The following is a 576,716-nucleotide window of genomic DNA, read 5'->3' on the forward strand; positions in this document are numbered from 1 at the left end:
AGAAAATTTAATAGGGACAGAGAGGACTATCAGCTTAAAAAGCAATACAAATGGGTCCACAAGGGCAACAAACGTAGAATTAGACAATATTCCACCCGCAAACAGTCTCCTCAGATCAATAAATACAATGACACAACAACACCATTGGAATCAGCGTCAAGTGATTTTTTATCAACGGATGTCAGCGATGTGGATACAGGCCCAGAAAAAACCAACACACGAAAAAGAGGTCCGAAGCACAGAGAAATATCACCAAGTCACAAGCAAACAAAACGTTACTACCGACGACAATAACACAGGTAACAACTGGAAACACGGAGGACACGTTACAAGTTATAAATTTGTCCGCACATCAACTCACAAGAATGGAAATTGCTGTCTTACAGAAAGGCCTTACCTTCTCTCCCATGCAAAAACTAGACAAATTCATTTTTATAAAAGATCTTTACATGTTTTGTAGACAACTCACCTTTAAAATCTTATACCAACAGCCCACAATGATGGACGGTCTTGCAGAGACGGAAAGAAGGGTATTTATGGATCTACTGGACCTACTGAAAGAGAATGAGGAAGGATCATCTAAACAAGAAGGTAACATCTTTCCCAGCCACTTACCATCACAGTCCACCCCCTCATTGGGCCTGTGTCCGGCTATTAATGTGTTCTTTCACACAGTCCTACAGGACATTAACCAATTACGCACAGACAAGAATCGAAACAAAAATATTTCTAAACAAGAGGAGGAAGCATTGAAAGCACTCAGCCTCAACAAAACATTCATAATTAGAGAGGCGGACAAAGGAGGTAATGTGGTTTTATGGGCAGTAGAGGACTATATTGAAGAAGCAAAAAACCAATTAAATAACCAAAAATTCTATTTCAGACTTCCATCGAATCCGACAACCATCTTCAAAAACAAACTTGATCGACTGATTTCTGAGGCCTTATGTCAAAATGTAATCAGCAAAAAAGAAGCTACATATCTAAAAGTGGATGCACCGGTAACGCCAACTTTCTATCTGGTTCCAAAAATACACAAATCCATGTCAAAACCGCCAGGTAGGCCGATTGTAGCAGGAATAGGAGGGCTTTGTGAACGAGTTTGCATTTATCTTGATTTTTTCTTGCAGCCCATGGTTCTGCAATTGGAATCATACATACGAGATTCTATGCATCTCATAGAAGTACTACAAGAGATCGAAATACATTCAGAAACCCTCCTAGTAACAATGGATGTTGAATCGTTGTATACAAACATTGCTCATGACATAGGACTCAAAGCAGTGGCCTACCACCTGAACAAACAAGTCAACTCCGAACGTAAGCATGATTCCTTTATCCTAGATCTATTGCATTTTGCATTAAACCACAACTATTTTATATTTGATCAAGTCTATTACAGACAAATATCAGGCACGGCGATGGGTGCACGTTGTGCCCCCTCCTACGCTAATCTCTTCTTGGGATGGTGGGAGGAGACACACGTGCACCCCTTGCCCCATTTCCAAGCTAAAGTTCTTAAATGGTATCGCTTTATAGATGATATCATCTTCTTGTGGCAAGGTACAACAGGTGAATGTCTGGACTTCATAGAAGAACTAAACACCAATACCATCAATGTAAAACTGACGCCTTACATTTCCAACACCTCTGTGGAATTTCTGGATTTAAAGGTACTAACAAACAAAGAAAAAATAACTACTTCACTATTTCGTAAAAAAACAGCTACCAATAACATCTTACATTACAACAGCTTTCATCCGCAGCATTTAAAGAAGGGGATACCCTATAGCCAAATGCTAAGACTCAAGAGGAACTGTAGTGACCCCCAAGACTTTAAAACAGAGGCAAGAGAATTGACAAACAGACTGAAGGCAAGAGGTTACCCCAAAAAAGTGATCTCCCAGGCATACACGCGAGTCACCAAAATCAGCAGGGATACGCTACTAACACCCAAACCCAAAATATCAAAGAAAGACAATGAGGTTAGACTCATTACCACCTATAACAACCAATGGCAGGATCTTTACCAAATTCTAGGAAAAAATTGGAACATATTAAAGAGTGAACCTAGACTAAGGAACCTCATAAATACAAGACCCACAATCACGGCCAGAAGAGCAAAAAATCTCAAAGATCACCTCACAAGGAGTCATTTCACCCGACCTATTTCCAACACTACAGGAGGCCACCGAATAAAAGGAACATATGCCTGTGGTGAATGCAATATCTGCCAATACATGGCAAACAGAGATACATTTATCAATCCAATTGACAAAAAGGAATACAAATCAAGAGATTACATAAATTGTAAAACAAGAAATGTAATATATCTCCTAACCTGCACGTGCCCTAAAATCTATGTGGGACAAACATCACAACCACTAAAAAAGAGAATTCAGCAACACTTTTCCTCCATTAATATGGCCAAGAAACATTTTAAACAGGATAAAAACCTAACATCGGTAGCAACACATTTTATGAACTTCCACGGAAGTCAATGCAAAGGAGTCAAGATATTTGGTCTGGAGAAGATAGTCACTAACATCAAAGGGGGAGACACCACCCCCATCCTACTACAAAGGGAATCCAGATGGATATACAATCTCAACTCTATGACACCAACAGGACTAAACGAAGAGCTCTTGTTCTCAGGATTCTACAGAAAAACATAATAATGACATTACAGGATGAAACTATTTCATATTGCGAACAGTTGGAGACATCCAGTGGTGAGTACTACCATCTATCTACTAGTATCAACTATTAGATATAGAAAAAATAGGAGCAATACCTATTCTTGATAATTTAGACTGTGGGTTAGAACAACAACTGGTTTATTAACACCTAGTGCTTGCTATGAAACAATATGGATAACATTAACCTATGCGGATTCACATTGAGGTCTAGAGTACTTCTTCTAGGTATAATTAACATTAGGGGCCAGAGTCACAAATATAGTATCTGCACGAGTGATCACAGTTTTAGCATGCAATTATTAATTTTTTCTTTTTTCTACTTATCACACAGCACTTTCACCAGAATACTATTCAAATAACCAACGATTCCTTGACTTCAGGAACACCTTCCAGCACTGAAAATGGGACTTCTTCAACTATTCTCATCATGGAACCACTAAGAACACTAGCAACCATGAAGAATCTAAAATTTGGACCCAATATTCACGCATCACAGGGAGAAAAATTAAAGAAGAACAATAACACAAAGGACAGAAAGCAAGAAAGAAATGAAAGGTTTTTCACAGTATCACACAGAGACTCACTTTTATTTTATATTATACTATATATTTCTATATTTCATGTCTGTTTGCCCCCACAACATATCCATCCACCAGAGACATTCATTTTTGCTATATATCAACATCATTCATCTGCAAGCACCATTATACAGAACATACAATAGCCCATATAGTTTAAACAACTTTTGCCTGTCTAAAATTACCCAAATCTAAATGCACCATTATCGGGTGGCATTTACTCACCTCTATTACACTCACGTAATGTACTCACTCTATTACACTCACGTAATGTAAGTTTCATCAACAACTGGCGGGCGGGGCGCTGGGGGCGTGCCCACCGGGTGACGCGCGGCTGACACAAGCTGGAGGCGGAGGATTGTGTCGGCCGCGCGGCGCCCGGGTGTGCGCGCGCGCGCGGCGTCCCACGCCGGCAACATACATTTCCTGTATCCAGCCAGTGCGCGGCACATACTCAGACAGGTGAGATTACTTGCCCAATAATGACAATATATATATATACTCCATGGAAACACTCTACCATATACCCCTGAGGAAGCCACACTTGAGGCGGAACGCGTGGGGCGCTGCATCTCCCCCCTATCGAACTTGGTGATATTACTCTATTTTTCTACATTGACTAATTGCTGTATTGTGCTATCTCTGGATTTGTGCATTGTAAATTGAATATTGATCTTGGGATTCTTGTTTAGCACGAGACACATACATGTTTACAGTCAGTCAATGTTTACAGAATATTCATTTATTTTCAGAGACCAAGTAGAGATTTACTCAGATTTGTAAAAAGAGGGGGAGTTAGCTCAGAGCATGTTATCTTCATGCACTGTATACAACACAACACTTGGTTGTGGTGTTTTTAAGTGTTTTTAAATGTTAGTGTTTCTGTACTTTATAATAAAATTTACCTGCACTATCTAAAATAGTTGTGATTTAAACCATTTTGCACATCCCACCTTCTTACTCAAGAGATATATATGAATAGGGATGTGAGGCATCTAGAGTTGCCTATATTCGCCCAGCACAACAAGCCTATACCTGAGGAAGCACTCGTTGTAGTGTGAAACGCGTTGTCCAAAATATCTCTGAATAAAAGGAAACCTTTTACCCCTGAGGACCAACAACTTTCCGACGTCCCATTTTTACACTTAGGGTGGTACAACCAGTGACCTACCCTCCAGCCCATTTGCTATACGCCCTTGTTACCCAACCTTGGGGCGAGGGTGGGGACGCGGCAGCGGTTACTCATCACATATGCCTGACCCAGCGTTGTGCCTGTCTCTAGCACAACCAGCAAAGGTGAGTACCCAATCTAACCCAAGAGCACCTCTTACTCAAGAGCACCCCGGAACTAACCAAGGATAATTTCGCACTAGGTAGCGCTGTTTCTCTCTGTCCCCCTCCCTTTTTCTCTGCATATCGACAGCGACAATACAGCTCTGTTCTGTTTTCCATGCAGAGATCAACAAATACATTTCTCTAAATAAGCTCTAAGTCTCATGTTCGTTTACTATGTGGGTAATTAAACTACATAATAGGGCACATTTACTAAGGGACATGCCCCAGTTTTCCATATGAAATGTGACCTTAGACTTTGAGTCACTTTTTGAAGAATCCTCTATTATAATATTTTTTATATATCAATACGTACATTTAATATAGATTAACACCATATAAACTGTGATGATATGAAGTTATTGCTGTTTTACTTTTACTGCATAGTATCAATACTGTATCAACACATTCTCTTCACCAACATTATACAAGTAGGTTGTTACTGGCAAAGGTCTCATGAGATGGCTGGAAATGAATATCAGCTTCTGCATATCTGTGGTCTCTAGTAACTTTGCTTCCTACTGTATCTTACATAGAAAAAGCACCCCCCTTGTCTGGAACTAGAAACACAATAATGATTACTTATGTTGTTGACTTATCCTTTTGCTCCATTTAGTTTACTTATCTAATTTCCTCAGAACACCATTATATGTTTTTTGATGATTTTTTGACTAAGCTCATAGAGTTACTGGTAATTGAAACTAATGCAATTTGTAAACTATCACATGCATGTATGATACGCTGGTGTAACTCAATATTACTTTACATTAATGTTGTCCTAATATATGTCTGTCTACATTTTTTCCAGGGTACATCAAATAAACTTGCCTATTCATGATTTGTGATATAATACACAAAATAAACATGCTATTTTTGTGAATAATGTATTTCTTTGTATTTGCTGCTACAAAAACACTGGCATTTTGATATAATAATGCCTGTTATTTATGTTTTTAAGTCACAAGCCACTAACATAATTGAAATGCATGCCATGTTTAATATAATCAGATGCAGATCCTTTATTTCTGCAGGAGCAATTACGTATACCACAAAATATAATCTATTCTAATTAAAACGCTTTGTCTTATGTTTTGTAAAATGAATCTCAAAGCTTTGAAAATAATAAAGAAAAACTCCAACCATCTGTAATCATTTCATTGGTCAATAACATAATATAATATTAATATTATTTGCTTCTTCAGGGAAGTTCGTATGGTATAAGGAAATCCACCCATGTAATTACAGCCTTACAATAGCAATCCATGTTTGTTGGATGAGCAATAGGATACATGGTTACAACCCACTTATAAAATTGATCAGTGATAGTCCGAAGAAGCATCAGTCCAGCTGACCTAAAACTGGAAGTTAAAGCAAAATACCGTATATACTCGAGTATAAGCCGACCCGAGTATAAGCCGAGACCCCTAATTTTACCACCAAAAACTGGGAAAAACTACTGACTCGAGTATAAGCTGAGGGTGGGAAATGCATTGGTCAAACCCCCCCAGTAGTATACAGCCTGCCAGCCCCCAGTAGTATACAGCCTGCCAGCCCCCAGTAGTATACAGCAGCCCCCTAGTAGTATACAGCAAGCCCCTAGTAGTATACAGAAAGCCCCTAGTAGTATACAGCACGCCCCTAGTAGCATACAGCAAGCCCCTAGTAGTATACAGCAGCCCCCTAGTAGTATAAAGCAGCCCCCTAGTAGTATACAGCAGCCCCCTAGTAGTATACAGCAGCCCCTAGTAGTATACAGCAAGCCCCTAGTACTATACAGCAAGCCCCCAGTAGTATACAGCCTGCCAGCCCCCAGTAGTATACAGCAGCCCCCTAGTAGTATACAGCAAGCCCCTAGTAGTATACAGAAAGCCCCTAGTAGTATACAGCAGCCCCCTAGTAGTATACAGCAGCCCCCTAGTAGTATACAGCAGCCCCTAGTAGTATACAGCAAGCCCCTAGTAGTATACAGCAAGCCCCTAATAGTATACAGCAAGCCCCTAATAGTATACAGCAATCCCCTAGAAGTATACAGCCAGCCTGCCCCCACGGCCCTTAAAAAAATAAACTTATATACTCACCCTCCAATGTCAGCACGGCTCCCCGATGTCGGCGCAACTTACCGATGTTCCCGATGTCAGCGCGTCCCGTCTTCATTCTTCTCCGCGGCTCCTCTTCATTCTTCCGGCATGGACGCGGCCATCTCTTCTTCTAGCAGGCGCATACTATGACGCTGCCGCTGCTGACGTCATAGTATGCGCGGCCACTAAGAAACCATGGCCGCCTCCATGCTGGAAGAAAGAAGAGAGAAGAGGAGCCGCGGAGAAGAAAGAAGACGGGACGCGCTGACATCGGGGACATCGGTAAGCCGCGCCAACATCGGGGAGCCGCGCTGACATCGGAGGGTGAGTATTTAAGTTTAGTTTAGTGGGTCATTTGTTATAGACTCGTGTATAAGCCGAGGGGCCTTTTTTCAGCACATTTTTTGTGCTGAAAAACTCGGCTTATACACGAGTATATACGGTACATAATAATTAGAGAGACTACTAAAGTCAGGGCAAAGACAAGAACTCAGTTCAGTTATAGCAAGTGTTCCTTGGCACCTGCTGTACTATGGACCCCTTTTTCTTCGTAACCAAAAACTTACCAATGTTTAATGAATAAAAATACAAAACTATGAAGGAATGGCCCTTTGTGTGGTTTTTAGGCTGTAGCCATGTGCCAAGGAAAATAGAGTTTACTTGAAACTACTGTTATTTCAGACAACAGTAAATGAATACAAATAGTGTCCCAAATACAGAAATATAACAACATAAAACATGAATGTAGCCTTAGGTGTCCTCTTTCTAAATCCTTAGGCTGTGTTTAAAAAAAGGTATTTTATCTGCACCTGAATGTATCCATAGTGTTTATGCCACGGCCAGGGGAAAAGTGTTAAATAGTGTGTATTAGAAATGAGCGAGCACTAAAATGCTTGAGTGCTCGTTATTCGAGACAAACTTTTCCCGATGCTCGAGTGCTCGTCTCGAATAATGAGCCCCATTGAAGTCAATGGGAGACTCGAGCATATTTCACTGAAAGAACACATTGAAAGAACACTAAAGAAGAACACATTGCAGATGTTTTCACTAAAAGAACACATTGAAAGAACACAGTGAAGAACACATTGCAGATGTTCTGTACATCTGCTAACTTATCGGAAGACACGAGTGCAGAACGATGTTCTTCGCAATAGTATATGAAGAACAATATGTGTGAAGAACACATTGCAGATGTTTCCATACATCTGCAATCTGTTCTTCGCTGTGTTCTTTCACTGTGTTCTTCACTTACATGATCCTGTGTTCACTGTTTTCTTTGTATTATTCACTGTTCTTCACTGTCTTTTCTTAATTAAATGCTCGATCTCGAGCTGGGGAAATACTCGTCCGAGCAATGAGCCGTTTTGAGTATGCTAATACTCGAACGAGCATCAAGCTCGGACGAGTATACTCGCTCATCTCTAGTGTGTATGTTTCCATTAGGTTTATGTCTAATATATTTTGATCACACCTTGATCACATAAACCAAAATAACTGCATCATAGTGAGTTTTGATACAGTGAACTCCAGAATTCCTAGAGCATTTATTCCTCTGATATTATTTAAGGGTGTAAAAACAGTTCATTACCCATTCCAAAGCTGGTTTATAACACATGTGGATACAATGGGGCACATTTACTTACCCATTCAGTGGAGTTCACAGAAAGTGCATTGTCCGACGATAATGTACTATGCCGCGATTCACTAAGATTGTATGCACGATATCCTGCATGCGTCGCTGCCCCGGTCAGGTCTGACAGAGTTCGCCCTCTTCTTCCTGGTGCATGTAAGTGCTTGGTATTATGACACAATTTGAAAGTTAAATCCTGCGCTCAGTCTGAATCCGTTGGATCGTCCAATGGCACGCCCCCTCGATTTCTGTCGCATGAAAGCCAGCGCAGCTGATCCCCGTAATGGCCGCTCTCCGGCACACGCACTACCGTGTCCTAGGGCGTGCGCCGCCTCTGTAAAATTGAAGGGGCCAGCGCACCTCTAATTGGAGCTGGCCAGCTGCCTGCCCTAATAAATTCCAGCCCCTTCCTATGTTCCCTGCCAGATCTTTGTGCTTCCATGCCTGAGAGAAAGCTATATTCCAAGCCCTCTGTGATTGTCCTGATTTCCCGTTGTGACCTCGATTCCGTTCCTGACTCCGATCCCGTGCTGTCTGTCCTGACCTACCGCTACATCCCCGACTCTGATCCTGTGCTGCCTGTCTAGACCTCCTGCCTGTCCTCAACCATGAGTTTGCCTTATGTTTCTGTACTGCACCTTGGCCGCCACTGCTGACAATGTCACGCCTGTGGAACGACCTGGTTGTACAACGCTGCAACAAGTCTTACCTGCTTTGCGGCGGGCTCTGTTGAAAACCGGGTAACACTTAGACTCCGGTCCCAGGTGTCGGTTTACGTCATTGTCCACGGTGGTAAACGCAATGTTAACACATGCATTAACGTGGCATTTATATTGCTTTGTGTAAACACAAATGTTAACAGTAATGAAATAAGGACATTAACCTATCCTCAGCTGTTGTAATTAGTTTCAAAATGCATAAAAAATGCAATTAAACCGCTATGTGTGACCTTACCCTTAGAATTAACCAATAAAAAAATGCAACAATTTAAGAATTTTGACAAAAAAGGTTACTGTGCAAAATGTTAAACAGTTAAAGCATGTGAAATCATTCCAATATACATGTTAAAATCGGGTCCATGAAAAAAAAGAATTTCCTTTGCACCTGCCCTGGACCAGGTGCAGATTTGCACCTAAAAAGTCGCAAAAAAGGTGAAAATTTGCACGGAACATCTGGAAAGTTAAGATACATGAGGCAAAAGGTGCAGACTGAGGTGCTCTTTAGGAGCACCAACAAAAGTCGCAAAAAAAGTAGCAAAAACAAGAAAAGTTGCAAAAAAAAAAAAAGACATTTTGCCTAGCTGAAACTATGATACATGTGCCCCATGGACAAACAATGGTGCACATTTACTAAGAACAGGGCAAATTGCACTAAATGCAGTTTGCTAGTGTATAGTTCAGGGTGCGCCAGATTCAGGATTTCTGGTGCACCTTCTTCATGAATCTCGCGCTTCCTGGACTAACAGAGTACACCAACTTTTTTGGTGCACCTTTAACATGGGACGTGCAACACACTTTTTCGGACTTTGCAGGATAAATGTAGAGCCTGGTCCGATTGAGCACTGGAAAACCTCCCTAATTTGTGTTGCATGATGCCTAGTGCAGTTGCGCCACAAAATATGTACCGTATATTCCGGCGTATAAGACGACCTGGTGTATAAGACGACCCCCCTACTTTCCTGTTTAAAATATAGAGTTTAAGATATATTCGCCGTATAAGACTAACCCTTTTCCAACGCATACAAAACACCGGTAAAAATTAAAAAAAAACTGATTTGAATTTAACATGGTCCTTTTTTAATGTAAATTCTTATGACATGCAGGTATATAGCAGGAAAACTGTCGCTCATAAACATAAGGCATACAACAACAACATTACCATCGTCCATTTTACTGTAAATGTTACCATACTGTACCTTAAATTTTTATTTTATTAAATATTCCATGCCATGTACTCAGAAGCGGGAAAAAAATTCCAAATGCAATGAAAATGGTGAAAAAACGCATTTGCGCCATTTTCTTGTGGGCTTGGATATTACGTCTTTCACTGAGTGCCCCAAATTACATGTCTACATTATTCTTTGGGTTGGTACGATTACGTGGATACCAAATTTATAAAGGTTTTATAATGTTTTCAAACATTTACAAAAATGAAAACCTCCTGTACAAAAATTATTTTTTTGATTTTGCCAACTTCTGGCGCTAATAACTTTTTTATACTTTGGTGTACAGAGCTGTGGTGGTGTCATTTTTTGCGAAATTTGATAATATTTTCAATGATATCATTTTTAGGACTGTACGACCTTTTGATCACTTTTTATAGATTTTTTTATATTTTTCAAAATGGCAAAAAAGTGCCATTTTCAACTTTGGGCGCTATTTTCCGTTACGGGGTTAAACGCATTGAAAAACTGTTATCATATTTTGATAGATCGGGCATTTTCAGACGCGTCGATACCTAATGTGTTTATGATTTTTACTGTTTATTTATATTTATGTCAGTTCTAGGGAAAGGGGGGTGATTTGAAATTTTAGGTTTTTTTATTATTATTTTTTTTTTTTTAACTTTTTTTTATTTTTATTTATACTATTTTGTGCTATCAGCACATTGCAATGAAGGGGTTAAAACGAAATAGCCTCGGGTCTTTGGAAGACCCGAGGCTACCATGGAGACGGATCGCAGCTTTGCCGGCAGCCCACGCTGTGAAAACACCCGCGATCGGTGCTAGCACTGATCGCGGGTGTTACCGGTAAGCCTTTGCTGCAATATGCAGCAAAGACTTACCGGCTATGGAGAGGGCTCAGCCCGTGAGCCCTCTCCATGCACTGGGACCCGACCGCCGCCGTGAATAGATTTTTCTGTCTTCAAAAGTCATCTTATACGCCGGAATATACGGTAGGAACAATTTGGCTTGCATCTTTCTTAATTCTGTGGCTGGGAGTCCAAAGTGGAACGCAACCGGGTATCTGGTCATGGTAACCCCTAATACCACTACCAGCACTGTGTGAACAGACTACCAGTAAGGCTGTATAGCCACACAATCCAAGAAAATATGTTACATATAGGCCCCAGGGGCGTCACATCTCCAGTAAGTATCAGGGATGAGAAGGTTTAGTTTATGCAAGAGTGGTGTGGTACCAGTTCATTATAATCTTATATAGAATTTCTTTATAAAGAGTAGACAAAAAGCCCTTAGAAGCCTTATCCTATATGGCCAAGTTGGTTCTGAGAGTGCTCGTCCCAACCAGTCCTCCCATTTCGACATATATCTGTGTCTATTTGAATCTGGATATGTCGGGTCATGAACAGAATATATAGGTTGGAGATGAGTCCACTGGAGGCAGAACCCCTAAGGCTAATGTGCTCAAATTCAAAAAAAGTGCTGGAATGCCTTGGGTGCCCAATATCGTTTGGCAGTAAATTGTAAATCTGTGGGTATGAATTAGTGGCAGGGGCAAACTGGACTAATGCCTCACATAAGGAGGCTCGCGGTTGTTGGATGAACAAATTCTTTAATTTGAAATATGTGCATTGTGAATGCCACAAATTCTAATATAATATACCATATGTCCCTGGTGAACATCACCAGGGCTAGAAGGGCAGCTGTGGATATATTTTTCTATTTCTGTCCAACTATTGATGGCAGATAAAGAGGTCCAGACTATATGTCGCTGATGGGCAGTGTAGTAGTAGGTGACCGTATCAGGAAGTCCCAACCCCCCTCTTGACCTGGGTGCTATTAAGATCTTTTTGGAATCCTATGCCTTTTGCAATTCCATATGAAGTCCAAAAACAGTGACTGGATTAGTCGCAGAGCTGTCATCGGGACTGAGACTGAGAGGGTCTTGATGAGGTAGAGAAATCTGGGGAGATCACTGCTATTTTCCCTGGCATTGATAAAGTCAAGAGTCACCAGATGTCCAAATGTTTCCTCACGTCCTGAATTATGTGAGGAAAGTTATCCTTATATAGGGTAGACAGAGATGATGTAAGCTTTATCCCTAAGTATTTTTAAGGAGGTCGAACTGCAGCTAAAGTGAAAGTTGTCTTTTAGGGATTGTAACAGAGGTAGGTGTAATGGCAGAGCTTCAGTTTTAGTATGGGGTATTTTATATTCCGATTTGTTACTGTTTGTCTCAATTGCAGCATGTAGGTTGGGTAGAGATATTGGGGCATATTTATCAGGGCCTCTGCACCCATTGCTAGCACTTGGGACGGCCTGGCCCCGATACATCAAGATCCTTCTGCCTCTTGATGTATCCCACTGCGACTATGCACGAGCACCAGCGTATGATAAATGTCCCCCATTGTGCTGTAGCGTAGGAATGTAAAACAGACAAGGCTCTCAGAAATGGTCCACTGACGTGGCGAAGAGACCCTTGAAAAATACGCCCCAGTGAGTCAGAAGTGGATTGCTTTGTAGGGTATATTAATACTAACAATAATAGTCATTTATCTTTTCCTTACCAGATAGAACCACTACAAATTCCCTTTTGGACGTTCTGTTATATAAGATAAAAGTGCTCACCGGCTCACCTTCATCCTACGGAACACTGTGCTCTGGAGAATGGCCAGAATCCGACATTCAATGTATAATCCAAAGGAGAAAAAAAATTCACTCCAGCACTGGATATCTTCTGTTCTAAATATTTATTTTCGAATAGTCAAAAATGTAGTAGAATAAAATCAGGAAACATATATGGTAACACCGTTTGTATCAGCAGGACCAAGCCTATGCGTTTCAAGTGCTCATTGTACTCTTAGTCATGGCATAAAAAATTGGGTATGGTTAATACTTATATCCGGTACGGGCTTATTGCCAATTAACTCTGAAACCCCTACATTTAGATACATTTATGAGATACAAAATGATTAAAAATGATAATACTGTAGAAGAACACCAGAAAATAAGTATACATTCATGACATATGCTATAATAGAAGAAGCCATATACGTATATCATACATTGTTTAGAAACAACACAGGGTACAAGCATAACACACACACAAGTGTAAACACATTACAACACGTATTTCATTAATATATATATGACAAAGTCTCTTTTCCTTACAATCATTTTGCAAGTATAAGTTTGATGTGTGTGATATAAGAGCGGAGGACTATTTCAAATGTCTTTTTGAAGCTTTGCCGATGGTGATCGACGGGATAACACCGGGGTAATAGGAAGCGGTTAAATAAGAGCAGATCCTGTCAGAGGGGGCACACACCAGTATGTCAGTGTGGTTTACAACCCTTGATCCTGGTGGAAGATGTTTAATCCACCACTGCTCTTGAATTAGGTGATCACATCAAACCCTTTAAGTATCCGGTGACACATGAGAGCAGGTTATCTTTCCCAATAAGAGGATGTGAATGAAAATAACAGAAGCTCATAGGTCAAAGACCGCTTTCATTTATTCAATGGTGCTTGACCTGATTATGTTAAGTGATCATTAGAGAAATAAGCAAATGCTGAATGGCTGCACGGCCCCAGACATATAATTCAATGACCATTGTGTGCATGGTAATTTCAGAATAACTTAGCCGGTCACGGACATTTCAATATCATCCTCTCTGTCACAACTGTACAGAAAGCCTGTGTCTATGCCCTTAACCTTTATAAAGTGAGTCACAGGAAAAAGAAATGAATGGCTGCTTATTTTATAAAGGTTTTTTAATAAACTGTACCCCAGAAAATGATCTCTACAGGAATCATGGCAGAGGATGATAGCATATTGTTCATTATTCCTGACAGGTGGTTTACTACTCTATACTGAACTAGCAAATCACGTTAAAGAAAAGTGCATGTCAGTTCTTTGCATTCATTTATATCAGAGAAAACAGTCAATCAAGGTCTGAAGTGAAAAGAAATAGTAGAATTCTAAAATGATTCAGACATTGGAGGAGATTTATCAATCTGTCTATGCCAGAGAAATTTGGAGTAATTTGAATCTGAAATGTTGTGCGCCACATTCACTGAAGGTTTTACACCAGTTTTAGGCTGCTTTCCAACTCCTCAGTAAAAGCGTTTGTGTCTGTGCCAGAAATAACCAGTGTGCCAGAAAATTCAGTCTATGCCCCAAAAAATTCTTTTTTCAAGTGGTGCAGGAAACTAGATCAACTAAAATGAGGTGCAAAGTAGGACTCTCCAGTCTTATACTGCACCAGAGTCATCATCCAGTATCAGACACAATGATTAATCTAGTGCAGCAGAGAACAGTCTGGTCCTACACTGCACTGGTCTAAAGACCGATACATTAATACATCTCCCTCATAATGTACTTTCATTGTATGTGCTACTTTACCATTATTCACATATAGTACTTTGGTGGAATACTTCACAATTTCGGATAATAAGCATACAATATAAAATTATTGAAAGATGGTGAATGAAAACAGTCTTAACAACATTGCCTTACTCTGATTTACACTGGCCTATTTAATTCCTTAACAACTTGGCCATTTTGCATTTTTGTGACATGGCCCTTTTTTAAAATCTGCCATGCATCACTTTATGTGGTAAAAACCTTAGTACGCTTTAGCACAGTGATGGGCAACCTTTTGAGCAAGGTGTGTCAAAATTCGCCAAAAAAAACGAGCATAACTCGGGTGCTGTGTCACCTTTAGGAAAAACCTAATTTTGTAATAACATGTCCAGCAGCGGCCTCCCCTTATTAATAACATGTCCAGCAGCGGCCTCCCCTTATTAATAACATGTCCAGCAGCGGCCTCCCTTTACTACTAAAATACCCCTAACGGCCTCCCTTTACTACTAAAATACCCCTAACGGCCTCCCTTTACTACAAAAATACCCCTAGCGCCCTCCCTTTACTACTAAAATACCCCTAGCGGCCTCCCTTTACTATTAAAATACCCCTAGCGGCCTCCCTTTACTACTAAAATACCCCTAGCGGCCTCCCTTTACTACAAAAATACCCCTAGCGGCCTCCCTTTACTACTAAAATACCCCTAGCGGCCTCCCTTTACTACTAAAATACCCCTAGCGCCCTCCCTTTACTACTAAAATACCCCTAACGGCCTCCCTTTACTACTAAAATACCCCTAGCGGCCTCCCTTTACTACTAAAATACCCCTAGCGGCCTCCCTTTACTACTAAAATACCCCTAGCGGCCTCCCTTTACTACTAAAATACCTCTAGCGCCCTCCCTTTACTACTAAAATACCCCTAGCGCCCTCCCTTTACTACTAAAATACCCCTAGCGGCCTTCCTTTACTACTAAAATACCCCTAGCGGCCTTCCTTTACTACTAAAATACCCCTAGCGGCCTCCCTTTACTACTAAAATACCCCTAGCGCCCTCCCTTTACTACTAAAATACCCCTAGCACGCTCCCTTTACTACTAAAATACCCCTAGCACGCTCCCTTTACTACTAAAATACCCCTAGCGCCCTCCCTTTACTACTAAATTACCCCTAGCGCCCTCCCTTTACTACTAAAATACCCCTAGCGCCCTCCCTTTACAACTAAATTACCCCTAGCACCCTCCCTTTACTACTAAAATACCCCTAGCGCCCTCCCTTTAAATATAATAATAAACTTACATACTTACCCAGTGATGTCTTCTTCCCTGTAGCTTTACAGCAGGCGGCTCGGCTCCTCCAGGTTGCACCGCGCGCCTCGGGTCACGTGGCTGGCGTGACCTGACGTCAGGTCGCCTCAGTCACGTGACGAGCAGCGCGCATTGCAGCCTGGAGGAGCCGGAGGAGTTGCAGATGGTGGGCGGACCAACACGGCGCAGGACAGGTAAGCAGGGGGCAGAAACACAGGGACGGGGGCGGGACATTAACACAGGGGCAGCACATCACACAGGGACATTAACACAGGGGGAGCACATTACACAGGGACAGAAACACAAGGACAGGGGCGGGACATTAACATAGGGGTAGCACATTACACTGGGGCAGCACATTACACAGGGAGGGGGCGGACAGCGGGCGCTGGCGGCCGCGTGTCAGCAAAAATGACTACGCGTATCAGTGCTGACACGCGTGTCATAGGTTCGCCATCACTGCTTTAGCATATGAAGCTGATTTTGAGATTGTTTTTTTAGTGACACATTGGGAGGATGTATTAACGCACTTACGCCACAATTCTGGTGGTTTTGTGCCAAAAAAACAATGTGAAAAGCCTCAAGGATTTTGAGACCTGTTTTTAGCCATTTTCCGACTTGTCCGACTGAGGGGGCGTGATCGGGGCCGTGGTTTGACCTAAAAGGGCCTGTTTAATGTTCCATGCGTCAAAAATTGTGTTGAAGAGTTTAGACCACTTTAAAGTAGGTCTAAACTGGGAACCAACAGTCTTATCCTGCACCAGAATCATTAACATATTGATAAATCTGGCGCAGAAAATGACTAGGATTTTCCTGCACTAAACAGACGGAACCTGGGACACATTGATAAATCCCCCCATCATGCTTTCTCTTCGTTGTGAAATTTGAATGGTATGTTTTCGTTTATTTATGAAAAAACTTAAATTTGGTGAAAATTTTGCAGAATTCTCCATTTTCCAATTATGAAAATGTATACATTGTAGACACATAGGGGTGCATTTACTAAAACAGTCCAAACTGCACTATGTGCAGTTTGCCTATGTAGTGTGCAGAGGGCGCCAGATTCAGGATGTGTGGCACACGTTCTGCATGAATCTGGGGTCCCCTGCACTGCCCCGACAAAGTACAGGCAGTCCCCGGGTTACATACAAGATAGGTTCTGTAGGTTTGTTCTTAAGTTGAGTTTGTATGTAAGTCAGAACCATATACTTTATTATTGTAACCCCAGTCAAAATTTTTTTTGACAATTGTATTTTAAAAATGCTGGATTGTCGAACCAGGATTAACAATACATCTTAATTACAGGCACCATTGATAACTGTTAAAAATGTTTATTGTAGCCTAGGACTAAAGTACAGTAAATTACCAAAACCCAGAAGTCCGTTTGTAACTAGGGGTCGTATGCAAGTCAGGTGTTCTTAAGTAGGGGACCGCCTGTATACCACTTTTTCTTTTGGTGCACCTTTAAGTCCTTCACGACCAGGCCCTTTTTTGTTTTTTCTTTTCCATTTTTCACTCCCCACCTTCAAAAATCTATAACTTTTTTATTTTTACATGCAAAGAGGGCTTGTTTTCTGAAAATTGCACTTAAATTGACAGTATTTAATATTCCATGCCATGCACTGGTAAACGGGAAAAAATTCCAAATGTACTGAAAATGGTGCAAAAACACATTAGCGCCGTTTTCTTGTGGGCTTGGATTGTACTGCTTTCACTGTGCACCACAAATTACATGTGTACTTTATTTTTTGGGTCAGTACAATCACAGGGATGCCAAATTTGTATGGGTTTTATAATGTTTTCATACATTTACAAAAATTAAAACCTCTTGTACAAATAATTTTTGGGGGATTTTGCCATCTTCTGGCGCTAATAACTTTTTTTTATACTTGTTTACTTTTACTAATTTTCAGACCCCCTACGGTACTTTAACCCTAGGTTGTCTGATTGATCATACCATATACTGCATATACTGCCATACTACAGTATGGTAGTATATGGGGATTTTCCTTCTCATTCATTACAATGTGCAAATCACACATTTTAATGAATAGGTTAAAATGAGACAGCCTTGGATATTCCGATGACGTCACATCGCCAAGATACTAGTATGCTAACACCGATCGCGGGTGTTACGGGTAAGTCTTTGCTGCAATATGCCCGTGAGCCCTCTCCATGCACCCGCACCAGGATCGCACTGTACTATTACAACCAGTGTCGGTAAGGGATTAACATAGGGTGTGGGACACATTTCTGTCAGACTATGCATTTTCAAATTTGGCGCATGGTCTGACTAAGCATCGGAACGCCCCCTTTAGTGCAGAAATTTGTGTTGTATGATGCCTAGTGCAGCCGTGATACAAAATGGTCACGTGCGACACAAATGCGGGACAGGCACTTCTTAACCCCTTATCACCGACACTAGTTTTCAGCTCAATGACCAGACTCGATTTTTCAAATCTGACATGTCTCACGATAATTGGTTATAACTTTGGAACGCTTTAACATATCCGGGTGATTTTGAGAATGTTTTCTCGTGACACATTGTACTTCATGTTAGTTATAAAATTTAAGTGATACGTTTTGCGTTTCATTCTGAAAAAAAGTGAAAATTTGGCAAAAGTTTGTAAAAATTCTTCATTTTCCAAGTTTGAAATGTTCTGGTTTCCAGACAAGATGTAAAACTACCCAAAAAGTTTGATAATTAACATTTACAGAATATCTGCTTTATGTTGGGATGATATTTTATGCTTCCGGTCATTTTTCTAGGATGTTATGAGGTGCAGAACTTTAGGTGCGATTTTTCTTATTTTCATGAAAATTGCCAAAACTCACATTTTGAGGGAAAACTCAGCTTCCAAGTGACTTTGAGAGGCCTTAATAATAGTAAAACCCCATAAATGACCCCACTATAGAAACTTCACCCCTCAACATATGTAAAACAACTTCTATTAAGTCCATTAACCCTTTAAGTGTTTCACATGGGTTAAAAAATATGGACCTGCGATTTAGAAACTATAGAATTTTTTTTGGAAAATACATTCATTTAGGCCAAAACTGACATTTTCAGAATAAATTAAATGATGAAACGCACTGCAACGCTTGATGCCCAATTCCTCCCGAGTTTACTGATACCCCATATGTGGTGGTGACTGCTGTACGGGCACACGGCCGAGTATAGAATGAATGGAGGCGCCATGTACAGCAGATTTGTATTGTCACATTGTGCGACCTATACATTTTTTTCTTTTTGGTAATGCAAACATATGAGGGCTCATTATGTACGGGATGAGATACAATGTATAGATAATTTATTTTGGGAGTCTAAAGCTAATTCATGAGATTTTATTAACTATTTCAAGGGGGACACAAACAAAATCATCAATTTTTATTTTGGATTGTTAGCATTTTTTTCCCCCCGCTCACCGTAACGTAAAAATAATATTTTATCTTTATTTTCTGGTTCACTACGATTGCGGTGATACCTCATTTATATAGTTTTTCTTATTTTTGCTCAATTTTCCTGAGCAAAACCAATATTGGAGAAAATCGCATTGTTTTTACTATTGACAACTTTTCAGGGCCATAACTTCTGTATTTTTCTGTTGTCAGATCTGGTTGAGGGCCTATTTTTTGCGAAAACAGTTGTTCTTTTCAGTCGTATCATATTAGGGAACGTAACTTTTTTTGATCACTTTTTAGAACATTTTTTGTGATGGTGTTTAATGGAAAATTGTATATTATGGGAAGTTTTTTGAGTTTTTTTTTTACGTAGTTCACCGAGTGGGTTCAATTTTGATTTAGATTTATTGTACAGATTAATACGGACGCGGTGATACCAAATATGTACGTGTTTTTGTGTTTTATTTACTTTATTTGCATTTTATGTGATACTGGGGAGATTATGGGACTTTTATTTTATTTATTTATATTATAAAAAGATTTAATTTTTTTTTTACACTTTCTACTTCTTGGCTTGAATAAGCGATCATCCGATCGCTTATTCAAGCCTTTACACTGCAATACACTTGTATTGCAGTGTATACTGTAAGTAACTGAGCATGCTGAGCATGCTCAGTTACACACAGCCGGGTCCTGCCAGGAGGCGGAACCCGGCACAGAGAGGAGCTGACAGCCCCGGGTCACTCGTCGGAACCTGGGGCTGAGGCAGGAGGGATCGGATCCCCCGGTAAGCACACCGGGGGGGTCCGATCCACAGGGGACAAACTTGCACGCCGCGGTCATGCTTGACCGCGGCGTGTAAGGGGTTAAACACCCGGGATCGGAGTTTTTCCGATCCCGGGTGTTAGTGCCGGGTCTGGGCTGTGATATCACAGCCCGACACCGGCACTATAATAACCCGGTGTCCTGAAAACTTCTTCTGACGCGGCGCCGTAGAAAGGCGTCGCGTCAGAAGAAGTACCCTTAATGACCGCCGTAAAAAGCCGATAGGGCGGTCATTAAGGGGTTAAATACCTGTGCAAGAAGTTTTCACCTAAAAGAATGTGCAAAGTCTGACAGAAAACTGGCGCACAGCCCTTAGTAAATGTGCCCCACAGTCTTACCATCCAATTACTAAATAACGCACATTTACTATATGTCTGCTTTAACATGGAATCATTTTTAACATCCTTTCCTTGTTTTAGGATGTCAAGCGTAGTTGCAGATTTTCATGAAAACTCTATTTCTGGGCGAATCGGTTTAGTTAGAAGGGACTTTATAAGGCCTATATTAAAGAAAACTACCCCATTTTAGAAACTGCACCCTCAAAATATTTAAGAAGTTTATTTACAAGAGTGAAAATTAAATGGTAGTGAAATTATGAAAATGTAATTTTTTAAATTATATATTCCACACTTAATGTACACCTACACAAGGGCTCAAAAAGGAAAATGCATCGCCAAAAGTTTGATGTAATTTCTCCTGAGTATGCCAATACCCATTTTGTCTCTGTACACTGTTATAGGGGCACAGGGTGGCACTTGGAAAGAGAGCTGTTCTAAGGCCAAATATTGTTGAAATACTTTACATATGTTAGTATGCATTTGAAGAACCCTTTGGGTACAAAAGCAGAGAAAACCCCAATAAATGACCACATTTTAGAAACTACGCCCCTTACAGAACTTAGCATGGGGTATAGTGAGCATTTTGCCACTAAAGGTGTATCATCAAATTAGTCTGCAAAGGATAAAAAAAAGTAACTTTTGCCCCTAATTTTTCTAATCCCCAAGTGATAAAAGATGAAATAACATTCAAAAATGTATGCTGGAACTTTGCTGGGCAGGTGTCTTACAGCAAAAAAATGTTCAAAAATGTACAAAACTTCTACCAAGTTTAGAATTGCCCCACATGCGAATAAAAAAAATGTTGTTTGTGCACACAGCTGTATACCAACACAGGTGCTGATGACACCCAGCTGTATACCTCAGCACGTAACATCAGCCCGGCCTTAATCCAGAACACTAGTGAATGTCTCTCTGCTGTCTCTAACATCATGTCTTCTCTCTTCCTGAAACTTAATCTTCCTAAGACCGAACTTCTTGTCTTTCCACCATCCACTAACAGAGCCTATCCTAACCTCTCCATTTCAGTCTGTGGGGTCACAATAACCCCAAGGCAGCAGGCCTGCTGTCTTGGGGTTGTGCTGGACTCCGACCTCTCCTTTGAGCCACACATTCAATCTCTTGCTCGCTCTTGCCGGATGCATCTCAGAAACATCTCTAGAATCCGACCGTTTCTCACATTTGAAACCTGTAAAATGCTAACTGTTGCTCTCATTCACTCTCGTCTAGACTATTGTAACTCTCTACTAACTGGTCTTCCACTCACCAAACTCTCTCCTCTCCGATCGATTCTTAATGCAGCAGCCAGGCTCGTCTTTCAGACTAAATGCTACACGGATTCCTCCAGTTCATGCCAGTCACTGCACTGGCTGCCAGTCTCCTTTTGAATACAGTTTTAAATAATAAACCTCATCCACAAAGCTCTGCATAATGCTGCACCCCCCTACCTCTCCTCTCTTATCTCAGTCTATCGCCCAACTCGGGCTCTTAGATCCGCCAGTGATCTTAGATTATCCTCTACCCTAGTGCGGACCTCCCACTCGCGTCTCCAAGACTTCTCTAGAGCTGCACCCATTCTATGGAATGCTCTGCGCCGGACTATCAGACTAATACCTAACCTCCAAAGTTTCAAACGTGCTCTTAAAACCCATTTCTTTAGGCAAGCCTATAACACTCATTAACTGCATGAAGTTTTAACTCTTTTACTAACCCGTCCTGTGTCCTCCTCCCATTTGTTATCCAGCAACCAGCAGGCACCAGACTTCTCTGGAGTCCCATTCACCCTGGACCTTGTATATAAGATGACGGCTGATGACTGGGTCAAGCGACAGCAATTCCATTTAATATATTTTGTTCTATCCGCCATAACAACCTCCTGCGGCAGAGAGTTTCATAGTCTCACTGCTCTTACAACCTCTTAGAACCTTTGTCTACGTTGATGGTAGAATCACCTCTCCTCTAGGCATAGAGGATGCTCCCTTGTCCTGGTCACAGGCCTAGGTATAAAAAGATCTTTGGAGAGATCCTTGTACTACCCTTTAAGGTATTTGTACATTGTAATGAGGTCTCCCCTCAGTCGTCTTTTTTCTAAAATGAATAATCTCAAATTTTGTAATCTGTCATTGTATTCTAGTCCCCACATTCCCTAAATAATCTTGGTTGCTTTCCTCTGCGCCCATTCCAGTTCTACTATGTCCTTTTTATACACCGGTGCCCAAAACTGTACAAAATATTCCATGTGTGGTCTGACCAGGGATTTGTATAAGAACAAAGCTATGTCTTTAGCATGAGAATCTATTCCTCTCTTGATAAATTACATAATATTTTTGCTTTAGCAGCAGCCGTCTGGCTCTGGTCACTAAAATTAAGTTTACCATCTACCAATACCCCCAAGTCCCTTTCAGCTCCAGTTTTACCAAGTAATTTGCTGTTTAGAACATAATTATACTTTTTCTTTCCATGGCTCAAGTGCATAACTTTGCATTTATCTACATTAAACCTCATCAACCATTTCTCTGCCCACTCCTCAAGCTTCCACAAATCCCTCTGTAATGCTAAACTATCAAACTCAGTATTAATTACTTTACACAGCTTAGTATCATCTGCAAATATTGAAACTTGACTGTGTAAACCCACTACAAGGTCATTAATAAAAATATTAAAAAGAAGTGGCCCCAATACTGGCTCCTGTGGCACTCCACTGGTAATGTCACCCCAATCTAAGAATGTGCTATTAATGACGACCCTGTTTTCTATTACTAAGCCAAGTACTTACCCAAATACCCTAGTCCCAGCAGTCTCATTTTATGTACCAACCTTTTATGCGGCACTGTGTCAAATGCCTAGTCCAGATATACACCAAATCCAGTCTGGAACTTACTTCCTCGTAGATGCCAATCAGATTAGTCTGACAGGACCGATCTCTCATAAACCCATGTTGATACTGGGTTATAAGGTTATGTACATGGAAATACTCAAGGATAGCATCTCTAACAATCTCTGAAAATTGCAAGTATTTCAGACGTTTGGTGCCAAATATGTGATGCTCAGAGACCCCACTTTAAAAAATACACCCGTTATTGAATTTATCAATCAGTATAGTTAACATTTTGAACATACAGGTGGTTTTCAAATATAATGTTCAATGTATGTTACAAAATGAAAATTGAAATTATTTCTGGAAATACACAAGTTCATTGCCCATTATGTGATACACAGTTTGTGCCATTGTGAAATGTAAGGTTTCTGATTAGGTATCCACGTTTCCTGACATGAGAAAGACCCTACCTGTAATCCTAAACGCTAGCCAGTAAATACAACAGGGCTCAGGAATGATAAAGCATCATGTGCATTGGAGGCCAAACTTGGGGAATTGCAAAGGTTCAGTTAAGAAATCCAGAGGCTTGGAAGGGAAATAGAAAACCTAATAAAAATAAAACCAACAGCGGACCCTAGTTTGCAAACTACACCCCTCAAGGTAATTATGAAGTGGTATGATGATTATCTACACTACACTACACTACACTAAAACCTTTTCTAGAAATAAATTCAAAACATAGGTTGAATATAAATGTTGTGCCCATGGGTATAAGGTGGTGGAATATATAAGGGCAAATGGGTAGGTAGTGGGGACCAACTAAAATTGTATTACTCCAGCCTTGTGTGGTATAACATGAAACACTTTTTCATGCCAAAGCCAGGTTTGTTAGGGCAAGTTTCACAATGATATATGTTATCTTCCATTTGGAATGGACTCTGTGGGAGTCATTTATCATATGCTGGCGCTATGTCCCGCCGCTGCATAGTCAAGAGACGGAAGCCTCTAGATGAATCGGGACAGGAGGCTGTGCCAGGACAGTAACGCCCCGCGCCAGCCCACTCCCACACCGGTGTGAAGATTGTGGAGAGGGCTAAATAGTCGCAAGTGCTAGCAATAGGCCAGCATTTGCGATTATTTCAGGGACTAGGTCCTGATAAATATGCCCCTGTATCTTTTTTGAGTTCTTCCTTTATTAGCAGTCTGGGAGACTTTGCCAGGAAAATGTTGCACAATCTTGTCCAAATATGAGAGTGCCTTAATCACCACCTCTTGAAATGGAGGAATGATATGGCATGACCTTCACATTGGAACAGCACAGAAGAGTTGTACAGAGCCATCTGTACAATGTACATGGCCAGCATTTTGTACCATACCTTCAGTTTCCGTAGAGCTCTGTACATCTACAGAACCTGATCTGACAGATCAAACCACTCATGTATTTATTGCAAGCCAGGATGTAGTGTGGCTTGGGGGCCACAGTGGTGGTAATTCTTACAGAGATTCTTACCGGAGTCTCCATGAATTGTGTTCAATATAAGGATAACTCTAGTCCTTATACTTGACCAAAATCATGTTCTTATTGCAGAGTTCCTTAATGTCTCCCTTTCTAAGCTGCTGCCTAATAAGGGATCCAGGAAGGCCTCTCTGGTTTTTATGTAAAGTGACGCACACTACAGTTTCTCTGGAATGGAGAAATTAGAATACTGAAATGCTAGAAGAAAAGTTAAGTTATCCACATAGTGGTGATAACTAGAGATGGGCAAATTTGTAAAAAATTTGATTCGTCGAGTTCGCAGAATTTTCCGTCAAAATTCGATTTGACCCGGATTGAATCATGGTGAATCACGTTAAAAAACAGGTATTTCCTGGCTGCAGAGAGCCCCTACAGGGCCATACTCAAAAAGTGAGCATGGTCTTCAAACAATGCTGTGTTTTAGTATGACACGCACATGACAGCTGCCGCGCTTAGAACTACTTCACTCTTCAATTCCATGGGCACATACAGGGACCAACTTGACAAGGTAATGTCTGTGCCAGCTCGAAAGGAATGAGCTGATGGCCAAGATCACACTATAACATCAAAGAGTGCACTCTTTTTACACTGACATCAGATGATTCCATAGATCATGACAGAACCTGTTGTGTTAAACGGGCAGTAATTTTGCATTGACGTCATTGACGTCATTTTGCCCTTATTTTATCCATCAGTGTCCGCTTTCAATCGGTCAATAATCCATCAGTATTGCCAAAGCCAAAAACAAACAGGAGTTGATCCAAAACAGAGATGACCAGTAAATGGGATTTGCATGTCCTCTGTGTTCTGTATCCACTCCTGCTTTGACTATCAATCCTGAACCTTTTCATTCCTTCTGAAAGATGAAATGAAGGGGAAAACCAGATGCTCCTGCTCCTCCTCTCTTGTCACATCAGTGGAAATTTTTACCAGACTCTACCACTAATTTTTACCAGACTCTGCTTGTGCTCCAATGTCCTCCTCCTCCTCCAGTTCAGCCCCCACTGGACTCAATTGGCCATGAGATTGTAGTCATCACTTCTCCAGTGCCCTGACCAGACAGATTTAGCAGCATCTGTTCCAGGACAATGACGTTATTCATCCCGTAGTCCTGGCGACTTACAAATAATGTGGCCTCTTCAAAGGGCCTGAGCACACGGCAGGTGTCACGCATGAGCTGCCAGTGGCTGACATCAAAGTTACACAGGGGATTACTCCTGTCCGCTTGCATCATCAAAAAATCAATAATGGCTTTTCTCTGTTACAGGCGTTCAAACATATGGAACCTGGAATTCCAATGGGTGGAAACATTGCATATCAGACTATGTTCGAGAGGCCGTTCTGCCGCTGCAACTCAAGGAGGGTGTACTTGGCTTTGTAAGAATGCATGAAGTGCATGCACAGTTTCCTGGCCAATTTTAGAATGTCTTGCAGATGGGTGGAAGATTTCAGGAACCTTTTGACAACCAGATTAAACACGTGCGCCATGCAGGGCGCATGGACCATCCCATCTTGGTGCAGCGCGGACACCATGTTCCTCCCATTGTCTGTAACCATGGTTCCAAAAACCAAGATGGTTCCAAGATCCCCAAAACTGACACCCTGGACTTTGAGCAAAAATCACTCCACAAACTATGTGGATTTGAAACAGATTTCTTGAGATCTACTTTAGCAACAAAAAAGAATTGAAATTTGGGGTATACAGATCCCCAAAACGAACACCCTGGACTTTGAGCAAACATCACTCCATCAGTTACTGAGTACAAGCAACTAGATGCTAGAGACAGCACAGGCAGTGTGAAATGACGGGAATGCAAATGGCCGTCTGTTTTTATAGGGCTGTTACATCACATAAGCCTGCCGGTCGCTGATTGGCTTACATGTCTGCACATGTGATCAGGAGTGTTCCTTTCTTCTTCCCAGAGTTCTCTGCCTCATGTATCAAGTTGTGCTCATGGCCATTTTGCTAATAAAGGGGAAAGAAAAATTTATTCTCACGAATCACCGTAAACTTTGGATTCGTGCCGAACCGAAATTTTCCTGGAATTCGAAACGAATTCCACTTCGTTAGAATCGATTTGCCCATCTATAGTGATAACCCTTATCCAGCAGTGGGTGCACCATATCCCACAGAAGTGTACCACTAACTCCTAAGACTGAGGGGAATTTAGGCGGGGTTAATTCTGCTGTCCTTTCCCTCATACACCTTTAGCATGTGTACTCTTGGATAGCTTATAATTTTATATTATTTCCATCTTGTTGGGAAAATATTCGCTGAATATCAAAATATATAAGAGACTCATCTACACAAATATTTTGTAAAGGGGTGTGTGCCTCAACAAACTTGGTGACAAAATGGCCTAATTTTATATAGAGAATCAAATGACATTGATTACATTGAAACAGTGTGGGCTAGAGAGAAATTCTGACTTTGCCTTTAGAACTGTGAAAAAAGTTGGAGTTGCTGGCAGTGTTGAAATGTCCTCTGTAAACTCTGTTGTAATGTGTAGATTCAGTAAATGACATCACTAGCAAAATCACTATAATTCTAATCCTAACATATGCCAACAAATCTAATTCATGTGAACATAAACAGAGACAGATTCTATTGATTTCACATTTCCATCAGATTTCCGTCAGCTTAAAGTAAATGTTGATTGACTATAAAGATTTTATTGAATACATGGAAGGAATGTTGTGTTGTTTGTGGAAACTGGATAAAAGTTATCTACTAGACAGAGTACAGAAAATAAAGTCACAACAAACATATACACAGGAAACACATGCAACCTACTCTACAAAGTCATAAATGCAGAATGTATACTCCTTAATTGTGAATGTAAAAATGTAGAAAGCGGTTTATATTTTCTTTATGGAGCCTGGGATGAACTGTAATTCTTGAATGTGCTCCAAAGATGAAATTGTAATTGTTTACAAAAAAGGTTTTATACTCTTCTCATATGTATGCATGGCAACACTTTCTTCTCTAGGATTATTGATGTCTTTCCATTTTGACGTTGTGTTAACAAACACCTTAATGCTCCAGGTTATCACCGTATATACTTGTGTATAAGCCGAGTTTTTCAGCACAAATAATGTGCTGAAAAACGTCACATCGGCTTATAAACGAGTCTATTAAAAAAAATTCCCACTTAAAAAAAAAAAAACCTTTATACTCACCCTCCGATGTCGGCGCGGCTCTCCGGCGTCCCGTCTTCTTTCTTCTCCGCGGCTCCTCTTCTTTCTTCTTGCTTCTGTCATGGACGCGTCCATGTTTTCTTCCTGGCCGCGCATACTATGACGTCAGCAGCGGCCTGCTGGAAGAAAACATGGCCGCGTCCATGCCGGAAGAAAGAAGAGGAGCCGCGAAGAAGAAAGAAGATGGGACGCGCTGACATCGGGGACATCGGTGAACCGTGCTGACATCGGGGAGCCGTGCCGACAAAGGAGGGTGAGTATAGAAGTTTATTTTTTTAAGGGCTGCTGTATAATACATGGGGGAAGGCAGTATACTACTACTGTATACTACATGGGGGCAGGCTGTATACTACTAGGGGATGCTGTATACTACATGGGGGCAGGCAGTATACTATTAGGGGCTGCTGTATACTATATGGGGGCAGGCTGTATATTACTAGGGGCTGCTGTATACTACATGGGGGCAGGCTGTATACTACTAGGGACTGCTGTATACTACATGGGAGCAGGCTGTATACTACTAGGGGCTGCTGTATACTACATGGGGGCAGGCTGTATACTACTAGGGGATGCTGTATACTACATGGGGGAAGGCAGTATACTACTAGGGGATGCTGTATGCTACATGGGGGCTGGCAGGCTGTATACTAAATGGGGGCAGGCTGGCTGTATACTACTGGGGGCTGGTGGCTGTATACTACTAGGGGCTGTCAGGCTGTATACTACTGGCAGCTGTCTGACTATATACTACTGGGAACTTGCTGGCTATATACTGGGGGGGTTGACCAATGCACTTCCCACCCTCGGCTTATACTCGAGTCAGTAGTTTTTCCCAGTTTTTGGTGGTAAAATTAGGGGTCTCGGCTTATACTCGGGTCGGCTTATACTCGAGTATATACGGTACTTACAATTTTAGTTTCTATTGAAAAATTAGACAATTTTTAGTTTCGTGTTATTGATGACCACCACAAAGCATGGGTAAACGTCCAGCACTTGGGATCCCCACCAAACAACCACCCACAGATCTACTATCGATCACCTTACCTATTGTGTTGTTAATCTGAGGTTCTATTTAAACACTTTTCAGACCTTCTAAGGGAAAGTAGTTTCTTTTAATGTCCTGATATGCAACCAAAAAATTCTAGTCTACGCTGCTTTTTCTTATGACTATTTTTTTCAATGTCTGCATTGATAACAATAACAGCAAGCAAGCTGTGTGATTATAGAATTTTTGGAAGAAAAACCACATCTAAAACGTAAATGTTCTAAGCATTTATCTTTAGTATTTAGAAAGCTTGTTCACTGCAAACTTGCTAAAAAATGTTCAAATCTACCAAGGAATGTACCTAAAAAGGTCACAAAAAGAAGTGCAAATAAACGGAAAAAATGTGATAAATCCACCATGGGTGTTATATTTGCCTCACCCCATTATTAAGATTTTATTATGAAGAAAGAATGTCTTTTTAAAAACCAGAAATATGTCTCCATTAGTAAAAGCTCTGCTCACACTCTTTTTTCTTTTATAAAGCAGTGATTGCAGCTACAGCAGACTCTATCCCAATTAACCCTTATAGATTCAATTGATTTACCATAAGCATTACTGGGTGAAGTTTTGCTATGGAGATATGTGAATAAATTACCCTTCATTGCATTATTCTTTACTTGGATATAATGATTTCAACCATTACCGTATTTTTTGCCCTATAGGGCGCACCAGACTATAAGGCGCATTAGTCCGATGCGCCTTATATATGTAATAATTCCATATATAAGGCGCATCGGACTATAAGGCGCGGGGTCCGGGGGCGTGGAGGAGGTCCGGGGGCGGAGCGGAGACCCGACGGGACGTGACGCCGAGACGCGACGGGGAACGCGGGGAAGGTGAGCGGGGAAGGTGGGGGGAGGTGGAGGAGGGAAGCGGACCATACTTACATAGGTCCCCGCTACCGGAGACAGCAGATCTCCAGCGGGAACTGCAGACCACGCGGCAGAAGTTGTTCTTGTTCGTGAGACCCTGCTCACATGACATGAAGTAGCAAATTATGTAACAGAGTTCTCTCTCAATGTTCCACATAGTAGTATATTCTGTAGCACTGAGACCTGTCAAGGAGGTATGGCAATGCAAGTAAGCTATGAATACGCAGGGCTTTAATGGACTCAATGGAGGGGGATTTATCACTGGGGTTTTCAATTGTACCAAATGCAAAATCACTTTGACATAGAACCTGCTTGCGCCAAATTCATCATTTGCATAGACTAGTTTTCGAATATGATTTTAATTCATGATTTGAGATTTGGTAGAAATTTTCATTTTGGTGCAAGTTTTGGCGCAAATTTACGTCACTCCCCACCCTGGTCTATGTTGCGACTTTTGTTGGTTTCTTTAGCGACTTTTCAATTTGACTGTTGCAAACAACCCACACAGCACAAAAAACTGCCATCAGATTTATCAAGGGCCAAACCTACTTTAATAAATCTGAAAGCAGCCATAGAACTGTCATAAGGAGCCACTCTAATAATAAATAATACGTTTTTTTAATGTTGCAGCCATGAAAAGGAACCATTTAGGATAAGGGCAATGCTTTTTAATCATAGTTTTAATGAAGTATGCATTTTGTGTGGGTTAATTTGCATGGCAGGTTCCTCTTGACCAATTATTGCTTAAATGACTTTCTCAAAGTTTTAATGGCACTTCTTTTCAGGTATAAAGTACATCTACCATTTAAAAAAAAGTAAGATAAAAATCTCCCACTGTGTGAGATTAAAGCAGACAGAGTGAGTAGGGGGGAAGCAGGGGAGTGGGAGATGTGCTCTGAACAGTGTAACAGCCTGCTAAGCTATAGCAGGGGCTCTGGTAACGCCTCTTAATGCACTTCTGAATCATAAGCATAATTTTAAAAGTTGATCTTAGAAGTAAGGAGGCCATGGATATCAAATTACCACAGTGCCTGGTTTATCATGAATGATTTTGACGGTAGATTTCCTTTAAACCTACACCATGTTGTAAAAGAGTTTCAAAGATGCTTATCAGTTTTGGAGGAGCAACTTAAAGTGTAACACACATGGTTTAAAAAACTTGTAGTACAATGGTAGAGGGAACTCCAGCACCACACACGAAAAAAATCAGTTAAAAGTCCATGTTTAATGAAAAAATAGATTAAAAGTTTACAGCATAGGGTCAGAAGGCTGACGCGTTTCGGACGGTAACCGTCCTTAGTCGTAGCATGAGGGAGGTGAGCTGAATCCTTTTTCTTTTTCTATTTTGTGGACTGAGACACATGGTTTAACCTTTAAAATGTTACCCATATGCAGTAGAAGAATAGCAGAACAAAGAAAAAGAATCATGAAACTGGAATACTCATTGGGGGACATGTATCAGATCAGCTCTTTTTACTTGTGATACATGTTCAGTTTTCCCTGTCCTGGCAGGTGGCTTCTTTTTGAGACTTTTTGTTGCAAATGTCTCAAATCCACACCTGAGTGAAGTTGCCCCCCCCCACACACACATTGTTCAAATCAAATAAAATTGGTGTCAAACATTTTTGCTATGTTTGTGCTGGTTTGTGCAGCAGAAATTTTCGTTTATGCCACTATCGTTTTTAAGATATTAATGAAAGTTTCCAGAGCTCATCAGAGGTTAACCAGCCCCCCACATTGCAAAACAAAACTGATGCCGAACAATTCTGCTACGTTTGTGCTGGTTTGTGCTGCTCAAATTTTTGTTTTTGCTGCTCAAATTTTTGTTTCTGCTGCTTTTGTTTTGAATATATGAACAAAAAATTAAAGGCCAAAAGTTCAACCAGCCTCCCCACATTACCTGAATCAAACATAACTGGTGTCAAACATTAGTGCTACGTTTGTGCTGCAAAAATTTTGGTTTGTACCTCTATCATTTTTAATATATTCATACTTTTTTCCAGAGGTCATCAGAGTTCATTTCTTCCAAAGTACAATGGGGCACATTTACTTACCCGGTCCAGTCGCGATCCAGCGGCGCGTTCTCTGCACTGGATTCGGGTCCGGCCGGGATTTAATAAGGTAGTTCCTCCGCCGTCCACCAGGTGGCGCTGCTGCGCTGAAAAGCATTTTAACGTGCCGGAATTCACCAAGGCCGTCTGAGTGAAGGTAAGCGGGTCCCGAGCGACACATTTTCGGTTCTTAAATGCGGCGGTTTTTCCGAATACGTCGGGTTTTCGTTCGGCCGCGCCCCCCGATTTCCGTCGCGCGCATGCCGGCGCCGATGCGCCACAATCCGATCGCGTGCGCCAAAATCCCGGGGCAATTCAGGTACAATCGGCGCAAATCGGAAATATTCGGGTAACACATCGGGAAAACGCGAATCGGGCCCTTAGTAAATGACCCCCAATGTGTTTGTTGGCTCCCCCTGGTGATCAAACCAGGGAAGTGTCACTAGGTTTTTTTTCGACCAGTTCATCCTAAACACTTTAACCTATGTAAATCCCTGAACATACCTTAAAAATGATAGCGGCACAAACAAAATTTTTGCTGCACAAACCAGCACAAACATAGCATTAATAGCAGTTTTGTTTGTTTTGGTTAATGTGGAGGGGCTGGTTGAACTTTTGACCTTTAATTTTTTGTTCATATATTCAAAGCAAAAGCAGCACAAACAAAAATTTGAGCTGCACAAACCAGCAATAATGTAGCAGCATTGTGCAGCACCAGTTTTGTTTGATTTGGGCAATGTGTGTGTGTGTGTGGGGGGGGGCTGGTTGACCTCTGATGACCTATGGAAACTTTCATTAATATCTTAAAAACGATAGTGGCACAAACAAATATTTCTGCTGCATAAACCAGCACAAACATAGCACAAACGCTTGACACCAATTTTGTTTGATTTGAACTAGGTGGAGGGGCCAACTTCACTCAGGTCAAATCCACATGGACACAAGTCATGTGAGGGGGGTGGACACTACTCTTAATTTTGGATTTGAGGCTGTGTCCTGCATTTTTAAGCACTCCAGTCATACCCCAGGGAGATGACGACAGATAAAGCTGCAGTCACGTGTGGTGTTAACTAGAGATGAGCAAGTATACTCGTCTGAGCTTGATGCACGTTCGAGATCGAGCATTTACTTAAGAAACACAGTGAAGAATGCGGAAGAATACAATGAAAACAGTGAACACAGTGAACACAGGATCATTTAATTGAAGAAAGTGAAACATCTGCAATGTGTTCTTCACACATATCGTTCTTCACATACTAATGTGAAGAACACCGTTCGGCACATCTTCGAAACATCTGTGAAACATCTGCAATGTGTTCTTCACACATATTGTTCTTCACATACTATTGTGAAGAACACCATTCGGCACGCGTGTCTTCGGATTAGTTAGCAGATGTAAGGAACATCTGCAATGTGTTCTTCACTGTGTACTTTCAATGTGTTCTTTCAGTGAAAACATCTGCAAACATTTGCAATGTGTTCTTCACACACTATTGTGAAGAACACCATTCGGCACGCGTGTCTTCGGATAAGTTAGCAGCTGTACGGAAACATCTGCAAAGTGTTCTTCACTGTCTTCTTTCAATGTGTTCTTTCAGTGAAAACATCTGCAAACATCTGCAATGTGTTCTTCCCGCATATTGTTCTTCACATAGTATTATGAAGAACACCATTTGGCAGGCGTGTCTTCAGATAAGTTAGCAAATGTGCGGAAACATCTGCAATGTGTTCTTCACTGTGTTCTTTCAATGTGTTCTTTCACTGAAAAATGCTCAAGTCTCCCATTGACTTCAATGGGGTTTGTTATTTGATACGAGCACTTGAGCATCTGGAAAAGTTCATCTCGGATAACGAGCACTCAAGCATTTTAGTGCTCACTCATCTTTAGTGTTAACCCCTTCATGCCGCAGCCCTTGTTTTTGCATTTTTATTTTTCACTCCCCACCTTCAAAAAACGCATTTGCGCCGTTTTCTTGTTGTCTTGGACTTTACAGATTTCACTGTACACCCCAAATGACATATTTACTGTATTCTTTGGGTCGGTATGATTATGTGGATAATAAATTTGTATAGGATTTATAATGTTTTCATTTACAAATAATAAAACCTCCTGTACAAATTTTTTTTTTTTTTAGATTTTGCCATATTCTGGCGCTAATAACTTTTTCATACTTTGGTGAACGGAGCTGTGGTGGTGTAAATTTTTGCGACTTTTGATTACGTTTCCAATGCTACTATTTTTACGACCGTTCGCCCTTTTGATCACTTTTTATAGAATTTTTTATATATTTTTTTTAAAAAGTGCTATTTTTGACTTCAGGCATTATTTTCCCGTTAGAGGGTTAAACTCGTTTTTATATTTTCATAGATTGGGCATTTTTATATGCGCTGATACCTAATGTGTTTCTGATTTTTACTGTTTATTTATATTTTTATCAGTTCTAGGGAAAGGAGAGTGATTTTAATTTTTAGCTTTTTTATTATAATTTTTTTTAATTTTTATTTTTACTATTTTTCAGACTCCCTAGGGTACTTTAACCCTAGCTTGTCTGATCGATCCTATATTATACTGCCATACTGGAGTATGTCAGTATATTGGGATTTTCCTCGTCATTCATTACAATGTGCTGATAGCCCGAGGCTGTCATGGCGATGGATTGCCGCTCCCCATTGATGTCACAGGGTGCGACAATTTGACTAGCAAAAATAAATATACATGCCCCCATTATGTTGCATAAATGCTGAAAATATCCACTGCAGATTTCACCCCTTAAATATACAGCAGATGAAATAAGCATGTAATATGTCACCAGTTTTGTAAGTCTTTAGCGTCATTGCTCCCATTGTGTATTGTAGTGACCCCCACAGTAGATGTAATGCACGTGGAAACTGAAGTGAAATTCCAACATGCACCATGTGTGGACCAAACCTAATCTGATTAAAGAGTTAAGATCTTTACCAACTCCAGGCCATTCTTGCGTCAGGTTATATATCACTCATGCCTCATTGAGAGTGGTTTATAATTTAAGGTGTACTGTCCACAAGCTTCAGCTTTGAACTACAATTGGTTAGGCACTGAGGGTAAAGTGACTAGTCCTTCCATTACCATATCTATACAGTAAACTAGGATCTGTTACCATAGCTATACAGTAACCTCAGTTCTACCATTGTATCTTTACAGTAGCTTGATTCTTTTTCCTCATCTTAACAGTACCATAGCTATCCAAAAGTTTGGGTTCTTTACTATATTTATACAGTAAGGTTGGTTCTGTTACCAAATATATACAGTAAGTTGGTTCTTTTACAACATCTATATGATGTATTGTTCACATATTTTACTGTCTATACAGTAAGCTTAGTTTTGTTTTTGTAACTAATACAATAAGCTTGATAATAGATAGTTTAGCTTATTTGCCTTATAAGTTAAATAGTTAAGAAAGGAATCAGAAAGCAGATGCAGTTGAAATATTTCAGCATGATTGATATATTTGGAGATTGTAAGCCTCTGACAGATTTCTGTGGCCATTGTATAAAAGGCAGATCAAATAAAAGTGATAAAACAGTATAAAATGTTAATGAATAGTAGCCCTTGCTGGCACCTTAACTTAATTTCCTGCTATCTGCCTGATATTTCATTTGTTCTATTTTATATATAAATTTACAATTAGTATATTTCATCTTAATAATTAAAGATTCCTCATCACTACCTGAGGAGCGTTTCCATGGACATGTCTGCCTACCGCTGAGAATACTCACAGCAGGTGAATGTACAATGTACTTTTATACTTCATTGCTTTAGTCTCAATGATCTAAAATATTCTGGTGTTTTTATTTTGACAGAAATGTTGTGCTTTAATGGACAATAAGGGCCTAATGTATTTTATTAAGTAGATTCATTATCTTTGTTAATAGGATAGTTTCTGCCATTTCATATGTAGGAAACAAGAGTTTTACATAAATTGTATCTCTCTTTGTGGCTTATGAGAACTGATGAAGTTGTATTCTTACATAATAAATTAAAAAGGCTTCTTCTATGGGCATGTGGAGACACACAGTCATTGATGCTGCACTGGGGGTTGTGGGAAATTAAATATATGCTATAGGCTTTCACTTTGGAAAATCAGTTGCCAATACTGTGCTTAAAGGACATTTACCAGCAGGCTAAATGATTGTAAACCAAGCACACTGATATACTGGTGTATGCCCCCTCTGGAAGCATCCGCTCTTCTTTTATCTTCTTATGTCCTGGTTTATACAAAAAAAAGTCTTTAAGATTTATGCAAATGAGCTTGACGGGCTCCAAGCTCTATAGATGTTGACATCAAGGGCAAAACAAGGGCATAGGAAGTTTAATGAAGAGCAGATCCTGCCAGAGGGGGCACCCACTAGTATTTGATTGTGCAAGGTTTACAATCCTTCATCCTGGTTGTAGATGTCCTTTAAAAGACACAAACACATTGAAACAGATATTAATCTGTTCCTTATGGAATTCATATACTAGTTTAGCTAAATCATAGATTACTAAGGGTCTGGAGGACCAGAAATGCATCAGTGAGCATGTGTCAAATTTTTGCTCAATTGGTGTGCAATGTTTAAAACACCAGAAAACTGCTTTAATTGTACATGAAAACTATAACTAAATGGTTGCTAACTTTTTAACAAATTTTGCATAAACCAATATTATGAGTGAACGCAAAAAACTTTGTAATGTATTTTATTAGGGGAATACACTTCATTACCTGTTGACTTTGACTCCATCCTCCTTCTTTATGTAAATTTTACTTTGTAATTTCGCTTGAATTCTTACTTGCTAGTAAAAAGACAGTAGCTCACTGAGTTGTTGTCAGATTACATTATAGCTCTATGCCAGGGATGGTGGGGTAGAAGGTTGTTGGTGAGCATTAAGTAAAACCATTTTAGTCTTTTCAGAGCAGCAGTGGTATAATAGAATACTGACTCACAGGGAGAGATTTAGGCCGCATTGACATGACCGTATGGGGGATGTATGCATGGCCGTAAGCTTGCGGCTGTATACATACGACCCCCATAGAAGGCAATAGCCTCATAGAGTGATGCCGCTGTACTGCTCAGTACACGGGGAAAAGATAGGATATGCAACGGATTACCCCTCCTCCTCTCCAACGCGGCTGGCGTATTCCCAGCTGGCTGTAGCCAATATCAATGTAAATGCAGCATTATTAGAAGTGTCTGAGGTAAAGTTCCTCTAATTGTTCATGACAACCAATCAGAGCTCAGCTTTCATTTTATAAACCGCTGTGGGAAAATGAAAGCTGATCTCTGAATGGTTGCTATGAGCAACTAAAACAATTCTGTTGCTCAGACACTTTTGATAAACCTCCCCACAGAATTTAGAGTATAGAGCTGCTGGAAAATTAATATTACTAATCACATAATAACCAGAAACTTTGTTACTCCTCACATATACACATACTGGACTACAATTTGAAAGCTGAGGTACACTGTAAGATGAGTGTCGGGATATACTGCAGATGTTTTGATACTTAACCCCATTAATATGAGGACAGGAAGTATGTTCACATCAGCTAGTGTTTACTTATTAATTTTACTAAAGTTGAAACCTCTGTTTCTGCTGCTGTTTAAAAAAAATATTCAAAATCTGTCAACCGCTATTTGCATCACAATGCAAGTGACTTCATCAAAAATTCTTGTATAACAATCATAAAAGGAATCATTTCTGTTATGTTCTGAGGTGTAAAAAAAGTGAAGGATCTCTGACCTGTGCTAACTTTGCTTTCTCTATGCTTGCATGATATATGGACCATTAAAGGAAATCAACCACTTATATTATCCATTTGTGAGCTTAGCTCACTTACTGTTAGTTGTGTACTTACAGAAATCACTGGTACTTTTTGTTTTTACTGAACACAATGGGGTAGATTTATAAATCTGTCTGAAAGTCAGAATATTTCTAGTTGCCCATGGCAACCAATCACATCTCCCCTCTAAAATACTCATGAGCACTTGTAAAATGAAGGCTGAGCTGTAATTGGTTGCCAAGGGCAACTAGAAATATTCAGACTTTCAGACAGCTTGATAAATCTGCCCCATTCTCTTTTCTGTGGAAAATCTGCTCCTCCCTGAGAGGCAGGGATATAATGATGCTAATGAATTTGCCAGGGAGGGAGTAGCAAATTTTTTTTTCACAAACAAACATCTTCTATAGGAGTTCCAGAAGATAGTTATTTTGTTCTCCCTAGACTTCCCTAGACTCATGGCTGTAGCAGCTCAATACTGTGCAAAGTGTCTAAATAGTTATGAACCAGTGATATTTCAGTTTTTAGCAAAATTATCTATTTTTCTGTCAAGATGGGGTGCTGAGTGTACAGAAACAAGCAAAAAATAACTTTTTAAACCTTTAATTGGCTGTATTGAAACAAAGAGTGAAAAAAGTAAAGGGGTCTGAAAACTTTCTGTACCAACAATCTATTGCAACAATAGATTTCTGCTCAAATAGCTAAAAAAATAAAAGTTCTAACTGTTACTCTAGCCTCTTATGTATATCCAGAAGATTGTTTTCAATTAGATAACATGAAATGAAATACTTTCCCCATTAGCAACATTTATAGGATTAGGATTCCACTCCCATATCAGAATGTAAACTTGTCCTGTGCTCTATTTACTTCTATGGGGTTCTTGGCTCGGTCCATAGGACAAGCCAATGCTTGTATTCAGCAATACAGGCAGCTAAGGGGAACTTGCAGTCTCCCAATATGATTAATGTCACAATACATGGAGATGCTGAACTGCAAACCTATTCTAATCTACTACAGTTAATTCCCATTACTGGATACAACATTAATTATATTGGACCCTAAAATGGACCCTCTAGTCTTCATTAAAAGCATAAACATTATTTTGACAAGACCTGTCAATCATAACTCTACTTTCACAGCCATTTAAAATATTCTTATTAACTGCAAATATTGAACATATTATTCATTAATACATTTTCATTAGGCATCTTAATGTCTTTAATTTTGTTAATTGCAAATTTTGGTGTCATAGCAGACAATCAAAAATGCAGCCCCTCAACGACACACACATATGACATAAAATCAATTCTCAAAGGGGTATTTCCAATTCAACAATTCATAGATATTGTTTGAATAATGAAAAGTTATAAAAATTTCCAATATACTTTCTGAATGAATTCTTTATGGTTTTCTGGATCTTTGCTTGCTGTCATTCTATAGAAAGTTTAATTCTTTATATCCAGTGGACAGAAACCTGACCATGGTCACACAGGTGCACAGCTCATTATAGCACACAGCTCTGATTACTCTGTGTGATACTAACGATCAGTGCACCTGTGTGACCATGGTCAGATTTCTGTCCACTGAAAATAAACATCTTTCTATAAAGGACAGCAAGCAGAGATTTAGACAACCATTAGTAATTGATACAGAAAGTATATTGGAAAATTGTATTAATTTTCATTATACAAACAGTAACATTAATATGACAAAGTGGGAACACCTCTTTCATGATAGCGTCATTGGAAGTCATTTTACAGGCTCCAACCATGCACATAAAGAAACTTGGATTGGTCCTCCTCTATGTATATTTCTGAGTTACCACCATGTTTCATAGAAAACAAAGTTATATAATGATCTTGAGTAGAATCTGTGGGGCAGGTGGAGAAGAGTTTGTGTGGCGGCTTCATTCTGAGCAGCTCAGCATGATCGATAGATCATTAGTAAGAAGAGACCTGTCAATCATTTACTGGACACAAATCTGCTGACAGAATCCCATTATTGTAAACATATCTGAAAGTCATGGGTTAATGGTCATATATTTAATCATGTAGATGGTATCCTCCACATCCATATCCATGCGTAGTCAGATACTTCTGCTTCACTGCTTTCTGTAATGCACAGTTCTTTAATAAAGGAAAGAACACCCTTTACTTCACTGAAAGACCCCAAGCCTCCTTGTGACCTATTTCTTACTCCATTCTTTGCAGTACCTGTAAATGGAATCTCAAATTGGTTATTTAGGAAACTGCATCTACGTTATGCTTTTCTGCTCTGGGTTTAAGGACCTAATATGTGATGTCATCTCAGTTCCTTGTTCTACAACAGTGATGGCGAACCTTCTAGAGACGAGTGCCCAAACTAGAACTAAAATCTACTTGTTTACCATAAAGTGCCAACATGGCTTTTCTGGCAGTAATTTATTGCTACCTGTTCTTCTACATTATTCAATTGTATTGGCTCTCCTAAGGCCACCAATACATTTGAAAGAAGGTGGGCAAATTCAGGCCATCATTGTAGCTTCTCTCCAGGAAGAATGGTGGGTCCAGAAGGAGGATCTCCAAAGAAAATGCAGTTCTGTCAGCAGCTTCTCACTTTTCCCACTGTTCAAACAGGCAATGAAATGATGGTTTAAAATAGCGCTGAGAGCAGCATCTCTTAAGTTGCTTGGGACTGCAGGAAGAGTTAGTGGATTTAGTCCTGTTTGGTGAAATTGGGACAATGGCCGGAGTGCCCACAGAAAGGGCTCTCAGTGCCACCTCTGGCACCCGTGCCATAGGTTCGCCACCACTGTTCTACAACAACTGAACATAGATTTCACTGCATTTTTATAACAAAGACACAAGCTGGATGCTTACCTTCGGCTAAACCCTGTCCTAGTCCTGTTCACAACTTATTCTTCCAAAAAATTCTACAAACTTTTCTATTGTAAATACTAATACATATTTAAAATATAATAAGGCATATTTGCTAAGAACAGTGCAAACTATGTGCAGTTTGCCTGTGTATAGTGCAGTGGGTGCCAGATTTAGGATTTCTGGCGCAAGTTCTGCATGAGTCTGGCGCTCTCGGCACTGCTCCGACAGAGTGCACCCCTTCTTTGGTGCACCTTTAACATTGCAAAACATTTGTGTCGGACTTTGCATGTTAAATCTGGCTCATGGCACGACTGCGCACTGGACCATCCCCTTCAGAGCAGAAATTTGTCGCACGAAGAATAGTGCAGCCGCGCCAAAAAATTTAAGCCATTAAATCCTTTAATGGCTTAAATCTTTTATATATTTTAATACCCTTAATATGCAAATTTACTAAAGAATCTACTGGGCATGAAGTAGCCGGAGTTGAGGCTACATGACACAGCTACTCCATGCCCCAGTAGCCTCTTGCATTCTGCCTACCAATGCATCTTCAGCGCGCAGCTCCTCTTAGCCAGGATCTGAACATGCAGGCTGCGCAGTCTCGGCTCCGGAGCTTCTGTGCATGTGTAAAAACCGCCTTCACAGATGAGTGTGCGCAGCTACGATGAAGATGCATTGGTAGGAGGAACACAAGCAGCATATATTGGGCATTAAAAAGATTTGTGGCCACTAAAGGATTAGCCCTAAATAGGGCTATACTGCTATAGATTAGAGGAACCTGCCAGCGATCTACCTTCCTAAGTAGATCTGTGGTGGTAGGTTTCCTTTAATAATCCAAAGAATAAATAGTTTTAGCTTTTATTTATTGTTACCAAATAAGCATCTTAGTTATTCAAGAACTTAGTCAGAATGTAAAAATATCCTTACAGATGTAGAAACTGACTCTTTTGTTCACACAAATAAGTTAAATTCTAGAATACTTGTAGGTACAATTAAATTATGGCTTCATAACCCGTCACTCATATTATGTAATGCAGAATAATAATAGCTTATCTTGTTAAGAATAATTACATTCAACATATCAAGAAGCAAGTAAACTATTGTTCAGGCATTAGAGATTTCATTTATTTCTTGCAATTACCTAATTAGACTTAAATAATTGAAACAATTTACTTTACAAAGGTAATTGGATTTTTTTGGTTTTCAAGGCGTATTTTTTAATAGTCCATAGAGTAAAGTGTTACAGGTTAAATTATATGACAATACATACTACATAAAAAGCAATTCTGCATTTCCTAGTGCATTTTCCCACTAAAAGCTGTGTTTGATTTTTAGTTATTCCTGGGCTGCTAGGTTGAGACCTAAATACACCTATATGGGCAGATTTATCAAGCTGTCTGAAAGTCAGAATATTTCTAGTTGCCCATGGCAACCAATCACTGCTCCCCTCTAAAATATTCATGAGCACTAGTGAAATGAAAGCTGAGCTGGGATTGGTTGCCATGGGCAACTAGAAATATTCTGACTTTCAGACAGCTTGATAAATCTGCCCCATAGAGTTGCACTGACAGCAGTATAGCAGGAGTCCAAAGACATCCTATGTGTAGGACACCTTTTTTTTAGCTCAGGCATCTAAAAAAAGAATTGCATAAACTGAAACAAAAGAAAAAATGAGAGGAAAAGTCCTATAGCAGAGATACAAAAATAAATCTTTGTTATTTACACAAAAAGTTAATATACATATATTGAGACAAGGAGAGACATACAAGCAATGGAATTACCAGCCAGTGTATCACAGGGAATAGTCACAGAAAAATGTATATATTAATATTTAGTTTTATTACATTGCAATAAAAAAGTAACAGTTGGTGTAAGTGGTACACATAAGTAAGCGCTGACCCTTGATAGAATAATGTAATGCATGGGTCTATTTAAGAGATATTTAAAGAATATGATCAGAGCTGCAGTGTAAGATATAAGTATAATAGCAGATATCAATAAGGGAGAAGCAAAAATGGATGCTTTACAGGAAATAACCAAATAGACTAGGTACCTGATATAAACAGATAATATATACACTGGTAATACAGAGTAATGGTAATGAAGGGTAAACAAATAGAACACACTGCCTGGTGTCCTCCACATCATGTATAAGGACAATCAGCATATACCACACACATACAGTACAGTAACTAGAGATGAGCGAACATGCTCGTCCGAGCTTGATGCTCGGTCGAGCATTAGGGTACTCGAAACTGCTCGTTACTCGGACGAATACTTCGCCCGCTCGAGAAAATGGCAGCTCCCGCCGTTTTGCTTTTTGGCGGCCAGAAACAGAGCCAATCACAAGCCAGGAGACTCTGCACTCCACCCAGCATGACGTGGTACCCTTACACGTCGATAGCAGTGGTTGGCTGGCCAGATCAGGTGACCCTGGGATAGACTAGCCGCTGGCCGCGCTGCTCGGATCATTCTGTCTCTGGATGCCGCTAGGGAGAGAGCTGCTGCTGCTCAGGGAAAGCGTTAGGGTGTTCTATTAGCTTACTGTTAGGCAGGAGTGATTCTCAAAGAACCCAACAGCCCTTCTTAGGGCTACAATAACGTTCTACTTTTTTTATTTTAATTTGCATCTTTTACCATTTTGTGAGGAATTAGCAGGGGGACTTGCTACCGTTGTGTTTAGCTCTTAGTGGCACACATATCCATAGCAAAGACCGAAGTGGGAAAATTCAGTAGGGGTTGGATTTCTATTAGGCAATAACTCAGTGTCATCTCATCTGGCATAGTACTGTGCTTCCTTTGATACTTGGCTAGAAAATAGCCATAGGAGAATACAAACAGCTTCTTGAAGCCTACAGTAGCGTTCTATATATTTGATTTCTGGTTGATCTGCTGGTGACTGTAGTTTCTGCAGTGCATGTACTTGCCAATTCTGAGCAATTTGTAGTGGGACTTGCGACCGCTGTGTTCTGCGCTTAGTGGCGCACATATCCATAGCAAAGGCTGAAGTGGCAAAATTCAGTAGGGGTTGGATTTCTATTAGGCAATAACTCAGTGTCATCTCATCTGGCATAGTACTGTGCTTCCTTTGATACTTGGCTAGAAAATAGCCATAGGAGAATACAAACAGCTTCTTGAAGCCTACAGTAGCGTTCTATATATTTGATTTCTGGTTGATCTGCTGGTGACTGTAGTTTCTGCAGTGCATGTACTTGCCAATTCTGAGCAATTTGTAGTGAGACTTGCGACCGCTGTGTTCTGCGCTTAGTGGCGCACATATCCATAGCAAAGGCTGAAGTGGCAAAATTCAGTAGGGGTTGGATTTCTATTAGGCAATAACTCAGTGTCATCTCATCTGGCATAGTACTGTGCTTCCTTTGATACTTGGCTAGAAAATAGCCATAGGAGAATACAAACAGCTTCTTGAAGCCTACAGTAGCGTTCTATATATTTGATTTCTGGTTGATCTGCTGGTGACTGTAGTTTCTGCAGTGCATGTACTTGCCAATTCTGAGCAATTTGTAGTGGGACTTGCGACCGCTGTGTTCTGCGCTTAGTGGCGCACATATCCATAGCAAAGGCTGAAGTGGCAAAATTCAGTAGGGGTTGGATTTCTATTAGGCAATAACTCAGTGTCATCTCATCTGGCATAGTACTGTGCTTCCTTTGATACTTGGCTAGAAAATAGCCATAGGAGAATACAAACAGCTTCTTGAAGCCTACAGTAGCGTTCTATATATTTGATTTCTGGTTGATCTGCTGGTGACTGTAGTTTCTGCAGTGCATGTACTTGCCAATTCTGAGCAATTTGTAGTGGGACTTGCGACCGCTGTGTTCTGCGCTTAGTGGCGCACATATCCATAGCAAAGGCCGAAGTGGCAAAATTCAGTAGGGGTTGGATTTCTATTAGGCAATAACTCAGTGTCATCTCATCTGGCATAGTACTGTGCTTCCTTTGATACTTGGCTAGAAAATAGCCATAGGAGAATACAAACAGCTTCTTGAAGCCTACAGTAGCGTTCTATATATTTGATTTCTGGTTGATCTGCTGGTGACTGTAGTTTCTGCAGTGCATGTACTTGCCAATTCTGAGCAATTTGTAGTGGGACTTGCGACCGCTGTGTTCTGCGCTTAGTGGCGCACATATCCATAGCAAAGGCTGAAGTGGCAAAATTCAGTAGGGGTTGGATTTCTATTAGGCAATAACTCAGTGTCATCTCATCTGGCATAGTACTGTGCTTCCTTTGATACTTGGCTAGAAAATAGCCATAGGAGAATACAAACAGCTTCTTGAAGCCTACAGTAGCGTTCTATATATTTGATTTCTGGTTGATCTGCTGGTGACTGTAGTTTCTGCAGTGCATGTACTTGCCAATTCTGAGCAATTTGTAGTGGGACTTGCGACCGCTGTGTTCTGCGCTTAGTGGCGCACATATCCATAGCAAAGGCTGAAGTGGCAAAATTCAGTAGGGGTTGGATTTCTATTAGGCAATAACTCCGTGTCATCTCATCTGGCATAGTACTGTGCTTCCTTTGATACTTGGCTAGAAAATAGCCATAGGAGAATACAAACAGCTTCTTGAAGCCTACAGTAGCGTTCTATATATTTGATTTCTGGTTGATCTGCTGGTGACTGTAGTTTCTGCAGTGCATGTACTTGCCAATTCTGAGCAATTTGTAGTGGGACTTGCGACCGCTGTGTTCTGCGCTTAGTGGCGCACATATCCATAGCAAAGGCCGAAGTGGCAAAATTCAGTAGGGGTTGGATTTCTATTAGGCAATAACTCAGTGTCATCTCATCTGGCATAGTACTGTGCTTCCTTTGATACTTGGCTAGAAAATAGCCATAGGAGAATACAAACAGCTTCTTGAAGCCTACAGTAGCGTTCTATATATTTGATTTCTGGTTGATCTGCTGGTGACTGTAGTTTCTGCAGTGCATGTACTTGCCAATTCTGAGCAATTTGTAGTGAGACTTGCGACCGCTGTGTTCTGCGCTTAGTGGCGCACATATCCATAGCAAAGGCTGAAGTGGCAAAATTCAGTAGGGGTTGGATTTCTATTAGGCAATAACTCAGTGTCATCTCATCTGGCATAGTACTGTGCTTCCTTTGATACTTGGCTAGAAAATAGCCATAGGAGAATACAAACAGCTTCTTGAAGCCTACAGTAGCGTTCTATATATTTGATTTCTGGTTGATCTGCTGGTGACTGTAGTTTCTGCAGTGCATGTACTTGCCAATTCTGAGCAATTTGTAGTGGGACTTGCGACCGCTGTGTTCTGCGCTTAGTGGCGCACATATCCATAGCAAAGGCTGAAGTGGCAAAATTCAGTAGGGGTTGGATTTCTATTAGGCAATAACTCAGTGTCATCTCATCTGGCATAGTACTGTGCTTCCTTTGATACTTGGCTAGAAAATAGCCATAGCAATAGGATAGCATTGTTTGGTTTTAAAAACTCAAAAAAAAAAAAAAAACACAAAAAAAAAAAAAAAACACAAAAAAAAACAAAAAAAAGTAAAAAAAAAAATAAAGTTATAACTCTCATTTTAAAAATGTTTAACCCGAGGGCTAGGGGTAGAGGACGAGGGCGGGGACGTGGGCGTCCAACTACTGCAGGGGTCAGAGGCCGTGGTCCTGGGCGGGGTGAGACACCACCTGCTGATGAGGGAGCAGGGGAACGCCGCAGAGCTACACTCCCTAGGTTCATGTCTGAAGTTACTGGGACTCGTGGTAGAGCACTGTTGAGGCCAGAACAGTGCGAACAGGTGATGTCGTGGATTGCTGACAATGCTTCGAGCAATTTGTCCACCACCAGTCAGTCTTCCACGCAGTCCACCCATGTCACCGAAATCGCCACTCCTCCAGCTCCTGCACCTCAGCCTCCTCCCCCCCAGTCTGCCCCCTCCCAGGAAAATTTGGCATTTGAACCGGCATACTCTGAGGAACTGTTTTCTGGACCCTTCCCACAGTCACAAACCACTTGTCCGGTTGCTGCTGAGCAATTTTCCGATGCCCAGGTTTTCCACCAGTCACAGTCTGTGGGTGATGATGACCTTCTTGACGTAGTGGAAGTGTGTAAAGAGGTGTCCGACGATGAGGAGACACGGTTGTCAGACAGTGGGGAAGTTGTTGTCAGGGCAGGAAGTCCGAGGGGGGAGCAGGGGGATCGGAGGATGATGAGGTGACAGACCCAAGCTGGGTTGAGAGGCCGGGTGAACACAGTGCTTCTGAGACGGAGGAGAGTCCTCGACCTGAACAGGTTGGAAGAGGCAGTGGTGGGGCCAGACGGAGAGGCAGGGCCAGAGCTGGTGCATCAGCGCCACTGTCAACTAGTGAAGCTCCCGTGGTGAGGGCTCTTGCGGCGAGGGCTAGATCTTCAGAAGTGTGGAGGTTCTTTAAGGAAACACCGGATGACCGACGGACTGTGGTGTGCAACATTTGCCAAACCAGGCTCAGCAGGGGTTCCACCACTACTAGCTTAACTACCACCAGTATGCGCAGGCATATGAATGCTAAGCACCCCACTCAGTGGCAACAAGCCCGTTCACCTCCGGCCGTGCACACCACTGCTCCTTCCCCTGTGTCAGCTGCTAGTCAGCCCCCTGCCCAGGACCCTGCCACAAAAACCCCATCGTCGCCTCCACGATCCTCCACAGCATCCACCAGCGTTCAGCTCTCCATACCCCAGACGCTGGAGCGGAAACGCAAATATAGTGCAACCCACCCGCACGCCCAAGCCCTTAATGTGCACATCTCCAGATTGCTAAGCCTGGAGATGCTGCCCTATAGGCTAGTAGAGACCGAGGCCTTTCGCAGCCTCATGGCGGCGGCCGCCCCTCGGTATTCGGTCCCCAGCCGCCACTACTATTCCCGATGTGCCGTCCCAGCCCTGCACCAGCACGTGTCAGGCAACATAATCCGTGCCCTGACCAACGCCGTTTCTGACAAGGTCCACCTGACCACGGACACGTGGACGAGTGCTGCCGGGCAGGGCCACTATATATCGCTGACGGCACATTGGGTTAACTTGGTGGAGGCTGGGACCGAGTCTGACCCTGCGGCTGGTCATATACTGCCGGCGCCGAGGATTGTGGGGCCTACCTCGGTCCAGGTGTTTCAGGCCTACTATGCCTCCTCCTCCTCCCACCCCTCCTCCACCTCCTCCTCCGAACTACCATCCGTGGGCACGGCGCCATCAGTCGGTAGCTCTAGGCACAGCAGCAGTGCCGTCGCTAAGCGACAGCAGGCGGTGCTCAAACTGCTGAGCCTAGGCGACAAAAGGCACACCGCCCAAGAGCTATTACAGGGCATCACGGCGCAGACTGATCTGTGGCTGGCACCGCTGAACCTCAAGCCGGGAATGGTTGTGTGTGACAACGGCCGTAACCTGGTGGCGGCTCTGCAACTCGGCAGACTGACACATGTGCCATGCCTGGCCCATGTGTTAAATCTGATAGTGCAGCGTTTCCTCAAGACATACCCCAATCTGTCTGATTTGCTCACGAAGGTGCGCCGCATCTGTGCGCATTTCAGGAAGTCCAGCCCAGATGCTGCCACTCTCAGGGCAGCGCAGCGCCGCCTCCAACTGCCCGCTCACCGACTGTTGTGCGACGTGCCCACGAGGTGGAATTCAACACTGACCATGTTATCCAGAGTTTACCAGCAGCGCAGAGCGATTGTAGACTGCCAGATGTCAACTTCCACCAGAACTGGTAGTCAGGTCAGTCAGCTTCCTCAAGTCTACAATGAGGAGTGGACGTGGATGTCTGATATCTGTCAGGTGCTGAGTAACTTTGAGGAGTCAACACAGATGGTCAGTGGCGATGCCGCCATCATCAGCCTCACCATCCCGCTGCTTGGCCTGTTGAAAAACTCTCTGGTCAGCATGAAGTCGGAAGCTTTGCGCTCGTCACAAGAGACGGGGGAAGAATATTCCCTTGTTGATAGCCAAAGCACCCTGAGGTCTGTTTCTCAGCGCATATCGGAGGAGGTGGAGGTGGAGGAGGATGAGGAGGAAGAGGAGGAGAATGTTGGCGAGACACAAGAGGGGACCATTGTTGAGTCCTTCACTGTTCAGCGTGTATGGGCAGAAGAAGAGGAGTTGGAGGAGTTGGAGGAGGAGGAAATGGACAGTCAGGCCAGTGAGGGGAGTGAATTCTTACGCGTTGGTACTCTGGCGCATATGGCAGATTTCATGCTAGGCTGCCTATCCCGTGACCCTCGCGTTCAAAGAATTTATTCCAGCACCGATTACTGGGTGTTCACTCTCCTGGACCCACGGTACAAGCAAAATCTTCCCACTCTCATCCCTGGAGAGGAAAGGAGTGTGAGAATGCATGAATACCAGCAGGCCCTGGTGCACAAGCTGAAACAGTATTTCCCTTCTGACAGCGCTAGCGGCAGAGTGCGTAGTTCTGCGGGACAAGTAGCGAGGGAGAGTAGGCGAGCAGGCAGCTTGTCCAGCACTGGCAAGGGTACGCTTTACAAGGCTTTTGCCAGCTTTATGTCACCCCAGCAAGACACTGTCACCTGTCCCCAGTCTCGGCAGAGTAGGGCTGATCTTTACAGAAAGATGGTGAGGGAGTACGTAGCTGACCATACCATCGTCCTAAATGATCACACAGCTCCCTACAACTACTGGGTTTCAAAGCTGGACATGTGGCACGAACTGGCGCTGTACGCCTTGGAGGTTCTTGCCTGCCCTGCCGCTAGCGTCTTGTCCGAGCGGGTTTTCAGTGCAGCTGGTGGCATCATCACCGATAAGCGTACACGCCTGTCGACTGACAGCGCTGACAGGCTGACGCTTATTAAAATGAATAAAGGCTGGATTTCTCAGAATTTCCAATCTCCACCAGGTGAAGGAAGCTCAACCTGAATAATTGATCCACTCCTCCTCCTCCTCCTCATTTTCCTCCTTCTCCTCCTCTTTGTACAGTAAAGCAGAGGAAAATGGCTATTTTTTGACAGGGCCCACTGGCTCTTGCTATAGTACTTCATGCATTTAATTTTTCTGGAGGGCCACCTACCCGGTCCTCTGTTTGAAACAATTTTTGTGAGTGCCACATACAGGCACTCAATCTATTCCATTTTTCTGGAGGGCCACCTACCTGCTCCTCTGGTTTGAACAATTTTTGGGACTGCCACATACAGGCACTCAATCTATTCCATTTTACTGCAGGGCCACCTACCTGCTCCTCTGGTTTGAACAATTTTTGGGACTGCCACATACAGGCACTCAATCTATTCCATTTTACTGGAGGGCCACCTACCTGCTCCTCTGGTTTGAAACATTTTTGGGACTGCCACATACAGGCACTCAATCTATCCCATTTTACTGGAGGGCCACCTACCTGCTCCTCTGGTTTGAAAAATGTTTGGGACTGCCACATACAGGCACTATCCAAATTAAATTGTCTCCATTGCAGCCTCCACACGTTGTCTCCATTGCTACCTCCAAAAGTCGTCCATATAGCTGCCTCCATACATCGTCCCTTTATCAAACGAGGTGTGTCAGGCAGAAATTTGGGTTGTTTTCATGGATTCCACATCAAAGTTGTTAACTTTGTCACCACCCTGCTGTGTAATCCCCAAAATATACTGGCAAACTTTTACCATTTAGGGATATTATTTCAGCGCTTCTTGCGCATCTGTTTACATTCCCCTCACCCGGCATATCCTAAACTTATAAGAACGCTACTACACTTGATCTTATACAAAAGGTTCTTAGAAGTGCTGTTTGGGGAGTAGCCTAGAGACAGGGGCTTGGATTGGCGAAAGCTCGCCTGGCAGCGGAACGCCAGCTCCATGCGCATCATGCGCTTCTTGCGCATCTGTTTACATTCCCCTCACCCGCCATATCCCAAACTTATAAGAACGCTACTACACTTAACTTGGTGCAGGCTGGGACCGAGTCTGACCCTGGGGCTGGTCATATACTGCCGACGCAGAGAATTGCGGGGCCTACCTCGGTCCAGGTCTCAAAGGCCTACTATACCTCCTCCCACCCCTCCTCCACCTCCTCCTCCTCCGAATTACCATCCGTGGGCATGGCGCCATCAGTCGGTAGCTCTAGGCACAGCAGCAGTGCCGTCGCTAAGCGACAGCAGGCGGTGCTGAAACTGCTGAGCCTAGGCGATAAAAGGCACACCGCCCAAGAGCTATTACAGGGCATTCCACATCAAAGTTGTTAACTTTGTCGCCACCCTGCTGTGTAATCCCCAAAATATACTTGCAAACTTTTACCATTTAGGGATATTATTTCAGCGCTTCTTGCGCATCTGTTTACATTCCCCTCACCCGGCATATCCTAAACTTATAAGAACGCTACTACACTTGATCTTATACAAAAGGTTCTTAGAAGTGCTGTTTGGGGAGTAGCCTAGAGACAGGGGCTTGGATTGGCGAAAGCTCGCCTGGCAGCGGAGCGCCAGCTCCATGCCAAGATCCAACTAACATAGTTTTAACTGCAGCACCTTTAATCTACTACTAGTTCACTGCCTCCATACATGGTCCCCTTATCAAACGAGCTGTGTCAGGCAGAATTTTGGGTTGTTTTCATGGCTTCCATGTTAACTTTGTCGCCACCCTGCTGTGTAATCCACAAAATATACTGGCAAACTTTTATCATGTACCGATATTATTTGAGCGCTTCTTGCTCACCTCCTTTGGTTCCTCTCTGCCACCCATTGGTTTGAAGCCTGAGTCCATTTAGGGTATGTCGCCATGCCACTCTCTAGCCTGCTGCCGCTGCCTCTGCATGCCGTCCCCTATAGTGTCAGGGTCAATTATTGGATGTTTTAGATGCTATCTAGCTTCATTCTGTCACTCTGTCATGGCCATGCTGTTGCCCATAATTTTGGCATAATGGTGCGATTATGCAGCCTCAGAGGCATCCATGCATGCTGCCCCTGCTGTTTCCTGTCCATTTCCGTGGTGTTTCCATCCTTTTCTGAGGTTCCCAGGTGTTTGGCCAAGCTTCCCTGTGCAGAGCCTTGGTCCCCTTGAAAAATGCTCGAGTCTCCCATTGACTTCAATGGGGTTCGTTATTCGAGACGAGCACTCGAGCATCGGGAAAAGTTCGTCTCGAATAACGAGTACCCGAGCATTTTAGTGTTCGCTCATCTCTAACAGTAACACATAACACCATGTGTACATCCACAAACAGTATATTCACATCATATATACATACATTTATATATCATGTAAAAGCACATATAGTACAAAGACATCATATATTCACATACATACTGTATGTACTGTATACATCATGTACATGCACATACAGTATATAAACTTATATATATATATATATATATATATATATATATATATATACGAATACATACAGTAAATACATGTCACATACACTCACATACACACCAGAGATTTATCATTAGGCAGGATTTTGAGCAGTTGTCTATGTGTTAGACCGGCAGGTTTCCACCAGTCGGAGTTATAGTCAGGTGTATGTGCAGTATTAAATGCCTTCTGATGTGACTATCAGATGTGTGTGTGTTCTGTGTGAATAGACTGCACTGGTCGCACGTATGTTTAACATCTGCTCAATTTCTGCCTTTATGCAATGTTTTTTCATAGGAAATTCTCAGATACCTCAAACATAAAACTGAGCAAAAACTTTAAAATTTAGCAAAAACTTCAAAATTAAACACAATCTTCCCCTGTAGTAGCAATGGATCCACCTATGTGGTGTAGTTTTGTGATTATATTTGCATTCTTTTGAAAATTCTCAGTTGATAAATGTGCTGTTGCACACTCTGTGGTGTATTTTTTCAGCCATTGCGTGACTTTAGATTTGCGTTTTTTTCTCATTAAAAAAACCAAAAATGATGTTTGCGGAAAAATGTTCGACAATTATATGCCAAGAAGCTACATAGGACTAATGAAAAATCTCCCGCCATACTTACAGTATGTATACTGTCCAGCAGTCTTCTCTTCTTCAATTCATCTTCTCATTACAGGGGGCAGAAGGCCACAGATAAGAAAGAAACCCACCCTCTCACCCTCCCCAGTATTTCTTCTCTGAGCTGACAACAGCTTAACTTGTGCTGTGGAAAAGGTGCAGCACCTCCTCACTTCTTTGCAGTTTGTCAGGCCAGGTGGCTGGGGACCTTGACACTACAGACCTTGTAGCAGTTGCTATGGCTGCTACCACAGTAGGACGCCAGTTCAGTCATTAATACAGTTACACTTAATTAATACACTGTGCATATTTATTTTTTATGACTGCTCCCTGTGACACACTGCCTGTTTGCCCCATTATCTGTATGTCTCTCCTTGTCTCATGGGTTGAGACCTAGCTGTTCCTGAAAGGCACCACATCGACTTTGCTGTGATTAGACAGAGGCTCATTCCCTTGGGGGATAATGGGGCAAATTTACTTACCCGGTCCTGTCACGATCCAGCGACACGCTCTCTGTGTAGGATTCCGGTCTTCCAGCGATTCACTAAGGTAGTGCGCCCGATGTCCACCAGGTGTCGCTGCTGCGCTGAAGTCCATCGGAGTTCACTGGAGTTCACGATCCGTTGCTTGGTGCTGGTAAGCGCGTGTCAAGCGGCTCCGATGCGCCACAATCTGATCGCGTGCAACAAAAACCCGGGGCAATTCAGGGAAAATCGGCGCAGAATGGTAATATTCGGGTAACCCGATGAAAAAATGCGATTCGGGCCCTTAGTAAATGACCCCCAATGTGTCCAACCTTGTTTCTAATGGTTGATAAATTTTAATCACAGCTGTCAAATGTTATGGTTATTTACAATGACATGCCTAGACACTGTAAAAACTCCAGTTTTGTTTTAGTTTTAATATGATATTTATGATGCCTGATTCTTAAAGGAGTATGCAAAGAAAAAAAAGAAAATGCCTCTAGCGCTACCTTGAATAAGGCAACTCCATATAGTTCAATGCCTTGGTTTAATAAGTCTAGTGAAATTTATTTGCATATCCCTTATCCAAAATTCTCAGCAGAGCATGAACAGCCTTTAAAGGGCATCTACCACCAGGATGAAGGGTTGTATGCAAATGAGCCAGAGGGGCTCTAGGCTTCATAGGTTTTAATGGTGCCTGGAGCATACAGTCTTTCATCGTGTGGATAAAAATGGAGATGAGGCAGCACTCCTGGAAAAAGCTAGGTGTTTATTCACCCAATGTGAAAGGTGACATTGGGCGAATAAACACCTAGCTTTTTCCAGGAGTGCTGCCTCCTCTCCATTTTTTCTTCATTGTTTGCCTACCTTGAGTCCGGCCAGCAGAGGCTTGCACCCACACTGGGACTCTAGTCCCCTCCTTCACAGTGCTACTCTACCTTTACAGTTGTATTCATCGTGTGGGTAGATGTCCTTTAAGACTCTGTACAACTGTATATCTGTCTTCACTAAGTTATCTCTAACCATCTTATCACTATATCAGTACATGCCAGTCCCTACAAATAATATCTCTGGTGTCATTGATAATTATGTACAATGCAATTATTTGCATGGGTACCAGAAGTGAAATTGATTCTAGGCGCCCACCCTACTTCTGCATATAAATATTACCTATTTTTTGGGATTTGAGGATCAGGGAATTTCTAGGCACTGGCCAGGGGGCAAAAAAATGACATAATCTCTTTCTCCTTCCTACTATTTTAGTGCAGGCTTTTGGTTTGTGTACAAAGACTTTATGTGAGTGATGCTTTAACCCCTTCCCGACATTTGACGTAATAGTACTGCATCGCGGGAGGTGCGTTCCCACAAAATGCAGTACTATTACGTCATGCTTCTGGCACCGACTCCTGAACAGAGCCGGCGCCAGAAGCTACGGGTGTCAGCTATATATTATAGCCGACACCTGCCTCTAATACATCTGTATTACACTGTGTAATGTGAAGAAGAGCTTCAACAAGTGATCAGTGGATCACTTGTTCAAGCTAACCTGTAAAAATGAATAAAAAATGTTAAAAACATTACATAAAATAAATTTTTAATAAAAAGAATTAATTAAATAAAGTTAAAGTCCCCTATACACAAATATTCCCTATACACATGCAATAAAGTGAAAAAAACACAAAATCACCAAAAACCCCCACATATTTGGTATCGCCCCATCCGTAACCATCCGTACAACAACTCAGAGACATTATTGGACCCGCTTGGTGAACGCCGTAAAAACAAAACCCGAAAAACACGCCAAAAATGTACATTTTTCATAAAATCTCTACACAAAAATGTTCTAAAAAGTGATCAAAAAAAGTTTTTTTTATCCAGTAAAATTGTAAAAATAAATGAAAAACTATATAAATGAGGTATCACTCAATCGTAGTGACCTATAGAATAAAGCTAATATAGTATTTTTAGTGAACGATGTAGGACCCCCAAAAAATACGAAAAGAAAGTAAACCAAAATTGACAATTTTCTTTTCACCCATACATTCAAGAGTTAATAAAATCTCATCAATAAGCTAATGACCCACTAAAATGAAGTAATTGTAAAGTGCATCTCATGTCGCAGAAAATAAGCCCAAAAATATGTCCAAATTGCCAAGAAAATAAAGATTGTATAGCCAATAAAAAGTGACAATGCATAATCTGCTCTGGTTGGCGCAGCTTCCCTTCGATGCCCTGGCATGTGCACATACAGCAGGCCACCACCACATATGGGGTATTTTTATATGCGGGAGGGATTGGGTATCAAATTTTGTGGAGCGTTTTGGTATTTTATCCACTGAGAATTTGTACATTTTTTGAAAAACACATTAATTTAGCCAAAACAATTTTACTTTCAAAATTGCATCCGATTTTGTTTTAACCCCTGTAAAACAATTAAAGGGTTAACAAACTTCATAAAAGTTGTTTCACGTACGTTGAGGGTGTAGTTTCTATAATGGGGTAATTTATGGGGTTTTACTTTTATTTAGGCCTCTCAAAGTGACTTGAAACCTGAGCAGGTCCCTCCATAGCAGGATTTTGCGTTTTTTATGAAAATGTGAAAAATTGCACCTAACGTTCAAAGGCCCATAACATCCTACAAAAATAAGAGTATGCATAAAAAACCATGTCCACATAAATTAGACATTTAGTGAATGTTAGTTATAACATTTTGAAGTTCGAAAATCAAGTATTTTTCCAAATTTTCACCAAATATCTGATTTTCTCATAAATAAATGCAAAACATACCACCAAAATTTTTCAACTAACATGAAGTATAAAGTGTCACGAGAAAACAATTTTAAAATCACTTGGATATGTTAAAGTGTTCCGAAGTTATAACCACTTGTAGTGACACAGGGCAGATTTGAAAAAATGGGCCGTGTCAAGAAGGTGAAAAGTGGCTTCAGCGTTAAGGGGTTAAGAATTACCCCAATTTCCAGGCATTTCTGCTGGTGTCTTGGCTTTGGTTAAGGATATGACCAGTGTCATCACTCTGCACCAATTTTATGAATAAGAAAATGCTTTTAACATTAACAATAACTGACTCAAATCCCCATCCTCCTGCCTGGGATCACCACACCACATACAAAAGGCAGAATTGCTTCACTGACACTATGGATAAAACTCTACACATGCTGAGAGCTGTCTCATACTAAAAGGTTATAATAATAATTCCTTTATTTATATAGAGCACACAGATTACACAGCGCTACACAGAGCTTGACAAATTGGTCTCTTTCCCTAATGGGGCTCACAATCGAAAAAACCTACCAGTATGTTTTGGAGTGTGGGAGGAAACCTGCGCAAACACAGAGAGAACGTACAAACTGTTTGCAGATGTTGACCCAGGAACTTGAACCCAGGTCCCCAGCGCTGTAAGGCTGTAACACTAACCACTAAGCCACCTTGCTGCCCATAAGATAATAGAAAGTTAGCATTGACACCTAGTACTGTATCTCACAGAAGACCTGTCTTCCCTTTGGTCCAGAACTGTGCATGATTTTGGTTCCATAAGTGCCATTACTTATGGCTGCAGACCTTTCCACCAGATATCTTCTGTTCCATGCATCATTATATCCTGAGTAGCCTCTGCAGAGCCATTTCTGTGCGCATCCATGGTTCTTGCGAATGTGGTGGCACGACCCACACAGACGCAGAGGCTCCTGCATTCAGACATGGAACAGTTTTAGCCCCAGGAGCTCACAGAGGCTACAATATGCCCTGGGTAGCCTCGACAGCTAATTAGCATAAAATAAAGTATTAAAAGTCATATTCTGCAATCCAGGGCCCAATAAAAGATCTATAGGGGTGAAGCTGACTTAGAAAATCTACCTCTAGATCTAGTAAGGTAAGTAGATTCCAGGTGGTCGATTTCTTTTAAACATATAAACAAAGTTTGGCTTACATTATTGCAAATGTATTTTGTACTTAAGGAGTCTTGGCCCAAAGAATAGTATGAAAGAAAAAATTTAATAATCCTATGATGTAGAGATCGTATGACACAAACAGATGTAACTGTACAGAACATCACAGCACATTGATGCTCCAAAAGCTAATTTTTTTTGTTATGAGCAAAACAGTCTAAAACTAAATTTATACAGAAATGACTCAGAACTGAACAATCATCATTATTGAAATTGCGGGAGAGGTAGGTGTCCAAGAAGGATAAGAAACTTGTATTCTTCCTTCTGTTATTGTCAATTGCAAATATTAGGTAGTAAACTCTTAGTAAGACTGTTATCTGCAGGTTTTGAGTAGGCTCAGAAGTCATTTAGTAGTTTTGGGATATATCAGAGCTGAAAATGCTGAGTGCTTACATTATAGCAGACCACATGCCATCCATTTAGTTCTTATTGGTAACAGCTAGACTGCTATTTTTTGTTGTGCTGTGCAATCTGTATGGACTCTATATGAAACTGCTGTTGCTACATACTAGGTAATTGGACTGAATAGTGATTTTCCGACTCTTGTGTTTTTTCTCCATTCATTTCATTCAACAGTTCAACTGTTCAATTAATAGAGTTATGTTAGACAATTCCTTTTCATGTGGAATAGTTATCCTTCTGTAGTAAGTCAATGTGAGATCTACCTGTGGAGTGTCTTCACAATCAGCAAATTATTTATAAAAACTCAAAATGCCCTAACTTGCTTTTTTTCACACAGTACTGCTGCATTAAAAACATTAAAGGAAATTTTACCACATGGATGCAGTGCTTCTAAACCAAGCACACTTACATGCCGGCTTGTGCCTCCTAAAACAGGACCCATTCTTCTTTTTGCTTCTAAAAGCTCAGTTAAATGAGCCCTACTATGTCACAGAAGCCCCTTCTGACTCCATTGTCTGATATTATTCATGTCTCCATTCAGCTTTTTTGACCACTTTCCCCCCATCCAGAGAAAAGAATGGAGGCGTGAATAAATTGCAGATGACTGAGCCAGGTAAAGCAGACATTTATTAGAGTATGTTTATTAGCTAGTATTTGTTCATAACACTCTGAAGACTAATTTACTTAAAATTAGTCTACAGATTGTTATGAACAAATACTAGATAATAAACATACTATAATAAATGTCTGCTTTAAATAAATCCTTGAATCCTTTAAATAATCCTTCGCATAACCAGTATAAATGCAAGAACTGGTTATATATTTATGTTTCTGAACCAAAAAATGTGCATGTCCACAAGTGACACAATTATGGACATTCATCAATTTTGGAGCAAGAAATTGTGCAGTTACAGACTGGTGACTGTCACGGGTGCCCCCGCAACCCAGAACTCCCCAGGTCACGGCTACTCCTATGCCTCTCTCCCCAGCTCCCATCCCTGCCTTACCTATCCGTGTTCTTGCCCCAGCAGCCCCGCCCTTTAAATATTGGTGATTGGTGCTGGCCATTCCCAGGAAATTGAATAAATACCAGCCTCTCCTAGCATTCCCCACTGGTTCTTTGTGCCTGGTACCTCTGAGAAAGCAATTTAATGTGATTTGTTGTCGCCTTGGTCGCCACCACAGACAAAGTCGCACCTGTGGAAAAACCTGGTGGTGTCATGCCGCAACAAGTCCAATCTGCTTTGTGGTGGGCTCTGTTGAAAACCAGGTACCTCTTAAACTCCGGTCACAGGTGTTGACTTACGACATCGTCTGCGGTGATACAGAGGATCCACCACCAATGTTCCTGACAGTGACTTTTTGGGCACAGAAACATTGGACCCTTTGGAGTTAAGATCACTGCCCCCCCCACCCTACCACCTTTGTGTATAGATCTAGCTATAACTGGAAAGTTCACTGCCACCTCTGACTCTACTGGTGCTGTGGTATTAAGGGTATATTATGGATGAGTATATTATGGATGAAACCATATTGCTTACTGTTAATGAAAGGAAAATGACTATTTATCTTATATTTATTTTACAGGTTTCAATCATGTCTTATGTACATGTAGATGCTGAACAAGCAATCCAATGACAATAAAGAATGAAAATAAATAGTACAAGACATTTTTATGTAGTAGATATAAATCTAGCAGCTTTTATCTATGTAGCAACATTTGAGTAACATTTAGCAACATTTTATGGCTAAAATAACAGATTGATGGCACAGCTCAGTGACATCGATTGTAATTATGGTGTTAGAAATAATGCACGACAAGCCAAGTGGAGTTCCCTGTTTATGACGACTGCTAGCAATTGTCTATATATAGAAAACTGACACGTAAATAACATTCTTTGAAGCTAAAGGAGCCTGTCTTAGGTTATATTGATTGTAAATATCACCCTGCCCATCATAGTAAATGCTGCTATTGTTTTCATGTTAACATCTGAGCTACAGACATATATTGTGTATCACCGTTATAAAGAAAAAAATCATTGTGTTAAAATAAAATTGTTGTTCTAAATATACAGTATCTTCCAGCTAACTAAAAAACCTTGTTGGAATATTAGTGCAAGTGAATGGCAAGTTGACCTTTGGTGGTGTAATCTTCTTATAATTTTGTATCTGTATGGTGTAACATCAGAATCTCTAACTCCAACATTTAGCTTAGTCGAACAGTGGTTAGTCTTCATTTGCACAATCCCAGCTCGACAGGGAGCAATGTCAATGAGAACTAATCGTCAGTCAAAGCCAATCACTGCCACTTGTGGGGAAGACAACCTGCCTTTGCTTTCCCTGTGAGCAGCTAGCTACAGTAAATAAAACTTGAAGATTAGCCTCCAAAAACTGGTGTGGAATCACCTGAACTACCACCAAGAGGATTGCTGAAAACATTGAGAGCTTGTTGGATGCCAGAAAATTATCCAAACTAAACTGCTAGACATGAAAAACAAACAAGCCAGTCTGGTAAGTGCCCCCCTTCACAAATTATGCAATGGAAATTATTATTCTTTGAATGCAAGAGAATCATTTATTCGAGATTGATTCTTATTATAAGCATAATTTATTATTTAGTCCTGTTAAAAATTACCGTACATTCAACTCTAAGCTTGTTTTGATCTGTTGATCGTTTTTTTACCTTTCTTTATATCTATCTACAATATATTTAATATCTACGTGCTGCTTGTATCTATCTATATCTCTGTAACATTTATGTTTCTAAGCAGTATTTTGCTATTTGCAAATACAGAATTATGTGCACAAATCTTAATTATTTAAAAAAAAACTTGTATCTCAAACTAAAAAAGTGAGAAAGAAAAACTTTTTTATTTGAACTAATTGTGCTTCACAAGTCCAAGACGATTTGAGATATTACAATAACAACTTTTGTTAGCACATAGATTCATAAACCATCATTAGGATGTTTTAAAATCTAATCATGATTTGCTCAAATAATTTACTCTACCCAATTCATAATCCAATAAATTGAAAATCATGCAAATAATTAATGCAAATGATATGGTCTAGTTGATGTTTTTTTTTTGTTATTGTCTTTTGACTTATAGAATGGAAAGGAGCATTTGAAACATAAATTTATTATTTGAGCAATGACAGCTTTAATAATTAAAAATATAAAAAGGAATTCCATCTGTAAAAAAAAAACAACAGAGATAAAACAAAGTGTTTATAAACCTAATCTTTAATTGTTTTATTTAGTTAGGTTAATATTTTTATATTGTAATGCATATGTCAATATTTTTTAAAACTGTTTTTAAAATAATGTAATACTGTACGACACTCTCTTTATGATATATTAGCCTTGCCCAGATACCGTACTTTGACACATAAATAAGTTTCAACAGAGATAAGTCTCCTTTAAAGCAAAACTGTCATCAGGAACACAATTTCCAGTGGCAAATACCCAATCTGCTTTTAGAATTTTCCACTCACTTTTAAAAGTTGCTAAAAGTATACCTGACTCCTTGCCAGCAAACTAGATTGAGTCACAGAGTCATCATCATTATCTGCATACTCATCTAACAACTCTACTTTCTGTTCCCTCCTCCCCCTTCCTTCATAGATTTGCTTGCAGAACAGGGTCAGCTCATGTTTGCATGAGGGAGGGAGAGTAGGGAGCAGGAAGTAGAGTTGTGTGCAGATAATGATGATGAGTTTGTGACTCGTTGCAGTTTGCTGGCAGGGAGCCAGATATACTTTTGAAAGTTACTCTCTTTAGTTGAAAATGTGAAATCCTGATGACAGGTTGCTTTTAAGTCTTGTTCAAATGTTAAAAAGATATGCGACAACAACATGCTCTCATGGTGAAGATTCCTGTTTGACGATATTCAGCCTTGAACATTTGGAATTTATAACAATGCAATAAGATTTCATTGCTTAGAGCTCTAGATCACATTATTACTGAAGGTCTCTCTTTATCTACTATTTATCTTTGGGGCATTTGTGCTTAACATATTAGTGTCTTTACATTAAATCTGACAAAAAAGACATATTCTATCTAATAATGGTGCACATGGTACCTGGGGCGCCATAGTGGTACTTGAAATGAAACTTATGGCACATATTTAAATTTTAGGATTTTTTTTTTAAATCATATTCAATCCCTTCAATTTTACAACTGCTAAACTGTGTTGATTTTGTGTTTCTAATCTTAATGCAGTGGAATTATCTGGACATGACATTTATGTTTTTGCCACTTTTTACACTTGACTTAGTGGGAATAGGGCGTGCTTTACTTAAAAGGGACTCAACTTGTTCTCAAATATTGTGCACTCATAATTTTGTGCAATTCATAAGTGGTATAAACCTGGACTAGTGCTCTAAAGATTTCCAGCCACTGGGAAAAATCAGATGCATAAGATTTTCTAGTTTAAATTTGGTAGATTTTAGGATCATCTAGTCTATATTTGTTGAATCACAGACAGGATAAGTATGCCTTCCTCGTTTTTTTGTGCTTATTACCAAATCTTATGGTTTCGTCACCTATTCAGAGCCGTAACTCACAGATTCAAGACTGGGAGGAGGGAGCAAGACTAATTCACAGAAAACTGTTAAGCAGACATTTAAGCAGACATTTAATACTAATGAACTGGAAGGTAGAGATTTCTTTTTAGTTAAGCCTGTTGATCACCTATTCTGTTTGAAGCTGCATTTATTTTTTTATGTATGAAAAACCCATCTGTTTCTACTTAACATACAAATAGCATGTGCTATAGGCAAAGAATTGGATGAAAGAGAATGAAATAGCACATTATGTGTGATCACTACAAGAGCCGTTTTCACTTTCAAATTGCCATCACTTCTCAATGGAGACAAACTCTTTCATGTCATGTGTCACATTTTTGCATGTCGACTTTATATGAATAATTACAGGTCAATTGGTTGCTGCCATCCAAGGTTTGATTCTATAAGCAGTTTTCTCAGGTTTCCCTTTACATTTTTCATTTCATTTCTATCATTGTAAGTTGTCATTGTTTACATGCAATGTGGTAGAGTATGTTATATCTTATTGATTGTGGCAAATAAATATATGTAAATAGCATTGAATTACAAAATTGGAAGAATTAGTTACATTTTTATAGGTACAGGATAACTAACAAATTGTGGGAAAAAATATTTATATCTTCACATCTTATTACCAAGTTAATGCCCCCAGTTAGTACCTTGACACTACTGACTGGGCTGCAAGTTATCAGCAAATCAGTGGCCTCAATCATGGGAGCAGGTCATATGGCATCATTGCTGGCACTGTTGGCTAAGTTGAGAGTCTCAATAAGCTATCCAGGAACTTTAATGTTGAAACTGGAAACTTGTGCAGGGTAAGTAAAAAAAAAATTCCTACCCCAGTTACCAAGGATTTTGTGAAAAAGATAACCCTAATACCCCATCCAAAGGAGAAACCTTGTTGTTATAAACTATTTTAAAATTTACTGTAAAATCTGTAAGGTTATAATCTACTCTTACTTTACTCTCTGTATTATTACTGCATCATCTAGACTATTCAGTTGAACGTAAACTTCGAAACTGGTCTAACTTTACCTAATTTATACCTTAAGAGGTCTGTCCAAAAAAAGTAACACGTATTGGAAAAGAGTATGTGTTTATGAGTGTACTGATAATTTCTTTCCAATAAAATGTTCTCAAAATAGATACATACCATGAATTTTATTAGTAAAATTGTTACAAATTCATCTCACTTTCAAATGGTGCAGGCACTGTGATTGTGGTAATCTTCTTATATTTGTTATCCATTTCCTCATTCCTTCTAAAAGCAATGTTTAACATTATGCTGTTGATTTTAGAAGAAATGGGGCCATGGATAGCAATTATAAGAAGATTACCACAGTTATGATGCCTGGATCTATGAGTAAGTTACCATGCTTCATTTTGATGGTAGATCTCCTTCAAACCTTTACTATGACTGGTAATTTTAGATGTATTTTAGATGAATGTAAACCTTATCTATTGCTGGTTATTTTTGATGTATAAGACTAGTGTTAAAATACATGTCATAGTCAGGAGCCTACTTATTTATAATGTGACAGATTAAATGTTTCAAAATGTTAAATAATGTAGAAGCATCTACTGAGCAGCCGACTGGGGGGCCAAGTGACATTCCTTTTAGTTAGCCCAGTAGAAAGGTATAAAAGGCCATATGAATGTTTTATAATCAGCATTCTAAATCATTTCCTGATATTCAATTAGTATATATATTCTTATGACAATGTTGAAAATAAAACTTCTCTAAATGAATTCTCGATCATTGTACCTTAACCATACAGTAAATTTATAAATATAAACAAAGATTCAACATTTTATAATAATGTTTATTAATACATTTTCTAATACCTTTTAGATTTTGAGGGCTGCTTTAATTTTTTTATTGCCATAAATACAATACTGAAAATTGTTGCATGAAGCTTAAAGACGTTATCACTTTAAACAATCATCCCCAATTTACAGATAGGACATATTTGCCTACAAATTCCATAGAGGTGTGCACATATAGGGTACTTCATGGATCTTGTAGGGGAAAAGATCAGACTTCCATGGGGAAACCCCTCTAACAAGCCTCTGCCATGTTTTAGGACCATTGATTGGAAGCATCTGATGTAGTGTTGATCAGACTATAAGTGTCATTAAACATAATGTAGGAGGCTGCACTATTTCTTTTCTGTGAAATTACAGAATTCCAATAGATCAGATATACGTAAATGGATCTGTTGGGGTTGATTATTCAATGGATCTAGCACTATTGTTTATTTTGTTGTTTTGTTCTATTGACAAAGCATAAGGGAAATGACCAATATAGATGTGCAGAGAGACTTGTATGAGGCCTGCTAGGAAAAGCTACGAATTGACATATTTACCGTAATTGATCTGATAAGATACAGCTATTTTCTGTTTATAAGCAGACTCTATTCACTTCAAAATATATCAGAATTGGAAAAGATTTATTACTTCAATACTTCTACCTTTCAAATGTCATCCACATGAGCATAATAAATATACATTGAAAGAAAGGTGAATGATACATATAAAAATGTTAAGATGGTTTAAATAAGACACTATACCCTAATAGGTAATTACAGATTTCTATACGCCCATTTATAAATATATTTGTACTTTTATTCTGCTGCTACAAATAAGCATAAAATTTATTGTGGGACACATTTATTAAAGGGGTTTGCCCATGAGTCATGCTAACATGATAAAGATAACTTTGGGCGGCTCTAGCTGAGCAGACACTTCCTGATTCCTCTGTGCTATGTTCATGCACATCCTCCCATCCAACTTTCGCTGTGTGTGGACAATGTGCTTAGATTATCATGGTACACATTTAGCTACACTATCATTTAGCTTCTGACGAATCTATTAATATCTGACATGTCCATGAGATGGACATAAGCAATCACACACATAAGGACGTAAGTTTTATCATGATATCATGTTTGATGAAAATATTGAATTAATCTAACTTGATGCTTTGTTCATTGTTAATTCTGAAAACATTGAAGGCTTTATCGCAAACTCAGATGATAGCAACAAGAATAGTTAAAATATTTGAATAGTGGTAATTATAGCTCCCAGTGCACATACATGGAGAGAGAACAAGAGTGACCAGTATTTTTGTATGTTGTGTAACATGGTAGAGAATGATAATACAAGCGTTATCATTATGACAACAACACAAATGTATCCTTTACTTGAGGATCTAACTAAACTTTGGATGGATGTACCTGGTATGTATACTATATTCATAGGCTATGATATAAGGGTCTGATTGTTTGGGTCTTAATGCTCAGTTCTCCAGCAGTGACAAAGACAGAGACCATAGCAACATATATTTGCTCCTTTCACTTGTATGGGACTAGCAGATGCCAGATGGTCCTAGAGGTTGGACACGTGGTGATTTAATACGTTTCTGTGAATGCCAAATGTGTCATTTATGGGAAAATCCATTTAACTACCAGTAATGCCCTTAAATACTGTATGAACATTTGCTAATAGCAATAATCTTTAACTTTCTACAGTGGCTAAAATATTTAACACATTTAACACCTTTTGAGCAGATTATTCTGCCCAAAATCTCCCCAGAATCTACAACAAAAAACTCAACCCTATGTTCCTGGTGCAGTTTATAGTGGCTGATCATCTAGCAGACTGTAACAGTGAGGCTCCCATAGTTGTCATTCAGCACTTTAACAGGTCATGTCTATGGGTCAGTGCACAGGGGACACCATTTGAAGATGGCGGTGCCAACGTACAGCATTGTTAGGTGCCCCCACAACAGATCAACTTCTGTGATTGTTTCCAGCACTGACTCCAGCAGTTACAGCAGGTGTCAGTCTGTGTGCTCTCTCCATAAAGCACTGCACCAGCGGCCAACGTATGAATACATTGGCTGAATATGAAGAGGGTAAAGAGTTAATAAAATTTTTTATCATTATGCTATTATTACTGTAAAAATGAACCCTTTGGAAAATACATCTCTTGACACAAAAAAACAAGCCAGCATATGTCCATGTCAGATACATAATTAAAAATAATGTTTTTTGGAATTAGAGCATGGAAAAACAAAACACTATGCTGTGTCCAGAAGGTTATTTTAGGCAGTTTCCTTAAGAGGTGAAATCAGTGATACTTAGACATGACATACCATTCTGTAATAAAACATGTGTTTTTAATATTGTTTTTTAATGGAGCCAGGTATCTGTTGTTTGGTTCATTAGCTTGAAAATACTATAGCTAAGCCAAAAATAAAAAATAGGCAATTATATTGATGCAAACTATTCCATTTCTCTCTGCAGTAAATCTCTGCACAGAGTTCAAAAAGTCTGACAAATCTTACAGTATTTCTGATTCCATCGTCTTTTCTAGGTTTTCTGAGATGTTATCTTGTTATCCCTTATATTTCAGGGATATTTAAATACAAAAGACATGAATTGTGGTCTGTTCAGTAAATGTATACAGCCGTCACATGTAACAAGCAGCTGATAAATAAGTACCATCTGTACGTTTTGATTCTGGACAAATGACATCATAAAACTATTTATTATAGAAATCTGTGAGTTGCCATAAGTCCATTATTCCCTTTCAACACAAACTAATTGTAGTAGTCTGTATATATGTATCAGTAACAGGAAGGTATGTTTGCTCCTTAAAATTAGAGGAAAGACATTTGGTCATGGTGGATATATAAATTTTACTATAATTCTCCAGAGGACCATGGACACCAGAGGAGACTCTTAAAGCTAACTGTCTGTTTTAAGCCATTCTCATATCAATCTTGTTATAAGGGGCCCAGTATATGTAATGAGATTCCCAATTCTTTTTACCTGTACTCCATTTTTCATTACAGTGCAATTTCCTTTTCTTTGGAACAAAAAATGAAGGATAGTGGAAGGTCATGTAAAACATCACTTTTATTAAATTATGTTTAAAATAGATGGTGACACACTTTCTCATTCAAAGAGTTTTCTGTATTTTCATGACTATAAAAATTTTAGATTCGCACTGAAGGCATCAAAACTATGAATTAATACATGTGGAATTATATACTTAACAAAAAGTAAGAAACAACTGAAAATATGTCCTACATTCTAGGTTCTTCAAAGTAGCCACCTTTCGCTTTGATTAGTGCTTTGCACACTCTTGCCATTCTCTTGATGAGCTTCAAGAGGTAGTCACCAGAAAAGTTTTTCACATCACAGGTGCACCTTGTCAGGTTTAATAAGTTGGATTTATTGCCTCAAAAACGGAGTTGGGCCCATCATTTTCTGGGTATAGGAACTATGTTTTTAGCTAAAAGAAATGCAGTGTAGGCAAATAAGTATAGTGCTATGGTAATTTGTTATTAGGCTTATTAGTAAATCTGGTGACAGGTTCCCTTTAAGACTACACTTGAGCAGTTTAGCGAGCTCACAACCACTGATATAGATCCCTGCTCAAATTACCTCTATAGCCGAAACCGGCTTCCAGTTTCTGGAGTGAATGTGAGTTCCCAAACACGTAGGACTCTGATTGAACAGTCAGGAGTATCAGAATAATAAAGGGGACACACACCTGATTCTGTACCAGAGCTTCCTAATAAGAGGAAATCTGTTTAGTTGATGTACGTACGGTTTTATTAATAATATAATACCTCCAGTGTTTATGCAATACATTATTTTTCTCCCAGTGTCATTACAGTGTCATTATAAACGTCAATTGTTTTTTTTTATATTAGATATTGACCATTTATATAACTTCATATTTCCTGTTTAGCATTCCACAAATGTCAGGAAATCTTATGGCAATACTTTATAATTCTGGATCTTGATAGCTGTGCTAAAGGCTCTAATTTTATTCCTCATCTTCAGTCACAAATAATAAACCTCTAGTTAATCTTCTTTATTCGTTGGCTTTCATTCCTATAATACTTACATATGTTTTCATATAATTTGCGGTATAGCTCTGCTATGATATATACAACACACTGTGGTAATGAGCTGTTGCCTGCTTGCCTGCAGAATAATAGCTGCCTTTCTGGAACTTTTGAAAGCTTTAAATAAAATATCTTCAGCATAAAAAAATAAATCTGATATAGAAAAAAAATTAAAGCCTGAAAAGAAATCCTTGCCAAAGCTTACAAAACACCTTTATATGTTTTTGCAAATAAGGGTTTTTATTTATAAATCAGTAAAATATTTATTACATTTGCTTTCAGTTTTTTTTTTCAACGGTAATAATGGAAATGGACATATTAATAATGAAAAGTAGTTCAACAAGAATAATTGGTTTAAGTCTAACAAGTTTGACACACTATTAAACATTTTCAAAATCTACCCCATTTATGTATCTGATCACATGAAATCACAGCAGCCTATATGGACTTCTACGGCTCCCCATCCTCCTTGGAAGCTGCTGTGATTTCATATTATCAGATGCATACATGGGGTATATTTTGCAAAATTTAGTAGGGAAAGGATGACATTACTCTGGTCACATGACATGAGGTGCTGAATGGTGAGAAGGAGGGTTGAGACATGGGAATGATTAGAAATGAGTTTGAAAGCAAGTGCATGTCCTTGCCTGTATGCCAGGTAAGAAAACAAAGCTGATGATTGGGATGTGAGTAAACAGTTTTTAACTAAAAGAAAGGTGGCATTTAGCTAATAGGGCTCTATGGCAACCTGTCACTAGCTGTATTTGTGAAAAATGTGTTGATAGGTCCCTTTAATACGTGGCAGAAGATCCACGTATTTGTTTTGTTATGCTTTAATCCACCGCAACACCATTATATATGGTATCCTTATCCAAACAGAAGAATAAAGTTGAACTGACAAGTCCATTAAACATATGAAGCTTTATTGTAATATATATTAAAGGTAACTTCACAGGAGAACCATACACAAAAAAAATCCATGTGAAAAACCAATGTGGGACATTCATAGCCGTTAACCTCCATGTTTGGTTTCTGGCTAGCTGTCAGTGATGAGGTACATATTTAATTTTTTGGCACTTAGCCGATAATATTTTCAGACCTGAATGCCAAACATGTGTGCAGCAGTCGGATAATTTGCTGAGCAGGCTGCTGAGGAACCGCTGCAATGTCCACTGTAATAATAGCCAGAGGACAGAGCCAACTTTGTCCACCGGATTATCAGCACCCAAACTTCCACAGATGGAGAGCTGTGACTCAGTCCTATCTCTGACACTTTCCAGGGCCAAACAAATGAAATAGACACATATTAATTTTGTTGGAGTCTCCATACCACAAAAAACACATAGGGGGACATTTACTTAAAGTGCTGTGCAGAGACATTTCTGGCGCCGAGACCATTTTCTGTCCCTGGGACCAAAATCTGTCCCGAGCCCCAGAAATGTGTCCAACAGTCCCTGCTAGACCAGTTTTCTTTTGGTCTGCTTTCCGCCAGTTTACAGCGCCCAAAAAGGGCTGCGACACATATTAATTGTGTCTGAGTTTCCACTCCTCCAAAGCCACGTCCCTTTTCGGAGAAGAGTCGGAGCAGACGGAAAAAGTCATTTTGTCTGTCCCCGACAGCTAATAAATGGGTAGGAGAGCAGAAGATGCGGTGAAAGCGCCACAAAACTGGCGGAAACACCATAGTAAATGTCCCCCATACCGTTTTAAGAGCAGAGTTGGAGGAGGTGAAAAATCTATTTTTTTCTGATGCCAACCACTAAAAAAAGGGTCGGAAAGGAGAACAGACAGTGGGATCACTACAAAAAAGGAGGGAACCCCATAGTAAATGTCTCCCAGTGTGTTACAAACTAAGACTTCCTCATTCATCGAGGCCACGAATAAGAGCATGTTGGCTTTAAATAAATAGGCTTGCCGGAATGCTACAGAAAAAAAATGCTTTTACTTATGATCCAACTCTTTAGGAATCTAGCATGTAATGTATAATTGTTAGGCCCAGCAGAATTTAGATGATTCATAAATTTGTTTCTTCTGAAAAAATAGGAAATCTTTTAATATTAGTTTCATTATACTGACAAATGGAATATTTTGTGCCAACTTGCTTCTTGGAAAATTAAAATACTCCTAGTTTTAAGAAACTAAGATAAAGCTTTTCTTCAGTGTACTGTCGCTATGGAAACTGTGTAGCCACTGACCTATGAACAAGCATTAAGTGTGAAACTACACAAAGGAAGAAGTCTTGCTATAAATGGTGACTGTTAACCATTAAAAAAAGCTGTATAAAACCAATTACAAGCAACGGTTTAGCTCTTTGCTGTCCTAGCAGTTTACTAAAATTGAAAATACCTCAACAGGTAATCCAGTCAATAAAATATCTTCTGTGGTGCATGATACAATAGAAGTCTACTGAGAACCAATGGTTGGCTTCCCAGAGAAAGAGAAGCACATAGGCAAACATAGACACATGGTGATAAAACTACAGGCGATCGCCTTAAGGACACCCGACTTACAGACGACCCCTAGTTACAGATGGACCTCTCTGCCCACTGTGACCTCTGGTGAAGTCCCTGGATGCTTTACTTTACTCCCAGACTGCAGTTATCAGCTGTAAGGTGCCTGTAATGAAGTTTTATTGATAATCCTTGTTCCCATGACAGCGCAAAATTTTGAACGTCCAATTTGGTCACTGTGACCAAAAAAAAATAGCCTGGCGTTAAAATTATAAAATATACCAGTTTCGACTTTGATACAAATTCAACTTAAGAACAAACCTAAAGAAACCTATTTTATGCATAACCCGGGGACTGCCTGTATTAGAATGTCCTCCAATGTCCAACTTCTGAGTGAGTAACAGTTACTCCAGGTTTTCACATGTGCTGTCTATGGGAACCTTTATAGCAACTAGTCTCCAAACAATAGCTCAGGGAACACTGAGGGTTAGAGATAGATCCTGCAGAGGGGGCACTGACAAAATGCAGGATACATGGCATTTCACACACAAAAATTAAGAATTTCCCAATTTGGGATATTTCCATTTAATATCTTAAATGACAGTAAATTGTATGTCCCATATGACACCTTGCGGCAAGGTGTATGTGGGACAGGCAACGGGGGTCATTTATCTTTAGTCAGGGCATTTGTGCAAGTATTTTCTTGTTTTTTTTTCAGACTTTAGAACTAGTTCGATTTATCATAGAGGTTGATATATCAGGCAGCTTTGCCTATAGGATTTTTACGACTTTTTATTCAAAAGTCACACAAAAGTCTCAAACACTTCTTCAACCTCTTCTAAAGTTTTTACTACTCATGGTCAGGACTGTTTATTTCATGGTCAGGAGTTTATTTGCAACTTTTTAACCTTGATTTGTGCCAAAATTGCGACTTTTTCATATGTTTATATCCGGATTTTAATGATTTATAATGATATACTGAAAATTCTTGCACGGCTAGTTCTGCTAGGCAAATGAAAAAGTTGCAAATTTAGGCATAAATATATCAAGTGTGCCCAAAAAAGTTGCAAAAATACAAGAAACGAAAGGAGAAAATTCTTAGATAAATGACCCCCAATGAAACCTATTAAGATATGTTCAAATGGATGTCAGATAAAGGAAGAGATGGTCAGGATTTAGTAGGAGACAAGCAAAATCTACAATTGCATTAGGACACATAGAGAGATTAGTTTCTGGTTAGCTTAAAGGAAACCTGTCCCTTACTTTTACTCCACTTAACTAATGGCACCCACAGGTAAAGTGTAATATTGAATCTATTATGTGAAATCTCACCCATTTACCAATAACAAAATCTCCTTGAAAGTCATATGAAAATGAACAGAAAACTTTTACCAGAGAAGAGTCAAGTTTACAGGCTCAAGGAAATCATCACTTTAGATTCCTAATGTGTATCTTGGGATCTATAGCAGCTAAAACCATGGAGGGAGGAGAGAATTTCTTTCTTAACCATAGGCTTATAAATATGGGAGCTCCAGAACCAGAGGTATGGGCAGGATAATTCAAAGTTGGGAAAATAAGATGATGATAACAATCCAATTCCTACATTTTTCTTTATAAAGGTCATTTGAAATGATTTTTAATATTGTGTGAGTGAATGACAGTTGTGAAAAATTTTGTAAAACACTTCATTCACTAATAATTGGACCCTGTACATCTCTTTTCCAGACATTTGCCAGCACTTGGGGGGCAATTAGATACCCCAATTACAGTGGAAAACTTGTAAGAAAAAAACCCCAAAAATGTCCCTTAGAGGTCTTTTATGACCTTGTGGGGGTTATATAAAGTAAAAAAAAAACACGCTCAAAATATTAAAGGGGTTGTCCAAAAATAACAAAAAATTTACTAGTGGGCTAGGGGGGCTGTAAAAAAACCTATACTTTTTTTTTTTTTTTTTTTTTATTATGAAAAATAATCAAATTACATTGGAATCATGATTAAAAAGACATTATAAACACTGTATACATATATATTCAAATCTTAATACAATCCTCCATATCAATTGAACACCCAAAAAAACCCCTACAACCAACCCTCCACCCCCCTCCCACCCACCCCTTCTGCCGTGAGGAAAAGCTAAAAGATCCATCTGCCATCTAATGACCCAACTACAGACCTTTTTACGAATGCACCTCCCTTTGAAGTTTTATTATCCGTAAATGAACTACTCAATCGTTGGGTAGCAGAGGGAGCATGTATTCCAGGTAAGCACCTCAGGGGCCAGAGAAAAGAACAAGACAATCTAATATCCCTAAAACTGAACGTGCTGTTATTGTTCTTACACATTCTCGGTCCCCGTACACCAGATCTTTTTCCATTTATTCAACTGACCGCTCTTAACCGCCATCCATCTTTCATATTTTTTGCACCTCTCCACTTCTCCTAAGAATTCTTCCGGGGACGGGGCGATCGAGCTCCCCCACTTTCGTGCAATAACCAATCTAGCCAACAGGAGAACCTTGTTGACCACCAACTTTTTCCCCTTTTCCCTATTGCTAAACTGATACAGGCTAAGCAAAGCAACCTGGACGGTGCGGGGTGTCTTTACTTTGAACGTATCTTCCAAGTACCGGAAGACCCTAGCCCAATAATCAACTATTTTATTACACACAAAAGAAACATGAACGAAGTCCGCATTCTCCAGGTTGCAACGTAGACAGTTCGCATTTTCTCTAAGATTCATTCTAAATAGACTATAAGGAGAGTAGTACAATTGATGTAAAAAGTTGAATTGTACCATTCTATGATTCCAAGAGAGGGAGGACAGCCGAACACTCCTGTAACAATTTTCCCACTCCGCCTCCGTGAGGGTGCCCACATATTCCTGCCACTTTCTTTTAGAGGGATGAGTAACGCCTTTTACAAAACCTTGAACCAGGTATCGATAAACATGTGTAACCACCTTATTCCCCATAGAAGAACCCAATAAAAATTCTACCCCTGCATCTGTGCATAAATTAAACCTACTTTTATCCTTTATCGAATTATATGCGTGTTGCAGTTGAAAAAGTCTTAAGTAACATATATCAACTCTACTACTTAATGTGGAAAAATCTAAACAATTACGTGAATAATCTGAATTGAGATATTGTGTAAAAAATTTTACCCCCCTTTTTATCCAATAACTGCCATCCGGAATGGATCTAAACTCTTCAAAGTGATAATTTCCCCATATTGGAGTGAAGCCAAAGATACCACAGATACCTCTAATTTTCTTATACGCAATCCAACTTTTATCCATCAATTTCCCTATATAAGTGCCTCTAAATCTATCGTGCCCAAGTTCCCCGCTATCCATAAGACTAAAAATAGAATCCCTAGTAAATTCACTTATTTGTAATAACCTCCCGAAGGCGCTACAGTCCCTCCTTGTAATCAACAACGCAAGCTGAGCTGCAATAAAATACCCGAAGAGATATGGAACCCCCAACCCCCCTTTTTCTGATGGACAACAAAGAGATGACAACGCAATCCTGGGGCATTTTTTCCCCCAGATTAGATCTCTGATTAGTCCATCCATTAATCTAAACAATTTGTTAGGGAGCCAGACCGGGGAAACCGACAGGGGATACAAGAGCTGCGGGAGTAAAATCATTTTAACTATCCCTACCCTGTCTGCTCTGGAGAGAGGCAACCTAAGCCAGCCATTAATGCTACATCTTATTTTAGAGACAAGCGGGATAATATTCAGCTCAGCAAAACGGCCAAGATCCGCTGAAACATGAATCCCCAAATATTTGAATGATTCATCTCTCCCAAGGACCCTAACCAAGTCCCCTCTCTCCTGAGCAGCGCTATCCAGAGGGAGAAGAGTGGATTTTTCCCAGTTAATACTCATCATCATTGGGCTGTCCTCCCTATCAATCACAAAATTAACTAGGGCATTCAACACCTGAAATGAAAATGGAGGAGGAAGGTATACAAATGCCAAAATGCACTGCACCTGATTTAATACACAATGCAAAAAAATATACCTTCCCTGCCGGTCTATCTTTTGTGATAGAACCTTAACATCAACCTTCTGATGAATAATAACGGAAACCCCCCTGGAAAATGCGGACCCGTATGAATGGAATGACATGGAGGCCCAACGTTTATCTAACCAGCCAATAGTATCCTGCATTAAATGTGTCTCTGTTAAGCAAATGATCCCCGGAAGATGTCGGATCACCACATCATTTACCATACATCTCTTTCGGCGGTCATTCAGCCCCCTTACGTTCCAACAAAAAATCTGTGTGGCCATTCTTTAAAAGAGGAGAACCAGATAGCGACCAAGAAAACAAACAGAGCATTAAAACATTCCCCACGGCAGTCACCCTCCCCCAGAAACCCCCCAACCCCCCCTCCCCCAACCCAAACCCCTTCTTGACCCATCACTTTGAACAGGCCTCTAAACTCCCACATCCCCGTCCCCCCTACCCACCCCACATCCACGTGCGTTAAATTCTGAGTTTCAAAACGGTCTATACTACCCTCAGCTCCCACTGCCACCACCTAGAAGCCCTTAGATTCCAACCACTCAGAGGCCTCTGAAAAATTATCGAAAAAAAGTGTTTGTTCATTATAAATCACTCTCAGTCTAGCTGGATATAGCAATGAGGATTTTAGTCCTGCCTCCTTCAGGCGCAGCTTGACATCTTTAAATTTAGTTCGCTTTTGTTGCGTGGCCTGTGAGTAGTCTGGAAAAATAAAGATTTTAACCCCATTGTACTTCATGTCCTGCCTGGAGCGGGAAAATCTAATAATGGCATCCCGGTCTTGGGAACATAGGACTTTAGCAAGAATGACCCGGGGTAAGGCTCCTGGGATAGGTGGTTTACTGGGGACACGATGGGCTCTTTCTATCATAAACATCGGTGATAAAGACTCTGTGCCGACCAGTTCTCTTAACCAGTCCTGAAGCCAATTTGACAAGGAGTTCTCCCCTACTTCTTCTGGAAGACCTATAATGCGCAGGTTAGAGCGTCTAGATCGGTCTTCCAGATCCGTTAATTTATCCCGGAGGGACATTTGAGCCTTCGTCAGCACACTAACTTCTTTCCTTAAGCTCTTGGTCTCTCCCTCGAGACTTTTTACCTGACCGACCACCATGGAAACCTTTTCCCTAGTTTTCAAAATATCCTCCTTGACCGATGCTATGTCAGAGGAGAGGGCCGCCACCTGTTTATCTAACCCCTCCACTGTTACGCTGGTCTTTTGGACGGTCGCTAGGATCTCTATCCAGATTGGGTTATTAGCGACCTCGGTGGGTTCCGACTCCCCCTCCTGCAGAGGCAGTTCATGTATATCGGGAGGAGCAGTAGGGGGGGGATTACCTGCTTTACCAGTTTGCCGGGTTTTTACAATAGGGGAGCTCCATAATTTCTCCAGCTTCCCAGCTGGGTCATTTTTACTGCTACTGCGCTCTTTCCCCTCCTTAGGGGACCCCCCTCCCCCGCCGGATTTCCGGCCCGAATTTTTTGGTGGCATTCCCACCCCTAAAAACCAAGTCCCACACAGAAATCCAATAACGCTGTATGCTCTATACAATAAACAGATAATTGAAAAACCCACTGAACTAACGGTAAAAACCCAGAACAATAACAATAACAATATATCCGTCTAGTTATATATGAGAAAAGTTAAATTGACACTTATGCCAGTAAGGGACAAAAGGGACCCAAACCTATATTAGTCCAACAAGTCAAAGACCGCAGAAATCCTACAAGGAAAGGAAAGTCACCAATTGTACAATGAAATAAAGCAGTGATGTTAGTTGTATTAGTAGTAGTACGACTGGCAGACGGGGACAAGGCAATAGGTTCAGGGGGTTAGTCCAGAGTCCAGAACATTAGGGCAAAAAAGGTTCAAAGGGTTAATCAGGCAGGTAGAGCGAAGAGTAAGCGTTGCTAGATGAGTTAGATCAACATAGCCAAATTGCACTTCAGTCACTCAGCGCAGAATTGTTAGATGGCTATAATCTGGCGGATTAGAGTAACCCAGCGATTGTAAAGCAACACATTCTTTAAACACTGGTTCTATGATACAAAAAGTACCTTTAGCACCCCCGGCAGGGGGTTGCTATCCGCCTAACAGGCCATGCCGGCAACGTAGATGCTTCATAAAACCTGCTCAAAAACCTATACTTACTTACGTCAGCGCTCCCATTCTCTAGTGTCACTGTCTGTTGATGCCGTGCCCCTATTTGTTTATACAGAGGAGGGTAGAGAGTCCATCTTCAATGTGGTACACAGAACTACCTTAACAACTCAGAAGTAAAACGGTTACTTAGGTGAACCCTGAAGCCTATTTCTTAACAAACTATGCAGAATTTCTTAAAGGAAACCTACCACTATGGATCTCTACCTATTCAGGTAGATCCGGAGGTAGGTGCATTTAAAGTATGTACGGATAGCACTTTTTAGGGCTAAACCTTTACTCCCCTCTATCTTTTTAAAAATTTAATTGGGGTAATATTAAAATTTTCTGAAGAGGCTACTGGGGCGTGGAGTAGCCAGAGCTGAGACTACACGGCCTAGTTACATCACGCCCCAATAGCATCTTTGATCCTCTTACCCAGATATCTTCAGCATCCAGCTACGAGAGGAGCTGCACACACTCGTCCGTGAAGCCTGCATTCTGCCAGTGGCTGCGCGATCGCAGCCTGCAAGCGTTATAATTTATAATTTTGTGCAAATGAATCGCAAACTCACTCCCTTCCTGGTGTATGTGCTGCTGCAATTATTTTACTGTTCTTGTGATTATTTTGTAAATATGTTTTTATAATTCCCAGACACTGCTGACATATTTATCAAAGGGTCAATGCCACTTTAATAAATCTGACGGGCAGCGGAGCTCAAAAGGAAGACATTGGGGCTTATTCACTAAGGGTCTGAGGCCGCACTTTTGTTGGATTTTCCGATGTTTTCGAGATTTGCACGGCTGTGACAGGTATTTAACTGGGGATTGTGACGCTCACGATTGGATTTTGGCGCAGCTGTGCTGCTTTCATGCGACAGAAATTGCGGGGTTAGCCATCGGAAGATTCGGCTGATGCGGACTGTGTGCCAGGATTTAACTTTTAAATTGTGTTGCAAGACAATGCACTTACATGCACCATGAAGAAGAAGGTAAACTCTGGCGGACCTGAGCGGGGAAGCGACACATGCAGGAAATCGGTCACACGATCGTAGTGAATCATGGCACAGTACATTCCGGTTGAACAATGCACTTTCGGGGAACGCGTCAGGATGGGTAAGTAAATGTGCCCCATAGAGCTATCGCAAGGAGCTGGCCTAATAATAAATATCCCCCAGTATGAGTGAAAGCTATTCATACCAGTCATTAGAACTATATATCCAATAATACAAGTGACAGATCCTCATTACAAGCTGAAATGTCCAGAGTATGTGGGAATATTAAAATGAAAATTAATAAATAAATATTGTTGACCTCTCTTAGCATTGATAATTAGCTTACTAAGCAAATTATTAAGCTTGCTAATCAAGCTGGCTTTCATGTAAATTTCCCAGTTTGCTAATGACAGGTTCCATATCAGTGCTCTGTGGAGCTGTGTTTATTTGGGGTCTGCTGGGGGAGTAAGGGACTGCAGTCAAATATGTTATTGTGGGAAATATATTCTTACAGTCTCACGTAACAATATACATATATGACAGACTACAGTATATGCAAAGCACAGTAAACAGATTACTCATATACCAGAATGTAAATGAAAAGTAAAAATTTTGTAATATAATTAATTATGTTTAAATTAACTTTTTAAATTGTTAATTTAACCATTTTATCCCAACACACATTTTGACGTACATGTACATCATTATGCCTATAAGGGTACTCCGAGAGGGCTAACAGGTCAAGGATGCATTTACTAGAGAATAGGGAGTCATATGAGCGGTCACAAGCTTGCGGGCCGTACATACACCCCCCCGATAGAAGGCAACGGCCGTACTGAGCGATACATACCGCTCTGTACCGCTCCGTACATGGGAAAAAGATAGGACATGCATCTCTATGGAGATAAGCTTGGAACATGTTTTACCTTTTCATATATTCCAGATTTGGTCTTACTGGCAGCTATTCTGTTTTGGTACAAGAAGTTTTTATTTTTAAGGTAGTCAAGTGCGCTCGGTTGCAGGATTTGTTGCATTATTTTGGCTAGTAGATGTCAATTCCCCAATCCTTAGGAGCTTCACCTGTTGGATGGAGTTAAATTATTTATATCTATATCTATGTAAATAATTTACATTTACTGTATATCTATACTTTTCGACAGTTTTTTTTTTTAGATTTACTGAGTGACATAAAAAGATAGAAAATGTCTCCTAAAAAACAGCATAAAACTATATCCTTCTCTTATTTATGATCCTTTCTCATAAAAGAAATACTGAAGTGCAATATGTCAGTCTCACCATACGCACTTTGATGGGAAGCATCAGCAGCAAAGGGATAAATAGTTTATGAAACATAGGAAAGACATTCTGGATGTATGAAAACTGAAATCTATCAATGGGATTCTGTTTCCTCTAAAATAACAAGCTGTGTTACATGATGTCAAGTCAATCTCTCATGGCACATTAGTTTGTAAAATGAGTTGCCGTAATTGAATCAGGTATGTCAGCTTTTTAATATCTCAGTTGCCTCATATTGTTGTGCATATATTTAAAGCAGCACACTCTACATTTTTTATGCTGTTCTCCTAGCTAGCTAGAGTCGCTGATTAAGGATTTTTAGGACAAGTCTCTCTTTAGTGTCAGAAGATTCATCTCACTAAATCTGGCACAAACATATTCATATGGCATGGAATAGAATTTTATCCAATAACTGAATTGTATCCATCATGCACTCCCTGTTTCAGCCACAATCCTTCACTTGGAAGTTCAGACAGTGGAATCCAGGATGATTGCTATATCTTTGTATCAGGGAGTCAGAGAACTAAGGAGTAATGAGTACAATTACAATTGTACAATACTCAATTACTTTCTCTTAATTTACCAAGAGACTGTATGTGACATAAAATAGCATGATGTACTAAATAACATGTTACTCATGGTAAAATAGATATATCTGGGAACATAAGCACATTTCGAATTAGATAGTAAGAGACAGTTATAAAAGTACAGATGGGAACATCTAGGCAGTGCAATATATTGGTAGGATTATTGTGCATGCACTTCTGAAGTGTAGCAGCAGCTTTGACCGTACAAAGCTGCAGACAGTGTTAGGTAGCAGTCCTGAAGAGCTGAATATTTAAACCATAATAGGTGTGTTTAGTTGGCAGCAGCAAGCCTGTGAAAATGGATTTATATACCAGGAGTCTAACTAGATTTGGAACATTCCTGTTCTTACATCTCTGCATTCAAACTATTCCCATTATATGCCCAAGTTTGTATACATATTGGTTTTTAACTTTATTTGGGTTGTTTTGTTGCAAAATAGGAAAAGAAAAATTCCCCCCCAAACAACCCCCCTATGCTTAAAGGGAACCTGTCACCAGGAGACCCATTTCTAGCACTCTCCCAGTCCCCACAGTGCATAGTACATACACCGTCAAAGTATTTATGTATAAAAAAAATAGGTTTTACAGAAAAAAAGATATGTTATATTGTACCTGTCATTAGCATCTGCTGTGTGACTAGGCATTCATCCACTGGAAAGGAGCCGCCCCCCCCCCCCTTGGGAAACAGCTCCTCCATGTGTTCTTTTCAAATATATGAATAACTCCCCTCACTCAGGATTGGCTGTAGAGGAGCAGGGGGTGTTGCTAAGAAAGTGATGGGTGTTTGGCAGTGTATGTACTATGCTCTGTGGGGACTGGGGAAGTGCTAAAAATGGGTCTCCTGGTGACAGCTTCCCTTTAAATATCTAACCAGAAGAGATCATACACAGGAGGGACCTCAGTGTCTGGGTACCAATACAATCCTGTGATATAAATCTATCTTTCATGGTTCTGCTGCTACTAACCACACACACAAAGGTATGGCTGCGAAGATCTTTGGGATTGCTACCTAATACAGTAAACTACTTTTAAAAGGCTTGTCTGGTCCGGTTTTTGCCTTTTTTAACCAAAAGTTTATAATGGTATAAAGCAGTGGTGGCGAACCTATGGCACGGGTGCCAGAGGCAGCACTCTGAGCCCTTTCAATGGGCACCCTGGCCATCGCCCCAGCACACCAGACAGGACTCAAAGAATTTTCCTGCAGTTCCTAGCGTCTTGGAAGCAAAGATGCTGCTTCCAGTGATATTTTAAAGTAACTTTCTTGGCTTTTTGGGAATTTAGGAAGAGGGAGAATGTGTAGACAGGGCCTAATTATCTTTGGAGGACCTTTTGCTGGCCCTATGATTCTCTTTGTACAGAAGGACATTGGAAAGAAGCTACAATTATGCAAATGTTCCGTCCTTCTTTCTACAACAGGCAGAACAGGCAGCAATAATTTCCTGCTTTAAGTTTTGGTTGGCACCTCGGAATAAATGAGGGTTTTGGGTTGCAGTTTGGGCACTCGGTCGCTAAAAGGTTCACCATCACTGGTATAAAGTATCATACTAACAAAAACTCAACTTACCAACCCCAGCCACATCTTGTGTTTTCTTGTGCCTTCCGTTTTATTGCCTTTGGTGATAGGATTTTGACACAGACATGTGACCTCATGTCCAGTTCCTGGCTGCACAAACATTACTGAGCAGGTCACCACAAAACATTAGATGGGTACAAAAAGGCTATTAGTAAATACTAATGTATACAGTGCTACTCATAATAAAATACAGTGATCCTTCAAATTGATTATAATATATAAATATATTGGATACAATTTTTTCAAATAAACTTTACCCCCTGAATTGATTTTGATATATGCTGCCCTCATTTGTTTTAGTGTAACCCCCCCCCCCAAAAAAAATATATTAAAATATTGAATTCTTTTTCCCTTTAATACCTTATGACATAGTTTATAGTTCTGATATAGAATTCAAATGAGATGACAGAAGGTTTGTTCAGAGGGGCTGTAGGTCCTGTAGAGATGTCACAAGCATGTGACTCATCACATGCTTTAGGTCGGCCAAAAACAAATAAGCTGTCCTACATCATTTGAAAGTACTTAGTGTGATGCAACGGACCTTCAGTGATGTGTTGTGTCATGGCTGCACCCACGATCCATGTCACGGACCAATGCCCCTCTCCATGCCCATGCGCCTCCGCTGCTCTGTACCTGGGCCTGGGCTTACCTCTCCACGCTCCTGCTCCGGACCGACTAGGCCGTGAGCGCGTCCCCTCTCCCTAGAGTGCACGCTGGCTCTTCAGGATTTAAAGGCCCAGCATACTGGTGATTGGCGCTGGTCAATCCGGATCTGCTATATAATCCGGCATCTCCCATCCTGCCCTGCCGGATCTTCAGCCTTTTCCTGTGAAGTGAAAGCCCCCTGTGTCTCCATTGTTCCCCTTATTCTGTTCCTGTGTCTCCAGTGTTCATGTGATCACGTTCCTGCGTTCCTGTTCCATGTGTCAGCTCAGCTCCTGTGTTCCTGCCGTGAGTTCCAGTGTACCTTCCAGCGCAGTTCTCCTGCTGTCCTCCCAGGTTCGGACTGTCTCTTCATTACTACTTTGGCTGCCACCGCGGGCTAGTCGCACCTGTGGAACGACCTGGTGGCACCCCGCCGTAGCAAGACCATCCTGCTTTGCAGCGGGCTCTGGTGAAGACCAGGTGCCACTTAGACTCCAGTCCCAGGTGTCGGCTAGTACCATCCCCCGCGGTGGTCCAGAGGGTCCACAAACCCAGAAACCCTGACATGATGTGATGTGACTCATCACATGCTTCAGATCGGCCAATTAAAAACATGCTGTCCTCTTCTGACTTCATTGGGGTGAGCTGCAGACAAACATCAGGAATAGCTGAATCTGAATCTAATGTTATATACCAGATATATCTCAGGCAGACATATTGACATCTTAAGGATGCAAATATATATTTTTCCTAGAATGTACCCTTGGAGCACTGAATGCAGCCAGAACAGCATGTGGCAGTGCTTCAGAGGTGCTTTCAAGGATGGATTTTTGGAAAACAATTCCTGATCTATATAAGACTCTTTGCTGTTTTTGTTGCTCTGTTACATTAAGACATAATATTGGTTTATTTAACTTAAAACACGTCTGTTCTTGGCATTATAATGATATTTCTCTCAGGAGAATTTAAAGGTACCATCTGTACTAAAAACATTGTTCCCCTATGCCTACATACATTTAAAAATAGTTTCCCTAAGTTTAGCTTAATTAGCATAGATTGCATCAACCAGTATTTTATGGATATGATATGCTTACATGCTAAAGATTATTTTAAAGGAAATCACATTTAATCACCTATCCGCAGGCCAAAACCCTTCATCTATCAGCTATTTGGCAATGGCATAAATGCCAAGCATAGACTTATCTGGCAGGGTCTGTGTAGCGCTGCGTAATCTGTGTGAGCTATATAAATAAAGGAATTATTATTATTAGAGTTGTAACTAGTGTGCAGAATGTTTAACTACAGTAGTGGCTCACAATGACCTTTAACAGTAATTAAGATTTACTAAATGTTTTTTCTGGGTTTCTGACCAGGAACATTAAATGTTATAACGTTAGAAAACAGTTAATCACTAAAATCATTCAATTTCTTCAGTGTGTGTTGTATGATTTTGTCAGACTTCTGAACTTTGAGCCTCTCCAATAACCAACTGACTCCATTGTTGTAGTGCTTCTTTACTGTATTACTGTATTACTGAATAATGCTTTACTGTATTACTGTAGCATGTTGTATCCAAATGCAAAATTGATGTATTTTCCCTTATTCATTTATCAAGAAAGATGAAACAACACAACTCAAGCAATACTTATGTTTGGTTGCAATTGGCCTGTTGATTAATTTATTCCCCCAGCATCTTAAGATAGTGGGTGAATAAAGGAATCACTACTTCGTTTCACCAAGACCCTGGAATGTTACTGCCTTCTTTCATTGGATTCCTCATTAATTTATGAACAACACCCCCATTTATGTTTGTAAAGCACCAGTAGTCATTTTCATTTATTTATATACTGTTTAAAGCTGGTGCAGCCCAATACTTTTTTTAAGGTTTTTCAAAAACATAGAGATTTCCCAACATTCTGGGAACTTTTGAAAGTTCAGAACATTATCATTAGACATGTGTGGGGCTCTGGGCTATTTGACATTCTAGATACCATGCACATAACTTTTCACTTATAGATAATAGAAGAAATCACATGCAACCAGCTTATATTCTTGTTGGTTCTCAGTTAATGGAGCACATCTTAGATGATGTGTAAACCTAGATCATGAAGAATATTAAGTATGAATTGCAGACCTGGAAGTCAAGGTTACTTTGGGATGGCAGGCCTTTAATTTTTCTTGTGTTTTGCCATGCTTTGGCTGTGGTGGCTTGTATAAGGTGAGTTCTGACTTCCTGATAGAAACAAGAGAGAGTCAGGTTTTGCAAAATGGGTATGTAATTTGTGGGGTGTAAAGACCGAACTACCCTGTATTCAGTAACTAACACCATGTAGCAATGTTGCCACATTAAATAGGTAACTATCGAGAAAGTTCAAACCACCTGTCAGAACTCGCAAATTGTTCTGATGGGATCAGGCTTCAGGCTTCTTGCTTGAAAACCACACTCAGAGATGCCTGTGATTAACAGCTCCATTTCTGATCCTGGCAAAGCTGGGTGTGTCTTTGTACTCGTTTTGCCTGCAGCTGCGGTTTGAGTGATGGACGGCTGAGCCAGTCAGTGCTGGGGGTAGTGTCCATTACTGCCTTATATTCTGCCCAGCCCCATCATTGAGTGCTAGTTATTGCAGTCTATCTGTGTATCTAGTGCTCTTGCCAATGTGTTTCTTGCTATTCTGTGTAATGACTTCTGCTTTGCCTACTGACCATTCTATTTGCTATATGAATCTGTACCTTTGCCGCCATCTTGGTTTTGACCCGGTTTGTTTGACCCGGTTTGAGCCTAGTTGTGGATGTGCGGTTGCTGGACAGGTACTGCCACCACTATTTACATTTTGTTTGTGTTAGTGCACCGAATGGCAACCTTGGTTTGCATCCCATCAATTTATGTACAGCACCAACAGCATCACCTCATTATTACATATATACAGCACCATCACCCCTTTAGTGATTCATACACGGTACATGCACCCCTAGACCTTGGGGTACTTGCTCCACTGGCACCGCTCTTATGATAGCCCTGAAACATTATATTGTTAGGTTCTCTGGGGGCTGAGGTGTGTATTATATGGTTCTGCAGCAGCGGAGTTGTATATTATCAGCAGCACCTTTGTTCTGTATTAGAAGGTTTGGCAACAGCTTTAGTAGATAAGTAAAATTATAAGCATTATGTTATGGGGGGGGGGGTATTTTTCTGAATAGCCAAATTGCTCTAAAACAAAGGCAAACACAGGGCACATAAACCCACTACACTGCAAGTATATGGATGCTGCCTGTATTTTGCCAAATTATACAAGAGTTTTCTCATGTCTTTTGACACTTACTGCATAGAATGTTATCTCTACTCTTTTAAGAAAGGGAACAGCAAAAGCTGAATGGTAAATATTCTCATATACAGTAATAATGGGTTCTCCATGGCAACAATTGGTTCATAAAATGCTTGGACACTTAATTTCTCCCCCACATGAAAATAAATTAGATAATTTGTTGTTTGCAGTTCACAGAACTGTATTCCTAGCTTTGAAGACCTGACTGTGATCTTGCCATTCAGCAAGTTTATAGTCTCTTCTCATTGTCTATTTTAGCTGCTGTTGCTTCTTTATCATCAAACAGCTATTCTTTATTATGTTTATTTTATACTTGTTATTTTATACGTGAATAAAAGAAATGTTATATAAACACTGTTACTATTATGTAAGCAATAGAAAGCACACATTTCACATAGCTAATGAGTTTAGATTAAAATTCTTTAATTTGAATCCTAAACTACAATGCAGGATATTCTCACCTGAATGTGTTGACTTAAATGTGACTTGGCCTGTACAGCAAGGCATGGAGCCTACGCATCCCCATAAAATAAAGCCATTCAGCTTTCTTGTACTTTATTGAAAGGAAAACACTTCTTTACAATCACTTTGTGGTGTAGTATGGTATAAGCACAAAACTAAACTGAACTGGAACAATTGGGGCCAATGTCCTTAGCACTGGCACCTCCTGTTCAGTGGTAGAAGAGGTCCTGTGTAGAGATGAGCGAGCACTAAAATGCTCGGTTACTCGTTATTCGAGACGAACTTTTCCCGATGCTCGAGTGCTCGTCTCGAATAACGAGCCCCATTGAAGTCAATGGGAGACTCAAGCATTTTTCAAGGGGACCAAGGCTCTGCACAGGGAAGCTTGGCCAAACACCTGGGAACCTCAGAAAAGGATGGAAACACCACGGAAATGGACAGGAAACAGCAGGGGCAGCATGCATGGATGCCTCTGAGGCTGCTTAATCGCACCATTATGCCAAAATTATGGGCAACAGCATGGCCATGACAGAGTGACAGAATGAAGCTAGATAGCATCTAAAACATCCAATAATTGACCCTGACACTATAGGGGACGGCATGCAGAGGCAGCGGCAGCAGCGGCAGGCTAGAGAGTGGCATGGCGACATACCCTAAATGGACTCAGGCTTCAAACCAATGGGTGGCAGAGAGGAACCAAAGGAGGTGAGCAAGAAGCGCTCAAATAATATCGGTACATGATAAAAGTTTGCCAGTATATTTTGTGGATTACACAGCAGGGTGGCGACAAAGTTAACATGGAAGCCATGAAAACAACCCAAAATTCTGCCTAACACAGCTCGTTTGATAAGGGGACCATGTATGGAGGCAGTGAACTAGTAGTAGATTAAAGGTGCTGCAGTTAAAACTATGTTAGTTGGATCTTGGCATGGAGCTGGCGCTCCGCTGCCAGGCGAGCTTTCGCCAATCCAAGCCCCTGTCTCTAGGCTACTCCCCAAACAGCACTTCTAAGAACCTTTTGTATAAGATCAAGTGTAGTAGCGTTCTTATAAGTTTGGGATATGGCGGGTGAGGGGAATGTAAACAGATGCGCAAGAAGCGCTGAAATAATATCGGTAAATGATAAAAGTTTGCCAGTATATTTTGTGGATTACACAGCAGGGTGGCGACAAAGTTAACAAGTTTGATGTGGAATGCCCTGTAATAGCTCTTGGGTGGTGTGCCTTTTATCGCCTAGGCTCAGCAGTTTGAGCACCACCTGCTGTCGCTTAGCGACGGCACTGCTGCTGTGCCTAGAGCTAACGACTGATGGCGCCATGGCCACGGATGGTAATTCGGAGGAGGAGGAGGTGGAGGAGGGGTGGGAGGAGAAGGAGGTATACTAGGCCTTTGAGACCTGGACCGAGGTAGGCCCCGCAATCCTCTGCGTCGGCAGTATATGACCAGCCCCAGGGTCAGACTCGGTCCCAGCCTGCACCAAGTTAAGTGTAGTAGCGTTCTTATAAGTTTGGGATATGGCGGGTGAGGGGAATGTAAACAGATGCGCAAGAAGCGCATGATGCGCATGGAGCTGGCGCTCCGCTGCCAGGCGAGCTTTCGCCAATCCAAGCCCCTGTCTCTAGGCTACTCCCCAAACAGCACTTCTAAGAACCTTTTGTATAAGATCAAGTGTAGTAGCGTTCTTATAAGTTTAGGATATGGCGGGTGAGGGGAATGTAAACAGAAGCGCAAGAAGCGCTGAAATAATATTGGTAAATGATAAAAGTTTGCCAGTATATTTTGTGGATAACACAGCTGGGTGGCGACAAAGTTAACAACTTTGATGTGGAATCCATGAAAACAACCCAAATTTCTGCCTGACACACCTCGTTTGATAAAGAGACGATGTATGGAGGCAGCTATATGGACGACTTTTGGAGGTAGCAATGGAGACAACGTGTGGAGGCTGCTATGGAGACAATTTAATTTGGATAGTGCCTGTATGTGGCAGTCCAAAAAAGTTTTCAAACCAGAGGAGCAGGTAGGTGGCCCTCCAGAAAAATGAAATAGATTGAGTGCCTGTATGTGGCAGTCCAAAAAAGTTTTCAAACCAGAGGAGCAGGTAGGTGGCCCTCCAGAAAAATGGAATAGATTGAGTGCCTGTATGTGGCAGTCCAAAAAAGTTTTCAAACCAGAGGAGCAGGTAGGTGGCCCTCCAGAAAAATGGAATAGATTGAGTGCCTGTATGTGGCAGTCCAAAAAAGTTTTCAAACCAGAGGAGCAGGTAGGTGGCCCTCCAGAAAAATGAAATAGATTGAGTGCCTGTATGTGGCAGTCCAAAAAAGTTTTCAAACCAGAGGAGCAGGTAGGTGGCCCTCCAGAAAAATGGAATAGATTGAGTGCCTGTATGTGGCAGTCCAAAAAAGTTTTCAAACCAGAGGAGCAGGTAGGTGGCCCTCCAGAAAAATGAAATAGATTGAGTGCCTGTATGTGGCAGTCCAAAAAAGTTTTCAAACCAGAGGAGCAGGTAGGTGGCCCTCCAGAAAAATTGAATAGATTGAGTGCCTGTATGTGGCACTCCCAAAAATTGTTTAAAACAGAGGACCGGGTCGGTGGCCCTCCAGAAAAATTAAATGCATAAAGTACTATAGCTAGAGCCAGTGGGCCCTGTCAAAAAATAGCCAGTTTCCTCTGCTTTACTGTACAAAGAGGAGGAGAAGGAGGAAAATGAGGAGGAGGAGGAGTGGATAAATTATTCAGGTTGAGCTTCCTTCACCTGGTGGAGATTGGAAATTATGAGAAATCCAGGCTTTATTCATCTTAATAAGCGTCAGCCTGTCAGCGCTGTCAGTCGACAGGCGTGTACGCTTATCGGTGATGATGCCACCAGCTGCACTGAAAACCCGCTCGGACAAGACTCTAGCGGCAGGGCAGGCAAGAACCTCCAAGGCGTACAGCGCCAGTTCGTGCTACATGTCCAGCTTTGAAACCCAGTAGTTGTAGGGAGATGTGTGATCATTTAGGACGATGGTATGGTCAGCTACGTACTCCATCACCATCTTTCTGTAAAGATCAGCCCTACTCTGCCGAGACTGGGGACAGGTGACAGTGTCTTGCTGGGGTGACATAAAGCTGGCAAAAGCCTTGTAAAGCGTACCCTTGCCAGTGCTGGACAAGCTGCCTGCTCGCCTACTCTCCCTCGCTACTTGTCCCGCAGAACTACGCACTCTGCCGCTAGCGCTGTCAGAAGGGAAATACTGTTTCAGCTTGTGCACCAGGGCCTGCTGGTATTCATGCATTCTCACACTCCTTTCCTCTCCAGGGATGAGAGTGGAAAGATTTTGCTTGTACCGTGGGTCCAGGAGAGTGAACACCCAGTAATCGGTGCTGGAATAAATTCTTTGAACGCGAGGGTCACGGGATAGGCAGCCTAGCATGAAATCTGCCATATGCGCCAGAGTACCAACGCGTAAGAATTCACTCCCCTCACTGGCCTGACTGTCCATTTCCTCCTCCTCCAACTCCTCCAACTCCTCTTCTTCTGCCCATACACGCTGAACAGTGAAGGACTCAACAATGGTCCCCTCTTGTGTCTCGCCAACATTCTCCTCCTCTTCCTCCTCATCCTCCTCCACCTCCACCTCCTCCGATATGCGCTGAGAAACAGACCTAAGGGTGCTTTGGCTATCAACAAGGGAATCTTCTTCCCCCGTCTCTTGTGACGAGCGCAAAGCTTCCGACTTCATGCTGATCAGAGAGTTTTTCAACAGGCCAAGCAGCGGGATGGTGAGGCTGATGATGGCGGCATCGCCACTGACCATCTGTGTTGACTCCTCAAAGTTACTCAGCACCTGACAGATATCAGACATCCACGTCCACTCCTCATTGTAGACTTGAGGAAGCTGACTGACCTGACTACCAGTTCTGGTGGAAGTTGACATCTGGCAGTCTACAATCGCTCGGCGCTGCTGGTAAACTCTGGATAACATGGTCAGTGTTGAATTCCACCCCGTGGGCATGTCGCACAACAGTCGGTGAGCGGGCAGTTGGAGGCGGCGCTGCGCTGCCCTGAGAGTGGCAGCATCTGTGCTGGACTTCCTGAAATGCACACAGATGCGGCGCACCTTCGTGAGCAAATCAGACAGATTGGGGTATGTCTTGAGGAAACGCTGAACTATCAGATTTAACACATGGGCCAGGCATGGCACATGTGTCAGTCTGCCGAGTTGCAGAGCCGCCACCAGGTTACGGCCGTTGTCACACACAACCATGCCTGGCTTCAGGTTCAGCGGTGCCAGCCACAGATCAGTCTGCGCCGTGATGCCCTGTAATAGTTCTTGGGCGGTGTGCCTTTTATCGCCTAGGCTCAGCAGTTTGAGCACCGCCTGCTGTCGCTTAGCGACGGCACTGCTGCTGTGCCTAGAGCTACCGACTGATGGCACAATGCCCACGGATGGTAGTTCGGAGGAGGAGGTGGAGGAGGGGTGGGAGGAGGAGGAGGCATAGTAGGCCTGAAACACATGGACCGAGGTAGGCCCCGCAATCCTCGGCGTCGGCAGTATATGACCAGCCGCAGGGTCAGACTCGGTCCCAGCCTCCACCAAGTTAACCCAATGTGCCGTCAGCGATATATAGTGGCCCTGCCCGGCAGCACTCGTCCACGTGTCCGTGGTCAGGTGGACCTTGTCAGAAACGGCGTTGGTCAGGGCACGGATGATGTTGTCTGACACGTGCTGGTGCAGGGCTGGGACGGCACATCGGGAAAAGTAGTGGCGGCTGGGGACCGAATACCGAGGGGCGGCCACCGCCATGAGGTTGCGAAAGGCCTCGGTCTCTACTAGCCTATAGGGCAGCATCTCCAGGCTAAGCAATCTGCAGATGTGGACATTAAGGGCTTGGGCGTGCGGGTGGGTTGCACTATATTTGCGTTTCCGCTCCAGCGTCTGGGGTATGGAGAGCTGAACGCTGGTGGATGCTGTGGAGGATCGTGGAGGCGACGATGGGGTTTTTGTGGCAGGGTCCTGGGCAGGGGGCTGACTATCAGCTGACACAGGGGAAGGAGCAGTGGTGTGCACGGCCGGAGGTGAACGGGCTTGTTGCCACTGAGTGGGGTGTTTAGCATTCATATGCCTGCGCATACTGGTGGTAGTTAAGCTATTAGTGGTGGAACCCCTGCTGATCCTGGTTTGGCAAATGTTGCACACCACAGTCCGTCGGTCATCCGGTGTTTCCTTAAAGAACCTCCAGACTTCTGAAAATCTAGCCCTCGCCGCAGGAGCCCTCACCACGGGAGCTTCACTAGTTGACACATTTGGCGCTGATGCACCTGCTCTGGCCCTGCCTCTCCGTCTGGCCCCACCACTGCCTCTTCCAACCTGTTCTGGTCGAGGACTCTCCTCCGTCTCAGAAGCACTGTGTTCACCCGGCCTATCAACCCAGCTTGGGTCTGTCACCTCATCATCCTCCGATCCCTCAGTCTGCTCCCCCCTCGGACTTCCTGCCCTGACAACAACTTCCCCACCGTCTGACAACCGTGTCTCCTCATCGTCGGACACCTCTTTACACACTTCTTCCACTACGTCAAGAAGGTCATCATCACCCACAGACTGCGACTGGTGGAAAACCTGGGCATCGGAAAATTGCTCAGCAGAAACCGGACAAGTGGTTTGTGACTGTGGGAAGGGTCCAGAAAACAGTTCCTCAGAGTATGCCGGTTCAAATGCCAAATTTTCCTGGGAGGGGGCAGACTGGGGGGGAGGAGGCGGAGGTGCAGGAGCTGGAGGAGTGCCGATTTCGGTGACATGGGTGGACTGCGTGGAAGACTGACTGGTGGACAAATTGCTCGAAGCATTGTCGGCAATCCACGACATCACCTGTTGGCACTGTTCTGGCCTCAACAGTGCTCTACCACGAGTCCCAGTAACTTCAGACATGAACCTAGGGAGTGTAGCTCTGCGGCGTTCCCCTGCTCCCTCATAAGCAGGTGGTGTCTCACCCCGCCCAGGACCACGGCCTCTGACCCCTGCAGTAGTTGGACGCCCACGTCCCCACCCTCGTCCTCTACCCCTAGCCCTCGGGTTAAACATTTTGAAAATGAGAGTTATAACTTTAATTTTTTTTTAACTTTTTTTTGTGTTTTTTGGTTTTTTTTGTGTTTTTTAGTTTTTAAAACCAAACGATGCTATCCTATTGCTATGGCTATTTTCTAGCCAAGTATGAAAGCACACTGCTATGCCAGATGAGATGACGCTGAGTTATTAAAAAAATAAACGTAAAATAAAAAAGGAAATGGCAGACTGTGCCTAATTGAAATCCAACCCCTAATAAATTTTCCCACTTCGGTCTTTGCGATGGATATGTGCGTCACTAAGCGCAAACACAGCGGTCGCAAGTCTCACTACAAATTGCTCACAATTTGCTAGTAGATGCACTGCAGCAAGGACAGCCACCAGCAGATCAACCAGAAATCAAATATATATAACGCTACTGTAGGCGTAAGTAAGCCGTTTGGATTCTCCTATGGCTATTTTCTAGCCAAGTATGAAAGCACACTGCTATGCCAGATGAGATGACACTGAGTTATTAAAAAAATAAACGTAGAATAAAAAGTAAATGGCAGACTGTGCCTAATTGAAATCAAACCCCTAATAAATTTTCCCACTTTGGTGTTTGAGGTGGATATGTGTGTCACTAAGAGCTAAACACAACGGTAGCAAGTCCCCCTTCAAATTCCTCACAATATGGTACTAGCTGCAAATAAAAAAAAAAAAAGTATAACGTTATTGTAGCCCTAAGAAGGGCTGTTGGGTTCTTGTAGAATCACTCCTGCCTAACAGTAAGCCAATAGAACACCCTAACGCTTTCCCTGACCAGCAGCAGCTCTCTCCCTAGCGGCATCCAGACACAGAATGATCCGAGCAGCGCGGGCAGCGGCTAGTCTATCCCAGGGTCACCTGATCTGGCCAGCCAACCACTGCTATCGACGTGTAAGGGTACCACGTCATGCTGGGTGGAGTGCAGAGTCTCCTGGCTTGTGATTGGCTCTGTTTCTGGCCGCCAAAAAGCAAAACGGCGGGAGCTGCCATTTTCTCGAGCGGGCGAAGTATTCGTCCGAGCAACGAGCAGTTTCGGGTACGCTAATGCTCGATCGAGCATCAAGCTCGGACGAGTATGTTCACTCATCTCTAGTCCTGTGTACTGCTAATGTACTCTGTAGATGAGGAAGGCTATTAAATAATGTACATTAACTTAAAGGTTCACACTATAACAAAAAGAGATTGCAAAAATTGCATTTTCTATATTATCTTCTCTTTTTTTGCCTTGTTCAAGTTCTGTAAAAGTTAAAGTACATATCATATAAATATCTCAATGGGACATAAAGAGAGGTATGAGATACATAATTTCCTCCCATGAGAACTTATTGCAGATGGAGCTGTGAGTGCGAGAAATAAGTGAGAATTTCTGAATACACACAACATGCTTATCAGTGCAATTTATGTGTTTTGTAGCATGTGCTGCAGTAAACAATATTCCTGAGATGGTTCTTATTTCCTATTGATTATGGGCAAACAAAGGAACATACATTTTTAAAAAATAAAAAAAATAAAAAACTGTGGGGAAACTGCCAAAACAAAAACTCAGTGGCATACTTTTTTTAAGAGCTCCATATTCAAATCTTGCATGATGCTTGGCAAGTTGCACTGGTTCCTTATTTTTGGTTTGTATAATCATGGAGATAACACATTTATATAATTTTGTTATCCTTTAAAACTTTCTAGAAATCTCTAATCACTGTATTTTGAGACCAATTATTGAACTTGGAGCTGAGTAAGGTAACACTATCATTTTATTAAAAGGTTTAAAAATGGCAAGATGGTGAAAAAACTTTGATTCAGACATTTTGATGTTTTTCCCACAGGTTTCACTATGGGATAATAATTTCTATACTTTATAGATCAGGATTGTGTTTTGATGTGTTTCCTGATGCAATACTTCAGTATTGCAGGGTATTATCATGAACAAGCAATCAGATGATCGCTTGTTCATGTACCATGGAGGAACTAATAAAATAAAAAAAAGATATATACACAAAGGCCATGCTCATTACATACCAGAGGCTGGGCGCATGCTCAGTACTTACCAGAGGCTGAGAGCATGCTTATTATATACCAGAGGTCTAATCCAGAGAAAAATGGTTAGTAAATTCACAGTGTAAATATCACAGATTATACACATTATACCCCATATGTGTGCTGCCGAAGGGACGAAAAGGAATTGTAAATTACTTTTGGGGAAACTGCATTATAATATATACCTAAATAACTATATATATATATATATATATTACAACACCATGGAAGTAATGGCATACCGTATATACTTGAGTATAATCCGACCCAAGTATAAGCCGAGACCCTTAATTTTACCACCACCGGCAGGCGCATAGTATGACGCACGGACATCGGGGGAGCAGTGATGCGCATCGGGGCCACCGGAGGGTGAGTATATAAGTTTATTATTTTTTAAGTGCTGAAAAACTCGGCTTATACACGAGTATATATATATACACGAGTATATATATATATATATATATATATATATATATATATATATATTGTTAGATAATAATAATTGCACTATTGTAAAGTTGCACATACATAGCCAATTAAATGTTTGGCCATTCATTTAATATAGTGAGAAATCTACTATTTGATTTATATATTTCCCCTTTTTGGAATTTGCTTCCACAACATGAAAAAAATAAAAAACAGAATAGAGAACCCTGCTGTTAAAATAATAGGTACAGCGGAAACATAAAATACAGACTGTCCATTGTGCTTTGTGCTATTTGTTACATGCTTTTTAATAGTGTAAACATGGGACAATCACAGCAAACTGTTCCTGTGCAGAGAGATTTGATCAGTTAAGGATCACAGGATGCTTAGATAAGCCACACATCTGTACTGAAACTTGAAGATTGCAGTTAAGTACACAGGCTTCTCAATTGCTTTTCCTTTCTAATTAAAAAGCCGGCTTGTGTAATCTGCCGCAGTTCTTCCACATAGTAACGAGGGATCAGCCAGGCACATAGAGGTGAGCTTGCTGAACCTTACTGCTGTATAAATGGCTTAGTAATGGAGACAGATGAGAAATACAGTGAAATGTGGTACTATCACCATTTATCTGCCTAAAAAGATTCTATAAAATCAAAGCTATGTGCTTTTATCTAGCTGTGCTCTATGGACATGAACCTAAAGAATACTGCACCTTGTTAGATAAATTAGAATTTTATTTGTAAAATCCACCTCTAGTCTATAAAACTACAATATGGATTCAGGCTGATATGTAGCAGCACCCAAATACCCATATACATATAGTCTGTGTTTATTAATCAGGGAAATCTGTCTGCTAACATCAAGCACCAATTTCCTTTCTATTCCGTCAACATGAAATGTGTGAAATTGCTAATCAAATTCAAGCAATTTGTTCATTTGGCTTTTTCCATCTCTCGGCCTTGGCACATTACTTTTTTACTGCAAGCATTGATATATAAAAGTGTTCACAAAGTCTTTGATTGACATGATTGTGTATCCGCTCTTAACCACAGCATTCATAAAAGGCTGACCTGAAAGCATCAAATGTCTACAACACAGCAATTAAAAGTAACAGCACTTTATTACAATCAATATTGACATGAAACAGGTTGTCATTTACAAGGAATAAAGAGTTAAATGACAAGCCTGTGTATGAGCCACATTCCAACAAAGACATATACAACTGGTTATTTCACTGAACATATCTGCCAAAATGAATGGAGAAAAAAACTTTAAAAATCATAGGTAAGGCTTTATGCACACAAACTCTGTGGTTGTCTTAGTGCATCCATTAATTCTAATCAATTTCCGTTGGCTCAAACACACGGCTGTGGTTTCCATCTGTGTGCAAGCCTCCTGTCCAAGCTGCCAAACTCTAAGCAGTTCCTATTCCTGCCCATTTTTTATGCTTGGAAGCAGACTTCACAAACCGGTGGCCCACACGCCGTACAAATCAGACCATGTTGAAGAATGGCTATGAAAGCCTAAAATGCAGAAGATTTCCTCTAAATCAGCATGGCCTTTTAGTTTTAGGTCTGTTTGATGCCATTTTCACAAGGTCAGTATTTGATCACTAACTAGCATGAATATTAGCAAAACTTTGGCAAAAAAAGTAAAGAATACTGTTCTTTACATTGCAAAATAAATGCAGCACATTTTTATTAGAAAAATGTCAAATTTGCGTTCTTTCATAAATACACTCTACTGAAAAGGGTTAAAGTTCACCAATAGAACATATGAATAAAAATTGTGCTATCAAAAAAGACACATTGCCCCGCAATAAAACAAGAGCACATAAAGCTATAGTGTCAGTAAAATAAAAAAAGCTTTACCTCGTAAAAGGCATTGACAAAAAAAATGTTTTTGCTTTTGTTTTCACTTTTTTATGTGAATAGTATGGACACACCTCCACTAGATATCATTCCATCCTGCTGTACTGCAGGAGGCATGTAAGGGTACATTCATGCAGCCGTATGCCCGTCCGGCCACAGCCACTGGGAAAGATCTTTTCACCGTGTACCGCCACCGGGCCGCCATTACCACAAATTTGTGGCTGCACATGCATCCCCCCAGACGGCCATGTGAATGAGGCCTAATAGCGTGTTTACAAGAGAACAATGGAGGATGGGGATGTTGAAGCCTGACTCAGGACAGCTCAGAAACACCCAGCTGAGTCAATTCACATGATTACAATGCAGATTGGGGGACTAATTTTATAATTGACAATGAGTCGCTGACTCATTTCAATATCATCATACAGAGCAACTCACTACAGTGAGGACCCATAGTTTGGGAGGCTAGATGTTCCTTTAAGGTTTGAAGTTGTGGATCTTTTCCTAATGTTGCCCTAATTCCTTGAGGGAGCATCAAAGGTAGTGGTACCATCCTTGCTCATTGCCATACCTGGGGCAGCCTTGAGACAACCTATCCATTCCTTGCTAATCAGCATGGAAAAGGTTGAAGTAAAATTATATAAGGAATTCTTATTTAAACCTTTAAGCAATAGAAACATTTGATGATTAAACATTAAAACAGGTAAAAAAAAAACATTCACTATAGATTTACTTTAAAGCATACCTGTCACCTAGAATGTCATGTTTAACTTATAATAGGTTCCAATAATCTATGCTATTCTGGAATGTCTTTGTAAGCAATCTAAATAATTTCAGTACTTTATAAAACTTTATTTCACATTATCTGGCTCCATGACAGCAGCCTGTGTGGAGTTCCAGGGGAAGGGGGGGCAGATGCTACAGTAGCCTGTGTCTCAGTCTCCTATCCTCCACATTCATCCGGCTTTCTCCCTACTCCCCACTTCCAGTTGTTTGCACTAAGCAGGCAGGAATGGGTGGGGAATGGTGTGGAGTACAGTAAGAATGCATGAGGAAATATACAACATGAGGTCCCAGGTTCGTATGAGGGAGATATGTCTCGGCGCTCGTGGATGAACCACTCCAAGAATGGTTCCTTTTAAAACTGTGTTTATTTTAATGTGCTTTATCACCACATCTTTCTCACGATGGAGAGGCAAGACCATCGTGAGAAAGATGTGGTGATAAAGCACATTAAAATAAACACAGTTTTAAAAGGAACCATTCTTGGAGTGGTTCATCCACGAGCGCCGAGACATATCTCCCTCATACGAACCTGGGACCTCATGTTGCATTGAAACAGCGTCTTCTGAACAATTGGATCTGTCGACCGCGAGGAGGGAGAAGCCGGCAGCCACAAGGATAAATTGAGATAAAAGCGCTATAACTAAGCGCTACAAGGTGAGCGCACCTATTTTACTTTTCAGCAACTTTATCACACAGACCTACTACACTAGGATAGCGCTCTTTTTTGTCTCCCCCTTTTTTCCTCCCCGACACGTGCATCCATCTCGAGGAACAACCACCCCGGGAGGATTCCATAGAGGGACCCCATATCATGAGGAAATATAGGCACACAGACTGCTGAAGCTGCCCACCTGGTACTTGCTGCTGGCAGGGATCCAGGTAATGTGAAATAAACTTTTATAAAGTATTGAAATTATTCATAATGCTGACAAAGGGATTTTTGAAATTAGCATAGGCTATTGGATTAGTATTTTATATATAATTTACAGATGCCGCTTACTCATTTAAAAATTATAATGCACAGCAAAACACTACATAAAATGAGATATGACTTTCAATTTTGGGGGCTAGATGTGCCTGACAGATTACCTGTTTGAAGCTGTGGATCTTGGAGGGAGCAACATACATTCTTAAAGGTTGGACTTGATGGACTTCCGTCTTTTTCCGGCCTTATATAATATGATACTCTGAACATAAGGGTACTGAATTGAAAGTACTACATTTATTCAGAATGCTGCATTTTTAAAAGACAGTTTCACTTTAAAATCTATGGGAGCCTGGTGGGCCTAAAAGTAGGCCCACATGATAAAGATGAGTGTGAAAGAAGAATAAATAAGACTAATACCTAGAACCCCAAATTATTGTTTGAAAGTATTTGGTAGGAATCCAGTGGTGTGTGGAGAAGGTGGTGGTCAAATTCAAGGCAGACATTTTAAGGGATCAGCTTGTTTTTCTTATGAGAACTGCACAAACTACAGCTACATTAATTAAAAGTAGAAAGGGATTTAAGAGTGTTTTAGCCCATAATAGAGCAGGTTCAATGCAATAATACAAAATAATAACACTGGAAGTCTACATAAAATTTCAGAATTTATTAAATACAAATGTGTACATTTTTCTGATCAACTATGTTAGGTAACAGATAATATAAAAATCTTAAAGCTATCAGCAACAGCTTGAAGATTGGGTCTGTACTCAATTTAATCACAAAAAAGGTCAAAATCCCACTCTTCATCATATGTAAACCAGTGATATTTTATAACCATGGAAACAATGAGTAAAACTGGATTTAAAAATAGTTACGCTTAATCACTTTTAGTTGTCAACCACATACAGTATATACAACTCATTAGTAGAATCATTTGTTACCTTGATTAGGATTTGGGAGAATATATACCAAGCTAATTTCCTTTTCATCCATCAGCTAATTCATTTAATTACAGTTACAATCAAGTCGGATTTATTACAGGTGAAGTATTCCTATCAGGTATCTACACAGCTTAGCCAAGGCTAAAAATGATCTACAGTATTTGCACATGTTTATTATGTGAGGTCCCCATACGCAAAATAGAAATGTTGTGCAAACCTTTCCCTGACCAGAGTGCAATTCAACTGTCTGTGTTTCTGTATTCTCAATACAAGGATTGTTTTATAATACATGTACTGTATTACCCTATAGGGGGATTTATCTAGCGCTGGTGCATCGTGTTCCAGTGTGCGATTTATTATATTGTTATATATTTATTATATTTATTGACTCAGTGGCCAGACGATTGTGCTATAACCTGTGTCAGTTATTGCTGCAGGGTTTTAACTAGTGCGTCAGCACAGGCGTCCCGGTCCAGTGCAGACCCACTCGACAGTATGTACCATATGCCAGGAGTTGAGACTTAATCAAAGGTTGTACTCCAGTACAAACCTTAATAAATCCCCCCCCAACAAGTGTATATGTGGCCGAGAGGTTGTGATGTAAATTGCAGCTTTTCAAGAATTTTATTTACATGTAGCAATATTGCAATATCGTACTGAATTAAATAAGGAATTAGAGTCCTACAAAGGTATTTGTAGTGCAACTGCATTATTTATTGTGGCTAAAATGATTTGGGATAAAGATTAATGAATCTATTTGTCGGCTTGTAAATTTGGTATGACAACATTTTTCGGGCACTGAACTGAATCCAAGTATTTTGTGATTCATTTCATTCACATCTCTTAACCTACCACAATCATTAACCCCAAAGTTTCATCAAGGGAAAATACAAAAATTTGTTAAAATTTTTTTTACACGAGATAGGTTACATAGCAATTTCCAGGACAATTGGAACAACATCTGTTTAGATCAAATAGATTCGGACGCCATTCAAATCTTTTGGAAAATTCAGCTTCTAGGGAGCAAATCTTGGCTAATTTTGGACCATTTTGACTGAAAACAATATTCCCTGTAAAAGGCTTTGTCAATTGACTGTAACAATTTAATGTTCACTATTGTATCCAGAACTTTGAATCTTCCATATATTTATATGATTGGTTCATTTATCCACTATAAGGACAATGGGCAGTTAAGACACATACAGGATCCTTTACATTGCTGTATTTGTATGGTATGTGATTTCTCAGTATATGTTTATACCTAGTCTTGGCAAATGCACTGTTTCTAATGACACATTGGCCAATATTTATTTGTGATAGTTCAAAGAATAAAGCAACAGGTATGTCCCTTGATATGTAAAACAGAACCCAGTGAAAGCGTACTGTACAGTAGCCTGATAATCTAGTAAAACTGATGAAAAGCTCCTCCTGAATTATGATTGAGTTTGTTATCTCATTCTGCCTGGGGATTTTTATCCTCACTGGTGACTTTATCACTTTTTAGCATCTTAATGAGTAACTAATACATCCCAGGTCATGCCATCAATCAGACTGGCTGGAAAAAATGGCCTTGTGGAATTGAAAATCTAATATAGCTATACTGGAATTATCTGCATTAGTGATACAGGTGGTTTTACAACAGATTTCACAGATGCACAGTATTGTCATGTCTGCCTGTTTATCTGTCTTACAATGCTTTATCACCAAAAAATAATGTAATGTATTCTAAAGGGCAGCATAGAGTGTATGAAGGAGTTTAGTGAGGTGACTATACATTCTGTTATGTTTTAACACTAGAGATGAGCGAACACTAAAATGCTCGGGTACTCGTTATTCGAGACGAACTTTTCCCGATGCTCGAGTGCTCGTCTCGAATAACGAACCCCATTGAAGTCAATGGGAGACTCGAGCATTTTTCAAGGGGACCAAGGCTCTGCACAGGGAAGCTTGGCCAAACACCTGGGAACCTCAGAAAAGGATGGAAACACCACGGAAATGGACAGGAAACAGCAGGGGCAGCATGCATGGATGCCTCTGAGGCTGCATAATCGCACCATTATGCCAAAATTATGGGCAACAGCATGGCCATGACAGAGTGACAGAATGAAGCTAGATAGCATCTAAAACATCCAATAATTGACCCTGACACTATAGGGGACGGCATGCAGAGGCAGCGGCAGCAGGCTAGAGAGTGTCATGGCGACATACCCTAAATGGACTCAGGCTTCAAACCAATGGGTGGCAGAGAGGAACCAAAGGAGGTGAGCAAGAAGCGCTCAAATAATATCGGTACATGATAAAAGTTTGCCAGTATATTTTGTGGATTACACAGCAGGGTGGCGACAAAGTTAACATGGAAGCCATGAAAACAACCCAAAATTCTGCCTGACACAGCTCGTTTGATAAGGGGACCATGTATGGAGGCAGTGAACTAGTAGTAGATTAAAGGTGCTGCAGTTAAAACTATGTTAGTTGGATCTTGGCATGGAGCTGGCGCTCCGCTGCCAGGCGAGCTTTCGCCAATCCAAGCCCCTGTCTATAGGCTACTCCCCAAACAGCACTTCTAAGAACCTTTTGTATAAGATCAAGTGTAGTAGCGTTCTTATAAGTTTAGGATATGGCGGGTGAGGGGAATGTAAACAGATGCGCAAGAAGCGCTGAAATAATATCCCTAAATGGTAAAAGTTTGCAAGTATATTTTGGGGATTACACAGCAGGGTGGCGACAAAGTTAACAACTTTGATGTGGAATGCCCTGTAATAGCTCTTGGGCGGTGTGCCTTTTATCGCCTAGGCTCAGCAGTTTCAGCACCACCTGCTGTCGCTTAGCGACGGCACTGCTGCTGTGCCTAGAGCTACCGACTGATGGCGCCATGCCCACGGATGGTAATTCGGAGGAGGAGGAGGTGGAGGAGGGGTGGGAGGAGGTATAGTAGGCCTTTGAGACCTGGACCGAGGTAGGCCCCGCAATTCTCTGCGTCGGCAGTATATGACCAGCCCCAGGGTCAGATTCGGTCCCAGCCTGCACCAAGTTAAGTGTAGTAGCGTTCTTATAAGTTTGGGATATGGCGGGTGAGGGGAATGTAAACAGATGCGCAAGAAGCGCATGATGCGCATGGAGCTGGCGTTCCGCTGCCAGGCGAGCTTTCGCCAATCCAAGCCCCTGTCTCTAGGCTACTCCCCAAACAGCACTTCTAAGAACCTTTTGTATAAGATCAAGTGTAGTAGCGTTCTTATAAGTTTAGGATATGCCGGGTGAGGGGAATGTAAACAGATGCGCAAGAAGCGCTGAAATAATATCCCTAAATGGTAAAAGTTTGCCAGTATATTTTGTGGATAACACAGCAGGGTGGCGACAAAGTTAACAACTTTGATGTGGAATCCATGAAAACAACCCAAATTTCTGCCTGACACACCTCGTTTGATAAAGGGACGATGTATGGAGGCAGCTATATGGACGACTTTTGGAGGTAGCAATGGAGACAACGTGTGGAGGCTGCTATGGAGACAATTTAATTTGGATAGTGCCTGTATGTGGCAGTCCCAAACATTTTTCAAACCAGAGGAGCAGGTAGGTGGCCCTCCAGTAAAATGGGATAGATTGAGTGCCTGTATGTGGCAGTCCCAAAAATGTTTCAAACCAGAGGAGCAGGTAGGTGGCCCTCCAGTAAAATGGAATAGATTGAGTGCCTGTATGTGGCAGTCCCAAAAATTGTTCAAACCAGAGGAGCAGGTAGGTGGCCCTGCAGTAAAATGGAATAGATTGAGTGCCTGTATGTGGCAGTCCCAAAAATTGTTCAAACCAGAGGAGCAGGTAGGTGGCCCTGCAGTAAAATGGAATAGATTGAGTGCCTGTATGTGGCAGTCCCAAAAATGTTTCAAACCAGAGGAGCAGGTAGGTGGCCCTCCAGTAAAATGGAATAGATTGAGTGCCTGTATGTGGCAGTCCCAAAAATTGTTCAAACCAGAGGAGCAGGTAGGTGGCCCTGCAGTAAAATGGAATAGATTGAGTGCCTGTATGTGGCAGTCCCAAAAATTTTTTAAAACAGAGGACCGGGTAGGTGGCCCTCCAGAAAAATGGAATAGATTGAGTGCCTGTATGTGGCACTCACAAAAATTGTTTCAAACAGAGGACCGGGTAGGTGGCCCTCCAGAAAAATTAAATGCATGAAGTACTATAGCAAGAGCCAGTGGGCCCTGTCAAAAAATAGCCATTTTCCTCTGCTTTACTGTACAAAGAGGAGGAGAAGGAGGAAAATGAGGAGGAGGAGGAGGAGTGGATCAATTATTCAGGTTGAGCTTCCTTCACCTGGTGGAGATTGGAAATTCTGAGAAATCCAGCCTTTATTCATTTTAATAAGCGTCAGCCTGTCAGCGCTGTCAGTCGACAGGCGTGTACGCTTATCGGTGATGATGCCACCAGCTGCACTGAAAACCCGCTCGGACAAGACGCTAGCGGCAGGGCAGGCAAGAACCTCCAAGGCGTACAGCGCCAGTTCGTGCCACATGTCCAGCTTTGAAACCCAGTAGTTGTAGGGAGCTGTGTGATCATTTAGGACGATGGTATGGTCAGCTACGTACTCCCTCACCATCTTTCTGTAAAGATCAGCCCTACTCTGCCGAGACTGGGGACAGGTGACAGTGTCTTGCTGGGGTGACATAAAGCTGGCAAAAGCCTTGTAAAGCGTACCCTTGCCAGTGCTGGACAAGCTGCCTGCTCGCCTACTCTCCCTCGCTACTTGTCCCGCAGAACTACGCACTCTGCCGCTAGCGCTGTCAGAAGGGAAATACTGTTTCAGCTTGTGCACCAGGGCCTGCTGGTATTCATGCATTCTCACACTCCTTTCCTCTCCAGGGATGAGAGTGGGAAGATTTTGCTTGTACCGTGGGTCCAGGAGAGTGAACACCCAGTAATCGGTGCTGGAATAAATTCTTTGAACGTGAGGGTCACGGGATAGGCAGCCTAGCATGAAATCTGCCATATGCGCCAGAGTACCAACGCGTAAGAATTCACTCCCCTCACTGGCCTGACTGTCCATTTCCTCCTCCTCCAACTCCTCCAACTCCTCTTCTTCTGCCCATACACGCTGAACAGTGAAGGACTCAACAATGGTCCCCTCTTGTGTCTCGCCAACATTCTCCTCCTCTTCCTCCTCATCCTCCTCCACCTCCACCTCCTCCGATATGCGCTGAGAAACAGACCTCAGGGTGCTTTGGCTATCAACAAGGGAATATTCTTCCCCCGTCTCTTGTGACGAGCGCAAAGCTTCCGACTTCATGCTGACCAGAGAGTTTTTCAACAGGCCAAGCAGCGGGATGGTGAGGCTGATGATGGCGGCATCGCCACTGACCATCTGTGTTGACTCCTCAAAGTTACTCAGCACCTGACAGATATCAGACATCCACGTCCACTCCTCATTGTAGACTTGAGGAAGCTGACTGACCTGACTACCAGTTCTGGTGGAAGTTGACATCTGGCAGTCTACAATCGCTCTGCGCTGCTGGTAAACTCTGGATAACATGGTCAGTGTTGAATTCCACCTCGTGGGCACGTCGCACAACAGTCGGTGAGCGGGCAGTTGGAGGCGGCGCTGCGCTGCCCTGAGAGTGGCAGCATCTGGGCTGGACTTCCTGAAATGCGCACAGATGCGGCGCACCTTCGTGAGCAAATCAGACAGATTGGGGTATGTCTTGAGGAAACGCTGCACTATCAGATTTAACACATGGGCCAGGCATGGCACATGTGTCAGTCTGCCGAGTTGCAGAGCCGCCACCAGGTTACGGCCGTTGTCACACACAACCATTCCCGGCTTGAGGTTCAGCGGTGCCAGCCAAAGATCAGTCTGCGCCGTGATGCCCTGTAATAGCTCTTGGGCGGTGTGCCTTTTGTCGCCTAGGCTCAGCAGTTTGAGCACCGCCTGCTGTCGCTTAGCGACGGCACTGCTGCTGTGCCTAGAGCTACCGACTGATGGCGCCGTGCCCACGGATGGTAGTTCGGAGGAGGAGGTGGAGGAGGGGTGGGAGGAGGAGGAGGCATAGTAGGCCTGAAACACCTGGACCGAGGTAGGCCCCGCAATCCTCGGCGTCGGCAGTATATGAGCAGCCCCAGGGTCAGACTCGGTCCCAGCCTCCACCAAGTTAACCCAATGTGCCGTCAGCGATATATAGTGGCCCTGCCCGGCAGCACTCGTCCACGTGTCCGTGGTCAGGTGGACCTTGTCAGAAACGGCGTTGGTCAGGGCACGGATGATGTTGTCTGACACGTGCTGGTGCAGGGCTGGGACGGCACATCGGGAAAAGTAGTGGCGGCTGGGGACCGAATACCGAGGGGCGGCCGCCGCCATGAGGTTGCGAAAGGCCTCGGTCTCTACTAGCCTATAGGGCAGCATCTCCAGGCTAAGCAATCTGGAGATGTGCACATTAAGGGCTTGGGCGTGCGGGTGGGTTGCACTATATTTGCGTTTCCGCTCCAGCGTCTGGGGTATGGAGAGCTGAACGCTGGTGGATGCTGTGGAGGATCGTGGAGGCGACGATGGGGTTTTTGTGCCAGGGTCCTGGGCAGGGGGCTGACTAGCAGCTGACACAGGGGAAGGAGCAGTGGTGTGCACGGCCGGAGGTGAACGGGCTTGTTGCCACTGAGTGGGGTGCTTAGCATTCATATGCCTGCGCATACTGGTGGTAGTTAAGCTAGTAGTGGTGGAACCCCTGCTGAGCCTGGTTTGGCAAATGTTGCACACCACAGTCCGTCGGTCATCCGGTGTTTCCTTAAAGAACCTCCACACTTCTGAAGATCTAGCCCTCGCCGCAAGAGCCCTCACCACGGGAGCTTCACTAGTTGACAGTGGCGCTGATGCACCAGCTCTGGCCCTGCCTCTCCGTCTGGCCCCACCACTGCCTCTTCCAACCTGTTCAGGTCGAGGACTCTCCTCCGTCTCAGAAGCACTGTGTTCACCCGGCCTCTCAACCCAGCTTGGGTCTGTCACCTCATCATCCTCCGATCCCTCAGTCTGCTCCCCCCTCGGACTTCCTGCCCTGACAACAACTTCCCCACTGTCTGACAACCGTGTCTCCTCATCGTCGGACACCTCTTTACACACTTCCACTACGTCAAGAAGGTCATCATCACCCACAGACTGTGACTGGTGGAAAACCTGGGCATCGGAAAATTGCTCAGCAGCAACCGGACAAGTGGTTTGTGACTGTGGGAAGGGTCCAGAAAACAGTTCCTCAGAGTATGCCGGTTCAAATGCCAAATTTTCCTGGGAGGGGGCAGACTGGGGGGGAGGAGGCTGAGGTGCAGGAGCTGGAGGAGTGGGGATTTCGGTGACATGGGTGGACTGCGTGGAAGACTGACTGGTGGTGGACAAATTGCTCGAAGCATTGTCAGCAATCCACGACATCACCTGTTCGCACTGTTCTGGCCTCAACAGTGCTCTACCACGAGTCCCAGTAACTTCAGACATGAACCTAGGGAGTGTAGCTCTGCGGCGTTCCCCTGCTCCCTCATCAGCAGGTGGTGTCTCACCCCGCCCAGGACCACGGCCTCTGACCCCTGCAGTAGTTGGACGCCCACGTCCCCGCCCTCGTCCTCTACCCCTAGCCCTCGGGTTAAACATTTTTAAAATGAGAGTTATAACTTTTTTTTTTTTTTTACTTCTTTTTGTTTTTTTTGGTGTTTTTTTGTGTTTTTTTTTTTTTTTTGTGTTTTTTGTTTTTTTTTGAGTTTTTAAAACCAAACAATCCTATCCTATTGCTATGGCTATTTTCTAGCCAAGTATCAAAGGAAGCACACTACTATGCCAGATGAGATGACACTGAGTTATTGCCTAATAGAAATCCAACCCCTACTGAATTTTGCCACTTCGGCCTTTGCTATGGATATGTGCGCCACTAAGCGCAGAACACAGCGGTCGCAAGTCTCACTACAAATTGCTCAGAATTGGCAAGTACATGCACTGCAGAAACTACAGCCACCAGCAGATCAACCAGAAATCAAATATATAGAACGCTACTGTAGGCTTCAAGAAGCTGTTTGTATTCTCCTATGGCTATTTTCTAGCCAAGTATCAAAGGAAGCACACTACTATGCCAGATGAGATGACACTGAGTTATTGCCTAATAGAAATCCAACCCCTACTGAATTTTGCCACTTCGGCCTTTGCTATGGATATGTGCGCCACTAAGCGCAGAACACAGCGGTCGCAAGTCTCACTACAAATTGCTCAGAATTGGCAAGTACATGCACTGCAGAAACTACAGCCACCAGCAGATCAACCAGAAATCAAATATATAGAACGCTACTGTAGGCTTCAAGAAGCTGTTTGTATTCTCCTATGGCTATTTTCTAGCCAAGTATCAAAGGAAGCACACTACTATGCCAGATGAGATGACACTGAGTTATTGCCTAATAGAAATCCAACCCCTACTGAATTTTGCCACTTCGGCCTTTGCTATGGATATGTGCGCCACTAAGCGCAGAACACAGCGGTCGCAAGTCTCACTACAAATTGCTCAGAATTGGCAAGTACATGCACTGCAGAAACTACAGCCACCAGCAGATCAACCAGAAATCAAATATATAGAACGCTACTGTAGGCTTCAAGAAGCTGTTTGTATTCTCCTATGGCTATTTTCTAGCCAAGTATCAAAGGAAGCACACTACTATGCCAGATGAGATGACACTGAGTTATTGCCTAATAGAAATCCAACCCCTACTGAATTTTCCCACTTCGGTCTTTGCTATGGATATGTGTGCCACTAAGAGCTAAACACAACGGTAGCAAGTCCCCCTGCTAATTCCTCACAAAATGGTAAAAGATGCAAATTAAAATAAAAAAAGTAGAACGTTATTGTAGCCCTAAGAAGGGCTGTTGGGTTCTTTGAGAATCACTCCTGCCTAACAGTAAGCTAATAGAACACCCTAACGCTTTCCCTGACCAGCAGCAGCTCTCTCCCTAGCGGCATCCAGAGACAGAATGATCCGAGCAGCGCGGCCAGCGGCTAGTCTATCCCAGGGTCACCTGATCTGGCCAGCCAACCACTGCTATCGACGTGTAAGGGTACCACGTCATGCTGGGTGGAGTGCAGAGTCTCCTGGCTTGTGATTGGCTCTGTTTCTGGCCGCCAAAAAGCAAAACGGCGGGAGCTGCCATTTTCTCGAGCGGGCGAAGTATTCGTCCGAGTAACGAGCAGTTTCGAGTACCCTAATGCTCGACCGAGCATCAAGCTCGGACGAGCATGTTCGCTCATCTCTATTTAACACATTTTGAGACTATTTTACACCAATTTGCTTGGACATGTAACCTCATTAAGAGGAATCAGTCACTATACCAATGCAATACAGACAGCATGTTGTAGAGCAGAAAGAGAAGTTCCTCCTTCTCTATATCAAGGTGCCTGAAAAGTACACTGCACTCTCATAGTGACCTATAAATTTGTTTTCTCCCCAACACATACAGTATTATTGCTAGTATTCTCAAAATAGTAAACACTAGGTATGAGTAGACCAACTTAAAGGGGTATTCTCGTCTGGGCAGTCACATTCAGTTTCACTAATCTGCCATATATAAACATTTCTTCAATTAGATGTTATTAAAAAAAATGTTCCTGTGTGAAGATAATTTCTCATAAATATAGCCTTATGGTCCCTTAGAAAAAAGACTTTGTCCTTAGTTACTGCCACCTCTGCTGGAGGGATTGCACAAGGAAACAAAAAGTTTCCGACTATTAAATGTCCGAGGAGTTACTGCACATCCCACAGCCGTCCTGTAGTAATGAACACTGAATCTAGGTGGTCAGGCAGGGCTCAATAGCACTGATGCCAAAATGTGAAGTGGTCGTATCCGAGAAACCTATCTCGTTTCTAATGGACAACATGACTACATTTATGTGAACATTTTTTTTAATAACATCCAATTAAAGAAATGTTTAGATATGGCATATGAATTTAATTAAATGTAAATGCCCAGATGGGAATACCCCTTTAAGTTCCGATCAATTTAAATGTTGCCAGTAACTTTAAATAGTTAATATCCACAATCAGTGCCAGTATCGGCAGAGTAGTGAAGCCTGACACAAACCCGGACCTGGACTTCTAAGGTTTCGGTCCAGAGGACCAGAAACTGCAAAGTTCAGAACATACACAAAGTTTGCCATTCGGGTCTTCTCATCTCTAGTAAAAACATAAGAGAGCTTACGTTCACATCCCCAATCCCATGCCAGGGCACTTCGAATACTGACCAAGTGCCTGCTGATATCTATCTATCTTTACAAGGCTTGAAAAAGTTGTTCTTCACTGAAAAATTGCATCACTTGAGGTAAACTTCACCTTGGCTTATATGTGAACCTGTGGAGTGCTGCCTGCTTCTCTACAATTATACTAAAGATGTTTTGTGCCAGAACCTGTTGACTTTGCTCTCAACCTACTGTAACTGGGTAAAAGACAAGACAATTGGGGAATTTATCATAAATGATAATGAATTTATCATGTATGATAAAGGTCCCCCCTTGTGACGGTGCATACAACAAGAGGCACAAGCCTGGGCAAAACTATGCCAGGTCTGATATAGTACAGTTTTGCGTCTTCACAGGTTCTTAGAAAGCACGGAGACATGTGCAGGTATGCCCCATGCAAGCACACTCCCCAAGCAGCTGTGCCCCTCCATGCTCCTTTCACGCTCACATGTTGTGGAGGTGGCATAGCAATAAAAATAATCTTGATTATTTCAGTGTTTCTACAACAGAGACCGGCATAGAGGCACTGATAAATGCCCCCCCCCCCCCCCCCCCCCGATAGTGCTACCTTGGATTTTTTTTATTGCCCATCTATCTTTCTCATATAATAATTCCATTAATTTTTAGCTCATTTTGATATTATATATATATATATATATATATATATATATACTTGTGTATTTTGTGTATTTGTACTACCTATTTCATACTCATCTATATATGCATCTAGCTACTTTCTTTCAATCTACCCCTTATCTACTGTATATATCCATATCCATGTGTTTTGTATATCTAAATCCCTCCCATCTTTCTTGCCATATCCTTTCCCTTGAGCATTTCCATCTGAGATCGCCTGCTCCCTTACATTCATTTTAAGTAATTCTTCATCCCTCACCTCAGGATTGCTCTAGTACACAGATACAGGACCCATGAGAAGTTATGAACAGTGAAAAGAAATAAATGGTATTTCCCCAGCCAGTAAAGTATCAGTCAGGGGGAGCTGTGGGGGCTTCTATGATTCTCTTTCTGCCTCACTAGCTGAGTTGTAGCTTATGCTAGTACTGCCTGTGGTTCTTTCATTCTCCTGCCTTGGCATCAGACAATCTGCTTTGTGTGTGACACATGCCTTCTCCTGTTGTCCCTTCTTGCTAGTGCATGTGTTGCATGTTACTATGTGCATGTCTCCAGCTGTCAGTGTACAGTTGGTGTAAGATACCTGCCTGGTGATGGTGCCTGGTTAGGGATAGACGTCTCTATGGCACTTGCAGGCGACACCCCTTAGCTCCCAGCTCCCTGGAGGGTGGCTACACCTTGGGAGGAGTGTGCAGCAAGTTTGTACCGAGTAGCAGGTACTGAGCAGCTGAGCCCAGCGCAGAAAGCACAGGAAAACTCTGCATTTACACAGTACAGACAATGGTGAACAAGTGGAGGAACCCTGGTGACTTGGAGAAAGGCTGCTCCATAAAAGAAGAGAGGGGAGAAGCAGGCAGGAAGAGGAGTGCCAGCCGTGCCAGCCGTGGAAGGTTCAGTGAGTCCTGGAAGAGAATAAGTTCAAGGCAAGGATCTACCAGGCGATCAGGTCTGCTGTCCCTGCAGCCCCCGGTAAGTCATGCATCCCCTCATTGTGTATTCACAGCCTGACATGCATGACCTGCCCTGTCTGCTGTCCAGGGTGCTGCTCCTGACAGGGGAGGGCATGGGGCGCTGTGTGTGTGCCAGCTTACTCCCTGTGTCAAATGCCTTTAACTGGGTCAGGGAAATCTGTATATAATCTGTCAGCAACAAAGAGAGGAAGAAGAAAACGACATGACAGCACCTTGGGGGTTAACCAAGGGCCATGTGATTTCTAATGGCTTTAATGGGCTGCATTAATTCTTAATGGGTTTGATGTAGAAAAGATTCTGTGCAGTGTTACTCCAGAGTCTTCTTCTGAGAAGTGTTCTTTATGCAACATGTGTTTGGTGTTAACTCTATATTCTCCTGCACATGCTCTCTGCAGCTGTAATATATGCTGCAGTACACACTGAGGACCATGCACATTAAAGATCGTTTTGTTTTCCTATTCCAAAGAGTTCACATGGGAATGTCAATTAACATGGTTATATGCTTAGTTATATCATCCAATTCCCTCTACTGCCTTATCTGGAATACAGTCACCAGGCTATGGACATACTCCACTACATAGCCATAATACACTGTATATAGCCTGTCCATAAACACTGTTGTTTCTTCCAGGCTGTGCGGATGAAAGTTAGTATACAACTTGAATTACATTAAGTTTCTTGTAAATTGAGGTTATTCCAAAGTACTTTGTTATGAAGCATTGGTGTGCTAATGTATGATATTATTAAAAGGATCCGATACATATAATGCACAAAGATTTTAACTGATTATGTGAGCAAGGATATACGTCTTTTGTGAAGCCACATTTTTACATGAGATTTTCACTTAACGTGACATGGTCTGTAAGCTGTACAAGGAATCTGTAACCTGTGGATCTTCAGGAGTTGGGAAAATACAACACACAAATAGTTGGAACTGGTTCACTCGGGTCCTATATACTAATGGCTTTCCTAGCCATGATTCGAAAATGGAAAATGAAAGAATAAAACATATTGGTAAATATTATGACTCCTGACTGATTCGCTATACAAGTGTTGTAAAGCAACAAGTGTTTGCAGTGATGTCAATGCCAGTAAACATCCAGGTATATATCCAGAATGTTACGAGAAGCCCAGGTCACCACTGTATGGCTTGCATTAGTTTTGTGTATGGTGTGCTTACTGGATGAGTTTAAAGAAATAATAATGGGGCAACTTACTAGCAACAATGCAAACTGCACTAAATGTAGTTATAGTGTAGAGGGTGCCAGATTCAGGATTTCTGGCGCAGGTCCTTCTCGAATCAGGTGTCCCCCTTTTTTTTGGTGCACCTATAACATGGGGCGTGCAAACCACAATTTTGACTGACTTTGCATTTTAAATCTGACACATGGTACGACTGAGCGCCGGAACGCCCCCTAATTTGTGTCGCATGATGCCAAGTAATGGTCGCGTTTGAGACACTTCGTTAATATCTGTGCAAGCAGTTTGCACTAAAATGACAGGGGTCATGGTAACACTTGCTATACTACTACTGTGAATGGCCTAGGTATGTCCAGTCAGAAGTATTTATATGCTTTACATACATGAAACACTGTGATACCCATTTGTAGCTCCTGAATGAATGCAATTATATTTCAACTGTTATTCAAGTTTCAAAATGTACTTTATTTTGTTCTGCTCCAAAAATGCCTCTGAATCCTTGGTAAAAAGCTGTGATAAACCCTGGGTTGCTGTAGTGATTAACTCTATTTACAAGCTTTGGTTTCTGCGAGGGCAATCGTGGCAATAATCAATGTCACATGCCAGCGTAACTGCTGCTACAGTCTCCAGTTCAACTCAGTGGGAGTCTTATTCTAAGAGTTTGCCTATTTTAGTGTGGAAACTGCATCAAACCTTGTAAAAAAATATGCTGTGTAAAAATCCTGAGGCCTCAGATGTCAGAATTTTTGTAACAGAGTTAATATATGGAAACCTGTGTTGGTTCTTATTAGAGGTTTTATTCTGAATATTTTTGCTACACAGCAATACTGTAAGGATGTTCTATATTTCTAAAGCTTTTACACTTTGGTAGAAGTTTTTCCATACAAATTAAGAGGATTCATCAACTAATTTATCATCATCCGTTCATTTCACAAGAATTGTTTGCAACAAATTGCAAAGAAACAATACTTATTGAAAATCAATGAAGATGCTAAATTACATTTTCAAGACCTTGAATTAAGTTACTGCACTGTAGATCGGTGGTGCTTGACCATTTCTGTGGTGAGATTTAATACAGCCATTGTTTTCAAGTTCTGTGATCATGGTTGTAAAATCTCACTATTGAACACCTAATGATGACCCATAATGATTTTTTTATGTAACATTGGGGCAGATTTATCAATCTGTATAGGCAGAATTCTGTCTTTGTAAATTACACCACAATCATCAAGAGTTTTTATACACTTTTGCGAGAGGTGTATGTCAACGATTAAATAAGGGTGCCCTAAGTAGCAAGCATAATTGTTTCAGACAGGAATGGCGATGTCATGAGACAGGATGATAATGACATTAGGGAGGATGGCAATGGGAGTGGAGAGATATTCTGTCAATCACAGCAGGTTAACTATTATTGAACCAGAGCAGAGTCTGCATGAGACAGATAGGTATGGTGCAAATCAATCAAGGTTGCCAGGAGAATGAATACACCTGTTTACAGACACCTGTGTAAAAAAATAACATCAGAAAATGCAACCAATATAGTGGAAAGACCGGCTAGCAACACATTCTAATTTTCAGTAAAATTTAGAGATGAGCGAGTGTACTTGTCCGAGCTTGAAGCTCGTTTGAGTATTAGAGTACTCGAAGCGGCTCGTTGCTCGGACAAGTATCTCGCCGGCTCGAGCATTTACTTAACGAAACACAGTGAAGAACAGTGAAGAATACAATTAAAACAGTGAACACAGGATCATTTAAGTGAAGAACACATTGAAAGAACACAGTGAAGAACACATTGCATATGTTCCGAGGATCTGCTAACTTATCTGAAGACACGAGCGCCGTTTCTATACAACTGCAATGTGTTCTTCACATATATTGTTCTTCACATACTATTGTGAAGAACACCGTTCGGCACACGTGTCGTTGGATAAGTTAGCAGATGTACAGAACATCTGCAATGTGTTCTTCACTGTGTTCTTTCAATGTGTTCTTTCAGTGAAAACACGTGCAAACATCTGCAATGTGTTCTTCTTTAGTGTTCTTCCAATGTGTTCTTTCAGTGAAAAATGCTCGAGTCTCCCATTGACTTCAATGGGGTTCGTTATTTGATACGAGCATTTGAGCATCGGGAAAAGTTCGACCCGAGTAACGAGCACTCGAGCATTTTAGTGCTCGCTCATCTCATTTAATTTTTCCTGAGAAATGTATCAAAATAATTTTAGCCAAAATGGTATGGAAAAGAAATAGGATTAGATAGTTCACCATATAGGACCAAATCTTCCTGCAGTCCCAGGCAACTTAAGCAACACTTCATTGGCTGTTTGGAAAAGTGAGAAGGTGTTGACAAAACTGCATTATCTTTGGAGGTCCTCCTGCTGGACCCTCCATTCTTTCTCTACAGAGAGACCTTGGAGAGAAGCTACGAGAGTCTGAATTCACCCTTCTTCTTTCAACTGTATTGCTGGCCTCTGGGGGTCTATACAATTGAAAGATGTGGAAGATCAGGTAGCGATAAGTTACTGCTTAAAATGCCACGTTGGCACTTTATGGTAAATAAGTGGATTTTGGTTGTAGTTTGGCACTCTGTCTCTAAAAGGTTCGCCATCACTGGTATAAAAGATATTGTACAGATTTTAACAGTAGGAATTCAGGCCCTATTGTAATGTAGCAGGCAAGACTGACATGTATATTTACAGTTAGTTTGTCATCTATGGGCATTTATGTATGCAAATAGGTCTATGGAGTAGACACATATATTCAGATTAGAGCTTGTCCAAAGAGATTGCTATATGAGTGAACATGCATGCATAGAGATAGTATGTAGTCCATGCATGTATGTATTTAGTAACAAGCAACAGGTAAGGAAAGAACTCAAAAGCAAAAGCAAGAAAGCCTAGTTATTCGTAAATGTCTGTTCACTAAATGTTTGGCGTTGTCAAAAATATGTAACTTTATGCAAGGCACCATATATAAAATTAGTTCCTCACCTGGGGCTCAATAAAGTATTATCTTATCTTATATAGTTCATGTTCTATGTTCATTATACTAATCAGTAAAAGTTAGAATTGCAGAAAATACAGTACATATTGACATTGGGTAAAGATACAATCTTAAAATGAAGCTGAAACAAATTTAGATAACATGGAGCGCAAGCAGGTGCTCATTTGACCAGTGTTTGACATCTAAATGTACACAGTGGCAAGCAATTGGGGAGCAATAAGAGGCAAAGTAAAATATTTAAACTGACATAAATGAAAAATTAATGAGACACAGCAGCTTTGTCCTTTTGGAGGAAGAAGCAAAATGAGAGTTGAATGAATGGCTAAATGATAACACAAAGGTCAAGTTACTTTAAGAGGATGAAATATAATCATATAAGATGTATAGTTGTATCTTAAACATATATAATACACACATATTTGGCATACCCAAAATGAAGATTTGTTATCCTCACTTAGCTATTATTAAAGGGGTTGTCCGAGTTTAAAAAAAAATATATATATATGTGGCCGGGAGCGGGCTGCCTAAAACAATAAAGCTGTACTTACCTTCCAGTGCCCTCCGGTATCCAGCGCTGCTGTTGCTCCAGTCCGGGCGCCATGTAAACAAACATGGCCGCCGGAGCAGCGCTGCATTCAGCTTCCGGCTGGCCGTGGCCGGGTACGCCTATCCGTCCCTATACACAGCATTGTGTATGGGGGCCGGAAGGTTGTCATGTAAGGCCAGAAGCTGAATGCAGCTGGATACCGGAGGGCACCGGAAGGTAAGTACAGCTTTATTGTTTTAGGCACCCCGCTCCCGGCCACATATATTTTTTTTTCAAAACTCGGACAACCCCTTTAACAAAAAAGATTTCGATATCTCATGTCTTCATTGGTAAAGTAACTGACTGGCAGTGCAATGCCAACAAGATAGGAGAAAGCTGCTACCAGACTCTATCCTGACATCTGCCATCAGAGTAGATTTGGGAATCCTCTATGTACATTCAATGATAAGCCAGTCTGACCAAAGTTGGTTGGTTCGTTTGTCCAATCTTATGTGTACATTCAGCTTATATTAGTCTTACTGCTTTGTATAATAACACAATCACCAACATAATGTGAAGCTTAATCAAACAATATAAAATATACAAAATACAATTTCTGCAGTTTACTCTACAACACAGTGATGCCTACTGCCAGTGTCTGACTTGTTGCTCAACTCAGATCCGACAGTGCCTGTCATACAATTGCTTCCTTTTCCCTACCAGTTTCTTTGTCCCTATAGCCACAGCTACTGTATGATCTATAGCTTTTCTCGCTATATCTGACAGCCACAGGGTGATTGTTTAAATCTTCTGATCTATATCACTCTGAGAACTATCTATATAAAACGATTTTCTTTCCAACTACCTATCCCTAGTTTCTATCCATGGTCTTATTCTGACAGGCAAGCTGAAGCTACTATTAGGCAGAGGTTAAATGAGCAACAGACTCAGACTAGTTTTTTCTCTCGTTTGAACGTAACATTAAATGTATCTGTTCCCTGTGTTTTATCTTTATTACTGTGAGTCATTACTTACAACACAGCTGAAACCCCTCTAAATCGACTCAGAGATGCCTGCAAAATGGAAATTAGATTTAACCCTGTATGGTGAAAAATATTTTTTAAATTAACCGTGACCATATGTAGGTAGGGGCTTTGCCTGGCTTGTAAATGATCAGGGGGAAAAGCCCCAATACATATGTAACAAATTTTCAGCAGTGCCACTCCTGTACATGACCCCCTCATATGTGCTGGTGCCAAAAGCAATTGTACTTATTATTTAAAGAGAACCTGTCATCAAGAACAGGCACAATAACCCTTACTCACCCCCCCACTGTGCCTTTGTTGAAAAGTGCAGTACAGGCGTTCCAGTTTAAATCTACCTCCACCCCTAGTAAAATCATTCCCCAAACCTTTTCAGCATTTGTCTATGTTGCCATTTGACTCCTCCAATGGCAGGGTGCTGACATAGTGACAAGACCTGCAGTTTCCCACACAGTGCTCCTGCTAAATTCACCATGCTGTGAGAGGGACAGCATTCTGGTAAGGACAGGAAGGGGAAAGAGTAATGTCCCCACAGTTCTCAGTCAGAAACCCCCAAGGTGCATAGGCAGGCCAAAATGTGCATGCGTCCCAACATAACAGGCTTATCAGGGGAAATATATGACAGACACATGATCTATGAAACAATAACAACATAACCACAAATCCCATAAGTGATCTATATGCTAAAAGGGTTCTCTTACCCAAACACCACTGCTACTCAAATAGTCATGATGTCAATATGTATTTAGTACAAATGCCAAGAAATAAACCAGAGTATCTTAACATCTGAGAAATGCCTCACCACTGTTCCTATATTTGTAGATATAAATAAACATGGTTTATTAAGTAAGACTAAGTAATGTCCTCTACAAACCCCATTAAGTAAGTTCACCCCCCCCCCCCGCCCTCAGTAAACAATGTCTCCTGCTGATGTACCCTCAGGCAAGTAATGTTCCCAACAGACCCAGTAAGTAATGCCCTTCACAGACCCCAGTAAGTGATGTCCTCCACAGCCCTCAGTAAGTGATGTCCCCCACAGCTCCCATCAAGTAATGTCCTCCACAACCCCCTAATTAGTGTCTCCCACACTAATGTCCCCTCAATGTGCTTCCCTCTCACAATGTATAATCAACTCTAAAATATAACATTAAATTTCTCTTCCTTCCAGATTTTTCTCTCCGTCTTGGTCGGTGGGACGAGATGGGGTGACGTCACTGCCTCCTGCTCATTGCTACTATACTGAGTAGCTGGTAGCAGGAAATGTTTTGTGATGACCTCAACACATCCCGTGCTCTTCTTGGGAGAGAATAGGGGACTTGTGCCCTTGTGTGATCTTTTGCCCTAGTTAAAACCCTGTATGCAGGCAACAGGTAATTTAATATATACTTCAGGAAGTCACTAGAATAGGTACAGGATCCACTACAAATAAATTAAAATAAAACATGTATATACTATGTATTTAATTCTTTAGGGTCTAATATATGTGTGTATTATATAAGTGTACTGTATATTCAGTCCACAAATGTGTTGTAAAAAATACCCAGTGGATTACAAAAATATCCAATGTTTTCACAAAAGTTATTCATTCATATGTTATTGCATCTGGTGTTAACATTGTAACCTTGAGATAAACATATTCTTTCATTGAGGTGTCATTGATCTATGGATCCGGCATCTAAGAACTATGAAAAGGCCTGATACATGTAGACTTTACTTATATTCTCCAGAGAGAAAGTGGTGACACTGGCTTAGATGATACAGAGAAATGTTCTAGAAGGTCCATGATGCCCTTTACATTTTTCTACTTGCAGTTAGATACTTTATAAGAGTAATGAGTTCATCTGAGCTGTGTAAGGATTTTTTGGATATCTCTATCTCTTCCTTAATGTATTCCTTTATAACTATGGTGCTTTATAAGTAATATTAAACTGTTCCATAATGAATACTTCTGGGGCTACCAGGTGGGTTACACATATGATATGAAAACTAATGGGGAAACTTATGGGGGCTGTGATTCCCTTTAACATCCTTGTATAAACATAAAATGCAAAATCAAGACAGGGGACTTGCAGTATATTGATAGAACTGACCTGTCCACTAGAAGAATAGTGAAAGTCTAAATACAGGGTGGGCCATTTACATAGATACACATAAATGAAAAGTGAATGGTTTGTGATATCAGCTTCTTGTTTGTTGGCTCATTAGTTAATGGGAGCGGGGAGACTTTTCACGATGGATGTTGACTACAGCGGCCATTTTGAAGTCGGACACTTTGGATTCAATTGTTTTTTTCAATGGGAAGAGGTTGATTTAACACTTCAAGAAAACAATGATATGATTGGTGATATGGTTTTAACGTAACTTTATTTTTCGGGAGGTATCTACAAGTTTATGACCACTTATAAAATGTGTTTAAAGTGCTGCCCATTGTGTTGGATTGTCAATACAGCCCTCTTCTCTCACTATTGACACACTAATGGAAACATGGCAGAAGAAATGCTAGCACAGGCTTCCAGTATTTGTTGTTTCAGATGCTGCACATTTCATATGTTCACTGCATAGACCATTGCCTTTAGATGACCCAAAGGTCCGAACATTCCTACATGAACCGTTCCCTGGAAAGTGGATTGCTCTTCATGGACCAGTTGATTGGCCACCAAGATCTCCCAATCTGACCTCCTTAGACTTATATTTTGAGTCATGTGAAGAATACAGGAAAAACTTTCACACAGAGACTACCATAAAAACACTATAAACAAAAATTATCCTTGTTCACAGGATAGGATATACATTTTTGCAGTCCATCCAATCGGCCTCTCCTTAGGCACCTGGGTGAATTAGGCATATGTGTACCTACATGACCACTGCTCCATTCACTTTTATCGAACTGATACAGTCATGTAGTGGTTTGCCTTTAGTCCAAAAAAAGTGAAAGAAACAGTGGTATTATAGGCGAACTACTGCTTAAATCATACAGAGCAATCACCGGAGGTTTGATAGTAGCTTTTCTGTGATTATGATGCATTTACCGGAAGCATAAATTGGGATATCTTGTTTATGAATCTGTTCCCTTGTGATGGGAAGTTCACCTGCTGCTAAAATCAAAAGTGAAAGGATTCTGGCTCCCGTTGATCTGCAGAAATATTGTAAATTACTATACTCAAATTAATATAATCAATAGTATCAATATAGAAATTGAATGCTTTTGTCCCAAGTGACGTTTATCTAGTTTTCATCCTTCTACATCTTCATTCTATATTGCTTTAGAGAATATGAGGTCTATTGCAACTGTCAGTGGAAGAAATCTTTTTGCTGAATACTGCTTATTCTTCTGGAATAAGGATGTTGACCTTGCTATTGTATGAGATACTGATTCATTTCACATTAACAGTTTATAAGATAAAATGCTTGATGTTCTCATTTTAAGACCATAGAAAAACAACTAATTTTATAAATCCAATTTAACCCATACATTCTATCAATTTCTCCCTCTATCTGGCTCACAGTCATCTGTCATTTATTCACCTACCTATCCATCCATTCATCCATCCTTCAGAATGAATATCTATTCATCTATTTATCCATCTATCTATCTATTCATCAATTTATCTGGCTTCCTACTATATATCTTCTAAGTGCAAATTGAACATGAAGATATTAGCATCAAGTATCTGTTTTTGATAAAAATTCTTGTGAAGTTAGCAATTGTAGCAAAGTTGAGTAACTAAGAGCTGTTGTATGGCTATATTAGTGGCTGCTTCTTTCATCAGTTATTTTGTTGACTAGTTGTCTGCTAGACTGAGATTTTATTTTTCTGGCGCCCAAGAAAACTAGTGGACTCAGACCATTTTGCTTTTGGTCTTGCCATCGCCAGTTTGGAGTGCCTGAAAAATAGCAGAGACCTTTAGTATTTGTGGAGCTGCTTCTGAAATGCTGAAAGCCATGCCCTCTTTTGGACCAAAGTTGTAGGAGGCGAAAAAGCTTTATTAAATAGAAAGGAGTGCCACAAAAATGGTAGAAATGCCATATAAAAATTTCCCTCAATATATAAGTCATGGCAAACCGATACAAGTCAGAGTGAGGTCAGGTCCAGATAATCAGCAAGAATTAGTATCTAGAATTTGCTGTGATTGGTTAGAGAGACCTAAGGAACGGGTGCACTGGCTCTTTAATTCCTAGCGAGTGTGGTAGAGGGAGAAAGCTGATGGCCATGCATAAGGAAAGACCACACCAGTGTTCATGAACTGATTGCACTAAATGCTTAAGAATCAATGTGCGATTTTATGTAATAATGTTTTCAGAGAAATTAGTTAAATCTTCCAGAAGGGTAAACTATTGTGGTGTGAAAAACTAGTTGACCTCTTCCTGATTTCCTAATCTTATGGATGTTTGAAAAACGTAACTGTTTCAGAACATCAAACAAGTTCAAATGTTAGACAAACATAACACATGTAAAATATGCAGTACGGTATATAAATAAAGGTCTTTATTATTAAGGGAAAAGGTAATCAAAACATACAGGGTGCTGTGTAAAAAAGTAATAACCTAATAACCTAATAAATGGTTGGGACACAATTAGCCTCTGTAGGTTTTGATAATATTTCTCTTGATAGTAAAGACCTTCATTTAAAAACTGAATTTTGTATTTAGTTTGTTATATTTGTCTGTTGTTTAGATTTGTTTGGTGATCTGAAACATTTAAAGAGCAGCTGACAGAATGATTAGGGACCTTAAACCAACTACAGATTCTTATGGCCCTGTGGTTTAGGGTTCCCAAATTAACCTGTATGATGGTTGTGGGTGGGCACACATAAAAAAAAAATGTTTTTACTCACTTAGATGCGAGTCTGATAAGGCACATTGGACACACATCTGTAGATCCCATGCTGGTGCCTCCCATCAAGATTTGACAGGTGAAGCTGTAATAACAACCTGGCTTCATTGCGCATGCGCCATATGCATGACACACATGTGCAGTGAAACCGGGATTTGCTATACCAGCTTTATTTGCCATCATGCACATACGCAGAGCGGAATGAGGGGCGAGGTGAGAATAACTGCTTTTTTATGTGCCCACATAAAAATTCCTAAAAGGCGATTTGGGCCACTAAACCACCAACCATCAGTTCCCATTTAGTGTATCAAACATTCAATAGCTTAAGAAAACAGAAGGGGGGACATAAAAACTCCTAAAAGGCGATTTGGGACAGTAAACCACCAACCACCGGGTTCCCATTCAGTGTATCAAACATTCAAAAGATTAAGAAAAAAGAAGGGGGCAAATACTTTTTTAACACAATTATATGTTGCATACACATTTGTATGGAGCTAGGAATATTCTGGTAGATGCTGTATCACAATTGTCAAAGACATAGAGGAGCGTATTACAAATTTTTAATTAGATTTACAATTCTGTTATTGCAAAGGTAAAATTTCTGCTTAGTAGGGCAGTTGTGTCCATACTCCATGGGAAAGCTCTTATGAATACTCAGATCCATGTTTCTTCAGACAACAGGTATCGGTATATTTAATTCCCTTAGTTACGCTTAATCTAAAATTATTATGATTTTACTAAGCTGGACCCTTTCTATTCTTGAATTATAATGACCCAGCATGCCGTAATCTTCTAAAATTGGGAAATCATACAGAGAGGTTAAATTATACAGGCTGCATTTAGACACTTGTTGAAAAAATACATTTATAACGATCATTCAATCTACTCATTTTCATCTTTCCTTGCTATAAAGTGGAAACCCAAACAATCTGAAATTATACAGAGTAGCAATGAAAATTATACGGAGTAGCAATGAATATATTACTATGTTAGACTGCTCAGCGCTAAAATATTCTGAAGTGTTAGAATTATCGTTTCACTATAAAGCATGTGGCGAATAACAGCTATAATTTACTGCCTGCTCATGATCATTGGCATGTACATACACGTTTATATTGTTCTCTTCCTCCGTTTAGAAACGTTTATAATTGTAACTAAAATGTACTTAAAATAACACTTAGGATGAAATGGTAAACTTTATTGCCCATATATCCCAAATCATATTGTGTACAATACAGGGAACCTGTCAGCAGAAAGTAACCCGTTAAACCACTACCAGTACCTTATCAAGTGGATTAACACCTTCCTGATTACAATGCTGAAAAGACCTATGTCTTGTCATCATGCAGGAAATAAACTTTAAAGTCTTATGCAAATTAGTTATGTAAACCCTTCATACACCATGACACACTATAAAGTTGTGGTGCTGTGGGGGTTGTATGGAGAGAGATCATGCCCTGAGCTCTCTCCATACACAGCGGGTGTCATCTGTGTAAAACAGCTAACACCTGCCTCTAACTACTGCTGCACCTAACAGTGCTGAGAATAACCCCCTCTTTGCACGTCCTGCAAAAAATTATACCATACACAGGTCTATACACCAAAGAACTGTTAAAATTAGGCAAAATGTTGTTGTTTTTTTATTTACTAAAACATGATAAAACCTATATAAATTTGGTATCCCTGGGATCGTACCTACTCAAAGAATAAGTACACAGTGAAAAACACAGTGAAAAACATTTGGAGTACTCAGTAAAAAACATAAAAACAGAGCCCATAAGAAAATTCTGCACATGTGTTTTTATGTCAATTTCACCACACTTGGATTTTTTTTCAAGCCTTCAAGTACATTGCATGGAATTTTCAATGGCACCACTAAAAAGTACAATTCATCCTGTTAAAAACAAGCCACATACAACTTGGTAAATGGTAACATAAAAATTTTAAGGCTTTTGGAATGAGAGGCTTAAGACATGCAAAAATGAAAAATGTTCTGAAGGAGTTAAAGTTACAGAGGCGAAGAGATTATCACTGAAGTCAAGCTCTCTTTGCCTTCTCTGCTTGGATTGATATCCCTGCCTCAATAGACATTGTAAGCCAGCTCTCTTGAAGGACACATAGGGGCAGATTAATCAAGCTGTCTGAAAGTCAGAATATTTCTAGTTTCCCATGGCAACCAATCACAGCTCCCCTTTAAAAATTTCATGAGCTCTAGTAAAATGAAAGCTGAGCTGTGAGTGGTTGCCATGGGCAACTAGAAATATTCTGACTTTCAGACAGCTTGATAAATCTGCCCCATAGACATCAATCGCTTTCTAAAGAATGGAGAGTTGGACTTGAGCACTGGGCCATGACTTTCTACAACACACTTATATATATCTTCAAAGTTGTCTTTTGGATTTCTGGTTTTAATTACATATTGATCAAACAGGTATTCCCAAATTAAATATTGAGACATATCCACAGACAACAAAATAAATCTCAAGAAAAGCATTCTACACCTGATTTTTTGGACTATTGTACAATAGAAAGTCGCCATTTCATTAATTCTCCACTTGGACGGGGCATATATCAGACATTTATCCCAGATTCTTCCAGAAATATCCTTCCTAATTATTAGATCCATTATGCATTCAAGATATTCTTTTGCTGAAACCCCAAACAAGAGTAGTACTGCAAGTCTAGTTAATCCCATACTGACCAGTTGTCAGTATCAGCCACACTTTCAGAAGGTTTTGTAGGTTGCAAGGAAAAACTACAACTTTGGTAAACTTCCAGCTTCAGTGCTATCCATTGAAGTTAGTCTCCTCCTACTACTCCTTTAGGACGGTGAAGTAGACCCGCATAGATTTCTATTGGTATATACACCACAAAATTGTATCAGTATCTTTATCTGTAAGAAGAAAGTATTATAGCAGTAGTGTTATCTGCCTTACAAGAAAAGGTTGAAAAAAAGCTGTTGACTAGAAAAGCCTTTTATCAACATACCCTTTTATCAACAACCAACATACTGCTCTGTAGACATCTAGCAACTAACACCATTGGAGAACAGCAAATGTGTAACTGTAGGTCTACCATTCTTCCTAATTTAATGTATATTAAATTATCATACTTGTATGTCCTTCGAGTAGCAGATCAAACATTCATAAACAATTAGGCAAACATAAAATGTAGCATGGTATTGAAAACCAATATGGTATTGTGTTGATAGTATTGTATGGGGCTTTTCTGTGGTCATGGTGTAATTTGTCCTACATAACTTACTATATAGGTACAGTGAATATTGAATGCCAATGGTTACTATTACGGTATACTTTCCCACAGAGGTGATTACAAGTAACTTGTGGCAACTGCATACATATTTTGCTGCAGCATCTACTATTTTGTCACTAATGAATTTCTGGATTATTATTTTTACTATTTAAATGATTAGAATAATTTATAGGCTATGCCGGGAACATTGGTAATTTCAAGTTTTATTCCGTTTATATAATTGTAACACTCAAATTGTGAGGAAACAAACCTTGTCAAAGGAAATTTGCTTCATCCTCTAATTAAGCCCTTAACCTCTGGATCCTTGACAGTACATGTGGAGGAATAGTCTTCATTCTTAGTGAACCATATGAAATTGCAGTGCTGATAAAGGGCAGATTAGAACTAAATGCTGACATATAGTTTTGAGACGGCTTTTTAGCCTGTAGTAAAGCAAGTTAATTGGTTCATATGGATTTGAGTGGGACTTTTCCTTAGCTGAAAACATGTTAAAACTGTTATTTTTGCTTAATACTAGAGAAAAAGCTATTATTTACTAGAGAGAATCTTATTTTGGTTAGAAGAATACTTTATAGGTAGTATAATATTATATTATAACTTTTTATGTAATTAGGAGAGCGAACACTGTGTAGGTTGGTGTGCATCTAGCAAACCTGTCACCATGGGAGAGCACTGTAATCTAAAGGCGCAATGTTATCATTTTTTGTTTCCCTTGAGCTAATTGTGGTTGCCAGAGATATATTAAATCATATTTAATTAAGAAAGAATTGAACATAATAATTATTTTTAATAATAATTATTTATTTAAATAGCGCCCACAGATTACACAGCACTGCACAGAGCTTGCCAAATCGGTTGCTGTCCCCAATGGGGATCACAATCTAATCAACCTACTAGTATGTTTTGGAGTGTGGGAGGAAACCGGAGGACCCGAAGGAAACCCATGCAAACAAGGAGATAACATACATACTCTTTGCAGATGTTGAACATCAAGAAAAACCCAGATCCTGTACCTTTTGGACATTTTGTATTGAACATATTCAAAGAAAAACTCGTAAAGATTTGTTAGCAATGATGAACATTACCTTGTTGTTAAAAGTGTAATAGACAGTCCTTCAGCCGCATTTTCGTTGGTTTTCCCGATTTTTCGGGGATTGCGTCAGGGATTGTGTCGCACACGATCCGTTTGTGTCGCAATCAGACCAGCTTTCACACGACACAAATTGGGGGGGGGGGCTTGAACGATCTGATGGATTCGGACTACGCACAGGATTTAACATTTAAATTTGTTTCGCAAGCCATGCACTTACATGCACCAAGGAGAAGAAGGTGAACTCCGATGGACCCGAGCAGGGAAGCGACACATGCAGTAAATTGGGCACACGATCTACATGAATCGCGGCAGAGTTCATCCTTGTCTGACAGTCTGGAGACCACTGTCTTATATCTGTGAGGTTGAATCACATTGATAATGCCATCTTCGTACAAAGCAAACCATCTTGAATATCACATGCTAGAAATGGAAAAGAACATTTGAGTATGACATGTTCTTTAAAAATGATCTTATTACTGGAATGATTATTTATGATTATCTATCTACAATGCTCTTAAGGCAGTTCGTACAGTGCATTAATGTACTATATGGCATGTGCTGACCTAATGTGCTATTCTTGTGTGCTTTCACGCTTAGCAGTGTGTCCCTTGCCCTTGTTTTCTGTGATAAATACATAGTTTACACTATACTGTAGTTTAATTATCTTTGAATTTAGTACTATCTTACTTGTATTCATTAATTAATCTTTAGTATCCTGTACTAGTTAGGAGGCCAAACTGCATGCAAATATTTATACACTTGCAAACCCAAAGCAAGTTAGTGTGATATATTTTACAATGTGTACTGTAGATCATAACTGGTAGGAAAGGAAGATACTGCATGTGTCATCAGGACTTCTGCAGACCTTCTCACAAACTACTGTTAGTGGTCCAATGATCAATTTATAATGATCAATTATAAAGGTGAACTTAATTTTCGCATACTATTTATCACCTTGGTTATAAACACTGGCAAAGAGGCCTAAGCCTCTTGATGCATCTGTCTGTGCCAGTGCAACGGCGGCGGGGTACAAGTGCCAATGTATGATAAATAACCCCCTTATCTTTATTCTATGGATCAGAACAATAACGGGGATACTGTTTTTAGACATTTTTTCTTCCATTTTACTAAACTGGCAAAATAAAACCTAATGTGGAGAGAATTCTATTGTTTTTGTATCGCTGTCTTCAAAGCGGCATAAGACTTTAATTTTTTTGACTACGGAGTTGATTGATGACTTGTTTATTTTACAGGACAAGTTGTACTTTGCAGCGGTATAATTCTGGAGTGGATATGTTTTTGATCACTTTTTATGGCAATTTTTGTGGGATGAAATAGGCAAAAATCCTAACTTTTGGTGGGTTTTTAATTGTTTTTTCGCGGCGTTCATCGCGCAAGTTCAATAATGATTTATTTTTATTGTATGAGTTGTTATGGACACGGTCATACTATATGTGTGGGGCTTGTGTTATGATTTTGACTTGTTTCACATTATATGTAATTTTTATATGTGAATGGGGCTTATGAGCATTTTCATTAATTAATTTTTTATTAAAAAAAAAATTTTTTCTTACATTTTATTAGTTCCACCAGGGGACATGAAAACCCAATCTTCTGATTGCTTGTTTATTATAGTACTCTGCAATAATGACGTTTACAGGTTATTAGCTCAGTCAGTCTATACATAAGGAAATTTAAATGCTGTGATTGTGCTGACCGTGGCATTTAACAGGTTAAACACCCGCGTTCTGAGCTCACGCCAATCACAGTTGTTACACTGGGGTGTCGGCTGTTATGTAATGCTGACACACAGGGGCAAATTTACTTACCCGGTCCATTCGCGTTCCAGCGGCGGCTTCTCCGCTCTGGATTCGGGTCCGGCCGGGATTTAATAAGGTAGTTCTTCCGCCGTCCACCAGGTGGCGCTGCTGCGCTGAAAGTAAACTCATCGCGCCGGAATGCACCGAGCTGGACCAGGTGAAGGTAAGCGGTCCTTATGCGACACATTTTCGGTTTTTAAATGCGGCGGTTTTTCCGAATACGTCGGGTTTTCGTTCGGCCACGCCCCCCGATTTCCGTCGCGCGCATGCCAGCGCCGATGCGCCACAATCCGATCGCGTGCGCCAAAATCCCGGGGCAATTTAAGTACAAGCGGCGCAAAACGGAAATATTCGGGTAACACGTCGGGAAAACGCGAATCGGGCCCTTAATAAATGACCCCCACAGTGTATACTGATACCTGTCCATCTCCCATGATGAGCTTAACCGGCATCAGCTCAGCAACCGATAAATCAGTTGCCAAGCATCAAGAGGTTTCTAAAGTATATTAGAAGAATGATCACAACAATTCTCCCCACACAATATCTATCTAATGTTTTAAGACCCAGCTCCCATATTTTAAAGACCAGATAAAACCATAGAATTCAAAGATAGTTTGCTTTCTTTTTCTGTAAGTATGCTGGTAATATTTTTTTATTCCACAATATACAGTGGGTTTGGAAAGTATCCAGACCCCTTTCAATTTCTCACTCTTTGTTCATTGCAGCCAATTGATAAGAACAAGAACTTTTTTTGAACTTACCAATTGAATGCAATGAAACAAAGATTGTGCTGAATACAGTACAATGTACCAATACAGGAAAAAGTCTACATGTACATAACCAATTATTACTGCAGATATTTTTTTTGGCACAAATGAATATTGTGGTGTAATACATGCAACACCCTTAAGTTTCTTTTAATGTTAAATGTGGGTGAAAAGGAACTTTAATAGATTTTTTTATTACCAACATTTACAGTAGTTTGTGATTCATGTATTTTATTGTGTGTAATATGCAATTCTCAGTGGCTTACTGTTAAACCACATAAGTCTTTGAATCCAGTAATGGCTGTAAAATGAGATATCATGTTACTGTTTTCTAAATTCAGGGAAGAAAATAATTGTTCAAAGAATATTTGTTTTGAAGCAGAAAATTCCTGTAACAGGATTAAAGGATAGTTTACAGTGTAATATATAGGTTACCCCCGTAATGAATAACATCCTTATAGTTAAAAGGGCAATATATATTTCTCTTACAGGGCCTACAGGGCCTGCAGTGTCAGGGGGCCAGGAAACCAACCTGCCACATTAAATAATGGGGATAGAGAGTGGCAAGGAAGAATAGGGAGAGAGCGCTAATAGGGTGACACCTTTTTAGGAATAGTCTCGGTGTATAGAAAGAGATGTGCTCACCGTGTATGGTTGTGCTGAGGGTAGGCACAACGCTACGTTCAGGTTTCAAGAATAATTTTTTATATATACACAGGTGCTGCCTTCAGATAGAAATCTCCTGTCTATCGTGTGCCAGACAATACAGGGGATATACAGAGTATTTAGAGAGGGTGGTCTAATCGATTGGCGCACTCTGGGGTATTGATAAAAAGATTTTTATTGATGGTCTTTAAGTCACAATGCGTTTCGGGGCGCAAGGACCCCTTTATCAAGTGAAAAAGACTAAATACATTGGTAGTAAACCAAAAAGGGGTAGATAAAGCATAAATGATAGTTCAAGAATTGTAGACATAAATTGAAGAAAGGTAATTGTAAAATTAGATAATAAAATATTTTTTAAAAATATATTTTTTAAAAAACGATATCTTGAAAAAGTATTTAAGAGAATGGGTGATTAACACAGTGCATTAATTTCATAGGTCACATATTGATACAAAATATAAAATAATGAATGACTGTATGACTATTCCATGCTTAGAACACAGATGGTGAAGTGTAAAAAACAACTTAAAACACATTACATACAGTACATATGGTGAAGATATTTATAAGGTACATGATCATTGGTGTTTAACATCATTGGTGTTTATAACTACGTACAATGATAATCATCCCCGCCTGCGAAGGATCCTCGAGAAGCATTGGTCAATTCTTCTAGATGACCCATATTTGAAACCGAAACTACCCAAAAAACCTATTATTACTTACAGACGATCGCAAACTTAAAAAATATGTTGGCTCCGAGCAAACTTCGTTCTCAGAAATACACAACCCAGGCTTGTAATTTCCTCCCGAAAACCATCGGCAGCTGCCTGAACATACGTCATAGAACTAAACAATTTATGAGTAACACAACTAAAGAACTCTTCGACATCAAATCCTTCATAAACTGCACATCCTCGTATGGGATCTATCTATTGGAATGCCCCTGTGGGCTCCAATACATTGGTCGTACCATCCAACAGCTTAACACCAGACTAAACAAACACCGTAGCAATGTCACAAATGGTTTCATGAAACATAGTGTGTCTAGACATAGCCATATTTACCATCATAATGACTTCTCCGGATTCTCCATCATTCCTATCGAACAAATCCCGGCAGGCAATGGTAGATACACCAAACTTTGCCAAAGGGAAATGTACTGGATATACAGACTGAACTGTCTGGTCCCCAACGGCCTAGACGAAACTCTAGAAAACAACTTCTAAAAAAAAAACCCTCCCCGGTCCCCTTTATTTCACTCAAAGTACTTGATATTTGACATCTATTTCAAGAAATAATTTTCAGTTGTCGTATATTCACCACCATCTACTACTGTACATTTATTACAGTAAAATTCTCTATTACACATCCCTCCAATATCCACTCACCTCACACAATTTAGATGGTATACTTATATCTAACCCATCTTTTCACATATTCACCACAGTGATCCTGATTAGCCGTTTCCTTAATCATTAACACCGAAATTGAGTCTTTATCTCCTGATTCCGCTGGTACTCACCCACTATGACGATCCGATGTGAGTCTAAAAACTCCTTACATTGTCCCTCACACGGCACTCCGTCTATCTAATGCGCACGCGCACTTGGCATTCCTTTTACCCACTGCACACGCGCAACTCCCGACACTTTTCTGTCGCCCACTGTGGATCCGACATCTTTTAGGTGTGAAGGATTCTACTGCCCATGCGCAACATGAGTTTTCAGGCGCGAGCCTCTCCCCATTACATGAAGATAAATTCGGGCGCAGGCACACACACTCTAATGCCTGCAGAGATCCTCCATTACCTGTGGTATCAGGCAATAACCCTAGTAATATTACCCATTTCTTTTTGGGACACATTTACCAGCCATGTAAACACTGATTGAGCAATCTATGTGCAACATCCCCCACCGGGGCCTAGCCTTTTCTCGGGGCCTGGAGTCAGCCGGGGCCCGCAGTACTAATGCATCGGCGAGGGTGTTGCATATGTATTTAAGTTTAGCCATCTAGGTATTTATTTATTTATTGATTAATTTACCGTTGCTCTTAATGAATTTTTTGTATGATGTTGCTTTTAAACACCAATGATCATGTACCTTATAAATATCTTCATCATATGTACTGTATGTAATGTGTTTTAAGTTGTTTTTTACACTTCACCATCTGTGTTCTAAGCATGGAATAGTCATACAGTCATTCATTATTTTATATTTTGTATCAATATGTGACCTATGAAATTAATGCACTGTGTTAATCACCCATTCTCTTAAATACTTTTTAGAGATATCGTTTTTTAAAAAATATATTTTTAGAAAATATTTTATTATCTAATTTTACAATTACCTTTCTTCAATTTATGTCTACAATTCTTGAACTATCATTTATGCTTTATCTACCCCCTTTTTCATTTACTACCAATGTATTTAGTCTTTTTCACTTGATAAAGGGGTCCTTGCGCCCCGAAACGCGTTGTGACTTGAAGACCATCAATAAAAATCTTTTTATCAATACCCCAGAGTGCGCCAATCGATTAGACCACCCTCTCTAAATACATTAAATAATGGAGCATGTGTACCATTATATACATATAATGCTGCACATTGTACTGCATAATATGTATATAACAGTGCACATCATCTACAGAACATCACTGAGGTGGGAGCTCAGATCAGAAATGTTGTGAGAGGGGGAAGGGACAGCAGGACTAGGAAGCTCTTAGCTCTATTTCCTGCCATCTACTTCCCCAATGTGGTCATCAATCGCAGTGACTCTGACATCCCCTAGGGTAAGAAGACTGACTGAGTGAGTATATTCATGTGTGTATATTTGTATAAATGTATGTGTGTATATGCTGTGTATGTGTGTTTATGGTGTGTATATGCTGCCCATCTGCTGTACGTTTGCGTGAGTGAATGGTGTGTGTGTAAACATGTTCTGTATGTGTGCGAGTATCTGCTATGTGTATGTTATCACAGTAAATGGGCAGTTCCCTCTAATTCCCTTACATTACAGACTTAGCACGGCTGGTTAATGTGTTTAGCTAGTTATGTTCTGTGGCATAACTAGGAGAGGCAGGGTCCCATAGCAGACTTTACACTTCCCTTAAAAATATACATATTACACCAATATATAAGTACACATTTATATACCTATTCATAAACACCGAATTACATATTCATAAACATACAGTTCTTCACTCATACACACACATTTATACACTCTTACACACATACACATACATAAGAGCATATAAAATTATCCAGCCATTCAAAATTAAACTTGAATAGTCTTACCCACTTTAGATCAACTTCAATCAACCAGAGGGACCAGCTGTAACAAAAAGCTACAGTATACCACCAAAGACCTTGTCGAGTACGGAGACCAAAACCTCTTCCCTTCGCTGGTCTCATAGAAGCTTCTGCTCCAGTTGATAGTGCACCCTTTCCTCATGATGCCCACTAATACCAGTTGGGTCAGGTGGCTCCAACACGTCTCGGCTCCACCAGGGCAGGGTTCTCCATTTGTCACAGTCCACTGCATCACTGCAGCACAAAAGAAGGAAATCTGGCTCTGGAGCTAGCTACCCGAGTGTCACTACCTGCCATATGCTCCTCCATGCCACTGTCTGACCACAACCCTGGATTCAGTATTTAGGTCTCCTGTGCCAACAGCACATGGTGTGGAGGAAGCTTCTGCATGGTGTGCATGTATTAAATCATGCCCTTACGCCATGTACCATTTTATATTTTATTTTATCATCCGTATGATTTCAAATCACACCAAAAAAAATCTTCTTCACTGTTGGCTTACTTGTAAATAGAACAAATTGTCCAACTATCAGGTAGTTCACAAAATGTTGAGAAAATTGTTGACGTACCGTGTTAGCCAGGAAAAATCAAAAATCTGATGTAATTACTTTTGTGTAAAAACTACAAAACTGCTTAAGGAATGATACCTTTATTGGCTAACCAGAAAAATTATATTTGGTGCAAGCTTTCAGGGCACACAGGCCCCTTCTTCCGGGATTTTATACTCCTGTTGTGTGTTAGGGATGTGGACTGTGCTTGATGATAGAACATGGGCACAAGTCTTGCATCTTTTGTTATGGCAGGGAAAAGTGCCCGCCTGTGTTGGTGGTGAGAGGGCACTTCTTACCAGGAGATTCCTCATGTTTGGTGGCTGTTTGTAAACAAGGAGGGGTAGTTCTGGGAATATGTCCTTTAGCCTGTTGTCCTTATGAAGAATGGCTTGGAGATCTGCTGCAATTTTCTTAAAAATCTTCATTTGTGGGTTGTACATGACCACCAGGGGCACTTGTCCTCTTTATGTTGGTATTCCAGCAGGCTGCTCCTTGGAATCCTTCTAGCTCTGTGGGTCTGTCTATCTATAACTAGGGGGTGATACCCCTATTGTAAGAATGTTCTTCTTAGTGATAGAAGGTGTTGTTCTCTATCCTCACTCTCTGAGCAGATCCTGATGTATCTCAGAGCTTGGCTGTAGACAATAGATTTCTTAATATGTTTTGGATGAAAACTGTTCCACTTTAGGTACGCTGGACGACCTGTAGGTTTTTGATAAATTGTAGTTTGTATGCTGTTGTCCTTAATGTATATGGTTGTATCCAGGAAATGTACCTTAGATTTTGAGTAGTCCAGGGAGAGTTTTATGGTAGGATGAAATTTGTTATAACTTCTGTGGGAAGACAACAGTTCATCCTCAGATCCTGACCAGATAATAAGCAGGTCATCAATATAGCGGAAGTATGCTAGAGGTTGAGTTGCGCAGGTTGCAAGAAACTCCTCCTCTAGTTTTGCCATGAACAGGTTGGCATACTGTGGTGACATTCTGCTTCCCATGGCACTTCCCATACACTGCAAGTAAATGTCCTCACCAAAGGAGAAATAATTGTGATGCAGTACAAACCTGATGAGCTGTAGGACAGGTTCTGTGGCCATGTTGTTCTTCTGCAGAAAGTATTTACAAGCAGCTATACCATCTTCATGTGGGATGTTGGAATAGAGGGATGCAACATCCATAGTTGCCAATATTGTGCCATCTGGTAGTGGACCCAAGTTGGAAAGTTTACGGAGGATGTCGGTGGTGTCTTGGACATAGCTAGGCGTTTCCTTCACTAAAGGTTTTAAAATGTTCTCCACCCAGCCAGTGATACCTTCAGTTAGGGTTCCAACACCAGAAATGATTGGTCTCCCTGGATTGCCATCTTTATGTATTTTTGGGAGCATGTAGAATGTACCTATTCTGGGAGTGTTTAGTATTAAGTCCAGTAGAGAGTCAGATATTGGGTCAAAGCCATTAATGATCTCAGTAAGTTCTCTTATATATTGTACAGTGGGATCTTCCCTCAATGGTGTGTAGTATCTTTCATCAGAAAGTTGTCTGTTTGCTTCCTGACTCTAATCTGAAGTGTTAATAATTACCACAGCTCCACCTTTATCTGCTGGTTTGATGACAATATATTTGTTGGATTTTAATGACAGTATGGCTTTCCTTTCTTGTATGCTTAGATTGTCCGTGATGTTGTGAATTCTGTCTAACAATTCCGATTTCACTATTTTTCTGAAACAGTCTATGTAGTAATCCAAAGTTTGATTAAATCCTGGTTGAGGGGTCCAATTAGACTTTTTCCTCTTTCTTGATGTTTCGTGTCCCGGGTCAGTCTGTAATGTGGTCTCACTTTTGTCATAAAAGAATTCTTTCAGTCATAATCTGCGAAAAAATTATTCTACATCACTGCAGAATTGTACCTTGTCAAGTGGTTTTGTGGGACAAAATGTCAGTCCTTTAGATAAAATGTTTATAAAACAGCCACCAAACATGAGGAATCTCCTGGTAAGAAGTGCCCTCTCACCACCAACACAGGCGGGCACTTTTCCCTGCCATAACAAAAGATGCAAGACTTGTGCCCATGTTCTAACATCAAGCACTGTGCACATCCCTAACACACAACAGGAGTATAAAATCCCAGGCACATTCTCCTGTAGATTCTCCAATGTTGTGTACATGATACTGTGCATGAGGTGTCACACAAATAATATATACATTGGGGAGACTCAACAAAAACTTCAGGGCAGGATGAATTCTCACAGACACACCATAAGTGAGGGGATGGACACACCGGTGGGAAAACACTTTTCTGGACCAGGCCACAGCGAGGAGGATTTAAAGGTCCTAATACTGAAAGGTGACTTTAAGGACAACAGAGAAAGGAAAACCTGGGAGTTCAAACTGATGATGACCTTCCAGTCACTGACACAAGGCCTCAATATTGCACCTGGGTTTATGGCCCATTACATGGACTCGCTTCAATCCCCACAAGAGACTAACTCCAGACCCCTGCCATCCTAGCCCCCCCCCCTCTGTGTAACATAACCTCTAGTTGTATTGCCCCAGCTTATCTTAATTGAGTCTCACCATATGTCCTAATTGTCTTTTGTCCCTCAAATATTGTGTTTTTCTCTCAGTGCTTCATTTGTATCCATGCCTGATGAAGGGGCCTGTGTGCCCTGAAAGCTTGCACCAAATATAATTTTTCTGGTTAGCCAATAAAGGTATCATTCCTTAAGCACTTTTGTATTTTTTACACAAAAGTATTTACAGCATATTTTTGGTAGTTCACAAAAGTGATCCAAAAGTGATCACTTTATTTTTTTTGATATACGTTGTATAGTGAGTTATTATCTTCCTTTATCACTGGCATAAAATAAAGCTAAGAGGCCATTAAATTTATTAAACTTTTCAGACTTTCAGAATTGTATCATCAAGTTATTCTAATCTATTATGTTAGGTCTTTTAATCTTCAATAAAAATTTTTCACAAAGTGCTACAATATTACATTAAATATGTACATCAAAGAATCATGAATGAAAATTAATATGAAGCTAAGTTAAAATTTACATAGTAATTACATGCATATATTCATTAATGAGTTCTTATATAATCCATGCATAATCATTTATTGATTCAGGGCACGGATATGGTTACTGTTACCATATTTCTAAGTGAACAAAAAAAATAGCGAACATTATTTTTGTTATGTTATGAATTGTATTATGTCCATATTACTACTTTGCCATGGATACAGTAGCGATGGATGGTTGGGAATTTACCACGGACAGTTATCAGGATAAGGCAAAACATATGGAGTGGCACTAAGGGTATTGCTATGCATCACTTGCAAGAGCTTGGGAGTGTTTGGAGGTTTTATATGTTTACCTTCATATTCACAAGGCCGTGTGCTCATCCAGACCAGATTGTGTATATGGCACATGGCCGGTTTAAAGCTGAGCAGCTGTCTCAGCTGCTGTGAGAAACTGGGGCACATTTACTTACCCATCCACTGGGGTTCACCGAAAGACTGTCAAAAATGCACTAAGATCGTGCACACGATATCATGAATTTGTCGCTTCCCCCGCTCAGGTCCGACAGAGTTCGCCATCTTATAAGTGGTGTATGTAAGTGCATTAGCTTGAGACACAGTTTGAAAGTTAAATCCAGCACTCTGTCCGAATCATTTGGATCGTCCGACGGCACGTCCCCTGCGCCAAAAACCGATCGTGTGTGCCAAAATCCCAGCGCAGACACCAGTTAAATACCTGTGCAAGCCCTGAAATCCCCGAAAACTGTCAGACAAAAGCAGCGTTAGCCTTAGTAAATGGGGGCCATCAGAATGCAGCCCCCATTTCTGATAGTGTTCTAAAAAAAGAAATATGCACTATAATTGATTTCCATAAGCAACAAAGACAGTTTTCACTTATTTAGTATCATAAATATGCCCCAATGTGTTCTTGTACTGTACTGTATTGATGCCTTGTTTGTTATTTTTTTACTACTATACCTAGAGGACACATAGCTTCAGACATCTACCTATTAAGGTAGATTTGATGGTAGGTACCTATTAATATCCTATACCCTAAACAATGCTTCCCTAACCCTTTAACAATATCTAACCTAATCTACAGTTTATCTATCTAATATTCAAATTTTCCAAAGAGGCTGCTAAGGCCCATACAGGGAGTGGGAGCAAAGGCTACTCCTCGCCCCAGTAGCCTCTGTGATCCCTTCCTACCTGCGGCCAAGTTGAATCTGACACGCCGCTGGCTGCCATAGCTCTGCGCAGTAGCTCAGACTTCAGTCAAACACGTGCACATCATTACCCTGCAGCCACCCTACCATCTAATAGGTAGGTGCCTGATAGTAGGTTTCCTTTAACACTCTGTCTTCAATGTGCAGGGCATAGCACTGCAGCTATTCTACATTATGAATGAAGGAACCAATGAAAAGAAATGTTAAAAAAAGAAGTAGTGGTAAGTGAAGGAGACGAGTGGTCTTTCTAGTCCCGTGGCTCCTGCACTATTGAATGTGGAAGTCCAGCTGTTTTAGGGCTAGTGTGCTAGCTGGAAGCAGAAACTGACTAGCCACAATGAGACCAAATAGTATGCAAAGACTTAGGCTACATGCACACTGCCGTGTGCCCGCCGCGCCGTAGCACGGTGGGCACACGGCAGCGCGGGGAGAGGAGGAGGAGGTGAGCGCCACTCACCCCCGCCCCTCTCCATAGGAACATATGGGCCGTGGTGCCGTAATACGGGAAAAGATAGGACATGTCCTATTTTTTCCGGGGCTACAGAGCGGTACGGTGCTGCACATGTCTATACGTCGACCGTATATATGTCCCCCATATATGTGTGTCAATGCAGCCTTAAAGCCTGCCCAGCATTGTGAGATCTACTTTCTGGAGAGCAGTAACAAATGCAAGACCAATGCCTGGTGGACAGACCCTTAGGGACCTTAAAGAGGACCTGTCACTGATAAAAAGAAACTAGGAGCTACTTACTAAAGTAAGCAGCTCCTAGTGCTACAACAGATGGTGCTCCCACAGCCCTGAGAGGCTATACCATGTCTCAGTAGCCTCTATCCAAAATTTGCATATGAGTTATAAAAATTGTAGTTCACGATACAAAATATTATAGAATTAGTAGTTTAACATGTTAGTAGAAACCTACCATCAGATCTACCTTAATAGGTAGGTTTCCTTGTGTCCAAAATGAAAAGGGTTTTACTGGATTTATTTTCTTGATGTATTTGAGGACAATTCTAGTAAATATCTACTGCATTGTATGAACTTCTTGGTGAGCCTGTTAAATACATATACAGTCAGGAGTGGATTAAAGGACATCTACCAACAGGATGAAGGATTGTAAACCAAGCACACTGACATAGTGATGTCCCCCCCCCCCCCCCCACCTTGGCAGGATTTGATCTTCTTTAAGCTTCCTATTCTCTTATCTTTAAGACAAAAATTATGCAAATGAGCCTGAGGAGATCAAGGCTAATACCTAAAGGTCCTGGAGCCCCACCGGATAATTGTATAATTTTTAAAGCCTTTTTTTTCTTAAAGATAAGGGAGGAGGAAGCTTATAGAAGTTCAAATCTTGCCAGAGGCGGCACACATCAGTATGTCAGTGTGCTTGGTTTACAATCCTTCATCCTGGTGGTAGATATCCTTTAAGCCTGCCATGGGCCCTGGGCTGTATGAATATTATAGCCTCTACAATTCTGGAATTCACTTCCTACATATGGTACTTAAAACAATTTGTTGGGGAATGGAGGATGTGTCCCTTTTTCCTACTTTCAATCCGTGGTTTCAGGTCCTAAAATGGCTCTTGTATAAATGTGTATTGAGAGCAGGAACAGATGAGAATTCCATTGGTGATGTTCCTTCTCAGTATAAAACTTTATTAGCGGTTTGAGTGGCCATGGGCCCCACAACAGGCTTGGGCACCAGGTAGCCCAGACCATCTATAACAGTGATGGCGAACCTTTTAGAGACGGAGTGCCCAAACTACAACTAAAATCCACTTATTTACCGTGAAGTGCCAACATGGAATTTTAAGCAGTAACTTATTGCTGCCTGTTCTTCCACATATTTAAATAGTAACAGCCCGAAAGGTCACCAATACAGTTGAAAGAAGGAGGGAAAATTCAGACTATCATTGTAGCTTCTCTCCAGAGGACGAATGGGCCCAGCAGGATGACCTTCAAAGACAATGCAGCCCCTTCCACACCTTCTTACTTTTCCCACATTTCCAAACAGCCACATTTAAAATAGTGCTGAGAGCAGCATCTCTTAAGTTTCCTGGGACTACAGGAAGATTTGGTGGATTTGTTCTTGTCTGGTGAACTCTGTCCTGGGGTGAGAACCTGAGTGCCCACAGAAATGGCTCTGAGTGCCACCTCTGGCACCCGTGCCATAGGTTTGCCACCACTGATCTATAATATGATCCACTACTGTATACAGTACATACAAATGTAAAGGCATTTATATTTCAGTGATTATTTGTTGCAGGTGCAGAAAGCACATTATCTGTTTGTAACCTGTTTTGTGATTTCAGCTCATTTTCACTTTGTACATGTGAGACAGTCTGGTTAGAACCCATCTGTGAATACTGTACATTTAATTTACTGCTGATGGTAGAAAATTTGACCGCCATGATCCCTTTATATATTGCTTTTCAGGCAATCATTGTGGGCTTCATCCTTTGAGTAGAGAATCTGGGTGAAAGGCCCTAAGGTAAAAGAATGCTTCCTCACAAAATAATTAGGTTTTTCTGTCTCATAAGAGGCTCTTGCTTAACTTGAGATTTAATACTCGGTAGGTTTTTAAATGCTACAAAAACTGTAAGAGGATTTCTTGCTTATTATCAGGTGTAAAAATGAAACTTTATCCTGCAGTTTAAAATCTGTCATTGAAACTGCCTACAATCTAATTTTATCTAGTAATAATCAATTTTATGGTATTTAGCATACAATACCATTGTCATACAATTTTTCTTGACTTATACCTGTCAAATCCAATAAATATAGTCATAGATGACCTGAATGCATTGTATTCGTTCCTAAAGAGTGATTCCTAGCAGAATGTATATGAGATAAATTGGAATGGAACTAAATGCTGGAGTTGGACACTTTTTAATTGACATTAGATACTTGTGTTCTGACTGAAAATAGTTAAACATAACTTTACAGCAATATGCACACTACTTTGTTTTCACTCTAATATGGAATAAAGAAATTAATGTTTTTAAAAATTACGGACTAACTAATTTGGCTGGTAAAACTGTCTAAAAACGAGATAATTTAGAATTTGAAAAACTGGGAATTTTTCAAGAAATGCACCTTTTTAAATTTTTTAAAATAAATAAATGCAAAACTTAGCCCAACATTACTAACGTGAAGTACAACATGTGACGAATAAACTCAAAAGCACTTTGGTATTTTCAAGTGTTAAAAAGTTATAACTACATAAAGCAACTCATGTCAGATTACAAAAAAAGAGTCCAAAGTAAAAAAAAATGGCTATGTTGTTAAGGGGTTAAGCCAGTACTTTCAAAGCCCCATGGAAGGCAACTTAATAACTTTTCATATCTAAATGTAGTGCGTCTTTCAACATCCCAGCTGTGGCTGAATTTTGCTATAATATGGTTAAGTGTTAATTCCACAGCAACATCTACTGGTCAACATAACAGTGGTAGTGTGGATTAGTAAGGTGCATTTTTTTGAAAGAGCCAAAAAGAATAAAATGCAGCTCTGACGATACAATACAGGCAGTCCCCGGGTTATATACAAGATAGGGTCTGGAGGTTTGTTCTTAAGTTGAATTTGTATGTAAGTCGAAACTGTATATTTTATAATGGAAGTTCTAGACAATTTTTTTTCTTTTGCCCCAGTGACAATTGGAGTTTCAAAATTTTTGGTGTAATTGGACCAAGAATTATCAATAAAGCTTCATTACAGACATCTTACAGCTGATCATTGCTGTCTGGGACTATAGTAAAGCATCCAGAGAGCTTCACCAGAGGTCACAGTGGGCAGAGGGGTCCGTCTGTAACTATGGGTTGTCTGTAAGTCGGGTGTCCTTAAGTAGGGGACCGCCTGTAATAAACTTTCCTGATTAAAATTGTCAGAAAAGTCTCCATGTTTAGTTATATCCACAATTCATTATATATTATGATCAGTGAAGATTTATTGTTACATGTATTTATCATTCTATGTGTTGGAGAATTTTTCATTCAATTAACGAGTACATGGTCTTTAAATATTCATTACTTATAGTCAGAACAGTTGATCCTAGGATCTTTGCTTGGTGGGGATTCAACCTCAGAGACCCTTCAGATTAAGCAATATAAAGAGGTCATGTCATTTCCTTACCAAAATCCTTTGATAAATAGAACGAGACACGGGCGGCGCCCCTAGTGCAATAGGCAGGGGCGTTGCTAGGGTGGTAAAAGATCCGGGGCACGGGCCCCAATGCATGTGTATTGCACTTTCAGTAATGCCCCCTCCTGTACATAACCCCCTCACATGTGGTTGTGCCAATAACAAGGTTACTTCTGGTATATACAGCTACAGAAACCACTGGAGAAATCCCCATCACCACATCTTATGTTCCTCATTGTCCCTACATCTTTGTTCCCGGGCAGTGTTATCCTGCTGCTGCCCCTAACTATCTCCCCAAATACTGAAAGGCTGCGCTCACACTTTGTCTTACATTTAAACACCAGGTGCTCGTTACCCATCACTTGTGTATTACTGTAAAATATATGTGATCAAACCGAGGCCTGTCCTAGTGCCATGTGTGAACACACTCCAAGAAATGTCCCCCACACAAACCCCCCCAGTAAGTAATGTGCCTCACAAAGCCCCCCAGTACATAATGTGCCTCACACAGCCCCCCAGTAAGTAATGTGCCTCACACACAGCCCCCCAGTAAGTAATGTGCCCCACACAGCCCCCCAGTAAGTAATGTGCCCCACACAGCCCCCCATAAGTAATGTGCCTCACACACAGCTCCCCAGTAAGTAATGTGCCTCACACAGCCCCCCAGTAAGTAATGTGCCTCACACAGTTCCCCCAGGAAATAATGTGCCTCACACAGCCCCCCAGTAAGTAATGTGACCACACAGCCCCCCAGTAAGTAATGTGACCACACAGCCCCCCAGTAAGTAATGTGCCTCACACACAGCTCTCCAGTAAGTAATGTGCCTCACACAGCCCCCCAGGAAATAATGTGCCTCACACAGCCCCCCAGTAAGTAATGTGCCTCACACAGCCCCCCAGTAAGTAATGTGCCTCACACAGCCCCCCAGTAAGTAATGTGCCTCACACAGTCCCCCCACTAAGTAATGTGCCTCACACAGCCCCCCACTAAGTAATGTGCCTCACACAGCCCCCCAGTAAATAATGTGCCTCACACAGTCCCCCAGTAAGTAATGTGCCTCACACAGCCCCCCAGTAAATAATGTGCCTCACACAGCCCCCCAGTAAATAATGTGCCTCACACACAGCCCCCCAGTAAGTAATGTGACCACACAGCCCCCCAGTAAGTAATGTGCCTCACACACAGCTCTCCAGTAAGTAATGTGCCTCACACAGCCCCCCAGTAAGTAATGTGCCTCACACAGCCCCCCAGTAAGTAATGTGCCTCACACAGCCCCCCAGGAAATAATGTGCCTCACACAGCCCCCCAGTAAGTAATGTGCCTCACACAGCCCCCCAGTAAGTAATGTGCCTCACACAGCCCCCCAGTAAGTAATGTGCCTCACACAGCCCCCCAGGAAATAATGTGCCTCACACAGTCCCCCAGTAAGTAATGTGCCTCACACAGCCCCCCAGTAAGTAATGTGCCTCACACAGCCCCCCAGTAAGTAATGTGCCCACACAGCCCCCCAGTAAGTAATGTGCCTCACACAGCCCCCCAGTAAGTAATGTGCCTCACACAGCCCCCCAGTAAGTAATGTGCCTCACACAGTCCCCCCACTAAGTAATGTGCCTCACACAGCCCCCCCAGTAAATAATGTGCCTCACACAGCCCCCCAGTAAGTAATGTGCCTCACACAGCCCCCCAGTAAATAATGTGCCTCACACAGCCCCCCAGTAAATAATGTGCCTCACACAGCCCCCCAGTAAGTAATGTGCCTCACACAGCCCCCCAGTAAATAATGTGCCTCACACAGCCCCCCCAGTAAATAATGTGCCTCACACAGCCCCCCAGTAAGTAATGTGCCTCACACAGTCCCCCAGTAAATAATGTGCCTCACACAGCCCCCCAGTAAATAATGTGCCTCACACACAGCCCCCCAGTAAATAATGTGCCTCACACAGCCCCCAGTAAGTAATGTGCCTCACACAGCTCCCCCCCCAGTAAGTAATGTGCCTCACACAGCCCCCCAGTAAGTAATGTGCCTCACACAGCCCCCCAGTAAGTAATGTGCCTCACACAGTCCCCCCAGTAAATAATGTGCCTCACACAGCCCCCCAGTAAATAATGTGCCTCACACAGCCCCCCAGTAAATAATGTGCCCCACAATGTTCTCCCCCTTCCCTAGTCCCTGTCATGTTTCTCACCTCACAGATGCAGCTCTCTCTCTCTTTCTGTGCGCTGCTTTCCCCTGCAGGTCATGTGATCATGACATCATCACAGGTCCTTGAGCCTCTGGAACTCCCGGAGGCTAGGTCCTTGCAGGGGAAAGCAGCGCCTGCACTCGTTCTCATCACGATCTGAGGACACAGATCGTGATGAGAACGAGAGGGAAGGAATCTCCAGGGGCAGATGATCTGCTGACCCGAGGAGATTCGGGGCACTGGCCAAAAGATCCGGGGCACGAGCCCCGGATCTTTTGAACTAGCGACGCCCCTGGCAATAGGTCACTTATAAGTGACATGAGGTATTAGAGAGTATCTGCTCACCTGAAGACACCTTGTGTCTTATGCGTCTAGAGTAGATACTTTTTGTTCTCCGGTAGCTGTGGCTAGGGTGTGCTGCGTCTTCCCGGGGTCCGGTACAGTGGTAGTGCCGGATAGGGAATCACAGGGATGTAAAGGTTTGAAAAAACCGGGTTGGTATAAGACGCGCTGCCCCAATTGAGTTGTATCCGACACGGTAGTGGAGTATAAGATATTATTTATTTAGAGGATAAAAAGGACTACGCGTTTCGGGGGTGGTCTACCCCCTTCCTCAGGTCCGTGATAATTGCTAGGCAAAACAACATGATAAAAACTAGTTTAGAGTATATATACATATAAAAGATGATGTTTGTTTTTTTGAAAAGATTATATAAAGAATAAAAACGTGTCTATAAAGTACAGGTCATTTCGTCGTTTCTTGGTGGAATAAATTCATATCATACAAGTACTGACAAAAATAATTCATAATTGATAGTATCAAAGGAAATACATAAACAGGAAATTCATAGTAATGCGTAAAAGAAAATTCATAAAAAGAAAATACATGTGGTTCATGTAGGGACGTCTGAATATAAATAATATAAAATATGGTAATAGGGTAAACTGTATAGAATATATAAAATATAATATATAAAAAAAAAAAAAAAAAAAAAACTATTACAACTTACAACTATTTTTTTTTTTTAACTTTATCCATACACCCCTTACACCTATTATCTCCGCACACATAAAAGGCTCCTGCTCCCATTGGGCGCACACTTCGCGCCGAAACCAGCCACACAGCCTTCAACACCGGGAACAGTAAGTCACCTTCCCCTCCACACCCCCGTTATTCCACAGATGCTCACATCTAAGGAACTTAATCCCACTCTCCAACAGCCGTCCTGTGTTTACCCTGAACCCCGGCGATCCTGTGTTCACCCTGAACACCGGGAATAGTAAGTTATCTCCCCCCTCATACCCCCGCTATCATACAGATGCTCTCATTCAAGGCACTTAATCCCCCTCTCACTCTTCAACAGCCGTCCTGTGTTTACCCTGAACCCTGGTGCTCAAGGTAACTACATAATTGATTTGTACACCACATTATATCATTAACCCATCTCCCTATTACCCAATTCATCTGCATCACAAACCCATCTGTTCCACGCATCCACTATAGTATGGAATCCCGCCTGCTCTACACTATCTTTTTCTCCACCACCCCATACCTGCATGATATTTTATATATTACATTTTTATATATTATATTTTATATATTCTATACAGTTTACCCTATTACCATATTTTATATTATTTATATTCAGACGTCCCTACATGAACCACATGTATTTTCTTTTTATGAATTTTCTTTTACGCATTACTATGAATTTCCTGTTTATGTATTTCCTTTGATACTATCAATTATGAATTATTTTTGTCAGTACTTGTATGATATGAATTTATTCCACCAAGAAACGACGAAATGACCTGTACTTTATAGACACGTTTTTATTCTTTATATAATCTTTTCAAAAAAACAAACATCATCTTTTATATGTATATATACTCTAAACTAGTTTTTATCATGTTGTTTTGCCTAGCAATTATCACGGACCTGAGGAAGGGGGTAGACCACCCCCGAAACGCGTAGTCCTTTTTATCCTCTAAATAAATAATATCTTATACTCCACTACCGTGTCGGATACAACTCAATTGGGGCAGCGCGTCTTATACCAACCCGGTTTTTTCAAACCTTTACATCCCTGTGAAAATCCTTTGATGACATTGTTACATATTATGGAATGGGGCTCAGCTGCAATACCAGACACAACCTTCTGCGTGGAGTTTCATGCTAATAAGACCATCACAAATGAAACAGTGAAGGCCAATCCTGAGAAAAACTGTAGGATAACATTTGCTACGTGTATAAAGGAACATGTTTCCTTATAGCCTGCATAGAATAGGCTTCAAATTAACATCTTGAAAACTCCCAGGGACATTCCTCCTCATCACTTTTGTAACATGTGAAGTTGTTTGTCTACTATTTCTGTAAAAATTGGGAAAAAAACATTTATAAAAAAAAATGCCTGTACAGGAAAAGTAAAAGTTCTGCATGAGTCTAAAGTTAAACTATCAAGTAGTAAAGTTATAGCTGAAAGGAAGCTACAAATGTAATTGACAGCATCTCCTCACCTTCACATCATGGGAAAAGAACAAAACTGTAAAAGGTCAAAAAGAAGAAAAAGATTGCTGAAATGTGTGATTAGGATGTAGAAGCTGTGCTACTCTCACCATTGTTTGAAAAAGGTATTTGCCTGGGGCTTAAAAGATGTTCTTACTTCCAATGAGACAATTGTGTTTGACAACATATTTCGATGGATATGATTTATAAACGTGGACCCAGCATTTAGGCCTCAATAATCATGATTACTGTTTAGTATAGTTGGTGCCAATAAGCTGAGCACATTAGCAAAATAAAAAAGAAATAAAAAATAACTATTTATATACTTTTAGGGTCATGCATCAATTGTGACGCAGGATCCTTCTTTGGCAAACAAATTGTGCGGCAATTTACACTGGGATGTTAGATTGTGGAACAAGGGAATAATTAATTGGTTGGTGCACGACTGAAAATGAAGTCACTTTTGGTCATATCCACCACGTATGTAGAAGGCCTCCCTTAACTCTACAACCTTGCCAACATTAGGAGGCGGAGATTACTTCTCTATTGGCAAATTTTTTGGGGGGTAAGATATCATCTTAAGTTAGTTTTTTACATTTCTCTAGATGATTTATACATGGTGAGCACCCAGCAGTCCATCTATGCTTAATATGTCTCCACGTTCAAATATGTTTCCCATCTTAGCATATAACCTAATGTCTCTGTTTTTTGGAGCATTGAAACCCATATGTGCCAGGTTCTTTTCTCCCTTTAATTGAATATTAATTATTTGGATATATTGGTAAGAAACCTTGTTAGGAAGATCAAATTGAGTTTCAAGAGGTTCAAAAGAGTGATATCCTTCAAAAAGATCCTCCAGCCTTAATAACCCCCTTTTCAATCCTTGAATCTAGCTTTGTTTGGAATCAAAAATTTCACAGCCTGAATTGATATCTGTTTTCTGTTGAGCTCTATGCTCCTAGCCACATTTCTCCATACCCCTAAGACATATAGTAATGTGGGTATGCTTTGCAAAGATAGGACGTCCCCCAAGCAAATTTCCTCCATAATTGATCTAATCGAGTTTCCTGGGATAAAATTCTATTCTATCCTAACTGTTCTACTGTCGGATTCCAACATTCTCTCAATGAGTCTAAGGTGGCGGCTTCATAATAAGCTTCAATGTTTGGCATTGCCATATCTCCTTACTTAGGTGAGTAGTACAAGCCTTAGCCACCCGGGAATGTTTATTCCTCCACACAAAATTCTTTGTTGTATTCTTATTAAATAATTTTGTGTGGAGGTCCTATCTTCAAAAAATAATATGAGTCCCAGTAAAGAGTAACTGTAAAGGTTTTTTTTTCAACAAATAAATAGCTCTTGGGATGTAAAACACTTTGCCTATTATTTTTGTTACCTATTTGCAGTAGTTTATTTACTATACCCCCCAGATTACCTCAGTGCTGCAATAGCTGCTTCCTCTCCATGTGCTAAAAAGCCCTGTGAGTCCGTATTTTGTTTATAGTTGGTTTCTCAGTCAGTTTCATGGGAGGAGAGGAGCTGCTGTTCCCTACTGACAAAGGAGGAGATCATGTAACAGTGTATGTAGCAAAGCTGGATGTGTCCAAGACAGTGGATACAGATGTCAGCTGTACAGAATAGTGATGTAAAAGATCTCCCCTGTTCCCTATCAGTCCCTTCATCCAAGTCTGTGATTCTACAGAACTTTCTCTGTCTCTCCTCTCCTCATTCTGCTCTCTTCCCCCACCTTGTCATCGGCAGTATCAGCTCTGTGCAGATAAGCTATTAACCTTAGTGCTCACACAGCACAGGCTATAGACATCAGGTAATGGATGTACTTAGATTTCTATCACATATTACATGTTCCCTGCTCCTCCATGTGATGGAAGCTGCCAGGCTAGTCACCATATACATCCTGTATGTGCACTGTGCAGTGTTAACTTGATTTACTTGTGGGAAACTAAATGGATTTCATTCATTTATTCAGTAATAAATTACTTTGAGAGAGAATGCAAGGCATCATGGGATCTCTGGGCAAGCTAACTGGCCTCAGCTTGAGGGCATAGACAGACAGACAGACATTAGTCTCCGCCCACTTCACCTCTAGCGAGAAAGATTTTTGTCCAACACTTTCAGAACAGAAAATGCCATAACAAAGTAGGCTTCGTTCTATTAGTTTTCAAAGGGAGAATCACATATAATAATTTGGTAAAATCACTAGAACTTTACAGGTACACCTGGTCACCTGAAATTAAGTGCTGAATGATGTAACAGAGCTCTCTCTCAAGGTTTCTCCAAGGCACTGTGTAAAACATTTCATACAGTATTTATTACAGAAATGTATATGTCTGTAGTCAAATATTGGCAGTATGCTAATAAGTGAGACCTGCCCATCAGGATTAGGTAGGCAGGGCAGTGCAGTAAACACTGCATATGCAGGACCCCATTAATATGATTAATATCATTGGACTCGTATAAGTTGCAAATAAGTTTACAAACTTATTTTTAACATTGCAGCCATGGAAAGGAATCGTTTAGGGCAATGCTTTTGATTCTTAGTTTTTTTAATCATTCCTTATTCAAGCCTAATGACATAGGATCCTTTTTAAACAGATCTTCTGCTACTAACTACACATCTAAAGTTATACAGATCTCTAGTGACAATGCAGGCAGTCCCTGAGTTATGTATAAAATAGGTTCCGTAGGTTTGTTCTTAAGTTAAATTTGTATGTAAGTCGGAACTGTATAGTTTAAAATTGTTTCCCCAGCCAGAATTTTTTTTGGTCTCTGTGACAATTGGATTTCAAAAATGTTGAGTTGTCATTTCCAGAATTATCAATAAAGCTTATTATGCAGACACCTTTTATAACTCCTACAGCTGATTATCATCCAGAGGTCCTTTTGTAACTAGGGAATTTGTTACCATGAAAATGAGAATACTGATAGGCCCACCTTCTGACTTAACTACTGTGTACCAGAAACAGAAGATATATAAAGAATTGAATGACACACTTTACTAAAAAGGATCTGAAATTGCTAAATAGCACTTCTACAACAAGAAAATGGAATCGGCATTATATTAATTAGCCGAAAACGATGCCAGCATCATCTCTAAAATTCAAGTAATTCAAATTAAAATATCAGGGAGTTATTCTGTTCACCAGTATCATGTGTACAATTTTGCAGCTCAACTTATTGGGGCAATTATTTCTGATTCTTTTGTGTTCTAGATGGGCTTGAGGTGGGCTTCAATGAGATGAGACAAAATGTCACATGCATGTAATGGATGAATAAAATATCACATTAGTCTTTTCAGTCCTTTTTCTTTGCCGCTTCCATGTTTGTGGTAGCTTTGTATAATTTTATAACGTTTAATAAAACCCAACATGCAACATAGTCATAATATTTTCCAGAATATGGGAATGTCACTATTGGTTAGGAGTATTTATAAACACTTGAGGTCTAAGACACTCTGTTAAACCATAAAAGTGATTAAAGAAAGGAAAAAGATGGTGAAAGCAGGAAATTTTCTATTGATAAATTCACTGAGGGAGATTTATCAGAAGTGCCTAAGGTAAAACTGTTCTAGTTACTAATGGAAACCAATAAGAGCTCAGCTTTAATTTTACAAACATCAGCTGGGATAGAAACCTACTGCAGCAAAGAACGGATTAGCACTTCTGCACATGGCCATGTTACTTGTATGCTTAAGGCTACATTCACACGATGTATACATACATTGGCGGCAGGGAGAGGAGGAGGGGATGAGCGCCGCTTACCCCTGCCCCTCTCCATAGTAATATATGGCGCACAGTGCCGTATTCGGGCGAAAGGTAGGACATGTCCTATATTTCTCCCTACTATGGAATGGTACGGTGCCGCAAGTGTGCAGCACCGTAGCGATCATTTAGGGCACCGTGCTCCCATTGCCATGTATGGCGGACGTATATGCGCCATATACACCTCCCGTATATAAATCCCCTCATCTGTTCCTGTGAATGTAGCCTAACAGAACAGTGATTTGACATAGCCAATAAAAATCCCTGTCTCATCTTATGGAAGTGCTCAAAGTAAATACTAACCAGCCTCTGAAATCAATAGCGTGTGTAGGGGTTTTGCTATATAAAGCCTAGTCAATGAACTAGGCAACAATTAGACCTAAGTCCCTACAGTATGTTTCATCTTCAAGACTACAATTGCTTGGATGCTATGGTACTATCTGAGTCAGAGTTTAATTCCCTGATGTGGAAAATGTAATTCCTTAGTGATAGATCATTTTTACCTGTGTTTCCTCTGTCTCAGATATATTTAACACATTGGCTCAGTAGCTACTCTCTCTGAGAATTGTTCCGAGCCTGTCACTTGTCTCTACAGCATGCGGTAGAGGCACGCCTGCGCCTGCTTTTTTACTAAGTGGATGATGTATTCCTAAAACAAGGCTACCACTTTCTATAGGATGGCTACATATGATTTCAGAGAGTGGAAGTTTGGAGTGTGACCATGTGGAAATCCTCATCTCAAGGGCTGCTTAGACAGTTCTCAAGTAGTAGGATAAACAGTTTTGCACAATGCTAATTCACTCCAGGACACCTTCATGCTGATATCAGTAGAAAGTGTGCATCCCCTACGCCTAATATTCTCTACTTCTTCTCCAAAAGACCTCAGTCAGGTAAGAACTTCTTTAAGCCTGCTCACTTGCAGTTGTAATATTTAAATAATCAAAGAGAAAATATCAATGTTGTTAATTTAAATATTTGGTAGGAAAGTGTTTACTGTTTGTCCAATTTTTTGTGAAGCAATCATATCTCACAATCACATAATAGATCCACTTGCCTAACGTGTATAATGCCATAGTAACTAAGTAACTAACTTTACTGTGTATCTATAAAGAGAAAAGAAGGAGGGATCTTCTGTTGATTTAATAACAAACCTTTAATGGCACTAGTATTAGGCATTGTATAAAGTGGCATATTTGAGTATATTGCTATAGCTTAAACTATGCAATAAATGTGGTTCTGTGTTTGTACTTAACATGGTTGAATAGACAAAATAATAATTTTGTATTATTGTGGCAACTTGCAATTCTTTTCAGTTAATTCTCTCTTGGTTCTAACCAACAAGTTGAATTATTTTATCTTTTGATTTCTCATTCAGATATTATTGTTCATTTAATCTCTGATCCTAATTTTTAGAAGAAATTATATACCATATTGAGTGAAACGTATTTGCACAGAGAAATTGTCTTTTAAAGGGGAGATCGGCTTATACGGGGTAGCTTCCATAGAGTATAAGTTGAAAAAATTCAGGCACTGGGGTTGTTTCAAAGGGGTGGTCTTCCCAAAAGCATTCAATGTATTCTGAAAATAAAAGAACATTATGAAACTTATTTAGCATTGCTTAAAGAAACTAAGTAGGAATACAAGTGTAATTAAATACTGTTATACAGTTAATATTAATTGGCACATGACTCAAAAGCAGGGATAGGGATGTACTGGTGATGCACTGTGTAGTCATCGCTGGGTTTCCAATATTTTGTGAAGATGGACCGATACCTGGTTAGCACACAAAAAGCAATATATAATGTGTAGCAGTTATGAATTGTCAGCCTGTTACCAAAAGGCTCAAATTGTGAATAAAAGCAAAGGCTCCTTCTCTCTCACGGAAAAATTACAAAACTATTAGCAAGGTGAAAAAGGACTCTCCCATATAATTCACCTTTTGTATAAACAATTACAAAAGCCCAATTGGTGAACTAAAACATACATTTTACTCAAAACATCTTAAAAATGATATCTAAAAATCCAAAAACACAATTACTAATGCTGTTAATAAAGAAAGAACAGAGGAAACCCTAGTTCATGTCCACTCTTAAATGCCCAAATACTATAGTGTGAATCAATAAAGTACAATAACACACACTTACCCCTATGAAGTTAATGGGTATTGAAGCCCATGTGTTCCTCTAAAGAATAAACCAAACAAGGAATTCCAGGTAACCACCTTCACATCTTTTTAGTTGGTGAATATAAGTATTAGTGATAAAAAGAAACAGATACAAGGGTGTTCAAATAGGGAAAAATATACAGGGAAAGTGAAACAAGGAGTGAGATACCGAGTAAAAAGAACCCTGAGACAAGGGTTTCTGTCCCTGTTATACCCTGTGTACGGCACTATATGACCCTATAAACCTTGGGGCCGCAGTCCCATCTGACTACCACCGTGACTGGAATCTCTGGACTTATATGCATAGATAGTTGTTTCTGTATGTAATAAGTTAGATATGCTCATTCAAAATGTTATTACCGACATGACATGTTTCGCCACTAAAAGGGCTCACCAGGGGGAAATTCATGGCAACTGCCAGGGCATAAGTGGGGGAATGACCTGTACTAATACAGAGGGCACAAAGTGCTCACTCAATCCATAAAGGGGTTTGCCCAAGAAGCAAGTTTGTGGGGTTTCCCCACAAACTAGCAGATCGGTGGGGATTTCAGTGATGGGACCCTTATGGATCACAAGAATGGTGGTTCCATATACCACTATACTCTGCAATCTCTGTTAGCTCCATAGAGATGAACAGGGCAGCCTGCTGCTCCGGTCATCTTGGGGAGTTGACAGAGGTTTGACCGGTGTACATCGGACCCCCTTCTCTTGATTTGTGGAGGTCCCATCACTAAGACCATTAAGCACATGGCTGCATGTGGTAACACATGGAGAAATGACTCACATGGAGAAAAGTACTGGAAACAGGTAGTGAGAATATTAGTTCTGAATCTGCCATCTACCAGACCTTTATGGCATAAAATTTTAATATACCAGATCATTAATATTTTTGGATATGTAGCTTGTAGGGGGGTTAAGGAGAGTCACAACAAACTGATCCATATAATGATACCACTCGTTAAGTCCAGAAGGCATCTTTATTCATCATGTCTACCAGCATTATGGGCATCAGTTATGCCACATGTTACCAGGGTGATTAGCAATAAAACAATTAACCCCTTAATGACCGCTGTATCGGCTTTTTACGGCGGTCATTAAGGGTACTTCTTCTGACGCGTATGCCTTTCTACGGCAGCGCGTCAGAAGAAGATTTCGGGACATCGGGTCCTGCAAGTGCTGGTGTTGGGCTGTGATATCACAGCCCAGACCCGGCACTAACACGTGGGATTGGAAAAACTCCAAGCATGACCACGGCGTGCAAGTGTGTCCCCCGTGGATCGGACCCCCCCCGGTGTGTTTACCGGAGGATCCAATCCCTCTTGCCTCAGCCCCGGGTTCCGACGAGTGACCTGAGGCTGTCGGCTTCTCTTTGTGCCGGGCCGGACCCGGCTGTTTGTAACTGAGCATGCTCAGCATGCTCAGTTACTTACACTATACACTGCAATACAAGGTTATTGCAGTGTAAAGGCTTGAACAAGCGATCGGATGATCGCTTGATCAAGCCAAGAAGTAGAAAATGTAAAAAAGTAAAAAAAAAAAGATTTAGTCAATTTAGAATATAATTAAATAAAATAAGAGTCCCATAATCTCCGCAGTTACACATAAAATGCAAATAAAGTATATAAATCACAAAAACACGTACATATTTGGTATCACCGCGTCCGTATTAATCTGTACAATAAATCTAAATCAATATTGAACCGGCTCGGTGAACGACGTAAAAAAAAACTCGAAAAACTTCCCGTAATATACAATTTTTCATCAAACACTAAACACTAAAAATGTTCTAAAAAGTGATCAAAAAAAGTTTAGTTCCCTAATATCATACGACTGAAAAGAACAACTCTTTTCGCAAAAAATAAGCCCTCAACCAGATATGACAACAGAAAGTACAGAAGTTATGGCCCTAAAAATTTGTCAATAATAAAAACAATGCGATTTTCTCCAATATTGGTTTTGCTCAGGAAAATTGAGCAAAGATGAGAAAAACTACATAAATGAGGTATCACCGCAATCGTAGTGAACCAGAGAATAAAGATAAAATATTATTTTTACATTACGGTGAGCGGGGGGAAAAAATGCTAAAAATCCAAAATAAAAATTGATGATTTTGTTTGTTGTCCCCCTTGAAATAGTTAATAAAACTCATGAATAAGCTTTAGACTCCCAAAATGTATTATATATACATTGTATCTCATCCCGTAAAAAATAAGCCCTCATATGTTCGCATTACCAAAAAAAATTAATATTTATACGTTGTACAATGTGACAATACAAATCTGCTTTGAATGGCGCCTCCATTCATTCTATGCCCAGCCGTGCGCCCATACAGCAGTTACCACCACATATGGAGTATCGCTACACTCGGGAGGAATTGGGCATCAAATGTTGCAGTGCGTTTCATCATTTAATTTATTCTGAAACTGTCAGTTTTGGCCTAAATGAATGTATTTTCCCAAAAAATTTGAAAGTTTCTAAATCGCAGATCCATATTGTTTTAACTAGTGATGAGCGAGTATACTCGTCCGAGCTTGATGCTCGGTCGAGTATTAGCATACTCGGACCGGCTCGTTGCTCGGACGAGTATTTGCCCTGCTCGATAACGAGCATTTAATTAAAAAAAAAAGTGAAGAACAGTAAAAAGATACAATTAAAACATTTAATTTAATTGTTTAATTGAAGAAAACAGTGAAAGAACACAGTGCAGAATAGATTGCAGATGTTCGGGAACATCTGCGATCTGTTCCGGAGACACGCGTGCAGAACGGTGTTCTCTGCAATAGTATTTGAAGAACAATATGTGTGAAGAACAACTTGCAGATGTTTGGCAACATCTGCAAGTTGTTCTCTACACATATTGTTCTTCAAATACTATTGCGGAGAACACCGTTCTGCACGCGTGTCTCCGGAACAGATTGCAGATGTTCCCGAACATCTGCAATCTGTTCTGCACTGTGTTCTTTCACTGTGCTCGTTCAGTTTGTAATTTTACTGAAAAATGCTCGGGTCTCCCATTGATTTCAATGGGGCTCGTTACTCGAAACGAGCACTCGAGCATCGGGAAATGTTCGGCTCGAGTAACGAGCACCCGAGCATTTTAGTGCTCGCTCATCTCTAGTTTTAACCCATGTGAAACACTTTTTGTTTTACATACGTTGAGGGGTCACGTTTCTATAGTGGGGTAATTTATGGGGTTTTACTATTATTTAGGCCTTTCAAAGTCACTTGGAAGCCGAGTTGTCCCTTAAAATGTGAGTTTTGGCAATTTTCATGAAAATGAGAAAAATGGCATCTAAAGTTCTGCGCCTCATAACATCCTAGAAAAATGAGAGGATGCATAAAATATCATCTCAACATAAAGATGACATTCCATAAATGTTAATCTTGTTAAGCTTATCAAGCTTTTTGGGTAGTTTTACTTCCTGTCTGGAAAGCAGAACATTTCAAACTTGCAAAATGAAGAATTTTTACAAACTTTTGCCAAATTTTCACTTTTTTTCAGAACTAAACGCAAAACTTATCACTTAAATGTTGTAACTAACATGAAGTACAATGTGTCACAAGAAAACAGTCTCAAAATCACCTGGATATGTTAAAGCGTTCCAAAGTTATAACCAATTATCGTGAGACATGTCAGATTTGAAAAATCAAGTCTGGTCATTAAGCTGAAAACTAGTGTCGGTGATAAGGGGTTAAAAAAGGTTTTCATGACCAATAATTCATGTGTAGCATGTGATCATATTAGATAGGCGATCATATTTTTTTTATTTTTAGAAATTTGTGTTTCTCCATTACTTAAAAGTTAGTTTATTCTAAAGCACTCATGGTTAAATGATCAAAAGTCATTGACCCATTATAATCACAATTTGTTCTATTGATCTCTCAGCATACTCACATAGATAGACAATCTATATAATTTTATTATGTTTAACCCTGTAAGGACGTTGTAATTTTTGTTTGTTGCAATAACATTTTTCATTCCTTGTCTTTAAAAATCTCTAAAGGGGTATTCCCACAAAGACAAGATTATTAAATGTACTCAGGATAACAAAATAACGCATTCTCTAATTCACAATTTTACAATTTTGGTTGCCCCGGGATATGACAGTAAATATCTGACACTACGGATTCTTCTCATAAATAGCTTTTATTGTCTGCACACTGCAGTGCTCAATACCTCCTGCCCCTCCATCCTGCATTACAAGACTAGCTCAGATGATGGTAATTCCTGCCAGCAAGCAGCATTCAGAGACTTGGTCTACAAGCTATAGACAGATAAGGTCTTTATAGCAGAGTTGACTGTGTGTTTTATTAATTAGGTGAGGGAGCAGAGATAATCTGTGTACCCTGTCAGCCCACAGCATCTTATAGTGCAGAGGAATCATGAAGTCTCTGCTTTAAGTCCTCGCCCACACTCTGGAATCTCACACTGACCTGTCTAGGGATTGTTAGGACCAAAAACAGCAATAAAACTGACTAAATTTGAAAAGTAATGGGTTAAAAATGATCTTAATTGTGTAAACATTACTAGAATATTAAAATTTAAGAACTTTCTTTCATAGAAAAACCCCTTTAGCTTTTTATTTTTCCATTTATAGAGCTGTATGAAGGCCTTCTTTTTGGATAACAAATTTTACATCCTAGTGAACCACATTTGCACCAATTTCGCATGGACGCAGTTTTTTTGGCCATCACTGTACGCTCTAAATGACACCTCTATTTTACTCCTTTTGTACAACAGCTATTTTAAAAATAAATTTCTTAGTTTATCCAAATTTTGTTGCCAATAACTTTTTCATACTTTTTTTGTATGGACTTGTGTAAGGGGTAATTTTTTTTTCGCTCACCTTCCTGGCGTGGCCCTATTTCTTAAAGTGTTCCAAAGTTATAAATACATCTCAGATTCAACATAGCTAGGTGATTTTTAATGAAAAACAAAAGTTTTATGAAACAAAATGGAAATTTGTGAAAATTTTGAAACATTGGGCTTATTTACTAAGGATCGCGGATCGCACTTTCATCAGACTGCAGTTTTCGGGATTTGCGCAGCTAAGACAGGTATTTAACAGGGGTTTGCGCTAGGACTGTGCCGCAAGCGATCGAATTGTGGCGCAGCTCCACTGGCTTTCATGCAACAGAAATTTGGGGCGGGCCATCGGACAAACCAACTAATTTGGACTGAACACAGGATTTAAGATTCAAGACAATGTACTGACATGCACCAGGGAGAAAACGGTGAACTCCGGCGGAACTGAGTGGGGAGGCGACACATGGATGATATCGGGCACACAATCTTAGTGAATCGCGCCAAAGTGCATGATCGTCGGACCCTCAGTACTTTGTGAACTCCAGCGGATGGGTAAGTAAATGTGCCCCAATGTTTATAATTGTTATGCTTTTCTGATATATAGTCATACCATGGAAAAAAAAAAACTTGATAATGAACATTCCCAAAATTTCTGCTTGATGTTGGCATGGTTTTTAAGCATCCTCTCATTTTTGTAGGATGTTAAATTACCCCATTATAGGAACTGCAATTCTCAACATTTGTAAAACAACTTTTAGGAAGTTTGTTCACCCATAACGTGTTTCACAGGGTTAGTATGAATGTTAGTAAGTATTTTCCAACAAAATTATGTCTTCACAATGGATAAAATGCCAAGATGCACTGCAAAGCTTCATACCCAATGACTTGCATTTATTAAAGTATTTGCAGAAGTTTTTGGTCTGACTTTGCACGAGAAAGAAGGTCTTTGGAGCTTGTACATGTATTTATAAAGTGTCTACGCCTTTTTGTATCGAAGCTGTGTCCGATAAGACACAAAAAATGTGCACCAAAAGGGACGTGTTACTGCTTAGTCGGACCGTGTGCCAAAGTTATTGATGACATGTGCCACAATAGTCACAGCACCACAATTCTGTAGTATGAACAAAAAAATGGTGCACACATCCAGATTTCTAAATCTGGCGCACCCTGCAGACCTCACAGGCAAACTGTCCTGTTTTTGATAAATGTAAGTTGTACCCTGAATATGCCAATACCCCATATGTAGTTGTAAACTGCTATATGGGCACACAACAAAGCAGAGCCATTTCAGAGCAGTTATACTTTGTCACATTGTACAGGCTATATTATGGTTATTTCTTGTTAATATGGACATGTGAGGGATTCTTTTTGCAGGATTGGATGTGCAGGCTGGTACTATGATGTTATATTTCTATGCAGATGTACTGTCATTTAATTATTTTGTACAATTTTTAAAAAAAAATTGAGATTATACTGTCATGTAATGTAACACTGCTGATAACTGGTTCACTCTAAACCCTAAAATACATGTTTCAAGATGTTATGAACACCACAGATGAAGGTATTAAAGAAAATTGTGCTACATTCTGTGAAATGTTTTTATAATGTTGGCAGTGATACCACAAGAGCCAAACTACTGTACAATGAATACCTACTATTCTAGGTGTATATGGGCACACTGTGTACTTCTGTGCAGGATCCATGCATAATATATTAATAATAATCTTTATTAAGCGCCATCATGTTCCACAGTGCTTTACATATCAAGCATCAGGTTCTTCTACCTGCTTGGAACCTAACTGTGAGTAGTTTAGGTTAGGTTTAGGTTAGATATAACAGTTCAAGGTCTAATCCAGCCTTGTTCAATTTACATTTTACGTATCTCCTAACCACTATATTGATGCTGAATACTTAATTCATGTATCCTCAATGCTGAAGAAATCCACTACTTCATTTTATACAGCCAGGAATTTGTACAGTAGAAGTTGGGCTAGTCTAGTGATCTAGTGTTCCTTATTATACCAGATACATTTTGACAATGTGTGGAAGCAGCATAGACTCATACACCCCAAAGACACACCCAGAGCCTTTATCCTTCAACACAGAGATCATCAGATTTTTCTGTCCAATGTGGCTACACAAAATACTGAACAGGGCTGTGACTTTTATCATTTCACCCTTGTGCCTTATGTTTTTTTTTTTTTATCATAAATATGGCTCTGCTATTCCTTGCCCTTCATGTTTTTGCACAAATCAAAGGCCAGCAGTATAATTTAGTGGACAGAATTTTCCTTTTTATTAAAAAGATACTCTTTTGGTCAAACTTTTGCCCAACATAGCATGTGATTATAATAATCATTCAAGAAAAGAACTTTATCCCATTAGTCAATAAGTGGTAGCACAACTAAATCCTGACCGTATCCAGCTCAGCTACAAAAGGTCATGTACTATATGAGATAATTGTAAAACTGTTCTACATCTGCTGAAGCCAGCACTTTAGAACCTTTTAATATGAAAAAGCTACTTCATAAGTTTTAAATGATTTGTGAATCATGCAAGCAACTGCCCTTAGATGTAACCTCTGTTATTTTATACTTTTGTTACAACAATACAGAGATTGTTACATCAGCTATCCATCTGTACAAGTATGACAACAAGGGAAAACGTTATATATAGAGAGATATTTTACACTTTTTAATAAAGAAATTAAGTGATACTACCAAGGGGATATGGCTGTGATGTAACTAGGAAGTGATATTTTGAAGTGTGTTCACTTTTTTTAAAAATTTGATAGCAAACATTTTTTTTTTAAATACCTATGGTCTGTACTACACATACACTTGTCTGCATCCCCTGAAGTCACATTTTTACATTGTAGATTTTGATATTTTGTATAAAGTAACATCTTCTTGCTTCAGGCTTTTCTAATTAAAGACTTGTGGCAGTTCTGCAGAGAAATGCTGAACAAACATTTGTGTACTAGGAAGAGCTAATATCCATGATGACAAATAAGGAGCATACAGGTGTCGCATTGTGAATACGTTTTACTAACCTTTTACCAAAATGCATTATTTGTGCCAACACCTACTTGAAGATATATATGTTTATAGCATGTATATATGTTTATAGCAGACATTTGTACCCCTATTGACTAGATAACAGCTGGGAGACTGTAAGACATCCTTACACCTTGTTATTAAGAAGGTTCAAATCATAGATATGTTGGGTATGCCCTTGTCCAAAAAGGACCAATGTATTGTAATATAAAATTATTAGAGATAGATATATGTGCCATAAAGGCAAAAAAGCTAATTGTCTGAATTGCTGCATTTTGAGCCATTTTACCAGCCAAAAATCTTGGAATAGAAAGGTATCAAAAGGTATATTTTCCAAAATTGTAAAAATGAAAACATCAGCTCTTCCTGCAAAAATATGACCCCTTACACAGACCTGTATGAGGGCCAGCATGATGGGTAGGCAATTGCTTTGGGCGTACGTTAACAGTAGGAACGTTGACTACACAGTGACATCTTGGGTGCCAGATTTGTCATAGTGAGGATGCAAGCAACATACTGCCTGCATCCTGAGTGAGTAGCAGGGGGTCAACAACACAACTAAAAACAGCTGTAGTGCCAGGAGTTGAGCATTCATTTTTTTTCACTCTGATCCCTAAAAACATCTGCTTGGAAAAGGAAGGGTATGCTGCAAGGAGGCTCTGCTAAAGTGAGGGGGGTTGTGCTACAGAAAGGAGAGAAAATTGGCTGTGAGCTGCAAAAAAGGTGGGCTGTGCTACAGAAAGGGAGTGCTCTGCTATATAATGGGGGGGGGGTCACCAGGAAAAATCTCCATGACGTTCTGTACTTGATGGAAAAGGAGTGACAGTTGTGAGGATTCCACCAGAAAAAAAAAACCAGGGCAGAAAAGGCCAGCACAGAAGGAGAAGGAAACAGCTGCAACCAAATGTGAACAATGATGTCTGTGCTCATTTGTTGGCAGCCCTAGAGAACAATACTATTTTGTTCATATATATCCATGTCTGTTTATTCACTGCTGATATATATAAGCAGTATATCCATTTTTTTTTCATGTGCAGGATGTATTTATATGTGTTGCACATTTATTGCTGGTAAATATGTATATGTGGAGCATTTTCACTGCAGGTATATTTATGTGTTGCGTGTACCCATTTATTTGTTTGGTATATACATTTCAGGAATACATTTATATGTATCAATTTAGTTATAGAGGCGGTCCACTACTTAAAGACACCCGACTTACAGACACCCCTAGTGGAAGACAGGCCCCTCTACCCACAGTGACCTCTGGTGAAGCTCTCTGGATGCTTTACTATAGTCGCAGACTGCAATGATCAGCTGTAAAGTGTAAATGAAGCTTTATTGATAATCCTTGGTCACATTACAGAAAAAAAAAATGTAAATTTCAATTGTCAGTGGGGCAAAACATTTTTTGTCTGCATCTACAATGATAAAATATATAGTTTCGACTTACATACAAATTCAACTTAAGAACAAACCTATGGAACCTATCTTGTACGTAACCCTGGGACTGCCTGTCTATTTATATTTGCAGTATGATGTGTATAGTACAGAACAAAGAGCAAATACATGGATGAGGACTATATACTTTATGATCTATGTACATTGCCTGTATGGCATTAAAGACAGGAGAAGCAACAGAGAGTCCAGCTCACCTCAAACAGTGGAAAAATCCAACAAGGCGTGGACTGCCCTACTGCACGGGCTGCATTAGGTTAACAAACGTGGAAAAAAGATTCCGTGTCCAGCTTCGTTCAAGATACTCCAAACTTTATTTAAGGCATAATATTTAAAATCCCAGAGTGTTTAAAAGCCAACGCGTTTCAAATGGTGGACCCGTTCTTAATCATGGCTACCATGATTAAGCCATGATTAAGAACGGGTCCACCGTTTGAAACGCGTTAGCCTTTAAACACTCTGGGATTTTAAATACCCTGTTTCCCCTTATATAAGACAGTGTTTTATATTAATTTTTGCTCCTAAAAAGGCACTAGGTCTTATTTTCAGAGGATGTGTTATATTTCCATGAAAAATAATTCACATTTATTGTTGAACAAAAATTAAACTTCTCTAACATCCTTATAACTCTCCAAACTTATTTAATGCCGAATTTCTTGTGACTCCATTTCTATTGGAATCATTGGCCCCAATCTCTCATGTTTAGCAATAGCACTTTCCTTAAATGATCCCCTTCTTGTCAGCACTTCAGTCTGGGTAGCTGCTGGTATCACATTTGCAGCCCAATAGATTTTATCCCACAAATTCTTCCACCATGTCACAACCTCTTGCAGCATCTAAATGAGCTACTAATATTAATGTACGATATGGGGGGGAGCTGCTACAATGATTGCCGCTAGGTCTTATTTTCAGGGGAGGCCTTATATTTCTAAGCTTGAACAAAATTGTACTAGGTCTTATTTTCAGGGGATGTCCTATTTTAGGGGAAACAGGGTATTATGCCTTAAATAAAGTTTGGAGTATCTTGGTAGAAGCTGGACACAGAATCTTTTTTCCATGTTTGTTAACCTATGGCATTAAAGACAGCCTGAAATAGAAGTGTAAATATCAGGAGACTGTAAATTCATGTATGGTATATGTCATGGAACACTAGTACATGCTGTATATTACATAATTGTGGTTTCATACAGTATGGTATACAGGTTTTATTCTGACATGAACCACGTAATTTGTATGGAAGAAAAATCTGCAATGAGTTTTCAAGAACGTTATTTAGGTAGGTCATCAGTATATAATTTGGTATGATTAAAACATTAATCTTTTTTTTCACTTGTCTTTGGTGGTTTTTTTTGCACAATTTCTTGGTGCAGTTAGTAGATTCGTCTCAATTTTGTGACTTTTTTGGGTGTAAGCGAAGGTCCAGCACTTAGTGGTTTTGAGTGTCTGCGCCTTTTCTGACATGGTGAATGGCTGTTCTACAGATGTTTGCACTGCATTAATCATTATTTTGCACCTTAAAATTTGCAAAAAAAAGCAAAAACTCACCAGCTCCGAGCAGGGTGTTTAAAAAAGAACACCCTTTACATTAATGGAAACAAAGGTCTTTTCTTCCCAAATGAAAATTTAACTGAATGCAACATGAAAAAATATTTCAACCCAGTTGAAATATTTCATCTTTCCATTAAAATGGCCTCAAGTAACTACATCATCATTTTCTGTAGAATATCATCTTTTTGAGTGAGATTATTGTCAATCTTAATGTGCATATCTAAAAATGTTATCAGACTTCACTTCCTATACATAATACTTCTTATAGAAAAGGCAGATTAAGCAAAAAAAAATCTTTGACTTCTAGTCTATGCACTTGTATGACAAAATGTAGTCTGGACATTGTACATGCATTCACTTTTTTGTTCTGTATTGGTCCCAGATGAGATCTACTTTGTAGGTGAATAATTTGCGACAATTTAGGCGCACAATAAGATGCAAATGAATTGGCTGTGCGACAATTCAAAACACATTTAATAAGGCAAAACAAAAACTAACATAAATTGGAAGGAACAAACCAGGCGCAAAAATAGACAAACCTGAGACACACTATGATTAATATCTCCCCTGGTCTATGAACATAGGCTAGTCTTACTTAACCATTTTATACACATACAGAATAAATTGCTCGTGTTTACATGTTTTTGAAATGTGTGGTTTATTTTCTTCAATAATAAATATAACTGCAGAATCTTAGCACTACTTCATTCTCGACTTTATGGAAATGTGTTAGGACAACTGCTTGTAGTTCAAATGTAATATGAGGATAGTGACCACTTGTGTGTAAGATAGAAAACCATAGACCTTAAAAGGATTGCTCAAAAATAACTATCCTCAGGATAAACTATCAATGAATGGTCTTTGAGCTGATGAACCATACCCTCCCCCCACTTCGGTGTGGTACCTTCTCAAAGATGAACTGACTATCAATTGTTATTTATTGCCAGGTCTACCCTTAGTACTCGTTCTCCGGCACTGACCCGAGCATCCTCTTCTCCCTGCAGTACCTCTTCAAGTTCTTGACCAGGTCGACCCACGTCTATGCGATCTGCCAACCCCAAAACTATGACGCAGCAGTGTCGCCGCCTATTGATGTCATAGTTTCTGAGCTGGTAGATCACGTAGATCTGCATCTCCCAGCCAGGAACCTGAAGAGGTGCTGTGGGGAGAAGAGGGTGCCGGGAGTCAACACTGGAGGGTGAGTACTAACTTTATTTCTTTAATGCTGCACATTTTATTATTGGGGGCACTCTGCTGGACATTATATTATTGGGGGCACTCTGCTGGACGTTTTATTATTGGGGGCACTCTGCTGGACGTTTTATCATCGGTGGCACCCTGCTGCACATTTTGGGGCATTTAGTTTGGACTACTAGACATTTTATTACAGAATAGAAGCTGCATTTCCCACCCCCGGCTTATACTCAAGTCAATAGGTATTCCCAGTTTTTTACTGTAAAATTAGGGGCATTGGCTTATACGTGGGTTGGCTTATGCTCAAGTATATATGGCATGTTTTTACAAAATCCAAAATGTGTGAACCCAGTCCAAAGTTTTGAATACTTTGCATAATCACAATGGGGTAGCTCTAAATGAGCCTTTGGCTAATTTGTGGTCATTAATATTTTCTTGTCAACTCAATGCAAATTCCCTTTAAATAGGGGACATTGCACTTTTTCTATAAAATCTGCAACGTTTGTTAGAGAAGAATGAAAGCCAGATTCTGGGAGTAATATATTATCCCGGAAGTTGTTTATTAAACAATCCTAATGTCTTCCCTTCGGCTACTTTGGCTAACCAGTGGCACTCAGACACCGTTAATAAATCTTCTCTTCAAACCTTCCTTTTGCCATACCTTTCCATTTACACCTTCAACCTTCCCTCTCCCTTCCCTTCTTCTTCTTTCCTCTTCTTAATGGTTTGTCAATAACGATATACAAAGGACACATGCAAGCTGATAATTTATAAATCATATTGTTTATTCAACATTCTTTATGTATTTGAAACAATTATTCAAAGGCAATAAAAACAATGGTTAAAAAATAAAGCTGCTCTTCCAGCAAGGATCATTAATGTGCTATTCAAGGGAGGGAAGGCTTACAGCTCACCCTGCAGAGAAGAATACTTTCTTGCATCAGGAGGTGGTAAAGATTAGCAAAACCCATTGAATACTGTTTATGTCTGTATTAAATTATGCAACTGTTCACTTCTAATTCCCTGGGCCACCAATGTATGCTTGGCTGAATGGCTCAAGGCAGTTGCCCATAACCAGCACACAAAAGAATTTTAATATGCTTGTGTCCCAGATTCACCTTATACTTAATGATCTTGGAAGCCTGAAATTAGGAAACTGAGATATGGCTGCTCCACGGGGCAGAGTTAGGTTCGGCTATTCTGAAATCTTTATCTAGGTTTTATTTATGAACATACATAAATAGGGTTATGCTGTGCTTAGATGTGAACATCTCTGTGTTTTTGTTTAATTTATGCAATGTTATGGGCTTTCTCTTTCAATACGGTGTTGTAAATGGCAGCATAAATAACTAAATTGGAACAATAAATTACAAAACGTTAACCCCTTGCTAGACCATGACACTCATGGACTGAGCCCTCTTTATACACAGTAGGTGCTGGCTGCATAATGCTAACACCCACTAATAACCTGCTGACGCCAATCACGGATGTTAACCATTTAAATACCAGGTTGGGTTGTCGCACTGCAATTTTCTGGCACACTGATGTTATTGATGGCCTCCTTCCTTCTAAAATAAATGTTTAAAATTATGCTAATGAGACTGAGGGATCTGGGAAGTGTTTCCAGAGTGCCTCAGTGATGTCTTTTTACTTGTTGTTACAATGAGCAGAGCAGCTCTCCCCCTGCACAGGCAGAGGTAGAAGGGAGAGAGCAGGGGGAAAGTGAGACATATTCTGCTCATAATAACAGCCTGTGATGCTGCAGAACTGAGGGGCTCTGGAAACACCCACCAGGGCCCTCAGACTCATTAGCATAATTTTAAAGGTTTTTTTTTAAAGAAATGAAGCCATGGATAACAAATATAAGAAGATTACCAAAGTCACGGTGCTTGGATCTATAAATAAATGTCCCTGGTTTATTCATGCTTGATTTTGATGGTAGATTTCCTAGTGTAAAAAAAAACATAAAAATAAGATTATAATCTGCATCATTTTAATCATAGCTGCAGATTCAATTGCATATTGAACTACAATCTTACAATATCATGTAATAACATAAAAAACCTACTTAAAGAAAGGAAACCAGATTTGCACAGCAACTTATTACCAAAAAGATTTATTAAGTATGTACTAAAAATTCATACAGAAATTAATTTGTACAAAACAGACATTAACACACTGGGAGATGACTGGAAAGGAGGTAAAAACATCAAGGAGGCATGGGAGATAACGGGATATTGAGGTAAGTAGAATCAATCTAAAGTGCCAGCATAAACATTGTAATATAAAGGTAGTAGTAATTGGTGAAATCATCTATAGCGGTTACCTGGGCACTAGGAATTTACAGCCTCCAAGGTGGATGAACACCCCTATATCATGTAATAACATACAATATTTTTTACTGGCCGCACTGTATATTTAAGCTTAAAGTAATCTTGTCGTAAAAAAGCAGTTTATTTCCAAGAAGAAGGGTCTGTGCCAACAATTTTTATGTGAGCTGTCAACTTGAAAGATACTTCATTGAAAGTTGAGGTCTTGGCACAAGATGACCCTCTGTAATTTTCTGTATAAAATGATGACATATTGTCTGTACTCTAGTACCCTTACCTTCAGTAATGATCAAAGACTGACACTTCTCTAGGAAAGTGAAATATTACACCAAAAATCTACTGATTTTATGTGTCTTTTATGACTATATTATGCAATAGACATTCACAGAAAAATTCTGAATGGATTTCCCTTAAGAAAATGTCACTATGACAGTTCTTACATCAAATCAAAATTTCAGACTGTAACTCTAGTTGATTCCAAGCTAATGGATAGAATAACTATAACTCTAACAACTCTAGATTAAGGAGAAAATTACCGAAAAAGACTAAGAGATTTATGAGACCTTGCATTTCACATGCCATTCTTTAAAGGAAACCTGTCATCAGCAGCCCTTTTCTGGCTCCCCCATGTCCACATAGAAAATAATGCACATATTGCTAAAGAGTTATTGTAGTAAAACTGTCTTTGTCTGAAAAAAATCAAAATTAGATCAAAGTCTACCCTTCTGTATGCAGAGCTGTGTCCCTAGCCCCATGGGAGTGGCCAGTGAGGAGGCAGACATGTATGGCATGCGGGACGGAGATATATTGGGGACATGGAAGGTTTTTTTAAATTTGAAATCGATGCATGATGGAGGAGTTTCCCCAGGGTGAGGGGGAAACCACTCATCACTGGTCACTCCCATGGGACTAAGGACACAGCACTGCATACAGAAAGGTAAACTGTGATATAACTTTTCTTTTTTTCAGAAAAAGACAGTTTTGCTCTAATAACTCTTTGGCAATGTGTACACTATTCTCTATGGGGACATGGGAGCGCCTGAAAAGTGGTTTCTGATGACAGGTTCCCTATAAATGAAGGTTGTTGGGATAATATGCACCGTAATTATTAAGAGTTTATTTGGAGCATCTTGGGCTTGAACTGAACTGAAATCCATGGCTGCTATAAGTAGATGAAGCTGTTTATCACCTTTTGCCTTTAAAAATGTAGAAAACGTTACGGCCCATTACCTCTTTCACCTTTCTTATTGGAGGAAAATGTTTCTTTTTGTGTACTTTTTCTCCCTTATATAAAGCTAAAAGTTTAAATACTATTTTTTAATCCTTTTTTAAAATTTAGTTTTAGTTTCATCTGTGCACATTTTTTAAATTAGCAATATGCAGTACAATCACAAAGTAAAACTTGATTCCATCTGAATAATTGCATCCACACATATAATAACCAGTAGAGCTATGAGACAGCATCTATGTTATGCAGACACACATTTTAGCACTGGAACATGTTTATTTGGGAGAGCTAAATAATAAATTATACATTTGTGTGTGGAACCTGAGTGAATTAGCCACTGACCTAAAAACAAAATTTCTCCTCCTTACACTGCACTGCTCAAAACTAAGTTTATACAGTAAGTTGGTGATGTCCGTACTTCTATGATGAGGAAGCAAGCAAAATTATTTGTTCTAAATGATGATTTTTTAAAGCTTTTTATTCAAAACATGTTTATTAGGAAATACTAGTGCAAAAATATGATAGTACATATGTAAACTTGAAGCATATAACCAAAGACAAATAAAAAGACAAAAAGGAAAAGGCTACACAAACATCTGGATAAGAAACACACAACACATATTAATAAGGCTACATTCGACCGCTGGATAACGTATATATGGCCCCAAACTTGCGGCCATATATAAGTCCCCCATAGGGAGGCAATGGGCACACAGAGCAGTATGGAGTGGTACAGTGCAGCACATGTGCGGCACCGTACTGTTCTGTACCCGGGGAAAAGATAGCACATGTCATATCTTTTACAATATTACGGCACCGTACTACATGTATCTGCGCTCACCCCCTCCTCCTCTCCCGTCCGTTAGTGTGAATGTAGCCTAATACTGTATTATTATGTCCAAATAAATGGAATATGAGAGCATCTGTGACAACTAGGTAGTGGTACTGTTAAATTATACATCTTGTTATTGTTCAAAGGAGGATGCAGAGTTACATCTCCCCAAGAAACAAAATAACTTTATCATATAAAGATGGCATTAATGCAGATGATTTAGTTATGGCTGCTATTAGATTCAGATTTGCCTTTGCCTAAATAATGTGCAAGTATATCAGATACTGGACTGAAATCAAAGGGTGTGATGACAGCTTAGTTTGTGCTGGAGGTACTCGAGCTTGAAGTGCATGCCTGAGCTGTAGAAACGTAAAAAAAAAAGAAAACTTTGGCATTGTAATAGGAGTCTGTAATGGATCTCCTCAAAGGACAAGTAGATCAGCACATAAGTCACCTAAGGTCTACATACCACAAGTAGAATAAAAAGATCCTGAAATATTTGCATGGGATCTAGTCCATAGTTGCTCCACAATGGAGTCCCCGAGGGAATATCCATATATGCAGTGGCCCTCTCACCCAACTGGGCAGTCCTATAAATTGGTGATAGTTTGCTATGAACTTCCCTAGAGACTCTGAAGGAAGCCAAAAACTAGGTAAATTGACATAATCCACAAAATATATTTCTAGAGATGGAAGATGTGAGAACCCACCAGGAACCAAGCCCAGGTACTAGTCTAATAATACATAAAAAGGTCAGGAAGAACCATCCCCATTGTCAATTTAACTCTTTAATTTCTTAACCCCTTGCAACCAATGCCACTTTTCCTGCTTTTACATCTCCCACGCAATGTAATGAGAAGCTGGAAAAAATTCCAAATGTGGCAAAATTTACAAAAAAAAGGTATTTGAGGCCTTTTCGTTTTGACAGCATTCACTATGTGCTCCAAATGACAACTCCTTTTTATTCTATGAGTAAGTACAATGATGGAAATCAGATATTATATATATCATTTTTTTAATACCTTTAAATAAATTCTATTCCAAAATGTATTGTACAAAAATGTCTTTGATTCACAGGTGTGACATATCAAGATGCTTGTTAGACAACATGATAATTGCACAGTTATCCTTACGCTGGCCACAATTAAAGGCTAGTGTTACTGTAGTGGTAAGGGGTAAGAAACCGCCTAGGCCAATATAGGCCTCGTACAGTGCAACACATGTTTGCATAGAATTGATCATGTTGTTGATTGTGGCCTGTGGAATGTTGGTCTTCTAATTTTCAATGTTTGCTCCTAGTTGCTGGATATTGGTAGGTACTGGAACACATTTTCTAATATGGTGATCCAAAGCATCCCAAACATGTTAAATGGGTGACAAGTCCATTGACTGATTATAAAAGCCATGTATGAATTAGGATGTTTTCAGCTTTGAGGAACTGTGTACAGATCCTTGCTACGTGGCCTGTGCATAGACATGCTGCACCATGGGTAGTGGTTGTGAAAGAATGCCACATGAATGCACTTACGGATCTCATCACTTCTCAGCATATGCCTGTCCATTCCATAATTCCACTCTCACCATGGCCAATTGGATTCACAATGTTAACATCAGCAAATCATTCACCCGCACAACGCCATACACGCAGTCTTTACAGCGAGAACCTTGATTCAGCTTTGAAAAGAACAACTCTTCAACGTGCCAGATGTCATGGAATGAGACCATTTATCCTATCTTGTCAGCTCTGTGGACAAACTGCAGTCAGGTGAAATCTCTGATTAGGACAACTCTTAAACAATATACCGCAATACAATTGACAGGCAACAGAGTTTCTACAGGCTCTCAGCTGTCATTGCAACCAATCACAGGAGTGTCAATCTCTGCCAATATGGTTGCTCCCATGCATTGGTGCTGTATAGGTATTGCAGTCAGATTCGTCCTGAGCAGTTTAATAGACTAACTGCCACAACTGGTGATTGTGGCAATTAGCAGTGTCTGCTGTACAATACATATTTGTTTACAAATATAATTTTACATTGCCAATTTTACATTCATGGATAGAGATCCACATAATGAAGTTTGAATTAAGGCCACAACTTCTTAAAACCTCAAACAGAAAAGGCCACTCAAAAGAGTCCGAGGCTTTGGTCACATCCAGCAGTGTCAAGGACGAAAACTCACCTTTTGCCACCACAATCTGAGATACCACCAAGCAGCAACTACGTGGCAGACTTGGGTGTGGCATTTGTGCTCTTTAACGTTAACCACTACAATAAGCTATAGTCTTTCCCAGTTACAAAATTAGGTCTTTTTGATCAAAAAAGTCAGCAATTGGTAGTGTGTGTGCTATAGCAAAGAAGTAAATATAATTCAAGTGTGTTTGTATTGATCACATGTGGGACAATGATATCTGCTGGTCATCCACATGGACCTATGTATTTACTGAAGAAAATGCCAGTCAGTGTGGGAATATGAGGCTATGGAGGAATAGAGTCCAGGCGGTTGAAGGAAGTCAATGGCTACAAGCTGTTGACCTGACTTAATACTATTAAAGACTTGAGTGTGCAGGTTCTATATGAACAGGTTGGATGGTGAGAAAAAACTAAATACAGACATTTTATGACCAGAATTAGGAAACCAAAAGTACAAAGGCCCAGATAGAAGAATAATCAATGACAAAAGGTCAAGCTGAAATCAGGAAGAGAATTAGTAGCAATTTAAGATCCATTAGCCAGACATGGATTATCTTGATCAGCAGGCAAGAAATTCAGAGTAGCTCTTCATTTAAATAGGCCACCATAAGCCTGATGTCATCAGTGGCCAGCGGTTTCCATGGTAATCTGACACAGTCAGAAGATAGCAGCAAGATTCTGCAGAAGCTGAGACTGCTGGAACAGGAAAAGCAGGGGAGGGGGCCTCTAGTTACCTAGCAACTGGACGCAGACAGCTAGTGAAAAGCAGCTGCTTGTTGGGAATCATTTGTGGAACTGGGCAAGATTAAAAAGATAGATATGAGGGTTGTGGTTTATATTTTCTGATTATTAGAAATCATTTTTGGTTTCTCTAAGTTTGCAATTGGACAGAAAATGGGAGGTTTTTCAAAGGGCAATTTCCACTGTGGTGAACCAGTTGGTACAAGACAATTCTACCTGAAATAATGCAAAGGAAGAAAAAGGGTTCTTATGCCAGAAGTAGGTCAATACCCTGTAAATAAATGCCCATCCCTAGAAACATGACTCTGGATTAGTTGTTTGATTCATGATTCAATGGGAGAAAAAGTTTATCTTCACCCCACTCAACCCATACCGGGATTCCATCAAATTCATGTGCCAATATTAGATGACCTGGTTAGGGTGTCAAGCATTAACTAGCCTGTTAGCGACATGTAACGTATCTGTACATCACACATCAGCTCCCCCTGTATGGAGAGGGCTAACTGGTTGAGCACGATCCATACAAGGTGGGTGCTAGCTGCATATTGCATTAAACACTAACCAGGTGTCCATGTATCTCTCAAAATTTTCTAGGTATTGTATCATAAAGACTGGTGTAAACCCTGTATATAATGAAAGCCGGGGTGAGCTGTGGTAGAAGACTGTCTCCATCTGATTCATATCAGGTACAGAGTTCAAGCAGCTGTTACCCATTTTTGTTATATCCTTGACCAATAGGTTGTTCAAGTGTGTTCGATGTGTTTTTCTGCTTTCCAATAAAGTGTACACTAAATGTGGGCATCACCAATAAGCATTATGCCACAACTAGAGACCATTAACTTTAATGTTTATTTACAACTAAAGGTGATAGTAAATAAAATGTATATCTGAATGGTAACTTCCACCTGGAGATGGGAGGGGGGGGGAGGCTTTGTACACTATTCTGTATTTCATACACTATATGAGCCTGCAGACAGACAATATACAATATACACAGCTTTTCCTGCTCTCTAGCATGCTTGCAGCAATAAGGACAGTTTGTACAATCTGCTCAACTCATTCTGCTTTATAACATTGTGTCTGCAGAATGAACACTTAGCTACATAGACTCTATAACTTGCAGCATTAAGATCACACTACATTTTTATGGTTACATTTTAGCTTAATACTTAAAGTCCAATTTGTCATATGTGATTTATCCTTTGAAAACCAATAGAATTCTGCCCATATTGTGTTGCTCACTTTTATCTTTCCAGAGTTATGGCATTTTTCTGTTCAAAAGCTACTTGTAAGAAATCTTCCTTAGCAGCAGTGAAGTAGATGGTCAAACCTCCTCTTGTATCTGCCTTGAGCTGAGTCAATTGCATCCCATAGTTCCTTTGTGTTTTATTATGAAGGAGCTTAACAGTAAACACAATGAGATTCCAAAAAGTAAAATCCACTGAGCACTGCAGTTTGTACATACAGGATCTAAGGCTACTTGTCAGGAATCTTCCTCAGCAACAGTGAAGTAGATGGTCAAACCTCCCCCTGTATCTGCCCTGAGCTGAGTCAATTACATCCCATAATTCCTTTGTGTTTTATCATGAAGGAGCTTAACAGCAAAACCGATGAGATTCCAAAAAGTAAAATCCACTGAGCATTGCATAGTTTGTACATACAGGATCTATATAGTGACTGATCTATGAGATTTCTTCACATGGAGGATAACAGAGCACTAAATAATCATCAGTAAAATAGTTAAATGAACTGTATAGTCTGTAACCTCCCTACAATAAAGATACTGGGGGCAAGATTCTGCAGAGGATTGAGTAGTCTGTGACAGCTTAAAGTGCAGAGAGAGAGATACAAAAAGTTCTGCAGAATCACTGACTGGGATTTAGGAATTTAATGTGAACAGAGGAGCCTTTCAATTTTTTATAACAATTTTGTATGACTATGCATTTTGTGGAAGAATTATCCCCTTCATCAGGTCCAGTATATTGCACTAAAAGAACAAAGTTTAAGAAAGGCCATGAACAAATAGGTACATAGAAGAATGATGGTCAGACATATTAAAAATATCAATATATATATATGTATATATATAAATGAAAGTGTATATACAAGAACAATAAAATCACCATTGTTAAAGGTAGTATAAAACAAATATAACAAATATGTAGATTAGTAGACTAACCCGATCATCATCACAAGCTCTTGAATAGAATGAGTCATCCAGTAAATCCCTAGGTGGATGGTGAGCTTAGGGTGTGCTGAAAGAACGGAACTTACATTTAATATAAAGCACTGGTCTAAGAAAATAGAAGGTATGGGAGAGGGGGACTTACCATTCATACAAAAGACCCAAGGCTGACATGGTAACAGATCACCGCTCCCCAATGATGTCACAGGGAGTGACGATCTAAGACAATATGGCGACACCCATGCCCCACCAGTTTTTTACAAAACCAGCTACGTCAGGTCCGACCTGGTGTAGTTTTGCTTGCCAGCCTCACGACCTGCCAGATACATCAAGAGGCCTTAGAGTTTGACATAATATGGATGACTGATATGATGGTGGCCACTCCCCTCTTAGGCCTATTGATGTATCTAGTGAGATGGGGGATCGGTTGGTGGCTGCTATCATATCTTATGATAAATCTCCCCCAATGTATGTATGCTGAGTCCGAGGAAAGATATTGTAACAATAGACAAAGTAGATACAGTATTTGTCATTTATCTATATATGGACTTAAAGGAAAGGATACATAGAAAAGATACATGAATTATAGCACCTATGTAATGACCTTTGGGTAGTTTTCAAGTAATATACAAGTCTCTCAAGATATAATGCAGTTTTTTAATGAATAATCCTGCTGCTCACTGACCTCCGAGTCCTAACAACACATTACCGCTGCTGGGAAGAGCTATAAAGACTCCGACATCAGCCTGATGATTACTCAACTTGTTGTTGGCATTTGACTCGCTTTGAAAATAACATATATTAAAATTGATGAGGTTTGGCTCCCAGCTTAAAACTCCTCCTGTGCAATGTCAGTTTCCACCTGTGTAGTTTATTAATCAGCCTCTAGTTATTATGCCTTTCCTTTATGAATCATACATAGCATTTTCATTGACGTTTTTGATTGTAGACCCAGTCAAAGAATAAACTTTTTTTCTTTTGTTAAGGTTACAGAAATAATTGAAATCTCTAAAGTTGAAAGTATTATGGAATTACTTTAACCACATGTAGGGATACATAGTGCATAAGACAAGTTCTCTCATGTCAGTTAAACAAACCCACTCTAACTAAACATAACTTTGAAGAGAAAGCACGCCTCAGTCAGGAAGCTGGAGGTCCGGCTGAGTGGGAAAAACATGAATATGCAAAGATTGTGAGTCAACATTACCAATGGACTGTGGAAGTTTACAGACATAGGGAGGAACAATATAGGGGTAAATGTAATACTGTATAATGGCAGTTCAAAGATATGTTTATTTACTGTGGATAAGTTTAAATAACTGGTTCATTTATGTCATTTATGACATGTACCACTTTTTTAAGCATTTTTTTATTTTCTGATTTTCAATTGTTTTCTGTTTATTTTCTTTCAATGATTATGCAGGGAGCAAAAATTTATCGCTTTAGCGCTTCTAAATCAAAAGCTGGCAAAGAAGTATTGATAAATTCCCCCTATGTTACCACCCAGCTTTGAATCTTATTTTTCTGTACCTTCAAACATCGTCCATTGGGCAATTTTAGGGAAAATTGTAAATACCGGCGGTCCCCTACTTAACAACACTCGACTTACATACGACCCCTAGTCACAAACGGACCTCTGGATATTGGTAATTTAGTGTGCCTTAGTCCTAGGCTACAATGATCAGCTGTAACAGTTATCACATGTGTCTGTAATGAAGCTTTAGTGTTTTACATTTTTAAAATACAATTGTCACAGAGACCAAAAAAGTTCTGGCTGGGATTACAATGATAAAATATACAGTTCCAACTTACATACAAATTCAACTTAAGAACAAACCTACAGATGCTATTTTACATGTAACCCGGGGACTTCCTGTACTGTGTGGTTGGCATACTGAATATTACTTTGAAGCTGATTATGGAGTGTTATGCTGGGCAGTTGAATCCTACCTGCACTTGATACTCTTTGTGAAGCTTTTTTATCTATAAATCTTGAAAATGTCCCTACTATATTTTCATTTTGTCTACTATATTTTAATTTTGTCTAATGTCCTTTCGTAATTAAGTTTGCAGATCTTCTTTCTATAGAAAATGGGTGAAGACTTGGAAGCTGAGCTATCAAAGTTTTCAGGAACTGTGTTGAAAGGAAAGGCAGAGGGGGTAGGATAGGGGAAGTTGGAGGAGAGTAAGAGAGGGGAGGTCCAAAAAAAGAATGTTGTATATTTGGAAAATAAAAAGGTCAATTAAAATAAAAGTGCATTGCAAGCAATCCAAATATGGCTGAGGAAACACCTTATTTTTTATTTGTAAATATACTATATGTTCATTACTAAATCCATTTTATGTCACTACTTTGGAATAATGATGCCTAGAAATGTAAGAATAATCATTGTTATATAGATTAAAGAGAACCTGTCATCAGCAATTGACCAAAAAAAAAACACTACCAGTTTATTGTTAAGCAGCAAAACACATAGCAACTTATTAGTCAATTTCTTCTGACAGGTTCCCTTTAAGTCATGTATTGGCCAAGGCATGGGTGTGTGATTATGGAGGCAGGCTCTCTAAAAGCAGTCCACAGAAAAGAATTGCCTTTGAGAACCACCAATATCTTACTTTACTCATCAGGCAAAATATGGCTTTTCTCTGCTCACTTTCACATGCCTTGGTAGAAGTTTTTTTTATATGTGTGAGATTTCACATAAAAGAGGAAAATCTACAAAGGGCAGTAAATACTCTACATTTGGGGGATGGTAGTTTAACAGGGTAAACTTTGGTGACAGAGTCCCTTTAAAAGTAACCTTAGATGGCAAACTAAGATCAGACCCCGGGAAAAAATGCTCTGTATACAATGTATAACATATATACCATTGGATTTTAAAAACCCAAAGCAAAATGTTTAATTAAGAGCAAGATGGTGTTTGATTTTGTTGTAGTAGTTAGTTATTGCTGTGTTTTGTGTGTAAATGTGCCCTCTGATTTGTAAAACATTGCAGAATATGTTAGCGCTATAGAAATTATTATGTTATTATTAGTGGACCTAAGATGTTGGACCACAGACTGAAGCAAGAGGCAAGAGGGTTAGACAATGACCACTCACTCACATTTATAAAGACAAGCATTTCCTTTTTATACTAAGACCTCGGTCTTCATCCAAAATAAAAATTAATATCTTACTCCCTGTGATAAATAATAACGTACATTTACATATCAAAGTGCCTATGATCAGTATGCCTGCACAGCCTCCTCTGCTACCCAGTTAATTTATTAAAATCATTCTTTGAATGTCCCTTTGGCTCTTTGTATGTTTATTAATTTTATTTTTTATTCTCCAGTATTAGATTCCATCTAGTGTTTATCGATTTATGGAAAAACCCACTTCGTTCAGCCTTTCAGCTTAATAAATACACTGCTCTGAAGACAAATTAACAATATCCTGCATGTAAATGCTATTCTCAATTTGTTCTCTACTATATACACTGGCGTTCAAAATTAAAGAACATAGGGGCACATTTACTAAGAATGTGGGAAACTGCACTAAAAGTGTTGTGCCTGCAGGGGTGTAACTACAGGGGTAGCAGCCATAGCAGCTGCTACGGGGCCCGCAGTGTCAAAGGACCCCGGTATTTGGTGTATTGGGTGTGTATATACTGTATTATATGTATGTGTGTATTTGCTGTATGTGTGTCTATATGTGATGAGGATATGCTGTATGTCTTTAAATAAGATACATGGGTGTAAATGGTACTGTATGTATTTATGTATATGCTATATGTGTGTATGTATACATGGAGTGTATATACTGTGTGTGATTGTAACTCACATGTGTCGGTACACAAATATGTATACTTTTTTAAAGGGGGCCCCATTCAAAGTCTGCTATGGCGCCCTGCCTCCTCTTGTTACGCCCCTGTCTGCCTGTGTATAATGTCAGTATGTCTGACTGTTCTCTGATGATCTTGGCAGTAATACTCTGCTGCAGAAAACATTCCCCATAACAATTCTTTCTCCACCCTTCACTGGCTTCTGTATACACTTTGGGTTCAGACTTTCCCCAGTTTGCCTATAATCATAATGTTTGCTGTCAGGCTCAGAGGTAGTGGATCCTCTCAACCACCGTGGATGATGACACAAGCTGACACCTGGGACTGGAGTCTTAGTGAATTTCACCAGAGCCCACCGCAAAGCGGGTTGGACTTGCGGCGGCATGGTACCAGCAAGTCGTTGCACAGACGTGATTGTCCACGGTGGAAGCCAAGGTCAAGGTACAGGAACAGGCAATCTCGTAGTCGTTGACAGGCAGGAGGTCAGGACCAGCAGCACAGGATCAGATTCTGGGATGTTGCAATAGGTCAAGGGCAGGCAGCAGAGGAGCGTAGTCAGGAACGGAACCGAGGTCACAACGGGAAATCTCAATAACAGCGCAATGCATCAAACTCATATTTTTCTAAGACACGAGGCACGCAGATCTGGCAGGGTGTGATGGAAGAGGCAGGTTTAAATAGCCTTCTGGGAAAATGGCCAGCGCCACTTAACGGTGTGCTGGCCCTTTATATTTCCTGAAGCCGGCGCGCGCCCTAGGAGATGGGGACGCATGCGCAGGGACCGCGGACGGGAATCCGGAACGGGGACAGGTGAGTGACACTGGCACCGGGCCAGCGGGCACCGAGGGGCACGGGTGAGCCCGTAACCCGCGCTATGGCTCCCGGGAGCACTCGTGACATTTGCCATAATATCCAAATAAATTAAACTTGCTTTCATCTACCAAAATGAACTGTTGCCTTTTTATTCTTTCTGCTAATGAGAGGTTTAGTCACTGCAGAGTGGGATTTCGGTACAAATGCTCCTAAATGTTGAGCCACTGTATGACGAGACAGATCCTTACCCTGTTCAGTGCTGAACTGCCAAGCAGTTCCAGCTGTAGTGTTGGAAAGATAACCAATGGAATTTACCTCAGCTTTCTGTCCTCTCTTGCATTAGTCTTTTGAGGGCGGCCAGCCTTCTTTGGGGATTTGAATGATTTTGTGTTGTTGTAAAGATACAATAATCTAGGTATCACACTGAGTACACTGACATAATGGTGTGTGCCCCCTCTGGCAGTATCTGCTCTTCTTGTAGCTTCTTATGCCCTTGTTTTAAGTAAAAAGGCCTTAAGCATTATGTAAATGAGCAAGAGAGGCAGCAGGCTCCATTGACATTGATTGTGCCTAGAGCCTCTCAGGATCATTTGCATAATTTTAGAAGACTTAAAAAGGGGGCATAAAAAGCAAATAGAAGAGTGGATCCTGCCAGAGTGGTGAACACACCATTATGTCAGTGTGCTTGGTTTACAATGCTTCATCCTAGTGGTAGATGTCCTTCAAATAGGTTTTATCACACAATTAAGGAAATAAGTACCGGCTACCAGATTAACAACAGTAACTTGGAGATACCTGTTGTCTAAATTTAATCAGTGGGTTTTTTTTACAATTATCTCATTTACATGTTATTATGTGCTTTAGAATATACAGTAAGTCCCCTATTTAAGAACACCCGACTTACAGATGACCCCTAGTTACAAACGAACCTCTGTATGTTGGTGAATTACTGTACTTTATATAATAAACAGCTATAACATCTATAAAAGGTGTCAGCAATTAAGCATTTTTGTTTATCCTGGTTCTTATGACATCCAACATTTAAAATCTAATTGTCACAGAGAAAAAATAAAACTCGGTTGGGGTTACAATGATAAAATATAAAGTTCAGACTTACATACAAATTCAACTTAACAAAAAACCTACAGAATCTATCTTGTACGTAACCCGGGAACTGCCTGTATACAATTTATCAAATTAGCTTAAAATAATGCTGTTTTACTAATGTTAGGATATATTCACACAGGACTACGCGATAACCTTGCCATTTTGTAAATTTTGATCATTTAATGTATAATAATATATTTTATAAATCTATACCTACAGGGTAACCTGCATACTGCAGATGGGCAGCATACTTGGGCCACATGCACACTGACGTATCGCCACTCGGCTAAGGCTGGGCGGGCATACGTCCGCCGCGATGGAGAGGAGGAGGGATGACCCCCCCTCCATAGAAATTGCTCCTTACCTCCATTGCCGTCTACGGGTGACGCATGTACTTCCACAAGCTTGCGGCTATACATATACGTTCGTGTGAATGCGTCCATAATGTCCTGATACAACCCATGAACAGCAGAAGTAAGCAGTCATGTTTTTTTTACCCGGTCTAACTCTTCTGAACTCTCCTGAATCCTTCTGAAACATAGGTTCCTCATTTTTTTGGATTTAGAATAGCCATCACTTTAATTTTATGTGTACATAATAGAATTGCTCTCAAATCACATCGTGTAACACTAGAACTGTGGCAGAGATGTAAATAATTCAACCTTTTCCTAGATACACCATACAGTGCTGGCATATAGAAGATATTATTTCTTCCCCATTTCCTCGCTGTCACACAATGACAACAACTATTTGACTTAAACATGACACATCATGAAGGTCGATACCAAAGAAAAGAAAACAGTTGAAGGATTTAAAAATAATAGACTCCTGGTGTCAGGTGCCTTTTCTTGAAAATGGCAAAAGCTTTATGCAACACTGGAGTAGAATAATGATGTGAGACTGGGCAATCAATCGCTTCCACCCACAGTCTTGTCAATCTCACCATGCCGGTCATCTGATCGAATGCCAGATAGAAAAGAGTAATCCTTTGAGCTTTTCTTTCTATTCTAGTGTTGTTAAGTTACAAGTTTAGCCTTTCTGACAAATTCTATAACCAGACATTAGCTGACAAAATGGCGGATAAGACTTTTTTCTGTTATGAAGTCCAACATATGGGATAATTATGAAAATATTTTAATAGATAGGGCATTGGGACACTGGGATAAGTAACATGTTTATGATTTCAGGGGCGCAACTCATGCTTCTGTCATGTGGAGATACATTAACACAAGGGAACACATTTATGTGTAGCCTCATAACTGCTACATCTGCCCCCATGTTTCCCCATCGCACAGCCCCCCCATGTTCCCCTGTCATCACACAGCCCATCATGTTCCCAACTCCACACACATACCCCCATGTCCCCACTCTCTACACACAAACTCCACTATCCTCACCAGCCTTTGGATGTTTCCTCCTCTCCTCTCAAAGACCCCATACTCATTCACTGAGCCCTTCACATTTCCCCTTTTATTCATTGAGCCCCCCATGTTCTCCTCATTATTAAGTAGGTCTTACTGTTTATTCACTTAGCGCCCCTCATGCTCTCTTCCCCCCTTCTTGCTCCCCCATGAGAACCCCCTTGATTTAGTGAGCTCCATGCACACAAATGGATATCCTTCCCCATAGAAGCCTATGGCGCTCGGTCAGGGTGTGGTGAGCACATGTCTCACTGCACTCTGACAGTTACAGCACATTTCCTATATGTTTCCTTTGTACATAGCGGGCTTCTCTGGAGAGCACTGATCACTATTCCTCTCTTCAGTGTGCAGGCCTCAGTAGGCTGTAGCTCGGGGGGAAATCCGTTTGTGTGCAAGGGGACAGAGGTAAAACCATATTGAAGCATCATGTTATGTGTATCTTTTTATACACTATTTATTTACAAATGTAAATCCTTTATATAAAGTAGCATAGACCAGCATTCAATTTTTTCATATTCCAAAGTAATTAAAGTGACTCTGACACCAGATTTTACCTCAACAAATTACCAGCACCCTCAGGTTGGGTATGAAATGTCTTTCTTTTATATGAAATCTTGCCGTTTACCAATAAAAAGTCATGTTTGAAGTCTTTTGAAAAAAAGCAGAGAATACTATTGCCTGAGATGGATCCCCATTTGGAGGATAAATGTGGATTGCCACTATAGACACACATATCTTAAGTTCTATAGTACCTAAAACAATGAATTTAGTGTTATGTTAAAGAATTTCACCTTTTAGATTGCATTAGGCTTGTGGTTTTGTAATCTAAAGAACCAGATAGCGATATGGGCAGTTTAAGAAAAAGACAGGAACTAGATCTTTAGGACTATAGAGTTAGGGTTAGTAGATTTGGGTCAGTGCTGGTAAGGGTTAGTGTATTTAAGTGAGGGTTTGTGATTAAGGGTTAGGGATATTGGATCAGAGTTAGCGGCTTAAGATAAGTGGGTTAGGGTTAGCGAATTTAAGGTTAGTGGTTTCAAATTATAGGAAAAGGGTTACTGGGTTAGGGTCAATGAGTTGGGTTAGAAGATTAGGATTAGGGTAAGGGTTAGTTGAATAAGGTTAGAGGTTTACGGTTGGTGAGTTAATGAGCTAGCAATAGCAAATTATGGTTAGTGGTTTAGGGTTAGTAAGTCAGGATTAATGGTTTAGGGCAGTGGTGGCGAACCTATGGCACGGGTGCCAGAGGTGGCACTCAGAGCCATTTCTGTGGGCACTCAGACCATTGCCCAGGACAGAGTTCACCAAATAGGACCAAATCCACCAAAACTTTCTGCAGTCCCAGGAAGAGATGCTGCTCTCAGCACTATTTTAAAGGGACATTCCATTGTCTGTTTGGAACTACAGGAAAAGTACTGAGAGACCCTGCAGAGAAGCTACAATGATAGTCTGAATTTGCCCTCCTTCTTTCAACTGTATTGATGGGCTCAGGGGGCCGATACGATTGAAAGATGTGGAAGAACAGGTAGCAATAAGTTACTGCTTCAAATGCCATGTTGGCACTTCACAGTAAATAAGTGGATTTTGTTTGTAGTTTGGGCACTCTGTCTCCAGAAGGTTCGCCATCACTGGTTTAGGGTCAGTGAGTAAATGTTAGTGATTAGTAAAATTGGGTAAGTGATTTTTCAAATCCTGTTTTGATGCACCTTGTCAGGATCAGAGGTAGTGAATCCTCTGTATCACCGCCGACGATGACGTAAGCCGACACCTGGGACCGGAGTCTAAGTGGTACCTAGTTTTCACCAGAGCCCACCGCAAAGCTGGTTGGACTTGTTGCGACGTGGTACCATGTGTTGCGGTGGTGGCCAAGGCAAAGTACAGAGTCGTAAGGTAAATTCGTAGTCGGGAGCAGGCAGAAGGTCAAGACAGGTAGCACAGGATCAGAGTTGGGTACAGAGCGGAAGGTCATAACAGGCAGCACGGGATCAGAGCCAATAACGGAACCGGGTCACAACGCTATTCGCATGGAATAGCTTTAGAGGCACTAGGCACAAAGATCTGGCGGGGAATGCTGGGGGAGGCCGGCTTTTATTCACATCCTGGAAGTGGCCAGCACCAATCAGCAGCCTGCCCACGTGCCCTAGGAGGCAAGGAGGCGCGTGTCGGGCAGACAGGACCAGAGCAGGAACGCCGAGAGGTGAGTAATCCTGGTGGGAGCTAGGCGTACTCGAGATCTGCTGTTTCCTGGTGGAATAGCCTTCAATTCATTTGAGTTGGTTACATTACTACATACTATATATGTATACATGGTATACATATGTATATACAGTAAGCTTGGTTATATTACAATATCAATACAGTTAGCTTGGTTCTGTCACAATATCTTTACAGATACACCATAAAAAAGTAAAACTAGCCTTACAGAAAGCAAGTCCTCAACCAGCAACATACATAGAAAAATATAAAGTTCTAAGTTTTCAGAAGAAAAGAAAACAATGTGAAAAGTCGGAGGGTCTTAACGGCCAAATCTACCTGCATCCTCTAGGTTTAAAAACTTTCTGGGACAAACCTGGTGATAATTTTGCTTTAAAATATCATAAGTAATTATATTCATAAATTATATGAAAGCTGCAATCTTGATAAAATCCTTTATCTTTGTAAAAATGCGTGTGTGTTCATGTTAAATAATATTACAAAATTACAATTGTCTTTGTAAATATCGCCCAAAAAATGTTCAATACTGAATATGCCCATTAATGCTAAAATTAATAATATTACAGGAAAAAATGGGGTTTTTTTCCCCCCTCAAATATAAAATGAGACTTTCCTGTCTGTCAAAATGGAAAATAAAATTGTTAGATGTAATGACTGTATGAGATTTGGTCCTGTGTGTCAGAACCAGTGAATAGAAACATTGCTTCCAGAAAGACATTACAACACATAGACCAGTTTTTCATTTATGTTTAATAGAATCCTGTATGGTGGCGCTGAGCGTAGGAAGCCATTATTAGAAATCTTCTATTATAGTGACATTTGTAAGCCTGATGCACACACAAGGATATGAAGGTGAAACAACTGTCAGAAGCCTATGTATATAACTACAGTACGTGACCTTCTATTCCACAGTTACACTGCTTCAGTGTGGGGGGCAGGAAAGTACGTAATTTATCAAAATCTATCATTAAATGTTCTGCGCTGTTTTCTTGCAAAATGAACTGTACAGTACACTGCCAGATGTCTTCACCTGTGTGCAGCACTTCACAAAATTGTGTCCCAAAAATACCACAATCACTTACAGGATGTAACCTGGGTTAAAACTATGTCCTTATTTATCTATGGAACCCACACATTTTTATGACATCCCATAATTAGATTAATTTCATACCACCACCATCTCAGTAATTTATGTACAACACCAGCAATAATATTAATCCCTTAACGACCTGTGACGGCTTGAGCCATCTCCATACATGGTGAGTGTCAACCTTGCTATTACCGCCAGGAAAAGGTTAAAAAATAAATAAATACATTAAAAACCCTAAAAAATTCTAATCCCCCCTCTTTCTGTGTAGCTAATTGGTAAGATCAAAAAATTTCATTTTTTTTGCTCATTAACATACACTCTGCACCACATCTCAACAGAAAAAACAGAAATGTAGATATTTTTGTCAATTTATCAAACAGGAACCATTGAAATATCACATGGTTATAAGTATATTTACCTCACATGCTGTCCACTACCTTCTGATCCTCCATTAGATGATTCTACTCCTTCATTGGAATCCAGCTGTGTTTAATTAAACTGTTTGGATTTGATTAGGACCTGTCTATATAAGACCTCACAGCTCATAGTGCATGTCAGATCACATGAGCACCATAAGGTCTAAGGAACTGCAAAGCACAGATCTGGCCATGGTTACAAAAGAATTTCTGCAACATTCAAGGTTCCCGAGAGATCAGTGACCTCTACAAACATTAAATGGCAGAAGTTTGTGAAAAAGCCCTGACTGGTGATCTGCCGTGATCTGCCGGCGGCAGCGAAACAGTAACACACCGCGCCGACCCACTCCCGGCCGCCGCGCCCTCTGCTCGGCCGGCCGCGTTCCCCCTCATGCCCCTTCATGCAATAGGCTTGCATTTGTGATTATTTCAGGGCCGCAGATGTGGCGCAGAGATCCTGATAAATCTGCCCCTATGTCTGTCTTTGGAGTTCCGCTGCAGCCAGATTTATTAAAGTGGCTTTGGCCCTTGATAAATCTGCTGGCAGTGTTTTTTGCTGTGTGGGTTGTTTACAACAGTTTCATGAAAAGTCACAAAAAAAAAACAACAAAAGTCACAACATAGACCAGGGTGGGGACTGGTGTAAATTTGCACGAAAACTTGTGCCTAAAGTGAAATTTGCACCAAATTGCAAATCACGAATTCAGTTGTATTGTGAAAACTAGTCTATGCAAATAATGAATTTGCCACAAGTAGGGTCTGTGTCAAAGTGACATTGCACTGCCCTATGTTTATGAGGGGCAATGGAACATCGCAGAACAGCATTTCTACAACTGCACCAAAACAATGCCAAATGTAGACAGAAACCCCAGTGATAAATCCCCCCATTAAGATGATTTGCTGGAATAATCATAGGCATATTATATAATGGATGAATGAAGGAAGTTGAAATGTATTGGAGCCTAGTGTGGTCATATCGGCAAAGGGCCCATGTGAGCCTGACGGCCGCTCTGAAGGGAAAGCTATGGAGCATAAATGACTTAAGCGTCAAATTGTTCTATAGCTTTTCATCTTGAAATATTCCCTAATTGTTTCATCTCTTTATTTAGCAGAGAGACTGTGTCATACTTGAATATCTGGAAAATGTAATCAAAGTTAACTTAAATTAGCAGAAGTTAATTCTACTGAGTCACCAGAGATTTTTATGTATATAAGGGTTCATTCCTGAGATGGCATAGCTACTGAATCATTATCAGAGCAGAGTAACAGACACAGTGCCTTCCAGAGTCTGTTCATTTCAAGGCGACAAGACCTCCTTTACAAATATAGGATTTTTCCTCACTATGAAAAATGCACAGTATCTGTAAAATATTCACTTTTTTCGTACTGGCAAAGCTTTGATATGTGACAGACTCACAATTGTGAATGGGGTTTTGGACTTGCATATGCAGTATTCACATACGACTACTGTGGAGCGATAGATAAGGAATCTTAGCAGTCAAAGTCGGTCAGTCAGAAGTGTTTTTTTATACTGTACTTTGGACATGAGTGTTATGTGAGGGACAACTCATTAAAGGGGATTTGCTTTAATTTTTCAACAAAATATTTCTAAACCAATTCAAATATACTTGCATATGGATTATGCCCCACTCCAGGTCCTTCCTTTACCGTCAATTTTACCTGATGTCCTTCACGCAAATCTTTGCTGATTTGCCATCTATGGAGACACGGCATTGTGTGTTGGCACTTTAGAGGGTTCATGGTTGCTTTATAGTTTTACATATATATAAAGATATTTGTAAATCATGGGAAACTACTTTTAAGCAATTTTAGAATATTTATCATACACTGCCTACTTTTAAGGAATATCTTAGTGTTTGTCTTCTGCATTTGTTTTAGATCTCTTATAACTTGCAAGTAAAGAAGGCCACATTGATAACTTTCTAATATCTGGCTTACATTTACTTACTTTACAAACCACTGACAGCACAAGTGGTCTAATCTATGCAGCTAGTGGCCCCTAGTGGCCTTAAATAGAAAGTACTGGAAGAAATCCATTAATAAAAGCATGTTATAAAATGATTTCATCTACTTCTTCTTTCACAATCCAATGTTTTGATACAATGAACTTTTGTTTTTTAATGGCACTATGCATTAAGGGAATTACAAACATACCACATTCACCTCTGCTTACTGCATGCTGTGTAATCAACCTCAAAATCGATGTTTATAGAGTAGAAGGGAAAACGAAATTTGTCAGCTTTCATATGTCACTCAGGTATACACACAATGGGATAAAGTTGCATTTTCAACGCCTGTTGCGATGTTGAAGCATGGGCATTGGAAAGTCCATCCCTCATATATCTGATAATTCTCATGTCTCAGAATTGGAGATGAGCAGACCTGATGGTTGGGGTTTATTCAGCATCCTAAAAAGGACATATTGCCACATTGCCAAACTGATTCAGGCGTCCGAACCGGAACACTGATCCTGAACCTTACCATCGCCTCCATTCATCTCTACTCACTACATATGTTAATCATTGGGATATTTAAACTTAGTTGCATTATGAGATTTGTTACTTCCGAAAATTAGATTTTATTGAGAAATTATTGAGATTTAAGATTTGTATAGTAAATGTACCATTGTTATACTGTAAAAATGTGCTTATGATGTAAAGATATGTAGTAAGATATGTTTCGTGTTATGTGAGACATTGGGGCACATTTACTAAGAACGGTGCAGTCTGCACTATGTACAGTTTGCCTGTCTATAGTATAGAGGGAGCCAGATTCAGGATTTCTGGTGCACATTCTGTTCAAATCCGGTGCCCCTCCACTGCCCTGACAGAGAGCACCACTTTTTTTGGTGACCCTTTAATATAGGATGTGCAATACATTTCTGTCAGACTTTGCATGATAAATTTCGTGTACGTTTGGTGTGAGCACTGGAACACTCCCTTCAGTGCAGAAGTTTGTGTTGAGTGAAGCATAGTGCAGCCGCGCCACAAAACGGTTTGTTGCAGCACAAATGTACCATATACCTGTGCAAGCAGTTTGCACCTTTTGCAGTTTTCTGCTAAATCTAACAGAAAACTGGTGCAAAGTCTTAAATGTGCCCCATTGTAAAGTATCTCAGATGCACATTCTTGAGAAATGTGAGGTGTTCTGAAATATAACACTAGGCGTGTAAAACACCTGAACAACTCCTTCTGCAATATCCGTACCAAAGTGGTTCCCCCTCTAAGGAGGTGCGATAAAATCTATGGACTGTTTAGACTTTATGCTCATGTAAGTGAGTGTTGGGCAGTATATTTATGCTGTAATACACATTGAAAATGGCAAAACATTGAAAACACAGATAAATCTACACAAAGAACAGATATCATATTAACAACAGGAGAAAAAAGTTGTATTCTACAGTTGTATTGTAGTATATTGTATGGGTAATCAGATTCCCTAGGTTTAAAGGGATTGTCCTAGACCGTAAAAAAAAATTGGTGGTCGGGAGGGGGCTGCTTAAAAAAATAAACATTTACCCACTGACTTGGTCCCTCACGGCTTCCCGCGCTGCTGTCTCTCCGGTCAAAGCTTTCAGCTTTCACCAGTCCTGTATTATACAGCGCTGCAAATAGGGACAGGTAGCGAGGACGTTTTTTTTTACTGTCTTGGACAACCCCTTTCAAGTACCCCAGGGGGCCTGAAAAACTAGTAAAAAAATTTTAAAAAAAAATATTAAAAATTTTTAATTCAAATCATCTCCCTCGCCCTAGAACACATATAAAATAAATAAGAAAGTAAAATCAAAATATGAAAACAATTAACGAGGGTGCAGCTGATTTATTAAATGAGCTATGGAATTCTGTAATTTAAACTGAATGGGAAAGCAGTAAGAAGACTTCTATGGGGAAATGTCGTTAGATTTCATGTTGAAAGGTTCCCTTTAAATGACAGCTAAGCTGCTGGCTCGGTTCTGCCACTATACACAGCATAGAGCTGTCTGCTTTCTGTCCCATTCTTTGTGTATAAACTGCTATGAAGCCGATCCATCAAGGTGCTGATATTGAGGGCCTATCAAGTTATCAATGTTTTAATCCCAATAAACCCTTATGTAGATTCATGGCAATATAAATAATATGGAGGTATGGAAAGGTTCATATATTTCCTTGCTCTTTATTACGCAGAATGAACCTATTTCTCTGTATAATGCGGGCATTCATCTCAGCAGTTATAGATAGCTGTGCTGAATCACCTTGGTGCCCGCTTACTTGTCAGGGAATAGAAATATCACCAAGGATGTTTTATTTGTCCAGGAGTCATAATCCTGATGTGAAGTGGTTTGAACGAGGCCTTGTAGCTTATACATGTTTCTGTGTTAATATATTCAGAAGCAATATAAATGTCAGCTCCTGTGTATCAGGAGACCAAAATACAAAGGCAATAAAAAGTGTATGGAAATAATAACACTGACACAAATAGACCCCATTGATGCTCAGCAGAAGCTACACTGAGCAGGAAAAGGTGTAGCAGGAAGAACAGGTGCAGGGCAGCGATACAGAGTAGGCCGGATCTCCTCGTATTTTATTCACCAGCAGATGTCCCTGGAGACACCAATAAGAGACTGAACAGAGAACAATAATTAAACATTAATTAAACGCCAGAAATACACTGTGCAGAGAGTTAGTTCGCTTTATTACTTTCATCCATTTTTGGCACCTTTTTCCTGAAATGAAAGTGTCATGTTAGATAGTGAGGCATCAGGTGCCTTTATTCAGATTGCAATAATGAGGTGTATGTATATTTTGTATTATTTATTCAATGGCTGTAAAATTATTTATCATATCCTATATACAAGGGATATATGTGTTTTCCAATACATGTTTAACCCTTGTTTTTAATTTTATAACAATTCCTTGTAATAAGATTGCACCAAAATCCGATTGCGTGCGCCAAAAACCCCACTTAAATGCGGCGCAAATCGGAAATAGTCCGGAAACCGCCGTCTAAAATGCGCCGTGTGGACCCTTAGTAAATTTTGTCTAATAGAGACCCAATTTGTCTCTATTCTATGGGGTCAGTCCAATCACACATTACAATTACAGTAATAACGAACCTTTTAAAGACAGAGTGCCCAAACTACAACCAAAATCCACTTATTTACCGTGAAGTAATGGCATTTTAAGCAGTAACTTATTGCTACCTGTTCTTCCACATCTTTCAATTGCATTGCCTGCCTGAGGCCACCAATACAGTTGAAGGAAGGAGGGCAAATTCAGACTTTCATTGTAGCTTCTCTCGAGGGTCTTTCTGTAGAGGAGGAATGGTGGATCCAACAGGATGACTTCCAAAGATAATGCACTTCTGTTAACCCCTTCACACTTTTCTTGCAGTTGCAAACAGTCAATAAAATGTTGCTTTAAAATAGTGCTGAGAACAGCATCGCTTAAGTTGCCTGGGACTGCGGGAAGATTTGGTGGATCTGGTCCTGTTTCTTTTGCGATGGCCAGAGTTTCCACAGAAAAGGCTCTGAGTGCCACCTCTGGCACCCGTGCCATAGGTTCTCCACCAATGACATAGATACTACATTCATACATTAATTTATTTATGAACTTTTTATTGTGAAAAGTGCATTGCCAAATAAATAACACTGTATTTGATAGTATAATCTATAATCTACTAGATGCTTTAACACTGTAGAGTAACCAAGTCTTACAACACTGGAACAATTCATTATCTATTACTAATACCCAGAAGATGGTAAATAGCAGAAACTAGGTGGGTAATAAGCAAAATCACAGCTGCAGAGCTGGAGGCACAGAAACATGTTGATTTGGATTTCGTTATTAATGTGGAAAGTAATTATACAATTGGTGCTATATAAGGACTTGTAATAATTGACTCTTAACCAGTCACTAACAAATCGTAGTTAGTTATACTAGCAATATACTATAGTAGTGATTATGATAACATTGATAATATGCAAGGAGAGAATGATGCACAGAGATAATAAATAAGAGATATGTATTGTGTAGTTTTCTGCATATACAACTGATAACAATTGTTTGCCCTACTTGAAATGGTACAGAACAAGCCACAGGCGATGTAAGCACAGAGTTTCCAATCAGCACTAACAAGTTGTGCTCTCAGTGCCTCTCACATATGCATGCTTTATCAGAAAAGCTTAACATCTCATTTTGATTTGCAGAATTCATTTGGTGACCTTAATTTCTATATTATGGAATTAAATAATCAGCAATTCCAAAAATTGGAGCTATTAGGGTGTATTCACACATGCTTCCCCGCCACCTTATTACATTGCCTGGGGGGGATTCACCATGGATTGTAATACATACATTGCGCAAAGGTTCTGACCATGGCAGAATACAACAGTTTAAAGCAGCAATTTTACTGCTCAGATTTTTATAATTCCCATCAATCCTGAAGCGAATATACATGGCTGCGGATCAGCCACAGGCATTTCGACTAAGGTTAACCCACAGTGAATGAGCCCAGTATGGCATTGAGCAATGCACAGTGACCCATTTGGTACAAATGTATATTGACTGTGCTAAAGCACATGGACCATGCATAGACCAGATTTCATAGAGTGCACATAAAACAGAGGGTAGGACTCTAAACGTCATAGTGATAAAGGATTTGTGTCATCAAATAACCTTTTATGACATCACAATACCCCATTGTGATGTCAAAATGCCTCTTTATAACATCAAATGACCTTTTATGACATTACATTGAGACATCACCATGCACAATATGACATTAGTGTCCTGCTATGTAATCATAATAATGTATGTGATATCAAAATGCCCTATTATGACACTACTTTACCATAAAATGGCACCCCAGCACCTGGTCATCGGATCACACTGGGGCACATTTACTTACCCAATTCCGCAGAGTTCACGAAAGTGCATTGTCTGATGATAATGCATTGTCCAGCGATTCACTAAGATCATGCGCCCGATATCTTGCATGTGTCGCTTTCCCGCTCAGGTCCGACAGAGTTCACCTTCTTCTTCCTGGTGTATGTAAGAGCATTGTCTTGCGACACAATTGTAAAGTTAAATCCCACACTCAGTCCGAATCAGACGGCAGGCCATCCCCGATTTCTGCCGCATGAAAACCAGCACAGCTGTGCCAAAATCCAATTGCATACGACACAATCCCAGTGCAAACCCCTGTTAAATACCTGTCAAAGCTGCGCAAATCCCAAAAACCCTGAACAGTGCGATCCGCGACATTGGTAAATAAACTCCAATGTCTGTTATGACATCACCATGCTCATTTATGACATTGCAATGCCTATAATAGCACAATGTGACATCAAAATACCTCGACCATGATATCACAATGCCCTTGTTTGACATTGCAGTATAACTTTAGAACATGACATTGCCATGACATTGTGACATAGCATAACATACATTGCTCCAATATGACTCCTAAATGGCCAAATGTGATGCCACAAAACACCATTAAAAAAAATCACAACGCCCTTTTCAGGCATCAAATGATCATTTATGACATCCCAATACCTCATTGTGACATCACTATGTTACTTTGTGACATAATTTTGCCATAATAACATCACAATTTCCCTTTTTAAAATGCCCACTATGAAATCATAGCACCGGTTTATGAAATTGCAGTACCATATTATATCATCAAAATGCCCCATTGTAACATCACTGTGGCCCATGTTGACATCACAATGACCTATTTTGACAATCCCTCTTTAAAACAACAGTTTTTTTCTTCTTTTTATACCCTTAAACTGCAGCTTTCTTGTGAAGTGAAAAGCTCAGCCCCATCTTGCTCAGCCCTATGTTGCTTAGGGCTTTTTTTTATTGAGAGATAATGTTTTGAAATGCCAATTTTGGAATAGTATTTATGCACTTCACAGTGCAGGAATAACAACAATATCCTCTTAGCCAAGGTAGTTTTGAAAGCGGCAGCCCATTTTGATGGATTTATTTGAATATTTAATTTTTTATATTATATGTAATTATGGGAAAAAGGGCAATTTTTAGGGGTTATTTTTTATGATTCTGGATATTTTCATTGTTCTTTAAAAGTTTCTTTAACTTTTTTAATGTTTCACTTCTGTACAGCAATGTATTATATCTGCCAGTACAGTATTTCACTTCCAATTAGACCCAGTCTCGGCTGGGCCTAATAGGCTTCCGTATATGACAAACACAGAGATCTTGTTCAGACCTCATGCCGCCATGGCAATCCTCAAGCATCTGTTGTTGCAATCCCTCTTTTTCTCTCCTTAGCTGCCACAATCATGCTTGAGGTTAAGGTGTCAAACTGCCCAGCACGGAAAAAAATCAGGACCAGCCTGACTTTTAATTAGGACCATATTCGTTCTTGGTTGTTTACCTGTTAAAATGCCCATTAGGACGTCATATTGCCCATTCGGACATTACAAGGCATAATTGTTACATCACAATGCACATTATGACGACACAAATAACTATTATGACATAACAATTATCCAGAGTAATAACACATTGCCCAATTTTGACAACAATTTTGTGACACCATAACAACCTTCTCTGATGTCACAATTCCCAATTAAGTCATCAGAATGCCTCATTGCAACATCACATTGCTACACTGTGACATAACAGTAACCCATATGACATCACACTGACCTTTTATGACATCACAATGATCCATTATGATAACATTATTATTATGGCCTCACAAAAATTATACATCTACTATAATTTATACAGCCATCATAAATGAACCATGTACAATTACAGGAAATCACAATCATGTTGTTCTGGTAGATGAAGAATGTGTATATCCAGATGCTGAGGCTTTAATACATTCCCTGTAATATGATATTTTGTCAAGCATAACATACTATATATTACCCCACACACAATAACAGGATTGACACACAGAGGATAGATGTACATATAGGATATATGTTAAACTTAGGTTTCTAGACTTTTGACCAAAAGGTGAATTTTACTCTGGGCAGATTAAAGGTTCACACTGCTAGTACTAAAGGGTTCAATTTCAGCTGTATTAGAGCATCATATTTTTTTTAATTTGTATGGGTAGTAAAAATCTAAATAAAATTGGTTACAGAAGGTAAAAGATTTGCTCCAATATTCTGGATTGTAATGAAAAATTACGCAGGATGTAATATTCTGCAATAATCTGATTCCCAAAGACAGATGTGAAGAGACACATGTCAACATGTGAAAATGAAACGGTTCACTTTGTCACTCCAATATCTGCTGCTGACATCATTTTAGCACATTGTGATCTGAAAATACATTTAAATTGGAACCACTGCACTCTATTCTCCAAGTGTCTAATTCATGCATGATGAACTTGTCTTTCCTTAGGGCATTTTGGTCAATTATGATATTTAAGGCAAGTATAATCATGTGCGCCGCTTTTATGTCAAATTTCCTTTTCACATTATTTTAGTCATCTTATCTTGTAACAAAATATTGATGCATGCTTCCTACATTTCATTAAAGGGACAGTATTATCTACCTAGTGACAGATAAAACATACAGCCTTGTAAGTGACGTGACTGCATGTCTTTCTTGAGTTAATCTGAGGCTTTGAGGTCCGATATAGTCTTTGTTGCACAGTTCCACTGCCCATCCTCCCTATTCATCTACCTCCAGAAAAACTGGGCTACAGAGGGCACACTACACCTCTTGGCCACACTTATCGTCCACCAAAATGCAAATTTAAATATAAAGGGGTACCTTTTCCCTTAAACATGAGGGACTCTATTGTGTCTAAATCAAGTATAAATGGGTTCTCCTGTCACAAATTGTTATTGAGGTTTTCCCACAAAACAAGTTAAATTAGGGCCTAACTTGCTGATTGGTGGAGGTCTCAGTGATGCGCGGCGCTCAAAAATCTCTGTCAGCTCCATAGAGATGAATGGAGGAGAACGGACATGTGTGGCTGTCTCCTCCACTTCTCTCGGGGAGCAACTAGAGGTCCAATGATGGTACCTTGCATCCCATTGATCCCCCATTCTCGTGATCTGTGGAGGTCTTATCACTGTGGATAGGGCCTAACTTGTTTTGTGGGAAAACCCCTTTAATAGATCACCTTTAAAATAGGTTAATATGAAATGGATGGATGCAACACTTGACCACTTCCAATCAGCTCAGAACAACAGAAGCTGTTGCCAGAAGCTTTTCTATGTACAGGACGGAGGCAGATAGCTCTGTCCATGGTATTGTGTTGGTTCAGGTTTACTGCAGGCTTCATTCCCACTGCCAGAAGGTATAGTACCTACTCTATAATTTGTGGAGTGGCTGCTTGGCACGTTCACCGTGTGGTGAGATATGGTATATGCACCGCTCCTCACACACAATAGAAGGCTATGGTGGCTGTAAGCGATAGTTTGTATGGCTAGCTCGGTTGTGCGCATGAGACTAGCTTCGGTTGTGCGCATGAGGCTAGCTCGTTTGTGCCATGAGGCTAGCTCGGCTATGCGCATGTGGCTAGCTCGGTTGTGCGCTTGAGGACCATATCCAGTTAAAGAACACTGCATACTTATAAAAGGGTAATAGACTCACCCTCGAATAATCCCTCTTGGTGGCAGTTTTTGGGCCTAAATCCTCATGACAGATTTCTCTAAAACATACGCCGCATATGCCGCAGCTGGGCAGGCATACCGCTCTGCGCAGGAGAGGAGGACGAGGTGACCCCTCCATAGAGAAAAGAAACGCATGGCCGCACAAACGGGAACCGCCATTGCCATTTATGGAGATGTATATGCATATATGTCCCCATAGACGGCCGTCTGAATGTACCCTTAATCTAATTTGTTTTTGGTGAACTTTCCCAAATTTTTCCACAATAAAGTCGCAGAGTTTGTTGTCCTGCTTATTCCTGCCAAGGTCGCCACTTGAGACAAGGCGAGCTTTGGCAGACAGTATAGTGACTATTTCAAAAGTTGCAGATGTCAAATACAAACTTTAGTCTAAACAGCTGGATCCCTTAGATACATAAGGTGAATCCATCGAAAAAGCTGTGCACCACCATGAGTTGTGGTGCAAATATGGAAAAGTCTCAGACAAATGTGCAAAAAGCAACCTGCTCAACAATGTGCAGCTATTTTTGCACTAATATTTGAAAGAAATTTAAAGATAGATCTCATCCATTGGTTGCTGATGATTAAAAAAAAACTTAGAGTTATCATTGATGTTCTGCTGATGATCCAAGATCACCTACAGACTATCTCTTCTGTTTATTCTTCCACCAACAGACTCTTTTGCTCATATTTGATTATGGCCTTTTCAAATTTTATTAATGCACCTAACTGCGCTTTTCAATAGAGTTGCCAATGTTGTAATGAAAGGGATGCAAAGGGGTGTTGTCACACTGGAACCTTAAGAGGCCCATAAGGTGTTTTTTTCCCCACACATAGAGACTAGTACTATAGATCACACATTACAGGAGGCTTTGTATAGAGTTTGCATTATTCACTTGCATTGTGACACATCAAATTTAAAGAGGACCTGTCACCCTTAAAAACGGCACTAAAGTAAGCAGCTCATAGTGCTAGAACAGTCCCAGCATAAGGCTGGCCGCCCTGCCCACTCTATAGGTGACTGCCGTATGCAATGTGGCAGTCACCGCCCCTAACCCCGCCCTCACTTTGAGAGTGGCCTGGTGTTTCTAGTGTACATTGCAGCAGCGTCTGCTAGCTCTATCAGAGGTTTCCGATAACGCTAGCAGTGTAACACTGCTGTGTTGTAGCACTATGAGCAGCTCCTAGTGCCGTTTTTAAGGGTGACAGATCCTCTTTAAGTTGCAGTTGAGGTGGATCTTAAAGTACACAGGCCAAATGGAACAATTTTAGCAGGTTATTAGATATTAATGTTGATATATTACTGGGCAAATTGAATACACTGATAATACACCTCTATTGTAATATGAATTTATAAGCCACACTTGAAAAAAAAAACAAAAATAATTAATAATTGTATGTAATGCCTAATATATTCGAGATGACCTTTTCCGTATGGAGAAATTATTTTTTTTTGGAAATCCAAGGTCATCTACTGTCTGATTTTGGAACAACTTGATAAATGAGCAGTATCTAAGAGATGATGAGGCAGAGATAAAAGAAAGCATCTGAATACTTTAACTTTAATGAGACTAATTAAGTGGCTGGTTGGCACATGGAAATGAATGCACAGGGACCAGTTAGTCATAATGATATTGCTTCAAGAATTAGGACCAAATTGATCACTAATATTGTATTGTAGTGTATGTAAATTGTGAAGTGTTGCTGAAGGACTCATGGCTATGTTCTTTGCATTATGCATTAGTAGACTCTATGGCACTGCACACACATACAGCATTTATAACCTATAAACCTTTTTATAGTACCAAATAATACATTAATATAGTCTACAAATAAATATACAGCAATTTGCCACAGTCCAATCAATAAACCAGGACATGAAGCGGGATCCAATACAGTTGTATTTCTATATCTTCAGGCACCAAGATTCAAGGTGCAAAACTCTAATGTCATTGACAACATGAGGCACAGGCGCCCCCATTAGCATTGTCAAGAGATTGCACAGTTTACATACTCAAAAGACTGGTCCTGTTTACACCCTTCTGGTTATAACTTGGCATTACCCATGTTATATAAAAGGAAATTCTAGATTTGGGTTGTTAGCTAAATAAAATGAGTCTCAGTTTAATTATACATGGACCAATCTGTCAGTAAGCATATTTTACACTGGAGTTGTTTTCATGTCCGAGGTTCAGTGATTTTCACAGGTGCATTACTGAGCCATTGTTTTATATGGGTGTTTTCACATTTCAGTTCTTTTACACTGATCTGTTGTCCATGAAAATAATACGTACACCAAGTTTTTCATGGATGTGGATCATGGAAGGCTATAGAAATCTATGGGTCTGTACAAAAAAAGCTTCGCACAGGTCCATTTTCTTCACTGATGAGGCTGGGAAAACTTCAGTTTTTTTTAAACGCAGGCAAAAAATGGAAGCAAAGCAGAAACACAATGGAGACAACATGCATCAGATGCACAATAGACATGACACGCAGCAAGCAAGACAATTTGGGTGGATACACACTGATTCACGCATCTATTACAGTATCTATGGACACTGCCCTGCAACCCATTTTTAATAAAGTTGTCATGTCAATTTATAGAAAATCAATGGCATCTAACCAATACATTTGAAAAGTCATTTGTATGCAAATAAAATATTTTGTATGTTTTTTATAAGTGATTAGGCCAAGGTATAAAAGAAAAAAACAAACTCTTAATTTTATCATAAATGAGACTAATTAAGTTCATTGTTCAATGATCACAATGAATAAACAGAAACAACATAATTACATCCTGAAAACTGTGCCATTCATTAAAGTGATTACATTCAGCAGCGTAGTATTGGGGGTGCCATCACATCGGGCCCTGGTATCCAATAGACTGGAAAGCCCCTGTGCCATATACAGTACAAGGACAGTGTAAATATCATAAATATCCTAAATCATGAGAATTCTTGTACTACGTGTTACTTTGGGTGTTGACTGCATGACTTTTACTTACTTATAGTAGAATACTGTATTTGACGCAATTAGAGAATACTTAGGATTTCTTTTATAATTACTTTGCCGGGCAAAAGTACAATGATGCCATAATCATGGGAATGCTACTACAACTCCATTGAATTTTATTCCCTGCCTTAAAGGGGCCTAATTTCATTTTATTATGGTGTAAATGTATCTAATCAAGTTACATTTATACAGCATTACCATTACAGACCATTTGAGGGCAGCCACAAAGCTGAACATATTATTAAATAACAATAACTTATTACACCATGCTACTCAGTATGTGATCTATCCAGCAGCCAGAGTGTCCCCTCCCAGCAGCCATAGCGCTACAACCACAACAGCCACAGTGCTCCCTCGGTAGCGGCTGCTCCTCCCTGGTGCAGCCACTGTGCCCTCAGCCCAACAGCTACAGTGCCCCCTCCCAACAGCCACAATGCCCTCCCCCTCAGCAGCCACATTGCCCTTACCCTTAGCAGCGACAGCGCCCCTGTTCCACCCCGATGTATGTTTGTGTGGAAAAAACAAACATTTACTCACCTTTTGTATTTGGCCATAGTCTAGGCAAGTCGTATCGTCAGTCTTATATGAGACGAGTGGTGTCAGCTAAAATTATTTTGGGGGTCCAGTGTAACCCAGCAGACTCCCTCCCTAAACCTAAGTCAGTGATGCTTGACAAGAGAACTTAAAAACAGAGCTTCAGTGCATCTGATTTTACTACAGGAACTTAGTAGCATTTGTGCTTATTAATTTTTCTAACACAAATCTTTTACATATCCTTTCAAGGGGCATTCACCAGACTTAAAGCCCTGCTTAAAGAATCTGTGAATAGCATAAATTTGGTGGGTTTTTCATTTGGTCACCCTATAAGAGCTGCCCGGAGAGCTATTAGAAACTTACACATACACATTATGAAGATAGTACATTTGGAAGATACATAAATGGATTAATATCTTTACTGAAATTACTTTCTCTTTATTTCTGTACACTGGGAAAACCGTAATGAGTACAGTTATCTTATCTGCTTATAATTAGTTCATCTATTTAAGCTCAATGCAGAGAGAAGGATATAGACAGAACATTGTTTCATCCCAATACAATATGCATTCAGATGGATTTTATTTTAGCCCACAGCATAATCCTTTAAAATATGGATTTTGGATTTTCCTGAATGAAAAACAATCAATATATTAAATTAAGCTTTAGCTGTAAATCTGTGATCTACCTGACATAATCTTGTATCGTCATCCTCTTACCATGCTTCATATTGTCTCTCGCAGTCTATTGATAATAAAGAAATTATCCCCTAGTTTAGGAGAACCACGTGATAAATAATAGATTATTTTCTTTTTCCTCACATCTCTCCACATGGTAGTAACCTGGGGACACTTTTCAATGAAAATGAATTTTCTGGCTATTGCTGTGAAAGGAAGGAAGGAAGAGTATGTGCATAAAATAAAGGTCATACACAAAAGAACAAAATATATTGGAGTTATATAGCTCATTGTGTAAATCGTGGGAATAGTTGAATGCATTGGGTAATTCCACAGAAAGGTCAAAGAACCATTAATTTCTGAAAGGGTATTTCCTACTTTATTAAAATGAAGTTTAATGTTTATATAATGAAACATTTCGAAACTTTCACATGCAAGGCACTTATTTCTAGATGTTTTCAATGCCTCTACATGCTGCCAATGAATGAGAACATTTAGTACTGTATGTCAGCAGACACTGCACAAAACCCTTGCACACTAAGTAGTAGTAGTAGTAGACTAGATTTTAAATACCCCCTATACACTCATGTATAAGCCGAGTTTTTCAGCTTATACATGAGTTAATAAAAAAAAATAAACTTAAATACTCACCCACCGATGCCCCGATGCTCGGCGGGGCACCCCTTCTGTCTTCCTTCAGCTGTATTACTTGGCAGAGACGCTTCCATGCTGGCACACACTATGATGCCGCTGATGACGTCATAGTGTGCGCTGGCTAGCAGATCACGTGGATGCGTTTCTGCCGGCTAATACACCAGAAGTAAGACTGAAAATGAGCCGCCAGGAGCTGCAACGGGCATGTGAGGGTCTGGGGCTGGCTGTATACTACTGGGGGCTGGCTGGCTGTATACTACTGGGGGCTGGCTGTATACTACTTGGGGCTGGCTGGCTGTATACTACTTGGGGCTGACTGGCTGTATACTACTTGGGGCTGACTGGCCGGCTGTATACTACTGAGGTCTGACTGGCTGTATACTACTGGGGGCTCACTGTATAGTACTTGGGGTTGGCTGGCTGTATACTACTTGGGGCTGACTGGCTGGCTGTATACTACTTGGGGCTGGCTGGCTTTATACTACTTGGGGCTGGCTGGTTGTATACCACTGGGGGCTGGCTGGCTGTCTACTACTTGGGGCTGGCTGAATACTACTGCGGGCTGGCTGTATACTACATAGGGCTGGCTGTATACTACTGAGGGCTGGATGTATACTACATAGGGCTGTCTGGCTGTATACTACTGGGGGCTGGCTGACTGTATAGTACTAAGGGCTGGCTGTATACTACTGGGGACTGGCTGGCTGTATACTACTGGGGGCTGGCTGTATACTACAGGGGCTGACTGGCTGTATACTACAGGGGCTGGCTGGCTGTATACTACAGGGGGCTGACTGGCTGTATTCCACAGGGGGTGGCTGGCTGTATACTACTTGGGGCAGGCTGACTGAATACTACTGGGGGCTGGCTAGCTGTATACTACTGGGATACTGTGACCAATGCATTTCCCACCCTCGGCTTAAACTCTAGTCAATAGGTTTTCCCAGTTTTTGGTGGTAAAATAAGGGGTCACGGCTTATACTCAGGTGGGTTACACTCGAGTATATAGGGTAAGTGAGTAAAAACAGTAAAAAAAAAGTCACACAGGCCTTGTTCTAGATTTATTATGTGCTTTACACATCAGTACTTTAGTAGAAGGATTTCATAGTGGCACATTTAATATTCCATTTAAAGTACCTGGAAGTTGGATTAAAAAAGCCAAGTGTGATGAAATTTTAAAAAAAACCATCTTTTTACAAGGTTCAGTGTGCAGATGACAAGTTCATTTTTAGTCTTTGTATCAGTACAATCATGGAGATAGCTATTTTTCGTTTAGTTTTTCTCATGTTTTAATACATTTTAAAAAAATAAAAAACATTAAAAAATTTGTTTCCATGACACCATTTACTAACACCCATGTACTTTTAAATGTGGTGAACTTAACCACAAAATTTCTTTGGTTTATTCATATACTGTATAATCTTCTGCCAATCAAATTCAGTGCTAAGTAATCAACATTTAAATAATAGTAGTAACTGAAAAGACTTTGCCATCTCCATGCCAAATTTGCTATAGATTGTGCCAAGATAATTGTGGAAGGCTTTAGCAGAGATCAGAGGATGTCAATACTGACACACAATTGGTAAAAGACATCTAGGTAAATAAAACATGCTTTTTATCTTTTATTTTGGACTTTTAATTTGCCCCAGAGAAAGAACAAAATGGTGAAGTATTTCAAGTTGACTTTTTCAGTGCAACAAATTACTGTATGGTCTGTAAATAAAAACATACACAAGTGAAAGAACCTCAGTCAATACATAAAAAAGAAGAGTCCGGATTGCACAATGTGAAGAATGACTTCTTTTGCAGAACAGACAGCATGTGTGATTAAGGGCACTATAGTATCACACAGCCATTTAACAAGTAAAGGGTACTTGTATAATAAATGTCCTACATGTGGCCTCAGTAATCAATCAATATGGAGGACAGAGTGTTGTGTCCAGTGCCTGTCTCTGCAAGGTAAGCATTATCAAAGTATTATTTTCTGTGATAGATACAAGATATGTAAGAAAAGTTCCCTGCTTTCAGTCCATGCCATATCTTAATTTACTATGGATGTTTATAATGCAGATAAAGAGATACAGTACACACCAATATTATAATCATCAGGTCATGGTAGTGTCAAAGCAGTGTTAATAATAATAATTCCTTTATTTATATTCAGGGAAAACATTGGCAAAGAGTTTGTATGTTCTCTCTGAGTTTGGGTGGGTTTCCTCCAGGTCCTCTGGTTTCCTCCCACACTCTAAAACATACTGGTAGGTTGATTAGATTGTGAGCCCCTTTGGGACAGGGTCCGACTTGGCAACCAGCGCTGCGTAATCCGTGTGCACTATATAAATAAAGGAATTGCTATTATTTATATAGCGCACACAGATTACGCAGCGCTGCACAGAGCTTGCCAAATCAGTCCCTGTCCCCATGGGGCTCACAATCTAATCACCCTACCAGTATGTTTTGGAGTGTGGGAGGAAACCGGGGACCCGGAGGAAACCCACACAAACACAGAAAGACCATACAAACTCTTTGCAAATGTTGACCTGGGTGGTACTTGAACCCAGGACCCCAGTGCTGCAAGGCTGTAGTGCTAACCAATGAGTCACATTGAGTCACGGTGTTAAACTATGTTTCCTTAACCCACCAAGAGATATTATTTATTCTCTCTATACAAAACCTGGTTATCTATAATTTTAAAGGGGTATCCAAGTGTTAAAAGAATTGATCACCAATAATTAGGAAAGGTGATCAATATCAGATTAGAGGGCACCTGAAATCTGGCATCCCTGCCAATAAGCTACTTAAACTAACTATGTTTCTTCACAGATCTGTGATGTCAAATTAATATAATTAATATGTACCATGCCTTGCATATAACTCATTCACACTCAAGTCAATGGGACTGAGCCGTAATACCAAGCACAGCAGCTGTACTATGTACAGATTACACAACTTTTGATAGATTTGGGCCAGTGGGCAGATTAATTAGTACTGGCATGAAGATTAGGAAAGTATGAGGAGACAGCTCAAGTAACAGTGAAGTTTTAATGTAAAGCAAGCAACAAGGTAGAAGGATGGAAGATCACATCACTATGGGATCACACAGCGGTATCAAATGTGCTGTTATGTGGAAGCCATGACACTAATATTTAAACCTATATTGTATGGAATTTGTATGCACCTCTGTATGAACCCTATGTAATTTTTTTTCTTTTCCAAGATACAATAAGTGAGGAGAATGGATTTGTGGGATTTAAATCTGGCTATTCCAACAATACAGCAATTTTCTTACCATGCAATACTTAGCCCTATTTTCAGCCCTTCTCTTTTAGGCAACTATTTACTTAATGGCTACAGCAGTGTTGTACTGAGGGAACTGAGGTAGTCTTAAATTACCAATTTGTATGATTACAGGCTCAGACTACTACTCTGTCTCTCCCCGTGACTTTTTATTGCAGATCAATAGCATGTCTCAACAAGCTGGAGATTAGTCTTTTTGAAGACAAAAAAAAATTTATTTGCACAGTTATTATGCAATGTATTACCTCTATCTAAGGCTGGGAAAATATCAGTAAATACTTAGAATACTTAGACTTTCAATCATTTGCCATATTACCAAGGTGTCAGACTCAGCATTGGAATTTAGAATTGCCTCCAAGGAATACTGACTGTGTGGCATATGCATGTTATCATTCTTCTATTCCTTCACTATAGGCACAGTTAGCAAAACTCAAATCTATTGAATCATGTCAAAATTGATAAAATATTCAGATTGTCACTTATCTGAACACCTACTCAGTTTGGTTATTTGCACTAAAACCTAATGCCATCATGTTGATTTTTTCTTTAATTTTACAAATAGCCAGTCATTGGCCTCAGTGGTTCACATAACTGAGCGATAGATGCCCATAGTACAGTATACGCAGGTGTATATTCAGCTAGCGTATGGACTATGCTTTATAGTACAGTAGAGGATGTTAATGCTGCCAAGCCAAAGCCCAAAGCCAAACTGGGTGGCAATCAGATCAAGTGACTTTTCAGAACGTCATTTTTCTGGTTAAAACTAAACAACCAAAACATAGAGAACTTTAAAAGGGATATTTGGCAATTTTTGTGTAACTTGGCTAAAAATAGGTCAGGTCACTCTCTCCCTATTAGTGTACTCTTAAAGCGGTTTGCTGGACTCTAATCTTGACCTATCCATACTCATTTCACTTTCTCCCTGCATTAAGTAGTGAGTAAAAACATTCAGCATTTTACACCTGCTGTCTTGGTTGCTTCCAAATGTTTACAGAAATACAAAAATGCTGAAGCTGGTGTAGTAAGTAAGAGCATTTTCCCACTATCCTGTTACATTATAACTTATATTAACCAAAAATAATAAGTCATACATTAATTAGTACTCTAGGTAATCTGACAGTAATATATACCAGAAAAGCCAAAAACCTCTTAAAGAAATCTCAAGAAATGCCAAAAAAAAGAAGAAAAGAGGAAAAAAACAAGGCTACACAATAATAAATGAAAAATAGTAATCTTTATTACACATAGAAAGCATAAAAAATATAAATATAAAATATGAGAGCAAGATTCACAATGCACGCCAGGTAATAGGTCCTAAATAAGTAAAGTATAAGGGGAGTAATACAGATAGTAGATAATACAAAATGACAGGGACAGTTATAATATGGCAAAAGGTAGCAAAACATAAGAGCTACTACATAATAACTTAGTGTGACAACAATCCTTTGTGAATAATGTTCTCTCATAGTATTGTATATCTGTGTGCCCATGTTAGAAAGTTTTACACTATCTATCTGCCTTGTGTTAACTGGTACTATTATTATGAGGTTAGATTTTATTACAGCTTGTTTATATGTTATATCTCCCCTATGGAGCTCTGAATCCTATAGCCACATCATGTATGCTTCATTACCTTGTTATACCTTATGAGTGGGTGTTTGCCTGGTACACCCCGAGCCATAAATGACTAATCTGGGAAGAAAAGGAGTAAATAAAGGATTGTAATTAGAAAGTATGTCTCTTTATACTGTTTAGTTCAATTAGGTTTTACTATTCATAAAAATGTATGCAGAACTTAACAACTGCAATCTAGTCTGCAAGCACATGAATGGTATGGACATTCTAGTACATAACATCTACAGCATCATTTGAGATTATTGCTGTGTATATTGTGTTTAAGCTTGTGGCATAGATACTGTCACCCAGAAATTTCCCATTATAATAAAATAATAGCTTAGAAATGTTTTTATCTTTATAGCCATGATGCATAGCTTTCACCGGGCTTGCCAATCTCTTCTTGAGAAAGAGCTTTGATCATATTGTCCTGTAGCAGATTAGACAGCCAGAAATGCAGAATTACCCTACTTTTACATTATGTGGGATAATGCTGAGCCTGGCAATGAAAACTGTCTGCTGTGTGACTACTTCTGTACGTTTAGAGGAGTTCAATTCAGAACTTGAAAATCAGTTCAGTCCATCGTAATGAAACATGTGCACTAAAAATTCTACGATTTTCTATTTTCTTTTCTCTTATTTTTGTGACTTTTTGGCCACATTTGATATATTTGCGACTACATTTGTTACTTTTCCGCTTGTCTAGCAAAGTTAGCCCCGCAAGAATATTTCAGCGTTGTACTTGATTTATCTTTAAAATCCAGATTTGAACGTTTGAAAAGTCACAATTTTGGCACAAATTGTGGTTAAAAAGTCTCACTAAACTCCAGTCGTTTGAGGAGTAAGAATAAAATTTTGACGAAGTTGCAGAAGAGTTTGATAGTTTTGTGCGAATTTTAAAAAAAAAGGTAATGAAAACCCCACAGACCAGCTGTCTAATATATCAACTTTGAAAATAAATCTAACAAGTCCAAAACAAAGAAAAAACAAGAAAAGACACGCACAAATGTCCTGATTTAAAGGAAACCTACCATTTAGAATGGTCGGTGTAAGCTGTAAGTACCGAGCACCAGCTCAGGGTGAGCTGGTGCCGGTACTTACTTTCGTTAGTGTTATAAACCGCGGTATCATGGTTTTAACACTTTTAAAACTTTAGAGCAGAAGTAAGTACCGGCACCAGCTCACCCTGAGCTGGTGCTCAGTACTTACAGCTTACACCTACCATTCTAAATGGTAGGTTTCCTTTAAGATAAATGACCCCTACTAAGTCGAACTCTCACCATTGAGAGAGGAGTGCCAGGATTTATTGTCTCTTTACCTATACAAATCAGTATTCTTTGGTTAAAATTTAGAAGATTTAGAAGAAGTCATGACCTTTAAAAAAAATAAATGCTTAATTACTGTTACAGAATGTCAGGCTTTACTATTGCTGAACCCCTTTGTCTAAATAGCTTAGTTATGCCATCCAAATACATTAGTACGTGTCTAATTGCAATTCATGCCCATCTGCCAGGATCTGTTTGCTGAATAGCAGTGCACAGGTGTCATACATAAGCACCTGCTCTGCCTGAAGAGACAGGTGTAGCCCAGTGTAAGGCATTTATCACATTAAATCACTATACGGTAAATCTGAGAATTTTTAGTGTCTGGGAAGCAGCGGAAACTACCATTTCTATATCTATTGCCATTATACCAATCAGCACTGAAATTGTGATGATGATATTTACTTCTGTATGTTGAATCAAGTGCAGGTAAGGAAAGATGTGATGTTATGGTGCCATGGTTCTGTTCCAAAGTACCATCAAACTGGCTATACACTCTGGATAGCTCCAGCCATATCTCACCCAAATCATGGCAAATGTGTATTCATTTAAAGCTATGCTGAGTAGTATATGTGACCTTGGAAAGGGGAAAAGGCCTTTAAAAGTCAGTCCCTCTGCCGAGTTACTTGCTTTGTTTGACCCTGGCTGAATTCCCTGACTCTGGCTTGTATCTTGGATCTTTGGCTAGCCATTTGTACTTAGCTGGATTACCACCTTCCCTGAAATCCAGACTTTCTGTGACTATGCAGTGCTTGCTACCAGTTATTTAGTCCAGTTCATTGTCCCCCAACCACCCTGGGATGGCTGCTAGCCACACTGGGACAATCACAAGATGTAGCAGCCTTGTGATCCCTCCACATTGAAGTCGAATCCCTATATTGGGTCGAAAGGGTGAAAACAGGAGGGTTTCAGGGTATAATGTCCTCATGGGTGTCCCAAAGTCAAGCCATAGCATGGAAGAAAACTAAATAGTAATTACCGATATACCTGTCCTGTTTAAAAGTGATCTTTATTTTAAAATTCGGGGTGAAGAAGGGGCATGGCACACCTGGCGGTGTTCCTGTTTACTTCTTTCTACATCGTGCTTATTGAGAGATTTCCATCATATATATATATATATATATATATATATATATATATATATATATATATATATATATAAAGAGCAGCATAAAAAGCAGCATAAAAAGAAGAAAGTGACGCACAAATAAATATGGCTTCTCCTTTGCTGCTCCAGGATGCTTATTTGATTAAAGCATAGAAGTCACAATAAAATGACACAGTACATTGCCCTATGTCTTGAATATCACTATCAATGGCAATTAAATGTACAGCTAATTAATAAGCAGTGTCAAGAATATAATTCATACCCAATGTCTAGCCACAGGATGTGATAATTGGTTAACCTCCTGTCATTTGTAGTATGAGAGACACCTGCAAGAAACCGTAATTAAGATTAGTATATCCCATAGAGAGGCATGGAGTAGCAACATGTATTAATTAGTGCTTCAATGCTTTGGTCACTGTGTACTTGTACATTTTAAAGATTGTGCGCCGGTGTATGATGAAGATCCCTCCTCTCTTGCACCAACGGACAATTCCATGGGAGGTCCTGCCTGGCATAGTATTCCAATATTTCCGGTGAGCTTTCAGGTCTGAATGTTTGCAGGCCATTGCTAATGCCCAAGCACCATGCCCCCTTCACGCTGCATGGGTACTTACTGAGAACCATCTACAGCTTATCTACAGTAGATAAAAGGTCGATGAACATTCCTATATTGTCATGAGAAGTGAACCATAAATGCGGCTGCCCTGCTTTTATTCCATTGGTAGGTGTCAGGGAAAGAAAGTATTGAGCTTTTGGATTTCACAGGCCACGAGCTTCTATATGAGGTGTCAAAGTTTTCCAAGCTGAGTGGGCATAATTATGGGGTCTTTAGGATGAATAAGTGTTGATTAAATGAATGATATTTAAAGGGATTAACCACTTTAAGCACATTCTAGGAATTAACTGTTTGTGTAATGTAGAGTTTCCAATGCACATTCTATATCAATTCTTCACGGTTTCCAAGATTTTTGCTTGCTGTCATGCAATAGGAAGCTTCATCGTTTAATACCAGTAGATAAACACTGGTCCATTGTCAGGAGATCTCACACAGAAGCAGGTCTACAGAAATTTGGTTTCACCACTACAAAGGGAATGGAGCTGTTTCCTGTTACATTCTCTGCTTATCATCTTCTGAGATTATAGGGGTTGTCCACTTTCAGCAAATAATTGATATGGTTTTTGTAAGGAAAAGTCATACAATTTTCCAATATACTTTCTGTATCAATTCCTCACAGTTTTCTAGATCTCTGCTTGCTTTCCTGCAATACATAGCTTCTATGTTTATTTCCAGTTGATGGAAATCTGTCCATGGTCACAAAGGTGCACGGCTCATTATGTCACACAGCTCTGATAACACTCTGTGATACTGAAGATTAATGCACCTGTGTGACCATGGATAGATTTCTATTGACTGGAACTAGACATAGAAGCTTTTTATAGGACGACAGCAAGCAGAGATCCTTTTCCTTACACAAACCATATCAATTATTTGCTGAAAATGGACAACCCCTTTAAAGTCTTATGCTGTGGATGTGTTCTCAATATGTTTAGCTAGGAACAACTCTTAAATCTTGCATTTTAATATTTATAAATTTATTGGTGTGTCGGTATGTGCAGGTTGCATTCAAAGATATCCTATAAGTAACAACTTAATGCATTTTGCTTGATTCTTTCTCCCTATTATACAATGGCTTGTAGATGTGGTTTCATCAAGAGAAGATTTAATGTACCCACTGACTAGCAATACATTTTGTGTCTGTAACGCTCATAATTTATAAGCTTTATAGCTTAATGTATTCATATTCCCACAGTGGAGTGACATTTACTGTGTCATATACAGGGGGAAATTTAGTGTAACCTAGATTGAGGTTGTAAGTGTGGGATGGATTAATCACATACTAATGTTGTGAAATGATGTATTCCGTATAATTGAAGAAATCCACTCTACTTTGCAATTGCATTGACTTCATTAACTTAATATACTGCCATTTCAAAGAGTTAAGGTAATTACACAACTGTAATCAACACAGACAATAGGGGAGACCTATCACTGCTTCTATGCCAGTTTTCTGATTCTTACAGTGACTATGCCACCTCCACGCCAAATAGACGTGGAGAGGGTGTAGAGGGCCAGTGGAGTGGGCATGGGGCATTCCAGCACTATGCCTGTGTAAATTTGAAAAATCTAAGATGTACCCTCATTAAATGGGGACCTTAGGCAGTAACAAGTCTTATACAGGTTGCGTACATGCATGAATTACCTGATAGAAAGGCCCCCCAGAATGCCCATCATCCGCCTTTATGCCGACTAGTTAACCTGCTGAAAGGTACATTAGTTCTCACAGTCTATTGCTCTTCTTTCCATCTTTTCACAATGCAGGCTGTATATTTGTGGCACAGGTGAGGCTCACAGGTAGATGGTTCATGGGTAAAGCGTCTTCTATAGAGAGCTGGTGTCACCTAACATAAGCCAATTGCTCCCAGATATAGTTTGCTCCATGTTCCACAGGTGGCTGTATAGAGGAGAAGCCGAAGGGTCATGTGATGATGACATAATCAATACATGGTTCCTGCCGTGTATTGCTGATTACTGCCCCCGGGCTGTCACTGGGGACAAGGAACGTTAGTCATGACAGTAAGGAGACTCTCTGATGCTACAAGGCCTTACATCATGTGATCCTTATTACACTCCCCAGACCCTGCCATGTGATTGACATCATGCACCAGATTTCAGATGATCTGCCTAGTATTGTTTCTGGATGCTGGACTATCAATTACAGTGAAGGGGGCGTCTAGGCAGGGAGAGATTGATTTGAATTCTTCTCCTTCAAACAAATAATTTACATCCCACTTCAAAGCTGATTTTCTGGATGATGCCACCATACAGGACCATGAAAGAAACATTATATGGAAGGTGTTTAGCTGCATGCCCACATTCTGGTAGTGGTATATTAGGTCAATTTATGTTGACAGCTTCCCTTTCAGTATGCTTTAAATCATACACCTGCTCCACTATGGAGTGACTGAGCGATCTTTTGGTGCAAAAAAATAAAAAAATGCAATAGTAAATCCACAGTTGCCCGACGTTGAGGACCCACAATCAATGATACATTTGTTGCCCTGGGAACATTTGCAAGAATGATGTTAAAACACCTTTGCGATTAAATGAGGTAAAACATTTTGTGCAAAAACTAAACAACAAAAAATAGAATTGAAATGATAAATTATTAAAAGGTGCCAATGGGAAGTGCAATTTATCCAGCAGAAAACAAGCACTTATGAGACTATGTGAGCAGACAATTAAAAAAAGATGGCACCACATATATTCACCATAGATAAAAAGATCACTATTTTCAAAAATCAAACAAAAACACTAAATGCATATAGCCACATTCATCTTTCAACACAAACATTACAAAATTGCACCAAATGGCATACAATGATTGTGTACATTACATTTTCTATATTAACAGTGTAACGCAACCCATTCTACAAAGCTGTCAGAAATTAGCATACCTCTCAACTAAAAATATAATTCCCTTGCCACCTCGTTAGAGATTTTTCTGGGACAGCCATTCATGAGATGTGTATATTGATTACACTATCTCACTCTTTGAGATACTAACATTCACCTTGTTTTCCCATCCCACAAGAAGAACCTTTTGTGAAATGGAATTTTCATGACAATATATTTTTGGAAAATCTTGTTTCTCCTTAAGAGTTAATTGGTCTGTACATATTTCAATTAAACTTAGAATATATTTTTAAAGCAACTTTACAAACATATATTTTATTATTTAACTTTTCCTTTACTACTCCCATGTTTAGGCAGGCACAGTCTAGAAATTAAAAAAAAGGTTTATACTAGGAAGTCTTACATTAGTAAGGAATATACTTTGGAATATACTATTGAATATACAGGAAGCAAGTACATAAAATAGACTTCTCATTGTAGACAAGATAGATGTATCGTTCTGTTTTTCTTTTAGAAAGCTAAACAAACAAGATCTGGCTTTCAATCCCTAAGACTGGGCAGCCAAATTATTGCAATATGTTTAAGAAGATGACAGTACAAAATAACAACCTGATACTTAGGCCAAGGGAGCCATTTAGCGCTCATGTGTGATATACGATTTGGCTCTTTGCCCAATATTGGCTGCAGTAACAACATATGCTGGAAAAATTATGCCAAAAGAGACAACTAAATAGTTAATAGTCATCAGTATAAAGAGAAGAAAAGGAGCGCTAGTTTCCGTCTTATCTTTGAAGAGTATATAGTTTATATAGCCACCGGTGCCCCTCTGTGTGCCCTAGTGCCCCACAGCTCCTACTCACCTGTCCTCGCTCCTGCTTCTGGTCCGGGCCGGCTGTAAGCGTGTCCATGCCTCCTAGGGCGTGCACGCCGGCTTCAGAAGGTTTAAATGGCCAGTGCACCGTTAATTGGCACTGGCCATACCCCGAATCCTTTATAACCCAGCCTCTCCTTGCACACCCTGCCGGATCTTTGTGCCGTATAGCCATTGAGAAAGCCTGTCTTATGCCATGTACTAGTATTCTGAATTCCCTTTGTGACCCCGGTTCCGTTATTGACTTTGCTCCTGTTCTGATGATGAATACCAATGAAGATACCCTCTACAATCCTGTATAATCCATATACCTATCAAGAGTAAATACCAAAAGAACCGTATATGGAATCAATTTAACTCAGCATAAACAACAAGTCCATATCTTAATAATATAAATTCATCTTTTTATTAATGTACAACAAACTAGACAATCCAAAAACACATTAAAAACATAATAAAACCACAAAAACAATAAGACATGAGGTGGTGGTCAGAGTCAACAACAATGCATTCCACAGTGGGATATTGCACCTAGGCCCATGAAAGTAATCATATAACAAAGTAATACCAGGTATCAGCAGTGCCCAAAACAGGGCATAGTATGACCTACAAGTGCCTACCAATTAGATATAAATTACCGGGCCACCACCACAGCACCCCGACGCACGTTTCGCCGTCGCTTCCTCAAGGGGGTGTCTAGTTTGTTGTACATTAATAAAAAGATGAATTTATATTATTAAGATATGGACTTGTTGTTTATGCTGAGTTAAATTGATTCCATATACGGTTCTTTTGGTATTTGCTCCTGTTCTGCCTGCATTGACCTGTTGCTATGTCCCCGACTCTGAACCCAAGCTGCCCGTCCTGACCTCCTGCCTGTCCCCCGACTACAATCCTGCTCAACGTCTTTGTACCTTGCCTTGGCTGCCATTATGGACAAAGATTCACCTGTGGAATGACCTGGTGGTACCACGCCGTAGCAAGTCCAACCCGCTTTGCTTCGGGCTCTGGTGAAAACCAGGTACCACTTACATTCCGGTCCCAGGTGTCAGCTTACTTCATAGTCCGCGGTGGTCCAGTGAGTCCACTACCCCTGGAGCCTGACAGCATAGAGTAAATCGAGTCTAGTGCAAATCTATTGTGTTAAAATATGAAATAAAGGAAGAAGACTTAAAAAAATAGGAATCAGTGAGTGGCAGCTATTTCTTTCTTCTATCTGGTAATTTTATAATCGGTGAGTGTAACTTACCAGGAGTTAAAATGTGAAAAACGACAGGGACACTTGGACAGTGTCATTTGGATTAGCCCAAAGCCCAAAACCTCAATTGAGTGGCACAATGGGTAAAAACACATTTTCATTGTAACTTACATTTCAAGGACTTCAACAGGCAGTTAAAATGGGCCATAACTGCAGTTATGACAAGTGGTATATTTAATCATTTTGGACCGAGAAGGCAAACATAAAATGTATTTAAATAGAAAAAGAAAAAACAAAGGTACAGCTCACCTATGAAAGTCTGGATAGAAGTTTCGGCCAGGTACGTGGAATACCCAAGAATACTGGTCCGGAGTCCAGGATAGGATAATACTTGTATCACAGTAAAAAAAAAAGAAAAAACAGGGGTTCCAGCATCTAAAATGCTTCCAAAAATCTTTTAAAAGATATAAAAAAATATAATAGTTCTTTATTAAAAACATATTATGGGTGCTGACAAGAAGACATGACACACTGGACAAAACCGCATTTTGGACTATTTCTTCCTAGTCCTTATACCTAGCATACTAAACCACACACAAGGATTAAATTGTAATAGTAGCCAGTAGCTCCCCCCCCCCCTCCTCCCCCGTGAGCAGATACTGAACATTGTATTTACAAAAAGAATCATTTTATAACTTCAGTAGAAATACAATAAATCCTGTTTATAAATCCTATACATTAACCCTTTAGGGAATCGGGTATCCAAACTTAAGATCCAAAATGACTCTCTAGAAAAGAGGGCTATTTCCCAGTCTCCTCCTCTGTTGGGTTGAGATACGTGTTCTATGGTAATTACATTCATACTGCTTATGGACCCTGCTTGAACTTCTTTATAGTGCACATCCCAGATAGATTACGGGTACTAGCTATAATGTTTGGATTAGCTGAACTGTGGTCAGAGGAAAGTGGTTCTTCCGGCACTGGATTTTAGTGAATACTTAGTCCATGTTAAAATCCAAATGCTTCATTTTAACCATTTAAAAATTCTAAAAAAAATCCTAAATAATCCTGACAAAAAACATGTACATGTACTGCACAGTCACAGTTAATGTAAGATTTGATATTATATGACAAGTTTGTACAGACCGAAGTAAATGAGGTTCTTTTTAGCATAAATTTACATAAATTACACCGACCATGCCCCCCCCCCTAACATTCCTTGAAGCCAAGAGCTTTTCTGCTGTTTGTCAGTAAACATATTGGGAGATAATAAATTGCCTGGCAGCTTGGCTCTTGTGGAAACACCATTCCTAAATCCCTTAACAACCAGGCCCTCGTTTTTGTGTTTCTATTTTTCACTTCTCACCTTCAAAAATCTAAAAGTTTTTTATTTTTCTATGTAAATGTTTCCATGAGCTGTATGATGGCTTGTTTTCTGCATAGCAAATTGCACTTCATATTGACGGTATTTAATATTTCTGGAAGCAGGAAAAAAATTCAGAACGCAGTGAAATAAGTAAAAAAAATGTATTTGCCCCATTTTCTTGTTGGCTTGGATTTTACGGCTTTCACTGGGCGCCCCAAATGACATGTCTACTTCATTCTTTGGGTCAGTGCAATCATGGGGATACTAAATTCATGTAAATTTTAAAATGTTTTCATACATTTACAAAAATGAAAATCTCCTGTGCAAAAAAAATGCACATTTTCTGGCGCTAATAACCTTTTCATACTTCAATGTATGGAGCTGTGTGTAGTGTCAAGTTTTGATGATGTTTTCAATCCTACCATTTTAAGGACTGTAGAGCCTTTTTATCCCTTTTAATTAATCTTTTGTATTGTTAAAAATGTCGAAAAAGTGGAATTTTTGATTTTGCGTTACGGGGTTAAAGGCCAGGAATAACCGTTCTTATATTTTGATAGATTGTACATTTTGGGACACGGTAAAACCTAACATGTTTATGATTTTTGCTGTTTACTTATATTTAGATCAGTTCTAGGGAAAGGGGGTGATTTGAATTTTTTTTTTACTTTTTTTTTAACTACTATTTTTCAGACCCCCTAGGGTACTTTAACCATAGATTGATTCTACCATATACTGCCATACTACAGTATGGCAGTGTGTGAGGATTTTACACAGCATCTATGACAATGTGTGAATCAAATTTGCCACATTGTACTTTATTATATATGTCCTGTATACCTCCTACGTGATCAATCTTTTTGTAATCAAATCTGGTAAATCATCCAGCATCTCTTGCACTTGCAAGCTTTATCATTTTGTATCCCTATGGTATGTCTCTGCTCTTATTAAAGTACTCAAGTATTGGCTTAAGAGGTATTTTAGACATGGCAAACTCTTTTCCAGGTGACAGTCAAAAGCATCCAGAATATTACTATTTAGCACCTTGGCAATGTGAAGGAAGCAAAGGAAAACGTGCTCAGAAATAAAATGCAGTTAACAAGTATTTGTACCACAATTAAATTAGAATTGATCTATGGAGGTAATATTCAGGATACATCAGCAAATATTTGCTAAACCTCCCAGAGGACACATACACCCCATCCCTAAAAACGGAGGAATTGCCTTCAGAATGTTATAGCCATTGGCCACCACTGGTGAAAGGTGAGACAACCAGATTTAGTGGATATGTATCATTTCATGAACACTAAATGTTAAACTGGTTTTTCATATCCGTTTAGAAAGGTCTTAAGATCCAACTCTTATATCTTGCAGACATGATGCATTGATCTCAGTTTTTTGCTTCTCTTGTAAAGCTGTCAGTAAAGGGATCTGCACAAATACCGATGAATATACACAGCTTCTCCATAGAGAAATCTGTTTGTCCTAGGGCAGTGGTGGCGAACCTATGGCACGGGTGCCAGAGGTGGCACTCGGAGCCCTTTCTGTGGGCACTCAGGCCATCACCAGAGATGACTCCAGGTATCTTCCTGCAGTCCCAGACAGCCCAGGACTTGCTGTGCACAGAGATATTTTAAAGTGACAGCTGTACCTGGGACTATTTTCTGCTTTATTGGTGTCCTCAGGGGCTGATATCAATGAAAACTGACAGGGAAGGAGTATAAATCACAAATTACATTTCTGTGTTGGCACTTTGCGATAAATAAGCGGGTCTTTGTTGTAGTTTGGGCACTCGGCCTCTAAAAGGTTTGCCATCACTGTCCTAGGGCATAAAAAGCAATGTATGCAGCATATTTTATGCTTGTACCAGGAAACGCCTTTCTTTATAAAGGGTCTTGGATATGCTTCATTTTAAAATAAGAAGCATTTTGGAGGTCTTTAGGATTCTGGGATGATTCAGAGAAGTCCCCTGTGCCTATTATATAATGCTATTTGCCAGCAGCTTTCTCTTTGAACATTTGTAAATGTGTAGCTGATTTAGAGAATTCTTGGATGTGGATTTACAGTCAAACAATCATTTAACTTTCCACACGAGGCTTTTTATTTTGACAGTCATCCTTTGTGTTTCACATACATGCATAATAAAATATACCGCCTTCACAAAGCAAATGATAAGGAACTGCAAGAAGACATAGGGGCAGATTTATCAAGCTGTTTGAAAGTCAGAATATTCTTAGTTGCACATGGCAACCAATTACAGCTCAGCTTTCTTTTTACCAGTGTTCATGAATATTTTAACCCCTTAAGGACGCAGGGTATTTTCGCTAATTTCTCGCTCTCCATCTTCAAAAATCCATAACTTTTTCATTTTTCCATGTATAGAGCTGTGTGAGGGCTTATTTTGTTCGTAACAAATTTTAATTTCCCATGATGTTATTTATTATTCCATGTCATGTAGTGGGAAGCCGCAAAAAAATTCCAAATGTGGAAAAATTGAAAAAAACTGCATGTGCGTCATGTTCTTGTGGGCTCAGTTTTTACGACTTTCACTCTGCGCTCCAAATAACACCTCTACTTTATTCTTTGGTTCGCGGTGATACCAAATTTATACAGGTTTTATTGCGTTTTAATACATTTTCAAAAATTAAACAAATGTGTACAAAAAAGAAAAATTTTTTTTTGCCATATTCTGACGTGAATAACTTTTTCATACTTTGGCGCATGGAGCTGTTTGAGGTGTCATTTTTTGCGAAATGAGCCGACGTTCTCATTGATACCATTTTGAGGACTGTGCGACATTTTGATCATTTTTTATGTCATCTAAAAAGGTGTAAAAGTCGCGTTTTGGACATTTGGGCGCCATTTGCCGTTCCGGAGGTCACCGCCGTCAATAACCGTTTTTATATTTTGATAGATCGGGCATTTTGGGACGTGGCGATACCTAATGTGTCTGTGATTTTTACTATATATTATATTTTATATCAGTTCTAGGGAAAGGGGGGTGATTTGAACTTTTAATATTTTATTATTTTTTTACATTTTTGAAACTTTTTTTTTCTTTTTTTTCCACTATTTCTTAGAACCTCTAGGGTACATTAACCCTAGATGGTCTGATCGCTCCTACCATATACTGCAATACTACTGTATCGCAGTATATGGCATTTCTGCTCACTATACATTACAATGAGCCACAGGTAGAGATGAGCGAGCACTAAAATGCTCGGGTACTCGTTATTCGAGACGAACTTTTCCCGATGCTCGAGTGCTCATTTCGAGTAACGAGCCCCATTGAAGTCAATGGGAGACTCGAGCATTTTTCAAGGGGACCAAGGCTCTGCACAGGGAAGCTTGGCCAAACACCTGGGAACCTCAGAAAAGCATGGAAACACCACGGAAATGGACAGGAAACAGCAGGGGCAGCATGCATGGATGCCTCTGAGGCTGCTTAAATGCACCATTATGCCAAAATTATGGGCAACAGCATGGCCATGACAGAGTGACAGAATGAAGTTAGATAGCATCTAAAACATCCAATAATTGACCCTGACACTATAGGGGACGGCATGCAGAGGCAGCAGCAGCAGCGGCAGGCTAGAGAGTGGCATGGCGACATACCCTAAATGGACTCAGGCTTCAAACCAATGGGTGGCAGAGAGGAACCAAAGGAGGTGAGCTAGAAGCGCTCAAATAATATCGGTACATGATAAAAGTTTGCCAGTATATTTTGTGGATTACACAGCAGGGTGGCGACAAAGTTAACAAGTTTGATGTGGAAGCCATGAAAACAACCCAAAATTCTGCCAGACACAGCTCGTTTGATAAGGGGACCATGTATGGAGGCAGTGAACTAGTAGTAGATTAAAGGTGCTGCAGTTAAAACTATGTTAGTTGGATCTTGGCATGGAGCTGGCGCTCCGCTGCCAGGCGAGCTTTCGCCAATCCAAGCCCCTGTCTCTAGGCTACTCCCCAAACAGCACTTCTAAGAACCTTTTGTATAAGATCAAGTGTTCGCGACGTTCTCATTGATACCGTTTTGAGGACTGTGCGACATTTTGATAATTTTTTATGTCATCTAAAAAGGTGTAAAAGTCGCGTTTTGGACATTTGGGAGCCATTTGCCGTTCCGGAGGTCACCGCCGTCAATAACCGTTTTTATATTTTGATAGATCGGGCATTTTGGGACGCGGCGATACCTAATGTGTCTGTGATTTTTACTATATATTATATTTTATATCAGTTCTAGGGAAAGGGGGGTGATTTGAACTTTTAATATTTTATTATTTTTTTACATTTTTGAAACTTTTTTTTTCTTTTTTTTCCACTATTTCTTAGAACCTCTAGGGTACATTAACCCTAGATGGTCTGATCGCTCCTACCATATACTGCAATACTACTGTATCGCAGTATATGGCATTTCTGCTCACTATACATTACAATGAGCCACAGGTAGAGATGAGCGAGCACTAAAATGCTCGGGTACTCGTTATTCGAGACGAACTTTTCCCGATGCTCGAGTGCTCATTTCGAGTAACGAGCCCCATTGAAGTCAATGGGAGACTCGAGCATTTTTCAAGGGGACCAAGGCTCTGCACAGGGAAGCTTGGCCAAACACCTGGGAACCTCAGAAAAGCATGGAAACACCACGGAAATGGACAGGAAACAGCAGGGGCAGCATGCATGGATGCCTCTGAGGCTGCTTAAATGCACCATTATGCCAAAATTATGGGCAACAGCATGGCCATGACAGAGTGACAGAATGAAGTTAGATAGCATCTAAAACATCCAATAATTGACCCTGACACTATAGGGGACGGCATGCAGAGGCAGCAGCAGCAGCGGCAGGCTAGAGAGTGGCATGGCGACATACCCTAAATGGACTCAGGCTTCAAACCAATGGGTGGCAGAGAGGAACCAAAGGAGGTGAGCTAGAAGCGCTCAAATAATATCGGTACATGATAAAAGTTTGCCAGTATATTTTGTGGATTACACAGCAGGGTGGCGACAAAGTTAACAAGTTTGATGTGGAAGCCATGAAAACAACCCAAAATTCTGCCAGACACAGCTCGTTTGATAAGGGGACCATGTATGGAGGCAGTGAACTAGTAGTAGATTAAAGGTGCTGCAGTTAAAACTATGTTAGTTGGATCTTGGCATGGAGCTGGCGCTCCGCTGCCAGGCGAGCTTTCGCCAATCCAAGCCCCTGTCTCTAGGCTACTCCCCAAACAGCACTTCTAAGAACCTTTTGTATAAGATCAAGTGTTCGCGACGTTCTCATTGATACCGTTTTGAGGACTGTGCGACATTTTGATAATTTTTTATGTCATCTAAAAAGGTGTAAAAGTCGCGTTTTGGACATTTGGGAGCCATTTGCCGTTCCGGAGGTCACCGCCGTCAATAACCGTTTTTATATTTTGATAGATCGGGCATTTTGGGACGCGGCGATACCTAATGTGTCTGTGATTTTTACTATATATTATATTTTATATCAGTTCTAGGGAAAGGGGGGTGATTTGAACTTTTAATATTTTATTATTTTTTTACATTTTTGAAACTTTTTTTTTCTTTTTTTTCCACTATTTCTTAGAACCTCTAGGGTACATTAACCCTAGATGGTCTGATCGCTCCTACCATATACTGCAATACTACTGTATCGCAGTATATGGCATTTCTGCTCACTATACATTACAATGAGCCACAGGTAGAGATGAGCGAGCACTAAAATGCTCGGGTACTCGTTATTCGAGACGAACTTTTCCCGATGCTCGAGTGCTCATTTCGAGTAACGAGCCCCATTGAAGTCAATGGGAGACTCGAGCATTTTTCAAGGGGACCAAGGCTCTGCACAGGGAAGCTTGGCCAAACACCTGGGAACCTCAGAAAAGCATGGAAACACCACGGAAATGGACAGGAAACAGCAGGGGCAGCATGCATGGATGCCTCTGAGGCTGCTTAAATGCACCATTATGCCAAAATTATGGGCAACAGCATGGCCATGACAGAGTGACAGAATGAAGTTAGATAGCATCTAAAACATCCAATAATTGACCCTGACACTATAGGGGACGGCATGCAGAGGCAGCAGCAGCAGCGGCAGGCTAGAGAGTGGCATGGCGACATACCCTAAATGGACTCAGGCTTCAAACCAATGGGTGGCAGAGAGGAACCAAAGGAGGTGAGCTAGAAGCGCTCAAATAATATCGGTACATGATAAAAGTTTGCCAGTATATTTTGTGGATTACACAGCAGGGTGGCGACAAAGTTAACAAGTTTGATGTGGAAGCCATGAAAACAACCCAAAATTCTGCCAGACACAGCTCGTTTGATAAGGGGACCATGTATGGAGGCAGTGAACTAGTAGTAGATTAAAGGTGCTGCAGTTAAAACTATGTTAGTTGGATCTTGGCATGGAGCTGGCGCTCCGCTGCCAGGCGAGCTTTCGCCAATCCAAGCCCCTGTCTCTAGGCTACTCCCCAAACAGCACTTCTAAGAACCTTTTGTATAAGATCAAGTGTAGTAGCGTTCTTATAAGTTTGGGATATGGCGGGTGAGGGGAATGTAAACATCTGCGCAAGAAGCGCTGAAATAATATCCATAAATGGTAAAAGTTTGCCAGTATATTTTGAGGATTACACAGCAGGGTGGCGACAAAGTTAACAAGTTTGTTGTGGAAGCCATGAAAACAACCCAAAATTCTGCCTGACACAGCACGTTTGATAAGGCGGCCATGTATGGAGGCAGTGAACTAGTAGTAGATTAAAGGTGCTGCAGTTAAAACTATGTTAGTTGGTTCTGCCAGGCGAGCTTTCGCCAATCCAAGCCCCTGTCTCTAGGCTACTCCCCAAACAGCACTTCTAAGAACCTTTTGTATAAGATCAAGTGTAGTAGCGTTCTTAAAAGTTTAGGATATGGCGGGTGAGGGGAATGTAAACAGATGCGCAAGAAGCGCTGAAATAATATCCGTAAATGTTAAAAGTTTGCCAGTGTATTTTGTGGATAACACAGCAGGGTGGCGACAAAGTTAACAACTTTGATGTGGAATCCATGAAAACAACCCAAATTTCGGCCTGACACACCTCTTTTGATAAAGGGACGATGTATGGAGGCAGCTATATGGACGAGGTAGCAATGGAGACAACGTGTGGAGGCTGCTATGGAGACAATTCAATTTGGATAGTGCCTGTATGTGGCAGTCCAAAAAAGTTTTCAAACCAGAGGAGCAGGTAGGTGGCCCTCCAGAAAAATGGAATAGATTGAGTGCCTGTATGTGGCAGTCCAAAAAAGTTTTCAAACCAGAGGAGCAGGTAGGTGGCCCTCCAGAAAAATGGAATAGATTGAGTGCCTGTATGTGGCAGTCCAAAAAAGTTTTCAAACCAGAGGAGCAGGTAGGTGGCCCTCCAGAAAAATGGAATACATTGAGTGCCTGTATGTGGCAGTCCAAAAAAGTTTTCAAACCAGAGGAGCAGGTAGGTGGCCCTCCAGAAAAATGGAATACATTGAGTGCCTGTATGTGGCAGTCCAAAAAAGTTTTCAAACCAGAGAAGCAGGTAGGTGGCCCTCCAGAAAAATGGAATAGATTGAGTGCCTGTATGTGGCAGTCCAAAAAAGTTTTCAAACCAGAGGAGCAGGTAGGTGGCCCTCCAGAAAAATTGAATAGATTGAGTGCCTGTATGTGGCACTCCTAAAAATTGTTCAAAACAGAGGACCGGGTCGGTGGCCCTCCAGAAAAATTAAATGCATAAAGTACTATAGCTAGAGCCAGTGGGCCCTGTCAAAAAATAGCCAGTTTCCTCTGCTTTAGTGTACAAAGAGGAGGAGAAGGAGGAAAATGAGGAGGAGGAGGAGTGGATAAATTATTCAGGTTGAGCTTCCTTCACCTGGTGGAGATTGGAAATTATGAGAAATCCAGGCTTTATTCATCTTAATAAGCGTCAGCCTGTCAGCGCTGTCAGTCGACAGGCGTGTACGCTTATCGGTGATGATGCCACCAGCTGCACTGAAAACCCGCTCGGACAAGACGCTAGCGGCAGGGCAGGCAAGAACCTCCAAGGCGTACAGCGCCAGTTCGTGCCACATGTCCAGCTTTGAAACCCAGTAGTTGTAGGGAGCTGTGTGATCATTTAGGACGATGGTATGGTCAGCTACGTACTCCCTCACCATCTTTCTGTAAAGATCAGCCCTACTCTGCCGAGACTGGGGACAGGTGACAGTGTCTTGCTGGGGTGACATAAAGCTGGCAAAAGCCTTGTAAAGCGTACCCTTGCCAGTGCTGGACAAGCTGCCTGCTCGCCTACTCTCCCTCGCTACTTGTCCCGCAGAACTACGCACTCTGCCGCTAGCGCTGTCAGAAGGGAAATACTGTTTCAGCTTGTGCACCAGGGCCTGCTGGTATTCATGCATTCTCACACTCCTTTCCTCTCCAGGGATGAGAGTGGGAAGATTTTGCTTGTACCGTGGGTCCAGGAGAGTGAACACCCAGTAATCGGTGCTGGAATAAATTCTTTGAACGCGAGGGTCACGGGATAGGCAGCCTAGCATGAAATCTGCCATATGCGCCAGAGTACCAACGCGTAAGAATTCACTCCCCTCAATGACCTGACTGTCCATTTCCTCCTCCTCCAACTCCTCCAACTCCTCTTCTTCTGCCCATACACGCTCAACAGTGAAGGACTCAACAATGGTCCCCTCTTGTGTCTCGCCAACATTCTCCTCCTCTTCCTCCTCATCCTCCTCCACCTCCTCCGATATGCGCTGAGAAACAGACCTAAGGGTGCTTTGGCTATCAACAAGGGAATCTTCTTCCCCCGTCTCTTGTGAGGAGCGCAAAGCTTCCGACTTCATGCTGACCAGAGAGTTTTTCAACAGGCCAAGCAGCGGGATGGTGAGGCTGATGATGGCGGCATCGCCACTGACCATCTGTGATGACTCCTCAAAGTTACTCAGCACCTGACAGATATCAGACATCCACGTCCACTCCTCATTGTAGACTTGAGGAAGCTGACTGACCTGACTACCAGTTCTGGTGGAAGTTAACATCTGGCAGTCTACAATCGCTCGGCGCTGCTGGTAAACTCTGGATAACATGGTCAGTGTTGAATTCCACCTCGTGGGCACGTCGCACAACAGTCGGTGAGCGGGCAGTTGGAGGCGGCGCTGCGCTGCCCTGAGAGTGGCAGCATCTGTGCTGGACTTCCTGAAATGCGCACAGATGCGGCGCACCTTCGTGAGCAAATCAGACAGATTGGGGTATGTCTTGAGGAAACGCTGAACTATCAGATTTAACACATGGGCCAGGCATGGCACATGTGTCAGTCTGCCGAGTTGCAGAGCCGCCACCAGGTTACGCCCGTTGTCACACACAACCATGCCTGGCTTCAGGTTCAGCGGTGCCAGCCACAGATCAGTCTGCGCCGTGATGCCCTGTAATAGTTCTTGGGCGGAGTGCCTTTTATCGCCTAGGCTCAGCAGTTTGAGCACCGCCTGCTGTCGCTTAGCGACGGCACTGCTGCTGTGCCTAGAGCTACCGACTGATGGCGCCATGCCCACGGATGGTCGTTCGGAGGAGGAGGTGGAGGAGGGGTGGGAGGAGGAGGAGGCATAGTAGGCCTGAAACACCTGGACCGAGGTAGGCCCCACAATCCTCGGCGCCGGCAGTATATGACCAGCCGCAGGGTCAGACTCGGTCCCAGCCTCCACCAAGTTAACCCAATGTGCCGTCAGCGATATATAGTGGCCCTGCCCGGCAGCACTCGTCCACGTGTCCGTGGTCAGGTGGACCTTGTCAGAAACGGCGTTGGTCAGGGCACGGATTATGTTGCCTGACACGTGCTGGTGCAGGGCTGGGACGGCACATCGGGAATAGTAGTGGCGGCTGGGGACCGAATACCGAGGGGCGGCCGCCGCCATGAGGCTGCGAAAGGCCTCGGTCTCTACTAGCCTATAGGGCAGCATCTCCAGGCTTAGCAATCTGGAGATGTGCACATTAAGGGCTTGGGCGTGCGGGTGGGTTGCACTATATTTGCGTTTCCGCTCCAGCGTCTGGGGTATGGAGAGCTGAACGCTGGTGGATGCTGTGGAGGATCGTGGAGGCGACGATGGGGTTTTTGTGGCAGGGTCCTGGGCAGGGGGCTGACTATCAGCTGACACAGGGGAAGGAGCAGTGGTGTGCACAGCCGGAGGTGAACGCGCTTGTTGCCACTGAGTGGGGTGTTTAGCATTCATATGCCTGCGCATACTGGTGGTAGTTAAGCTAGTAGTGGTGGAACTCCTGCTGATCCTGGTTTGGCAAATGTGGCACACCACAGTCCGTCGGTCATCCGGTGTTTCCTTAAAGAACCTCCAGACCTCTGAAAATCTAGCCCTCGCCGCAGGAGCCCTCGCCACGGGAGCTTCACTAGTTGACACATTTGGCGCTGATGCACCAGGTCTGGCCCTGCCTCTCCGTCTGGCCCCACCACTGCCTCTTCCAACCTGTTCTGGTCGAGGACTCTCCTCCATCTCAGAAGCACTGTGTTCACCCGGCCTCTCAACCCATCTTGGGTCTGTCACCTCATCATCCTCCGATCCCTCAGTCTGCTCCCCCCTCGGACTTCCTGCCCTGACAACAACTTCCCCACTGTCTGACAACCGTGTCTCCTCATCGTCGGACACCTCTTTACACACTTCTTCCAGTACGTCAACAAGGTCATCATCACCCACAGACTGCGACTGGTGGAAAACCTGGGCATCGGAAAATTGCTCATCAGCAACCGGACAAGTGGTTTGTGACTGTAGGAAGGGTCCAGAAAACAGTTCCTCAGAGTATGCCGGTTCAAATGGCAAATTTTGCTGGGAGGGGGCAGACTGGGGGGGAGGAGGCCGAGGTGCAGGAGCTGGAGGAGTGCCGATTTCAGTGACATGGGTGGACTGCGTGGAAGACTGACTGGTGGACAAATTGCTCGAAGCATTGTCGGCAATCCACGACATCACCTGTTCGCACTGTTCTGGCCTCAACAGTGCTCTACCACGAGTCCCAGTAACTTCAGACATGAACCTAGGGAGTGTAGCTCTGCGGCGTTCCCCTGCTCCCTCATAAGCAGGTGGTGTCTCACCCCACCCAGGACCACGGCCTCTGACCCCTGCAGTAGTTGGACGCCCACGTCCCCGCCCTCGTCCTCTACCCCTAGCCCTCGGGTTAAACATTTTGAAAATGAGAGTTATAACTTTAATTTTTTTTTTAACTTTTTTTTGTGTTTTTTTTTTGTGTTTTTTAGTTTTTAAAACCAAACGATGCTATCCTATTGCTATGGCTATTTTCTAGCCAAGTATGAAAGCACACTGCTATGCCAGATGAGATGACACTGAGTTATGAAAAAAATAAACGTAAAATAAAAAAGGAAATGGCAGACTGTGGCTAATTGAAATCCAACCCCGGGCCCTAATAAATTTTCCCACTTCGGTCTTTGCGATGGATATGTGCGTCACTAAGCGCAAAACACAGCGGTCGCAAGTCTCACTCCAAATTGCTCCCAATTTGCTAGTAGATGCACTGCAGCAACTACAGCCACCAGCAGATCAACCAGAAATCAAATATATATAACGCTACTGTAGGCGTAAGTAAGCCGTTTGGATTCTCCTATGGCTATTTTCTAGCCAAGTATTAAAGCACACTACTATGCCAGATGAGATGACGCTGAGTTATGAAAAAAATAAACGTAAAATAAAAAAGGAAATGGCAGACTGTGCCTAATTGAAATCCAACCCCGGGCCCTAATAAATTTTCCCACTTCGGTCTTTGCGATGGATATGTGCGTCACTAAGCGCAAAACACAGCGGTCGCAAGTCTCACTCCAAATTGCTCCCAATTTGCTAGTAGATGCACTGCAGCAACTACAGCCACCAGCAGATCAACCAGAAATCAAATATATATAACGCTACTGTAGGCGTAAGTAAGCCGTTTGGATTCTCCTATGGCTATTTTCTAGCCAAGTATGAAAGCACACTACTATGCAAGATGAGATGACACTGAGTTATTAAAAAAATAAACGTAAAATAAAAAGAAACTGGCAGACTGTGCCTAATTGAAATCAAACCCCTAATAAATTTTCCCACTTTGGTGTTTGAGGTGGATATGTGTGTCACTAAGAGCTAAACACAACGGTAGCAAGTCCCCCTGCTAATTCCTCACAATATGGTACTAGCTGCACTACTAGTGCCAGCAAGCCCAGCCACAAGCAAATAAAAAAAAAAAGTATAACGTTATTGTAGCCCTAAGAAGGGCTGTTGGGTTCTTGTAGAATCACTCCTGCCTAACAGTAAGCTAATAGAACACCCTAACGCTTTCCCTGACCAGCAGCAGCTCTCTCCCTAGCGGCATCCAGACAGAGAATGATCCGAGCAGCGCGGGCAGCGGCTAGTCTATCCCAGGGTCACCTGATCTGGCCAGCCAACCACTGCTATCTACGTTTAAGGGTACCACGTCATGCTGGGTGGAGTATAGAGTCTCCTGGCTTGTGATTGGCTCTGTTTCTGGCCGCCAAGAGGCAAAACGGCGGGAGCTGCCATTTTCTCGAGCGGGCGAAATACTCGTCCGAGCAACGAGCAGTTACGAGTACGCTAATGCTCGATCGAGCATCAAGCTCGGACGAGTATGTTCGCTCATCTCTAGCCACAGGCTCATTTTAATGCATGTGCAGAAGCCATGTATCCTCGGGTCAAATGAAGACCTGAGGCTACCATGGCAACCGATCGCCAACCCCCAATGACGTTCGGTGGAGCGGTGATCGGAGGTAAGATGGCAGCGCCCATGCGCCGCCAAATTTAAAGTGCCGCCGGCGACTTTGCCGGCGGCAAAGAAAAGGTTAACACCCGCGATCGGTGCAAGCACCGACCGCGGGTGATAGCGATGGGTCTTTGCTGCAATATGCTGAGCGGACTGAGCCTTCTTCATACAACCTTCACAGCTCCATGGCGGATATATCCGACACTGAGCGTGAAGGGGTTAAAGGGGAGCTGTGATTGGTTAACTTGGGGAACTAAGAATATTCTGACTTTTAGACAGCTTGATAAATCTTCCCCAGTGAGCTCCTTTTAATTTCACAGAAAGAGTCTTTTCCCTGGTAGCATCCATATCCCCTCATTATTTTTTATATTAGAGATCGGGTCAGTGCAGATTCACTTATGGTTTTCTTTGAGGGTATGTATTTTTGGGTCCTTCTATGGTAGTCGAAATGTAATGTTTATCTTTTCCTTTTAGTTTGGGTGTCCGTCACCCCTTACCTTCTTTAGGCTATACAGGCGATCCCCTACTTAAGGACACCTGACTTACAGATGACCCCTAGTTAAAGACGGGCCCCTGGGACCTCTGGTGAAGCTCTCTGGATGTTACTATAGTCCAATACTGCAATGATCAGCTGTAAAGTGTCTGTAATGAAGCTATATTGATAATCCTTGGTCCCATTACAGTAAAAAAAATTGAAACTCCAATCGTAACTGGGGAAAAAAACATTTTTGTCTGGATCTACAATTATAAAATATACAGTTTTGACTTACATACAAATTCAACTTAAGAACAAACCTATGGAACCTATCTTGTACGTAACCCAGGGACTGTCTGTAATGGGATTTGTGTAGCATTATGGGAGATCACCTGATTTATTACCTCTCATTAAGGGGATATATATATTTTTTTTTTGTTGTTCCTTTTATTGTATTTTTCAAAAAATAAACTCTACCGCAAAATTAAGCCTTAGCATGATTTTTAATAATAATAAGAATAGCTCGCCAACAACTATAACTTCTAAACCATGGAACCTAGAAATATAACTCTGTAATTTTTAAATAAAGAATCTCATAAGGTCCCCTTAGGGATGTGATAGGTTGCGTTTCTCAGTGCTACATACATGGAGACATCCACTGTTAAAATTACAGTTGGGAGTATAATTTTCATTTACAGCTCCAACTTCTAACTGTAACTTTAACTGTATATATTGTGGTGTCTATAGTACTTTAAAACACAATCCTGATGCAAGGTGAGATTCTTTGTTACTAGGTACTGCGGTTTTGAGGCTATTGAAGTTTGAAGCCCATCCCCTCCAGCCTTTGATCTGAAGTCAGCAAGGAGAAGGATGAGGAGAAAGCTGCAGGGAAGAGGGAACTGACAAAAGCAATGTGCTACAAGCAGCTACATGGACATAAAGCTCCCATTCAAGGAAGGTGCCATTGCAAGACATGAGAAATTTGGGCATTTGATTCTAAAGGCAATAGAGTTAGAAGACATTCACAATGGAATTCAGGGTTTAGAGAGTTATGGTGATGTTCCAGAAGATGAAGACATGATTGCATTTGAATACACGTAGGCTATTTTTTTTCAAGCGTAAATGGATTTAAATTCATAGAAAAATAAGACATCCACTGAAAATAAGCTCTGACCCATTTTTCTAAGCCAAAAAATACCATGGCATGTTTGCGACTCCGTATTCTTTTTTTGGAAATCAATTAAAGCTTACATTATTCAACCTGCAAAAGACAGTTTTCAAATGGACCAGAGTAATGACGGTGGCTGATGTTTGATTAAATAATACAGTTAATAAATAGACACAATTTTTTGGCACATGCAAGTACCAGAATTCTGAAAGAACTTTATAGTGTATTATGATAATATACCGAACAAAAAGACAAATAATCCAGCATTCACCAGGTTTGTGGTTTAAAATCTTGTGTCCAACTTTATTGATTGTTCAGTAACAACCAAATTCATAAGACTAAAATACACCAGAAGTAAAAAACGGACTTAAACAGCATTCTTAGTACCTCTGTGATTGTGTGGCTGGTTGGAAATGACAAAATTCATGTGTGTAGGGGTAACTTAGCAAAACACATTAGTTGGCAAATTTGCCACATTGTACTTTATTATATATGTCCTGTATACCTCCTACGTGATGTATCTTTGCTGACAAGAGATGCTTCTACAAGAAGTCATCTCCCACACTTGACAAGGCTTAGTTCAAAGCATTTCACGCTGTCATGATTCTGGAATAGTCCTCTGAGTGCTCTGAATATTATAAAAGTACAACCCTCTGTACTAAATAAAGTAGTAAGGGGAAAACGATCTTCTCTTGCTCCATTTTTAAAGCACTATATGTGAGAAATAGTGAAACAGCAGTCTTGAATTTAACCTGAAAATGTAGGTTGTCATGGATACAATCATGCCGAAGACGAGATCATAAAAGTGTGATGAACTTGACAGCATTTGGAGGATTCCCCTGGGGATGAGATAAACTCAGTCATCACATTCTACTCCTCCTAATACTTAAGATAGGAATACATTCAGTGTAAATATTACTGATCTGGAATCTGCAGAGTATTTCCTAAATTGTATAACAAGTGCATTGCTGACTGTGCATAAACAGGGTTGGATGCCCTGTTATCCTGTGTAACAGCTTTTTATTAGCCAATAACCCTAGAAGGCTATCGTAAATTATTTTATGCTAGAAATCAAGTCTCATAAATCTTGGGGCTATGAATGAGTTGTCATTAGTTTCATCATATTCTCTGTATTCCTGTATTTTCTGTCAGAAATATTTCTATACATAGAGATGTAACAGTCTGGAAAAAACTAGCTCCTAGCTGTCTATAGCACAGCTTAACTGATAAGTGACCACTATATTGGGGTGATAAAAGCAGCTGGAATGGTGTGAAGTGTGTCTAGATTTTGGCTGTATTACAGATCCATGCTGTACAAATCAATAGCACCGCAACAATAGGCAATTCTGGTATTGTGCATAACGTACGGTATTATAAGGGCAAACATAAAGCCCTTGAAGCCTGTTCATTTGTAATGAGGGTCCATATTGGAAACCAGATGGGGAGGACTTTGGCTACAGGAGGCTATAAAATAAATATGCCCCTCGATAGGTCTATCTGTGATGACAAACACCGTAAAGTCAAATTTTGTTATTAGTAATGCTTTTCCTGCACAAGATGGCCAGGAATGTTACCATTTAATTCTAATAACCTATTCATAGGAAAGGCTATAAGTATAAGGTTGAAAGGGCTTGAGAATGGTGCCACCAGAACAGCTCCATTCCCTATCGTAGTGGAGATGTGAGGGGCAATTATCTGTCAAAGACACTTCCTATAGAATAGAGCTCTTCCAGTTCTATTCGCTATTGATTCGGGTGCTGTACGCGGCACTGGAGTGTCCTATTCTTAAACATCAATAGCTCTTTATCAATATCGATACTCTTTTAACTCATTCACTGCCCTAGGTCACCAAGGCTGTTACTCTGAACAAACATAAATCAGAGGACTATTAAATAACCCTATTACTATTAATCCGTTTATTGCCCTATAATAGCAAGGTATGTCATAACTGTCCAATCTTATTATTCTTGTTAAAATGAGAACCTATATTTTTCAGTTCCACACATTTATGTATGGAGAGGCTGTGTCTGCTCTATACACTATTATTTGTCATCATGCCGCAAACTAAAGAAAATCTACCATAAAAAAAGCATAATAAACCAGGGACATTTATGCCTCTCACTCCCCCTAGAGCACATCAAACTCATTTGAAAGTTGATTTTAGAATTAAGAGAGATGAGCTAGTGCTCAGCATCCATCTTGTTCCCCTGTCAGCCATTTTGTGTATCTTCTGCAGTTTACCCAGAAGTAGCTGTTTGCTGAAAGTCAGCACAAGATGAGCATTACATGGTCCCAGATAAAGTATAAGCAAGAACATCCTCTGCGTACTACTGAAATAAGAATGTATAGCCCCGTCCTGCAGATGCTAAGGCCCCTTCCACACTAGCGTTGCATTTCACGTCAGGGTGCAATGCGTGAAAAACTGACGTTTTTGGCTGCGTTTTTGTTCCATTTTTCCTTGGAGTCATTAGCGTTTTTGCGTTTTTCACACGCGTGTGGTTCGCGTTTTTTTGAGTTTTTGGTGCGTTTTTCACGCACGTTTTTTAAGCCAATGGGACTTTTTCAAAGGGACCATGGTTCGGGAATAAAATGTTTTATTTAATTGAAAAAGAATGTCTTCAGAAAAGTTAGCAGATGTATGCAAACATCTACAATCTTTTCTTCACTGTTCCGCGCACGTATATTATCTCCCGACAAGTTAGCAGATGTGAAGAACAGTGAAGAACAGAATAAAACCAGTGAACACAGTGACCACAGGATCATTTAAGTGAAAAACACAGTGCAGAACACAGTGCAGAATAGATTACAGATGTTCGGCACATCTGCTTACTTGTCGGGAGATACGCGCAGAACGGTGCGAACGAAATAGCATGTGAAGAACAATATATATGTGTGAAGAAGACATTGCAAATGTATGGAAACATCTGCAATGTGTTCTTTACACACATATATATTGTTCTTCACATGCTATTTAGTTCGCACCGTTCTGCGCGTATCTCCCGACAAGTAAGCAGATGTGCCGAACATCTATAATCTATTCTTCACTGTGTTCTTTACTGTGTTTTTCACTTAAATGATCCTGTGTTCACTGTGTTCACTGTTTTTATTCTATTCTTCACTGTTCTGCACTGTGTTTTTTAATTAAATGCTCGATCTCAAGCAGGGGAATTATTCATGTCACCTAGCAACCCATCCATTTAAAACGCATTGCACTCGCATTGCACTTGCAATGCTTGCGAGTGCAATGCATTTTTGATGCGTCTCCATAGACTTGAATGGGGCGGGAAAAACGCGCGTGAAATGCAAAATTAGAGCATGCTGCGAATTTGACGCGCGTCAAAGCAAACGCAAGCACGCGTGTGAAAAACAACGCAAATGAGGAAAGACCCATTGGAAACAATGGGACAGAGTGCAATGCAAGTTCTGCGCGTCAAAAGCACGCGCAGAACTCGCGCGTGAAAAACGCTAGTGTGGAAGGGGCCTTAGGCAAGACCACCTATAAGTGATATAGCTCTCATCCCAGTACTGGATTAACTGATTGATCACCAATTTGGAATTCACTCGAAAACTCTTGCAGAGGGGTTTGAAGACCCTCTTAAATATCTCCAACAGATGTGAGAAGGCCATGCATAAGAAACATAGGAATATTACCACAGTCATGGTGCAAGCATCTTTAGGGCCCCTGGTTTATCATACTTGATTTTGGTGGTAGATTTCCTTTAATAACTCACGTATAGTATTGCTAGAAAAAACTGCCCACTTATAGTCAAGTAGTATATAATGGGAAAATCCGCTCTGAAACATCTGTAACTCGCCCTCAGGTTACAAGAAGATACTTGATTTTAAGAAAGCTCTTTATTCAGCAAGGTTCTGCCTTCTCTTCCAGCTATTGGATCTCACCAATTCATTTTAACAATCACTTTCCTATTTATGAAAAACATGGCAGGATAGTATAGTCTGATCTGATGCCAGCTTTAAAAGGCAATGATGTGATTTTTCTTCATGCTGCCAGCTCTTCCCACTGCTTCACTACTCATGAAAGGAAGCCTCCTTAATCTGCCCACAAGTGTGCACCCATCTAGCTAAGCAGTCTTGTGTCTTGTGTCTTTTGATCACTTATCCTATCTTATAATGCAGTTTTGCATTTTATACAGTCACAGATTTGTTGTGCTTCGCAGAATTTTAATGCTTTAATAATAATAATTCCTTTATTTATATAGCACACACAGATTGGGCAGCGCTACACAGAGTTTACCAAAAACCAGTCCCTGTCCCCAATGGGGAGGAAACCCACGGAGAGAACATACAAACTCTTTGCAGATGTTGACCTGGATGGGACCTGAACCCAGGACCCCAGCGCTGCAAGGCTGTAGTGCTAACCACTGAGCCACCGTGCTTTGTTAGTATGTTCAAGTTATTTTCATAAAAGACTCAATTAAAATAAAAGACTTAATTAAAATAAAATATGTTTTACCTAATAACACACCATGTTATACCTTTATGGGATGGCAAACCTTTTTTAAAGCCACCATGAGCCGGCTCCTGCTGCAAGGGGTGCCTTCAGGTCCTAGTGACGGAGGACCACCACTTACCAACCCTTGAATTTCTTTATTACACAGCAGTAAGAACCTTATGCGCTCTAAGAATACGCTAAAGCGGTTTTCCAAGTAAGGCAAAGATATACTTATTACAGGCTGTCAGCCACAGTGGGGGGATCATAGGACTTGCTATGGCTAATCAACCGCCAATAGTGAGTCCTGCGAACCCTATCACTCTTCTTTGAATACAGAATTGAGATCTTAATTGAGCAGTTAAAGAGACGGGTGCATGCAAACTGGTGAAATATGCAAGTTTCCTTCAAAATTACAAAGATTCTTATATGAACTAATGCTTGTATTATTAATGTATTACAAAACAAAACAATTTCTGTTTTACCCTTGCCTCTCATGATGCCCCCACACAAATCTACCATGAAAACCCATCATGGATTAGCAGAACATGTCTCATCTACCCCCTGCTTATGTGATAATGACCCCTCCCTCTGCCAGTGTAATCTAGCAACAGCAGAAAGGGCAGAGAGAGAGGAGACCTGCTATGCTCATTGTAACAGCCTTTGAATCTGCAGCACTCTGATAATGCGCTCAGAGCACTTCAGGCTTCAACTTCATTTGCAAAATTTTAAAAGTTGATTTTAGAAGGAAGGAGGTTATGGATAACGAATATAATAAAATTGCCACAGTACGTGGATCTATGAGTAAGTGCCTGGCTTATTATGATGGATTGTGATGGTAGATTTTCTTTAAGTTTCTCTTTTCTGTGAATACCGTGGATATTCTCTTGGAGAACTACCTGAAACCCCAAGAGCTGTACACTCATCACTGTGACATTTCATGTGAGGCTTTAGTTAAAACAAGAGTAAAATTCTCCTTGACAAAAGATTTTCTCATGGGCTTTTCTGACACATAATCCTTCAACAGAAATGTCTTCATTTTTCACAGGTCATACGCGTCTTCATTATTTTTACATTTGTGAACGGCTGAATATATAAGATTTCTTTAATATCCATTGGTTATTGATTTGAAGTCTGAATTTGATGTATGTCCACTCCGGTTATAATAGAATCTTATCTATAGAAATATTATATTTCACTTTCTACAGTCTTCATGCAGGGTTAGAGAGTACTGACAAACTTTGAGCTGTCACTGCCTATAAGCATACTCTTTTTTAGATGTCCCCTAATTCCCTAAGCTTATGTTCATTGGCAATAATTAGGGTTAGGCAGTTAACAGATATTAGTTGCGCTGGCATAGATGTGTTCTATAATGTACCATAGTTTGTGATAACCTCTAAGGTTTCAGGTGGGCAAGACAGAACACCTTGCCCACTGCCTCCATCTGGTGGATCCTGGTTAGACAAACCATCTCGGGTCTCCCTTGTACTTTCTGCCACGGACTGTTATCAGTTGGGATTGCCCTAGGCGGATCCTTTGAGCCCTGTTGCCCCACAATGTACAATGCCCTTGTCGGCTGTGTATTAACATCAGCCTGGATAGGGCCAAGGAGACCACACTAATAGGCTTTAGGCTTTGGTGGGAGCCTTTCATATACATTACATGATGAGGCAACCTTTGCCTAGCTCTACCTACTTTTTTTTAATAAAAATATTCTTGGTGCAAAATGTCCTTTGTGAGGTTCTTACACCATAGGTGTGAGGTTTGTGAGGTTCTTACACCACAAAACTGTCTTCCAGGCCTTGATAAAACACAGAATCTAAGTTCTTTTCATCTATAAACCGAAGATCAAAAAAAAAAAATTTGTAAAGTTGCTTCATTTTCCTTTATGGTTTGCTGGTGACTATTTAATAGTTTGGAGGGTATATAAAGTATTTGGTAGAGTGATAAATGTTTCCGACCAGAAGTTTGAGTAACTTCTTACTAGATTTTCAGATATGAGTGTCTTTGAACAGTGAAACTCTTAGAGATGACCCCTTACAATACCTCTTAAGAGTGAAACTGTGTCTCAATGAAGATGGCCAGTATGCATAAAACATGTAAGAACTGAAAATCTATCACAATAAATCTAATCTTCAAAGGAAAAAGGTCTTGTGGAAGAAGTGCTCTTTCAGATAGTTTCCACTCTACAGCAACTTATACTGAAAATCAGTCCTTGTGATATGAAAAATAATTCACCTTTTTTGTTGGAGGAAATGTTTTAGATGTTACTGCAGTATGCACTGTAGATGCATGCAGTTGCATACAGTAATACCTGCAAACTCCCCACAACTACCCCAAACCCCTATCCGCCACAAGCAGCAAGACATTAGGCGTCACAGGAAGTCCCACCAGCTTTACATAAACTTTACAAGGTAAGTACTACATGGCTGACTTTATTGCAGTCTTATAGTAGTTAAAATAGTGGGGGTTTGTTTCTTTTTTTATACTCTTCAATTATTTTTAGGGAACATGTTTCAGTGGGAAAGGGGAAACCCTACAATCAGCCTTCAGCTATGTCCTTGGTAAACACTGTTAATGTAGGTAAATTATTTCACGGACAGTGTGACATAAAGCTATTACTTCATTGTTTTGTTATCTATGTTCTGTTTATGTTATTATATCTTTACTGATTTACGACGGTTCATCGGTGCACCACACTGCATCGTGTCCTCACATCATTTTGATGAATTACTTTAGTGCCTTTTAGTACTTCAGCACACTGCAGTCCTACAGAACATTGTCCTCTAAGCAGTGCACATTACAGTTTATTTTGTGGTATACATTGTCATTACAAGTGGCGGTACTGCCTCTCAAATTAGGGACAAGTCACTGGTGTAACTAAAGATCCGCTAGCTCTAGGACAAATTCTCTTAAGCAATCCAACATGCCATGTAATTGGCTAAAAATCTGCACAAGACAAGATATTTGGGATTCCTTCAAGTGTAATTTCCAGTAGTAGCAGGGAAGCTATTGTGAATCCTCTATTTATATAATGAAAAGCCTTATTTAGGAGACATGTTCACAAGTTCTCCTTAATTGGAAGCTGTGCTTAGTAGTTCATGCAGTGAAAGAAACTGGGTGTTTTAGTTTATTACTAGAGATGAGCGAACACTAAAATGCTCGGGTACTCGTTATTCGAGACGAACTTTTCCCGATGCTCGAGTGCTCGTCTCGAATAACGAACCCCATTGAAGTCAATGGGAGACTCGAGCATTTTTCAAGGGGACCAAGGCTCTGCACAGGGAAGCTTGGCCAAACACCTGGGAACCTCAGAAAAGGATGGAAACACCACGGAAATGGACAGGAAACAGCAGGGGCAGCATGCATGGATGCCTCTGAGGCTGCATAATCGCACCATTATGCCAAAATTATGGGCAACAGCATGGCCATGACAGAGTGACAGAATGAAGCTAGATAGCATCTAAAACATCCAATAATTGACCCTGACACTATAGGGGACGGCATGCAGAGGCAGCGGCAGCAGGCTAGAGAGTGTCATGGCGACATACCCTAAATGGACTCAGGCTTCAAACCAATGGGTGGCAGAGAGGAACCAAAGGAGGTGAGCAAGAAGCGCTCAAATAATATCGGTACATGATAAAAGTTTGCCAGTATATTTTGTGGATTACACAGCAGGGTGGCGAAAAAGTTAACAAGTTTGATGTGGAAGCCATGAAAACAACCCAAAATTCTGCCTGACACAGCTCGTTTGATAAGGGGACCATGTAGGAGGCAGTGAACTAGTAGTAGATTAAAGGTGCTGCAGTTAAAACTATGTTAGTTGGACCTTGGCATGGAGCTGGCGCTCCGCTGCCAGGCGAGCTTTCGCCAATCCAAGCCCCTGTCTCTAGGCTACTCCCCAAACAGCACTTCTAAGAACCTTTTGTATAAGATCAAGTGTAGTAGCGTTCTTATAAGTTTAGGATATGGCGGGTGAGGGGAATGTAAACAGATGCGCAAGAAGCGCTGAAATAATATCCCTAAATGGTAAAAGTTTGCAAGTATATTTTGGGGATTACACAGCAGGGTGGCGACAAAGTTAACAACTTTGATGTGGAATGCCCTGTAATAGCTCTTGGGCGGTGTGCCTTTTATCGCCTAGGCTCAGCAGTTTCAGCACCGCCTGCTGTCGCTTAGCGACGGCACTGCTGCTGTGCCTAGAGCTACCGACTGATGGCGCCATGCCCACGGATGGTAATTCGGAGGAGGAGGAGGTGGAGGAGGGGTGGGAGGAGGTATAGTAGGCCTTTGAGACCTGGACCGAGGTAGGCCCCGCAATTCTCTGCGTCGGCAGTATATGACCAGCCCCAGGGTCAGACTCGGTCCCAGCCTGCACCAAGTTAAGTGTAGTAGCGTTCTTATAAGTTTGGGATATGGCGGGTGAGGGGAATGTAAACAGATGCGCAAGAAGCGCATGATGCGCATGGAGCTGGCGTTCCGCTGCCAGGCGAGCTTTCGCCAATCCAAGCCCCTGTCTCTAGGCTACTCCCCAAACAGCACTTCTAAGAACCTTTTGTATAAGATCAAGTGTAGTAGCGTTCTTATAAGTTTAGGATATGCCGGGTGAGGGGAATGTAAACAGATGCGCAAGAAGCGCTGAAATAATATCCCTAAATGGTAAAAGTTTGCCAGTATATTTTGGGGATTACACAGCAGGGTGGCGACAAAGTTAACAACTTTGATGTGGAATCCATGAAAACAACCCAAATTTCTGCCTGACACACCTCGTTTGATAAAGGGACGATGTATGGAGGCAGCTATATGGACGACTTTTGGAGGTAGCAATGGAGACAACGTGTGGAGGCTGCTATGGAGACAATTTAATTTGGATAGTGCCTGTATGTGGCAGTCCCAAACATTTTTCAAACCAGAGGAGCAGGTAGGTGGCCCTCCAGTAAAATGGGATAGATTGAGTGCCTGTATGTGGCAGTCCCAAAAATGTTTCAAACCAGAGGAGCAGGTAGGTGGCCCTCCAGTAAAATGGAATAGATTGAGTGCCTGTATGTGGCAGTCCCAAAAATTGTTCAAACCAGAGGAGCAGGTAGGTGGCCCTGCAGTAAAATGGAATAGATTGAGTGCCTGTATGTGGCAGTCCCAAAAATTGTTCAAACCAGAGGAGCAGGTAGGTGGCCCTGCAGTAAAATGGAATAGATTGAGTGCCTGTATGTGGCAGTCCCAAAAATGTTTCAAACCAGAGGAGCAGGTAGGTGGCCCTGCAGTAAAATGGAATAGATTGAGTGCCTGTATGTGGCAGTCCCAAAAATGTTTCAAACCAGAGGAGCAGGTAGGTGGCCCTGCAGTAAAATGGAATAGATTGAGTGCCTGTATGTGGCAGTCCCAAAAATTGTTCAAACCAGAGGAGCAGGTAGGTGGCCCTGCAGTAAAATGGAATAGATTGAGTGCCTGTATGTGGCAGTCCCAAAAATTGTTCAAACCAGAGGAGCAGGTAGGTGGCCCTGCAGTAAAATGGAATAGATTGAGTGCCTGTATGTGGCAGTCCCAAAAATGTTTCAAACCAGAGGAGCAGGTAGGTGGCCCTCCAGTAAAATGGAATAGATTGAGTGCCTGTATGTGGCAGTCCCAAAAATTGTTCAAACCAGAGGAGCAGGTAGGTGGCCCTGCAGTAAAATGGAATAGATTGAGTGCCTGTATGTGGCAGTCCCAAAAATTGTTCAAACCAGAGGAGCAGGTAGGTGGCCCTGCAGTAAAATGGAATAGATTGAGTGCCTGTATGTGGCAGTCCCAAAAATTGTTCAAACCAGAGGAGCAGGTAGGTGGCCCTGCAGTAAAATGGAATAGATTGAGTGCCTGTATGTGGCAGTCCCAAAAATGTTTCAAACCAGAGGAGCAGGTAGGTGGCCCTCCAGTAAAATGGAATAGATTGAGTGCCTGTATGTGGCAGTCCCAAAAATTGTTCAAACCAGAGGAGCAGGTAGGTGGCCCTGCAGTAAAATGGAATAGATTGAGTGCCTGTATGTGGCAGTCCCAAAAATGTTTCAAACCAGAGGAGCAGGTAGGTGGCCCTCCAGTAAAATGGAATAGATTGAGTGCCTGTATGTGGCAGTCCCAAAAATTGTTCAAACCAGAGGAGCAGGTAGGTGGCCCTGCAGTAAAATGGAATAGATTGAGTGCCTGTATGTGGCAGTCCCAAAAATTTTTTAAAACAGAGGACCGGGTAGGTGGCCCTCCAGAAAAATGGAATAGATTGAGTGCCTGTATGTGGCACTCACAAAAATTGTTTCAAACAGAGGACCGGGTAGGTGGCCCTCCAGAAAAATTAAATGCATAAAGTACTATAGGTAGAGCCAGTGGGCCCTGTCAAAAAATAGCCAGTTTCCTCTGCTTTACTGTACAAAGAGCAGGAGAAGGAGGAAAATGAGGAGGAGGAGGAGGAGTGGATAAATTATTCAGGTTGAGCTTCCTTCACCTGCTGGAGATTGGAAATTAGGAGAAATCCATGCTTTATTCATCTTGATAAGCGTCAGCCTGTCAGCGCTGTCAGTCGACAGGCGTGTACGCTTATCGGTGATGATGCCACCAGCTGCACTGAAAACCCGCTCGGACAAGACGCTAGCGGCAGGGCAGGCAAGAACCTCCAAGGCGTAGAGCGCCAGTTCGTGCCACATGTCCAGCTTTGAAACCCAGTAGTTGTAGGGAGCTGTGTGATCATTTAGGACGATGGTATGGTCAGCTACGTACTCCCTCACCATCTTTCTGTAAAGATCAGCCCTACTCTGCCGAGACTGGGGACAGGTGACAGTGTCTTGCTGGGGTGACATAAAGCTGGCAAAAGCCTTGTAAAGCGTACCCTTGCCAGTGCTGGACAAGCTGCCTGCTCGCCTACTCTCCCTCGCTACTTGTCCCGCAGAACTACGCACTCTGCCGCTAGCGCTGTCAGAAGGGAAATACTGTTTCAGCTTGTGCACCAGGGCCTGCTGGTATTCATGCATTCTCACACTCCTTTCCTCTCCAGGGATGAGAGTGGGAAGATTTTGCTTGTACCGTGGGTCCAGGAGAGTGAACACCCAGTAATCGGTGCTGGAATAAATTCTTTGAACGCGAGGGTCACGGGATAGGCAGCCTAGCATGAAATCTGCCATATGCGCCAGAGTACCAACGCGTAAGAATTCACTCCCCTCACTGGCCTGACTGTCCATTTCCTCCTCCTCCAACTCCTCCAACTCCTCTTCTTCTGCCCATACACGCTGAACAGTGAAGGACTCAACAATGGTCCCCTCTTGTGTCTCGCCAACATTCTCCTCCTCTTCCTCCTCATCCTCCTCCACCTCCACCTCCTCCGATATGCGCTGAGAAACAGACCTCAGGGTGCTTTGGCTATCAACAAGGGAATATTCTTCCCCCGTCTCTTGTGACGAGCGCAAAGCTTCCGACTTCATGCTGACCAGAGAGTTTTTCAACAGGCCAAGCAGCGGGATGGTGAGGCTGATGATGGCGGCATCGCCACTGACCATCTGTGTTGACTCCTCAAAGTTACTCAGCACCTGACAGATATCAGACATCCACGTCCACTCCTCATTGTAGACTTGAGGAAGCTGACTGACCTGACTACCAGTTCTGGTGGAAGTTGACATCTGGCAGTCTACAATCGCTCTGCGCTGCTGGTAAACTCTGGATAACATGGTCAGTGTTGAATTCCACCTCGTGGGCACGTCGCACAACAGTCGGTGAGCGGGCAGTTGGAGGCGGCGCTGCGCTGCCCTGAGAGTGGCAGCATCTGGGCTGGACTTCCTGAAATGCGCACAGATGCGGCGCACCTTCGTGAGCAAATCAGACAGATTGGGGTATGTCTTGAGGAAACGCTGCACTATCAGATTTAACACATGGGCCAGGCATGGCACATGTGTCAGTCTGCCGAGTTGCAGAGCCGCCACCAGGTTACGGCCGTTGTCACACACAACCATTCCCGGCTTGAGGTTCAGCGGTGCCAGCCACAGATCAGTCTGCGCCGTGATGCCCTGTAATAGCTCTTGGGCGGTGTGCCTTTTGTCGCCGAGGCTCAGCAGTTTGAGCACCGCCTGCTGTCGCTTAGCGACGGCACTGCTGCTGTGCCTAGAGCTACCGACTGATGGCGCCGTGCCCACGGATGGTAGTTCGGAGGAGGAGGTGGAGGAGGGGTGGGAGGAGGAGGAGGCATAGTAGGCCTGAAACACCTGGACCGAGGTAGGCCCCACAATCCTCGGCGTCGGCAGTATATGAGCAGCCCCAGGGTCAGACTCGGTCCCAGCCTCCACCAAGTTAACCCAATGTGCCGTCAGCGATATATAGTGGCCCTGCCCGGCAGCACTCGTCCACGTGTCCGTGGTCAGGTGGACCTTGTCAGAAACGGCGTTGGTCAGGGCACGGATGATGTTGTCTGACACGTGCTGGTGCAGGGCTGGGACGGCACATCGGGAAAAGTAGTGGCGGCTGGGGACCGAATACCGAGGGGCGGCCGCCGCCATGAGGTTGCGAAAGGCCTCGGTCTCTACTAGCCTATAGGGCAGCATCTCCAGGCTAAGCAATCTGGAGATGTGCACATTAAGGGCTTGGGCGTGCGGGTGGGTTGCACTATATTTGCGTTTCCGCTCCAGCGTCTGGGGTATGGAGAGCTGAACGCTGGTGGATGCTGTGGAGGATCGTGGAGGCGACGATGGGGTTTTTGTGCCAGGGTCCTGGGCAGGGGGCTGACTAGCAGCTGACACAGGGGAAGGAGCAGTGGTGTGCACGGCCGGAGGTGAACGGGCTTGTTGCCACTGAGTGGGGTGCTTAGCATTCATATGCCTGCGCATACTGGTGGTAGTTAAGCTAGTAGTGGTGGAACCCCTGCTGAGCCTGGTTTGGCAAATGTTGCACACCACAGTCCGTCGGTCATCCGGTGTTTCCTTAAAGAACCTCCACACTTCTGAAGATCTAGCCCTCGCCGCAAGAGCCCTCACCACGGGAGCTTCACTAGTTGACAGTGGCGCTGATGCACCAGCTCTGGCCCTGCCTCTCCGTCTGGCCCCACCACTGCCTCTTCCAACCTGTTCAGGTCGAGGACTCTCCTCCGTCTCAGAAGCACTGTGTTCACCCGGCCTCTCAACCCAGCTTGGGTCTGTCACCTCATCATCCTCCGATCCCTCAGTCTGCTCCCCCCTCGGACTTCCTGCCCTGACAACAACTTCCCCACTGTCTGACAACCGTGTCTCCTCATCGTCGGACACCTCTTTACACACTTCCACTACGTCAAGAAGGTCATCATCACCCACAGACTGTGACTGGTGGAAAACCTGGGCATCGGAAAATTGCTCAGCAGCAACCGGACAAGTGGTTTGTGACTGTGGGAAGGGTCCAGAAAACAGTTCCTCAGAGTATGCCGGTTCAAATGCCAAATTTTCCTGGGAGGGGGCAGACTGGGGGGGAGGAGGCTGAGGTGCAGGAGCTGGAGGAGTGGCGATTTCGGTGACATGGGTGGACTGCGTGGAAGACTGACTGGTGGTGGACAAATTGCTCGAAGCATTGTCAGCAATCCACGACATCACCTGTTCGCACTGTTCTGGCCTCAACAGTGCTCTACCACGAGTCCCAGTAACTTCAGACATGAACCTAGGGAGTGTAGCTCTGCGGCGTTCCCCTGCTCCCTCATCAGCAGGTGGTGTCTCACCCCGCCCAGGACCACGGCCTCTGACCCCTGCAGTAGTTGGACGCCCACGTCCCCGCCCTCGTCCTCTACCCCTAGCCCTCGGGTTAAACATTTTTAAAATGAGAGTTATAACTTTATTTTTTTTTTTACTTTTTTTTGTTTTTTTTGTGTTTTTTTTTTTTTTTTTGTGTTTTTTGTTTTTTTTTGAGTTTTTAAAACCAAACAATGCTATCCTATTGCTATGGCTATTTTCTAGCCAAGTATCAAAGGAAGCACAGTACTATGCCAGATGAGATGACACTGAGTTATTGCCTAATAGAAATCCAACCCCTACTGAATTTTGCCACTTCGGCCTTTGCTATGGATATGTGCGCCACTAAGCGCAGAACACAGCGGTCGCAAGTCTCACTACAAATTGCTCAGAATTGGCAAGTACATGCACTGCAGAAACTACAGCCACCAGCAGATCAACCAGAAATCAAATATATAGAACGCTACTGTAGGCTTCAAGAAGCTGTTTGTATTCTCCTATGGCTATTTTCTAGCCAAGTATCAAAGGAAGCACAGTACTATGCCAGATGAGATGACACTGAGTTATTGCCTAATAGAAATCCAACCCCTACTGAATTTTGCCACTTCGGCCTTTGCTATGGATATGTGCGCCACTAAGCGCAGAACACAGCGGTCGCAAGTCTCACTACAAATTGCTCAGAATTGGCAAGTACATGCACTGCAGAAACTACAGCCACCAGCAGATCAACCAGAAATCAAATATATAGAACGCTACTGTAGGCTTCAAGAAGCTGTTTGTATTCTCCTATGGCTATTTTCTAGCCAAGTATCAAAGGAAGCACAGTACTATGCCAGATGAGATGACACTGAGTTATTGCCTAATAGAAATCCAACCCCTACTGAATTTTCCCACTTCGGCCTTTGCTATGGATATGTGCGCCACTAAGCGCAGAACACAGCGGTCGCAAGTCTCACTACAAATTGCTCAGAATTGGCAAGTACATGCACTGCAGAAACTACAGCCACCAGCAGATCAACCAGAAATCAAATATATAGAACGCTACTGTAGGCTTCAAGAAGCTGTTTGTATTCTCCTATGGCTATTTTCTAGCCAAGTATCAAAGGAAGCACAGTACTATGCCAGATGAGATGACACTGAGTTATTGCCTAATAGAAATCCAACCCCTACTGAATTTTGCCACTTCGGCCTTTGCTATGGATATGTGCGCCACTAAGCGCAGAACACAGCGGTCGCAAGTCTCACTACAAATTGCTCAGAATTGGCAAGTACATGCACTGCAGAAACTACAGCCACCAGCAGATCAACCAGAAATCAAATATATAGAACGCTACTGTAGGCTTCAAGAAGCTGTTTGTATTCTCCTATGGCTATTTTCTAGCCAAGTATCAAAGGAAGCACAGTACTATGCCAGATGAGATGACACTGAGTTATTGCCTAATAGAAATCCAACCCCTACTGAATTTTGCCACTTCGGCCTTTGCTATGGATATGTGCGCCACTAAGCGCAGAACACAGCGGTCGCAAGTCTCACTACAAATTGCTCAGAATTGGCAAGTACATGCACTGCAGAAACTACAGCCACCAGCAGATCAACCAGAAATCAAATATATAGAACGCTACTGTAGGCTTCAAGAAGCTGTTTGTATTCTCCTATGGCTATTTTCTAGCCAAGTATCAAAGGAAGCACAGTACTATGCCAGATGAGATGACACTGAGTTATTGCCTAATAGAAATCCAACCCCTACTGATTTTTGCCACTTCGGCCTTTGCTATGGATATGTGCGCCACTAAGCGCAGAACACAGCGGTCGCAAGTCTCACTACAAATTGCTCAGAATTGGCAAGTACATGCACTGCAGAAACTACAGCCACCAGCAGATCAACCAGAAATCAAATATATAGAACGCTACTGTAGGCTTCAAGAAGCTGCTTGTATTCTCCTATGGCTATTTTCTAGCCAAGTATCAAAGGAAGCACAGTACTATGCCAGATGAGATGACACTGAGTTATTGCCTAATAGAAATCCAACCCCTACTGAATTTTGCCACTTCGGCCTTTGCTATGGATATGTGCGCCACTAAGCGCAGAACACAGCGGTCGCAAGTCTCACTACAAATTGCTCAGAATTGGCAAGTACATGCACTGCAGAAACTACAGCCACCAGCAGATCAACCAGAAATCAAATATATAGAACGCTACTGTAGGCTTCAAGAAGCTGTTTGTATTCTCCTATGGCTATTTTCTAGCCAAGTATCAAAGGAAGCACAGTACTATGCCAGATGAGATGACACTGAGTTATTGCCTAATAGAAATCCAACCCCTACTGAATTTTCCCACTTCGGCCTTTGCTATGGATATGTGCGCCACTAAGCGCAGAACACAGCGGTCGCAAGTCTCACTACAAATTGCTCAGAATTGGCAAGTACATGCACTGCAGAAACTACAGCCACCAGCAGATCAACCAGAAATCAAATATATAGAACGCTACTGTAGGCTTCAAGAAGCTGTTTGTATTCTCCTATGGCTATTTTCTAGCCAAGTATCAAAGGAAGCACAGTACTATGCCAGATGAGATGACACTGAGTTATTGCCTAATAGAAATCCAACCCCTACTGAATTTTCCCACTTCGGTCTTTGCTATGGATATGTGTGCCACTAAGAGCTAAACACAACGGTAGCAAGTCCCCCTGCTAATTCCTCACAAAATGGTAAAAGATGCAAATTAAAATAAAAAAAGTAGAACGTTATTGTAGCCCTAAGAAGGGCTGTTGGGTTCTTTGAGAATCACTCCTGCCTAACAGTAAGCTAATAGAACACCCTAACGCTTTCCCTGAGCAGCAGCAGCTCTCTCCCTAGCGGCATCCAGAGACAGAATGATCCGAGCAGCGCGGCCAGCGGCTAGTCTATCCCAGGGTCACCTGATCTGGCCAGCCAACCACTGCTATCGACGTGTAAGGGTACCACGTCATGCTGGGTGGAGTGCAGAGTCTCCTGGCTTGTGATTGGCTCTGTTTCTGGCCGCCAAAAAGCAAAACGGCGGGAGCTGCCATTTTCTCGAGCGGGCGAAGTATTCGTCCGAGTAACGAGCAGTTTCGAGTACCCTAATGCTCGACCGAGCATCAAGCTCGGACGAGCATGTTCGCTCATCTCTATTTATTACCTAAATGGAAATAGCTAATAATGATACATGCTGACCTTAGTGATTTAGAATAGCTCATTGTAGTTCTCCCTAAACTATGCTTGTGTACAGTGCATGCAATGGGGAGGTGCATTATGCCTTGGGCACATAAATCTCCCCCTGTCTGCCTGGCTTCTCCGACTCACATGCCACTTTGGGCATGTTGTGGCGTGGAGCGGGGTGGGGGAGGGTTGGCATGGGCGTCAACACAAAGCTGAGATTACTGCAAAAGACATGGTTTATATAAGTCCAACCTGGCGGAGACTCCTCAGGTATTTTCCAATAAGGAGTGCTGGTAGAGGGAAATTTTAAGACTGGAATTTAAAACGCCAGTCTTAATGAATTCTCGACCAATATATCTGCTGCTCAGACTGGTAATCCTGATCCCTTATATGGTCTGGAACAAGGTTTAGTTAGGTTTAGGTAACAAATTAACAAAAATAATTAAATTTATGGCATAGATATGGAATAACTATATATTTATTTTAAAAAAAAAGCCAAACAAGAAACAAATCATATGAGATAAATAGATCTCTGCTGCACAAAATCTATCAAAATATTTGCACCTTTTTGATAACACAAGGTAAATACCAGAGCCCAGAAAGCAGTGAAACAAGAAAGTCTGCAAGAGAAAAGTATGGAATTTATAAATGTCTCCCAATATGTCACCCACAGAGGGAATGATGTAGAATTCCTGTTTAACTGACTGAAAGGTACAAGTCACAAAGAAAAAAGAAGAGAAAAAGCATCATATAGTAGAAACATTTAACATGCTCCTCTCAGCTTGAGAAAGGCTGAATAACTGGTATTGAATCCCATAGATGTGACTTATCTTCTTTATTCTTGATAAAGACGAAACAATAAGATATATATTATTTTTTTGTGATTATTTTACCTTAAATTTTATTTTTGCGCCTATTTAGTGCCTGAACTCCTTATGGTCCACCACTATTCCACTATTTGAACTTCCCTATCATTTTTACATTCAGCTGTTTTACTGCATCTAAGACTGTTACATAAACTGCAACTTAGTTTGGGCTGTCATTTGTGGCACAAAACTATTAAACAAAATCAGGCGCATACGTTAACAACACAAAAAAGATACCCCTCCCCCATTCTATAAAAACTGTAAACAGATGGTTAGATAGATGGATAGAAAAAATTCAAACATACAGAAACTTCTGTGTTGAGAGAAGTAAAAAATATTGACCAATACAATGAACCATGATTTTTAAGCCTTTTTTATATTTAAAAACTAGCACCAAGCAGTTGATACATAACCTGCTACAGGTCTATGTATCCTCCTACAAAATGTGCATTTATTCTAAACTGAATGTACATGTTCAGGCTGGATGGCCATAAAAATCTATGCTGGTGAAGTATACTAACACATATTGTAATACCTGTGTTGATACTCATGTTATATTTCTTTTAGCTATGTCTTGCTTTAATTGATGAATTCTGTTTCATTTATATATATTATACACTCACCGGGCACTTTATTAGGTACACCTGTCCAACTGCTCGTTAACACTTAATTTCTAATCAGCCAATCACATGGCGGCAACGCAGTGCATTTAGGCATGTAGACATGGTCAAGACAATCTCCTGCAGTTCAAACCGAGCATCAGTATGGGGAAGAAAGGTGATTTGAGTGCCTTTGAACGTGGCATGGTTGTTGGCACCAGAAGTGCTGGTCTGCGTATTTCAGAAACTGCTGATCTACTGGGATTTTCACGCACAACCATCTCTAGGGTTTACAGAGAATGGTCCGAAAAAGAAAAACATCCAGTGAGCGGCAGTTCTGTGGGCGGAAATGCCTTGTTGATGCCAGAGGTCAGAGGAGAATGGGCAGACTAGTTCGAGCTGATAGAAAGGCAACAGTGACTCAAATCGCCACCCGTTACAACCGAGGTAGGCAGAAGAACATCTCTGAATGCACAGTACGTCGAACTTTGAGGCAGATGGGCTACAGCAGCAGAACACCACATCGGGTGCCACTCCTTTCAGCTAAGAATAGGAAACTGAGGCTACAATTTGCACAAGCTCATCGAAATTGGACAGTAGAAGATTGGAAAAACGTTGCCTGGTCTAATGAGTCTCGATTTCTGCTGCGACATTCGGATGGTTTGGTCAGAATTTGGCGTCAACAACATGAAAGTATGGATCCATCCTGCCTCATATCAACGGTTCAGGCTGGTGGTGGTGGTGTCATGGTGTGGGGAATATTTTCTTGGCACTCTTTGGGCCCCTTGGTACCAATTGAGCATTGTTGCAACGCCACAGCCTACCTGAGTATTGTTGCTGACCATGTCCATCCCTTTATGACCACAATGTACCCAACATCTGATGGCTACTTTCAGCAGGATAATGCGCCATGTCATAAAGCTGAAATCATCTCAGACTGGTTTCTTGAACATGACAATGAGTTCACTGTACTCAAATGGCCTCCACAGTCACCAGATCTCAATCCAATAGAGCATCTTTGGGATGTGGTGGAACGGGAGATTCGCATCATGGATTTTCAGCGGACAAATCTGCGGCAACTGTGTGATGCCATCATATCAATATGGACCAAAATCTCTGTGGAATGCTTCCAGCACCTTGTTGAATCTATGCCACGAAGAATTGAGGCAGTTCTGAAGGCAAAAGGGGGTCCAACCAGTTACTAGCATGGTGTACCTAATAAAGTGGCCGGTGAGTGTATATAGCTATTATTATATTGATCGTTATTTAGTTGTTAAAATATTGAAGGTTTGGCATCTGCCAATGCAATTCTCTAATGTTGTGGGGTTTGCACACCCTTATGTCATCTGTCAACGTGAGTTCAATTGCAGGATTTGCTGGTTCAAAGTTTGCATTGGTCCACTGAACTCAGCAGGCACATTTACTTACCCGGCCGCTGGAGTTCACAGAAAGTGCATTGTCCGTGTATAATGCACTCTGCCGCAATTCACTAAGATTGTGCGTCCGATATCCTGCATGTGTCGCTTCCCCGCTCAGGTCTGACAGTGTTCACTTTCTTTTTCATGGTTCAGGTAAGTGCCTCGGCTTGCGACGTAATTTGAAATTTAAATACTGAGTTTGGTCTGAATCAGTCAGATCGTCCGACGGCACGTCCCCGATGTTGTATGGAAACCAGCGCAGCTGCTCCACAAAAAGGGTTGCGTGCACCACAATCCCAGAGGATACACCAGTTAAATACCTGTCCAAACCGCGCAAATCCCAAAAAATACGGAAAGTCCGACGAAAGTGTGATCCACGACCCTTAGTAAATGAGCCCCAGCATGTCAGTTCATTCTCCTGAAAGTGCATGGAGTGATTTTCATCTGATCAAACTTGCTCATACTCGCACAGGCCTTAAAAATTCTTAATTGTTATTACTTGATGCTATTTATACCTTAACTACTGTACCTTTTATCGCTTTAAAAAATGCATCTAAATAGCTACATAGATAAATAACAAATTGAAGGTTAAATGGCTAGTGCAGTCACAGGATAGATAGAGCTGAATGAATGAATGAATGAATGAATAGATAGAGAATGTTTGGATATACAGTGTAGCTAAAAAAAAGAAACAAACAGGTAAAAAGAGGAGAGAGAGATAATGGAGAATGGGGTAGTCATTTATATTAATAGTTTACAGTTCATAAGGCAGACAAATAAATAGATAAAATACATTTAAGGTGAGAGAAGGATGTGCATATAGATAACTGATGGATGAATTCTCATCAAATTCTATAGAAAGGTAAATAAAAAGATAGAGTAGTATGACGAGTAGGTTAAATATTGATGACCGATTGACAGATATTGGTACATAGACAAAAAATATACAAGTAAGATAAAGATAGATACTGGATATGGGCCATTCTCTTCCATACATGTACTTTAGTTCTTAGACTCCTAATTTGCGTACATCAATATTTCCCTGGGATTACATATTGGTAATGAGATGCAGTACATAACCCAGTTTTACACTAAATAGATCTTATCCACTTCACACTGTGAAACAAGTAGAGATATGAAAACAAATACAGAGTGAGCCAGAGAGTAGGAGATAGTGAGAATAAATGGCATGTGTGTGAAGTAAATGAAACAGTATGTGGAAACAGTAAAGGCAAGGAGGAGGAGGGGGTGAAGGAGAGACACACTAGGCTGACAGAGGTAGATTCCTTCTTCATGCAGGCTACCCCTCTCCTGGAAAACAGTGCAGCCCTCCCCTGAGCAGCAGGCTGATTGCTTCCATTCAGCCACATTTGCTATGCATGAGCACTGCTGCTTCAAGACCGGAGACTGATTTTTTTTTTTTTTAAGGAGGATCAGGAGCTAAAAGAAAATCCACTTTTCCAGCCTTCCAAGTTCCTGGGAGCATCAGCTGCACGGAATTGCTACAAAGCTGGTGTGGACATGTTGATGAACAAGGAATGTCAGATGTGCAAGGGCTCTTTTGTTCTTTAGATATCTCTCAAGGTTTGATGTTCAATTTCCCAGTGGAATATTACAAAGGGTCATGAGTCAAATTGATGCTCCTCGGCCTTTAAACTGGACCATTCGGAAGCTTTGCCATGCTGCCTTTCTCCCTTCAGTCAGACTTCTAAAGGTATGAATGCTAGAGGGTGGCATGTCACTGGGGACAATTGATGTGTTTGCACTCTGCATAGTGTTAACTTTGTTCATTTACATTTACGGGGAGCTGTAAGCGGGCTTGTTTTCTGTTATTCCAGTCTGGGCATTTCCAAGTAGGGTTAAAACTGGCGTAAAAAGCATGAACAATGATTTTGTGCTGCATTCTGATAGATTCTCACCCTGTGCTACATCACATTTAGAATTTCAAAGCTGTAGCTAAATGTCTGGTAAAGCATAAGTATTTTCTGTATTGCCTGGGGACGATTGTCACAGAAGGATACTTCCAGGATGCATTTGCAGTGAACAAAAGACTGTCACAGTTGATATAATGCCTATTTCACAGGTCACTCTGTTGCCCAAAGAACTATCCAGCCAAAGATGTTAATTCTAGCATTTGTGAGTCATGTACGGAACAAATCGCATTTTACTACTCAGAAATTAGATCATAAAAGTCAACTTGAAGACATTTTAGTTTATCTCTGCTATTCACTAATAATCCAGTGATGTAATGCATCATATTGTCAAGACATTTCCATCTCAGATAAATAGTCTTCTCCCCACCACAAACTTGCCTGTCATTAAATATTTAACTGTTCCAGAAAATGGAAATCTTGCATCAAATGTGTTCTACTTTGGTCACGAAGATTAGGCAAATGAATGAAAAATGTAAAAGTTCAGAATATTAATAATAATGTATCTTTTGTTTTGTATCTGGTCTTCAAAAGCAGCATATGATAATAGCACAGGCGGTGTATGGGATTTACAGTGATCAGTTTCTATTATGTAATCATAGAATCTTCCTAACATCTGACAATGATGTCAGTTATAGATGCTACCTGAGTGATCCACATAATACTGGAAATAGTTTATTCACTACATTCATGGCCATGCTAGCTGTATAGGAATGTGTATTACTTGAATCTAGGGCCAGTCTGCTAAGGAAATGTTTTCTCTTAAGCCACAGAGCTACAGAGCAGCAGCCAGACAAAGTAGTGTATTCCAGGTCTCTGACAGATGTCAGCACGGTAATGACAAGAGGCTATTCCAGGGGACGCGTGATCACGCAGAGGAATTAGGAGTGGGGGAAACAATGACATGCTGGCTTATGAACAGTAGTAATGAATGCATACTATCCCTGAAAAAAATATCTGCTTTCTAATGTACACAAAACATGTGATAAAACATGTAATGCAGATGTCATTGTTTATTGTGAAAGCATGATTTAGGAGTATTATTGTGTATTAGGTTGTTCACTCATCATACTTCGTCTTCACCTTTCCTGAAAATGTGTTCGAGGAGGACAATCACATGATAATGCTTAGTACTCCCACCACCAAAATTGGCTTCTGTCTATAGAAAACCCATTTGGTCCTGCATAGTCATTACCAGGCTATTAATACAGTGCACCAATGCATGTAACTAGAAGCAAAAGTGAATGCAATAGGGTCAGGGAATGTATAGGGCCTGGAGATGGTGTTCACCATCATTGGTTGGATAAAGTGTATGGATGTTCACTCGGCGCACACCCTCTTTGTATAAATTGCCTCATGCTCTGGAGGCTGGATGGAGAAACACATACACTGTAAATCAGAAATGTCATGAAACTTGTAGAATGAGGGGGCTCATGTCAGTGATCCTACTCATGTGTAAAACTATATTCTATAATATTGTCTGAGGGAAACTCTTCTGTACTGATGATTAAAAGGGATTTCCACCTACATAAAATGATCCTGAATGATCCTGGTGTTTTGTAGGGTAAGCTAACTAAATAGTAGTACTTACTGCTCCCCACTCCTCCGTGCTCCAGTAACACAGCTCTTGGACTCTACCACACCCTGATTCCAGTGTCAGCTCCCAAAAACGCAAGGGTACCACGGGAGACTTCTAACACAATCAGTAATTGAAGTGGTTACCCACCTCAGTGATGGGCTGAGCACTTTAATGTTATTTCTGGTGTTGGGAGACACAAGAAGTGGAGTGCGGGGCATACTGGGCCTGATGCTTCTGACAAGAGTGTAAGTACACGTGTATTATATTACCAGCACCCACAAGACGGGGCCTGTTAAAATTTTATATAAAGTAGAAAATCTTTTAATGTTAACCTTCTACAGTAAACCTGCAGAACAGCCTGTGGTTTGTATGCTACAGGGCGTTAGAAGCTTAGCAGATGTATGTGCTGGATAGTTTTGTGGAAATGAGTCAGTATTATATGACTTTTTGTTTTAATTGCTGCCCATTCTAGGCTTAGTACAGGCGGTCCCCTACTTAAGAACACCCGACTTACAGACGACCCCTAGTTATAAATGGACCTCTGGATGTTGCTGTACTTTAGCCCTAGGCTACAATAAACAGATATAACAGTTATCACATGTGTCTGCAATGAAGCTTTATTGTTAATCCTGTTTCTTATGACAATCCAACATTTTTAAAATCTAATTGTGAAAGAGACCAAAAAGAATTTGGCTGAGGTTACTATTATAATATATACGGTTCCGACTTACAAACAAATTTGACTGAAGAACAAACCTACAGAACTGATCCAGTAAGTAACCCGGGGACTGTCTGTAGTCCCGTGGGTTGTCCTACACAATAATTGGGAGCCTCCCCTGTATGAAAAGTTATACAAGGAAGGCTTTCAATAGGATCGTCATCTAAGACAAAAAAGTATCAACATTTTTAAAATGTCATTACATTGAAATGATAATATTATACTGCATATTACTCCTCTCCGCTCCTTCAGTTCTATAACATGCTGCCTGCATATAAGTCAAGTGAAAAATCTGCTCAGCTACCTCTGCTCTATAACATGCTTCCTGAAGAAAGGACAGACATAAATCTGCTCAGCTTTTTAATGGTCCCTTTAAGCAGCGATGCTATAAAATGCATGAGAAAATACATAAAGAGTGCTAGCACATAGTTTACAGATGACTTGCCTTGGCTTTAGATCCCAGTGCACCAACCTACACGTTCTGATGACTTCCTTCTTCTATATTTGCTTGGCTGCTCAATAATGTTTCTTTAGCAGTCGGGGATGAATTCTCAAAAACACCAATGAAATTGTCATTTTCTCTTCCTCCATGGCATGACAACCATAATCCATAATTTGCTTAAGTAGTAACCAATAAACCAACACAAGCAACTACAGTACATGTATGTGTTAACTTTTATGGCTTTATAGCGCAATCTCTATGACTGTAGTGTGTAGGGTGGTGTGTAAAATTTCACAAAAGCTGAAAACCACTGACCCGCAGAAAAAGAAACACATTTTCTTGACAGTTTAAAGCTGCTTTTGAATAATGTATTGTGTGCAGTGACTTAGTGTGGTTGTAAATACCATGTGTAAAATCCAAGTCACTCTCAGTAAGATTGTGTTCTGGTCCATTTTAGACATGTCTAAGGCCAGAATTCCCAGTAGGACTATTAAAAAGAGATCTCAAACATTATAGGTACCCTAGTAAACAAAGCTGGAACAGTATACAGCCAATCTAGATCTGCTACTTGTTGCAACACTAAGAGGCTATAGAATAAGGCAATGTGTAGAGTTAATGAAAGTACTATGAAAGTGTTCTTCCAATGTTGTGATGGAGAAGATAAAGATGATATTGCAACACTCCCTTTTTAACATTTTCTCAGCAGCAGAGAAATGGGTGGAGTCTAATCTCAACAGTTGCGTCTATTAGATCCTACCCACACTTCACATGGTACCTAATATTCTGAAGGAACTCCCAGCAAATCAAATTAATTCACTTAACTCTGCAGATTGTGTATAATGTACAAACACTATATATAGCGAGTAGTCTGTAATAATAATAATAATTCTTTATTTATATAGCGCACAGAGATTTTGTAGCGCTGCACAGAGCTTGCCAAATCATTCCCTGTCCCCAATGGGGCTCACAATCTAATCAACCTACCAGTATGTTTTGGAGTGTGGGAGGAAACCAGAGGACCGAGAACCCACGGAACCCACACAAACACGAATAAAACATACAAACTCTTTGCAGGTGTTGACCTGGGACTTGAACCCAGGTCCCCAGTGATGCAACGCTGTAATGTTAACCACTGAAACACCATCAGTAGCTGTAATGTGGAATGTACAAGAGCAGCCTAACTGCGTTGAATAAGGAGCAAAAAACAGCAAAGAAATAGTGTGCAGTCTGTGATACGTAAGCAGTAAGGGTTAACGGCTTCCCTACTGTGTATATAAAGTGTCTGGAAAGCAGGGACTGGGGGTATGGGGCTGCAGATGAGTGTATAGTCTATGGTACAGCATGAGTTTCAGAGCCAGACACCGAAAGTTGCGCAGGATCAAAGAATGGGATGGTTGGACTTGGAACATGGGGATGGATATGGAACAGGGGAGACCCTCTGCTACCTTTATTCTTTGAAGGAGAATTCTGCATTTACAGAGATAACATAGAAACTAGGGTCCACAGCTACCTACAGAGAAAGCAGATGTGTAGCAGTTGGGAATTATGTCCAATTTTATTTTACATACTCGCGGGTATATATAGAGATAATTGTCACAGAGGGAGGAAATAAGAAACACACAGACTGCATCTCTGATGAGAAAAAAATGCCACTGGTCTGTTACTTTAATGAATAATAACTTAGATTTAAGCTATTCAAACACTATTCAAACACTTCCGGTGGGTCTCATTTAAAAAGGAATAATGAAATCCAACTGGACCAATGTCACCTGACCCAACTAACCTACTTTCAATGTCACATGTTGGAAAAGAAACTTAAATGTCAGTTCTAGTGTACCATATGATAATGCACAAAGCACCTATTGGCTATTGGTTATTGTGTTTAAATGTAGTCATGCTGGAATTTTGAGTTAGTATATGTTTTTGCTTTCCTTGCGGGTCATTGACTGTCTAATTAGAGCACATCACAACTATTATAATTGGCCGTGTTTTATTGCAGGGGACCACTTGGTAAAACTACTTATGAATATGGAGCCATCTACAGTATATTCAACGGGTGATTATATTATAAAGCAGTGAGTGTTAACCCTGTGGTGTTTCATGGCCTGACTGTTACTGTTAACAGTTGAATGACTTTCTGTTTAAAGATGCATTCACAAAGCATTGAACCAACAAATCAATTAGTGTATCCCCCATCTATCATTACGCTGCTACAATGACTAATCCATCTGGAGCAGTGAACTGGTCTACACATAAATAGGCAGTAAAGAAGTCTTACATTTCCCACTACGACTTAAGATGTAAATGTGTTTACCCAATTGTCATCGGAGCCTTACATTTTATAGCCAGCAGAAATAAAAAAAAATCTGAAAATGAATTTGTCAGAATGAATTGGTTGTGGGAATGAATGACTTAGAAATCATCTAGCCAGCACACACAATCCAGTGGAGTATTTATATACCGTAGTTTTCGGTGCTATATATATACCGTAGTTATAGGCCGGTGCACCTTATATATGAACTTATACAGAAATGTACTACAGACAAGATGTACTGTACATTTACCAGTGTTTAATAGCTCCAACCCCAGAAGTTTCCTGCACCTTCCCACACAGTTTACAGGGTCCCTAGCTCCTGAAGTGCCCTGGCACCACAACTAACATTGTGCCCATCCTGCCCTCCCCTAGCACGGAGAGACCGGAGCTGCCATAGTGCCGACCACGAGGCAATATTCATCATCAGTAAACAATCCCCCATACCTGACAGCCCTGTAACAGGGGAAAGAGAAGGAGCCACTGGGAACCCCACAGAAATAACACACTGGCTGAGGAGGGAAGGAGAAGGGGCAGAGGGAGACCGCTTAACCCCTGCTGCATCACCCTGCATTAACCCCCAGCAGCCATACCTCTGAGATCGGAGCTCTCTGACATGCTGAAGACAAGTTTCCCGGGAAGTGTAGCTGGCTTGAACTGTGCACAGGTCTGCCACCTGCCGGTCATTTTTAGGTACTGCTTTTGATCCTGCGCCTTATACTCCAGTGCGCCTTATAAATGAACCTAGATGTCTTAGCAGGCATTTATTAGAGGTGCGCCTTATACTCCGGTGCGCCTTATAGGCCAAAAAATATCAAACAGCATTTATGCAGTGAATGCTCTGAAGAGTATAAATGCCCATACATACTGAAAGCAACCACTAAGGCTGAAATATAGAGTTTAAAGGAAATCTACCATGGAAAAACTACTTTTTAAGTAGTTCCCAATGCCTATTACTGCAGTAGCTGCAAAACTTGGATGCAGCTGCTGCCTAAATAAACTTTAATACCTTAATATGCTCATTTAGTTCAGAGGCCACTGTGGGCATGAAGTAGCATGAGATAGCTCTGGGGGGGCGGGGCTACTCCACGCCCCCAGTAGCCGTGTCATACACGCATCCCCTCACTGTCCCCCGCCTCTCCAATCTTCTTTCTAAACTAATTGTGCGTCTCCAGCACTAACAGAGCAATGCACAACGAGAGGCATGAGCCGCGCTCTACACCCTGAGCTCTGCACTTGCGAAGTAGCTCAAGGTCTTTGGCTGGTGGCGCACAGGAATCAGAAAAGCTATGCGCATGTGCATTAGCTCCTCTTCTTCCTACAGTGACTTGTCGTCATTACAGAGCTCTGTGCTTATGCAGAGATGCCACTTCACTAGCAGCTTAGAGAGGTGCATCTCCGGCACAGGAGAATTAGCTGAGAATGTTTAGAAAATGGTTCTATGCATAAAAGCCAGTATCTATACCAGAAAAATAAAGCTATTCCATTGCTTTCCAAGCGTGACAGCACACTTTCTTTACAACCACTAATCTCCCAGATTTCGGTGCTTCAGAAGACAAAACTCCAGTTCAAGGAATTACTGAAGAGGCATTACACTGAATTATGATACAACCGTATGTTGTAGATGCACAACAGGCTGAATGTGGAGATAAATGAGCAAAGACACAATTTTTTTGTCCTTAGTAATATTGGCTTCAAGAAATTTTATGCATGCAGCAATAGATACATTGTTGATGATTTGGGGTTGAGTGTTTATTATCCCGAAAAAGGGCAACACGGAGCGTGTCATTTGTAACGGATGGGAGACTTTAAAATGAATGTGCTTCAAAAAAGTCACACTTTTTTAACTCCTTTTTTTTCTTTGTATATTTGTTTCCTTTTATTTTGTTCTGCCTGATCTGTTAACAACATTAGAGATATGTTTTATAGCAGCCACATGAGCAATAGGCAGGAGCGACCTAGAGACATCTTTGGATAGGCTTGATCTGTGACCTGCTAAGAGGTCATTTTACAAGCTGAGAAGTAAATAAGCAGCCTGTAGCCATCAGCTTTTGTAAACTAAATGTTTTTGTAGCGATTAACATGGAAAATAGGCATAGCCAAAAAAGTCTTATACAAATAATGTGTAACAAAAATTCCAATTCCAACATTAGATCATTTCTGATTATATGTTGCCTTTCAGTTTGTATGTTCTTGGATTGATTTCCACTCCTTTGTTAGTATTAGCTTTTACTCAGAAGACCGCTATAAATTACATCACTAAACATGCATACATTTCCATTACTCTCTAAGCAGACAGTTCATATTTCCTCTAGTGCTGTGAGATAAAGTGTGGTTATATTAGCAGGGTACATGGTTTATATACCCTATAATTCACCTTCTGAACACCGTTCTAGTATCTGACACATAGAAAGAGAGATGAGATGGATCAGAGGTGAGAGATGATGAGATCCATGACATGCATATTACACACAATTAGACAGCTCTGCTACATTTCTGCTCTATTACACTATCAGATCTGATGTGCTCCCTCCCACTCCCCGGATGAAGAACCTATCTGCCTGTAGTTTGTAGATCTCCTCATGCTGTGATGTGTTGTGTGTGATGTGTGTGATGTGTTTGCCGGCAGGAAGTTAGTGTGTGTCTGTGTGAGCTTGTCTTAGAATGTTAGGCTGGGGTCTAGAGACAGAAAGCAGCTCAGCTCAGTGCAGAGTCAGACAGAAGAACAAGATGTCTGCCGACCCTAAACTCAGAAGATGCAGAGCCGGGTTTAGGGCCAACCAAAATTGTGTACACCAGGACTGATAGAGATCGGTTGAAATTATATCTGTGAAATGCTGTATTTTTGGTAATAACAGTGAATTAGAGAATGAGGTATTTTGTTATCCTGAGCATACAGGCAGTCACCAGGATACATAAGGTTCTGGAGGTTTGTTCTTAAGTTGAATTTGTATGTACGTCGGAACTGTATATTTTATAATTGTAACTCCAGACAAATTTTTTTTGGTCTCTGTGACAATTGGATTTTAAAAATGTTGGGTTGTCATAAGAACAAGGATTAACAATAAATCTTAATTGCAGACACCACTGATAACTGTTATAGCTGTTTATTGTAGCCTAGGGCTAAAGTACAGTGAATGACCAATTACCAGAGGTCAGTTTGTAAATCAGGTATTCTTAAGTAGGGAACCGTCTGTATTTTAAAAACTTGTCTTCATGGGAATATGCCTTACTTCCTCTTATAGCTCTTACTTCCTTTCAACTTATTAAGGCAGACTAAAGACCAATTACAGAGACCAATTACAGTGCATCTTTTATTTCTTATACTGCTCTTGAAGGAATGCTGCACTGTCTATTATTTTAGGGATTTCTAAGTATTTGTCAATAAGAGGGTTATTTGTGAAAAATAAATAAAAAGTGTTATAAAAGATTATTTGTTAAAAAGACAAACTCTTGCTGTCAGAAACGATGTTGGGTCTAAGGTACCAATATATCACCCTACCATGTGAAACCCTGTCCAGTAACATGAACGATATGTCCACTTTATATTCAATGTAGATAGCACCAGGGTTGATCTATATAGAAGATTTTTTTTGCTTTCTTTATAGTTAAAAAACATGACTTAAATTATTCAGAAGTTACTGCTCTCTTGTGCAGCAATCCACATTTACTGTACATCCCACGGGCAAAAAAAACCCTGTGTTTGAGCTTCCATACAAAAATAAAGACAAAACTATTATACCAACTGTGCATGTAACCATATGTTTCCTATGGAGAGAAAATGTAGGATTACAGTTACAACAGGGGTCATCAATCTGTGAGGATGGAAACACCTTCATACATATATAGTGCCGAGGAAGAGACAGCATTGCATGGTAGGGGGGAGGAAGACAGATATATTTACCATAAAGATAACCACTTGGGTCATGATCTTCTTTTATCATCTTTATATTTATATGTATGGGCTTATAGTATGATTAAACACTTACTGCACCCTTCACATACATAACATTATATACCATAACACGGGACAGGAATCAAATTTTAATAAAGATTTTTTGACTAAGTAGCTTGACAATTCATTAAATAACCATATTGCTATTATTTTTTGCCTGACAAATAGCATTACTTTTAATGGTTTCTTTTTAATTCCATTAACTCTTTGATCACTCTTTACATCTTACAGGTATTTAATTGCCTAAACCTCAGATAATATGACATTTACTATTATTATTAAAGGGAACCTGTCACCAGGAGACCCATATTTAGCACTTCCCCTAGGCCCCACAGAGTACATACTCTGCCAAAGTGTTTTTTTGTATAAAAAATTGGTTTTACAGAAAAAAAGATATGTTATATTGTACCTTTCATTAGCATCTGCTGGGTGACTAGGCACTCGTCCACTGGGAGGGGCTGGAAAGGAGCAGTTCCCCCCGCATCCTTGGATAACAGCTTCTCCATGTGTCCTTTTCAAATATATGAAAACACCCATCACTTGGCTTAGCAACACCCCCTGCCTCTCTACACCCAATGCCGTGTCAGGGGAGTTATTCATATATTTGAAAAGGATACATGGAGAAGCTATGTTTTTATTTCAAATTGAAATAGCGCAGGTGATACTGTAATTGTAATTAAGGAAAACAAATAGTGTGTGTCTTATTTCTGCTCCTTCTTTATCCTGCAGTGAGCTGATTTCTGGATGTCTGGAAGACTTCTATAGTCTGTACAGCTCAGAAAATTAGGACACCAGGCTGAGGATTAACTTTTTCTATATGTAGAGAATATTGGAGCTCTGTAAGGAGATAAGGCTATACAGTTACTGTAATGAGTTATGAGAAACTTTATTAGCCTTTTATTTCTCAGTGGTGTACAGGACAGAAAGCTGATTTAAAGAATCTGATAAAAACAGGCAGAAAGGACGGGATAAAAAACATTTTTCTATAATGAGATATATTATACAGTTGACTATTATCATTAGCACTATACATTAATATAAATTGTGTTACAATTTAATTCCATTCTAAAAGAAAATCGAAGCAGAGTGGCAATGAAACATTTTTTATGTATTGCTACATAAAAAGGCAGCACTCCAAGGTTGTAGTCTGAGTGCTGCCTATTTTTTGGACTTATTTACAAAAGACCGTTTGCCACGGAACTTACGGCTTTGCACCACCTTACCAATTAAACCAGTAGTGCTGCTCTGGATTTTTCTTTTTTTTCTACATAAAAAGGCAGATTTGTTATATAAAATAGGGGCTTTGAAGTAAAAACTTTCATAGGTATAGTGGTCACCATATTAGTTGTCATTCCACCAAAACATTTTCCCACAACAGCATCCACTAGTACTTGCAACGTTTCTAGTTTTTCTATTTGGATCTAGCACAGTTATGAAATGGAAAAAGTTAAAATATACAGTATTAAAATTATGCTGTAAGAACATTTGTATATTTCATTGTTATCTTTAATTAACTCTGAGGTTCATTGAGACACGGGGGGGGTGAATTTATTTTCGTCAAGACATTTGTATTTTTGTGATTTTTCGGGGTTTATTTTGGATTTGTTTCATTTATCTTAGAGGGTGATATATAAGGAATATGTGTCTGCTGTTTATTTGCAACTTTTCTTTTAAGTCACACAATTGTCTCATATTCTTCTGCATCTGCATCTAAACTTTTTCCTACACCTACTCTGGACTGAAGTTTATTTGCGTCAAAGTTGCAACTTTTTACCACAATTTGTACCAAAGGGGAAACATTTTCACACAGCCTGGATTTTAAAGATATATAAGAGCAACACTGAAAAATTCTCGCAGTGTTAATTTTGCTAGAGGAGTAGAAAAGTCACAAATTTTGCAGCAAATAAAAAACTCTAAGAAAAAAAAAAGAAATGTTCAAGATAAATGACCCCCATGGTGTGATTAGAGATGCTACACGCTGAGACCATATAAGGGATCAACATCCTTAACATAATTACATAAATTATTTGTCAAATAATACTTGTCTCTTTTGTATCACTTGGGTTAATAGAGGAGAGTAATCCAAGGAGGTGATAAGAGCTTCAATGTCCAGGAGGAAATCTCAAGCTCAGTGACTTAGAAATACCAGTGACATATTTGTACAAGACTTAGCCCCTGTACTTCGTCACATGTCTCATTTGACCTCAACATCTAATTTATTATGTCAATAACATGTTTGCCACTGATGACATAAAGTTGTGCTTGAATCTGCAAAAGGCACCATGTATTTTTAGAGTTCTTTAAAAAGAGTATAATACTAAAAGTGGGAGACACCTTTTGGCCAAGGTTATTCAACTCCTTAAAGTGTATTTTAGTAAAAATGGTTTTCCAAAAGTAAAGCTGACCATAAAATTATGCCTGACATACCCTCAAAAATTAGACCAAATGAGTACTGACAAGTCCTCCCTTTACATTTCCTGTTGATTGGACATGTGTGTCACAAAAAAGGCATCTTTTGTGAAATACTGAAAGTGATTTGATAACATAACATATAGGAATGTTTTCTAATCCATATGTGCCTATGTGTATAATTTCTTGGTTTTAGTGTTAGAACTTACTGTACAGTAGTTCTGTAACATCCATGCCAAAGTCTTCCTCTGTCCGCAGAATGCGGTTTAGGTGGTGTTAATTTGAACACATACTTAGCTTTCTGGCTGATTTGGAGTAAATTGACAACTGCCTGGGAAATCTGGATGCTGTCCTCAGTGCTCAGTTGTGCTTTCACCTGAAACTGAGGGAACCTAGTATGAAGCAGCAATTGTTCATAAACCCAAGAGTATGTTTAGGTTTTTAGTTGATGTGTAAACATACAGTACAGACATTTTTCAGTTTCAGAGAAGATCAATATAATTCTGTGTTAGTGTTATTTGATCATGATATTTGTCAAGGTATATTAGAACAAGTGTATAAAAAATGGTCGGTACATAAGCCAGTTATATTGCTATACAACATATCCAATAATGGAGGTGTTGGCCAAAGGCAAATGACAAAATCTAGAGGGAACTCAGCACAAGTTCTGAATTATTTGGATCAAATATAGCACACTTGGAAACCAAGGCATGGTGTAAATATCCTGAATCTTTATACAAAATCTGAAATATTACCTAACATACCATTGCAGTAGTATAATAATTGCAACTACTCAACAGTACCTACTTTATGTCCCTGCAAGAAAGGTTAATGGGGGACATGTATCATAGTTTTGTCTTTCTGTGGTGAATTTTTGAGACATTTAGCAGCTCTTTTTTGGGCATTATGTATGATCATGTCTTTTTACTTGTGATAGATGTTCAGTTTTGGCTGTACTAGCAGGCGCAAATTTTGGCTTCTTTTTTAGACTTTTTGTTGCAAATGTCTCAAATCCACATGGACACAAGCCACGTGAGGGGGTTTTGTGCAGGAGTGGACACTACTGTTAATTTTGGATTTGAGGCGGTGTCCTGCATTTTTAAGCACTCTAGCCACACCCCAGAGATGATGACATATGAGGCTGCGGTCACATGTGGTGTTTAGGGTGAAGTCACACATCGCTGAAGAGAGATTTGCCTAATTAAACTAGCTGTTAACACTTGCGTTTACAAAATGCAACCATTAACGCATTGTTAAGGCATGCTTTAACATTTGCATTTTGTAAATGAAAGTGTCAACAGCTGTTTAATTAGGGAAATATCTCTTCCGCTGTTTTATTTAAGATAATTGGTAGAATCAGTCAAAAATGGATGCGTTTTCAAAAAACGCATGCTTTTTGAAAAAACGCATGCGTTTTTTAACGGACTGATTAAAAACGGCCCAAAAATGAATTTAAAATGCCACGTGTGCTGCCGGCCTAAGACCTTATGGTCAGAGGCCGTTAAAGTAGCCTTTTATCCTTAAAATGATTACATAGAGCACTATAATGCATAATTATTCCTAAATGCTTCTAAGTTGTATAATGTGGGAAATGTTATTTTAAGCCTAAATATTATTGAAATTATGCAATATTTTACTGTTTGGTAGTAAAACACTTAATAAGAACAACCTTCATGATGTAAATGTTTTTATTGTCACAAATTAGCAGTTAAGTTTATTTAGGGGGAGCAACTTAATTAGAATGCAAATGTAATAAACCTTCCTTCCATCTGATTTCCAAATAGACTAATTTCTGCAACATACATCACTTTAATTAACAGCCGAAGGTGTAGCTCAATCAATCACTTTGGTAATTGAGACTGACCATGGAAATAATTGCAATAAATAAACAGCGATTCAATAAAGTTTGATTGAATTTACGGTCAGAATATTTGTGTGCAAATGGATGTGAGAAAGATGACAGCTCGTTGATAAAATTTGATCGGTGACAGATTGCTTGTACTTTTTGACAAGAACATTCAATGTCATAAGATAGACCCTAATAGTTATATATTATAAGAAATTTAAATAAGATTTCAAAAAAAGTTATTGATAAAATAACAACCAGGAAAAAATGGACTGGATTTACAAATTCTTTCCAATGTATAGACAGGGGGAACTTAAAAACTATGCCTGAATTTGGTCTTTTAGTGCCTTTTTTCTTCCTTCCATGAAAGCATCTTACTGGTTTTGCTGCCGTAGTTTTGCGCCTATTTTTGCAGCAATTCTGCCAAAAATTAAACAAGCGCATCTGCCCTACTAAGATAAATAGTGCAAACCTAACACAGAAAACAACTTCTCTAATTTTATGCAACCATTGGAATAGGCACAAAAAGACAAAAAAGTTTTGACAAGATCAATTTCAAAAGTTTTAATATTTCCTTCCTAGTGTATCACAAATTTTCAACACTCTAATTTTAGCCATAGAAGTGGGGCATTGGTTTTGCCCTGGTTGAAACTTTAGAATACTTCTACATATTACTTAGTATGACCTTATTTTAATCAAATCAATTAATTTGCAGTAAATGCAATCCATGTTCAAAAGTACACTGTAAGGCTATATTCACGCACACTGGCCAGCTACGGGCAGGTGATCATATGACAGTATGCTGGAGAGGACCCATCCCCTCTCCATAGGAAACACCACCGCACACAGCCGTAAACGCGAGGAAAGATAGGATATTCTCTATCTTTTCCTTGTGTACAGTATGATCTGGTGCCACACAGCATGTCTGAAAGGGTCCTAATACTGAGAGTTTAAACAGAACATCTATAGTGTATCACAAATGCATTTATAAGTCATGTTAATTTTGATGTATATGGCACAGCCGAGGGTCAGGGCTTATATTGTGCAGGGGAATATCTGTACATGAGCTTTATAGTTTTATAGTTTTATACATGAAGGGGAATATTTGTATATGAGCTTATAGTTTTATATTTTTATACTTTTATACTTTATATAGCTGGCAAATAGTAAGTTTTTCCTCCTCAGCAATATGCTCAGATATGTAACTTAAGATGGCGCCGGCATCCACTGATACTACCCAGCCAACACCCTATTCCTGGAAGTAGATCAACATTCTCAATTCCAAGAAGGCTTCATCACTCATATCGAAACTTAAGGTTTTGACAACGCCCAGGACATTATCTGCCCAGATACTGGAACTGACCAATCGGTGCACACCAGATGTTAGACTGAATTTGCTTAACCCTTGCCCACTATGATGCTATATGATGTATAACCACACCTTTCTCTCTTTTGTATAAAATCTACTAACACGGAAATAAAGTTAGTCTTGTTGTCATGAGAGCAGTAGTACGGAGTTTGTTTTTAAGATTGAGACTGGACAACCTTGAAACAGTTCCTTCTTAAGAAACGTGCACGCTTACTCTATCTGATTTGAGGTGACTGACTGGACCGGTTAGTTGTCGATTACGACCCCGACAATATCATATGTAGGCGCACAAAGTGGCAGAATATGATAAATGTCCCACATTGGGGCAGATTTACTTACTGGTCCATTCGCTATCCAGCGGCGCGTTCTCTGCGGTGGATTCGGGTCCGGCCGGGATTCACTAAGGTAGTTCCTCCGCCGTCCACCAGGTGGCGCTGCTGCGCTGAAGTTCCCCGGAGGCGCGCTGGAATGCCCTGAAATTCACCGGCCTATACCTGGTGAAGGTAAGTGTAATTTTCGCTACACATTTTTTTTCTTAAATGCGGCGGTTTTTCAGAATCCGTCAGGTTTTCGTTCGGCCACGCCCCCCGATTTCCGTTGCGTGCATGCCAGCGCCGATGCGCCACAATCCGATCACGTGCGCCAAAATCCCGGGGCAATTCAGGTACAATCGGCGCAAATCGGAAATATTCGGGTAACACGTCGGGAAACCGCGAATCGGGCCCTTAGTAAATGACCCCCATTGTGTTGAATCCAAACGAAACGAAATTGTCAAATGGGCTATTTTTATTTTTGACATATCCAAATGGTTTAAGTATCATACTAAGAATAAAAAAAAACCAAGCAACCACAATAAACATGAATTGAAAGCGTTTCACTTAGAATAGAATTAAAGGCCTATGCTTAGTATAGATGGGTGTGGTTCCAATACCTGAGCCTACCAGAAGAGTGTTATATTTCCAAAAACTCTATTTAGTGTGTTGTGGCCGACTATGTGATTGCTGGTCACAGCATAGCATATCCAAGTGTATGGAGATGTCTGAGTCCAGCTAATATCTAATGATTGATATGGAGTGGTAGATTCCCACCCTACTCGAATTACTCACCTTAGTTTAGTGGTTGATTATAAATGTTAGAAAACCACTTTAACCACTTGATGATAGTCCTGGGTAAATTAAAAGGCTGGTCATCATTACGGGAGTATGGAGAGGGTCACAGGCCAAGTAATCTCCTTACATGGCTAGTGTCAGCTGTATAATACAATTCAGGGGCATAACTACAGGGGTAGCAGCCATAGCAGCGTCAGGGGGCCCGGCCACCCAACCTGAAACACTAAAAAATGGAGGAGGTATACTGTTATATACATATTATGATGTACATGTATATAACAGTGCACATTTTTCACAACACACAGCTGAACCAACAACTGAGATAAGAAATGCCAGTAGAGGGGGGGGGGGGGCAGCAGATGTCAGGACTAAGAATCTCTCATCTCTGTTGGCGACCAGGTCTCTTTTTGAATACAAATAACATAAAAAGGAAATATAAAAAATAATAGGAAAACCATGTCTCTTCTGTGAAGGGCAGCTCTGAGTAAATCAATGTTTGACTTTCGAAAAGCCAAAAACCATACCAATAAGTTTTTCCAAAGAGAAACCTCCTAACTCTTGATAGAATTGTTTTAACATTATTATATCTCATCACTACAGTATAGGGAACTGATTTGGCTAGGCGGGAAGCTATGGAAATAGGTTAGGGAGAAATTCATTCTCCTTAGGCCAGATGCACACAAATGTGTGCTGTTTTCTGAGCTGAGAACACCAGGCCTGTGGTGTCTTGTATGTGATTTATTACATGCCGATGAAAATAGAAAAAGACCACCTGAAACCAGTCAAATCAGTAAGTCCAAAAGTGCTTTGTCCCATGTCATTTCACTAAGCTTATTGATGGTCAGACATTAATTAGAGGCAGCAGCCTTATTTACGCTGGCACTAAAGACATACAGAAAAGTTATTTGCATATTCTTTTCCCATAATCCCCAATGGAACATACATGGCTTAAAGACTCTTCATAAGAAGTATGAATTCTTCCCTTTATAGGTAAAAGTTACATCTGTTTGCGTGGGTTTCCTCAGGGTACTCCGGTTTCCTCCCACACTCCAAAACATACTATTAGGTTGTTTAGATTGTGAGCCTCATGGGGACAGGGACCAATTTGACATGCTTTGTGCAGCGCTTCGTAATCTGTGTGCGCTATATAAATAAAGAATTATTATTATATGTAAAGCATTTTGCCCTATTTAAGGCAGGTAGCTCTGCTACAGATGCAGAAAGGAATGTAGTTTCTAAAGATAAGGACTAACTAAAGCCTCTCTACCAATATTTGTCATCCCTGTTTTTGATTAATAACACTCCTGTATGTGTCTGCATTAAAGAAGCTGCTTGCCTTTAGACCTGCTCACCGTATCAATCTGGGCAGTAGTTGCTGCTGTATGACTGCTATGTACAAGTTGGAGGTTGTAATGTTCTGTAATTCATATGGCATCGTAATGGCCATTATGTTACTATTTGGAACAAAAAGTAATTTACAGCTTATATGTAAAAGACCCAAAGTGCAGCTATATTCTAATAGAACTTTTCCATGAAAGCAGATTTTACATTTAATGTCATAATCACTGCACCTTATTCTTGAAGTAGAATATTAACATTGAGAATGTTATTTTAAAAAAGTGCTTTGAATAGCGATAAATCACTACGTGTGAACCATTTAGTTACAAGATAGGATGAGCACTTAAGAAAACTGCCATCTTAACATGTGACACAATTTTGGAATGTAGATTAACCGCTGTAGCAGAAGTGAAGAAAATAAGAAAGGGGCTTATATAACAAAGCTTTCCTCTGACTCAAAGGCAAGGCTTTTCTGTACCAATTTTCAGCGGCTGAAAAGAACTCATTTACGGCTGCCTTCATAACTGTTTCTCTAACAGAGTCTTACTAGTCATTCAAACTTAAATAATGTTCTGGGTTATATAACGGCTAATTTAGTAAGTAAATATGGCAAGCCATCCAGACACAGGCAAACAGAAAGATAATAAAGCAGATGTCCGAAATCCATTTGATTTGCTTTTATTCTTTTTGTGCAGAAAGAACAGTTGTGCCCTGTAAAGGATCAAAAGAGATATTTTGGGTTGCAATTATAGGCGGCATATTTTCCATTGTTTTGCCGTTGCTGAATTTATTACGGATGTGGAAACAAAGCTTCAAATAACTTATAGTTTTAGACCAAACCCCATAGATTTGTCTTTGAACAACTAAGAATGTTGTGGAATATAGAATTTCAGCTCCAGATTTGTTTGTGTTAAAGGGAAGTAGGTTTTGGATGCTAAATGACCGCATTCAACCACGTCCATGGTTAATATGTGAATAAAATAAAAAATGCAGCCATAAATATATCAGGAAAATACTTTTGGCCTAAATGCCCTTTTTGCTGTGAAATAAAGTATCTGGTCTACATAAAGCCCTAACTGCAATTGCACTGCATTGGGTTGAGTTTTATCCCCAGTACAATTCTTAAAAGTTGTTTTAATGTGCTTCATATTAATTCAGTTTACTAATATAGTTGTGCATATAATGTATACTTGTATACTTTTTATGAGCCAGATGGCTTGATTCCATTACAGGCCCAGTGGCCCTGGTAATTTGACTTCCACATTTGTTCAACACAGACTGATAGCCTCTTTACCCTCTCTGTGTTTTAAGAAAAGGATAAAGAGGGCTGACTGTAAGGCTCAGCTTATTAGATTACACACATCACTGACACAGAGACAGGAATGAAGACCTCAGAATGTATAAGGAAATGGCCACTATGCCAGTAGTGAAGTCATCCCCTTCAATCAGGTCACTGAAAAGGGAATGAAACTCCATTTTGCTATTGGGATAAATACAGAAGTAGAGATTTCATATCTTGGGACTTACACTAAAATCAACCATTTAGTGTAACCATGTAAAATCAACCATTTAGTGTATGCATCATTAGTAACCTACACTCACCGGTACACCTGTCCAACTGTCCAACTGCTCGTTAACACTTAATTTCTAATCAGCCAATCACATGGCGTCAACTCAGTGCATTTAGGCATGTAGACATGGTCAAGACAATCTCCTGCAGTTCAAACCGAGCATCAGTATGGGGAAGAAGTTGAGTGCCATTAGAACGTGGCATGGTTGTTGGTGCCAGAAGGGCTGGTCTGAGTATTTCAGAAACTGCTGATCTACTGGGATTTTCACACACAACCATCTCTAGGGTTTACAGAGAATGGTCCGAAAAAGGAAAAACATCCAGTGAGTGGCAGTTCTGTGGGCGGAAATGCCTTGTTGATGCCAGAGGTCAGAGGAGAATGGGCAGACTGGTTCGAGCTGATAGAAAGGCAACAGTGACTCAAATCACCACCCGTTACAACCAAGGTAGGCAGAAGAGCATCGGTGAACGCACAGTGCGTTGAACTTTGAGGCAGATGGGCTGCAGCAACAGAAGACCACACCGGGTGCCACTCCTTTCAGCTAAGAACAGGAAACTGAGGCTACAATTTGCACAAGCTCATCGAAATTGGACAGTAGAAGATTGGAAAAACGTTGCCTGGTCTGATGAGTCTCGATTTCTGCTGCGACATTCGGATGGTAGGGTCAGAATTTGGCGTCAACAACATGAAAGCATGGATCCATCCTGCCTTGTATGAACGTTCAGGCTGGTGGTGGTGGTGTCATGGTGTGGGGAATATTTTCTTGGCACTCTTTGGGCCCCTTGATACCAATTGAGCATCGTTGCAGCCTACCTGAGTATTGTTGCTGACCATGTCCATCCCTTTATGACCACAATACGCCCAACATCTGATGGCTACTTTCAGCAGGATAATGCGCCATGTCATAAAGCTGGAATCATCTCAGACTGGTTTCTTGAACATGACAATGAGTTCACTGTACTCAAATGGCCTCCACAGTCACTAGATCTCAATCCAATAGAGCATCTTTGGGATGTGGTGGAACGGGAGATTCGCATCATGGATGTGCAGCGGCAACTGTGTGATGCCATCATGTCAATATAGACCAAAATCTCTGAAGAATGCTTCCAGCACCTTTTTGAATCTATGCCACGAAGAATTGAGGCAGTTCTGAAGGCAAAAGTGGGTCCAACCCATTACTAGCATGGTGTACCTAATAAAGTGGCCGGTGAGTGTATACATGGATATATACCGATTTTCAGCACAATTAAGGCTACATGGGTTCTGATCGAATTGATTCGGACAAGAACTGAATATTTGGCGAAGCAATTTGTATCGTATTGACATATTGGGCATGTAATGCATATGAGCTATGAAAATACTCTGGTGACTCGGGAATATACTGTATTTTAACTCACTTGAAACACTCAACATTCATTTCTTGGTATTTAATATAATTAGCGATAACTCCATCTATGGTTAATCTAGTGAGAGTCCTTCCGAATGTTTACACGCTCTTTTGCTGTATTTCCTACGATGTTGTATAATTGATAGTTGAATTCCCCACATAAAAAGTGCTGACCTGTTTTCAAGAGTTCTGTAACTAATGTGAAGCCGTGCCAGATTCATAGAGATGTCTGTGCAGGCAAGTATGAAAAATGTTTCGGTAATCTCTCTTAATCTGATTTGACTCTTGCATCCCTCTAAGCACAGTCTATCTGAAGAGTATGTGAATCTTGCAGCATCACTCTGCTGTCCCTTACTGGACTGGAACATTCTTATAACACAATTGGCGAATGCCTGTTTTTTTCACATCAGATGTTTTTTTAAATAATATTTGGCAGAATTTAATATAGCATATTTTGTTATATCTTGCAATAGGGCTAAAGGAACAGTTACGTCACCTACGGGGTAAGGTCACAAATGTAGCTCTGCCATAACATTATATTCACAATAACTGATTTCTGCTCTTTATAACATCCCCCATATTTGCTTACTGCTGGACAGGGTTAGATAATATACACTGTTGGCAATATGGTGCGTAATCATTAGCCTGGGTAATCCGCGCTTGGTCCAGCTGCTTGATAAAGGAAGACATTGCAGGGCCAGAGACTTGGCAGCTGTGATTACATCAGGAAGCTTTGCTCTAGAATTGAGCTTTAGCTCACTCTGATAAACACTGAATTTCATGTTACTTCCTAGAAAATGAGTTTTTCCCCTCCTCAAATTGAGGCATTTTCATTTGTAAGCTTCAGCTGGGAATACTATATTTCATTTCTCATTTTTATCGAATATATTGCTACAATGCTTGTTTGCGGGTCCCTGCTATATTGCAGCCCATCACTTTTTAATCAATTAACCAAACTGCACAACCTTATGCAGCTTAGGTTTCTCTCTATTGACTGCAAGATTAAAACTGCTGGTGGCAGGCTATAACTCATCACGATTTTATGCCTTACTTTTGCAGGGGAGAATAATGAATAAAATATGTGCTCCAAATGAGTTTTTACATTGATTTTTTCAATTTTTTTTATTAAGTTATGTTTGAAAGCAAGTTATGCATTCTTTGATAAAAAAAAAAAAAATAAATTACATATCCAGACAGAAATTATTTTTGCAAAACCGGCATGTAGTTATGTCTCATGCAAACAATTACAGGCGTGATTTGTTCTGATCCCAACTCTAGTGATTTTTCCAACTCTAACTGTCTATACTGTCGTTTTGTGTTACCACAGTCTGTCCTAACAGAACAACTTGTCTCTCACTGCTTGGCATGTGTATCCTTATCTAGACAAAGGTACTAATAAAAAACTATAGGAGCGAGTGAAAAAAAAAGTTAAAAAATATTTAAAACTCCCAGGGCAAAATTGTAAAAGAACAGGGACAGCAGGGGCAAGCTGAACCTGTCTGTAGCTTTAAGCTAAATTCAGCCTGCATAAACACACAATACAAGCTAAATATAGGTTCTCCTTGGTAACCTTTAGTTACATTGTTGACAGGTATAGACTTAACAATTAACAAACTAAGCAGTCTTTATGAAAATATATATTTATGAGAAAAACTGTTCAAAAATAAAAAAAATATGCCTAAAATGACAGTAAGGCTAGGTTCACACTAACGCTGGGTGTGCAATAACAGAAACCAACAGTGGCAAGAAAACCCCTTGGAATATTATGGGGTCTTTTGGGCTTCCATTAAAGTGTTTGTTATTTTACCGGACAAAAAAGCCTAGGGTACAGGACTTTTTCGCCTGGGCTTTTTTGAGGAATTTGTGCCTAAAACAGAGAGCGGAACATAGGCTTAAGGTAGAAAGGAATAGCTTCTGTATAAAAACAATAAAATACATACATTTACCAGCTGTGGTATGCAGCAGAGTGTATGATCATCACACAATGCACTTTCTGTGAGCTCCACGGACCAGGTAAGTAAATGTGCCCCTATGTGTCAAACTTAAGTTGTATATCTATTTATTGGATAATGGAACAAAAACTGAAAATGTAGAAGATTTGTAGATACCTGTAATAGCTTGTAAAAGTTTTCAATCAACCAGGATTGAGGAAAATACATGGCTAAGATAGCAAAGCACGGAAAATGTGGGGCCCACAATTTAAAAGGTAAGTTAAAAGGCGCAAAGACACAGTGAGGTGAATTTAGAACATTTTTTTTAAATACTGCGTCGACCGTATCTACTGAAAGGCTATCGCCAATTCGGGGCCAAGACCAGGTCAGAACTGGCAAAGATTTTTGCAATAGTCTCTGCTGGTTTTTCCAGACTATAGTTAATGTGGCGGACCAGGGAGTTCATGGCCCTGCGGCCCCCTGCCCTGACACGCACAAAGTGACATGCAGGTCAGTGAAACAGGCAAACTGTGGGGGATGGGGAGGTTTATGTGCCTTCTACACATAATAAACCTGTTTATGTGCCTTCTATAATAAACCTCCCGAAGTATTTTAAAAAGCTAACCCTGTAAAACATGTATTAGGACATATCCAGCAAAAAGAAAAGGTAAGGAAAGACACATCTGTCCTTATGTAAAGTGTCCTACTTTTCTGATTTCCTGTGAATTTAAATTCACCAGTATAAATGACCCCTTTGTAGTACTGTATATCCTCGCAAGAGAAGCAATAAATCTTGACTTTGGGGCTAGATACTGCAACAGGATCATTACATTTTATGTCATTTTTGATTTTTAATGTAATCCTTGTTTTGAGGTGGGGGAGGATAGAGTTACATTCACAGCCTTCTTCTCCTTGAGCATCATGTGTATTCAAATCCCAAAGCTGTCTCTCATCATATGTACATCTCTAAGCCAAATCTTCCAATGTAATATAAGTATGTGTTGACGAAGATGGAATTAAAACATTTTGGCTCCTTTATGCAGACTTTTAGCCATTAGGTTACATTTTAAAGGGTCAATGATCTTCATCACTGCAGACAAATAATCCCCAAACTGCTAATATTCTCATTTACACATATGTCTGACGGCTTCTAGTGTTATAGATATTTGACATATTTGGAGACATTTTTCTAGCTGCTGCTAAATGGGGAGGCGTGTGCTACTGTTCAATCCTGAGAAATTTCATCAATAGCTTTCCTTTAGACCCTAATAGTTCTCCGTAGAAGTGGCTAGGATGGATGTTATCTAGCATGTGCCCAAGATCTTGGCCATACTCAATAGAAGGTTAGGAGTCAGAACTGGGCAAGCACCATCTTTTAGAAAAAGCTACAAGAAAGAAGGGTTTGAGAGGCATAGATAGCAGGAAAATGGGGGGTGGGGGGATTTCATTATTGACTTCATCAAATGTGATTTTCCTTGGAGATAAGAGAAACTGGCAAATGTAATCTTTTACAGATTGACTACTGCAGGCAATATTAGTAAATATGGATGTCAATTTGATAACCAGGTTTTTGGCAAGCATAATTTATTCTGCTTTTTTATGTTTCACTGTTCACGCCCGCACACATTTGAGAGAATACTATAATTTAAGCTGACATAATGCAGGGAGGATGAGGGTGTTATATTCATGTACACTCAACCTGCTGACTGAAATAACATGTTTATTTGCGGCACATTGCTAAATATAACTTGTTTAATGAGTCATCTGGTTGAGTCCTCTGACATAAGGCGATGATGAGGGCTGGCTTGTAATATATCATGGTAAAATGAGTAACGGAGGAAGTGTTTATAACCACTATAGGCTCTAATTATTGCTTTGTAGTGACGTGTATTAATGTAGCAATCAAAGTTTGTAGCTGTTTTGATAAGACTCTTAAACTTTTCTGTAGCATATTTATTAGAACAAATAGACAGAAACATGTTTTCTCCAGTGTCCTATGAGGGAAGGGAAGCAATATGCCAGCTGTTGTGAGATTCCCAGAATCTTTTGAGGATTCCGAAAGGGATATTGACTGCTGGCTGTTTGCAATCCTGAATATTAGAAGAAAAATAAATCTATGTAAAAACATCAATGCCCAAGCTGCATGTTTTCATGCAAAACATTGGTAGAAAGATATATGACTATTTTCATGCACTTTTTAAATCATATATATATATATATATATATATATATATATATATATATATATTCCAGGCATATTTATTTCATTTACTGTTCAATTTAAAGCCACAAATTGTAGTAAGCAGTAAACTTATTATTAAAGTCATTATTCACTTTTTAGCTCAGACCTCATTGGGTAAATGGGTACATGATGTGAATGTGATGTTGTTCAAGAAAAAAATGTCTAATTTACCCACTAAACCCTCTGACCTAAATTGGCATTTAGATGATACATCATCAAAGACAAAGCTGGCTGGATATGGAACGCAACACCTTTCAGTAAGCAAATTAGATTTAAAGAAATGAAAAGAACTGGACCAACTATCTATTTCAAGGTTTTGATAATGCCATCTTATGCCTCAGATATCTCAAAGATTTAATTCTAAAGTCCTTTATCTTCTGATGCACACAAACATTTTTTTTATGTGTGCTAGCCATTGTTTTTGCGGCTAGCTCATATACCCAGGTCTCTCAATGGCCTCATAGTCACAGATGTGACATCCTCTGCCCCATGTATAAGCCTAGCTCCTCTGAGAGCAGGACCTTTTCTTGGCAGTGTATGTGGCTCTGCCCTCCCGTAGAAGTCTAAGAAGCTGTGAAAAAATACTGATGTCACACAGGTGTCATTGTGTGCCATCTGTATCAGTTGCTATGTAACACAATCATGTGATACTCCAAGGTGTTGGGACAAGCTACTTACATCCTGTTAAAAGAGAAAGAAAATTTGTAGTAACGGCTCACCCCCTGACGACTGCAGTTGTTCACGACGGTGCTTCTGGCCAGGTGCACGGAGTGTTCCCAATCACTGGTCCGGGAATCCACAGTGATATGTAGTAATTGTGAAAAACAAGCAGAGGAAGAAAGCGGGGAATCCAGCATCCATACAAGTGAATCCAAGGGTAAACGACTGTTTAAAAAATCTCCAAAAGTTTAATTCTTCAATATTAAAAATTGCTTGACATAATGCAAGAATATGGACACGCAAGGCAAGCAGTGTAAAACACAAAAATTGGCAGAGGTAAGGCGTTTCGGACTTTTTTGCGTATTAGTCCTTAGTCATACCTAGCTAGCTCTAACCCGTGGCAGAATTAAATAGCATTGTTTGTGGTGTGCGTGTACGGGTTTCCGGCATGGGAATCCCACACCCCCTGGAAGGGAGGGGGTGTTTGTGTCCTCGGCTGACTTGTGAGTCTAACGACAGATGACTTGCTATTAGCAAATAATATATTAATAGAAATACAATAGGTCCTGTCTATAGTTAAGCCCTTTTGGATAACGGGTGTCAAGACTTAGAATCCAATATGCTTCTCTCGATAGAAGCAATTGCTTCCAATCCCCTCCTCTCGTGGGGCGTGCTACTTGCTCTACTGCTGTCACGGACATGCCGTTCATGTTTCCTAAATGGATTTCCTTGAAATGTCTGGAAATGCCTGACAAATTTCGGGTGCTAGAAATAGTTTTATGGTTAGCTTCCGTGACATGTTCGCTAATGCGGTCTTTGAGTTTCCTCAATGTACAACCTATGTATTGTAAGGAACATTTAGTGCAATGTATAAGATAAACCAGATGTGAAGATTCACAGTTCATGTATGTTTTAATACTGTAAGTAATATTAGTGTTCACCGAGGAAAAACATGTAGTTTTACTCATGTACTTACATACATTACATCGTGATCCACCGCAGCAATAACTACCTGTAGTTTGTAGCCATGATTTTTTGTGCGTGGTGTTCGTGAATGTGTTGGGAGACAAAATATCTCCCAGAGTTTTCGCTCTGGTGGAAACAAATGAGACACCATTTTCTAGAATTTTTTTCAAAGTTGGTTCATGTTTAAGAAGAGGTAAGTGTCTTTTTATGATATCTGTGATCTCATAAAATTGAGAGCTAAATTCTGAGCTGAATGTAAGTTTAGATCTGTCCTGTGTGGCTTTGGTTCTAGTTTGAAGATAGTCAGCCCGGGTTTTCTTACTAACAATACTCATAGCCCATTTACAGGAGTTTTTAGTGTAACCCCTGGATTTGAGCCGTTCTGTAATGATGTGGCATTCTTCTCTGTATTTAGCCTCTGTAGTGCATGCTCTTTTAGCACTGACGTATTCTCCAATAGGGAGATTTTTAACAGTATGGGGGGCATGGCAACCTGAAGAATGCAATAGTGTATAACCTGATGTTTTCTTTAGGAAAAGTGATGTTTGGACCTTGCCAGTTGTATTATCCCCCAGTAAAGTAATATCTAAAAATGGAATTATATTCTTTTCGTATGCATGAGTAAACTTTAAGTTATATGGGTTTTTGTTGATGTATTCCATGAAGTGAATGACTGTATCCTGGTCCGAATCCCAGACCAGGAGACAGTCATCTTTATACCTGCCATACCATGTGATCTGGTGTGAAAAGGGGTTGAGGGGAGTAAATAGGTAGTGTTCTTCCCATAGGGCCATAAATAGATTTGCCAGAGAGGGGGAAAAAACTTACATCCTGTGCCTGACTTCATTTTTCTTTGTGGATTAGCGAAAACAGATGACATATGGGTGACACGTGGACATTTGTGAACATACAGCACAGAGACTTGAAAAACACAAAAATACTAAATACACATTGGCCACAACTGGGTGACATATAGGCGACAGACATACTTGTGTGGACATTTGGCTTAGCAACTTTCAAAATACTAAAGACACACTGACTGATAAAATGGACAAGAGATTCATGGTTTGCAGACAGTTTTTCCATGGAAGAAAGTTCTCAAACCATGATCTCCTGGTGATGTTTACACAATAATGATCATTTTTAACCTGTCACCTGTCACTCCCTAGACAGGTCAATGTAAGATTCCTGAGTGTGAGCAGGGACTTTCTAAGCAGACACATCATGTGCAATGAGATGCTGTGTGCTGACAATATTCTTAGATTGTCATAGTGCAGGGTTTATTTACACTTTTATTTAGCTTCTGAACATTCTACAAGCATCTGCCACATAGAAAAAGAGAGATGAGAGATCCATGAGATGGATATAAAACACAATGACACTTGTATCAACACAAAACACAATGAGCTCTGCTATAAAGAGTTTATCTGTCTGTAGCTTGTAGAGATACTCTCTGCACGCTGCTGCTTGCCGGCAGAAAGTGCCTGTGACTGAGCTGGCCTTCTAATGCAGGGGGGAGGGGCAGGGAGCAGAGAGTGCTGCAGTGTGCAGAGAGAAGAAGCTATTCATGATAAGAATCCAACCATAATCAGAAGATTTACAGTTGTATCCAGGAACAACCAAAATTTAAACACCAGGACTGATAGAGACAGGTTGGAATTATATCTGTGAAATGCTGAATTTTTGTTAATAACAGTAAATTAGAGAATGTGTTTTTTTTTGTTATCCTGAGTATATTTAAAGTGTAACTGTAAAGTTATAATTATTTTACCAAATTATTGTGATTCCCCCTGTAAAAACAAACAGAATGATCCCACTTTGTGCTGCTAACCCTTCTCTTTCTAAAGTTATGGCATTTTCTGTTCTGAAAGTGTTTGACAAAAATCTTTCTTACCGGAGTAAGACAGACAAGTAAATCCACTGCACAGTGCACATACGGGATATGGTGACTAGCCTGACAGCTTCTATAACATGGAGGAGCAGGTAACATGTAGCAAGTGAAAGCAATAATAAGTAAACAAGTTATATGAAGTCTATAGCCTGTGCTGTGAGAGCACTAAGGGTTAATAGCCAATGAGAAGGTAGGAGAGGGCAGCAGCATGAGGTGCAGAGAGAGAGAGAGAGACAGAGAAAGTTCTGTAGAATCACAGACTGGGGTGAACAGGGGAGATCTTGTGCCTCAATATTCTGTGCAGGAGACATCTGTATACACAGTCTTGGAACACATCCAGCTCTGCTACATACACAGAAATAGCTCCTCCTCTGTGAGCAGTGAACAGCAGCCCCTCTTCTCTCAGGAGTCTATAGAGTTTGTAGATTTGTTAATACTACGGATTCCAAAGCAGGGAGAGGAAGCAAAGAAACTGCTGGATTTAGGTAACAAAGATAATAGGCAAAGTTGTTGTTTTACCTCCCAAGAGCTTTTGATTTGTGGAAAAAAAACCTTTACAGTTACTCTTTAAGAATTTAGTCTTCGATGGAATACCCCTTTAAGTAAAAAGAGGTTATTTGAATAGAACTATAATGTTTGCTAAATTTTCATGTTCAGCAAGCTTCAGCAAATATTGCAAAAAAAAAAACAGAAAATGATTAGCAACAACGGTCATTAGAGGATATGTAACGACCTGGAATTGGGGTTAAAAAGTTCATTATACACAAGCTTGGAGCCAAATGTGAATTTTCCTGCACACTACACTAGGTTCAGATACTTTTGTGGCAAAATAAATTTAAATAATGGCTCAGCTGCATTGTTAATGTTATGTATAGCAGTGTAGCTGTGCTGTGGCAAGAGTCCGTATCATTCAGTATGATGTCAATATTTCCAGATTAACCACATCTATCGTGTCCTCAGCTCTTCTGTTATCTTTGCTCTGCAGCACCTTGAATTGTTGTATTATTTTGTATGGTCTTTATAGAAAACAAAAATAGCAGCTTTTTATTCTTGCCTAAGACTTCCTAGTGTTTAGGTTTGGTAAAACAGGAAAAATTAATTCTTCCATTAGTATCGGTCCTTTTTACCAAGTAACATTTTAGCTATATATTATATTTGTTTTCCATTAGAAGGTATTTCCTAAAAGCAATGTTAGTGCTTTTATGCTTCCATTCTATCCCAGGCTTTGTGCCCATACAGCAGTTTACCACCACATATGGGATATCAGTACACTGTGAAGAAATTGGCATCAAAATTTGCTTATAAACATGGACAATGTGCAATACTGAATAATGAAAAATTTGCATTCCATGCATGTGAAGATGTCAATGTTTTGTATACGAAATATAAAGATCCAAGTATCAACACTACAAACTCGTTTGTCTATAAATGAAATGCAATCAAAATCTGCAGAGTATTTCATCATTTAATTAATTGTGAAAGTGTCATTCATGGCCTAAATAAATGTATTTTCCAAAAACAAATTATATAGCTTTTAAATTGCATTTACATTTTGTTTTAATCTCTGTGAAAAACTTAAAGGGTGTTAATAGACTTAATTAAAGTTGTTTTACTTACATAGAGGTGTATAGTTTCTATAGGGGTTTTACTATTATTTGGGACTTTCAAAGTCACTTGAAAGCAGGGTTGTCTCTCAAAAAGTGAGTTTTGGCGCTTTACATAAAAATGAGATAGATCACACCTAAACTGCTAAGCCTAATAACATTCTAGAAAATTGATAAATAAAACCATGTCATCATTAAGAACACATTCCGGTAATGTTAGTCATCAAGCTTTTTGGGTTGTCTATCTATCTGCCTGGAAAGCAGAACATTTCTAACTTTTGCCAAATGTTCATTTACTTGTAAGGCAGTTCCTCCGACGTCCACCAGGTGTCGCTGCTGCGCTGAATGCACTGGAGTTCACCAAGCCGGGCCGAGTGAAGGTAAGCGCGTGTCCAGCGACACTTTTCTTTTAAAAAATGCCGCGGTTTCTCTGAATCCGTCGGGTTTTTGTTCGCCCATGCCCCCGATTTCCGTCGCTTGCATGCCGACGACGATGCGACACATTCCGATCGTGTGCGCCAAAAACCCGGGGTAATTCAGGAAAAAACAGCGCAAATCGGAAATATTCGGGTAACACGTCGGGAAAACGCGAATCGAGCCCTTAGTAAATGACCCCCAATGTGTCACAAGAAACTGTCTCAAAATCACATGGAAATATTAAAGCGTTCAAAGTTATAACCAATTATCGTGACACATGTCAGATTCTAAAAATAGAGTCTGATTATTTAGCTGAAAACAAGCGTCAGTGATAAGGGGTTAACTGAAGGCTTCTCAGTAACCTGACAAAAATAGTATAAGACCGTTACTATTGATTTCTTCATAATCACTGGGTGCTGATAGACATATGCTACTATATAATTGCACCTTTCTTTGCAGGTGCATATAGAGTACCAGATTCTATTGACCCATAAATAGGTTTGCTAAACGATAAAAAAGAACACTACTGTATAACCTACTATTTTGTAACAAGTCTCACTGTGTAGTTGTATTTGCCTCAATGTATTGAACTCTAAGTGTCTGCTTCAATATTCATGAGTTAAATGAATTAATGTTGTAAGAACAAAACCATGTCAGGTCGTATCATCTTTACAATCTTATAAAACTCAACATTTTATGTCAATATACTTTCGCACAATGAATATAAGTGCCGAATGTTACGTGGCATTACTGAAACTAAGATTGATGGCTTTGGAAATGAAAGTAGACATCTCTGATATCTGGACACTGGTTCTTTTCTTATTTTCCACACAACGGGGCCTTTAAGATATTTAGGCCTCACAAAAGAATCTTCTTTGTAAACAATAACATGCTGTAATGATTTTCACTAGTCTTACTAGAATTACAATTTTTTTGGTGCAACACTATTATATTTTTATAATCAAATGAGGAATAAAACTTCAAGCTTTGCTAAGAAGTTTTTCTATCTACAAACTTAACTGTGTAGCTACTATATAAAGAAATAGCAGCTGTGCCTTACTGTGACCTCTACTTTGCAATTTGCTTCTTTATAATCTAAAGTGTCATTTGTCCGTTCGTCTTGTTAGCAAAACTGAATTCAGCAAAAATTTAAAGGGAAGAACTTCTTTTGAAATTTTTACACAAAGTTTTTCTTTGTGCATACACTAGTACTATTGATTAGTGCAAAGTTTGTTGAAAGTCAGTAAATTTTGAAAGCATTTTTCTAACCATAGACCAAGCTGAAATATGTTATAAAGTATGAAATTACTTAAATACCTAAGTTTAGCAAAACATAAAGGTAATCCAGTGTGGTACATGAAGAGCAGCAATGTTTCCTGTGATAAGGTAACTTACATTATGCAATGTTTATCTGTAATTTGTAGTAAGATAAAAAAATAGGTAAGTCAAAAAATAAATTTGATAGAAAAACTGGTTTGGAGGAAGATGGTAAAAGCTACAGTAAGCAGAAAACAATTTAATGGGATATATTTGAAAGTTTATTCTTTGTAAATTGAGAAGTTGAAAAGTTAGGGACTCTAAGTACTGCATAGAATAAACCACAAGCTTTGCATATTATTATGTAATGATGTCTTCGAAAAGTCAGAGCTTTCATGTGATACAAATCTATTACAGTACATATAATAGAGGCACAAATGTGTGACAAAGAGTTGGAAGTAATTACTTCACAAAATCATCACCAAGCAATTTACTTTCACAAATCACTGAATACACACTGGATCATAAGCTGAGATGTCAATGTGATATTAATATATAATGGAAATGCTGCTTGCATGTGCTTGGATGTTATTACTGGGCACCATTTCATATTTTCACTATAATCCTTACAAAATGTTTTAATTAATAATTTTAACTAACAAATAAATTAGAGCTTTTCAGGAGGCCTTTCATCGGGTGAATTTTGTGCTCCTCCCCCCATACCAGCATATACTTAAAGATGTACTCTCAGCATATACCATATACAAATGGGTCCTTAAAATATAAGCTAATATGCAATTAGTTGTTATTTAATCCCTTTCCACCAAGGCCCTTTTTCTTTTTTGCATTTACATTTTTCGCTCCCCACCTTCAACTTTTTAATTTTTCTATGTAAAGATCTGTGTGATGGCTGGTTTCCTGTATAACAAATTTCACTTCATAGTGATGGTATTGAATATTTCATGCCGTGTAATGGAAAGCGGGCCACTATTTGCCGTTATGGGGTTAAACTCCGGGCATAACGGTTATTATATTTTGATACATCAGACATTTTGGAACACGGTGATACCTAACATGGTTATGATTTTTACTGTTTATTTATATAAATATCAGTTCTAGAGAAAGGGGGGTGATTTGAATTTTTAGGTTTTTTTAATATAATTTATTTTTAACCTTTCATTTTATATAATTTACATTAACCCTAGATGGTCTGATTGTTCCTGCCACATACTGCACTACTACTGTACTACTACTACTATTGCTGTACTACGGTACCAGCAACGACCGTGAGTGTTAATGATGGGTATTTACTGCAATATGCAGCAAATGCCCACCTTGTTTGGAGCCCGTGAGCTCTCTTCATACACCCGCAGCCACCATGTGATGTAATACTACTGTTGACATACACTGTAATGAAGAATTAAAATGCTACTGGCCCTTTAATCAGATTTTCTCTGTGTGCAGCAGACACAGGACAGAAGATGGCCTCTGGTCACATGTCTACATTACATGTCCTGCATCTGCCTGGGCAGGTCATATGATCATTACTATGTTTGGCTGTAGTTGATTACAGAACATCCAGTATGGCCAGTGTTGTGGTGAGACATCATTTCAGTGAGACAATGTGCAGTGATGGCAGTTACACACCACTACTATGATAACAGAGCAGGGCAGTCTGTTAGATGATCGCTGGAAGGAGAGCATAAGATGTAGGAGGAGTTAATGAGAACTAAAGGTTCATGGGACTTGTATTTTCCAGTGGCGACCATCTTGGTGATAAGATTTTGTGAATCATAAAATCAAACTATTTAAGCTCCATTTTGTGACTAATGACATTGAATTTTGTTATATTCATTTATTTAAAGTGTTATGGGTTTTTGTATCAGACGTTCATATTCCCAGAATACCCATTTACGTCTCTCATCATACAACATATCACATACATAAGTTTTAGCTACTACGGGAACTACTGTTTTAGCTACACTACTTTACAATGGTTGACTTTTACCCACAGAAAGAAGAAACAAATTCACCAATAGGTCACACTCTGAGGGAACAACTTATAAGCTGGTTTTCTTTGTCCCCCATGACACCCACATGCTAATTGGCATGCTAATTGGGGATTGGATCAGGCCAGGGGCACCTCTTGCAGTTGTGGGGGAAGTATCACGCCTGTTGCGAAATGTCTGCAGTCTGATAATTGACCCTACCATTGCTTGTAGTGATTTTGTAGCCGGTAGTCACAATTTGCTTGGGTGCTTGGCCTTTTTTGTGGCAGACTTTGCACATTCTTTTCAGTGCAAACTGTTGCACATGTATTTAACAAGTGCCTGCGCCACATTAGTGTCACACAAGACCCTTTTGTTGTGCGGCTGCACTATTCTTCATGCAACACAAGGGGGCGCTGAAGGAGGCACTCCAATGCTCAATCAGACTGTGCCCCACATTTATCATGCAAAGTCCGATAGAAGTGTGGTGCCCTGTGTTAAAGGTGCACCAAAAAAAGTGCACTCTGTCGGAGCAGTGCAGGGAGCACCAGATTCATGAAGAACGTGCACCACAATTAATGAATATGGCGACCCTTGCACACTACACAGGCAAACTGCACCTAGTACATTGCACAGTTTTTTAGTAACTGTGGGCCAAATAGTGGGAGTTCTCAAAATAAATACCCTACTCTAGGATTTTCCTGAAAACATTTACTCATTAATTTCAACTTATTGTACCTCTCCCACATTCTTGTTGCTCAAAAAGAACATTGTAGTTATTTAATGAATATACAGACTAAAAATAACATCAATGGGTATTGATACATAGAAAAGCCTATCTCCTTGCTGCTTAACTCTTGCTGCTCTTCAAGAAACTACTCTCAATGCATTAATTACAATGTCGGAATTTATTATCACAGTCAGCTCCAAATTTGGAGCATCGTACCTTAAGTCATTTCACATGCCCTGGTATTATTTTACCAATGACTTTGAAAAAACCGCCACCAATCTTAGTGACCACAGTGATTTTGTTCAGAATTTAAAGCGAATGTAATGTTTATATAACATTTTTACACATGCTTTGTGACCTCCACAAAGGTCATCTTGAAAAGACGTGGTGGGCAGTGACAAAGCCATAGTAAATGGTGGATCATATCGCTGTTGCTTTTCAGTGATAATGAGATGGCTTCATGGAATAGTATACAATGTAAAGAACAAGAAGGGTTAGATGATTATAAGGCTTAGTGCTTTATGTGAAAACTGCAGGATTTTGTGTGTGTGTTTTTATTATATAGATTATGAATAGGATAATTAAAAATATATGTTTAACATAAAATCTTGATACCAACAATCCAAACAATGTAATTACATTTTTTCTTATCTTTAACATTAGTATCCCTTAAAGTCTTGAGACAATTCTTCTATACATTTGACCTTGCTGTCTTCTGACTGTCACTGATGTTATTGCCTATCCCTTAGTATATTGATTTCTGCCTGCCACAGATCAATATCGTACAGGGATACCTGATAGGCTGTTACACCAGTGTCCTACTTGCTGTGGTGCTTGTTTGTTTTGTTTCCGTGTTCAAGATAAGGTTATTTTCTTAATTTCTACACCCATTCTTTAAGTGTGATGGAAGATAAGTTACATTGGATAGTGGGATTTCAAACCTTAATAATATTCCTCAACTTTAATCTCCCAAGAAGAGTGTAGTATATTAGTATATTTTTCTCCTCTTTACGACCTACCTGATTTCACCAAAGCTACATCTACTGTGCCATCAGTTTATCAAACACCTAGAAATGGCATATCCCGCACATTTGGGATACATTAACCCCCTGAAATTTGTTCCTGGTTATTTTACATTTCTACTGAAAAAGATTAATAGTCCCAAACTTTGCCACATGTTTAATCTATATGTTCACATGCATACATTAAAAGCGTTCTCTTTTACTCAATCTCTTTCATTCCATCTTGCTTTCTCTTTTCCTTTATTATTCCCTTTTCATCTCTCTCTTTACAGTGACACCTAGCCTCCATTTAATCACTGGTTCTATTCTGGAGGTTAGGGCAACTGCCCTCTCCTACATTCGTGTCATTCAACTCTACAGAAGTCATCCCTCACATTGAGAACTCCAAATACTTACCTTTTCTCAACCTAGCTGGGGTATTTCTATATTGGGTAGAGAGGTTGTACTCTATAATGAATATTGCACAGGGGCTTAAGAACTTGGAATTATAGCTCTCTATATACTGATTTTTACTATCTCTTGCACACAAATCTAGATAACTCTTAAATTATTATAAACTATACATGTTCATGCTGCATTGTTTGTTCTGGTGTATTCTCATTGCCTATTGAAATTTTTAAACATTATATTCTTCTTCATTATCCTTTCCACACCTCCTCTTTGTATCACAGTATATGTTGATTTTTATGACATGGAGCTTGGCTTGCATTTTACTCAGCATTTGTGTGGGATTTACTTGCTGTCTTTTTTTAGTTATATTTTGTCAGATTCCAATGTAGGCGGCCTTATTAATTCATTGTTCAGCTGGAAGTGTGGAATATATTGGATACACTATTCTCACTGGTCCTTTTATGGCCACAGCACAAATGCTAGGTTGCTATGATCACACAGTGGTTGATTGTTTAGGGTAGTTTCTAAGCTTTAATAGATATGTCTAAAAGGTTTACATTGAGGATGAACTCCCTACTGAATATACTGTCACATAGTAGATAACTAATCTATAATATAATATACTTCATACTGTATGCCTCTTATCTTCACCTTCCTCTTCTTGTTTCAAGATGGATTTGTATCACAAGTTAGCCCTACATATTGTCCCAATGACAAGATGAACATCCAGGGCACAAAATTAAAAACAATGAGGCAGATTTATCAAGTGTCTGAAAGTCTGAATATTTCCAGTTGCCCATAGAAACCAATCACAGCTCCCCTTCAAAATATTCATGAGCACTGGTAAAATGAAAGCTGAGCTGTGAATGGTTGCCATGGGCAACTGGAAATATTCTGACTTTCAGATACTTGATAAATCTGCCCCAGTGGCTACTGGAGTTAAAACCCTCAAGTTTAGCATGTGAAGTTTAAAGAGAACTTGCAACTGAAATTAACCCATCCAAAATACCAAAAACAAATACTCCATTGAAAACTATGGTAAAAAAGCATGGATCCTTTCCATGGGTGAAATTTTAAAAAATCTGTTTGTAAACTTATAATGTGATGTGAGGCTAATGACACTAAGGGAGTCCAATGGAGTCTTGCATATTCAGTGGATACTCCATTGCCCTGCCTCCTTGTCCTGATCGACAGGTCTAACTGCTATGATATGATGCTGTGGAGCATTGAGAGAGATCGCTGTTCCATCATTGGGCACTTCAAGTCATGTGATGTAATCTAGGTCCTGTTACATCTGCAACGTCTACCCCATGTATGTATCTGATCACATAAAATCACTGCATGCCTCCATGGAAGATGGGAAGTGTAGACGTCCATGGAGGCATGGGAAGGAGTAGAAATCCATGGAGACATGCTGTGATTTCATTTCATCAGATACATACATGGGGTAGACATTTCAGATGTAATAGGACCTTAGATGATATCACTCTGGTCATATGATAAGTGGTCATAAGTGCTGAATACTTAGCGGAGGCATTTGTCATGGGATGAGTAGATGGGAGGGGCTAGCTGAGCAGGACACACCTCCTCTGATGTCATGAAATATAATTGATTTCTGGGGATGTAAGGAAAAAACAATTTTTAGTGTAAAGAAGGGTTTTCAGTTAGTTAATAGGGCTCTATGGGAACCTGTCACTAGTTGTATTTATGAAGATGCGGTGACAGGTTCCCTTTAAAACCTAGAGTTGACCATTGGGGTTTCTATCCACTATCTGTAAGTACTTTACTGTTACTATGTGCCCCTGTTGTGCACATGTATTACAATGTAGTACAATATGATAATGGTTACAAGTGTGCATGGTTATTTTCCAGTTGGATTGCAACATGTAGCTTTAAGTGCTCTGCCCTCATAGTCTGTAACCACAATGTTATGTAGATATAAAATTGTCTGTAACCTTTATACTTGCCACCTCCATTTGAGGAAAAACTGTTGCTCGGTTTATCTGCTCTTTCTGCCTGATTAGTTACCATCTTTTTTGGGCTCACAATACATTACTATTGGATAGGGTCTCACCTCCAATACAGGTATGTTTATTAAATGAGTGCATTAAAGGGTTATTAATTATATTTTCTACTTCCTTACTATTTTCTCCACACGTAGATTATGCATCCTTATTGATGACCCTTTTGTCCCTTTGCCATCTTTCATTAGTTGTTTGGGCTTGAACAATGCTATAAAATATTCCCCAGAAACCTGGTGAAGAAATCTGTATTCATGACTGATCATATGGCCTTGTAATTGTTGTTTGAAGCTCATGTACAGCAACATACAAACCATTTCTTCTTGTCAAAAGCAAACAATAAAACCACTATGCATATCACCTCGAGCTTACCTAAGGATCAATGGGTGATGTATAGTGAGAAGAAAATCAATTATTCCGTTGGAGCTGTACAGTGATGTTTCGCTGCTGTCAGAAATGCATTTGCTGTTGGCTCTTTCTCTCTCAAAAGTGGATTAATAGCAGCTGATATTGTATACAGAAGCTTCTTATTGTGTTTAATTCTTATCTAAAGGATGTAAAACATATTTCCTTTTCGTCCTGTTCTGCTTATTTTCATACAAATTGCTGCAAAAGTTAATATAATTGAAATTACTTCTGAGGATTTACAGTAAATAATCGCTAACCAGGAGCATATACTGTATGTGTGTATAGATGCTGCAGGTCTTTATATGAGTGTAATATGTATATTTTTATGCAGGATGGGGGCCCCATTCAGAAGTCTGCTATTTGGCCCTGCCTCTCCTAGTTACGTTACTGTCACTAATACATCAGAGACTGAAATATTCTTTATGTAAAGTAAGACATTCTATGGTCTGAATTTGGCATTTACTCATTTAATTCCTTTGTGCTTACCCCATTAACTGGCAAACTGATATCATGATTAATTTAAAAAAAAATAAGGCTTAATTTAACAAACTGGGCGCTGCAACACTTGTTTTTTAGATCACAGTTCTGATTTATATATGTTATTTTTATGCATTTCTCTTCCTATTTTAATATTTTCCTCCTTGGGACATAGTATATGGTTTTCTGTATACATAGGGTATCAAAGCCTTTAGTAATGTACTGTAGTTGGTTGAAATGGATGCCTGGTTGTAAACCCACTGTGCACCAATCCCATTTTAGTCAGTTTGAAAGAGTCTAGAGAAAAGTATGGGAAGCCCAGTAAAAATTTAATATACAGGCAATCCCCGGGTTACATACAGGATAGGGTCCATCGGTGTCTTCGTAAGTTGAATTTGTATGTAAGTCGAAATTGTATATTTTGTAATTGTAGCTCCAGACAAAAATGTTTTTTGTCCCTGTGACAATTGGATTTTAAAAACTTTCGCTGTAATTGGACCAAGGATTATCAATAAAACTTAATTACAGACACCTTACAGCTGATCATTGCAGTCTAGGACTAAAAGTAAAGCATCCAGAGAGCTTCACCAGAAGTCACAGCGGGCAGAGAGGTCCGTCTTTAACTAGGGGTCATTTGTAAGTCAGGTGCCCTTAACTAGGGGACCGTCTGTTATTGTATACACTGTGCAGCATTACAGAATGAGATCCAGCAAAGGAATTATGGAACAAGCAATCAGCCAGCAGGAGTCCAGAAATAATATAGCAAGTTAGAAAACTAAGGACCTTAAAGATTAGTCCTCCTCTCATTGGGTAGTTTCCTTCCATCACAAGAGCCTCGGAAAGTTTGGTGGAGGAGCTTACTCTGGCCTTTTATAAGTCAGTAGATGGGCCAGCAGGTATCTTATGGGCCGGGAGATGGATTGTGCCCACTGATGGTACTTATGCATACCTTCTGTAAGATTCATCTTTTCTGATATCCACATGTGAAAGCATAACTATGCATATTTTGCCAACCTTTTTCTTAACTCCTGTAAATGCAAAATAAAGCGATAGACTTATCAAAAGTATATTTTACGCACATAGAGGGCTTACAGAAATTTGGGGGTTTTGCCAGTTTTGGAAATAAGCAGCAGAAGAACTTTGCATAGAGTAATTGTAAAGGTTTGATGCTAAGGATCATCAAGAACAGAGAAACTTTACTCAATATGTATAGCCCTGATTTTGATATTGGTATATGGACTTTTTGACACTCAAGTATCAATTTAAAAAAAAAAAAACCTTAAACTTTTGAGAAAAAAGAATTATTTTAGTTTAAATACCAATTTATATTTGCCTTTAATTCTTTTTTTGATATTGTTATTTCTAAGCACAAATTTTCTGGATATCTGTATGCTGCACAATGTATGGAAGTATTTCCTTTTACCCAAAATCCTCCTGCTTGATTTCACATTGTTATTTTAACACATACATAAAGGGGCATATTTATCAGGCCCTGGAATAATCGGAAATGCTAGCCTATTGCTAGCACTTGCGACTATTTAGCCCTCTCTGCCACCTTCACATCAGTGGGGCGTGAAGGGGCGTGAGGTGGGGGCGCGGCCGGGAACTTTTAAGTCGTTAATTTCTACGCGAGCGCCAGTGTATGATAAATGTCCCCCGAAATATGTATGATCATATTAAAGGCAAATGAGTCATCTTCTGACTTAGCTTTCCCAAATGATTACATTTTAAAATAAAAGTTGTGTAAAAGTAAATTATCAAAATATTTAGATCATTTCTATACATTACACATAGATTGATACAATAACAATTAATTAAAGAGTAAAAAGTAAAAATAATGTCATATGTGGTTTTCAGCATGAAACGCCATATGTTGCTGTGAAATGTGGTATGTATCCTACAGTTTATGTGGATGGTTGTTAAAGACATGTTGATATATTGCAAAGAATTATACTTATTTTTTTCTGTCTGTATTTCAGATATATCACATAGAACTCCCATAGAACTTACAGTACCAAACGAGCCTGTGAATTAGGTATTATAATTTGTTCATATCTGTAGTGAGACTTTTGCTGTTCTGCTTGTTATAAAAGCAGAGCAATAACAATGATGAAATCCCCAAATCTTTACAATGATGGCCACAAATGGAGTTTTAATTGACCTGGCTTATATTGCATGCAGGACTTTCTCACATGTTATTTTTTATAAGCTTTGCAATGAGATGCAAGTGTAAATTTAGCTTGTAGCTTGACTTACAACTTACAATCTATAAGGATGACGGGCTGTAGTCACAACTCTGGACTCCTGGTGCTGGGCAAAAGAGCACAGTCAGTCTAATGATACTATGGTGTTGTAGTAAGGCTTAGGCTAAGTTCACACTACCTCCATTAACCCCTTCCCTTACCATGGCATAACTGTACATCATAGGATGCGCTTGGTTCCCAGACCTTGACGTGGAGTTACATCAGGGTGATTGCTTGGGCTTAGAAGCTGAGCCTTTGCAATCACTGCGGGATCCCGGCAGTAACAGCTGGGATCCGGCAGTGACGCTATCCGGGCTTTTTTAACCCTATAGACACCGCGGTCATTGTGACGTCGTCTATAGTGCATTGCCACTGCCTTCAGTAGCAGCCTGTTAGGATTGTGCCGAATGCATGATCCTAACAGTGCTAATATCAGCCTAAGCAGAATGCCTATGTAACTTTAGTAATAACATTAATATGTCTTTGTAACATTAGTATTGCAGTATATAACAGTGAACAAGTGTTCATGTCCCACCCTGGGACAAAATAAAACAGTAAAGAAAAAGTTTTTAAAAAGTGCAATGAAAAATTTTTAAAAAAAGAAGAAAAGTTCCCTGAAGTCCCATCCCATACAACAATCAAATAAAACAAAAAAATTGAAAATCACCTAAAAGAACACAACATATTGGGTATTACAACATCTGTAACAACCCGTATAATAAAATAAAATTGTCACTGAACCTGTACGGTGAACACTGTAAAAAAAGATTATGGAATTGTTCACATCTGAACATTATTTTTATGGGACAGTGAAATTCCAGGAAAAATGCATAAAGAAGAGTTAATAATTTTTTTAACCACCACCAAGAAAGAGTTAATAAAATCTGATTATTAGCTATTGAACCCCCCATAAATGATGATCCTGATAAGTGAATCTTATCCACAGTAAAAAATAAGACCCTCTATGTCCAAATTACAAAAAAATAAACAATTTATAGACTGTACAATGAGACAATGCAGATCTGCTCTCAATGGCGCTCCTTCCGTTCTATACTGTGTGCCCACACAGCAGTTCACAACCACATATGGGGCATCATCATACTCGGAAGAAATTGGGTATCAAACTTTGTGGAGTTTTTCAGAATTTAATACTTTGTGATGGTGTAATTCTGCCCAAAATTAATGTATTGTCTAAAAAAATAACAGCTTGTAAATTACACCTCCATTTTGTTTTTCACACATTGAAAGGTGTAGTTTCTAAAATGGCATAATTGACAGGGTTTTACTGATATTTAGACCTCTCAGAGTTACTTAAACCTGAGCAGGTGCCTCTAAATAAGGGTTTCGGCGATTTTTATAAAAATGAGAAAATTTGCACCCAAAATTTGAAACCTCCTAACAACCTGAAAAAGAGGGAGAATGCATAAAAACCAATGCCAATATAAAGCAGACATTTTGGAAATTTTAGTTATAAAGTTACATGGGTTCTATGACTATCTGCCTGAAACGCAAAAAACTTAGAACTTTGAAAATTAACAGTTTTTAGAAATGTTTGAAAAATTTCCATTTCTTTCATAACTGAACACGAAAGATATCATCAAAATGTTTCTATTACTTCGAAGTACAATAGGAAACATTTACTTACCTGTCCCCAATGTGCATTGTTCGACGGGTATGCACTGTGCCACGATTCACTAACATTGTGCGCCCGATATCCTTTATGTGTCGCTTCGCCGATCAGGTCAGACAGAGTTCACCTTCTACTTCTCGGTGTATGTAAGTGCTTGTTCTTGAGACACAATTTTAATGTTAAATCCCGAGTCCGATTCGGTCAGATCGTCCGACGGCACGCCCCCCGATTTCTGTCCCATGAAAGCCGGCTCCACTGCACCAAAATCCAATCACGTGCGACACAATCCCCTTGTAAATGCCTTTCACAGCAGCGCAAATCCTGAAAACGTTGGGAAGTCCGACTGAAATGCGATCTGCGGACTCTTAGTAAATACACCCCAATGTGTGAGAAGAAGCGTTACAAAGGTATAACCTACTATAATGACACAGGGCAAATGTAAAAAATGAGCTCTGGTCCTAAAGCCCTAAAATGGCTTAGACCAGAAGGGGTTAAAATAGTAAAGAATGGAGGTTTAACAGAGCTTTAACGTATCAATTAAAAATCCCATTGACATCAATGTAAATGTTATGTCATCGGTTATGTTCTGTTTAGGCAGGTATTCATTATCCATGCGTTTTGGATGGAAAAAATGGTGGAGGCTGCAGTACTTTTCAGTACATTTGAAAAAAACGGATGGATAACAGATGCTTCCCCACCTGACCATAATGGATGACATAAAATTTACATTAATGTCAATGGGATTTTTAAACCTCTGTTAAACCTCTGTTCTTTATTTTTTAATGGAGGTAAGGAATGTTGAATGAAATGAGCCTTACTCATTTTAATGTTACATGATTTGTTAAATTGGCATATTTATTATAAATGTTGTGTAAATTGTCTAGTTCATTGTTATCGTTATTCATATTAATTGAAAAAAAAAGTTTGTATAGAGATCAGAATTTCAATAAATGCCATGGTTTTCTCTAAGCAGTAACCAATTATAAGCTTCTGAAATGGGCTTACAATTAGGGACACACAATGGAGTCTTTTCTTAATCCAATTATAGCCTTATTATAAAATGACCCTTTAAAACGTAACTACTGACATTAACTTTTATATTACTCTGTGAAAATGACAACTTTCATGTGCCACACCAGGGAAATAAAATGTCATTGCTGCTGGAAGCTTTGAATGATACAGAAAGATATAGCTCTGAATATATAATCCCAATAAGTAGATTGCTAAAACATCTAAACTCCATATGATCTGCTCATTTCTTTTCTTTTAGCCTGAACTGCAAACTGCATAATATACAATACAGTAAAAATGTACAGACCAATGCATTTTATGTTTGCAAGTCAAAGGCTACAATACTGAGTGAAGCCCCTAGCACATGACTGTATAGGGCGGCCGTATGCGAGCATATGGCCGTCATAGGAGTGCATTGTGCTAGGGGCTTCACTCAGTAATGTAGCCTTTGACTTGCAAGCATAAAATGCATTGGTATGTACACAGTGGGTGCACAGTCCGCTGAATATACACGTGTGTCACCATACCCGCCGTCACCAGAAAAAAGAAAATTATTTTTCGCTGTACATATGGCCTGGCAGCATGCCTCCCTATAGAGAGGGGAATGGTAAGCAGCGCTTATCCCTCTACCCAAACATATGCCATGCCATGGTCCCCGCCAGGGCACAGCATCCGTTCATGTTTAACCCCTTAAGGACGGAGGGTTTTTCGGCTAATTTCTCGCTCTCCAACTTCAAAAATCCATAACTTTTTCATTTTTACGTGTACAGACCTGTGTGAGGGCTTATTTTGTGCGTAACAAATTTTACTTTCCCGTAATGTTATTTATTTTAACATGCCGTGTACTGCGAAGCTGAAAAAAAATTCCAAATGTGGAAAAATTGAAAAAAAAACGCACGTGCGTCACGTTCTTGTGGGCTCAATTTTTACGACTTTCACTCTTCGCTCCAAATAACACGCCTACTTTATTCTTTGGTTCGGTGCGATCGCGGTGATACCAAATTTATATAGGTTTTATTGTGTTTTAATACATTTTCAAAAATTAAACGAATGTGTACAAAAAAGAAAAAAAAAATTTTGCCATCTTCTGACGCTAATAACTTTCATACTTTGGCGCACGGAAATGTGTGAGGGGTCATTTTTTGCGAAATGAGGCGATGTTTTCATTGCTACCATTTTGAGGTCTGTGCGACATTTTGATCATTTTTTATTTCATTTTTTATGTTATGTAAAAAGGTGTAAAAGTCGCATTTCGGACATTTGGGCACCATTTCCCGCCTCGGAGGTCACCGCCGGCCGTAACCGTTTTTATATTTTGATAGATCGGGCATTTTGGGACGCGGCGATACCTAATATGTCTACCATGGCTACCATGGTAACCGATCGCCGCCCCCCGATGACGTTCGGGGGCGTGGCGATCGAAAAAAAGATGGCGGCGCCCGCGCGCCGCCGTCTTTTAAACGCCGCCCGCGACTTTGCGGGCGGCGTTTAGAGGGTTAATAGCCGCGATCGGTGCAAGCACCGACCGCGGTTATTAGCGGTGGGGGTTTTGTGCAAAATGCAAAAACCCCCACCTCTGTATGAAGAGGACTCAGCCCGTGAGCCCTCTTCATACATCCCTTATACCTCTGCGCCGTAGAGCTACGGCGCAGAGCGTTAAGGGGTTAAGGAGCCTGAGAACTACATTTTGATCTTGACAATTCAACCTCAGCTATCTGTTTTGTTATCTGTAGTCCGTAGTATTTGTCTATTTCCTATCTATATATCTGTCTAACCATTTATCTATCTAGATTTTTGTCTATCTATTTATCTATATATCTTCTATCTACCTATATATCTCCTATCTATTGTCAATTTAAAAAAAAATCGATCTTCTATCTCTCTTCTATTGTATCTATTTATCTCTCATATCTATCTATTTTTCTTTTATTATCTATCTAGCTATCAATATATAATTCACTTTGTATTTATGCAAAATCCATCTCTAAATTTATATAATCATTAATATTTATGTTCTATCTTCTGTCCATCTCCTATAAAATTCTCCTACAGCCCCATATTACATGTTGCCCTACCATACTACAAAGTGTTATTATTGTGCAGGACTAAAGGAGCCTCTTACTGAATGTGACGGTTCATAAAATAGTTTTATTTAGTTTTGTCCAGGGCCCGACTTTGTCGAAAACCAGCTATACAAAGCCATAACACTATTGGAAGAAGAGTTATATTTGCATATTTGTTATGAATGACCATTTGTTGTATAGTTTACAATTCATGTTAACTGAAAAATGTATGTTTAGTTACCAGAATCCATATAGCTTCCATGGTCTGCTCTCACTGTACTTTGGTTCTGTTGAATAAAACTTGACAGACCTGTACTATTGCAAGAGTAGTAACTTTAACAGGTTCACATACATGCGCTGTACTCAAAAATGCAAAAGATTGAGATTCCACCACAGTAGTCATAATTGTGAAGTGCTGATGCTGTGCTATTTTTCCCATCAACAACACTGGAATCATTTCATATATGTCAATACAGCCAAATATACAGAGAGGCAGATTTGCTAGAGAATTCTGGAAAAAAGTTCCATTATGGGTAAAAGATCAGGATAGGTAAAAAAGCCAAAATTATATGTTTTCCAAAAGACGTGTCAACTAGAGATGGGCGAATTTGTCAAAATTCGGTTCGACCTGATTTACGAATATTCGAAAAAATTTGAATCGAATTATGATGAATCACGTTAAAAAACAGGTATTTCCTGGCTGCAGAGAGCCTGTAGGGTGTTGTAGAACGCTGTGCCATGCTTAAATATGCATAGGGAGCGTGGTTTGGTCTTCAAACAATGCTGTGGTTTAGTATGACACGCACATGACAGCTGCGGCTCTTAGAATCGCTTCACTCTTGAATTCCATGGGCTCTTAAAGAGGCCAACCTCACCAAATAAGCGAATTTTTATATAATTTTCTTGGAGACAATTGTATTATGCCCTGCTGACGGGCTGAATGTCAGGCTCTGTGATTTTTTAATAAATTAGCAAAAATATCTACATTTCAGTTTTTTTTCTGTCAAGATGGGTTGCAGAGTGTACATTAATAAGATAAACAAGGAACTGTTTTTATCTTAACAATTGGGTGTAGGGAAACAGAGTTAAAAATTTAAAGGCGTTTGAATACCTTCCGTTCCCAATGTACATATACTAAAAGCAATGCATTACTGAGGCAAAATAGGAAGGAAGGCAAAAGCAGTGATTCAGAAGTCCATAAATGGTTATTTTCAGACCATAGCAACAACTAAATACCAACAACGGCAGTCAATTGTCTAACATGTAAACCATAAGTACCCTTGCAATCTGGCACTATATAAACAATTTCGTATGTTCTTTCTAGACCTGTTTCAACTCTTAGTGTAATTTTCTTACCATGTACTCCTAGTAATGGCACTGCATTGCTGATCATTGACCTCATAGAATGATTTGACTTTGATGATAATGAAATTTTAGTTGAAGACATCAGCAGCTTTATATAATTGTCCTCTGATGACTTCTTTGATAGAGCTATCTACTTGATAATACCTTACATTAACATTAACTAATTTACCTTGAAGCTATAAACTGCTTAGTGAGTTGTTTGAAGGATAAAGAAACCTATGTTTATTGATGATGTGTTATAAAATGAGAGCAGATTAACAGGTGATTTGGTATTAGCGCTCCATTTTCGATCTTGAAGCACCTAGATGTTTTTGGTTTATGGCAAACATTAAATTATGGATGGATACATTTCTTTCTGTAAGTATGGTCTATTTGAATAATATTTGTACAATATCACGTGGTTGTCTATATGCAGGCAGTCCTTGACTTACCCGTCTTACAGACTCCTAGTTACAGAAAGACCTCTCTTTTCACTGTGACCTCCCATGAAGCTCTCCAGATGCTGCTAATTTGGTAATTTTAGCCAGGCTGCAAAGATCAGCTGTAGGATGAATCTGTATTGTTCATCCGTGTTCCCTTATCAACCATAAACTTTTTAAAATCCATTTAGCACCAAGACAAAAAATAATGTTTGTAGAATTACACTTACAAAATATACCTGTTCTGATTTACATATAAATTCACTTACGAACAAACCTACACAACCTATACTCTATGTAGCCCAGTGATTGTCTGCATAGGTAAATATCATTAACTGCATAACATCTTAATTGCAAGGGACCGTTTATTACTACTGTATTTATGGTATTGTTCTCATGGTTGCTGGTGGTTTGAGTGTTTTGAATCCAATAATCCCAAACATATTTTCTATCCATTGTTAAGGGAATAAGTGCTGTTAGTGGGAAAATCCAGTATCAGACAGACGGATTTTAGCATTCTAGGATGAAATCTGGACACCCATGTCTATATTTTTACAGCAAATTTGGGCCAGTGCTGGTACTATTTTCCAGGTATACTGCATATTGGTATACTATGTGTGCCGGCAGCATATGACTAGAGATGAAGGAATTTATTCGAACGAAGTAGAATTTTTTTTTTCAGAGAAAATTCGATTTGTCACAAATCCGAAGTTTACGGTGATTGGTGGGAATGAAGTTTCCCCCCCCACCTCCTTTTTTAGCTAAATGGGTGGGAGCACAACGTGTTACATGGGGCAGAGAAACTCTGGGAAGAATAAAGGAACACCCTCGATGACATGTGCAGACCTGCAGGCCAATCAGCAACCGGCAGGCTTGTGTGATGTCACACAGCCCTAAAAAAACAGGCAGCCATTTGCAATCTTGGCATTTCACACTGCATGTGCTGTCTGTAGCGTCTAGCTGCTTGTACTGTACTCTGCTGTACCTATTTATACTCCAATCCCAGTGTGTCCGTTTTGGGGGATCTGTATACCCCAAATAGCAGTTCATTTTTTGTTTCTGAAGTGAATAGGAAGAAATCTGTGTAAAATCCACATAGTTTCTGTAATGATTTCTGCTCCTATCCCAGGGTGTCAGTATTGGGCGATCTGCATACCCCAAATAGCAGTTCTGTTTTGTTGCTGAAGTGAATAGGAAGAAATCTGTGTAAAATCCACACAGTTTCTGTAGTGATTTCTGCCCCAACCCCAGGGTGTCTGTTTTAGTGGATTTCTATAGCCCAAATAGCAGTTTTTTTTGTTGCTGAAGTGATTAGGAAGAAATCTGTGTAAAATCCACATAGTTTCATAGTGATTTCTGCTGCAATCCCATGGTGTTTGTTTTGGGGTACCTGTATACCGCAAATTTCAATATTTTTTTTGTTGCTAAAGTTGATAGCAAGATGTCAAATCCACATAGTTTCTGGAGTTATTTTTGCTCCAATTACAGGGTGTCCTTTTTGGGGAGCTGTATACCCCAAATTTCAGGGTTTTTTTGGCAAAGACATAATAATTTACATAATATTAAAAATTTCAAACTTCAAATTCATTTCAAACTACTTTCAAACTTCAAATTCATTTCAAACTTTGAATTCATTTCAGACTTCGAATACATTTAAAGCTGCGATTTCATTTCAAACTTCAAATTCATTTTAAACTTCAAATTCATTTCAAACTTCAAACTCTGTCATTGTGCCACACTGTAGCCCACCATGTTGCTGCCACCTCCAGAATTTGTCATTGTGCCACTCTCTAACCTCCTGCTGCTGCTGCCGCCCGCCTCCTCACTCTATCATTGTGCCACACTGTGGCCTACTATGTTGCTGCCACCTCCAGAATTTGTCATTGTGCCACTCTCTGACCTCCTGCTGATGCTTGCATCTCCACGCTCTATCATTACTACCACCTCCACACTCTGTGATTGTGCCACTCTGTGGCCTACCATGTTGCTCCCACCTAAAGAATTTGTCATAGTACCACTCTCTGACCGCATACTGCTACCATCTCCACACTTTGTCATTGTGCCACTCTGTGGCCTACCACCTAAAGAATTTGTTATTGTGCCACTCTCTGACCTTATGCTGCTGCTGCCACCTCCACACTTTTTAATTGTGCCACTCTGTGGCCTACCATGTGGCTGCCACTTCCAGAATTTGTCATTGTGCCAGTCTCTGACCTCCTGCTGTTGCTGCCGCCCACCTCTACACTCTGTCATTTTGACACTCTGTGGGCTCCTGCTGCTGCTACCACCACCTCCACACTCTATCATTGTGCCACTCTGTGGCTTACCATGTTGCTGCCACCTTAACACATTGTCATTGTCCCACACTGTGGGCTCCTGCTGCTGGTGCAGCTGACACCACCTCCACACTCTGTCATTGTGCCACTCTGTGGCCTACCAGGTTGTTGCCACCTCCACACTCTATCATTGTGCCACTCTGCGGCCTACTCATGCTGCTGACCGCTTTCTCCCTGGAACACCCTGTGATATCCATAATTCTGTTTTCACCCTCCACCACTCTATGACATTGCCACTATGTTTGGTTTTCCCCTTCATTTCATGTGTCATAAGGAATGAAAAGCTTCAGGATTGATAACCAGAAGCAGGAGTGGATACAGAACACAGAGGACATGCAAATATCCCATTTACTGGTCATCTCTGTTCTGGATCAATTCCTGTTTGTTTTTGGCTTTAGCAATACTGATGGATTATTGACCGATTATTGACACTAACAGATTAAATGAAGGGCCAAAAGATTAGTGATGTCAATGAAAAATTACTGCCAACACCCTCTCCACTTTTTTGGGTGCTTTCTACACGTATCAGGGTTTAATAGAACAGGTTCTGGTGTAATCTAGGGAATCATCTGATGTCAGTGTAAAAAGAGTGCTCTCTGTGATGTTATAGTGGGATCTTGGCCCTCAGCTCAGTCCTTTCATAATGTTGCAAACCCAGTTTTTAACATGTTAATAAAATATTATGCCTTGCGTCATAGACATGAATGTGTATTGGTAGATTATTTCTTTACATACATTTTAGAGGATTTATAAGATAACAGAATATTGCAAGAGGAACAATAACACAAGTGAAGACACAATATTTTAGGCATCTGGTAAATGACAAGCAAGTTTATGTGACATTTACTAAAATGAAACTACAAAATCACTTGTATATCACTACCCAAAATCTCCACATTGTCGTCATCAAATTGTCGTCACAAATTGTCGTCACAAATTCTTTGTGGTTGTCTTTAAAGTTATCCCATCCATTTTTACTACTGTGAAATACTAGCATTTACTCAACTATCATATATAGTAAATATACAGTACAGTACAGTACAGTCTTCTGATGTAGGCACATGCATATCTTATAGTATCTGATTTTGGAATAAGAAGTTGCATGAGAAGAAAATTATTGGATTCCTGTTATAACCTTATGTTAAATTAGTGAACAGCATGTAGAACAATCCATTAATATACTGTTATAAAATAACTCATTCCTCTTGTCAGCAGGGGACTGATAAGAGTGCATGGCTATAGGCCACTATTAATCACAGTGTATGGTTCCCAAATGGGTTACAGACCATATAATATAAAATAAGAAGTCTATAGTTTGCAGTCAGGAAAGACTCCAGGCTACGTGTTTGTTAAAGTTCCAGCAACAAAGACAGTAATTTCTATATAGGCCATCTGAATTATATATAACACATACATCTATAAGTAGGTTTTGTTCTCTCTTCGGCTTTTCTAAGTAAAAAGAAAGAAACCAATCAAAACAAAAAAATAGAAATAAAAAAAAGAACTAAAAAGAGCAAATTGTAGACTGTAGTAATAGATGCCAGCACATTGGTCAGGAGATGTAACCTGTGACCCATGACATATCTAATCAACTTGGTCTATGTACTTATGTACTGTTTAAATACTTTAATCGCCTGTTATTAAGACCTTATCTACTCCTATGCGTTCTCAATCTTTGCCCACAGGGGCACTTACATTAGCTAACAGAGGGAACTCCAAATAAAACATATATAATTCCCTCATGGAAACAAGCTCTTCAAAATCAAGTAGTTCATCCTTAATTTATTTTAAACTCCAATAATAATAATAACATAATATATGTAGAAAACATTAAATTTACTACTGCATATTCATATCTTATTTTAAGAGATATTTTTTACTAGACTAGAGATAGTTTTTACTTTGGCTTTGAACAATAATTATTGGAGTCTCTGAAGATTAATAGGATCCTGTTTTATGAAAAAAGCTGTACCTTGACATGAAAATCTTTCTTCACCTTTGATATTTATCACATATCTTTAAAAAAAGATCTCCAGAATACCAATATTCACTCATTGAACATGTACACTCACCGGCCACTTTATTAGGTACACCATGCTAGTAACGGGTTGGACCCCCTTTTGCCTTCAGAACTGCCTCAATTCTTCTTGGCACAGATTCAACAATTCCTCAGAGATTTTGGTCCATATTGACATGATGGCATCACACAGTTGCCGCAGATTTGTCGGCTGCACATCCATGATGCGAATCTCCCGTTCCACCACATCCCAAAGATGCTCTATTGGATTGAGATCTGGTGACTGTGGAGGCCATTTGAGTACAGTGAACTCATTGTCATGTTCAAGAAACCAGTCTGAGATGATTCCAGCTTTATGACATGGCGCATTATCCTGCTGAAAGTAGCCATCAGATGTTGGGTACATTGTGGTCATAAAGGGATGGACATGGTCAGCAACAATACTCAGGTAGGCTGTGGCATTGCAACAATGCTCAATTGGTACCAAGGGGCCCAAAGAGTGCCAAGAAAATATTCCCCACACCATGACACCACCACCACCAGCCTGAACCGTTGATACAAGGCAGGATGGATCCATGCTTTCATGTTGTTGACACCAAATTCTGACCCTACCATCCGAATGTCGCAGCAGAAATCGAGACTCATCAGACCAGGCAACATTTTTCCAATCTTCTACTGTCCAATTTCGATGAGCTTGTGCAAATTGTAGCCTTAGTTTCCTGTTCTTAGCTGAAAGGAGTGGCACCCGGTGTGGTCTTCTGCTGCTGTAGCCCATCTTCCTCAAAGTTCGACATACTGTGCGTTCAGAGATGCTCTTCTGCCTACCTTGATTGTAACGGGTGGCGATTTGAGTCACTGTTGCCTTTCTATCAGCTCGAACCAGTCTGCCCATTCTCCTCTGATCTCTGCCATCAACAAGGCATTTCCGCCCAAAGAACTGCTGCTCACTGGATGTTTTTTCTTTTTCGGAGCATTCTCTGTAAACCCTAGAGATGGTTGTGCGTGAAAATCCCAGTAGATCAGCAGTTTCTGAAATACTCAGACCAGCCCATGCCATGTTCAAAGGCACTCAAATCACCTTTCTTCCCCATACTGATGCTCGGTTTGAACTGCAGGAGATTGTCTTGACCATGTCTACATGCCTAAATGCACACAGTTGCCGCCATGTGATTGGCTGATTAGAAATTAAGTGTTAACGAGCAGTTGGACAGGTGTACCTAATAATGTGGCCGGTGAGTGTATAAAATTGTAATCAGAAGCTTAAAGCAACCAATGACATTTATTTATTTCCTAATTAACTGTAATACGTTTGATTGTGTTATCTTGCCACGGCAACTATCTCTTTTAGGTTCTGAGTGTAAAATTTATTTCTAGTAGACTACAGGCAGTCCCTGGGTTATGTAGAGGATAGGTTCTGTAGGTTTGTTCTTAAGTTGAATTTGTATGTAAGTCGAAACTGTATACTTTATAATTGTAACCCCAGCCAAAAATTATTTTCGCCTCTGTGACAATTGGATTTTATAACTTTTGAGTTGTCATAAGACCCAGGATTAACGATCATTGTAGCCTAGGACTAAAGTATAGTAAATTACCAAAATCCAGAGGTCCGTTTGTAACTAGGGTTTGTCTGTAAATCGGATGTTCTTAAGTCGGGGACCACCTGTAAGGGATACTTTGAACCATTGTCTTTGTGACCAACGACTGACATGACACAATCAGAGTAACAAAAGTAACACAAAAAAAGAAATAAATGGTGCAGGACAAAAGTCATATCTATATAGATAATTATCAATTCTGTTCCCTAAGTAGAAAATTTAACGAGGATGAAAATTTTAGTAGGAGTTGGATGAGTCTCATTATGTGGGTAAAATCATTATGAATAATAATTGGTTTGATCATAAACTTTGCAGTATGATTCAGTTTGATCAAAGGATATTTGGCTGCAGTAACATATTGGACATGACAACCCCAAAAACCTTTAGGCTTGTTTTATTCTTTATAAGGCAATGGCAAATCTGATCTGGTAGCAGGAACAAAATAGAAATATAACCTTGGGTTACCACATATCCAGGTAAGCAACTGACACTTTGGTAGTCCACATGTATAATGGGCAACTATACCCCATAAGACTATAAAGCAGGGGTAGGGAACCTATGGCTCGGGAGCCAGATCTGGCTCTCTTGTTGGCTGCATCTGGCTCTCAGACAGATCTTTAATAAATAGTGATGGCTGCTGTGCCTCTTAGTCTGATCACTGGACACAGGCAGCGATGTTACCGCTGCCTACCTCCTTTGTACGACCAAGGTGCCATCATCTAAGCCTGGGTGAAGAGCATGGGAGTGATGAGGAGCTGGCTGCAGGGAGCACTGGTCAGTGCTTTTTTTTTTTTTTTCATACTGGAGGGCGTGTGCTGTGGCTACCTATATACTGGAGGGCGTGTGCTGTGGCTACCTATATACTGGAGGGCGTGAGCTGTGGCTACCTATATACTGGAGGGAGTGTGCTGTGGCTACCTATATACTGAGGGGCGTGTGCTGTGGCTACCTATATACTGGGGGCGTGTGCTGTGGCTACTTATATACTGGGGGGCGTGTGCTGTGGCTACCTATATACTGGGGGCGTGTGCTGTGGCTACCTATATACTGGGGGCGTGTGCTGTGGCTACCTATATACTGGAGGGCGTGTGCTGTGGCTACCTATATACTGGGGGCGTGTGCTGTGGCTACCTATATAGTGGGGGGCATGTGCTGTGGCTACCTATATACTGGAGGGCGTGTGCTGGGTGTCAGGATTTGGAGTGGTGAACTCCCTGGACCACCGCGGTCAATGAGGTAAGCAGACGCCTGGGACCGGAGTCTAAGGGTGGTGCCACACGTTTGCAAACACAGACAAAGCCGCACCCACCAGGGCAGGCTGCGGTCCGATCGCATCAGCGTTTCTATGGAAACACCTGCGATTGGGAACGAGCCGCCGGTGTTTCGCTTTAATTTAATGCAAAACACAGACTCCTCCTTCCCGATCGCAGTTGTTACCTTAGAAACTCTGATGCGATTGGGCAGCGGCTCGCCCTGGTGGGTGTGGCTTAGTCTGCGCTTGCGTTTGCAAACGCTGACAAAGCGGCAAGTGTGGCACCAGCCTTAGTGGTACTCAGTCTTCAGCAGAGCCCGCTGCAAAGCAGGATGGTCTTGCTGCAGCATGGTACCATCGGGTCTTTCCACAGGCGCGACTTGTCCACGGACCAAGAGGTCAGGGCTGACATCGAAGGAGCAGGAACAGGTCCGGGGTCACACCAGGAGGTCAACACTTGGTAAGGAAACAGTGCTTCATGCCCATGAGGAAGCTTTCCACACTAAGGTCTGGCAGTGCTGGGCCTTTAAATCTGGGGGTGCCAGCACGTGTGTGCTGGCTAGCCGGGATGGGAGTGGGAGCGTGGAGAGGTGAGTGAGCTCAGAAAGAGGAGCACCCGTGACACTGGGACTACCTATATACTGGGGGGCATGTGCATATTGTACGGCTCTTACTGAATAACATTTTAAAATATGTGTAGTTCGTGGCTCAGCCAAAATGGTTCCTGACACCTTCATAAAAGTATAAAGGATAGGGCAGTTTACATACCATAAATGTTTTTTTGGTATCTCTTTTTTATTCTAATTTCATTATTTGATTAAAACATTACAATGATACATTTTTAGTTCAAGAATATAAAATTAACATTTAATTGAAAACACATAAAAGTTGAGAAATTGATAGTTTTTTTAAACATCCCCCTCATTAATAGTTATAGTAATAAGATTGATCAACAAAATATATATGCCCTTAAATGGGTTGTCCACTTTTAGCAAATAATCAATGAATGGCAACATTCAACACGAAACTTCATGTTTATTTCCTGTGGATATAAACTTATCCATGGTCATGTGATGTCCAACAGGTGCATGGCTCATTATATCCCAGAAAGTAATCAGAGCTGTGTGTTATAACAAGCCGTGCATCTGTTTGACATCACATGACCATTGATCGGTCTTTATCCACAATGAAACAATGAAGCTTCCTGTTCATTGTCAGCGAACAAAGATTGTTCCAATTCAAAATTATTCAGATTCCAACCCAAATACACCAAAAATCTTTTCTTTTGACCAACACTGTCTTTATCCCTTATCACAATACATTTTCTATCCAAGGTACAATCAAGGCTGTGCAGTGGGCACAAGGTTTGCACAGACATACACCAACCTACATTTCCCAATAACATCTTATCATTCTGACACACATGGATGATTTGTCTGGAAATTATCTGGAATTTCATAGTGTCCACCATACCCCCTGCTACAGACAGTTTCAACACATCAGGAAAAATTGCTCATATACTACCACCTTCCAAAAACAATACATAACACTCAAACAAAGATTCAAAGAGAAACATTATCCCAACTCCCTCATACAGAATGCATACAAACCTTAGCACTAACCCAAGAGTAATGTCTTACTTTCAAAACAAAAAAAAACTTCATACTCATAAACTGTAAGCTCTGGCGGCAGGGCCCTTACTTCTTTTGTTCCATATGACTGTTTGTACTCTGTAATGTCTTATCTTATTTGTATATGTCCCCTATGATTTGTAAAGTGCAACAGAATATGATGGAGCTATATAAATAAAGATTATTATTATTATTATTATTATTATTAATTCCATGACAGGAGAATCTTTGACTCAGATTATACTATCAATATGCTTGAATGCCCTTGCAACCTGCTGTACATTGGCTGCACAATCCAACTACTACACATAAGAATGAATGGCCACCGGTCTAAGGTCACTAACTGTTTTTTTACTTTAACCCCATCTGAATAACGCCAATTGAAGAAATCCCAGCATCCACCACCAACCACTATTTTTTCTATGATTTATAGCAGCTATTATTTTTAAAACCTAAAGTAGGTCATCAAAGAATTCACATATCAAATGGTAACACCTATTTGCCAATTCTAACAATATTACCAGGAAAGATAACAGAGAAATTGCATAACCTAGAGCTATAAGAAAAAGTTTTTCAAAGTTGTTCCATAAGGAATACAATCCTGTAATAAAACATACTTTTTAGAAGAGGTGAAATGTCTAAAAGTAGCTCTGTTCTATGTTGGTGTATATTAACCCCTTACCAACGGGCTGAGCCCTCTCAATAGCCAGTAAGTCTTTGCTGCACATTGCAGCAAAGACTAACTGGTAACACCCACGATCGATGCTAGCACCGATAGCAGGTGTTATGTCATCGATCGCCGCCGGCACGAGGATCGTCGCTCCCCGCAACGTCATCAGGGAGCGAGGTCCAGAGGCTGTCTTGTTTTAACCCTTTAATTACAATGTAAGGAAAATCCACATATACTGACATACTGTAGTATGGCAGCATATGATAGAATCGACCAGGCCAAAATTGTAAAATTGTAACATCGACCAAAATTGTAAAACAAAAAAAAAAGTTTAAATAAAAAAACAAAAAATTCAAATCATCCCCCTTTCCCTAAAACTGATCTAAATATAAATAAACAGTAAAAATCATAAACACATTAGGTATCGCCGCTTCCTAAAATGCCTGATCTATCAAAATATAATAACGTTTTTTCACTGCGTTTAACCCCATAATGAAATTATCGCCCAAAGTAAAAAATTTACTTTTTTGCCATTTTAAAAATATAAAATAATTCCATAAAAAGTTATCAAAAGGTCATACAGTCCTAAAAATGGTAGAATTGAAAACATCATCAAACAAAAGTTGCAAAAATTTTAAATGTATGAAAATATTATAAAACCTATACAAATTTCGTATCCTCGTGATCATAGTGAACAAAAGAATAAAGTAGATGAACCAAAGAATAAAGTAGACATGTCATTTGGGGCGCACAGTGAAAACCGTAAAATACAAGCCCACAAGAAATCAGCGCAAATGCGTTTTTTCATTATTTTCACTGCATTTGGAATTTTGCCTGGTCGTTAAGAGGTTAAAGGAAACCTACCATCAGTAATCTGTTGAGGTAGATCCGATAGTAGGTTCCTTTTCCTGTCCTTAGCCCAAAACTATCTTTCTGTAATCGTTTGATACTTTTGAACCAGATCTAAATTTATTTTACAAATATTCAAATTATCAGCATTGGCTAATGGGGAGGGCAGCAGGCTCTGAGGGTCAGGGCTGGTTTTAGACAAAGTGGGGCCCTAAGCAAAACTGAAAGTGAGGCCCAAAAATTCAACTATTTTAAGAACCATCACATTCAGGAAGAGGTTCCCTTTATCTCTGCACAATAATACAGCATCCCCTTACCCTCAGTTTCTATATACAGGCCCCCCACCACCCTCAGTATCTATATACAGCCTCTCCTTATCCCCAGTGTCTATACACAGGCCCCCACCACCCTCAGTGTCCATATACTGTTCCGTTGCAGGAAAAAGTTAATACATTTAAATCATCATGCTATTTTTAGCATAAAAATGAACCCATTGGAAAATACAAATCTTACCACAAAAAAACAAGCCCCTATATGCCTATGACAGATAAAAAAATAATGTTATGTCTAAAGTTATGTCTTTAACTGTGTTCTGAGGGCCTTGTCCTTAAGGTGTTAAACAGGTCTCGTCACAAAATACAAAATAATGGGGCAGATTTACTTACCTGGTCCAGTTGCGATCCAGCGGTGCGTTCTCCGATGCTGATTCGGGTTCTGCCGGGATTCACTAAGGTCGTGCACCTGATGACAATTTGGGTTTTGCTGGGATTCACTAAGGCCGTGCGCCCGATGTCCACTAGGTGTCGCTGCTGCTCTGAAGTCCTCCGGAATTCACCTCCTACGTCTTGGTGTATGTGAGTGCTATTTTTGCGACACAAATTTTTTTTTAAATTCCGCGTTTTTTCCGAATCCGTCGGGTTTTCTGACTGCCACGCCCCCCCCCCCCCCGGTCTCTGTCGCATGAAAGCCGGCGCCGATGTGCCACAATCCGATCGCGTGTGCCAAAATCCCGGGGCAATCCGTCGGAAAAGCACGATTCCGAACCTTAGTAAATGAGTCCCTATATGTTTGATCATGTCTGATCAATTTAGTGTTTGTTTTTTTTAATTCATCAAATTGTTCAAGAGTGTAGTATGCTTACTGTACTGTACATTACTTGATTAAGGGGTTCTGAATCATGGAGAAACACTGCAGAGTAGTAAGTAATATATAGCAAAAACATGATGAAATGTGTGTGGATTGAGCAAACTGAATTATCCTTCAGGATCTGTGATGACATACTACTGGGTCTTACTTCCTAGGAAGAAATAGGAAATGTACATCCATGGGGTACAGACTACACTGAATGCTGAGAAGGTTATCACCAGATACCAGATACTGGGTTCATAAATATGGCTATTGACCCTTTGCCTTCCAGAAAACACCAGTGATGTTCACGTTGGAAGGAACCTTTCGGCAGATTCTCACTTATATGCATTTAAGGGAACGATGGACAAGATTGTCTTTCTATTTGTGTATCCTGAGAGACCTACAGTAACATATACATTATCCTGGACCACCAGGTTAAAACCTGGAGCATTTATATAATGCTCAACGCTTCTATTACTTTGTATATATAGCAGTTGTACTTCACCATAAATTGACCTAATAGTGACATGAAAAGGTTAATGATCTCTATAAAGAGGGTTAGAATACATCTAGCAGCTTGTTTAATAAATCATGTTGCATAAAGTATGGTTGAAGGATTTAGGTGGATGTTGAAGTACCTAAAATCCAAGGAGATCAAATTTATGTACAATGGTTTGTGGGTCTTTTCTGGCTTAAGGGCAGGCCCGTTTCTTTGAGCGCACGGGTCAGGCAACGGCCACAGGTGTATGGTGTACTGGATTCCTGTAAATTAGAAGGCTCTGTACATATGTAAAATCATTTGGGATACTGTATAGGAATTGGTCCTGGTGCTGTGTTTCTGTATCAAGCTCGGTTCTAGTACTCTACTTAGGTATTGGACTCCATGCTGGTGCTGTATTTATGTACTAAGCTTCGTTCTGGAATAGTACATATGTAAATCACTATTATAGTAATTCATGAAAGGCACAATATTACAAAAGACACTGTACATTTTAATTAAATGGGGGACAATGGATATGTTAAAATTAATTCTGGGGGAGCAATGTCTAAGGTAACTTAGTGGGATAGTGCTGCATATACTATTAAACCCATATGTAAATGCATGGCTCTAATATTTTTAATTTGTGGGGGACTATTTATGCCAAAAATCGGGGCGTATTGTATATATTTAAAAAAAAAAAAGAGCCCCATGAACTCACCATGAATGTGACTTATTTTATTCAAGCCATGCAGGGAGCAAAAATCATGCCAGGCACAGATGAATGATGGACTGTTTCACGCTATTTGCGCTTCCTCAGATATTTTAATGACCCTGTGGGAAAAGCGCTATTTTGAGATTCACTCTGTACAACAAAAAATTGCCCTGATTATGGGCCAACTGCAACTCTATTGTCTATTTAAGCCTGTTTAAGCAGTTTTACATGTAGTGTAAAATTGATCATTATTAGTGGAAATAAACACCGGTGCATCATATTATGATAATGGATATTTGTCTACCTACTGAATAGGTGTATTATCTCCATCTAACTTTACCAGGTTTATGAATAGCAGCTTATAGACACCACTGAGATATGCAAATGTCAAGACTTTGTTAAACATTTTATTTCAATCCAGATAGGTTTTCTGTCAGCATTTACAAGAACGCCATTTAAAATCTTGCCATAAGATCTGTTTTAATGCAGTGAAACATGTTGCTTATTAGGGGCATTGTACAATGAGTATGCCAGGAGAACTAAGCCAGGAAGTAGGGGTATTCTCATAGTCACCATCTCATCATATTTATTATTCATGCTGAAGTTGCTAAAAGCAAATTCTCAGGAATTCTGTTTTCTTATTGTATTTTACTTGCCTTCTTGCGTCCAGCCAGGGTCATGTGCTGGCAAACAGAAGTAGAAATAATGGAATTCTGCACTATAATATATTTTTTTAACTAAAAAGATTTAAAATGTAACAAAATTGATATACATGTTGAAGGCAAATGAAAGAACATTGAATAAACATTAAAAATCACTACCTATGTGAAGACAATACAGATTACTTATAAGCCTTTCATAACGATGATCCACTTAAATTAAATATCAGACTTCTGTCTAGGTCATAAGGAAGGTTGCATTGCTTTCCTTTATTGCAGCAGGCAAATGCGCTTTATGACCTTCTGCATCTATAAAATATATACATGATTTCATAGAGAATATTGCAATACAACCAATGTTACAATCAGTGGTGTAACAATCATGGTCGCGGGCGGTGCGACCGGGCCCTTAGGAAGAGCAGGGCTCACAGCTCTCATAAGAGCATGTGCCCTGTGCCTCTACAGGCAGAAGAGAATGCACAAGGCACATGCTTTTTATATTGAACTCTGAGTGCCAGGGCCGCTGTCTGTCTGCTGCTTGTTGAAGCACTGAAGTTACATGGATGAGGGACATTTGCTCACCTTTGAGCTCAAGCCGAGTGTTGCAGGACAGAGAAGAGAGACCTGATTCAGCTGTGCCTCTCCCTCTGAAGTCGAGGCAGTGAGGAAGGGGGAGGGGCTCTCAGCGATCATGTCTCCCGGGATCCCTCAACAGTATTTGTAGAAACTTGTGCTTCCTGTGCCAGCTCCTCCAACTGTGTGTCTCCTCCAAACTGAAACATATGGACTGTGTGTGTGCAGTATTTCTGTGTCACATGTATTGTGTGTGTGCGGATTATAAGCATACCATATGTTTAGTGTGCGTGCAGTATAAGCGTGTGATATGTATTGTGTGTGTCATATCTATTGCATGTAGGTATGTATGTGTGTGCATATGTATTGTATGTTTGTGTGTCCAATAATGGTGTCATATGCATTGCATGTATTTATGTGCATGTGCATTATTAGGCCACATTAACATGTACCAGTTCTTCGTACCAGATATATTTTTATTCCAAATCCTGCTAGATTTACAATTGCACTATAACCTGTGCCAGATGCTGGAACAGGCTATAGCATGTAGGTGGTGTAGGCTGGAAAAAGTGGTACATGATTAACAGCAGTGCCGGCTCTCTAACAGTTAATACAGTGGCAGGGCCTGTTCTCACGGGTGTATGCAGATGGCAGGCATGTTTCATGACCACATTTTTTGTCATAAATTAGGCACTCAGTGGGGGGGCAGTAGGGAACTGGAGTCAATTGATAGTTTTTATTCCAGAAAACTTTCTAGAATATTCACAATGCTGATGGAACATGATATGGCTCCATATGAAATTTGTCCCGGGGCCCAGTGGACTCTAGTTACACCACTGGTTCCAATCTCATCTAAATAAATGAGGCTGAACACGTGTACCAATTTAAGGCTTGCTAATCCTTTAGATTTTTGCAAGTTCAACCAACCACCTAATGGGTATGGAGGCCTTTTACAATATACTTTCTCAATCCATTCCAAGATCTCTGCTTGTTATCATTCTTTAGGAATTAGCTTCATTGTACCGTTTTTAGGAAACATAGTCATGCGATGTCACACAGGTGTGCAGCTTGTTAGAATCATGGAAAATAAACTCAGCAAGCAGAGATCTAGAAAATCATGAGAAATTGATACAGAAAGTATGTGTGAGAATTGTACAACTTTATCATTCAAACAAGATTTCATTTATTTGCTGATACTGGAAAACCCCTCTAAGTTTTAAAGCACATCCAAAATGCATGTTTCTTTTTACGTGGGTGTTGATTCAACTGTTAGTGGTAGTTTTGGAACCAAGAAATATGGCAATCCTGTACATTTGATAAGAGAAATGTATCTGATTTCTTTCCACCAAAGAACATTGCTTTAATTCCCAGTTTAACTTGGCAGGTAAAGTGACTTTATCAAATACATGGGGTTACTATGCAGTTTTAGATAAATGTAATTTTATAGCAGGCAGGTGGAAGATTAATGAGATATTATCTATGTAATATCACGAACTGCATACTATTAAATCCTGTAGCAGCCAATGGATAATACATTAATCACTTCATTTGAAAGTCTGTTTAGAAGATAAAATGTAATCTGATTATGCAAATCTTCCAGTTCTATGTAGTCTAAAATTGAACCTTCAAGATCTAGTCATTTTTTTTAATCTAATTTGCTAAATTGCTGACCCGAGCAAAAAAAAAAAAGAAAATAAGGTGAAAGAGACCTAAGACACGACTATGTAAAAAATCACTATATCACAGTCACAGATATTAACATTATCTGTATAATTGTAAAGTGTGCATCCAAGGTAATTGATTATTGGATAAGAAGCTGTACCTTTTTTTCTATTAAAAAAACATTATATTATATGAATTTTACATGTTCTCAAGTACCAAAAATATGCATAAATTACAGGATAAGAAAAAAGGGGAAAAAAACTGAACCTCCTCCTCCTCCTAGAACTCCACTCCCACCCTTCCCGTGAAAAATACTCAGCTCACTTTATTCATATCAAGAGGAATGATTTTGCTTTCCAGGATAACTATTCCAGCACTGCCCTCTCAGGTTATCTTGAGTTTGCTAAGTCTACCTGCTATGTGATTTTGAAGATACCACACCACAGAAGTAAAGGGGGAAACTATTTCTTTGATAATGATGGCTGAAAAAAAATCTGAAATAAACCCCCCATCTTATCAAAAAACATTTCTGTCATGGTATCCTTAATGTACTCCACTTGGATACTTTCTAGATTAATTTATCTCCTGATAAGCTGCAAAACATCTTCCTTCTGCAGTGTTGTAACAATTTTGCTAAAATGCAACGTATAGCTGCCAACCAAAAAACGTGTACGTCCATAGGCAAGGTAAAATCTTAGATATCACAGTGAAAAAGCAGCAACCTAGGGTCACTTGATGAACGAATCTTAAGTTTGTCTGCCACCTGATCGATGACTTTCTGCCAGAATCGTTGGACATCTGTACAGGACCATATCACATGGTAAAGGTCTGTCAGAGGCTGTTTGCATTTTGGGCATGGCATCAGGGCCAGATTAAGCTTGGTGGGGTCTCCTGGGCGCAAAATCTGGTGGGGTTCCATTGAATGTAGTCCAGACAGGGAACAGCAATCGCTATATACTGCTCCCCAGCAATAACTATCTACAGCCTCCCCAGCAACCACTATATAAATCCCCCCAGCAACCACTATATTCAGCTCCCCAAGTAATGCCCAGCAATAACTATATACAGCATCCCCAGACATCACTATATACAGCTCCCACAGCAACCACTATATTCAGCTCCCCCAGCTACCGCTATAGACAGCTCCCCAGTAATCACTATATACAGCTCCCCCAGCAACCACTATATACAGCTCCCCCAGTAATCACTATATATAGTTTCCCCAGCAATCACTGTATACGGCTCCCCCAGCAACCACTGTATACAGTTCTCCCAGCAACCACTGTATACAGCTCCCACAGTAACCACTATAATCAGCTACCCCAACAATCACTATATACAGCTCCCCCAGCAATCACTGTATACAGCTTCCCCAGCAATCACTGTACACAGCTCCCACAGCAATCACTGTACACAGCTCCCCCAGCAATCACTGTACACAGCTCCCCCAGCAATCACTGTACACAGCTCCCCCAGCAATCACTGTATACAGCTCCCCCAGCAATTACTGTATACAGCTCCCCCAGCAATTACTGTATACAGCTCCCCCAGAAATCACTGTATACAGCTCCCCCAGCAACCACTATATGCAGCCTCCGAGTAATCACTAGGCATAGCCCCCCAACATTACCTATATACAGTTCCACAGCATAAACTATATACAGCCCCCTATAACTATATACAACCCCCTATAATAACTATATACAGTCCCCCTATAACAACTATATAGCCCCCCCATAATAAATATATACAGTCATAAGATAATAATAACATTGTTCTCACCTTCCAGCATTCCCCCGATGCCCGCCATCCCTCGTGGTGTCAGCGGTGTCACACGTTGCAAAGCCAGCGTGCAAACTCATTGTTCCCTCGCTCTGCATAGACAGATTCAGGGCACATCGCGGGATTTGGCCCAGGGAGCCCGGAGCCAAATAAATTGTTGGCAATTCAGGCGGTGAAGGCCCCCTTTAAGGGCAAAGTGGTGGGGGCCCGGGGCTCGTGCCCCATGTGCACCTCTATAATCCAGCCCTGCATGCCATTAACATCTGGGGTGCAATGGGATGTGGTGGTATATTGAAACTGTAAAAGCCTAAAGTGGCTGTCCCTCCATCTCTCACATATCACAACTTTTCAAAGATTTCTCATCCTTTTAATATCATTGATGTCAAGTCACTCACACCTATACCCCTTTCCCAGGCTTTGAACAGAGAGTTAGACCTCCTATCAACATTTCCCATGCAGAGTTGGGGATAGATATAAGAAATAAAAAAAAATAACCGGGGTAGTTTGCAGGGCCATATCTACAACGGTACATTTTATTTCTATAGACCAATCTAAAAGTCCCCCTCAGGAAGCTCTTAGTAATATGCTAAGCAATGCCCCAGACCCATGAGGTGAGCAGTAGCAAGTTCTGCTGTAAGAAGGGTTGGAACTATAGAATGTAGAAGATCAGAAGCTTTGGAGCTTTAAAGACATACATAGAACTGTTGCCATGACATGACATGAACCTCTTCATTACGATGTGCACATTGTAATGAATGAAGAGGAAAATCCCCATATACTGCTATACTGTATTATGGCAGGATATGGTAGGATCGATCAAACAACCTAGGGTTAAAGTAAAAAATTATAATAAAAAAACATAAAAATTCAAATCAACCCCCTTTCCCTAGAACTCATATAAATATAAATAAAAGGTAAAAATCATAAACACATTAGGTTTTGCAGCATCCTAAAATGCCCAATCTATCAAAATATAATAATGGTTTTCACTGCAATTAACCCTATATAATTCTATAAAAAGTGATCAAAAGGCCGTACAGTCCTAAAAATAATAACATTGAAATCATCATCAATATTAGCCCGGGGAGGTTTTAATTTTTGTAAATGTATGAAAACATTATAAAACCTATACAAAATTATAGATTTTTGAAGGATGGGAGTGAAAAATGAAAACGAAAAAGAGTTGACCAAAAATGCAAGGTACAATAACAGCTCCTTGCCTTTGATCCTGTGGATCTTTTACTTTGTGACTTATAAACGTATTTTGTAAGTGACTTTCTTATTAAATAGAAATGGTATCCAGTACATTCAGGAACTGCAATGCTGATTTTTTTTTTTTTAACACAATCAGTGTGAATGCCAGGAAAGCTCTGAGTGTATACACTGAAAATGTCCATAGACATATACTGGCAGGTGAAGGTCTCCTTTTGGTCTCCATCTGCTCAGTATATATTGAATACAGCATAGAACTGTATGGCATCCATCCCCAGCCTCTGCTGTATATTCACTGTAGGTGCTCTCTCAGTGATGTAACTGTTCAGATATGGAGACACGCTGAACATCGGCAGTAACAAATCAATGCCTGCTGTCAATGCTCTTCCTTCCTTTTTCAGATGGGTTTTTTTTCTGAATGGGAGGATATATCCCTCTGTATACATATAGGCTAGGAATCATCCCTATGTATCCTTACAATCGAGGGCAGAAACTCCATGTGAACATAGTCTTATCATGACCTGACTTGTATGGTATATACACAGTTCTAGACAAAAAGAAAGCAACATAAAATGTATACTACAAGGCCGCATGAATAAATAATTCCCTACTACATTGGCCTTCATTGCTGTCCCATAAGTGTGAGCTTGAATGCAGGTAATTTATTACCAAAAGAGGTCAGAGTTACAGGCACCTGAGATTGATGATAATGTAAAACCAGAGTAGCAAGAAGATTTACTTTCTCCTTCCATCATTGGCAAAATAAGTTTTCCTTTTTCCTTTACATCACAACAAGGTAACAATGGCCAGAGCAAATATTTTAGTCCTACATAACAATAAAAGCTATGACAAATTACTCAGCTAGGGGGCATCACGTTTGTTGAACTTGTGCGAACGTCTTACAATTTCTTACAGCTTACAGAATCAGTTGAATAATAAACATACAGACCAGAAAGATGTGCAGTTAAAAAATTTTTATTAGATTACATTTATGGGGAATATTCCAAATTATGAACGTAGAGAATGATGAATATTACTTGCACCAGGCTATTGAATAAAATTATAACTTGTATGCATGATTGTATTATAGGGTAATCTTACGTGATGGCAGATGTCTATAGAACACTGCTGTATCTGTTATACATGGAGGACTACAGAGGATTGTTCATCGGAGTTTATAAAGGAAAAAACAGCATCATTCTTCTATTTAAAAGCCTGCTACAGCAGAACATGAAGTGCCCAGGGCTCCATAATACTGAGCCACAGGGACTCTGTGTCTGCCATATGCACTCGATGCCTGCGCCTTGCTGTGTGTATGTCCCCATATTCTTCATCTTTAGTTACCATTCTTATGTATGATGTGGGTTTTTAAAATGTGTCTTTTTAAGACAAGTAATAATATATACAAATAATATTCTATTTGTAAATATATACATATGAGCCGGAAAAGTACCGTATATTCCGGCGAATAAGACGACTTTTGAAGACAGAAAAATCTTCTGTCTAGTCTGGGGTCGTCTTACAAGCCGGTAATCGCGACCGCCCGCCGTGTATTCACGGCGGCAGTCGGGTCGCGCTGCATGGAGAGGGCTCACGGCCTGAGCCCTCTCCATAGCCGGTAAGTCTTTGCTGCATATCGGTGCTGGGGCGATCGCCCCCGCCCCTCTCCATAGCGATATATGGCCGCGGCGCCGTAATACGGGAAAAGATAGGACATGTCCTATCTTTTCCCGGGGTACGGAGCGGTACGGTGCCGCACGTGTGCCGCACTGTACCGCTCCGGTAGGGCGCCGTGAGCCCATAGAAGTGTATGGGGGACGTATATCGGCCGCATATACGTCGGCCGTATATACTTCCCCCATACTGTAGTGTGAATGTAGCCTAACTTTGTCACATCAATAGATTTCTTTGACTTGACATAAGTGAGTCAGCTTTATTCACTTATTCTCTGTTAATGTTCTCATGTAGCAATATACAGGCATATCATAAACTAAAGTAGTAGTTTAGTAGTTTATGAACCATTTAAAGTAGAATTTTAACACAAAAAGCCAACAGTGTTACAAAAGCATTTACAGAAAGAAATGATGGCTAAGCATTAAAAGTAACTTTAAAAAGGAGCCTACCCCTCCCCCCCTCCCCCAAGAGTTGTAATCTATTCAAAATACCCTTATTATTTATAGTTATGCCATTATTCCCATTTTAATCTATATGCTAATGAGGCAGTTAGTTCCCCCAGGTCATGTTCTCAATGCCTATAGGCACTGCAATTGCTGCCTGGACCCCTACCACTTTCCTTCAGAAGATGATTTGTCCTGTGACACTGTGAGTCTGTGATACCGGTGCCACACTGGAAGAAGAGGATTTGGTTTAGGTGAGTCTTCCTTATTTGTATACACATGAAGGCCTCATGCAGACAATCGTTTTAATATATTATATCACTTTAATGGGTAATACAGCCACCCATTTGAATGGCCCACTGTACCATCAATGGAAAAAAATAAAGCATGCTCTACCTTTCCCCAAACTTATGGGCCAACTGCATGGCTCCAAATGGAGAGGTTAGGGGTGAGGAGCACTCTCCCCTCCTGTTCTCCAGGTGGCGGTATGAAACACTCGGGTTGCGGTCTTGCCATAGCATCTGTTTGTCTACATGATTCGTAAAATAGGAATATGATTTAAAATAATAAAGGTGTGTTGGAAATCACAGTGCATTTCTCTATGGGGCTAACAGATTGCACCTAGAGAGTAGTTGACGTCCTTTAATGTCCCACATTAAAACAATTGTCAAAGATATTACATATTACCAAAATGTGTTGTACCATTATTTTATATGTTTATACATGTTTATTTTAGATGCAATACTACTTTTACATTCTTGGTAGTCAGCCGTATCTTTTCTTTTGGCGCACAAAACAGGCAGAATATAATATGACAATGGTAATAAATCTAAGTGATTTGCATTCTTAATTGCATTCAGTACAACGAGATATTTCCAGGAAATAAAAATTGTGCATCCTGTGCTCTCTTGCGTTCCCTTTTAATCTGTATAAAACAAAATTGTTACAATATATCTGTCTTCGAAGATTACAAATGGTAAGAATAAAGGACTACATCTAGAAGAATCATGTGCCTACAGCACTGGCTGATAATAAACATTGTCATTTTTCTATGAAATCATTGTGAATTTTGTCTGTGAAATCATTTTCATTTGTTTTTGGAAGTTTCCATTGCTTGATTCTGCAGAGGGAGGTACACTTCTGCATTGGAGCAGCCATGTATAGCACATGTGGTTTTGTTTAGTTACCCATAATGTTGTATTAAAGGTACCTTTACATTTAAACTGTTTGTGTATAATGCATCAGCTAACATTAAATATGTCTCTTATTAGTTGCCTCTTCTGATAAGTCAATTTTATACAATACAATTAGAGAACAAATGTTCATAAAGCTATCCATTTTGCCATTACAAACATACCGGGGGGGGGAGAGGGGGGGATTTATTAATCTACCTAGGCCAGACTGAGAGATTTATCTTGGTGGTGGTTTGCGCAGACACCTATGTGTTAGACTGATGGGTTTCTGAAAGTCTGATTTATAGTCCAGTGTATGTGGGTTGTTAAATGCCTTTCAACGTGAGTGATCAGCTGCGTGTCCTCTGTGTGAATAGACTGCACCAGTCGCACATATGTTTAACATCTGCGCAATTTCATCATTTGTGAGATGTTTTTACACAGGAAATTCACTGATACAAGTAAAAGCAAAAACCCCTACAAGGTAGGATAAAAGTAATTGAAAAAAGAAATGTTAAACCCTGAGGTAAAAATCCAACACAGATGAGACTATGATTTGTACACTTGCAACTTGCAGGCTGCTGACAGAGTGCAATGGGCAGCATTAATACTTAAATTATGCAGGAGAGAAAGTCAGTCCCAAATGTTCGGGGTACAGCTGTGTAAGCACCAACCCTACAATCCCCCTCCATGCCTGCAACAATTCTAGAAAGCTGCAGCCGTGCTGTCTTCAACCCAACCTACTACAAGCTGCAGCCTCCCACAACCCTACCATTCATGGCCATGCCTATAACAAGTTGGCAACCGCCGGCCATTATTCCAGAATGCCTTAGTACAAATAACAGCAACCATAATCCTGTGTCTATGATGGCTGCCTCTGAGCAACAACCACAGAGCACTTCACAGCCCAATCAATCCAATGGCGAGCCAATACCAGACGTTAATGTGCCAACCCGGTGTCCAAAGAAAAATTTCAATGGACAGTATCAACATTCATCACCACCATGCACCAGATGTAGCAGCAATGGACCCACATACACCACCTCCAATATGGTGTAGTTTTATGATTTCATTTGCGTTCTTTTGAAAGTTCTCAGTCCGTGTACAGAATGCTGTATTGCACAGCATTGCAAACCCATGTAAATTGTTATATGATGCGGTGACCTATTTCTCACATTGTCACATTGCAAGACTTTACAATTGTGTTTTTTTCTCACTAAAAAACCCCTAAAAAAACTGTGTCTGTGCAAAAATGTGTGAAAATTATTCACCAAGAAATTATTCACCAGTGTCATTTATGTTAACAATTGTCTAAAACCTCTAGCGCAACATTTATCAACGTTTTTAGACCTTTTTAACACTTTTGTGACTAGTCCAAATATAACCTCTGAAAGGGGATGTGGTGTCAGGAAAAGTGGCCATGAGTTCTTCATGTTGTGGTGACTTCCAACCATAAAACTATTTTTGTTGTAATCTTGCTATTGTTATGAATTGTAATCATAGTCACAGTGATACCCCTTGTAGCCAGTAGTAACAGCACCTGCTCCAGTAGTCATAGGGTCTGTAGTAACAGTGATGGCTCCAGTAGTCACGTGAATGCCCATAGTAGCCAGCAGACATACTTTTGTACCTAGTAGCCAGCACTCAAAGTGATGCCCTTTGTAGCTGGCCGTCACAGGAATGCCTCATTAGCCTGCAGACACAGTGATGTCCCACAGTAGCCCTCGGAATGCCTCCAGTAGCTAGCAGTCACAGTAATTCCCCACAGTAGCCAGTAGTCACAGCAATGCCCCCACTAGCTAGCAGTAACAGTACAGTAGCCAGCAGTCCAAAGTACTTACTTGCCCAATGTCCCATAGCCTCTCCGGTCTTATGCCACTCTCCTAGCAGTGTGGCATGTCATTGAGCTGCCAGCACCCGGTGCACACTGGTGTAACTGTGCATTGCTGGTTTCCTGATCAAAGGTAAATGCATCTTATTGACGCTTGTACATTTGGTTACACAATTACAGGGGTTATAGTCATGAAGTGGGCCAAAACGGATAGGTGAGTGGTGTCTCAGTCCCCAAGACCGTCGGAAGTCATATTTCTGATTGTGATTTCTTCTGTGAAATGGCCGTTCAAGCCCCAAAGGGGTTGAGAACCTCTGCTGTAGACCAACTAAAAGAAGGTCTGCAGTGGGATCTGTTGTGTACTGTGCCATAATTTATAATCACAGTGATAAATCTGGTGCAGCAAAAGAATACTGTTGGCTAACTGAACCTTTTGACACATTGATAAATCCCCCTCCCTCTGAATTTTATGACTGGGCTTTACCAATTTTGTGCTGGTTGAAAAGTGTCAGATTGTATGCCACAACAACTTAATGCCATCATTTGAGTATTCCCAAATGGAATTACAAGAGTGACAGATGTAAAAAATATATAAATTCTGGAAAAAGCAGGTATTTTAATAAAATAGACATGTCAGTAGAGTTGACAGGTCCTGTGTAATATGATAGGAATATTCACATAAGGCTTGGAATAAAACTTTTTTTTCCATTGAAGTCTGGTCCATGATGTAGTTAACGCTGTCATGAAAGGGCGATATCGGTAATTGATTAGATATTCTCCGAATGAATTCAAATGAAAGGCGACCTTCCTGTCAGATTTCCCATATTTTATTTAAAGCAGAGTTTTACATTGCCTCATTTCAATACATTCACATAATTTAATAAATGTAAAATGTTATGGCTGAGATACCTACCTGACACTACAGCACCTCAGAATTCTAATGCGGGTATAGATGATTCACATTAATACTAATGTGCATATCCCTAGTTTCTAGTCCATAGAAAATGCTATTCCTAGAAAACCATTCTACATTAAAATTCAGTACACATTGAATGGAATACCCAAATGCTCAGATGCTTTTACATGCCATAAAAATTCTGAATTGCTTTCAGCTTAACCCTTGGGATCTCAGCACATCTGCCAGAGAATCGTATACATAATGAAAATTGCATTGACTGAGTCGATTGATTAAGTCTACTGCTTTAAACATGTATCATAGCATGCTGAACATTTCACTAAATATTTATTATGGATAACATGGGAGAAATAGGTATATTGAGAGATTCCTAGAATTTATTCGACCAAGGTTTTTCTATGGCTAATTCTTAGATAAATCTCCATGAGCATAATGGTTATTGACCGACCTTTGTTTCTGTTAAGGTAGATGACCAGGGATACATATCAATCTCCAATCCTCAGGATAAGCCATCAATAGTTGATGGGTGGTTGACCTGTTCACTTTCTGCAGGAACCACAGTTGTGGTTGCAGCAGTGAGTTGCTACTAAAACATAGAACCAATTGTCTCTACCTTTGTGTCCCTGTGTCCTGGATGTCAGCCCCCAATCAATCCTAAGGATAGGCCATCAATAGTAAATGGGAATTATGCAACATGTTTTTCACACCAGGATTTGGGAATCCTCTGTCATTCTTCCTTGCAGATCCTCTCCAGTTCCCTGAAGTTGGATGTTGTACATTGGTGGACAGCCATTTCAAGTCTCTCGAGCAATGCTCAATTGGGTTTAGGTCAGGGGTCTGGTGCAGCCAGTCAAGAATGGTCACAGAGTTGTTCTGAAGCCACAGCTTTGTTATTTTAACTGTGTGCTTAGGGTCATTGTCTTGTTGGAAGTTTAGCTTTCGGTCCATTCTGAGGTCCACAGCACTCTGGATGAGGTTATCATCCAGGATATCTCTATACTTGCAACCAGTTGACCTGTCCCTGCAACTGAACAACACCCCCATTGCATGATGCTGCCACCACCATGTTTCACTGTTGGGATTGTATTTGGCAGGGGATGTGCAGTGCCTGGTTTTCTCCACACATACTGCTTAGAATTAACACCAAAAAGTTTAATCTTCACCTCATCAGACCAGAGAATCTTATTTCTCATAGTCTTTGAGTATATCATGTGTATTTTTGCAAACTGTATGCAGTGAGGAGAGGCGTCCCTAAAACCATGCCTGATAGAGGGCTCCAGTGACAGTTGAGTATGAGGAACTTTTTCCCATCTCCCTAATGCATCTCTGGAGCTCAGTCACAGTGATCTTGGGGTTATTCTTTACCTCTCTCACCAAGGTCTTTCTCCCACAATTGCTTAGTTTGGCTGGACAGCCAGTTAGAGGAAGAGTTGTGGTCTTTTCATACTTCTTCCATCTAAGCATTATCAATCTTTATCAAGTCCAATCAGTTAATTAGTTAAGCACAGCTGGACTCCAATGGAGAAGTAGAACCATCTGAAGGAGGATCAGAAGGAAATGGATTGCATGTGAGTTAAATAGGAGAGTCACAAGTGTCTGAATACTTATGATCATGTGATATTTAAAGAGGACCTGTCACCGTGGAAAACCCACAGACCAAATGTGCCCCCCATAATCCTCCCCCCAGCCCCTTTCTCCCTAGCCGTTTTTTTTTTAAATTTATGTGCAGTAAATTGATTTATAACAATCCGACCTCTTACCAAATAAGAGGTCGGATCGCGTATCTGGCGCGCTGGCAGTCGGTGTTATTCATTCACACCCCCAGCACGTACAATGTGTCCGCTGGCGGGGGCATGCTGGGGGTGTGTTGGCAAGCCCCTTAATGAATAATGCCTACTGCCAGCGCACCAGATACACGATCCGACCTCTTATTTGGCAAGAGGTCGGATCGTTTTAAATCAATTTACTGCACAGAAATTAAAAAAAAAAAATTACTAGGAAGAAAGGGGCTGGGGGGAGGATTATGGGGGCCACATTTGGTCTGTGGGTTTCCCGCGGTGACAGGTCCTCTTTCAGTTTTCCTTGTTTAATAAATTAGCAAAAATATCACATTACTGTTTTTTTCTGAGAAGATGGGGTTCGAAATGTACATTAATGAGCAAAAAAAGAACCAATTGGCTGCAATAAAACAAAGAGACAAAAATTCAAAGGGGTCTAAATACATTCTATATCCACTACAGATCTATATTTATGAACTTATATGTACAATAAGGTTTCTGTTATTAGCATTACAATCTCTCCCTGAGCCATAGATAAGATAGGGTCCCCCATGAGCAAAACTTATATAAAATATTCATTTGACTGATGGAACTGCACTTTCTGGTGTTCTATCATGTGTGTGCTGATCGTGTGGATATCCCTTCCTCTGCTGATAAATCCTCCTGCAAATACTGATGGAGAGTTACTACTGCGGCTTCCTCTGACCTTGCTGCCGAATGTTCACAGTTTTATGCTATATGGATTTTTATCATGAATTAATATTTTTCAGAAACCTGCAGGGACAGTTGTAGGGTCTGATGGTACCAATTTGAGCTACATTTATCTGTAATTAACTTTTATAAACTCTTTCTGGGTGAGAAAGAAAACTATTATTAAATTTTCTTTGTTCACATTTAAATAGTATGCAGTTTACCTTGCAGTTTAAATAAAATATTTAATGTACTCTCTGTTTATATATGATTACAGCAACACCATGTTTAAATATATTCTTTATTTCTCAGCCCTTTTTTTGCATTGAATTGCAGAACAACCATATATACTCGAGTATAAGCCTAGTTTTTCAGCAAAAAAAATGTGCTGACAAACCCTAACTCGGCTTATACTCGAGTCAAGGAAAAAAACCCAAAAAAGTGAACTCACCTTCTTACGCTCCCCGGCATCCATTGCGGCTCCGACATCGGGTCCTGGTCCGTCACAGTCTTCGTGACGTCAGCCGCATCAGCACACGCTATGATGTCGGCTTGCGGCTGACGTCATGGTGCCTGCGACGGACTGGGAGGGGCTGGCATGCTATATACTCGAGGGGGCAGGCAGGCAGGCTATATACTCGAGGGGGCAGGCAGGCTATATACTTGAGGGGGCAAGCTATATACTCCAGGGGGCTGGCAGGCTATAAACTTGAGGGGAAAGGCAGGCTATATGCTACAGGGGCTGGCTATATACTACAGGGGACTGGCAGGCTATATACTCCAGGGGGCTGGCAGGCTATATACTGGGGGGGCCGTGACCAATGCATTTCCCACCCTCGGCTTATACTCGAGTCAATAGGTTTTTCCAGTTTTTTGTGTCAAAATTAGGGGTCTCGGCTTATACTCGGGTCGGCTTATACTCAAGTATATACGGTAACTTTTTTGCTTTTGTTCCAATGGTGTCAGGATGAAAGGTTGTATGCAAATGAGCCTAAAGGGCTCTCTTTAAGTCTTTTTATTTACAGAAAAACTTCATGATTGCTTTTTATAAAACTTTTTTCTTCGACTCATGTAGATACTTGTTGTTTACTGCATGGAATGACTAATGTGATATATATAGCCTTGGTTGTATTATGGACACAGTAATAACCAATATGTTTGTTTTTTTTGGAACACTGTCTATCCGTTGGGGATTTTTTATTTAATTTACTATCAATTTATTATCTTTATTATACTGACAGAAAATGTTACCAAGGGAGCCTTTCAATCCTTAATGTTATGTAAATGCAACACAATCAGATCAAGCTCCTCCCCACAGCCTTTAAATTGTATCTCACATTGCAAATTAAACTCTGCATGTGAACTCTGCCTTACTGTGGCAGAGGAAACTCTCTCTACAGTGTTCACCCTACCAACAGTAAAGATTTTAACAATGTGTTGAACTGTTTTGAAATCGATGTGACTGCCTGTTACAGCAATCTAGCCCATAGAGACCACACTGTCTACAGGTATGCAATGTCTACATGTGTGCCCTCCTATAGTAAGACACCCAAACATATATTATCTATGGGAAGTTCAGAATAGGGCACATGCATAGCACTTTTTCTCCATGGGGGTTTTATATGTTGCATGTGTTGCACTGTTCTCTTATTCTGAATATTTTTTAAAGAATAGCTGTGGGTAATTCTGCTAAGCACTACATTCCAGCATTCTTTTACACCTATCACAACTGTGCATGGCACAACTGCAAAGATTCCATTATTCAAAGTTATGTATATCATTGACACATCATTTTAACTCTTAACTTTTTAATTTCTTAACACCATGCTAAAATCTTGTATGAAGAATGAATGAAAAAATAAAAAAATAACTAGCACTGGAACTCAGCCAAGGGCACCAAATCTGGAATAAAGCCTGGAGTGCATAATCCATTTGCACTTCCTGAAACAGCATATTAACAGCAAGGCAGCAACTTTGTGGTTTAATTGACCCACAGATGGCTGATCTACAAAGCATTGCCATCTGTTCCCAATTCTGATTTTTCCCTTTTCTGCTGCCACCTATTTCAGTTTTCTTGACTGTGGTTTGTCTTCTTTCGGTAAGATGTTCTGTAAAGTGTAAGCAATCAGTTCTTAAAGTGATTTAACATCATAACAGAGTACAGTACTGTACAAAGTACTGATTTCTAATGCTCAATTTTAGCATTGTTTGGCATTGAGATTTTACATTGTGGGACAAGGTTTTAATTTGTTTGGCGTATCGCAATGCAAAAAAAGGCATCCGGAATGATACTACACATTCAGGAAGAGGTTTGGAAGTTAATAGACTTGGGTTTTTTTTGTATAAATGTGCAACAAACTTGAAATGTCAGTGCAGGTGCAAAATTAAAAAAAACATGGGACTGTCTGACAACAAACAGGTGCAAACGCATTTATACATTGTGCACTTATACCTCTTCTCTTTGCTGGGCATAATCATTATCAGAATTTAGTGATATTGTATCACAACTTCCTAAATGACCCCTTTCTTTTTGGGATTACCCAACTGTTGTGTAGTGAATTGCAAGTTGGCAAGCATTTATTAGCATCTTATAATATTGTATGAAAGCATAACTTTGTAGTTACCTGGCAAAACTCACCAGAATAGATCCACTTCCGGGTTGTGACATCATCTAAGGGAACTGAAGCCAGAGTAGCTTTCCTTTAGTTCCCATAATGCTGAGCACTTTCACATGCACTAGCACAGGCAGCATAGCCAATTAGGACGAACAAGCTCAAGCTGCTATAACAGGCAATGGGGGTTATTTATCATTGGTTTTCCTGGGCTTTTTGGCATAAAAAAGTCTCAAGGTAGTCAAATTGAGGGGTTTTGAGACTTTTCACTGGTAAAAAGTCTCACAGGACTATATACACCTCTTCATCAATCTGGCCTAAACATACAACTACTGCTAGTGCAACACCGTGCAAAGCCAGATTCATGACTTTAGACTTTTGCAAAAAGTCTCATAAAAAGTCTCAAACTTACTCCAGTCCCCTGCTAGTCTATGTGCTGAGACTTTTTTATGCATTTTGGGACTTTTTTGGAAGAAAATATACCATAACAAAATTTTTTAAAGGGCCAAAGTCACTTTAATGAATCTGATGGGCAGTGGCGCTCCAAAAATAGATGGTCTAATGATAAATAACCCCCATTGAGCGCATACCCTTCTGAAGATATAGTAGTTTACAGATGTGACGCTAATCATGACAGATAGGTTCAATGTCAGTTTTAAATATATAAATACTAATATACATTACAGTTGCAGTGAACTATACACACATATAATTGCACACCTATACACCTATGCACTTTTATGCAGAAAGAGATTTATTCAGATACAGACAGGACTACTGTGCATATTACCTTGACCAAGTACCATGACTACTGTACACACTACTTGCTATGATGGAGGTGTAGGCCAGGCTCTTAAGTAGATACCATTAGTCTCACCTCTTACTGGGACACTGGGGGGGGGGTTACAGAGAGACATAAATTGGGGGTACAAGGTATCACACTATGGATTCTTCTTGACAACCAGAATGTAGACTGAAAGGAGAGGGGCTTGGAGAGGTAGAAAGGAGAGGAGTAAAGGCCAGCGACTGCAATAAGGTGATTAATGTATATTTTCAGCTATTTCAGCCATAAAAAAAGTTACACTTTAAATTAATTTGAGTAACGACGGACATATCTGTAGGTTAAGAATGCCATTACAGTATGTGATTCACCTATACTTTTTCCCTACTAGTTTATCCTCTACAATTGTGTGGTGCCTGAGTAATCTCTGCCTTTGTAAGATTACTTTTGTAATAAAATTAATTTAGGTTCCACATGAGGGAGCCGGAGACCTTTCCTGCACAATTCTTTATTGAAAGTGCAGAAATAAAACTGCAATTTATAAGCTGTTGTCTTATTTCTTATCTAAATTATATAGAAAAACAAAAAAGCTTTGTTGAGTATAAAGGAAAAAATATCTAAAAAATGCATAAAACTTATTTCTACTTGATTTACTAATATCTTCAAATGAGAATAAGCAAATTATCAAATTCTCTCATAAAGAATTATTGCTTTCCATTTAATAATTTATCTTATTATTCAATGGATTTATAGGTTTACTTAGAATTTATAATTGATTGTGCATTAAAAAGGATTTTGTCCTCATTTTTCTGTAAATAACCGCATGAAACATGCAAATGACCAATTTAGTAGAGATTGAGTCAGACCATAGCTCACCAAGGTTGATAATTCTATAGGCCCATTCTCCATCTAAACAGGATCAGTATTTTTTAGACAAAGTTTAATATTTTGTATGATTTTTTGATTTTTAAATATATTTCCATGTCACTACCTATTTTCTATTACACAATTAACCTTTTACTCTTCAATTTTCAATGTTTAATGATAGACTGACACTTGCTACTTCTGTGGGGGGTTTCTTTACAGCAGTCCCCTCATTCACAGACAGTATTGCAATAGAATATAGTTCCTCTATAGCAGTGATGGCAAACCTTTTAGAGACCGAGTGCCCAAACTACAACAAAGACCCGCTTATTTATCGCAAAGTGCCAACACAGAAATGTAATTTGTAATTTATACTCCCTTCTCTGTCACAGTTTTCGTTGATACCAGCACCTGAGGACACCAATAAAGCAGAGAATAGTCCCAGGTAGAGCTGTCACTTTAAAATAGCTCTGTGCACAGCAAGTCCTGGGCTGTTTGGGACTGTAGGAAGATACCTGGAGTTCTCTCTGGTGAAGGCCTGAGTGCCCACAGAAAGGGCTCTGAGTGCCACCTCTGGCACCAGTGCCATAGGTTAGCCATGTTTACTGCTCTATAGTAAACATTATGATTGGCTCAACTAAAATAGATGATATAACAGCATGTTTACATTTCCTACATGGCAAAGCATGTCTAGTATACTCTTCATAGTCTACAGAGCTGACCCAAGTCTATCACTGCCTTTGGAATTCCATATCACATATCACTATGTGTTGTTAACAGATGGCAGTTTCCATAATTAAGGACAGAAAATGGCAGGAAAAATATTCCAACCAGAAAATAAGGGCGGACTAGACATGTTAATGCTTACAAAACAAAAGTGCTGTAACATTTCATCATTTAAGAAAATCCGATAACACCTACAAGACGATCTACTTAAGGTTTTCCTGTATAAGGGGATAGGTCATGAGAAAAAAATTGAAGAAAAATAAAGCAACATTTTAAGCCTATTAATGATATTAAGGGTAAATAACCAATTATTAGTTTCTGATAAATATTAAGTTGGCTATGAGAACTTTTATGACCTTCCTACTCTAAAAGGAGACATGTGCTCCTAATTACAGAACAATCGTGATTGTTTACCCAAGCTCTCTAAATAGTACAATGTTATTAATGCCTCTATCTTCTTCCACATGTAACCATTATCTTTACCTTTAAATGCACCTTAGTTAATTGCAGTTAAATGAGTTAATTGAGATATACAGGATTCTGCATTTTGCATGATGTTGCTCCTTCAATCTCACAAACTTAATTACACGATAATAATTGCATGTGTTTTCTAGCACAAGGTATATAATAAAATCCATGAGCCATAGACTTCCGAACACCAAAAACAAGAGCAAATCAATGATTACATAACCATCTAAGAGATGCAAATTGTTTTGTTTGTGCCTGTGTTATCCCCAATCCATAAAGTTTGGAGGAGGATGTGCTCATAGGGGGAAATTTTTCATTGGTTTTGCTAGGCTTTTTGGCGTTTAAATGTCACAAAAAAGTTTTTTTGCGGCTTTTCATTGTCAAGCTATTTCTGCTTCTTCACTATACTGGTGAAAGAACTACTAGAACTACTGCTAGTGCAACATCGTGCAAAGTCAGATTCACTACTTGACAGCTTTTTTAAAAAGTCACAAAATAGTCGCAAAGTCACTCCAGCCCCCTGCTGGTGTATGTGAAAGAAAAATCCCAAGTGTCATGGATGCTCCTGCGATCCATGTTTCGGGTCGCAGGTGCACTGTTTGTCTCTATGTGCCCCAACTTGTCAGGAGCCCTACTTATTCTGCCACCACAGCGTCCTTATGACTGTCCTATAGAGCTGCTGCCGGGCACGTCAGCATTGTCTGTACCTGAGACCATGGCTATGTCAGCCTATATCAAAGAGAATCTGCAGAAGGGTTCACCGCAAGTCTTCATCTCCTAACGCTGCTAGATTCTTTTTTTGTGGCCTAGAAAGATGGCTCCCTAAGTCCCTGCAAAGACTATCATGAGCAAACTGGGTGAAAACCGGATGCCACTTAGACTCTGGTCCTAGGTGTCAGCTTACATCATCATCCGCGGTGGTACAGAGAATCCCCTACCACTGATCCTGACAAAAGGTAGAGCATAAGAACATTTATTAAAGTCCAAAGCCACTTCAATGAATGTTATGGGCAGCAAAGCTTCAAAGACAGATATAGAACTGTCCCAAGGAGTTGGTCTAATGATAAATAACCCCTGTAGTGTCATAGTTTCATTCTGTCTCTGCTTACAATAGTATTTGGCTTGCTCTGTTATTCTTTCATTCTGCATTCTGGTAACCTAGACCAGACAAAGGCCATGTATTCTATCGTTGCCTTGTTATGTTGTACTGCATTGTCCTCTTGGTTTTGACCCATATTTGTCCCTTTATGTTTATAATGTTTTGTCTTTTTCAAGGTGTTTCCAATATAGCACAGGTAGATAAAATCGACCAGTGTTTAGGGTAGGTCAGACAAGTAGACAGGAACAGCTGCACCGATTGTCTCTGTCTTTGTCTCCAGTTTATTAACAAAAAAAAAATTGCAAAAGCTATTGACAGAGCTAAATAATTTTATATTTTTGTGATAAAATGGCTAATTTAAGTGGTGTATAAATTACAATTATATATTGTTACTTGTCTTATACAGGCCCAGTTACTTAGGGACAATATTAGGGTTTTCACTCTGATGGTAAGTTTTATTGTCATAAGACTATTGTCATTGCTATATACTAAAGTATCCATCTGCATACAGAAAACCACATACTGCAGACCTGATAGCCATACAGTATGTAACTCTTGAGTCACTGGTTGGATGACATATAAATGGCTTAATGTATTGTATTCATTTAACTGGTTTTTCTAAATCAATTTGTAAGCTAGCTGCTGACAAGATGACAACCACTAATGTTTATGCCAAGTTTTAGATGTTTCTGTTGTGGATTATGCAAAATGAGCTCAACTGCGAACATCAATCATTTTCACACTCAGCAGTCATCTCATGTAATTAGTCCAAACAAGCATCTTTCATATTATCCTAATATTACTTCTAGTTACTGAAAACAGCTACCAGTATGTATTGTATAAAAACACCATGTAGAATACATGGGCATACTTCTTAAAGGGCTTGTTTTTTTCCAATATGTTTGTGAAACCTGTGTATCCGGTTAATGGCCAAGACTGGCCAGAAAGTAAGAACTGTTCTTTTTATTTTGATATACAATTCTGATATTTTTTTACACAAAATATATACATATCAGCCAGAAAACCCATTTAAGCGTGTTGATCCTGTAAAGGGTAGATAACCTTTATATTTGCAGTTGAAGCAAAGGATTTTATTTAAGAAGGTCAAACCAGGGTTGGGACCACTCTTCCACTGGATGTAATGTCACACCAAGTTCGATTAAACCAAAGTCTTTGAGAGGCTATTAACACAGCTTTAAACACCACTAGTGGAGTTTTAGAAATCTCTTTGGAAGGTTATGGCAACAGCAGCAGCACATACAGTGTCCTCCTCACTGTCACCATATAAAAGCAGGTAGTAGTTATTGCTTCTCTATAGTGAAATTTCCCCAAGAGACTTTTTCTTTTGGGAAGACCGCTTTACCTGTACTCTGACTCTAACAGTTTTCCTTTACATCTTGTATAGATTGTGCAAGATCATTCCCATTGATTAGTTGGTACAAATTAAATAAAGCAATATTCAGTGTTTGTGTCAGGACTTTAACAGGACGCAGCTCTCCCAACTGGACTATGCAGCTCTCTGGATAGCTCCTGTGAACTTAGCATAGTTCCCAATGCTCCAGTTCTCAGTTCCTGTTTCTATATTGCTCCACCCTTTCCTTGATTGAACACCCTATTTAAACCCAGCCTTGCACTTCCTTCCTTGTCTCCTGTAATTGACTTCTACTGTGCAACGATCTCCAATTCCTTCCTGACTACGATACCACCCTAATTCCGTACCACCCTAAAACTGATGCTGTTCATTCAGCTATGAAAAGCATTGATGTTTCAGCTATGAAAATGTTGATTATTTATCATTGGTTTTCCTGAGCTTTTTTCCCATAAAAGTTTTATAATTAATGCAGACATAGAACTGTCCCAAGAAGGCAGTCTAATGATAAATAACCCTCCAAGAACAACTCCTTCCACCGCATCACATACACAGTCATGTATCTGAATAGTGGCTGCTGCAGAGAAAAGTCTGGCTGGGTATGAAGTTCTATAAAAAGACATTGTCACACCCTCTAATAGTTGTATGCCAAATATTTTTTGGGCTATTTTTAAGGCTATGCCACATACGACATCAAACTGATATCACAAATTATAACATTTATCTTTTAGTAAGGGTCCTGCTCGCAAGAGCTTACAGTCTATGAGGGTGAAGAGGGAAAAATAAGACGTATAAGGGCGTGAAAGAAGGTTTTCTTCTCACAGAGTTTTTTCACAGAACAGTATATAATACTTTTTGCATGTGACAGACACTTAGGCAGTTTTTTCTTTTAATGTTTTTTTGCATAAAATACAAAAACATGGTAATTTTTTAAACATTAAGCCCTTAATGTGAATGGGTCTAAAAAATTTATGGTGGTTCCTTGCCATGATATACACGGCTACAACTGGCACAGTGTAAGCTTAGTACTAGTGTTGCGTGAGATTTATGCCAACAAGTCTATGGCACAATTCTTGTGTTTTTATACTTCTACACTCAAGGTTGTAAGCCTGCAACCATACAAACATGAGGTAATTTTCTCACAAGTCAAATCTTAAAGCAATGTCACACATCTGTTGATTTCCAGTTTTCGATACCCGGATTAAAGGGGGGAAAAAATGCACAATTCTGATATTTTAGTACCGTATATACTCGAATATAAGCCGACCCAAGTATAAGCCGAGGCCCCTAATTTTACCACAAAAACCTGATAGAACCTATATTTTTTTTACTCGAGTATAATCCTAGTTTGGGTTTTCAGCACATTTTTTTGAGCTGAAAAACTAGGCTTATACGAGTATATATGGTAATTTCGTAATTTCTGAAATCTATACTAATTATGTATGTAATATTCATATTAAGGTGGTAAGAAATTCTTTAATATTTAATATTATTATTGGCAGAACATGCTATTTGAAATCTGTGAAAGTAATGCTTTGCAAGCTGTACCCAAGAGCTTGTATAAAGCTCCTCTGCTACTGATATTTTATGCAGGCTGTGGGGAGATCAAACGTAAACTTAATGGGTCAGCAGCTAAGAACAGCTGGTGGGGAGGTCCCTGGCAGAAGGAACCTCATCAATAACGCATGGGGAATATTTTCAACTTTAGGGCGTTGCAGCTCCTTTATTTTGCTGCAAGAGTAGTTTGCTAAATTTTCTCTGCTTAAATTACTACACACAGATCCAAAGAGAAGCTACCTGGGGTAAAATACAAAAACAACCCAGTCATAAAGCAATGATTTGATTAGATTTTAGCTGGCAATAACTAAGTGAGTCTGGCTTGCATAGCAGAAACAGACCCTGAGCAGCCAGGAGCTGTAAAACAATAATTGAATAACCATTGTCGCTTACCATTTGATTATGCATTTTTTACAAGTTGGTCAATTTAGACTATGCCACTTAAAATGTCAAAATGTTTAGTTACTGCAAGCTCATGTTTAGCTTCTCTGCTTCCTATGACTTAGCAACATGTTTGTTTTATCCATCTGGTCTTCCAGAATGTTGATTCTATCCCAGCGTATTGCCAGCTCTTCAGTCTGAAAGTGCCCATTAACTTTAATGCGTCCTAAATATTCTAACAGTTTTAGGAAGTTAAAAATAATCTATGTTGGTACTCTACAGTCGTGAACTGGAATAAAGCGGAGATAAATTTGTATATGTAATAATATATTAAGTAAGCTGAAACAATTATACTTTCTGGATCAGCACCTGTCTGTGACACATAAAATTCAATCTATGCTAGTGAACTGAGACAGCAGGATAATAATTTCCCACTGGAGTCCATTGCAGTTCTTTTTGGAGTGAAGTAGACTGAAATAAAATGCGAATATCTAAGCATTTCATAATTATATTGTTTTCTCAGTGGACAAGCTCCTTAGAAATTATACATCAAAGGCACGCATTTGAGGTTAATATAGAAATATGCAATTAATATGCCTCTCCGTTGGCACTGTGTCGGCTTGCTCAAGCCCGTGCCAAAGGTAATTACACAATGGTTCAAATGGCAGACTATAGGGCTTTGAAGCTATCTGTGGGAAATGGGCTGTGGAGCTGTTCCTTACTGATGTAATGTATTAGAAGTGACATGGCTAAACAAGCTCATCTTTCTGGTCCAGTAGACCAATTTAGACACTCACATTTGTCATCCAATGCTTGCATAAGTGCTTGATTTACTGTATTCCTTTATCCATAGTAAATTCAAGTTTGCTGCATTAAAGGGAACTAACTTTTCAAATCATAATACAACTGACTCAAATGTTCAGAAAGGACTTGTACTGGGTCATATTTTAGACAACAACGCATGTGTGTAGGTGTATATATATGTTTGTGCAGTATTTAGATAAATACTGTAGTTGGGCATGTTTAAGACAGATAGGTAAGACTATGAGAAAACCATAGTTGAAGGATATAGTTTCAAAGCCTCCATCTCTATATACAATATACACGTCTGCTTACAACTGACTAGCCTGGTACTAGCAGTTGACTCTCCAGGGCTTAATATACTAATGTGTTATAAACTTTCCATATTCAATTGAACTTGTCAGAGATTTTGGGGCAGATTTACTTACCCGGTCCGTTCGCGATCCAGCGGCGCATTCTCTGCGCTGGATTCGGGTCCGGCCGGGATTCATCAAGGCAGTTCCTCCGCCGTCCACCAGGTGGACTCGAAATACACCGGCCTATCCAGGATAAAGGTGAGTGAAATTTTCGCGACACAATTTTTTTTTTAAATGCGGCGGTTTTTCCGAATACGTCGGGTTTTCGTTCGGCCACGCCCCCCGATTTCTGTCGCGCGCATGCCGGCGCCGATGCGCCACAATTCGATCGCGTGCGCCAAAAACCCGGGGCAATTAAGGTACAATCGGCGCAAATCGGAAATATTCGGGTAACACGTCGGGAAAACGCGAATCGGGCCCTTAGTAAATGACCCCCATTGAGTTGAATTCCAGGGTTAAGCTTGATCCTTGAAGGTTTTGATCTACTGATTTTGCAAAGGCATTTGACACTGTCCCTCATAGACGCCTGATGGGTAAAATAAGGTTTTATTGGTTTGGCAGGAATCATTTGCAATTGGATTGAAAACTGGCTGAAGGATCGTATCCAGGGAGTTGTGGTCATTGATTTCTACTCAGAATGGCCATTAGTTATAAGTGCTGTACCCCGGGGTTCTGTGCTTGGCCCACTTTTATTTAATATATTTATTAATGATATAGAGGTAGTAATTAATAACACTGGGGCACATTTACTTACCTGTTCCCTGCGCTATCCCCGATCCGGACTGTCCGATGAGGATGAACTCTGCCACTATTCATGAAGATCGTGCGCCTGATATCCTGCATGTGTTGATATCAGGTCCGCAGGAGCTCACCTTCTTCTTCCCGGTGCATATAAGTGCTTGGCTTGAAACACAATTTTGAAGTCAAATCATCCAACAGCCCACCCCCGATTTGTGTTGCATGAAAGCCAGCACGCCAAAATCGATCACGTGTGCCAAAAACTCCTTTTAAATCCCTGTTCCAGTGGCGCAAAAGGGAAATCGTCGGGATGTCCGAAGAAAGTGCGGTCCGCAGGGCCCTTAGTAAATAAGCCCCACTGTCTCTATTTATGCTGATAACACGAAGCTGTGTAGTGAAATACAGTCTATGGAGGATGTTCATAGGCTGCAGGGTGACTTGGACAAACTAAGTGTTTGGTCAACCATTTGGCAAATGAGGTTCAATGTGGATAAAAGTAAGGTTATGCACCAGGGGGCTAATAATCCACAGGCAACATATGTCCTTGGGGGAGTAAATCTTGGAGAGTCCCTTGTTGAGAAGGACGTGGGCATACTAGTAGATCATAAATTAAATAACAGCATGTAATGTCAATCGGCTGCCTCTAAAGCCAGCAAGATCTTGTCATGTATAAAAAGTGGTATGGACTCTCGGGATAAGGATGTAATATTACCAGTGTACAAAACATTGGTTCGGCCTCACCTGGAATATGCTGCCCAGTTCTGGGCACCGGTCCATAAAAAGGATGCCCTAGAGCTGGAGAGGGTTCAACAAAGAGCCACAAAAAGAGGTATGAAGGGTCTTAGTTATGAGGAAAGAGTAAAACAACTAGATTTATTTAGTCTGGAAAAGAGATGACTACGAGGGGACATGATTAATATATATAACTATATGAATGGTCCATACAAAAAATATGGCGGTAAATTGTACCAGATTAAATCAAATCGAATGACAAGGGGGCACTGTCTCCGTCTGGAGAAAACAAGGTTAATCACCAAAGGCGACAGGACTTTTTTACTATGAGAACTGTCAATCTGCATAATAGCCTGGCTCAGGCGCTGGTCACAGCAGGGACAGCAGAGAGCTTCAAGAAGAGTCTAGATGCCTTTTTACACCTAAATAACATTGATGGTTATGTTATAGAATTGTTTCCCCTAAATCCCTTCCTCATCTAATCCCTACCCTTCCTTAGTTGAACTTGATGGACATGTGTCTTTTTTCAACCATATAAACTATGATACTATGATCTCCCATAGAGAAATATTATATCATTCAGAATGTCAACTATGCGAAAAAGGTTTTCTAGTACAATATTAGCAAAAGAGAGCCAAATGGAAAACTGGCATTGCCCTGGGGCATTTGCATCATATCTCCTTTTATCCTGGAAAAATACATGGAAAAAGTACATATTCCATTTAAAAAGTCCAGAGCTGCACTTGGCAATCCTATAACCAGTTTACATAAAAATACAATCTAGTTGGCCTTTAGTCTGTTGGGAAAAATAATTTGTCTTTAAATGTTTGAGTATTTGTTATTTTCAAATATGTCTGTACATTGTGTCAATAACATTTGGCTCAAGCTAGCTCACCTGTTAACAAACTGTGCATAAATCATTGGTAAAGTGAGAAATACCACTATTCACTGTTTTTGGTCATTATGCAATCTTGAAAAATTCTTGCAACAGATTGCAATCTCTGTGTAGTTTTTATCTAATATGTGTTGTTTCTTTAGAACTGAATCACTATCACCTTGTTTGTTGTTGTTCATATTTTCTATTAAATGCAGTAGTCTTGTACAAACTGGAGAGGGACAAGACTGTTACATAAGAGGCCACAAGGGCAAATGTTACTGTTGAATGGATGGTGATGACCGTTAGCTGAGGAATGAGAGGGAAGGTATTGGTATGGTCTTGGTTATATGAATTGAATCATAGCTAAGTTTGAAGGAGACACAGGAAAAGAATTGAGCTATCCCCATAAATAATATAACAGTTGGGGTAGCTGCAAGAAATGTCTGGAACTTTAATTCTTTCTCACTCTGGAGTTTTAGAAAGTGTTAGAACTCAAACTCAATAGATATACATACCTTAATTTCTAGGCAAATATTTATTTGCTTTTGTTGGCAAGTGCAACCATCGCAGCCCAGCTTATATTTGATTCCAAGAGAAGTATTTAAGTTTTTCTTTTATACCATTTAATGAATCTCTCTATGGCATTCTTATCAATCTTATCTATTTCTAAAAGCTATTGAACTTGAGTTTGCTCTGGATATGGTAAGGTGGGATAAGGCACACATCTTTTAGCTACATTGCCCCTTGACATCAAGCATGACCTACTAATTGGCAATCTCCTTAAGGAGAACTCTTTCTTCCCAACCCTAGTCACAAATTAGGTCAAAACAGCGCTGTCTACAGTTGGGAGTCTGTCATAAGGCCTCTTGTAGGTCATGCTTGATGTCAAGGGAGCTGCCCCATCCCATCCTGGAAAAGTTGCATATTTTCCCAGAATCCCCCTAGTGAAGCATCCATGGCTATAATACTCCACACACCTACACGGTTGGCTTAATCTGTGTCACATGGTGAAAAGCAGACAATAATACCATATATATTGTAGAATCTTTGTAATGTACTTTCTAATTAATGAAAATAATAGGTCATATATATCCCACTCAGAAAAATGTGTCCTCTTTACTAGACACTGCAGTATATCGGAACAGATCTGCTAGACACCAACTAAGTTTGCCACTTTGAACTTGGCAAACTCAGGAGAACTTGTCATTGTAAACGCACCAAGAAGTTAACCCTACCAATCCAAAAGGCTGTAATTATTTTCATCTGTATCTATCAATCTATGTCAGTGAGCGTAGAGCAAATTAGGGAAACAATGCAGATGCTGTTATAAGCTGAATAAACGTTTTATACTCAATAGCAAAACTAAATTTCACAATGTTTCTGGTTGTCTGAAAGGTTGTTGCTAAAGGCTAATGACTAATGCAATTTTAATGCATGGCACCATTTGTACCAATGCTGAATGTAGGTTATATGGAGCTAGAGACCTGTGAGTCACTGAATGTACTTTAACCAAGCCCTAGGGTCTGCTTTGAGCAGATTGGCAATGACATCACAGGTAAATTGCTGTGCAGTAAATCTTAGTTCTTTATTCAATGCAATGTAAAAATAACATGAAAAACCTTCCTTTTATCCATTGCCAATAAGCGGGATAACCCCATTGCTGACAAATGTATCTTGATACGTTAATGGCTTTACCAGAAAGTGTTCATGATAACTGATAAAATAAACATTAATCATTATTATCGGGTTTATGTAACTAAAATATGCTACTATATGTAAAATATTCCTTAAACATACAAAGATATGTTCACTTCATTTAGAAGAATAACTTTAATACCCTTAAAACCTTGAAAATCTAAGAAATTACCAGCTCTGTTCAAACATGCCACCCACCCCGGTATTTCAAACTTTAATTCTTGCTTTAATTCTTCTTTCAACAATAGCCTCCACAACTTACTCATATAAAAGAATAGAATAAAGTCTTTATTATCCCCATAGGGAAAAATATTGCTGTCACTATAAAACCTCTATGTCTCAACATACATTAAAACACAATCATAAGTGCATACAAAACATACAAATAACATACATATACAAGTATATAAATACACACATACATATTTGTCACCATTAAAATCTGTCAGCATCTCCTAACTTGTTGAATAGGCCAGTCACAGACGGGATAAAAGAGGATTTAAATCTGTTGGTCCTACATTTCAGTTGTAGGAGCCTGTCACTAAAAGTGCTATGCTGCCCCTTCAAGATAGTATGCAGGGGGTTGGATTTGTTGTTTAAAACAGAGTCCAATTTGGTCAGCATTCTTGAACACAAAACAGTCTCCCAATTTTCCATCGTGCACCCACAACTGAGCTTGGTTTCCTCACTATCTTTTTGAATCTATTAGAGTCTGCAACGCTCATATTGTTGCCCCAACACACCACTGCATAATAGAGTACACTCGCCACTACAGACTTATAAAATTCAATCAGTATTTGCAATTGCACATCAAATGACCTTAATGATCTGAGGAAGAAGAGTCTACCAGAGACTTTCCTGTATACTTATCAGAATTAATGTGCCAGGACAGTTTCTCATCAAGATACACTCCCAGGTATTTATATCAACATCCCTGATCAGAAGGGATTCATGCTCCTCCTTTGCAGTTTTTGTAAAATCAATCACCGTTTCTTTCATTTTTGTTAGATTTAATTCCAGACCATTTACACTGCACCAGGTCACAATGAATCTACAGTCGACTTATACTCCTTCAGATCTCCCTATTTTATACACCCAACAAATGCAGTGCCATGTGAATATTTTTGCATAAAGCACTCGCTGCCGTTCTTCTGAAAATCTGCGGTGTATATGGTAAACAAAAAGGGAGCTAATACTATCCCCTGTCAGGCTCCAACATTTCTTACAGCCACCATTCTAATAGTACCCATTTGCACCCTTTGCAGTCTCACTGTAAGGTAATTAACCACTTAAGGACGCAGGGTATTTTCGCTAATTTCTTGCTCTCCTTCTTCAAAAATCCATAACTTTTTCATTTTTCCGTGTACAGAGCTGTGTGAGGGCTTATTTTGTGCGTAAGAAATTTTACTTTCCCGTGATGTTATTAATAATTCCATGCCATGAAGCCGTAAAAAAAAATTCCAAATGTGGAAAAATGTAATGTTCTTGTGGGCTCAGTTTTTACGACTTTCACTCTGTGCTCCAAATAACACCTCTACTTTATTCTTTGGTTCGGTACGATCGCAGTGATACCAAATTTATACAGGTTTTATTGCGTTTTAATACATTTTCAAAAATTAAACGAATGTGTACTAAAAAAAAAAAAATTTTGCCATCTTCTAACTTTTTCATACTTTGGTGTACAGAGCTATGTAATTTTTTGCAAAATGAGCCAGCGTTTTCATTGCTATCATTTTGAGGACTGTGCGACATTTTGATATTTTTTTATTACATTTTTTCATGTCATGTAAAAAGGTGTAAAAGTCACGCTTCGGACATTTGGGCGCAATTTGCCGTTCCGGAGGTCACCGCCGTCAATAACCGTTTTTATATTTTTTGATAGATTGGGAATTTTGGGATGCGGCGATACCTAATGTGTCTGGGATTTTTACTATTTATTATATTTTATATCAGTTCTAGGGAAAGGGGGGTGATTTGAACTTTTAATATTTTATTATTTTTTTATTTTTTAAATTTTTTTTTCTTTTTTTTTTCACTATTTCTTAGACCATCTAGGGTACATTAACTCTAGATGGTCTGATCGTTCCTACCATATACTGCAATACTACTGTATTGCAGTATAAGGCATTTCTGCTCACCATACATTACAATGAGCCGCAGGCTCATTGTAATGGATTTGCAGAAACCATGTAGCCTCGGGTCAAACGAAGACCTGAGGCTACCATGGCAACCGATCTCTGCCCCCCGATGATGTTCGGGGGAGCAACAATCGAAGGAAAGATGGCAAAGAAAAGATTAACACCCGCAATCGGTGCAAGCACCGAACGCGGGTGTTAGCGATGGGTCTTTGCTGCGATATGCAGCAAAGCCCATCTCTGTATGAAGAGAGCTCATTCCGTGAGCCCTCTTCATACAACCTTCACAGCGTGAAGGGGTTAAAGATCCACTACCCTGTCCTTTCTAACCCCTGTATCCCCTGTATGGGTGGGCCTGCTACAATATTCGTTACTGTCTCCCTTTTGACTCTCAACTCCAGTAGTGAACCTAATAAAAAAATCTACATGTATGCTTTGACTTTTTAGGAGATCACAGATTATAGACATCTGTTAGAAACAGGGGCACAGCTATAAGTGTACAGAAGAAGCACTAGCACTACAGTTACCAGCAATATAAATGGCAAATGGTTCATAGAGAGATTATAATATTGCAGATATCGCAATAGGGCTCATGAGCTTTAATTTACACTCAGCTTTACAATGGCAAGCAAATAAAACCATCATATTATCATCAATGGCAGTGATAGATTATGGCTTCCATTGGCCTTGGGCCAAGGCCTGATTTTGTCTAGGGCCCTGAGTAAAGTCATCTATAGCGCCTGCCCCAAAAAAACATAAAGCATAATGCAACTCCAGAGCAAGAGGTCTATTTCTCTCTGTTTTTCCATAGGTCAAAACAATATTGTTATACTGAGAATATCGGTCTGGGTCCCACTTGTCACTGGACCCCATGTAATTGCTTGTGTTGCTAACTGAGTAAATACCCCCTGCATGTGGTAACGCTGCTCCACCATGTACAAAATCTCAATGACAATTGGCCCCAGCCTTGCCTCTGCTGCCCAGATGCCTACTAGCATCTTTACACTGCACCACTGAAAATAGAACAGCCATTGGTACGTCAGCCAGCATCAGCTGGATAACAACGATGACTCCACACTGTGGTCCTAAATTAAATATCCTTCAATAACCCTACAATACAACTGCCAATATGTATAAGATACAGTGTGAGTTCTTAATATATGTTAATTTACTACACACTATATAAGTTATTATGTTGTACCCTCATAGTATATACTTTGTCAACTAAATTAAAATATGACATATAGTCTGCATAAATTAAAATACATACAACACCCTCCCAATTTAATTATTTTATGTGCACCATAAGCCTGAATTACGTTATATACAGAGCATCCTAATTAATGCATTTACATATAACATCCAGGATTAATTTATGTACAGCACCCACCCAATTCACTTATAAACAGCCCCCCTAATTAATTATATACACTCCCCATTAACTGTACCTACTTAATTCATTAGTATTCAGCTCCTGGATTCATTTATATACAGGCCCGGTACCCCTAATTAATTTATATACAGCCCCGACTCATCTATATACAGTGCCCCATTGACTGTAGGCAATGATAAAAGAATGAAACTAAAAATAAATCCATCTGCTGTGTCCTTTCTCAGACTCTTCTGCCCACGTTTTGGCAAAAATAAGTAGCTAGCACAATTACATCATTTCTTTTCCTGTATCATAGATGGGGAAAGACAGAGCAATCTCTGTTGGGCTGCTGTCATAATCATTTGTATTTGCATCATAAAGATGCATTTATAATAGATTTTTTTGGCAGTATAGATCTGTGAATGGTGGGTGGTTTGGAGCCCACAGTCCCCTCGGCAACTGCCAAGATTGCACATGTTGTGATCATCCATTGATCATGGATATCGGTAAAGTTGAATGTCAGATTACCATGTGCGTGTAGTCTCTCCACTCTTTTAATACAAGTACAACTATTACTCTATCATTTACAATGTACTAAAGTTGAGCTAATATATCATGTACATTTTGTTCCAATACCTTGTATAGCTTAAAGTCCAGAAAGGGAAAGCCTATATGAATTCACTTCATTGAACAACAGCTAATGAAGCTTTGAGTCTTCAATTATCCACAGTTTATTAAAAAGCCTAATCTGTATTAAATGAAATCCTTCAATAAATCACATGGAAACAATGTGTAAGTAGTAATCAGCAAGCCTTGTTACAAGAGCCTGCTGTGGCAACAGTAATGGAATGTCCTGTGTAATCAGATTCCAAAAGATTTAAGAAACACCGCCTGCTATCCCGTCCAACAAGTGCTGCACTGCACAATCTGTACGCCAGCGTGATTGTCGCTTCTGACTCTTTAACAAGGTCATTTTTAGAACGCTGGAAGGTCAAGAGTGATCATGCTGCTACAGTGACAGGACTGCATTCTCTTAACTGAAGATATTTAATTGAAAATCTTTACCTGGCTCTATAGTGTATTATACCGTACTGCATAGTACTATATGATATGATATGACATATAGGTATATAATACCATCCATCTGAATATTGTGCTATTGTTTGTATTAACTTTATACATTTTTAACATGATTTTTTATATTATGGGTCCAAAAACACTCACAGAGAATCCAATTTATCTGCATGTATCAATCATCTTATAATAAAGTTGTAGGTTGGCAAAGTACAACTCACAGGTTAATATTATTCACAGTGTATTTCATGGTAGACTCCATGCATAATGCAGATATTATGGATTCTCATTATTCTCCTCTTCTACAATGTCTATTTTAGTAAATAATTGTGTTGTTCATAACATAACATTTCTAGAGCATCTTGTCCTAAACTATTAGGTTGTGCTGTACCTGTCATTTTTCCTTTAGTGAATAGAAGTCATGAGCAGGGCGACAAATAAAACCTCAAACTTTTTATATTTATAACATTAATATTTAACATCCTTTTGACACAAAATGTCATCTTATAGGTTGATGATGGATGGCTGAAGAAGTCAGCTGCTGGGGGTGGGGTCCTTTACCTCTTTTATATCCTAGCCAGTTTCACTGCTGGTTCATTCTCAGTTTTCTGACACTTGTTTATTTGCTATTGTTACTGCTACTTGCTTTTCTGTGTATCTCACTTCTGCTTGTTCACTTGACTATTCTCTTGCCTCTCGTTTCTGTGCTCCACTACCATCTTGGTTTTGACTCGGTTTTGCATGCCATTGTGTGTTCTGTCTTCCATGTTGTTTTGTCCCTCTGTATTTGTGATTTTTCCAGTCTTTATGTCTTTCCTGTCTCACTGGTGCTGGATGCTATTGCAGGTATTAATCCTTTGACTGCCACTGGCTAAGCCTCCATATAGGCTTTCATTGTAGCTCCTCGTGTTGTCTCCAGGACCTGTCATTGCTGAAGATCTGCAATAGTCTCTCAGTGACATACTTTTACAGTTCTATAGCAAATTCTCCATATACTGCAATATAGTAGTATTGCAGTATATGGTAGGTTTAATTAGACTCCCTAGGGTTAAAGTTTAAGTCACCCTTCTTTACCTAGAACTGATATACAATAATAAACATGTTAGGTATCATCGCGTCCAAAAACGTATCTATGAAAGTATCATTTGAACCTTAATGGAAAATAGGGCCCAAACATCCAGAACACCACTTTTTGCCATTTTATCAACACATAAAAATGTTATTAAAAAATTATCAAAAAGTCAGATAGTCCTTACATGCTCCATCAGCTCACAAACAAAAACAAAACATTAACAAAAATGACACCTTACACAGCTTTGTACAATAAAGTATGAAAACATTATTATTGTCAGAAGATGTCAAATTGCTGAATTTTTTTTTGTGCAAAAGATTTTTGTTTTTTAAAATGCATACAATACAACCTGCATAAATGTAGTATATCTGTCATCGAACAGACCCAAAAAGTAGTGATAACATGTCAATGTGAATGATGGGAAATAGATCTACAAATCTGATAAACTTACGGTAAATCATGTCTATTTAAAGAATAACAATGCCAGGGCAAAGTAACGGACAAAGGTGACAGGAATGAGTATATAGTTGTAATGTAGGTATCAATTAATGTGAAAAATTGAGGTGAGATTGGGGGAGCAGGGAGTTCAAAATTTATTTTCTAATGAGTCACCTTTATGGGCCGGGTAATTGATCTTAAAAATCCAGAACAATTCTCTTTACCAAAACTTGCTGAAATGGTCATTGCACCATGGCATTTGTTCTAATGGAGTTAAGGAGAAGACCATGAAGTGATTTTGATGGTGGGTATGGCCATGTTGTGAGACGCTGTATTTGATGTACCTATATGTAGTGTAGTGCAACAGTGATTATTCATACGATTTTAGAGTTGTTGGGTTGTGCAGCCCACACATTGAAAGCCAAAGGTACATTACAAAAGATATATAACATAGACAGAGGAACAGTTCATAAACGTCTTGATTTGGAATGTTTCATTGGTAGTATGACTTTTAAATTTTTTAATTTATAGGAAATGTTTAAACAGCATTTGCAATTGGATTGGCCACATATATAACTTCTAGTTAGATTTGGAAAAACAGAATTTTTAAGGCTTTTTTGAGAGATTTTATTTCAGAGTTTGCTGTGGGCCACACAATTTGTAAGTTCTTCTATAGATGATACTGGGGGTTTTTAGGTATGTTTACAAAGTTGAGGATGATTTTAAAGGCCAGTGTTTGTCTAAGATCTTTCTAATCACACCATGTTGGCAATTATAAGTTGTGATAAAATTGGTATATAATTTCTTCTGTGGGGAATTCTCATCTTTTGTTTTATAAGAGGTTTCTTAGAGGGAAGAAGACAATTGGATTGTGTTAATTTTTTTGCAAGTGCTGAGTTAACCATTTTATTTGGGAAAACCTTTTTGATAAAGCTTAGCCTTGTTCAAAAAAATGAATTTGGCAAACTGACTGAACAATATAGGGTCAATATATATATTTATTGTATTACCACATTATTTGTTAATAATGTATACACTAAATATACTACTTCATTTACATCTATCTTTTATCAGCTTGTGCGCCGTATCTATTGCTTTATTAATTTTGTATTCTCAATTATTTCATTTTTACTCTCTTTCACTTGAAAAAGTGGTCTTGTGCGACTTCGAAAAGCGTTTGTTTTACTGTGGTATTAATAAAATGTTTCCTATCACGAAAATCATGACTTCTTGATTACCTATGTGTGCCAAAACGACAACCCCATTGTATCCATACTGGAAAATTACTAATAGAAATGCCCTATGTGTCCTGGGTAGATGTAATATAGGCAATTTCCTCTGTCTGGAGAACCTGACTTGCTTGTACATGTCATTGCTTTTCCATTTTTGCTGCCTTATTTTAAAAATTAAAAATTTTAAAGACTTTTTATTTTTCATTCTACAGAGCTTCATGAGGGGTTATTTTCTGCATAACAAATTTTACTTCCTGGTAACAGTATTTACTATTTCATGCCATGTACTGAGAAGCAGCTCTAACTGACACCTTCCCTTTAATTCTTTAGGGCAGTTTGATCGCAGGGATACCAAATTTACATAGGTTATATCAGGTTTTAATACATTTTTAAAAATGAAAACCTTTTGTACAAAAAGAAAGTTTTGCCATATTCTGAAGCTAATAACTATATGCACATAGGACATTTTCATGTAAACACTTATCTATTACAAGGTTGTGTTTCCAGTATCAACAAAGATGAATTACTAATTTAATATTTTGGCTTCCTTTTTTTACTTGGAAATAATCAGGCCCAAAATAGAATGTTTGCGTTTTGGCAAAACACAGGAATTTCTTTTTATAGTTTTTCATTTGTACAAGATGTTTGTGGACCACTATTGTACTGAAAGGATCTGTTGTGTGATAATTTGTTCACCCATGTTATAGAAAAGATGGCTGGACCATTGTCCCCTTCCAAAAATATCACCTTACCACACGTGTGGGAGAAAGCAGAGTACATCTCCCCCTAGCAGTTCAGAAGCTGCCAAAAGATATTTTACAGAAATGTTCTTGTTACTGTTTAGTACTTGAATTAGTACTATGTATACATTAATAATGCTTATATTAATTTTGTAGACTTCAAACAAAGAAAACTCTTAGCCTCCAACCTGTAAGATTGCACTCCGTCAATATTGATGTTTGCAGTACAGAGCCACGGCATAGAGTTTCCCATGTGTTTGCCTGTAAACACACTGGATTCATTCTTCACAGATTAACAATATCTCTTGTGTGTGCGGATTCCTCTGTGCTATAGCACACTGTGCCTTTTGAAGAATTAGCTTTTTAGAGCTGAGCTTTCAGAGGCCAGTACACCTTATCACACTTTCACATTCTGTACGAAAGGGTAAAAAAAGGGGGGAAAAAACCTGCCAGGGCTTGTGCCAGTTAAATCCAAGCTCTCAGGGGATTTGTTTTTCTTTTGGCGTCAGATTAGATGGAGAAATCATGCAGTGTATTTGGGGGCTGCCATGAATGTCTCTGGAACTTTTAATGAGGCTAATCCCACAGCAGTACATTCCACGTAGCTAATGGGCTCAGGGTCAGTGCCTGTTCTACCTTCAGCTGGGTAAGAAAAGAGTGGCTTGTGCAGTGGGCGGTCAAGATTCATGAATATGCTATTAGAATAATGGGTCAGCAGCAAAGCACCAAAGACAACACACGCTTAGATGACTGACTGACTGCCTTTGGTGAAGAACTTGCTTGGAACTCAGGTATAGAATTTACTTTTTTTATTTGTATCTATCTATAGATAAATCTAAGAACGATCCATAGAAATCATATCAACCTTTATTCATGTAGCATCAACATATTCTGCAGAACATAAACAGAAAAGATAAGACAACAGGAATGACTTCATATAGAGAAAGGGGTGATACAAGAGGTTAATGGGCTTGTACCCAAGTCTAGCCTATAGCTATATAGGTATAAGACAAGTTTGGAGCTAAGATAGAATGATAATGATAGCATTATTAATTAAATATAAGTATATAGGAAATACATAATGGATAGATAAAGACAGATTATAGATTGATAGATAGAAAATAGAGGGATATATAGATAGATATATGTTTGATTAAAATAAATTAATAATATTAATTAAGTCTAGTTTTGAATTATATGTTTAGTTATTTGGTAATATGTCTTAATTTCCAGCCTTGTACTAATATAAAAGTATTATTACCAGAGTTAAGGCCACAACCATCAATTATTTCCAGAATTAAGAATGATATTACTCCTATATATTATTATATAGAGCATTTCAATCTAAATATAATACTGTCCTACGTTAGGATAGTAAATGGCATCCTTCTTTGTGAAATTATTTATGAAAACAATATTTTTACAACAGTATTGAATATAATTTGTAAATGCTAAATTAACTCCTTAAAAATATAATATAAGTTTAATACAAGGACTTAGACTGGGTATTATTCAAGGAAGTTACAACACAGATGGGTAAATAGGTTTTTGCTGCCCCAATCACTTCAATGATCCTTAATGTAATGTGTTAAGTAAGAATATAATGACAATTAGACAGCAGGAAGCGAATGTTAAGTACAATATAATTCATATTTCCCTAGGCAGTTACATGCTGTCATTTATGTAACCAATGTCCTAATGTGAACTACTTTCCCACATGAATGTTTGTTTACTCTTTATATAAGAGAAAATGAATGGTATCTCATAAATAATAACATAATTGTAGAGCCTTCTATGACCAGGAAATGCAGTTGTTCTTCATGCATATGTAGAACAGGCAGGAAATTTTACTGTGGCTGTTTTGAGATGTTTTGCTAAGGGTCTCATACAGTTTTTTGGAGAAATGGTTGTAGGTAGGGGGTTACAGTACACAATAAAAAACAATAAAAGGTCATTCATTTAAGAAAATGTAAAAATCACCTTTTGAAGAATGAATACAATGGTAAATACATTTCTAAATTCAGTTCTTAGTTTTTTTATGCACCTGTAAAGTAAAAATAGGGCAAAAGTGCAAGCTGAGAAGTGGTGACACTGCAACTAATCAAGGTCAAATCAGGGCTATCACCTTCCAAAATGTGACCTACTTTTAGCACTAAATCTTATTAAACCGTAAAGAACTAAATTCAACCACAATTTTCTAGAATAAGCCAACAAGTGCAATTTTCAGTGTTTTATTTTAGAAATTCCTGAAGCATTCTTTTTAATGTATTAATTTATCTTATGGAATAGAGTTATCTAATATCCAATGTTCCAACAGTATGTGCTCTTTTAAACAAAATACATTAAACTACCAAACATCTCATCTAATGAATTCATAACATCTAATGAATATCAGTCTTTATGTTAATGCAAAATAATTGTAGCCCAGTTTTCTTGAAAACCTTTTTATTTATCTTGTTATTTATCTTGTTATTACAGAAAAAAATACTAATTACTAGATGCAAATATATAAATATAAAAAATATATACCTCTAACATATGTATTTATTTTTATGTGAAGTCATAGGAGGATATTCATATTCTGAAAAACCCCAAACTATGGGCTTTTATAAAACCATCTATTTTGAGCATACCTAGTTTAGGCTTAAGTGAAAGTATTATGTCACAAAAATGATTGGGTTATAGTCTCTAAAGCTTTTTTCAACACAATTCTAACTTTGGATGCTCTAGGTGGTCTTTTTCATTTCCTTTTTGAACTTGATGGACATGTGTCTTTTTTCAACAGTATAAACTATGATGATACTATGATACTAGTGCAGTCATGCAAGTTGTTCATTTTGCTGACATCTAATATTCCCAAATCTTCCTTTTATATATGTTGAGAGAAATGTTTATATATTGGAGAGAAATCCACATCCAGACCAATAAAGCAATTAGCAAAAATAAACTAAAGAATTGGATGTTAAACTACTCAAATATCGTTTGGCGAGACAGAATCAGGAGGCCCCCATAAAAGACAGCCAGCCAGTCCCATCATGCAAATTGGTGGATTTGATTGACTTTTATGCATATTATGGACTTGAAACTGAGCTCAAAAAATCTTTCCAAAAATCTCTTTCTTTTTGTATTGCATTATCCAAGCTATCATCAAGTTGGGTTAAATAACAATGTTGTTGTAGTCTCCCTGCCAATGGCCCTTGGAGCCATCCCTGTGTCCAGAGTGTTGTATGGCTCTTTATGGTTGTGGGCCCAGTGCTTCAATCCAAGGTTTGTAGCTTGTTTAGTCTTGCTACATCAAATGTTTGTTTCTTATGATTATACATGTTTATCCTTTGATTTGTAACCTAGCATCCTTTGTGTACAACGAAGGCTTGTACCTGGCCTACGATTCTGTGTTTCCAGCCTTTATCCTTTGATTATCTCTGAACTTTACTAGTATGTGGGCTGCCCTGACCTCAACAATACTTGACCATTTCTTTAGTCGGTTCCTTTGGTGGCTTGAATTGGTGTCTCTGTACCCGCTGCTAGACCCAAAGACAAGAGGTAGTAGCCTGAAATCTCTTTTTAGCGAAGACCAGATCCCTGTGTAGGGGGGAAAATGTTGAAACTACTGAGGTCCAGGGATAACACACTTTGTTGTGGTCCATACTGGTTGATCAGTATGTAGGTTCACATCTGTAGGTTGCTACAAATGATGAGCCCTTTCTTTTGTTTGATAAGTATTACTTATGGTTCTGCTGAAAATCTGTTTGCCTGTTGACACTATTCATACTAACCTTCCATAAAAAAAAAGGCAGATTTGCTGAATCCTTGCCTTGAAGGAGAAAAAGAGATAATAACAAATGAACTAGAGATAAATCTCTTATGAGAATAACTTTTCCTTCTTTCAGGTCTACAATGCTTAGGGCAAAACAAAGCTATAGTTGCAGAAAATGACACTTGTAAATGTTTATTGTTAACTTCATTCTGTTTTTAGGGAGAGCCAAAAGATATATTTTTCACACAACAAGCTGATGCCCCAAGAGTACTTGACCTATTCTTGACTTGTGTATGCAAATGTTAAAACTCAATTTGAACTTATTATTCAATACCACAGTAATTTTATGGTAATTTAAATCATCTTAACAGCTTATATCTATTCTTTGCTTTCATTCACAATTCCAAAACAAACTGGAGAAGAATAGCTTAGGTTATATTTACACAGAATTAAGGTACAAATGTTCAGCCAAAAAGCTTCAGGGGCAAAACATGAACAAATCCTTAGGCTTCCATTGCCCTTATATAGAACACAAGAGGTTTTTTGGCCAAATGAATATATTTGATAAACAAGCAAACACTGAAGGTCAAAGGTATTCAGCAAGTAAGTCAAACTAAATGAACATACACTTCAAGTCTCATTGTTAAGAGTACACCTCCTAGCAGGCCTCAAAGCTAGCTCTATCATAAGGAGGGTTTCCTGACAGTAGAGACAAGGTTGGCCCCACTGTGTTGCCAGTATGTTTTGTTTAGTCATCCAATACGCAATGCCATACACTAACATTTTAAATGTATATGAATATACATATTTTATTTAATTGTTACCAAAGAATGGCAAAACAAATGCTGGAAATATATGAAATACTGTATAAAATCTGCTTTCCTTCTAGAAAATTTAAGTGCTGTACTTGTTAAAGTTAACTATTTGGTAATAGAATGACTGTAAATACAATAGTTTTTTGGAGGCTCAAATTCTATTCTTCCATAGGGTTTAACCACTTAAAAGGAACCTGTCACCAGGAGACCCATTTTTAGCACTCCCCCAGTCCCCACAGAGCATAGTACATACACTGCCAAAGTGTTTTTGTATAAAAAAATCGGTTTTACAGAAAAAAAGAGATGTTATATTGTACCTTTCATTAGTATCTGCTGTGTGACTACACAGTTGCCTTTTGGGAGGGGCTGGAAAGGAGCAGTTTCCTTCCCACACCCTTGGGAAACATGTGACCTTTTCAAATATATGAATAACTCCCCTTACTCAGGATTGGCTGTAGAGGAGCAGGGGGCGTCGCTAAGCCCAGTGATGGGTGTTTTCATATATTTGAAAAGGTCAGTGTTTAGTCCCCACCCCCCCACCAGTAACACTTAGTGGAGCAATGATCCTTGGTAAAATGACAGCACATTCCTATTTAGGAGTACAGGCGGTCCCCTACTTAAGAACACCTGACTTACATATGACCCCTAGTTACAAACGGACCTTTGGATGTTGGCAATTTACTGTACTTTAGCCTTAGGCTACAATAAACACCTATAACAGTTATCACTGGTGTCTACAATGAAGCTTTATTGTTAATCCGGGTTCTAATGACAATCCAACATTTTTAAAATCCAATTGTCACCGAGACCAAAAAAAATTTGGCTGGGGGTTACAATGATAAAGTATACAGTTCCGACTTACATACAAATTCAACTTAAGAACAAACCTACAGACCCTATCTTGTATGTAACCCGGGGACTGCCTGTATAACAGTTTTCTAGAGATTCCAGTGTTGCATACTTAATTATCGGCTAGATTATTTTCTCAGGCAGAAAAAAATCTGTCCATGTATCATGAGAATCTGAGCACATTCCTGTGTTGATCAATAGCTGTGTATATTCAAGATGATTGCTACATTTGTTCTCTTGTCTTAGAAAGGCATTTCCTATTGATTTTTTTTGTTAACATTTTTTTGTTCTATCTTCATTTAGGCCCAGAAATCATGGATCGAACGAGCCTTTCACAAAAGAGAGTGTGTGCACATCATACCCAGCACCAAAGACCCCCATAGGTAAGGTTTTCATAACGACAGTTGTTTTCTTCGTTATACTAATGATAATTTATTTAAGCCTTTAAACTATTAATTTTTTTAAAGAAACTTATTATAAGGGGCCCTAAACCTTCATTTTGTTTGATTATAGATAATGAAAAAGGCTAAATGTTAGTAAATGGCTTGTTTTTTCATACAGCATATCTGCAACTAACCCTTTTCTGTAAATACAAGAACTGCACAATGGGGCAGATTTACTTACCCGGTCCATTCGCGATCCAGCGGCGCGTTCTCTGCGGTGGATTCGAGTCCGGCCGGGATTCATTAAGGTAGTTCCTCCGCCGTCCACCAGGTGGCGCTGCTGCGCTGATGATCATCGGAACGCACTGAAGTACACTGAGCCGGCTGAGTGAAGGTAAGTGCAAGCTCTGCGACACATTTTTTTTAAATGCGGCGGTTTTTCCGAATCTGTCGGGTTTTCGCTAGGCCACGCCCCCGATTTCCGTTGCGTGCATGCCAGCGCCGATGCGCCACAATCCGATCGCGTGCGCCGAAATCCCGGGGGAAATCGGCGCTAATCGGAAATATTCGGGTAACACGTCGGGAAACCGCGAATCGGGCCCTTAGTAAATGACCCCCATTATGTTATGTCTTACCTGGTCTATCTGAAGGACATAATCTATTGTGTCAAAACTTCAAAATGCACCTTCTCCCCTTTTAACAAATATTTTGTATTTACTCCATCTTTTTCACACATTTCACACATATTTTTCAACGCAGAGTTGGATGACCACCCTACAATGTATACATTGGGGCACATTTACTAATTGTGCAGTTTGCCTGTGTAATGTGCAGAGGGCCCCAGATTCATGAATTGTGGTGCACACTCTGCATGAATCTGGCACTCCCTGCACTGCCCTGACAGAATGCACCAACTTTTTTGGTGCACCTTTAAGATGCGGCATGCAACACACGTCTGTCAAACTTTTTATGATACATGTGGCCCAAGCTCTGAATGTGCACCAGAAAGACTATTTCATTGATGAAATTTATGTTGGGTAAAGACTAGTGCAGCCGCGACACAAAAGGGTTGCGAGTCGCACATATGTGGCGCAGACACATCTGAAATTCATGTGCAAGCAGTTTGCACATAAAATAATGTGCAAAGTCCAACAGAGTACTGACATTGGCAGTAGCTATGCAGAAGTCTACTCTGATTAAAGGTATTGATTAATAAAGGTAGGATTAATATATTTAAAATTATTTCTCTCTCCAAATTTTTCCATCTATTCCATGTATGTCCAATTAGTCTCCCAAAAAGTATGTTACAGTTATTGGATAGCAGGTCACTTTTACTGGCAGGGTTGGATGCTTCGATTTAGTCTTGCCTTGCTTCAGTCTCCAAAGGTGCGGGGGATATGACCACTCCTAATCTAAACTTTTACTACTTAGTCTCTCGGATAGTGTACGCTAACTGATGGGTGGACTTTGATTTGAGTAATGCAGCTATGGCACTGGCAGGTGCTCTCATGGGTTCCTTTGAAAGTCTTACAGGTGTGCTGTATAGGTATCAGCCCTCCTGTAATGCGCCTGTTTCTATTTGTATGGTGACCAAGGTTTGGAAACTTGCACATGTGATTCTGACTCAGGGATTTTGCTAATATGTGGGCAAGAGCTGGGGTTAAGTTCTTGGGTCACTTATGCGTAGCAGAGTCTGGTACGTTGTCCCTGTCTGATCATGGTGAGTGGTTTGGGGTCCCTAGGAGTGTGCAGCTTTCCTATTTACAGTTGTGTCATGCTATACATGTGTAATTTAACTCCTTGTCTCCTCCACTGGAATTCTCCAAGCTGGAGGGGCTCCTTGTGGCTCTTGACCTTTCCAAGACCTTTACGCAGGCCTGTGCATTGCTCCAGACTAGACCCTACCAAGGCAGAAACCCCCTTGAAGGTAGGGAGCCTCTGCCACAGGAACCTCCTATCTACCCTGCAAGGCCCTGGGAGGTGAGAGGAACCCAAATAGGTCTGTCGGCTGCTGTGAGGAGGTACGGACATAAAAACTCCAGTGTGGGTGTTCGGACATATTCAGACAGAGGGAAAAAACAGAACGAACAATGAAGAAACAAACAGGATTCAAGACAGCATAAGAAACTAAAGCAGACACAAGAAAAGAGAACTAAAGATGAACAAACACAAAACATAGAAGAGTGAGCAGAACCGCCGGGTTACACAAGAGGGTACGTTAAGGACAAAACCGCTAGTCAAGGAATAGAAAACTAACTGGCGAAATAGAGTACCGGGAAAGAGAAAACAATGCTAAGGAAGAACAGGAGACCAGGCTGTGAGTTCCAGAAGGACAAACACTGGCACAGTTGGAAAGTCCAGATCAAATTTATGCATCCTGAGATCCCCCCCAGAATCCCATAGGAGCAGGAACCCAGGCTGATTCAGAAGACAGAAAGCATTAACTTCCCTAAAGCGCATGCATCCTGGATGCCCGCTGCCCCGAGCGTGCAGCAGGGGTAACTTGCTGTGGACAGGGGACGGAGTTAGTGTGGAGACGTGCAAAAACTCGGGGAAGACCACTAGCATTGTCAGCAAGAAGGCTGGAAGGACCAGCAGACACAGTTCCCCCTCTCCAGTGGATCTGACACAGAGACTTTCTTATTCAATCGCAGTTTCTGCATCGTATATATTTTACACCTGCTAGATTGTGCAGAATGGGGTAACTCTCATCAGATCTATGTTTCTGTTATGGGCTGCAGTGGAAACATTTCTCCATTGTGTGTGGGATAGTCCAAGGGTGTCTGGTTTTAGGTCTGAGGTTTTCTTATTTTCCATTCTCACTTTGAGATTCCTAGACTTCGCACCAATCAGGTATGTTTGTTGTCATTGGGGAGGTGATTCAGGGCCACTATGACAAAATGGTTTTTAGATTTTACTCTATTTGCCTGTAAGGTTATAGTAATGTCTTGGAAGGACCCTGAAAAACCAACGCTGCGACGATGGCTGACTCTAGACAATAGCTATGTCCCCCTTTTTTAAGTCCTTTCTGAAAGTCGGAAATGTCCTGATAAGTTGAATGTTTTTTTCGGATGAATGTGTATGAATGTGTGTTTTTTCTGTCTTGTTTATATTTTTATTGGTGAAATAAGATATCTCTCCCCACTGAGGTCATTGCTTTAGGCTGTCATTAGTATGCTAATTTTCTCTCCTTGAACTTGTATGCTATATTGTGATATGCACAATTAATCAACACCGCCTGTTTGTTTGGTTGCATAGTTCTGTATTTTAAAAATGCATAAACCTTTGAAAAAAAGATAAATATACTTAAATATACTCAGGATAACAAAATAACATGTTGATGCCATTACCAAAAATACAGCATTTAACAGATATAATTCCAAACTGTATCAGTCATGATGTTTATATATCAGTTGTCTCCAGATATGACCATAAACGCCTGACTATGGTCAGGCAGATTCCCATGGCATGAATAGATTCCTTTGTACTGCAGCGGAGGGGCAGAATGCAGAGAGAACTTCACACAGAGGCACTAACTGTCCAGCATCAGTTGCAGAGGTTTAACAAATTCTACAGACAAGATAAGCTCTTGATCTGAGGGGGGGAGCATAGGTGAGGTAGCAGAGCTGAGGGTGACATTGTGTCTTATATTCATCTTTTCTATGTGTCAGATATTAATAGAATCTCCAGAAGCTAAATGAAAGTGTATTTAATTCCTGTACTATGATAATCTAAGCACATTGTCAGCCCACAGCATCTCATAGCAAGGAGGAATCATGAAGTGACTGCTTAGAAAGTCCCTGCCCACACTTACCATCATTCAGTGATAGGACCAAAAACAGCAATAAAACTGACTAAAATTGCAAAGTAAGGGGTTAAAAATTATCTTTATTGTGCAAACATCACTAGAGGATTAAAATGTAAAAACTTTCTTTCATGGGAAAACCCCTTTAATTGTGCCCCTTTCCTTAATGGCACCTTCACTTACCATTTGCCATTTTATCGAGTCACAAATATTCTTTTATACATGAAAGTTATGCATTTTAAAAAAACCCTATATTTTTGCTTATCATTTAATCAGCACAGGCCCTCATTACATTTGGCTTGTGGAGATTTTATGGTTTTATTAATGTAGTATTGTTTGTAAATCTCCATAAACCAGATCGAAACAAGGTAAACCAATTTTTATCAAACATTATGGGGTAATTTAAATTATTTTATTATATTCCCCCCACCACAGCACACTGGATATTCTAACAGGCTCAGGCCTCTTAGTACGTGTGCTGGAAGGCAATTTACACCAGGTCAGACCTGGTAAAGGTTTCAGCTATGGTCTCCACAAAACTGACTAAAATGTTGGAATTGTGGCTTTTTACATGCTTTGGGGTGCCATGCCTTGACGCTTGTATTTCTTTTATCTCATTGGAAGAATTAGTGAAAAAAAATAAGAAACTTACAACATGAGAAGTACAAGCATTCTGACAGAGTGAAAAGGTTATGCAGAGTTTAGTCCAAGTTATCAGAGAGGAAAATGAAATGTAATAGCTGGTGCAGTGTTTGAGTCCATCATACTGCAGAAAGCTGAACACAATATAAATGCCATCCTGGAAGCCCAGATTGTCTTGTATAGTTCTACATTGCAACATGTTGTAATGCTCAAATAATCACTGCATTGTTTCTTTTTATGCTGTAGGTGTTGTTGTGGGCGCCTCATAGGCCAACATGTTGGGTTGACTCCAAGTATATCCATCATTCAAAATGAGAAGAATGAAGGCAGGCTGAATCGTAATGATGTGCAATCAGAAAAGTGGTCAATCGGGAAACATACTCAGCTCAGCCCTACTGATGCCTTTGGGACAATCGAATTCCAAGGAGGGGGGCACTCCAATAAGGCCATGGTACATCTCTCTTATTCAACATCCTGAAAAGCATTTTAGAGTTTTTTTTATTATATTTGTATGTATGTATGTACAGTGGTCTACAGGGTCTACAGTAATAATAATAATTTGTGTTTACTACTACTGTATACTACAAAGATCAATCTTAAAAGTGGTTTGTGGGATAAAAATTTACTAAAGTGACCTTGGAAAACAATTATTATTCTTTTCTGCTTATAAATTTACAATAGCAAAACCATACTCATAAAACACACTTTCCACAAGTGGAGGCATCTCACTTCCCAAAAGTGTTTTGCTAGAATGAGCACTATATGTATGCCACCATCCTTATTACAGTTGGTATGTATGTAAGTAAGACAAATAAATGAGTGAACTCATAAAGATTTCCATTTTCCAGTATTTGTATTCTGAAAACTCCACCTTTGCGTACGACATATAATAAAATTGCAATTAGTCTTCTGCTGGTGTTTTTGTTGGACTCACAAGATACATGGTAACAGTAAATGGAATTGTGCCTTTTAGTTACATATTCAGGAAACACAACACTGCCCCTAATTTTCCAAATAAAGTAGCACTGGGGTCACCTTCACACGAACAGCTAGTGTAAACAACCCACATGTTGGTCTGAACCCCAGAACTGAACACATTGCACAGGACAGGAGTATGAAAAGGACTCCGTGTCTGCCTGATGAACTGCAGCAACATCAGGGTAACAATTCTTTAAAAGGACATGTCAGTTCGATTAAGGACCCTAAACCCACAACAGGTCCTCATGAACCTATGGTTTAAAGTCTAAAATTGACCTGTTTGATGGCTGTACATAGAGAAAAAAAATATATACTTACTTAGATGTGAGTCCTTTAAGGCACATCAGACTCACATCAAAAGATCCCGCGCAGGTGACTTCTCTCATGATTAGGCAAGTGAAGCCGGGATAATGCCCCAGCTTCATTGCTCAATTACTTAAAAAAACTACAGGGGGATTGGGGACACTAAACCACTGGTCCATAAGGACCTGTGGGGGATTTAGTGTCCAAAATCACCATGACAGGTTTGCTTTAGGTTTGGCCTGCAGATATGGAGTCCTTGTTTCATATTTCTGTATGATGCATGGACTTCCATCCTGTGCAAAGGCATAAAAATAGAGGATCTCGTTAAGACATTACACGAAACACAGCATAATTCCTCATTTGAATAACATAATGCGCCTATATCTTCTTTTTCTTTCTGTTTGCAGTATGTACGTGTTTCCTTTGACACCAAGCCTGACTTACTGCTGCACCTTATGACAAAGGAGTGGCAGCTAGAACTGCCAAAGCTTCTCATATCAGTCCATGGAGGCCTCCAAAATTTTGAACTCCAGCCAAAACTGAAACAGGTTTTCGGGAAAGGCCTAATCAAAGCTGCCATGACGACAGGAGCTTGGATATTTACTGGAGGAGTCAATACTGGTAAAATGCATCTTGTGTTAGATAGCTACATTACAATGTCCAAGTCTGTCAAATGGTCCTAATTGGTTAATATAACTGATTCTGAAACCATCCAACCAATTTCATATTGTGAAAGGAATTAGTAATGCCTCATTGTCAATTATTCATTTTATTGTAACTGGTTAAGATGTTGTAAAACATTTGGAAAAAAAATTGTGCCTTATATGCCATGCCACAAGTATGGCATATATTGTGCCTTATATGCCATGAAAATTGTGACTTTTTAAAAATTTGCATCCTGCTAAGTGGATTGAGCAACACAGGGAACATGGCAGGGACACTTCAGTCTGTCAGATTTACTACAACCTGCACCAAACAACTTAAAGCAGAATTCTAGATTTCAATTGTGGTGCAGGGCATGTGCCAAAATTATTAACAGGTTGGACTCTCTTAATAATTCAGACCTGTCTGGCACCAGATAACTAAGACCATTGCTTAGTCTTAATATACCAGCTCCATATTTTCTTTTCTCTAATGGTGCATTTTCTAAGAAAATAAACTATTTGGTGACCCAAATATTTTTTTCACAGTGATATTTGAGCTGCACAGTATACTGTCAAAGGTCAAGATATTACCAAAAAAAAACTAGGCCATATAGATGACTTTACTGCATTCCTGGACCTCAGAGTTCAGTGATTGCAAGTGAGATATTTTAGAATTTTTTTTCCAGAAAGTCAACCTGCAGTGACAGATTTATAAAGTCAGATATTCTCAGATGAGATCTTTGTGAGCTCTTACTAATCTGGAAACGTAGGTATAAAACATTAAAGTAGACATTATCTAGGGAGTAGATGTCTGTACACTTATTCCTAATAGCAAAATAAACTATTTGGCTCTGGGAAGTTTTCCAAGCTGATGGAAATAATAAATCTCTGGAATATGGTTTATTCAGAATTTAAAGGAATATTTCAGAAATATACTGTATATAATCAGGGAATATATATTCTTTCATGTACATGCAAATAGATATTTAAGACCACATTCAAGTATACATATTTAGGTTTACATACAGACAAATACCAAACCACTTTCAGGTATTAAGAAGTCCCTCAATTGCAAAGATCATGTAATGCTGTAATGCTTTATCTTCTCTGTCGTGGCAGTTATTATATTTATTATATATTTGTTGCAGGTTTCCCCAATGTAATATATTTCCATCCCAGTGCTAAGCCATTTTAGAGAAAGTGGGTGAGATTTAGATAGGCTTGTAATACACCACTTTTCTGGCATACAACCCTTGAAAAACCTACAACCCTTACGCTTGGGTAGGAATTGTGAATATTTTCCCCTTGTGCCACTAGGTGTGAAGGGGCATCAAGTAAGCCGTGGAGACTTCTGATATATCCAGCGTATGAGAGGGCACACAATGATAAATCACCCTGTAATTAAATTTATTAAAGAGGTATTCTCATTTTAGCAAATTACTGTTATTGTTTGCATGCTGAAAAATGATACATTTTTACAATATACTTTCTGTATCAATTCCTCACAATTTTTTAGATTGATTATTCATTCTATAGAAAGGTTCAAGTTTACTTCCAGTGGATAGAAATCTGACCATGGTCACACAGGTGCACAGCTCGTTATATCACAGCTGAGTAATCACAGCTGTGTGATGTAACGAGCCGTGCACCTGTGTGACCAGGGGCGTAACTACAGCGGTAGCAGCCATAGCAGCTGCTATGGGGCCCATAGAGTCAGGGGGCCCCGTCATCTGACCTGACACAATAAAGAATGGAGGATGTGCACCAATATATCTATATTGTACTGCACATGTTCAGCATAATATGTATATAACATATACTGTGATGTATATATGCAGTATCTGTGATGTGTATATGGTGTCCGTATACACTGTATGTGAGCATATTGCATATGTACGTGTATTTATATGCTGTGTGTGCACATGACTGTATTTATATGTGTTTGTAACTTGCATGTGCGAGTATACTAATATGTATATTTTTTAAGTGGGAAGGGGAGCCCCATGCAGTAGCCTGCTAAGGGGCCTTGTCTCTCCTAGTTGCGCCACTGTGTGTGACCATGGGCAGATTTCTGTCTAGTGGAAATAAACAAAGCTTTCTATAAAATGACAACAAGCAGAGATCTAGAAAACCATGAGGAATTAATACAGGGAGTATATTTGAAAATGTAATAACTTTTAATTATACAAAGTATAACATTTATTTGCTGAAATGGGAATACCCCTTTAACTAATTTTTGCAAATTGCTAAATTTTGCAAATTGACAGCTGGCACTGCCCTATCGCTGGTGCACCGAGAAGTTCTTTTGCATAGAAATAAAAAGAGAATTATCTTTAAAGTGAATGGTGTTTTGTAAACTAGAAAAATAAGTCTGGAAATCTTATCAAATTTAAAAGATTCTGCTTTTACTAGTATAACCGTATTTATTTTTTCATAAATTCATTAAATGACTATGTTTTGTATATTCTGTGAATTTTAGGTGTCATTCGGCATGTTGGTGATGCTTTGAAAGATCATGCATCCAAGTCCAGAGGCAAGATTTGCACAATTGGTATTGCCCCCTGGGGGATAGTAGAAAACCAAGAGGATCTCATTGGCAAAGATGTGAGTAACTTCAACTATTGTTGTTAATCATGGTTGTTAAACATTTAGCAATATTCACAGTTAGCCAAATTGCAGGTATTAATGCATGCTGAGTCCCTTCCATGACTCCTAAATAAATAAATGGCATCTACAGCAACAGTTTTGCAAAGCAAGACTCATGTCTGTTTTGTAGCTCAACACCTTGGTTGAACAAAAGGAAATGTCATTGCCTTGAATTACACATACTATAGTAGAATTAGAGAAGCTTGCAGGTAAGAATTTATTGAACGTAGTCACTTTTTGGTGCACACCATTTCTACATTAAAGACTGCAGATTTAAACTTTTTCTTGCAGTAGCTGGCAGAAAGGATGAGAGGTGATGTCTAGAGGGGACTTATAGGGCTATTTCCTTTGAAGATAAGATTCTTAAATATACTCAGGATAAAAAAAACACATTCTTTAATTCAATCTTATTTAAAAAAAATAAAACATTTCACAGATATAAGTCTAACCTTTCTATATCAGTCCTGGTGTATACAATTTGACTCTTCTGACTATGGTCAGACAATGAATATTTTTCTTATGAATAGCTTCTATTGTCTGCAAACTGCAGTGAACTCTGCATCCTCAGTCTCCACGTTGCTCACACACAGAGCTTGCAGCATGCAAAGTCTACAAGCTACAGATGAGGCTTTTATCCAGGGCAGGGAGGCACTCTGTGTGTGGTATAGCCGAGATGTAGCACAACGGGCAGTGTGTTGATGTGTGTTATATCCATCTCATGGACCTCTTATCTCTGATCTGTCTCATCTCTTTCATCAGTGTTAGATACTCGTAGAAAGTTCAGAAGTGAAATAAAAGTGTAGATAAACCCTGGACCCTGATAATATAAGTACAATAAGTACAAGCACTAGAGGGATAATGAAGTTTCTGCTTAGAGATTCCCCGTCCACACTTTGGAATTTTACACTGATCATCACTGAGTGATATGAGCTAAAACAGCAATACAACTTAGTAAAAATTGTAAGTAAGGAGGTTAAAAATGATCTTTATTGTGTAAACTGCACTGGGGGATTAAAATTTGCGAAATTTGTTTCATGGGTAAACCACTTCAAGTGGTCAGAGACTTCAACAAACTATGCAAACATTTATAGTAGAAAGGAAGACAATTCCCTAATACATTAAATGTTTCCTTGTGACCTTACTTTCTTTTACATTCTTCTTTCTTCCTCCCTAATCTGGTTTTCACTCTGGTCTTCAATTCTAGTGAATTCCATCTTGCAAGGAACAAAACAGAAGCTCAGTGATTTAGTAATATTTAAAACAAACACTGAAAGCTACAATAAAACACTGTCATATTTTTTGTATTTAACCCTATAGGTGGTTCGGCCATATCAGACCATGTCTAATCCCATGAGTAAATTAACGGTATTAAACAGTATGCACTCACATTTTATTCTGGCTGACAATGGGACAACCGGCAAGTATGGGGCAGAGGTGAAATTACGAAGGCAACTGGAAAAGCACATCTCCCTCCAGAAAATTAATACAAGTAAGTTATTTAGTTATCTTACCTTCTAACCCATGATAATGTATGTTATAGCAAATATGTCTTGAGAACTAAAAAAAATAGTAAAACATGTAAAAACTCAGAACAACATTTGACTTGATACCAGGTACAATCAGAAAAATAAAAAGTTGGCTTTTGACAGAGCTAAAATGGAGTTAAAACAACCCTCCGGTTTACAATAAAGATTATGCAAAGTACATTGTTAAATACCCATTGTCTTCCTATTTTTCTTTTAATGCAGTTTCCAATTTCAAGATGTTGGTAAAATGGTGGGTAGAAAATTAGTGTGGGCTGAAAATTAGGTATGACAAGTCAGAAAAGTTTTGGAGGAGGATATTTGAATGAATATTATTTATTATAATAACTATCCATTACGCATTTATTGTGAAATAGTTTATGTAAAATATAGGGAGAGGCAGGGCCCGTTGTGGAATTTTGAATATCCAAACATATACACACACATACAGTGTCTTATATTCACCTACAGTATATATACATCATATACACATACAACTTACACACATCACAGATACAAACACACATATACATCATATATACATCACATAAATGTTATATGCATATTATGCTGTACAATGTGCAGCATAATATGTATAAAATGTTGTGCATCCTCCATTGAGGGGGCTCCCTGACACTGTGGGCCCCATAGCGACTTCTACCACTGTAGTTATGCCCCTGCTTGAGTAACAAGACCAATCTTAAAAGGGAATAAGTCATCAGTTTCGACCATAATAAGCTGAATCCATGTTTGTAACTCCTGCAAGTGCTCTGGGAAGATCTTTCAGCTTTCTGCTCTTTGCAATTAACAGGTCCGTTCTGCTCTAAGGAACTGCTACAGGTATCCAACCAAAATCCTGACACAGCTCCCACTCAACAAAGAGGATGGGTTGTGGAGCCTCACTTGGCAGAGAGCAGAAATCTCTTCAGATTGACAGATCCACCTAGAGTCCTTGCAAAAGCTGTAGATCTGGATGATAACTTCACTTTCACAGTTCTGTCACTACTAATAACATACCTTATACTAGGTGCAGCCATGGAGTACTGTGAAATACACGGTGACAGCTTTGTATGATCAAAATTGTTGAAAGATTTCCTTTAAACAGATAGGTCGGGGGCACTATAATACCTATCCCAGGTTCTTCACAGAGTGGGGTGACACATAACATAGTTTATCTATGATGGCACTCAATCCAGACAGAAGAACAGTTTATACTAGTGAAGTGGCTGAAGAATTAGGTGGCACATACCTTCAACTGCTGGCTTCTTCTATGTATTTTTGTGCTTTAAATAGAGATTGAATAAAAGAGACAATTGATTATTCTACTTTACTGTTTATAAACATGCCATTGGCTGGAAATAAATTACATGTCTTCTACAACAGGTATCCAGTGCGCAATGTGCAAAAGATTTGAAGCTACTATCTGTGTTAAAAGCAAACCTTAAACAGTTGCAAAGCCTAATTATTTACAATGTATATTAGAAATATGTTTACCACATCCCCCTGCACACAATATAAAAAAATTACCTATGTTTTCAACATACTGTAGCAACTAAAAGAAAAAGACATTTTGTGAAGCTGGTGGTGCTGCCTGAGGTGAGAGGCACAAGACTCCTCATGGCTGGAAGCACTTTACACCTCCAAAGACCTATATTAGACACACTAGGCGCTATAGTGAACAGTTTTTATTATACATTACATATCTATCCCATAAGAAAAACTGTTCTGTGTAGAGCACAGTGTACCAAACATAAGTCATGGAGGTAGCTAGATAACTCTACCTTTATAGATGTAACATTCACTTTCAAAACTTTCGCAAAGTTTTGACAAATTAGGACAATACAGCAGATATAAAACGCTAAAGTTGAATCCATTTTCTGAAAGATTCCCCATGGTAGATTCCACATGCCTGCAGCAGCTGCATCCCATTTATTCACTAAATCTTTGATGCAGCTCTGCAGAAATAAAGTTTAATCCTTAGACATACAAATTATTTTCAGAGGCTACTGTGGGTGTAAAGGCTACTCCATTCCTCCAGTAACCACTACAGACCCCCCTCTACACGCAATGGCCCGTTCTTCTGCTGCATTTCCTGCAGCTCACGAGATCTGCACAAGCGCACTCTGGTGCTGGAGAGTTCTGTGCTTGCGCAGTAGCTCACATTCGTCTGCTGGCGATGTGCCAGAAGAACGGCCCATATTACGTAGAGGCTGGTCTGTTGTGTCTAACGGGTGCATGAAGTAGCCTTCGCCCCTGTAGCTGTTTCTGAAATTAATTGCATATTTAAGGATTAAACTTTATTTCTGCAGCAGCTGCATCTATAAATTAGAAGAAGAATGAGATGCAGCTGCAGCAGGAACGGGGAATCTACCATGGGGAATGTTTCCAAAAGTAGATTCCACATGGTAGATTTCCTTTAAGTGTTAAAAGCTTCAAAATGATAAGTTGTCAAAAACATATAGCTCTGCACACAAAACAAAGAGGTCTCAGCTCACAAAAATAGTCTATCAATGTGGCCTCATTGATTAGTAACAGAGTTACACATTTGAAACAGTGTCCCAAAAGCTCATTTAGAGGGCATCTTATACCTGTGGTTGCAGAAGTATTAAAATACTCTCTTTTACTGTTTCCCTTATTCCTTTCTGTATCTAGACATTAAAACAACTCACTGTTAGGCTTCATCCACATAAAACTCAAGGGCACATTTCTTTATATGTCCTTATGCCCCTAGCCAGTAAATACACTGTGCTATAGAGCAGGCCCACTGCCCTCCCTGCAAAGAGTAGAGCATGTCCTATTACTGCCCATCTTTGTGCCCTGGCAGTCATTTTCTATTGACATCAGCGCTGTGAGTGCCATCCTTTAATCAAATGGGAATGAGAACCGGTCTTGTTTAATTTTTTTTTTTTCCAGGAAATCTCTTTTAAACCATTAGAAATCTCCAGATACAGGGAAAAGCCATTTAGAGGCTTGTAGGACAAAGTTACAATCCCTTGAAGCAGAGACTGGTGAATGCCAGATAAGAAAGCTTATTTATCAAATTAGCTTCTCCGTATAATGGATATATTTCACACTATGTCAAAACTGAAATACAACAATTAATTCTCATTCCCTTGCCAGGCAGGATACAATGAATGATAATCGCATTTATGATGACTATTTCCTTTTGCTGTCCAAATCTTGAATTCATTTGCTGATGACAATTAAGTAGTAATAATGTGAGAAATGAAAGCTCCTTTCTGAGGTAGAATAATTAGGCATAATATTCTTAAGCAAGATTCACTAGTTGTCACAATGATTATCTTCAGATTATGTTGAAATGGAATCCTATACATTTGAGTCTATCCAATCTAGGGAAGCCTCTTTGGATATGACCATCCAAAATTCCACTGAAAAGTGGTCCGCCGGGGGTGTATTCTTCGCAAAGAAGACATCCAGCATGTATGCTATATTTGGTTGATTGAAAATCTATTCTGGAGAGGAGGTCTATAGATGTGGTCTTTTAAATGGGTGATCTGTAAAAGGAGGAATTTTAGAAAGAATTATTCAGCTAATGGTAAGGAAACATTTGTTTGCTACTCCTGCATATACCTATGGAACATAGCATAACCATTAGTGATATAAACACAGTACCTAATTGCTGAAACTGTCTCCATACCAACATGCAGGGGAGCCATACGCATCTGTGGTCACGTCCAGTCTCATTAATAACGACGGTCAGAAATAATTTCTGATTATCCGAGCCATGCTAAAGGTGATCTGTAGAGTTATATAAATTTCCCTGGACATACATCAATCACAGTCAAAATTACAACAAACATTTAAAGCCAATAAGTTTTCATGTTACAAGAGCAGCACAGGAAATGAAAGTTTAATTCTTTTTGGTCATTATGGGAAATTGTGAAAAGGCACACAATTAGGTATCCGCAACATACCACTCCACAGCCCATGGTTTCCTACATGTGGTTCCAAATGACAGCTATTTGACAGACCAATAGATAATAGGCAGATATGTAGATTAAGGTTGTATTCACACATACGTTCACAGCGATGAAGAGGAGGAGGAGTGACCTCTCCCTAGAGATCACTTGCGTACTGCACCGAAAAATGGAATGATTTTTCTTATTTTTAAAAGAGAATTTGGCTCTTGTTATGTCCCCACAAACCACTTTTTCAATAAAGCACTGCTGAGTGTATTTATCTTGACAACAAACTTATTATCCATGCTATTACGTGTCAATACAAATATCACAGAAGTACTTGTAGTGAACTTTTATTTTACATGAAACAGTAAAACATACATTAATGTAAATAAGAAGAGCAGTTACCAACCAAAGTCAAGGTCTAGAACCTTCAATTAAGAAACACCGAACTGTCTTGATAAGGCATTGTCACATTTAGTCCTTGTTAAGTGTGTCTGATTATATGTTGTTTTGTATGACAGCTAATGCAAATACATTGACAATGCTTTTAATATCATTTTACAGCAATATGGCCAATGTCCAAAACACTAGGAGCAACTATGCATTACATTTACGCAGAGGCTTCTTTAGGTTATAGCTTTTACAAATGGATGAGGATGTCTTCAACAAGTGTCTATATGAATGCTACAACAGATGCATATGCCAGCTAATATATGTCATCCAAACTGGCATTAACTTAAAAGCTTAAATGAATAAAATGTTGTTCTGCTATCTCAAAAAAAGAAACACAGCAGGAGCTTCTAGCTGGATAAATTTATAAGAAATCTTGTTAAAAGGACTGCTTTGTGGCATTTTCATTTGTAGCAATACATTCAAGGTCATGTACGACATGTGGTCCTGCAAGGCCCTGAGAAGAGTACGATCATTCTAAAATGTCTTGTCTTAAAAAGCAGGACAACACAAAATAAAGTCTACACAATACTTCCTTCATTTTATTTAAAGGGGTTGTCCAGGTTCAAAAAACTTTTGATAGATCAATCATGATAAACCAGGGACACTTACTCATAGATCCAGGTGATTTGACTGTGGCAATTGTTATATTTGTCACCCATGCCCACCTTCCTTCTAAAAATCTACTTTTATAAATATATAAATAAATAATTCTAATGAGCCTGATGGGCTTCTGGTGGTGTTACCAGAGCCCCCCATATTGTAGAATCACAATCTGTTACAGTGTGCAGGACCTCTTCTCCCCGTCCCCCCTGCTTTGTGCCGAAACTTACTTTGCTGCAGTGAGATTACACCAGGCAGGGGGTTGCTGATGGAGCAGGGGGGGGGGGGTTGAGAGAGTGAAACAACTTGTGAAGCTACAGCAGGGAAAAGCTATGGTAACACTCCCAGTAGCCCTTTAGACTCATTACCCTAATTTTAAAAGTTGATTTTAGAATGGAAAAGACCATGGATAACAAATATAAGAAGATCACCAAAGTCCCGATGCCTGGATCTATGAGTAAGGGTCCTAGGTTTATCATGCCTTAAAAAATATGAAGTAAAGGTGCAGCTTGGCAACAAGTGGTGCATTTACCACCACCAAGGTCATTGTGTAGAGGTATATCTATATGCAACATGATATAGGAGGGCACCTACAACTTTGTCTTTTTGATACCTCAGATGTATATTTTGTATCCTTCACTCACCACTAGAGTTTGTCAACTAATATTTAATGCCAGGCCCTCTTGACACCTTGGGCCTCATAGCACTTACATTGTTGCTGCAGTGGTAGTTACACCCATCTGCTTCTCTATTAATTTCTATGAGACTTAAGTACATAATAATCTTCTGTGGTCTCATAGTCATAAATGTAATGGCAATGCAGTGCAAGAGACTAATTTACAACTTATCACTCTATACTGCAAAGAGGGATTATATATGATTACATTATTGCTGGGAAAACTCTTTCATATGAAAATCTAGTTATAAGAATATGGCCCTATTAACTCAACAGGTAAAGTCCAGAATTTTGAAGATTTACTTAAGATTTAGTAAGTCCCTTTGTGGTGCCATACATGATGGATTGAGTCAGCTATGAGCTGTATGCCACTACTTATGTTGATAAAATATAACATTTAGCTGATTTATTAGAGAGAATATTTCATGTTTTATTCCACTGAACACTCTGTACAGTACAACTTGATCTAGAAGTTCACAATATGCAATAAAACTCAATTACAGTAATACATTTCTTTAGCAATAATGAAACAAGAATATGTTTAGATTAAAACAAGAATGAACTAGGTTCAGATAACTAGAGAATATGAGATGGAATTCAGAAGCAAAACAGAAAAGTATAAAAAAAGTTTAAAGTTCATAAAAAAAGAAAAGGTTTATGAGAGCTCCTTATTGTCTATGCAATTCCCTAACATATGCATGTAAGTTCACCAAAGCTGAACCTACCTTGCTTGTGGGAGTTGTAAGGGAGCTAAGCAGCTAGAAATTCAAAGTTCCTATATTTCCTGCTTTACCCTCCATGGTAACATACAAGCATAGTACAGAGCACCGAAGCAATGCCATGAGGCATTGGCAGCAATAACAACAGTCCCTGCGCTGTTTCCACCAAATTTATTGTGGCATTGCTGAATTTAATTGCTTAAAATGTCACCAACGTGGAAAAGATTTGCATGGACTATAAACTACTACAGATTATAGAATTACTTTCCAGGACACAAATATGAGTTGCTCTGCAGCCACTGGGGCTGACCACTACACAAAGAATGTTGTCAAAAGAAGTTTATTGTTGAGGGTTCCAAATGTCGGACCCCACCAATCTAATATTGATTGCCTGTTTAATGAATAGTTAATCAAAATCACTACCCTGAACCCCCTTTAATACATATTTTGCAATGAGCTGCATGCAGTATATACAAGTTAAAGGTATTATTCAGTGTTTTCACACACAAAAAACATCACAGCAATTTTTGTTGCTATTTTTGTAGACCAAAGACAAGGAAAAGGATGGGCCATTGCTCTGTGCTTTGCTTTTAACTCAACAAATACAATTTTGTATCAAAAGTTTTTCCAAAAAGAAAGATATTGTGCATAAGAAAAAGCAACTTTACACACTGCATGACTGAATATATTGCAATTTACAAGGTTTCTTGTTGCAACATTATTAACAGTCACTAAGCTAAATGGTACATATTTCATTCTTGCTTAACTTGACCCAGAATCAAATCTATGGTAGTTTACAACTTTCACACACATTTTAAGTATTTATACATTTTGTTCACCTCTTTTAAAAAATTAAGTGGGCCTATTGGGGAGAGAAGGTGGGATTTAGAAGTATGCAACATACACAAGTATTTTGTTATAGAATTGTGGGGTATAAATTTATCAGTAGTTGCCAATCTAAAGTTGCACCAACGTTATGACCCAGAAGCAGCTGAATATTTGGCTCATGTTTATCCCAGTTGTTAAATGTGTAGTCCCATTCCAGCAAATAATATTATTGTTTGCATAGTAGAAAGTTATACAATTTTGCAATATACTTTCTGTATAGAAGATACAGAAGATGAGACTGATATCACATTAAAAATTGGGTCACCTGGGAAAAAACTTAGATGTAAGAAAAAGTGCAAATTTAAAGTGTATGTGCACCTTTTCTTATGACTTGCCATTACAGTCATCCCTGCCTCATCGATATTACTGTAGCTCAAGTGTGAGTAACATCAACATTTTCTATTTTTTAGATATGGCCATTTATAATAAACAGAAACTATTCTTTATTTTTATTAACTATACTTTATATCCCTTATTATAGAGTATTGGTGGCATTATGTATAAATAAGATGGAGGTTAAACATAAAACTTCCATTTTTATAATTGCACAATGGACACAATTGAAGCCATAATCTGTAAAGCGCTACGGAATTTGAAGGCGCTATATAAATAAAGATTATTATAATTTAACAGGAGATGACACTGGTAACAATGCTTTCATTTTACTTCTCAGTCACTATAAATATGCATATGTCATTTAACAGATTGTCATTTATTAACAGAAGTCATGTGACCCGTGGGCTTCCCTTTGTCATCCTATGCCTGAGAATATATGAAGGGGGCTGGGAAGGTAAAGGGACGTTCAACTGTCATTACTGACATCTATTCCAGCCATCCCTTCATCCTTATTACCATTTAATAGATAATGCATGCTGACAGCAAATATTTAGAACCTGAGTTAACTGGAGGTTATGTAAAGCTGTGGAGGTGATCATTCCAGCTTCATTCATTATGTCATTACTTTGCATTTTCTAGCTACGTCTCTTGGAAATAAAACATAAAGTATACAGAAAACTAATATCTAATGCCTTATTACTTAGAGGGTATGTTTACTTTTGAACAGGTGAGTTGGCCCTGCTCAACTGAACATCTACAAGAAATGGCCAAGTTTAATTAGACACCGGAGTGAACTAGTCACTAGTAAGGACGGACCACAAGTGTAGGATTTACTACTCCTAGCCAATAGTTAAGTAACATGCACAAGAACATGTGCACTTCCGTGATCCCTTCTTTTCAACCTGTTTGACATCAACATATCAATAGAAAATTACTAAAGGATCTGCTGTATAATTTGTGGCAAGGGTTATCAGCTAATTGAAAGTATTGGTGCCTTGTGTTAGCTGCAAAAAATGGCCAGCACATGGCCCCATTACACAGTTCTACACAGGAGGCCATAGACAGTACAATCCAAGACTAGAAAGGTTTAAATTGTTCCAAATTTATTAAAGCAGCTGATACCATAAAGTCTAAATCTTTACTACCTGTTAGCATAGTGTCTGCCAAAAAACATGCACCAACCATTATGAAAGATTCCAACCCAAAACAAAACTCTCATATAGTGTCTAAAACATTTCACAAATGTGGTATAGGGTACTTCCAAAATTGCTTTGGAATATTCAAGTTTGAAGTCTAAAAAGCCATATGAATAGTTTGGATTTGCCACTGGTTCTGTATAAATATCAAGGTTATGAATTTCTCATGATTTACAAATTTGTACATATTTCAGCAGCCAGGTGACACCTACTGTGTTGGGAAAATCAATGGTAAATGGTGAATTACTGTATGCACTTATGTATATAAAAAATAACTGTGTTGCTATTTGTGGAACAAGTTTTTGCACTTATCTTGTTTCAGTACCTAAAATTTACTCTGGTATTTTTATGAAATTGGGGATGTGGTTATTGTTTTGCCTCTACAGGAATTGGGCAAGGAGTTCCAGTGGTGGCACTCATTGTGGAGGGTGGACCAAATGTCATATCAATTGTCTTGGAATATCTACGAGACAGCCCCCCTGTTCCCGTTGTGGTGTGTGATGGAAGTGGACGTGCATCCGATATTCTTGCCTTTGGTCATAAATACTCAGAAGAAGGAGGGTAGGCAGATTCTGGACATGTTCATTTGTGAAGTTTCATTATAGTCTATCATCATTGTTATATGTTCATTAAAGTCTTTCTCCACAAAGTAAAATGTCTAATTATTTCTGTGGTGATTTCCTTTGTGTGATACCTGTATGACTTCCTGCCAGCCTTATCACTAATTAGTTGCATATATCTATATGTCTACTGTATACAACAAATATCCATATGTTATATCAATATAGTACTTGCCTCCATCGCATTTATACCTTCACCCACCCTGTATCATTTCCTGTGATATCCCCAATAAATAAATTACTAGTGGTGTCCATTAGGTTTTATTGGGTATTATTAGGCTAATAATAGTGAAAAGTATTATGTTATATCTAATATATATATACACACATTTAAAGTAGGGATGGAAAAGAGTACACACCTTTCCAATATTTAGAACTATAGAACTTTTGAAGCAAGATTTAGCTAATAATGCAACAATTAATCACTAAAGCAATGGAACAAACCCATGTTTATATTGAAGCTTCAGACACTGAACTACTTTGTATCACCATTTTTAAAGTACTATATAACAACAACAACAGTCTGGCACCACACACACCCACAACCCTGAAACCAGCCCATGTAGTATATACCTAAGACCAATAACATGGACGTGGGAGATGAGCAACCTAGAACAACCTAGGTTAAATTATATACAGTATTCAATTAGACAAACACAATTATATATATATATATATATATATATATATATATATATATATATATATATATATATATATATATATACCATCGCAAAATGGTAGAAACCAAGTTCATGATTAAATAAAGTTAGCCCACTGAGAGAGGAGTGGACTTGCCAACTAATATGATCCCTCTGTTCTTGCAATGTTCAGAATAAGCTCTCTCCAAGAAGACACCAATCAAAGGGCTTCAGGTGTGCATGCTGCCCCTAGAGCCCCACACAGTGGGGTCCAGTGGATGTTACCACAGAAGCCTTGATGAGAAAAAACTTAATAGAAAATCACAGGGCAATGGCACTGGTGCCATCGGTTCTGGTTGGCCCTCCAGTTCATTTGGAGACCAAATATGATCCATTGAGAGTTCTGCTTAGCTCCTCATCTGAGGGCTCCTGAACATACTGAGACCCAGGTGGCCATTCATCACTTTACCCACATCTACATCCTCTATATGCCCCTACATAGCATAGAATACCAATAGACATATTATTTTTCTACTTCATAGAACCAGTAGGGAGTGAAATAATATGTGAGTCAATATGTCATAAAACGTCCTCTGAATAGTGATGAGTGGACCAGAACCCTGCAATGTTTGGATCTGTCTGGACCTGTTCAATCAGGGTTCAGCTGGCACCGAATGTGGGTGTTAACTCTTTAAATGCTTGTGTCGCTCCTCAATGGTGTCACTGGGAGTGAGAAACCCGGCAGCGTGCAGGCCCCACTGGCCATTTAAATGGTCCTGTCAGCATTTAAAGAGTTAACACCCACGATTGGTGCTAGCAGTAATCAGTCTGGTTATGGGTTCGGTCCCTGATCAAAATTTAAAATGCTGAGAAATTGACAAAAAAACAACACATTTTCACCATTTTCTTTTGAGCCTCATTTTAATAGCTTTCACATAACATTTGCCCTTTAATCTTTGGATTGGTATGATCATGAAGATACCAAATTATATTTTAGACATTTGTACAAAACATAATTCTTCATTTTGCCACAGTCTGAGGCCAATAACTTTTTCATATTTCAGTGTATGGAGAAGTGTAACATGTATTTATGTGGAATGAGATGACAATTTTATTGCTACCATTTTGGGGACTGAACAACCTTTTGATCACTTTTTATTAAGATCTTTATGCAATTTAGACATTTAGGTACAGTTTTCCATTACGGGTTCACCACCGGGAATAACCATTTTTATATTTTGATAGAGCCGGCATTTATGACTTTATTTGTATAATTTTACATGAGCTCTGATGATTTGAGCTTTAAGGTTTTTAATAATTTTATTTTTACTTTTCTTTTTTTTTTGCTGTATTTTTAGATCCCCTATGGGTACTTGAATCCTAGGGGGTCTGATTGATCCTAAATTATACTGCAATACTAGTAATTTTGCAGTGTATGGGGATTTTCCTACTGATCTAGAAAACCACATAGGGGGGATTTGTCACAACCTTGTCTGGTTTATTGTACTATCTTTTGAGACTTACCGGTAATTTGTCTGGACTTTTGTGGCTGGACAACGGTTACAGTTCCAACCATAGTCTAGAAGACTCAAGAAAGCCAGTCCTTCAGAAGAAGTCCCTTTCCTGAAAAGGACCCTTTAAATAGGCAAAGAAGGCATGATTGACTTATATTGAGCAATCATTTAGTAAGGCTAGAATGGTAATCGTTTTAAAGCATTTAGCTTACAAAAGTTAGTATATACCTCATATTTTTGCAAATTTTTTTAAGACTTTTTCAAGGGACAATACTCAAGACATGACACTTTAATACAATGTAAAGTAGTCAGTGTACAGTTTATATAACAGTGAAAATTTAGTGCACCCTCAAAATAACACACAGCCATTAAAGTCTACGCTGCTGGCAACAAAAGTGAGTACAACCCGAAGTGAATGCGGGCAAATTTTTCCCAAAGTGTCAATATTTAGTGTGACCACAATTATTTTCCAGCACTGCTTTAACTGTCCACACCTCTATGATGACATCACAGAGCTGGTGAATGTTAGATAGGTGTGGAGACCTTTACACTAAATTATTTTTGGCAAGGCAGTGGTCGTTTTGGAGATGTGTTTGGGGTTCATAAAATATTGGAACTCTGGCTCTTTAACACAGTTTCTAGAGTGAGAGAAAACTTTGATATCACAGTACATTTTGGTATTCATCGTTCATTCAATGAATTGTAGCTTCTAACAGCTGTCAGCACTCATGCAGCCCCCCAAACAATGACTCTCACACCACCATGCTTGACTGTAGGCAAGACACAAAAGCCTTTGTACTCTTCATCTAGTTGCCCCTAGACACTTGCAACCTGCTGAACCAAATACGTTTATCTTGGTTTACTAGAGGTCATGATTCCAGTAATTCAGCAAATTGCCAATGGGCCTTCTTGTGCATAATCTTTAAAAGTTTCCTTCAGGGAGAGCAGCCATGAGAACCAATTTGATTCAGTGTGTGGCACATGGTCTGAGCACTGAAAGACAGACTCCCAACCACTTACAACCACGTACAATGCTGGAATCACTCATATGTTTATTTTTTAAAAGAAAACCTCTGAGCCTGCAGGGTCAACTTCTTTGGTCAAGCATGCCTGTTCTAAGTATAAACTCTTTTTATATGGTCTTGCCAAGATACTGTAGTTCTGCTTCACAGTATTGACAATATTCTCATAGCCCAAGCCATCTTTATCCAGAAGAACGTTTTTCAGGTCCTCAGAGAATTCTTTGCCATGAGGTGCCATGTTGAACTACCAGTGACTAGTATGAGAAAAAGTGAGGCTGACAACATCAGATTTATTACTGCTGCCCCTCATTCACACCTGAGACATAACACTGAGTCAGATGGCACTGAGGAGGGATAATGGCTAATTGTGCATAAAATTGGGCATTTTCACTTAGGGGTGCATTAACTTTTGTTGCCTGCAATTTAGACATTAATGGCTGGGTTGAGTTATTTTGAGGGCACATCAGTGTTACACTGTTATTCAAGTTGTACATAAACTACTTCACACTGTATCAGTGTTATATTTACAGTGTGGTCCATTAAAAATACCAAATTAAATTTACAAAAATGGGGGGGGGGGTTCACTTTTGTGAGATACTGTAGATGTTTACAGAGCCTGTACGGAGTCCATGAAGCCTGGCCCTAGAGATACATTGTCTTATAAAACAATTATAGAATATCTATCAGACAGACAGCTATATATAGTAACTGGTCAGGAGAAGTAGAAAAACATGACTTATGTATAAAGCCTGTATTTTTTGCTAAGAATTTTGGCATGTGAAATATGGGACACATTGAAGCCATGAAAAATGCAAGAGCAAGACTATTTCTTTAGCAAATGCAGTTGTGAAATGCACCCTCAATTATTTATTAAATGGTATAGCTGAATATTAATGAAGAGTACAATAAGCCTAACAATGAGCAATGTAGTTAACCAATGAAATACACCCACATGTATGCCCTTAAAACTAGAGCTTTTAATTCATTCACCAGTTAATATAAACATCTTTGTAAAGCTATATTCACACAAGACATGCAGTTCAGTGGGAAGCAAAAACAGTCCTCTGGACCATTGTTTGCATTACCTGTGTCATTGTCAGGTAAGCGCTGCTCAAGCTCCAATTGCAATTGAAATACACAAACAGGAGCTGAAAAAGTACCAGGCATCTCAGGCAGTCAGCTTTGATCTGTGGTATCCATAAGCCATATACCACATATAGTGGAGTTGAAGCCAAGTCCATACTCACCTTCGAAAAGCACCCCCCTGCAGGTCCTCTTCTTACATCTGGCAGCTACAGCTCCATATAATGTTGCGGAACACAGGCTATGATGTCAGCCACTGCTGCCATCATATTGTGCGTGTATTACATCACAGCCTATGCGCCGCAATGTAGCATGGACCTGCCACTGCTGGGGGGGAATCAGAAAGGTGAGTCTTTTTTTATGAGCTGGGCATACTGGGGCTGGCCATATAGTGGGGGCAGGATGGCTATACACTGGGGGCAGACTGAATGGCTATATATGGAGGGAAGCTGGATGGCTATAAACGTGGGCTGGCTTGCCATATACTGGGGGCTGGTTATATACTGGGGGATGGCTGGCTATATACTGGATACTGCATGAATGACTATATAAAGGGGGCAGGCTGGCTGGCTATATACTGAGGGCAGGTTGGCTAGCTATATACCGGGGGGCTGACTAGCTATATACTGGGGACTGGCTATATACTGGAACTGGCTGGCTATATACTGGGCTTGTTGTTTATATATTGGGGACTGGCTATATGCCAAGGGCTGTTTATATACTCTGGCTGGCTAACTATATACCGAGGGCTGGCTGGCTATATACTGGGGAAGGCTGACTATATACTGAGGGCTGGCTGGCTATATACTGGGGGCTGTATATATACTGGGGCAGGATGGCTATATTCTGAGGGCTTGCTATATACTTGGGGCTGGCTGGCTATATACTGGGGGATAGCTGGCTATAAACTGGATATATATATCTATATATACTGGGGGCAGGGTGCTGTCTGGCTATATACCTGTGCACAGGGGGTTGAATAGCTGTACACTGGGGGGAGGCTGTGACCAATGCAATTCCCCCTAGTATTATACTCGAGTCAATAGGTTTTCCCAGTTATTTGTTCTAAAATATAGAATATTCTGACTATATACTGATATATATATATATATATATATATACATATATATATATATATATATATATATATATATATATATATATATATAATGAAATATATACTGGTCTGTAAGCTGTATAATAAACACAACATATGTGCTTTGTCATATGTAAACTATCATTCCCCTAGATCAGTGCTGGCTAACCTATGGCACTGGTGCCAGAGGTGGCACTCAAAGCCTCAGAGCCCTTTCTGTGGGCACTCAGGCCATTAACAGAGGTGACTCCAGGTATCTTCTTGCTGTTGCTGTGCACAGAGATATTTTAAAGTGACAGCTCTACCTGGGACTACCGGAGGAGTGGGAAGGTGTGGACAGATCTGGATTATCATTGTAGCTCCTGCTCCGGCCCTGACAATTCTTCCTGTTTATGGGACCCTAGAGCGAATCTACCTTAATCATCCTCATTTCTTCCATTTTCTGCTTTACTGGTTTCCTCAGGGTGCTGATATGAATGAAAGCTGTGACAGAGAAGAGAGTATAAATCTAAAATTAAATTTCTGTGTTGGCACTTTGCGATAAATAAGTGGGTCTTGGTTGTAGTTTGGGCACGCGGTCTCTAAAAGGTTCGCCATCACTGCCCTAGATCATATTAAAAAGGATAAAATAAAGTTTTAATCTGCACTCTGACCATAAATTACAGACTTGTGACCCACAAGGACAGTAAATTAAATATTTTACATAGCTTTGTGTCTCTTTACAGCCTTATTAATGAATCCCTCCGGGACCAACTACTAGTTACTATCCAGAAGACCTTCACCTATACTCGAACCCAAGCACAGCACCTTTTTATGATCCTTATGGAATGTATGAAGAAAAAGGAGCTGGTAAGTATTTACTTAATACATCCCCTCTTGATGTGGCAGTAAAAAAATCTGTTAATATTTATTATTAGAGATGAGCGTACCTGAACTTTCCGTTTGGGTTTGGATGCATCCTACGCACACCCTAAAACATTGTTGCCATATTGCTGTTCGGCCTCCAATACAGCAAATTGACGTCCATGGCCAACTAACCATTTCTATGATTGTCCAGGGAGGCACCATTTAACCAATTATAGTGAAGGTAGTTGGCCAGAGAGGTCAATTTGCTGCTAATCGTGCAATATATCCAGGTCGCGGGGAACCCACCCATACCCCGAACCACAACAGAAAGTTTGGGTCTGCTCATCTCTATTTATTATCGGACCAAAAGAGGGGGCAGTTGTCAATTACTATACATAGACATGTTTTAAAAAACCTTCTATAAAATGTAATACTATTTTACCCTTACTGCTGGGAACATGATGAGTTTTTAATATTTATTGTCTACAAGCTTTGCTGCCAGCTGCCAATTGACAGATTTCTCTCTATGCGCAATATAGTCAGTCAGTCAGTCATGGGGGGTCTGTACAAGGACACTGCTACTGCTATTGCAAATCTAAAAAAAACAGCAATTTTCTAAAGTGTAGTGAGAAAAAAAATCTTATACTGGAGCCCCATAAAGAAGCCTTTAGGAAAATTACTGAAAAAATCCATATTTATAGCAAACTGAGATTAGTGTCTGTAGAAAGAAGCTATGTGTAATACAAGCCTTCCTTAAATGTTATTTAAATTCATTAATGTTATTTAAAACATAAGGCAATTTTATGGGTAAATTTAACATTTTGGACATTCCAAATACAACAGCTGTTGGAAGTCAGAGGGGAAACAGTTGGCATTGTTTGTCTGGATCTTTGTTCTGCAATTGATTATGTGTAAACCACACACATATAGCCGCCTACTGGCATTGTTTATGATTGCTGGGCATTTTCTGGCCATGTCTGGTATCACTTTCCAAACCTTCACAAATGTTCTATTCAACGTCTTCTGCTTCAGTGAGAATTGAAAAGGTCTCAATGCAATGCCGTGCAAGGTCTCCAGGCTTTATTGATTAATGACTCGGCCTCAGAATTCAATAACAGGATTCATTCTTGCATTGAGCCATGACCTTGTAACAAGGTAGTCCTCATGACAAAAATGACAAAATCTTACTGTTATTCACCTAGACATCTAGCTTCATAGGTTGAAATGTGTATTGTGTTAAATTGGTCTGTATATTACTAGTAGATAGATACATGATGAAAAGCACTAAATCAGCATTGCAGGAAACTAGTCAAAAATAGGCATCACTCCAAAAATAGGAATTATTCAATCATTCAGTAGCAACATTTGATTTGTTCCATACAGATTGAGAAACAGCTGAAACTTGGCGAATTGCCTATATTTGATTTCAATAGATAGATTGATAGATTTATAACATTTTGGGCCACATGTATCACTTTTGTGCTCCTAAGTGAAGTTGTTGCGACTAAATTCTGGCGCACTGTTGCGTCAGAATTATCACAAGCTACAACCATCTGTGATAAGTTAATTTTCTGCCTCTTATTAATCACTTTACTTTAACACAGTTTAGGCGCAATTTTGGTGCAGTTTCGGCACAATGTTAGATTCAGGCTCTTACATGTGATCCTGCTACAAGCTCCTCTCTGCTACTTCCACATCCCAGAATGAAGGTAACACTCACAGCAGCACCCATGTGTGCGATACCCTGCACCCAGTGATCTCCTTGGCAGGGGCTTCTCCTGGAGGGGGTCCCCCAGTGCTGATCTCCTGCTGCCCCCCCCCCCCGTAATTCTGCAAAGTATCACCCTCAGACCCCTGTGTGGTTATCTTGCTACACAGGGGACACTTGTCTGTACCATCTGCAAACTTCTCTCTGAGCTGAGGCTTCTGCAGAATGTTTTGTAAATAGGAGGTGATGAACTGTAAATAGAGTCTGCAGCTCCTATCTGCAGTGTCTTTAAAGGGAACCTGTCACCAGGTGACCCATTTTTAGCACTCCCCCAGTCCCCACAGAGCATAGTACATACACTGCCAAAGTGTTTTTATATTAAAAATTGGTTTTACAGAAAAAAAGATATGTTATATTGTACCTTTCATTAGTATTTGCTGTGTGACTAGGCAGTTGCCAATTGGGAGGGGCTGGAAAGGAGCAGTCCCCCCCCACCCTTGGGAAACATGTGACCTTTTCAAATATATGAAAACACCCATCACTGGGCTTAGCGACGCCCCCTGCTCCTCTACAGCCAATCCCGAGTGTGGGGAGTTATTCATATATTTGAAAAGGTCACATGTTTCCCAAGGGTGGGGGGGAACTGCTCCTTTCCAGCCCCTCCCAATTGGCAACTGCCTAGTCACACAGCAGATGCTAATGCATACAATATAACATATCTTCTTTTTTTTTTAAAACCTATTATTAATACAAAACACTTTGGCATTGTATGTCATATCTCTGTGGGGACTGGGGGAGTGCTAAAAATGGCTCTCCTGGTGACAGATTCCCTTTAATGCCTGTATTATCTGTACTAGTGTCTGGCTGAGCTCTGCTGCTGGGGATGAGCTGCTCTGCAAAGGGGCTCAGTGTTACTTCTCAGTTATCGCCACCTTTGTGCTGGAGTGTTTTTGCGCCCCTTTTTTGCGCCTAAATGAAAAGTCGCAAGTGATGAATATGATTAGGTGCAACAAAACATCTGGATGGGTAAGATAGATGAGGGAAACATGGTTATTTTTGCCGCGCGGCTAGTTTTGCGTTTAATCACAAAAATGGCGGAAAAATGTTGCGCCAGTATGAAAATGCGCAAAAACAACAGAAAAAATGAGTGATACATGTGGCCCTTTGTTACATTTTTACACAGTTTCTTAAAGATAGATAAAGATAGATAGATAGATACATGGAAATTATATGTCAGTGTGATAATTGTGCAGTCAATTTTAGCACCTCCAGAATTATTTCTTCGCCTTATGAATAAATATTAATGGAAATATTCTGCTGTCGTATAACCAATGTATATAACTAATTGCCTTATTGAAATTTTATGTTTATTTATTAGTGGAATGTATGCATTACATGCCATAAATACCCTATTGCGGGTTTGAAAGACGTTCAGACTTGCCACTATTTTAGTTCTTAGAACTGTATTCTGCATATTAAAGATGTTGTAAATGTGTATTCATATTTCCATCATATATCGATTCTGTCACATTAATGAGCATTTTTTGCACATTTTTAGCTTGACTGTTATGTTCTAATAAAAAAAAGAAAGAGTTTTCTCTAACCAGAGTACACTTGGCGGTACAAAAAATTTCTCCCTTTATTTCAAATCTATGAAAACACTATCCACAAGTAGAACCTCAGCAAAATTACAAGACTGACAAATTTCAACAATTATCTAAAAAGATCTTTTTATACCTAGGCCTGTGACCAGGACAAGGGGGCATTCTCTACGTCCAGATTAGAGGTGGTTCTACCGTCGCCATAGACAGGGATTCTTTACTGTAAGAACAGTGAGACTATGGAACTCTCTACTGCAGGAGGTTGTTATGGTGGACTCAAAGTACATGTTCAAAAGAGGCCTAAAAAAATTACATTTAAAAATTATTTAATTCTTAAAAGGTTGGACTTGATAGACTTGCAACTTTATCCAGCCTCATATACTACTGTCTAACTGTCCAAAGCTTTTGATGTGTTCACATATGCTCACATAGGTGTATGATATTTATGAGATGAATGGAACATAATTTCAGTTGCGAGAAGTTGTGAAGCAATGCAATGCAGCCTCTATCACAGTTTAAGCTTGTGCTGACTTCATATTTATATAACACTGCCAGGTAGCCATACACAATAGACACATTTTGGTTGAACTTCTACATTTTGGCTCACTGTCTAAGGTGTTTGGGTAGCCCTGATTATTCAATGACAACATGGGCTGATAGAAGGATCTGTGAATTAGAAGACATGACTCTGGCTGTGGCTTATATACCACCTCCTTATTAAGAATACACACATGAACATCATGCCACCCATGCTTGTGAATAATGGAGGGGGAAGGAATAGCAGTCATGGAGAAAAGGTAAAATGAGCCTTAATCATCACACGAATCAATAAACTGTAACAGTCTGCAATCTAGTTTTATACATTAAGACATGATTACATGAATCCTTCTTGTCACTGATCATACCGTAGGGTCAATCATACAAACCTTTATTTCTTTATCTTCCAGATTACAGTGTTCCGAATGGGATCAGAAGGTCATCAGGATATTGATTTAGCAATCCTGACAGCTCTGCTCAAAGGTGATTACAAGATATCAATATAAATATGAACAGTATTTTTCAACAATGTCTTCATCATAAGGACATTTTATATGTATTAATGCAGTTATTGGGGGGTCATAATATTATTTGCGGCAGCCGTCTTGCCATCTGATTTCATAAAATTCAAAATTACGATTATGCCATAGTTTAAAACGGCAACTTGAGAATCACAGGTTGTGCGCTAATGTCATTCAGCAAATAGCAGAACAGATAATGAGATAATAATATAAAGATACTGAGATACAGAGTGTATAGGGGGGATTTATCAGTTTCTGGCGTAGAAGCACTAAAACCTTAAAATGTGGACATGTATGGGTGTGGATTTGGGAAAAGTGGGCTGGGGGCATGGCCCTTTTCCTACTATGTATCCATATACAGTGTGCAGGCTAAGATAGCTGTCAATGACATAGTGGGACATCTGGTACCTCTAACATCAAACTACATTTTCATGGCTAGTGTCTGTCTCCACTTTCAAGATAGGTTCCCTTTTTTAATAATCATTTAACAAGCAGCAAGAACCAACAATTCAGTTGTGATGTTGGATAAGTATTTTTGTGCAATGCCCCTAAACAAGTAGGAAATATCTTTTCATCACTGTAATTTGTGATGGGAAATAGTTTTTAATATCTCCATTTACCCTTCAAAACGTGACAATTCTGGCTGCACTGAAGTGAAAGTCTATGTTAACAGATGAATTTGAGCTCCCAGCCATGACAGCTTGACTGTAATAACGCAAGAAAACGGAGCAATCAGTGTAAGATCTGCACTTGAAACAGATATCGTAATCACGGTAACCCAGGAACTCCCCTGGCAATAATACGCCAGAGTATACAGAACCACTAATCTTATAAGCAACTGAGCTGTTTCTAAACCAATGTCTACATTTCCATCACAAATAATACATGGGAAAACATGCTGGCGTTTATATGTTACAGGAAAAGAATGATGTATAAGCATTCTCTTGAACAATGTTCTCAACCTTATCCATCCAAGCATCCAGTATTCACAGAACCCCAAAGAAGCAATCACTTCTAAATTTTTATGAATAAACTCTTCATTGGAAACCTCTGTTCAGAGCATGGATCACTATACTCTATAAATATCCTTTTACACCATGATGTAACTCTAACAAACACTGATACAACGCAATGAGGTCTGTCAAGTGACAAAACCATCTTCAGTTCAAAATAGATGCAATTATACATCTCTTATACCGCTTGTGTCACCCCCTCACCCTAATAGACTGTAAGCTCTTGTGTCATCCCCTCATCCTCATAGACTGTAAGCTGTTGTGTCATCCCCTCATCCTCATAGACTGTAAGCTGTGTCACCCCCTCATCCTCATATACTGTAAGCTCTTGTGTCACCTCCTCACCCTCATAAACTGTAAGCTCTTGTGTCACCCCCTCATCCTCATAGACTGTAAGCTCTTGTGTCACCCCATCATCCTCATGGACTGTAAGCTCTTGTGTCACCTCCTCACCCTCATAGACTGTAAGCTCTTGTGTCACCCCATCATCCTCATGGACTGTAAGCTCTTGTGTCACCCCTCATCCTCATAGACTGTAAGCTCTTGTGTCATCCCCTCATCCTCATAGACTGTAAGCTCTTGTGTTACCCCTCATCCTCATAGACTGTAAGCTCTTGTGTCACCCCCTCATCCTCATAGACTGTAAGATCTTCTGTCATCCCCTCATCCTCATAGACTATAAGCTCTTGTGTCACCCCCTCATCCTCATAGACTGTAAGCTCTTGTGTCACCCCCTCATCCTCATAGACTGTAAGATCTTCTGTCACCCCCTCATCCTCATAGTCTGTAAGCTCTTGCAAGCAGGTCCCTCACTCCTATTGTTCCATATGACTGTTTGTACACTATAAAGTACCATTTTATTTGTATTTCCCCCTTGTAAAGCTCTACAGAATATGATGGTGCTATATAAATAAAGATAATTGTTATCATAGAGGCCCAAAATGCAACATAAGTAGCACCCCAAGCAAAACTTAATCCCCATATTGGCTAGCACACATTTTTTTAGGGGGCACCTGTAGCTGACATGCATTAAAGGGTCAATATGGGGGCAGCAGTTGCTGCCAAATATTGCAACATTCTGACCAGGTGCTTATTCTTTTACCTGCACATTGCTGCCACTCAGCTAGAACACCTTGGTGTATTAATGCTGCCCTTAACCCTACTGCTCACTGTACTGCCAGTCCCTGGTTCATGGTTCATGGTCACGTTCATGGTGAGATGAGAGCATAAGGCATACACCCCACTGTGAACATGTCTAATAGAAGGCTATGGGGCTGTGAGCCTACTGCAGTTTGTGCGATTAGGTCACAGCCTCTTCTCACAGTCTCTGCACACAGTCATGAACATGCTGAGCCAAAAGTTAAAGGGGTATTCTCATTTTGGCAAATTAATGTTATTGTTTGCATGATGAAAATGTATAAATATTTTCAATATACTTTGTGTATCAATTCCTCAGAGTTTTCTAGCTCAGCCTGCTGTCATTGTGTAGGAAGCGTTATTATTTCCAGTGGACAGAAATCTGACCATGGTCACACATGTGCACGGCTTGTTAGTATCAGGGAGTAATCAGAGCCGTGTGATATAACGAGCTGTAAGACAGAATAGGGCCACTCGGCCGCTTAAACCCTTTTTTTTTTGCTCGTTAAAATTTAACTTTTAATTCTCATGCATTTAAAAATATAAAGACAAAAAATGTGTGAATGAACGATGTTTCTGACCCGATTTGGTTGTCTAAAATTATCAGAGATCTGGAGGTTAACCTGTTTTGGCTTGTTGATCTATCACATTCCTTTCAGGATGCTTTGATTAGTATTAGAGTCTTTCATTCTGGTCAGCTTTCAAACAGAGGGTATTAGTAGGGTAGGGGAAAATTTAGGATTGGGGTAGGGTAGTTCACACCATGCATACATCCCACTGCATCCATCTGCGGTATCCTATAGCTGCTGATTTTCCCCTCCTCTCTCTGAGCTACCTCTATTAGGTGTTTGTCTTTCGTATTAGAGCCTGACCTGACTCTCTATTCCATTAGGTTCCTCTCTGTCTCTGTGCTAAAACCTAATGTCGCCCCCTCCCCCCCCCCGACATGTTTCACCACCTAACGTGGCGTCCTCAGGGGTTTTGGGCAAGCTTTTGCCCCAAAAGCTCTAATACGGTCAGGCTCTAATACGGAAGACAAACACCTAAGAGAGGTAGCTCAGAGAGAGGAGGGGAAAAACAGCAGGTATAGGATACCGCAGATGGATGCAGTGGGATGTATGCATGGTGTGAACTATCCTACCCCAATCCTAAATTTTCCCCTACCCTACTAATACCCTCTGTTTGAAAGCTGACCAGAATGAAAGACTCTAATACTAATCAAAGCATCCTGAAAGGTATGTGATAGATCAACAAGCCAAAACAGGTTAACCTCCAGATCTCTGATAATTTTAGACAACCAAATCGGGTCAGAAACATTGTTCATTCACACATTTTTTGTCTTTTCACTCTATATTTCTAAATGTATGAGAATTAAAAGTTACATTTTAAAGAGCAAAAAAAAAGGGTTTAAGCGGCCGAGTGGCCCTATTCTGTCTTATATTTAAAAGTAACTAAACCCAGCTCACCAATGGTTCAATGAAAACAAAGATATAACGAGCTGTGCACCAGTGTGACCATGGTCTGATTTCTGTCCACTGGAAATAAACAGAAGCTTTGTATAGAATGACAGCAAGCAGAGGTCTAGAAAACCATGAGGAATTGATACAGAAAGTATATTGGAAAACTGTATAACTTTTTGTTCCAATTCCTGCCCATGTTCATTCATACTCCTAATACTTATTTATTTTACATCAAGAACACTTCATATAGATGACATCTAGCCCTAACCAAAATATCATGCTCTTTATAAATCTGAAAGACACGTTCAAAAGGATTTCTGAAACAAAATATTATACATAAAACAAAACTAGATAAGAATAATTATACACTAGTTTAAAGCAATGAAGGGCTCTTCTCATGGACATAATATATGGATATTGAAAAATATCTATACGTCATAAATACATGATAGATTTGGGTCTCACTTCTGGGACACACATAAATCATGAAAATGAAGGCGATGAACCATGTGCCATAGCTGTGCAGCTGTAGAGAGTTGGCAATGTTATGTGAGTGCCCATGCATGTGCGGCCATTCAGCTTGGTCCAATACAGGGGTCAGCAGCCAGAAGTGGATCCTGCATCTGTCATGTATTTAATATCTTGTGAACCACATACAAAACTCTAAGCTTTAAAAACAGAAAATGAGATTAGTGACCACTTGGCTGTATTTGTTCCTGTGTCAATGCCAGGTTTTCTTTTACATGGAAGCCAGGATGGGCTGCTGTGAACAGATATGACTTTAAGCTATGAATAAAGATTTTTCTTGTATTTTTGATATTTGTGTTTGTTAATAGGAAATATCCAATGCACAGTGGCCCACATTTACTAGTAGACTAGAGCACGTTCTTCATGAATCTGTCACACGCTGCTGAGGCACAAAGTGCATGAACTGAGTGCACCGGTTTTTCCAGTTTGCGCAGGTAGTTATGTATAATCTAGGCCAGAATTCTGACGTAGATTGCTTCATAAATGTGGGCCACTATGTGTTCTGACAACATAGACGTGGTATGAAAGCTGTATACATTACTGTATTTTATCCGTATTTCGTGACTTACAATTGCTATTTTCCATTTGCTTATCAGGTGCCAATGCTTCTGCTCCTGACCAGTTGAGCCTTGCACTAGCCTGGAACAGAGTTGATATCGCTCGGAGCCAGATCTTTATTTATGGACAGCAGTGGCCGGTATATTTGTAGATGCTTATGATGTGCTACTGTAGTGTTGCAAAATGGATTTCATTTTTATAGATACCATTATTTATCTCTAAATTAGTTGGTGGCCCCTGGGTCTTTAGTGAACACAAGAGCCTACAAGATGCAGTGAGAGACTGACACAGAAGTCAATTTCCCATGTCTCAACTATAGTGCCATCCACAGCACCAATGCTTGTGGGTCAGAAAGTGTTGAAAGAGTATATGCAGCAAGCCAATTCTTTCCATCTCCCACATGTTTCATTCTTCACTTCACAGCTGTGATCCAATCCCTGGGTGGGGGGGGGGGGAATCTAGGTTTCCCAGTACTAAGTATAAAGCCAGGTTGGAGGGTAATATGTGGGATTGCACTCCCAGCATTCTGAAAATGGCCACCAATTTGAGATTAAGAAGGATCATTATAGTTGGTGTGATGTTGCTCCCCCCTTAAAAACAACACAGCATTGTAGATAGGATGTTCATCTTAACTATCCAACAACAGGCAAACCATATTAATGCGCCTTACTGCCATCTTTTATAGTCAGATTGACGGTTAAATTCAACTAATTTTTTATGTGGGGGATTGAGCAGGAGGATGATAAGGTGATGGCTACACACATATGGGGGAATTATAAATAAGAAGAGTTAAGTTGGAGTGCCTCAGAAAGTGGGCATAAGTCTGGAATCTACAAAAAGGGGAGGCTACAGAAAAGGGGGCATTATTAGTAGATCAGTACAGAAAAGGTGGCTTTAAAAGTGGGAGTATAAGAAAAGGGGGCTACAGACAGGGAGCATTATAAATAGGTGCTAAAGGGAGGGGGAATTTTACAACAGGCAGCACAGGAAAGGAGCATTATCAAGTGTAGGGGTCATAGGAATGGAGCATTATACTTTGTGGGGGTCACTTAGTTGAGCATTATACAATGTAGGGGTGTACTCTATTTGTTTTCCATGAATTAAGAAAATTACATTACAAGTATTGATGATTATCATTTTATGTAACAAAATGAAATCAGATTTTTTTTTTCCATTAATAATTTTGGTTCTATTAGGTTGGGTCTCTGGAACAAGCAATGCTAGATGCGCTGGTGCTGGACAGAGTGGACTTTGTGAAATTACTAATAGAAAATGGAGTTAGCATGCACCGTTTCCTCACAATTTCCAGGCTAGAAGAACTGTACAACACAGTAAGGAATTTGATATACATTTCATTATCTAACATCATCTTAACCCTTCTAGCGTCACTTTTTTCCTTGACACTCCAAAAAATTTCCACAGTGGTATTTGACTGCACCAGTGACCTTGTCTGTCTACCCATGTGATCCCTGTAGCCAATAGCAGGCCTCAGCAGTGTACTTCACAAGACCATGGGTATGAGGGCTTGCCATTTTTAATCAAGCCAAGGACCACCAAGGGGGTCACACCGGAGTGGTGGGCAATTTAACAGGAGTTAAAAGTTCTGTTGTTATTTTATGGTATTACCTATTCCTGTCAATATCCTCTGAAGTATACTTCTATAAATTATTCACTTTTCTTCAGAATAATACATCCTTATTATATGTGACAAACACCAGAGATTGTCTCAGTTTCCTATTCAGATGCATCTATTTACTAGGTACCATTTGCGACCTCTGCCTTCTCTAGTAAGTCACAACGCCGGATTCTCCTGGGCTTCTTTGTTACAAATGATCAGTTTGTATGCCTGATATGTATCCCCAGGTGAAGAGCATTACAATATCTGGGATTCATACATATTGAACAATTCTAATATATTTTTTCAAATACGGTTGGGTAGGCATGCTTTCTATTGCTGGGGCTACAAATTATACATGAAACATCTCTAAGGCATCAGCTTTGAAAAGTTTTTATTTTCTTTGATGGCGACTTTGTGATTTAAAAGTAAAAAAAACTAGAGAATTTATTATTTTGTCTGTGCTATTGAGAGTTTTTCAAAGACATTATGACATTGCGCTGAGTTAAGATACATAGATTGCAGTGCTATAAATAAAACACAGATGACATGTCCCAAAAGTAGGAAGTGATCCTATGATGCATTTAAGGCATTTCCTTAAAGAAGACATTCTGCTGCCATTATGGCAAGTTGCTAGGCCATGGCAGAAAGCACTCCGGAAGTCGTATGCAGCTTCCGCAACCTCCTGGTCTCACCATGGACCATCGGCCAATTTCTCCTATTAAGTCTGGACAATTCCAGTTCTATGAAGCCCTTCTTGAGCTCTGACTTGGTCTTGTGTGACTGGGTCCTTCCAGAATACAGAAAGGGCATTGACTAGCAGATGCTCCTTAAGAACAGCTTGGGTTCTCTACCACCAGGAGGACACCATCCCTCTTGGTGCAGGAAAGAAAGATTGGCAGTGGTGCTGCCTACTCACTCTTAGAAATGGCAGAGACCTCACGTACCTACAGCTGATTTAACTGCTAGCTGCAATGTCACTGGTTACTAGCAGGTTAATTCCAAAGTTTTCTAAGCTGCAGTCAGTGGAACGAGTGATAAGCTCATGTATGGTGGTAGGAAAAACCCATGACACTCCTAGTTTGTATATAGGCTCCCGACCAACAGAGTGAATCAGAGTGCCTTTGATGTAAAAGAAATAAAGATTAGATCAGGATCAGCCTCCCCTTAAAATAAGACCTAGTGGCAGTCATTGCCACAGCTCCCCCTACGCCATACATTAATATTAGTAGATCATTTAGATACTGCAAAAGGTTGTGACAAGGGTGAAGAATTCACGGAATAAAATCACTGACTGTTGCATTGCAAATGTACTACAAGCAGCTACCTGGACAAGAAGGGCTCATTTAAGGAAAGTGTTAAACACAAGAGGCTGGTCCAACGGAAATGGAGTCACAAGAAAGTCAGAATGAAATTAAGAGTTTGGATAGTTATAAATGTGTTAAAGAAGTTGTTGATTTGTTGTTTAACAATAAATCTAAATACTTGTTCATGGAAAAATAAGACACCCCAGAAAATAAGACCAGGTGTCTCTTTATAGCTTTTGACTATGCTATATTATTGCTTGTAACCTTTTTACTTTTTTTTACATTTTAGAGACATGGACCATCAAATACCTTATACCATTTGGTCAGGGATGTCAAAAAGGTAAGAATTAGGTACAACAAAAAGAAGAGGTAACTTTGGTCCCCACTTATGCCCCTGATCTTAGCACCTCTCAATGTTGCATGAGCTTTTCTTCAAAGTGTGTCTATTATTTACCATATCTATCACCTCACTTTACCATTACTCATCGCTATGTTAAATTATTACATTTATCAAGACAATTATTAGAAATATCCATGGGAAAGTATTAGTTACTAGTATAGCTGCGCTCACGTGTAGAGTATCAAAAGCTTCAAGTACATCTAAGCTATTTTATGCATAACTAGGTCCACTACAGTATAAGTCTCTGAGGCTTCCATCAGGAGGATTTCCCAGCAAGCCTTGTATATTGAGTGAGATCTATCACATATATATTAAAATTATGTATACTTTCTACATCATAAACTAAGAGGAGCACTTTATCTACAAATATTTACATATTAATATTACATCGAGAGGTAATGTAATAAAAATATATGATACACAAGGATGAAAAGACCACTTTAAGGTCTCGTGTGCAACCCGTGGCACTGGGCCATCCAGTTCTGAGTAGGCCGTCCAGTTCTGGGCACCAGTCCATAAAAAGGATGACTTGGAGCTAGAGAGGGTACATTGAAGAGCCACAAAAATGATAAGGAGTCTGGAGGGTCTCAGTCATGAGGAAAGATTAAAACAACCAGATTTATTTAGTCTGGAAAAGAGACAACTAAAGACATGATTACTTTAGGTAAATATATGAATGGTCCATACAAAAAATATGGAAGAAAGTTGTTCCAGGTTAAATCAAATCAAAAGACAAGGTGGCACTTTCTCCGCCTGGAAAAAACAAGGTTTAATCACCAGAGGCGACACGGCTTTTTTTTCATATGAGAACTGTCAATCTGTGGAATAGCCTGCCTCAGGCGCTGGTCACAGTAGGGACAGCAGAGAGCTTCAAGAAGGGTCTAGATGCCTTTTTTACACCTAAATAACATTGATGGTTATGTTATATAGAATTGTTTCCCCTAAATCCCTTCCTCATCCAATCCCTTCCCTTCCTTAGTTGAACTCGATGGACATGTGTCTTTTTTCAACCATATTAACTATGATGCTATGATGATATGTTGGATCGATTCCACAGACTTCAGACCTTGCACAGAAGGGGAGTCCTTGCATCATGGCATAAATATGACAAAGACTTCCCATGTGCTAGCAGTTAAGTCTGGCTGGCAGATGGGAAGTTATTTCATTATATTTTGGTATAATACAAGAACTTCTGTCCTGTGCAGGGTGTGTAGTCTGTGGCAACGGTCCAACATAAAGACCGTTTCCACAGGTTGCATACAATCTTGTGCAGGAGGCTTGGAATTGGATAAAATTGGGTTAAACACATTTCTTAATATTCTTGATACGTACTTTTCATGTATTGCACAAATTTATCATTAAAGTATACTCTTATAAAATCATAATAACCGCCAACCACCCTGATTTGGGAAGAAATCATTGCACATTTTGTGCAAACAAAATGACATAAACCAGAATGAATGATCACAACAATCTGTACACTTTTTAATGTCTCATATATGTTCTGTAAAGGAACTGTGATATTCACAAATGTTAGATAAATAACCATAGCTGTATCATTACTGCTTGTGCTCTTTAGATGTAAATAGTGTCTATCTATCTATTAATCTTTATATATATAATTACATTAAACATAAATGATGTTTGAAAAATGCAAAGGCAGCAATTTCCTTAAAGGGGTTTTCCCATGAAAGAAAATTCTCAAATCGCATTACCCTAATGATGTTTACACAATAAAGATAATTTTTAACTCTTTAGTTTACAATTTTACTCAGTTTTATTGCTGTATTAGCTCCTATCACTGCCAAATTGGTCAGTGCCAAATTCCAGAGTGTGGGCGGGGACTCTCTAAGCAGACACTTCATAATTCATCTAGTTCTGTGAGCAGAGAATGTGGTTAGATTATCAGTGTAAATGTTTATGTATACTTACATTTACCTTCTTAACATTGCACTAGTATCTGACACATGATGAGACGGATGAGAGATGATGAGATCCATGACATGCTTATTACACACTGTCAGCTCACACATATCTGTTCTCAAACTATGAGATCTCCTTTACCTGTCTCTCCCTCCCCCAATAAATAACTTTTCTGCCTGTAGTTTACAGCTTCTGTGAGCTCTGTCCGGTAATGCAGGGGGGAGGAGCTAGAGGCAGAGCTAGAGGCAGAGAGCAGCTCTGCACCGTCATGTACCGTCAGACAGAAAAACAAGATGGCTTCCCCGACCATAAGTCAGAAATTACAGGGTAGTGTTTAAGGGCAACTGAAATTGTGTACAGCTACTGATAGAGACAGGTATTACATCTGTTAAATATTAAACAGTGAATTATAGAAAGTGTTATTTTGTTATCCTGAGTATATTTAAGAAACTTAAATGCCATGATTCTGTTGCCAAGTGCACCAAATATACTTGCACCACATTTAATACTTATACTTACACTTATACTGCTTTCACAATGGGACCAACGTGCACCAAAATTGCATTTCATCCATCAGATACTGTCTAGTCAAAATTTAAATAGTGATATATCCAATGGGGCAGACATCTGAAGGCAACTAGAAATGGTAGCTTAACTTCATAGTTTTCACTGACTTTGCAAACATGGTGTCCTGTTTTTTCTAAGTCACTGAAGCCCTCCTCGACAGGTTGTCTAGTTGAAGGCAAACTGGTAACCCTATCAGCCATAGCAAGAGAAGTTGGTCTTTCTAAGTCTTTGATTTAATTCACCATGAGTAATTGCTGATGGAATTGCTCACCAGTTCAGCACTGAACATGGTAAGGATCTGTCATACAGTGTTGTAATGTTTATAGCATTTGGACCTCTCATTAGCAGATAGATTCAAAAGACTAGGCGAGTAGCATATTGTGTTGACAGAGGAGAAATAGTTTACAGTTCATTTTAGCGATTGAAGCAAGCTTTGGAACTGATGGGCCCACGTTTATTAAGAATAGTGCCCCGTGCACTGCCCCAAAAGAGTGCACCATTTTTTTTTGGTGCACCTTTAACATTGCGTGTGCGACACTTCTGTGGGACTTCTGTGGTTAATATGTTGCACAGTCCAACTGTGCACAGGAATGTCCCTTTTGGTGCAAAATAGTGCAGCTGTGACACAAATGTGACACTTCTTAAATACATGAGCAAGCAGTCTGCACTGAAAAATATGTGCAAAGTCAGACAGAAAACTGGCGCAGGGGCTTTAATAAATCTGGGACATTATATTTGTTGACAAACTGGGGAAAGACTGAATCTAAAGTGTGTAAATAAGTCAGTGAAAGGTGGTGTAGGAAGTGTCATGGTTTAAGGGATGTTTTCAGTAGCAGCAGTTAAACCTCTTATACAGCTACATTGCAGAGTGAATGCAAGTGTATTGGTCTTCACTCAATCAGCCAGCAATTTTCATGTGGGACACAGAAAATACTGAAACAATAAAAAAGGCCAGTCCAGAGTATTGATCTAAACCCAAATATAAAACCTCTGGAAAATCTTTGGTGACAAAATTATGGCCAAGAAATCTGCAAGAAACACAAGAACCCCACAGAACTGTAAGAAGAGTAGAGTGCATTGTGAGAGATTGGTAATGTCATGTGGCCACAGATGTCCTGAAGTCATTCAAAGCAAAGGCCTGTACACTTCCTACAGGTGACTGTTGAAATCTTCAGACAATTTAATTTTAATGTTTCTCTGTGCTACAGTTATTGCTGTTCCCTAATTATGATCATCACATTTTTTTTCAAAATAAAGGTTTTAAGTTGATATACTTTGGGAATTTTGTAAAACACTGTTCTAGTGGCATGGTCTACCCCACAAATACATCAAATGTTAATCAATGGAGATATATATATATTCCACTTTTGGAGATCTCAAGTTACTATTGATTTCAAATGCTCTCATTTCCTAAGTGTCCACAATAAATGAGGCAGGGATGTCCATGATCCAGACGGGAGAACTGTTTGTTTCTGCTCTGTTGATCCATAATGTTACATGAGTCACAGCCATGATTCAAAGATTACTGCATGCCTGGGTGCAGCTCTCACAGAATAAGTCTTTGGATATAAATATTTCAAAGTGACCTATTATTCTTTATATTCACATGATAGGATTAACCATAAATTCAGTTGGTAATGAGTTGCTTAGAATTTCTTTCACACATGGAGGTTTTATTAACGTATTTGATGTTGTATGAAGTCAAAACCAGACATCTGCCCTTCATACTTTTTGTCCTTGTTTGCTCTGATTCTACTTCAAAACTGCATAAAAAATTGTAGCAGTATCTGTGTAGAGGCTTCCCTATGGCTACAGCCAGGAAGTGTGGCAACTGCATGCAACTGAAGTATCGTGTACTGCTATAGATAACAAAATAACACATTGTCAAATTCACTTTTATATAAAAAATACAGTATTTCAAAGTTATAATTCAAACCTGTCTCTATCCGTCCTGCTGTTTACAATTTTGGTTGTCCCTGGAAATTAGATGTCTTCTGTCTATGGTCAGATTTTCCTCATGAATAGCTTCTCTTGTCTACACACTGCAGTGGTCTATACCTACTGCCCTCCCCCCTGCATTACAAGAGCAGCGTGCAGAGACTTACTCTACAAGCTACAGGCAAGATAAGGTCTTTGTGCAGGGGGAGAAGACATATAGTATAGCTGGCTGTATGTGATCTTTTATCATCTCTCACCTGTATCATCTCTTCTTCTATGTGTCAGATGCTAGTAGAATGTTCAGAAGCAAACTAAAAGTATAGATAAACCTGTACCCTGATAATCTAAGAACATTGTCTGCACACAGCATTTCATAGCACAGAGGATTCATTAATTGTCTGCTTAGAGAGTCCCTGTCCACATTGTTTTAGGAGCTAAAAGCAATAAAACCAAGTAAAAAAAAGTTAAAAATAAAATCTTTATTGTGTACACATCACTAGGGAATTAAAATTGGAACTTTGTTTCATGGGCAAACCCCAAAGCGGATTTTTTTCTTCACAGTCCTAAGCTTCTCTGCTTAGACAATTCCATTTTGATGTTGCACATCTTTGAATAAATAGATGTCACTGAGCATCTGTGTACTGTGTATGCTGCATATTGCTGATACTGGACTCCTATTACATTGAAACATCTTTTAACCTTATACAACTATTGTGGAGATTCTAAACTTCATGTAAGGGAGTGCAGCCTTGGTCATGACAAAGGACATGCATCCATATATATAGTTCTTACAGAAAGACAGGGAAGTGTGAGCCCTGCATTTCCCACAACTTCTGAACCTGCCTACTTGCCAGCTATGTGCTAAACCACCGGCAACCATTAGGTGGCAGTCCTTAGATGATGTCTACTGATATCAGTACAGATTTCAGAAACTCTGCTCCCTACAAAACGAGAGGGAAAAATCCTTTTTTTCTAAAATATATAACAGAGTATACTATTATTCCTTGCACTATTGATTTTAAAAAGATAATTGCTTCAAATCTAAAGTTACACTTTACCCATTACCTAATACATACATAGATCAGGAACTTCTTAATAAATTTGTAGTTATGGCTAATATTAACATATTAATATTGCTTTCAGTTTTTAACATCTGCTCAGAAATGGATAATTTGGCTACCTTATTAAACATTTTATTAGTTGCTACTACAGTCTTTGTTCCACAAAATTATTGACACAGTTGTGTGCGGTTTACAACTATATTTACTCTTTATAGTATGATCTATCATGGTCTAAAGAAACACCCACTGTCTTTATTGCTATGGCTCTTCATGTCAGGATCAGCTTTAACCACCCAGGAAAGCCAAACTAGAACAGGGATCAAGACCAAAGCCGGGGATGGAAAGAGATAGGCCAGAGCAGTGGGTGATGAAGAGATTTGACCCAACCATGATTACATCAGTAGACTGTACACTACAGCAGCACTATCTTTTTATATATAACAACTGTTTAAATAATATTTACTCTATCATGTACCTGGAGAGCACATTCACACATTTGCGATTGCGAGAGTTTATTGTTGTGGTAATATGCATGTAGAAAAGTGAGGCCTGATTTTATAGAAAAGCTCAATGCAGAGAGTTTCTAAGGCAATAATTATATTTTTACTATTGTTTGTGTTTGTACCCTTTAAAGGGCTGTTGGAGAACAAATGGAGTATTGCACACTTCCAAACCTATGTACCCATTATAATAGTGTGCTCCCAAAAATCAATTCTTTATGATTGTGCATTGCTTGAAGAATTGATTGGTGCATCTGGAAGTGTATGTTCAGATACATAATGTAATACATAATGTAACAATGTTGTATCATTGCAATGCATTTTGTAAGGGTAAACATTTGGAATCATGTATTTTACTTTTTGGGTTATTACTGATGGGAAAGCTGCCCAAGATGTAAATTTTAATCACGTGTGGATTAAATTTACTGATAAAGATGTATACAGATTGGTTAGTGGTTTCCCATCTAGTGATGACTCAATCACAGAGCATTGGTACAGCCAGAGCACATTATGCTTATCCCAGTGGTGCTATTGTGTTCTTTCTGCTAGGAACTGAAACATTCTATGTTTTGTGAACCCATTTTACTCTTAATGAGCAAAAACTGTTTATGGACTTATTCCTCTTGGTTTTCGTGCTTTTCATTCTGAAATGTGTGCTCCCTGTTCACAATTCTTTGTGTCATTAATGTTATATGGCAACATCATTGTCTTATAAAAGATTGATACAATGTTTGCAGTGATCATTTTTCACTTTGAGAAAAATAAAGTAAAAAGATAATAATTAGTACATAACATTAGAATTCTTACAGCTATTAATATGAAAGTTGTTTTTCCTCCACTTTCTTTTTATTCAATCTATAAGGTAAAGGCCCTAGGTATGACCAGCAGTCAGGAATGTGTCACCAATTTTCCCTGTATGGATGGAGCAGAGGTGCTACTGCTCCATTCACTTCTATGTTACTTCTCAGAGGTCAATAACCAGCAGTGCCATAGAAGTGAACTGAGCAGTAGTCAACCAATGCGCCCCACCACTCCATCAATGCAAGACAATTGCAGGTCCACATTCTAGTAATCTCAGACATACACTCACCGGCCACTTTATTAGGTACACCTGTCCAACTGCTCGTTAACACTTAATTTCTAATCAGCCAATCACATGACGGCAACTCAGTACATTTAGGCATGTAGACATGGTCAAGACAATCTCCTGCAGTTCAAACCGAGCATCAGTATGGGGAAGAAAGGTGATTTGAGTGCCTTTGAACGTGGCATGGTTGTTGGTGCCAGAAGGGCTGGTCTGAGTATTTCAGAAACTGATGATCTACTGGGATTTTCACGCACAACCATCTCTAGGGTTTACAGAGAATGGTCCGAAAAAGAAAACACATCCAGTGAGCGGCAGTTCTGTGGGCGGAAATGCCTTGTTGATGCCAGACGTCAGAGGAGAATGGGCAGATTGGTTCAAGCTGATAGAAAGGCAACAGTGACTCAAATCGCCACCCGTTACAACCAAGGTAGGCAGAAGAGCATCTTTGAACGCACAGTACGTCAAACTTTGAGTACGTTGCCTGGTCTGATGAGTCTCGATTTCTGCTGCGACATTCGGATAGTAGGGTCAGAATTTGGCGCCAACAACATGAAAGCATGGATCCATCCTGCCTTGTATCAACGGTTCAGGCTGGTGGTGGTGGTGTCATGCTGTGGGGAATATTTTCTTGGCACTCTTTGGGCCCCTTGGTACCAATTGAGCATCGTTGCAACTCCACAGCCTACCTGAGTATTGTTGCTGACCATGTCCATCCCTTTATGACCACAATGTACCCAACATCTGATGGCTACTTTCAGCAGGATAATGCGCCATGTCATAAAGCTGGAATCATCTCAGACTGGTTTCTTGAACATGACAATGAGTTCACTGTACTCAAATGGCCTCCACAGTCACCAGATCTCAATCCAATAGAGCAGCTTTGGGATGGGGTGGAACGTGAGATTCGCATCATGGATGTGCAGCCGACAAATCTGCGGCAACTGTGTGATGCCATCATGTCAATATGGACCAAAATCTCTGAGGAGCTTCCAGCACCTTGTTGAATCTATGCCACAAAGAATTGAGGCAGTTCTGAAGGCAAAAGGGGGTCCAACCCGTTACTAACATGGTGTGCCTAATAAAGTGGCCGGTGAGTGTATATCGCCCATCAAAATTTGACACAATGAGGGTCATTTGTTATATCTTTTTCTTTTCCGGCATTTTTTTTTTTTTGGTGCTTATTTATCATAAGGGGTTTTTTTCTATGTTAAATGTGTTTGGTTTAATTTTAAGCTGGCACAATTTGCGCCTTTTTTATGTAAAGGGAAAAAGTCCTCTAAGAAAAAAGTTCCAAAGCTATAACCACTTATAGTGACACTGGGCAGATTTGAAAAATAGGACCGCACCCAAGAGGCCTGAACAGGCCTGGATACATTTCATACATTTAATACAGTTCACAGGCAAAATATTAATTTTTTATTTGATTAATTATAGTTAAAAATATATTTTTTTACAATAATAACGTGTATCCCCTATGCGCAGAATAGGAGATAAATGTCTGTGTATGGGTTCTCTGCCGAGACCCCTGGCAGAGTTGAAACCCTAAATTAATGGAAACCGATAGAGCGATCAACTTTCCTTGTGCTTCATAACTTCTTATAACAGCAAAAGCCGATGCAGAAGTCAAAAGCAATATAGGGCAGCGAAAAGGGACTGACATCTGATAGAAAAATCTATGAAGGAACAAGCAGCATCATTTACCAGTAAATGAACACATAAAACATATAACACATACATTTTTGTCATTTGACAATTATAAAGTTATAATATGATGTAAAATATTATGTTAGTTGTAGTTAGTTCGTTATTAGTTAGTTATGAATCAGAAAAAAAGTTCAGCATAGGTATTGCAGAACTGAATAGACCGAATTAAAAATTAGTAGTGAATGTATTGAAGGCAATGAACCGGATTCAACACATTCAGATTAGTAGGGTCTCACCACATACATTTTTTTTTAAACCAAACTGTCTTTGTTTCCCATAAAAACCACTCACAGAACAACTTTTATTTTTTGTGATGCTGCTAAAAATTGAAACCTGTCCTGTGATTGGTTACCACAGACAACAAAAACTGTTTTGCCCCATGCCTCCATCTCACTTCCATTTGGCAGCCACACTAACAAGCTCTTACTGTATACCACAAATCAATGTCGTTTTCCTATAAGCTTTGTGATCTGATGGATTGGTAGGTAACCAGCAGATTTATGCACAAAACCACATCGCCAATAATATTTTTTTACATAAATGCTTGTTATCATAGTTTTCTCTACTGCCGTGGCTGCCATATGGGATTTCTCCCTAAAGGGTACATTAACATGCAGGTATTTGACACCAGAAAATCAGTTACCATGAAAAATTCTTTCTTTAGGCAGGGCAGACTTTATCAGATGCATAATTTAGGCAGAATAGGGCATGGGTGACCTCCCTTGCAATGCGTTAAGGATTTTGGCCAAAATTTTCTTTTATGTGAACATACCCTAAAAGTTGACAAAATCTTATTGTTCCCCTTTATTTCTATTTGTAATTATGCATTGGCAGAATTGTGAAACAGATGCAGTAAGCACTTAAAGAGCGAGCAAAGATCATGTTGTAGTTTACAAAAGCTTTTTGCTCTTACTGTATTTCATTGTTTGCCTGGAGATCAGATGCAGAGACAGCTGCAAATGTTTAGTAAGAGAGCAATGAGCGCCATCTTGTGGGAGCAATAGAAACAGGCACTGAAAGTACTATTAATTCCTAAAAGTAAGGGATCCTTGACATGTTCAGGGTAGGCATTCATAGAGTGGCAGACAACACACTGGCCCAGGCAGTATTTGAAGGCCCCCAAAATCCCTTTAGCTGGAGTAAACACATGGAATCTGATCCTTTCACTTCATTTATTATCACAGTTTGGAAAAAATAATCATTTTATTTTTGACATATGTATAGTACTGCCGTGCGCCAAATAAATTATGTCTGTGAGCCACATTAGTAGAAGCCAAAAGCTAGTCATAACTTACAACACAGGTTATATATCCCCCTCTGTGTTAGACAAAAGAGATATTTTCCAATAAATGTAGTCATATGGTTCTTTAGAAATGAGGGACAGCTGTGCTTTGATGCGACCACTGCTAGTGGAGGGTTTGTACGAAGAAATTGTTTTTGCCTATAAAATCACCAGGAATTACTACATGTCCCATAGCCATTATTGGTAATAAAAGCTTAATGCAAGGAAGTTGTAGGTGTAGATTGTGACCAAAAATTGGAGTAGTGTCAGCAGTGTCCCTAGATTTCTGGGGTCTCCACTTATCTTAATCCCCCATGTATACTTATGCAACACCAGAGGCTTACAGTATATGGGGGCAGCTTGATACCAAGATCTGAGTAGTTGGCTTGGTTATGGCCTAGCTGCAGATGTCACGGCAACAAAAGTCCACTGTAGGCCTTATCCACACCCATCAGGGACAGAAAGCAAAAAAGTATTGTCTCTCTCTTTCTCTATAGTAGCCATAAAATAAGAAGACCCAATTCCCCAGAGCTGAGCCTATATTTAAAGACTTTTGATCTTAGCCTCTGGAAGATTCAAAGGAGCTAGCCAATGAACAGCCTAAATACATTATTATAAACAAACACATTAACTGTTTGGTAGTAACACAGAATACATATATGAATATTGCACCCAATATATACCTACTTCTAGCACTGGGTGGTGCTGTTGTTATATAATACTATGCAATATAGCCTGGATAGGAAAGTTTGAACGGGTTCTGAACCTGGGAAAGCTGTGTTGCTCTCCTTAGACAGCTAGAGTTATAGAGGCTATTAGGGTGATCAATCCTACTGGCTCCACTCAAGTAAGAATACCAGACTTAAGTTTTGTAATAAACTAACTCTGGGACATTACACTTTAAGGGGTTGGCTACTTTTCAATAAATCTGTTCCATTAGATATGTCTCTGCATGTAAAGGTAAAAAAAACTTAGTGAAAGCACAGTCACCACTTCATATGAAATATGAGATATCATTTATTCACATATAATATATTGATAGTAGTAAAGTCACATAGGTCCATCATTTGACCAAAGACACATCTGGACAATTCATACAAAAAACTAATAGCATTAAGAATAAAAATGTCATAAAACATCCTATAAAACTCACACCAGGCCGGGATTCTGTTTCTATCCTGTTAAGTGTAAAAAAAAAACAGCTTTTCCACATTAAAATATACCACTTTTGTGTTTGTCAATATTTCCACTCTTTCTTTTCCATATTATAAGGTTTTCTATCTGATCAATATTAGTTATATTCAGAGCACACTCTGCACCATATACATTTTTAATGTTTCATGGAGGTACCATTTATCTATTGTATGTCATAATACTGTTAAGTATATTTATATTCACCGCTCTTACAACCCAAGGTATTCAAATGGAATGCATAGAGGAGCACCCAAACTTAACTTTTATATAGTCCGATAGATAAGATATGTGATCTATAATCTTATCCCTACATTCTTCACTGCGAGTAGACCCGCCCCAGTATCATCTAATGGGTATGATGTTCACTGCCTTCTTTCCCGGGTCCACTCTAGTCGTCCGTAGCGTGTGCCAGTATCCACTGCGCATGTGTGCAGCACGGCTGTCAGTTGAGAAGACTGTGGAGCTGCGATCAAGCAGGGCACTTGTTCGTTTAGAGATGGTAAAAGTCTCTGCAATGTCTTTATCCTTATTAAGAGTATTCTTACTTGGAGTGGAGACACTTTACTGCATGGGTTCGATATAGCTAGACACGTTTCGGAACATCTTGCCCTTTCTCAATAGCATATTACACACATCCCATAATGCCTGGATTGTATATTTTTCTTATTCAGACTTGGATTGCTTAGACACAACAGAACAATACTACATATTACAAGTTATTTTTATTGTTAATGACTTTTTTATTGTTAATACTATTACCAATCTACCACTTGGAAAAAGGCATTATTAGAAAAACATACCTTTAGACAGGTGTTGTGAAGCTGATGCAGGTTTTGTATAAGTCTTGTATAGGTCAGGAAGTGAGCAGTTTCGGTATAAAAATGTTTTTCAGATTATGCTAATGAGTCTTCAGCACGCCTGTGTTTGGAAAATAGGGCGCTCAGCAACTCATTGTTACAATAATTATGCACACCCACAGACTGCATCAGACAGTCTTTCCCGCCCTCCCTTTCTCCCTCCCAAGAGCTGTGACGTTACAATCACTGGTTGCTATGCTCACCAAACCACCAATGAAGGAGTCGTTGTTTTATTATAACATCCATCATTCCTTCAAATAGCTCCCAGCAAGCCACACCCCCTAACTTCCTGTCACATGTTCTCATTTCTTAAAGAGACATGTATGCTCGCTGTATGTTACAATGTACAAGCAGTTTACACCTAAAAGTCTGATGGAAAATTGCACAGATCCCTTAATAAATGTGCCCCATTGGCGGATATTTATCAGGCGTGTCTAAGGAAAAATTGTTCTAGTTGCCCGTGGAAACTAATCAGTGCTCAGCTTTAATTTTATAAACCGCTGATGAAAGCTTTCTAGTTTTGTCCACAGAAGCAGCAAGGTGACCTACTCTAGTTTGTCTACGTTTTATCCTTCCAGTACAATTCAATAGTTTTCTACTACTTGTACATCATGTATTGTGCCTTCTTTCCTGAGATCTGAACAACATATGACAGATATGTTGAAAAACCATATCTGATGACAATGTTATTCCCAGCCCAACCCTATACTTGAAATGCAGTGCAAACTGCAAATTCAACTCATACACCTGAATAATGTTTCAGTTTCTATCTATAGTGTAAGTGGTCCAGTACTGTGGACATTCCCTCTGAAACACCTGTGGTTGTGATATTGATATTGTGTTGTTCTGTATCAGTGACACCAACCACAGAAGTATTTTAAGTAATTTTGCTATAGATTCTTTATGGTCAGGATATGCTTACTATGGCCTGACTGAAGATTCATAGTGGCAAGGTAAGCCGGAACCAAACTCTTTATGTTGACTGAATGGGTAGAATTGGTGAGATGCCATACAAATGTGGGAGGGCTTGAGCCATAGTAGTCACGTCACATTATTATTACTATTATAGTTTGCTACTAAATACATTGTGGGTGAAAATAATTTATCCACTGTTATGTCAGCCTGGATTTATGTAAGGACCCCATAATTAAAGTCACACAAGACTGCAATGTTTATGATATAAAATCTCCTACTTGGAGATGTGCAGACGTGTCCTTTTTTTTTGCACTGTGGCCAGTGGCTGACAATTGCTGCTTTATACAATGGCATATATCATGAAAGGTATAAATTAGTCTGTACTCATGCATCACTCAGGACACTGGTCTGCTCTATAACATGCTGCCTGCATCCTGCACAGCTATATTGAAGCAAATTTTCAGAGCCTATTGGAACTGAATCTGGATCTTTTAGGATTATGATGTTTAAAAAGGGTGCTGTCCAGAAAATTCCTAATGTAATGTGTGCTAATATTTAGTCACTGAAAAACATCTCAGTAACCATGTCTTCTAAGCGAAGCAGAATTATCATCGGTATGGACTATTGTACTACATATGAGTACATGCTCATAAGGGCCTGGAGTTCAGGTCCTCCAATAATAGAAACAATATATATGCAGCACTCCAAACAGGCTAAGATAGTGATGGAATAAAGTGTTCCTTTTATTCCAGTTATAGATAGACATTGTTTTATTTTGCTGCATGGAGGCACCAAAACCAAACATAAGGCCGTCCTGCAAGTGTAATCTCAACTACCACATAAGAGGGTTTACCGTTAACACACACTACATTAGGAATGTGAAATACAGTATTTGTAACTGAGTTTGATTTGGCCACCATTAAAAGGGTTGTTCTGGCTTTTAAATTTTTTTATGTAAGGCTGGGGAATGCTATAAAAAAAATCTTATACTCACCTCCTCCAATGCTCCTGTTCACCCACAGCATTGCCAGTCACTGTTGCTGTAGTAGGTGCATGGCACAAACAGAACAGGAGTGACTGAGAGGTGAGTATAAGATTCTTATAATCCCCCCCCCCTCCCCCAAGCTTTATATAAAGTTTTAAAAGCTCGGCCAACCCTTTTAACTGTAAATATGTAATGTGTAAAGAAGGAGTCTTTATGTTTAATATGTAGACTACTATTCAAAAGGAACTGAATATCTGAAATACTGGATGGAAACATACCAAAATATGCTTTAATATTTTAATATATGTTAGACATTTTACCTATAGAAAAAACAAAATTTACCATCTATGGACAGCTACTAAGCCTTTTGAGTGTAGGTGCGTTCTAGTAAACCGGGATAATAAGCTGTAAACATCTGCAATGTTCATCGACTGCTGCATCTTCTTATTTCATTTATGTCTTCTTTCCAAGCGAGAATATCCAGGTTTCGGTTGGATCTATTTTAAGGTGAATTACATAGCCTAATATATTTAATTTCTTTCCATACATTTTAGTACATATACTTACCTGGTCCTTGTCTCTTTATAAACTCTATTGTTACCTCCTGTTTTTGTGTGTGTTCCTCCATTTTTGTGTGTGCCCTTTTTTCACAGGGAAATCTACCTCCAGACTACAGAATAAGTTTGATCGATATTGGACTTGTTATCGAATATCTAATGGGAGGAGCATACCGTTGCAACTACACCAGGAAAAGATTCCGAACTCTGTATCATAATTTATTTGGACCAAAAAGAGTAAGTTAAAAGTGAAGTTATGTTTATAAATTTGAAACTCAAGCACTTGACTTCCACATAAATTATCCTGATTCTTCTTAGGAATAACCACTGAGCAGGTCCATCTTCTTCTCTAGTGAACTGTTAATAAGTGCAGATAAGGAATATATCAACATACAGTTGAAAAAAATCTCAAAAAGTATACCATCGATTTGAATAAAAATATTTTATGTGTGTTTTTTAACATGAGAAAATAAGTTAGACAGTTTGTCACTTCTTAAAGGACATCTACCATGAGATTTGCTGATGTTGATTCAAAGCTAAACAGGCTGGTCATATAGTGGTTAAAGCCAGAGGGAGTAATGATAGTGATGCCAGTGATGATACTGTTTTTATTTTCCAGAAAACTTTTGAAACTCAGTTATAGTGATAAGTAATAGCCTCAACAGAACCTTTAGCCATCCTTGTGTATTTGAATGGGTGTTCCCACTTCAGCAAATAAATATTATTGTTTGTTTGATGAAAAGTCATACAATTTCTCAATATACTTTCTGCATCAATTACTCGTGATCAATTCCTCATCTGTCCATGAACAAGGATCATGAATAGTTTCACATAGAATAATGAGAGCTGTATGTTATAACGGGCTGTGCACCTGTGTGACATCACATGACCATGGACAGATTTCTATCTACTGGGAGTAGACATAAAAGCTTTCTATAGAATGACAGCAACCAGAGATCTAGAATTGTGAGGAATTTATACAGAAAGTATATTCGAAACTTGTATAACTTTTTATCAAACAAACAATTAAATGTATTTGCCAAAACGAGAATACCCCTTTAAGCAACCCAGCTGCCATTCATACAGTAGGTCTTCAATGCTTTAGAAGCAGTTAAAGTGTGAAGAGGAGTTATATGTAAAAGACAACAAAATATATTGTGAGAGCAACATTCATCGTATCATAAATTTCAAATTGTAAAAAAAAATTTCCATTGAGCCATAGGGCAGTTAGGAAAAAAGAAGGCAACATAAATGTTTCTGTCTCCCTTTCCAACAATAAATCAAACTGTCTAACTCCCAGTTTATATGTGCACCTTTATATTACCTAGTTTTATAAGGACATTAGATATTTTATGTCACTTAAAATGCCACTTTGCTTCGCTCATTTATGAGCTGGGCTACATGTGCCAGTAACATTTTACCATATTTTACATATTATGTGCTCTAAATAATTATGGAATCCATAAGTACAATGTAATTCCTAAATTGATATACTGTATTTATATTGTATCTTCTTTAATCTACATTATTTTCATACACTTTAAATGTTATTCCCTATCAAACAGCCGAAAGCCCTAAAGCTACTAGGAATGGAGGTAAGATTCTTCTCTTTTTCTTCCATTTTTGCTATGCTATGCTACAAATCAGTTAACATTTTCTTTTATTTTCTGACATGCCTTTTTTGGTAAATAGATCTTAATGTCAATTGAATGTTACTTTTGCTCTTGTCAAAAAGGATATCTCTAAACTGATACAGTCCACACTGATTGGATAGTACCAGAGTGTTTAGGAACACACTACATACTGCTAAGACCCTGTTGTCAATTCATTCATAAATCCTTTGGAGGAATCACAAAGATAATGCACAATGTACGCTCAGGATTGCCACTAAAATTTCTGGGGGCTCCTGACTGCAACCTGCCCACATCTTATAACACCACATTGCAAACATATGCTTAAGACTATCAATGGCCCTGAGCTGTAGAGATTGTGGACCTCCCCAACAGTCTCATTTTAGATGATCTGACATTTGGTGCATAAAAATAGTAAAATAACAAAACTTGCTAAAAAGAAAATAAAACATTACTAAACCTAATACAAAGAGAAAGTACCAAATCCATTCTTACTACATAGTTACATCAACACAACCAAGCTTATACATATAAATGGTACAAGAACCATGGTGACCACATAGATACGTTACCATAACCAAGCTTATACATAGAAACTAAGATTACTAAATAGATTCAAGACCAGAACTCAGGTTACCAAAACTGAATGTTATCAGAAGCAAGCCTACTACATGGATATAGGATCAGAAGCCAAGATTACTACATAAATACCTTGCTAGAGCCAAGCTTACTACAGTACATAGATACAGGGCCAGTATATAAGTACAATAAATACATGATTTACTAGAACCAACATTACTACATAGATACAGGGCCAGAAACAAAGAAGAGTCAGACACCTTATACTGCTCCAGTCTAATCAGTATCTGATGCTGGTTGATAAATATGACATAGTATAGGACTGTTCCCTTGTAGGTCGTCCTCATTGGAGAAGATAACAAACAAAGAAGCATAGTTGAGCTGTGGGAGGAAGACTCCACATGAAATCAGGAGGAGATAAGGAGATACATGGCTGCTTGATTCTTCAGTAAGAGCAGTGATAGCTTACTGGAATAACTAGAGGCCTTTGGGCACCGAGGAAAATTTCCATACGGGGCCCCTCTCCCTATATTATGACGACCAGGTGGGGTCAAAATACAACACCTAAACTTGTGCTAGCTGTAAAAAAAAAAAAACTACCACCTCTGCGAAATCAATATTTGTGTGTAGGGGGTCTTTGCTTCTGCTCCCTTTAGATTTACTACCCCTTCCTTGTCGCTTTTTCCCCAATCTCTCCCCATGAGTGGTGGCTGTCTTTTGCATAACTTTATTGCCAACACATTAAAAGTTTCAAACCGATGTACTGTTCTTAATAGCACAAATTTTATTGTATTGCCAATAAGGTTACAGTGTCTGCAGTTTTTGTCTGCAGTTTTGCTGGTCCATTAAACTTTTTTCATTGGATCGCTGTACCTTTGCAGCAAGAGGGACTTGTGCCTCACTGGACCTGGGTCTAGTGGTGAGCTGGAGTTTATCTCAGTCTTCTTAGGAGCACACAGGTTACTCAAAGAGCTCAGCTTCCTCTACCAGTGCAGACTCTCCTGCTGTGCTCTGTCCCCTCCCCTCTTCTCAGTGACGCGACTTACAGAGTTAAAAGAGAAAAGAGAACAAGCACAAACTTGGCTGTAAATGGCCCTGTAAAGGGCCAGAGGTAGACAGCTTGTCTAGCTCCTGACCTTCACATCAGGGGGCCTGTCTGCAGGAAGAGGGTTGTCTGCTGGCAGAAGAGAAAAATTAATGGTTACAGCCGCCGCGCCCCACCCCCCCCTCCCTGTGACCAACATTTTTACATCACTGATAGCACCCCTGCTCTTACCCTCCAGATGCCGACTTTAGAGGACAACAGAGACACAGGCTCTAGTCCTTGTAGTAAGCCGCTCAGCAGGAGGAAACAGGATGGAAAGACACAGCTTGCTGCATGTTTTCATCCAGTATTTTGCACAGTATGCAACGTTCACACCCCTACATTGGCCCAGTTTATTTTATAGTACATTTTATTATTTTACAGTATGTACTCACTTAAATCGTTGTCCTAGTAAAGAAGTTTATATGTGTACAATATACCGTAGTTTTAGGGATATTTTATTGTTAGATGGAATGGACCATTAAATCTAGTACTGTACCCACGATATCTATGTCCCTTGGTGCTAATACCATTTTAGCACTAGCTTCACATTGTACAGTACTTTTCATTACATTAAATTTAATAGACCTGTCCAAAGACCTGAGTTACTTTCTTATCCCACTTGGGAAGATAAATTTCCCAAGATAAGTTTTCACACTTTCATATTTATCGATAGTTGGGAAGAAAAATGGCGCTATATCCCCAATAGCTAATATGTGCACATATATCTAGATTTAATTAACTGAATAGATTTCATTTATTTGAATAAAATGTACAATAGATGGTGTGACTGAAAAAATATTTGCTTAAGTACATGCTTGCACCATCATAGGCATTTTTTAAGTATTGCCTTTAGGAAAGATTATAGAGATATGGAGGCACAATACCACATCACAGTGAGTGCCTAAACCAGGCACAGGCTCCATTTGCATGGATCTTAAAATCTAGTAATCTATTTTTTCTATCTCTGGTACCTATTTCCCCCAATATATATACTTCAGTCAATATTAAGCTTAGCTACCAAGCTCCTGCATGATGAAACTGTATGGACTATATCACATAGGCTTTCCACTGGGAGGAAGGCAAACTCCTATCTGAGCCAACACTGATGATAAGAGTCCTCTCGTATTGTTATAATAATGGAAATGACCGCATAGCATCCATGAGCATCCATTTTCACAAGTGAAGAGTCACAGGCTGCGCTTATTTCTACGCCAAGTAGTACCTGGTGTAGAAATAAAATGCTGCGTAGCCACCTGAAGAAGCGATCACAGGCGCCAGCATATCATAATTAACCACCACGGTCTCTAAGTCTCCTTCTATCTCTTAAAAACAGAAGGATAATTACACTGTCCTCCCAGCAGACAAATAACTATTTCTAGTTGTCTATGTAATGCTGTACAAAAGCATCATGGAACTGACCGCAAACCACAGAGAAAAAGTGATATGAACAGGCAGGAGACTGTATACAGACAATTTTTTTCCATAGGAGTGCTTCTTTAAGGCCAGGACCTGTACATCACAGGAAACTTTGCAGTGTCCCCTTTCTACCGTTCTACAGCTACTACTGTAGATCTTTTATTTTATATAAATGTAAAAAAACATAACAATACATAACACAAACCAAACATAATATACAATATATACGAAATATATACAATAGCTTAACTGCTGGTCCAGCCCCATTCACACCTAGAAAAAACATTAACTTAAAATACACCGAAATGAATAAACACTAATTACCACATCTCCCACCCAACTGATTATCACATCCTAAGCTACTACTGTATATCCCTTCTGTGTAATAATTGTTTTGTGGCCCTATTCTAATGGAGCTTTCATTCAGGTGGCATGTACAATAAAAATAACAATAGAATACCCTCCATGAATATCATTATGACCATTCAACCCATGTAACTGGTTATCATATCTGTAACAGGATGACATACCAATGAGAAGAGGGAGGAAGACTACCAAGAAGAGAGAAGAGGAGGTGGACATTGACTTAGATGATCCAGAAATAAATCATTTCCCTTTTCCCTTCCATGAGCTGATGGTATGGGCAGTTCTGATGAAGAGGCAGAAGATGGCTTTGTTCTTCTGGCAGCATGGAGAAGAGGCAATGGCAAAAGCTCTAGTAGCTTGCAAGCTCTGCAAAGCCATGGCACACGAAGCATCGGAAAATGATATGGTCGATGATATATCACAAGAACTAAATCACAACTCCAGGTTAACAATTGTTGTAAGATTGTGAGAAATCACTGTGACTGATTGTGTTTGAATCTAATGTTTTTTTGTGATTTTAATGGTTAAACTTATAGGTTTTGTTTCCTTAAAGGAAATCAACCATTTTTGAACTGAACTAATTTACTGATCACTTATTTTATATTTACTAGAAACTGAAAAATGAGCTATAAAAATATTTAAATGAGGTTCTGGGGCTCCAGCGTGTAACTACTAAGGTGCTTGGGGCTCCCACTTTACATAATTATGCACACTACCCTCCTGCCCTCCCCTTTCTTAGCCGAGCCAGTGACGTCACCCAAATATCTCGCGCATGTGTGCTCGTGATTCTCAATCTTCTGCCGTGATTCGCATTTCAGCAGGAAACTGGAGCTCTTCGTAAAGCTGGTGCCGAGCATCTTAGTAGTTACACCCTGGAGCGCTATAGCCTCATTTAAAGAAGACCTGTCAGATCCATTTGGCACCCTAAACCAACTACAGGCTGAGGAAATGAGTAGGCAAGCTAAGTATAATGTTTTTTTTTGCCAAATGCTTTAAAATTATACAGGACAATTTCGGACACTAAACCACCAGTCCATAAGGACTTGTGTGTGGTTTAGTATCCCAAATCGCCCCTGAAAGGTTCCTTTTGATCTGTTTAGAACTCATTTTTCTCTACATTTGAGCTGTAAATAGAAAAAAGTGCCTTTATGAGCAAGAAAAAAAAACCTACTAGTAATGTTGGCTTAAAAGTACATTTTCCAAGTGGTTGATTTCCTTTAATAATAACACATAAGGGATAATTAGGGATAAATGAATGATCACATGGGGTCTCACAATCAGCTGAACAGGGGATCACCAATTGCCCTGTTCTGCTCTGCACTTCCAGGTTTTAGTCATCATGTTAGCCAATTCATAAGTCCCATGGAAGTCGATGGAGCACAGGACAGAGCTCTGCCCCATGCTCAATTGACTTCTATAGGACCTCTGCTGAGACCCTCTACAATCATACATTTATCCCCTACCCTATAAATAAGGGATGAATCAATTACACAACCCCGATAAAGAGTACCTAACTTTTTCATAGCACAGTATATCTCATCTATGAAATGTCTGTGAGTAATTTTGCTGTTGTCTCTAAGCAGCTGGGAGATTTCAGTGAAATTATAGAGTGGAAGGCAGGAGGGGCATAATATGAAGCCGGAGTAAGTGAAGCCTGACGAAGCACTTCACTCTCATAAGATATATTATATATTAGTTTTATCCTGGCCAAGAGCCAAGTGTACATTTTTAATCCTGTGCTTATCTTCACCTGGTCGCATGATCTGTGCATCTACCAAATTTTTCCTGGCAGTTGTCAGACCTTTGTATGCACCATATAGTTCTAAAAGTCCTATGAGCTACACACTGTCATATCTAAATGTACATAGAGTTTAGTATTTTTATTGTAGCTTTCCAGTGACAAGAAGAAACATATAAATCAGGAACAGAAGTCAGGGAACATAGTCTAGGATATCATATCATAGGAATACACAGCAGCATTGGACCGTTGATTGGTCCATTGATTGATGGTAATTGTCCAAAGATTGGCAACATTATCAGAAATGTAAGGGTCCATGAAAAAATGGATACTCTATAAAAATATTTTGGGTTGTAAAAAATACCAGAATGAATTGGAAAATCCATGTGAATACAGCCTAGTATATATTGCTTCCATATCATACATTTTTCTTAGACACTGATCAAGGCCTTCTAATTTATGATCAATTTTAATTGCCTCTTGTACATCTAGCTCTGTAACAATGAGTTTACAAGAATGCTTTCTATGAGGGAATATAATAAATAACCAAAGGCATTATGTTTCAGGGAGTTTGCGCAGCTGGCAGTGGAGTTATTGGACCAGTCATACAAGCAGGATGAACAGATGGCAATGAAATTATTGACCTATGAGCTAAAGAATTGGAGCAATGCCACATGCCTGCAGCTTGCAGTGGCAGCAAAGCATCGGGACTTCATTGCTCACACATGCAGCCAAATGCTCCTGACAGATATGTGGATGGGCAGACTCCGGATGCGTAAGAATTCTGGTCTAAAGGTTAGAAACCGTATAAAGCAAAGTGTATGTAAGGTTTTAAAACATTGATTTCATTTTTTAAAACAGTCTAATGGTTTTCTCATATGGAAATTACAAAGGACATATCAAGAAGTCTGTTTTAGAAAATAATTATATATTCCCTTAAAATGACAATTTTAAAGACTCTTTTCTTAAAACTGAGCATTGTGTTTCAATATTTTTTTTACAAAAATAACTATTCAAAGGAAATCTACCATCAAAATCAACCATGAAAAACCAGGGACACTCAGAGATCCAGGCACTGTGACTGTGGTAGTCTTCTTATATTTGTTATCCATGGCTTCCTTCCATTTAAAATATTTTTTTTAATTATGCTAATGATCCTGAAGGGTTCTTGGGGGTTGATGGCAGATCTCCTCCATTTTCTGGCTTTACAGGCTGTTTCACCGTCTCTCCCTCCCCCTCTGCTCCATCTTCACTAACCCTCCTTCCTCTGCCTGATGTAATCTACCATAAGCACAGGAAGTTTCAGCACACAGTGAGAGGGAGGTGAGAGCAGGGGGTTGGGTCAGACATGTTTTGCTCATTGTAACAACCTCTGAATTTTTCAGCGCTGAGGGGCTCTTGTAACAACCCCAGTAGCCCTTCAGACTCATTAACATAATTTTAAAAGTTGATATTAGAAGGAAGGAGCCCTTGGATAACAGATATGTCCCCATGATTTGTAAATTGCTGCAGAATATGATGGTGCTATATGAAGATTATTATTATTGTGATTAAATATTAAACTAAAATAATCCCACATTGGTCAGCTACAGGGGCAATTAGCCTCTCTGGATCTGTTATCTCGGTTTATGACAGAATGGTGGGATATTGCTCAATAACCCCTGACCTCAAGCCTGTCTATGCAAACTTCAAAGGGACCACATGGACACCACCCCCCACCTACCCTTTCTCCAGGGACTAAGACAAAGAAAATGTTTAAATATTCCTGACTATTCCCCTTAATTAACCCTTTGGCCAATCATGAAAGCCACTATGGACTATTAACCCCTTCCCGCCGGAGTCCTTTTTCGTTTTTGCGTTTTCATTTTTCACTACACACCTTCAAAAAGCTATCTTTTTGAAGCCACCGGCAGCTTCGGCGGCGGCGATCAGCTGGAAAACACCCGCAATCAGTGCTGGCAGGGATCGCGGGTGTTACCGGTAAGCCTTTGCTGCAATATGCAGCAAAGACTTACCGGCTATGGAGAGGGCCCAGCGCTCTCCATGCACCCGCACCCGGCATGTGACGTAATAATAATCACATGTCGGTAAGGGGTGAATCTGAAACCTAAACCAAATAGAGGAAATATAATATAATGTGATATAGAGGAATACGCTGTTCACATGCTGGAGGCAGCCAAGATGAAAATGTTCCATGTTTCTGAGTGAGATTGAGTGAGCTAAAAAAATTAACCCTGTGCCAAGGCAGAGTGACTAGGTCATAATTATTAAGTAACAAGATTATCACAGTGCTTGAATCTATGAGTAAGTTTCAATGGTTTATCATGATTGATTTTGATGGTATATTTCCTTTAATATATATATATATATATACTTTTGACCTTACCATTACCATCTTTCTTGCTTTAGGTGATTTTAGGAATTCTTCTCCCTCCTTCAATTCTTAGCCTAGAGTTCAAAAACAAAGATGAGATGCCATACATGTCACAGGCCAATGAAATAGACCTGCAGGAGAAGGAAGTGGAGGAGCCAGACAAGACTGTCAAAGAAAAGGAAGATGATGACATGGAGCTGACGGTAGGAATGAACCATCGAAAGCAGACCTTTGTTTAGAATACATCTTCCCTAGACATTTAATAAAGTGTTAATTAAAATAAACTTTGCAACATGTTCCATATCCAGTCACCTTACCTAGATGTTCCATCTCATCCACACTTAACCATCCTGCTCAGTCCCTCACTTCTCTCCTTGAACACCTTGAAGTCTACTAATACCCTCTTCAAAGCAGATTGTCTTGTACGCTTCTAATAATGAATCCTTTACTGTCTGTGTCTTGAATTCACCCCCCTTCATGCATTAAAATTGCGTTTCGTAACATTTTTAACTACAGATGATTAATTTTCGGATATTTTTTCCAGCAAAATAAATAAGTAGGTAAATTCCTTTGTGACTCTCAGTTTCATAATATTTCTGAAACAACCAGCTGCACACATACCCTATGCTTACTTTATGAATGATTTAGAATTTAGCTTTGAATTGCTCCTTTTGTAAAACTTCCACCCCAGAGATAATTACGTTTTTATATAAATCAAGGTATTTACGTTATTTCAAGATCTACATGAAGGTGACGTATATCTAAAAGGGATGGGCAGTTTAAAACACAACTTTTTTATGCAGGGAGTGGTGAGGGTGTGGAGTCGCCCACCTGAGGAATCATTTCAAGAAAGAATGGTGGACTTCAAGACAAAATTAGATGCTGTAAGTACTTGGAAACTCAAGGTCATTCATTACTAGAGGGTGAGCAGGATGGATAACTGCCTTATTTCCTTGTGTCATTCCTTCACTCCCAACCCCATCATTCTTGTAATATTAATCAATTCATTACACATCCTAATCTTTTCCCCATCCTTCACCATATGAGAATTGTTTTGATCATTATTTGCAACTCGATCAGACATCTACAGCTTGAATACTTGAAGAGGACAAGTCTTCTCTCCTGATATGTCTGTTTTAGTTAAAAAAACTTTTGAAATGTATAATACTGTCTTACATAGTAATGAGATCCTATTCACACCCTCATGGTAATTCCCAAGAGCAGACCCCAAAACCTTGACAAATCAATAGTGAAAATAAAATGTGACCTAGTTTTTCAGCATAAAAATAAAAAGCTTCAAAGGGAGATAGTATATATTTCACCTCATGGGTCTATTCAGCATACCATTCAGTATATTAGCACTCAAAATGATTGTCTTGTGGAGATCTGATTCCAGTTTGATTTAAAGTCCAGATCACACATTTAATTTGTAGGTGATTAAAACATGTCTACTGCCAACCAATAAATATAAATAAATATGCACACAATGTAATAAAATTAAAGTGCTTATCGTACAATTACTCAAACAACAAGGTTTGCTACAACCATAGTATATATTGTGCACACAGTTCACCTCACCCAAACAAACATATCCAATAAGGTATGGTCCGCCCCTCCACTAGGGTAAATGCAACTTTGTAGCAAAACAATTTACGGTCCAGCCATAAATGAATAGTCATGACTAAGGACACGTACACCGTCTGAAACGGGTTGGCCTTGATGCACGTCATTGTGGTAATGTACATTGATTTTATTACAATAAAATGAAGACCCGCATCTGCAATTTGGCTGGACCAAAATTTGTTTTCCTACAAAATACTACCACCATAGCCCGACCCTGGGTCTCACTTCTCGCTGGCTTCTTCCCAGGCACGATAAGCATTTTATTGTTAAAAACAAAATAAATGTTTAAAGTTATCACAAAAATTACATTAAAACACAAATTAAGAATCTACAACCTTAAAAAAATGTTTCCACATTGTATAAATTCACATGTGTAATCATTTTAATTTATATTAGTTACTATTTTATATATATATTAATTCCACCCTAGGGCTTAAACGCATAACAGAGGTCAGTCCGTGAATCACACACTGAGCCGTGTCTTGTTTCACGGACCAACCACACTGCCAAGGAGGGGATTCCTTACATAATAGCGATATCTGATCTAAGGAGTCCCTGCTTCCCCACTAAGCAGCAGCACCATGATATAAGTCCTGAGTGCTGAGTATTGCAGTAATGTGCATGCTTGCAGTGCTCATGAATGGTAACCTATTATTTATCCCCTAGCTAGGTAATCTGGAAAAACTTAAAATTGCATAGATATACCTTTAAGGTCTTTTTTTTAATTATTCCACATTTTACAAACTAACACTAAACTTGAATATATAAAAAATCTGCAAATAAGGTGGAAATGAGGACAATGCTCGGAAAGTAGTTCCAGACTGATTTACAATTTAAATCTTGTTATACTGGGATGTGGCAAGCAGTAATTAACATTAATGAAATGCATGGACCCCTTTCAGCTCCACACAAAGCTCATTTTTACAGAATAATACATGTCAGAATTTTCATTCAATGCAAAACGGGAAAAATAACAATGGAATCAATGTCAACTCTGAAATTGTTCAATTACAAGGTAATGATTAGTATTATCTCTCACTGATCACAAGCAGCACAACAGACCAAAACAGACCTGAAATGTTGTCAAAAATTCTGCAACATGTGGCAGATATAATCCTAGGGTTACTGAGGAAATCAAACTAAACAGAGCAGCCTGATTCAGGATTAAATAATTTGTTAGAAGATAGATATTTGTATATTTTGCATATACTCTCATAGGAATAATCATACAGTACACAGTGCTTACAAGGGGTGTGGAATGCTATTATCACATACATATCAGCATCAGCCCCCAATCATGTAACTGGTTTTGATTCTTATGGCATATATACAACATAGTGCGATATATTAGATAAACCGTTGCAAAAGAGGCGCCCAAAAATGATGCTGTATGAATACAAGCACATTCAGAATGCAGAATGCAGTAGTGCCTGTCTCTACTACTTCCAGCCTTGTTGCTTGCAGGCTTGGAGTTATGCTGTGACGGTCATCTCTTGTAGTCAAATAGAAACAAATCCAGCAATTATTCCCTTACTCTGATGGCGAGAGAATATATTCCCAATCTAATGTTTGGTGGGGGATTCTCACCAACTCCAATCCTCTGCAACTAAAACTTGTGAGACATTCCATATAAAGGAAATCTGTCATAAGTTTTGATCACATAAAACTGCAGGCAGTATTAGGTAGGGGAAAAAATGAAATTTCACATGGCCATAAGTATTTAGACCCTTTGCTGTGACACTCATATTCAACTCACATTTCCTTCTGATCCTCTCCGAGATGGTTCTACTCTTTTGGAATCCAGCTGTGTTTAATTAAACGGATTGGACTTGATTAAGAAAGGCACACACCTGTGTATATAACAGCTCACAGTGCAAGTCAGAGCACATGAGAATCAGGAGACAGGATTGTGGCAAGTCACAAGTTACATAAGAAATTCAGCAGCACTCAAGGTCCCTAAGAGCTCAGTGACCTCCATAATCCTTAAATGGAAGAAGTTTGGGACTACCACAACTCTTCCTCTACAAGGCCATCCAGCCAAATAAGCATTTGTGGGAGAAGAGTCTTGGTGAGAAAGGTAAAGAAGAACCCCAAGAGCAGTGTGGCTGAGCTGCAGAGATGCAGTAGGGAGATGGGAGATAGTTCCACAAAGTCAACTATCACTGCAGCCCTCCAACAGTCGGGGCTTTATGGCACATCGTGCCAACGGAACCCTCTCCTCAGTGCAAGACATATGAAAGCCTGCATAGAGTTTACAAAAAACACATGAATGACACTCAGACTATGAGAAATAAGATTCTCTGGTCTCATGAGTCAAAGATTGAACTTTTTGGCGTTAAATATAAGCAGTATGTGTGGAGAGGTTCATCTTCCAACAAGACAATGACCCTATGGACACAGCTAAAATAACAAAGCCGTGGCTTCAGAACAACTCTGTGACCATTCTTGACTGGCCCAGCCAGAGCCCTGACCTAAACCCAATTGAGCATCTCTGGAGAGACATGAAAATGTCTCTCCACCAACATTCAACATCCAACCTGAGGGAACTGGAGAGGATCTGCAAGGAAGAGGTAGAGGATCCCCAAATCCAGGAGTGAAAAACTTGCTGCAGCATTCCCAAGAAGCCTCATGGCTGCACCAGCTCAGAAGATGCTTCTACTCAATACTGAGCAAAAGGGCTGATTACTTCTCACCATGTGATATTTCAGTTGTTTTTGTTCAATAAATTAGCAAAATATCTACATTTCTGCTTTTTATGTCAAGACGGGCTGCAGAGTATACATTAATGAGCAAAAACTAACTTTCCAAAAAACTAACTTACCAATTGGCTGCAATAAAACAAAGAGTGAAAAATATAAAGGGGTCAGAATACTTTCTGTGTTCACTGTATATGGAACATATAGACTTCACATATACACACACATACGGCATATACAAATCACATATACACATCCATACATGTATACATTCATATACATACATGTGTATGCTCACTGTCAGAATGTCTTCCCATCTCAGATCAGTCAGAGGCCACAGATCTGACTTCATACAGCCCAGTAGCTGCTGACTACATGGGGCTGCCTACATATGCAAAGCAGAAAACATAGAATTTGCAGAATAGTCATAATAGTTTTGTAAAAAAAATGTCATACTCATGAGTAGTATGGTATATTCTGTGCATGGCTACACTATATATGCACAGTTTTTCTTTTTCCAGTTATGGCATTGAAACGTTTTGTTCAGTTTCTTATATTTATATTGTTTTAATTGTGTGTTAAGAAATTAAAATTTCCATTATATAGTTATGGTTTTAGCAATGAAAATACTATGAAGGTAAAATAAAATGTATTCCACTATATAATATACTGCTAGATAACAGTGCTCCACCATTTATAGGCAATGCTGGCCAGAGGCAATGGTGATACAGCCAGAAAGAAGGAAGAAGAAGAACATCCACGACATCGGCTCATACCACTGGGAAGAAAGATCTATGAATTCTACAATGCACCAATTGTTAAATTCTGGTTCTATACAGTAAGTGGATTGTTTGGTGTTAAAAGGGTTTTATTACTATGAATATTTTCCCCGTACGCATGGAACAGAAGTTAATTGTGTTTTCACTTGATGTCTGAACACTGGATCCCCCAGAAATCACAAGAATAGCCCATGTGAATAGCAGTATCAAAGCTCAGCTTATTATAAATTAATTTCTATAGGACTGCTTACAGAGCCTGTACATGCACACCACTGCTCTAGTCACAGGGGTCAGTTGTGCACCCTCAGAATCACTTGGGGTCCCAGTAGAACATACCAGCAGAACATACCAGAAGTAAATGAAATTAAAAGTATTGCATTTGTATACATTTTAGTAACCCTCTCATGCCTCCAACCTGTACATCTATCTAATTAAGTACAGGGTAGAGGGGACCTGCCCTGCACAGTATAGCAGCCTGTGAGGGCTCTGAAAACATCTAGCAGTGCCGTTTAGGATCACTAGCATAATTATTAAAGTTGATTTTAGAAGGAAGAATACCATAGGTACTGAGTATATCCAAGACCACACTGTCATGTGCAATTTCCACTTTTAAAACAAAAATAATAAATGTCCGCGTTTTGCGGTTCTGTAGCAGTGAAGTATTTGCTATGAGTCAATTACAAGCTACCCATAGTTACCATGATACATTAGAGGAGATTAATCAAAAGTTTCTGAAAGCAAAACTGTTCTGGTTGCTAATGGCAATGGATCAGAGCTCAGGTTTCATTTTACCATAGCAGTTTATAAAATGAAAGCTGAGCTCTGATTGGTTGCTCTCAGATAGTATAGATAAAGGAGGCCCTTTGTGTTTAAAGGGGTATTCAAGGAATATGAACGTGTGATACAGAATGATACTAAAAATAAATGAATATAGCAAAACTCAATTAAATTAATCACAAAATTGAGCTTAAATTGTTTGATTTGATGATTCACAAAATTGTATGGCCTTTCTAAAGTATGCGGAGTTATTACCAAGATGGCCGCCACTGAAAACTACATGTCACATGATCCTTTAGTTCTCAGTACCTCTTATGCTCTGCTCCCAGTGATGATCTAATAGACTGTCCTGCTCTGTTACCATAGTAATGATGTGTGTAACTGCCATCACTGCACATTACCTCACTGAGATGACATCTCACCACAACATTGGCCATATTGGATGCACTACAACCAACCGACTACAGCAAAACATAGTAATAATCACATGACCTGCCCAGGCAGGTGCAGGACATGTGATGTGGACATGTGACCAGTAGCCATCTTCTGTCCGGTGTCTGTTGCGCACAGAGAAAATAAATGGATTGATTAAAGACCGAGTAGCATTTTAATTCCAGTCTGGCAGCTTCCTTCACATGGAGGAGCATAAATAAAGCAGTAGAAATCAGCTGTGAAATAGATACATAAAGTGTTGTCTGTGCTGTGTGAGCACTGAGGGTTAACAGCTTCCCTGCTGTGAAGATAGTGTCCGGAGAACAGAAGGTGGGGGAAGGAGTGAAGAATCTGTGCCACAGATTGAGGTGCAGAGACAGCAGAACGTTATGCAGAGTCATGGCCTGAGATGAATAGAGTAAGCAGGAAGCAGAAGCCCTACCTCCTCTCCAGCAGTTAGTACATAGTAGTTATGGGAATTCTGTCTCTTTATACTGACCTGGATAATGTATAACAGCTCACTAAAACAAACCAGCCCTTCCGGCTCCTTTATAGCTTGATATTTAATTTTATTGTGAGACATTTTCAGGTGGCAACCCAGTTTGGTTGAGTCAAAAGGGATGTGGCTTGGCTTTGCTAGAGCTAGCTTTTTTGTGTAAAAAAAGTATGGTCACATATACATAAGCAGCATAGTCAGAGGAGACAGCTACAGTAGGAATTGTCTAAACTTTGGAGGATAGCAAAGAAATTACCGGACTTAGGTAATGAAAGTAATGGGCAAAGTTCTCCTATATCACAAGGGCTATTGATTTCTGAAAAACAAATATTATCACTCTTGACACCAGTAAGAAAAAAGTGCCAAAATGTAAGTTCATTTGCATAATTTATGGTCACACCTTATTTCACAGGAGCCACTACCTCAAAGCATGTTAAAACTGGAACTGCAATTTACATTAGCAGCAAAATGATGGCAATTTAGCAAATCCCATCTACCTCATGTTATAAAAAACCAAAAGCAAGTTCTGCTGCAGGCTTAAAATCAGGGTTTGAATTCAGGGTTCAAATATAACATTCAGCTATTGCATTATCCCTGACAAGCATTGCTTCCACCATAGAAGCAACATCATGGTTTCAAACCACAGCAGAGACCATCTGTTTTTCATTAATCCAAGAATATTTGACCTGCTGTCCCCAACCTGAAATACTTTATAAATGTGGAACCATTTATTATGCCCAAAATTATGACAGATTCTTGTTGTATCTATTGCTAGATCCCCTGGTATTCATAGTCACCTATAGTGATTCAGAGCGGCTCATGGCAATGTAGCTGAAGGTGCATTTTGAATAAATGCATTTTATGGTATGGTGTCCAACATATTTATGAAGCCCTTGCATTAGTTTAAGTGTGTCAAATAAAATACAGATTTCTGGCCAAAAACTTTGGGGCATCTGTGCTGCATGTGGCTGTGTACTTCCCTTATTGTTTTCAAGAAGCAGATGGTACAGGGCAGTGTATTAATCGAGTATGTGTGAATGACAATTACATCTAATATTGTTATATTTCTGTTTTTACAGATGGCTTACATGGGCTACCTTATGCTCTTCAACTACATTGTTCTGGTAAAAATGGATCGGTGGCCTTCATCACAAGAATGGATCGTCATCTCATATATATTCACTCTTGGAATCGAAAAGATGAGAGAGGTAATGCCAAATATCCTGAATCTAAAGCTATTAATAGACTGGTGAACCTTTTACAAACTTTTAACAGAGTGTTTTAGAAGTCATGATGCCTATTAAAATACACATGATACCTATTGTGTATAAAATATTCTGTATATATGAACTACATTTTGTTCACTTAGAGACATTGGGGGACATGTGTCATAGTTTTTTTATTTGGAAAGTGTTTTTAGCACCTTATATATGATCCTGTCTTTTTTCTTGGTAGGTTCAACTTTGGGCTTCTTTTTGAGACTTTTTGTTGCAAACGTCTCAAATCCACATGGACATAAGTCATGTGAGGGGGTTAAATGCAGGAGTGGACACTACTGTTAATTTAGGATTTGAGGCCGTGGCCTGCATTTTTAAGCGCACTAGTCACACCCTAGGGGGGCGACATATGAGGCTGTGGTCACATATGGGGGCACATTTACTTAGAAATTTGGAAAATGCACTAAAAGTGCTCTGCTCATGTGTAATGCTGTGTGTGACAATTCACTAAGATTGTACACCAGAAATCATGAATCTGCCGCTTCCCCGCACTGGCCCGACATAGTTCCCCATCTTTTTTGTGGTGTACCTTTAACATAGAGCGTGCAAGTTAAATACAGCGCTGGGTCCGAATCAGTCGGACTGACCAATAGCACGCCCCTAATTTGCGTGGCATGGAGGCCAGCACAACTGTGCCACAAAAGGCTTGCATGCGACACAATAGCAACTCATACATTTCTTAAATACCTGTGCAAGCTATATTAGCATAGAAGAAGGTGCACAATCCAACCAAGTGTGGGGCAAAGCCCTTAATAATTGTTCCTCATGGTGTTAACACATGTGTTTTCAAACGCATCACAACAGCTGAGAAAAGGAGATTTGCCTAATCCACATAAACTTAGTGTCAACAAATGTGTTTGTTAACAATGTGTTACCATTTGTGTTAACATTGTGTTAGCACATGCGGTTTGTAAACTCCATGTTAACAGCAATGTTATTAGGCAAATCTGTTCTTCTCAAGTGTTTTGATGCATTTTAACACCACGTGTGACCTCATCCTTAGAAGTAACCAATACATTTATTTTAAAAAGTAAGACTTGAAACACAACAGCAAAAGTTGCAGTGAAAAGTCGCAAAGACGACAAAAGTCGCAAAAAAGGAGACAATTTAACTGGCAGAAATAAAGATACATATCCAGCATAGAGACCCTGGTAGATTTTCTTTATGATGGGAAGAAAATACAAGCATTTTATGTAAAATGTGATGGAAAGAGCTCTGCTTTTAGTGTTTGCAACAATAGTCTAAAATGGAAATCCTATAGTTCATTGCCTGTTGTAGCATCAGTCTTCTACAGAGGGCCTAACCAAGAAGCATATATGATCCCCTTTACTTCAGTGGCAAATCACACAACTAATGTATGCGCTGTAAACATGCCACACAAAATGCAATCCACACAAATGACTTACACACATGCATCATGTAGCACAATGGATTTAATTCCCTAGGATGCAAAGGATGATATCTTCACAAAACGTATGTAGCTTTTTTCACAGATTTTACAGTAGATTTCTGAGCAGCGTAATATTTATGTGACATGGATTCCAGACTAAGACTTGAATTATAGTTTTCTTAATGAAACCCCTCCAGCACTAGCCTTTGTGCAGCAGAGGCACTCTAAAAGGAGATCACATTGGGAAAAGACTGCAGGAATAAACCTATATTTTACCCACCTTATTATGGGTCCTCCCTGAAGAGATAAAACATGTGTACAACAGTCCTACAGTCATAACCTAAAAGTCTCTTACTACCTTACAATTCTGTACAGAAAGAACCTCTGGAAAGTATATAATTTTGTATATTCTGAATAGTAGTTTGCTTTTGCATTATGATTATATTATGACGATATAAACACACAAATATATATAACATTTTTTTTACTAAATATTTACTCCAATACCTCCTATTAAAAGGGTATTCTCATATGGATATTCACATTTAGTTTATTTCATCTGCCCCATACAAACATATCTTCAATTTAATTAAACAAAAATGTACCTTTGTGAAGATAATTTCCCATAAATGTAACCATGTTGATGGTAGATGAGATAGGTTACCTTGGATACGATCACCCCACATACGGGCAGAGGTGGCTATGCATGTACTATTAAGGCCTCTGGCAACCTGGATTCAAGGTTCATTACCACAGGACAGCTGTGGGGCATGCAGTAATTCCGTGACATTCCTAAGAAAAAACGATTTGTTTTTTTGTGTGATTACTCCAGCAGAGGTGGTCGTATCCAAGGGCAGCTATCTCATTTCTAAGGGACAACAAGGCTACATTTATAGAAAATCATCTTGACAAGTTATTTTTTTTTAATAACATGCAATTGTAGAATATAGCGGATGTATTCAATGAAATATGAATACCCAAGTGAAAACACCCCTTTAACTAGTTGGAGCCAACTAGTAATACCTCAAAATAATCTCTTCTGTAAGTAATAGCAATTATTGCAGTACTATTGAAATAGAAGCATGGAGTCATAAAATGTAGACTATACCGTTTACATTTTTTTTTAACATAGTAGCTTATAGGTGACACATGACACTGTATATCTATAACTAAGTAGTATATGAAATGAGAACTGACAGATATTACAAAGCATAGTGTGTAAAAAGTCCATCTGGGATCCACATATTAAGATTCTCACTGGAGAGAATATAGATCAAGAGGGCGTGTGGTTGGTGGCAGAGTGGGAAGCACATCCTGCGTCTGAGCACTTGCTACACCGGCATAGCAGGGTCTGCCATAGAATTGTACACTGCACAGTCCCCCAACCAAATTCATTAAGAGGGCAGAGCCACCTGACTGCAAATGCAGTATGGAGTATGGCACAATATACAAGTGAATCTTTCACTGTATTGTTGAGCACTTTAATACTTAATTCTTTTTGGTTCAATGGTGCACATTTATCAAACTAGTGCAGTCTATTCTATGTGCCGTTTGCCTGTGGATTGTGTAGAGTGCACCAGATTCATCAAAACGTTGTTCTGGAAGTAAGCACTTTTTTTTTTGTGGTGCACTTTGTTCATGCTGCAGAATTGTGGCGCAGACGGAATTGTGGCGCATGTCAGTAATAAACGTGGTGCAAATTTCAGACTAAACACTAACAGCCCATTTATGTGCACGTTTTTTCTGTCTTCTTGGACACAGTGCAGCCGTGACAAAATTGGCACAGGCACTCACATAAATACATGTGCAAGCAGTTTGCACATTCTTTTTAGTGCAAAATCAGACAGAAAATTGGCACCAACATTTTAATATAGGTGGGCCAATGTTTCATATTACTTACCTTTGTAGCATAACTGTTTTAATGATATATTTATATGTGGAAAGTGATTACAAACACTGGTGCAGTTTTCATATTGACCACAAGAGGACTCCACAATATCAAGAATTATTGTGTAGACACCTCCATGTTAAAGAATCTTCAACCAACTTGCCATAATCAGACAACAAACACTAAAGGCATATGGGTTTGTGGAATATCTCTTTTTCAAATAGTAGATTGTAAATTACACTACAATAGAAGTTTTCAACTCTCTTGGAAAATTTACTGCAAAATATGGCAATGAAGATTTGTGCTTATACACATCTGAAAGCTCCTTAGGGCTTGATACCACAACTGAAGTTCCAGTTAATCTAAAAGGTGTTCTTTATTATTGACATAATGGGGCAGATTTACTTACCCGGTCCTGTCGCAATCCCGCAGTGCGTTGTCCGACGAGGTTTGTCCGAATCCGTTGGGTTGTCCGATGGCACGCCCCCCGATTTCTGCCGCATGCAAGCCGATGCGCCACAATCCGATCATGTGTGCAAAAAATCCAGGGCAATTCGGCGCAAAAAGGAAATATTCGGGAAACCCGACAGAATCGCGGTCCACTGACCCTTAGTAAATGTGCCCCAATGTTTCCTTGCAGTAAAATGAAGATCCGCTATTTTATTCATGGGACATTAATGTGAACGTCACTTTATGAACAATGAAACAAAGATTCTAGATAAACAAGAAAGGGTGTTTCCTAATCTGTTACACTCTTCCAGGCACATATTTAATTATAAAGGCCCCACTTACACCATGAAATAAAGGCGAGAAAAATGACCAGGGGTATTATAGGACTGTTCGCTGAATAACACCACCCTATGGACCTTCTTCGACTCAATACCAATCAATACCACATCTGACTTTCCCCAACACAAACCACAACAGACAAGAAGAAAAATAACCTTTCCCCTCCAAACCCTGATCCTTGACTCCCCTGTGATATCACATAAGCCCTTCTTACCCTTCTCTAAACTGCTATCACCGCAGACCTGCATTATGGCTCTGCCTGACACACCTGTTCCTGACAACCAACTTAAAAGATTTGGCAGGAGTATTCCATCATAAACAATTACATTTAGCCTTTAGGACGTGTTCACATGTGTTTAAATTACAATTTATGTGCAGCAGCTTGTCCCAATCACAGTTGCATTTACTGGCATCTAATAAAAAGAGATTTGACAAGAAAAAAGATTCCTGGAATTTACAGTCGTGATTCCAAACGCAATTCAAATGCAGTGGTGCACATTTACTAAGAGCAGTGCAGTCTGTACTATGTGCACTGTGCCTGTGTAGTGTGGCCATATTAATGATTTGTGGCGCTCGCTCTGTATGAATATTGCGCCCCTTGCACAGCCCCTAAAGAGAGCTTAGAAGAACTCCCCTGCTCAAAGACCTTCTCAGACTGACTGAACCTCTGGGTTTAGACTCCCACCCACAAGGGGTTTTATCACCTCCCCTTGTGAGGTAGCGAGCACTTGTCCAACCAGCTTACATCTCCCTCACAGAAAGTACAGAGCATACAATTGGATAGTACATTTAACTCATGACCTCCCTGGCAGAATCCTACAGCTGCAATTGCCAAGTTTCTCATGCTAAAAATCTCCTAATAAGGTGATCAGTCTCACCAGGTAGCTACTAACATGGAGAGGGACGCATTTGCAACCAGTACCTGTCCCATGCATTGGCAGGGATGTTGCACAGCACCAACACTAAAGGGTAGTGTGCGACACATGTGGCAAAGGCACATCTTAAATACTTCTTCATACTACAAAAAAATGAGTGATGAAGCAGTTCAAGTCAGTTGAAACTGATTCTAACCAGAAGGTCTTCTGATGAGTCTCAGCTTTTAATGTTAAACTCTTGTAACTGCCTGCTATGTCTAGTCTCCATTAGGATGACATCACCCCTGTAAAGTCATCACCCATCTTATGATGTCATTATATACACAGTATTACATGCACCAACATCACAATTGTTGCTCAGTAATAAAGAGTTTTTTTTACCAAAATACAGACAAGTATGCAGGGGTATAGGTTAATAAACAGATTAATATCCAATATCCCTAGTAATGCAGTTTAGTACAGAGATTAATACCAACATCCTGGGTGGCCAAAGGCAGGTAAAGGGGTTGACATATTTTGGGACTGAGTTTGCACAGAAATATTCTGGTGGATTATCTGCCACTGACAGAAAGCTAAATTTTGAATTCAATCTTTATTCTTTATTCAAATGAGCGTCTTGGTGCCGCACCATTTAACTGGATCAATCTCTGCAGATGCTGTTCTCTCAATTTTACATATTAGGACAAATAATTCTCAGAAAGTATGAGATTGTACTAAATGTCCTAAAATAGTTATTCTAAATATTTCAGGTAAGAATCACTGCTCTTAGAGTTATACAATTAACATTAAGGATTTTACTTTAGAGACATGCAGGCATTTCTCTCTATTCTATTGGATACAAGTAATTGAGACAACCAACCAAACACCTTTGGCTGTTTTTTAACCCTTACAGGACTTGGACCTTTTTCATTTTTGTGTTTCTGTTTTTTACTCCCGTCATTCCGAAAGAAATAACTTTTTATATTTTTCCGTTAACAGAGATGTGTACGGGCTTGTTATCTGCGGGACAAATTGTAGTTTTAAGTGATGCCCTTTTTTTTTTACCTGTACATTTTTATTAAAAAATTTTCAAACACAATATAATACATCAGGTAGTCCATGCAATATTTGTTGATTCATATAACAAACTATGCTTACGGTTCACATAATGCTGTACAACATCTAGCTCGACATTCAAGGTAAGGTATCCGACTCAAAGGACATCAGTGGCACCATTTTTAAAATTCCATGCATTGTACTGGAAAGCTGAAAAATAATTCCAAGTGCAGTGAAATTGACAAAAAATACATTTGCAGTTTTTTCTTGTGGGTTCTATTTTTACGGTTTTCAGTCTGCGCTCCAAATCACACTTTCCCTTCATTTTTTAGTGGTTAAGATCACTGGGATAACCAAATTTGTATAGGTTTTATTAGGTTTTAGTAGCTTTAAAAAAAAAAAAAAAAATCTTTTGTACAAAAAAATATTTTCCATTTTGTCAAATTCTGAGGCTGATAACTTTTACACACTTTGGTATACGGGCCCATATCAGTATGGGACCTATATGACTGCATGATAATTTTTTATTTTTATTATTATTAACAGAACGAAAAATGGTGAAAAATTTGGGACGATATTTGGGACGATAATGATATGGGGATATAATATGGAACATGTTTATGATTTTTACTGTTTATTTTTATATGTGCTCTGGGTAAAGGGGGTGATTTAAAGTTTTACTTTTTAAAATGTTTTTATTTTTTTTTTGTTTTTTTTTACTATTATTTCAGACCTTCTAGGGTACTTTAAGCCTGCAGGGTCTGATTGCTCATACTATATACTGCAATACTACCATAGTAAGTTTACTGGTGATGTCTAATAGCCAGCCATCCGGAGGATATTGGAGATCAGTATCTATGCAAGCCTACGAGTCTCTGAGACATTAGGCTGCCATAGCAATTGATTGAGGCCATCCGATGACGACATTAAGGGGGCATCGATTGGCCACCCAAGATGGCGGCGCCGGCAGCTCTGATAAGTTCTGCGGTCGGCGGATGATTAGTCTGGTGCAGTATAAGACTGGAAAGTCCTACTTTGCACCTCCCAATATTACATTTTCTGGCATACTGACTGAAATTTATGGAGCAGGGGCTATTTTTTATCCAACTACACCCCCAAATTACTGAGTACATGCCCTTTTGTAGACAAGTTGAAAAACTGCCTAAAAATGGTGTAAAACCATCAATAAATATGGTGAATTTCTGGCGTACACAGATTAAAATATATCCACCAATGGCTTTGGAATGTCTTTACAGCTACTCCCTGGGGATATAGGGACTTCTAACAGTTCTATCCATGGAACATGGCCACAGTATGATCTATACTTCACTGGCCTCATATAGCCATGTTCTTTATTCTTTAATAGCCACTTAGTTGTGGAGCAGATGAAGTGAATATAAGAGCTAAGCAAGAAGTTTAGACCACACCTTTTTTAATAGACTAGTATGAGTGTGGCCTCTGGGGAAAAAAGGGGCATGGCTTCATTCTTAAAATTCTGTGCAATCAAAAAATATGCGAATGCACTAAAAACTTTGCCTCCGTATTCTGGAGTAGACTGGATCAACTATTAGATCTTTTTTTTCTTGCCTATGTGCTTTCTTTAAGGCCAGAGTGTCACGGCCACACCCGTGAACCTTGGTACGGCATCCATCTGGCGCGGCATCCCTCCGGCCTGTATTCACCTCTCCAACGCTCCGGCTTCCCGACTAGGCCGCGCACCTGCTGCCCGACTAGGCCACGCTCTCCTGCTCACTAGGGCGCACGCCGGATCTCCTAGCCTTAAAGGGCAAGCGTCCACCTGATTGGCGCTGGCTAATCCAGCCTCACCCTTATATTCCTCCACCTCCCTTCCTGCCTCTCAGAATCTTCTCCTAGGATCTTCCAAGGTTTCCAGACCTAGCTTCCTAAAACTGCTCCTAAGGAAGAGAAAGCCCATTAGCGTTCCCAGACGCTTTCCTGTTCCCAGCATTTCCAGATGCCCCGGTGTTTCCTATGTGTTTACAGCATTTCCAGACGCCTCCATGTTTCCTGTGTGTCTCCAGTGTTTCCAGACGCTCCGGTCTCCAGCGTTCCCAGGCGCTCTCCTGTCTCCAGTGTTCCCAGACGCTCCTGGTGGCTCCCATGTTCCCAGTGTTTCCGGACGTCTCCAAGCCACCAGCTCTCCTCCAAGGACTTGTCCATTCCTGTCTGCCTGGGTTGTGTGCCAGCTGCTGCCTGTGTGCCTGCCGTGAGTTCCAGCTTATCCTTCCAAGCCGCACTCCTGCTGTTACTCCTGGCTCGGACTGTGTCCTGCACCCCTGTTTCCCTGGCTGCCACCGCGGGCCTAGTCGGACCTGTGGAACGACCTGGTGGCACCCCGCCGCAGCAAGACCTTCCCGCTTTGCGGCAGGCTCTGATGAAGATCAGGTGCCACTTGGACTCCGGTCCTGGGTGTCGGCTAGTACCATCTACACCTCCCGCGGTGGTCCATAGGGTTCACTGGTCCACAGACTCCTCCTTCCCACAAACTCTAGTTCCGTGTCTGTGTACCATTACACAGAGCTGTGATTGGTGCCTACTAGACTCCAAGGTAGTCTTAGACACAAACGGTCACATCATTGATTCAGGCTGCCAATCACTTAATCAGCTGTAGATTGACTACTCTGCTTAACACAGGCTTATCAGAAATCAGAATGGTTATAAATTACAAATTATAAAACTTCAAGAAGAGTAAAATATTATCATAAATAACTGACACACACTAATTCAAATTAAGCTTAGTAAGGAAGAGCCAGAAGAGTGTTGCTGAACACTGAAGCTGGTCCATTTATGTTCCAATTAAGTATATAAATAGGCTCACAGTTCTAATAAAACTCACCTAGCCATTAAAGGGGTTTTCCCACTAAAGAAAATTCTCAAATTCCAATCCTCTTGTGATGTTTACGCAATAAAGATCATTTTAACCCCTTACTTTACAATTTTACTCAGTTTTTTTTTTTGCTGTTAAATTGAATCTCTAAGCAGACACATTATGATCCATCTAGTTCTGTGAGCTAACAATGTGGTTAGATTATCAGAGTACAGGTGTATACACAATTTCATTTAGCTTATGAACATTGTACTAGTATTTGACACAAAGAAAGAGAGATTAGAGATGAGACAGATCAGAGATGACGAGATGCATGAGATGCCTATTACACAGAGGCATGACAGACAAAGGCTTACAGACTTTTACACTGTCAACTCTGCTACATATTTGTTCCCACAGTTATGTGCCTGCTCCCCCCCTCCATTTCTCCGGATAACTTATCTGCCTGGAGTTTGCATCTTATCTTTCCAATGTTATGCTTGCTGGCAGGAAGTGAGTGGCTGTAAGCTCCAGAATGCAGGGGGACGGGGCTACAGGCCCAGAGCAGAGAGACAGAAATCAGCAGGAGTGATAGAGACAGGTTGAACTTATATTTGTGAAATGCTGTATTTTTGTTAATAACAGTGACTTTCAGAATGTGTTATTTTGTTATCCTGTGTACATATAAGAAACTTGTCTTTGTGGGAATACCCCTTTAATATATTAGGTCTGGAAAACCCCATAGACACACAGGGTAACTTAGGTGCAGAAAGGAATGAGTGTGTCTGAGACCGACAGTCACTGGAATGAGAGTGCCTGAGATAGACAGTCACTGCAATGAGAGTGTCAGACAGACAGTTACAGGAATGAGAGTGCCCCAGGCAGACAGTCACTGTAATAAGAGTGCCCCAGGCAGACAGTTATTCGAATGAGAGTGCCCAAGACAGACAGTCAATGGAATGAGAGTGTCAGACCGACAGTCACAGGAATGAGAGTGCCCGAGACAGACAGTCACTGGAATTAGAGTGCCCCAGGCAGACAGTCACTGTAATAAGAGTGCCCCAGACAGACAGTTATTCGAATGAGAGTGCCCAAGACAGACAGTCACTGGAATGAGAGTGCCAGAGACAGACAGTCACTGAAAGAGACTGCCAAAGACAGAAAGTGTCAGTGACAGAGAAGGTCAGTGCCAGAGACAGTCTGAAACAGTCTACAGATACATATAAAATATTTTTTTGTTAACCCATACTATTTGTTTAAACTAATAGCAGTTATTTAATATTCCAGGCAACGCCAGGAGCTACAGTTAGTATTAAATATAGTGTAACCTGTTCATCAGTGATCTGCTTTCCTCCTGCAGAGCACAGTCTTTCCTCCGACTATGAAGTAATTGGAGTTAGTGGGGGAGGGCCGAGGGTTAATTCTAATGCCGTATTTACATGTAGCATTGGAATTGTATTTTGAAATTGTGTCTCATATGTGTTTACAATGAAATGTATGTGATCAGTAATAAGCACTATGGGCCACCTTCAAAATTCTAATGAAACTTGCTGCCACTTTTTAATTACAACAGTTTTGGTAAGTGCTGAAAAAATGTAAATGTGACAAAGATTTAGATTATCTCTTTAGTACCAATTCTCTATATCATCTACAGATCTTGATGTCAGAACCAGGAAAGCTGTTGCAGAAGTTTAAAGTTTGGTTGCAAGAATATTGGAATGTTACAGATCTCATCTCCATCCTACTCTTCTCCATTGGGATGATGCTTCGCTTACAAGAACAGCCCTTCAGCAGCTATGGAAGAGTGATATATTGTGTTAACATTATCTACTGGTATATTCGTCTGCTAGACATCTTCGGTGTGAACAAATACCTTGGACCTTATGTTATGATGATTGGCAAAATGGTGAGCAGGATCTTTTGCATTTACTTTCCTGGAAAACATTAAATAACACTGGTTTAGAGCTTTAGGTGGCCCTACAGTTTAAGGTTATTTGGGAAAAAATATGGAGAATGTTTAAAGGATCGTCACTTCTTCTCTTTTTGCATCAATATTCAATATACTTTATAATGCAGAAGCTTAGCGAAAACTTCTTCACTTTTGTTTCTATCCAATACTAATACATGAAACCTGGACCCCTTCTGGACAGTGAAGTATTCTGTTTGTAGCAGTCATTTTTCAGTGGTTCTGTTAGGACTGTATATAACAGAACAACTCTGACACTGACTTAAACCCATACATTTATCAGGGTGTTAGCCAGTTAGCTTGGAAATGGTTATAAGAGGTCTAGAGTGTGGGAAACTAAGGATGGAAAACAAACTTAAGCTTAGGTTTATGACTTGAATGCTTCCTTTTGGTGCCAACTTTTATTTCGGAGCAGGGTTCAGGAATAAAGTTGTCACCATGAAAGGAAAAGCCTATGGCTACGGTACTTTCTCCTCTCTGTACACATTTAGCAGAGCAGCTAAAAAATAAATGAGATTAAGGTGGAGATTTCTTCCAACTGAAATAGTGACCTATCTATCAGTCAAGCAGCCATTGGCATCATAGGGTCATTAATCACAAGAAAAAACATTTTATATAAATGCACCTAAACTGGTATTAGCATGATAAAGCAGGGACACTTTGACTGTGGTAATTTTCTTCTATTTGTTATCCATGGGATCCTTCCTTCTAAAATCAGCTTTTGAAATTATGTTAATAAGCCAGTATTGCTCTGAGGGGCGTTATCAGAGCACCTCTGTGCTGTAGCTTCACAGGCTGTTACACTGTGAAGGAGCACTCCTCCGTCCCACTGTGTAAGATTATAGCAGGCAGAGAGAAGGGGAAGTGCTGAACAAGAAGGGACAGGGTGAGTCGTGCTCCATGTGTGCTCCAGTAGGACAGCGTGTAAAGCTACAGAAGGGAGCCGTTCTGGTAACAATCCCAATTTGGCTCAATAGCATAATTTTAAAAATTGATTTTAGAAGGAAGGAGGCCATGGAAAACACTTATAAGAAGATTGCCACAGTCACTGTACATGAGTCTATAAGTAAATGTCCCAGGCTTATCATGCTTCATTTTGTTAGTTGATTACCTTTAAGGCTACCTGTACATTTGTCATGGACCATGTGCATTAGTCTGGATCCATTTTTCATGGATTCTCTTAAACGGCAGTCTGTTCAAATAATAAACTAGGCCCTTAAAATAGCAGCAATGGCCACTATTCCAGTAAAAAGTATTGCAGTTAGTGTAGCCACGTGCCTTCCGTTCTAAAAATGGACAGAAGACTAGGTACATCTGCCCTATAAGAATTGTCAAACCACATCTTTCTTTTTCCAAGTTAGAGCTGATTTGCACATTTTCTTCCACTGAAAAGATGCACCCAATAAAAATTATTTTTTTCTTTGTAAGTTTGAAACTTTGCTTTCTCAGCTTCTAGTTTCTGAACGACTTGACTCATGGAATCACCAGAGTAGGATTTCTGTACGTGACATCAAGTTATCTTCCTACATAAACTGTATCATTGTGAGATCCCACACTTCTCAAACAAAGCCATGAAAGCCCACACATTACACTGTGCAAGGTCTGCCAGTCTCTTGCACGCAGTGCTAAAATCACACCATTTAACAAGCACGACGGTGTCAATAAGAAAAACAGAGAAAGTAGCTATACAAAAGTGAAGATACAGTGTGCAGAATAATGCCTCCTGTATGTCAGGATCTTTTCTTCATAGATATCATCTAACCTTGTAGATTCCTTCTTAAGACATAGTGGCTTTATAATATGATGTGTCCATCAATGATGATTGTCAACTAATATGTACATTTAACATTAGAAGTTAAATGCAAGGAAATCCGCTTTACCTTTTATATTGTTGTTTCCTATTCTTGTTTTTAAGTTTGTTGATCTTTATTTTAATTCCCTACAGATGATAGATATGATGTACTTTGTGATCATCATGCTGGTGGTGCTGATGAGTTTCGGTGTGGCAAGGCAAGCCATTCTGTTTCCGAGTGAGGAACCATCATGGAAGCTGGCTAAGAATATTTTTTACATGCCTTATTGGATGATCTATGGTGAAGTCTTTGCTGACCAGATAGACCGTAAGCAAGTCCTTTATGATATTTTAGTTACTATTCCAACTAATAACACAGTCTTACAAGTCTAGTCCAGTTTACCCCTTAAATAACTCAGGATAGAAGAGAGATTCCATTACAGTGAGCAAGCACTAGATAAACAGGTATTTTTCTCAAGTATTTACAGTACAGCAAATATAATTACATTTAATTCACTATTAGAATAAGTAACCACCACTTTATACATCATATTTTTGAGGAATCAGTTATAGGTGGAGTGTTTGGCCCCAGAGACTGGATCTACTGGAGAATCCTGTTTTAAGTGTTATCCATCCCAATTTACCAGCAGCTTGGACTATACAAAGCTTCAGACTTGTGTTGTTCGTAGCAGCAGGACTGTGAAACTGCATCACATTCCATAGTTGCAGCCGGAACACTGAGGAATCTCTTCAAACTGATGTGTACTTTGATCTCTGCATTCAAGAACTGCCATAGCTCTTCCTCTCTGCTGTATTATCTAACCAGAAGTCTGTTATTGCTCTTATTCAGAGGGGTGTATATAAACCTTAAAGATCTGTCACCCTTAAAAAACCCAGTAGGAGCTTCTTACTAAAGTAAGCAGCTCCTAGCGCTACCCCATTTTTAGCAGTGATAAACTGCTAGCTATATCACTACCCTCTGATAAAGCTAGCAGACACTGCAGTGCCATAGCCTCAGAACTCCGGACCAAACTTGCATCGGTCTGACGTATTCATGAGGGGGTGGTCCAAGGAGGCAGTGACTGCCGCATGAAGCCCGGTAGTCACTGCCAGCCTATGGCTGTGAGCTCTATCCGGCGTTTCAAGTTTATGGTGCTGCAGTGTCTGCTAGTTTTATCGGAGGGTTCAGATAAAGCCAACAGTTTAACACTGCTAAAAATGGGGTAGCGCTAAGAGCAGCTCCAACTGCATTTTTTTAGGGTGATAGGTCCTCTTTAAAATGATGCCTAAATGCAGGAGTATGACTGACTGGGTTCCATTTAATCATGTTTAACACAGAGCAAAATAAACATAACAATAGTAATGTATCCTTTGTTCCAAACCTGTAGCAATTTTTCACCCTAGTGAAGCATAAAAGAAAACAACCACCATTGTTTGCTGGTATTCATGCCTATTTATAGCTAGAAGGATCCGCTTCATTTGTTTTCTCCCTATGTGGTTTCTGCTATGTCTGTTACTTGTGTTTTTTCATTAGCCACTCCTTCACATTGGCTTTATTTTTCACATCCATGGTTCAATGATTTCCACTGATGCTTTACGAAGCCATTGATTTCTAATGGTGTTTTTACATTGGCTTGTATTTTCACTGATCTGTTGTCCGTTTATGAAATTATGAACGTGTCCTATTTTTTTCACTGATGCAATTCATGGAAGGCAATAGAAGTGGGATATTTATTATAGCGCCAGCGTGTGATAGCCCCGCCACTGCATTTTTGCAGCACGATAAATCAAGAAGCTCTAACCTCTTGATGTATCGGGCAGAGTCCTGCGAAACATTTATTTCTACACCAGGCCCTGTCTGGCGTAGAAATAAACGCAGTAGGCGGCTTATCACATGTGAAAAGTGCGCAGGCTTGGGGACAAAATGGAAGAAAAACTGAGACACAACACTGAGACAAAACACAACGGATACGTAAATAAAACTGAGCACCAGCGCCAATGTGAAAAAAAACAAATTGAGTTTGAGCCTGTACCTTGAAATGCCTGTAGCGGTGGACTTCAGTATACATATTGAAATATGTGGGGCTGAGCATTGCATACTGCATGTGCAGTACTTCAGTAAATGCAGTGGAATTTACAAAAAAAAATCATATTCTGATAACTGTTTTGTAACTTTTTTATTCTTTGGAGTGAGATTTGATGGGTTTTTTTGTGGCATTCACATATGGGATAATTTTTGCACAATTTTAATATCAATATTGTTATATCTTAATACGTCAGGCATTTTGGGATTTGAGAATATCTTACAAGTTTAACTTTTTTCGTTTATTTACATTTGAATTCTAGGGTAAGGGGAGTGAGAAGAATTTTTCCTTTTCCTATTTTTTTTTATATTTCTTATACCTTCTTTACTTTTCATTTGTGCTTTGTATGCTTAGTTGCAGTATATTGTGAATACAGTGCTCATACAAGCCATGAGAGCTGCTGTTAGGTTGCTGCAGTCAAGTTTGATTAAGACACTTAAGAGGTAAATAGCTTTGATCCGTGTCATCGCAAATTGGTGCAGCTAACAGCAAGTGTCTGCTTTATAATACAACAGACACTTGATCTGTATGTAGTGGGCTCAACCCTCTCCATACAGTCTTAGGCTACATTCACACAACAATTGTTGGGATGTATATCCAAGTTTGCAACCGGAAATACGCCTCCGAAGATGCTTATGGGCACAGCACAGGGAGCCATTTCCACAATAAAGATAGAGCAGACTTTATCTTCAGCCGTAAGAACGGCCATTGGGCACTTCTTCTTCCTCCTCACCACGCTACATGTGTATTGTGAAAGCAGTCATAGGGCACATTCACATTGGCGGATGTGTTGCATGTCCGTTTTGCATCCTTTGCTTGTTTTTTTTCTGCATCCGACAAAACACCAGTGAAAACAAGGGTCTATGGGTAAACAATTTATGCGGACCCATAGACTTCTATTGCTTTCCTTAATAAGGTCAGGTTTGAAAATATTTTCCGCGGACAATGGATCATTGAAAAATAAAAAGTGTGAAAACACTTATAGAAAACAAGGATTCTGTGAAAATCACTAAACCACAGACGTGAAAAACAAATCTAGTGTGAAAAAGGGGTTAATCCTTTATTACATGGTATTAATCTAATTACAGGCAGTCCCCGGGTTACATACAAGATAGGGTCTGGAGGTTTGTTCTTAAGTTGAATTTGTATGTAAGTCGAAACTGTATATTTTATAATGGAAGTTCTAGACAATCTTTTTTCTTTTGTCCCAGTGACAATTGGAGTTTCAAAATTTTTGGTGTAATTGGACCAAGAATTATCAATAAAGCTTCATTACAGACATCTTACAGCTGATCATTGCAGTCTGGGACTATAGTAAAGCATCCAGAGAGCTTTACCAGAGGTCACATGGGGCAGAGGGGTCCGTCTGTAACTTTGGGTTGTCTGTAAGTCGGGTGTCCTTAAGTAGGGGACCGCCTGTACTTAATTAGTGATCAGCATTTACTCTGAGGTTGCGTTCACATGTTGCAGTTAAAACTGCATCGCAATCAGCTTTGAGGCGGTTTTAGGGGCAGTTTTGTCAATTTCACAGGTGAAAGACATGAACTGAATGGGTGAATTTGATTTTGAAGGAGAAACCTGCTCCACAAATGTCATTCACCTGTTGATTTGATGTCTTTCACTTGTTAAAATAAGTAATGCCACCTAAAACCAACCCAAAAACTAATTGCGATGCAGTTTTAACTGCAACGTGTGAACGCACCCTTATAACCCATTCATGCAAGTAAAGCCCACTGGATGCCAAACTACTTACCTCACCATGGCACGTAGCCAAATTAAAGGTAAAGTCTGCCACACTTTATTTCAGTTGTCTGGCTCCATAACTGAATAGAAATGTCTCAAGCAGAACTGATGAGACGGCTGTGACAGTGCAACCATCTCCAGCAGTGCTTCGTATAACATGAAAGAGTTTCCATTAACAGTGAACAGTCCTATTTTGTATTAAGAACCCAGCAGCTCACATTTTTCTAACACTGTCACTTTTAGAAGTTGCTAATGTTTGATTGAGACTCAAGGCATAAGAGATGTGTTTACAATATGACACAAAAAGAACAGCACTTCTTAAAATAACCCTTTTATGAAGTAAACATGTTTGTTACAGAATCATGATAGGTGTTATCATACTGCATCAAAAGTCACATTATCCTTGCGAAAGAATACATGCCTTATAGGGAGAGATAGCGTATCATACAAAACACCTGCACAGACTGTGTGCAGTCAGCACACCATGGGTCATTTTCCAAGAGAAACAGCGGAGTGCAATGAATACAGTGTGTACGTTGTAGTCCAGGTCTTACTTAGGACAAGATCTCCTGGCAAGAACTTGTAAAATGTCAACATATAATAACTATGACACTAATCTAGGTCATCATAGCAGGTTGTGCAGACCTTTGGAAGAAAAGAGGGCACAATGTACCTGGTACTGACAACAGGGAATAAAGGGAGGAAGCCAATATGCTGAGAGGTGGAAACAGAAGCTTTTTGTGTGTTATTAAGGTACAGATGGCCATTTTTGGCTTCTCTATGTAAAATAAATATAGACAAGATGAAACAAAACTATATTTCACATTTTAAGACAATGCATAAGCCTGATGCAACATAGTGCTATTCTGTTATTTGCCAGTGACAAGCAGCAGGGACGTATTCTTTACCTAATACTTTGTCACAAGACCATTTTTCTAGTTTTAGTCTGAAGCCATCTCTTTGTAATTGGATGATCATTTTATAATGTATTTATGTTCCCTCTATCTCACCTTCAAGCAATTCAGGTCAATTGTCGTTAATTTACCCCTCTCACTACCTTTAGTGATAGCCTGTTGGCATGGTATTGAGAGTACAAGACTGGAAGTTAATATAATATAATATAATATAATATATTTATACATATATACATTACAAATACATGAAAGTATTTTTCTATTTCTAGAAGCATTTACTTGCTCACTCACTTACAGTATACCTGAGGGTCATTTGGATGATTTTGGTTTTCACGATTGTCTCCTACAAACAGCCATTGCCCTTATTGAGCAGCAAACACTGATCCAAAAGCCTTTGTAATAATAATTCCTTTATTTATATAGCGCACAATGATTCTACAGCGCTGCACAGAGCTTGACAAATTAGTCCCTGTCCTCAGTGGGGCTCCCAATCTAATCAACCTAACAGTATGTTTTTGGAGTGTGGGAGGAAACCGGAGGAAGCCCACGCAAACACAGAGAGAACATACAAACTCTTAGCAGATGTTGACCATGGGACTTGAATCCAGGTCCCCAGCGCTGCGAGGCTGTAATGCAAACGACAAAGCCACCGTGGCGACCATTATTGTGTCATTCAATTTGTAAGGCACTTTTATTATTGACTTCCATTAAATATTGTTAGTGACACTTGATGCATTGGTTTAGTTTTATGGAAAAGTCGCCAAAAGGTTAGCTGAAAGTAAAAACCTCTGTGAAGTTGATGCCATTTTGCACATATAAAGCTACATTCATATTTGCTAAACGTATCTATAGGCATATAGTGCCAGACAGTGGCATCCATTTTACTTCCTTCTAACCAGTCTTCATCGTATCCTGCTTCCTTTAACCTATAGCAAAGGCCATAATAGCCTATGGAGGATGGTTTCCATCCCCATCCTCTGCTGAGGGTATGCCCTGGGAGGAACCCATTGCTGTAACTGTCCAATCACTGGCTTAAGTTGATGTTTACTCCTCTATTAGTCATCAGTGGGGAGGGGAGCAACAGGACAACGTCACCCACTGTATGTGCATACAGAAGGGTACGCCTTGTCCATTGTTGTAAGGACATGTCTGAAATATCACTGAAACTGGTAACAGTTTCCTGCTATTTTCCTACAATTTTTTTGTAGACTATAACACCCAGGGTAAGGATTAGCTTAAGCTAAATAAAGGAATGGGCACATAAGTAAATAGTTGATGAACAATAAACTAACAATGTTTCAGTAGTGGCTAATAAACACTCAGCAAATATGCAAACTGGTGCATAGTGTGTAGCTTTATAACTAGTCAGATGGCCACTATGTACCAGTGTGCATGTGGCTTCATGGGGATTTATCACAATCCTTGAAACAAATAAAAATACAATTTTGTATTATAAATGTAGGCCATTGTGTAGTTATTTTAATAATTTATACTGTTCGCAGTAATAGTGTATAATGTGGCCCTGCTGTATACCCAAAATACATTAGTGGAGCAAAGGAAGAAGTAGGAAATAAGCCACTATGAAAGAAAGTCCAAAAAAGTAAAAAAAAATCTTGAGTTTGAAAATTATTTTACACATTATTTTTATGGAATTCCAAGTTAAGGTAGGTGAATGCCATAGATGGGGTGTTTTTCATGTATGATTTGTTATAAATAATGTATTTACTTGTAAGTGTTTTTTTATGCATGGGCACATGAACTGTAATGTAATCTAAATATAATTATAAAATGTTTCTAATAGGGAGATTCATTAATTTAAGGCTATGAAAGGATATCAATAACTTAGCACAACATACTATAAATACATGGAAAACATGAAATGTGCTTTAATATTTGAGTAAATCTGTTTTTCTAATGTGGTTACATTTGTTACAGATAAAAACCTTGTGTATTTGAGAAATGTACAGTTCAGATATGGTATGCAAACAGTTGCTTTATTCTTGTTTTATCCTATAGAGAACATAACTTAGCATGCACTCATGCTGACCTGCTATGACTTTTGGATACATTTACTGTATACCCCTGACAGCTTGAATTCCCTACTAAGTCTGCTTTTTCCATTCCTACACAGCATTGGAATAAAATTTTATGTATACAGTTTTAACTCAGTTCATCAGTTCATTACATAATTTATGTGATTTTACCAAACCAAATGTTAAATCTGGCAGTAAAACGCATAACTAAATCCATTGTGAACCATTACATCATTACTTACATGGGGAACTAATTTCCAACCTCTAAAATAAAGTGGATTCCATATGTTGTCATTGTGAGTAGTAAAATAATGAAAGCCAGTATGATATATTATCCAGTCACTACAGTGACAAAAGTATTATTATAGCCCACTTGTAGGTTATCTTTACTATATCCCTGTCTGACTGCAGTGTTTTATTTCAAATTTTCTATTAAGAAAGAAAAAAAAAAGTTACAAAAATTAATAAATTAAAAAATAAAAAGAAACTTTTTTCATTAAAATATTAGTTCAGGTTAAGGTTTTCTGTATTTTCATGACTATAAAAATTGTAGATTCACACTGATGGCATCAAAACTATGAATTAACAAATGTGGAATTATATACTGTTTATATTGTGCAATTTCTTCCAAGTAAAAGGACGCCCCATACGTCTGGGCACGTGGCTGGGCTCAAAAGGGAAGGAGCACCGTTGAACTTTTGTAGGGCAAATTTTGATAGAATTGTTGTCAGGTGTCATGACGTGTTTGCAGAGCCCCTGAGGCCGTTTTCACAAGAGCAGGGGCGTAACTACAGTGGTAGCAGCCATAGCAGCTGCTATGGGACCCACAGTGTAAGGGTGCCCCGGTATCTGACCTGACACATTAAAAAATGGAGGATGTGAACCATTATATACATATTATGCACCACATTGAGCAGCATATTTTTCAGTGCATAAATGTGTGTATGTATGTAAGAGTGTATAAATGTGTGAGCATACAAATATGTATATTTTCTGAGGGTTTAGGAGGCCCCATTCAGACATCTGCTATGGGGCCCTGCCTCTCCAAGTTACACAAGAGGCATTTTGGTTGCGTTTTGAAACGCAATCCAAAGGTTCCACCTGCAATTCCATGTTGCAGTAAGATTGCTTTCCTTCCCGTTACCAAAACGTGTGATCACTAGTGGAGCCTTTGAATTGGGTTTTCAAACGTGAACGTGGCCTCAGGTACCACAAACTCTTATCCCAGAGAATTTGTAAACTTTTTATCATGTGGTATAGGGCATTCTAACCCCTTGCCACTGATGGACTTTTTCCAATTTACTTTCTGTTTATCACTCCCCACTTTCAAAGATCAATAACTTTTTTATTTTCCATGTAGACAGCTGTATGAGGGCTTGTTTTCTGCACAACAAATTTCACTTTCTAGTGACGGTAATTTATATTACATGCCGTTTACTCGGAAATGGAAATAAAATTTAAAATGCGGTAAAATTGACAAGAAACCGCATTTGCGCCATTTTCTTGTGAACTTTCACAGTACATTCTAAATGGCATCTCTAATATATTCTTTGGTTTGGTACAATCACAGGGACATTACATTTATATAGGTTTTTATTAGTTGTTAATAGATTTAAAAACAATTACAGTAAAACCTTCTTACCAAAAAAAAATATATATTAATTTTAGCATACTCCAAACTTTTTCATACTTAAGAGTACAGAGTTGGCTAAGGTGTCATTTTTTCCAGGACAATCTGACATTTTCATTGCTACCATTTTGGGACAGTGCAACCTTTAGACCACTTTTTATTACATTTTTTTAATTGCGATCGGCATAAAGTGGGGGTTCAGACATTTCGGCGCATTTTTCCATTACAGGGTTCACTGCCGGGCATAACTGTTTTTATATTATAATAGATTGGGAATTTCGGATCGCAGTGATACCTAACATAATTGGGCTCATTTACTAAGGGTCCGAACACTGCACTTTCGTCGGGTTTCCCGAATATTTTCGTTTTCCGCTGAATTGCCCCAGGATTTTGGTACACGCAATCGGAATTTTGCGCATCAGCACCGGCTTGCACGCGTCAGAAATCGGGGAGCGGGCCGTCAAACAACCCGACGGATTCGTACAAACCGTGGAATTAAAAAAAGGATTTCTGTCGCAAGATCAAGCACTCACGTGCACCAGGAAGAAGCAGGTGAACTCCGGCAGACCTCGGCTCAGCAGCGACACAAGAAAGAACTTGGACGCACGATGTTAGTGAATCGCCCCGTACTCGAATCCACGTCAGACAACGCACCACGGGATCGCGACAGGACCGTAAATTAAATCTGCCCCATTGTGTTTTTCCACTTTTTTCCACACTATTTATTGTTTTATATGTGTTAGGGGCTTTTGGGACATTTTAATGAATTTTATTTTTAATTTTTATTTATACTAGCTTATGAACTAGTGATCATGTGATAACCGTTTATTGCAGTGCATTAGGAATGTCAGCCTATGCACTTGCATAAGCTGACACGCACACTGCTGGACCGAGCAGGCTCTGCTTTGGACAGACTCGGGGACCTTCATTAGGTCCTCAGGGTTAAGAATACTAAACTGAGCATTGTATACATATTATATATCAACTCATAAAAAGAACTAATTCACTATTTTATATCCTAACTAGATACTATTTTCCCTCCAAAACAAGAAAAGTTAATTTCCCTCCTTAGGGGACCTATGCATTTGAAATACCATTAAAGGGAATCTGTCATCACAATTTTACAAATACAGTTAGTGGAAAGTTCCCATACAGCCCTATTGACTAACTGAAACACTTCTTTTAGCTGTTGTTTGTTTGTAAATTGTTTATTCCAAATCCCCTTGTTCTCCTTGAGAACCTGCCACTAGCAGTATATGTGAAAATGTGGTGAAAGTTTCCCTTTACAGATGAGATTCATTAACCTTCCTTGGTTGGAAATTCAATGCTGAGCTATTATCAAGACTATGATGTTGCTTGATGGCGAGGGCAAATCTTGGCTTTTGGCCACTTGCCCATGTGCCTGTGCATTCCAAGAAAAATGCTATAAACAATGGAGGGATTTTCCAAACTGAACCTCATATCACTGGGCGAACTCAACATTTAATTTCAGTCCAGTGATACGAGTTTCAGTCCTTAATATCACTCCAGTACATGGAGCAATTGTCTCGAACTGCACTAATAGGCAAGTGGCCTAAGGCTTTGCTAGCATCATTTTAGAGCTTTCCAAGAGATTTCTACTTCAGGAATATACCTTGGCATATACTTCTAGCATAAGGCTCAAATTTATGGCACTGTATAGGAATAGAGTGGTTTACATGGTCCATAAACTCCAGTGCAAAAAATTTGTACTGCCCGTTTTTCAAAATAAAGGCCATCTTATACCACCCAAAAGGACTCTTTTTGGTAAACGCAGCTCCAATGGATATGTGCAGAGTCTGACCAGTTAATAATGAACCAGGTCCTGGTGACCTGCAGTAAAAATATTTTGGTGGGAATGGCTGCTGCAAAATGTTTTGCTTTCTGATATATACGGATACCTGTAACAAAACAATTAGATATGAAATAGTAAAACACTGTATAAACTGGAGCAGTGGACAGTAAACTTTTAGTGACCAGGCAAATAAAGGACACCATAAGGCAAATAAAACCATGAGATTTATCAAGAGTATAGACTGATTGAGAAGGAGGCAGGAGACATGGGACTACAGGCCTACATGAAATCCCTAAACTCTGTTGTTTATATGAAGGATCCCTGCCCTTGGCTTCTGTCAGCTACTTGTGGACCAGTGGTTGGTGCACAGACAGCTCTGGAGCCTAAGGAGGAAGGTAACTTTTCGATCCAAGCCTATAACTATAACATGGGAACATCTTCTTTCAGCCAAAAGTTCACCAGGTTCACCATTGTCACAGGGAATCTTTTCTGTAAGCGCAGTAAGACTAGAACTCGACGCCACAGGATGTTGTGATGGATGGTTAAGACACCTGATACGTTCAAGAGGGGCCTGGGTGCCTTTCTTATAAAGCATAAAATATTGTGTTATGGGAACATTGTGGGAGTTTAATTGACGTTTAGTCTGACTGCTATTTTGGAGTCAGGAATGAATCCTCCCCCCCTACTATTGAATAATTGGCATCATTGGGGTTTTTTTCCTTCTTCTGGATAAATGCTATATTATTATAGGTTGGACTTGATGAACGTGAGTTTTTATTCAACCGAATCTACTATAAAACTAAGATACAATGTAATGTGCAATAAATCACTCAACAAAATTGTTTCCGTTTTTTAATGCAAAATAACAAATGCTAGATTGATAGCAGGAGATGTTTCCTTGCAAGCAGGTGGATGTGTTGACAACAAATGAATGACTCGGGAAACATATACGTCCAATAATTTCCTTTCTGGTTGCCCCTTGTAAAAAGACATTTTAGTCATTTAGTATACAGTATATGTTTGTAGCCAGTGCTTTATAAGGCTGGAGAAGAAATGCAAATTTATTTTGTCTGTATTTGTTGTAAAGCATTATGCTATTACTATAATTCTATGTAAAACACTTCTGTGTAGTCACTGTTTAGACTACCAAAATATTTGTATGTCTTGAGTTAAAGAAAACTTTAAAAACACCATTTTCCAAATTTTACATGCTGGTAAAGGGAATCCTGCTTCTGTTTCATTGCAAATCAGTAATGTGGACCCAAAAATGTTCTAGAATGGTTTGGAAGTAGTGAAAATATAAATATGCAGAGCTTGTGATGTAAATCAGAAGCCAAAATCCCTAAAAAAAAACTATTTATTAACTATTGTTAAATGTTCTTGTAAAATAAATGGTCCTAAAGACAGCAACTTCACTGACAAGAATAAACTGAAATATATTAGGCAACGCTATAATGATTTGACTTCTACTTTCATGTACATTTTCACAAACCCTTGCCTTAAAAATAATATATAACCTTTTGTATCAGATATAGTATGCCATACACTACTGTGAAGTTTACACTTTCATTTTTTTTGGTTTCCTAGATGAATCGTAAACAGGTAATCTTCATGGTTATGCACAGATTGACCTTGCACTGCACAACAAGTCAGATTAATAATCTGGTACTGAGGTGTCAGACAACCCTATGGTTATTACTTGGTACCTGGCAAGTCTCCCAAACAAGTAAAATGGAACTTCTTTTTGTGGGTTCAAGGTTCTGTAAACCTGTATAAATCCAACTAGCAAAATATGAAAGAGTAATTTGTAAATTGGATTTATAAACGCACTTGCGCCACAATTCTGGTGGTTTTGCACCAAAACACTGTCTAAAATGCCCTGCACCACAGTTATCAAGGCTTTTAGACCTTTTTTGGCACTTTCCCAACTAGTCCAATTAAGGAAGCATGGCTTTTGGAAGATGGGCATGGCCTAGAAGGAAAGGGGCATGACTTGCGGGAAATCGTCAATGCGCCCAAAAATCTGCCATAGCCAAAGACTTTTTGACAAAGACAAAGGGGTCTCAGGTTACACCAGTTTCTAGGTGGAAAACACTAGTTTTTTGCTGCGCCAGATTTATCACTGTGATGATGAATTCTGGTGCAGGATAAGACTGTCGGTTCCTACTTTAGACCTACTTTTAGTTGGTCTAAGCTATGTGCCACACCCACTTAATCGGAGAAGTCTGGAAACTGCCAAAACAAGGTCTTAAAACCTTTATAACTGTGGTGCAAGGCATTTTAGACAATGTTTTTGGAACAAAAGCACCAGAATTGTGGTGCACTTGCATTTATAAATCCACCCCAAAGTGTTTTCTAGCTAGAAACTGGCAGTACCTGAGACATATTGTTAAATCCCCCCTCCCCCCACACCAATTTATTGAAACTGCATTTGGGAGAAGTACAATTTTGAGCAGTGTATGCAGATGCATGAAAATGTTTTGCGCTTTTTCCTATAAAATTCATAGTTCCTGAGAAAATCATTGAAGGTTCTGTCAAAATAAGGTGAATGCCTACGAAATCTGTATTATCTCAGTTTCCTAACTTAAAGAGGTTAATCGCTTATATTCAGGATAGGTCATCAATATTTTATCTGTGGAGGGCTAACACCCTGTCCACGAACTGATCATCTGTTTTGCCAATAGTAAAAAAAGGAAATGGAGCCAAAAGCATTTTATGCACCTATGTTGGCCTGAAGCCATCACTGCTACCATTAATCCCATTATGAAAGGGATCACTACAGTAACATATATCCAACTGCTGTTACTGTAGGCCATGAATGTAATAGACTGTAAAATAAGATATCCTGTCCAGCCTCTTTAAGGTCACTAACAGAGTCACCACTAGTGCAAGCTGGGGAAATCTAAAAAAATTTTAAAATTATAATTCCTCTAGCTGAGGTGTATAGAGGCCTTTAAGTTGCATATACAACTCAGGTATTAAATTGATCCAAAATTATCTGTTTTATTTGTATAGCTCTTCATTATGAGTAAACTGCAACAACATTTCGTCCATAGTTACTGCCTCATCCAATTCCACTTAGTCTTCGCTAAAAATTTTAGGTAATAAAGTGGAGTTTCACCTATCTGCATGATGTTTTGAAGGGGCATAGGTATTCAGTGGCGTAATTAGAAGGTGATGGGCCCCAGTGAAAAGTCTGTGCCAGGCCCCCGACTATAATGTATGGTTTATAGAAATAGTCTTCTCATATGGGAAAGTGACACCTTATGGGCCCCCAAAGCCTCTTGGGCCCGGTTGCGACCGCACCCTCTGCACCCCCTCAAGTTACGCCCGTGCAGGTATTGGTTTTGCTGTTAAGGTATGAACACTGAGTGCCAGGGTAAGCCAATCTTAAACTTTGGACCCAGCAGAAAAAGACACCACGCTAGCGCTACATCATGTCACTACATTATGGATGACACATCACAAAGGCCTAGGCACAATCCACCTGATGATGAATTGGAAAAAAGAATCCAGTGAGCATTTTGGAAAACATTTTTAATTTCCATTTTTAAATTGTTGATTTACGGATGTTTTTAAATTTTAAATTAATAAAACTTATTTCTGTCATGAAACCAATGACCTGATTTCAGGTCAGTCTAGGAATCTCTGCTTTCTGGTTTTATTCCAGTACAGAGAGCTACCCCCTCTTTCCTGTTTCGGTGAAATGCTTAAAGGGGCTCAGTCCATTAGCTAGGCCAGTTCCCTTCTCTGTTTCTGAATGAGACATAATAAGAAGGGGTTTATTGGCAATGTACTGAGCCAACAATCCCACTTCATTACACTGGCCCAGAGAGCAGCGTTCTCTGACTTTGTGCAATTCATTTAAATTAAGAAAAACATCTCTATAACTTTTTTTTTAGTAAGAAAACCATAATAAACTTATGTAATTTGAGAAACAGATAGCGACAGATAGATATATCCAAAGACATTTTGCAGCATTAAATAGAGAGCACTAGACAGCTTGCTTACCTCCAGAAATGTATCCAGCTTTAAATATCCTACACTCCTAGTGAAATGACAGATTGTACATATTTGTGGCATTTGAGAAACATTGCAATGTACTCTTTCATGCTAGATCAGGTGTATGTAAGCAGGGATATTTATTGTGGTGGAAGTGGAAACATATTGCTGTCTGCTGGCAAAATCCCATTTATTTTAGATTGTCCCATGAGATGTTTGTCATGGTGAATACAGATTTTGTTCATATAAGTCACTGCCTCTCATGCATTCCATTCAGGAGGTGGCCATCTACAGTGTCATACAGGAGTCTGAGCTGTAAATAAATGTGACTAGTGCATGAATACAGCATGTAAGCCTTGCTATCAGTTTGGGACTTCATTCCTAGAAAATTTTCTTACGCCTGATTGGACAAGACACTATAAATCTAAGACTGACTCTCTTATAATTTCTTTTAGCTCCCTGCGGATATAATGAGACTGGAGAAGATGGGAAAATAATTCAGCTTCCTCCATGCAAGACGGGAGCATGGATTGTTCCTGCTATCATGGCTTGTTACCTATTAGTGGCAAATATTCTTCTAGTAAACCTTCTCATAGCAGTATTCAAGTAAGTCCGGATTAAAGTTCGTATTATACTGTACCTTAAAGGAGAACTTTACTTTAGAAAAATAAATTCGTTAATACATTACTTTAGAAAAATATAAACAGCATTCTTCCAGTAAAAATGACATAAATTGATAGAACATTGTGAATATTTAGTTTAAAAGGGTTTGCCACTTTAATACAAAACAGAGCTACATAAACTGTTTGCTATATAAATAAAGGAATTAATATTATTAAAACTTTAAGTAGAAGACCCCAATAGTGTCACCCATTTTATACTTACCTTCTTAAAGTTTCCTGTTAGTTGTTGGGTGCTGGGGGTCACGTGGTCAGCCAGCAGCAGGACTCATGACTTCCTGTTGGCTTCTAGGGGATAGAGGTCATTATAGTGCAGACGTACATGATATGGGAATGGTCACTGCTGAGGTAGACATTCATACAGTAATGATTACATGGCCCACTCCATCCACTAGAAGCCGGAAGGACACAGGACATCACAGAAGGTCCCTACTGCTGCTGCACAAGGACCCTGTGACCTGCGGCTTACAGAGGCAAAAGCGAAACTTTAAGTATGATATCGATGACCATTTTAGGGTCATATACCTACCCTGTTAGGTTTTGTTTCATTGAGTAACCCTTTTCAACTAGTACTGTTTGTCCATTATATGTGGGTTTGTAAATGACTAATTTCTTTCTGCTGGCTCCCTATTGCCAGACTGAAATGCATCATGGGAGCTAATATGACAACTGCACTGTGAGAACTAAGCTCCCAAGTCACATGTATTGAGAGTACATAGAACATTGAAAGCAGAATGGAGCAAAAAAAAACTGGAAATAAGGGTTGCAGTAATTTTTAATGTATGCAAAATGGAATTACACATATTATTGATTTGCAGCAGCTATAAAAGTCACATTAAGACACATTTACCAACAACATTGCAAACTGCACTAAATGCAGTTTGCCTGTAAAGCGTAGAGGGCGCCAGATTCAGGATTTCTGACTCACAATCTTCATGAGTCTGGGGTCCCCTGCACTGCCCTGACAGAGTGGACCACTTTTATTTTGGTGCACGTTTAACATGTGGCATGCAACGCAATTCTGCATGTTAAATCTGGCGCACAGTCCGACTGAGCATTGGGATGCCCCCTAATTTCTGTCGCATGATTCCTAGTGCAGCTAGGAGAATGTGCAAAGTCTGACAGAAAACTGGCGCACGGCCAGTAAATGCGCCCCATTATTCCTAATTTTAGAAGTGTTTACATCTTGGATTATGATTTTATAAACATACAGCGGTCTGGCGTATCCATGAGGGGGCAGTCCAAGGCGCTGCTTCTCTCCCCTCCTACTTCATATGCCGGCGGTGATTGCCAGGTTTAATTCGGCAGTCACCACCTCCTAGTCCCGCCACCTCATGAATAAGCTGGACCGCTGTGAGCTTGGTTCAGCATTCCTATTGTACAGCGTGGCAGTGTCTGCTAGCTTTATCGGCGGACTCCCATAACACTAGCAGTGTAACACTGCTACATCTGTTGTAGCACTAGGAGCTGTTTAGGTTAGTAAGCGCCTCCTAGTGCCTTTTTTATGGGTGACAGGTCCTCTTTAAGGTGAATTTTCGGTAACATAATGATTATTGCTTATCAGCCTTACTTTGACAACAAGTGAATATAAAAGTGTATTTCCTTACCACTCCCCTTAACTAAAGATGTCCAGATATGTATGTGGAGAGCAGCTTTTCTGGTCAATATTGTTTCTCAATATTGTGCTACAAAGGGATTTTCCTATATGTGTCTAAATACCCAGTGGTTGTGGTTTAACAGAAAAATACCACTGGATTCTAACTTTATAAACCTTTCACACTGCTGGGTAGTTCCCAGCAGCATGGATATGGGCATATATTACTTGATTTGCATCAGTATGGCATCCATTTATATCCTCATGAACTATTTTATGAATCATCTGTGAAAAATGGATCTAACTAGTACAGGCGGTCCCCTACTTAAGGACACCCGACTTACAGACAACCCATAGTTACAGACGGACCCCTCTGCCCACTGTGACCTCTGGTGAAGCTCTCTGGATGCTTTACTATAGTCCCAGACTGCAATGATCAGCTGTAAGGAGTCTGTAATGAAGCTTTATTGATAATCCTTGGTCCAATTACAGCAAAAATTTTGAAACTCCAATTGTCAATGGGGCAAAAAAAAAAAATTGTCTAGAACTTCAATTATAAAATATACAGTTTCGACTTACATACAAATTCAACTTAAGAACAAACCCCCAGTCCCTATCTTGTACGTAACCTGGGGACTGCCTGTACAGTGGTTCTCAATCTTTATAATGCTGTGACCCCGCAATACAGTTCCTCATGTTGTGGTGACCCCAAACCATGTACAAGAATATTGTATTTGTGCCAAAAAATGCAATAAAATTGTGGCTCCGATGGCTTTAGGCGACCCCTGTGTTTTGGTCGTTCGACCCCCGCCAGAGTCGCGACTCACAGGTTGAGAACCACTGAACTAGTAGATACTATTTGACGGCACGAATGCATGGTCCGTGAAATAACAGACTTGCACTTCCATTAAAAAGAATTGCATTTGGTCACCTGCTTTTAGTCCAGAACTTAAAAATCCAGTTTGGGCCTTGGTTCTGGTACTAAACCAAGACCACAAGTGATGCTGTCAGTTCAGGACATTAGACCTGATGTCAAAACTGAATTTGCAACTATACTAATGGGATTTCAGCTTGATTTGCTTAACATGAATGGGTTGTGGCAGTATGACCCCAGCCCTATGTCATTGTTATTCAGCTTGATACACACCAGTGCAGCCTATTGTAAAGGTCCTAATGTTGATTCTTACAGATGCATTGTTGTATTGGCCTACCAATATATTCTGGATTTAGATGGGATTTACATACAATACATATGTTTAGATTAAGTAATAGGATGATTTTTCCTGTGGTTATTATGAATTTCTGAATAAAACTTTTGTTTTGTTTTAGTAACACATTCTTTGAAGTCAAGTCCATCTCAAACCAGGTTTGGAAATTCCAACGATACCAGCTGATTATGACATTCCATGAAAGGCCCGTCTTGCCACCTCCTTTAATTATTTTTAGCCATTTCACTATGATTTGTAAACACCTGTGTTGTCGCTGGAGAAAACATGAAAGTGACCAAGATGAAAGAGACTATGGATTAAGTAAGACTTGTACTATATCCCACATTTTAACACTTACTGTTCACATTATAGTGTGTTGTAAGTGGTAGACGGGAGAATGTTTGTTATCAGTGGAGGAAGGGGAGAATGTGTTGTGAGTGGGGGAGGGGGGAGTGTCTTGTGAATGGGGGATGGGGGAGTGTGTTGTCAGTGGGGGTGGACGGAGTATGTTATCATTGGGGAAAGGGGAAGTCTATGTGTGTTGTCAGTAGGGGAGTGTGTGTGTTGTCAGTAGGGGAGCCCTACTGGGGGCCCTGTTGGAAGTTCAAGTGTAACAACTGCTCCATTCACTTCTATGGGACTGGCAGACACAGGCACAGCCGACTAAGCTCTCCTCCATTCCTACAGAAATCATCAAATACAGTATTAAAAAAAATCATTATAAGAGCAGACATGTACAATAGCACTCTCTTAGCTGTGATGCAAAATAATTCAGTAAAATCTCCATGGGATATAAATCAATGTATCTAATATTAAAGAGAAAATTCTATTTAAAGCGTAATTGTAGAGTTACTGACAAAAAATAGTTTTATATGTTGAATGGACTAATGGCTGTATCAAGATAAAAGGGGACACAGCCCAAACGACTTACGTGTAGTTTATACGTTCAGATGGAGTTATCATACAGTATGGTGCTCATGTGTATTGGTATATTTGCATGTAGTATTATCTTTTTCAATGAAGAACAGCATGCAGTGGACCATAACCACGGTGGGAGACATCCATATGTTTTCCCCCGTTGTTAGAATGGATAGGATTTGTGCAGAAGCAGAAGTAATCCACATCAGCCAAGCATCTTCATAATTCTCATGTCTTTATTTATGGTATTGCAATGAGAAAATAGCAAACAACACATTTTGGCACTGAACCAGTGCCTTCCTCAGGTTATAAGATATAAAAACACTTCCTGATGTGGGTGGGCACTTCCAGGTTGTGACATCACCTTAGGGCAATGAATCCAGAACAGGACAGCCTGATTGTAATTGGCCCATCTGAAGCATGTGAGTCATCGCATGCTTGTGTTATCACTGAATGTCTTTTGCCAAAACACTAAGGACTTTCAAATGATGCTTGTAATTGGATGACCTGAAGCATGTGATGAGACATGCTTGTGACATCAATACAGGTCATACAGCCCCTCTCAACAAGCCTCCTGTTGTTTCTATCGGTCCTGTACTCTTTCCCATGGCAACCAAATAGCATGGCAAATATAGATTAGCCTGGGGGGTTGGGTAAAACCTCTGCTAGCTGCCAATCAGCTGCAGATAGCTAATTTTAGCAAATTAGAGAATTGCTTATTTTTGCTTAGTGCACAGTCACAGTCACACTATGGCTTAACTGCAATGGTAACAGCCATAGCAGCCGCTATGTGGCCCATAGTGTCATGGGGCCCCTGGCATCTGACACCACACTAGATTATGTGCACCATTATATGCATATTATGTTGCATATTATACAGCATAATATGTATATAACATATATGTGATGTATATATGCTGTATGTGTACATGGTGTATAGCGTGTGTATATACAGTATGTGTGTATATATGCTGTATGTCTGTATATGGCACTGTATGTGTGTGTATATGTGATGTGTATATGCACTATATGTGTGGGTGTGTGTGCGAGGGTATAAATGTGACTGAAGAACTGTTTAGGTATATAGGTATATAAATGTATGTGTAATATGTATATTTTTATATGTGAAGGAGGCCCTATTAAGAATTCTGCTATGGGGCCCTGCCTCTCCCAGTTACATCCCTGTGCAGATTTTTGCACCTTCTGTCGAACATTAGTTTATCGTCAGAAAGACACATATATCTTCTATTCCAGATGTGCTAAATTGGGCAAATGACATTTATCTTTTCTAGACAAAACCAAACTTAAGGAAAACTTAGAAAATGGAAAGAAGTGATTTGATATAAAAAAACATTTAACACAAAGAAAAAGTTAGATTGATAAATTACCAAAGTAGCAGATGAAAAAAAAAGGCAAAAGCAAACAGAGATAAGATAAATGACCCCCACTGATATGCTGTGGATTTAAAAACTTGCAGTGTAGGTCTATGTTGTTTTCAAGTTTGTGTTTCGGCATGTAAATAAGATGTAAGGTCTCATTTCTTGGGTTGGAGCTATGTATTATTGTACATTCTTTTTGCCCATAACTAGTTGCAACTACACTTTGTGTGTATATACTCTTGGGGTCCAATTATTTTACTGTTCTTATAGAAGCCCATTCTGTGTTGGTATAGAAACTGTCTTTCTTTTAGACCTAGTGTATCCAGCCTAGCGGTAGTTACAGCCCTGGGTATAAATAGATCACTAAATAAATATCTAAATTTGACATATGTTATTTAGAAGATTTTACTGATGCTTATAAGGTAGAATATGATCATCAAATGTACAGTATAGGCTTATAGCCATACAACACTGATCTGTTATGTGCACGGGGGCACAGAACATTTCCTTTTGTCCACGTTTATATAGCCAGCACCTTGTGAAGGCTTTGATTCCTGTTTGCCGCAGGTAGAACAGTGTGTACCAGTGAATGCTCCAGAGCACACCAATGTTATTACTGATTGTATAACAAAACAGAAGCCTAATAAAAGAAGAGTTTTGAAGAGCAGATAAAGTAGCTTTAATCATTTGTCATCAGACATCAGTAAATTGAATAATATCCAGGCACAAAGTATCCTTTTTATGTCATTTGTATCGACTCTGAATGCCAGGTGTCACACATGGCACGGTAAAAGCACTAGCGCTCAGTTAATTGTCATTCTGACCTTGTCTCTACTTTTTGTGAAAAAATAGAGAGAGGTGTTTATAGTCTGTTTTCAATGGATATTTGTGACAGCATGTACAGCAGTGAATGGGATAATAAAGAAGCTACATACATAGCACACATACTGTATATACCCAAGCTCTTATGGAAAACCATGGATATATTACAGTCTTCATAAATACTGTATATTATTCTCATTCAAGAAAAGTCCAGATTTTTCTTTATTTTCCCATAAATAGACTTCAGCTTTGAGGGTCTTTTCATTTTACCTCCATCCCTAGGATAGGCAATACAAATATGATCTGTGCAGGGTAGACACTTAAAGGGGTATTCCCGCTCGGGCAAATTCATGTTCTTGTTTGTATGATGCAAAATGATTCAATTTTCCCATATACTTTCTGTATAAATTCCTTAGAGTTTTCCCAGATCTCTGCTTGCTGTCACTCTATGGAAAGTTTTATTGTTTGCTTCCAGTGGACAGAAACCTGACCATGGTCACACAGGTGCACAGCTTGTTAGTATCATAGAGAGTAATGTTGTGGGTTATAACGAGCTGTGCACCTGTGTGACCATGGTCAGATTTCTGTCCACTGGAAATAAACAATGAAGCTTCCTATAGAATGACAGCAAGCAGAGATCTAGAAAACGTGGGGAATTGATACAGAAAGTATATTGGAAATTTGTATAACTTTTCATTATTCTAACAATATCAATTACTCTCTGAAATGGGAATACCCCTTTAATGGCCCTGCCTACACTGGCACATCCACGCCAAGTGAGCATTAACTATAGGACCTGTATAGGCAAATTGGAAAAATATGATAGATTAATAATATAACGTACCATTTTACATTGTTTTTTACAAGCATCTACTATATAGTGTCCTTTAAACAACAGGAATTCTTTTCTTTTTCTTGTAGATTGAAACAAGTGAAGCAGCTTCTCTATCTAATACTATTGGCATAGTGGGGGAGATTTATCATAAGTGTCTGAGAGCAGAAATGTCCCAGACGACCATAGGAACCAATCAGAGCTCAGCTTTCATTTTCCCACAGCTGTTTATAAAATTACAGCTGTGCTCTGATTGCTTTCCATTGGCAACAGGAACAGTTTTATCTCAGACACTTCTGATAAATTTCCCCCAATTGTGTTTATGTAATTCAACTAACAAATCCGATAAAACCTGTCAATAAATCAGTCACCTTTATGGTCCAGGATTTTTTTTTACCATTTTTTTCATCCTCCAAATGGTAGAGAAGAGTTCTTCTACAAATGCTTGATCTTACCCTGGCACACGCTTTTCAGTTGCACAGGGTTCACACAAGACAGACGGACGACTTTGGCAACAGTCAGATGTAAAATAAGTATCCACCCTCAAAGTCTCCATAAGTCTCTCACAGGTTACAGTATAAAGTCAGGCATTTTCTTGTTATCTTCATTGCTGCCCTAGACCAACAGGGATACTATTGTTAACCCTCCTACTGCACTAGAACAGTAATGGGTTCATATATCTTTAGTCAGGACGTTTGTGTGTCTCTTTTTTTATTTTTTGGGGTTTTGGACTTGTTTCATTCATCTTAGGCCCCTTCCACACTTGCGTTGCAGATCACATCCGAGTTTGATCAGGGCGCGATCAGGGTTTGGTCTGTGAAAAACTGACATTTTGCATCAGAGTTCAATCAGTTTTCAGTCAGAGTTTGTTCAGTGTCTCAGTTTTTCACGTGCATTTTTAATGCAATTTCAATGCAATTTCAATGTGTTTTTCACGTGCAGGTAATGCGCGTGAAAGGACTCAGGGTTGAGGTCTATCTTTTCTATGGCAATTGATGCGTGAAAAACGCATTGCACTTGCATGTGTCTCAGAGTGCAATGCGTTTTTGATGCATCTCCATAAACTTGTATGGTGCATTTTTCACGCAAAAAAAAAAAATGTGTGCATGTGCGTGAAAAAAAATGCAAGTCTGAAAAAGCCCATTGATTACAAAAGCATGTGCAGAATACGCGCGTGAAAAACGCAAGTGTGGAAGGGGCCTTAGATGATGATGTAACAGGTATGTGTGTCTTTTGGTTTTTTGCACAAAAATGTTGCAAAATTCTTCTGCAATCCCTTTCTAAACTTTTGCCTTGGAGTTTACTTGTGCCACAATAGCACCATTTTACTGCGATCTGCACCATAACTGTGACTTTTTTTATACACCCAAATCTGTATTTTAAAGGTATATAATGTGCTGCACTGAAAAATTCAGTAGGTCAGTAAAAAAAAAGTTGAGAATTTTGGAGCAAATATGCAAATGCTCCAAAAAAGTTGCACATACAAGAAAAAAAATGTATGTATCTCTAAACCCCCTAGGTACCATAAATCTCAGGAAGGTAACCCCAGACCACAAGGGGTATTGCTAATAGCAAAAATAGTAACAAAAATTTGAACGCACCGCTCACTCACTCACAGATGTGGATAGCATTCATCTGTAAAGTCCGGTGCATGGATCTCAAGGTGTCCTGTCGCAGATTATGGCAGAAAAAAAAGTTGTATCTGGCACTCAAGCTGACTAGAAAATGGGGGTCATTTACTAAGGGCCGAATTGCGTTTTTCCATCGGTTTACCCGAATCTTTCCGATTTGCGTCGATTTTCCCTGAATTGCCCCGGGATTTTGGCGCACGCGATCGGATTGTGGCGCATTGGCGCCGGCATGCACGCGACGGAAATCGGGGGGGGCGTGGCTGCAAGAAAAAACAGCATAGGACGGTGAACTTCAGTGAACTCCGACGGAATTCAGCGCAGCAGCGACACCTGGTGGACATCGGGCGCACTACCTTAGTGAATCGCCGGAAGACCCGAATCCTCCGCGGAGAATGCGCTGCTGGATCGCGACAGGACTGGGTAAGTAAATCTGCCCCAAGTGCTTTTATTTAAATATCCATTAGAAAGATGAAGAATTGCATAGTTCTGTGGACTTAAGAATTCTGTTCTTAGTCATGGTCTGAACTGTACATATAAACACCCATTTAAAAAGATACATAGACAGGTGTATGGAGTAATCAATCTAAGATGTATCATGCGTATCATGCATATTGACATTTTTGTTTAACAGAGGTAACATAAGACTCTGCATTTCAAAACAGGAAATTCTAATGGACAAACCATAAAGCTATGTATACAAAAATCTTACAGACATATAAATTAATATAGATACATAGGGGCATATTTATCAGGGCCTCTCCGACACTTATTGCTAGCACTTGCGATTATTTTGCCATCTCAACCACCTTCACAACAGTGGGGCATGAAGGGACATGATGTATGCTGCGAAAATGCAGTGGCAAGGCTATCATATGCCCCATTGTATCAGTTTTGTTATTTAGACCAGTATTCTACTTTCCAAATTTACAATCCATAGCATCTCCCAATTACAGAGCTTGTGTGTTAAGGGTGCAGTAACCCTTTCTATCCCGATAACTGACAGGGTAGACAGATCGCCTTTGTGTAAGTGTATTGGAAGTTACCTCATTACTAGAATACCAAGTTATAACTACAATCCATTTCATTTGCAAATAAAATGATTCAGTTTAATTATGAGAGAATTTATTTTGCAGGTATCCTGACAGTATGGATATGCACAGTAGCCGAGAGATGGCTGTGTTTGCCCTGACCCTTATCATATATGTGTAACCAATTTAAGCTTGGGGTTGACTGGGATTAGAAAACAACTGGTATGTGATTGGGGTGGCATATTAAAACAATAAACCTCTTAACTTTTTTCTAATCCCTCTTTAAGCAGACACACAAGAATCAGCTGATCACCATTTAGATTCAGGATAATAAGATCCATCAATAATCTTTGCTTTATCTTTTCCAGAAATAGGAACTAATCACATTTCACACAAACGCAAACAGTGTAAGGGCATCTTACATATGTAATTTTAAAACTTGACTGTACAAACAGCTATTGATAAATATTTGTTCAACTCAAATAGATGTTTGTGCTCTTAAATAATAAAGTATTTACATAAATGTTAAGACAAAACACTCTCAGTATTGTCGGTAATGTCCCCTCAACAGAACTGTTTATAACGGAGGATGAGCTTAAGAAAGTGCATGACTTTGAAGAACAGTGCATAGAGGAGTATTTCAGAGAAAAAGATGATCGATTTAACTCTTCCAATGATGAAAGAATTCGAGTTACTGCAGAAAGGTGAGACATTTAGTTTAACATTTATTTGGTTAAGTTCTGAAGTATTTGTCTTATACTAGCTGGTTATATTGTCTTATATATTATATTGTATTATATTGTATAATATTATAATATATATTATATTGTCTTATACTAGCTGGTTATACTAGAAGGTTTCACAACTTTGTATTAGAGCAGTTTTAAGTTATTAAGCATATTTTTAAAGATATTATTACTTAGGCTGGGTACACACCTGGTTTTTGGACATGTCAAGCGGATTCCCGACGTATCCGTAAAACATACGGCACATATGTATCCCTCTCAATGCTTATACAGTGGGATACATCGCCCGTTGACACCTCCTCCCCCCTGAATGCATGGGGGGGACTGAACAACGGCAGCCGATGTACTGGTTGTTTCCCCTTATATGGACAGTGACATCAACAGTCTCCTCCCTCCTGCTCAGCAACATATCTGCTTAGTTAGGCTGAAGGAGGGATGAAATACCATATTTTTCGGACTATAAGACGCTTCTTACTATAGGACGCACCCAAGATTTAGGCTTCCAAAAAGAGGAAAAATATATTTTACACCAATTAAAATATCCATGTTGGTCGCACTAAAACACAGCACACACAGACATACATGTACACAGACAGCTCTGCATCATCCATAGTTACACACTCAGCTCTGCATCATCCATCCACATACACACTCAGCTCTCCATCATCCATCCATCCACATACACACTCTGCTCTGCATCATCCATCCACATACACACTCAGCTCTCCATCATCTATCCATCCACATACACACTCAGCTCTGCATAATCCATCCACATACACACTCAGCTCTGCATCATCCATCCACATACACACTCAGCTCTGCATCATCCATCCACATACACACTCATCACTGCATCATCCATCCATATACACAATCAGCACTGCATCATCCATCCACATACACACACATCTCAGCTACACACACACAGAACCACACACACACATACTTCCCCCATTCCCCTTCTTCTTACCTTGTCCCAGCAGCATGGCAGTATGAGACATGTGGTTATGTAAGAAGCATGTGATCAGTCACATGATTCTGACATCACCGCAGGTCCTGTACCTGCAGGACATCAGGGAGAGGAGAGAGTAGTACGGAGGCTCCTCTCTGGGAGATCGGGTGCAGCTCTATATCAGGGCATCACCCAATCTCCCTTACAGCGGTCAGGAGGGTCTGGCAGTGCTGGATCCTCCTGACCTCCGGTCTATAAGACGCAGAAAAAATCTTGCTAAAAAGTGCGTCTTATAGTCAAGAAAATACAGTAAGCTGCATCCGCTCCCCATAGGTTTTTATTGCCTCCGCTGAGCGCATTCGTCACTCAGTAGTTTGGGGGTGGCGAATGGAAAGACATAGCAAGTTATGTCTTTTCATCCGGTCTTTTTTACAGTATACGTTGTATACTGGTAAGACTGAGTCAAAAACTATGCCTCCATCTGCCAGTATATGTCAATGGGTACGTGTATACCAAAACAAGATGTGAAACCTTGCCATGTCCTATTTTTCTATTTTTAAATAATTTTTTCTATAAAACAAAGACTCAGTAATGGGGTGACTCAGTCCAGCTTGGTTCTGTGGTTGGTTTATAGACTGCACAAACATTTCTAAAAAAAAACTACTAGTAATGACCAATCTAAGCTAAGAAATTTGTACATTGATGCTATAGGACCACTTTGGATCACTTCTTCACACCTTGCAAATATAAAAGGGGTTTTGTACTGTATGCATGCATAGTTTTGGTTTCATTAAAAGGAACCTGTCAGCAGAGGGTTTTTTTGCATATTTTTCTTTACATTTGTTTTTATTTCAGTACCTCTGAGCACTAGGGTTTGTTTTGAACACTAGGGTTTTGATCACTCATACAACTTACCCTAATGTACCCTAATACATATTATATAGTGAAAGTACAGTGGAGGCCAAAAGTATTGGCACCCCTGCAATTCTGTCAGATGATACTGGTTTTCTTTCAGAAAATGATTGCAATCACAAATTCTTTGGTATGAATATCTTCATTTATTTTGCTTTCAATGAAAAAACACAAAAGAGAATAAAAAAGTCAAATCATTGATCATTTTACACAACTCCAAAAATGGGCCGGGCAAAAGTATTGGCACCCTCAGCTTAATACTTGGTAGCACAACCTTTAGACAAAATAACTGCGAACAACGACTATCGGTTACCATCAATGATTTTCTTACAATGTTCTGCTGGAATTTTAGACCATTCTTCTTTGGCAAACTGCTCCAGGTCTCTGACATTTGAAGGCACCTTTTCCAAACTGACATTTTGAGATCTCTCCACCGGTGTTCTAGGGGATTCAGGTCTGGATTCATTGCTGGCCACTTTAGAAGTATCCAGTGCTTTCTCTGAGAACCATTTTCTAGTGCTTTTTGAAGTGTGTTTTGGGTCATTGTCCTGATGGAAAACGCATGACCTCTGAGGGAGACCCAGCTTTCGCACAATGGGCCCTACATTATGCTGCAAAATTTGCTGGTAGTTTCAGACTTCATAATGCCATGCACACGGTCAAGCAGTCCAGTGCCAGAGGCAGCAAAGCAACCCCAAAACATCAGGAAACCTCTGTCATGTGACTGTAGGGACCATGTTCTTTTCTTTGAATGCCTCTTTTTTTCCTCTTATCTCAATGTTGATGCCTTTTCCCAAAAAGATCTTCTTTTGTCTCATCTGACCAGAGAACCTTCTCCCAAAATGTTTTAGGCTTTCTCAGGTAAGTTTTGGCAAACTTCAGCCTGACTTTTTTATGTTTCTGTGTAAGAAGGGGAGTCTTCCTGGGTATCCTACCATACAGTCCCTTTTCATTCAGATGCCAACAGATAGTACGGGATGACACTGTTGTACCCTCGGACTGTAGAGCAGCTTGAACTTGTTTGGATGTTAGTCAAGGTTCTTTATCAACCATCTGCAAAATCTTACATTGAAATCTCTCAATTTTTCCGTCCACATCTAGGTAGGTTAGACACAGTGCCATGGGCTTTAAACTTCTTGATTACACTGCGCACGGTAGACACAGGAACATTCAGGTATTTGGAGATGGACTTGTACCCTTGAGATTGCTCATGCACCCTCACAATTTTGATTCTGAAGTCCTCAGACAGTTCTTTGGTCTTCTTTCTTTTCTCCTTTCTTTAATCCATTTCCACTGGCTTCAAGTGTGATTTAGTTATTGCCACCACCTGTTAGGTGCCACAGGTAAGTTACAAGTGCTGTTAATCACACAAATTAGAGAAGCATCACATGATTCTTCAAACAGTGCCAATACTTCTGTTCTGTACTTTTTATGTTTGGTGTGGAATTATATCCAATTTGGCTTTTTGACAATTCTTTTTGGGGTTTTCCATTGAAGACAAATTAAATGAAGATAATAATAGCAAAGGAATTTCTGACAGAATTGCAGGGGTGCCAATACTTAATTAAGATTATTTTTTTTAGTTTGGATATCTTTAAATTTATTTTTTACATTTGTTTTTATATTAGTACCCCTATGGTGTTTGAACACTAGGGTTTTGATCACTCATACAATTTACCTTAATACTGTTAATTGTACATTGTATGCACTTCTCCATAAGATTGACAGAAAGGATTTAGGCAATGAGAGGGTGCCATATTGAATATTTGCACCAAGTAATGGAAAAGTTCACTCATCATGTGCAGCACCTAAAAATGAACATCATCCTATTTTATTTTTTTGTTACTAAGAAAAACATTCTTTTTAATGCTTCTGCTTGTCTTGGTTTTTATGCTTGTCTAGCATCTATGCCGTTCAATGAGAAAACTCTAGTAAACACCAATAGCTACAATTAGAGAGGTGAATTTAATTTCAACCACAATGTAATACTTGTATAGCAATGCAATTACTATACTACAGGACAATACTAAGGACAGATGTAATCTATTTAATAAAAGTGGAATTCTTGTTTTTCTATATTTTGATTCTGCATGAATGAGTGCATTATCTGCTGACGAGAAGAAAACCGCAAGAAAGTCTGACCTCTGTGAATCACTCTTTCAGTAAAATAATTTAGATACTAATATTATATATGTTGTTGATATTATATTTCATGTTTTGTAAAGTGATTCAGTACCTAACTTTACTTTGTTTCTCAGAGTGGAAAACATGGCAATGCGTCTTGAGGAAGTCAATGAACGGGAGCATTTTATGAAGGCATCTCTACAAACAGTGGATATAAGACTTGCTCAGCTTGAAGAGATGCTGGGAAGAATGGCTACAGCTATGGAAAAGCTAGCTGGGGTTGAAAGAGTAGAGACAACAAAAGCAAGGTCTAGAACTTCCTCAGATTGCACAGATGCTGCCTATATTATAAGACAGAGTAGTTTTAATAGTCAAGAAGGGAACACTTACAAATTGCATGATATCATAGACCCAGTTGGAGAAGAGCCATTGTCTCCTACATCTCCAACCCTCATGCCTCGAATGAGAAGTCAGTCATTTTATGCAACAAACTTAAAGGACAAAAGTGGGCTGGAAAAATTTGAAGGTTTTTTTAAAGAGAGGACATTAAGTCTGCACAGAGCTATAAGTTCACATTCTATATCAAAAGATATAAAACCTCCTCCTTCCCCACTTAATTCTTTGTCAGTAGGTCCAGACTCTAGAAGGCCCTCCTCCTGTATAGATATTTATGTCTCAGCTATGGATGAGGCACAATTTGGTATGGACTGTGGAGAAAACTCAATGAATGTTGGATGTGGTGATCATTCTGCTGATGCAACTGGAGCAAGTCGAGGCTGTAGTTCTTTTTCCCATTGTGGAAGTAGTTGTAGTCGCAATCCCAGTTATGAGGAAGGAACAACACTGGACACAATTTCATATCTTCCAGAACACCAGAATTTGCTAAGTGGGCAAAATCCCTGGGATTTGGACCCTCCTATGTATCATACATTAGAGCGTTCAAAAAGCAGTCGTTTACTTGCCACAGCCCCTTTTGTTTTAGAAGAGACACCTATAGTAAAATCACAAAGCTTTATGTTTTCTCCATGTAGAAGCTATTATAGTAATCTTTGTGTACCTGTAAAGTCTGCAGAATACACAAGTATCACAGACTGTATTGACACCAGGTGTGTAAACAATACTCCCCAGGCCACAGCAGAGAGGTCAACATCTCCAGGATGCGTTAGAGAAAAAGTAGAGGATGTTAGCGGTTGTCATCCAGAAAGAGAAGCTGAGCTAAGTCATCCAAGCTCTGATAATGAAGATCCAGATACAGAAGGCAAAAGTAAATGTTTACCGTCTCATGAAAGTTCAACTTCAAAAACATTTATGAATAACTTATCATTTCCAAAAATAGAAAGGGCAAATAGCTATTCTGCAGAGGAGCCCAATGTGTTGTACCAACATGCAAAGAAGAGTTATTCAATAAGTGATAAACTTGATAGGCAACGTAACACTACAAGCCTTAGAAATCCATTCCAAAGGAGTAAATCATCGAGGCCTGAAAGTCGAGGTGACACCGTATCCATGAGAAGACTTTCAAGAACATCAGCCTTCCGTAGTTTTGAAAGCAAGCATAGTTAGATCGAAAGTTGTCCTATTTGGACAAATGTTTAATAATTGCCCAACCACAGCATTTTTTCACAATACTGTGACCTCACAATGTGGACCATGGACAGAAAGCACCACTAGCCACTTGCCAAGCAATCACTTTGTTTAACCTTCAAGCAAAATTGCTTCTGTTTTTCAAGAATGCATTCATACGTAAGGATCGGGACAAGTTAATATGATTCATTTGCATTTTATGTCATTCAGCTTATGTAGTAAGCTTCTTTCAAGGGTTTCTCGTATATTAAATTGAAATGAGTTAGTGAAATGAGCTCTCCCTAATTTTATGGGAAGCGTTAAGTAATTTGCACGTCACAGAGGGACCTTTTTTATTGGAGCACACACTGTATAAAATGTACTTGATATCTCTTGTGTTTACTCTTTGTTAAAAAGCCTCTCTTGTCCTGTTCAATGTATTCCACAACAGGAGCTCTCAGGTCTGAATCTTGCTCTGCCAACAACACTGTTGATCATGACAGAAGAACAACTATGACAACATAATTGTGGCATGATTACTGGCCTGTCTGTTCTGTATTAGCTTCCAGTGCCACATGACAGTGCGTCTAATTTTTTTATTTTTTTTCAAAAAAAAAAATAAAGGAATATATGCCTTTTGTGTCATAACAAGAAAAGAAAGTTACTCTAGAAAATATATATTCAAATAAACTTTTTTGTGTTTCATGGGCATTCTAGCACAGTCAAGCAAGCTCAGGATGAATGTAATTTCATGGTGTAATGTAATATATATTTTTTTACAAAGTGTTGTCAATGCAGTTGCCTCAGTAAACGCATGCTTTAAAAGCAGTGATAATACAATGATATGTTTGTGTGAGGAATGGTATGCTAACTTTCATTGTTTTGTTTCAGTGGTTTTCGTTTTTCTATGGTCAGTCGTGAAATTTGCAATCACTGCCAGTTGTCAAGGTGCAGACACCCTGAGATTCAAAAAATAGACAACTTAAAGAAAACTTGTGGTTATTTTTCATTTTGAATATGAACGTTATCTTTATTTTTTATAACAATACACTGTAGTTGACAACTGTAAATACTTTTTTTCTTGGTACCGTAACTTATCCAGAGAAAAGTCACAGAGCAGAAGGATGGCTCCTTCAGCATATAAAGCATAACTGAGAAAGTTTTTGTTTTCTTTTCAATGAACTGTCATAAAGTAATATAAAAGGTTCATGATAGATATACACTGTATATCTACACATCCCAGTAAAATATTTAAAAACCTAATACTGTGAAGTAAATATTTCATTCACCTCTTTTGAACTTTCAAAGAACCAGATCTTAGCTTATCTCCCATAGAGATGTCTGGGGTTTGACATCTCACTCAATGTCTAGAATACATCATAGAATATAGAACCTTCAATAATAGTTCCAAAGCTCTAATCCTGATCATTAGGAGTCTTAATGCATATTTTTTGTATAGGTGATAGATTAAAAACCTGGTACAAACCAAGTATTTTGATATTTCTATATTCTATAATATAATTAAACAAAATGAACACATAAATACCATGCAGACATTTTGTATTTTAACTCGATTCAATGGCTTATTGGACAATTGAAGCATAAAAATGAAAGAATAACTAAACCTTTAAATATTTTTTTCTATTTCATGAAAAATATTGCAGTCAATAATATTACCCTGTTATACAATTTAATTAAGAAAGATTCTTCTTTGGGCTGTTATTTTCTCCATTCTTTCTTTAATTATCTCTAAATAAATTTTCAAATGTTCACCAAGGTAACATAAAAAATGGGTTTCCCACTTTGTAATAGTTGTTCCAATATATTATATGTATAGACTGGTGCAAAGAATGCAGCTATGGTGATTGTGTGCATTAGGTGGGCAGGGGAATTTTAAAAATGTGTTTTTCCTTTAGTTAGATATTATTTAAAATATGTTTTTTTTACATATATATACTGTATGGTTCCTTACATAATATGCCCCATATGCCCCTACCATCATGAAAGACCCCTTGGGTGAAATTCCTATGTTAGATTTTTATTTATTTCAAATTTTCACAGCTTTTGACTGTAACTGGAGCATCTTTAAGAGCCACAATTACATGGAGAAACATACCCCTATGAGGGCAGGAGTACAGGGTCTATCACACCACACTAGTCACAGGACAATTTTCCTGCCTCTATTCCCTACAAAGTACATGTTCAGTGCTAAACAGTGAGTACAGAAGAAAAAAACCAGAAACCACTTCTGCCTTTTCCCATGAACAGAAACTACTTCTGTGATTTGCACAGGAGCATGATAAACTGCAGCAACATCAGAGATACACACCATCCACCATCTAAAGATGGTGTGCATTATTGACTTCGTACATTACAAAGTTTACTTTTATCACCTGCAATACTCATTTCTTAAATGAAAATAAATTTCTTCACATGTTTAGTTATGCTTTAAAATTGAGGCAAAGTATCTATTGGGAAGCAATAAACTTGATCATAATTTGCATTTTATCAAAATCCAAGGGTTTTTGGCTATTTCATTTCATTCCAACCGGGGGTACTTTAAATCAAGTAGTCCATTGCAGAAAAAGATGATGAATAATAATATGAAGTGTAGTAAGGTCTTGATTTGTAGGGAATAGAAATAATACCATTTGTATAGGCAATGTAATGTTAGAAATCATGAGTGGTTGAAAATGTCTCATGGGTCATGGGATGTTGGGAGACAAGAAAACCATATTCTGGTTGTCATTACCTTGGATCATCAGGATTTAAACTGTTTGTGGCTGCATGGTCTTTCCAGAAGACCCTGGTTTTTTTTAACAATCCTATACACAATGGGCCAAATATATTAAACTGGCTGAGCCAATCTAGTGCACCCTGTATATTCATGAGGCAAACTACACTGGTCCAGATATATCAATAGTCAGGCAAACTGTACTGTCTTGTCGGACACAGTGCAGCCGCAACTGGTGCAAACACTTCTTAAATACATGTGCAAGTTTCAAAGACGTTCTTTCTAGTGCAAAGTTAGACAGAAAACTGGTGCAGTTTAATAGATGTGGCCCGCTTAGTTCAGTTTGCTTCACTATTAATAAAACTGGGCCAATACGTTCTGTCATTAAGTAATAAATGAGCACATTAATTAAGATATTCTTACCAGATTAATTTAAGATCACACATTACACTGTAGGAAATTAAAAATCCATATCTACAAGTAACTTTTATAATATGTGTACAAAGATTAGATTGTACAAAGAAGATCTAGAAATAGCATGGGGACATTCCAATCCATAATATCGTATTGTAATTGGCCCAGAATAATAGCATTTTCCAACCATAGATAGAGAAACATTACATTTACTGTTACAGTCAGAAAAATATTAATTATTTTATATAATATAATTTAATAACAATATAATTTAAATAATATATTATAGTTATTTCTACAATCGTATGAAACTATTTCAACCATACATGATTCAGTTCTGCAACTTTATGTGTGTGGAATTAGATAAACTCGGTGGATTTTTCTTTACTGATGTATACTGTCAGAGATCCTGTGCAGATAACATGAAGTTCAGTGAGTTATACAGTTTAAAGCATAAAGGCAAAATATTTCAAATGAGGTTTATTTCATTTACCTGGGTTTCAAATAAAAAAAGGCTAGCTCAGATAACCAATGGACACTGTACAAGATGGGTGGATATGCTTTAGTTTTGTAAAATTCAAACAGAAATAAGGGTAAACAGGGAATAACAGAATGAACCTATCAAGACAGTAATGCTAAGAGCAGAGGTTAGAGATATGAGACGTTGCTATTGTGAAATTAACCTCTATATAAAAGGGAGTACATACATAAGCTTGGTTGCTGCTTAGAGTAGAAAATAAGAAGAAAGATAGAGTGCTTAAGCATAAATATACTACTATAGACCCATACTTTGGTAAATATTGTGTAGTAATTTATGAAAGCAGTGGGAAATCACAGGTGCTATTGCCGCTGTCTTTTGTTCACATATTACTATTATGTAATTTCACAACAGTATAAATTCAATTTTTATTTCCACTATTTGATAAGAAAACTTTTGCCTTCAAATCATTTCAGTAAATCCAGGACTCATGGGGTCAGTGGAGACACCAAACACTGCTGTGGTCATATATTCATTCAAGGGAGAAATGAAGTCTCAGTTTCAATGCACCGCCATACCTCTATATAACAGCTTGCCATGCTGTTTATATCAGTGGGTAATATCTAGCTGCCATTTTTGCAGAGGCTTAATAAAAGTGCAATTTTGGTGCAATATAAAGAGAATCTGCCAACTAGCATAAGGTATTGACAGTAGGCATTTCGCTAAGTGGGGACTCAAGTTGCCTTAGGTTCCAGGAGCCTCAAGTTAAGCCTCTTTGTAGTTAAATGAAACCTATTTATAGAGGATCTATCTTCTATTTTATTTTGAAAAGGAATTAAAAAAATATATGTTGGATTTTTTTTTTCAAATCCTCTGCTCCAGCCCTGGATGCTATATGAAGATGATCCATCTCACCAAAATAGTTGGGTGCAAACCGTCTATTTTTTTCCTACCTTGTGGAATCATGAGCCTCAGGGTCTATGTGAGGTCACTTGCTGAAGGGAAGCACGGCTGGAAAAGACCTGGCCTATCCATCTATTTTTAGTCAGTCATCTGAATGTTTACCATGTAATATCATTATCAGACATGGCTTCCAGGAGCCATACCCACAGTGATCAGATGATTTACAGGATTGATGTCCATAAAATATATACCATAAAAAGAGTTGCTCTATCTCGTTTCCTAACCTACTAATCGGCTCACTTCCTGCTGTTGATTCACTTTTATGTCATGGTGGGTGCTTCTTTCTCATTTTGTGATAGCCTCATTCCGTCCCTCCTGGCAAGCTGTGCATGTTCCTGATACTGCTCTGTTACCCATTCATAGCAGCATCTGGAAGCAGAGAAAGAGCCCTGCAGTGCCCAATACAAGAAAAAATACAAGCTGAAAGAGGGGTGCACGCACCCTTGTCCAAACATGCACTGTCCTGACCACTAGGTATACAGGGATTGACATAGGTAGTCCATTTATTCCTTATATAGATGGACCGCTGCTGACAAGTAACTGCATTTGTAGGACCCCTCTTCCATGATGGTGGTCTATCTCCAATGTATCTGTAACAATGTCCATCTCAACAAATTCCTATGACATATTTAATTACTTGATTTATTAGGATATGTCTTAAAGTTACTGAATGTTAAAAAAGAAAATAATTTTTTTTTTTTTAATAAGAACTGGAGTGAGTTTTTAAGTGCTTCTAAGTGTTGAATAGGTGAAAATAGTATGGTAGTTTAGAAACTTTTAAAATTGATTATTACCATGGTCAAGTGCCACAAGCAGCTTAGAGCCTTAAACGAAGGGTAGAAGCCTCAGTAATAAAATCTGGAAAATAGTTGTGATTACAGGAATTGAAGGGAATACACTTTGCTCTGATAAATATATTGCAAAGTGTCTCATAATTAATTGTACTGATTTATTTATGCAAAGTTTGATGAAACACTAGAGACCATTTAAAGATAAGACTAAATGTTAACTAACTCTAAGTCTATGATGTTTTTCACATTGGAGTATTATTTCATATCTACCTACATAAAAAGCTAAAAAGTATACAGGCGGTCCCCTACTTAAGAACACTCGAGTTACAGACGACCCCTTGTTACAAACAGACCTCTGGATATTAATAATTTACTGTACTTTAGCCCTAGGCTACAATAAACAGCTATACCAGTTATTAAAGGTGTCTGTAATGAATCTTTATTGTTAATACTTGTTCTTATGACAACCCAACATTTTTAAAATCCAATTATCACAGAGACCAAATAAATTCTGTCTGGGGCTACAATTATAAAATATACAGTTCCGACTTACATACAAATTCAACTTAAGAACAAACCTAAAGAACCTATCTTGTACGTAACCCGGGGACTGCCTGTGTATATGGAAAATTATAACCCATAATTGTGTAAAAATATAAACAATACTAACTATATGTGCCAGCTCTAAACAATGCAGACATTACAGTGCAATCCACATTTCTAAATTTAAATAACAACCTGAAATTCATTTTGCTTACTTTCAAGGAAAGATATTGTTCTAAAGTACTAAACATAATCTGCGGCCTCTAGGTGAGTACATTATCTTTCTGAGAAGCATTTTGACAATGTAAATTAAGCATGCAATAGTTGTAGGCCACAGTTAATCCTAAAAGCAACTTACTTTGTGTATTAGCTTTAGTTCTTGTCATTTTTAGCTTGACACATTTAGAATTTTCATTTCATTTCATAAAATGGAGATCTATGTCCTAATGCTGTAAAATAGGGTTATCAAGCTTGAAATTGTTTATTTGTGTTTAAAATAGAAGATATGCCATTTCCTGTAACGACAAAATGTTCTTAAATTAGTGGAACCAGGGGTAGCAATTTTACTTCTGGTTTGTATTCGACACGGAAATTTCATTCCTGTTTGGCATGAGACCAGTGTTGCCTGTGAAAGAGCTTACTAGGACATTTTAGTTAGCTAGGTCCTAGTCCTCCGCTATGTAGGGATTGACTGTTGAAATGAGCCAGCAAACCCCCATTCACACACAGACCTGCTCACTTATCAACACAGGAAACTAAATCCGGTGTTGAAAAAATCCTGTACGGTAAGTTCTTTGGACACCCCTTGGTTAATTCAAGAACATTAGCACCCACTAGGTGAAATTTTAGTGAAATGATATTGGTAGGTGTTATATCTTCTATTTTAAATACATAAAAAGAGAATTATTTTAGAACCTACAATTACACTGTATATCCTCCATGTGTACAGATACAGATAAGTTTCATTTTGCTTTGCATCCAAAAAATGTTATATAAGTTTTGATCAGCACCAGTGAAAATATGTGAATGTTCATCTTTATCTTCTTGTCCATTCATGCCAATTTGAGAAAGATTTTAGTTATAAATAAACATACAATAAATAACCTTTACAGCAAAAAGTGGTGTAGCTTATGTAACATGCTCAATTAAAGGGTACATGTGCCTATTTTATTCAAATAAGTAATAGCATGACCAAAAGACGTTACCAAACTGATTCCTCTAAGCAGTCAACCAAACTTATTTATCTAAAAGTCCTTCAAAAATAATTAGAAAAAGATTTTCGGTATAGAAAAATGGAGATATATATGTATATATGTGTGTGTGTGTGTGTCTATGTATGTCTTTATTACAATTCAAGGGGTTTGTCCTGCTAAAAAAATGTTGAACTTGAGTGATTATAAGTTGCAATAGCAATACACAGCCCATGGACAAGGGAGGCAATGTTTCTAACAAATAAACTAATCTCATACATCATTATAAAAGACAATACACATTTTGGAAAGATTACCGTATTTTTCGGCCTATAAGGCGCACCAAAAATCCTTTAATTTTCTCAGAAATCAAAGGTGCGCCTTATAGGCCAGTGCGCCTTATATATGAACTTATACAGACAAGATGTACTGTACATTTACCAGTGTTTAATAGCTCCATCCCCAGAAATTTCCTGCACCTTCCCACAAAGTACACAGGGTCCCTGGCTCCTGAAGTGCCCTGCACCACAACTAACATTGTGCCCATCCTGCCCTCCCCTAGCACGGAGAGACAGGAGCTGCCATAGTGCCGACCACCAGGCAATCATCATCATCAGTTCCCCCATACAATCCCCCATACCTGACAGCCCTGTAACAGGGGAAAGAGAAGGAGCCACCGGGAACCCCACAGGAATAACACCCTGGCTGAGGAGGGAAGGAGAAGGGGCAGAGGGAGACCGCTTAACCCCTGCTGCATCACCCTGCATTAACCCCCAGCAGCCATACCTCTGAGATCGGAGCTCTCTGACACGCTGAAGACAAGTTTCCTGGGAAGTGTAGCAGGCTTGAACTGTGCACAGGTCTGCCACCTGCTGGTCATTTTTAGGTACTGCATTTGATCCTGCGCCTTATACTCCAGTGCGCCTTATATATGAACCTAGATGTCTTAGCAGGCATTTATTAGAGGTGCGCCTTATAGTCCGGTGCGCCTTATAGGCCGAAAAATACGGTATATTAAATTACTCCAGAAATCATCTTTTGAAATAATCCCCCTAGGTTCCATATTCCACATATATTATTATAGTATTGTTATGTTGTGCTAATAGCCTTATGCCATGAAATATCTGCAATGGATTCTTTGAACTGGTGTATGTGGGTGATAGATGTGACAGTATGAGCTATTGACAATGCAGCGTGTGCTCAATCACGTGTAGAGTCGTTGACTATGAAGTAATGCTTCAAGGTGTGAGTGTCCTGTTCTCCAGGCCATAGACGAGGAGAACCTTTGCTGCTACTGCTGTCTGGAACAGTGTTTGCAATACTATTTCATAGACCTTACCTAGGATTTTATTTATACATATTATGATGATCAATAGCTTTTAAGCAAAAGGGAATGGCGGATGTACTAAAGGCATCCCCTGACAATATTTCTAGCTGTTTGTTGTGCTGAATAGCTACATGTAATGTACATATGCAGTTATTCCACAGAGCAGTCCGTGCCATGTGTATTATATTGCTCTAAATATGCTATAAGAAAAGACTGTGGCAAGCTGTAAACTGCTTCATCCAATGATTGTGTAAATATAGAACTATTTTACAGAGAGATGACTTTTCAATGGTTTACTGGATTCACAATGCACTTTTAGGTCGTGTGTTTAGAGATGACTTATATCGCTGTAGACATTTTGGGACTTTATGTAACAAATGTTTTGCAATAAAACAATGTGTTTAAGATGTTGTCCCGGTCTGTGTCTTATTAATTTATTACATGGTTATAAACAAATAATCTTGGGACACATGATTCATTAGAATGAGTAGGGGGGTGACTGAAAGGTACAGGGGCGTAACTGGGAGAGGCAGGGCCCCATAGCAGGCTTCTGAGTGGGCCCCCCTTCCAAAAATGTACATATTTGTATATTCACACATACACACATTTATACACTCATATATGCACTAATTTATATACTTATTTACATGCACATACAGTTCTTCATTTATACACACATTTAAAAACTATTACACACATTTATACACTCATGCACAAACATATAGAGCATATACAAATAGATATAACATATTTACATCACATATATGTTATATAACAGTACAATATGTATACAATGGTGTACATCCTCGATTCTTTACTGTGTCAGCTCGAATTATTGGGCCCCCTCACACTGCAGGCCCGTAGCAGCTGCTATGGCTGCTACCACTGTAGTTACGCCCATGGAAAGGCAAATTCTTCTACTGTTAATTTTATATTGCCTTCAGTGCTATAACCTCTGGAAAACCCAGTAATCAGCACAATGATAACTTATGATAACATTGTATTGCCATGCCATGACTAAGAACCTTCAACCTTGAAACACCTAGGCATTCTTCTCTTCACCAATGTAATGTGTTTATGAAGTTCTAATAAATATACTGGGGCACATTTACTTACCTGTCCGACAGAGTTCACAGAAAGTGCATTGTCTGCCGTGTTTCACTAAGATCGTGCGCCCGATATTGTGCATGTGTCACTTCCCTGCTCAGGTCCAACGGAGTTAACCTTCTTCTTAGTGGTGCATGTAAGTGCATTGTCTTGAGAGACAATTTGAAAGTTTAATCCTGTACTCCCCCCAATTTCGCATGCAACACAATCCCAGCGCAGACACCGCGTAATCCCCGAAAACGGCAAACAGCCCGACGAAAGTGCGATCCGCAACCCTTAAACCCTTAGTAAATGAGCCCTATCGTGCTTTTATTTTAGTTCTGTGAACAAATCTATTTTTAAAACTAAAAAAATGTAAAAGAAACAATAATAAAATATTTAAAAAACTACAAAATGGCTATAACCGCATTTGTAACAATCCAGGGAAAAATAATATGCTATTATTTTGCCTATACATTAAATAGTATAAAAAAAAATTAAAAAAAATGCCTCCCAAAATATTAGAATAAAGTGATAAAAAAATCAGGAGGTGTCTAAAAACATAATCGCATCCTGCAAAAAGCAAGCCATAATAAAAAAAATAGAAAAATTTATACACCCGGAGAGAAAATTGTTAGCATGTTAATTATATGATATGATGAACAGAACAAAAAAAATTTATTAAAAAAATTCCCCAACCAATAAACAGTTAATAAATATTGTTTTGTAAGATTAATTTACAGCTCGTTCTGAAAAACACAAGTCCTCGATGTGTTGCTTAAAAAAGTGAGGATAGAAGAACAAAAATAATGGTTCCCTAAGTCCCAAACAAGTCCGGTCCTTACTGGGTTACGGTAAATAGGACATGTTATGCCTGTCTATTTTGTAAATACTCGGATTCCGTATAAATTTAGCATGATTCGTTTCTTTACACCCAGCATAGTGATGTTGCTTCTAGGTGTTTTTATTCCGTCTGCAAAGAAAGAGTGTGCTTACTCTGCCCTGGTTAGAAAGTGTTGGATATTGGACTTTGGCATGGAGCTTTTTGTTGCTTTTTTCATACATTAACAAGAATTGGAACAGAGGGCTATGCCGACTTCAAAGAAAATATAAACTTGTATTTCCGGAATTGTTATTTTGTGGAAAATCAGGGTATTTTGTCAAACTAAAATGCAAGGAGATTAAGATCTAAGGAGGTTCTTTAATATATTAATTGTCTATTAAAATGTGTCAATTTCAGTTATTTCTCTTGTGTAATGTTTTTAAAGAGATTTGTTCTAGGTTCAAGCAGATTATGTTTCTATACTTTTTTCAAATACTGCAGGTATGTGATACATATCATCTTATATCTGAAATACTTTTCAAAATGACCAACTTACTTGAGGTTTCTAGGTTTCTTGAGGTACTGTAGGACACGCTAGAATATCAATATCAATATTATTATATATTAGTAGTGTACAACCAAGTCCATGGTCAAGTTCCCCTATTGTCCTTTGTTACATAGAACCCATTGACATAAATCACCTTACTATAGCTTGAGTTTATTGTTATTGTATGCCTTGACCATAATAGGTCCTCTGGTGATGTCATTCTTAAAGAGTTTTTTGAGGGATTGGCCTCTTATTACTTAAACAAGATGTTTCACTTCAAGATGAGATTGTAAAACTCTGGAGAGTCACTGCTATATTGGTCATATATATGTTAAAGCATGAAAGACAAAATATTAAATTCCCCAACAACTGTTTGCCTTTTATGTCTCTGTAAATCACCCTCTACATAAACACTGGTGTAGAATCTGCTGAATATTTCATGCAAAAAAAACAGAAACTCCATGTATACTGAAAGATGATATATACCAAGACCAAGGTTGTAGTGAATTTAAGAGCTAGATCTAATATTTCAATATCTAAGCATTCAAAATATCTACTTTCTATATAGGATTTAAGGAAACTGGCTGCCCTTTCTAGATTTAAACATAGATTAAAATTACATTTTGTTAAATGCATATTGTGCCATAGTTAACATGTGTTAACAGTTATTTTACATTGACCAAATGAGCTAGAATGTCTATCATCATATCTAATGTCAATAATAATTAGTTATATTTAAGCCTTTTGATGTTTAAAATCACAGAAGTTGTGGAAAACTCTCATTATTCTTACTGGTAGGCTTCTATAAGCCCCATGGAATTCAGTAGAGGAGTCCACACATGCAAGGGCAAGGCCGCCACCTGGGAAGTGCTGGTGACAGTACTTCAGTGGCCTGTCTTGGCTATTATTATTGAACTACAATTTTATCAGTGTCTTTAAAGGAAATAACATTATTAACCATTTACATTGCTTTGTATATCCCAGCAGTGTTATTAAAGCTATAAGTTTATTGGGAGCAGTAAAAATAAAATTAACTTTATTTTTATGTAAATGAAGCACAATAGCTGCAGGGGGCCAGAGCCCCTCTGTGGTTCTCAGGCTATTACATGCTAAAAAACCTCTCCACTGCCAACCTGCTCCTCTCTCTGGAGCAATGAGTAACAGCCAAGGGAGGCATGTCACAAGTGCTTCAGATCAGAAGGCCTGTACAAGCCAGAGACCCCGGAGTGGCTTTGGTGAACCCCCCTGCCTACCCCTCCCCCCAAGCATATGTATTTTCAACAGAGATTAAGGTAATTTCAGAGCATAGTTGCTAATATACATATAGCTCTCATCACGCTTCTGAGATATACCCAACAGAAGTAATGGTTAATAAAGAGGAAATCTACTGATGGACTTCATTTCAGAATTTGATCCAATGTATTGTGAGAGTGAAGTCACTGATCCTCCCCTTTGCCCATGCCACTCTACCTGATATACTGATATATGTGGCACTACGACATCATGCACCAGAGTCTAAAAGCAGGAAGGTAACATATATGGGAATGCCATGAGGTAAGTGCATTTTTAATTATAAAATGCGCTTATATTTGCTGCATCCATTTGCTGCATACTGCATACATTTTAGTATAAAATACGAGGGGCTAAATAAATCAAGAAAATCAAGCAATCAACCTAGTTGCTGGAGTGATTTTTGGAGTGATGGAGTGGCATCAGAGCGGGTGTTCAGAGCAGCGGGGGGCCATTTTTACCCCAAAGAAAACCGCTTGTCCACCCATGATGTGGGGAGACTGACCTTTGTCAAGATGAATCAGGCGTGGATCGGCCAGGATTTCAACACACCAATGCCTTATGCATCAGATTAGATCAGCCATGACACCTCCCCCAAATGTTGAGAAATGAGTCAGGGTTCTAACTACCTGCCTCAGCTACTATTCTGATGCTGCCACCTGCCTGATGCCACACTTCTGCTGCCAGTTGCTCCATCTGCCTACCACCATCTTTACCAGGGACTGGAATTGCCACCCACCTCCACACTCATGTCATTGTGCCACTTTCTGACCTCCTGCTGCTGCTGCCGCCACCTCCATACTCTGTGATTGTGTAAATCTCTGACCTCCTGCTGCTGCCGCCACCTCCACACTTTGTCATTGTGCCACTCTGTGGCCTACCATGATGCTGCAACCTCCCAGAATTTGGCATTGTGCCACTCTCCGACCACCTACTGCTGCCGCCACCTCCACCCTCTGTCATTGTGCCACTCTGTGGCCTTTCATGTTGCTGCAACCTCCCAGAATTTGTCATTGTGCCACTCTCCAACCACCTACTGTTGCCGCCACCTCCACCCTCTGTCATTGTGCCTCACTGTGGCCCATCATGTTGCTGCCACCTCCAGAATTTATAATTGTGCCACTCTCTGACCTCATGCTGCTGCGGCCACCTCCACACTCTGTCATTGTGCCACACTGTGGCCTACCATGTTGCTGCCACCACCAGAATTTGTTACCATGTTGCTGCCACCACCAGAATTTGTCATTGTGCCACTCTCTGGCCTCCTGCTGCCACTGCTACCGCCCACCTACACACACTGTGATTGTGGCACTCTCTGAACTCCTGCTACTGCCACCACCTCCATCCTTTGTCATTGTGCCACTCTGTGGCCTACCATGTTGCTGCAACATCCAGAATTCTTCATTGTGCCACTCTCTGACCTCCAGCTGCTGCTGCCACCACCTCCACACTGTGGCTAAAATGTTGCTGCCACCACCAGAATTTTTCATTGTGCCACTCTCTGCTGCTGCCACTGCTGCTGCCCACCTACACACACTGTGATTGTGCAACTCTCTGACCACCTGCTGCTGCTGCCGCTGCCGCCTCCACACTCATTGTGCCACACTGTGGCCTACCATGTTGCTGCCACCACCAGAATTTGTCATTGTGCCTCCCTCTGACCTCATGCTGCTGTCGCCACCTCCACTCTCTATCATTGTGCCATACTTTGGCCTACCATGTTGCTGCCAGCTCCAAAATTTGTGCCACTCTGCGGCATACTCATGCTGCTGCCAACTGACCGCTGTCTCCCTGGAACACCCTGTGATTTCCATAATGCTGTTTTCACCCTCCACCACTCTATGACATTGCCACTATGTTTGGCTTTCCCCTTAATTTCATCTGTCAGAAGGAATGAAAAGCCTCAGGATTGATAGCCAAAAGCAGGAGTGGGTACAGAACACATAGGACATGCAAATATCCCATTTACTGGGCATCTCTGTTTTGGATCAACTCCTGTTTGTTTTTGGCTTTAGCAATACTGATGGATTATTGACTGATTGAAAGCAGACACTGATGGATGAAAAGAAGGGCAAAATTATCAGTGCCGTCAATGCAAAATTACTGCCGACACCCTCTACACTCTTTTGGGGGGTTTCTACATGTATCCGCGTTTAACAGAACAGGTTCTGTCGTATTCTATGGATTCATCTGATGTCAGTGTAACAAGAGTGCACTCTTTGATGTTATAGTGGGATCTTGGCCCTCAGCTCGGTCCTTTCGAGCTGGCACAGACGTTAGCTTGTAAAGCTGCGTTGCCGCTTCACTTATTTGGTGAAATGGACCCCTGTAAGTGTCAATGGAATTGAAGAGTGAAGTGATTCTAAGAGTGGCGGCTGTCATGTGTGTGTCATACTAAAACACAGCATTGTTTGAAGACCAAACTACAGATGACTTGGGTCAATGTAGATATATGTATCAAACATGTCTAAAATGGTTATTTGGTCATCTGTAAAATATTGAAATACAAATATAAAAATCTAAAACAGTTATATACCAGCCAGGTTATCTGGGTAAATAGTCTATGCAAGTGTAACCTTTCCTTTGGAATTTTTTGAGCTACTAACTCCAAAAGTGCAGCCATCTTTCAAAGACCTAAGCACATGGCCAAAAACTTTAAAATATAACCATCATTTTGGACATTGAGTAGGGGGAGTGTTGTGAACATTTTTCTAATATACTTTATAAAGAAATTATGGTTAGTTTGTAAAGAAACAGGCAGCAATGCTTCTTCATGTACAGATCTGAGCTTACATCTAATCTATCTGTGTTTGTTTATACAGCTCTGGGCAGTGAAGATTAACCCTTTCAGTTTAAATGGACCCTATCATCAAAGTCAATTTTAAATAATAAGTTTAGAATACGCTGTTGTTTGTTCATTATAAAAATTCCTTTCTCAAAATCCAGATTCATTTTGGTGCTTTATAATATTTTATCTAGACTACTTGCCGGAAGCTTGTGGTGAGTTCTGAGTGGAAGAAAGTTCATGAAGTTTATGATCCATTGTTTTTCAATTCCTCAATCCTGGCCCTCCCCTGCTTATATCAGCTTACTACAAAGATTGCAAACCACTCACTGCCTAGCAACCAACCCAGCCACATTAGGCAATGAGAATGAGAAGTGATCGCTCCAACCTCACGGCCCATTGTGTGTGACAGACAACTTGAACCCACTGTGCAAGCACGAGAATGGTGTTGAGATGATGCCAGCAGGATGAGGGAGCAAGGTAGAGGGGGGCAGGATTGAGGAAGAACGAGGAGGAGGAATAGACAAAAAAATAGATCATAAAGTTGGATCTGCACCCCCCACCAGGTCTCACCACAAGCTGCTAGCAGGAAACTAGGTAATGTAAAATAAAAGTTTATGAAATTATCTTTCTTGATGACAGATTTCCTTGAGTGTTTGAAAATAATGCTTAAAGCATAGTACAACCAGGGAGAGAACAGAAAAAGTTAATACTCCCTGAGTTGTGTAAACAAACAGAGAAGAGATCTATCTTCTGGTAACTTTGACTCTCTATTCACCTACCTACCCTACTCCTCCTCTTATGTAGTCTTCAGCACTTGATACCATTATACAGGTTATTTTGCAGCTCTATGAACCATGAACTTTGTTACATAAAGATGTCAACTAGAGATGGCTCTTTCAGCAATATGTATTTATTTAATTTATTTCCATGTTTAAACATATTTATTCTTATCCCATTTAAAGAAAGGCTGGACTATTGTACAAGCTCTTATACCTCCTGTGTCTCCCATTCTTCCTCAAAGACTGTAAGCAGGGCCCTCACTCTCATTGTTTGATCTGACAATCGTTTTGCTCTGTTATGTCTTATTTTGTTTTGTATATTTACTTCATGATCTCTAAAGTTGTGCAGAATATTTTGGTGCTATATAAAGATATAAGTACAAGAAGAAGAAGAAACACAAGAAAGAAAAGCCAAAAAAGGAAGCAAGTGTCATGGAATTAGGAGAACAGGAGAGTCTAGTGACCAACATTTCAGGACACTAACTAAAGGAGGGCCATCTTGCAGTTCTACAAAAGGGCCTGCATATATTTTTGACATCATTTTGAAATCAACATATTTAAGGGTATAAGAAAAATGGTGTTGAAAAATCACTTCTCACAAAAATCAAGTCAGGATAAAATTGAACCAAAGGAGGTTGAAGTTACAGCTACAGTTGGCCCTCTGGTGTTCAACTAGCTAAAGTTGAACAGGAATGTTTACTGTTTATGGCAGATGAATTAGAAGAGGCGGCAGTACAATCCCCTAATACACCATTTAAGGAAGGTATCAACCCCTTTGGGGTTCAACCCACACACACGTCAGGGTGGTCCTATAGACATCTTCAGGACACAATTAATAAAATATGTGAAGGCCCTGGTTTATATGCAGGATAAACATAACTTGAAATAGGAAAAACTAGCAACCTTGAAATCTCTAAAACAAGACAAAATAGCGGTGAGAATCGAACAGGCGGACAAAGGAGGGGGACAGTTTTGATGACGAGGGAATATTATTGGGGGATAGGAACACATAGGAGATATTGGAAAAAGGTCACACAGAAAAATATGTACTGGTTCTGCCCAAAATTCACAAGAATATTAAAAAAAAACCCTGGGTTTGCCAGGTTTCCTTGACATTGTTAGAAATATGAATTGGCAAACAGCTGATAAGCTAACGTTTATACACCAGAATTCCAAATAAATTCCATATAAGGTATCGCAACAATACATACATTACTCACGCATAGTAAAAGTCAAGAATACATAGATTTATGAAGCACTGCAGTATGTTTTGACGCATAATACTTTCAGGTATAATAACACATGGAACGGCCAGAGAGATTGGACGGCTATGGGGACACCTGTCACCTGCACATACACAAACCTCTTTCCGTCCGTATTTGAAGTTAAGTATATCTTCTCTGAATAAGAATCTGTACACTTGCAATATCCAGGTGTACAAGAGTTATGTGGACAATGTCTTTATTGCGTGGAGAGGGTCAGATCATTTATTTGAAGAAATGGCCCATTATCTTAAAGGGAACCTGTCACCAGGGACCTCATTTTCACTAAATACAGATTGTAAAAGCCCATGACACCTGCAGTGCAAAAATGCCTTTTCTAAGCATTTGCATTACAATATAATCGTATGTTATAACTTACTCTTGCATCCTGACAAAATCCTTCGGTAGTCACAGAAGCTGGGCTTTGGTTTGGATGCCCTTAAAAAAACAACATGTGACTTGTCTGAGCTCCAGGCTGTCTCAATCTTTGTGCTCCTGTACAGCATGTCCCTCCCACACTAATGTCAGGCTGGCCAGGCTGTGACCTCTGAGAAGGAGAAAATATTAAAATAACCAATAAAGAGTATCATAACAGAACTAGAAAAAAGCAGGTGCACCCAAGAAGGAAGATAGATTTGTCTTCTCTTTCAACCTTACTTTGTCACACGTTGGCTGTGGGTGTGTGGTGAGGGTTCACGGGCTGAGCCCTCTCCATACAAGGTGGGCGTTTGCCGTCATTTTGGATTCAAATCCACCCCCCCCTTCTCTGCAAAGACATGGGGGTGGCGGTGATTGGTTACCAGGCTGTCTGGTTTTAACCCTTTTATTACAATGTGTGATTTGCAGTGTAGTAGTATGGCAGTGTATGGTAGGATCAATAAGACAACCTATGGTTAAAGTATCTTACGGTGTCTGAAAGATAGTAAAGAGAAATTTAATTAAAGAAACCTAAAAATTCAAATCACCTGTCTTTCCCTAGAACTGATATAAATATACAGTAAAAATCATAAACGTGTTAGGTATCGCCGCATCCCAAAATGTCCCATCTATCAAAATATAAAAATAAAGCGCCCAAGTCAAAAATGCCACTTATTTGACATTTTGAAAAACATACAAAATTCCATAAAAAGTGATTAGCCGTACAGTCCTTAAAATGGTATAAATGAAAACGTCATTAAAATGTGCAGAAAATGACATCACACACATCTTTGTACACCTAAGTATGAAAAAGTTATTAGCGCCAGAAGATGCCAAATTAAGATTTTTTTTATTGTACAGGAGTTTTAATTTTTGTTAATGTCTGAAAACATTATAAAACCAATACAAAATTGGTATCCTCATGATTGCACCGACCCAAAGAATAAAGTAGACTTGTCATGTCTAGGCGCACAGTGAAATACGTAAAATCCAAGCCCACAAGAAAACAGCCCAAATGCATTGTTTTCACTGCATTTGGAATTTTTTTCCCGCTTCCCAGTACATTGCATGAAATATTAGTGAAGAGAAACGATATAAACTAGCAGTCCGGCAAAATTCTCCATTTTGCCATCTTCTGGTGCTAATAACTTTTACAAAATAGAGTCGTGGTTCCCAACACTGAATATCTTTATTTGGGTTACATCATTATCAATAATCAATAGAAGTAAAAAATGTCAACGCGTTTCGAGCGGAACGCCCGCCCTTAATCATTACAAACATATAATGATAGCTTGAGGAACAAACATTTTAAAATGCACGTGATTGACCAAGAATCCCCCCCAAGTCCATGCGTCATGTCCGGTATACCGTTGAATATTCATAAGGAGGTGTGATCTTTGTCGTCTCAGGTAAGTATCAGTCTTCGTTCACATTACATGTGGTTAAACTAGGATGACATTAACCAATTTCAGCATAGGTAGTCCGTGAAGTGTTGTCACAAGGAAGACAACCTCGCGACAAGGACCCAGGGCCTTCAGGGCTGAGCATAAACGCTGACATAGCAAGAAGAAATAGTTGAAGACGTAATATGAGTTCTTGAGCCTAAACGGTACATTGCCGTGAGGCAGTGTCCGGTCACGACAACCTGCATTAAAAACCACAAAAGACAAAATTAATTAAAAGAAAAACGTACAATAATATATATGTACACTCACCGGTCACTTTATTAGGTACACCATGCTAGTAACGGGTTGGACCCCCTTTTGCTTTCAGAACTGCCTCAATTCTTCGTGGCATAGATCCAACAAGGTGCTGGAAACATTCCTCAGAGAATTTGGTCCATATTGACATGATGGTATCACACAGTTGCCGCAGATTTGTCGGTTGCACATCCATGATGCGAATCTCCCGTTCCACCACATCCCAAAGATGCTCTATTGGATTGAGATCTGGTGACTGTGGAGGCCATTTGAGTACAGTGAACTCATTGTCATGTTCAAGAAACCAGTCTGAGATGATTCCAGCTTTATGACATGGCACATTATCCTGCTGAAAGTAGCCATCAAATGTTTGGTACATTGTGATCATAAAGGGAGGGACATGGTCAGTAACAATACTCAGGTAGGCTGTGGCGTTGCAACGATGCTCAATTGCTACCAAGGGGCCCAAAGAGTGCCAAGAAAATATTCCCCACACCATGACACCACCACCACCAGCCTGAACTATTGATACAAGGCAGGATGGATCCATGCTTTCATGTGTTTGACGCCAAATTCTGACCCTACCATCCGAATGTTGCAGCAGAAATCGAGACTCATCAGACCAGGCAACGTTTTTCCAATCTTCTACTGTTCAATTTCGATGAGCTTGTGCAAATTGTAGCCTCAGTTTCCTGTTCTTAGCTGAAAGGAGTGGCACCCGGTGTGGTCTTCTGCTGCTGTAGCCCATCTGCCTCAAAGTTCGACGTACTGTGCGTTCAGAGATGCTCTTCTGCCTACCTTGGTTGTAACAGGTGGCGATTTGAGTCACTGTTGCCTTTCTATCAGCTCGAACCAGTCTGCCTATTCTCCTCTGACGTCTGGCATCAACAAGGCATTTCCGCCCACAGAACTGCCGCTCACTGGATGTTTTTTCTTTTTCGGACCATTCTCTGTACACCCTAGAGATGGTTGTGCGTGAAAATCCCAGTAGATCAGCAGTTTCCGAAATACTCAGACCAGCCCTTCTGGCACCAACAACCATGCCACGTTCAAAGGCACTCAAATCACCTTTCTTCCCCATACTGATGCTCGGTTTGAACTGCAGGAGATTGTCTTGACCATGTCTACATGCCTAAATGCACTGAGTTGCCGCCATGTGATTGGCTGATTATAAATTAAATGTTAACGAGCAGTTGGACAGGTGTACCTAATAAAGTGGCCGGTGAGTGTATATAAACAGAGATTATTATAAACAGAGATATAAACAGATCATTAGAATCATGAAAATATGGTGATTGTGATAAGAAAAAATGCATAATAACATCATCCTCTTAGGGTTACTGTAACTGGGTCAGGGACCATGATCTCTTTCCTCATGTTCAGACCATGCTGGAAGCGCGTTCTAGATTAAATATCCAGAAAGCTTACCAGTTACTTAGTATGTCTCCTATATTAGCATCCCTTGTAGGTTTAGATATTTGCTCAATGAAAAATGTACTCAGAGACTCGGTATTACCCCTATGTTCCTTCGAAAAATATTTGGACACTGCCGACAGATTACGACCCTCTGGGTGTGCCATATCATAGAGGTGCTGATAACGTTTCCTTACTTCTTCTTGGTCTGAAGAAATCTTTGGAGGAGACTTCCGTCCAGAATATTATCTTCAGGTTCCCAGGATCTCTCCTCAGGCCTAAACACATTCCAGTCTACAAGGAAGAACCGCTTAACTTTCATGGTCTCATGTCCAGTACCTCTTTACCCTTGTAGATATCCGTGGAATTAGCCTCAGGAGCAGGAGGAGGAGGTTTCTGAGAGAAGCGTTTCAAGATGACAGGCTTCAAGAGGGAGACATGGAAGGAGTTTGGGATGCGCATAGAGACAGGAAGGCGGAGTTTGTAGGCCACTGGATTCATGCACTTGATTACCTCAAAAGGACCAAGGAAGCGGGGAGATCCTGTTCCAGCTCCTCTATCGCAGGGACATCTGAGGGAGTGGACATAGGAAAAGGAGGATGTGGGATTCGTCCGTAGATAACAAAGAAAGGAGCCGCCCCAGCAGACCGAGAGTCCAGGGAGTTATAGAAGAACTCAGTGCCTGCCATCTTACTTGGTGTTTCAGCAGAAAAAAGAAGAAGTGGGCCTTAGGAACTATCAATAGCAAACACAAATAGTCAGTCCTTGAGATGAATTCCACCGACACTATTCACAACAAGCTTTTTATGTGATTGACTGACTAAATTATTTTATTACCTAAATCTGATTGAATTTACTCTTTTTATAATGCAAATTGCTGAAATATCTTTTGTGTTATTTTCATGCTGTTCCTTACGCAAGTCAATATGACTCCAGAATAGCAAGGAAAACAACACCAGGGATACATGTTAAACAGGTTTTTTTTCTAAACTCTAAGAATTGTCACTGAACCACTGGGTGAGGTGAACTTTCCCTAAAAAAAATAGAAATCCCTCAAGTGGTACAGAAATATACTGCACATAATTCATGAAAAAGTAGTTCAACTGATATTTTTGGGTTTATCGTTTGCTGGGTTTATCTTATTTTTTTTATTTTGAAGATTCCATATGATTTCAAAATGATTTGATTTCTATATCATTTTTAAAACCCCAAACAAGAAAGTCTGTAATAATGTGTTACTGTTACCTTATAATCTATTACAGATTGTGATTACCCAAGGACTAAGGTAATAATAAGGTGACATTTATTATTATGACTTCTCCTACAGCATTTACCATGAATTAACTGGAATCACTTCCTGCATATGGGTGTTTCATATTCATATCTCATTTCTTCTTTATAACCTCATAAACTCAGTTTATAGGTTAAACATTTAGCATATAATTTATATTCTTCTATGGAGGAACAAGTCAGATATATTGGCCAGTAGGGATAGTATTAATTATATGGAAAGTCTGAGAAGAGGTAGCTATTAATATTGCATAATCAATTAAGTTCATTTGCTTATAGAAGAAATAGAATATTCAGGTGTGAATATGTAACTTGACTCTTGACAATCCTACCAGTAGTAGCAGCTCCAAGGGGGCCATTGCAAACCAAAACCATTCACCAAGTTTGATACTTCCCTATAGAGATAAAAAAGAAAGAGGCCTTCCGCCCTGTAGCCCTCATACATATGTGTTGCTACCAACACATATGTATGCAAAAGCCTATCCAGGACCTGGGTTCTCCAAAAGTCATAACTGAATAGAAAGCCACCAGAAGGGATGCCCCTTCATAAGACACCTTTAAGACGTATTGTCTAAGAAGTGAGTATTACAATAAATATAATATTATATTTATATTTGGTGCCCCCACCAATAAAACATCCATCAGAATGCCCCCTTTAATAAAATATCCAGCAGAGAGCCCCCTTAAAAAAATAAAATTAGTACTCAGCTCTGGTGCTGACCCCAGCATTCTCTTCTCCCCACAGCACGTCTTCAGGTTCCCAGCTGGCCGGAAGATGCGCTTCTATGCGATCTGGCAACACTGCCTCATCAAAGTTTCTGTGCCAGCAAATTGCATAGATGTGCATCTGCCAGCCCACCCGTGAACACAAAGATGTGGGGAGAAGAGGACACTGGTGATCAGCAGCGGAGCGTATGTACTAACTTTTTTTTTATATACCCGAGTATAGGTAAAATTATGATGAAAATCTTGGCTTAAACTTGAGTATTTACGGAACTAATTCCTTTGATCAGGAATTTAAAATTCCCCTCAACATCAGAGAAAACAATGAAAAAATTCCTACACCCGGGTGGGGGGCGACATGAAATATTTACAGTGTGTGCATCCTGTGCCTTCCTCTCTGACCCGAATCAGTCTGCTCCAGGCGAGCCAAGCATCATATCTCCACCTCCTCTGTCCTTCATCCCTCATGTTGCTGCCCCTGGTTGGCGGTCATGTCATCAAATTGGCTAATCTGCCTCTTCTGACTTTTCATATAACAGTCTACAGCACTGTACAACCCTTACAGGAAATCAACCAATGAAAAAAAAAAAAAAGGCTGCAAATACTCCGCTCCTCTTTTACTCGATTCCGCCACTGTCCGTTGCTAATCTAGACACACAGACTCATAATAGCAGCGTGGGGACAAAATGTATGGTGCTCCACACTGCTAATTATGCGCGTCCTCCCTTTCCCAGGGGTGACGTCACGCGAGAGGCATGAATTCAGGTCTCTCACGTGACATCACTTCCCTCTTCCATGCACCTAGCATGGGAGGGCGAGGTGCAGTGGCATGCATAATTAGCAGCCCGGAGCATCGAACATTTTGTCCCCACGTTTTGTGCTGCTAATTATAAGATTGTTTTTTAGGTGATTCCGGAGTGTCAAGACAAGTGAAGGAAAGTTCCGGGATCAAGATGAGCAGGAGCGGAGGGGAGTATTTCTAGATTTTTTTGTAATTTTCAGTGGTTAATTTCCTTTAATTAAAGCCACTCACAGCGTGTTTCTTTTATACAATGGTTTATATTCAGTATACACAAAAGGGTAAAACAGTTATTCAGTTTTAAGACAAATTCGATAAATTATCGAATCTAAAAGATTTCAAGAGCCAGGTGATACGTCCAATTCAATATGTTGACAGTTTCCCAAAGCCATCTGAGGTCAGCATCTTGATGATATCAATTTGGAATTAATTTCTTAGGGCCATATCGATATTTTTAAAGTTTTCTTTATTATTGTGAAAGCACATGGTTATAAATAAAAATAACTTAAGAATGGTGCAGGTAAGTACATGGACATGGGGTGCTAGTGGCTGTCAACAGTCTATGGTCCTTCAAAATATTTTCCAGCATTCTTTATTAACACATTTATTATTTGTTAAGCAATTCGGAATAGTAAAATATGGAAGAATGTTGTGCTAGGAATCTAAAGATTTTGTAACATAACATATGTATGTTTTTATAAAGATGACTTCAGGTCAGGCTAATGATTTAAGTATTTTCTTTGCTTTTGGCCTGAGAAATTTCACATTACATGATCAACATCAACTGGAAAACAACTGCAATCTGCCTCTCCTGTCCTCAGTAACATTACCTCAGAAAACTCAGCAGACATAATACAGTCCTCACATTACCCCTGTCACATTAGGTACAGTATAAGGACATTGTTCAATGCTGACTCACATCTTGTAGGGCATTTAGTGACACAAACACTTGAGATCCCCTAAGTAATGTTTGGTAACAGAAGAATTTGAGATGATTACTGGTCAGCGTCTCTGTTTATGTCTGTGTTTTAACCTATTATTAGCTGGTTTTACAATACCAGTGTCTCCCTTTGAGTATACACTGCAGTATACAAACTATGGCCTTAGACTACAAGCAACTTCCACCAGGGTGTAGGTCTGGCATTGATTTAGACCATGTGCATGCAGAAGTGAGCCTGGATGTAACCCAAGCCAACCATACATGAATATGCTTCAAAACGTTTTTACTTTCAACCTTACACATATAGACAGTAGTATACACGTAAGTTCAAAATGCCACTACAAGGTAAATGGCAAGCAGTCCACGTGTATCCACGTGTGTGTTGGCTCAGTTAGACGCGAACGCTGACTACTATGTTTCGAAGCCTCTTCCTTCGGCCTGAGAAAGGAGGACCCTCCGAAACGTAGCAGTCAGTGTTCAGGTCTCAGTGAGTCAATAACAGACATGTGCTGCTGCATGAATTAAGATAAAGATTAAGTGCAAAGTTGTTAGAAGATTGATGTGGATCTTAATTTATACCAATTAATCAGTGTATCCATTTTGCATTAAAAGCACCCATCCTTATTTTATTTATTTTTATTTTGGTGCACTCACAGATTCAGAGTTGGACACATTGCACATGTGCTGGCGTCCCCTGTTAAGTAGTGTACATATGCGTCCTCTCATTGCCTGGTTGCTGACAGTCACTTCAATGCGCATGGGGGAATGAATATCTTTTTCATGCACGGTGGTGATCCTGCTGTCTCCAGGTAGTGGGCAGCCTCATTAGTTGATGACATTCAACAGGATGTGGTCAGGGGCATAACTAGAAAATACAGGGCCCCAAAGCAGACTTCTAAATGGGGCCCCCTTCCTACATTAAAATATGCATATTACATTCAAACATTCACATACAGGTGGTCCCCTACTTAAGAACACTCGACTTACATACGACCCTTGGTTACAAACGGACCTCTGGATATTGGTAATTTATTGTACTTTAGTCCTAGGCTACAATGATCAGCTATAACAGTAATCAGAGGTGTCTGTAATGAAGCTTTAGTGTTAATCCTGATTCTTATGACATTCCAACATTTTTAAAATCCAATTGTCACAGAGACCAAAAAAGTTCTGTCTGGGGTTACAATGATAAAATATACAGTTCCGACTTACATACAAATTCAACTTAAGAACAAACCTACAGACCCTATCTTGTATGTAACCTGGGGACTGCCTGTATATATAAATGTATACACACACACACATTTATATTCATAAACATACAGTTCTTCACTTATACACACACATTTATATACTTTTACACACAACATATAGAGAATATACACATATAGTGTCATATACAGACATACAGAATATATACACACCATACACACTGCATATATACATCACATATATGTTATATATATATTATGCTGTGCAATGTCCAGCAAAATATGTATATAATGGTGCACATCCTCCTTTCTTTAGGGTTAGCTTGGATGACAGGGCCCCCTGATACTGTGGGTTCTATAGCGGCTGCTATGGCTGCTACCACTGTAGTGGTGGTTCAAGTAAACCCTTGTCATGTCTATTGGCGTGTACATCTTATAGCGCAGTGGTGGCCAACCTATGGCACGAGTGCCAGAGGTGGCACTCGGAGCCCTGTCTGTGGGCACCCAGGCCATCACCAAAGAGGACACAAGGGATCTTCATGGATGGCCCAGGACTTTCTGCGTTCAGTGCTATCTTAATGCGACAGTGCTGCCGGAGACTACAGGAGGAATGGGATGGTGTGGGCAGGCCCAAAAATTCTTCCTATTTAGGGGAACCTGAATTTGTCACCCTTTCTTTCGACTGTATTGGTGTTCTTAGCATACTGATCAAATTGAAAGCTATAACAGCAAGACGTTACTGCTTAAATTGTTCTTAAATGTTGACACTTTGGGATAAATAAGTGGGTTTTGGTTGTAGTCTGGGCACTCCGTGTCTAAAAGGTTCGCCATCACTGTTATAGCGGGTCATAGTAGAAATATATCATCATTTCCACCTGGATATGACACCTCTAAGGCATACATACCAACTTCTGGGCAAAAGAAAGAGGGGTAGAAAAAGTGTCATGCATATCGAGATGCAAAAAAAATTGTTTTGCACAATAAACCATGCCCCTTGTCCTGCACCAAGATTAATGGCACTACTGTATATTCTCACCCTTTATCCTGTACAATGTCACATTCTCCTTCCCCTCTTATCGTGGTCCTTTTCTGCTCCCTCTCTTATTGTGAACCCCATCTTTGCTCCCTCTCACTGCTCCCTCAGCTTATCTGCTCCCTCTCTTATTGTGCCCCCCCCCCCTCTGCTCTACTTCTTATTATGGCCACCACTTCTGCTTCCCCATCTTATTGTGCCCCCTTCTACTCTCATTGTACATCTTTATTTGTGCCCCCCCTTTAATGCGCCCCCTTCTCTGCCTCCCTTCTTATTGTAAATCTTTATCTGTGACCCCCCTTTACTGTGCCCTCTTCTCTGCCCCATCTTATAGCTCCTCTTTTGTTGCATAAAAACTGTACTCACCTTTACTCATTCCAATGCTGCAGTCATGCCTCCTCCTTCACTGCATCTGTACTACAGCAGCGCCCAGCAGGCGCATTGTGATGATGTCATTGCACCCGCCAGACTCTGCTGTGTAAAGACATGGTAGAGACCCAACTCACTCTATCAGCATCCAGAGGACAAAAATAGAGTAGATTTCCCAGGCCATACCTCCTGCCGGAGAGGACAGCGGGACACGGCCCAAAATTGATTGTCCCACTTGATGGGATTGTCCCACTGGATCCAGGCTGGTTGGGAAGTATGCTCTAAGGTATACAGTACTATTGGTTGTTCATTTTTTACAGGGCTGATATCTTGGGCTTTTATAGAGCATTCTGGGATTTAACTCTCAGTACCGCTTGAGGAAGCAACAGCGATGAGTACGTTGGGTTGCTGTGGTGTTATGGTCAATATCTTGTTCCTTTGTTTCGTGTCATGCAGCCTGTTTGGTAACAATTATGCTGTGAATTTTTGTGCACATGTATATATATATATATATATATATATATATATATATATATATATATATATTTGTGCGGTTATTTAATTGCAGTCTGCTTTGGCATATATGGTGTATTTATATATGGATATTGCACTGTGTCATTTTCATATTTACATGTGTTATGTTGTACTTGGATACATATGGACCAGGTTATATAATATCTGTGACCACCACCATCAATGGTTTTTATGATTGTTTTTAAGTCCTAATGACTAGATTGGTTTTATGTGCACTAAAATTGATATGTGCTATGTAACAATAGTGTTTACTATTCTTTGCCATTCAGACCATGTCCTACTTGTAGGTATTGCTGAATATATTTAGCCATGTAATTTAATACAGGCCACAGCCTCAAAAAGCCACTCCCATTGTTGCCTAGACCTGCTGCGAGTATCATCTGTTAAGGGTTCTTCCAGGCCAACATCTTAAACTGTCCCTGTGCCTAATAGAGCATCTAACCCTGCCTAAGCTTTATGTAATGCTATATAATCTATGCCTGGGGCACAGGTGCACCCCAGATTTGTCAAGTGTGATTTCATATATTGCTAGAGAACTATGTAGCAACATGTGTATTTGCTATCTGTGGCAAACACTTCCTGTAAAAACTGTATTTTTCCACTCTGTTGTTTCAAAACCAATGTTCTTTCCTGGTAACTAATTGTATAAAAATATGGAAGGTTATTTTCCAGCCGAGTCATGTGCTGAAAGCAGTCGCTGCAGACGTAAACCCATTAATCTCTCTTTTCTGTATGTTTGCATTCTGTTCCCTATAACACGCAGAGGCAGAGCTGGGTAACTATAGTTCAGTGTGAAGTACTTGCGCAGACCGAGGGCAGCTGAACCCTGTGTTTAAGTCTTGCTCTTGCTTATAGCGTGTGTGCTGTACCTCTGTGGTTCCTGTGACACACTGAGGTTGCAGAAGTTCACTTTCAGTTCAGGGAAGAGAACATTCTGTTCTTGATCACAACAGGCAGGGCTAAAGCTTCTATCGCTGCTGTAAAACAAGATCAACAACACCAGCCCAAAGACAGCACCACAACAAGGGCATCTGATATACCTTTATTTAAAGGGAACCTCTACTTTATTTTAGAAAAGCCCAGTTTACACTGTAAACTTATTTCAGAGCTGCTGAGTCATAGATATGACATCCTCTTAGTGGACAGAGCTGGTACTGCAATGATCACTTTCAAGCATATGAATGTTTAGGATGAGATCATTTTGTCATTTTTTACATTTGTTATTGTGAGAAGTGGACAAACACACAGGACAGGTGCACATCTTTCCATTTTACCGTATTTGTGTGGAGTCTCCTGGTTTTGAATCACAACTGATAAACAATGAACTAAAATAAGTTGATGATTGGTGGGGGTTTGACGAATCACAAAAAACTGCGGTCGTCTGTTCCTATACAGATGAATAGAACAGCAAAACACCAATGATATGACTCCTACCTACCACCCCTATCACATTGGGGATATGAGAACTCCTTTCTCATGGACAGAGGGAATCATCTTTGGAAAGCTCCTAAACTTTGTTTCCTACATGGGGGAAGTATGCATAGTTACTAGAGATGAGCGAGCACTAAAATGCTCGAGTGCTCGTTATTCGAGACGAACTTTTGCCGATGCTCGAGTGCTCGTTTCGAATAACGAGCCCCATTGAAGTCACTGAAGAACACATTGCAGATGTTTCCGCACATTTGCTAACTTATCAGAAGACACGAGTACAGAACGGTGTTCTTCACAATAGTATGTGAGTCTAAGCATCAAGCTCGGTCATCTCTAATAGTTACCTATTAGGACATAACACAAGTAGGCCCGATAAGCTGTATACAGAAGGGTTTTTTTTCTAACCATTTTACAGCCCTTATGCTGTTTTGATTTTTTGACTGTGGCATATATTTCCGGTCTCAGACAGAATCTGCAGTACTTTATATTGCAACTCTACTCCCTTAGCTGATCTCACAGGTGCAACAGTAGTGCCAACTCAATATTATTGCACTCATGTTCATCATGGGATGCAAAGAGTTAAAGATCTCTTCAGGAAATTTTATGTTAAGAGAACCTGAAAGACTATCCGGTACATGATCTTGAGCCAATTTGGAGATGTCCATCATCCTTTGCTATCCATGTAACCAATCTATTTTACTTATGTAAAACATCCATGGTCACTATGCAATGACTTATAACCTACCTTCTAAGAAATCCCCTACTTCTTTCCTGTACACATCAGAGCTGTTACCAGAATTAGCACACACTGATTGTAGCCTCACAAGTTGTGCAACTTGTTTTCTATTTCACTTGCGTGTACTGTATGATATAGACAGACTGCTTAGTAATATGGTTTTTTACTTTTATGGCTGGGAAAGAAAACAACCATAAAAAGCTGACTAGTTTCTTGTAATTATTCTCTCATTATTCTAGAAAATCAGTTTACTTTAACCACTTCAGGCTCACAGTGTTTTGCATCTTCATCTCCCAAACATAAATGTGTTCTTTTAATGGCTCTAACATTTTTATTTGGACAAGATTTGTGATTATTACGAGGGGGTGGAGGATTCTTTTTTTTTTTACTTTATTTTTGTCTGTGTTTAATTCTATAGAATTATCGTAAAAGCTAGTGTCGCCTTTTTGATTGACTCAGTGGTATATATGGCTTATCTGAAGGGAACCCTTGTGTCGTTGTAATATTTGTAATGATTCTCCAAAAGAAGCACCCCTCTTCCAATAAGATATAGCAGGGGGTCCAGGATATGATACGAATATACACTCAATATACATTCTGAGTATTTCAGAAACTGCTGATCTACTGGGATTTTCACGCACAACCATCTCTAGGGTTTACAGAGAATGGTCCGAAAAAGCATGGTGTACCTAATAAAGTGGCCTGTGAGTGTATAATATAATGCCCTGGGAGGGTGTACACTCACCGGCCACTTTATTACCCTGTTTCCCCTAAAATAGGACATCCCCGAAAATAAGACCTAGTACAATTTTGTTCAATCTTAGTACTATAAGGCCTCCCCTGAAAATAAGACCTAGCAGCAGTCATTGCTACATCTCACCCCAAGCTGTACATTAGTATTAGTAGATTTTTTCGATACTGCAATAGGTTGTGACATAGGTGAAGAATTTGCGGAATAAAATCACTGACTGTTGCAGGACAAATTGCTAAACATGAGAGATTGGGGCCAAATAGTTGATTTTTTGTTCACCAATAAATGTTAATTCTTGTTAATGGAAAAATAAGACATCCCCTGAAAATAAGACCTAGAGCCTCTTTAGCAGCAAAAATTAATATAAGACGCTGTCTTATTTTCGGGGAAACAGGGTAGGTACACCATGCTAGTAACGGGTTGGACCCCCTTTTGCCTTCAGAACTGCCTCAATTCTTCGTGGCATAGATTCAACAAGGTGCTGGAAGCATTCCTCAGAGATTTTGGTCCATATTGACATGATGGCATCACACAGTTGCCGCAGATTTGTCGGATGCACATCCATGATGCGAATCTCCCGTTCCACCACATCCCCATGTATATGCTTAGCATATACATTGACAAATAGTGGGAGAAACCTATTGTGTCCACACAAGGGGAACATACCAAAGATCATGTGAAAACATCTTTATTAGTTAAACATACAAAACAATATCAATAAACAAAGCATAAAAATGTGCAACCACCAGGTATTGGTACGCGGACAAGAGAGCATTACAGAGACCAAACACTTAGTATTGTTAGTGGTGGCTTAGACCACACTTGCAGTGTGAAATGTATCAACTGAAGCAACCCCTGCTTCATTATATGAAGTGCAACAGTGTGGACAGCCTAAAACAAGCAAAGGATGCTTTCTTACCCATATTGTAGGCTGGATTGGTGTCTGTGCCCTGGGCGACCCCCAGACGAAGGCTCATTTGAGCCGAAACGCGCGTCGGGGCCGGAGTCAGCTACATCTTTTCATCGTGCAGCCTCCGGCTCAGCAATGTATGCACTTAGCGGAGGCAATGGACTGGATGCAGTGTAAGGTATCCCTCCTCACAGCACTGCCAAGCACATACGTCACTTGGCAGGAGGGGAAACCCGGTGATGTCACTGTCCATATTAGGACAGTGACATCACTTGGGGAATGCCCCATCTGTTGGAAGCAGCCAATCGTCAGCTGCTGCCCATGTACCCTTCTCCCCCCACATTCATGGAGGAGGGGGGTCCCCGGGCAACGTATTCCACTGTATAGGCATAATGTGAGATACGTCTGTGCCATACGTTGTAAGGACATGGCAGGAGGATTCTGACGTTTCCTATATGAACCCACCAAAATTGCGCACAGGACAACTCAACTTTTTGTTACTGTAAACTATTTTACCAAGTTATATTTACAGTCACATTTGCCACTACCTGGGTATAATTGAACAGAAATCTGAACCTTTTTGCATGGTAAGGCCAGTTTCATGCAGTAGTATTCTGCTCAGCACTTTTCAGCAGGATTCATACGCAAAAATCATAAATGGATCCAAAACACAGAAGATGAACACATCTTTCCATTACACATTCTCTCTGTAGGATCTACTTTTGGTTTTGGCTTACAAATTCTAATGCAAGATCCTGCCAAAAATACTAGTGTGAAACAAGCTTTTAAAAAACTGGATGTGTTTAGCTTGTTAAAGGGAACCTGTCCCCAAAAAGGGACAGGCTCCCACAGAAACAGTTCAGAATTATTCCATAAAGGTTTTTAAAATAGCTGTAGCAAATCCCATGTGTTTATGGGGATAACAGCAGTTCTACAACAACAGTTCTAAAGCCCATGCACCGGAGGTCATGGGACGGAGTCCCACAATATATATACGATTCACCCAGGTTCACAGTTTTAAAAAAAAAACTACAAATAAGATCACAAAAATTTCACAGTATATAGTTTAAGAAGATAATAAAGAAATATATTATAATAAAAATGTAATTAAATACCATGACGCTATTAAATGGTCACTTATGTTTGAAGTCCCCACCGGGGAATGTATAGGCTAGTTGCCATGTAACTCAAAATACGGACCAGTTGAAAAAATAAGACCGCTCTCAGTATTACAACTATGTGGCTATGTCATCAGGTTAACTACGGATCGTCCCGAGGGACAATTCAAGAGAGCGATTCATAACCCAATCTGGATAAGCATACTGCGATATATTTGGAATCCAATAGATTATTACAAGAAGATTATTGAGTCAGCTTGGGTATAGGGTATTGAGTCAATAGATCCAGAATGATTCTATTTTGTTTAAGGTCCCACCTCTATTTGTTCTATAGAATTGAAATCTCCTTTATGTATTAAATGAATATGTTTTGAGAGGCTTTGTTTTAAAAAGCCTATTTTAGTCTTCATCTATGACCATTCATGCATGTTCTAAGGGTCTGGATAATTCGACCCACATATTGCATACCACAAATGCAGTCCACAAAATATATTATAAAATCAGAGGAGCAATTTAGATGTTGCTTAATTTTAAATATCTCCCCAGTGCTCGATGACGTGAATTTGCTGGTTTTATTCTTTATGATTCTACATCACATGCATTTGCTCTGTTCACATTTATTTACGTCCAGCTTCTAACATTTCAGTTTTTGTATTTTGTGACTGACGTCTATTTGGGGCAAACATGTTTTTAATAGTTATTGCTTTCCACACAAGAATCTGTAGTTTGATGAGTTACCTAGCAACCAGCCGATACGCAACCCAGAGGGGACTTGGAACAGACGTGGCCATTCAATAGCATTGTGGTATTTAATACAATTTTTATTCCGATATATTCCTTTATTATCTTTTTAAAGTAAACACTGAGAAATTTTGGGATCTTATTTGTAAGTACATTTTTATTTAAACTGTTAACATGGATAAACTGGATATATGAAACGGAACTCCATCCCATGACCTCCGTCACCTGGGCTTTAGAGCTATTGTTGTAATACTTTGTATCATGATCATTTAGTACAAAGCCGAAACGCGTTGCCATTGTTTTAAGCAAGACTTTTTAAAAAAATAAACTATCAGTCTCAATTAGCTGGAGGACTGAAGATTTTGATTGCGAGCCACCGTTATCACTTGGGATTTGCTACTGTAATTTGCTACTGTAATTTCATTCTACCTCCGGACCCTGAAACAGAGATAGAGAGGTAGAGAGATTGGCTGCTCCAAGGATTGTGGATAAGGTGCGAGTCTAACGAGTAAATTGTTGATACAAAAATTTTACCTACTATACTACGTCTGCGCCCTTGTCTCCTTTATTTTTCTGCGGCCCGAGCGAACCCCTGAACTAGTGGTGTTCTGCAGGTCCGTAGATCCAGGAAAGTGAATATCCATTTAAAATAGCTGTTCACTATATGGTTAGTTGAATAAACTATATGAAACTTTACCTGTCTCCCTGCCAGAATATTCAGCTGAGTCCTGTGGGGAAGGGGGTAGCATTTAAAATCTGAACTTTTTTCTGTTGCTTTGCGTCCTTCCTTCCATCATCCTTGTTTGTTGCTCTTCCAGCCCCTCTCAGATCCTCTCTCTCCTTTCTCCTTCATATTACTGTTGGCCTATTGCAGGGGTGTCAAACTCATTTTCCCCAGGAACAACACCAGCCTTGTGGTTACCTTAAAGGGGCTGAATGCAATTTTATAACTGCATATTGTAATTTATACAGAATGACCATTACAATCAGCCCTATGAGAGCAACCACAAATCTGAACATATTGTTAAATAATAATAACCTGGTGTGTAGAATCACAGGCCCAGATTTATTAAAGCCCTTGCTCCAGTTTTCTGTTGGACTGTGCATGTTCTTTTCAGTGCAAACTGCTTGCACATGTATTTAAGAAGTTGTCCGAGACACATTTGTGGCGAACGGGACACATTTGTGATTCAGCTGCACTATACTGCACTGAAATGGGTGTTTCTCAGTCGGACAGTGCGACACATTTATCATGCAAAGTCTGACAAAATTGTGTTGCACGCTCTATGTTAAAAAAAAGCACCAGTGGTGCTCTCTTTTGGAGCAGCCACAGTGCCCCATTCCCCCAGAAGTAGCCACCGTGTCCCATCAACCCCCCCAGCGCCCCACATCCCCCGAACAGCAGCCACAGAGCCCCACACCTCCCCCCCAGCAGCAGTCACAATGCCCCACACCTCCCGTGCCCCAGATGCCGCCATGGAAAAAAAAAATCACCTTTCCACACTCCCTCGAAGCAGAAGCCATCCTCTTCATCGACTCCGCAGTCGGCACATGTGATGTCAAATCAGAGCCAGAGCATACTATGGGCGCACACAGGAGCGAAGACAAAGAGGACGGCTGCTGCTTCAGGGGTCCGGGGAAAGATAAGTTACTCTGCCACTATGTTGCTCTCCCAACTAGCGGAGCATAGGGGCATAGAGCCAGAGCTGGGCCTGATAATAGAAGACATTGGCATAGCCATTATGTGTCCCCACAGCAACCAATAGATAGAGTACTAGATACAGCAGCCAGAAGGCTCCACCAAGCAGCCACAGTGCCCCGTCCCCCCCCAGAAGTAGCCACAGTGCCCCTACACTCCCCCCAGCACCCCACATCCACCCCAACAGCAGCCACAGTGCCCCACACCTCTCCCACACCAGCAGCATCCACAGTACCCCACTCGAGCACCCAAGCAGCCATTGCGTCCCACATCTCTCCCACCCAAGCATCAGCCACAGTACCTCACACCTACCATTCTCTTTTTCTCGCTGACTGTGTTAGGCATTTGTCGTGCCTGCACGGTCAGCATCTTCTTGCAGACATTTGCAGATGAACCGGAACAGGACGCCCGGTCTCCACATTGATCTGTGCATGCACTGCACTACGCTAGGGGATGCTAGACAATGAGGGAGATATGCAAACTCTGTAGAAAGTTTCATACCCGCCTCACTGTCTAGAACCTCCTAGCATAGTGCAGTACATGCGCAGATTGATGCAGAGACCCAGAACTCAATTCTAGTGTTAAAAAAAAAATTAACTCATGGCACATAATATTTAATTTCTCATTGTATTATCTCATTATATGAAATGTGTCATACAGAGCCTGGTTATAATGATATCTAGTCTAAATAATAGAAAAAAGTAGAAAAATGTAATATTTAATTTATATTCATAGTCATCAGAGCATGTGTTTCTATTGCACACTAATAATTAAGAAGTTGTGGGAAGAAATTCTCCTTTATCTGTAAGAAACATTTGCTGGCAGTATAGGGAGACACAACTGCTACAATTAACGTCACAGCTTGTTCCCTGTGTATAGCACTTATGTCAAGTACTCACCACGCCCCCTAAGAAGCCTGCCTGTTGTCAAGTAGAAGGCGTCTCCTTACATTGCACTAAACTACTACAAGCTATAAATGTACTCAATTATGTATTGCTGCATGCCAATGACCCAAATGAACACCTAAAACTGCATTTTGATAAATTTGTTTTCCAAAAATGTATCCTTATCTACAGTAATCATGATGTTTTTTCTACTTTACTCCATCAACAATGCCCTAGCTAAACACTTAAAGGTAGATGGAGGGGGGGGGGTGCATAAATTAAAACACCAGGCGCTGGGGTGACGTAGATTGAGCGCCCCGGGGTAATTAGCATAACTTCTATAACTCTACATTTCCTCAGTCACTGCATATAGAGCTATAAGGAGCTTCTTATTAGGACACATCTACCATAAGTAAACTGATGGTAGATGTCCTTTAAACATTTACGTAACTGACACAATAACAAGTACTAGACTTATTACTTTGTCTATTCTCTAGGTGTATTTTGGCAAAGGCATGATTTTTGTACTCATATGACCTCCCTGTCCTTTTACATCACTTGTTTTGAAATGTTTTTGATAAAGCATTACTGAATCCATTAAGTCAAACAAATGCTGGAGTACTCACAGGCAAATGTAAATCCATAGAACAGAATCAATAGAAGTTATGATGTATCAGAGATTTAAGAAGAGTCTCAGAAGATGAAAAGAAGAAGAGTAGCACTGGCTACAGAGTGCTAAGTATGTAAGTTCCTTATTGCAACCACTGGCAAAACAATCTCATTACTGTTGGTTTTCTGTATATAATAAAGTAAAAACACATAAGTACTCCATTCACATAAAGAACTTTGCCTTCATATAAGAATGTTTACCAGGATAAATACAATAACATAATAGGGTCATGCATATTGTTCTTACCCTGGTAAACTTTCACTGCTATTGCTCATAATATGAGTCCAATAGCAGTTGCTTTTAAGAATTTCATGTTTCAAGGGGGACTACACTCATTACTGTATGTACCCCACCTCCCTAAACACCACACCCATATCTCTGGTTGGAGGGGCATGAGAATGCACTTCACTGCCCCTCACCTGCTGGAAGGCCACAGTACAAAGGAAGTCCTAAAAGCTGTTGTAGGTGGGTCATGTGTCACTCTTGGCTCCTATGGGTACAAAGGGAAAGTTTACCAGGGTAAGTGCAATATAGATGACACTAATGGTATTGTACTTAACCTAGTATAATTTTTTATATGTAGCCCAACCAATGGTTACTAGAAAACCAAGTTTGTATGTTAATTCTGTAAGTGCTTTCTTACCCTCAGTCATCACATTTCCATCACAAAAAGCTACAGGATAGAGAACATGGGGGTTACACCAATGTATGATAGCCCCACTGCTGCTCTGGCACAGCCACATACATCTGCAACATCCCCCACCAGGGCCTAGCCTCTTCTTAGGGCCTGGAGGAAGCAGAGGCCCAGAATGGCTGGCGATTGCGGCCTAGGGCACGCTGATGTCATGGTGTTTGTTATGGGGACCGGAGGACTGTCCCACAGCCTGGAAGGTCTCCAGCAGGTGGTGTGTGCAAGAAATATGGAGGGAGAGGCTGATGTTCTGGTTGTCCCTAGGGAAACCCCTAAGTGTCTGTAAGATATGTCCCTGGGTAATGAATGGGGAAACCGTGGTGGTAGACAGCCATATCCATGGATCAGACGGAGGCAACGTTGTGCAAATCAACTCACGGTTCTTTATTGAACAACAGGTAGCAGGCAACGGGTCTAAATGGTCAACAGCACATTCTGGTACTGGAGTGGTCATGGAGAGTGGTTCTCAGGAATAAAGCACCAGCCTGGTAGTAGATGCAGGCTGGGATAATTGAGATGGAGCTGTGTCCAAACTGTGGAAGCTGCAGCTCTGGATTAGAGTCTCCTGACTCAGTTCCTGGGATTGGATTCTGTGGTAGCACTGAAGGTGTACTCCACACTGACTCTCTCTTCACTCTGTCCTTGTGCTAAGAGAGCATGAGGTCTGGACTGGACCATGAGGTCAGGACAGACCAGCTAAGACTGGACTATCAGGTCTGGACCATGTGCTCCCACTGCACAGGGGTTTTATACTCCCCCATGGTCAGGTGGTAGCACCTCTCCAATCACACTCCAGTTTACAATACAGTTACATAACTAGATAACATCTTATACCCATTTAACTATTGCCTGTCCAGGCAGAGGCTACAGCTGCAGATTACCTGAGATCTCCCTGCATTATCCCTTGGGTGAGTTGCACAGGCTCACCAAATGGATCCTGACAGGTAAAGGGCCTTATTCGCAACTACCCCGTTGCCTGTACGCTGGCAGGGGTGTTGCACATCAAGAGGCTCCACCCTCCCGATGTATCCGGGAGGGGCCTGTGCAGCATTTATTTCTATGCCACACTAACTGCAGCGAGAGCACATGTGCGGGGACAGGAATGCCACACCGGCCCTCTCCTCACCGCCCGCGCAAGGTGGCGGTAAGGGGGAAATAATTGCAAGTGCTAGCAATAAGCTAGCATTTGCGATTATTTAACAAATGTTTCTATGCTAAAAAAGTGCATTTTCACTAATAAGTGCAATTACAGGACAGACAATGTTAGGTCAGTTTGATGCGTCGTATATTGTGTATTAAACTAATATCCAAAACAATGGGTAAGCGTACCTTTAAAAACTACATCTCTTGCATTATTTAAGTGTTTGCAATGAGTTACCTAATGGGAACAACCCAGAGTAAATATCAAATGTAGGACTGGATGTGCAAGCCAAATATTTTCCTAAGATTTTTTTTTATATATTTACATTTTTCCTGCCAAGTCTAAATGCTAGGAAAAGTTTGAGTTTCACAACTGTTCCTGAAAATCTATTTGCAACAGTTTTAAGTGTGAATACAAAGACCAGATGATCATCATAAACATTTTTGTATTATAATAGGAACAGGAGCAACACTGTTGAAATCCTTCATTGTGTAAGTCAAGTATCAATTATTAACTCTGGGTAGTTACAACTACAAACAACCAAAATTGTATTAATATATATCCTAAGACCAGGTTATTTCTGGTATCAGGTACCGAAGTTGTGTTCAGCAAGTTCATGCTTCTGCATAACAGTCAGCCTTTAATCTTAGTCAGCCTAAAAAGAAAAAATTCTGGTCTGTTTGGAAAGAGGTTATCCTCCTTTTGCAGGTACATGTCATTATAAAAACATTCTGTATTCACATCCAAAGGGGCTTTATTTTTTATTATCCAATGGTTGTGCTTATATGCAAATTTACTCATATACAGCAATACATATCCTAAAGTCAAGGACCCATCCTTTAACAAAAGAATATTTTACTGCGTCTTCCTCATTGGAAAAAGAAACACTATGGGGCTTATTTACCAAGGGTCGCGGATCACACTTTCGTCAGACTGATCACAGTTTTCAGGATTTTTGCAGCTTTGACAGCTATTTAACAGGGGTTTGCGCTGGGATTGAGTCACACGCGATCGAATTGAGGCGCAGCTGCGCTGGCTTTCATGCCACAGAAAATGGAGGGTGGACTGTCGGACGATCCAACTGATTCAGACTGAGTGCGGGATTGAAGATTCAAATTGTGTCGCAAGACAATGCACTTACATGCACCAGGAAGAAAAATGTGAACTCCGGCGTACCTGAGCGGGGAAGCGACACGTGCAGGATATGTGGTGCACAAGCTTGGTGAATCGCGGAAGAGTGCATGATTGTCGAACAATGCACTTTCGTGAACTCTGCGGGACCAGGTAGGTAAATTTGCGCCTATGTCTCGAGGCACCATGTTGGATTGATCCAGACAGAAAAAGACTTTTGCATGCCTGCATAAATAGTATCCAGGTAACAAACAGGGGCTTTGGGCCACACATTAACGGAATTATCCCTGAACCGCTCCAGTTGTCACCTTTTCACCCCTATAATGGGATCTGGACCTTGCTATGGAATTTTCGCAAGACCACTCCCTGTTGTGGTTGTCCTGGTGTGAATAGCAGCAGGCCCAGGCAGATCAGGGAACAGGTTAGGCCAGGGTCAGATTAAGGATCCCAGCGTTATAGAGCCCCTCATTTAGGATGGGTCCACCCCGGCTAGGCAGCTGATGTGGCTCTCCCTCCCACAATATAAGTAAAAGATACCACATACTTATACTGTTCCATATATCAACCCAAGTGCTATAGACATTGGTATCTTTAGCTTTAGATTGGTTCATAAATTCCTACCTTTACTAAACCAATTCCAATTTGGTCCATCAGGCTAATTTTGAAAATATGGGGACCCCACAATTTTCTTTTAATTTCTGGCAGAAAAAAAAAAAATGATGTGGAGTCCTCCTTATTTTTAAAATCAGCCCGATACAAAACAGCAGCAGCAGCCTGCATTTACTGAGCTGGAATAGCACACTTATGTTAGGGGGCTATTCCAGCGGAATAATAACAGTCTACAGCCGCCCCAGTACCTGACCTTGAACTTCCTACTGACCACTAGATTAAAAAAAGAGCTGGTACTTACCTCTACTCCCACATCTTCTGTCCCGCTACTGGACAGGGAATGGTGCACATGGCCACATGATGATAACGCAACCATGCATCCTGGGTCATAGTTTGATGTGCACCAAGGTTGGTCTTCTGGCCATAACACACTCCAGTAACAGTACACGAGTGGGTGAATCCAGCATAATACATTCAAGTGCAGGAGCTTTGTGTTCAGACAAAGGCCCCTGTTTTTCTTCCAGGAGTGGGGCCCATTGGTGGGCCAAATCCAGCCCTGATCAGCTCTTGATCAGCTCTTGATATTGATTTTGACACGCCGGGATCACCTATAAAAGAAAGTTATAATTAGCAGCACGGAGTGCGGGGACAAGATGTCCAGCACTTCGGGCTGCTAATTATGCGCACCCTTGCTGGGAGAATGAGAGTGGGACGCAAGGGGCATGAATTCATCTTGTCCCTCAGCTCCGTGCTGCTAATTCTTACTTTCTTTTCTAAGTGATCCCAGCGTGTCAAGACTAGCAATGGACAGCACCAGGATCAAGATAAAGAGGAGGGGAGGTGAGTATTTCTGGTATTTTTTTGTTTTTTTAACTGGTTGATTTCCAGGTATTGTGTTAAACACACTAAACTTAATTAATACCAAATAAATTAATCAGACAGAGGAACTTGTTGGGTGGAGAAAGGTCAGAGCTTTTACTTATAAACTCGTGGCATAACATTTGTAAATTTCTCATGTTTTCAGTTTTCTGTCAGACTTTGCACATTCTTTCTAGTGTAAACTGCTTGCACAGGGATTTAAGAAGGGTCCACGCCACATATGTGTTTTGCACGCAACCCTTTTGTGCCGCGGCTGCACTTGTCTTCAATTGATACAAACTTCTGCACTGAAGGGGGCGTTCCGGTGCTCAGTCAAACTGTTCGCCAGATTTAAAATGCAAAGCCCGAAAGAATTGTTTTGCATGACGCATGTTAAAGGTGCCCTAAAAAAATTATGCACAAATTATGTTGGAGCTGTGCAAATCATGAAGAACTTGCGCAAGAAATCCGGAATTTGGCTGCTGGTTTGAGCTGGGACCATTTTCTCTGTTGGTTCAACAGCCACCAGGATCGTATGCCCAGCCAAACGCCTGGGGAACCTCATCAAATTTTGAAAATCCGCCTGCTGTGACTTACTAGATATAAACCTATTTTTTTAAAAACATAACAATTCACAAGACATCACAAAACATCAAAAAAGGGGAGGGAGGGAACCTTAAGGTAGAATAATAAAGAGGGAAGGCAGACCCCTCACCACCACTTATAAAAGGTATGGTGGATGAGGAATAAGAAGGCGTAAGCAATAGTGCAACATGAGTAATAAGCCCACCCCCATTAACATAACTTACACCTCCCTTAAAGTGGGGCAACGTATATATGAGATGATTATGGCACCCTTGCTCAGTACGGTGAGCACAACGAGTGCTCACCACTCCGAGCCATGGCTGCAAAAAAGATAGAGCATGCTCTATCTTCAGCTGTGCAGCTCTATTTTCTATGGAGAGGGTAGGGGTGAGAAGCTTGTCCCCAGTGGGCCTTCCGTATGCCCGCCCAGCTACAGCCTGCCCAGGAAGGAATACATTTGTTTGAAAGAAGCCTAAGGGTAGTTTCACATTGGCATTGATACTGCACTTCAGTTGCGTTTTTACTTTGTTGTGTCTCCATTCTGCTTTCGTGTTGTCTCCGCTTTCGTATAAAATAACTAAAGGTTTAACATTGAAAACATAGCATCTGGTTTCTCAGCCTCAATAGTAAAAAAAAAATTTTTTTTTTGCAAACATATAGACTTCTATTGCTTTCCGTGGAACACATGTGTGAAAAAATAGGAAATGTTTCGTAATTTTTTCCATGGACAACGGGTCAATAAAAATACAAGGTATTGTGAAAATACCCATTGAAATCAATGACTTTGTGAGGCATATGTGAAAATCACTGAACCACAGGCGTGCAAAACAACGCCAATGTGAAAGAGCCGTAACCCCTTGGCTGTTATTGACTATATTTGGGTGTGTTTTGTATTTATTTAAATGCACAGAACACCTTCCATTTGCATACTGGTGAACAATAAGAAGCTGTCTCAAAACCGATGCAGTGAAAAAAGTGGTTTATAAGATTGTAGCAACGGATCAAAAAGCATTTTTTTAAGAAAAATTAATTTCCCTATATTTTCATTCCATTATATATGATATCTCTTTCACGCTGTTTTCCAGATCCCAGCCTGTATAAGAAGATCTCTACATGACAATGGCAGATATCACTTTGTAATTTGTGCATTAGCAATCACAGTCCGAGCAATCAAGAACATACATTAAGGTAATAAGTCAGACCATTATTTCCTGAGTCTTTAAACATGTGAGCTGTAAATGATCGACACAGATATCTCAGGATTCCATGGGGAAACATAAACACCACAATTGTGTTTCATTATCTGAGGTAGCGCGATCATAACACAAGCACATGTGATGACAAAGCAGAGCAGTTATCCTCCCCGTGCACACAAGGTAATGTTCCAGACTGAGCTGAAACCAATCTGTGGGTCAAATGAGGTGAATACGTGCATAGAAAACTTTCCTATAAGATGCCTTACTTCCCTCTGTTTCTGGTTTGAGTTATTGCATCTGAGCCTGGAAAAGCCAAGCTGAAATATTACTGGATTTTATTAGATGGGAAACGTATTCATGAAAAAGCCACTTGCCAACTAAAACTGAGCAGTTTAGGTAGGAGTTTTAAGAGCGGAGCATGTGAATGGTTTTGTTTTTGATCTACAACACTCATACAAGATGCTTTACTAACAAACAAGGGACAATGTAAATAAAAACATAGTAGATTTAACACTCCATTATCCAGTCACATGGCAAGGAAAACCTGGTTATAACCCCTGGGAGAGTTGTAATAGGAACTACTATGGCTAACATCCAGCTTTTCAAGAAACTTAAAAAACCTAAGAAACAGCTGTGTAGAATATTAGGAACTTGACCAAAGTGAACGTAAGAGTTTACATTATTGCTGTAACTCTTAGTTTTAGACTTATATTTATCTTTATATTTATCATCTCCGGCAATCATAGTAAATGGTAACACATTGTATTAAACGTGGCATGTCTACAGTATAGGCCCATGTTTACTAAATACAGTGCCAACTGCACATAGTGTAGTTTGCCTGTGTAGTGTGCAGAGGGCGCCAGATTCAGGATTTGTGGCGCACTTTCTCCATGAATCTGGTGCACAAGGTGATGACGTGATGACGTTTACCATTTTCGGGAATGTACGACCTATTGATTACTTATAAATTAAAATTTTTATGTGTTGCAAAATGGTGAAAAAGTGCTGTTTTGGACATTTGGCCTCTATTTTCTGTTACTGTTTTACTACATTATCTCTTGAGGGTTTGATCACTACTACCATATACTCCAATATCACAGTGTATGGAGAATTTCCTATGGATCTATAACAATGTTATAGATTCTGCCAAATGAATGGTCCTTTTGTCTCATACAGACTCTAGGCTGCCATGGGAACAGATTGTGGCTCCCCGACAATGTAACGGGGAGAAACAATCCCCACACTGCTGGCAGCATGTAGATGGTTAACACCTGTGATCAGTGAAAACATATCAGTCCTGGGTATAAGCAGTTGGTGTTTGTTGCATAATGCAGCCAACATCCACCATATATGAAGAGGGCTTAGCCCATTTTTAGAAAGCAAATCAACACCACAAACCCATAGCAGCATCTCAGTGTCCTTCAAAGAATGTACAAAAACCTACATTTACATATATGATATGACATTTTCAATTAAAAAGGATTTGATTACAAATATTGTCTGAGAAGCTTCAGTGCCACATCCTGTACCAGCACTGTAGGACTACATTAGATTATTTTGGAAAATACAGATTTTAGAGACCCATTTAAATCAAGGGGGTTAAGAATTAATTTAACACTGGCTATAAGAGTGAGATCATCATCATAATTCCTCAAAAAGTGGGGAAGTGAATCATGAGTCATCACATAGATTTATGAACATCCTATTGGAGGAGGAACATAAAATCCTCGAGACGACCACAAAGACACTGGATGAATAAATGCATAGAAAATACAAAAAAAAAATTCATGTAATCCAGACTTTTAACTTAAAGAACTAACTTTACAATTGCCATGAGTGAAAACCTTTTTCAGGATACCCAGGATTTCATGGAGAAAAAAACCCTTGATTTCATGGGGAAAAAAATCAAGGCACACACGCAATGGACATATGCTTTTCTGTACCTCAAAACTCTGTCAAAGTACAATTCAGGCAGCATAATCAAAGAGAAGAACAGGGAGAGGATGAGAGCAGTGAGAAAAGGTATTATTTAGTCAGAGGACACTCAATTGACGATTATCTCCTACAAGACCACAGGGCTGTGTAAATGGCGACATAGACAAGATGCAGATCATAAACTTGTCAACGGTGAACAATTAATACCAATACAGGGAATGTATTTTGCTTTTTTCACAAAGTATCACCAAGACTCTTTGTTTACTTGGGATAAAAATATCCATTTATTTTGCCATAAAATTGTTGTCAAAGAATTTTTTTAAATCAGTGAATGTTGGCAAATGCCTAGAGTTAGGGATTAATGAAGAAGATTTAGATGTGCATTTGTTTGGTTCACTTTGGGAAAAGTGGTAATGGTGCAGGACCATTCACCAAATTTAGACTACAATCCCGAATTTTTTTTTCTAAATGAGACCACCACATTTGATACATTCAAATGATTATGGAGACTTTGGGTGACTTAAAGACACATCATGCAAATAAATACAGTCTTAGACTGGAGAAAAAAGAAGCTCTCAAACATCTTGAGGACGACAGCTCAACTGTAATAAATCCCTCTGACAAGGGTGGAAATAATGTGATCCTCTAAAGGAAACCATTACTATATATGATCGAATCTTGAAGGCAAGGATGGCTATGAAGAATTACAGTTGGATCTGACACCAGAATACCTCTCAGTGAATTATGCCAAATACCAACCGATGCAAAAAAAAGAAAAAAATAATTGATGAAAAATTAGCTCAAAGTGCACAAGGGTCTGAATCCTCTCACGGGCTAACCAATAAAATTAAGGCTTTCAGAGCCTGGCTCAAAACATTGTATGCAAATATCATTCAATTCCCTTTGTAACATCATTACCCTCATATATTTAAGAAACGATAGACATTCTTAGACAAACTGAGGATGTCACCTTGCCAAAAACAACTAGATGTGTGCGCTCTGTAAAGCTCCATTCCACGCTCCTTTGGCTGTGAGGCAGTAACACTTCCCACACACTATAGGCTAACACTTAATATCTTTGTTCTGCCACTCCTACTCTGCAAAGGTCTTCCATCAGCTCAAGGGAGAGGCGATGCACAGTTGCTGTTCCCCGATATATTGCAACCTCTACTTGGGCTGATGTGCAAAGTAGAGGGTGTTAACCGAAGAAATAAAGAATTGGTCTTTGTCTATCGTGTGTTTTATAGACAAAGTGCTTATCCTATGGGATGACACTGCTGATCGTTTTTCAGTTTGTCAAACTGCTTAATACCAATGAGTCAATACTTATCGCAAAGACACATCTGTTGGAGACATGTATTTGCAGGTCACTCTGAGAACCTGGATGTTTTAAGAAGTGAAATCTCCACAAAGAGTTTGGGATTGGAAAAGCATACAGCGAGAAGCCCTTTGATAAATACCCTTGGTACAATGAGAACAACGGGCCTGAATGAAAATCTCTAATTCAATCGCTTCATGTGATGCTTTCACTACCAAATAACATTACCCCACAAATTGTGATAATTGAATCAGTATGGGGTAACATGCAGGATTCACTGTGAATTCAATATGATACAAACTGTATGTATAGAAGAGTTATAGCTTATAGAAATTATAACAGTGGCGGTTCATAACACTGTGTAGATGAGCTGAAGCTCTACATATTGCAGAACCAGGGAGGTAAATATAAAACACAGCAAATAAACCTCTACCATGTTGGTCATATTTTGGCTAGCGCCTGTAGTTTGGTCACTCAACATTATAGGAAGCCTTTTTTTGCGTCACCTTTTCAGCTATTTTTACAAGCCCAGGCTGAAGAACACAGGAAGAAAAAGTTGAAAATGATAAATGCTCCAATTAATGTATATAAGAGCCACAGTGCCTAAAAGCTCCTATAGAGTTCAAGTAGGTGTATGTCCCATGTCGCACCCTAAAGAAATAAATCACCTCAAATTTTTTACTGTAGTGATGTCTGCCATGTTGTTTTATTTAGATAGATGATAGATAGACAGTAAGACAGACAGACAGATAGATGATAGATAGATAAATAGAAAGACAGACAGACAGATAGATGATAGATAGACAGAAAGACAGACAGATAGATGATAGATAGACAGACAGATAGATAGATAAATAGAAAGATAGACAGACAGATAGATAGATAGATAGATAGATAGATAGATAGATAGACAGACAGATAGATGACAGATAGATAGATAGATAGATAGATAGAGAAATAGAAAGACAGATAGAGAAATAGAAAGATAGATAGACAGACAGATAGATAGATAAATAGAAAGATAGACAGACAGATAGATAGATAGATAAATAGAAAGATAGATAGACAGACAGACAGATAGATAGATAGATAGATAGACAGACAGGCAGACAGACAGACAGATAGATGATAGATAGACAGGCAGATAGATAAATAGAAAGATAGACAGACAGACAGATAGATAGATAGATAGATAGATAGATAGATAGATATTCAAACGAAAAAAGCAGCACTCCCACAGGCAAGGATGAAGAAAAGTGGACCCTTTATTCCATCAAAATTGCGACGTTTCAGCCCCTATGGAGCCTTTCTCAAGCAGTGTACAAGTGATAAAAGAGGGGTATTTATACAAAACATAGGTCATGTGACCTTTACAAAACACGCCCCTCATTACATATGCAAGGATATACAGATATGTATACACACATATAAATATAAAGTGTATCATTTGTGAATACATTGTGCCAACATAGATGTGTAGCGCTAACATGTGATTTAAAAAACATTAGTTTAGGTGTATTGAAGAATTCCTTTCAGTGTGTTTCAGGTTATATGTAACATTAATAAAGTGCCAAGTGCTTAAAGTGTAATCATACCTAAGTGCATTTGCACGATCGTCTCCCTGTGTTGAAAAGCGGCAGTTAAGTTGATACTTAGTATCTAGCGTGCCGGGAGTGTGTGGAACGCACACTTGGAACGCATAAACCGGAAGTGACATCAGAAACCGGAAGTGACATCAGAAACCGGAAGTACCATCTGAGTATATGGCAATATCAAGTGTGACGTAAGCGGTTGTCATAGCAACCATATACACAACCTGATGGCAGAAGGACACTGCGATTACCACCAAATTAAATGATGAGAAGAAAGTGCATGAGGTAAGGAATAGGACATAAAATCTATATAGAGAATCAAAGCGCTATATAAGCCTCGTATAGAGACATGGTATGCCTGCTTCATATAGAAGCTACAACCACTGTGCGCTTACTAATAAAAGGTATAGGTAACTCCAATTGGGGGAACGCAGGCCCCTTGTATAAAGGGGACAAGATTATGTGCATAAAGGGAATGTGTGTGGGTCGCCTATCGCAATTTTGCGACAAAGGCTCCCACACAAGTTAATCCCCGTTTACCACTAGGCATAATAATGCCTTGGTTCCCTGGAGAATAAACACCCAATATTGTAAGTCCAAAATTCAAACCACATACATGTTTATTTGTTGTCAGATCTATATCGCAGGTATATAATGGTCACTTGAAAAAAAATGTCACGTTCAATAGAATTATATTGCATTCATTTTGTAATCTACGTTCATTACAAAATGAATGCAATATAATTCTATTGAACGTGACATTTTACCTGACTTGCTTTTGTAACTTTTTCTCTGCTCTCTATTTGTGTGTAGATGAACTGTGTTACAAGTTTTTTACAGTATATATTTCTTTCTTTCTTTTCCAGATGTGGTTCATTACATTTCAAGCCATTTTGCACGATCGTCCCCTCGCTAAACGACACCTCCTGCGGCGCCTCATCCTTTTTTTTCAAGTGACCATTATATACCTGCGATATAGATATACAGTGTCCTTCTGCCATCAGGTTGTGTATATGGTTGCTATGACAACCGCTTACGTCACACTTGATATTGCCATATACTCAGATGGTACTTCCGGTTTCTGATGTCACTTCCGGTTTCTGATGTCACTTCCGGTTTATGCGTTCCAAGTGTGCGTTCCACACACTCCCGGCACGCTAGATACTAAGTATCAACTTAACTGCCGCTTTTCAACACAGGGAGACGATCGTGCAAATGCACTTAGGTATGATTACACTTTAAGCACTTGGCACTTTATTAATGTTACATATAACCTGAAACACACTGAAAGGAATTCTTCAATACACCTAAACTAATGTTTTTTAAATCACATGTTAGCGCTACACATCTATGTTGGCACAATGTATTCACAAATGATACACTTTATATTTATATGTGTGTATACATATCTGTATATCCTTGCATATGTAATGAGGGGCGTGTTTTGTAAAGGTCACATGACCTATGTTTTGTATAAATACCCCTCTTTTATCACTTGTACACTGCTTGAGAAAGGCTCCATAGGGGCTGAAATGTCGCAATTTTGATGGAATAAAGGGTCCACTTTTCTTCATCCTTGCCTGTGGGAGTGCTGCTTTTTTCGTTTGAATACTTTTGAAGGTCCGTTGCCTGGTCCTTATTGAGCTTGCACCCACCATTTTGGACTATTGTTTGTGCTGCTGGATTTCTTCCCGTAGATAGATAGATAGATAGATAGATAGATAGATAGACAGAGTAAACGTCTGCATGGTATTCTGAACATGACATTTGGTCAGTAGTCATGGCAACTCACCTCTAGTCAGCTGTTCATGTATAAAGCTTTAAAATTTACAATAGTCAGGAGCATGATTGATACTTCAATAAGTGACAAAAAATGTTAATACTCTATAAAGACTTCATCTGTTTTATATAGGCCATGTGTAATTTACCATCATTTTGGCTTGGACAGTTAAAGGGATAACATGGTCTTCAAAGGGAAACTAATAAAGTTTGATGACTCATGATTATTTTCTATGATGCATTCTCTATGAGTTTTGGAATGTGGGAAAGGAATTTCAGTACAAAAGACCAAGATTTAAATTTCTTAACACAGAACTTTAATCACTTGATATTTGTAAAGATATTCTGTAACATTGAACATGGTTCGTTTATGTTCAGAGAAGAGCTGAGCGGACTAATTCTTTAATATCTGCAATCATCTTGGTTTTAGAAGTCAGGTTCCAATTCAGTGCCAGCCTCCCCTCTATGAATATGCATACAGAACCTTTTTATGTATACATACCTGTTAACTACTAAGTAGGACAGCTAAACATAGAAGGAGCCAAGATAAATGAATTAGGCTGGGTTCACACTACACTTTGTGTCATACATTATAAGGACAAGTCAGGAAGATTCTGACGTGTACTTACAACGTATGACACAGACGTATCCCACTGTGTGCCTACAGTGGGATACGTCACCTGGGGACCTCCGCTCCCCCCTGAAGGCGAGGGAAGTAGCCCATGAACGGGCGTTTCCCCAGTGATGTCACTGTCCTAATATGGACAGTAAAATCACCAGGTCCTCCCTCACTTGGCAGGGCTGTGGGGAGAGGTGCAATTCGCTGCGTCCGCTCCCCATAGCCGTCTATTGCTTCCACTGAGTATATACGTCGTACAGGCGGAGGCTGCAGGATGAAAAGACGTAGCTTGCGTTCTTTTTTTTGCTCATTATTGTATACTCTGCACCCCGTCTTCACAGAAAAAAATAAAAAAATTCATATTTTCGTTTATTTATTAAACAAGAAAAACTGAAATTTTACATGGTCATAAGTATTCAAACCCTTTGGTCAGTATTGAGTAGAAGCACCTTCTGAGCTGAGTCTTCCTGGGAATGATGCAACAAGTTTTTCACACCTGGATTTGGGGGTCCTCCCTCTACCTCTTACTTGCAGATCCTCTCCAGTTCCGTCAAGTTGGATGGTGAACATTGGTGGAAGCCATTTTCAAGTCTCTTCAGAGACATAATGCTCACAGGGTTGTTCTGAAGCCACTGCTTTGATGTTTAAGCTGTGTGCTCAGGGTGGGTCATTGTCTTGTTCATCCAGGATATGTCTGTTGTTCGCAGCATTCATCTTTCCTTCAAATACAACCAGTCATCCTGTCCCTGCTGTCCCCCCATAGCATGATGCTGCCACCACCATGTTTCACTGTTGGGATTGTGTTTGGCAGGTGATGAGCAGTGCCTGGTTTTCTCCACAAATACTGCTTAGAATTTACAACACAAAGTTCAGTCTGTCTTATTTCTCATAGTTGGGAGTTCTTCATGTGTTGTTTTGCATACTATAGGTGGCTTTCATATATCTTGTACTGAGGAGAGACTTCCATTGGCACTGTGATGCAGTGCTGCTGGATGTGCAGCGGTGCCACTGACTGTCACAGTATATGTGTGTGGTATGCTTGATAATGTCTCTATGGATGAGCTGAAACGTTGCACCTTATTTTGCCATGGGTGAATAACGATCACCTTTATACTCAACGGAGTGCTGCTGCATTGCATTTTTTTCGATGTGTGTACACATACATGCAGCACCTGTCAGTCACACGGCAGCATCGGGCACTGTCTGTGGTACATACACATGCTGGTCCATACATAACATAAGTTAATACTGCCTTCGGATCCTGCTCCAGGACCACAACACCATTTCAATGTGTGTATAGCACAGCATGCCAACTGCATATCCACTATCCTCCACAGCCCCTGGGTGGGAGCGAGTGGAGGAGGCCTTATACCTACAGCTGCATACTATAGCAACGGAATAAAATATGGAATAAAAAATTTTGAAAAGGTCAAACAGTCCCAAAAATGGTAGCAATGAAAACATCAGCTCATAAAGACAGAGCCCACAAGAAAATAGTACAAATGTGTTTTTCATCAATTTTCACAGCATTTGGGATTTATTTTCAGCTTCCCAGTACACAGAATGGAAAACAAGACATGTACACAACAGGAATATGCTCACATGGCAGTCTGTGTTAGGGCTTATAATATTCACGCTGGGTTGTGTGCCCATTTTGTTACTGCATGTGTTGCATTAGTACTTCCCATACATGTACTTCCCATGCAGTAACGCAGCGCATGCAGTAACACAGTGCTTTGTATTACAACTACAACAGTGATGGTGATGACTGCGAACTGATGTTGACAATGTCTATGCTGATAACCTCTCACCAGCTAATGCTGAAGCTCTGTTTGGACATACAGGCGATGAGGAGGAATCCAGTTTTTCACTTACAGAGCTAGTCTCCTTTCTTTCTTTGAAATACATTTTCCAAAACATTTAAATTACTGATGTCTGTAAATGTATTATTGTCTACTTTTATTTTTTAAATTTACCAGTAGCTGCGGCATTTCCCACCCTAGGCTTATAAGCAAGTAAAGTTTTCTCAGTTTTTCTGATAAAATTGGTTACCCCAGCTTATATTCAGGTAGGCTTATACTCGAGTATATACGTGTACAGTATACAGTTGTGTGCTAATATTGGATTTATTCTTAAGTCTAATTACAGAAGTCAGTGCCTGCAGTTGCCAAATAATCAAATATGGGTGATATACCGTATATACCGGCGTATAAGACGACTTTTGAAGACTGAAAAATCTTCAGTCTGGTCTGGGGTCGTCTTATACGCCGGTAATGTTTCTTCTCACCTTTTCCGCGATCCACCGAAGCTCCGCTGCTACGCTCCGGCCGCCGGTGACAGCTACGTGGGTGCCGGCGTCGCAGAGAATATGACGTCGGCACGCGGCTGACGTCATATTCTGTGAGCCGCCAGCGCTCAATGAACTGTCACCGCCGGCCGGAGTGTAGCAGCGGAGCTTCGGTGGATCGCGGGAAAGGTGAGAAGCTGGTTTATTATTAGTGTGCCAAGCAGGCTGGCTATATAGAGGGGGAGGCGGCAGGATGCAAACTGGGGGGGCCGGCATTCTGCACAATTGGGGGCCGCCAGGCTGTATAATAGCTGGCTGTATACTGGGGGTACAGGCTGGCAGTATACTGGGGGGGGGCAGTTTGGCTATATACAGGGGGGCTGGCTGTATACTGGGGGTACAGGCTGGCAATATACAAGGGGAGCTGACTGTTGGAAAAGGGGTAGTCTTATACGGCAAATATATCTTAAACTCTATATTTTTAACAGGAAAGTAGGGGGGTCGTCTTATACACCAGGTCGTCTTATACGCCGGAATATACGGTACTATGTATTTTACATTTACTTTACAATTACAGTTAGCCCCTACTGTACGATTTAGCAAGAAGCATTATGCAGAGGACGATTTATCAGGAGTTTCTGAAAGCAAAACTGTTCTAGTTGCTCATGGCAACAAATCAGAGCTCAGCTTTAATTTTTTCAACAGCAGTTTATAAAGTGAAAGCTGAACTAAGACTGGTAGCCATGAGCAACTAGAACAGTTTTGATCTCAGACACTTCTGCAGGGGCATAACTACAGCGGTAGCAGCCATAGCAGCTGCTTTGGGGCCCAACATGACACATGAAAGAATGGAGGCTGTGCACCATTATATAGATAATATATAATGCTGCACATTGTACATTGTCACGAACCCCGCACAATTGAGTCCAAACACGGGGTGCACCTACTCTATGAAGTCCCAGAATTTAGCCCTTAAGCTCCGTCCACTTCCACAAAATGGTGTCGCTAAATTTACTCCACGCGTTCTGCACCCAGTCAATCCACTGCCACCACCCACAAGTTACTCATACAAAGAAGGCCGTAGGCACCTCAACCACACAGACAGTGCACTCTAAGAATGACCTGGTAACGTGATCCCTTCAGAAACTCAGATTCAGCTACAAGCAGAGGCTTATTAAAGTTAACACTTTAGTATACATTAAAAATACAATACACCCAAACAAACTTGCCAGATTACATAAAAGAAAAAGAAGTTAAAAACAATATACATATGGAAAAAAAAGAAACAAAATTATCCTTACTATCAGATAGTGAGTGGCAAATTGGCCGGAGAACACAGCATGGAGAGAATTGGACCAGTCTTCTAATGAGTCCTCAGAACTGAACAAGGCCATGTGGCCATTTTACAAATTTAAAGCCAGTGGGTTTCTGACCCCCACTCCTGGTTGTGATGTAACTCAGAGGGGGATTTTCTCATATCCCCCCTCCCCTCAAAGAGGCACTGGCTTAGTCTGGGGTTTTATTAAAACCCCATAATTTGTGATTGGATGATGGCACAATTGTACAATTGCTTCCAATCACCCGGGTGCCTTGCTAACTTTCACCCCATACCAAACTTTGGGTGTCTAGGCCTAACAATAGGGGTGTTCTGCAATTGGCTGGGTTTCCCTTCAGCTAGGCTTTTGATACTTGGGCCATGAGGGTTGATAGATCCTCTAACTCTCCCCTGTAACTGGGGACCCATAATTATGAATTATGTCCCAGTTATAGACAGCTATGATATATCTTTGTCTCTTTTTTTTTTGGTGTGAAAGCAACACAAAGGTCCACTATTCCTTTGATCTCTATGTCCCCAGAGATGAGCTAGCATATCTGTGAATCTTTGCACTTGGGGTAGAAAAGCTTCATCCAAATCTTTGGTCATTAAGGAACCTCCAGCGGTGTTGGCTGCAACTAGCCTTCCTACCAGTTGTAACAGTAATTAACATTTTCTACTCCACGCATCGATAAGAGGTAAAAAAAAATGAAACAAATGTACATACATCATAATGTGTATATAACCATGTATATTTTCCACAGTATATAGCATGACTCAGAAGAAATGTCTGGGACTGTGGCGTAACTTGAATCTGCAGGGCCCCAGTGCAAAGTCTGTGCCAGGCCCCTGACTATAAAGTATGTTTTATAGTACTAGTCTTCTCATATGGGAAAGTGACACCTTATGGGCCCCTAAGCCTCCTGGGCCCGGTTGCGACCACACCATCTGCATCCTCTCAAGTTACCCCCCTGCTCTGGGGAGAGGTAAGGGAAACACAAAAACAGAACTACAGGCAGTCCCCGGGTTACATACAAGATAGGGTCTGTAGGTTTGTTCTTAAGTTGAATTTGTATGTAAGTCGGAACTGTATATTTTATCATTGTAAACCCAGCCAGAACTTTTTGGTCTCTGTGACAATTGGATTTAAAAAATGTTGGGTTGTTATAAGAATCAGGATTAACACTAAAGCTTCATTACAGACACCTCTGATAACTGTTACAGCTGATCATTGTAGCCTAGGACTAAAGTACAATAAATTACCAAAATCCAGAGGTCCGTTTGTAACTAGGGGTCGTATGTAAGTCGAGTGTTCTTAAGTAGGGGACCGCCTGTATAGGGAAATCTCATCTCTTCCCACATGCGGTCAGCAGCTACTGGGATAGATCATGTATGTGTATGCAAAAATGCATAATTCCTGAGGGGGTAGGGGGGCCCATTCATAAGTCTGCTGTGGGGCCCTGCCTCTCCTAGTTACACCCCTGCACTTCTAATAACTCTCCCCCATTGGTTTTTTGAAGTTACAGTGATAGTGTGTCTTACCTAGCCATGGAACGGATAGTGGAAGCCCAAGAAAAGAATACTTTTTTTTAACATGTCCATTGCAATCACATCAGGCTGACATTGTTTTAACAACAAACTTTCTTGGCCATTGTAACTTGAGATTACATCTAACATACAGTGCTTCAGACTGTGCAGATCTTCATATTTAGGATCCAGACAATCAGCAAGCACTGATGTACAAGCTCTGTTTGGCTTTTTAGTAGCGCCTCCTCACTGCGCAGTGCAGTACTACATGGCCTGTACGCTTTACTGGTGCCAGAATGTGCTTCTCATCTGAACACTAGGTGAGGGAATACATTGTGCAGGACCTTCATAACTCTGTCCTCATCATAATTTGTGATTTACACCGTGAACTAGACATTTCTGTCTTTATCTTTATTAGTTTTGTACTTACAGCTTGTAACCGATAAGTATTGTAACTTGAAGGCCGCTGTATATAAATATTTATGTAATTACATTTTACGTAATATCAATGACAGGCAATACCCAACCTCATTGCAAAAGAAAACTAAGGCCAAGGTTGGTGATGATGTAAATAAAATAAGGACACACTTATAATGTGTATAAAAAAGAATAAAAAACTTAATACAACATACATTTACACATAAGAGTAAAAGAATATTGATTTCTATAGGTAAAAAACACAATTCGTGTTAACATGATTTTTAGCAAGAGTTAAGTTAACTCTTCTGAGGAGTATTCTAATATAAAGTAAGGATTAATGTGCAGACATATGTAAGAATAACTCATTTAGCATTTTCTAAAGTGGTTTTAAAGTGTTATTTCATAAATGATCTTTTGTACCTCCTATACAAACATGGGCATGTGAAATTCCAAGAAAACCTAAGTCATTCTGAAAACAATAACGTCAGGTAACCTGGCAATAGAGTCATAATTCTCAGAAGGTAATCCTAAAATGCCGGTGGAATAATGGCTTGAACTTTGGCCTGTGACTATCAAGGTTTTCCTGCTACGCTGATAAAAAGTTTACTGGCTGTTTTCCATTTAAGTGGAAATGTCTGTTTTGATAAGTCTGCAAGAAACAGTAAATATGTGAAACAAGTAGCTTAAACAGAAAAATCTATAAAGAATAACTTTTAATAACTCTGTCAGCATGGAAGCGTTGTGCAATGAAAAGACCCAACATTAAGGCTCCCTGGGCATAAAATACACACTTAAGCCTACAAAAAAGCTGCAACTAAGCAAACAAAATAAGGCTACCTGATATAATCTCCAGCTCCACCTGATGGGACATGTATTTTCCAAGATTCATTAGGTCAGCGTTGTCCTAGTGTTTTCACATTTCAACTGTAGTGCTTTAATGTATAAGGATTATATCACATAAGCAATTTGGATTCTCTTTCAGACAGCGTGACCTTAGACACACAAAGTCTTCATATCATGAATAGTAAGTGGTGTTAGAAGTTCCCGTCACTCTCTTACACACATTTCTACACTCTTGTGCATGCATATAGAGCATATACACACCACCATACATACAAATATACACATATACACTGATCACATAGGTACGAAGCATATACAGGCAGTCCCCGGGTTACGTACAAGATAGGGTCCGGAGGTTTGTTCTTAAGTTGAATTCGTATGTAAGTCAAATCTTTATATTTTATAATTGTAGATCCAGACAAAAAAGAAATTTGCCCCAGTGACAATTGGAGTTTAAACTTTATTTGTTGTAATGGGACCAAGGATTATCAATAAAGCTTCATTACAGACACTTTATAGCTGATCATTGCAGTCTGGGACTATAGTAAAGCATCCAGAGAGCTTCACCAGAGGTCAGAGGGTTCTGTCTGTAACTATGGGTTGTCTGTAAGTCGGGTGTCCTTAAGTAGGGGACCGCCTGTATATGCTATCATATATTTGCAGCATAATGTATATAATAGTGCACATTCTCCATTCTTTAGTGTGGCAGGTGGGATGTTGGGGCAATTCGGCACCAAACGGTAAAACGTGATTCGGACCCTTAGTAAATGTGCCCCCATATGGCAGCAAATAAAATGTCTATGGCATATGTCCTCATAGATGCTGTGCACACAACTCTCATATGTATAAGGGCCTTAAAGGAGTAACCACAGGATATGCCATCAATGAACAATGTAAGGAAGATATGGACCCCATTCTGGAAGACTTAGCTATTCTTGGAAGTCTTATTCTTGGAAGTACACAGAGAGAGGTGAACATGTATTGCAATCTCTTCATTCAATGCAACCACAACCTATGTATATGCCACATATGTCTCTGAATACCACTGTTGTTTGAAATTCACAAGTGAACATAACTGTCAATCAGTGCAAATTATCATAAATACTCGAGTATAAGCCTAGTTTTTCAGCACAAAAAAATTTGCTGAAAACCCTAACTCGGCTTATACTTGAGTAAAAAAATATATCAAAACTCACCTTTCCGGCTTCCCCCGCTGCTGGCTATATACTGGGGCAGGGGGATGGCTATATACTGAGGGATATGGGCTGGCAGGCTATATACTGGGAGGCAGGTGCTGGCTATATACTATGGGGCATGGTCCGGCAGGTTATATAAATGGAGAGGCTGTGACCAATGCATTTCCCACCCTCGGCTTATACTCGAGTCAATAGGTTTTCCCAGGTTTTGTGGTAAAATTAGGGGCCTTGGCTTATACTTGGGTTGGCTTATACTCTCATATATATACGGTAGTATAATCAATCAATATATTTTAATTTTTTTTTCTGGAATACTCTCATCTGTGTCCCTCAGCTTTATCATTTGCCCATCTAACTTGCACATTATAATTCTTCCATTTTTCAAACTCTCTCTCATCCTCTTCTCTGCTCCTTGTTGAATGGCATTTGTAACTATGTTTGAATCTAGATGTAGTATGCATGTAATGTGTTGTGTGGTATTCTTGCCTGTATTTTATGCTCTTCTAATTTAATGTATGCATGGGATATTTATTGTACCGTTGCCCAGCCTGAACTGTATCACACTATATCACATATTTATATTTGAAAACTAATTGAAACAAAGTTAATTTCAATAAACCATGTAGTTTGTTCCCACATAAAAAAGGGAAAAGATGATACATAAATTTAGTCCTTGATTTCTTTTGTTTTTAGATAGAAATTATCTCACCTCGGCTTATAAAAAGTCAATTAAAAAAAAACGTACATACGCACCCTCCAGCACCCCCGATGCTTGGCCATGCCCTCCGATATGCTTGTGTCCTCTTCTGTCCTTCCGCTGTAACAGCCAGCAGAGCTGCGGCTATGCGATCTTCCGAGGTATACTATGATGCGGCCGCTGGTGATGTCATTGTATGCACTGGCCAGCAGATTGGATGGCTGTTGGCTGCTAAAGCGAAAATAAGACAGAAGAGGAGCCGCGACGAGCATCGGGAAAGCCGGAGGGTAAGTATGTAAGTTTATTTTTTTATGCAGGCTGGCTATATACTAAAGGGTGCTGGCTGGCTGTATACTAAAAGGGGCTGGCTGTATACTTAAGGGTGCTGGCTTGCTGTATACTTAAGGGGGCTGGATGGCTGGCTGTATACTTAAGGGGGCTGGCTGTATACTTAAGGGGGCTGGATGGCTGTATACTTAAGGGGGATGGCTGTATAAGTAAGGAGGCTGGCTAGCTGCCTGCATACTTAAGGGGGCTGGCTGTATACTTAAGGGCTCTGACTGGCTGTATACTTAAGGAGGCTGGCTGGCTGTATACTTAAGGAGGCTGGCTATATACTTAAGGGGGCTGGTTATACACTATTGGGGGCTGGCTGGCTATACACTACTGGGGGCTGGCTGGCTATATACTACAGGGGGCTGGCAGGCTATATACTACAGGGGCTGGCAGTCTATATACTACTGGGGGCTGGCTATATACTACAGGGAGCTGGCAGGTTATATAGTACAGGGGCTATATACTAAGAGGCTGTGATCAATGCATTTCCCACCCTCGGCTTATACTCTAGTCAATAGGTTTTAACAGTTTTTGGTGTTAAAATTAGGGACCTTGGCTTATACTTGGGTCGGCTTATACTCGAGCATGTACGGTATTATAAACAAAGATGACTTTTAATATATTGTGTGATGCAAGTCAGTGCCCTGTACAAGGAGAGATTGTTTTATACATGCTCTACCTCATCCCTGCTGCTTGGCCTTCTGTGGTTGCAGCTCCATGCACCGGTCCTTAACTGGTTGACAGGAGGGATTCTTGGTTGGGGCCCAGAGTGTCAGTCCCGCTCTATGTTGGCATCTCTACCAGTACCCGTCTTGGCCTCCTCCGTGACTCCTAAGCCTTTGGAGGGCCTACCAACATGTTACCGGGACTTTGCCGACATGTTTTCCAAGAAACAGGCAGAGACCTGCTGCGAGGTACCTCTCCTCCCTGGGGACCACAGCCATGTCGGAGTATATTAAAGAAAACCTGCAGAGAGGGTTTATACTTAAGTCCTTCTCTCCGGCTGGTGCAGACTTCTTTTTTGTGACCAAGACGGATGGGTCTCTGCATCATTGCATCGATTATGGTGAGCTGAACAAGATCACTATTAAGAACCGCAACCCTCTGCTGTTGATTACAGAGCTCTTTGACTGCCTGCGCAGCTCCAAGGTCTTCTCCAAGCTAGACCTTCGTGGGGCCTACAACCTTATCCGGATACGCAAGGGTGACGAATGGAAGACAGCGTTTAACACTCGTGATGGACATTTTGAGTACCTTGTGATGCCTTTTGGACTCTGTAATGCTCCAGCTGTCTTCCAGGAATTTGTCAATGACATCTTCAGAGATCTGCTATACACACGTGTCGTGGTCTACCTAGACGACATCTTGGTGTTCTCTCCAGACCTCGAAAACCACCAGTCTCACATACAGCAAGTTCTTGGCCGCCTACAGGCTAATTGTCTCTACGCCAAGCTTGAGAAGTGTCTATTTCACCAGCAAAGCCTTCCTTTCCTGGCTACATATCACAGACAGGTCTCCAGATGGATCCTGCTAAACTGTCTGCAGTTCTGCAGTGGCCGCATCCAGAAGGTCTACATGCCATCCAGTGGTTCCTCGGTTTTGCAAATTATTACCGGCAGTTTATCCAACATGTCTCCCATCGTGGCGCTCACCAAGAAGGGTGCTGTCCCTTGGTGGAAGAAGAGGCCTTCTCAAGTTTAAAGTCCGCCTCTGCTTCGGCTCCTGTTCTCGCTAGGCCTGACACAGAGAAGCCCTTTTATCTAGAGGTGGATGCATCTTCCATAGGTGCAGGATTTTGTAGGTTCCTGCACCTCCTGTGCTCATAATAAGCTATCACTCCTCAAACCCGCGGTCTCCTGATGCTGTTGCCGATACCGATGGACTCAAGTGGCCATGGACTTTGTCGCGGACCTTCCATCTTCCTCTGGGAATACCGTCATCTGGGTGGTAACCAACCTGTTCTCTAAGGTGTCCCATTTTGTCCCACTGCCAGGTCTGCCATCTGCTCCTCGCCTTGCAGACAGGGACTTTCAGGAACTTTCATTGCACATAGTTTCGGACTGATTGGTCCAGTTTGTCTCCCGCTTCTGCCGATCTCTATGTAATCAGCTGAAGGTGAAAATGAACTTCTCTTCTGCATACCATCAGTCTAATGGACAGTTGGAGAGAGTTAACCAAACTCTGGGCTGTTACCTTCGTCATTTTGTCTCTGCCCGTCAGGACGACTGGTCCACTTTGTTGTCGTGAGCAGAGTTCTCTTATAATTCTCTGGACTCAGAATCTGCTGATGCAGCCCCGCTCTTTATTGTTTACGGACAGATGTTCCTGCAGTGGAAGAATTGGTGCAGAACCTGAGGTCCATCTGGGAACAGACTCGTCAATCTCTACTTCGGGAGTCTGCCCACACCAAAACCCAGACCGATAAGAAACGCAGGCCTCCTCCAGTCTTCTCTCCGGGAAAAAGGTGTGGCTTTCGTCCAGAAATGTTTGGCTGGAAATCCCCAGCTACAAGCTTGGACCACGTTTTCTGGGGCTTTTTGAGATGGAGAAGCGCATAAACTCGGTGGCATACAAACTCCGCCTTCCTCCCTCAAATTCCTTCCACATCTCTCTCTTGAAGCCAGTCATCCTGAACCGCTTCTCTCGGCAAATGCCTCCTCCTGCTCCTAAGGCTGATTCCACCAATGTCTTCGAGGTAAAGGAGATCCTGGATATGAAGACAGTGAGAGGGAAGCGGTTCTTCCTTGTTGACTGGAAGGGTTTCGGGCCTAAGGATAGATCCTGCGAGCCTCAGGGGAATATCCTGGACCGTGACCTCCTGCAGAGGTTTCTTCAACCCAAGAAGACCCATATCGCAGTTTGCGGGCTCACCCATGCTCCTCTCCCCCTGCTGGCGCGTCGCCTGCACACTTTACCTGTCCCGGCTCCTGTCTCATCTTCTTCTGCCATTCCCGGCTCATAGGGCTTGCGCGCACCGACTTAAAAAGATTTCATGGGTCAGCGCACCGCAAATTGGCTATGGCCATTTTCAGAGAAATTATTTAAGTCTGCCTCTTCCTGCAAACCCTGCTGGATCTTTGAGCCTCGTGCCCTAAAGAAAGCCTGGTTGATGCCTTGCACTGTTATTGAGATTTTTCTATGTGACCCCGGTTCTGTTCCTGACTACGCTCCTCCACCATCTGCCCTGACCTATTGCTACGTTCCTGATTCTGATCCTGTGCTGCCGGTCCAGACCTCCTGCCTATCCCCGTCTACGAGATTGCCTGCCGTTCCTGTAACTCGACCTTGGCTGCCACAGCAGACAAGTCACGTCTTTGGAACGACCTGGAGGTACCACGCCGCATTAAGTCCAACCCACTTTGCGGTGGGCACTGGTGAAAACCGGGTACCACTTAGACTCCGGTCCCAGGTGTTGGCTTGCATCACCGTCCGCGGTGGTTCAGAGGATCCACTACTGAGCCTGACAGTACAAAGGCGTCAGGGTTGAAAGAATTTTTCTCAGTTGCATATATCATACAAAAGTAACGCAACAATATTATTATTTAAATATTTCTTTACAATATAGTAGGTGTAGAATGATTACAAAGAATTACTTTAGCTACATTACAGCATGGGCATATAAAGTATAGAAAGTGCAAACCAGACAATGAAACGTTCATAATAATAAAACTCTCTACTGGAACATATGGCACAAGATGACAGCATCTTTGTCCACAGCGCAAATAGGAACTGTAACTAGGCACTGGACCCTAAACAACTTGGCAAAACAATGCTAATTTTGCATCAACACTGCACTGCATCTGTAGCAAAAGCTTAGGACTGAATGCTATTCCTATTAGTCACCTAGAGTCACGCCTTTAGTCACCTTGTAGATATTTTTGCTATATCAGCAATGATTGACCACTCTTTAATTGGGAATAATCTTTTGTCCACCATCAGTGGGTTGATATCCAACAAAATAAGGCACTATTCAATATGTACAGAGACTTTACAGATATAGACTGTGCAGTATATTATAGAGTGATTGGAACCAGTTATATTAGCTTAGTAAATAGTAACTGATTTCAGTAAATAGTAACTTATTAAAACTTTTTTTGGAGTAGGGGGCATTACCAGATCCCCTCCTTGCTGAAGATTCACTGTCTCACCTCCCATCTGCTCCTCAGCACTTCACATCTCCCTCTGCCTGATGAAGAAGTTTTATCACACGGTGGGTGGGAGGAAGTGCTCCTTCACACTGTAACAGCTTTTGAAACTGCAGCACGGAGAGGTTCAGGTAGCATTCCCCGCAAACCTTCTGTCTCATTAGCATAAATTTGCTTATAAAAGTTGCTTTTATAAGGAAGGAGGCCATGGATAATAAATATAAGAACAGTGCCACAGTCACAGTGCCTGTATCTCTTAGAGGTGTCCCCGGTTTATCATGCTTGGTTTTGATGGTAGATTTCCTTTAACATGGTTTTATCTTTAAACACATTTCTCATCATGTTTCCATTTATTGGCAGAATGGGGGTGGCAAGTCTCTCTAGATGCCCAATATAGATTGAGACCCCTGTGCAATTTAGAGAATGGACAATTCTGGAAATACAGTTAGGGCTAACTTTAGAATAGTTTAATTTACTCCAAATAATAGTTTAAGGCTTTTTTGGCTAAGGTACAAAAGATATACATGACACACCACCAAATAGTGGATTACTTCCCAGTCCATTTACAAGAAATATGATACGCCTTTATACTATCTCCAAATGGGGGCGGGGGGGGGGGTAGGTGCAGTATAAAGGCCTATAGCAACCAAGGTATAGGAGAAACTACAACCTCTGCATCGACAGTAATAAAGCTCCCATAAGGATTAGAAGAAAACTAGCATCACATGAGCTGCTAAGGGCAGTAATAGCTCTGCCTGCTTGAGAGCAATATTATACCATAATACTTCTCTATATATGGTTGAAATAATGTAATACCAAAAGTACACTGTCAGTTGAAATTATGAAACAGTGGTCACTGAAGTGGTGGGACTGGAAACTTGGAGACCAGCACAGTTTTTATGTGGACATTGTTGAATTGTTCAGTTTCAGACAGTCATGCCCTCGCCATATGCATTCTGACTACAGCAACTAAACCCAAACTAAGCTCTGCACACTCACATGTGCATTTTCCGGGCTGTAAGCTGGGTAATGTGATCCCTCCACTGGTGGCCCGTCTATGTCCATAGAAAATGACTGCTGATGCCGCAAAGGTAGACAGGAATAGGACCATGAACGTGCCCAATAGAAAGCAGCGGGCCATGAGTTAGCCTCAGTTTGTGTGGCTCACAGCCATAGCACACAGTCATGTGCATGAGGCTTAGCTGTGTAACCGGATTCTGTCTAATCATCAGGAGGGGTGAGCGGAAAAGCAGTGACGTAGCTTGAATCTGCAGGGCCCCGTGCAAAGTCTGTGCCAGGCTTCTGACTATAATGTATGTTTTATAGTACTAGTCATCTCATATGGGAAAGTGACACCTTATGGGCCCCTAAGCCTCCTGGGCCCGGTTGTGATTGCACCCTCTGCACCCCCTCAAGTTACGCCCCCGTGGAACAGACTTTATTTTTCGGCTCCGCATAACTGAGACATGTTGCTTAGTATCCACCAGGAGTCGACCTAGCCAATTCCAACCATGCCTAGTTGCAAGGGGCATAAAGCTGCCTAACCATTAAGCAATATGTCCAGGTTACACAGAGCTGCTGGACGGAGGATCATCTCTAACCATCAGCAATAGCTCAGATAGGACTTTGTGTCCCCACTGTGGAGAGACTGTTTTGGTACAGACTGTTCAGTTTCTCATACAGGAAGCCTGGTACCCGAGATGATAACCTCACTGAACAACAGAAAGATGTGTAATTTTCCGGAAGCAGGTTTCGCCACAAGATCACATGGAGAATACAATTGGGTTGATAAAAGAAACTAATTCAGGGAATCTCCCTTTGCTAGGGCCTTATGTTAACTGATCTCCACGCATGTGATAATTCTGTATTTTAACCATAATTGTGCACAATTGCTATTTTGTACTATACATATATCATGCATGTATAATTTCAGATTTCTGTACTTTTAATATATATCTGTACTTATTCTTATACGTGTATACAGACAGCTGAGTGTGACACAGAAAGCGTGTGCTCCTCTATATATATGTACATTTCAAGTGAAATCCACCTGCTGCACACACCCCCTCTAGTTCATGAGAAGTGATAAGCAGTGTATTCATTCTGAGAAGTCTTGTGACTAATGTTTTTTCTTAGCACACTGCAGCTGTTATTAGTACAGGGAAAAAGAAAGAGGGAGGGAGTGGGGGCCAGAGAATCAACAGGAGGATAAACATGCAGAGGAGGCAGACAACATTTCCTGAAGCCTCTCCATTATGAAGCACGCCCACCATTAGCTAAAGTACATACAAAAGTACATAGAGTCCATGCCGATCACCCTAGCTCCTGGTACCATCTCTTTCTGGCCTTTGTGCCTTTACTAGCCGTGCATAGGCATTCTTCCCTCATTTGCCTTCTCGGTTCACACCCTCTTGTTCCTTGTGCGTGACTGTTCTTTTCTTCCTCTGTTTCTTAAAGCAAACAATGAGACAGCACCAGGACACAGTGATCAGGGTCATGCTTTTTCCTGGAATAGCAGCCATGTACTATTTTTGTGATGGACAGATTGAGCAGTCATTATAGGACTTCTCGGGAAATGACAAGTCTCGAAAATGAGCAGAAAAAAGTACTCATGCTTTGTTATTGTGTCTGGCTATCTGGTGAGCTTGCAGATGATGAAATGAAATGGGATGTTATTTTCCAAGTAGGTACAGCGAGAGACACGCTGTACTGCTGGCACTAGGAATGAATCAGTGCTCATGGAACACTGAAGAAATTGGATGGAAAAATGCAAATGATCTGCTCTGATTAAAAGCTGTCTGAGTCATGAACCGGGGAAAGTATAGGCATGCTGCGGGTGGCAGTCTGACCCAAGCATGGCTGTATGCTGCTGCCCTTGAACTTGCTTCAACCCCTTTATGTAATGCCCCTCCTCCCTAGCTTATATTTTTATCAAAAGTAAAGAAAGATATGAATAAAATAAATAAGTATTTGCACATGCACAGGGTAGATAGCTGTTGCGAATAGCGCCCTCTCCACGTTAGGAGCTGCCTAGGGAGACTGATCATCTGGCTAGGAGGTCTCCAAAAGTGGGATACTTAGTAATTGCAGCTGGAACCACTGCCTGGGAGGGAAACAGTTAACATATCAATTGTCTGTAACCAATGATGTGCTGTTTTGTTATTGTAAAGCAAGCTGAAAGCTGATTGTAGAGTGATGCCACCTCACTACGGGAGTTTAAAAACCCCTTGTGTACGGGAGTACGGACGTCTGAGGGTTCAGTCAGCATTTGAGAAGCAACTTCAGTGTGCAGCTCCTGCAGAGCTGCCCTCCAGACAAACTAATAGGAAGCAGAGGTGTCTCAGGCCTGTTGCAAGTCAGGAGACTAAGCCCCAGAGCAGAGGTCCACTGTCCGGACACAGCTTCATCTAACAGCCTAGCCTGAAGTTACTACCAGGCTGTGTACAACCCATCCTGCGAAGCAGCTATCTCCTACAAGCTATCCAACCTGCTGAATCTGTTGCTGTTGATGTTAGGCCTACTGTTGCCTACTGTTCGAGTTTGAATAAAGAATCCTCAGTCGATTTGTGTGATCAGGCTGTTTCACCATTACGGGCTCCCCATCCGCCATCACCCAGGGATTTTCATATACAGCTCAAGGGTTGCCCCAAGGAGAAACCTCTTTCATCAACCTCTCCCTCTACTTTTCTTACACACACCACCTGCTGGAGACCTGCCAGGCTGTAGGCCCGAACTCAGGTCCTTATACCAAGCACCATGACTATAGCGTGCCCAAGGCCGCATAAACCAGCCACTCTGGTATTCTGGGCCCTGGCTGTCAACAGGGCTGTTGCATATTTAATAATTAATCACTCTTGGCTTATGTCGCTGTAGTAGCCAGCATCTAATTTGCCTATATCAGTGGTGGCGAACCTATGGCATGGGTGCCAGAGGTGGTACACAGAGCCCTTTCTGTGTGCACTCAGGCCATCGCCCCAGGACAGAGTTCACAAAACAGGACCAAATCCACTGAATCTTCCTGCAGTCCCAGGCAAATGCTCTCAGTGCTATTTTAAAGCGACACTTCATTGACTGTTTGAAACTGTGGGAAAAATGAAAAGGTTTTGATAGAAGATCTTTGGAGGTCATCCTGTTGGACCCACCATTCTTCCTGTACAGAGAGACCCTGGAGAGAAGCTGTAATGATAATCTGAATTTGGCCTCCTCCTTCCAACTGTATTGGTGGCCTCAGGCGGACCATACAATTAAAAGATGTGAAAGAACAGGTAGCAATAAGTTATTGCTTAAAATGCCATGTTGCCACTTCACAGTAAATAAGTGGATTTTGGTTGTTGTTTGGGCACTTGGACTCTAAAAGGTTCGTCATCACTGGCCTGTATGGTCCACAGAAGTCTTGGCAAATATGTATACAGTATTTCAAGTACCAGTAGTTTACTGAATGGAGGAATATTAACCCATAAAATTGTATGTATTTTACATATCATGTAAAAGCTAAGAAATAATAATCCATGGACTTAACAAGTAAATAGAAATGTTATAATAGCAATATTAATGTTGAGGATATACATCAAAGCACCTTTTGCCCTGCTGGACCAAGGTGCCAAAAAATCCTGGTTTTAATTGTGCCCATCCATACAATGATTCAGCCACCTCACTCATTTAAGAATCTTGGGCAGTAAGCAGGCATGGGGTGTTCCTGGGCATACCTGCATACTTTTAAAAAACATGAGAACTTTTGTTTGCAGATTTATAAGGCCTAGCTTCCGCGCCTCTCAATGTGTCGGATGGGACACTGGGGTCCTGGCCACTATCATACGCTTGCGCAGTGTGTTTAGCAGACAGGCCATATAATCCACCGGGAAGGCTCTGGTGCAGGGGTCGCTATAGCAGTTTTATCTCTATAGAGCTAAGGACCTGAGATGATGTAGCCATCATATGACCCTTGGGCTTCTTCATTATACAGCAGCCAGTTAACAGGGCTGCTGACAGTCAGGAGGGAGGACCACGATGAAAGACTAAACCTGGGGGAATTCTGTGTGAGGAGGGGGGACAAGACCTTGCAGAGAATTTGTATGTATGCGGGGGGGGGGGGGAGAGGGCTGACCCTTGTACGACCAGAACTGGTGTCTCCACAGGGAGATGGGGGTATCATCTGACCTTCCTGTGAGTGTTTTGCTGGGAACGGACTTGGGGCGGCTAGTGTCACAGTATGTACCAGGGACTGATTCCTCAGACAGCAATATCCAGCCTGCCGCTGTAGTTGATACTGTGATTGATTGTTATTACATACCTACTGCCAGGAATGTTGGGGTGGGTAGTGTCATGGGTCCCACTTTGCCCTTTGGGGAGGGGGCCATCCCAGCAGAGGGTCAGGCTACTATAGGGAGTGGCCTGTCAGTCTCTGAGACTCCTAGTGTAGGGAGAGACAGGGGCTAACAGCTGCAGGGGGAGGGCTTGTAGGGGAGGATGAGAAAATACCTGGACTAGTGAAAAGTCTACCCACAGCCAGACTGTCTCCAGACAGGGCCTGTCCATCTGCCTTGGAGACTGGGTCAGAGGTGAAGATGAAGTGGACGATACCTGTGGTCACAGTCAGAGCGTTGTAACCCCTCGGGGGTTCACCGACTTCCTCCCTTCTGATCAAGTGGCTGCCAGGTCAGATGGAGGCCAGGAGACAGATCTGGGGGAACTGGTAGAAGACATGGAGGTTTTCACCACGTTGAGTTAGGGTGTTCAGGTAAGAGGGCCCTCAAGTGACGAAATGAAGGGTCTTCCCAGCAAGGACCCACTGCAGGGCCCAGTACCTACCAGACTGTCTCAGAACAGGGGTCAGTCTGCCTTGGCGACTGGGTCATGAGTAGAGATGAAGTGGACGCTACCCATCTATCGCCGCTGCGACGTGCATTCGGAGCATTGTAGCCCCTCGGGGGCTCACCAACTTTGTCCCTTGTGACCAAGTGGTGGCCTAGTTAGACAGAGACCAGGAGACAGATCTGGGGAAAATGGCAGAAGACATGGGGGTTTCTTTTACTCTCAGCACATTAAGTCAGGGGGTTCAGGTAGGAAGGCCCGTAATTGAGGAAAAGAAAGTGCAAGGAGAGGTAGGTCTCCCAGGTAACTACTCGCAGCAGGGTCCATGCCCAACTGGAATGTCACAGGATCAGGTCGTTCTGTCTGCCTTGGAGACTGGGTCAGAAGCAGAGCTATCTGCGGTCACATTGACCATCACGCAGCCATAGTGTTGAGGCCCCTTGGGGGTCCACTGACTTCCTCCCTTCTGACCAAGTGGTTGCCAAGTCATACAGAGGCCAGGAGATAGATCCTGGGAAGCTGGCAGAAGATGTGGCAGTCGCACCAATTCTTTCCATGGCCGGCCAGGGCATTCATGCAGCATTAGACGCTAATGCTTGCCTCAAAGTACAGGACAAAAAGGTGGTAGAGTCTCCCTTGGACTTCAACTTCAAGTGGGTCTGTGACCATGTATGACTGTACCAGGGGGTGGTCCAGCGGGTAACACTGGAGGTGTGGTCCAGTGACACACAGGTAATGGTACCCTGGTTTGGGCAGAGGAATGGGGGGGGGTGGAAGCTTGTCAGCAGCTCTGGGTGGATCAAAGGTCCCAGCAGTGGGCAACCCTTCACCCCTTCTGGGAGTTGCTCAGCAACCAACCAGGGAAGAACCCATTGGCAATCCATCACATGGACCCACAGAGACAAAAACCCAACCCAGTTTTCAGCATACCGGGTCATCCCTGAGGTGCAACAGTGCCAGAGCTGGGTGAGTGATGAGATGCTGAAGCCTTACTTCCCCCCCAGCCTTATCTGGATTGAGCCTAATTGAGTAAAAGCTAGAAGTGTCATAAACCCCACATGGGGTTTGGCTTCAAATCAATCCCTCAGCCAGCCTGGCACCGACTGTTTGAGAGGCTTCCTTCCATTTTGTTTGGCAACAAACAAAGGATTATAAAAAAAATCCCAGAATAAAATGTTGGTTATAGAGTCATGGTCCATCTCAGCCCAAGGGCAAATACATTTTTGAATCTGTATCACCAGGGTATCATCTAGATATCGAACTAATTATGCATCCCTTCGTAGAAGGGTTGAAAACATTAATAGAGATTGGTGAATAATACAAACAAAAAATAAATATAATCGGAAAAATACTTTATTAATAAAAATAACACACTGGTTTAAAAAATTGTCCTAAATGGGACACAAAGAGGATTGTATACCAGGCAGCAGGTGATAAAATCACTCTATCATGAAAGTATCATAGTATAATTGGCAACTATGGCCATAAGAAATCCAATAGTATGAATGGGAAAAGCACAATAGTATATCTGAGTACACAGGTGTATCGATTACATAATGTTACCAGAAGAGATTCTATCAAAAGGAAATAATCAAATAAAGGTGGCTTACCCATATGGACAACACAGCTGCACCGGGATGACAACCCTGGAGTCATCAGGGCAAACGAGCTACTATATGAATATATGAATGGCCAATAGGTGTACGAGTAGTGTGTCATGTGATAGTTGATGCGCCAGAAAGTGGCGCATGCGCTGTGTGAAAAAGTGTATGTAGACGTATCACGTGATAATTCAATGATCACATTGTGGTGCACGTGTCATAGATTGTGGCGCATGCGCCACACGTGCAGGCAGTACAGAGTGCATTAAGGGGCATCACAGGTACCTCATGTCCGGATAGTGATTTCACATCCGGGCATGCACTCCATGTTGAACCGCAAAAGTCACTGTGGTATGTATTAAAGGCGCATGCGTAACCAAATACTGCCAAATCAATATGATGTATTAAAACACATATGGCCATATTCAATATAAATCGTAATTCGTAACATAAAAACAGGGAACCCCAAAAGAGGTACATATAAATCCCTTGATGGAACATACATCAAATACATGAGATAACCATGAAAAAACTAAAAACATGAAAAATATTTATATATTTCTTAATTTATACAGTATAATAGAAAATAATAAATAAATAATAAATCATCTAGATATGAATAATTAGGTTCTAGCATCCTTGAGTCCAGAGATATAAATATCTCGGAATGGGACCATAGGGTCAGGTTTGGTATCAATGCGATCCAGGGATTCACTCAAATCCAATGATACCAGAACCCTGACCCTATGACTTCCCAAAAAAGCCAAAACTTCTCCAACGTTCTGGATTTAATACCAGGTTGGAGGGTCCTCAAAGCCCTCCTGGGGGTGTGCCTGCAGCTAATATAATCAGAACACCACTGATGCCCATTCTCTTTCTTCTTGGAAACCATTTACCATGAAGTGCAGGAAGGATCATTAAAGGGAACCTACCACCACGAATCTACCTATAAAGGTAGATCGGGTGGTAGGTGGATGTAAGGGATGTGAGGATAGCTCTTTTTAGAGCTAATCCTCACGTCCCCACTAACTTTTGGTACACTTTATTGAGCTAATATGTAAATTTCGTTATGCGGCTACTGGGGCGTGGAGTAGCCGAGCACGAGGCTACACAGCGCGGCTACTCCACGCCCCAGTAGCCACATTACTCCTCCTACCCTTTTGCATGCGGCGCGCAGCTCCTCGTAGCTGCGCGCCCTCGTCTGACAAGCCGGCTACTGCGCATGCGCAGTAGCTCCGGCCTCGGAGCTGGGACTGCTCTGCCGCCGGCCTGCATTCTGCAACAGGGTAGGAGGAGTAATGTGGCTACTGGGGCGTGGGGTAGCCGCGCTGTGTTGCCTCGTGCTCGGCTACTCCACGCCCCAGTAGCCGCATAACGAAATTTACATATTAGCTCAATAAAGTGTACCAAAAGTTAGCGGGGACGTGAGAATTAGCTCTAAAAAGAGCTATCCTCACGTCCCTTACATCCACCTACCACCCGATCTACCTTTATAGGTAGATTCGTGGTGGTAGGTTCCCTTTAAGTGTGGCCTATCAGTTTCCATTAGGGCCACACATAAGGTAACTAACATACAAATTGCTGATACTTGTAGTCCTAACCATTCAGTTTGTACTCTTTTAACTGTATATATATCTATTGTGTGTACTGTTTGTCTAGTGTGCCCTTAAGGCAATTAAATATAAAATTTAACCTGCACTGCTCTTTTATCTCGGCTTATATACATGATACCGGGTTGGTTCCTCACCCTATATAATCCCGTTATGGACTGGACTTATATTGAAGGAGAACTGGTGGCAGCTTGTTGGGTTGTAAAGGTTCCGTTTCACTGAGGCTAGTGAAAGGGATCTTTAAGTCATATCCGGACATTGTGTAGACAACTCTAAATCACTTCCTGCGCCTCCCAGAATGCAAGGGTTTAAAAAAGTCTATAAAAGGATAATTATTTGACCTTATTATCCCAGGGGGTCCAAAACATCATGTTTTTCTTCACAGGAGGATACAATGAAAGAGGTGTTTTATGTTTTATATGCTGCAGTTTGGCATAACAGGTTATTATATGGATCCATGGGACAGTTGGCCACAGTAAGATGGCATACTATGTAGGGAGCATTAAAGGAAATCTACCACCAGGATGAAAGACTGTCATGAAAGTCCTTCATCCTGATATGGTCATATTATACTATGCTTGCGGGTGGCTCAATGGGCATGCTTTCAAAAAATGGGAGGGACTTTTTGTCCCTCTTTCTTTCACCCAAAAATTGGAAGGTATGTATTCTTTATCCTATTCCTGCACAAGGCAATCCTTTTATATTTCCATCTGGGTGTGAATAGACCTGACATGTAGGATACAAACAACAGACCATACATTTCTGTGCATTTGTGTGCATGGTTTTGTGAATTCCAGAAACAAAGGTGGAAAAAAAAAGGTTTGGAGGCATTTAAGGCATTCTGTCACCTCCCGGACCACATATAAACTAAAAATATAATAGGTTAGCATGCCTTTCTGAAGTAATTCCATGGCCTGAATGCAGAGAAATACCTAATCTAATCTATATAAAAGCAAGGATTTTGGTGTGCCATGGACAAGGCCTCAGCTCTAATGCAATTACGGTACATTGGTAAAGCAGTCTCAATATTCTCATACAAAGAAAAACTATAAATACATATATGGTGAGTATGATTATTTATACAAGCTACAGCTTAGCGTCAAATCTTTTCTATCAACTGACCACAAAAATAAACATTATTTCATGTTTTCATGTCTCCCAATAAATTATGTATATGGGTTGAATAGGCTGAACTGTAAAAACTTAACACTAGGCGGGAGGACAGAAAGTCTGAAATTGGCAGTCAGAGTGTATTCTTTGGCATAGTCCATACTTAATCATGGAATTACACATAGAGAAAGTTCACCTTAATAAAACTTTCTATAAAATTGTTATACAAAGACAACACTCTGACCTTATAGGCATTAAGGACATCTCTATTACTAGATGATTGTCAAATCAACACATGATTTCATAATAATGGAGTAAGGATTAAAAGAAAATCTAACACCAGATTCACTGATGGTAGATTCACCCATGCCCCTCGTGCCCCTCCAGCGAAGTGCCCGGGCAACTCACCTGTCCCGGTTCCTGTTCCCGCGGCTGTGTGCGCTCATCCCCCACTCCTAGGTTGAGCTCTCTGGCTCCCGAAGATTTAAAGGGCCAGCGCACCGTTGATTGGTGCTGGCCAGTCTAGGAAATAGTTAAAAGCCGGCCTCCCCCAGCATTCCCTGCCGGATCCTTGTGCCTCAAAGCCTTAGAAAAAGTTTGGTCCCATGTCTTTTGCTATTAGTGTGCTTTCCTGTTGTGACCCCAGTTCTGTTCCCAACTACACTCCTCTGCTGCCTGCCCTGACCTCCTGCCTGTCCCCGACTACAATTCTGCCTGACGTACTTCACCCTGGGTGCCACCGCGGAGCGACCTGGTGGTTCCACACCGCAGCAAGTCCAACGTGCTGTGAGGTGGGCTCTGGTGAAAACCTTGTGCCACTTAACCTCTTCACGCTCCGTGACGGATATATCCGCCATGGAGCTGTGAAGGTTGTATGAAGAAGGCTCACGGAATGAGCCCTCTTCATACAGAGATGGGCTTTGCTACATATCGCAGCAAAGACCCATCGCTATCACCCACGGTCGGTGCTTGCACCGATCGCGGGTGTTAACCTTTTCTTTGCCGCCGGCAAAGTCGCCGGCAGCACTTTGAATTTGGTGGCGCATGGGCGCCGCCATCTTACCTCCGATCGCCGCTCCCCCGAACGTCATCGGGGGGCGGCGATCGGTTGCCATGGTAGCCTCAGGTCTTCGTTTGACCCGAGGATACATGGCTTCTGCACATGCATTACAATGAGCCTGTGGCTCATTGTAATGTATAGTGAACAGAAATGCCATATACTGCGATACAGTAGTATTGCAGTATATGGCAGGAGCGATCAGACCATCTAGGGTTAATGTACCCTAGAGGGTCTAAGAAATAGTGGGGAAAAAAAGAAAAAAAAAAGTTTAAAAAATGTAAAAAATAATAAAATATTAAAAGTTCAAATCACCCCCCTTTCCCTAGAACTGATATAAAATATAATAAATAGTAAAACTCACAGACACATTAGGTATCGCCGCGTCCCAAAATGCCCGATCTATCAAAATATAAAAACGTTTATTGACGGCGGTGACCTCTGGAACGGCAAATGGCGCCCAAATGTCTAAAACGCGACTTTTACACCTTTTTAGATGACATAAAAAATGTAATAAAAAATGATCAAAATGTCGCACAGTCCTCAAAACAGTAGCAATGAGAACGTCGGCTCATTTCGCAAAAAATGACACCTCACACAGCTCCATGCGCCAAAGTATAAAAAAGTTATTCGCGTCAGAAGATGGCAAAAAAATTTTTTCTTTTTTGTACACATTCGTTTAATTTTTGAAAATGTATTAAAACGCAATAAAACCTGTATAAACTTGGTATTACCGCGATCGTACTGAACCAAAGAATAAAGTAGATGTGTTATTTGGAGCGCAGAGTGAAAGTCGTAAAAACTGAGCCCACAAGAACATGACGCACATGCAGTTTTTTTCAATTTTTCCACATTTGGAATTTTTTTGCGGCTTCCCACTACATGGCATGGAATAATAAATAACATCATGGGAAAGTAAAATTTGTTACGCACAAAATAAGCCCTCACACAGCTCTATACACGGAAAAATGAAAAAGTTATGGATTTTTGAAGATGGAGAGCGAGAAATTAGCGAAAATACCCTGCGTCCTTAAGGGGTTAAATTCTGATCCCAGGTATCGGCTTACGTGATCGTCCGCGGTGGTCCCTGGAGCCTGACAATTACTAGTACTCACTTGTGCATTTTTAAATCTTGTCAATTGATCTGCTAATGTTATATTATGGAATTGGCTGAATTTGATACAAATGGGACGGTAAATATATGCAAATGAGCCAGGAGAAGCTCTGGGGTGTCATTGGAGCAGAGAGACGGTGACGTCACTCCGGGCTCTCTGCAAATCTTGCGCATGCAATGTAATATCTTATTTGCACTGCCTGTGCATTCCCAGAATTTACAGAGGCGTGATGCGACCTATTCTTTGCCTGGTATAATCTTAGCAAAAGTGGGCAGCTAAACTCTAACACAGTCTGCTAAACCTTGATTTCTGTTTTACTAGGCAGAGATGAATTTCTCCTATACCACAAATATTCATGGATCCATTCTTATATCAGTTATTTACACTGGGAGTGACCTTTCAATCTACTCCATTATACAATTTCCTACACAAATGACCTCTCAGGTACTCTATATAATGCATGTACCACAAGTATTCATTATGTTATCTGTCTACTCTGTACTCATTTGAGAGATTTGCATTTAACGTTTTTTTTAAAAGAAAACCGCAACAATAATTCTATTCTTTGAAACACAATAGTTTCAGTAATCCCAAACACATTTGGAGTTAAGGTCTGGGATCTTTGGTGACCAGTGCATTGTTCTGAGAACACCAGTGGCTTCATTGTTGGATGAAGTAGCTCTGCTTGTTCACAGTTGTGTAGCTGAGGTCATTATTTTGCTATAGAATTGTTCTTTGCTCCAGTCATACATTTTATTGATTTTGAACCTCTGGGACCACCAAGTAACAGGAAAAAGGTGATCTGTGAAGTATACTGAGTAAAGAAAGAAGGGTGAGAGCTAAGAAAGAAGAAGGTGGAAAGTCTATGAGAGTTAGGCCTCCTGCACATGAACACATTTTTTATGGTGCAGCAAAATATGGGTCTTTTGGCTGTCTTTGCAGGTCATGTGTCAACCGTACTTTACATGGTTCTGAGTCTTATGGCCACAAAACCCATTGGGGCACATTTACTAAGAATGTGGGAAATTTCACCAAAAGTGCTCTGCCCATGTATAATGCTGGGTGCAACAGATTCATTAAGAACGTGCACCAGAAATCATGAATCTGGAGCTTCCGTTGTCGGGCACCATTAACATAGGGCATGCAACAGACTTTTCATGTTAAATCTGGCACACGGTCCGACTGAGCACCGGAACTGCCCCTAATTTTTGGTGGCTAGTGCAGCAGCACCACAAAATGTTCGCGTGCAACACAATAGTGGCGCGGACACTTCTCAAATACCTTTGCAAGCAGCTTACACCTAAAAGAACGTGCAGAAGTCCGTCAGAAAACTGCCACACGGCCCTTAGTAAATGTGCACCATTGAGTGTTTTCTCAGGGCCATTAGGTTCAGACACTAGCCTATGAAATCCTTAGCTGTGAGTATGAGCCTATAGAAAGACACAAGGATGTGAGCAAAACAGGCAAGGGGTTGACGATTGCCCAATAAAACTACGGCACATGCAACCATTTTTATCTAAATATTATTGACTTGGATATAGCCTAAATGTCTGTGGCTTATCCACCTTTAAGCTTGGTATCTGACACAATGCGGATACGGCAAATAGACACATTATGCATTTGCACATGCCAATTTGCTTTGTGGCTTTATTAATGATGGCACACGTGAGTATATATGCACTTCTTTACCGAGCACCTATAAAGCAAAATTATCCTTGTGTGGGGGCAAAATGTCCAAGCAAATTCCTTTTCATCAGAGTGGAAAATAGCCAAATTAGTGAGTTTTGAACAGATGTACTTGTGATGTGTGATTAAGGCCTAAATATGTTTCTAAAAGTGAGATGCAAGTGTCTCAAGTCGCATAGAGATTGCCACCAATATTTCCTGGGGTCCCGAATACTAAATGTACTTTTTTGTGTTTGTTAAGAATGTAGGAAAGTTAGGTTATCGTTCCAGGTCTATATGCAGAAAATATTGGCAACCCAGCTTTCTTGGCTACAGATATGCCTCAGAAAGAGAAGAAGACAATTTGTGACCACTGTGGGGATTTGGCCCAGTAGAGACCGTGGTAGCGGGGTGCTGTGATGCAGTTCAAGACAGGGACACCAGGGTACAGTCCAAACAGGTCTCGCCTGCGTTTATTGCAGCAAAATAAAACCAGCCTTTACATTCAGGTATTTGAATAAACAAAAGAAAACCTACCCGTCAGGGTGCTAACTATACAAATAGTCCACTAGCTCACACTAAACAAAGATCACGTGGCTGCTCCAGACACACAGGTCAGAGCTGTGTCCTCTCAGCCTCCTTCCACAGAGAGACAACCCACTCAACTCTGCTGAGTCATTTTATCCAGGCTAATTAGGCTGTTCCCATCACCTGTGTCCAAGGCGCTGGACAAACCCACCTCAGCACTAAGGCCTTGCATAGAAGCAAAACCTAGGGGAAACATACCGCCCATCCACAGTTAACCCCTTCAGTGTCTCACATACCCTCCCCCTCTGTTTGACCCTGTGGGGACGAACACTTTTGGCCATCAGACAGTGGGTACGGGATAGGGCATCGGCATTCCCATGCAATTTTCCTGCTCGATGTTCCACCGTGAATTTAAAATTCTGGAGCATTAGGAACCACCTTGTGACCCTGGCGTTCCTCTCCTTGGCCTGACTCATCCAGGTGAGGGGAGAGTGATCGGTCACCAGTGTAAACTGCCGCCCTACCAAATAATACCTCAGGGATTCCAGAGCCCATTTGATCGCCAAGCACTCCCTCTCAACTATACTATAGTTCTTTTCAGGAGGTGTGAGCTTGCGGCTCAGGAATGTTACAGGATGTTCCTCACCCTCCACTACTTGGGACAGGACAGCCCCCAAGCCCACGTCAGAAGCGTCAGTCTGCACAATAAAGGTCTTGGTGAAGTTAGGGGTGATCAGTATCGGTCCCTCACACAAAACCGTCTTAAGTCGCTGAAACGCCCCCTCAGCCTCTTCACTCCACTTTACCATCACCGCCCTGCTACCCTTGGTCAGGTCAGTCAGGGGTGCCGCTATTGTCGCAAAATCGGGGATAAATCGGCGATAATAGCCCACTATGCCCAGAAAAGCCCTCACTTGCTTCTTGCTCAAAGGTCGTGGCCACTGCTGGATCGCCTCTACTTTATTTACTTGGGGTTTGATGACCCCTCGCCCAATACGGTACCCCAGGTAACGGGCCTCTTCCAGACCCAGTGCACACTTTTGGGGGTTCGCTGTCAGCCCTGCTGCCCTCAGGGAGTCTACCACTGCTTGTACTTTGGCTAGATGACTCTCCCAGTCGTTACTATAGACTATAATGTCATCTAAGTAGGCCGAGGCATAACTCCGGTGAGGCTTTAGCACGAGATCCATTAACCTCTGGAATGTGGCGGGAGCCCCATGTAGCCCAAAGGGGAGTACCACGTACTGAAAAAGCCCATCAGGGGTAACAAAAGCGGTCTTCTCTTTAGCCCTGTCAGTCAGGGGTACCTGCCAATACCCTTTCGTCAGGTCAAGGGTGGAGAAGAACCTAGCCTGTCCAAGTCGTTCTATCAACTCGTCAACCCTGGGCATGGGATAGGAATCAAATTTGGACACCTCGTTCAACTTCCTAAAATCATTGCAGAACCGTAGGGAACCATCAGGTTTGGGAATCAACACAATAGGACTCGACCAGTCACTTTTAGACTCCTCGATAACCCCCAGGTCTAACATCTGCCTGACTTCTTCGGATATGGCAAGCCGGCGCGCTTCAGGGACCCGGTAAGGTTTTTGGTGTACCCGGATGTGGGGTTCGGTTATGATGTCATGCTTGATGACTGAAGTACGTCCCGGTAACTTAGAGAACACCTCCATATTTCGGAGCACAAACTCCTTCGCTTCCTGAATCTGGGCCCTGGAGAGGGACTCCAAGATCCGTACTTCAGGCACCTTGGCATCGGGTACACCTACCTCCGGTGTCCCCTTCTTGGAGACAGACGCCTTCTCTACTCCCATGGCCATCAGGGACTCTCTTTCCCTCCATGGCTTTAGGAGGTTCACGTGGTATATCTGTTCGGGTTTCCTCCTCCCCGGCTGAGATACCCTGTAGGTTACCTTCCCCACTCTCTCCATGACCTCATATGGCCCTTGCCATTTGGCCAAGAACTTGCTCTCCACGGTGGGCACCAGAACTAGCACTCTGTCGCCTGGGTTAAAGGTCCTGAGTCTGGCTGACCTATTGTAGACCCTAGACTGGGCCTCTTGTGCCCTTGTCATGTGTTCCTTTACAAGGGGCATTACCGCCGCTATGCGGTCCTGCATAAGGGAGACGTGTTCTATCACACTACGGTGGGGGGTCCTCTCCTGCTCCCAGGTCTCCTTGGCTACATCCAAAAGCCCACGTGGGGAACGGCCATATAACAGCTCAAAGGGTGAGAAACCCGTGGAGGACTGGGGAACTTCACGTATGGCAAACATCAAATAGGGCAACAAACAATCCCAGTCCTTCCCATCTTTGCTGACCACCCTCTTAAGCATCCCCTTCAAGGTCTTATTAAACCTCTCGACCAGGCCATCTGTCTGAGGATGATACACAGAGGTGCGGAGCTGTTTTACCTGTAGTAACTTGCACATCTCCTTCATTACCCTAGACATGAATGGGGTACCCTGGTCAGTCAAGATTTCCTTGGGGAGGCCTGTGCGTGAGAACACCTGGAACAGCTCCCTAGCAATATTTTTGGAGGAGGTGTTCCTTAATGGAATCGCCTCGGGATACCGCGTAGCGTAGTCCAGGATAACTAGGATGTATTGGTGCCCCCTGGAGGATTTGACTATGGGGCCAACCAGATCCATTGCAATCCGTTCAAAGGGCACTTCTATGATCGGTAGCGGGACCAAAGGACTCCTGAAGTGGGAGACCGGGGCAGTAAGTTGACACTCAGGGCAGGAGCTACAATACCGGTTTACCTCCTCCCATACCCCGGGCCAGAAAAATCGCTGCAGGATCCTCTCTCGGGTCTTCTCAGCACCTAAGTGCCCTCCCAGCACATGTTTGTGTGCCAACTCTAGCACCAGCCTACGGTGAGATTGGGGTACTACAAGTTGCTCAACCTCCTCACCCCGTATCTGGTCGACCCTGTACAACAGTTCCCCAATAATCACCATTCGGGGGTATATTTTATCAGCCCCTGGTATTTGGAGTACCCCATTTATCACCTTGACATTCTCCCGTGCTTTAACCAAGGTAGGGTCCTGTAGCTGTGCAGCCCCAAAATTGTCACGGGAAATCTCAAGGTCCAGCATGTCGGCCACCTCCTCGTGGCCCTCGACCTCACCAGCTAGGACCTCTAGGGGAGAGAATTCATCACATGGGGTCACCCCTACTGCTGGTGTGTGTACATCGGCCTCAAAGGGTTCAGGGGCCAAGGCCGGACATACCTGATGTCCATTATCTGCAACAGCACCTGAGGTGGGTCTTCGTCTCCAGAGGTCCCAAAACACCGGTAAGTCTCTGCCGATAATAGCCTCATGAAAAAGGGTCCCCACCACCCCCACTTCATGGGTAACAGTACCACAAGGGGTATGTAGGTTGATGACAGCAGTGGGATATTCGCGAGTGTCCCCATGTATACACAACACTCCCACTCTCCGCCCACTGTATAGTCCAGGATCAACCAAAGTTCCCCGCACCAGGGTGACCAGACTCCCTGAGTCTAGCAAGGCTTCCACTGTGTGACCACCGATTGTGACCATGCATACTTGGGGTTCTGCATCCGTGACTGACTCTGCCGCCAGAACTGGCCGGGCAAACAGTGACACTCGCCGGGTCTGGTTGCAGTCCATTGGCTCCACTGACAGTGGACAGTTGGCAGCAATATGGCCCATTTCATGGCACCGCCAGCACTGGATACGGCCATGACCTCTGTCACGAGCCTCACTGGGTTTCTGGGTATCCACGCCCCCCAATGAACCCCCTCCCAACCTGACATGTCTCCCTTTTTCCGCAGTAGCAATCTTACCAGCTGGTTTGGTGACCCTGTCACTGGCACTGCTTCGTGTGGGAGAGGTAAGTAGAAGGTCCTCCGTAGCCCGATACCTCTCTACAAGGGACACAAGCTCCTCAGCTTTTGTGGGACCGGCCTGTCCAACCCACCGCTGGAGCCGAGAGGGCAGAGAACGGGTGAACTTGTCGAGGACCACTCTCTCTACCATCTGTGCTGGGGTGCAGTCCTCTGGTTGTAGCCACTTCCGGACAAGATGGATCAGGTCATGCATTTGGGAGCGTGGGGGTAATTTTTCTGAGTAAGCCCACTGGTGGACCCGGCTGGAGCGAACTTGAACGGTGACCCCAAGACGAGCCAGAATCTCCGCCTTTAGCTGGGGGTACTTACGGGCCTCCGTTTCACTCAGGTCGTAGTAAGCCTTCTGCGACTCGCCGGTCAGGAACGGTGCCAGGACATCTGCCCACTGCTCAGCCGGTAACTCCTCTCGCTCAGCTACTCGCTCGAACACAGTGAGATACGCCTCCACGTCGTCGGTCGTCGCCATTTTTTGTAAAGCCTTTTGTACTGCAGCCCGTGCGGAATGCTGGACAACCGGGTACCCTTGCAGACCAGTATGGGACCCCTCAGTAGTCGTCGCTTGCGGTGCTGCCATCATGCCAGAAAACTTCTCCATCATCAGCTGGAACATGGCTCGGGATTCTTCCTGCTGCTGGCGGGACCTCTCCTCCTGCTGCTGGAGCATGGCTTGCTGCAGCTGCCGATTAGCCTGGGACTCTTCCTGCTGCTGCTGCCGATTAGCTCTGGCCTCCTCTTGCAGGTATTTAATAAAGTCCTCCATCTTGGCTGTATCCTGCAATTTGCCTGCTGCTTTCACCCAGGCCATGCAATGTTGCAGGATGTATCAAGCCTTTCAGGTGTATGTCTTTTTGAAATGCCCACATCCTCCACCATATGTGGGGATTTGGCCCAGTAGAGACCGTGGTAGCGGGGTGCTGTGATGCAGTTCAAGACAGGGACACCAGGGTACAGTCCAAACAGGTCTCGCCTGCGTTTATTGCAGCAAAATAAAACCAGCCTTTACATTCAGGTATTTGAATAAACAAAAGAAAACCTACCCGTCAGGGTGCTAACTATACAAATAGTCCACTAGCTCACACTAAACAAAGATCACGTGGCTGCTCCAGACACACAGGTCAGAGCTGTGTCCTCTCAGCCTCCTTCCACAGAGAGACAACCCACTCAACTCTGCTGAGTCATTTTATCCAGGCTAATTAGGCTGTTCCCATCACCTGTGTCCAAGGCGCTGGACAAACCCACCTCAGCACTAAGGCCTTGCATAGAAGCAAAACCTAGGGGAAACATACCGCCCATCCACAGTTAACCCCTTCAGTGTCTCACACCACTTATGGTTTATATTTTACATTTTACATGATAAACCAGGGATACTTACTCATAGATCCAGGCACTGTTAGGCTGTGATCACAGTTTTGTGGTGGGTTTAGTTGCAGTTTTATTAATTTAACAGGTGAATGACATGAACTGAACAGGTGCATTTGATTTTGAAGGGGAAACCTGTTCAAGAAATGTCATTCACCTGTTCAGTTAATGGCTTTACCTGTTAAAATAAGAAACTGCACCTAAAACCATCTCAAAACACAGGGCCGGATTATGGGGAGGGCTCCAACCCCCACTCACTTACCCTTATAGAGGCCCCCACCAGCAGCAGATGGGCCATCTGCAGCGTGGTGGCAATGTCTCTGGAAGCGATGTGCAGTGGCCAGAGTCTTGCTACAGTGGCCAATAGAGGCGACCCACACCTTCCAGCTGCACCACCATTGCCTGCAGGCCAAGGTAAAGCAAGTGGGCAAGCGCAAGCAGCAGCTGGCCAGGGGGGTGGGGTCGGGGCTGCTGCCTAATTAATTACTGAGGGGGACTCTGCCTAAGGGATTTCTAAGAGTGGGACCCTGCCTAATTACTAAGGGGGGGCCTTAGTTAATTACTAAGAGGGGCACCCTGACTAACGGATGACTAAGGGGGAACCCTGCCTAATGGATGATTTACTGCCTATGTACTATGGACCCTGCCTTATTACTAATGGGAACCCTGTTTAATTGATTACTAAGGGGGAACTCTGCCTAGTGGATTACTAAAAATGGGACCCTGCATAATTCATTAGTAAGAGGGGGACCCTGCCTAACGGATGACTAAGGGACTAAGAGGGGAGCCTGCCTAATGGATGACTAAGGGAGGACCCTGGCTATGTACTATGGACCCTGCCTATTAAATGGATTATGGACCCTGCCTTATTACTAATGGGAACCCTGTCTAATTGATTACTAAGGGGGAACTCTGCCTAGTGGATTACTAAAAATGGGACCCTGCATAATTGATTAGTAAGAGGGGGACCCTGCCTAACGGATGACTAAGGGACTTAGAGGGGACCCTGCCTAATGAATGACTAAGGGGGACCCTGCCTAATGGATGATTGACAGAGGGGGGACCCTGCCTAATGGATGACTGACTAAGGTAAGACCCTGCCTATTAAAAGGATTATGAACTAAGGGGAGATCCTGCCTACTACATTGTTCTTAAATGTGTACCCTGTCTGGGCTACATTCAGAAGGGCCTAAATTTTGTGCCCAGGGGATCCCCTTAACCTTAATCTGGCCATGTCAAAACTGATTACAATGCAAGTTTAAACTGCAACATGTGACTGCGCTTCCTCAGCACTTCCTGAATTCTAAGCAGCAGTGAGCCAACCTTTGGTAAGGGGGGGGGAGTGCTCCTTCAGAATGTGACCACTTGTGAAGCGGCGGCATAGAGGGGCCCTGATAACAAGCCCATAGCCCCCCTGGCTCATTTGCATAATTTTAAATGTTTATTTTCAGAAAGAAGGAAGCCATGAATAACAAATATAAGAGAATTCCCGCAGTCATGGAGCCTGGATCTATGAGCAAAAACCTGGTGTATCATGCTTGATTTTGATTGTATATTTCTTTCAGTTTCCATAATAGCTGTTGTATTTAATTATTTAATCATTTTAGCATATATAAGACTAAACTCCCTATTACTACAAAAGAAGAGAGCATAACTCAAGTGCTATGAGAACATTTTGCAGTAGTTTGAATCACGTTGCTGCTAAGGTACTGGCCCTACCTACTTGGGCATCAATCTCGAAGCAAATCAGTAGGTGGCACACTGCTGCATGAAGAATGTTCTTTGTGTCTGACTTGAAAAATCCATTCTAACATCCCTTACTAATCCACAGCTGCAAAAGCTGCTTGCACTTTATCTATTGCTGCTTCCATCACCTTCATCAGCTTTCCCCATCGCAAAGGGACCTGGTTCCTGATATAATAAGCTGTGCTTGAATCCGTTTGCCTAGGCGAAGGAAGCAAATTCATGAGACAGCTCACGTTTTTGTACTTTGGCTGTCGGCCATCTGTTTACTAAAGGTCTAACGTCTGTTGTCACTTGCCAGAGTTGGACATGGCCCCTTTTCTATTTCCTGGATCTTTGTACTAATACATTAATATATTACCCAGATCAGGGTCACAGTATAGAATCTAATTTAGGATATGTTTACCAGGATGTCAGCATCTCATGCACCTAATAGGCAATAATCCCATAAAGAGGAGTTAATGGGTTAAATCATTACATGCACCGTCTATCTTTATGGATTAGGATTTCATAAAAGGCTGATCAGTGGCGTGTGCAGACTTTATAGCCCTGGCTTTAGATATAACACTTTCCTCACCATAGGCGTATATTTAGAAACAAAATGCAATGCACAGTTAAATGAGGTGATGCGTAAGACACGGCATAACAAAAGGATTTTTTTAGGATCACATTGTTAGCTCCATGGTTTTGTCCCTGTACAGTTTAGGGCGGGCTGCAGTTTCAAATCCAGGGCAGTCTGTTCATGTGCAACAGTGAACTGCATGTTCCAGCAGAGGGGATTTCTGAGAACTGAATCTGTGTCCTCAGATGAACTTCCCTGCTGCTTGCTGCAGTACAATTTCTTAAAGCGGCAATGCCTTGGCTCATCTTGTAAACAAGACATGTTCTGAATGAGCCATAACAGACGCATTTTTTTCCCTGATGATTCAAAAACATTCATGGGAATTCTTGTGACTGCACAGGCAAATGTAGAAGTCAGGTTTTATGAATAATGTCCTTTAAAAAGTGCCCAGGCTGCATTTTACTCTACATAGAAGCAAGAGCAGCTGCTAGAAGATAATGGCTGCAAATGGTTAAACTAGAGAGAGCCTGTCTACTTGTATCTTCTGAGCTGACTTTATCCAGTTTTTAATCGTATGCATAAAAAATAGGCTAAATTTAGTAATTCCTCCAGGCAATTTTTTCAGAGGATCCTTCTTGGTCCGTCAGACTAAGCCCAAATGCATGTGCCACATAATTACAATTCAGATGTAGGGACCTTCAGCTGGCAGACCTGAAGCAAATGTGCCATTGTTCTCTGCCAGTGATGATCATACTACTAGAAGCTTTTGTAGTAAAGAAAGCCTTCCTTGTATCACTATGAAGGCTTCTTTACTACTATGACATGTAAATGAAAGATAGGAAGCCTTCCACATTAATTGTTGATGGACAGTTATGGCTATCCTTCTTCATAACTCTCCTGCTGCTATATACAGTGGTCCTGATAATACAGAGGAATTGTTCTGTAGGCAATGCTCTCGAATTTGCATAGCTTCACCTGAGATGACCCTTCCTCCTCATATCATTTGAAGATACAGATCTTGGGGCCACATATTGAAATATGGAATCATGTATTTCCGTTGTAAAATAAAGACAGGAAAATCCCCAGAATGTGAGTTTATGCACAGGTCATGTGAAGATCCTAGAAAAGAAACCCCCTTTAGGCCATTTGCACTTGATTGTGGGCTGTCAGTAGAAACAGGCCTGGATGTCGGTCCGATCCCACGGACAGGACACCTCGTACAGAAGGGGAGTCCATGCATATTCAACAGATAATGAGCGGCAAATGCTGGGATCACATATACAGTCATGGTGTCTAGGCCAACTGCTGGAGTTGCAAATTATAGAGTAGGTCCTATTGCTCAGGCTCTCTTTCCTGTGTGTGAGCGGCGGTAACACAGATGGTGCATGGGGCACACACAACAGGTGTCAAGGCAGAGAAAGGGGTGCAGGCTCTGATCTCTTCCGCCACCCCAGTCCCTGCTTAATTGCCGAGGCTGTTTTAGTCACAGAGGACAACTAGAAGACAAATGGACAGAAAAAAGAGTGGTCAGGATACCTGGGTCACACCAAGATGGAGGCAAGGTACAGAGTAGCTCAGGCAAAAGAATAGTCACAAAAGTAGTCCCATACATAGTAGAAGTAATAGCAATTAGAACAACAGTGTCCCAGGAGACTAATAAAACCATCAACTAGGGTTGTGTAGGAGCAAGAATCAGAAGGAGTTCATGAAGCCCACCCCAACAGCTAACTGGCTTCGCCATCCATCTCTGAATCTACAGCAGAGAGGCACACTGAGGAACATTTACTTACCCAGTCCAAGGAGTTCACAGAAAGTGCATTGCCCGACGATCATGCACTCTGCCCCGATTCATTAAGATTGTGCGCCCGATATCCTGCATGTGTCACTTCCCCTTCAGGTCCCGCTCTTCTTCCTGGTACATGTAAGTGCATTATCTTGCGACACAATTTGAAACTCAAATCCTGCGCTCAGTCTGCACGCCCCTCAATTTCTGTTGCAGCTGCGCAGCAATCCGATCACGTGCGACACAATCCCAGTACAAACCCCTGTTAAATACCTGTCATAGCTGCGCAAAACCGCCAAAAGTGCGATCCGCGACCCTACTGAATAAGTCCCACGGAGTTCTAAAATGATACCACCCAGCTTTTACAGGGGAAAATCTCTGCAGGGCAGCTGTCTATTCAGCACATACAGACAATGCATCCATTGTTTTTCTGGCCTGAAATTCCACATGTTCATGTACAGGTAGCCTAAAATACAACAGTTCCATGAGGAAGCAGTGGTCATCTGTAAGTCCCAAGTATTAAAGGAAATCTACCATGATAAACAAGCATGATAAACAAGCGGCACTTACTCATTGATGCAGGCCTCTCTAAATACAGAAGAAAAGAGAAGAAAATCCATCACAAAAAGAGACATGCAATATAATGCAAAAATATAATCAAATTTTATCAAAGACAAGTTAAAAGAATACAAAAATATAAAAAATGTATATCTTTGTACTCTTTTTTTTACATTATATTGCATGTTTCCTTTTGCGATGGATTTTCCTCTTGTGGGTATTTATAGGTTATTGTATTGTTTTTCTTAGGCAGACAGTCCACTTTACAGTGTTCATGTATGTATATGTTTATGTATATGCAGGAGGCATGTTAGGGGTGTGTTTACGTGAGGACAATGGAGGAAGGGGGTGTTGCAGACTGACTTAGCTCAGGTCAGGAACACCCGGCTGACTCACATCACAGGATTACAATGCAGACTGGAGGGTTCATTTTATAATTCAAAGGAGTTCACTACAGTAAACAAGGTAGGACCTTTGGTTTGGGGTAGGGGGGTGGGGGTGGCGGCTTCACAGGTTCCCTCTAAAACTGTGTCAGACTAGGGTATGAAGAGCCTGACAGAAGTAGTGATCTTGAGGGTCCACCCTCCCTTCATAGACATCCTTAGTCTAAGAGTGCTGCGTTCTTGGACCATTTTAAAGCATGCATTTTCAGTACGTTTTTTAAAACGCATGCATTTTTTTAATGTTTACCTTGCGTTTGGCTGCTTTGAATCTGTTTATCTTGATTTCTAGAAGTTTAGGCAGCTGTGAAACTGATCAAAACCAGCCAAACGCACGGTAAGCTTACAAAAACGCATCAGTTAAAAAACTCATGCGTTTTCAGTCCTTTTAAAAGCAGGCCAAAAACGGGCCAAAAAACGTGGCGTGTGGCAGCACCCTAAATGTTTGCTACCTTCACTTGAAGTGGGTTTGTCTTCTGCTGTATCTTTGAGGTGGATTATATTGCGCTAGAGCTTTGCCCACCAGAGGAATCTCTAGAATTCTGGCAGGACAGTTAAACCCTGGTTGAAAACATTCTGATTGGTGGGATACAACTACTGGGTCTGCCCATTGATTACAAGCATGGGCTGTTGTTTTATCTGCCAAGCAATATACACAATTGCAACATCCCCCACCGGGGCCTAGCCCTTGAGGTGAGGCCTGGAGTCAGCCGGGGCCCGCGGTACTGGAGTGGCTGGTGGTTGCGGCCTAAGCACGCTATTGTCACGGTGCTTGGTACGGGGTAACCGGAGGGCTGTCCTACAGCCTGGCAGGTCTCCAGCAGGGTGGTGTTGGCAAGAAATGATGAGGGAGAGGCTGCTATAGCGGATCTCCCTGGGGCAACCCCTTAATGTCCCGAGTGTGAGTCTCTGGGTGATGGGCAGGGTGCCGGTGATGAAGGCAGCCGTATTAGCAGGGACCAGACGGAGACAGAAGTTGAAGAAAACAACTTACAGTTCTTTATTTGAACCGCAGGAACCGCAGCAACGTGCCTTTAACAGGTAGGTAGGGTGCCGAGATGTGAGTTGGAGGGAGCCTCAGGAGATAGTTCACCAGCCTGGAAGTAGAGGGCAGGCTGGGAGGCAGCTGTGTCCTGGTAGGAAGCTTCAGCTTGTCCTGTAGGGCTTCAGGTATCACCTTTAAAGGTAAGATGATACCCCTTTCCTCACTACACTAACTCTAGTCTAATGCTCCACTCTTCAGAGGCAGGGGCTAGGCTCTTCCTGCTCTGGTATGGGCTAGACAGAGATTACTCACTCACTCACTGATTCTCCTACAACAGAATCTCTCTGAAAAGATCTCTGGAAAGACCTACTGGAATCCTCCTAGAATCTCTTCTCTCTCCTGAGAGAGACTTCTCTAGAACATTCCTGGCCAGGGAGTTTTATTACCTTCCTTTGGTCAGGTGGTGGCTGCTCCTCCAATCACATCTCAGCTTACAGAGCACAGGATGTCACACATATCATTGGATAACAGCATCTGGCATTATACAAAATACTTAACTCCTGCCTTGCCAGGCAGGATTCACCACTGCAATACCGCTATGTCCTATCAGGACCATGTAGTGTAAGGTGATTACATGCAGGTGGGAAGTATTCGCAAACCCTACCTCGCCATTGCATCGGCGAGGGTGTTGCACAATCATCTATGAAATTGCCATACAGAATGAATATAGAAGCAGTGCACTTTGGCAGCTATTTGGCCTTCCATCCTTTCATTCTCTATGAACGTACTCATCTCTCTTTTGAAGTTGCATAAACAATGAATGGAATAGTAGTGGGCATGTACCTGCCACTCCATGTAGATGTGGGAACCCCATTCTCATGATTTATGGGACTCTCACTAGTTGAACACACAATTAGGAGTTATATAAATGTTATTCAAATGTTGATATAAAAATCTGCAGTGTAAAGTGACCCAATGTCAATATCAAAAAACAAAAAAAAAAAAAATACTCACGCCTGCTCTTCTTCGTCTTGATCCCGGCGATGTCCTTCTCTATTCTTGACATACCGGAATCACCTAGAAAAGAAAGTTATAATTAGTAGCATGGAACGCAGGGATGAGATTTTCGCCACTCCGGGCTGCTATGAACTGGCGGAGTTTTTTATATAGTCTCGGATAGTTTTCAGAGACCATGGTAAATTTGGTGGGACAGGCGTTCAAGCGAGGGCCAGCCCACCAACTCCCCCACTCATTGCCCTGACATGTCCAAAGTGGTGGGCAGGTCAGAGAGGCCCGAAAACTGCCACTGAACCCCCCCCAGTGAACTCAGCGGGGAGTCATAGACCTTGTGATTTGGTTGCAATATGAGCAATCAGATCACAGCCACAATTATGGTCATGTGCATGGGGCCAAGTGTTGCACTCTACTTCTATTGACTGTATTAGTTGCAATGGAAAGGAAAATATAGCTACGTCTATAACTCCTTCAAATGGACTATAACATTCTGCAAGTCATTAGTTACTGGCACGAAATACTGGAGAAGATTTCACATATGACTCTTAAGCAGCAAATATCTTGTTACTTTTATTCTGCTTCACCCAACCTAAAAATCCCAATTCACATGCCCGTCCATTATGTTTACAGGGAAATCGATGTGACATGTGAGGTCTCACAGCTGGCAAGATTAAGTCTGTGGTCGCAGTGGTACTAGAGCCGCCGAGAACATGTGACTTTTTTTTTCTCTTTTGAGTCATGTAACAATCTGGATCCAACAAGAGCAACAGCTGCTTGGAAAGAGTTTTTGAAAAGTGTGCGACTCAGCAAATTCAAGTATCACAGGGTTAAGTGAATCACCACATAATAGTCAGCAACACAAACAAATGGACAACTGCATTATCAGTGGTTAATTGGTGTAGACTATTAATAGATGCAATGAATCACTGCAAGCCATGATGCAGCAGATAACTCATTAGCTTTGGGGGCATCGGGAGGATTCATGCATGAAAATAACAGTGTAAAAATATACATCTGCTATTTATTAAAATTTATAGTCCCTCTACTGTTAAAATATCAAACTCAACATAGAAAAACAACAATAATAGGGGGAATATTGGATTCACACAACTTGAGGGGTTCCTCGCACTATATATCCACTGGGTACAACATTAGTGGCCAACCACTCAGACTGTCCCATATATAACTGCATAAACAGCTGCAGCATCTCCCATCATCAAGTCTGATATTTCCCACCATAATAATAAATCTTTATTTATATAGTGCCAAAATATAAGACATAGATATAGTGCATCGCTTTACAGATCAGATGATACATAAACAGCCAAAATAAGACATTACAGAGAAATAACGGAAAAATAAGTATGAGGGCCCTTCTCACAAGAGTTTATAATCTGATTCAATAACAGTTTTATTTAGTATGCACAGTGACAATTAAAGTAAGTTATGGCAAGCATATCAAGTACAGAGATATCATTGTGATAAATGCTTAGGTCTGGAACAGTCCAAAAAAAAACCTGTAAACAATAACTCATTTAACATAGTACAAACAGCATGGGAACAAAGTACAACATAGGGGGTAAGACAGACAGGGTAGCGGGTGGGAAAAGTAGAGAGACCCCCTAGGTCCAGAAGCTAAACTGTAGGATGTGGGATCGCTAGACTTTAGCCAAGCTTCCATGGCCGCTTGGGTTCTAAAAGTGATCCAGGGAACCCACAAGAGTTTATAATCTATGGGGCAATTTTATCAAGCGCAATGTTGTATTGTGTAAGGTTCAATATGTAATACATTGATTGAGAAAATGCTGACCAAATATTTTAATATTGATCAGATATTAATGATCTGGCACAATCTATAGGCATGACCAGAGTCACACACTTGGTATTACTGCCATCTGTACGTTTTACCATAAGCATTATAGAGTAGAAATAAATAGATCCTTGGGAGTCAGTGCCCCTCCACTCCTCCCTGTGACTGTCTGGGAATTACTATAAATAGTAGTCAATAGAGAGATGATTCAGGCGCTCTTCTAAGACACTAACCCATAGAGGAGGATTTCTCAATCACACCATCAACTTCTAATAAATTATTTATTAGATATTAATCCCACAGCCTTTTGTTCTGATGTAGAGCTTTATACAAGTAGATAACATCAGCGGATATTGATGACCATTTATTTATGATTTATTCATTTAGGCCTATTCAGTTTATTTTCATAGAAGCATTTTGAGCATATTCAGCTTCTTATTCATATTGACTGCAGACTTCTGGAATAAAGCAGAAGACATGTTACATGATGTATAACCCTCACAGGCTCATAGATGCTGTCCTGATCTGATGTATGCCTACAGCCAAAGCCATTCATACCATTGAGACAGACTTTTCAGTCTTTGTAAGACCATTAGTGAAAGGTGCCCAGCTGCATTTGGTCCAGCCCCTCTTGTGACTGTGGGAACAGAATATGAGCAGGTCACCCTTCCCCCAGAGGAGCTTTACACATGGGGACTTTCATTTGTTGGTGTAAAATAAGGAGAGAACTATTTTGATCATTGCTATGGGCCCTTATTTTTGTGTACACTACTTCCCACTACCCACACTGTTGTAGCAGTGCTAGCGGTCACCAAATATCTATAAACATGTTTATGCTTTTTTGCCCAGCACCTTTGCCATCAGGATTTGCCATAAGTGTCTAATGGAATCTTGTTCCAGTTATTTCTCAAATTCTCCCCCAATATTCTGCAGCTCACCCCATCTTTCCTATGGTCCATACTCAGTATAGAGCAGTAAGCTATACATCTCACAAGTTACAGCAAAGCACTGACCGATGCTATACAGGATTTCTGATTATGGGAACAGTATAGAGCAGTGAGCTATACATCTCACAAGTTACAGCAAAGCATAGACCGATGCTATACAGCATTTCTCATTATGGGAACAGTATACAGCAGTAAGGTACATATCTCACAAGTTACAGCACAGACATGATTTCTAGAACTCCCATTCAATTCTATGTAAGCTTGGCAGGTACTCTAATCCAACCACTGGAGAAGCATAGGGAGGGGCCTGCAAGGTTGATTTCAGGGAAAGGTATCCACGGTGGTTAGACAACATTATTAAAGGGAACCTGTCACCAGGAGACCCATTTTTAGCACTTCCCCAGTCCCCACAGAGCATAGTACATACACTGCCAAAGTGTTTTTGTATAAAAAATTGGTTTTACAGAAAAAAAGATATGTTATATTGTACCTTTCATTAGCATCTGCTGTGTGACTAGGCAGTTGCCAAATGGGAGGGGCTGGAAAGGAGCAGTTTCCCCCCACCCTTGGAAAATTGCTTCTCCATGTGACCTTTTCAAATATATGAAAACACCCATCACTGGGCTTAGCGACGCCCCCTGCTTCTCTACAGCCAATCCCGAGTGAGGGGAGTTATTCATATATTTGAAAAGGTCACATGTTTCCCAAGGGTGGGGGGGAACTGCTCCTTTCCAGCCCCTCCCAATTGGCAACTGCCTAGTCACACAGCAGATGCTAATGAAAGGTACAATATACCTATTTTTTATACAAAAACACTTTGGCACCCTCATGGACTGTAATCTCTTTTGTCACCCCCTCACCCTCATGGACTGTAATCTCTTGTGTCACCCCCTCACCATCATGGACTGTAAGCTCTTGTGTCACCCCCTCACCCTCACAGACTGTAAGCTCTTGTGTCACCCCCTCATCCTCATAGACTGTAAGCTCTTGTGTCACCCCCTCATCCTCATAGACTGTAATCTCTAGTGTTACCCCTCATCCTCATAGACTGTAAGCTCTTGTGTCCCACCCCCCACATCTTCATAGACTGTAAGCTCTTGTGCCCCCCCTCATACTCATAGACTGTAAGCTCTTGTGTCACCCCCTCATCCTCATAGACTGTAAGCTCTTGTGCCCCCCCCCACATCCTCATAGACTGTAAGCTCTTGTATCACCCCCCCCCAATCCTCATAGACTGTAAGCTCTTGTGCCCCCCCCCACATCCTCATAGACTGTAAGCTCTTGTGTCACCCCTCATCCTCATAGACTGTAAGCTCTTGTGCCCCCCTCATACTCATAGACTGTAAGCTCTTGTGTTACCCCCTCTTCTCATAGACTGTAAGCTCTTGTGTCGCCCCCTCTTCTCATAGACTGTAAGCTCTTGTTTCACCCCCTCATCCTCAACGACTCTAAGCTCTTGTGTCCCCCCTCATCCTTATAGACTGTACGCTCTTTTGCCACCCCTTCACCCTCATAGAATGTAAGTCCTTGTGTTACCCCCTCATCCTCATAGACTGTAAGCTCTTGTGACAATCCTCTTATCCTCATAGACTGTAAGATCTTGTGTCATCCTCTCACCCTCATAGACTGTAAGCTCTTGTGACACCCTCTTATCCTCATAGACTGTAAGCTCTTGTGTCACCCCCTCATCCTCATAGACTGTAAACTCTTGTGTCACTGCTCATCCTCATAGACTGTAAGCTCTTGTGTCACCCCCTCATCCTCATAGACTGTAAGCTCTTGTGTCACCCCCTCTTCTCATAGACTGTAAGCTCTTGTTTCACCCCCTCAACCTCATAGACTGTAAGCTCTTGTGTCACTGCTCATCCTCATAGACTGTAAGCTCTTGTCACCCCTCATCCTCATAGACTGTAAGCTCTTGTGTCACCCCTCATCCTCATAGACTGTAAGCTCTTGTCACCCCTCATCCTCATAGACTGTAAGCTCTTGTGTCACCCCCTCATCCTCATAGACTGTAAGCTCTTGTGTCACCCCCTCATCCTCATAGACTGTAAGCTCTTGTGTCACCCCCTCATCCTCATAGACTGTAAGCTGTTGCGAGCAGGGCCCTCACTCCTATTGCTTTATATGACTGTTGTTGCTCTGTATTGTCTTTATTTGTATATGTAATTATAAATATTGATATATGTAATTATAAACAATATATAAATATAGATTATTATTATCAGGGGTGGAATTACTAGTGTTCTAGGAATCATGGTACACATTAAAAAGCCCTGCTGGGGCACCAGAAGTGCCTCTCCTGCCCCTGGGGCACACGGAGCAGCCCCCCTCCCCGGGTCGTGTGAGGTAAGCGCCTATAGCTCAGCATTGTCAGCTAGCCTATAGGATGCCGCGTGTACTGCAGCTCGTCCTGGTGACGAGGTCATGTGAGGACTGGAAGTTTGCGTATGGCGGGTCCGCTGCTTCTGTGCCATCACTACAGTGACTTCTCGCCCACCACAGTGAAAGGTCTCAGTCACTTGACGATCTGTCTCATGTCGACGTGAGATTTGCCAAATGTGGCTGGCGAGGCGAGGTAACACCCTGAGAATGAGGACAGCTGGGGAAGCGTTGCCCTTTTAAGAGCCAGCTGTGTGCCCGTCTGTAAGTGTGTGTATGTGTGTCTGGCGGAGAAGCACGCTGGAAACAGGGGGACGCCTGTGATTGGCCGCTACTCGGGCTGCCTGCCCGCCCCTGGCCGGGAGGGGCGCCCTGATTGGAAGAGGGACGGAGGTAAACAGAATAGAATGTCCCCTTCCATTAGAACCTATGGGAGCCGCATCCCATTGTGACGCGTGGGGTTCTGTTAAATTGTTACTGAGCAGCAGAATGCCTGAACCCTGAGAGTCGGGGAGGGGGAGCCCAGTGTCTCATCACGAGCTTTGTCTGTGGATGACTGGGAGGATGAATGCACCGGGGAGACAAAGCACCTTGTGCCGCCGCTGGGCTGCTGCTCCCGGAGCTGGCCACGTGTGGGCTGCTCGCCTTGTGTAAGTTTGGGAAAGTGTGCTGCAGACACAGGAGGGGCATTGTGTACTAGCAGTGGGGAGGTCCCAGACTAGTGCTGTCTGCTGAAGATGAGGGGCTGCACACTGTACTGATAGCAGCTGCACGAGGGAGACGCACTACTCAGCGCTGACGAGACCACCGGTGCCCGAGCCCCGCAATGACAGCTGTCGCCTACATGGACTTCGTGGCTGCTCAGTGTCTGGTGTCCATCTCCAACCGCGCTCATCACCCGGAGGAGCAGCCCCTGTCACCCGCTCTGCCAGCCCAGCCAGCACCTGCAGACCTGCGCAGGATGACCGAACCCGAAGCCAGCCTGCACCTGCGGACAATGCCCGAGCCAGGGGCGACCAAGGAGCACCATGACTGCCCCGGGGAAGCGTGGAAGGACTACTGCACCCTCATTACTATAGCCAAGAGCTTGCTGGACCTCAACAAGTACCGGCCACTGCCTTCCCACGTGTACAGCGACGAGGAGCTCAGCTCGGACAGTGACGTGACCACAGAGTCCGGTCACAGCTACAGCAGCAGCGGCCGCACGGACTACAGCCCCGAGCCCGGCTCCGCGCCGCCACGCCCACCCAGCCCGGACACGCCCAGCTCCCCACCACGCCCCGCCGGCTCCTCCAGCGAGAAGAGGCACAGGTGTCCTTATACCGGCTGTGGCAAAGTGTATGGCAAGTCCTCCCACCTCAAAGCCCATTACAGAGTGCACACAGGTCAGTAGCCAGCCATTGTGTCTCATAGTGCAAAGTGTATGGCAAGTCCTCCCACCTCAAAGCCCATTACAGAGTGCACACAGGTCAGTAGCCAGCCATTGTCTCATAGTGCAAAGTGTATGGCAAGTGCTCCCACCTCAAAGCCCATTACAGAGTGCACACAGGTCAGTAGCCAGCCATTGTGTCTCATGGTGCAAAGTGTATGGCAAGTGCTCCCACCTCAAAGCCCATTACAGAGTGCACACAGGTCAGTAGCCAGCCATTGTGTCTCACAGTGCAAAGTGTATGGCAAGTGCTCCCACCTCAAAGCCCATGACAGAATACACACAGGTCAGTAGCCAGCCATTGTGTCTCATAGTGCAAAGTGTATGGCAAGTCCTTCCACCTCAAAGCCCATGACAGAATACACACAGGTCAGTAGCCAGCCATTGTGTCTCACAGTGCAAAGTGTATGGCAAGTGCTCCCACCTCAAAGCCCATGACAGAATACACACAGGTCAGTAGCCAGCCATTGTGTCTCACAGCATCGTCTAGACACACCTTCCCACTGATCGGCTTGTGGATCCCATTCCACCCTGCTCATTGCCACACTTCTAATATAACACTTTGTGGGCATTGCCTGGCACAGCTGGTATTACAGTGCTAAGAATTGTGAAAATTGCAGCAACTATCATCTTCCTGGGAATGTGAAACTGATAGAAACATGTAAATTAGTTTTTGCAAGTTCACTTATTCCTCCAGTGAAAGTCAAACCTAGAATTGTAGAATCGGTGGTTGAACACTTGCCAAGGGAAGCCCTGGTGATGTGGATGTGATTGTATCAGTCTCTAATTAGGTTTCCTTCACCCCAGGACCACCCCCACTAGTACAAGCCACGAAATGTATCCTTGCTATGACTATCCAAGACTTCTATACGAGTCCGTTTCGGCTTATTAGAAAGTGCCCCCTTGTTTGTGTTGTTGGTGCCCCCCTCCGTGCTGTCTTGACCCAAGAGTTGTGACTCAGTACATGCTTTTGGCAACGTGGCTGTAGCGATGTGTTGTTGATCTTTATAGGAGGTAGGTTTGGGGAACACCCCCTTGGTCACGCCTATTCTTGTAACCCAGCCAACCGGTGGGTGGCTACCATTTACACGTGTTTTGTAGAATGACGTCACACAACAAGCAACAATCACCTGGGTACATTGCGATTCACGGAATCTAGACTTTTCGTGAAAGGGCATGAAAGTGGCCACTGCCTACGAATAAATTATCTGGAAAGGATCAACATAGTTCACTTGGGACCCAAAACTGAGTGCTTGTTTGAAGCATTTCGGGTTAGTTAGATCGGAGCTGGATGTCATCTAATATGTCAATGCCATCTAGATTTTCTACGTAGATTACTGATATAGTTTTTTATGTGTCTAGATTAGGGGGATATTTTTTTTTATTCTAATTTATGTGGCGGTTTTTTATTTGTGTATGTATCTTTTTTTTTTTTCTCCTCTTGTTTGATGAAGAGCCAGCAGGGGTAGGAGAGAGCCGTCTAATCGCATTCTTCATTATCTGCTTCCGCACTTCCATACCAACGAGCTGACCTCAGATTACCTCTTCCACTGAGACTGACTGAGGAGATTGTATTTCTGCTGCTGCTGCACCGCCTGCTCTCAGACAGCATATAGTGTATCACAGACGCTCCATCTCACACAACAGCTGAATCCCAACGACCTCAAATACTACGCCTCACTATTTGCATCTTTAATCCGACCAACGTCATATTAAAACCCTTATGTAGGAGATGATTAAGAGGCGTCACAGACCTGCATTATGTCTGATTTCTCCACCTCGCTGCTGCTATTCTGCTTACATTCACATTTCCAAAAAAAACCCTCAGTGATTCATTTTCCAAGTGTAGGCATGCCCCATATGCCATCAGTGGGCTTTAAGGTGTGGTAGATGATGCCATGACAAAGTGCAATTAGAAATCTCTCCCCTCACCTCCCATTCAGTTGGCATGGATGACTTTGCAGCCTCCTTGTGAGAACCTGCTAATTATGCCATAGAGACCTGAGTGTAAGGGTGGCATCACATTTGTCATCTAGCCTCTGTACTTGACAGTGCATTTGCATTTGGTAGATTGTACTAGAGTGATGCATTTTCTTTGCATCTGGGGGTTTCAAGAGATTCCTATGAAAGGCAGTGATCCCATTAAAACTCGGGTCAGTGTTCTTTTGTTTTCATCGGCATAATTGGTTACAGTCAGGAAAGGGTGAGGATTGGGTGTGTCGGTGGAAAAGTACAGCAGCACTCACTTGCACCAGCCTCTCCGCCCATAGAAGTTCTCTGGGCTGTGGGTGCAAACAAAGACTTTTTAAGGATACTCCAGCATACAGAATATAGGCAGACATCCAGGCTGCTGGATCATGAGAAGCAGTGGCATTATGAGACCCCCCAGACATGACCTGGCAATCTTTACGATAGGTATATCTGTAGGTTCAGCATTACTATATCTAAATAATGGAAGTGATCTATGACATATAGGTTTCTAGATGTGTCCCAACAGTCTAGGACAGTGATGGCTAACCTATGGCACTGGTGCCAGAGGTGGCACTCGGAGCCCTTTCTGTGGGCACTCAGGCCATCACCAGAGATGACTCCAGGTATCTTCCTGCAGTTCCAGACAGCCCAGGACTTGCTGTGCACAGAGGTAATTTAAAGTGACAGTTCTACCTGGGACTATTTTCTGCTTTATTGGTGTCCTCAGGTGCTGGTATCAATGAAAACTGTGACAGAGTAGGGAGTATAAATCACAAATTAAATTTCTGTGTTGGCACTTTGCGATAAATAAGCGGGTCTTTGTTGTAGTTTGGGCACTCGGCCTCTAAAAGGTTTGCCATCACTGGTCTAGGATATTCAAAAACAGATACAATAGATTGCATGTGCTCACTTTTTCCATAGCCTGTGAACTTAATCAAACAAAGGTGAGCAGTTTCACGTTATGTGAATCTTCCTACTTCAAGGAATAGGATTGTATCCAATAAAGCATGAATTAGTTACATCCAGCCATTGTTTAAAACCCTAATAGTTGTAAGGGGTTGTACAGAATTAAGAAATTATGACTGCTTTCTTACAACCATAGATCAGTTATGGAATATTTGTATGTGGTATTGCAGCTCAGCCCCCTTCAGAGCTGCAGTTTTGGGCACAATCCATGTAAAGGTGCTATTTCTTGTATTGTATAATCCTTTTCACTTATGGGTTTGTCTTGCAGTTAATTTACAGCATAAAGAAAAAGGAATATTACATAAAATGATAATTTACTCATAAAACAGGTTCAAGGACCACATAAGGCTTGGGATTGGCACTTTTACCTTATATGACCTTATCTGATTGGCTAACTATGAAACAATTAAGCTGACCCTTACTGCTTCTTATTGGAGAAGTGTTCTTCTGAGGGTCAGTTAGTCCACTCATTGGTACAGTTAGGGTTGTGGTGCTGATCAGTGCCACTAGGAGGCACATTGGCATCTTTGCTATATATTTTCTGTACCTCAGCCACATGTAATTATAGTAGACACCAGAAGAATTGTCATTGTGACGGGGGAAGGGGTGACAGAACTATGCTTATGCTAGTTTCCTAGGAAATGAAATTCTGCTACACTCCTCCAACCAAAAGTAAGCTATGAGGTGCACCTCATTGCTCGTTAAAATTGTCACATCTACACTGGTATGCATAAGCAATTATTCTAATTTATAACCCACTGCAGGTGACATAGAGATCTGGATGCTGTGTGAACATTGCCTACATTTCAGAGAAGCAGCACAAGATTTAGATGAGTGGGTATCACATTGTGTGATATTCTTATGATACTTAGCCCTCTTCCTTGTCATACATCTCAGTTGACAGAAGATGTTCCGCAGATGTTTTGGAAACCTTCTGGTTCTGGTGACCCCAGACTCCCTAAAACTATGTTGGCAAACATTGCAGGGCCAGTAGTAAAGGACTCCACTGCCAACCCTTTAAAATGGGCTCTCAAGCTGGGTCCATGTAATAAGAAATGTTGCTCATTTTGCTACCGTTTAACAAAAAAGTCATGACATTTCACATATGCAGGTCAGATACGGAAGGCGTCAGAGCACAGAGGGAATTACTATCTGTAGCTTTCACATATTCCTAGTCGGTTCTGTCTTTTTCTCTTTTTTAGGTTATTCTTTTTTACCCCCATAGGTGAACGTCCATTTCCATGTACATGGCCCGACTGCCTTAAAAAGTTCTCTCGATCAGATGAGCTGACGCGCCATTACCGGACACACACGGGTGAGAAGCAGTTCCGATGTCCCCTGTGCGAGAAGAGGTTCATGAGGAGCGACCACCTGACCAAGCATGCCCGCCGCCACACAGATTTCCATCCAAGCATGATCAAAAGGTCCAAGAGGTCCAGCTCAACCTTTATCTGAGTATGCTACAATTGTAGAGTAACAAAGCTGTCACATGAAAATCTCAGCTGCTGTACATATCATCTTCTTGCATCTTGTCAAAGGAAATGTAGCAGTTTAACATTCATGCTTCTGCAGCAGTGTATTTAAAGGAAAGTGCTGCCCAGTTTCTTTTGGTGGCATCCAACTCTAGGTATTTTTTTTTGTAGTGGTGTGATCTGTACCATCACGGTTATGACTGTAAGATCATTTGTGCTTGCGCTGGCATGCATATGTGTTTAAGAAATAGATACCACAATGGATAAGCTTTACATTTGTGAGCGGAGTACAAGTATGAGGACAACTGCATACACATATAAGGGAATTCTTTTTATCTTGTTGATGACATTTTATGAAGCAAACTGGTATAGGACATGCTTGAACTTGGTATCTTGTTGAATTATGTCTTACCGTGTCTTGACATCTGTGTTTTATTGTTGATGGGCTATTGATCTCCCTATGCTATGCTATGAAAGAACACGGCCATCTCCATTTGTAGGACCTGAAGGAGGAAACGAAAAATAAATGGACATATATAAAGGTCTCGGAAAGCATATTGGGTGGACACTTTGTAACCCTGACCCTCTCCTGATTGTAGGTTGGGAAACACATTTTCTTGAGAGGGAGATGCAATACACATTACAAGTGTATATTCAGTATACAAGACACGTCTTGCAGCGGAAGTCTTTCACGCCATGCCCACTGTTGGGCAAACTTTCTGCGTCCAGTTTGCCTGCATCTTCTGAGGAGTTACATGCAGCTGTGTAAGAGACACTGAATGAACATATATGCCTTTACCCTGCAAGTTTCAACTAAATATTTGAGGGTCATTTAAGTACAAGTGTATATTGCTATGCACATTTTGTTTTCAACATAGCAATGACAACCATTTCTTGCAAAACCAGAATGTTTGACTGGGATGTTGACAGATGCATTGCCATCTTCTCAGTGCTTAGTTATAAGCACTGAGATACTTGCAAGGAGTCTATTGCATAGATCAACGGCAGGCAGGTGGTCAGTCACCGCATCCACTACAGTATCGCACTTTCTGATTGTGGGACGACACTCTGCATGCACAGATGACAGAAGGTGTCACTCTCTGAAATGCCTCACCATTGTGTCATTTAGGTTCTTAATATGATTATAAAATTCACGTTTACATCATTTCGTTTGGTAGCCAGATGCACCAAATTGAATGAAAACTTTTTGCACCTTATGTTCCAGTGATAATTTCACATAACGCCTATATTTGTAGACTTGTTCCATACTGGGGAGGCTGACCATTGGTGTGATGGTCTCTTCAGCAGTGAGGGGGGGGGGGGGTAACTATGCAGCGTTTGGCCACACAGGCAGTTTACAAATCTCATGTCTTTGTACATACAAGATTAGGTCCATTCCATGTTCGCATTAGTTATGAGCACTCCGATCACTCCACGGGTTCCTATTTAAGTAGAAAGGGCTGTTTTAAAAATAGCCCATACTGTTAGTGAAATGGCTGATAACCAACCATCCAAACAAGCCGGTCAGATTTTTTACATTTTTTTTTTTTTCTTTTACTGATTCACTTAGCCTTTACAAGCAATTTCATATATGCACGGGGAGGAAACATTAGATGTAACCCTGATCCAAGATATATCATAATCCTTGGAACAATTTTATAGTCATACAAGTGCCAAGGGTCTTGTTTTTTATACTGTTTTATACAATTTTCACATGGCTCTAGTGCCTCCTTTTTTGGGTGTCTTTGGAACATTTCATTCAGTTGGACTGAGCCTTCAAAATAAATGTAACGGAGTCTATTGGGCAAGTAGGTGGGTGCAAGTCACTGGCAAAAATTAGGGGTTCAGTACAACAGAGTTTCTGTGTTCTGAAGGGAAGGCTTGTGTCAAAGTGGTTATGCTAGACACCTCTTCTCCATTGTGTAGCATGTAAATGAAAGTTGAAGAGCCAGAGGTACAGCACAGTAGGCACCTTGTTATTTTTTTTTTATTTAATACTCTTCCTTGATTACAAATTAATATTACACAATGTGCAATCATATGTCTGTCTCTTAGGCCATAGAAAAGACTGTTGCAAAAATACACTACAGTTCAATTATACTATGAAAATAAGGAATGTCAGGAAAACAAAAAAAAAACAAAAAAAACATTATACACTTTCTACCTCTGTTTCAGTTTGTGAAACACCTAATTCTTTATTCCACATAGCAAAATATTTCTTCCAGACAAGATAAGATAACAAGATAAAAAAAAAAAAACTAATAAAGGAACTTGGAAAAAAAAAGGTATGGTTTGGTTTAACGTTTTTCTTATTTACTGCCAGGGGCAGCATGTGGTTTTAGTGGGAGATCTTTGTAAAAGGCTAAATGAGGACAACTACAAGCATTTCTGGTTTTGCACATTGAGCAGAAAGAAAAAAAAAATGAAGAGCTTAACATCAACAAGCACAAATTCTATAGAGTAACTTCATGTATCACGTTATTGAAATCCTTGTGGGGTTTTTCCTGTTCACTTTCATCTTCAAAGACCCCGAGCTCTGTGTGTAATCATTGAGATAATGATGTCTGTCTGTTAAGTAGTTGACATAAGATGTTTGAGCATTGTATTATACAGCATCCGACTTGCTTTAAGGTGTATAGATACAGTACAGGTTTCCATTGGATTTTTAGTGGTGATCGAGTATGAACAGCTATATTAAACCGAGCTTCGACGCGTTTCGGCTTATAAATACCACATCACTTCGTTTTAAGTTTAAGATAAGTGAACTTTAGTCAAAGTAACGTTAAGAAGATGATGTTTATTTTGTGATTGAATTACGACGCATGTGTCTTTACCACTTCCGATGACAACATCATTTTTATAACCTTTTATAACACTTTGCTGTGGCTTTAAATTGAAAGGAGCGTGTAGAGCTCCATAGTGTCAAATTCAGGAATATTAATACTTGTTTCATGCATGGAATCCGTCATTCTGCTTATCTTAAAAGAAATGTGTAATGTTCAGTAGAAAAATGGTGACCGAGAATTATAAGAGCAACATTCCAGAAAAATCCTTGCCCTCAAGTGGCAGAAGCAATCAAACCATATATCAGGAATTACCAGGAATTGTACTTACTGTGGCAACTACAGTGTGAAGTCCAGTCATTATCACTGTAAAAAGAGATGACTTTGGGCAGTAAAATATTAACATTTGGGAATATGATAGTTTTCTTTTCTCAACATCACATAGAAGATTTTCTTTTTATACCTACTCGTGTCATAGTCTGGTTTTACCACAAGTGGTCATCTAGCCTTAGTAGAGCTTAGCTGCAGACCACAGGCCTTAAAGTGTAATTCCAGTTTGAAGATGTTTACATTTCACAAAATCTTTCCGCCCATATGGAGGTTGATAGTTTGCCTAATGTGGCGACAAAACCTATATTTACACTGTGTATGGGCAGATATTTATTGCTACTGACAAACAGAAGCACTCAATATTACACAAGGAAGTTTTACTAAATGTTGGGAAACTTCCTTGCATTAAAAAAATTGTTAAAAGGGAAGAATCAAAAAGCTAAACTGACGGTGATGTTAAGAGGTCAAGGAAGAAGCCTTAGCAATCATAGTTGTTAGACATCTCTGTATAACTAATTTCTTAAAGGATGTGAATAATTTTGCTACCATAAAGAATATTCCACCACTCGGCTTCCATGCAGCTTTGTGTTTCCATAGTTACAGACTACCCATTAACCCTGTATGTATTCCAGTCATGCAATACAAAAGGGGGCAGATAGAGACTACATGATAATACTAAGCTAATGGGTAGTTTATAACCATGGAAAATACAGAAGTTGTATACACAAAATTATATTTTTTATCAAGGCTATTTGCAATAGTGCCTCAATGCGTTAATTTTAGATACATTGTAAATCCCATGGTTGCGAAAGTGGACTTTTTTTTTTTTTTTTTAATACATGGACCTAAAAGCATCTTTTAGGAAGGTAAGGATTTTACACTTTAAGGGTGTGTTTTAATTATTCTATGTACAGGAAAATGCAGAAAATGGCAGTATACCTATACAGTTCAGGAATTATAGTAAATTTAAGAATAATGGAACTGGAGAGGTACAGTGAAATTGTATTTCTGCATCCTGTATGTGATTTCCATGAGGCCTCTGGTATGCAGAGACTGGAGGAATTGGTCAAAAAATAATATGAAGGGAGGTTTCATCACATTTCCCTGCAGCACAATGCTGCCTCGAAAGAGAGCATACTTAGGGGTGTTTTGGATAAATCCAAACCTATTGCTTAAAGGGGTTGTCTGCTATTAAAAAAAAAATAAATGCCCTTTTAGTAAGTTTTACATTAATAAAAGGGGCTCCAATATTCTGGACTTTAATATATTAGCAAAAGCAGATATTTTCTACAAAGTGAACTTTGGGATGTTTACATGAGATTGAATAAGGATAAAATGCAAAACTAGCTCCTCCAGCAGATTACAGCAGATTTTGCTGTCAGGTGAAACTGTAGAACAACCACTAGTGGTCAGCTGACTTGAACATTAATGTAGTACCGGCCCCACCCGTGTGTTCAGTAGCAATGCATTGACGCTGCGTCACTTCTTCCATGTAGTCCTATCCATATACAAAACAGTTTTTATAAAAAAAATTTTTGTTTGTTTGTTCAGGTATACACATACATCACTAGGAAAGAAAAGCGGCCTAGTATGAAAGCCTTTAGGAAACTCTGTCCATTTTAATAATACGAGTGTCAGTGTACATGGTAAAGCAGATGTATAGTTATTTATCAATGCAAATAATGTGCAATACATATCAGCATCCCAAAGCTATAGCTAATCATTTTACTTACTGTGTTTCTGTCAAGACTTACAAGCAGCCAGGAAAATACAAGCAGCTAGTAAAATTACAAACAATAGTTGAATTTGCTCAGAAATTGTAGAACTTATTTTGACTCTTCCCATGCAAGACAATTTCAGAGGGATATGTTTGCCTTTTGAAAGCTATTGAAGGGGTATGGTCACCTTTATAATATCATGTCATTTGTGACTTTATTTTATTCTAATCACCAAAGTGTTTTTTTAAATAGATTGCTAACTGAGTAGCAATTATTTTGATCATATTCAGCAGGTTAAGATCATTCGCAGTGAAAATGAATTTCAGCAGGACAAACTCATTTGTTCCTGGCTGTTGTATATAATTAAAAGATCTGCAATTTATTTTAACATACTTAATGCAATCTTTTAAAATTTTTAAGACTGCTGTACACTGTTGGTGAATCCTCTTTTACCTCCATACTGTGAGAATGTCTCCTGAGTTGGTCCAGGTACAAAACTTGGTACAGTGAATAAGAGCTGCCCTTTAAAGAGAAAATAGATTAGGACATGATCAGGAGAGGTTTTTAGCTAAAATGTTTCATTGAAACAAATATTGCAACACAAAGTACCTGAAAAAGTTGTAGAACTTTTCATTATACTATGACTAAGCTGTATTTACATTAACCTTAAAATATTTTGAAGCATAGAATTTTATGGGAGGATAGTCATCATCCTACATTAGGAGATGTCATCTTTTATACCCTACATTACTGCCAGTTCATGGTCAGGAAAGAAGCTTGTCCCTATAATGTCTTCTTTTGGATAGATAAGGTGTTTATTAGGGAAGGTCTGGCTGTATAATTTCCATCCTCTTGCTTCTCATACATTCACATCTTTTAAGGCATACTAAATAGAATTCGATAAATGCCAACACATGCCATAAATGATTCCAGACTCCTTACCACAAGGATGCAGAGATGTATCACTAGCACGGTGAGACTCGCTGGCTCAGATTTATCATTAGAGAGGCAAACTGTACGTAGTCTTCAATAATCTGGGGAACTCTGCATGCGCCAAATGCGCTTTTCTGGTGCACAAAGTTTTACGGGCACGTGGCACAATTATGTTCAGACTTGCGACGTAATTGTGGCAGCTGGAGCGAATTTAGGTGCACAGTTTGTGTTGCGGTGAACACAAAATTGGCGCAAACACTACATAAATACACGTACATGCCGTTTGCACATGTATGTAGGCATTTTGAGTAAATTCTGATTCATTTTGTCTTTCTGTAATATTCAGCAGTGACCAAATTGGGAAACATACCATTTGTCAATAAAGCTAAAAATGGAGGTAGAATTGGCCATCAATTGTTTTCAGATTGTGAATTAATTTTCTTGTTTTAGAATGTAGGCAAAAGAAGATCCCTTATGTGTTGTTGAGATTGAAAAGCTTGAGAAATTTTCAGTGTGTTCCACCTTCTTACAACAGATAAGGATAATACGTGAAGAATGCAAAATTTACAGAATAGAAATCTCAGAAATGATCAAATCAACTTGCATCAAGTCTTCCAGAATGGATGCTACCCAAGCATCGGTTCTGAAAGGGTGGTAAGAATTACAGTATCAATTTTCAATGCAGATCAATAACTTGCAATTTTCTAGCATAGTCATTTCTGCAGCTGTTTAATTTTTACAATGTTTTTTTTTGTATAGTTTCATAAGTTATTTCTGCTTTCTTTTGGTTTTGGAGAGCAATTGGAATTGTTTAATCCAAGGGTTGTACTACCCAATTTTGTACAAGTGTATATAAACTGTTCCAATAAAAAATGTCATACAAATAGTTACTGATCATTTCTTTTTAACTGCACACATTGATTTAACTAAATGTAGCAATACAGGGCAGGTCCATTCAAATATAGGGACCATCTACTAATGGGAATCAGTCATTGGTGATAAATATAGATGGTTAGCTATAGATGGTTAGCAAGGAAAGAATGAAAAGATATGAGACATGATGGATTCTAAAATAATTGTAAGTATACTAGGGCTCAAGTCCAAGTCTTCTGTGATGCCCTGATCATTACAGATTTGAATAGTGAGCTGGTTTTTAATTGAGGTTAAGGAGTTGGCAGAGAAATGGTTAATGAGGTTTAATGTAGATAAATGTAAAGTTATGCACTTGGGCCATGGAAACAAAAAGTATAATTATGTTCTAAACAGTGAATTACTTGGTAAAACTGGAGCTGAAAAGGTCTTGGGGGTATTGGTGGATGGTAAACTTAATTTTAGTGACCAGAGCCAGGCGGCTGCTGCCAAAGCAAATAAAATTATGGGATGTATCAAGAGAGGAATATATTCTCATGATAAAGGCATAGTTGTGCCCTTCTACAAATCCCTGGTCAGACCACACATGGAATATTGTGTACAGTTTTGGGCACCAGTGTATAAAAAGGATATAATAGAGCTGGAACTGATGCAGAGGAGAGCAACCAAGATTATTAGGGGAATGGGGGGATTAGAATACAATGACAGATTACAAAATTTGGGATTATTCAGTTTAGAAAAAAGACGACTGAGGGGAGACCTCATTACAATGTACAAATACCTGAATGCGCAGTACAAGAATCTCTCCAAAGATCTTTTTATACCTAGGCCTAGAGGAGAGGCGATTCTACCATCAACATAGACAAAGGTTCTTAGGTTGTTATGGCGGACTCTATGTACATGTTCAAGAGAGGCCTGGATGCCTTTCTGGAGAGAAAAAATATCACGGGTTATGGGGATAAAACATATATTTAATTCTTAAAGGTTGGACTTGATGGACTTGTGTCTTTTTCCAGCCTTATATATTATATACTATGATTTGCTGTCCATGATCTGTTAAAAAAATAGCGCATGCACTACCCTTTACCAGAGCTCACATGCAGGCCTGATTTTACACACCCAGTTCACCCATTGAAGTAATTAGTTCCATAAATAAAAATTTCACATGGAATAATGATAATAATTGAAATATTTGCAGCTTAAGGCCAAGTTAATTACGCACAAATTTTCCATGCAGGAAATCTGCAGAGTAATACAGTAGCAGCGTAGTGAATGAGATTTATTCAAATCCAACACACACGTTGCAGGAAAAATCTACAACCCAAAGCAGGTTATTTAATTGCTGCAGATCCCACTGCAGAATTCAGCAATTACAATGCTAAGATTGAGCTCCATTCCCCTGCTGTAGCAAAATCTCAGCATAAAACACACCAGCTGAACTCTGTCTAATTTTCTGAGGTGGTAATTCCATAAACATCAGCTATTTTCAGATGATTTCAGGATTACTCCTGGGATACATATCACAGCCATTCTGTTACGTGTGCAGATAGCCTTAATCCTTACAAACTCACCACAATCTGGCTATAGATGATCCCTCAACTTGCAGGTGTCATTAGCATCAGTTGTTAAATAGCCAGGGCGAATATATTGGAACTTTTCAAAAGCTGAATTTATTTTTTCTGCATAGCCATTTTAGGGTATGGGGTGCTGGAAGGGGTAAGTAACACTTAGGCTGCATTCACACGACTGGTGCCCGCCGTACCGTAGCACGGCGGGCACACGGCAGCGTGCGGGGAGAGGAGGAGGGGGAGAGCGCTGCTCACCCCTGCCCCTCTCCATAGGGATATATGGCGCACGGCGCCGTATGCCCTGAAAAAATAGGACATGTCCTATTTTTTCACGGGGCACGGAGCAGTACGGTGCCGCACGTGTGCGGCACCGTACCGCTCCCGTAGGGCGCCGCACGCCCATTGCCGTCTATGGGGGACGTATATCGGCCGTATATACGTCGACCGTATATACGTCCCCCTTGCGGTCGTGTGAATGCAGCCTAAGTTTTTTAATTTACAACTTTCCTAGTCACCATGGAGTTCTGCAGTACTTTCTTCAATTTATGAACTTTATGAAACATGGAGCCAACTACTTGAAATAAAATGCAACGACTGATTGTTGGAGTGATTTTCATGGTGCAGAAATTCAGAAACCATTATTTAAAAATTCTGGACAACAGCTTTAAATTATAATCAATATTACATAAAATGAAAATACAGAAAGAGGATGTATAAATTTTCTGTGAGCTTCTGCAGGCCAAAGTCTCTTTAATCTAGCAGACCTGAACACAGCTAAAGTTTAGAGTCTTCGCAAACCAGTAAATTAAAATAAATGTTACACCTCCCAGCGATCTTTAATTTTAGGAAAAACAAATCCCTTTTTTATCTTTATACAAATAAGCTGCTTGGTACACCAGAACATGGCTGGATCGGTGCACCTGTCTTCGCCTATGGAACATCTTTTTTTTTTTTTTTTTTTATAAATCTTTATTTTCTTACAAATATTAAGAGATCGACATATACATGTAATACATTTCAAAAAAGTGCATCTAAGTTTCCACAATAAAATTTCACATCTTGTTTTGCTTTATCAAATTATAGTATTTGTTATTGTGTTATCGTATTACATGATCTATTTGTTTTCATTTTTTCCCCAATCCCCTACTACCCTCCTGCCCCCCCCCCCAAGCCAGAGGCAGAGAAGAGAAAAAAAAAAAAAAAGGAAAGAAAAAGAAAAGCCGACGAAAAACACCTGTAGTGGTGATATGCCTAGTTCTTTTTTAGCTGTTAGACTGATGTCCCCAAATTTTTTCCCACTATTTGATTTTCTTAATGCGCGTGTAGTATACTTGTTCATACTTTTCCACTTTTTTGCATAGTAGTTCCCATTGCTGTAGAGTTGGACCAGTTGTGGACTTCCACATTCTTGCAATCATCACTTTAGCAAGAAGCGAGAGTCTACAGATAGCTACTATGTGGTGGTTCCCCAGACCTGGACAGAGGTCACAACTGATCATGTTAAGTATCAGTACCCTGGCCGATTCCTCAGTTGTAATACCTAATCGGTGTTCCATCCTTTGATGTACCCCTTCCCAAAAGGGAGTGATTTTGGGGAACCTCCAAACCATATGGAGAAACCCCGCCTCCTCTGACCCACAGCGCCAACACTCTGCTCGTGTACTCCCGCCCATCCTTGAAATCTTCCGAGGAGAGTAATATATTCTATGAAGAAAATTAAAG

The 576,716-nt window shown here is 40.2% G+C and overlaps 2 protein-coding genes across 16 annotated transcripts; both read left to right on the plus strand.

Moving 5' to 3' along the window:
• The first annotated feature begins 59,718 nt into the window (after positions 1 to 59,718).
• On the plus strand, positions 59,719 to 475,242 carry TRPM3 (transient receptor potential cation channel subfamily M member 3). Of its 12 annotated transcripts, XM_072151004.1 has the most exons (28): positions 347,423 to 347,824; positions 350,175 to 350,300; positions 352,758 to 352,837; positions 357,531 to 357,735; positions 358,973 to 359,186; positions 361,689 to 361,813; positions 363,173 to 363,344; positions 372,556 to 372,730; positions 378,871 to 378,994; positions 383,248 to 383,320; positions 388,093 to 388,193; positions 389,251 to 389,385; positions 391,266 to 391,316; positions 405,861 to 405,896; positions 406,043 to 406,183; positions 407,512 to 407,541; positions 411,180 to 411,469; positions 413,330 to 413,558; positions 415,173 to 415,340; positions 415,941 to 416,021; positions 420,157 to 420,294; positions 423,020 to 423,148; positions 433,676 to 433,927; positions 435,933 to 436,107; positions 450,454 to 450,604; positions 453,602 to 453,801; positions 460,662 to 460,794; positions 464,962 to 475,242. In XM_072151004.1, exons 2-28 carry the CDS (start codon positions 350,271 to 350,273, stop codon positions 466,388 to 466,390), a joined length of 5,067 nt encoding a protein of 1,688 aa, XP_072007105.1. In that variant the 5' UTR covers positions 347,423 to 347,824; positions 350,175 to 350,270; the 3' UTR covers positions 466,391 to 475,242. The 12 variants fall into 12 exon arrangements, with proteins under 12 accessions (XP_072007113.1, XP_072007064.1, XP_072007083.1 ...); XM_072151012.1 differs by lacking the exons at positions 347,423 to 347,824; positions 350,175 to 350,300 and adding an exon at positions 59,719 to 59,868; XM_072150963.1 differs by lacking the exons at positions 347,423 to 347,824; positions 350,175 to 350,300 and adding an exon at positions 109,724 to 110,248.
• An 86,084-nt stretch (positions 475,243 to 561,326) lies between these two features.
• Positions 561,327 to 571,112, plus strand: KLF9 (KLF transcription factor 9). Of its 4 annotated transcripts, XM_072151041.1 has the most exons (3): positions 561,327 to 562,339; positions 566,085 to 566,154; positions 566,546 to 566,673. In XM_072151041.1, exons 1-3 carry the CDS (start codon positions 561,781 to 561,783, stop codon positions 566,547 to 566,549), a joined length of 633 nt encoding a protein of 210 aa, XP_072007142.1. In that variant the 5' UTR covers positions 561,327 to 561,780; the 3' UTR covers positions 566,550 to 566,673. The 4 variants fall into 4 exon arrangements, 2 of the variants coding, with proteins under 2 accessions (XP_072007142.1, XP_072007139.1); XM_072151038.1 differs by lacking the exon at positions 566,085 to 566,154 and having other exon boundaries at positions 561,350 to 562,339; positions 566,546 to 571,112; XR_011855645.1 differs by lacking the exons at positions 561,327 to 562,339; positions 566,085 to 566,154 and adding an exon at positions 562,363 to 562,422 and having other exon boundaries at positions 566,546 to 566,674.
• The last annotated feature ends 5,604 nt before the right edge of the window (positions 571,113 to 576,716 follow it).

The sequence above is a fragment of the Engystomops pustulosus genome, chromosome 1, assembly GCF_040894005.1.
Source record: "Engystomops pustulosus chromosome 1, aEngPut4.maternal, whole genome shotgun sequence".
Classification (NCBI taxonomy): domain Eukaryota; kingdom Metazoa; phylum Chordata; class Amphibia; order Anura; family Leptodactylidae; genus Engystomops; species Engystomops pustulosus.

Excerpts from the sequence above, each read along its gene's own strand:
- KLF9 (XM_072151038.1), top strand. The coding sequence starts at position 561,781 with ATGACAGCTGTCGCCTACATGGACTTCGTGGCTGCTCAGTGTCTGGTG. Across the intron at positions 562,340-566,545 it reads CCATTACAGAGTGCACACAG|GTGAACGTCCATTTCCATGT; the intron begins GTCAGTAGCCAG and ends TTACCCCCATAG.
- TRPM3 (XM_072150963.1), top strand. The coding sequence starts at position 110,060 with ATGGTGAACAAGTGGAGGAACCCTGGTGACTTGGAGAAAGGCTGCTCC. Across the intron at positions 423,149-433,675 it reads GAATCGAAAAGATGAGAGAG|ATCTTGATGTCAGAACCAGG; the intron begins GTAATGCCAAAT and ends TATCATCTACAG. Across the intron at positions 460,795-464,961 it reads ATTCGAGTTACTGCAGAAAG|AGTGGAAAACATGGCAATGC; the intron begins GTGAGACATTTA and ends TTTGTTTCTCAG.